General features: G+C 38.4%; 7 protein-coding genes across 10 annotated transcripts; 3 read left to right on the plus strand and 4 right to left on the minus strand.

The window, feature by feature from the left end:
• Positions 1-18,410: 18,410 nt before the first annotated feature.
• Positions 18,411-25,212, minus strand: LOC117335082 (G2/mitotic-specific cyclin-B-like). Its single transcript, XM_033895002.1, has 8 exons — positions 25,060-25,212; positions 23,524-23,853; positions 22,964-23,215; positions 22,137-22,295; positions 21,548-21,784; positions 20,883-21,023; positions 20,545-20,649; positions 18,411-20,356 (listed from the first exon to the last, which is right to left on the minus strand). Exons 1-8 carry the CDS (start codon positions 25,081-25,083, stop codon positions 20,246-20,248), a joined length of 1,359 nt encoding a protein of 452 aa, XP_033750893.1. The 5' UTR covers positions 25,084-25,212; the 3' UTR covers positions 18,411-20,245.
• A 299-nt stretch (positions 25,213-25,511) lies between these two features.
• Positions 25,512-418,724, plus strand: LOC117335085 (focadhesin-like). Its single transcript, XM_033895005.1, is given in 41 exon segments — positions 25,512-25,532; positions 26,471-26,534; positions 199,429-199,503; positions 200,437-200,591; positions 210,099-210,200; positions 314,318-314,419; positions 316,707-316,902; positions 326,922-327,134; positions 329,763-329,850; positions 333,168-333,358; positions 333,933-334,199; positions 334,667-334,771; positions 336,111-336,319; positions 336,654-336,780; positions 338,655-338,713; positions 341,983-342,058; positions 348,791-348,925; positions 367,666-367,680; positions 367,682-367,808; positions 374,060-374,248; positions 374,609-374,730; positions 380,438-380,530; positions 381,510-381,598; positions 386,638-386,679; positions 391,022-391,247; positions 394,122-394,379; positions 394,506-394,576; positions 395,980-396,124; positions 396,480-396,599; positions 397,173-397,295; positions 397,617-397,694; positions 402,115-402,280; positions 402,564-402,644; positions 407,504-407,629; positions 408,395-408,510; positions 409,595-409,852; positions 410,348-410,547; positions 411,569-411,746; positions 413,475-413,699; positions 416,639-416,714; positions 418,510-418,724. Coding segments are annotated over 40 exon segments (5,364 nt in total). The 5' UTR covers positions 25,512-25,532; positions 26,471-26,480; the 3' UTR covers positions 418,596-418,724.
• LOC117335084 (FMRFamide receptor-like) lies at positions 64,741-94,297 on the minus strand. The gene is made up of 2 exons (XM_033895004.1): positions 93,799-94,297; positions 64,741-66,868 (listed from the first exon to the last, which is right to left on the minus strand). The coding sequence occupies exon 2, from the start codon at positions 66,702-66,704 to the stop codon at positions 65,253-65,255; it is 1,452 nt and encodes a 483-aa protein (XP_033750895.1). The 5' UTR covers positions 66,705-66,868; positions 93,799-94,297; the 3' UTR covers positions 64,741-65,252.
• A 7,963-nt stretch (positions 418,725-426,687) lies between the features above and the next one.
• Positions 426,688-450,146, minus strand: LOC117334066 (E3 ubiquitin-protein ligase arih1l-like). Of its 2 annotated transcripts, none has more exons than XM_033893504.1 (14): positions 449,618-450,146; positions 448,412-448,479; positions 447,685-447,772; positions 445,936-446,013; positions 445,268-445,416; positions 444,916-444,982; positions 444,476-444,582; positions 440,272-440,386; positions 439,770-439,900; positions 439,068-439,125; positions 434,215-434,298; positions 432,522-432,695; positions 431,619-431,731; positions 426,688-431,066 (listed from the first exon to the last, which is right to left on the minus strand). In XM_033893504.1, the coding sequence occupies exons 1-14, from the start codon at positions 449,831-449,833 to the stop codon at positions 430,979-430,981; spliced, it is 1,536 nt and encodes a 511-aa protein (XP_033749395.1). In that variant the 5' UTR covers positions 449,834-450,146; the 3' UTR covers positions 426,688-430,978. The 2 variants fall into 2 exon arrangements, with proteins under 2 accessions (XP_033749395.1, XP_033749396.1); XM_033893505.1 differs by having other exon boundaries at positions 445,936-446,010; positions 449,618-449,833.
• Positions 450,147-459,563: 9,417 nt separating this feature from the next.
• Positions 459,564-479,137, plus strand: LOC117334847 (lysosomal acid glucosylceramidase-like). The gene is made up of 10 exons (XM_033894672.1): positions 459,564-459,654; positions 460,909-461,097; positions 461,351-461,494; positions 462,513-462,646; positions 463,143-463,315; positions 471,038-471,275; positions 473,477-473,701; positions 474,304-474,467; positions 477,155-477,274; positions 478,296-479,137. Exons 1-10 carry the CDS (start codon positions 459,597-459,599, stop codon positions 478,396-478,398), a joined length of 1,548 nt encoding a protein of 515 aa, XP_033750563.1. The 5' UTR covers positions 459,564-459,596; the 3' UTR covers positions 478,399-479,137.
• A 969-nt stretch (positions 479,138-480,106) lies between these two features.
• Positions 480,107-481,460, minus strand: LOC117334616 (histone H1-delta-like). Its single transcript, XM_033894318.1, has one exon. It carries the CDS (start codon positions 481,403-481,405, stop codon positions 480,845-480,847), a length of 561 nt encoding a protein of 186 aa, XP_033750209.1. The 5' UTR covers positions 481,406-481,460; the 3' UTR covers positions 480,107-480,844.
• Positions 481,461-485,375: 3,915 nt separating this feature from the next.
• Positions 485,376-524,115, plus strand: LOC117334225 (myotubularin-related protein 10-B-like). 3 transcript variants are annotated; one of them, XM_033893717.1, is made up of 15 exons: positions 485,376-485,498; positions 490,324-490,395; positions 497,338-497,401; positions 499,121-499,260; positions 499,424-499,502; positions 500,663-500,742; positions 500,978-501,034; positions 503,830-503,917; positions 504,782-504,902; positions 505,681-505,768; positions 509,322-509,407; positions 512,095-512,225; positions 513,841-513,990; positions 517,788-517,960; positions 519,999-524,115. In XM_033893717.1, the coding sequence occupies exons 1-15, from the start codon at positions 485,445-485,447 to the stop codon at positions 520,821-520,823; spliced, it is 2,208 nt and encodes a 735-aa protein (XP_033749608.1). In that variant the 5' UTR covers positions 485,376-485,444; the 3' UTR covers positions 520,824-524,115. The 3 variants fall into 3 exon arrangements, with proteins under 3 accessions (XP_033749608.1, XP_033749609.1, XP_033749610.1); XM_033893718.1 differs by lacking the exon at positions 490,324-490,395 and adding an exon at positions 490,517-490,561; XM_033893719.1 differs by lacking the exon at positions 490,324-490,395.
• The last annotated feature ends 52,601 nt before the right edge of the window (positions 524,116-576,716 follow it).

The raw sequence follows: 576,716 nt of genomic DNA on the forward strand, positions 1-576,716 counted from the left end.
CCACCTCTTGAATCTGATGACCAAAAGCAGACATCCTTAACAACCATTTTACTAATTTCTTTCCATCATCACCTGACCTTGAATTACCTCAGACTTATACTCCTTACTCACTCGCTAACATTCACATCACTCAACAAGATGTATCTGACTAAATTAGTATTCTTAATGTAAATAAACCCCCTGGTCCTGACGGTATTGTTTCTAAAGTTGTAAAAAATGAGTACTTCACTTATATTTCCCCTCAATCCTTTTATTTGATAAAATACTTGGTTCAGGAAGATTACCAAATGCTTGGAACCAAGTAAATATAAATACCATGTATGGGAATGGTTCATCTAATGATGTTCTGAATTACAGACCAATCTCGATGACCTCATGTTTCAGTAATATAATGGGGAAAATGTATTTTGATATATTTACAACTATCTAGTTAAACATTCTATCTTAACTAAACACCAGTCTGGCTTTATACCTGGTGATTATCGATGGTGATTAAGTTTACAAAATTTGATTTGCAAATTCAATGCGTATTTTGATTCAATTTTTAACATAGGCAAAAATAAACTTCATACTCGCAAAACAAAATTAGATTTATGTTTTGTGATATTAGGAAAGCTTTCGACAGGGTATAGCATAAAGGTGAAAGCTGAAAGCTGAAAGTGTATGGAATAAATGGAAATTTGCTTCTGTGGTTTGATAATTACCTCCCTGGTAGATTACAAAGAGTAAAGTTGATAGATCTATGGTATAAACTGTCAATGTTTGGCATCAGAAGTCCTCCAAGAAATTATGTACTTTTGTAATCTTGTGTCAATTAAATGGCAAATTATTTCTATGATAATGTTAGCAGCCTTTTACAGGGGGAAATATTATCATCGATACTTTTTTTCTATGTAAAAAAAGTATGTATTAAAAATTGTAATAGGCACTATAAGTTTGAAGAATAATAGGCTTTATTTACTCTTGATGACATATTAAATGAACGACTCGTCTTTTATATGGTCAATTAAAATGTACATTATTTACAACATCATTACAATATTGATATCAATAGTTAAATAGAAATACAACAGGTTAAGTTAAAATAATAATTAGATACATAAATATGTAGCTATAAATAGTTCAGTAGTCATATAATGATGGAAAAATATCACAGTTATATTATTTGAAATCGGTGTAATGCATTAATATTCCAGTTTCCTTGTAGCCTGATCAATCATGCAGAGGGCTATGCTTCTGTGTTGGTCGTATCAACTCTTACCACGTCTACAGAGTCATCAGCATGATTGACCAGGCTCCACACTGATTTACAGGTTTTTAACTTGTACAGATTATGATGATGATGATGACGGCGATGATGATGAGGATGATGATGACGACGATGATGATGATGACTGGCAGAAAGCTGTTTGGTGGTCAATTTACGCGATTTATGAAAGGGTTTCTGTCGAAGGGGTATAGTAAAACAAATATGAATATGCTCTGTAAGAAATATGAGAACGACGAAAATGACATCCTAACTTGATGTGACCAACGCTGGTGTGACCTATACTGTCAAAAATCGTTTTTCTAGGTAGCAAATTGTTTTATGTAGAGAAATCTGGGGTGCCTGCAATGTAGAAAATGAACATATGATTTTTTCAAGGAAATCTTTAAAAGTAAAAAAAAGTTATCCATTAAAATATGTTATATGTGAATTGGGACGATTTCCCTGGGGACAATAACAAGCTATAGGAGGTTAAAATATTGGTTCAAAGTTTTGTACAGTGATAACTGTTTTACATTGTTGTAATTTTAGTAAACTGGTGTGTAAATAGAAACGCCCCGTTTTTAGAACAACTTTGTAATAGATGATTTAAATAAGCTAGATTTTGGTGATGTATGGTTGAACCCCTATGGTGTTAGAAATCAATTGTGCTTTTCCTTTTCCTTTTGGAACTGAAACAAAGAATGTTTGATCAAGGTGAACAAAACTTTCGAGCTTCTATAGAAACTTCACCTAATTGCTATTTGTATAAACATGTGCTAGAACAAATTTATTCTCTAAAATTTCATCTTTCAAAGTTTATTCCTGTTAAATTTAGAATATGTCTGACCACATCACGTACTTCTTCATATGCATGGACAGGTTGATTCAGAAATACACACAATCAAGGCAATGTAACACCGGGGAAACTCACTTTTTATTTATTTGCAATGGATTTCAAATTCCTGGAGCCAGATATAAAGAATCCATCTGTTTATAAAGCTTTCCATATGTTAAATGTTAAAAATACTAAAGAACTATATACGCTTGGAAAATTCATTTTTGTAGCCAATAAACAAAGAGCTCCATTATTTGGATGTCAAATACATGGTATATACTGATACTGTATTTAATATACAATGTCTGTTTCATGAGAATCACTCTTAATACGTTATATACATTGTAATGAACATCATTGTATGTTTTGTACTGATGGGCCAACTTTAATATTAGTATACAGTCGAGTATGTCCTAAAGGACATCTCTCTAGTTGTAATCTGGCTATAAAGGCCGCGTCTTTACAACTCGTTTCGATTACAAATGTAAGAAAGAACACAATATTCATTTGCTGTGATATCGTAGCTCTGGTCGACGGACGGACAATTTCTGATAAATGGTCGTCGTCAGAGCTACGATTCCCTTCCGATTTTTTTATTTAAACATATTTTTATTGCCATAAATCAAAGCAAATAGGATAGGGCACAAGTTATACCAACACTATTAAAACACTTTCCTAAGTAATTATAAAAGTTAAACATTTGGCAAAAAAAGTGAAGGTCATCAATTAAATATTTTGTAGCATTGTTCTCCGAAGGTTCAAAGGCAAAATAAAAAACAAATTGATTTTATACATTATTTAATCTATTGCTGGTTTTTATAAACATTTCTGAATATAGTTATGTTTGTATCTAAGGGCAGATATCCATTTCCACAGATAAGTAACTCCAAGTTAAAAACTGCATCAAAATTTTGGAGACTAAGGAAAAGCAAAATCCTCAGTTTATCATAAGGTGGACAATCAGAAAAAATAAAGGAATTTTCCTAATGACTACCGAAAGTGTTTTCTGCATTTTCTACCAGGTTTACTCGACAGACATCATATTTAAGAGAACTGTTTTGGTATCTAACTTCATATAAGCTTTTATCCTATTTCGGCCTACAGACGCTTGTTAATGGGGGTAATTCAGAGGATTACAAGCATCCGGTCTAATCTGAAACTTGTGGTCAGCATGTTGGTGTTTTTTTCTATGGCGTTATAAACTCGTTAAGTAATTTGGTATCATATAAAGCTAACTTGTCTGATAGAGTTCCACATTTCTTTGACATTCATGTAATATTCTTTCATGTGAAAGACGCCAATGTCAATAATCGGAGAACCCTTTTCTTTCTCCTTTTTTACACATTTTACACTAATCAATCGTCACTTGGTAGATTAGCGGTGATATTTAATGACAAACCTCTTCTGCAGGTTGTTAAGTTCTAAGGAGAGAACTGATGCAGTCATCGACACATCCGGGTCTCCTAATTGGAAGAACGAGTGGTATTGGATTGCTCTTGACTTTCCTGTTCTCGTTTTCTTCGATGGTGACAGGCATAAAATGAAGGAAATAATTTATTTCACTCACACACTTCAGACTTCACTTAACGAATTCATGTCCTTGTTTTCTTCTGTGTAAACCAGAATAGTAGGAGAGGAATAGTGCATCCCTGGCTCACGCCAGACTAGTCTAGCGTCACTCCATCACGTGCGGGTGTTCGACTATCGGTAGAACTCCGGAGAACTGTTGCTCATCATTTCAAGATCTTTAGAAGCCATTTCACCATGTTTCATCAGAATGTGTGTTTTTTTCTAACCTCGACTCTGATAAATTACGGACTTGGTTTACTGGGTATTCGCTGGACGTGAGTCAGTTTCACACGCAATATCTCTTATAGATATGTTAAATAAAGTTAAATCTATATTATGCCAATGTTTTGATTGTTTTCAAATCTTTTCTCTAACCTTGACTTATTTAAACATACCCAAGGTATACAACGACTGGTGACTTACAAATGCACTTTGACCCCGTGTACAAGTCCGTCCCCAGCCACGGACATCATATACAAATAGCATTGCATGGGAACGAAATATTATTGCGTGGGAGCGCAATTACTATTATTAGGGCTTGGTACGAGATATTACAGCATAGAGCATCGTGCTTATATTTTGTATCAACAACATCATACCGCTGTTGTACACCATTCCCGGCCTTATTTATTATCAACAACACCATACCGCTGGTGTACACCATTCCCAGCCTTATTTTGTATCAACAACACCATACCGCTGGTGTACACCATTCCCAGCCTTATTTTGTATCAACAACACCATACCGCTGGTGTACACCATTCCCGGCCTTATTTTGTATCAACAACATCATACCGCTGGTGTACACCATTCCCGGCCTTATTTTGTATGAACATCATACCGCTGGTGTACACCATTCCCAGCCTTATTTTGTATCAACAACAACATACCGCTGGTGTACACCATTCCCAGCCTTATTTTGTATCAACAACATCACACCGCTGGTGTACACCATTCCCGGCCTTATTTTGTATCAACAACATCATACCGCTGGTGTACACCATTCCCGGCCTTATTTTGTATCAACAACACCATACCGCTGGTGTACACCATGCCCGGCCTTATTTTGTATCAACAACATACCGCTGGTGTACACCATTCCCGGCCTTATTTTGTATCAACAACATCATACCACTGGTGTACACCATTCCCAGCCTTATTTTGTATCAACAACATCATACCGCTGGTGTACACCATTCCCAGCCTTATTTTGTATCAACAACACCATACCGCTGGTGTACACCATTCCCAGCCTTATTTTGTATCAACAACACCATACCGCTGGTGTACACCATTCCCAGCCTTATTTTGTATCAATAACACCATACCGCTGGTGTACACCATTCCCAGCCTTATTTTGTATCAACATCATACCGCTGGTGTACACCATTCCCAGCCTTATTTTGTATCAACATCATACTACTGGTGTACACCATTCCCAGCCTTATTTTGTATCAACACCATACCGCTGGTGTACACCATTCCCGGCCTTATTTTGTATCAACACCACCATACCGCTGGTGTACACCATTCCCAGCCTTATTTTGTATCAACATCATACCGCTGGTGTACACCATTCCCAGCCTTATTTTGTATCAACAACACCATACCGCTGGTGTACACCATTCCCAGCCTTATTTTGTATCAACATCATACCGCTGGTGTACACCATTCCCAGCCTTATTTTGTATCAACACCACCATACCGCTGGTGTACACCATTCCCAGCCTTATTTTGTATCAACAACACCATACCGCTGGTGTACACCATTCCCGGCCTTATTTTGTATCAACAACATCATACCGCTGGTGTACACCATTCCCGGCCTTATTTTGTATGAACATCATACCGCTGGTGTACACCATTCCCAGCCTTATTTTGTATCAACAACAACATACCGCTGGTGTACACCATTCCCAGCCTTATTTTGTATCAACAACATCACACCGCTGGTGTACACCATTCCCGGCCTTATTTTGTATCAACAACATCATACCGCTGGTGTACACCATTCCCGGCCTTATTTTGTATCAACAACACCATACCGCTGGTGTACACCATGCCCGGCCTTATTTTGTATCAACAACATACCGCTGGTGTACACCATTCCCGGCCTTATTTTGTATCAACAACATCATACCACTGGTGTACACCATTCCCAGCCTTATTTTGTATCAACAACATCATACCGCTGGTGTACACCATTCCCAGCCTTATTTTGTATCAATAACACCATACCGCTGGTGTACACCATTCCCAGCCTTATTTTGTATCAACAACACCATACCGCTGGTGTACACCATTCCCAGCCTTATTTTGTATCAATAACACCATACCGCTGGTGTACACCATTCCCAGCCTTATTTTGTATCAACATCATACCGCTGGTGTACACCATTCCCAGCCTTATTTTGTATCAACAACACCATACCGCTGGTGTACACCATTCCCAGCCTTATTTTGTATCAACATCATACTACTGGTGTACACCATTCCCAGCCTTATTTTGTATCAACACCATACCGCTGGTGTACACCATTCCCGGCCTTATTTTGTATCAACACCACCATACCGCTGGTGTACACCATTCCCAGCCTTATTTTGTATCAACATCATACCGCTGGTGTACACCATTCCCAGCCTTATTTTGTATCAACAACACCATACCGCTGGTGTACACCATTCCCAGCCTTATTTTGTATCAACATCATACCGCTGGTGTACACCATTCCCAGCCTTATTTTGTATCAACACCACCATACCGCTGGTGTACACCATTCCCAGCCTTATTTTGTATCAACAACACCATACCGCTGGTGTACACCATTCCCAGCCTTATTTTGTATCAATAACACCATACCGCTGGTGTACACCATTCCCAGCCTTATTTTGTATCAATAACACCATACCGCTGGTGTACACCATTCCCAGCCTTATATTGTATCAACATCATACCGCTGGTGTACACCATTCCCGGCCTTATTTTGTATCAACAACATCATACCGCTGGTGTACACCATTCCCAGCCTTATTTTGTATCAACATCATACCGCTGGTGTACACCATTCCCAGCCTTATTTTGTATCAACAACACCATACCGCTGGTGTACACCATTCCCAGCCTTATTTTGTATCAACATCATACCGCTGGTGTACACCATTCCCAGCCTTATTTTGTATCAACAACATCATACCGCTGGTGTACACCATTCCCAGCCTTATTTATTATCAACAACACCATACCGCTGGTGTACACCATTCCCGGCCTTATTTATTATCAACAACACCATACCGCTGGTGTACACCATTCCCGGCCATATTTTGTATCAACAACATCATACCGCTGGTGTACACCATTCCCGGCCTTATTTATTATCAACAACACCATACCGCTGGTGTACACCATTCCCAGCCTTATTTTGTATCAACAACACCATACCGCTGGTGTACACCATTCCCAGCCTTATTTTGTATCAACAACATCATACCGCTGGTGTACACCATTCCCAGCCTTATTTTGTATCAACAACACCATACCGCTGGTGTACACAATTCCCAGCCTTATTTTGTATCAACAACATCATACCGCTGGTGTACACTATTCCCAGCCTTATTTTGTATCAACAACATCATACCGCTGGTGTACACCATTCCCGGCCTTATTTATTATCAACAACACCATACCGATGGTGTACACCATTCCCAGCCTTTTTTATTATCAACAACAACATACCGCTGGTGTACACCATTCCCAGCCTTATTTTGTATCAACAACACCATACCGCTGGTGTACACCATTCCCAGCCTTATTTTGTATCAACAACATCATACCGCTGGTGTACACCATTCCCAGCCTTATTTTGTATCAACATCATACCGCTGGTGTACACCATTCCCAGCCTTATTTTGTATCAACAACACCATACCGCTGGTGTTCACCATTCCCAGCCTTATTTTGTATCAACAACATCATACCGCTGGTGTACACCATTCCCAGCCTTATTTTGTATCAACATCATACCGCTGGTGTACACCATTCCCAGCCTTATTTTGTATCAACAACACCATACCGCTGGTGTACACCATTCCCAGCCTTATTTTGTATCAACATCATACCGCTGGTGTACACCATTCCCAGCCTTATTTTGTATCAACACCACCATACCGCTGTTGTACACCATTCCCAGCCTTATTTTGTATCAACAACATTATACCGCTGGTGTACACCATTCCCAGCCTTATTTTGTATCAATAACACCATACCGCTGGTGTACACCATTCCCAGCCTTATTTTGTATCAACAACATCATACCGCTGGTGTACACCATTCCCAGCCTTATTTTGTATCAATAACACCATACCGCTGGTGTACACCATTCCCAGCCTTATATTGTATCAACATCATACCGCTGGTGTACACCATTCCCGGCCTTATTTTGTATCAACAACATCATACCGCTGGTGTACACCATTCCCAGCCTTATTTTGTATCAACATCATACCGCTGGTGTACACCATTCCCAGCCTTATTTTGTATCAACAACACCATACCGCTGGTGTACACCATTCCCAGCCTTATTTTGTATCAACATCATACCGCTGGTGTACACCATTCCCAGCCTTATTTTGTATCAACAACATAATACCGCTGGTGTACACCATTCCCAGCCTTATTTTGTATCAATAACACCATACCGCTGGTGTACACCATTCCCAGCCTTATTTTGTATCAACAACACCATACCGCTGGTGTACACCATTCCCAGCCTTATTTTGTATCAACATCATACCGCTGGTGTACACCATTCCCAGCCTTATTTTGTATCAACAACACCATACCGCTGGTGTACACCATTCCCAGCCTTATTTTGTATCAACAACATCATACCGCTGGTGTACACCATTCCCACACTTATTTTGTATCAACAACATACCGCTGGTGTACACCATTCCCAGCCTTATTTATTATCAACAACATCTTACCGCTGGTGTACACCATTCCCAGCCTTATTTTGTATCAACATCATACCGCTGGTGTACACCATTCCCGGCCTTATTTTGTATCAACAACACCATACCGCTGGTGTACACCATTCCCAGCCTTATTTTGTATCAACAACACCATACCGCTGGTGTACACCATTCCCGGCCATATTTTGTATCAACAACATCATACCGCTGGTGTACACCATTCCCGGCCTTATTTATTATCAACAACACCATACCGCTGGTGTACACCATTCCCGGCCTTATTTTGTATCAACAACACCATACCGCTGGTGTACACCATTCCCAGCCTTATTTTGTATCAACAACACCATACCGCTGGTGTACACCATTGACAGCCTTATTTTGTATCAACAACACCATACCGCTGGTGTACACCATTCCCGGCCGAATTTTGTATCAACAACACCATACCGCTGGTGTACACCATTCCCAGCCTAATTTTGTATCAACAACATCATACCGCTGGTGTACACCATTCCCAGCCTTATTTTGTATCAACAACACCATACTACTGGTGTACACCATTCCCAGCCTTATTTTGTATCAACAACACCATACCGCTGGTGTACACCATTCCCGGCCTTATTTTGTATCAACAACACCATACCGCTGGTGTACACCATTCCCGGCCTTATTTTGTATCAACAACATCATACCGCTGGTGTACACCATTCCCAGCCTTATTTTGTATCAACAACACCACACCGCTGGTGTACACCATTCCCAGCCTTATTTTGTATCAACAACGTCATATTACTGGTGTACACCATTCCCGGCCTTATTTTGTATCAACAACACCATACCGCTGGTGTACACCATTCCCAGCCTTATTTTGTATCAACATCATACCGCTGGTGTACACCATTCCCAGCCTTATTTTGTGTCAATAACGCCATACCGCTGGTGTACACCATTCCCGGCCTTATTTTGTATCAACAACACCATACCGCTGGTGTACACCATTCCCAGCCTTATTTTGTATCAACAACACCACACCGCTGGTGTACACCATTCCCAGCCTTATTTTGTATCAACATCATACCGCTGGTGTACACCATTCCCAGCCTTATTTTGTATCAACAACACCACACCGCTGGTGTACACCATTCCCAGCCTTATTTTGTATCAACAACACCATACCGCTGGTGTACACCATTCCCGGCCTTATTTTGTATCAACAACGCCATACCGCTGGTGTACACCATTCCCAGCCATATTTTGTATCAACAACATCTTACCGCTGGTGTACACCATTCCCGGCCTTATTTTGTATCAACAACACCATACCGCTGGTGTACACCATTCCCAGCCTTATTTTGTATCAACAACATACCGCTGGTGTACACCATTCCCAGCCTTATTTTGTATCAACAACATACCGCTGGTGTACACCATTCCCAGCCTTATTTTGTATCAACAACACCATACCGCTGGTGTACACCATTCCCGGCCTTATTTTGTATCAACAACGCCATACTACTGGTGTACACCATTCCCGGCCTTATTTATTATCAACAACACCATACCGCTGGTGTACACCATTCCCAGCCTTATTTTGTATCAACAACATACCGCTGGTGTACACCATTCCCAGCCATATTTTGTATCAACAACACCATACCGCTGGTGTACACCATTCCCAGCCATATTTTGTATCAACAACACCATACCGCTGGTGTACACCATTTCCAGCCTTATTTTGTATCAACATCATACCGCTGGTGTACACCATTCCCAGCCTTATTTTGTATCAACAACATCATACCGCTGGTGTACACCATTCCCAGCCTTATTTTGTATCAACAACATCATACCGCTGGTGTACACCATTCCCAGCCTTATTTTGTATCAACAACATACCGCTGGTGTACACCATTCCCAGCCGAATTATTTCAGTAAATTATCAAAAGAACCTGTTATAGGATCTGATTATAAAAGGTGTCATTCAAACTGTATGTATAGTCCATAACCTCCCAATGGTAAATTAATGCGGCTTTAACTGGTTCATAAGGTAATTAGATACAATATAGGCAATACTTATCTTTCAAACAGAATGCACGATTGTAAATTTTAAACTGTCGAACTGAAAAAAGAATGTTGTATACATCGGGTATCAAAGATGTCCTTCACATTAAACGGTTTTGTTGTTGTTGTTGTTGTTGGTTTTTTTTTTACACGGATGTAGTAAATCCTGACTGAACAGACAATCATTCGACTACCTCAGGAACAGGTAAATGTTATATGTAGGAAATATCGTCAAAATAAAGTGACTATTTGTTTATGTTTCATAATTGTAATATTTAAGAACTTTTAAATCTAACACAAGTTTTTTCCATGAACACAATGTTACTGTAAGAATATTTAGTTTGTAGTCAGTTACAGCAATATCAAAACGAATGTGTTTCAATTCCATCCTACATAGAATGCGATTTAGGGCCTTTAATCAATAATTAAATGTAATTGCTGTTTGTGTTTTGAAAATGCATCCTACTTGGTCCATGGATGTAAGTATTTTTCCCACATCCTCTTTCCGAACATTGAAGTCGATATTTCGTAGTTTCGCATGCATCCAGCGGTACCCGTGTAGTTTCGTCCGTTACTAAAACACTATATATATATCTGAATAGATTTTCTTCTACAGAGGAGACTTTGATCAAGTATACGCCTAAGGTGTCTTTCTGATATCAGAAATCCTATGCCTTTTAATAATGACACATTTACCTTTGTTTTATATCCATTTCGAATAAGTATCTAATACCACCATGTACCATGGTAATTGTTGAAGATATAAATGTTGATTTTTTAACCATATCGCATAACTATATTTTAAATCAAATTATGTTGGACTTAACCAATGTTATTCATTAACCTACCAGGCACAGATTGACAAGACATAGTTTATTTGACCCAATTTTATTGAGTGATAATTCTAGATGTACAGATTCTCATGTTATAAAGACAGATCGTAATATAAGTGATCATGACGGATGTGTAGTATTTCTGTCTATACCCATTAGTCTATCCCGTAACTATACCCGTCAAGTTTGGTCATATAAAAATTTTAATAAGTTAAATAATTTGATTGATATTTTTGATTGGGATACATATTTTCAAAATTTTTATTCTGTTGATATCACCAGTGTTATATTCAGTGTGCAGTTTTTATCATTTGCTACGGAATATACATGTATATATATAAAAAAGTTCTTATTCGACCACAAGATAAACTTTGGATGAATTCAGAACTAAGGAAAGCTATGTGGCTATGAAATAAACTCCAAACAGTATTCAAGCTTCTTAGGTCTATTTCCGATCTGCAAAATATAAACAACAAAGAAATAAAGTCAATAATATGAAAAGGTACACAAGGGAGTTATTTAAGAAGTAATTGTTATTTTTTGTTGTTAACTGGTGTATGAACGGCATTTTTTGACAGATATTTTCATGTTGAAATATGTCAAAAAATGCCGTTCATACACCAGTGAACAACAAAAAATAACAATTATTTCTTATATTTACATTTCAAAACTATTTTTCAACGTAATCTTTGAAAAAAATCATAAGAAACAGTATTCTACGTTCGTTATACGTAGTGACGAAACAGCTGAATGATCGATGTAACAGTTCCAATTTGGCGGGAAAGGTAATCAAGTACACAAGTACACAAAATATAGTTCCACACAAATTCATTATTTTAATCATCATGAAAGAAAAATATTGAATTTTACAATTATTAACAAGTTTTAAAGTTGATAAAACATTATTTCATGTGTAATCAAACGCGATTTTATATTCACACTTCTGCATTCTACGTACGCGTGGCACCGTCAACAATGTACTGTATGTATTCATACGCGGCAGGTTAATTGTTCACCTAGGTATGAACGCTAATTTTGCTAGTACCTTCATATAGAGAACACACAGTGGAAATGTAAATATTTTATGATAAAGTCTGGAACATTATTGATAAACTGGACACTAGTAACCCTATATCTTATTGGAGACTTATTAGTAAATTATATAATCTGAGGCACTGGAAGCTATTCCACCACTTACTAACCCAGATAATGTAAATGTTGAACTTGGTGATGTCGAAAAAGCTACATTCCAGTCCCCAATTTTTATCTTTGCTTTCCTTGATCCATTGTAGTCAGATCCGACAGAGTTTGTGATATTCTAAAAATTCTGAAACTAGGGAAAGCATCTGGTCACGATACCATAAGTTTTCATATGTTAAAACTTACTGCATTCCATATGTAAACCATTGTCAATTTTATTTAATATTTCTTTTAATCAAATACATTGTTTTCCTGAAATATGGAGGAAAGGCATTATACGTCCCCTTTTCAAAAAGGGTAATAGACATTTAGTGTCCAATTATCGACCAATTACTCTACTGTCTTGTATCGGTAATGATTTTGAAACAATTTTTTAAAAACACATTTACAATTATTTTCATGAAAATTCAATTTTCTAAGAGTCCGGTTTATGTAATGTTACTCGACAGTACACCAACTTATAGAAATACCACAATATTTGTAATTCACTATACTGTTTTATGTTGTAAATAGTATGTCCATGTAATGATCATTGGAAGAATGCGTTTTTATGTTACGTAACTTGTGTCCTATTCCTATTATTATATTTAACAATAAAATATGTTTGAATCAAAGTCAACACCACGCACAGTCATCCTGTGAAACGTTCTCGAATGATATCTTCAAATACTATGAAGAAGTTCGCACGCAATATTATTTCGTTCGAACGCAATAATGTTCCGTTCCCAGGAAATACTATTTCGCTCCTACGCAATAATATTTCGCTCCTATGCATTAATATTTCGTTCCCGTGCAATATATTTTTATATGATGTCCGTTCCCAGCCACCGTACCACACTGCAATCTGCACAATCCATAGTTTAGCGTATCTGCTTTCATCGTGAAAAGATTGCAAGTAGCTGATTTCGGACCAATTGCAAGCGAAGAGCGCCATGCGAAGGTGACAACGCGCCATGCGAAGAGTGAAGCATTTTTTTTCCTTAAATGTTGTGACTTTGTCACGCTTGGTGACATCGATTTCTTGTCACTCCGAATGATCTAGTGTTCGGCCTGAGTCCTTGATCTGATACCCACGACCCGCTACCAACCTGCTAGATAGAAATGGCTGCATATCAATATATATATATATCAAGTTGATTAAATCTGATATAGTTGTACGATAAGGCGTATCATTCTGTCATATCAATATGACTTCAAACTGACAAAGTAAGGAATGTGGAGTAACAATTTAGGGAGAATATTGGTTCCGACAATCTGTGTTTACCGCCAGGTGGCACGCACGTCAAGCAGAGTTTAAGCAGTGTAATTTTTCTAAGGTTTCTATCCCAATGGACGGAGATGTCTACACCTCCAGTAAGGATGAATGACCGATACGAAACAGCGAAAATTCCTTTGGGGGGTTTGGGTGGTGTTCATGAATAAGATGGAAATGGGAAAAAATGACAACGCTTATAAATATAGTATATTGTATGAAATCCTATCAATCACACCTACCACGCTCGTGGTCCAGGCCCAGACTCCGTCTATAATAATGTACGATGCCAGAAGGAAATTTATTCTCTTACAATCCTTTCGAAATCTCTACACACAACAGAGTTGTCTCCCCTCCAATAATCGACAAATTAAGCTACATAACTACTCTAGCGAAAATTAGTATCTCCTATGATAACTGTTTTGTGCCATTTTGGGTTGATGATGAAACAATGACACAATCCAATGGTTATCTTCCTATAAAGCTGAGCTCCAAATCTACATCGGCGATTACTTTCGGTGTGTACAAGATCCAACAGTAGAGGGTGTATCGTTCTGTAAGAAATGACATGCGCCTAAACCTGAACTATTTTTGTGTCGCCTGGAAAAACAGGTGACATATAAGTATCGCTCGTCGATAACTCTAATTTCATTGGGCCGATTAAACTTCATGAAGATCTTCCTTACCACAAGGGTGATTGAAAAATAGAAAATTCGTTTCCGTGCGATAATTCTAGTTCCCTTGGGTCAATCCAACTAAAATCTGTTTCTATGCAACAGATCTTGTAATCACTCAGCTTTCTGCGCAGCCGATACATCTACTTCCGTCTAGTTCTTGTTTATGATTAATTATGTTTACGTATTAATTGTAGAATATCAATCTATATTTTTGGTCAAATGGTCAAACTGACTTCAATTTCAGCAACGTAGACCCAGGTATCGAAACAAATACTCTTTATATTATAGACTATAAAAAGTCCCGAACTGTAAATTTTAATATACACAATGTTTCTGTAGGGAAATGAACATTCTCGGTATATATTGTTCTTATACGGGTGGGAATTTAAAACTGGTTAGGACTACACTGCATGAGAAGATGAGTTAAATGCTGCGATTGGGTTCGTGACCTGAAGTCTTCATGTAAAAATAAAAATACCACTTTAATCACAACTACAGTACAAGAAGATAATTGAATACAACCAATATTACATGAACGTGGTTTAGATAACATCCAAGTTGTTTAGAGAACCGAGTAATTACTGGCAAATTAGCTAACATGTCTACATGTGTATATGTATACAAACTGCTACCGAACATATTACAATCCATTTTGACTTTCCTTGTTTAGACCCTGATAGGCTAGAAGAGAATTACTTATGTTTTGAACCAATCTGTTTTCTACGCATGGTCATAAAACATTTAAAGGTATGAATTTTCTTTATCTATTTATTAATTCTGTAAAACACGAGTTTTTTTTTCTCTATGATCGAAGGGAGATAATTCTCATTAAATGCCAAGACATAGTCAGAAAAAAAAATCGGTCGTTAAAAAATGCAAACCACATAGTGTACAACATATCGACGCTGCAAGTTTTGCTAATAAGCGAAAATCAAATCTATTCAGACAAGATGGGTCAAAATGACTACCATCAGTGTTTATCAGCGTTTCATTCTGTTACAAATAAAATGTTCCAAGAAATTCTGTCTGTACATTTTGGAATCTTAGATTTTAATCATAATTCAAAAATATCAAATATCCAAAAACTGTTTGTCTGAAGTACATTTTTTTTCCACTCACGTCATCATGGCGTACTTCTCTCTCTTCTCCGTTCTCTCCGCTCGTTACGCCTCTTGACAACATCGCTCCTCCCAGGCGACACTCAGCCCAATCATCCTCCTCCTCTTCTCTTGCTGTGACCAGGGTAGACTATCCAGACAAAGGTTGGTTTGTATGACCTTTAGGAAAACCAGTTCTTGTTTCAAGTCAACCCGCATCATGAATATTTGATAGATTAGGTTTATGGTTGTTTTTGGTTTTTTTTCAGAATTTTGGTAAAAAAAAATCAAGAATCTTTTTTTTTGTTGTTGAGATTTTATGTTTAATTTTTTTGATAAAAATTCCAAAATTCCAAAACGTTTTAGAGTTTAGAATTGTTAAGTGTTACATGGACCATAAATACTCAACTCAAAAGAACACACTTGAATATATGTGCGAGACAAATAGATAACTAGAAAATCATGGAGTTTCTCAGTCTACTTTTATTAAGAGATATGGACACGCCCGCCAGTTGTGACTCGTATCAAAATCAGAATAATATCTTTGCACTACGCTACAATCCCTATCATACGGAGAAGCGTAGTGCAAATGTACATCTGATTTTAATTAGATTGAGAATAATATATGTTTAAACTTCAGCGCTGATCGAACTGATGCCAGAGAAAAATATATACGTATTATAATGAGGGCAATGTCTGGTCACCCCCATTTTCATTGTCATCTTAAAATGTAAGAAAAAATATTCTAAGAAGTAATTTGTATCTCGACACATTTGAGCACCAGCGCAAAATCTACACCACAGTATTAGCAATCTGTTTACGATGGATCTAGCGTGTCGTAACGAGGCCATGAACAGCAATCAGAAAGCATTTTTATACAAAGTTCACTCTGAAACTTTCAGAACTTGTTAGATTACTATACTTCTATGTCGTTTTCAATGTTGGAAAAGCTTCCAAGTACATGTATACAATGTCATGCTCTTTTCCCTCGCCCTCCAAATCATCCCTCTCGGACGATGACAACGGTCACAAAATTTTCAATAGATGCCATATTTACGCGGTTAATGTTTGTTTTCCAGTGGAGTTCCGTTTTCTTAATGGAACAGTAAACATTCGAATTGGTGATTCCGGAAGATGCATGCTACCTTGTCGGGTTTGAATGATAATAACGACAGGAAAGTGACCTTGTTTTCCAGTTCTGAAATGTTTCTATAGAGAGACCAGACATTCCTCAAGAACAGCAATCAAATTGTTGACTTATCGGACCGTTCCAAATTTAAACATTCTAGCGTATTTTGCTTCCAGTAAACTTCAAAAAAGATCATCGTCTGAGTTAAGTGTCTCGTAACTTTATACATAGTTGAATACATGTATTTGTTTCGAAACAATTAGTTTGCTCGGAGTTGTTATGGTTTCCGTAATGCATTTCCGCGTCAATTTCAGCGATGTTGACGTCAAGATTATACGCCTCGAAATAATTGATATCTATCAATCAAATATGGCGCGACACTTTTTGAAACTGACAACCAATCATAGTAGATTTTAGAATCCCTTAAGCGTGCGCATTATTATAAGTTTCTTCTGAAAGTGAAGTGGTCTGCAAAATAAAGCAGTCATTTTCTTAGTTTGGAATTGTGAGGATTTGAACGAGGAAGAAGACAAGAAAAGCTCATTGAGGAGACTTACAATTTTTGTAAAAGGTAATCTATTTTTTTTACCGCAATGGAGTTTCTAGTCATAGGATTAACATCCTAATTTTAAACCAATGTGTCGACGTGTTGGATATTAGCGGATAAAAGTTGGCCAATAAAATATTGACCAGAAAAACAAGAATTACACTTATGCCGCTTTCTCAGTATGTTAAGTTTTAACTCTAAAATAAAATCTCATTATTTGTTTCCAGAGCAACCAAAAACAGACCCATGTTTATAGGATGGAAGCACCTTGCAAAACAAATATCAATTTTCGTAAAACAACCTATGTGGGTAGGTCACAGCCAGTAAATAATGAGCCGATTGTCAAGAAAATTCACACGAAGAGATCTTTGCGCCTCCAGACATTTTGTAGAAAACATGGAATTTTTCATAAAAAAAGTGATTATCTTAAAATAAGGATAAAAATATGTCACAATTCTGTAAATGTTATGGTTACGGGGAAAACCCTTTCACCAAAATATAACGAGTACTCTATCCTCTAGACCTCCGAGTTTTGATATCCGATTCCTGTGACCTTGAATTTGAGGTCAATGCCGTTCACCCCAGCATGCGAAAACCCCAATATAAGATCTCTTGCTCAGAAGTCATCGACAGCTTTTAGCATATTTGACCTTGAATGAAGATCAAGGTCATTCGTTTGAACCATTCTTGATGGCCCGTCACCCTAGCATGCTCTATACACCCAATATCAAGTCTCTGGCCCTGTTGCTTAGGTCAGACAAAAACCTCCCCTATGTGTCAGATCTCCTGGGTTTGTGTATTCGGATGTGGAATTATATATATTTTTATTTCCAAACCAATTACCGAAGGTACTGCAATGTCCGACATTACTCCCTATACATAATACATTTCTCATGAATTGGTTTCAACTTGCGCAATACTGGATTAAGTCCCTTTGTGACTTGTCAAATGTCTAGCTAGCCTATGTAGTTAAGATTCAAACTGAAGTTTTATTTTATATTTTTATTTCAAATTAAATATACATGTATATACAATGGTAATAATGTTTGGATATGCATGCTACTTTAAAAACTAAGACAGACCAACAAATTGTACTATCAAATCAATATCTAACAGCCGGATTATCTTGTAACCCCAAACAACAGATACTAGACATTAGCTTTTTTTCACTTCACTTTTATATGGACTTTATCAACACAATTCTAAAGTATATATATAAATATGACTTCCGAAAATTATGGAAACTCATAAAAAAGAAAGAAAAAAAAAAAAATTGTGCCAAAGAAAGAATTAGTTTTTTGTGCGATAAGGTAATTGAAAATTTGTTTGTAAAACTGGAGTACTAATTCTCATTTATTTATACTGCAAAATGCAATAAAATTTATCTATTTTTCTTCTTCACATTTCACTGTATGCTAAGCTAAACAATTTGAGTGTTGTCAGATGTTTGGGGTCAGGACAATCCAACTACCTAAAGACTCCTAATTAATGACCGCATGATAAATAAATTAATGGCGAATGTACATAATATCATGAAAGACTAAATTGGGGCTGCCAGTACAACCAATGCTGAATGAGTGTTGACCGGCTCCTCTAAGTTACGTTCCTAAATAGACACGGAATACCCTGATTTACTCAAACAATAATGTCCCCCTCCCCAAATCTGGAAAATGAATACTCCGCCACCAAAATTCCACAATTCAATTTAAAGAAATCATATCATGATTAACATTTAAGCATACTTTTGGTGTCCATGTAAAATGCCTGATAAATAATCAAAAATATATATTATCCAAAAACTTTTCTCATATACAAGAAATTTTACGTCCATGATTTTTTTTCTATATATATCAATCAAGATAACTATTTATAATTAAGATTTTTCTCCTCGACGTTCTAGATTATTATATTAATTTTCTGCTTGAATGTATCATTCTTGTTAATTCATTTATACGTTGACAAGTAGATTATACAAGTTCATCTGGCTTTTTTCCTGCATATTTAAGTTTTGCACTAGTCATTGTAAGCATGGTTTCGAGAACCGAATTTAACAATATTTGAAAACAAAATGTAAAATTTTCAAACATAAAAAGGTGTTGTACACAAATTCAGAAATTTGTAAAATCTTTAAAAAAATGCATTTGGGACAAACTGATTACTTTGACCAATACATCGGAGATCATTATTAATGTAAAAAAGGAACACTTCCTTATGAGACAGAAATGGCAGAAAGCCAGATAAACTTGCATACACGTTCTAAAATTTACTGTTCCTTTGTATAAGAATTACATTTCATCTTTGGAAAATTTATGTCTGTCAAATTCTACACAATCTGCAAATACTTCGCATTTTTTGTGAAGGAATTTTTAGAAATAATTTTTTCAAGGATTTTTGTGTCATGATCAGTCAACTTGTTCCTCCTCCAGACAATTCTCCCTACACACTCGCTGTAAAAAAATATTTGTGATATATCTTAAAATTCATTCACGCACCATTCATCGCTAACAGCAGTTCATACATGCAGACACATTCATACATTAACATTTACACACATCAACAATTGGACATCGCCTCCCTTTCGGGGAATTCTTGCATGCAATTTCGGCCATAGCCAATACTGGTGAAAAACACGTCATAACTCCATCCATGTGCATCAACCAATCAAACACAGACTTCCTCATGTATCCTTAAGTTTTAGAGTGTTCGGCTTGGCATCGGAAATGTTCACTCGGGTCAACTCTCGGCTCACAAGTGTCAACGACACCATACCAAAGTTCATCACAGGAAATGCTCATAAGGGGAAATGATTTCAGTACGTAGCCTCAGGATGCTGGCTCTGCAGCGGCTGCCAAGTCTATTAATGTTTGAGATTGTAGCTCCGAGATGGTGCTGATTTTGTTGAACTTTGAACTTGCATATTTTGTTCTTACCGCCTGCAATACAATAGAACAACATAGATTAGCAATGGCTTGTCAAACTTCTTTCCCATTAATTAAGAAACGAAATATAAATTATATATTCAAGCAGCGAAATGTTTCTAAATATCTTCATAATCAAACATCCTTATGAATGAAACGAGAAAATTCCATATCCAGGTTTTACAGATGATATTGACACTTACCGTGAGCTTGCTTTTTTCAGCTTTGATGACTAGAGTTGATAACTTGTGGACCATGGGCATCAGAGTTTTTTCTGAATAGGAACTGTAGTGACTTAATGTGTCCGTCTGGAAAGATTAAATAAATTTCATTAATTATTTTTATTGAACTCTAGTCATGGGAAGAGGTTTGATAAAATAAAATGACCAGGTAGTAGAACTAACTGAACTCTGAACATTTACCTTCCATATGATTTTTTTGTAGAGACTAGAAACTTTTTATTTAATTTTAAGTTATACAAGATTTCTGGATGCTTCAAACTACTGACAAAGTTAATGAATCTAATAAGTTCACTACATACCCATTTGCTGCCATCGAGGAGCAACATAGAAAGACAGAGAGCACCAGCAGCGATTTCAGACGGGTTATAATGCACCATGTCATATTCTACGATGGTCAACTCCATCAGGTATTTGGCGAGTGTGTGCTTCATGGCATCCACCTGTAATATTAATTCCTTCATATTAGTATTATATCCAAAATATTTGACATCTTTTCATTTTTGCACATTAAATACGGCCTCAATAAAATCTTGTATCAAAACGTCGACAATTCCAGGATAAGACTCGTCACAGTTCAATGTTAACAATTCATGATAGCAATATTCAATCTCAAATGACAAGTGTCAAGCATTCAGGCTAACATTTGTCTTTTTGACATGAAATCACAAGTAAAATACTTCCATTCCTTGTTCAAGCTGTCCCCTATAGCATTTTGAAGCAAAGAAAATGAAAATGAGCACCACAATTATTTATTGAAAGTTCATAAAAACTACGGAGGACTCACATTTATACTTGGTGAAATCCCAGACTTTTTATACACAAATTCTGCTTAGCAATTATATTTTTAATGGTAACTGTCAGCTTTTTTATTCTTCAGAAATTTGTTAAGGGAATCCCGATCAAATCAATAATCTTAAAACGGTTGTCTAAACCAGGTTTCTATTTCCCATGTTGTAATGATTACCTGTCCAGCTTTGGAATCTCGTCGTAGAAAATGTAAACACAGAGGCTTTCCCATGTTGAAATCTAATGCCCGGAGAATTTTGGCTTCCATGTCACGAATGTCTTTCTTTTGATAAGCATTGTCTGTGATGTACACAAAGTCGGCCAATTCTGGCGCATACATTTCCTCGTATTTTGATGCTATTAACATACACGTCACTCCCACTAACTGAAGCTTATTTCTGGGTACAGGACATAACTGAAAAAATAATGGCCATAAACATCTTAAAACAAAAATTCAACCTACAATACATGTTATGTTAACAATTACGAAGCATATCATCCAATAAATTAAACAAACCTTATTCTTGTTAAGAGATATTTGACAAGTTAACTCCGTACATGATATCTATTTTGGTCAATTGGCAGACATTGGGATTTTCTGTGCATTAAAATTAGGGGAAAATAGGGAATTCCCAATATGGTTTCCTGATGTAAAGATTTCAGGTGAATTTATTGGTATTGAAAATAAACAATTGGGAAAGCGACTCGGATTTTATCCAATTATTGATGAAACAAGCTAGCTATCGGTATCTTTGGGAGAAAGTTACCTGTAGGAATCTGTCGATAATGGCCACTGTGAGGTAGAGGGTCTCCTGTAGTAGATGGAACCGGTGGTGGACCTGACACAGCCAGTCAATGAGGATGGCTCTCATCTTACCGGACACCTCCTGTCCTTCCAAGTAGTTTGGTTGTACTGTGTACTTCTCCTGATCACAAAGTGATATTTATTATAGCTGAGACAATAATCATGTAGGCAAAGCTAGAGTACATGGAACACCCCAAACTTCAGTCTTTCAGATGATTATATTCTATTTCACAGGTTTCTTGGTAAAAAAACTGCTAGTGTACAAATTAAAATTATGGATTTGTTTTTAGTATTTCCACTATTCGGGGTTGATTTTTGCCCAAACAAATGTTTAAACTATTTACAGGAAAAGATAAATATATAGAGGATATCTAACGGTGTCCTCAGTAATACCAAATATATTTCACAAGTGGGGCTAATATTTTGATATTTTTCACGAGTGCGCAGCACGAGTGAAAAATATCAAAATATTAGCCACACGAGTGAAATATATTTGGTATTACTGAAGACACTGTAAGATATTCTGTTTATTACATTTTTATCAACGAAAACCCTACCCCGTATGCTAACTAGGACTACAGCGATAATTTGTAAACAAAAAAAGGTAGTTTCCCCTGTCCAGGTGCTGACATATATGTCGGGCTTTCTGATTGGTCAATTATTGAGGTATTTTCTAATCATTAACTTGATTGGTCAAATCAGCAAAAGTGATATTTTTCAAAAATATCACTTTTATAGAATGAATAATTTTTGATATTTCACTGGTAAAAATGTAATAAATGAATTTACCTCTAAATGCCTCATGTAGTCGTAGATGTCATTCACATATTCGCTGACTAACTGTGGGTTTTCTTTGTCATTTGCATCTATGTCTTGCACCTTGAGAAGCGCTTTAGAGAATGCCTCTGGTTTGTCATCGCTGATGTCCATACATTCTGGTATCGTAGGTGGAATTAAGGACACTGTAGATGGCTGTGAGGGCATTGACCGTAACACATCAGGAATTTTTGGTTCTGGCTTGTGAACAGGTTCCTCTGCATCCTGATTATAAGTATCGGAATTGATTAATCTTACTGTGTTACTTAGCGTATGCTTAGATGCATGTCATGTATACAGTTACCTCCCCTTCACAATGTTACATTCCCATTGAAAGAAATCTTTATATTTTAATTCCATCTTTAACTATAGATCAAAATTAGTCAAAAAAGACTACAATAGTATGTTTCAGCTAGGCCGAGAAGCATCTTACACCACATTAAATAGGCCTATATTACAATTGTATGTTTCAGCTAGGCTGAGAAGTATCTTACACCACATTAAATAGACCTGTTCGATGTATGTATACTCACCAGATGAACATGATTGGCGTAGTCTGTTTGCGTCTCTATCAATGATTTGAGGGAAGATGTGGCTTTTGTTTTGTTTAGCACCAAGGATTGTTGCGATTGAAGTTTATTTGACAATTGAACTATTTCTTTTTTTATGGCAGCCTGTTTTTTACTTTGGTCTATTGATATAGCAGACACTTTGTTACGAATGTCCCCGAGAGCAGATCTTTGACCAGCATGCGACACTGGACGAGTGGCCAGACCAAGCCCATTTGTTTTCGTCGTCAAGGCTTTCAGGTCTGGATTTTCTTTGTTTATTGCTATCTTGACATTCTGTTGAAGTATATTCGCCTGAAACAAACAAAAGGAATGTTAAAACATGGAGACTTACAACAATGCTGTACGTTTGTCGGTAGATATTCTCAAATTATTGGTATGTAATCAAACCCTGACCTTATGACCTTATGTTTTCCATATTTCACAGATTGAGACTGGTAGATCTAATGAACCACAGCTTTTGTGCGATATTAGCCTCTTCATTAACAAGTCTTTTGAACTGAGGAGAGTAGGCTTACAATATACTGATATGTTCAATCATCCCTCATATATATTTGTTTGTCTATTTGGTTATTTTGTTTGCAGTTTGATCCAACCTGCATCCTATTAGGATGTAAAATGCAATTAAGTTGAATTGAATTATATTTCAAATCAGATTATAAATGCTGACAAGAGTTGAGATTGGTGGCACAAAATTATTTAGACCCAACTTTAATTTGAACTTGGTTGATACAAATAGAGTTCTATACGGCGTAACAAGGACAAAGATTTGGCAAGAACGTTACTAATTTTGTGTTGTCAAGTCTATACCAGCAAAGAAAGAAAAAATTCAAAAACATTTGAGCATTTCACAAAATCACTAGTGCAGACTGGTAGTTAATTATATAATACATTGCATACATGCATTTTAATGGTAGAAACATGTACAGATTTACATATGAATACTATTGCAATTAACAATAAAATAAAGTATAAACAAATATCTTACTTTTTGTTATTGCACAGTATTGTAACTACAGTAATGAATTGGTAAATAAAAAAGATGTCTTTATTTCGTCTGAATACTTTTTAAACCCAAATTTTCAGTAAATAGTTAAATTGGATCAACTGTGTCCCGTCTTAGATCACATTATATAAATAGTTTCACAATACACAAGATTATTTCCGCCGACCTGAAAAGTTAGTCTAGGTGGATGTCACACCTAAACATGTTTGTACCTGCAGGTAGCGTATAGCCGCCCTTACAATTCGTATCGACTACTAAAAACGAACGCTATTAACACAAACTGCACAAAAAAAGCAAATGTACTGCAACAAACACGTATAATGTTTAGCTAAGTTAATTCAAATCTTTCGAAAATATTGAGAAACACGCACAAAATAACTTGAAATGAAGCCAAGTATTGGCACGAAAACATGTCTGACTTTGTTTATGCTGAAGGACGTGACTTATTTTACTAAATAACTCCATCAAAAATCAAAATTAATTACTATACTTACCGACTGTGCTCTAGTTACAGCCATGATTAGTCTTTTGGTTGCTTTTGTAAATGCGTAATGCTGTTGATGCTGTGAAAACACTGCATGAATTGCCTGTTCAGCCGCACTCTGCCTATTTCCACAGCAAACTACCCATAAGCATCAGTGTACTTCGGAACAGCATTCAAATAATTGCGGCACACGTTTCATTGGTCGATCACAGAAATCAACATGTTTTTGATTGGTCAAAATTGTTGATGATTAGTAGCAACAATTCGATATTTTAAATTCCAGACATTAAATTCAAAAGGCTATTTTGGACTTTCTCTTATATGAAAAATAATTGACGATACCGAAGTTTCATAGTTCAAAAGTATGTAAAGAAAATAACAAATATTTTACAAACAACATGTCGTACTTCCGTTGTTATTCGGAACGTCTTTTGTTTCGCCCACTGTCGCAGTGTTGTTAGCTGAGAGCACCTGTTCAGACAGGTAAATAATCTCGTGCTCATACTTGTCAAAGGTGTGAACAGTTGCCACACGAATGACCCTCCCACACTTTATTGATTATTCATTATTATGCTATAGCAAATTTGCATAATTATCATCCTGAAAATAGATATATACATTCTTGGTTGCTGACACTGTGTCGCTGAAGAGAAAGTAGACGTAACATTGATAATCATAATGAACCCTTGTAATAAGATTATCTGTCGGGATATTATGGTAGTGTAAGTGTTACAAATAGATCCACTTTTATTTTATGACAACTGATTACAACATGTTTACAAACCATACTCATCAATAACTGTACATCTAGAACTTGGGCTTACTTTGTAAATTATTTGCTTTTTAGGCATTGGGAATCTTGGACATTACACTCTGCACATATTTAACACATCAAAATTCGGAAAAAATTGCTTACCTTTTTTTGAAAAAAATTAACATGCTAGTTGTATGGTATGTGTGAAAATGAAGTTTAGGACAGCTATATACCCCCCCCCCCCCCCCCCAAAAAAAAAAAAAAGAAAAAAAAGAGGCCAAACCCAAGTAAAATGTTTGTTTCAGGCAATTAACATATTGAATTTCCTACGCACCATAAAACATGCATATGATATCGGGTCCCTTTCAAATATGTTGGCCTAATTATGAATATTCTGAAATGAAATTACTTAATTGCATTAAAAAAATGAATGAGAAAATTAAAGCTCGATAGCCAACCAAATTAGTGTACTTGTTTCTGTCCTAGCTCTGACAGTATATATCGTGATGTTTTTTGTTTGTTTTTGTTTTAATTTTTTGTTTTAATTTGAATACAACATATCCCCATGATAGAGATTTTTTTGTTTGGTTTGATTATTAATTAACAATGATATATTGAGTTATTGTTCTGAATAAGATGTTATGAGGATGTTGAACTGTTTCTGTAGGTAAATCAAGATGGAAGATGTGAAGAAGAGGTTGGCATTTGGTAACATAGGTGTACAGACTCAGGTAAGTGTTTATCTACATTATCTATGTACAGACAGTAGGGGCGACAGATCAGAAATGTTTCTCCTGTTATGTAACCGGGTTGGACTAGTGTTTGGATTCTAGGACCCACCCTATATATTTGCTAATATGTCAATCAACTTCACACAGATTCTCCTGAGAAGTGACACTAAGAAATCTTTCAAAAAGCACTTCCCCAGGCCAAATGTATCAATCCAAATTTTGTTTTGTACTTCAAGGTTAACTGGTAATAGCAAATGAAATTGTAAATAACTTGACTCATTTTAAGACTGCTTTAATTTCCATTTTTTTATTTAAGAGATTGTGTTCTGTATAAAAAACATCGCCTTGATTTTCTTTATTGAATGAGAAAAATTTGTCTAGGCTAACGGCTAGATTACATAACAGTTTCCTGAGTATTTATAGATCTGTCACCCAACTGTTACAAAGCCCCTCTAGCAATCAGTGTCTATTTCTAGAAGAAAATAAAAACACATGCCATTTCAACTGAGATCATGCTAGGATCGTGTGAAGGTCTTGTGTAGCTGTCTTTAGATCTCCCTGGCGTCTTTGGACCCTGACTGGTCACTGTTGGTATAATATCTAGTAATCCTATCAAGTCTTTCTTACATTAGTTGTCTCCTTGGCACCTGTCCTCGTATGACCCTGGTTGTTGGGAGGACGTTTAAACCCCTGAAATCCAAACCAATCCTGTCCAGTCCTCTTAGACGACAATATAAACTAAATGTAATGTAATATTATACATGAGTTCTTTACTGGACATGGACACCTTTTAAAGAGGTTATACCACCTGTACAGTCTGTCCTATATCTCCCCTGTCATCCCCTGTCATCCCCTGCAGATCAATGGAATCCGACACTTGTCCAGATTTGTCTGTCTTAAGAAAACCTTACATCATTCTATGATTTATCTTTACCTCTTAAAGAAGTGTGAAATATCAGGAATTACTAATAAATACAGTATATATAAGAGACGTATACATTGGAACCCCCGATGTTTGACATTTACTGATAATGAACATGGAAGATACAATTTGTCAATAAGTGTCATTGGTCAATATATTTTGTAGATTGTGTAGCAGGATTTGACAGTTGATAGCAATATGTTTCTTAACATATGGAATTGAAGAATGACAATTAAACGTATTATCTTTGTAAATGCAATTGGCCCACCCCGAAGGGGTTATATAACATGAAACTGAATTGTGCAGATGTACAAAGTGAGATGTTTTCAGAAATATGAAAGAGCAATTTTGCCAGATCTAAGTGTTATATGTATATAGTTGTTATTTGGAATACTGTATCACTATAGATCTAAGTTGTTATTTGGAATACTGTATCACTATAGATCTAAGTTGTTATTTGGAATACTGTATTACTACAGATCTAAGTTGTTATTTGGAATACTGTATCACTATAGATCTAAGTTGTTATTTGGAATACTGTATTACTACAGATCTAAGTTGTTATTTGGAATACTGTATTACTACAGATCTAAGTTGTTATTTGGAATACTGTATTACTATAGATCTAAGTTGTTATTTGGAATACTGTATTACTACAGATCTAAGTTGTTATTTTGAATACTGTATTACTATAGATCTAAGTTGTTATTTTGAATACTGTATCACTATAGATCTAAGTTGTTATTTAGAATACTGTATTACTACAGATCTAAGTTGTTATTTTGAATACTGTATTACTACAGATCTAAGTTGTTTTTTGGAATACTGTATTACTATAGATCTAAGTTGTTTTTTGGAATACTGTATTACTATAGATCTAAGTTTTATTTGGAATACTGTATTACTATAGATCTAAGTTGTTTTTTGGAATACTGTATTACTACAGATCTAAGTTGTTATTTGGAATACTGTATTACTATAGATCTAAGTTGTTATTTGGAATACTGTATTACTACAGATCTAAGTTGTTATTTGGAATACTGTATTACTACAGATCTAAGTTGTTATTTAGAATACTGTATAACTACAGATCTAAGTTATTTGGAATACTGTATTACTATAGATCTAAGTTGTTATTTGGAATACTGTATTACTACAGATCTAAGTTGTTATTTGGAATACTGTATTACTACAGATCTAAGTTGTTATTTGGAATACTGTATTACTACAGATCTAAGTTGTTATGTGGAATACTGTATTACTACAGATCTAAGTTGTTATTTGGAATACTGTATTACTACAGATCTAAGTTGTTATACTGTATAACTACAGATCTAAGTTGTTATTTGGAATACTGTATTACTATAGATCTAAGTTGTTATTTGGAATACTGTATTACTACAGATCTAAGTTGTTATTTGGAATACTGTATTACTACAGATCTAAGTTGTTATACTGTATCACTATAGATCTAAGTTGTTATTTAGAATACTGTATTTCTACAGATCTAAGTTGTTATTTGGAATACTGTATTACTATAGATCTAAGTTGTTATTTTGAATACTGTATTACTACAGATCTAAGTTGTTTTTTGGAATACTGTATTACTATAGATATAAGTTGTTTTTTGGAATACTGTATTACTATATTAGATCTAAGTTTTATTTGGAATACTGTATTACTACAGATCTAAGTTGTTTTTTGGAATACTGTATTACTACAGATCTAAGTTGTTATTTGGAATACTGTATTACTATAGATCTAAGTTGTTATTTGGAATACTGTATTACTACAGATCTAAGTTGTTATTTGGAATACTGTATTACTACAGATCTAAGTTGTTATACTGTATAACTACAGATCTAAGTTGTTATTTAGAATACTGTATTACTACAGATCTAAGTTGTTATTTAGAATACTGTATAACTACAGATCTAAGTTGTTATTTGGAATACTGTATTACCATAGATCTAAGTTGTTATTTGGAATACTGTATTACTACAGATCTAAGTTGTTATTTGGAATACTGTATTACTACAGATCTAAGTTGTTATTTGGAATACTGTATTACTACAGATCTAAGTTGTTATACTGTATAACTACAGATCTAAGTTGTTATTTAGAATACTGTATTACTATAGATCTAAGTTGTTATTTTGAATACTGTATTCCTATAGATCTAAGTTGTTATTTGGAATACTGTATTACTACAGATCTAAGTTGTTATTTGGAATACTGTATTACTACAGATCTAAGTTGTTATTTGGAATACTGTATTACTACAGATCTAAGTTGTTATTTGGAATACTGTATTACTACAGATTTAAGTTGTTATTTTGAATACTGTATTACTATAGATCTAAGTTGTTTTTTTGAATACTGTATTACTATAGATCTAAGTTGTTTTTTGGAATACTGTATTACTACAGATCTAAGTTGTTATTTTGAATACTGTATTACTATAGATCTAAGTTGTTTTTTGGAATTCTGTATTACTATAGATCTAAGTTGTTTTTTGGAATACTGTATTACTACAGATCTAAGTTGTTTTTTGGAATACTGTATTACTATAGATCTAAGTTGTTTTTTGGAATACTGTATTACTATAGATCTAAGTTGTTATTTTGAATACTGTATTACTACAAATCTAAGTTGTTATTTGGAATACTGTATTACTATAGATCTAAGTCGTTATTTTGAATACTGTATTACTATAGATCTAAGTTGTTATTTTGAATACTGTATTACTATAGATCTAAGTTGTTTTTTGGAATACTGTATTACTATAGATCTAAGTTGTTATTTTGAATACTGTATTACTATAGATCTAAGTTGTTATTTGGAATACTGTATTACTACAGATCTAAGTTGTTATTTGGAATACTGTATCACTACAGATCTAAGTTGTTATTTGGAATACTGTATTACTACAGATCTAAGTTGTTATTTGGAAATCTGTATTACTATAGATCTAAGTTGTTATGTGGAATACTGTATTACTACAGATCTAAGTTGTTATTTGAATACTGTATTACTACAGATCTAAGTTGTTATTTGGAATACTGTATTACTACAGATCTAAGTTGTTATTTGGAATACTGTATTACTACAGATCTAAGTTGTTATACTGTATAACTACAGATCTAAGTTGTTATTTAGAATACTGTATTACTATAGATCTAAGTTGTTATTTGGAATACTGTATTACTAATCTAAGCATTGCCCCAAAATATTACTTGGACTATTGGACTATATTACTTAGCTCCAAAGACCTTTATGCTGGGACCAGTGATCTAATGGCCAATCTACTGTAGGACAAGACTGTCATCGGATAAATTTTGCTGTTTATTGATGTGTCAACTACAAAAGTGAAAATGTGTGCACAATGGGACTTAATTCTCCAAACTTTAAAAGTGAATACAATTTATTATAGAATGACAGAAAATGAAAAAGTCTTTGATTTAAAAGGATACCTTTAACTATGTTGTAAAAAGTGTTACAGCTATATAAATCTTAAGTCTATCTATAACTCTGTCACTGTCACTTTTTATAGAAATGATGGCTATATTCTTGACCACCAATTCTGGGTTAGGTATCAAGGGATTAAGCCACACAAATGAATAGTACTTAATATAATTGTTTACAGTAAATGTTGAATAATATCATCCCAGGATAATTTATCTGTGATGTTTTGGGGCAAAAGTGTGAACTCAGAAGAGACAATAATAAATCAAAATGATTTTTAAATATTAAAGTGTACGAGCTAGGTCCTAGAATAAGTAAACTCTTTCATGATTTAAATCCTTTATTACAAGTTTTTCTCTCCAATTTTAAAGTATTTTTTTGATGAATACTTAGTAAAACAGTTCAAATTTATGGGTATTTCTGGCTGTTTGGATTTGGAACAAAAATTCTTGCTTGTTGGAGATTCTTAATATTTGAAAGAAAACCGACACAGTTACTGATCCTTAGACTTGTCCTGTCTTTAGGATGTTAAAATTATATATAAAAATTGAGCTTTATCAGGATATGTCTGACCCTAAGTTTCAAACTAGGGGGAGATAATCTAGTATTAGAATTTAGTGAAGCAAATCTTCACAAAAAACTTTGGGGCTGGTGGGCAGTCTAACTGATTCTGACTGGAGAGCTGGTTATAAGTACAATGTATATAGGTTATCATTGGGTTAAGGGGATCCATTCAGTTGACCATTTGGTCAGTTACAGTTTGAAGGACTTTAATTTTGAGGTGGGTGTTGTTAATAAGATTAACATGTAGGTTGCTGTTCGGACATGTCTGGCTAGAGTAGGAACTGTTTGTAGTATAAGAATAAAGATGTGTGACTTGATAAAATTCCTAGCAAAGCATTAAGTTTTCCAAACAATTGTTTCCATTGCATTCTATTCATTATAATGGTGCGCTACAGTGCTCCAGATAACTTTTGAACAAGTGGGATTTTTACCCATACCTTAGGAAAATGGTGGTTTTTTTACATTTGTATCTTAAGAAATTCAGTGGGGTGTACCTTTATCTTCAAAAATATAACTTTTACTTCTTGCAATTTTCAATACATTTGCAATTGATATGGAAGGTTAGTTTAGAGTTCATATTACAATACATATATCTAGGATATATAACAAGTCTACAAGGATTAATATTTTTGTTGCCTTTTATCTAATTCAAGCATTTTTAGCAATATCAGAAATGTGATCTAAAAATGTTCGTCACATCGTTGAATATTTGGACTATGTTTTATAAAGACATTGTCTTTTTCAAAAAACTGACCTAATAGTAATACTTCTCGTCCAGGTTAGGGTAACATTAGTTCCGTGAATCAATCGTTTCACATTTAGATAAAGTTCAGTAATTGTTCCTACCTGTAACTTGTTATTTCTTTGATATATGTTTTGACTCCTTTTCAGACTTTATTCCCTTCTGCTAAAACCTCATGCAGAAATGTATACATGTATAACCACAGTGGTTTTCGATTGTAAAGCACCATTTTTAACGTCAGGATGCCTTTGGCACCTGCCGTTATAGTCGTGGTGGGTAAATTTTGTTAAACATACTTTTGTTTCCGGCTAACAACTTCTCGTTTCTGTAATACAAATGATATACATCCGCAGCCTAATATAGTTCCTATTTTTGAAATATCAAGTGCAACAAGCCATTTGTCTCAAATTTCTCATTGCATTGAATGGGTAAAAATTGAGATGATATTTGGAACATTTTCTACAAAACTACTACTGGGGTAAATTATAATCTTTCCTCAAAATATATTGAATCAATCGTAATGTATTTAAGACCACCAAGTACAAACAAATGTCAGTTTTAGTTAAGTGGTAAGCTCCATTGGTGTTTTGAGGCCTCGCGATCCTAGAAGAATATTGCAGTAGTGAAATTGAGATAAAATTTAAGTTTTTTAGTTTGACAAGTTCTATTATCAATTCTTTGGCATTCAAAAGCACAGAAAGTTGTAAGCTGACCATATATACATAAGAGTTGAATTACACCTAGCGTATCTCTTCATCTGAGAGATATTAGGTGCATCTGTACATGGAGCACATCAGAAGAAAGAAACTTACAAATTGTTTTATGACATGTCAACATTAAGGTGTTGGCACAGACTTCGATGTATACTGACAATTCAATATTCACTCTTTAAAATCATCAGCATGTTTTTGTGTTGCATGGTAAGTGTAGCTGACCGATTCACCTAAGGATTTTTTCCTGGTAACCTTGAGGTTCGATCCTCCCACATAAGACCCCAGCTCATGTGTCTCGGCCAAAAGTAATTATTATAATTTGATATAACTTGTTTCACAGTTCTTGTAATTGGAATTAAAATGGATTTGCTGAATTGGCACAAATCCCTGACCTTACTGACCTCACGGCACTAGAATTAATGAGTGAGTGTACATGTGGTATTAAAATAGGATTTATAGTATTAGGGAGGTGTGGCATTTAACCTTAGTTCTCTACCAAGGACAAGCACCTGAGCATGTTCTAATAATGCTGACATGGTGATTATATTGAGATTCAGTCTTTAAAATACAGCTGATTGTTATTTTCTTGATCACATCATAGGTTAATTGTGATGGCATTGAAACGCTGATTTTACACAAATCTCTTGACATAATTGATCTCACAGCTGGACAGGAACACGATTACCAACAGAATAAATAATAGGATTAATGTTAGACAGGAATCAATCTAGGAAGGACTTAATTAATTAAGGTGTAAACAGATTGATAAGTTTTAATTGTAGTAAAGCCAGAATTTACATACAGGAGAAAGTTTTTCACTTTCAGATACGCAATTATTAAATTTGCTTTTTTTTGTTAAAGATGCTGTTAAGCTCGTTTTGCTGAAATAGCACTATTAAAACTCACAGCTGGGACAGCTCTGAGATTAGCAAGTCAGTTTTGTAATGGGATTAAATCTGGCGGGTACCATAATCTCTCCCTGGGATTAAGACAGCGGTAGGGTAAGGTCAGAGCATGTGCACAAACTTCTACTAAGATCTCGCTGCTGATTTGCATGAATGAAGAAAAAAAAAATAAATTGTCAGATTATCAAAATAGCCCTACCTAAATTGTTGATTGTTCTGGTTCGATTCCAAACTTAAGTGAAATAATCCTACCTTAGTATTTTATGTGCGTAAAACGGCAATCCCAAATTAGGAGATTCTTTTAATGGTCCAATTTTAATTGAGAGCCTTGTTTACATGTTTAATTGAGAGCCTTGTTTACATGTTTCAACTATATCCATAAATCCATGTTGTGCTCGTTGTTTTACACACATTACCTGGATTTTTGGTGAGACCTCTTACCTGTATCCATAACAGATTTGTCTGGATTTCTGCGATTCTCTGCCTTCTAGGACCTTTTGTCTTGATTTGATTTCGAGAATATTGTAAACTGGCCTTGAAAGTCTGCCGTAGTCCACCTGTAGGACCCTTGGTTATAAAATATGATACTGAGCAATGGTCATGAAAACAAAATGTCATGAAATTGTATGTAACCTTCAGGAGACCTAGATTTATCAACCCATTAAAAGACCATAATGTCCCAGGTTAATATTCTCTTTCTTGGGTAGATAAATCAAGGTGTAGACTGAAGCAAACACTACAATTGTTTTATTATTTTTAGCCCACCATCTGATGATTCAAATCGCCCTGCGTCCGTGGTCCGTGGTCCGTCCGTCCGTCCGTCCGTCTGTCCCTCCGTCCGTCCCTCCGTCCGTCCCTCCGTCCGTCCGTAAACAATTCTTGTTATCGCTATTTCTCAGAAAGTACTGAAGGGATCTTTCTCAGATTTCATATGTAGGTTCCCCTTGGTGCCTAGTTATGCATATCGCATTTTGAGACCTAACGGAAAACAACATGGCCGACAGGCAGCCATCTTGGATTTTGACAATTGAAGTTTGTTATCGCTATTTCTCAGAAAGTACTGAAGGGATCTTTTTCAAATTTCATATGTAGGTTCCCCTTGCTGCCTAGTTATGCATATTGGATTTTGAGACCAATCAGAAAACAACATGGCCGACAGGCAGCCATCTTGGATTTTGACAATTGAAGTTTGTTATCGCTATTTCTCAGAATGTACTGAAGAGATCTTCTTTAAATTTCATATGTAGGTTCCCCTTGCTGCCGAGTTATGCATAACGCATTTTGAGACCAATCGCAAAACAACATGGCCGACAGGCAGCCATCTTGGATTTTGACAATTGAAGTTTGTTATCGCTATTTCTCAGAAGGTACTGAAGGGATCTTTCTCAAATTTCATATGTATGTTCCCCTTGGTGCCTAGTTATGCATATTGCATTTTGAGACCAATCGCAAAACAACATGGCCGACAGGCAGCCATCTTGGATTTTGACAATTGAAGTTTGTTATCGCTATTTCTCAGAATGTACTGAAGGGATCTTTCTCAAATTTCATATGTAGGTTCCCCTTGCTGCCTAGTTATGCATATTGCATTTTGAGACCAATCGGAAAACAACATGGCCAACAGGCAGCCGTCTTGGATTTTGACAATTGAAGTTTGTTATCGCTATTTCTCAGAATGTACTGAAGAGATCTTTCTTAAATTTCATATATAGGTTCCCCTTGGTGCCTAGTTATGCATAAAGCATTTTGAGACCAATCGGAAAAAAACATGGCCGACTGGCAGCCATCTTGGATTTTGACAATTGAAGTTTGTTATCGCTATTTCTCAGAAGGTACTGAAGGGATCTTTCTCAAATTTCATATGTAGGTTCCCCTCGGTGCCTAGTTATGCATATTGCATTTTGAGACCAATCGGAAAACAACATGGCCGACAGGCAGCCATCTTGGATTTTGACAATTGAAGTTTGTTATCGCTATTTCTCAGAATGTACTGAAGAGATCTTTTTCAAATTTCATATGTAGGTTCCCCTTGGTGCCTAGTTATGCATTAAGCATTTTGAGACCTATCGGAAAACAACATTGCCGACAGGCAGCCATCTTGGATTTTGACAATTGAAGTTTGTTATCGCTATTTCTCAGAATGTACTGAAGAGATCTTCTTTAAATTTCATATGTAGGTTCCCCTTGCTGCCGAGTTATGCATAACGCATTTTGAGACCAATCGCAAAACAACATGGCCGACAGGCAGCCATCTTGGATTTTGACAATTGAAGTTTGTTATCGCTATTTCTCAGAAGGTACTGAAGGGATCTTTCTCAAATTTCATATGTATGTTCCCTCTGGTGCCTAGTTATGCATATTGCATTTTGAGACCAATCGCAAAACAACATGGCCGACAGGCAGCCATCTTGGATTTTGACAATTGAAGTTTGTTATCGCTATTTCTCAGAATGTACTGAAGGGATCTTTCTCAAATTTCATATGTAGGTTCCCCTTGCTGCCTAGTTATGCATATTGCATTTTGAGACCAATCGGAAAACAACATGGCCAACAGGCAGCCATCTTGGATTTTGACAATTGAAGTTTGTTATCGCTATTTCTCAGAATGTACTGAAGAGATCTTTCTTAAATTTCATATATAGGTTCCCCTTGGTGCCTAGTTATGCATAAAGCATTTTGAGACCAATCGGAAAAAAACATGGCCGACTGGCAGCCATCTTGGATTTTGACAATTGAAGTATGTTATCGCTATTTCTCAGAAAGTAATGAAGGGATCTTTCTCAAATTTCATATGTAGGTTCCCCTCGGTGCCTAGTTATGCATATTGCAATTTGAGACTAATCGGAAAACAACATGGCCGATAGGCAGCCATCTTAGATCTTGACAATTGAAACTTGTTATCGCTATTTCTAAGAAAGTGCTGAAGGGATCTTTCTCAAATTTCATATGTAGGTTCCCCTTGGTCCCTGGTGTTGCATTTTGGGACCAATCCGAAAGCAACATGGCGGACAGACAGCCATTATCGCTAAATCTTAAATTTTATATATAGGTACCCCTTGTTTGAAAAGTACTAGAGGGCTGTTTCTGAATTTACACAGATTAATAAGACTTAGAAGGGAAAAGTAGAGAAAAGATCAATCTGACATGGAACCTATAAAGATCATTCAATGGTGGGCGCCAAGATCCCTCTGGGATCTCTTGTTTTAACATATAAACCAATAATTAGATATAAGACATGCATGTAACAAGAAGTTTTCTTCAACCATTTTAAGGCATAGTGTAATTGTTACAAAAAATATAACAATGTGGAGGATTTAACTAAATGATTTAATTTATTAATTAGCTGTAAGCCTACTGATATTGTAATTTATTACAGCAGTCTATTGTCTGGCAAGTCACTGTTAAGTGCGTTTGAATTGAACTGCCTAAATATGCGCATATAGCACACACTTTCTTTCAAAAATTGACAAATGAAAAAATCCACTGTACACTATACGCAGGAACAAACCTTTGCCGGTCAGATGTATGGATGGCATGAATGTGATTTGAGATTTGTAATCGTCGTTCAACTAATACCAGGAAATAGATAGTTATTTTGATGTTTAATTCCTTGAAATTGTATATCTATTTATCAGCAATTTACAAGGATTACCTTTGCCGAGCCACACATGGTCCGCACACATACGATCTCACTTGAGCAAGTTGCGGCATGTAGGTTCAATACGATGTATAATGGTTCAATTAACATTAAAGAAAACTTGAAATGATATATCAGTACTTAGTTAATTAATAATTCTAAATGTTTATTTACGGAAGCTGTAACACTAACAGCACGCATGTGCCATTCGATGCATTGACATCGAGAGCGTTGCAGTCGGGCTGACAGGATTGTAAGACTGTAGTAATACACATACAGGATTAATTATCAGAGCTTTTTGGAATATTTCTTTGCTCATTTAGAGATGATCTACTTATATAATTAAATCCCAGTAGAAAATCTGGCCTGGAATTATCCCTGGGCTAGACGTGTGGGTATCCTAGATCTGTGTATATGTATAGAGTATATTCTCTCACGTAGTATTGCTGATTAAGGCCGTTTAGCCTCCTGTATACTGATAGCTTATAACGGCCTTTAAATTCTACAAAGAGCTTGATCAATTATGAACACATAGTCTAATGATATATATAAGCTTGGCCTTAACCTTTAACCTTACATATCATTTAAATACCATTATATATGCAAATATATTCAGACAGGACCAGTATAGGTATAGTATCTACCTGATAGACATACATTGTAGGTATATATGACGTAGGTGTTTTGCTCCATTGAGCAATTGATAATATGTACCTGTATGAATAGGTATTCAAATGGGTGGAGGCATTTAAATGAAATACCTGAACGTACCTATTGGATTTTTTTGGATAAGGACAAGTTCCGTATGCATACCTGTACAAACGTGAACAGGTAAATAAAATCTATCCGTTAGATCAATATACCAATAAAACCTACGATGTACAGGTATATATTGTGTACCATGGGCGGTGACTCCGTACATTGAGTGGGACGCAAAAAATACACGGTCATTATAAAATAATCCTGGGCGAGGTTAAATACAATCAGTTTAACTGTGATTTATAATTGTATAGATCCTATAAGTGTTTTGGGGAAAGAACCTAACACTTGTGTTAAGCAAAGACAATTTCTTTTTGGCAAATATTGGGAATTTTATCATTTATTTCAAATTGATAATTAGAATAGGACAACAGGATAACATTGATGGGAGAACAGGATGACATTGATGGGAGAACAGGATGATATTGATGGGAGAGGAGAGGTGGTTATGGGGGGTAACATGTCTGTAGAAATAGTGGGACGCTTGACGTTGTAGACCCCTTAAATGTCTGTATACTTAATATCTGCATCTTCATTGATAATCATCTTAATTGACATAAGAGATTTATTTAAGTTTTCAATTAAAAAGTTATTTAAAACTTTAAGCTAGATACAAATATAATGGATAAGTACATGTACTTTGTAATAATGATATGTACTTTATAGTAATGAATAATGTATTTTTTCAAAATTGAAAACTTATTGAAATCTTTGAATATTGTATACAATAGAGTAAAACTATGTATACGTTTTGAAACTTTTCATAGAAAGAAAATTGTGTTATTTTCAAACATTCAGTTTATCATTAATATATGATATTATATTGTAAAATTATCATTTTTTCCTTAAAAGAATTATACAAATGTTGAATCAAGTTATTAGAACAAGGTTATAGACCAGCACATTAAATTCATGTACAAGTAAACATCAGTTGTCTCCCTTGTTTATCAAAAACGTCAACAATCTTTTGTGTGAGCATTATTAGGTTCGATTGTATGAATTGTTCTGTGCTTTGTAAATACTTGTATAGTTTTGCATATTTAATATTTGTAAAATATAAGAAATTTTATCTCAAATTCAAATGACCAGTTTTGCAAAAGATCATTTGTAAGATGTTTAGGGTTAAAGGAAGAAAATGAAGGGGTCACTTTAGTAGGTAAATCAATGTGTGTTTATATTTTTTATCAGAATGATTCATTTAAATACCTGCATTGAATGTGTCGAAAGTTTCACATAAAAATCCTATACAAACTTAGGAACCAGTTGTTCATTGCCAGCCGTGAGGTAAATATATATTGGCTAATCCTCCCTATTTGGGATAGAAATTTTAACCCTTAATTGTAAATTAAAATTATTATTTAACATTAGTAATAATGCCTCAATGCAGACTTTTTTTACCTAAAATTCCCATTGTATAGTGGAACATTCATCTTCTGTAGTTAGACTATAGCAGACATAATACTGAAGCTAGATTTGTGAACCAGCTAGATCAACGAACCCCACCTTCCCCACCCAGCTAGACCAATGATCCCCTCTCCCCCACCCAGCTAGACCAACGATCCCCCCTCCCCACCCAGCTAGACCAACGACCCTCCCCCTCCCCCACCCAGCTAGACCAACGATCCCCCCTCCCTCACCCAGCTAGACCAACGATTCCCCCCTCCCCCACCCAGCTAGACCAACGATCCCCCCTCCCCCACCCAGCTAGATCAACGATCCCCCCTCCCCCACCCAGCTAGATCAACGATCCCCCCTCCCCCAACCAGCTAGATCAATGAACCCCACCTTCCCCACCCAGCTAGACCAATGATCCCCCCTCCCCCACCCAGCTAGACCAAAGATCCCCCCTCCCCACCCAGCTAGACTAAAAACCTCCCCCTCCCCCACCCAGCTAGACCAAAGATCCCCCCTCCCCACCCAGCTAGACTAAAAACCTCCCCCTCCCCCACCCAGCTAGACCGACCAATGATCCCCCCTCCCCCACCCAGCTAGACCAAAGACCTTCACCACCCCTTTGACCCCTTCACCCCACCCTGACAAAATCTATTCCTATCTAGTGATATAGAAAGAGAGTTGCCCCCCTTAGCACATGTTTTGGCAATAAGTTAGACTTCACCAATAACGAATTGGAACAATAATGTTACATATCAGATAAACTTTGTACAGGCAATCTAACCCCAAAACAAGTAAAGAGTATATATAATAGATATCGAGTAATATCTCTGTTCAGAATTATCAAAGTATTTTAAAGCTGTTGGCTGTCCTATGTAATTATGATTTTGTATAAATTAAGGATGTGCCTAATTCTTTTGGTGGAAGATGAGTGAGGCAAAATAGTAGAAAGTTAACTTATCAAAATTGTCTATGTAAAAATGTTTTAATGGAAAAAGTTTAACAGATTTAATTCATTTATAATATGTAGTTTAATCATTTGTAATTAGGATTAAAGAAAGGTACCTTAAATCGAACCTTGAATGAGGGGTTGATTCGATACCAAACAAGGGTAAATCTAGGCTACTTCTCAAAAAGTCATCGAAATTAGGCAAGCAGTGTCATTGGGGTCACATGATTAGGTTTTTGTGTCGAAGGTACCCTAAGATGTGTATAAAACGAGACCAATGTTATGGAATCGTTAAGTTTTGATCCATTTGTTCCGGATTCCGTCTCTGGCCTTTTAGGAATGGATCTCATTTTTACCACACCATCATGAAGGGCTGTACAAATTGCCTTTCGACGACTGTTAATCTGCCCTTCTGTCTGCCTGTCTGTATCATTCTTATTACCACTGTTTCTTGGAAAGTTTTTAATGGATCTTTTCTGTAAAATACCTCGGCTATTTAGATATACCTGAACTATTTAGAAATACCTGGACTATTTAGATATACCTGGACTATTTAGAAATACCTGGACTATTTAGATATACCTGAACTATTTAGAAATACCTGGACTATTTAGAAATACCTGGACTATTTAGATATACCTGGACTATTTAGAAATACCTGGACTATTTAGATATACCTGAACTATTTAGATATACCTGGGCTATTTAGATATACCTGAACTATTTAGAAATACCTGGGCTATTTAGATATACCTGGGCTATTTAAATATATACCTGGGCTATTTAGATATACCTGGGCTATTTAGATATACCTGGGCTATTTAGATATACCTGGGCTATTTGAATATACCTGGGCTATTTCACACAATTTTTTGGATTCTCTTGGATGCAATTTTTCAGGAATTTATGATTTTATTAGGAGCTGCAGTATTTCTCTTTGAATTAAGTTTCTTGCGGTGTTTTCACAATGATAGTTTACAGAAAGATACAGTGGAAAAAGTCATGTCAGAAACTTGTTTTGTTAATCCCTCTGTTCCACTGTTAGCCACTTTTGGCCGGTAACCGGTGAATTAACAGTTAATCCCTCTGTTCCACTGTCTAGCCACTTTTGACTGGTAACCGGTGAATTAACAGTTAATCCCTCTGTTCCACTGTTAGCCACTTTTGGCCGGTAACCGGTGAATTAACAGTTAATCCCTCTGTTCCACTGTCTAGCCACTTTTGGCTGGTAACCGGTGAATTAACAGTTAATCCCTCTGTTCCACTGTCTAGCCACTTTTGGCCGGTAACCGGTGAATTAACAGTTAATCCCTCTGTTCCACTGTCTAGCCACTTTTGGCCGGTAACCAGTAAATTAACAGTTAATCCCTCTGTTCCACTGTCTAGCCACTTTTGACTGGTAACCGGTGAATTAACAGTTAATCCCTCTGTTCCACTGTCTAGCCACTTTTGGCTGGTAACCGGTGAATTAACAGTTAATTCCTCTGTTCCATTGTCTAGCCACTTTTGGCTGGTAACCGGTGAATTAACAGTTAATTCCTCTGTTCCATTGTCTAGCCACTTTTGGCTGGTAACCGGTGAATTAACAGTTAATCCCTCTGTTCCACTGTCTAGCCACTTTTGGCCTGTAACTGGTTAATTAACAGTTAATCCCTCTGTTCCACTGTCTAGCCACTTTTGGCTGGTAACCGGTGAATTAACAGTTAATCCCTCTGTTCCACTGTCTAGCCACTTTTGGCCGGTAACCGGTGAATTAACAGTTAATCCCTCTGTTCCACTGTCTAGCCACTTTTGGCTGGTAACCGGTGAATTAACAGTTAATCCCTCTGTTCCACTGTCTAGCCACTTTTGGCTGGTAACCGGTGAATTAACTGATCTCAACTGAACATGTGTAATTAATAAGTGCTAGGCATCCAGTGTTTATAACTAGTGTTGGCACACCACATCATCTGTGATAACTATAATTATAATGCTGCTGTTTACATGTTTGAAGCTTCTATGTTTTACCAGCAGGAATAGCTACGAGCTTCAAACTGATCAGAATTGGCTTCAGAGTTGTTTTGGACCGATAAATGACTTCAGGGTAGGATTTGGTTATTAATCGTGCAGATTTAAAAAAATTTTGTTGTTTAACTGGCTATTGTATTCACTTTTTGTAAAAATCTGATTCTTGAACTGAATTGTAAACATCTTTTTTGAAACCTTTTTTCCAGAAATGTTTATGTTGTCATCCAAATCAATGTCTTCAGGGCCATTTTGTTTTTAGTGCCCTGTTTATCACTTGTTATTAAAAGGTGTCTGATATATATACACCTGAGGTGTTTATCGTTTAGAGTACTGCCAACAATTGTTATTTAAGAAATAATTAACGATGATTTGTGTATTATTGCAGGATATACATCGAGGACGAGGATACTTTGCAATTAAATTAATAATGAAGGCAGCAGGCCTGAGTTATTAATTAAAATTGCAAAATATCCGAGTCCGAGTTGTATATCCTGCAACAATACACGAGTCAAAGTTGATTATTTCTATTCTACCATGTACTGTTTAGTTCTGAGATCGACCTCTTTCTAATAGAAAAACAGCAAAGAATTAAACCCCGGGAAAACCTTGTAATTCATTTCTTGAGTATTGCATTATTTGTTGATGAAATATACAGGCAATACAGTACTACGATCAAGAGCATCTATCATATGGCATTGATTTTGAAAATTAAAAAAAAAAAAAAAAGAATAAAAAAAAAGAAAAAAAGAAGAAAAAAAAGAGGGGTGGGGGCTCCGTAGGATTCGAACTCGCGTTGTGATAAAATTATATTGAAAGACTAACCCATTAGCCCACTCGGCTATAGTAACCTTTTATGAAATGGCTGAATATTAGATATTTAAAATTGTAACAGCCTGTGACTCACAACCGTGTATTATTGGCACGAGCGTGGGTTATTGGAAAATAATACATGGTTTTAAATCAATCAAAGCAAACATGGTAGAATACCTTATAATGGGTATATTTTACAGGTGTTAATTACCAGCTTCCAAATAATTATTGTCATTAAAATAAATACCAAATATCAGAGAAATAATTTTATACTTTAGAATCATATTCTTCTTCAATTGATATGAATAATTAGATAATGTAAATTAAGTTTTATAATGTGATATTACTCAGATACATAATATGTGAGGTGACATTGTATCCTTAAGGGAGATAATTCTACACATATCACCATATCTCAGGATCAGAGGTATCATTTGTAAGCTTACATGCATCCTTAAGTGAGATAACTCTACGCCATATATCACCATATCACAGGATCAGTGATATAATGTCCTCATGGCGATCCCGCAGTGCCTCCTAAAAAAATGCTGTATCAACATTACGGCATCTTCATTGGACGTTATGAAGTCGCATAAAATGCCAGGCTTCAGAGTGTAGTTTGAGCACACACAATGTATGTGCTGTTCAGCTCTGCTTTCTGTATAGGAATAGGAGTGCCATATAATAACCATAACAATCACAGTACAATATCCTACAGTATCACCATACCAACACAGTACAATATCCTACAGTATCACCATAACAATACAGTACAATATCCTACAGTATCACCATAACATCACATTACAATATCCTACAGCATCACCATAACAATACAGTACAATATCCTACAGTATCACCATAACAACACAGTACAATATCCTACAGTATCACCATAACAATACAGTACAATATCCTACAGTATCACCATAACATCACAGTACAATATCCTACAGCATCACCATAACAACACAGTACAATAACCTACAACATCACCATAACAATACAGTACAATATCCTACAGTATCACCATAACAACACAGTACAATATCCTACAGTATCACCATAACAACACAGTACAATATCCTACAGTATCACCATAACAACAACAGTACAATATCCTACAGTATCACCATAACCAACACAGTACAATATCCTACAGTATCACCATAACACACAGTACAAATATCCTACAGTATCACCATAACAACTACAGTACAATATCCTACAGTCATCACCATAACAACACAGTACAATATCCTACAGTATCACCATACAACACAGTACAATATCCTACAGTATCACCATACCAACACAGTACAATATCCTACAGTATCACATACAACACAGTACAATATCCTACAACCATCACCTAACAACAGTAAATATCCTACAGCATCACCATAACAACACAGTACAATATCCTACAGTATCACCATAACAACACAGTACAATATCCTACAGTATCACCATAACAACACAGTACAATATCCTACAGTATCACCATAACAACACAGTACAATATCCTACAGCATCACCATAACAACACAGTACAATATCCTACAGCATCACCATAACAACACAGTACAATATCCTACAGCATCACCATAACAACACAGTACAATATCCTACAGTATCACCATAACAACACAGTACAATATCCTACAGTATCACCATAACAATACAGTACAATATCCTACAGTATCACCATAACAACACAGTACAATATCCTACAGTATCACCATAACAACACAGTACAATATCCTACAGTATCACCATAACAACACAGTACAATATCCTACAGTATCACCATAACAACACAGTACAATATCCTACAGTATCACCATAACAACACAGTACAATATCCTACAGCATCACCATAACAACACAGTACAATATCCTACAGTATCACCATAACAACACAGTACAATATCCTACAGTATCACCATAACAACACAGTACAATATCCTACAGTATCACCATAACAACACAGTACAATATCCTACAGTATCACCATAACAACACAGTACAATATCCTACAGTATCACCATAACAACACAGTACAATATCCTACAGTATCACCATAACAACACAGTACAATATCCTACAGTATCACCATAACAACACAGTACAATATCCTACAGTATCACCATAACAACACAGTACAATATCCTACAGTATCACCATAACAACACAGTACAATATCCTACAGTATCACCATAACAACACAGTACAATATCCTACAGCATCACCATAACAACACAGTACAATATCCTACAGTATCACCATAACAACACAGTACAATATCCTACAGTATCACCATAACAACACAGTACAATATCCTACAGTATCACCATAACAACACAGTACAATATCCTACAGTATCACCATAACAACACAGTACAATATCCTACAGTATCACCATACCAACACAGTACAATATCCTACAGTATCACCATAACAACACAGTACAATATCCTACAGTATCACCATAACAACACAGTACAATATCCTACAGCATATCCTACCATCACCATACAACACAGTAACAATATCCTACAGTATCACCATAACAACACAGTACAATATCCTACAGCATCACCATAACACAACACAGTACAATATCCTACAGCATCACCATAACAACACAGTACAATATCCTACAGTATCACCAACACAACACAGTACAATATCCTACAGTATCACCATACCAACACAGTACAATATCCTACAGTATCACCATAACACTACAGTACAATATCCTACAGCATCACCATACCAACACAGTACAATATCCTACAGTATCACCATAACAACACAGTACAATATCCTACAGTATCACCATAACAACACAGTACAATATCCTACAGCATCACCATACCAACACAGTACAATATCCTACAGCATCACCATAACAATACAGTACAATATCCTACAGTATCACCATAACAATACAGTACAATATCCTACAACATCACCAACACATCACAGTACAATATCCTACAGTATCACCATAACAACACAGTACAATATCCTACAGCATCACCATAACAACACAGTACAATATCCTACAGCATCACCATAACAATACAGTACAATATCCTACAGTATCACCATAACAACACAGTACAATATCCTACAGCATCACCATAACAATACAGTACAATATCCTACAACATCACCATAACAACACAGTACAATATCCTACAGCATCACCATAACATCACAGTACAATATCCTACAGTATCAACATAACAACACAGTACAATATCCTACAGCAGTACAATATCCTACAGTATCACCATAACAATACAGTACAATATCCTACAACATCACCATAACATCACAGTACAATATCCTACAGTATCACCATAACAATACAGTACAATATCCTACAGTATCGCTATAACAACACAGTACAATATCCTACAGTATCACCATAACATCACAGTACAATATCCTACAGCATCACCATACCAACACAGTACAATATCCTACAGTATCACCATAACAATACAGTACAATATCCTACAGTATCACCATAACAACACAGTACAATATCCTACAGTATCACCATAACAACACAGTACAATATCCTACAGTATCACCATAACAATACAGTACAATATCCTACAGCATCACCATAACAACACAGTACAATATCCTACAGTATCACCATAACAACACAGTACAATATCCTACAGTATCACCATAACAACACAGTACAATATCCTACAGTATCACCATAACAACACAGTACAATATCCTACAGTATCACCATAACAATACAGTACAATATCCTACAGTATCACCATAACAACACAGTACAATATCCTACAGTATCACCAACACGTCACAGTACAATATCCTACAGTATCACCATAACAACACAGTACAATATCCTACAGCATCACCATACCAACACAGTACAATATCCTACAGCATCACCATAACAATACAGTACAATATCCTACAGTATCACCATAACAATACAGTACAATATCCTACAACATCACCAACACATCACAGTACAATATCCTACAGTATCACCATAACAACACAGTACAATATCCTACAGCATCACCATACCAACACAGTACAATATCCTACAGCATCACCATAACAATACAGTACAATATCCTACAGTATCACCATAACAACACAGTACAATATCCTACAGCATCACCATAACAATACAGTACAATATCCTACAACATCACCATAACAACACAGTACAATATCCTACAGCATCACCATAACATCACAGTACAATATCCTACAGTATCAACATAACAACACAGTACAATATCCTACAGCAGTACAATATCCTACAGTATCACCATAACAACACAGTACAATATCCTACAGTATCACCATAACAATACAGTACAATATCCTACAGTATCACCATAACAATACAGTACAATATCCTACAGTATCACCATAACAATACAGTACAATATCCTACAGCATCACCATAACAACACAGTACAATATCCTACAGTATCACCATAACAACACAGTACAATATCCTACAACATCACCAACACAACACAGTACAATATCCTACAGTATCACCATAACAATACAGTACAATATCCTACAGTATCACCATAACAACAGAATACAATATCCTACAGCATCACATGAGCTCTGTGGGTCAGTACAAAGGATGCAGATGATTTCAGTACAGACTGCAGATGTTAGGTCGGCAGCACTTGAACAGAGACCTTTGGGATGTTGCAGCATCTCTACTGTGCTTGAACGGCGCTTACATTAAATGTTATTTATTTTACAATGAAATAGCAACTGATGACAGTTTTTGTTCACAATTTGTTTAATTCACAGTACAAATGAACATGCACCTGCGGTTTAGTGTGGGCACTGTGGATGGGAGGTGACAACTCATAGCTCACTGTGGATGGGAGGTGACAACTCATAGCTCACTGTGGATGGGAGGTGACAACTCATAGCTCACTGTGGATGGGAGGTGACAACTCATAGCTCACTGTGGATGGGAGGTGACAACTCATAGCTCACTGTGGATGGGAGGTGACAACTCATAGCTCACTGTGGATGGGAGGTGACAACTCATAGCTCACTGTGGATGGGAGGTGACAACTCATAGCTCACTGTGGATGGGAGGTGACAACTCATAGCTCACTGTGGATGGGAGGTGACAACTCATAGCTCACTGTGGATGGGAGGTGACACCTCATAGCTCACTGTGGATGGGAGGTGACAACTCATAGCTCACTGTGGATGGGAGGTGACAACTCGTAGCTCACTTTGAGCACTCTGTAAGAGTCAGTCACCAGCTACAACTAGAACATGGGAATGTGGTAGCCTATGATACGGTAGCTCTGAAGCAATGCCTAAAGGTCTCTTGTCCTGATTTACTACACATATATCGGGAGAGCTCAGGAAAAGATTTGGATTTCATTTTCAGAGTAGTTGAATTGTCTTCGCAGAGTAGGTGAATGAACTTCTCCAAAGAGTAGACGAAACGACTTCTCCACAGAATAGTTAAATCAATTTGTCCACAGAGTAGTTGAATGAACTTCTTCAAAGAGTTAGGAAATTGACTTCTCCACAGAGTAGCCGAATTATCTTCTCCACAGAGTAGCTGAATCGTCTTCTCCACAGAGTAACGGAATTGATTTCTTCAAAGAGTGGCAAAATTGACTTCTCCACAGAGTAGCCGAATTATCTTCTCCACAGAGTAGCTGAATCGTCTTCTCCACAGAGTAACGGAATTGATTTCTTCAAAGAGTGGCAAAATTGTCTTCTCCACATAGTAGCCGAATTGTCTTCTCCACAGAATAGCTGATTCAACTTCTTCACAGAGTAGCTGAATCGTCTTCTCAATAGAATAGCCAAATAGTCTCCTCAACAGAGTATTTGAATCAACTTCTCCAAATGGTAGCTGAATTTAGCGGAATTGTCTTCTCCACAGAATAGCTGAATTGTCTTCTCCACAGAATAGCTGAATTGTCTTCTCCACAGAATAGCTGAATTGTCTTCTCCACAGAATAGCTGAATTGTCTTCTCCACAGAATAGCTGAATTGTCTTGTACACTGTTTACCAACTTAGTGCATATTCATAGATTTTAGATTAAATTTAATGCACTTATAACCTCGGTGTACATAAGCTAGTCATTTGTCTGATGAAGGTGAGAGGGAGTTACAAGACCTCACGGTTGAATCCGATACTGGTTGTGATATACAAAAGTTTTTTCATGTTTATACTTACCAACCTGAAGGACATGTTTCATTATATGAAAGCAGTATGAATGATGGCAGAGGAAATCATCTAGGTATTAACTAACAAACCAATTATGGCAACGTGTATTCTGAAGGGAGATAACTCCTTAACACGTTTTATAGATCACAAGTAGTATGTGTCTTTATAGTGGCGTAGCTCATATATAAATCACTGTGGAAGGTTGCGAGTTTGTCGTGGAGATGACAGTATGCAGCTTATATAAATCACTGTGGAAGGTTGCGAGTTTGTCGTGGAGAGGACAGTATGCAGCTTATATAAATCACTGTGGAAGGTTGCGAGCTTGTCGTGGAGATGACAGTATGCAGCTTATATAAATCACCGTGGAAGGTTGCGAGTTTGTTGTTTGTCGTGGAGATGACAGTATGCAGCTTATAGAGAAGCTGTGAGAGCATTCAATTAACGTTGTCACAGGAAAGAAAATCTAGATAATTATCGGGCTATTAATCAACCTGATAGCATGGAAACTGACTCTATTTACAGTCTGGAGATCTGCGATCTGATAACGATGATGTTTAATTATAGTTTCTGTCTTTAAATTACTTTGCATAGTTCTAATCTCGAAGGGAAATACAATTTACTTTTATTACGAAAGTGTTGTTATTTGGTGTTTCCAAGGACAGTGGGCCGTGACGACAGTTTGGATCTTATTTTCTGTACATAGGGGGACTATATAGTTGATATAATATAATTAAAATGATTTTATTCCTACAATAATTGTATGCTTATCAATAGTGACTCTGTTATTGAAATCCTCAACTGGGAGACCCTTCTTTTCCTTACAATTTTGTGCAGAAACAGCTTATAAATTGAAGATTTGCTCATCACTGCTGGATAATTCCATTTGGGTTTTATCTGAACCCCTACCTACAACTACACCTTCTAAATGCAACATAGTTAGGGGGCTCTTGGGTTTAAGGTGGAATCAGTGGTAATCCCTGACTGTGGATAAAAGTTTGTTCTAAGTGATTTATGCTGCTTACTCATCACTCCTAAACAAACTACCTAATGGTGATGGTAGTTACCTAATGGTGATGATAGTTACCTAATGGTGATGATAGTTACCTAATGGTGGTGATAGTTACCTAACAGTGACGATAGTTACCTAATGGTGGTGGTAGTTACCTAATGGTGATGGTAGTTACCTAATGATGATGATAGTTACCTAATGGTGATGATAGTTACCTAATGGTGATGGTAGTTACCTAATGGTGGTGATAGTTACCTAATGGTGATGATAGTTACCTAGTGGTGATGATAGTTACCTAATGGTGATGGTAGTTACCTAATGGTGGTGATAGTTACCTAATGGTGATGATAGTTACCTAGTGGTGATGATAGTTACCTAATGGTGGTGGTAGTTACCTAATGGTGATGGTAGTTACCTAATGGTGATGATAGTTACCTAATGATGGTGATAGTTACCTAATGGTGGTGATAGTTACCTAATGGTGATGATAGTTACCTAATGGTGATGATAGTTACCTAATGGTGATGATAGTTACCTAACGGTGATGGTAGTTACCTAATGGTGGTGATAGTTACCTAATGGTGATGATAGTTACCTAGTGGTGATGATAGTTACCTAATTGTGATGGTAGTTACCTAATGGTGGTGATAGTTACCTAATGGTGATGATAGTTACCTAATGGTGATGATATTACCTAATGGTGATGATATTACCTAATGGTGATGATATTACCTAATGGCGATGATAGTTACCTAATGGTGATGATAGTTACCTAATGGTGATGATAGTTACCTAATGGTGATTGAAGTTACCTAATGGTTGTGATAGTTACCAAATAATGATGATAGTTACCTAACGGTGATGATAGTTACCTAATGGTGATGATAGTTACCTAATGGTGACGGTAGTTACCTAATGGTGATGATAGTTACCTAATGGTGGTGATAGTTACCTAATGGTGATGATAGTTACCTAGTGGTGATGATAGTTACCTAATGGTGATGGTAGTTACCTAACGGTGATGATAGTTACCTAACGGTGATGATAGTTACCTAATGGTGATGATAGTTACCTAATGGTGGTGATAGTTACCTAACGGTGATGATAGTTACCTAAGGGTGATGATAGTTACCTAACGGTGATGATAGTTACCTAATGGTGATAAAAGTTACCTAATGATGATGATAGTGATGATAGTTACCTAATGATGATGATAGTGATGATAGTTGCCTAATGATGATGGTAGTGATGATAGTTACCTAATGGTGATGATAGTTACCTAACGGTGATGATCGATAGTTACCTAACGGTGATGATAGTTACCTAATGGTGATGATAGTTACCTAATGGTGATGATAGTTACCTAACGGTGATGATAGTTACCTAATGGTGATGATAGTTACCTAACTGTGATGATAGTTACCTAATGGTGATGATAGTTACCTAATGGTGACGATAGTTACCTAATGGCGATGATAGTTACCTAATGGCGATGATAGTTACCTAATGGTGATGATAGTTACCTAACGGTGATGATAGTTACCTAATGGTGATGATAGTTACCTAATGGTGATGATAGTTACCTAATGGTGATGATAGTTACCTAATGGTGATGGTAGTTACCTAATGGTGATGATAGTTACCTAATGGTGATGATATTTACCTAATGGTGATGATAGTTACCTAACGGTGATGATAGTTACCTAACGGTGATGATAGTTACCTAATGGTGATGATATTTACCTAACTGTGATGATAGTTACCTAATGGTGATGGTAGTTACCTAATGGTGATTATAGTTACCTAATGGTGATGATAGTTACCTAATGGTGATGGTAGTTACCAAATGATGATGATAGTTACCTAATGGTGATGATAGTTACCTAACGGTGATGATAGTTACCTAACGGTGATGGTAGTTACCTAATGGTGATGATAGTTACCTAACGTTGATGGTAGTTACCTAATGGTGATGATAGTTACCTAATGGTGATGTGATAGTTACCTAAACGTGATGATAGTTACCTAACGGTGATGGTAGTTACCTAACAATGATGATAGTTACCTAACGGTGATGATAGTTACCTAATAGTGATGATAGTTACCTAATGGAGACCTAACGGTGATGATAGTTACCTAACGGTGATGATAGTTACCTAATGGAGACCTAACGGTGATGATAGTTACCTAACGGTGATGATAGTTACCTAATGGCGATGATAGTTACCTAATGGTGATGATAGTTACCTAATGGTGATGATAGTTACCTAATGGTGATTGAAGTTACCTAATGGTTGTGATAGTTACCAAATAATGATGATAGTTACCTAACGGTGATGATAGTTACCTAATGGTGATGATAGTTACCTAATGGTGACGGTAGTTACCTAATGGTGATGATAGTTACCTAAGGGTGATGATAGTTACCTAACGGTGATGATAGTTACCTAATGGTGATAAAAGTTACCTAATGATGATGATAGTGATGATAGTTACCTAATGATGATGATAGTGATGATAGTTGCCTAATGATGATGGTAGTGATGATAGTTACCTAATGGTGATGATAGTTACCTAACGGTGATGATCGATAGTTACCTAACGGTGATGATAGTTACCTAATGGTGATGATAGTTACCTAATGGTGATGATAGTTACCTAACGGTGATGATAGTTACCTAATGGTGATGATAGTTACCTAACTGTGATGATAGTTACCTAATGGTGATGATAGTTACCTAATGGTGACGATAGTTACCTAATGGCGATGATAGTTACCTAATGGCGATGATAGTTACCTAATGGTGATGATAGTTACCTAACGGTGATGATAGTTACCTAATGGTGATGATAGTTACCTAATGGTGATGATAGTTACCTAATGGTGATGATAGTTACCTAATGGTGATGGTAGTTACCTAATGGTGATGATAGTTACCTAATGGTGATGATATTTACCTAATGGTGATGATATTTACCTAACGGTGATGATAGTTACCTAACGGTGATGATAGTTACCTAATGGTGATGATATTTACCTAACTGTGATGATAGTTACCTAATGGTGATGGTAGTTACCTAATGGTGATTATAGTTACCTAATGGTGATGATAGTTACCTAATGGTGATGGTAGTTACCAAATGATGATGATAGTTACCTAATGGTGATGATAGTTACCTAACGGTGATGATAGTTACCTAACGGTGATGGTAGTTACCTAATGGTGATGATAGTTACCTAACGTTGATGGTAGTTACCTAATGGTGATGATAGTTACCTAATGGTGATGTGATAGTTACCTAAACGTGATGATAGTTACCTAACGGTGATGGTAGTTACCTAACAATGATGATAGTTACCTAACGGTGATGATAGTTACCTAATAGTGATGATAGTTACCTAATGGAGACCTAACGGTGATGATAGTTACCTAACGGTGATGATAGTTACCTAATGGAGACCTAACGGTGATGATAGTTACCTAACGGTGATGATAGTTACCTAATGGCGATGATAGTTACCTAATGGTGATGATAGTTACCTAATGGTGATGATAGTTACCTAATGGTGATTGAAGTTACCTAATGGTTGTGATAGTTACCAAATAATGATGATAGTTACCTAACGGTGATGATAGTTACCTAATGGTGATGATAGTTACCTAATGGTGACGGTAGTTACCTAATGGTGATGATAGTTACCTAATGGTGGTGATAGTTACCTAATGGTGGTGATAGTTACCTAGTGGTGATGATAGTTACCTAATGGTGATGGTAGTTACCTAACGGTGATGATAGTTACCTAATGGTGATGATAGTTACCTAATGATGATGATAGTGATGATAGTTACCTAATGATGATGATAGTGATGATAGTTGCCTAATGATGATGGTAGTGATGATAGTTACCTAATGGTGATGATAGTTACCTAACGGTGATGATCGATAGTTACCTAATGGTGATGATAGTTACCTAACTGTGATGATAGTTACCTAACTGTGATGATAGTTACCTAACGGTGATGATAGTTACCTAATGGTGATGATAGTTACCTAATGGTGATGATAGTTACCTAATGGTGATGGTAGTTACCTAATGGTGATGATAGTTACCTAATGGTGATGATAGTTACCTAATGGTGATGATAGTTACCTAACGGTGATGATAGTTACCTAATGGTGATGATATTTACCTAACTGTGATGATAGTTACCTAATGGTGATGGTAGTTACCTAATGGTGATTATAGTTACCTAATGGTGATGATAGTTACCTAATGGTGATGATAGTTACCTAATGGCGATGATAGTTACCTAACTGTGATGATAGTTACCTAACGGTGATGATAGTTACCTAACGGTGATGATAGTTACCTAATGGTGATGATAGTTACCTAATGGTGATGATAGTTACCTAATGGTGATGGTAGTTACCTAATGGTGATGATAGTTACCTAATGGTGATGATATTTACCTAATGGTGATGATAGTTACCTAATGGTGATGATAGTTACCTAATGGTGATGGTAGTTACCTAATGGTGATTATAGTTACCTAATGGTGATGATAGTTACCTAATGGTGATGATAGTTACCTAATGGTGATGGTAGTTACCAAATGGTGATGATAGTTACCTAACGGTGATGATAGTTACCTAATGGTGATGATAGTTACCTAACGGTGATGATAGTTACCTAACGGTGATGGTAGTTACCTAATGGTGATGATAGTTACCTAACGTTGATGGCAGTTACCTAATGGTGATGTGATAGTTACCTAAACGTGATGATAGTTACCTAACGGTGATGGTAGTTACCTAACAATGATGATAGTTACCTAACGGTGATGATAGTTACCTAATAGTGATGATAGTTACCTAATGGAGACCTAATGGTGATGATAGTTACCTAATGGTGATGATAGTTACCTAATGGAGATGATAGTTACCTAACGGTGATGATAGTTACCTAACGGTGATGATAGTTACCTAATGGTGGTGGTAGTTACCTAATGGTGATGATAGTTACCTAAAAGTGATGATATTTACCTAATGGTGATGGTATTTACCTAATGGTGATGATATTTACCTAATGGTGATGATAGTTACCTAATGGTGATGATAGTTACACAAAAATGATTATCACCAATAAATTTCTCCCAAGACTAAGATTTTGATTATCATCATTGAATTTCTCCCAACACACAAACTATTATCACCAATAAACTTCTCCCAACACACAAACATGATTATCACCGATAAATTTCTCCCAACACACAAACATGATTATCACTGATAATCTTTTCCCAACACACAAAACTGTTATCACCAATAAACTTCTCCCAACACACAAAACTGTTATCACCAGTAAATGTTTGATAAATATTCAACATTTGATTGGCTGGCTCATTAAGTTAGTTTTGATAAACTTGGCAAATTGAAGAACTTTGGTTGAAAGTGGTTATCATAACAACAATCTTGAATCTTAACTGCAAAATTAACTTTATCAGTTGATGATAATTTGCTTGTGAAATTGTGTGTTAAAATAGCTTTGCATGTAAAACGTGTGTGTTATTTCAGATATCTGTGATTGGTCGGCCTGTTGTGTAATCCTCCTCCGTAGGATACTGATTACCGTCGACACTTTACTTAGCAGTTTTGATTCTCTGAGGCTTCTCAGCCACTTTAGTCATTTCACTGATAATTTACGTAATGCGGTCTGGGATTAATTCATTCCACTGATAATTTACTCAATGCAGTTAGGGATTAATTGATTGCTCAAAATTGCACTTTTCATTTTCTTCACAGGAAAATTTAGCACAAAGAATTAGATATTATTGTGGTATACATATTATAATGGAGATGGAATGTTTCAAGGATTAGAGTTCCCACTGACAGTTGTTGACATTATTACTGTAACTGTTGTGAGTACTAGCCACAGTATTACCCTAATCTATAGGCTTATGTTTGACTTCAGTGTTTTGTTACCTGCGTGAATCATGTCTGCAGTGTTAATTCTGAGTATGTTTAATCAATTCTGAGTTGTGTTACCTGCCCGAATCGTGTCTGCAGTGTTAATTCTGAGTACAGTGGAGTCTGTCTAAACCGGACACCTTTGGGACCACATAATAAAGCCGGTCTGTAGACAGTTCAGGATTGTAGAGATTCTGCTTTTATATCTTTGTTGAATGCAAAAAAATGAATAAAAGATATATTATAAAGAAGATGTCATTGTGAATTATTCATGCATATACAAACTTTGAACTGAATAACATTGTTACATCGGTCACTGATTGTTATTTGTTTTAAGGCAGCCTTCAACTGAGTCTAAACAATCAACCGATCTGACACTTTCTACAAGTGCATATTTCCAATCTGAGGAATTAGCCTCAATTTCTAATTGGTCCTTTATTCAAGGTCACAGGGGTTAAAGATGCTAAAATCTTTAAATGACTTCATCTTGGGAGTTTTTACTGTCACAAATTGCTTTGGACTACTGTCCGTGATATGGATTTTACCAGAAGTTGTGTTAAACCTGGGAGTTTTTACTGTCGCACATTGCTTTGGACTACTGTCCGTGATATGGATTTTACCAGAAGTTGTGTTAAACCTGGGAGTTTTTACTGTCGCACATTGCTTTGGACTACTGTCCGTGATATGGATTTTACTACAAGTTGTGTTAAACCTGGGAGTTTTTACTCTCGCACATTGACTAATGTCCGCGAGCTTTATTTTCTTGTTAAAACTTACCAAGGAGTGTTATTCCAACCCAAATATGATCACACTCTTTCCGAGGAACTGGAATGGTGTCTCCTTTTCCCTTGATGATCATGTGACCACATTTGCGGACCTCCACCTGTTTACAGATACTACAAATGAAGCTTTTGGTGGAATATACCAAAATGAATGGTTCCATTAGGGTATGTTTCATGCGGAGCTTTAACGTGTTAGACCTTCCATGGCCTAGTTGAAATTATACCCAATTGTTATGGCATGCAATATATTGTGGGGCCAACATTGGAGCAAAAAACATGGCACTGTTGAAATTATCATCCAGCTATAAGCAATTTCATCCTGCATGCTAAGCATATACCTGATTCAGATAATAATGTATCAGATGCTATCTGTCCCTCTGACTGGCTCTTCAAACAGACATTTATCCTGTTGCGTGCGTTACTCATGGCATCGCTCATGATATGTCTGAGGCAAAGGAAGTGGACTTATGGTTGGTCTCGGCCTTCAGTAATAGAACTCATTAGCCACTGACCAGTCAGTATTGAACTGTTTTCTGACCTTCCTTCCTATGCAGGGAATCTGTTCGCCAGTGAACCCTTTGTCTCCAATAATTGAAAACTTGCTTAGCCACTTTAACGTTACACATCGGCCGAGTGGTTAAGGTGTCCCGACACTTTAACACTAGCCCTCCACCTCTGGGTTGCGAGTTCGAAACCTACGTGGGGCAGTTGCCAGGTACTGACGGTAGGCCGGTGGTTTTTCTCCGGGTACTCCGGCTTTCCTCGACCTCCAAAACCTGGCACGTCCTTAAATGACCCTGGCTGTTAATAGGACGTTAAACAAAAACAAACAAACCAAACACATCGCCAGAAGATTTTGTACCTCTGACACCATTACCTGGCTGGTAATCGGTTTCGCTAAGAGGAACTTGGCCGACCCCGTCACCAACATGTTTAGACTGTTGAATATTTTGCATACTATTGAAAATACTTAAGTAAGACATGTACATTGTTACCTGAAATGTTTTCCTATAAGTAGGGTATGTGACTACCTTTTATATACCTTCTGTTATAATGTATTCTTTAAATATGATTTTTAACGTACATGTAAATCAACAGGTGATACCAATTTCATTTGTATCTGTGACTTTTGTTGTGAGTTACCAGATATATTCTGCCTCATTCAGCAGAGGAGTTGATGATAATGTAGATGAAAATGGTGTCTTAAAACCAGTGTCAACTATGAGTAGATATTGGAATCAGAGGTAATTCTTCAGGTGTTCTTCCTCCATCCCATTTGTTTGTAGACCAGGTTTATCTCTCTCAACCTCTTATGTAGTATGGGCTCAATGTGGCGCCTATTTTAGTGGCCATGGCACCTTAAATTCACCATTGGCGACCAGTTTATTGACCTATAAGGCGCCTGCATGGCCACTAAAAAAATTCTGTAAATTTGCGATTTGGTTAATCTTTTAAAGGTTGCAGTCAATGCTAAAACGATGTTCACAATTCAATAAGTTACAAAGAGATACTATACTGATCTAAAGAATTATAAGAGTTTTTCAAATATAAGACAACTAGGCCAGGTAACTTTTTCAATTGGGGCCTTGATTTTATGGCTTGGTAGCCAAATAGGCCACCTGGTAAAAATATCCACTTTGAGCCCTGCTACGTTTATAAATATCTTTTTTAAAGAAGACTTTGTGTCAGATTGACATTAATAATTTGCCCTTTAATCGTCATTCTTTTTGTATCTGGTCCAGTACCTCTGTCAGCAGCTGGAGTAGAAGATCATGTTGTTCAGACTCGTGGTAGTAGGTCATATCATACCGTTATATTCTCGTAGATGGACCCGCTACTTACATAATGTACATCTGCCGAGCACAGATGTCCACCTGATCTTAGGACTGTGTTTTTTCTGCCAGATTCTTGAAATTTTGAATATTCTTTTTTTAAGTTCAGCTGTTTTGGTATAAAGTGAGTAGACCCTCATATGCCAAACATATCCCATGAACCCATTCACAGCTAGATCTCCTAAAGTGCTATAACAACATGCTCTACGTCGGAAAAAAATTTTGGTGGTCATCAGTCATTGTTATAATATAGCACACGTTCACATCATTGTATCGTAATATCAAGATTCTACTGTTGATTTTAGTGGTGACAAGCCATTGGTCAAGTTTATATAGGTCAAATATTAGACGTGGTCCGATTTTCCTCAATTGTCATTAGCTAAAACATCCCAGTAGGTCACGTAGAAGTTGATATTTTCAGCTATTGACCTGTCATTTATAATATTAGAAACACTTGAGTCAATATTGCTTTTATGGTAACATAATTATTGTGATACAGTCGCAATGCCTCAATGTATACTTTCTGTTATCAATTAAGATAAATAAAAAGCAGTTCCAGCCTTTTGCAAAAAAGTGTCATATATCTAATATAACAATTAAGGAAGTTTGCTTTTGTTAATATGATGTTATAACGACATGGTAAGATAAAAAAGATTACTGAATTTGATTATATCAGGTCGGTAAAACACCATATTGACAACAGCAAATGTCCATAATTGATAAATATCAACTTGCATTGATCACTTTTGTAAAAAGCTAATTCTCATGGCTCATCAATCTTGTGCAAAAAACCACCAAAATTAATCGGATGTAATGATGAGATCCCTATACAGATCTAGTTGTATTTACGTTATATTGGATATCCCTCAGTTCTGTATGAAGTGTAACGAAGGGAAAAATCTCATAGAAAGTCATGGTATAATGTCATGTGTGTATATAACAGGTGGTGACAAGTCATTGTATAATGTCATGTGTGTATATAACAGGTGGTGACAAGTCATTGTATAATGTCATGTGTGTATATAACAGGTGGTGACAAGTCATTGTATAATGTCATGTGTGTATATAACAGGTGGTGACAAGTCATTGTATAATGTCATGTGTGTATAACAGGTGGTGACATGTCATTGTATAATGTCGTATATATAACAGGTGGTGACAAGTCATTGTATAATGTCAAGTATATATATAACAGGTGGTGACAAGTCATTGTATAATGTCATGTATATATATAACAGGTGGTGACAAGTCATTGTATAATGTCATGTATATATATAACAGGTGGTGACAAGTCATTGTATAATGTCATGTGTGTATATAACAGGTGGTGACAAGTCATTATATAATGTCATGTGTATATAACAGGTGGTGACAAGTCATTGTATAATGTCATGTGTATATAACAGGTGGTGACATAAGTCATTGTATAATGTCATGTGTATATAACAGGTGGTGACAAGTCATTGTATAATGTCATGTGTGTATATAACAGGTGGTGACAAGTCATTGTATAATGTCATGTGTATATAACAGGTGGTGACAAGTCATTGTATAATATCATGTGTGTATATAACAGGTGGTGACAAGTCATTGTATAATGTCATGTGTATATAACAGGTGGTGACAAGTCATTGTATAATGTCATGTATATATATAACAGGTGGTGACAAGTCATTGTATAATGTCATGTGTGTATATAACAGGTGGTGACAAGTCATTATATAATGTCATGTGTATATAACAGGTGGTGACAAGTCATTGTATAATGTCATGTGTATATAACAGGTGGTGACATAAGTCATTGTATAATGTCATGTGTATATAACAGGTGGTGACAAGTCATTGTATAATGTCATGTGTGTATATAACAGGTGGTGACAAGTCATTGTATAATGTCATGTGTATATAACAGGTGGTGACAAGTCATTGTATAATATCATGTGTGTATATAACAGGTGGTGACAAGTCATTGTATAATGTCATGTTTATATAACAGGTGGTGACTTGTCATGGTATAATGTCATGTATATATATAACAGGTGGGGTCAAGTCATTGTATAATGTCATGTGTGTATATAACAGGTGGTGACAAGTCATTGTATAATGTCATGTGTGTATATAACAGGTGGTGACAAGTCATTGTATAATGTCATGTGTATATAACAGGTGGTGACAAGTCATTGTATAATGTCATGTGTGTATATAACAGGTGGTGATCGACAAGTCATTGTATAATGTCATGTGTATAACAGGTGGTGACAAGACTGTGTCATTATGTATATAACAGGTGGTGACAAGTCATTGTATAATGTCATGTGTGTATAAAACAGGTGGTGACAAGTCATTGTATAATGTCATGTGTGTATAAAACAGGTGGTGACAAGTCATTGTATAATGTCATGTGTATATATAACAGGTGGTGTCAAGTCATTGTATAATGTCATGTGTGTATATAACAGGTGGTGACAAGTCATTGTATAATGTCATGTATATATATAACAGGTGGTGACATGTCATATAATGTCATGTGTTTATATAACAGGTGGTGACATGTCATTGTATAATGTCATGTGTATATATAGCAGGTGGTGACAAGTCATTGTATAATGTCATGTGTATATAACAGGTGGTGACATGTCATGTATAATGTCATGTGTGTATATAACAGGTGGTTACAAGTCATTGTATAATGTCATGTGTATAACAGGTGGTGACAAGTCATTGTATAATGTCATGTGTGTATATAACAGGTAGTGACAAGTCATTGTATAATGTCATGTGTGTATATAACAGGTGGTGACAAGTCATTGTGTAATGTCATGTGTGTATATAACAGGTGGTGACATGTCATTGTATAATGTCATGTGTATAACAGGTGGTGACAAGTCATTGTATAATGTCATGTGTATATAACAGGTGGTGACAAGTCATTGTATAATGTCATGTTTATATATAACAGGTGGTGATAAGTCATTGTATAATGTCATGTATATATAACAGGTGGTGACAAGTCATTGTATAATGTCATGTGTATAACAGGTGGTGACAAGTCATTGTATAATGTCATGTGTATAACAGGTGGTGACAAGTCATTGTATAATGTCATGTATATATAACAGGTGGTGACAAGTCATTGTATAATGTCATGTGTGTATAACAGGTGGTGACAAGTCATTGTATAATGTCATGTATATATAACAGGTGGTGACAAGTCATTGTATAATGTCATGTTTATATAACAGGTGGTGACAAGTCATTGTATAATGCCATGTGTATATAAAACAGGTGGTGACAAGTCATTGTATAATGTCATGTGTATATATAACAGGTGGTGTCAAGTCATTGTATAATGTCATGTGTGTATATAACAGGTGGTGACAAGTCATTGTATAATGTCATGTATATATATAACAGGTGGTGACATGTCATATAATGTCATGTGTTTATATAACAGGTGGTGACATGTCATTGTATAATGTCATGTGTATATATAGCAGGTGGTGACAAGTCATTGTATAATGTCATGTGTATATAACAGGTGGTGACATGTCATGTATAATGTCATGTGTGTATATAACAGGTGGTTACAAGTCATTGTATAATGTCATGTGTATAACAGGTGGTGACAAGTCATTGTATAATGTCATGTGTGTATATAACAGGTAGTGACAAGTCATTGTATAATGTCATGTGTGTATATAACAGGTGGTGACAAGTCATTGTATAATGTCATGTGTATATAACAGGTGGTGACAAGTCATTGTATAATGTCATGTGTGTATATAACAGGTGGTGGCATGTCATTGTATAATGTCATGTGTGTATATAACAGGTGGTGACAAGTCATTGTATAATGTCATGTGTGTATAACAGGTAGTGACAAGTCATTGTATAATGTCATGTGTGTATATAACAGGTGGTGACATGTCAATATATAATGTCATGTGTGTATATAACAGGTGGTGACAAGTCATTGTATAATGTCATGTGTGTATATAACAGGTGGTGACAAGTCATTATATAATGTCATGTGTGTATAACAGGTGGTGTCAAATCATCGTATAATGTCATGTGTATATAACAGGTGGTGACAAGTCATTGTATGATGTCATGTGTATATAACAGGTGGTGACAAGTCATTGTATAATGTCATGTGTATAACAGGTGGTGACAAGTCATTGTATAATGTCATGTGTGTATATAACAGGTGGTGACAAGTCATTGTATAATGTCATGTGTATAACAGGTGGTGACAAGTCATTGTATAATGTCATGTGTGTATAACAGGTGGTGACAAGTCATTGTATAATGTCATGCGTATATATAACAGGTGGTGACAAGTCATTGTATAATGTCATGTGTGTATATAACAGGTCGTGACAAGTCATTGTATAATGTCATGTGTATATATAACAGGTGGTGACATAAGTCATTGTATAATGTCATGTATATATAACAGGTGGTGACAAGTCATTGTATAATGTCATGTATATATATAACAGGTGGTGACAAGTCATTGTATAATGTCATGTGTGTATATAACAGGTGGTGACAAGTCATTGTATAATGTCATGTGTGTATATAACAGGTGGTGACATGTCATTGTATAATGTCATGTTTATATAACAGGTGGTGACATGTCATTGTATAATGTCATGTGTATATAACAGGTGGTGACAAGTCATTGTATAATGTCATGTGTATATATAACAGGTGATGACAAGTCATTGTATAATGTCATGTGTGTGTATAACAGGTGGAGACATGTCATTGTATAATGTCATGTGTATATAACAGGTGGTGACAAGTCATTGTATAATGTCATGTGTATATAACAGGTGGTGACAAGTCATTGTATAATGTCATGTGTGTATATAACAGGTGATGACAAGTCATTGTATAATGTCATGTGTGTGTATAACAGGTGGTGACATGTCATTGTATAATGTCATGTGTATATAACAGGTGGTGACAAGTCATTGTATAATGTCATGTGTATATATAACAGGTGATTACAAGTCATTGTATAATGTCATGTGTGTATATAACAGGTGGTGACAAGTCATTGTATAATGTCATGTGTATAACAGGTGGTGACAAGTCATTGTATAATGTCATGTGTATAACAGGTGGTGACAAGTCATTATATAATGTCATGTGTATATAACAGGTGGTGACAAGTCATTGTATAATGTCATGTGCATATAACAGGTGGTGACATGTCATTATATAATGTCATGTATATATAACAGGTGGTGACAAGTCATTGTATAATGTCATGTGTGTATATAACAGGTGGTGACAAGTCATTGTATAATGTCATGTGTATATAACAGTTGGTGACAAGTCATTGTATGTCATGTGTGTATAACAGGTGGTGACATGTCAAGGTATAATGTCATGTGGATATAACATGTGGTGTGTTTTATAATTGTGTAATATTGATGATTTTGACACTTGAACTCTATAAAACAAAACACAATGATAATAACTAAAAACTGTTGAATGATGTACATTGATGATTTTAATAGTCAAAAGTTGAAAGTCTACTTCAAGCAGACAGGGGCGTAGCTTAACATCTTGCGCTGATGAAGATTTCTGGAATTTTAACAGGTGTGTTATCAAATTTAAATTCAGTACAGGGAACACAATGTTTACTGCATCAGTTTAAAGACAATTTAATTCCAAATTCTGTGGAGAAAAGTGTTGATGGAAGCCTGGTAAATAAACAGACTGGAAGCCTGGTAAATAGACAAGGACGATGGTTATTTTTGTGGGAGGAAGCAAATCACATGGTTTTAATCTGTGTTGATAAAGAAATTTAAAATCAAATACATCACCCACGGTTATGAACACTTTCTGCACATTGTATCCAAAGATATGTTTTCATATATAAATCCGAAAATATTGAAAGCACACATTCCTGTCTGAACGTTTTTGTGAGGCCTGGACTTTTAAAGATTTGATATTCCAAACACTATGAGAGTGTGTATCGTTTCTATAGAAACGATCAACTCTACAACACTGGGGAAGGATTTCCACTTGAGAATGGTGTTTTAAGAATGTCACAAACCTCCTGTTCATCCTCGATCTCACTGACATAACCTTCCTTATGTATATCACCGTTTCTCTTAGTAACTGCATTGTTAAATTTTCCATTTTCGTATTTTATTTTGTGGATTGGTGTGGTGCTTTTCGAGGTCTGCGGAGAATATTTGGACAATAAAATGGTATGGGTAGTATTAGATGCACAAGTAAGATCCGTCATCTCGAGTTGAGGGTTCTTTTTACCCCGCAACACACGATACTTACTGTTGCCAAGTGTCATGGAGGCAAGTACAGTGGATTGTGGGTAGGTGAATGCGTTAAAATCCTCACTCCTAAGGCACCGCTGACAAAATGTCTTCATAAAGGTGCGACGAAACTTCTGGCCAAACGCACAATATAATATGAAATTAATTGCGCTGTTAAAAGTAACCATAAAATTCCTGAACGTTGATAGGACTTTCCAGCCGAGTAAGGTTTGAACACTCTCCATGTCGACTGCGTATGCCACATTGTAGATAAGAGCAGGGACTTGGCAGATTATAAAAACAATCACCACGGAAACCAACATGATGGTCACATTGTTCTCACGATGTTGTCGTACATTCATGTCGATGCGTTGCTTTTTTGATTGTTTCACGGCCAAGACAAGGAAAGTGTTGATTATCGCAAGAGATAGGAGTGGAATGAAAAACATGACAAACAAGTAAAGTCCCAAAAAGTACACTCTGTGATAGATCTTGTTGCCACCAAACTCCGTACTGTTGTGGATGATGATCGTGGCATTGGTCGCATTGTCTTTGTCATAATCAATGCGATAGTCGAACCAGCGACTAAGATTGAACAGAAACGAGGTGATAGACACAAATACAATGACCATCCGGGCACGAGCAATTGTACACATTTGGACAGCTTTAAGTGGGTGGCACACAGCGATGTATCTCTCCACTGTGAAGGACACCGTGAGCCACAGTGTAGCCGTCTGTGCCACCAATGCAAATGGGTAGATATACACAGCCACATATGCAAAGGCATGGTGACGAAAAGACTCCGAGAGTTGAGGAATGGTAATGAGAATTAAAGTTCCGATTAATACAAATCCATCCCAGATAGCAAGGGCTGTGAGGTAGCAGTTCGTGGATGATCGCATTGTCCGACGTGTGAGCACGATGACAGTGAGAGTATTACCCACAAGGCCGAGCGCAATAATTATGATGGCCATGATTCCGTTCATGAAGCGTTCAATGTTTAGCGAGTCGAGGCTGTTAGGGTGAGGGATCTCCTTGGGAGACATTTCGAAACCACTCGTGTCCATGTCACTGTGGTTCACACTATAATCCGTATTCATGGCTAATGATAGGTTGATATTCAACATCGTCGTGGCAACAGGCATTACTTCAATATAAGTTTCAATTTCTTGCATTTGTGTGATGTGTAATCCGTGTTCAGTCAGTTGGTCAGTGTCATTATGATTCAAACTGTGAGTGTAAAGGACGAATTTTCCGGGTGGGCGCTCAGCGACGACTGCAGATAGGTATTACAGAATGTGTATACCACGACCTTTGGGAGAGTGGCTGCATGTTTGATCTGGAAATAGAAGAGAGAAATGTCAGTGGTTTCTGTGGGGTCCAAGTATAAGCATATATATCATGCAGATTAAATAATTATGCAGATTGCAGCATGTGTGTAGGTTGTAGTGAAGCTGATTATAGGTATTCAGTGTTACCGGTGTTGGCATGTGAGATTAGAAATTCTGAGCATTATACAAGATCGCCTGGCAGATCTGTCCAGTGTGAAAAAACACAATATGTAGAAATTAACCCATATTCCTTATCTCATCCCCATAGACACTCTAAATCTTAAGTGCATTTTACACAATAACAGAACATGCTTGGGGAAAAAATAAAAGAATCTAAACAAGAAAAAAATAAATACACAGATTTCTTCAGTTACAAAGAATCAATTTCACAACTAGACAATATTAGAAAGATAATTTTGTCAAGTAATAGTAGAAGAAAAGTTGTTCTGCAGCTCGCCAGATCAGATGGTTAGGCTATTCAAACCATGTTTTGTCCATGGTCCTTTTGTCTACATCAAATCGTGGACTGTCATATGTAAAATTGTCTTGTTATGATTGGGGATTTAGGCCAACTATCAGGCCCCTTTAATAATGTTATAACAGCATTGCATATCTTAAAGTGTAATAATCAAACATGTTGTGTGACCTTCAAAGGGAGGCAATGATAAAGGTCACATATGACAGGTGGTACGTCTTTTAGTTAATACAGGCTCAGGTAACTGGTATAATAATAAATATCATTGGGAAGGGACAATATGGTGACATATGAAAGGGACTAGTATAATAGTAAATTTCATGGGGAGGGGAAAATATGGTGACATATGAAAGGGGAGATAATTCAGGTGGTCACAAAGGCAGGTTTACATGTATTTTGATAGAAATGGGAATTGAGATGGTAAAACAATGTCGGAAGGAAAAGGGTAAAAGTATGAGTTAATTTGGAGTTCTTTTTTAATATGATATATTTGGTTCAAAATATTCAAAAGATTTAGACATTATGAATTAATGATATAATTTCAGTGCTATTTTATAAAAAAGTGGATATTGCCATGATAACAGCGATGTATTATCTCCCTTGTATAACATATTGTACCAGGAACAGCTTTCAGACGTGAGGTTTATAATAAAACATGTTTTGGTCATGTCTGTTGTGTTGGTGACATCTGTAATATACTGTGATGTTGGTGACAGGTGCCCTCTTAAAGGATCAAAAACATGTCAATTAACTACATAGAAATGTACTTCATGTAAAGGATTTACAAATTTTTCATTGAGGTACTTTTCTTCCTGTTTCTATTGCTCTTCAGTAAATATGCTTGCAAACATATTTCTCATTCCTGCTTATCATTTCCTACAACGAGTAAAAAGTGAATGTGTTGCCTCCATCCCCCCCTCATCCCCACCAAGTCAGTTTTTTATTTAATAACACACAATAGATACCAAGCTTGTGTTTATATTGCCAATTTACAAGTGTTTACATGTTAACTGCAGTTTTCAGCTGATAATGGCGAAATTTAATAACTGCAAAGTAGTCTATGGGAGCACCATAAAATATTAGGGCTGGTAAATAAAATACTGTATGTATATAGGTAAACTTAGTTAGGTGTTGAAGGTAAGAAGGTAGGAATATGTGATAAGGCCCTATAAACTCGAGGGACCTATCTACCATCCTTATATTGTGGGTAACAAAATTATTACATGAAAGTGAAAATTTCTTGGTGCCAGACTTAAATGATATCAAACTCTAAATGGACACCATGACCTACAGTTGTGGTACCGTGACACCATGACCTACAGTAGTGGTACCGTGACACCATGACCTACAGTTGTGGTACCGTGACACCATGACCTACAGTTGTGGTACCGTGACACCATGACCTACAGTCGTGGTACCGTGACACCATAACCTACAGTTGTGGTACCGTGACACCATGACCTACAGTTGTGGTACTGTGACACCATGACCTACAGTTGTGGTACTGTGACACCATGACCTACAGTTGTGGTACTGTGACACCATGACCTACAGTTGTGGTACACACCATGACCTACAGTCGTGGTACCGTGACACCATAACCTACAGTTGTGGTATCGTGACACCATAACCTACAGTTGTGGTACCATGACACCATGACCTACAGTTGTGGTACCGTGACACCATGACCTACAGTTGTGGTGCCGTGACACCATGACCTACAGTTGTGGTACCGTGACACCATGACCTACAGTCGTGGTACCGTGACACCATGACCTACAGTCGTGGTACCGTGACACCATGACCTACAGTCTTGGTACCGTGACACCATGACCTACAGTTGTGGTACCGTGACACCATGACCTACAGTTGTGGTACCGTGACACTATAACCTACAGTTGTGGTGCCGTGACACCATGACCTACAGTTGTGGTACCGTGACACCATAACCTACAGTTGTGGTGCCGTGACACCATGACCTACAGTTGTGGTACCGTGACACCATGACCTACAGTTGTGGTACTGTGACACCATGATCTACAGTTGTGGTACCGTGACACCATGACCTACACTCGTGGTACCGTGACACCATGACCTACAGTCTTGGTACCGTGACACCATGACCTACAGTTGTGGTACCGTGACACCATGACCTACAGTTGTGGTACCGTGACACCATAACCTACAGTTGTGGTGCCGTGACACCATGACCTACAGTTGTGGTACCGTGACACCATAACCTACAGTTGTGGTGCCGTGACACCATGACCTACAGTTGTGGTACCGTGACACCATGACCTACAGTTGTGGTACTGTGACACCATGATCTACAGTTGTGGTACCGTGACACCATGACCTACAGTCGTGGTACCGTGACACCATAACCTACAGCTATGGTGCCGTGACACCATGACCTACAGTTGTGGTACTGTGACACCATAACCTACAGTTGTGGTACTGTGACACCATGACCTACAGTTGTGGTACCGTGACACCATGACCTACAGTCGTGGTACTGTGACACCATAACCTACAGTTGTGGTGCCGTGACACCATGACCTACAGTTGTGGTACCGTGACACCATAACCTACAGTTGTGGTGACGTGACACCATAACCTACAGTTGTGGTACTGTGACACCATGACCTACAGTTGTGGTACACACCATGACCTACAGTTGTGGTACCGTGACACCATAACCTACAGTCGTGGTACCGTGACACCATGACCTACAGTTGTGGTACTGTGACACCATAACCTACAGTTGTGGTGCCGTGACACCATGACCTACAGTTGTGGTACCGTGACACCATGACCTACAGTTGTGGTGCCGTGACACCATGACCTACAGTTGTGGTACCGTGACACCATGACCTACAGTTGTGGTACCGTGACACCATAACCTACAGTTGTGGTGCCGTGACACCATGACCTACAGTCGTGGTACCGTGACACCATGACCTACAGTTGTGGTACACACCATGACCTACAGTCCTGGTACCGTGACACTTTAAATTGTCCATCAGATAGAACAGTATTTAGTAGAACTGTTGTTAATTTAGGTAAAATCTCTGGAGTATGATCAAAAGCTTATATATAATCAACTTAATCTCATTCTGTAGGTCTCTGTCCTGACCTACGATTAAGTCTGTGGATGGAAATGGTCGACAGAGTGGCTGGGCTTAATTCAATCTTGTCAATACTGGTGAAATACATTGTAAAGAATATGCAGATTTATGTAAGACATTTGTGATAAGTAGTGTTATGATGGCTGGGCTAATAACTGGGCAATACTTGTTAAATACAGTATAAAGTATACTCTGATTTATTTAAGATATTTATAAATTCAAATTAAGTACATGTAGTGTAATATTACTGAAGCTGTGTAGACTATCAATCCAATGATATCCAGGCTTATTTAGTTTGATGTAAATAAAACATGTTCACTTATATATATTTAGCTAAAACAAAATGTTTTATATTAGCAGAATAATGAATGAGGTTTAATCAGGAAAAAAAATGATTAAGTATGAGAATAAGGATTGGAGTCGTATTTAAATGTATACAAATATAATAGGATTGTTGAATGGTAATTGATTTCAATTTATTTGATATTTCAAATCTGAAATAGTTGGGAAAAAAAGTTGAAAAATCCTATGGGAATACAGAGTATTTAATTAAGGTTTACAGATGGAATTCAATTGTTCGAAGTATTCCAGTTCGCAGTGCTCCCTATGAGATTGGTTTGCACTCAAAATTGATTTCAAGAGTCTGTCAATTCCATGCCAGTTGTTTGGTCGATGTATTTCTGACTATCATAAGAGAGCAGCAGCAAGCTTTTAACAGACACAGACTTGTTGGCAGTACCCATTGCATGGCGACTCTGTTCTTACTGCGACAAAATACAACATTATATTTGTTGCAGACATTTTGATAATTTATCAATCAGTCTTAGCAGTCGGATATGTTGTAACAATGTTATGTAAGATCTATATTTCTGAACGGAATGACCAGGGATTAGATCGGAGTTGTTGTGACGTTATAATACATTGCAATGCATAACAATCGCCCGGTGTGATGTATTGTCATGCATACCAATTATTCTCCTCAATCCTGCAATATGGTGAATAAATGTTGATGCTATATTTTTGGTACCGTACACACAAAGCATTGCCAGAGCAATTGTCCAGAGGGTGTGCTGGCACTGGTAATTTCCCGATCGTGTTGTCATTGTAGATGGAGGATCATATTGATATAATACTAGAAGTAATAAATAGGAAAATATCAAATTGTAACGAATGTTGGAAATAGAACGCCATTACTATTGTGGTATTGGGAACTAATTGTCTGCCGTGTCCCTACCCGTCAACAATATACTGATATCCTTAGTGTCCACTCCGACATGTGAAATGTGGATGTATATACCATAATCCCAGGGGTTATTTACTTGTCATAATAAATATTTTCTTCGTATAATCTTTAGCTTCTTTAACATTCATTGAACTTTGTCATGCAAAAAACAGATTGTTAGAAGTAGTTTGGTTAGGGATGATTGTGATAAGTTGTCGGGCGTCCTCATCTGCATGCCTGTTTAAAATTCTCTGAAGCTTGTCATTTCTGATCGTTCCATTTTCACTGGCTTTACCAAAAGTTGGAAGGAAAATGGACATGATTGTTGGGAGATAATATGAAGTGCAGCATAATTTACTCTAAAAGTAGTATTTTCAAGCTTATCATTTGAGATTTCATCATATTTTTGAAAAAAACAAAAAAGGACTTAAAGTACGAAAATAAAAACAAACTTCAGGAACATTTTGAAAGTTAATCTAGTTATAGCCATCAAAGCTTTTGATCATTTTATGATTGGAAAACCAATTTTCAATCTAGTGAGTGTTAATTAGACCGTAGATCATGATAACAGAATTTATTCTGAAGTAACTGAAATGTCTTCATTTGGAAATGGATTCATATTTCTGTGGTTAGGCCTAGCTTTAAAGTCCCTTCATCGTTATGTAACAAACATGAGGTTTCAGGAAAAAGCCAATTGAATTTGTTTGCATATGAAACTAAGTTTGAATATGCATCGCTGTCATGTTTGATTAGGTCTGAAATCTGTTGATCAGGTTAAGTCTTCACACTTGTAAGGGGGTGGGGGCAAGGAGGGGATCCATACATCTGTACAAAAGGTATGTCTCATGTGAACCACTGAGCAGAATAACATTTGTAGTTATATTCAAACCACCATCAAGTTTGACACCGTGACACAGGATTGGAACTTTTTTTCATCGATTTTGGAAGAAAATCTCAAAATGTTTCAGAAACGGCTTGGTTTAAATGTCTTGACAGTAAACTATTATTGATAATTAATTTGTATAGAATTGTAAAACAAATTAAGACTTTAAGGTTTCAATAAAATTTTACTGTGATAGCTGTGCTGACATTTTGTATCAGAAAGAACAATATTTCAAGGTGATTTGAAGGTCAAGGTTCAAAAAAGTCTGTTGGGGAAAAAAAGGGCTCTGGTGAACATCCATTATGGTTTTATTAGAGCCTTCTAACATAATGTCATTACTGTAGAAACCTTAATTTCTTAAATGGCTTGTACTAAAAAATTCAGTGTCTGATATTAGATGGGTCCCATGGAGTACAATTGCAACAGCCATTCAAGCAGGTCATAAAACTAGATGTAAACTGAGAGAAACAAACGGCATGAGATACTATCCAATTAAAGTTCTATCATGGCAGTAATTTTTTCTTTTTGAAATCCGTTTCTCTCTCTCTCTCTCTCTCTCTCTCTCTCTCTCTCTCTCTCTCGTAATAAGCCAATTTTTGTTAGTTATTTGTTAAAGCAGACTTTATTGATTATAACATGATGTGTTTTTCAGCAAATGTTCAAAACATTTCTCTCGACCGCGATATATACAGTAATATAGGTGCCACAATGGAAACAGCCCTCAGTGTTACTGGTGTTGAGGTCTTCTAAACGAAACCACCAACAAATCGTCACTCAACTTTTATTTTACAGGAATGGTGTGATTTCTGAGATGTGATTTGACCTTTAAAGTCTGGTGATAGCAGAGAATGTGACGTTGGTGGTGTTTCAAGTGACGTGTATACATATATATGAAGATAGATCTGACAAGTTCTGTTTTAGTTAAATCTAATGAAGACTTCTGGCAATGGGTTTACTTGAACTTTACTGCAGAAAATTCAATTTCTGTCAGAGCTTTTCTACGTCATCATGCTCCATAGATTTTTATAGAAATTTTATTGAAGTTTAAAATTATTACTTTAGCTGGAAATAGTCATTAAGTGCCTTGTTTGTTACTGCTACATTTGAATATGAAGGAAGCTGAGGCCAGTTGATCTAGAGAAGCATAGAACTACCACAGGATTTTTCTGATTAGAAAATGTTAACGTGTAGATTTGTTGGCTTTGTTTATTATTATTTCCACAGCTTTCCTTGAGCTCCTGCCATTTCCTTTGTAATGATCACTGTGACTAAGTCTTGACATATCATTTTCCATTTTTCTACACCAGTACATGAGAAATTTGTTAATCAGGACATTTGATTGTCATTTTGTGTTGAAGGTATTAGCCTGGACACTATCATAGCAGGCTTTTCGACATCCTCCTTACTCAATCAGCATCAAGAAAGATGAGGGTTCAGATATCTCCTGATAGGATAGAGATTCCTCTTATTCATAATCATCACAACAGCTCAAACAAGCCTGATGTGTGGTCATTATTTAAACCTATTTGCTCTTTGTCAACAGTTCGTGGCTTACCAACTGTCATATTTCAGAGTAGTTTAGCCTGCGTTGATATAAGCCATGTATTATATAACTTACCTCTGATTTTAGACCTTTAGACATAACGTTATGAGTATGTATTAGATATAAGTTAGGAGTATAACTTTGACATAGTTATGAGTATAACTTTAATTGACATAGTTATGAGTATAACTTTGACATAGTTAGGAGTATATAACTTTGACATAGTTATGAGTATATAACTTTGACATAGTTATGAGTATATAACTTTGACATAGTTAGGAGTATAACTTTGACATAGTTAGGAGTATAACTTTGACATTATATAATTATGAGTATATATAACTTTGACATTATATAATTATGAGTATATATAACTTTGACATAGTTATGAGTATATATAACTTTGACATAGTTAGGAGTATAACTTTGACATAGTTATGAGTATATAACTTTGACATAGTTAGGAGTATAACTTTGACATAGTTATGAGTATAACTTTGACATTATATAAATATGAGTATATATAACTTTGACATTATATAATTATGAGTATATATAACTTTGACATAGTTATGAGTATAATTTTGACATAGTTATGAGTATAATTTTGACATTATATAATTATGAGTATAACTTTGACATTATATAGTTATGAGTATAACTTTGACATTATATAATTATGAGTATAACTTTGACATTATATAATTATGAGTATAACTTTGACATTATATAGTTATGAGTATAACTTTGACATTATATAGTTATGAGTATATAACTTTGACATTATATAGTTATGAGTATAACTTTGACATTATATAATTATGAGTATATAACTTTGACATTATATAATTATGAGTATAACTTTGACATTATATAATTATGAGTATAACTTTGACATTATATAGTTATGAGTATATATAACTTTGACATTATATAGTTATGAGTATATATAACTTTGACATTATATAATTATGAGTATATATAACTTTGACATTATATAGTTATGAGTATATATAACTTTGACATTATATAATTATGAGTATATATAACTTTGACATTATATAATTATGAGTATATATAACTTTGACATAGTTAGGAGTATAACTTTGACATAGTTAGGAGTATATAACTTTGACATAGTTAGGAGTATATAACTTTGACATAGTTAGGAGTATATAACTTTGACATAGTTAGGAGTATATAACTTTGACATAGTTATGAGTATATAACTTTGACATAGTTAGGAGTATATAACTTTGACATAGTTATGAGTATATAACTTTGACATAGTTAGGAGTATATAACTTTGACATAGTTATGAGTATATATATAACTTTGACATAGTTATGAGTATAACTTCTACATAAGCTGTTAGGAGTATAACTTTTTTATAGTTCATAATTTTTGATATCCAAATGGTCTACATAAAAGAGCAATCTAAAATATGTAGTTGAATGTATAGGTTGATAAATGTATCATAATTGTATCTATATTATTGATGGCTGTATATCACAGTCAGAAATGTATCATAATTGTATCTATATTATTGATGGCTGTATATCACAGTCAGAAATGTATCATAATTGTATCTATATTATTGATGGCTGTATATCACAGTCAGAAATGTATCATAATTGTATCTATATTATTGATGGCTGTATATCACAGTCAGAAATGTATCATTATTGTATCTATATTATTGATGGCTGTATATCACAGTCAGAAATGTATCATTATTGTATCTATATTATTGATGGCTGTATATCACAGTCAGAAATGTATCATAATTGTATCTATATTATTGATGGCTGTATATCACAGTCAGAAATGTATCATAATTGTATCTATATTATTGATGGCTGTATATCACAGTCAGAAATGTATCATTATTGTATCTATATTATTGATGGCTGTATATCACAGTCAGAAATGTATCATAATTGTATCTATATTATTGATGGCTGTATATCACAGTCAGAAATGTATCATAATTGTATCTATATTATTGATGGCTGTATATAACAGTCAGAAATGTATCATAATTGTATCTATATTATTGATGGCTGTATATCACAGTCAGAAATGTATCATAATTGTATCTATATTATTGATGGCTGTATATAACAGTCAGAAATGTATCATAATTGTATCTATATTATTGATGGCTGTATATCACAGTCAGAAATGTATCATAATTGTATCTATATTATTGATGGCTGTATATCACAGTCAGAAATGTATCATAATTGTATCTATATTATTGATGGCTGTATATCACAGTCAGAAATGTATCATAATTGTATCTATATTATTGATGGCTGTATATCACAGTCAGAAATGTATCATAATTGTATCTATATTATTGATGGCTGTATATCACAGTCAGAAATGTATCATAATTGTATCTATATTATTGATGGCTGTATATCACAGTCAGAAATGTATCATAATTGTATCTATATTATTGATGGCTGTATATCACAGTCAGAAATGTATCATAATTGTATCTATATTATTGATGGCTGTATGTATATCACAGTCAGAAATGTATCATAATTGTATCTATATTATTGATGGCTGTATGTATATCACAGTCAGAAATGTATCATTATTGTATCTATATTATTGATGGCTGTATGTATATCACAGTCAGAAATGTATCATAATTGTATCTATATTATTGATAGCGCTGTATGTATATCACAGTCAGAAATGAGGACATCAAGAACAGCGAACATAATAAAACCTAGGAAAACAAAGATTATAGTACGTCCAATGTGTGTCATTAAAGCTGTCAAGTATCTTAAAAAGCGAATTTGGTGGGTGATATACATAGAATCCTTAAAATGAGTTTTGATTTAATGAGATTTTATGGAAAAAATCTTCTTGAAATGAGAACACAAATTTTAAGATGCGTTTTACCAGAAAACTTGACAAATTTTAAATTCAAAATGTGGAAGACAAAATCAAGTAGATGCCGCCATTTTGTTGTACCATTTTCAGTGTAATGTCATTGCCCATATTTGGACATCAGCATGGGTGCTGTGTTGTATCCTTGAACAAGATACTTTACTCTGTTGTGTTCCAGTCAATACCCTGTAAATATGTGGTGGCTAGGGCAGTGCAAGGTTGTGTGGAAGTTGTTAGCGCGCCAAAATGGCAGCTCCTGCTGTATTCTCCCCAGAGAGTTTAGAAAGACACTGACTGGTTGCTAAAGGCCCAATTAACCATGGATAATAACTGAATTATTTTGAGATTGATGGCTATTAAAATTAAAATTCAGGGTAAAAAATAGGGTTTTTACGTCAAGGTCAAGGTCATTGTTACTATTTTTAGCTATGACTGGTAGATGACAATGATTGGCTGATACAGCCAATAAAAATTAGGGTACACTTGTATATTACAATAGTGACATAATAACATAATAACATAATATAAAATATTATTAGATATATTCACTGGTTATAACAGATTATGTGTTAAATTCATCCAGCCTAACCTTAAGTGTACATCTAGGGAGTGCACATCTCAGACGATCTCTGAAATTGATTTAAAAGCCGTTGACCAGGTTCTGCACGATGTCAGTTGACTGAGGAGTCGTTATTATCACCAATATTGAAAGCAGTGCTGAGATTGATTGTGGAGGTTGATGTAAATTATTTCTGAATTTCTCAAAAAGAAGGCAGATAACAAAAACTCCAGTGTATGAAAAATAATGTACAGACCAGATATATTAATAATAGAAGAATTTAGCTAATTGACAGTAATTGTTTCAAATTTTTTTACTTTTAATTAGCACATTAGTTGTCAGGATCAGGATGTTTCCCACCACCACGGTGACTAGATATGATGTTTGTAAAACAATAAGACTAATTGATGGGAATCCATGACCAGGGTACTTGTTGTATGTATCTCCGAGTGTTTAATGAGAGGATTGTGATATAATTGTAGGCCCTGACCAGGGTACTTGTTGTATGTATCTCCGAGTGTTTAATGAGAGGATTGTGATATAATTGTAGGCCATGACAGGGTACTTGTTGTATGTATCTTCGAGTGTTTAATGAGAGGATTGTGATATAATTGTAGTGAGGACAATAGCAAATCATTGTCTATAACTTAGCTGTCCAGTGGGACTTGATTTGTTTGTCGCCGTTAATACTTAAAGATGCTTTTCTTCAATTACTAGATATTCGTGAAATATATCACCCATTTTGCTTTGATGGGAATGAACCACATCAATTAATTAAGATTAAAACAAAGGATCTAACATTCTAATTATATGATATGGAATTAAATCCTCAAAAATTTCTTCTGCAACTATTTCATGGTAGGGGCATAAGATATATCTTTACTTTCTACATAGAAGTTCCGATACTGAAATTATCCATATAATATTTATATCGCCTCTGAAAACAATAGAAATAAGATGTGGTAATGACATCGTTGAGTGTGTATATCTTTATCAGTTCTCACTCTCTCCAAATGTTTCCAAAGTAGCAGGGCTTGTATATCCAGGGAATGTTGTGTAAATATTGCTAATAAATTTTATACTAATTTTGAGTAGCTGTTAAAATTTCACGGATATATTCAGATGTTTTAAAATTTAAAAGCAATATTTCAAAAATCATTACTTCTTTTCATAGAGTAATTTCTTTTTCACTTAAAAATTGCCAAGAAAAACAAAAACTCTCCCTATTTCTCACTACTGTGATTTTAGACTTGCAGGCAAATGTACGTATAGCTCTGTTTTGTGAAATCAATTATCATACTCAGAATAGTGGTAATATTAGTAAAAATTGAAAAGTTCTGTGAGGTGTATTTAATTTAACCAACAGAAGTCTATACCAGTGTAACTAGTAGACATGTCAGTAGTAGTCTTAGACTAATTATGACGGTAACAACGGTGAGTTAACTGTGAGTTAAATTTCCACAAATTTCAAATTAAAGCAAATATTTACTGCAGGTTAACTCATATATATTTGATGGCATTTTCTGTTGGTTCCTTTGTCTGTCAAATGGATTTGTGATGCTCCTATTTATTTTGCATTTTGTTCAATAAGAGGTGAGGAAATACGATTCCCACAGCCTATAGATAATGTGTTTCTTATGTTCTCTCTAACTTTATCTACTGCTGTGGGAATTTAGGATAATGGTTTATGCAGTTCATACATAAACGTCACTTTGAATTCCTACTGTATGAGATTTTGATGGGATTTAATATACAGAACAAGTGTCACTATAACTTTACCCTGACAAACAAGTAAGTAATGTGATTGAAGTGGGATTTACCTGATCAGAAACTGTCGTGGTTAGACCTACGACCTAATGCGAGCTGTGTACGACCTGTAGACCTACTGCGAGCTGTGTACGACCTACTGCGCGCTGTGTATGACTTACTGCACGCTGTGTACGACCTACTGTGCGCAGTGTATGACTTTCTGCACGCTGTGTACGACCTACTGTGCGCAGTGTATGACTTTCTGCACGCTGTGTACGACCTACTGCGAACTGTGTATGACCTGTTGCGAGTAGTGTACGACCTGTTGACCTACTGCGAACTGTGTATGACTTACTGCACGCTGTGTACGACCTACTGTGCGCAGTGTATGACTTTCTGCACGCTGTGTACGACCTACTGCGAACTGTGTATGACCTGTTGCGAGTAGTGTACGACCTGTTGACCTACTGCGCGCTGTGTACGACCTACTGCGCGCTGTGTATGACTTACTGCACGCTGTGTACGACCTACTGCGAACTGTGTACGACCTACTGTGTGCTGTGTACGACCTGTTGACCTACTGCGAGCTGTGTATGACCTACTGCGAGCTGTATATGACCTGTTGACCTACTGTGAGCTGTGTACGACCTGTTGACCTACTGTGAGCTGTGTACGACCTACAGCGAGCTGTGTATGACCTGTTGACCTACTGCGAGCTGTATACGACCTGTTGACCTACTGCGAGCTGTGTACGACCTACTCCGAGCTGTGTATGACCTGTTGACCTACTGCGAGCTGTATACGACCTGTTGACCTACTGCGAGCTGTGTACGACCTGTTGACCTACTGCGAGCTGTGTACGACCTACTCCGAGCTGTGTATGACCTGTTGACCTACTGCGAGCTGTGTACGACCTGTTGACCTACTGCGAGCTGTGTACGACCTGTTGACCTACTGCGAGCTGTATACGACCTGTTGACCTACTGCGAGCTGTGTACGACCTGTTGACCTACTGCGAGCTGTGTACGACCTACTGCGAGCTGTATACGACCTACTGCGAGCTGTGTACAACCTGTTGACCTAATGCGAGCTGTGTACGACCTGTTGACCTACTGCGAGCTGTGTATGACCTACTTCGAGCTGTGTATGACCTACTGCTGATGGACAGAGTCAGGGACATGGAGCTGCTTGTTTAAAGGGAAAAGCATTTCCTAAATTTTTGCCTTATCTCCGCTATATAAAAATAACATTGGTAAGACTGGGGCAATTGTATTGATGCACATTCAACAACTTAGGTTATTAACAGAGAAATTAACAAACAACTCTGGTAATTGTAGTTTTTGAAATTTGTCAACTTAATTATTGAATGGGACTTTTGTCAGACTTAAACTGATAACAGTAATTGATTAGGAAATACAAACAATGACTGTGTAGTCCAATGTTAATCTAACAGAAATTGAGGTAAATTCCAAATCTAACAAAAAATCAAATAAATTCCAAATCTAATTGAAATTCATATAAATTCAGTTTTGGTCCAATAATCATTATTTGCGTTAAACACATAGAACTGGCTACTTGTTTTAACTCTAATTCTAGGTATTTGGTGGACATAGAACTGGCTACTTGTTTTAACTCTAATTCCAGGTATTTGCATTCTAATCTTGCTGTAAACAAAACATATTTTTAAGTAATTTGAAAATTTGAGTTGGAGAGTTTGAAGGGAATGAAGCATTAGTTATTAGAATATTGATTGTAGTGAACCTCATAATGTTTTTACGTTTCTTTTAAGATCAAAAGTAATGTTGTAGAGCTTGTGATGTTAGCTGTCATTGATGTCTCCAGAACATTTCCTGTGGGGACACTTGATCTTCATGTTGATGTAATGGGTCATTAACTAGGCCCATCACAAACTTCTAAGGAGTTTAATGCTTTTACAATCATTTTTAAATAATATACCGGTGTCTTGAAATGCACATGTATTAAGCTCTTAAATACAAACCTTTTGATTTTTTTTATTACAGATGTCAAACTGATAAATGTCATACTCACTCATATAAAACATTTCAAAATGTATTTTGGTGTTTGTCGGGTTTTTTTTAACAATAAAAAGAAACAATCTGAAGCCCCAGGGGGGCTTTCTTTTTTTCCATCTTTGTTATTTTTTTCTTTTCTGTGGGATTATCAGATAGAAGATTAAGGACATTAAAGTTTGGCTAATTGCATGGTGTATTAAACTCAAACATCTATATAACTCATGAAATCAAAATATGATATGAACTCATTTTTAAAGTAAAAACATGACGGTTTCCATTTGTCTAACACTTTTGGAAAGTAAAATTTTCTGATAAAAACAACAACAACATATAGATGAAATAGTTTAAGGATTGTTACAATTTTTAGTGGTTTTTGAAATTTTTGAAACATTTTTATCAATTTTCATGACAAAACAGATACTATACATAGGTGATCTCGGTAAAATGTCTGGGTCGCTGTGATGGGTTGTGTCATTCTGACAGGTAAATTGCTTTCTGTGCGGAGAGTCATGGACCAAAACTGGCAGAACGGTCAGGAAAAGACAGATTTTGGACAGGAAACAGACAAACAATGGGAAATTGACATCCACAAAAACCTGACAGATATGGCCTCCAAACTCTCATGAGTTTCCTAAGAACATTCTGTTGTGATATATTGATGGGATGGAAAATTCCCGTGATATTTCATAGTTTTTCATTTGTTTAAAGCTTCATTACATATGATATCCTAACCATTAATCTGACTTAAGCAAAGTATTTCTATACAACCAATATATCGGTGCTGCTGATTATACAGACAAATGAATCTGTCAAATCTGATGGACACACTTTCTCAGGTTAATGCATAAAGTTCAAGGTCAAAAGTTAAGGTCAATCACTTTCTAAGGATGATGGATAATAGAAGTTTGAAGTTGAAAAGTAAGGTGATGATCACTGTGTCACTTCTCTGGTTGATGAGTGATTGGTTCAAAGTTTAAATGTAAAAGGTCAAGGTCACTTATAGTAACATATAAAGAGGATTCGAAAGAAGAAGTTCCAGTTTATTGGATTTTGATAGTTGAAATTTATTTCCATTTTGAGAAGACCTGGAAGGAATTTTGTCAAGCTTCACTGGTAGGTTCCCCTTGGTCCGTAGTTGTTCATTTGATTTTGAGTCTGATCCGGAAACAGGATAGCTGACCAGTGGCCATCGTTGATTTTGACAATTGAAGTTTGTTTTCACTATTTCTTAAAAAGTACTAGAGTACTGAATGTTTTGTTAGAACACCAAAAAGCTAAGTTGTTCAGAATAAAACAAGCAGTCAGCTGACAAAAGGTCAAGGTCATGGTGTCAAAGGTCAAGGTCACATTTTGTTATGACATATAATGAAGCAAGTTAGCCAGCATTCTTTTCAGAAATAAACAAGGAGTCAGCTGACTAAAGATTGAGGTCACTAAATCAGAGACCAAGGTAACATTTTGTATCATTTTACTGATGAAAATTTTGTTAAGACCTTATGAAGCAAATTTGGTTGGAATTATAAAAGGAATCAACTGTCCGAAGATCAAGGTCACTGGGTCAGAAGTAAATGACATTTGGTTGAAAAGGTCAAAAGCTGTGGATATCTGAATATGACCCTGCATGGTTCTTGGTTCTTGGTTCTTGCACTTTCTGAGGATGATCTGTCTTAGAGCTTTATAAATTAATACAAAAGATCGATGTCAAGATCTTGCACATTTCCAGTGATATGATAAGTGTTACTGTCAAGAAATTATCAATGCACACCATAAATGTAAAACTTTGCAGGGGAAGTAACTCTGATAAAAATGTAGCTTGTATCATCTGCTGATAAATACATAGAAAAAATGCTCAAAAGTTAAAATTGTTTATAGCATTTTGTGGTTTGCTGGCATTTAAGCTTCTAAATAGTTTTCAGAAAGAAGTTACCTTTATGATATTAATTCAATGCAAGAGGGTAAATTTAGTTAATTTATGGTTATTAGCTTGATAAACAACACGCTAAAATGATTTCAAATTGAGTTATTAATTTGGATTAGATAACTTTGACCTTGAATTTTATTGAAGGTCTCATTTGAAATGTATCTGCAAACAGTCAGTTGAGCAATACAGGCCTTTTGGGCCTGTTAATGCTAGCTATAGTGACCGATACAAGAACCTTGTTTACTCCCATCATTACGATTAGCCATACTCAGGTCATCGGTCAAATGACCAATCACTGCAATGGTCAAGTAGGTGTCTTTAAGCACTCTATTCTCATCATTTACCGAAACGTTCTGAATTAACGATTGCAAAGAGACCATTCTCTTAGCAAGTCTTTAATCTTTCATATAAAAATACTTACACATGGGTAAGGAAATTAATCTATTTCATCGTCAATTTCATGCCCCATGACATGCCTGTCCTATACCAACTAAGATTGCGGTTGTCACTCTTGTGTAAAATTGATCACCTAGTGGGGGGTCATACTGCACACCTCTGAATACTGAAATAGACTGGTCTGAATCAAATAAAGGAGTGTCCTCATTTCAAAATGAAGGTGTTACAGAAAATATTACAGTCATATGGAAAGTTTGTGTGTATTTTTTGCTGGCCGTTTAGCATTTTCACAGAAATTCAGAATTAAATTAGTCAGTTTTGTGGAGGCAATACTTTGTAATAGAGTATTGTGGAGTATTGTCTATAGGACAATAAATCATTGAGTTGGATACTTTATAGTTTTTTGTACAGTCATTGGAGAGAACAGAAATGGTGATATGGTTTATAGGTTGTCTGGTATAGAATCAGTCAGATTGTCCACCAGTTTATTCACTGAGGGATATTAAAGTGTTTTAATGCTTGATTTACTATATTGAAGTACAGGCTCTGTAGTCTGGATATGTATCTCAGGTTATCCACATAGAAGGATTACAATACTGAATCTGATCATGAGGAGGAGAAATGTGTGTTATTTATCCTGTAACATCTGTTGAATTGTTGCTGTAGGTGTTTGAACAATGTAAATCAGGAAATACAGTATTGCACAAGCTCACATTGTACCAGGGGTGGTTAGCAATATTTCCACCAGTTTTTTTACTGCTAGTTCTCAAAAAGTATCGAAGGGATTTTTCTCAAATTTCATACATTTTGTATGTAGGTTTCCCTTGGTCCCTAGTTGTGCATATACCATTTTAAGACTGATCAGAGAACAACATGGCCAACAGGCAGTCATCTTCAATTTTGACAATTGAAGTTTGTTACTGCTAGTTCCCGAATTTCATAGGTTTCCCTTGGTTCCCTAGTTGTGCAAATTGCATTTTGGGACCGATCAGAAAACAACATGACCAACATGCAGCCATCTTGGATTTTGACATTTGAAGTTTGTTACGGTTAGTTTTCAAAAAGTACTGAAAGGATCTTTTTCAGATTTCATATGTAGGTTCCCCTTGGTCAGTTCCTAGATGTGCATATTGTATTTTGGTGCCAATTGTAAAACACTATGTCTGACAGGTGGCCATCTTCGATTTGTAACAATGGAAGTGAAGTTTAATTGTTACCGCTATTTCTCAGAAAGCACTGACGGGTTCTTACTTAAATTTCATATGTAGGTTCCCCTTGGTTCCTAGTTATGCATATTTAATTTGTTACTGATTGGAAAACAACATGGCCAGGAGGTGGCCATCTTGGTTTATGACAATTTAAGTTAACTTGTTGCCGCTAGTCTCAAATTTCATATATAGGTTCCCCTTGATCCCTAGTTACACATATTCCTGCATGCGTAGGACCAACCTAACATCAACATGGCCAATGGGCAGCCATCTTTGATTTTGATAATGTGTCTTTTTAGCCCACCATCATCAGATGGTGGGCTATTCAAATCGCCCTGCGTCCGTGGTCCGTGGTCCGTCCGTCCGTCCGTCCGTAAACAATTCTTGTTATCGCTAATCCTCAGAAAGTACAGAAGGGATCTTTCTGAAATTTCATATGTAGGTTCTCCTTGGTGCCTAGTTATGCATATTGCATTTTGAGACCAATCGGAAAACAACATGGCCGACAGGCAGCCATCTTGGATTTTGACAATTGAAGTTTGTTATCGCTATTTCTCAGAATTTAGTGAAGGGATCTTTCTCAAATTTCATATGTAGTTTCCCCATGGTTCCTAGTTATGCATATTTTGCATTTGGGACTCGTCTGAAAACAACATGGCCGACAGGCAGCCATCTTGGATTTTGACAATTGAAGTTTGTTATCACTATTTCTTTGAAAGTACTAAGGGATCTTTCTCAAATTTCATATATTGGTTCCCTTTGTTTGAAAAGTACTTGAGAGATGTTTCCTAATTTGCACAGATTAGTAAGAGGAAGGGAAAATAGAGAAAAGATCAATCTGACATGGAACCTATAAAGATCATTCAATGGTGGGCACCAAGATCCCTCTGGGATCTCTTGTTTAAATTTGAATATTCCCCTTGGTCTGCAGTTGTGCATGCAAGTTTTGTATCAACAGTGGGTCTGATACCCAGCCCTCTGCAAATGGAAAGTCAAAGCTCAATTACAGGGATTGTAGTTAAATAAAGCCTTTCTGTTTGGTCTGAAGCAGGATTTGATGGCAGGGGCTCAATTTAGTGTGAAAAAAGGGTCTGACCTGCCTTGGGACAGAGGGATTGGGCCTAGTATGGAAAATCTCAAAAAATAGTATGAAAGGAAAGTCTGACCTCACTGGGGACAGAGGAATTTGGTCCAGTACCTAAAAAATAGTATGAACAGAAAGTCTGAACTCCCAAGGGACAGAGGAATTGAGCCCAGTATGGAAAATGAGAATTTGTTTTGCCGTTATTGCCAAAACAACCAGACGATTAGAAAATACAGGCCTTCTGAGCCTCTTCTTGTTTATCACCAATTCTGTTGATTACCACAAATACACAATGACGTATACAATAACGTAGGAGGTCTGGGGGCGATTAAGCTCCATATCACGGAAAATCAATATAAGGTGTGAAAAAGTATCAATATGACATCGTGACACTGTGTGAATTGCTAAGGGACATGTTTGCAGGTATATATAAGAAAAAGCATCGATGACATCAGAAGTATTCTATCTTAAGTGATGATAACTTTCAATATTGACCAATAACTTAAGTGATGATAACTTTCAGTATTGACCAATAAGTTTTGTGCTTTCTAGTCATTGAAATTATACATAGAGAGTTTAATTTCTCATACCAATTAATATACAGTTAAAGTATGGATTTGAGTGATAAAGAAAATTTCTGGTTTCTTCTACTTTGCCTCGGAAAATAGACCTGGTCAAGTGATAATAGAAAGTTACTCAATTTCCCTCAACCCAATACTTTAACCATTTTTTTATACTGATACAGACTCGGAGGGATATTTTTAACTTAGAAATAGTCACAACCAGAGTGAATTAAAATACACAGTCTATGCTGACATACATTTCATTTTAAAAATCTTATCAAAATAAATGTATGGCCAAGGTTTCACTTTACAATGATAATCAGGGTTACTGTATGGCCTGAGATTTCACTTTACAAATGATTTGTTTTGATGATAATCTGGTTTTTGGTTCAGCAGAGGGGATGTTTTAGTTCCCAGACTAACACACAGGACTAAAGCACAGCTAAGAGAAGTGGAGCGGTATAATCGACTTAACCAGTTACTTTTATTAGAGCAATCAAGTAGAGGTATATTAATGTAAACAAATTTTGATTTCATAATTGCATTTTGTTTTGAATTTTTATGGTTTTTGTTCCTTTTAAAAAATAGCAGTGAGAAGCACCTTAAATATTGTGAAATCACACAAAATGTTTAAGTAAGAGACTGATTATAGATATTTGAGTATAAATCCAAGATATTGTGAAATCTTGATGTTTTGAATAGGGTCAAAGGTCGACCACGCTTATCAATTTTGGGAAGAGTGAGTGAAGGTGAATTCTATCTGAGCCTTATATAAGATACTTGATTTTTTTTTGATATTTCCCATCTTGATAGCATTCAGACCTCAAAGCTCTGGAAACTATTTTTTGATAATTTATATCTTAAAATATAACAATCACGTCTTAGCTCTCCAGGTGGTATGATTTAAAGGTCAAAGGTTAAAATACAACACCCTTGGATTGGTCTATATCATAAACAATGATACATTAGGATGTCAATTAAGGAAATTACTTCGTTTTCTTCCCTACGATCCTACACCGCGTTATCATCGAGTTGTACATGTGTGTTTTGACCTCATTTCCTGTGATCAGAAATCTTTAAGGATTTGTTTGGTTCTGCCATACTATCTGATACAATGGTAGATAGATATTAAATTGTGATACTATTTAATGTTGTATAATTCCTTATCATTTGAACTAGTTATTGGTGGCTAGCAAGAAATCTATATGGAACTGTCCTGAAGGAAATTTTGAACAATGTTTTCATAAGTCACTAGAACTTGGAAGTCTTCTATTTTTAGAAAACTGAAACATATCATGGTATTTTGCATAGAATATATTCTATACATTGAAACCTTTGTATACTGTTGTGCTCTATGATTATTTGAAATGATAAAAAAATTGTCATTTTATAAAAGTACCATATTCTGAGTGCAAAAGAATGTAAAGACTGATGGGAAAAGACAGTACAGAATAAGAAAAATTGTTAGTCAGTACTATCCCAGTCAAATTGAAAAATAAAAAAAAAAAAGAAGAAAAATCTGTTTTAGACTTCTTCTTTAGAATTGTCTGTAAATGGACAGCTACTATTGTTTTAGACATACATATTTCAATGTCTTGTTTAACTACTCACCAGACACAAAATAATTGGGCAGTTTGATTAAATAGATAGGACGGTACTTGTACTTAATTAAGTAGATAGGACGGTACTTGTAGTTAATTAAGTAGATAGGACGGTACTTGTAGTTAATTAAGTAGATAGGACGGTACTTGTAGTTAATTAAGTAGATAGGACGGTACTTGTATATGGTAGATGGTCAGTCTGTTATTTAAGTCAATATTTCTGTGAAATATCTTGTTAAAATTTTTTTTACTAAATGACTAGATGGCTAGTTCACCACTGTGACATACCCCTAGCTGAGTCAGTAACAAGTGACTAGATGGTTCACCACTGTGACATACCCCTAGCTGAGTCAGTAACAAGTGACTAGATGGTTCACCACTGTGACATACCTCTAGCTGAGTCAGTAACAAGTGACTAGATGGTTCACCACTGTGACATACCCCTAGCTGAGTCAGTAACAAGTGACTAGATGGTTCACCACTGTGACATACCTCTAGCTGAGTCAGTAACAAGTGACTAGATGGTTCACCACTGTGACATACCTCTAGCTGAGTCAGTAACAAGTGACTAGATGGTTCACCACTGTGACATACCTCTAGCTGAGTCAGTAACAAGTGACTAGATGGTTCACCACTGTGACAAACATCTAGCTGAGTCAGTAACAAGTGACTAGATGGTTCACCACTGTGACATACCTCTAGCTGAGTCAGTAACAAGTGACTAGATGGTTCACCACTGTGACATACCTCTAGCTGAGTCAGTAACAAGTGACTAGATGGTTCACCACTGTGACATACCTCTAGCTGAGTCAGTAACAAGTGACTAGATGGTTCACCACTGTGACATACCTCTAGCTGAGTCAGTAACAAGTGACTAGATGGTTCACCACTGTGACATACCTCTAGCTGAGTCAGTAACAAGTGACTAGATGGTTCACCACTGTGACATACCTCTAGCTGAGTCAGTAACAAGTGACTAGATGGTTCACCACTGTGACATACCTCTAGCTGAGTCAGTAACATGTGACTAGTTGTCTCATCACTGTGACATACCTCTACAATAGAGAAATCAAAAAAACAAATGTTTGACTAGGTTTTTCTAGCTCCTGGCAGTAGATGGATGATTAACAATTTTGAACTTCATGAACCATCTTTTGTTTAGCTTTTTGAGTACATTTCATTGTTTATTGTATTTCACACTAAGAATCAGTTTAATCCTACAAAGCTCAGCAGCACAGTGAGAAAACATGATGCATCCAGTTATATATAGATAGCTTAAAACTGTCATATCAAAAATTCAGGTGTGATATACGATATACAATATATGATATATGATATACGATATACGATATATGATATATGACGTCCTTTATGTGTTGAACCAAGCCTTTTTTAATTGAAAACAGCAGCAATTTGTGATACCATATACATGCTTGCAATCCTAAACAGAAGAGGACTTACACAAATCCTTCATACATCCTCTCAAGTTTCATCTCTAAACCATTATGTTACTGTATAGGTGAGAGGAGCTCATGATGATGATGATGATGATGATGATGTATTATTGACTAAATATTTAAATCAAATTAAGCACATCTGCATCTTGCGTCAAACATTGAATGTCAAGACTGCATATTTACCATACAATACTGTTGTTTTGATGTGTTTACCATACAATACTGTTGTTTTGATGTGTGTACCATACAATACTGTTGTTTTAATGTGTGTACCATACAATACTGTTGTTTTGATTTGTTTACCATACAATACTGTTGTTTTAATGTGTTTACCATACAATACTGTTGTTTTAATGTGTGTACCATACAATACTGTTGTTTTGATGTGTGTACCATACAATACTGTTGTTTTAATGTGTGTACCATACAATACTGTTGTTTTAATGTGTTTACCACACAATACTGTTGTTCCGATGTGTTTACCATACAATACTGTTGTTTTAATGTGTGTACCATACAATACTGTTGTTTTGATGTGTGTACCATACAATACTGTTGTTTTAATGTGTGTACCATACAATACTGTTGTTTTAATGTGTGTACCATACAATACTGTTGTTTTGATTTGTTCACCATACACTACTGTTGTTTTGATGTGTGTACCATACAATACTGTTGTTTTGATTTGTTTACCATACAATACTGTTGTTTTGATGTTTACTATACAATACTGTTGTTTTGATGTGTTTACTATACAATACTGCTGTTGTGATGTGTTTACCATACAATACTGTTGTTGTGATGTGTTTACCATACAATACTGTTGTTTTGATGTGTTTACCATACAATACTGTTGTTTTGATTTGTTTACCTTACAATACTCTTGTTTTGATTTGTTTACCATACAATACTGTTGTTTTAATGTGTGTACCATACAATACTGTTGTTTTGATTTGTTTACCATACAATACTGTTGTTCCGATGTTTACCATGCAATACTGTTGTTGTGATTTGTTTACCATACAATACTGTTGTTGTGATGTGTTTACCATACAATACTGTTGTTGTGATGTGTGTACCATACAATACTGTTGTTGTGATTTGTTTACCATACAATACTGTTGTTTTAATGTGTTTACCATACAATACTGTTGTTTTGATGTGTTTACCATATAATACTGTTGTTGTGATGTGTGTACCGTACAATACTGTTGTTGTGATGTGTGTACCATACAATACTGTTGTTGTGATGTGTTTACCATACAATACTGTTGTTGTGATGTGTGTACCATACAATACTGTTGTTTTGATTTGTTTACCATACAATACTGTTGTTCCGATGTTTACCATGCAATACTGTTGTTGTGATTTGTTTACCATACAATACTGTTGTTGTGATGTGTTTACCATACAATACTGTTGGTCCGATGTGTTTACCTTACACTACTGTTGTTTTAATGTGTTTACCATACAATACTGTTGTTTTGATTTGTTTACCATACAATACTGTTGTTATAATGTGTTTACCATACAATACTGTTGTTTTGATTTGTTTACCATACAATATTGTTGTTTTGATGTGTGTACCATACAATACTGTTGTTTTGATTTGTTTACCATACAATACTGTTGTTTTGATGTTTACTATACAATACTGTTTTTTGATGTGTGTACCATACAATACTGTTGTTGTGATGTGTTTACCATACAATACTTTTGTTTTGATTTGTTTACCATACAATACTGTTGTTTTAATGTGTTTACCATACAATACTGCTGTTGTGATGTGTTTACCATACAATACTGTTGTTTTCATGTGTTTACCATACAATACTGTTGTTGTGATGTGTTTACCATACAATACTGTTGTTTTGATGTGTTTACCATACAATACTGTTGTTGTGATGTGTTTACCATACAATACTGTTGTTGTGATGTGTTTACCATACAATACTGTTGTTTTGATTTGTTTACCATACACTACTGTTGTTTTGATTTGTTTACCATACAATACTGTTGTTTTGATTTGTTTACCATACACTACTGTTGTTTTGATTTGTTTACCATACAATACTGTTGTTTTGATGTTTACTATACAATACTGTTTTTTGATGTGTGTACCATACAATACTGTTGTTGTGATGTGTTTACCATACAATACTTTTGTTTTGATTTGTTTCCCATACAATACTGTTGTTTTAATGTGTTTACCATACAATACTGCTGTTGTGATGTGTTTACCATACAATACTGTTGTTTTCATGTGTTTACCATACAATACTGTTGTTGTGATGTGTTTACCATACAATACTGTTGTTTTGATGTGTTTACCATACAATACCGTTGTTGTGATGTGTTGTTGTGATGTGTTGTTGTGATGTGTTTACCATACAATACTGTTGTTTTGATTTGTTTACCATACACTACTGTTGTTTTGATTTGTTTACCATACAATACTGTTGTTTTGATGTGTGTACCATACAATACTGTTGTTTTGATGTGTTTACCATACAATACTGTTGTTGTGATGTGTTTACCATGCTATACTGTTGTTTTGATGTGTTTACCATATAATACTGTTGTTTTGATGTGTTTACCATACAATACTGTTGTTTTGATTTGTTTACCATACAATACTGTTGTTTTGATGTGTTTACCATATAATACTGTTGTTTTGATGTGTTTACCATATAATACTGTTGTTTTGATGTGTTTACCATACAATACTGTTGTTTTAATGTGTTTACCATACAATACTGCTGTTGTGATGTGTTTACCATACAATACTGTTGTTTTGATGTGTGTACCATACAATACTGCTGTTGTGATGTGTTTACGATACAATACTGTTGTTTTGATGTGTTTACCATACAATACTGTTGTTGTGATGTGTTTACCATACAATACTGTTGTTGTGATGTGTTTACCATACAATACTGTTGTTTTGATTTGTTTACCATACACTACTGTTGTTTTGATTTGTTTACCATACAATACTGTTGTTTTGATGTGTGTACCATACAATACTGTTGTTTTGATGTGTTTACCATACAATACTGTTGTTGTGATGTGTTTACCATGCTATACTGTTGTTTTGATGTGTTTACCATATAATACTGTTGTTTTGATGTGTTTACCATACAATACTGTTGTTTTGATTTGTTTACCATACAATACTGTTGTTTTGATTTGTTTACCATACAATACTGTTGTTTTGATTTGTTTACCATACAATACTGTTGTTTTGATGTGTTTACCATATAATACTGTTGTTTTGATGTGTTTACCATACAATACTGTTGTTTTAATGTGTTTACCATACAATACTGCTGTTGTGATGTGTTTACCATACAATACTGTTGTTTTGATGTGTGTACCATACAATACTGTTGTTTTGATGTGTGTACCATACAATACTGTTGTTGTGATGTGTTTACCTTACAATACTGTTGTTTTAATGTGTTTACCATACAATACTGTTATTTTGATGTGTTTACCATACAATACTGTTGTTTTGATGTGTTTACCATTCAATACTGTTGTTTTGATGTGTGTACCATGCAATACTGTTGTTGTGATGTGTTTACCATACAATACTGTTGTTTTGATGTGTTAACCATACCATACTGTTGTTCCGATGTGTTTACCATACAATACTGTTGTTTTGATTTGTGTACCATACAATACTGTTGTTGTGATTTGTTTACCACAAAATACTGTTGTTGATGGGGTTGCAAAGAAATACAAGTATTTTAATATGTTAACCAAAAAATATGATTGTTTTAAAAGTATTCTAGTTTTTTTCCTCAAATATTTTTCTGTGATTATCCTTGATTGAAAGCTTTTGTTTTCATGTTATATTAAAAACCCAGAAAAAATTGTTGAAATACTGCAGTAATAGATAATATCATAATTGTTTTGATAATGATGTCCACTACGTTTTCTGTGGAGAAATATATAATCAGGTATATTTCATCAATAACATACCTACCTTAATTAAACAGTAATCATGTATGTTTAATTTCTTAAATTGTTTTCGAGTGTTTTCCAAAAATGATCAATTATTTTTTTATCAGTCATGTATTAAAGTTAATTAGAGTCCTTTCAAAAGTGACCAACTTCAGGTATCGGTGACAGATTTTTAAATAGAGGCCTATATAATTCAGGAAAATCAAAGACATGGAAACAAATTAAACTTGATCTTACCTTATAGATGAGGGGTCAATAGTAATCCAAAGTAGCTCCTTATAATCAGCATGTATCCTGTACCTATAGCAAACCCAATCAACTCCTGTCGATGGTTCAAAGTCAGATATATGTACTTATTCTAAACATTTACTTATAAACAAATATATTTACTTTCATGCAGTGAGAATGTTTGTTTAACATCCAATCTGTCAGTGGTCATGGTCGTACATTTGGTATTGTCTGTATATTGATGACCATGTTACGATGGTACTATTGGCCACACCTGCCTGGAGATTTGTGTTCTCTACTGATGAGAAGGAAGCCTCTTAACAGTATTGATTGTGTGGGAGCGAATTGTAAACTGGCCACAGCAGTCTCAGCAGCCAGAGAAAAGGTGGCAAAACTTGCTGCAGTAGGTATTATATTTGTACACATTCGGGCGTTTTATAGAAGTTCGGGTCAGAGAAATTGTATCCATACAGTACTTTACATAAGTTATTGTCAGAGAAATGGTATTCATGGAGTGCTTTACATAAGTTAGGGTCAGAGAAATTGTATTCATGGAGTACTTTACATAAGTTAGGGTCAGAGAAATGGTATTCATGGAGTACTTTACATAAGTTAGGGTCAGAGAAATTGTATCCATACAGTACTTTACATAAGTTATTGTCAGAGAAATTGTATTCATGGAGTACTTTACATAAGTTAGGGTCAGAGAAATGGTATTCATGGAGTGCTTTACATAAGTTCGGGTCAGAGAAATTGTATCCATACAGTACTTTACATAAGTTATTGTCAGAGAAATGGTATTCATGGAGTGCTTTACATAAGTTAGGGTCAGAGAAATTGTATTCATGGAGTACTTTACATAAGTTAGGGTCAGAGAAATGGTATTCATGGAGTACTTTACATAAGTTAGGGTCAGAGAAATTGTATCCATACAGTACTTTACATAAGTTATTGTCAGAGAAATTGTATTCATGGAGTACTTTACATAAGTTAGGGTCAGAGAAATGGTATTCATGGAGTGCTTTACATAAGTTCGGGTCAGAGAAATTGTATCCATACAGTACTTTACATAAGTTATTGTCAGAGAAATGGTATTCATGGAGTGCTTTACATAAGTTAGGGTCAGAGAAATTGTATTCATGGAGTACTTTACATAAGTTAGGGTCAGAGAAATTGTATTCATGGAGTACTTTACATAAGTTAGGGTCAGAGAAATTGTATTCATGGAGTGCTTTACACAAGTTAGGGTCAGAGAAATTGTATCCATACAGTACTTTACATAAGTTATTGTCAGAAAAATGGTATTCATGGAGTGCTTTACATAAGTTAGGGTCAGAGAAATTGTATTCATGGAGTACTTTACATAAGTTAGGGTCAGAGAAATTGTATTCATGGAGTACTTTACATAAGTTAGGGTCAGAGAAATTGTATTCATGGAGTACTTTACATAAGTTAGGGTCAGAGAAATGGTGTTCATGGAGTACTTTACATAAGTTAGGGTCAGAGAAATGGTATTCATGGAGTACTTTACATAAGTTATTGTCAGAGAAATGGTATTTATGGAGTACTTTACATAAGTTAGGGTCAGAGAAATGGTATTCATGGAGTAATTTACACAAGTTATTGTCAGAAAAATGGTGTTCATGGAGTGCTTTACATAAGTTAGGGTCAGAGAAATGGTATTCTGTAATTAGTCCTCTGTAAATTCATGTCAGAATCATATATTGTGATTTCAGGAGACAATTTGTGACAGATATGTAATGATTTAGAATAACGGTATTTAATACTTGAAATCCCTACTTTTACAGCAGCACAAATTGGTAACAGGCGGTCCTGGGTTCAAATCACTCTCTTAGATTGATATTGTCACTCCTTACCCTTCATTTATCAAAGGAGAATAATTTAAAAGTGGAAAATGTTCTTCTGTTTTAAATTCTAACTTGATTGTTAGAGTTACATAAGGTGGATATAAAAGTCTTGAAAATCAATTAAGAGAAATGAAGTTGCGAGCTGTATGTGTCAAAGTAAGCTAAATTATATGTATTATGGATGTTTAAAAATAAATTTTTACATGAAAATGTTTTGATCAATAAAATGATTTTAAAATTTCATGAATATCAATTAATGTGTTGAAAACTGGAATCTTTAATTTGATAATTATTGATTAGAAGTGCTGTGGATAGTGATATAGCTTAGAAACACAAATGACGACGGAAGACAACTTTTTGACTCGTGCCCTGACCGGGCCTCGAACTCACGATCTACGGCACCCAATCGCCTAGCCAGAAATATCCGCAGCCTATACCGCTGCGCCACATCGGCGTTCTTAAAAAGAACGTTTCAATGGCGCAGTGATGGTCGGCCCGATACCCTGACATGATCATTGTGGAAGTCGTCTATAAGATGATATAGAATACCTGGATCGCAATGTATTTACATACGTGGATACACTATGTGTTGGTGATCCGAAGATAAAGATTTGAATTTCCTGTCGTAGTTGTACCGAGAGAAATATACACTATAAATGATAGATATAGTTGAACAAGTTTAATTTGTTGTAATCATTATCTGGAAATGATTACTAAAGTGGCAACCGTATGTGTAACATTGTGTTGTAGTTGCGAGTTCGAAACCTACGTGGGGCAGTTGCCAGGGACTGACCGTAGGCCGGTGGTTTTTCTCCGGGTACTCCGACTTTCCTCCACCTCAAAAACCTGGCACATCCTTAATGACCTTGGCTGTTAATAGGATGTTAAACAAAAACAAACCAAAGTTATATTTCTAATATCTAAACTAGAATAATGAAAGTCTGGTCACTTTGACCTTTTCTATCTCCATGGACTGGTCACTTTGACCTTCTCTATCTCCATGGACTGGTCACTTTGACCTTCTCTATCTCCATGGACTGGTCACTTTGACCTTCTCTATCTTCATGGACTGGTCACTTTGACCTTCTCTATCTCCATGGACTGGTCACTTTGACCTTGTCAATCTCCATAGACTGGTCACTTTAACCTTGTCAATCTTCGGGGTCTGGTCACTTTAACCTTGTCAACCTCCATGGTCTGGTCACTTTAACCTTGTCAACCTCCATTGTCTGGTCACTTTAACCTTGTCAATGCATGTCCCCCTCTGGCCACTTTAACCTTGTCAATCTCCATGGTCTGGTCACTTTAACCTTGTCAACCTCCATGGTCTGGTCACTTTAACCTTATCAATCTCTGTGGACTGGTCACTTTAACCTTGTCAATCTCCATGGCCTGGTCACTTTAACCTTGTCAATCTCCATGGTCTGGTCACTTTAACCTTGTCAATCTCTGTGGTCTGGTCACTTTAACCATGTCAATCTCTGTGGTCTGGTCACTTTAACCTTCTCTATCTCCACGGTCTGGTCACTTTAACCTTGTCAATCTCCATGGTCTGGTCACTTTAACCTTGTCAATCTCCATGGTCTGGTCACTTTAACCTTGTCAATCTCTGTGGTCTGGTCACTTTAACCATGTCAATCTCTGTGGTCTGGTCACTTTGACCTTGTCAATCTCCATGGTCTGGTCACTTTAACCTTGTCAATCTTCGTGGTCTGGTCACTTTAACCTTGTCAATCTCCCCCTCTGGCCACTTTAACCTTGTCAATCTCCATGGTCTGGTCACTTTAACCTTGTCAATCTTCGTGGTCTGGTCACTTTGACCTTCTCTATCTTCGTGGTCTGGTCACTTTAACCTTGTCAATCTCCCTGTCTGGTCACTTTAACCTTGTCAATCTCCGTGGTCTGGTCACTTTGACCTTGTCAATCTCCACGGTTTGGTCACTTTAACCTTGTCAATCTCCGTGGTCTGGTCACTTTAACCTTGTCAATGTCCCCATCTGGCCACTTTAACCTTCTCAACCTCCGTGGTCTGGTCACTTTAACCTTCTCAATCTCCATTTTAACAGCAGAATATTGACCCCTGTTCTTCATGAACTGTTTACTAAATGTAGTTAAATAAAGGGAAATATTATGTGTTTGGTAACATGTTTTGGGTTTTAGAGGATTACACCATTAGACAAGGTTGTTCAGTGTACCTTACTTCATTATCTACATATCAGTGTTAGTGAATGAGTGAGATAACACATATCTGTGGAAGCTTCAATTGTATGATTCAAATCAGTTATCACTTTCTGGCAAGTGACAAATTTGAGATATATTTCTTCAGGTTTGATCTCTGCCTTCATAGGTGATATCAGATGTTTACATGAATTCCTTAATGCTTATCTGTGTAATTCAACAATCAGTGGGATATGCTGGCTTGCTGATTTCAGCTTTGTATTGTAAATAATGTTTCTCTTTTACCAATCCACTTGCCAGTTGTGTTAAAACTTTAGACTAGTACTTCAAATATATTAATATCGTGATGTGACGTTTGATTGAAGAGAAACCTATAAAATATGGCTTTATCTGACACTTCCTTGGTCGTTACCCTCCGCACGGATATCATTATATCAAGTTGGAGCATTTTACGGATATCATAACATCAAGTTGGAGCATTTTCAAGATATTGGTAATTTTTGATGACTGATTTAACTGATTAATTTACTACTTTACTAAATGATCCAGTTAATTGCAGAATGGGTATTTTATTTGTCACGCAAAAGTTTGTAAAAGCTGAAAAGCTATCATAAAGTTAATCAGTTTTCAGGCATAAATCTTGATGGACCTGAAGATACAGGCATGGAAAGTCTTTTTCAAAAGTTTTTTTTTCAAGGCTTATCCAAAAACAACATAAATCACCAGTTCAATCATTATTTGTTAAGCATGCAACTCTGTTCCAACCAGTCCAACCATTTGTCAACAGCCCTGGTAGAATTGTCTAATCCTTCGGACATGTACAGTGTGGTGTAGGGCAAAGTACCGATAAATGGTCAGAACCTCGACTGTTTGACTCAGATAAATGGTCAGTACCTCGACTGTTTGACCCAGATAAATGGTCAGTATCTCAACTGTTTGACCCAGATAAATGGTCAGTACCTCAACTGTTTGACTCAGATAAATGGTCAGTACCTCAACTGTTTCAGATAAATGGTCAGTACCTCAACTGTTTGACCCAGATAAATGGTCAGTACCTCAACTGTTTGACCCAGATAAATGGTCAGTAACTCAACTGTTTGACCCAGATAAATGGTCAGTACCTCAACTGTTTGACTCAGATAAATGGTCAGTACCTCAACTGTTTGACCCAGATAAGTGGTCAGTACCTCAACTGTTTGACTCCGATAAATGGTCAGTACCTCAACTGTTTGACCCAGATAAGTGGTCAGTACCTCAACTGTTTGACCCAGATAAATGGTCAGTACCTCAACTGTTTGACCCAGATAAATGGTCAGTACCTCAACTGTTTGACTCAGATAAATGGTCAGTACCTCAACTGTTTGACCCAGATAAATGGTCAGTACCTCAACTGTTTGACTCAGATAAATGGTCAGTACCTCAAATGTTTGACCCAGATAAATGGTCAGTACCTCAACTGTTTGACCCAGATAAATGGTCAGTACCTCAAATGTTTGACCCAGATAAATTGTCAGTACCTCAACTGTTTGACTCAGATAAATGGTCAGTACCTCAACTGTTTGACTCAGATAAATGGTCAGTACCTCAACTGTTTGACCCAGATAAATGGTCAGTACCTCAACTGTTTGACTCAGATAAATGGTCAGTACCTCAAATGTTTGACCCAGATAAATGGTCAGTACCTCAACTGTTTGACCCAGATAAATGGTCAGTACCTCAAATGTTTGACCCAGATAAATTGTCAGTACCTCAACTGTTTGACTCAGATAAATGGTCAGTACCTCAACTGTTTGACTCAGATAAATGGTCAGTACCTCAACTGTTTGACTCAGATAAATCTTCAGTACCTCAACAGTTTGTCTCAGTTAAGTGGTCAGTAGTCCTCGACAGTGTCCAGCTGTCCATTTGTATTGAATGTGCTCATATCTATTTTGATTGTAGGTTTCATTCACAAATTAAAACCTGACGGTACAACAGGTTGTTTTGTCTGACAAATAAAACCTTGTGGTTTAACCTCACACAAATTCTGCTATTTGTCTTGGAGTGTTGATATTGCAGTAATGTGTATTTGTGGGCACTGAATTCTAGCTGCTCTCTACTGATCTATGTTATAGACATCTCCACAAATCAACCAGCCTTCCTTAAAAGTCCAGCTTGGTATGGACTTATGTCCAGCAAGACAGGTGAGACAGTAAGATGTTATTAGGTCAAGGATGACAGGTGTGACAGTATGATGTCGTTAGGTCAAGGGACACAGGTGAGACAGTATGTTGTCATTAGGTCAGGGGAACAGGTGAGACAGTATGATGTCATTAGGTCAAAGGAATGCAAGGTTTTCTTTTTATGCCCCTGCCTCTTCATGGGGAGGGGGAGGAGGGGGGTTATATAGTGTTACCCATGTCCGTTCTGTCTTGTCATGCTGCGTTGTGTCTGGTCCTGTTGTATGCGTCTCTTCGACTCAGAAAATGACTGATTTGTCTGATAGGCCTTACTGTGGTGAAATACATTAGCTTGAATATTGAAATTAGCAAAGTAAAATGTAAGTGTGATGTATTAAACAATGCTCAACTCTGACTTGGGTGCTATGCTATCCCTTAGCACCATTATGATTATCAGGCAATGATAAGTGATTAGGAAGTTTTAGACTTTGTTTTCTGTCCTAGATATATCCACATTATTGATTGTATACACAAATCCGTTCACCAGAATAAAATGTTTTATTTTTGAGACAAATTGGACATGGAGATGGTGTAAATGTACTGCTGTAATCGTGTGATCGGCTAGGCTTGTTGTGTTTTTCATGAGCTGTCGCTCATACAGTAAAGCTACTGTTTTTGGACCTGTTCTTTAATTTAGTTCTGTTTATATAAACAAGACAGACCAGAAAGTCATAGAAGTAGAGATGAACTTTTCCCAAGTGTATACTCCCAGTGAGATAATAGCTGGAAATGCTGCTTGGTTTGTAAAAAAAACTAGCTACAATGGTCCACAAGCAGAATTAATTTGTTGGAAATCGTCAGACAGCCACACAGCGTATGGTGAATACATCCATCTTGTGTCGTTTGGCAGTCAGTACATGGATAGGCCCCAATTAGAGGAAATTACCATTGCACTGTGTTATTACGGTTATACTCTCTTCCTCAGTAGGCTTTTGTCTGGTGTTACTTTTATAAGTATACTATAGTGTTTAGCCAACAGAGTTCAACCTCATCAGTGGTCATTAAGGTTGAAGCCCAAAAATGTTTAAAAAATGGTTTAACAGATTTAGATTCAAGTTAGAAAATAAAAAAATGGATTAAAACAGTTTTAGATTATTTAGACTGTAATACTATATTTCTTTATGACAAGTTTGATTAGCTGACATGGCTTAGGTTGATCATGGTGAAGAATCTGTTCAAAGTTTATAATTGATATAGTTTTATATAAATTTCTTTTGCAGCAATATAGAAAAATGATAGTTTATCATACCTGTTTGGTGACCATGACAACAGTTTATCATACCTGTTTGGTGACCATGAGAACCAATCACACTAGTTTGACACGTTATCGATGATGGAAACAAGATTCCTTTTATAAACTGGGATGGTACGTTGAAGTTAATCCTAACTTGTGATAATCCCCTACAAACCCTACGATATATTACAAACATATCTAATTAAGGAAGGTGGATCTGATAATCCCTGATTATTTTTGGAGAACACTGTCGTAGTGAAACTCGGGTGAAATGAAACTGATGTTTCTGTTACTCATGATATGTGGAGGAGGTAGCTATTTCTACGGTGTGATAAATTAGTGTAATGGAGTTGACATTTGTAGTTACGACATGACATGTTATTTGAGGATGACATTTTCTACCTAAATGTGATATAATCGAATTTTAGACAAAGTCAAGTACAGCAGAACACTTGTAGTGTTTAGATCGACCAGCACTGTACCATGTTACTATATATAATTAAGAGATTTCAAAAGATTGAATCTCTGAGTAGAATACCAGAGCATGTTCTGGTCCATATTGGTGTACTCAATGACCTGTACTAGACAACTAATGGATGGAAGAATTTGTTCTAATGTTGAAAAGGAAAGCCGATTATAATGTTATGTCACTTACAGATTTGGATCACAAATGTAAAAAAGATTAAAAAACACAATACTGCTCAAGTTTGTCTTGCTGGTGTTATAGATATGATACGTAGTCACTTAACCTTGTCAGTCGGGGACAATATGTTTATCCCAAATTCCTTCCCTTACCTCTGTAACAGAAGAGGAGAAAATGAAGCGGCCAGACTGGGGTTCGAACCCGAGACCTCCGAACACTAGCCGGATGCTCTACCAATTGAGCTACCTGGTCACCGATGATCGACCCAGTCCAGTCCCGCTACACCTCAATCTTTATATCACCATATGTCAGGGTTTATACCTTATTCTCTGTTGCTTACAAATGCAGATTTTGCATGTAAATTTTAGTAATTAGTTGGAAAGGAGAAATGTTGCTTATAAGTGTAACAGTTATATATTAGTTATTGCCTTTTGTTTTTTGAGTTTATCCCTGATGGTTTGTCATCCATTAAAATTTCCTTTGGAGAACTTCAAGGGATGGCACAGTACTACATGGTTTTGCAAAAGACAAATGTATTGTTCTACAGAACAGTAATCTTGTTGTCATTTGGACCAGACTGACTAGATTATAGACTGCATGAGAATATACCAGGTCATCAGGGGCCATGTGCAAAATCTCTCACTTAACACAGACTTCAACTATCAATTATATCCAAAGACATTTCGCCATGTCACAGCTATCATTGGTCATGTGAACAGTGTCTGTGAACCCCATTATGACTTATTGGAAGACATGTATCTTCTTTCTCATGTAAACTTACCAGAATTGTTATCAGTATCCATCACAGTAATTAGTAGGGAAAACCGAAAATCTTCTAGTTCTGTTGTCTAGGGTGATGCAATGTCTTACTTATTTCACAAAATACAAAGGTTTTTGAATTTTGCTAAAATAGTGTGAGTATATGATTCAGCAGGTTTGTAATAAAGGGAGACAATCCTCATGACCATGACAAGGACGAAACCAGAAAACCATGACTAGATACACTCCTTATAACTCTCACTACCATGACAAGGACGAAACCAGAAAACCATGACTAGATACACTCCTTATAACTCTCACTACCATGACAAGGACGACACCAGAAAACCATGACTAGGTACACTCCTTATAACTCTCACTAACATGACAAGGACGACACCAGAAAACCATGACTAGGTACACTCCTTATAACTCTCACTACCACGACAAGGACGACACCAGAAAACCATGACTAGATACACTCCTTATAACTCTCACTACCGTGACAAGGACGACACCAGAAAACCATGACTAGGTACACTCCTTATAACTCTCACTACCATGACAAGGACGACACCAGAAAACCATGACTAGGTACACTCCTTATAACTCTCACTACCATGACAAGGACGAAACCAGAAAACTATGACTAGATACACTCCTTATAACTCTCACTACCATGACAAGGACGACACCAGAAAACCATGACTATATATATAGATACACTCCTTATAACTCTCACTACCATGACAAGGACGACACCAGAAAACCATGACTAGATACACTCCTTATAACTTTCACTACCATGACAAGGACGAAACCAGAAAACCATGACTAGATACACTCCTTATACAGTAAGGACTGAGCTTTTAATACTTCTACCCCCCACACCGCGATTTATGGTGACGAGTGTACATGGAGAAATAATCACCGTGTTTCCTAGTGATAGACCAATTATGCCAATCAATCACCGGGGTTAAATCATCAAAGATCGCGGTGACCAAGCTTGCCGCGGTGAACCTCCGCGATCGAGACACTGAGGATCACAGAGAATCACAGTGGATCAGCAGGACTCATCGGTGCTTACTCATGCGATAAAATTTACCTGTAATATGGATCGATATGGAGTAGGCTAACTACATGTATATAACTGATACCTATCAACGCTATGATCGATGTGACCAGGGACGTACGGTATAACGTAATTGAAACTTTACATTTACCATTGGTTTTAATTGTTTCCAGCTCTTATAAATGCCGTAGAATTAAACATCAGTTTTACTTAGCTTGAAAATATGTGATATTTTATTTTATTTTGTCACTATAGTCGTAGTCTAGAGGGGACATAGATAATGTGTAGTATATTTAGATATAAAGAACTGTAAAGATTCCGCTGTGTGTTGCTGACCGGTAAAAGAAAGTAGATTTGATGGAAGTTATTTCTTGTGTAGTAGATGTAAGAATCACGGATTGATGAACATTTCGAACAACTTTCATCCAAGTAAGGATATAATTTGCATGTCTGCTGTAGGGCCAGAACGCACTACTCTATGAAAACATGGAATTTTCCGTCACCGTTTGGTGTCGCTAAGATGTAAGGTGTAAATACAGTAAACCGGTGTGAAATCACACGTATCTTACCAATATGGATAAATGAGATATGTATTTACCCCCAGAACACCCATTTAGTCCCACCTAGAGGTTTTATTCCGTCAGTATAGACCCTTGCTTTACGCTAGTCAAAATTTCACGCTGTTGACCTGCCATTTTGTAAGTGACAGTACGACTAACCACCCGAATCGGAACGCAATGGACCGAAAAGACCACATATAATTTATTGTTTTTCTTCTAACGTAGTTTAAATCAAGAAAACTAAGCTTATTATTTCACAAAACCTGTTATATTAAATTCAAAAATTCATAATTTCTTAATTATAAGCGGTAAAATCTATAGAAATAAAAGTTGTAGCATCGCACATGGATTAGGTAATTAGGCCGACCGCGACCTACAATGTATAGTTAGCAACATGGCGTCGAATCCAGAATGAAATATTGACTAGCGTAAAGCGAGGGTCTATAATGACTGAATTAAACACCTAGATGGGACTAAATGGGTATACTGGGGTAAATAAATATCTCATTTATCCATATATGTAAGTGTTATGTCATTCCCGATTTTTAGCCCACCATCATCAGATGGTGGGCTATTCAAATCGCCCTGCGTCCGTGGTCCGTGGTCCGTCCGTCCGTCCGTCCGTCCCTCCGTCCGTCCGTCCCTCCGTCCGTCCGTAAACAATTCTTGTTATCGCTTATCCTCAGAAAGTACTAAAGAGATCTTTCTCAAACTTCATATGTAGGTTCCCCTTGGTGCCTAGTTATGCATATTGCATTTTGGGACCGATCGAAAAACAACATGGCCGACAGGCAGCCATCTTGGATTTTGACAATTGAAGTTTGTTATCGCTATTTCTGAGAAAGTACTGAAGGGATCTTTCTCAAATTTCATATGTAGGTTCCCCTTGGTGCCTAGTTATGCATATTGCATTTTGGGACCGATCGAAAAACAACATGGCCGACAGGCAGCCATCTTGGATTTTGACCATTGAAGTTTGTTATCGCTATTTCTGAGAAAGTACTGAAGGGATCTTTCTCAAATTTCATATGTAGGTTCCCCTTGGTGCCTAGTTATGCATATTGCATTTTGGGACCGATCGAAAAACAACATGGCCGACAGGCAGCCATCTTGGATTTTGACCATTGAAGTTTGTTATCGCTATTTCTGAGAAAGTACTGAAGGGATCTTTCTCAAATTTCATATGTAGGTTCCCCTTGGTGCCTAGTTATGCATATTGCATGTTGGGACCGATCGAAAAACAAGATGGCCGACAGGCAGCCATCTTGGATTTTGACCATTGAAGTTTGTTATCGCTATTTCTGAGAAAGTACTGAAGGGATCTTTCTCAAATTTCATATGTAGGTTCCTCTTGGTGCATAGTTATGCATATTGCATTTTGGGACCGATCGGAAAACAACATGGCCGACAGGCAGCCATCTTGGATTTTGACCATTGAAGTTTGTTATCGCTATTTCTGAGAAAGTACTGAAGGGATCTTTCTTAAATTTCATATGTAGGTTCCCCTTGGTGCCGAGTTATGCATATTGCATTTTGGGACCGATCGGAAAACAACATGGCCGACAGGCAGCCATCTTGGATTTTGACCATTGAAGTTTGTTATCGCTATTTCTGAGAAAGTACTGAAGGGATCTTTCTCAAATTTCATATCTAGGTTCCCCTTGGTGTCTTATTATGCATATTGCATTTTGGGACCGATCGGAAAACAAGATGGCCGACAGGCAGCCATCTTGGATTTTGACCATTGAAGTTTGTTATCGCTATTTCTGAGAAAGTACTGAAGGGATCTTCCTCAAATTTCATATGTAGGTTCCCCTTGGTGCCTAGTTATGCATATTGCATTTTGAGACCAATCAGAAAACAAGATGGCCGACAGGCAGCCATCTTTGATTTTGACAAATGAAGTTTGTTATCACTATTTCTGAGGAAGTACTGAAGGGATCATTCTCAAATTTCATATGTAGGTTCCCCTTGGTGCCTAGTTATGCATATTGCATTTTGAGACCAATCAGAAAACAACATGGCCGACAGGCAGCCATCTTGGATTTTGACAATTGAAGTTTGTTACCGCTATTTCTCAGAAAGTACTGAAGGAATCTTTCTCAAATTCCATAAATAGGTTCCCCTTGGTGCCTAAATCTTAAATTTCATATATAGGTTTCCCTTGTTTGAAAAGTACTAGAGGTTTCTTCTGAATTTACACAGACTAGTAAGACTTAGAAGAAGAGAAAAGTAGAGAAAAGATCAATCTGACATGGAACCTATGAAGAACATTCAATGGTGGGCGCCAAGATCCCTCTGGGATCTCTTGTATTGTATTAGGACCAAAATCTTAGCGACATGCCACATGTCAGCTGTCGGAGAATTCCACGTTTTCATATCGTAGTGTGCCAGAGGAGGCCAATAGAAACTCTGGCTAATTCCACCTATGAAACTGATCAAAAGTGGGAATAACGCTTATTATGTGTAATGATACTGGTTGCATAGTCAAAAACCTGCAATATATCGTATCTTAGGGCATCCATATAATATGGGTGTTAAATGTACCGGCAGTTTCATGTCTTCACATTAATATCATGTCACTGAGTATTTTTTTTTTTACTCTGGCCTATTTTATGGTTACTGTTTATATCAAAAATGTGATTTCAATGATTTTTATAAAATCATAATACTTGTACATTTTATTACGTAGCGTCTTATAGAATACAACACGTTTTCATTTTGTGATGAATCAACATGATAGCCGTCATTGGTGGATAGTATCCATCTTGGCTGTCTGTCAATCAAACGCAATAGAAATGGGTACCTGGCCATACACGAATTTCATCGGTTGGATGGACAAGTCACCTTATACAAAGCAGATGACACTGAAGTTCGTCACACCTCAGTGAGCATTGTTGCTGTCAATCAAACGCCGCGGAAAGGCTTTGCGCGTATTTCATTGGTTGATAAGAATGATTGACAAGTCATTCTCCGTGCACAGGTAAGATTTACAAGACAGTTACGAAATGTCGTTATTACTATGTATCAATCTTTTACAGATAAATATATTTGCAAATAAATGATAACTATTCTTTTAAAGTTTTGCTATCAGAAAGTTAGTTTTATCACGTTTATGACCATAACGAGTTAAATACATGTATATCAATCCATAATTTTACCATGATCATTGGAATTGTGGAAGTTATTTAATTCATGCTACGGTGTTAGTCTTGTTGAGTACGGCAATAAGATGCATGTTAAAAGCACACGATTTGTAAATGATCTCTATTTCGATAGTGATACGTCACGTATACGAAAGTCAGTACATGGTATTACATCGACCGTTTCTTTGGTATTTTTGATAATAAACATTATATTTATTTAACATTATTTAAGAAGACATTACGGTGGTTTTTAGAAGATAAAAAACATAATTGCTGATTTGTTCATGTGATAACAATAAAATTTCAACGTATTTTTTTTTCTGAAGCGTGTGATTTAAATATTAAGCTGTTAAAGCATTTCTCTATTTTATAATCCATGTGACACAATCAAATGTTTTTCCAAAGACTATATTGCTAGAGATCATATATATTTATGAATATATATGAATTATATAAATTGTATTTGACATGTATTTTGAAAGTTCATTGCATTATCTAAAAACATCTTCTAATAAAATATCTAACATAAAATGTGTTTGTTTTTAGTCATACATGTATATAAAACTGTAGTCATTTCAGTATATATCACAAGTGGTACATGTACAGAGTTAAAGTTCTTGGTGTTCAAATGCTGACGTGGTGAAACTCTGTGTTTAAGTGTACTAAGAACAAAAAAACGATATTTAAACATGGTATTTTTTGTAAAAACCAAAGAATGATGTCGCGAACCACATCAAAATCGGTTGGCCGAGTGCCGAGATAAAATATATGCATTATATTCTATACAAAACACGCTTCAAGTCATGGAGAACACTTAATTCAGAAAGTAATATATTATAATCATCATGATCTACAATAGACTAAATCTCTCACGTATGAATACCAGTGTTGGAGCCTGCAACAAACTTCTACATATACAGATTTTATCCCGAGGGTATTTTACATGTCATGGTCTCAGGGATAACGGACGATTACATTCTTGAGAAAGATATAATTTTTATATGATCGTTGTCATTGAAATTAAATAAAAGTGATTCGCAACAATTATAATATAATTGATACTTTATGTACAGGTACATAGTATAGGTTCTTATTAAAACCATCATTTTCGCTCCATTATATATATATATATAGAAAACATTCAATTTAGTTCGTCGTGATTAATCATAATTAATACTAAAACTTATTAACTCGCAATAATTTTCGTGTATGAATTTTTCAAATTTTATTTATTTCTTTTTTATTATCATTATATTTCTTTTTTGTTTTGTTATTGTGTCATTAGTATGAAGTGATCGAGATCATTGTGGTTTTACTTTCCATTCGTGGTTCACAAGTCATATCTTCACTTAAAACAGGACTTTAGAAGATTAGAAACATGTTCGGAGAATTACGAATTGAGTGGGTTAGTATAACCGCTAAACAATTACCAGGTGTGAAATTATGATCCACAAGCTCGTCACACCTGTCACTGCACTACATGTGTCTGGTGTTCTAATCGGCACACGCCGATAATTCTTGTGAGTTATCGCGTTTGGTTTCTATGTACTTCAAAAAAGTTCCGAAGATATACTTTCACATGTTGTACGTAAATTGAGCTTGAATTTTATTAAGGATTGCGTGTTACTACAGGGAATGCATTTTTAAGTTGTTGAAATCAAACATATTATTTTTGGAATTCAGTGGGTTTCGTTTTCCTTTCAAGCGAAAAAAAATGTATCTTAAAGGTTTGTCTATAGAATGATTAACCTAAGTTGCCTCATTCATAAACCCACGATGTTGAAAATTTACTCTATGAATCTTTCCGAAAATCACAAATAACGGTATCTTCAAGTGTATTTGCAACATATCTATTGCTGTTTTGGCTAATAAAAATTCCAATTTTTTAACTTTTATTTCACATCGTGTATGAATTGTATTTTAAACTTCTGTTACTAGAAGTATTATAACCGAAATCAATATTGGTATGTAACAACCCGCAAATGCCCTCATAATAAAGGCTATATGATGTAAGTCGTTATAAACGGCCCATTATTCAAATGCCATACATGTTACAGCGACCCGTTAAAATAGAAAATTATTCAAATTTTACATGTTATATACGACCTGTTATAAAAGAAAATGAGTAAGATGATACACGTTGTATTTGGCCCGTTATAATAGAAAATTAATAAGACGTTGTTGTATATGGCACGTTATAATAGAAGATTATATGCCCCTGGTTTCGGTAACATTTGTTATTAACTAACTCACAAATATAAGTCAAAAAGTTTATTCAGCACTTTCATTATTGTTGTCTCATTCGCATTAATTGCAGGCACGTGTTTCTATATATATTTCCTATATGACGGCTCTGATCCCATTAAACCTCTGACGTCACAGGTCAGAGGTCACCGAAACGTAGTCAACGGCTCTGGGTTCGAGAAAAATCGCAATTACTCTAAAACTAAAGTCGCTGTGAAAGTCGGCCTTTCAGCATTTTTAGTTTCATCCTAAATCACATTTAAACTTGAAATAGCAAATCGTTACGGGTACACTTTAAGACCACCACGTAATCAAGTCAATTACGCTATGAAGGCTATTTTCACTCCATTCAATTTCATCTCATCTTAAATTGTCCTTATTTGTATTAATTACGAAAGAAATGCATTAAACCTCATAATTTTATGAAAACCTAGCATGTTTAAATTAATAGAGCTGTTAACAAGAAATAATAGAAATGATATCTCAAATCTTGCTAAATATATTAAATTTGCAAGGAAGAGAAAATAAGAATGGCTTAATAACCAATAATTATGTATAGTCATATAATGTTTCTCATACATATGTTGTATTACTTCTATTAGTAGTTGAATTGTCTGTATGTGCAATTCCAGCACAAATCTATGATAGGATATTGTTTATGATGTAAATAGTAAATTAATTGTTATATACATGTATATAATCACATATCACTATGTGTAAGGGTATATATGTATACAATAAAAGACCCGGATTTTACAACTTACCATCAGTCCATGTTTTTTTTAATGATTTTTACGTACCAGAAACCCCAAGCTATCTATTTAAAAGTACGCGACACCAGCGAGAACTACCCAAGATGTCCGATAATTATTAAACCCGTATTCACTTAACAATGTGACGCTTATATAATTAATTAAGTATCAGACGACTATTGACTAATTTGTGTGTAATCAACCCAGTTCTTGTGATCACTGCGTAATACGTAAATGTGTATGTAATTAATAACGTGCATCTTTCAATGAGTCGTCGTTTCACGTAACGGTGTTACAAGCCGATATCCATGTTTACCAAATACAAGCGTTAATGATGTTAATTACCGATCATAAATTTATTACATGTATTTGAGATTGATTAATTATCGTATCACGCACTGTATGTTTGTGCATAAATTCTTACTAACTACGAAATAGCAATATATGTTCTTATAAAAGTTGCCGTCTGTAAAATAACTATCATAGATATTGTACGTCAAGTTGAAAAAAGCAAGACCAGGCTATACTATAAAATCCTTTAATACTGTAACATTTAGGGCGTAGAGGAAAAGCAATGTACCGTTATAAAAACAAAAGCTACACATTGTAACACAGGTAAACACCCGGGGCTATGACCTGGCAGCGGTCGCTATTGACTACGCACAGTGTCAAGCGATAGTCTGTACAGCTGTCGACACGGGTGACCTGCCCCGACATTTTTTTCTCCTCGTGGTGAAAAAATAGTCCGGATTATTGAGGGAAATTTGCTAATGAAAAGTACGCTCCGTTCCCAAAATGGGCTTCCGGAATCGGAATCCGAATTTCCGGACTGGTGAGTACAAATAACGTTACGGAAATCCGTTCCCGTGCATTTCCGTCCGGACTGTGAGTTTTCCGGACTATCGGCGTCCGGATTATCGCGGGTCCACTGTACACGTGTTGTAGTTTAAGTTTAAACATATTTTATTGATATACAGAAATGACAAAGGGATTAGTCAGCAAATTTTACCAACCTATAAACGACTTCTCCCTTAAAATTAACAAAACAATGAATAATATGTGGCTAAAATGATCAATAATTTTGTTATACATTTGTACTATGAATATTAGTGTGAAGGGCCTTTTGTCCGGAGGGGCTAATGTCCGTACCTCGAATATTCATATGCCTACAGTTGAGCCGAAAGGCTTAGTATAAAGAACTTAAACTCGTCTTCGGTATTATTAATAACGATATTTAAAGAAACGATCATTTAGGGATACAAAGTGAAACATGTGCAAGGATGAGGATTTTTTTAATGTGTCTTATTTAAATATCACAGACATGTACATGCTGTCATTGTACGACTCCCGTGTGTAAATCGCGTATCTATGTCAAAGATGATTTTACGCACGAACTTTGTTTTGATCTGTAACTATGCACAATATTGTTTATAAGTTAAAGGAATAGTGTTATCATGTACAATTAATTAATTTCTTTGTTATTATTTATTGCTTATTTTCGACTATGTTATCAAGCACCAGTTCTGCATGTACACAAACGATGATAGTCGGGTGTTTTGTCTCCGTATACAAACGGACACGGTTAAGTCGAACCATCGGATAAGTCGAATATTTTGCTCGGTCCCGTCGACTTATCCGAGTTTTACTGTACATAAATTAACCCACCATAGGATCTTTCTCCCAATATTTTTTTCTATGCATATTATTCTCGGTTTTGATTTTCCTGCTTGATAATACCGCTGAAAAAAATGACGTTTGATACCTGAAATTGGCTACAGACAATTAAACAACTATCAAATTATTAGGAACATGTGTGAATTTAGTTGTGTACTCATCACCGTTTGTCAGCATGTCACCCGATCACAGCCAGGTAAGTCGTGATTTTTATCACAGGTATGTTGCAAGGTTCTTTTGAACTGCAGCCAGAAAACTTTAGATCACAGTCCTACCACAGGCGCTAACAGATTACACATACCACTGTCATATAAAAAAAAATGAAAGTAATATTTTCTATGCAAGCGCCTGTGGGCTCACATGCGGGTACGTTATAAATATAAATAAAAATATCTGAATGCGTACCACTTTTATATTGTGAATGATGATGTGGCTAGCAACAACTAAGTTTTATGCCACATGATATATATGTTTTAGCAGAGACATGTATATGTCTTTGGTTTTAGTAACGACATATTATGTTTATGTCCGATAACACAGTATTTTATGTAGCAAATAAATGACCACGACAATGGTACACAGATGAAGATACGGCCGGAGACAGATGTCTGCTTATTGTAATGTTCAAGTCAACAATGTGTCTGTGATTTTAATGCGTTAATTGAACGACATAATTATGGTAATAAATAAATAATCACATGCACCCTAATTAAATTACACTGCGGTCGGTACTAACGATCTGCGGTGTCTGATTTTTGCCGAGTCTCTACGAGTTTGCTATTGTACAGGTAACTGTCTTCTGATTAAATATATCAATCAATGTACGATAACAAGCGAATCTATATGTCTGCTTATAACCTTTACATTAATTTCATGAACGTGCAGTGACATCAGCAAACGATTAAAACACCGACGATGTCCTTTGTAAAAATCATCTAGACATGTCAATCACACCTGTGGCAACAAATCTGAGAGTATGTGGGCGGAGCTATAGTAGGCTGTGCCTGATTATGGTGTGCCATCAGGTAAACTGTCCATCCCATTCGATGCAGGTATCCCAGCAATCTATTGTCTAATTAATTGGCTGTAAAAAAGTCTTACGCTAGGATTTATTAGAGTGTCGCCCAAAACATAAGGGTATAATTTCACAATATTTAGTTTATATTTACTTAAATAATTACGGTAGCTGTTATCCCGTGTATTTGTTATTAATTATTGAGATAATACACGAACACTAATTGTTGCGATTTAAAACGTGTAATTTCATTTATTTATTTCAAAAAAAAAATCCTACAGTAAGATGTGAGATACAGGTAGTAGACATCGACCAACTACATCCTAAAATCCTTCTGGATAACAACATATACTCCCCTCAAGTAAAAAAAACCATAGGGGTCCGATGGGGTCATTGCGAAACAGGTATACTCTCTATTGTAATTAAAATATGTGATTGGCAGGTGTTAACAGTTGGTGAAAACATTTCTATAACGGTAATTACACGGCATGTAATTGTTCTGTGTATAGAGAATTAATCTATATCGCTTTCACTAACTTCAATTATGATTATATTACGCGATATAGAGATTTTTTTTTCTAGAAAATAATGATACACCATTTATAACTCATTTATAAGTATGACCGTTTAATAGATCATTCAGTTTGATTTCATTTGGTTTTAAACGGTAATGATTTGGAATATATTATTTCCTAGCGAATTTTCAATGATTGCGGTAAAACAAAACCACGATAATGATATGATATATCTATTATATACTCATCTCCGACATTCTCTTCACAGAAGGTAAATATTTTCTTCTGGAACGCCTTTGTTACCTACCAGTTCAATGGAAAATTTCAAATTACATGATCTATCATCAGGCTTCGTTGGACGTAAAATAGACTGGTCTATAGATAGAGAAAGGACGAAATAGTTCACATTGTTTGGACGTTAGGTCTTGATCGTAATGGTGACGTCTGTATTGTTAGTACGTTATTTTGTTTTGCTTCCAAAATAAAAGGGACGGGAAAGATTCCCATGTTATGCTTATAATTAATTGAAATATGTTAAAATGTATTTTATAGATTTCTTTATTACATACACCAATGTATTGTTTTCTCACAATAAAGAGAGCACATCGGACTATACATACACATCATTCTGTAGTCTATGTATTTCAAACAATATCTATTTGACAATTTCCATTTAACAATATACACAACATTTATAGTATACACACATAGATTCCAATCATGCATGTAATCGGAAAAAAAAGAGACCTCGCATAATGATTTTGCTGTGACAATTTGGCTGTTGAAATAATGAAGTTGATTAACTACTGTATATATAGTTTGGAAAATATGAGCATGGATTTCTATATCTACCGGTAATTTGAATGCGCCCAAGTGTATGTCTATGCTATTAGCCACGCCGGAATCGTCTCTGATAATAATGATAGTAAGAAAACACACAACGTCTTTAAGTCGTGTATTTAAACTACGAAATGTTTAAATAATTATAGTCTATGTATGAAACCCGCTACAAAAAGTCAGACGAAATAATTATAAGCTATATTATTCAGGATAAAATTTGGTTTTCTTCAAACAATTACGAAACAAAAAACATACATTATGTCCCCGCGAGGACAAATAATGATCTTATCAATGTTTATCGTCTTCTCATCCGTCACAGGTCGTACACGTCTATGGATCAATTTCTCAAACAGACATCTTACTAGCTAGATACTTCAGATATGTGTGATGACTAAATTATGCAATTAAGGGCTTTGCTAGATCACGTAAAAATAAGTACGAGATCTTTCACTAAATAACGAGCCCCTTATGTGGCCTCTCCGAGGTCATGGCATCTGAGGTCATGCACAAAGTGCCATCTATAAACAGGTCAGCTAAATCAGTAGTGACTAAATGCATAGGCCTATATACAAGTATTGAATTGCAGATCATGTAAACCACATCATTTATCAACAGCAGCAATTGAGACGTTAAGGTAATTTCGTAGACTCACTATACGGTATCCAGATGTTTTTTTTTTTATTTAGTTATACCCATGATCGTCACGGAGAACCGTATCACTTCGAATTCGAGTCTTACATTAGGGATAGGACACTTGCATGTAAGTCACAAAATCTACCAATCGTCTCGACTGCTAGCGGTAAAAAAATCGGTACACGTACAACGATAAGGGTCGATAATGGTCAACTGAGAGCCACACCACCACAGGTAAAACCGAGGGCTGAATGTAATCGTGGCCCTCCGGGGCTGCATCATCAGGATTCGCGGCGGACAAATTGCTTTGATGTTTCGCGGAGAAACGATCACCGCGGATTTTGATGAACACATTACCACCGGGGATCGCGATGACGCCGTGTTCATGATCCCTGATAGGGATTTAGGGTGATCAGTCGCGGTGATTGACCCCTTGAATAGAAAATCAAACGCCGGCACATGGTGACTTTGTGTTCATTCCTACGGCCTGCACTGTAACTCTCACTACCATGACAAGGATGAAACCAGAAAACCATGACTAGGTACACTCCTTATAACTCTCACTACCATGACAAGGACGACACCAGAAAACCATGACTAGATACACTCCTTATAACTCTCACTACCGTGACAAGGACGAAACCAGAAAACCATGACTAGATACACTCCTTATAACTCTCACTACCATGACAAGGACGACACCAGAAAACCATGACTATATATATAGATACACTCCTTATAACTCTCACTACCGTGACAAGGACGACACCAGAAAACCATGACTAGATACACTCCTTATAACTCTCACTACCATGACAAGGACGAAACCAGAAAACCATGACTAGATACACTCCTTATAACTCTCACTACCGTGACAAGGACGACACCAGAAAACCATGACTAGGTACACTCCTTATAACTCTCACTACCACGACAAGGACAAAACCAGAAAACCATGACTAGGTACACTCCTTATAACTCTCTCACTACCATGACAAGGACGAAACCAGAAAACCATGACTAGATACACTCCTTATAACTCTCACTACCATGACAAGGACGAAACCAGAAAACCATGACTAGATACACTCCTTATCACTCTCACTACCATGACAAGGAGGAAACCAGAAAACCATGACTAGATACACTCCTTATAACTCTCACTACCATGACAAGGACGACACCAGAAAACCATGACTAGATACACTCCTTATAACTCTCACTACCGTGACAAGGACGACACCAGAAAACCATGACTAGATACACTCCTTATAACTCTCACTACCATGACAAGGACGAAACCAGAAAACCATGACTAGATACACTCCTTATAACTCTCACTACCATGACAAGGAGGAAACCAGAAAACCATGACTAGATACACTCCTTATAACTCTCACTACCGTGACAAGGACGACACCAGAAAACCATGACTAGATACGTACAGTACACTCCTTATAACTCTCACTACCATGACAAGGACGACACCAGAAAACCATGACTAGATACACTCCTTATAACTCTCACTACCATGACAAGGACAAAACCAGAAAACCATGACTAGATACACTCCTTATAACTCTCACTACCGTGACAAGGACGAAACCAGAAAACCATGACTAGATACACTCCTTATAACTCTCACTACCATGACAAGGACGAAACCAGAAAACCATGACGAGGTACACTCCTTACAACTCTCACTTGAGCCCTGTTTGCTGGCTTGCACATTGCGATTTCTGTTTTTACTGGCAACATTTGAGATGATAATGCACATTATTAATTGAGATGGCTTATTTTCGTTAACTTGTAAATGATACATGTATTTTAAAACGTGAAAGGGATTGGAGTAATCGATTAATTTTAAGCATTTGTGTGAAAGGAAGTGAACTAAAAAAGTTGCTTTTTTTTTTCATCAGCTACATTTCTATTATGCCCATTCAATTTGATGGGAGTATTAAGGTATGGCATTGTTTGTCTGTTCGTCTTGTGTAAATGTTGATTTGTCTGGCACTCTTAAGGTGAGGCAAATCTCATTTTAATGGAAGATAGTATATAACACCTATGGCATTCGAGGAGCATATATTGTTTTGCCCTGCGGATACTCTGCTTGTAAATTCACTCCACCCGAATGTCAACAGCTCCAGCCATCAGTCTCTTCCATTGTCTCAATGGTCTAATAAAACTCAATTTCATGGGGTTGAAGCAAAGAGCAATACCTATGAATGCATTCAGAAATACTTACAGGTAGTTACAGTCGGCATTGAAAGACAGTATATCATACTGGTAAGATTTTTGTTAGCAAGTGTTGCCGAGGACCGATAACAATTTACACTATAGTTCTGAGATCCTTTCAGAAGCTGTATATATTTTATTAATCCCTTACTAGTGAAACCAGAGGCTATACGTTTCCTCTCTGTCCGCCTTGTCTGTATGTTATACGTACGTATGTATGTAACTATAGCGGCTTCATTTCCGCAGGAATTCTTATCAAACTTCACACAGTAATATAGGACTATAATATCTGGGACAAATTTGAATTTCGGGGCTATTGGGTCAAGGTCAAGGTCACTGTTACTATTTTTGGCAGGGGCTGGAAGGGGGCAATTGCCATTTGCTTTGGCAGTACCCAATAGGTTTACAAATTGGTGTGAAGTATCGGACAAGATTGGTCATACTTCATCCCTAAGGCTTTCCTTGTTATGATCACGTTTTGCCAGGAAGAGGTTGTTGAATTATGTATTGGCAGTAGCTGTTTATTTTACCATGTATTTGTATGAATCACTGTAACATAATCAGTTCAGTTCTGACAGGAGATATACTGTGAATGATATGTTATCATCATTTTTTGTGCAGATATAGCTATTATTTTTAAATAACATGATTTAAAATGAAAAGAAAAAATAACATGATTTGTAAATTTTAAGGATGTAGAACACTGTGAAGGAACCTGTGTGTATCATTGTAGAAACAACCATAACCACGAAAAACAATGTGAACAAAAACAATGTGAATAAAAAAACAATTAAAAAAACCAATGTGAATAAAAAACAATAACACTTACAATAGAGATAGATACGTTTGTTGCTGAGATAGACATCTGATGGTGTGGATATTGTTAATGGTCTGTTCCAGGGTGTGATACGACATTAAGGCTCTGCTGTAGGTAATCCACAGGTATCCTATCTGTTAAAGTGCTTCGGAAGGTACCATATTTATTCTAATGAGCACATAGTGTGCTTGAAAAATAGGGGTTGCTTAATAAAAAAACCATTGGAAGGAAAAGAAATCAGCTAGGGTTTAAAATTAGGTTGTTTTTTTTCTAAATTTTATTTCTCTGGAACAGGCTTCAGTTGTAATTGGCAGATGAAAGAGGTAACAATCTTTTAACAGACCGTAATCTAGTTCATCTATCTTCTTTCCAGAAAAAAGTAAGAGCGGGCTTATTTATAGGAACTGGTGCATGTGCACTTCTTAAGTTCACTACAGAAACAAACTTACTCTATATGGCAGAAAGTACTAAGTTATATTTGATCAGTGTAACTGGTGATTGTGGTATGGTACAGGGTGGTGATTACTGGTGGTATGGTACAGGGTGGTGATTACTGGTGGTATGGTACAGGGTGGTGATTACTGGTGGTATGGTACAGGGTGGTGATTACTGGTGGTATGGTACAGGGTGGTGATTACTGGTGGTATGGTACAGGGTGGTGATTACTGGTGGTATGGTACAGGGTGGTGATTACTGGTGGTATGGTACAGGGTGGTGATTACTGGTGGTATGGTACAGGGTGGTGATTACTGGTGGTATGGTACAGGGTGGTGATTACTGGTGGTATGGTACAGGGTGGTGATTACTGGTGGTATGGTACAGGGTGGTGATTACTGGTGGTATGGTACAGGGTGGTGATTACTGGTGGTATGGTACAGGGTGGTGATTACTGGTGGTATGGTACAGGGTGGTGATTACTGGTGGTATGGTACAGGGTGGTGATTACTGGTGGTATGGTGCAGGGTGGTGATTACTGGTGGTATGGTACAGGGTGGTGATTACTGGTGGTATGGTACAGGGTGGTGATTACCGGTGGTATGGTACAGGGTGGTGATTACCGGTGGTATGGTACAGGGTGGTGATTACCGGTGGTATGGTACAAGGTGGTGATTACTGGTGGTATGGTACAGGGTGGTGATTACTGGTGGTATGGTACAGGGTGGTGATTACTGGTGGTATGGTACAGGGTGGTGATTACTGGTGGTATGGTACAGGGTGGTGATTACTGGTGGTATGGTACAGGGTGGTGATTACTGGTGATTTAGGTATGGTACAGGGTGGTGATTACTGGTGGTATGGTACAGGGTGGTGATTACTGGTGGTATGGTACAGGGTGGTGATTACTGGTGGTATGGTACGGGGTGGTCATTACTGGTGGTATGGTACGGGGTGGTCATTACTGGTGGTATGGTACAGGGTGGTCATTACTGGTGGTATGGTACAGGGTGGTCATTACTGGTGGTATGGTACAGGGTGGTCATTACTGGTGGTATGGTACAGGGTGGTCATTACTGGTGGTATGGTACAGGGTGGTCATTACTGGTGGTATGGTACAGGGTGGTCATTACTGGTGGTATGGTACAGGGTGGTCATTACTGGTGATTTAGGTATGGTACAGGGTGGTCATTACTGGTGGTATGGTACAGGGTGGTGATTACTGGTGGTATGGTACAGGGTGGTGATTACTGGTGGTATGGTACAGGGTGGTGATTACTGGTGGTATGGTACGGGGTGGTGATTACTGGTGGTATGGTACAGGGTGGTGATTACTGGTGGTATGGTACAGGGTGGTGATTACTGGTGGTATGGTACAGGGTGGTGATTACTGGTGGTATGGTACAGGGTGATCATTACTGGTGGTATGGTACAGGGTGGTCATTACTGGTGGTATGGTACAGGGTGGTCATTACTGGTGATTTAGGTATGGTACAGGGTGGTGATTACTGGTGGTATGGTACAGGGTGGTGATTACTGGTGGTATGGTACAGGGTGGTGATTACTGGTGGTATGGTACAGGGTGGTCATTACTGGTGGTATGGTACAGGGTGGTCATTACTGGTGATTTAGGTATGGTACAGGGTGGTCATTACTGGTGGTATGGTACAGGGTGGTCATTACTGGTGGTATGGTACAGGATGGTCATTACTGGTGATTTAGGTATGGTACAGGGTGGTCATTACTGGTGGTTTAGGTATGGTACAGGGTGGTCATTACTGGTGGTATGGTACAGGGTGGTCATTACTGGTGGTATGGTACAGGTTGGTGATTACTGGTGGTATGGTACAGGGTGGTCATTACTGATGGTATGGTACGGGGTGGTCATTACTGGTGATTTGGGTATGGTACAGGGTGGTGATTACTGGTGGTATGGTACAGGGTGGTGATTACTGGTGGTATGGTACAGGGTGGTCATTACTGGTGATTTGGGTATGGTACAGGGTGGTCATTACTGGTGATTTAGGTATGGTACGGGGTGGTCATTACTGGTGGTATGGTACAAGGTGGTCTTTACTGGTGGTATGGTACAGGGTGGTCATTACTGGTGGTATGGTACAGGGTGGTCATTACTGGTGGTATGGTACAGGGTGGTGATTACTGGTGGTATGGTACAGGGTGGTCATTACTGGTGATTTGGGTATGGTACAGGGTGGTCATTACTGGTGGTATGGTACAGGGTGGTGATTACTGGTGATTTGGGTATCGTACAGGGTGGTGATTACTGGTGGTATGGTACAGGGTGGTGATTACTGGTGGTATGGTACAGGGTGGTGATTACTGGTGGTATGGTACAGGGTGGTGATTACTGGTGGTATGGTACAGGGTGGTGATTACTGGTGGTATGGTACAGGGAGGTCATTACTGGTGGTATGGTACAGGGTGGTGATTACTGGTGGTATGGTACAGGGTGGTGATTACTGGTGGTATGGTACAGGGAGGTCATTACTGGTGATTTAGGTATGGTACAGGGTGGTCATTACTGGTGGTATAGTACGGGGTGGTCATTACTGGTGGTATGGTACAGGGTGGTGATTACTGGTGGTATGGTACAGGGTGGTGATTACTGGTGGTATGGTACAGGGTGGTGGTTACTGGTGGTATGGTACAGGGTGGTGATTACTGGTGGTATGGTACAGGGTGGTGATTACTGGTGGTATGGTACAGGGTGGTGATTACTGGTGGTATGGTACAGGGAGGTCATTACTGGTGGTATGGTACGGGGTGGTCATTACTGGTGGTATGGTACAGGGTGGTCATTACTGGTGGTATGGTACGGGGTGGTCATTACTGGTGGTATGGTACAGGGTGGTCATTACTGGTGATTTAGGTATGGTACAGGGTGGTCATTACTGGTGATTTAGGTATGGTACAGGGTGGTCATTACTGGTGGTATGGTACAGGGTGGTGATTACTGGTGGTATGGTACAGGGTGGTCATTACTGGTGGTATGGTACAGGGTGGTGATTACTGGTGGTATGGTATGGGGTGGTCATTACTGGTGGTATGGTACAGGGTGGTGATTACTGGTGGTATGGTACAGGGTGGTGATTACTGGTGGTATGGTACAGGGTGGTCATTACTGGTGGTATGGTACAGGGTGGTGATTACTGGTGGTATGGTACAGGGTGGTCATTACTGGTGGTATGGTACAGGGAGGTCATTACTGGTGATTTAGGTATGGTACAGGGTGGTCATTACTGGTGGTATGGTACGGGGTGGTCATTACTGGTGGTATGGTACAGGGTGGTCATTACTGGTGGTATGGTACGGGGTGGTCATTACTGGTGGTATGGTACAGGGTGGTCATTACTGGTGGTATGGTACAGGGTGGTCATTACTGGTGGTATGGTACAGGGTGGTCATTACTGGTGGTATGGTACAGGGTGGTCATTACTGGTGGTATGGTACAGGGTGGTCATTACTGGTGGTATGGTACAGGGTGGTCATTACCGGTGGTATGGTACAGGGTGGTCATTACTGGTGGTATGGTACAGGGTGGTGATTACTGGTGGTATGGTACAGGGTGGTGGTTACTGGTGGTATGGTACAGGGTGGTGGTTACTGGTGGTATGGTACAGGGTGGTGATTACTGGTGGTATGGTACAGGGTGGTGATTACTGGTGGTATGGTACAGGGTGGTGATTACTGGTGGTATGGTACGGGGTGGTGATTACTGGTGGTATGGTACAGGGTGGTGATTACTGGTGGTATGGTACAGGGTGGTGATTACTGGTGGTATGGTACAGGGTGGTGATTACTGGTGGTATGGTACAGGGAGGTCATTACTGGTGGTATGGTACGGGGTGGTCATTACTGGTGGTATGGTACAGGGTGGTCATTACTGGTGGTATGGTACGGGGTGGTCATTACTGGTGGTATGGTACAGGGTGGTCATTACTGGTGATTTAGGTATGGTACAGGGTGGTCATTACTGGTGATTTAGGTATGGTACAGGGTGGTCATTACTGGTGGTATGGTACAGGGTGGTCATTACTGGTGGTATGGTACAGGGTGGTCATTACTGGTGGTATGGTACAGGGTGGTCATTACTGGTGGTATGGTATGGGGTGGTCATTACTGGTGGTATGGTACAGGGTGGTCATTACTGGTGGTATGGTACAGGGTGGTGATTACTGGTGGTATGGTACAGGGTGGTGATTACTGGTGGTATGGTACAGGGTGGTGATTACTGGTGGTATGGTACAGGGTGGTGATTACTGGTGGTATGGTACAGGGTGGTCATTACTGGTGATTTAGGTATGGTACAGGGTGGTCATTACTGGTGATATGGTACAGGGTGGTCATTACTGGTGGTATGGTACGGGGGTGGTCATTACTGGTGGTATGGTACAGGGTGGTCATTACTGGTGATTTAGGTATGGTACAGGGTGGTGATTACTGGTGGTATGGTACAGGGTGGTGATTACTGGTGGTATGGTACAGGGTGGTCATTACTGGTGGTATGGTACAGGGTGGTGATTACTGGTGGTATGGTATGGGGTGGTCATTACTGGTGGTATGGTACAGGGTGGTGATTACTGGTGGTATGGTACAGGGTGGTGATTACTGGTGGTATGGTACAGGGTGGTCATTACTGGTGGTATGGTACAGGGTGGTGATTACTGGTGGTATGGTACAGGGTGGTCATTACTGGTGGTATGGTACAGGGAGGTCATTACTGGTGATTTAGGTATGGTACAGGGTGGTCATTACTGGTGGTATGGTACGGGGTGGTCATTACTGGTGGTATGGTACAGGGTGGTCATTACTGGTGGTATGGTACAGGGTGGTCATTACTGGTGGTATGGTACAGGGTGGTCATTACTGGTGGTATGGTACAGGGTGGTCATTACTGGTGGTATGGTACAGGGTGGTCATTACTGGTGATATGGTACAGGGTGGTCATTACTGGTGGTATGGTACAGGGTGGTCATTACTGGTGGTATGGTATGGGGTGGTCATTACTGGTGGTATGGTACAGGGTGGTCATTACTGGTGGTATGGTACAGGGTGGTGATTACTGGTGGTATGGTACAGGGTGGTGATTACTGGTGGTATGGTACAGGGTGGTGATTACTGGTGGTATGGTACAGGGTGGTGATTACTGGTGGTATGGTACAGGGTGGTCATTACTGGTGGTATGGTACAGGGTGGTCATTACTGGTGATTTAGGTATGGTACAGGGTGGTCATTACTGGTGATATGGTACAGGGTGGTCATTACTGGTGGTATGGTACGGGGTGGTCATTACTGGTGGTATGGTACAGGGTGGTCATTACTGGTGATTTAGGTATGGTACAGGGTGGTGATTACTGGTGGTATGGTACAGGGTGGTGATTACTGGTGGTATGGTACAGGGTGGTCATTACTGGTGGTATGGTACAGGGTGGTGATTACTGGTGGTATGGTATGGGGTGGTCATTACTGGTGGTATGGTACAGGGTGGTGATTACTGGTGGTATGGTACGGGGTGGTCATTACTGGTGGTATGGTACAGGGTGGTGATTACTGGTGGTATGGTATGGGGTGGTCATTACTGGTGGTATGGTACAGGGTGGTGATTACTGGTGGTATGGTACAGGGTGGTGATTACTGGTGGTATGGTACAGGGTGGTCATTACTGGTGGTATGGTACAGGGTGGTGATTACTGGTGGTATGGTACAGGGTGGTCATTACTGGTGGTATGGTACAGGGAGGTCATTACTGGTGATTTAGGTATGGTACAGGGTGGTCATTACTGGTGGTATGGTACGGGGTGGTCATTACTGGTGGTATGGTACAGGGTGGTCATTACTGGTGGTATGGTACAGGGTGGTCATTACTGGTGGTATGGTACAGGGTGGTCATTACTGGTGGTATGGTACAGGGTGGTCATTACTGGTGGTATGGTACAGGGTGGTCATTACTGGTGGTATGGTACAGGGTGGTCATTACTGGTGATATGGTACAGGGTGGTCATTACTGGTGGTATGGTACAGGGTGGTCATTACTGGTGGTATGGTATGGGGTGGTCATTACTGGTGGTATGGTACAGGGTGGTCATTACTGGTGGTATGGTACAGGGTGGTGATTACTGGTGGTATGGTACAGGGTGGTGATTACTGGTGGTATGGTACAGGGTGGTGATTACTGGTGGTATGGTACAGGGTGGTGATTACTGGTGGTATGGTACAGGGTGGTCATTACTGGTGATTTAGGTATGGTACAGGGTGGTCATTACTGGTGATATGGTACAGGGTGGTCATTACTGGTGGTATGGTACGGGGTGGTCATTACTGGTGGTATGGTACAGGGGTGGTCATTACTGGTGATTTAGGTATGGTACAGGGTGGTGATTACTGGTGGTATGGTACAGGGTGGTGATTACTGGTGGTATGGTACAGGGTGGTCATTACTGGTGGTATGGTACAGGGTGGTGATTACTGGTGGTATGGTATGGGGTGGTCATTACTGGTGGTATGGTACAGGGTGGTGATTACTGGTGGTATGGTACAGGGTGGTGATTACTGGTGGTATGGTACAGGGTGGTCATTACTGGTGGTATGGTACAGGGTGGTGATTACTGGTGGTATGGTACAGGGTGGTCATTACTGGTGGTATGGTACAGGGAGGTCATTACTGGTGATTTAGGTATGGTACAGGGTGGTCATTACTGGTGGTATGGTACGGGGTGGTCATTACTGGTGGTATGGTACAGGGTGGTCATTACTGGTGGTATGGTACAGGGTGGTCATTACTGGTGGTATGGTACAGGGTGGTCATTACTGGTGGTATGGTACAGGGTGGTCATTACTGGTGGTATGGTACAGGGTGGTCATTACTGGTGGTATGGTACAGGGTGGTCATTACTGGTGGTATGGTACAGGGTGGTCATTACCGGTGGTATGGTACAGGGTGGTCATTACCGGTGGTATGGTACAGGGTGGTCATTACTGGTGATATGGTACAGGGTGGTCATTACTGGTGGTATGGTACAGGGTGGTGATTACTGGTGGTATGGTACAGGGTGGTGATTACTGGTGGTATGGTACAGGGTGGTGATTACTGGTGGTATGGTACAGGGTGGTGATTACTGGTGGTATGGTACAGGGTGGTGGTTACTGGTGGTATGGTACAGGGTGGTGGTTACTGGTGGTATGGTACAGGGTGGTGATTACTGGTGGTATGGTACAGGGTGGTGATTACTGGTGGTATGGTACAGGGTGGTGATTACTGGTGGTATGGTACAGGGAGGTCATTACTGGTGGTATGGTACGGGGTGGTCATTACTGGTGGTATGGTACAGGGTGGTCATTACTGGTGGTATGGTACGGGGTGGTCATTACTGGTGGTATGGTACAGGGTGGTCATTACTGGTGATTTAGGTATGGTACAGGGTGGTCATTACTGGTGATTTAGGTATGGTACAGGGTGGTCATTACTGGTGGTATGGTACAGGGTGGTCATTACTGGTGGTATGGTACAGGGTGGTCATTACTGGTGGTATGGTACAGGGTGGTCATTACTGGTGGTATGGTATGGGGTGGTCATTACTGGTGGTATGGTACAGGGTGGTGATTACTGGTGGTATGGTACAGGGTGGTGATTACTGGTGGTATGGTACAGGGTGGTGATTACTGGTGGTATGGTACAGGGTGGTGATTACTGGTGGTATGGTACAGGGTGGTCATTACTGGTGGTATGGTACAGGGTGGTCATTACTGGTGATTTAGGTATGGTACAGGGTGGTCATTACTGGTGATATGGTACAGGGTGGTCATTACTGGTGGTATGGTACGGGGTGGTCATTACTGGTGGTATGGTACAGGGTGGTCATTACTGGTGATTTGGTACAGGGTGGTGATTACTGGTGGTATGGTACAGGGTGGTGATTACTGGTGGTATGGTACAGGGTGGTCATTACTGGTGGTATGGTACGGGGTGGTGATTACTGGTGGTATGGTACAGGGTGGTGATTACTGGTGGTATGGTACAGGCTGGTGATTACTGGTGGTATGGTACAGGCTGGTGATTACTGGTGGTATGGTACAGGGTGGTCATTACTGGTGATTTGGGTATGGTACAGGGTGGTCATTACTGGTGGTATGGTACAGGGTGGTCATTACTGGTAGTATGGTACAGGGTGGTGATTACCGGTGGTATGGTACAGGGTGGTGATTACTGGTGGTATGGTACAGGGTGGTCATTACTGGTGGTATGGTACAGGGTGGTCATTACTGGTGGTATGGTACAGGGTGGTCATTACTGGTGGTATGGTACAGGGTGGTCATTACTGGTGGTATGGTACGGGGTGGTGATTACTGGTGGTATGGTACAGGGTGGTGATTACTGGTGGTATGGTACAGGGTGGTGATTACTGGTGGTATGGTACAGGGTGGTGATTACTGGTGGTATGGTACAGGCTGGTGATTACTGGTGGTATGGTACAGGGTGGTCATTACTGGTGATTTGGGTATGGTACAGGGTGGTCATTACTGGTGGTATGGTACAGGGTGGTCATTACTGGTAGTATGGTACAGGGTGGTGATTACCGGTGGTATGGTACAGGGTGGTGATTACTGGTGGTATGGTACAGGGTGGTGATTACTGGTGGTATGGTACAGGGTGGTCATTACTGGTGGTATGGTACAGGGTGGTGATTACTGGTGGTATGGTACAGGGTGGTGATTACTGGTGGTATGGTACAGGGTGGTGATTACTGGTGGTATGGTACAGGGTGGTCATTACTGGTGGTATGGTACAGGGTGGTCATTACTGGTGGTATGGTACAGGGTGGTGATTACTGGTGGTATGGTACAGGGTGGTCATTACTGGTGGTATGGTACAGGGTGGTGATTACTGGTGGTATGGTACAGGGTGGTGATTACTGGTGGTATGGTACAGGCTGGTGATTACTGGTGGTATGGTACAGGGTGGTCATTACTGGTGATTTGGGTATGGTACAGGGTGGTCATTACTGGTGGTATGGTACAGGGTGGTCATTACTGGTAGTATGGTACAGGGTGGTGATTACCGGTGGTATGGTACAGGGTGGTGATTACCGGTGGTATGGTACAGGGTGGTGATTACTGGTGGTATGGTACAGGGTGGTCATTGCTGGTGGTATGGTACAGGGTGGTCATTACTGGTGGTATGGTACAGGGTGGTGATTACTGGTGGTATGGTACAGGGTGGTCATTACTGGTGGTATGGTACAGGGTGGTCATTACTGGTGGTATGGTACAGGGTGGTCATTACTGGTGGTATGGTACAGGGTGGTCATTACTGGTGGTATGGTACAGGGTGGTGATTACTGGTGGTATGGTACAGGGTGGTGATTACTGGTGGTATGGTACAGGGTGGTGATTACTGGTGGTATGGTACAGGGTGGTCATTACTGGTGGTATGGTACAGGGTGGTCATTACTGGTGGTATGGTACAGGGTGGTGATTACTGGTGGTATGGTACAGGGTGGTCATTACTGGTGGTATGGTACAGGGTGGTCATTACTGGTGGTATGGTACAGGGTGGTGATTACTGGTGGTATGGTACAGGGTGGTCATTACTGGTGATTTACTGGGTTGTTGGTTTCTTTGTTTCCTTTGTGGGTGTTTTATATGCGTGGGGTTTGTAATAGTTAGCTCTGAAACAAACACTGTGTGTATGGAATTGGAGCTTCCAACCCTTATGATGAGGTCAAGGTCATACATTTTGGCTTTTAGAGGTCAAACATTTAAAAAGAACATTGAGAAATTTTAGATTTTCAGATACATCAATACATTTAAGTTGTTAAGTTTTGAGAGACAACTCTATTAAAGATGGTTTTTCCAAATTTTTGTGATTTTTACAACTGATGAATTATTACAAATTCCAGGCATTTGAATAATTCTAAATTTTCTTGTATATCTCTTGCTGGATTTACCATGATATATTATATAAAATATACCAGGTAAATTTATTTTACAAAATTATATATCTCTCTTAAATCATAATTTCACAAAATCAAAATTTTTGGTTTTGGATGCATGTATATCATTTATCAGAATTTCTCAGTAAGAAGTTTGAAAAACAAAATCATCAATGATCAGAAGTTGTGAATAAAAAATACATAAGGAATATGTGGATATTAAATTGTACATGTTTATATTGGTCAGAGATTCTAAAAGCTGATTGGCTCTCGTAGTCAAAACATCCACCTATTGATTATTTGTGATGTTCTTCAGCAGAATTTAAATGAGTTAACAGAAACAAAACATCTATTCGCTCCTGTTATTTATCCTGTGATGGAATGCTGTGATCTCTTCCCACATCTCATCTCATTACAAGGAATGACCACTGGGGTTGTGATGTCATCAACCTTTGGGGAACTCCCAAGGACCTAAGTCCTCTGTATCAGGTGTGATGGGTTTTAAAGCATGTCTGTGTAGTGAATATTTGATGAGATGGTAGCAGGTTGTACCATACAGAACAATCTGGAGAGGAAATTAATGACTGTAAAAACAGATGGTTTACCGATTGTATACCAAGCTAGTTCTGCCCCCAGCAGCCTGTACTCTACTGGGATGATTGACACACCGGACAGGAAATCATAATTAATTTCTATTCCATTGAAAGATGAATTTTTTAATTTTTTGTTTGGGCAACAAATCTGGTCATCAACACAAGTGGATTATTCTTAAAGGAAGAGATTGTTATGAAAAGGGGCCAATTAGTAGTTTAGCCAGTGAACAGGAATAGTCTCTGTATTAAAGGAACGTGGTAGTCAATGTCCTAATGTAGGAATGGTATCAGTCTCTTTATTAAAGGAACGTGGTCTAAGTCAATGTCCTCATGTAGGAATGGTGTCAGTCTCTGTATTAAAGGAATGTTGTGGTCAATGTCCTCATGTAGGAAAGGTATAAGTCTCTTTATTAAAGGAACGTGGTAGTCAATGTCCTCGTGTAGGAATGGTATTAGTCTCTGTATTAAAGGAACGTGGTAGTCAATGTCCTCGTGTAGGAATGGTGTAAGTCTCTTTATTAAAGGAACGTGGTAGTCAATGTCCTCGTGTAGGAATGGTATAAGTCTCTTTATTAAAGGAATGTTGTGGTCAATGTCCTCATGTAGGAATGGTATCATTCTCTTTATTAAAGGAACGTGGTGGTCAATGTCCTCATGTAGGAATGGTATTAGTCTCTGTATTAAAGGAACGTGGTAGTCAATGTCCTAATGTAGGAATGGTATTAGTCTCTGTATTAAAGGAACGTGGTAGTCAATGTCCTCGTGTAGGAATGGTGTCAGTCTCTTTATTAAAGGAACGTGGTAGTCAATGTCCTCATGTAGGAATGGTGTTAGTCTCTTTATTAAAGGAACGTGGTAGTCAATGTCCTCGTGTAGGAATGGTGTCAGTCTCTTTATTAAAGGAACGTGGTAGTCAATGTCCTCATGTAGGAATGGTATTAGTCTCTTTATTAAAGGAACGTGGTAGTCAATGTCCTCGTGTAGGAATGGTGTCAGTCTCTTTATTAAAGGAACGTGGTAGTCAATGTCCTCGTGTAGGAATGGTATCAGTCTCTTTATTAAAGGAACGTGGTGGTCAATGTCCTCATGTAGGAATGGTATCAGTCTCTGTATTAAAGGAACGTGGTGGTCAATGTCCTCATGTAGGAATGGTGTCGGTCTCTTTATTAAAGGAATGTGGTAGTCAATGTCCTCATGTAGGAATGGTGTAAGTCTCTTTATTAAAGGAACGTGGTGGTCAATGTCCTCATGTAGGAATGGTGTCAGTCTCTTTATTAAAGGAACGTGGTGGTCAATGTCCTAATGTAGGAATGGTGTAAGTCTCTTTATTAAAGGAATGTGGTAGTCAATGTCCTAATGTAGGAATGGTGTAAGTCTCTTTATTAAAGGAATGTGGTAGTCAATGTCCTAATGTAGGAATGGTGTCGGTCTCTTTATTAAAGGAATGTGGTAGTCAATGTCCTAATGTAGGAATGGTATTAGTCTCTTTATTAAAGGAACGTGGTAGTCAATGTCCTCGTGTAGGAATGGTGTAAGTCTCTTTATTAAAGGAACGTGGTAGTCAATGTCCTCGTGTAGGAATGGTATAAGTCTCTTTATTAAAGGAATGTTGTGGTCAATGTCCTCATGTAGGAATGGTATCATTCTCTTTATTAAAGGAACGTGGTGGTCAATGTCCTCATGTAGGAATGGTATTAGTCTCTGTATTAAAGGAACGTGGTAGTCAATGTCCTAATGTAGGAATGGTATTAGTCTCTGTATTAAAGGAACGTGGTAGTCAATGTCCTCGTGTAGGAATGGTGTCAGTCTCTTTATTAAAGGAACGTGGTAGTCAATGTCCTCATGTAGGAATGGTGTTAGTCTCTTTATTAAAGGAACGTGGTAGTCAATGTCCTCGTGTAGGAATGGTGTCAGTCTCTTTATTAAAGGAACGTGGTAGTCAATGTCCTCATGTAGGAATGGTATTAGTCTCTTTATTAAAGGAACGTGGTAGTCAATGTCCTCGTGTAGGAATGGTGTCAGTCTCTTTATTAAATGAACGTGGTAGTCAATGTCCTCGTGTAGGAATGGTATCAGTCTCTTTATTAAAGGAACGTGGTGGTCAATGTCCTCATGTAGGAATGGTATCAGTCTCTGTATTAAAGGAACGTGGTGGTCAATGTCCTCATGTAGGAATGGTGTCGGTCTCTTTATTAAAGGAATGTGGTAGTCAATGTCCTCATGTAGGAATGGTGTAAGTCTCTTTATTAAAGGAACGTGGTGGTCAATGTCCTCATGTAGGAATGGTGTCAGTCTCTTTATTAAAGGAACGTGGTGGTCAATGTCCTAATGTAGGAATGGTGTAAGTCTCTTTATTAAAGGAATGTGGTAGTCAATGTCCTAATGTAGGAATGGTGTCGGTCTCTTTATTAAAGGAATGTGGTAGTCAATGTCCTAATGTAGGAATGGTGTAAGTCTCTTTATTAAAGGAACGTGGTGGTCAATGTCCTCATGTAGGAATGGTATCAGTCTCTTTATTAAAGGAACGTGGTGGTCAATGTCCTCATGTAGGAATGGTGTCGGTCTCTTTATTAAAGGAATGTGGTAGTCAATGTCCTCATGTAGGAATGGTGTAAGTCTCTTTATTAAAGGAACGTGGTGGTCAATGTCCTCATGTAGGAATGGTGTCAGTCTCTTTATTAAAGGAACGTGGTGGTCAATGTCCTAATGTAGGAATGGTGTAAGTCTCTTTATTAAAGGAATGTGGTAGTCAATGTCCTAATGTAGGAATGGTGTCGGTCTCTTTATTAAAGGAATGTGGTAGTCAATGTCCTAATGTAGGAATGGTATTAGTCTCTTTATTAAAGGAACGTGGTAGTCAATGTCCTCGTGTAGGAATGGTGTAAGTCTCTTTATTAAAGGAACGTGGTGGTCAATGTCCTCATGTAGGAATGGTGTCAGTCTCTGTATTAAAGGAACGTGGTAGTCAATGTCCTAATGTAGGAATGGTGTAAGTCTCTTTATTAAAGGAACGTGGTGGTCAATGTCCTCATGTAGGAATGGTATCAGTCTCTTTATTAAAGGAACGTGGTGGTCAATGTCCTCATGTAGGAATGGTGTCGGTCTCTTTATTAAAGGAATGTGGTAGTCAATGTCCTAATGTAGGAATGGTATTAGTCTCTTTATTAAAGGAACGTGGTAGTCAATGTCCTCGTGTAGGAATGGTGTAAGTCTCTTTATTAAAGGAACGTGGTGGTCAATGTCCTGATGTAGGAATGGTGTCAGTCTCTGTATTAAAGGAACGTGGTAGTCAATGTCCTAATGTAGGAATGGTGTAAGTCTCTTTATTAAAGGAACGTGGTGGTCAATGTCCTCATGTAGGAATGGTATCAGTCTCTTTATTAAAGGAACGTGTTGGTCAATGTCCTCATGTAGGAATGGTGTCGGTCTCTTTATTAAAGGAATGTGGTAGTCAATGTCCTAATGTAGGAATGGTGTCGGTCTCTTTATTAAAGGAATGTGGTAGTCAATGTCCTAATGTAGGAATGGTATTAGTCTCTTTATTAAAGGAACGTGGTAGTCAATGTCCTCGTGTAGGAATGGTGTAAGTCTCTTTATTAAAGGAACGTGGTGGTCAATGTCCTCATGTAGGAATGGTATCAGTCTCTTTATTAAAGGAACGTGGTGGTCAATGTCCTCATGTAGGAATGGTGTCGGTCTCTTTATTAAAGGAATGTGGTAGTCAATGTCCTAATGTAGGAATGGTGTAAGTCTCTTTATTAAAGGAATGTGGTAGTCAATGTCCTAATGTAGGAATGGTGTCGGTCTCTTTATTAAAGGAATGTGGTAGTCAATGTCCTAATGTAGGAATGGTATTAGTCTCTTTATTAAAGGAACGTGGTAGTCAATGTCCTCGTGTAGGAATGGTGTAAGTCTCTTTATTAAAGGAACGTGGTGGTCAATGTCCTCATGTAGGAATGGTATTAGTCTCTGTATTAAAGGAACGTGGTGGTCATGTCCTCATGTAGGAATGGTGTCAGTCTCTGTATTAAAGGAACGTGGTGGTCAATGTCCTCGTGTAGGAATGGTATCAGTCTCTGTATTAAAGGAACGTGGTAGTCAATTTCTCATGTAGGAATGGTATCAGTCTCTGTATTAAAGGAACGTAGTAGTCAATGTCCTAATGTAGGAATGGTGTCAGTCTCTGTATTAAAGGAACGTGGTAACCAATGTCCTCATGTAGGAATGGTATAAGTCTCTGTATTAAAGGAACGTGGTAGTCAATGTCCTCATGTAGGAATGGTATTAGTCTCTTTATTAAAGGAACGTAGTAGTCAATGTCCTAATGTAGGAATGGTGTCAGTCTCTGTATTAAAGGAACGTGGTAGTCAATGTCCTCATGTAGGAATGGTATAAGTCTCTGTATTAAAGGAACGTGGTGGTCAATGTCCTCATGTAGGAATGGTATCAGTCTCTGTATTAAAGGAACGTGGTAGTCAATGTCCTCATGTAGGAATGGTATTAGTCTCTTTATTAAAGGAACGTGGTAACCAATGTCCTCATGTAGGAATGGTATTAGTCTCTTTATTAAAGGAACGTGGTAACCAATGTCCTCATGTAGGAATGGTATAAGTCTCTTTATTAAAGGAACGTGGTGGTCAATGTCCCCATGTAGGAATGGTGTCAGTCTCTTTATTAAAGGAACGTGGTGGTCAATGTCCTCATGTAGGAATGGTATCAGTCTCTGTATTAAAGGAATGTGGTGGTCAGTGTCCTCATGTAGGAATGGTATCAGTCTCTTTATTAAAGGAACGTGGTGGTCAATGTCCTAATGTAGGAATGGTACGAGTCTCTTTATTAAAGGAACGTGGTAGTCAATGTCCTCGTGTAGGAATGGTATCAGTCTCTTTATTAAAGGAACTTGGTTGTGTAAATTCACCGTATTCATGCGCAAAGAAGGCCCCCACCCCATAAGTTCACCATATCATATTTACATTTGTGCTGCAACAGCACTGCACAAACCTGAAGGGTAATTGAGCTTATGCCATATGGTGGTGAGACGTCTGTCATCTGTCCATCAGTGGTGAGATGTCTGTCATCTGTCCATCAGTGGTGAGATGTCTGTCATCTGTCCATTGGTGGTGAGACGTCTGTCATCTGTCCATCGGTGGTGAGACGTCTGTTATCTGTCCATCAGTGGTGAGACGTCTGTCATCTGTCCATCAGTGGTGAGATGTCTGTCATCTGTCCATCGTTGGTGAGACGTCTGTCATCTGTCCAACGGTGGTGAGACGTCTGTCATCTGTCCATCAGTGGTGAGACGTCTGTCATCTGTCCATCGGTGGTGAGATACCTGTCATCTGTCCATCAGTGGTGAGACGTCTGTCATCTGTCCATCGGTGGTGAGATACCTGTCATCTGTCCATCAGTGGTGAGATGTCTGTCATCTGTCCATCAGTGGTGAGATGCCTGATACTGGGCCTGTATCATATACTTGGGTGAAGAGCTACTAAGTTTGTGCAATTCAATGATCTTAATAAAATTGCAAGGTCACAGGGGTCACATTTGCTAAAGAAACAACTTCTCAATAACAAAGAGGCCCCAAGACCAGATATTGGGTCTGTAGCATGCTGAGGTGAAGGGCTACCAGATTGTTCATATGGTGATCTTGACCTAAATATTTTTCTTAAATACTTAGCCTGAGAGCTTGGGTCATGATATTTGGCAAGTCGTATCCTTGAATGAAGTGCTTCAATACTTGTTTAAATGAATAAACTTATAGACTACTCTTATGTTTGAACGAAGTGGTGATCAACTTAAAATTTGCATCAGAAGCAGGGGAGCGATACAGGCCCATTTGGCATTTAACAACTACTCAAAACAAAAGCTATCACCTATAAACTTTATTTATTTTACAACAGTTATGAACAAGTTGTATCTATTTCTACTTATCAATCTTGTTGGCCTGGATGAAAGTGCATGAGGGGGTCTTATTGTAGGAGAAACCCTTGTGGTCAGGCAGGCGACCCCCATACCATTTTAGTCATCTGATTGGGGAGTCGAACCCGGTTGCCGTCGAACCCGGTTGCCTAGGTGAAAGCTGACGAGTGCATTACCACTTTGCCACGCGATAAAAAAATGTTACAGTAAAAACTAGAGAGTTGTGATCTTGGATGTGGCTGTAATCCACTGGAAATTGCTGTTCTGGTCAGCCGGTCAAGTGTAATGAAGGGGAAAGGATAGGCTGAGTTGAACTAGATCTGATATAATACAACATGTGGGAGGCTTACTCTGACAGCTAGCTTAGCACTAGACTTACAATATCTCTGGTGTCAGGACAATACTCCAAGCTGTCGAAGCATGCACCTTCCCCAGATAGGATCAACATGGTGTCAGTCAGAATACCGATCACATCCGCTAATTATATCTCTACATAAAAGGGTTATGGATTATGTGACAGGCCTGTGTAGTTAGGATAATCAGTGAGATGGATTTGTAACTCTTTTTATCTTTGCATTGACTTATGATATGAACCTCTTGTGTGAATTAATTTTGAATATATGTAAAATTATATGATTGATATGTAGTATATACCCTGAAAATCTTAAGTGTATACCATGGGAATATTAAGTGTATACCACAGGGAATCTTAAGTGTATACCATGGGAATCTTAAGTGTATGCCTAGGAATCTTAATAAGTGTATACCATGGGAATCTTAAGGGTATACCATGGGAATCTTAAGTGTATACCATGGGAATCTTAAGTGTATACCATGGGAATCTTAAGTGTATACCATGGGAATCTTAAGTGTATACCATGGGAATCTTAAGGGTATACCATGGGAATCTTAAGTGTATACCATGGGAATCTTAAGTGTATACCATGGGAATCTTAAGGGTATACCATGGGAATCTTAAGGGTATACCATGGGAATCTTAAGGGTATACCACGGGAATCTTAAGTATATACCATGGGAATCTTATGTGTATACCATGGGAATCTTAAGTGTATACCATGGGAATCTTAATAAGTGTATACCATGGGAATCTTAAGTGTATGCCATGGGAATCTTAATAAGTGTATACCATGGGAATCATAGGGGTATACCACGGGAATCTTAAGTGTATACCATGGGAATCTTAAGTGTATACCATGGGAATCTTAAGTGTATACCATGGGAATCTTAAGTGTATGCCATGGGAATCTTAATAAGTGTATACCATGGGAATCTTAAGTGTATACCATGGGAATCTAAAGTGTATACCATGGGAATCTTAAGTGTATACCATGGGAATCTTAAGTGTATACCATGGGAATCTTAAGTGTATGCCATGGGAATCTTAATAAGTGTATACCATGGGAATCTTAAGTGTATACCATGGGAATCTTAAGTGTATACCATGGGAATCTTAAGTGTATACCATGGGAATCTTAAGTGTATACCACAGGAATCTTAAGTGTATACCATGGGAATCTTAAGTGTATACCATGGGAATCTTAAGTGTATACCATGGGAATCTTAAATGTATACCATAGGAATCTTAAGTGTATACCATGGGAAGCTTAAGTGTATACCATGGGAATCTTAAGTGCATACCATGGGAATCTTAAGTGTATACCATGGGAATCTTAAGTGTATACCATGGGAATTTTAAGTGTTTACCATGGGAATCGTAAGTGTTTACAATGGGAATCTTAAGTGTATACCACAGGAATCTCAATAAGTGTATACCATGGGAATCTTAAGTGTATACCATGGGAATCTTAAGTGTATACCATGGGAATTTTAAGTGTTTACCATGGGAATCGTAAGTGTTTACAATGGGAATCTTAAGTGTATACCACAGGAATCTCAATAAGTGTATACCATGGGAAACTTAAGTGTATGCCATGGGAATCTTAAGTGTATGCCATGAGAATCTTAAGTTTATACCATGGGAATCTTAAGTGTATACCATGGGAATCTTTAGTGTATACCATGGGAATCTTAAGTGTATACCATGGGAATTTTAAGTGTTTACCATGGGAATCGTAAGTGTTTACAATGGGAATCTTAAGTGTATACCATGGGAATCTTAAGTGTATACCGTGGGAATCTTAAGTGTATACCATGGGAATCTTAAGTATATACCATGGGAATCTTAAGTGTATACCATAGGAATCTTAAGTGTATACCATGGGAATCTTAAGTATATACCATGGGAATCTTAAGTATATACCATGAGAATCTTAAGTGTATACCATGGGAATCTTAAGTATATACCACGGGAATCTTAAGTGTATACCACGAGAATCTTAAGTGTATACCACGAGAATCTTAAGTGTATACCACGGGAATCTTGAATGTATGCCATGGGAATCTTAAGTGTATACCATGGGAATCTTAAGTGTATACCATGGGAATCTTAAGTGTATACCATGGGAATCATAGGGGTATACCACGGGAATCTTAAGTGTATACCATGGGAATCTTAAGTGTATACCATGGGAATCTTAAGTGTATACCATGGGAATCTTAAGTGTATGCCATGGGAATCTTAATAAGTGTATGCCATGGGAATCTTAAGTGTATACCATGGGAATCTTAAGTGTATACCATGGGAATCTTAAGTGTATACCATGGGAATCTTAAGTGTATACCATGGGAATCTTAAGTGTATGCCATGGGAACCTTAATAAGTGTATGCCATGGGAATCTTAAGTGTATACCATGGGAATCTTAAGTGTATACCATGGGAATCTTAAGTGTATACCATGGGAATCTTAAGTGTATGCCATGGGAATCTTAATAAGTGTATACCATGGGAATCTTAAGTGTATACCATGGGAATCTTAAGTGTATACCATGGGAATCTTAAGTGTATACCATGGGAATCTTAAGTGTATACCACGGGAATCTTAAGTGTATACCATGGGAATCTTAAGTGTATACCATGGGAATCTTAAGTGTATACCATGGGAATCTTAAGTGTATACCATGGGAATCTTAAGTGTATGCCATGGGAATCTTAATAAGTGTATACCATGGGAATCTTAAGTGTATACCATGGGAATCTTAAGTGTATACCATGGGAATCTTAAATGTATACCATAGGAATCTTAGTGTATACCATGGGAATCTTAAGTGTATACCATGGGAATCTTAAGTGTATACCATGGGAATCTTAAGTGTATACCATGGGAATCTTAAGTGTATACCATGGGAATTTTAAGTGTTTACCATGGGAATCGTAAGTGTTTACAATGGGAATCTTAAGTGTATACCACAGGAATCTCAATAAGTGTATACCATGGGAATCTTAAGTGTATGCCATGGGAATCTTAAGTGTATGCCATGGGAATCTTAAGTTTATACCATGGGAATCTTAAGTGTATACCATGGGAATCTTTAGTGTATACCATGGGAATCTTAAGTGTATACCATGGGAATTTTAAGTGTTTAGCATGGGAATCGTAAGTGTTTACAATGGGAATCTTAAGTGTATACCATGGGAATCTTAAGTGTATAGCGTGGGAATCTTAAGTGTATACCGTGGGAATCTTAAGTATATACCATGGGAATCTTAAGTGTATACCATGGGAATCTTAAGTGTATACCATAGGAATCTTAAGTGTATACCATGGGAATCTTAAGTGTATACCATGGGAATCTTAAGTATATACCATGGGAATCTTAAGTGTATACCATGGGAATCTTAAGTGTATACCATGGGAATCTTAAGTGTATACCATGGGAATCTTAAGTGTATACCATGGGAATCTTAAGTGTATACCATGGGAATCTTAAGTGTATACCACGGGAATCTTAAGTGTATACCACGGGAATCTTAAGTGTATACCACGGGAATCTTGAATGTATACCATGGGAATCTTAAGTGTAATTAAAAGACAACTTTTCAATTAACCATGAGTCCCTTGGATCTTACATTTGGTCTCAGATACACCTGTTCTTAATTATGTTTTTGTAAAAAAAAGGGCCACTGGATAGCAGGTGAGCGATTCGGGCCCATTGGGCCCTTGTTATTTGGTGGGAGAGAAGATTGATTGATATGAAAAGAAACATTCCCCTGAAATGGTACAAACATTTGTATTCTTTGTTACACCTCTCTATTCTGTTTGTGGGCAAAATGGCATAGTTCTCAGCTTCTTAGAATTTCTTTGTTCAAATTTAATGTTTTCAAATTTTCATGCCTCTAAATACTTTAGAATTACATATTTCATACTGGTCCTACTGCTGTTGTACAGACATTTAAAGTGTAAAAATGAGGATTCTCCCTCTGTGAGAATAGGGAAGGTTAACACCATATAAAGGGTGGACTAATGAAATCTTAGCTGCAGTAAACTGTACATTCAGACATTTCTACTGTCACATTATTTTTAGCTAATTTACTGGAGAAGAAATAAAACTATATATGGATTGACTTACGAAGCACAAATTGGGGATTAATAAAACCCCAAAACAGGTAATGCAATAATAAAACATATTGTCTAATCGGCAAAAAAAAAAATGTACAAATATAAATAGGATTTATGGTATATGTAACATCAAATAATGACCTTGACGGCTAGTTAATTAAGGAGACTGGAGGTCATGAACTTGACTTCAAAGGGATCATAAAACAAAAGTCTGGTCCTTGTGATCCAAACTTATAGCTATGACCTTGAATTACTCCGAATTTGTACTAAATGATGGCAGATTTCAGTTATTATTAGATCAGAGTCTCTATATAGAATAAACATTCCTACAAATCATTACCTTTCAATCTTAATGTGTGCATGTGCAGGTAAATTCATCAATTATTGTTGTAAACTACCTGGTACAGCGAAACCAGCTAGGCTATATTCGCCAGTTTTCATAAGGGTTAAATGTTCATCCAAGTGAAGTACAATGTAGACGAGCTCATTGTCTGGGAGGGATTGAGAGAGCCGTTGATTCCAGACATAAACGTCCAGTTAATTACATAGTCACTTATGGAAGTTCCATCTTCACTGATAGATACCGGTCAGTTTGGTTTGTTATTATTTGACTCCTATTTAAGAGTTTCCATCCATTTTCTGCTGTTCATTTTAAACAAGAATAGATACACAACATTGATTTTGTGGTGTATGTCATTTGTCTGGCTGTGTGATAAAATGTCTTAAATGTGCATCAATTAAGAGGTCTGGTAAAGTCTTGTTTCACTTTCTGTATATTTCCTGTTACTATGGAAATAAATAGCAAAAAGAATAATTTTTTCCTGACAGTTTAGGTCACCTGAGTCAAACGTGACCTGGAATTGGAATCATCTTTTGTCTATCTTCTTGCTTTGTGCTTCATCCATCATGGATCCATGGACATTTACCATTTTCTGCCCAATCTATTATAAAGAAGACCCTGAAAATTAAATTTACTGGCCATATAATGTGTGAAAATTGTAAATTTTAGGGTCCCCCTTGTTGTAAGGCTCTCAGAGCTAAGCTTGGACAGGGCCAGGGCCCCGGTGCCCGAGTGGTTAAGGTGTCCAGACACTTTATCACAAGCCTTCCACCTCTAGGTTGCGAGTTCGAAACCCATGTGGAGCACTGGCCTGGTACTGACCGTAGGACAGTGGTTTTTCTCCGGGTACTCCGGCTTTCCTCCACCTCCAAAACCTGGCAGTCCTTATAACTGACCCGGGCTGTTAATAGGACGTTAAATAAAATAAACCAAATAAACCAAACCAAAATTGGACTGGGCCACAAGAAGTCTTCAATGTTCTTCTTCTGACTTGGATATTCTGCAATCAAGTACTTTTTACAAATGGAAGTGAATTTCATTATCCCCAGTGTTTTCCGCCCTGCGGGCTGAATGAAGCTGATCATAGTTTATACAGGAAATGACACTTTCGAAGATAAAATTTGTGTATTCCGTTGAAAATCAATTTAGTATGGCATAATTTACTCAGATGCAAGTTTGATGGTTTTAAAACTTTGACCTTGAACCCAGCTCCATCAGATGCTGTAGGTTCTATATTTTACAAATGAAAACATTGAACTTTTGACAAATGCGTTGTAATAGTCAGCATATTCTGATGATAAAATGGCTGACCAGTGGCATTTTATGTTTCAGGAAACAGTCGTTAACTAGAGTAAATTCTAAATTCACAGAATTTTCCTTAAATCTCTAATGATTATCTTGTGTACATTAAGGATTCCAGTTTAAGGAGTTTAGGAGTTCACGAGTCTTAAAAGACCATGGGATGTCAATGTGTATCCATGGTTACTACTGATAAAAACAATTTCATAGGATTTGTAATTAGATAGAATCGGCTACTCAGGTTTCACTCTCTCCATTACTATTTTAGATATGTGTATATAATACTGAGTCCTGTAAAAGCAATCGATATCCAAATGATTCCAAATCTTTTTATTTTTCAATTAAAAGTTTAAATGATTCTCAAAATAATGGTTTCAAGGTATAATTGTGTTTTGGTGCAGCCTTGAAAAGACACACTTTGGCATCCCACTCCAGGGGTCGTAACACATAAATTTTGATCTTTCACTATTACAGGCGTGTCATTGTGTGTCGACTGTAAATTTAAAAGTCTGATTGGAAACTGAAATATGCATGGCCACGGAAATTACTTGTAGATTTACTGGATCATAAAGTAGCAACTTCTTTATCATTTTATCATATATGTTATCTGGATATATGTGGGGTTTTAAAGATTAAGTACAGGGTTAGCACAGACCTTGAGAAAGCCTTGAATTTCACCTTTGGCCTTGAAAAGCCTTGAATTTAATTCGGGGCCTTGCAAAGCCCTGCATATTGGCCTTGCAAAGACCTGAAAATTGGCCTTGCAAAGCCCTGAAAATTGGTTAACAGCCTTGAAAAATCCTTGAATATTAAGGTTTCATTAGGATAAGTGAAACTCTGGCCATTGATCATTTGGATTCAACTTTGTCTATGTCGCCTCCCCTACAGTCGTTGATAATTACCATGTTAAGTTGTATTTTGATCAAGTATCTGTATTTATCCTCAAATTTCAAGCCATCTCCCCAAGTGTAAGATATGTAATAGAATTTAGGGAGAGCTTATTTGTAAACCAATTTAAGCTTAGTATATTGAAATTGCTGGTTCTGCAGAAATGAAGATCGGGCCTCATTTTTGGACAGGGGCTTATTTGTAGACAGGGTCTTATTTGTGGACAGCTGCTTATTTGTGGACAAGGGCTTATTTGTGGAAAGGGGCTTATTTGTGGAAAGGGGCTTATTTGTGGAAAGGAGCTTATTTGTGGACGGGCTTATTTGTGGACAGGGGCTTATTTGTGGACAGGGGCTTATTTGTGGAAAGGGGCTTATTTGTGGAAAGGGGCTTATTTGTGGACAGGGGCTTATTTGTGGAAAGGGGCTTATTTGTGGACAGGGGCTTATTTGTGGACAGGGGCTTATTTGTGGACAGGGGCTTATTTGTGGACAGGGGCTTATTTGTGGACAGGGGCTTATTTGCAGTTATATGTAGTATTAAAAGTATCTTCTTTTGCTTATCAAACCTTATACCTTACTATTAATTTTGTATTTCATACATTAATTAATTACTCAAGAAAATAGTTACAAACTTCAGAAATACAATTACAGTCAAAAGTAGCTGATTGGCTGAATTGGTAATGCAGGTCCTATATATTTGCTTCATTAGTTACCTGAGGTATATGCATGAAATGTTATGTTTTTTAAAAGTTCAATATTCATGGCCTATCTGTTTGACAGTTGTACCTCATTAGTGTGGTTCAGTTTGAAGGTTGACCCTCATTAGTGTGGTTAAGTTTGAAGGTTGACTCTCGTTAGTGTGGTTAAGTTTGAAGGTGGACCCTCATTAGTCTGGTTAAGTTTGAAGGTTGACCCTCATTAATGTGGTTTAGTTTGAAGGTTGACCCTCATTAGTGTGGTTTAGTTTGAAGGTTGACCTTCATTAATGTGGTTAAGTTTGAAGGTTGACCCTCATTAATGTGGTTAAGTTTGAAGGTTGACCCTCATTAGTGTGGTTAAGTTTGAAGGTTGACCCTCATTAGTGTGGTTTAGTTTGAAGGTTGACTCTCATTAGTGTGGTTAAGTTTGAAGGTGGACCCTCATTAGTCTGGTTAAGTTTGAAGGTTGACTCTCGTTAGTGTGGTTAAGTTTGAAGGTTGACCCTCATTAGTGTGGTTAAGTTTGAAGGTTGACTCTCGTTAGTGTGGTTAAGTTTGAAGGTTGACCCTCATTAGTGTGGTTTAGTTTGAAGGTTGACTGTCATTAGTGTGGTTAAGTTTGAAGGTTGATCCTCATTAGTGTGGTTTAGTTTGAAGGTTGACTGTCATTAGTGTGGTTAAGTTTGAAGGTTGATCCTGATTAGTTTGGTTTTGTTTGAAGGTTGACTCTCATTAGTGTGGTTAAGTTTGAAGGTTGACTCTCATTAGTGTGGTTTAGTTTGAAGGTTGACCCTCGTTAGTGTGGTTTAGATTGAAGGTTGACCCACACAAGTGTGGTTAAGTTTGAAGGTTGACCCTCATTAGTGTGGTTTAGTTTGAAGGTTGACTGTCATTTGTGTAGTTTAGTTTGAAGGTTGACCCTCATTAGTGTGGTTAAGTTTGAAGGTTGACCCTCATTAGTGTGGTTTAGTTTGAAGGTTGACCCACACAAGTGTGGTTAAGTTTGAAGGTTGACTCTCATTAGTGTGGTTTAGTTTGAAGGTTGACCCTCATTAGTGTGGTTAAGTTTGAAGGTTGACTCTCATTAGTGTGGTTAAGTTTGAAGGTTGACCCTCATAAGTGTGGTTTAGTTTGAAGGTTGACCCTCATTAGTGTGGTTAAGTTTGAAGGTTGACCCTCATTAGTGTGGTTAAGTTTGAAGGTTGACCCTCATTAGTGTGGTTTAGTTTGAAGGTTGACCCACACAAGTGTGGTTAAGTTTGAAGGTTGACCCTCATTAGTTTGGTTAAGTTTGAAGGTTGACCCTCATTAGTGTGGTTTAGTTTGAAGGTTGACCCTCATTAGTGTGGTTTAGTTTGAAGGTTGACCCTCATTAGTTTGGTTAAGTTTGAAGGTTGACCCTCATTAGTGTGGTTAAGTTTGAAGGTTGACTCTCATTAGTGTGGTTAAGTTTGAAGGTTGACCCTCATTAGTGTGGTTTAGTTTGAAGGTTGACCCTTATTAGTCTGGTTAAGTTTGAAGGTTGACCCACACAAGTGTGGTTTAGTTTGAAGGTTGACCCTCATTTGTGTGGTTAAGTTTGAAGGTTGACTCTCATTAGTGTGGTTTAGTTTGAACGTTGACCCTCATTAGTGTGGTTTAGTTTGGAGGTTGACTCTCATTAGTGTGGTTAACTTTGAAGGTTGACCCTCATTAGTGTGGTTAAGTTTGAAGGTTGACCCTCATTAGTGTGGTTAAGTTTGAAGGTTGACCCTCATTAGTGTGGTTTAGTTTGAAGGTTGACCCTCATTTGTGTGGTTTAGTTTGAAGGTTGACCCTCATTAGTGTGGTTTAGTTTGAAGGTGACTCTCGTTAGTGTGGTTTAGTTTGAAGGTTGACCCTCATAAGTGTGGTTTAGTTTGAAGGTTGACCCTCATTAGTGTGGTTTAGTTTGAAGGTTGACCCTCATAAGTCTGGTTTAGTTTGAAGGTTGACTCTCATTAGTGTGGTTTAGTTTGAAGGTTGACTCTCGTTAGTGTGGTTAAGTTTGAAGGTTGACCCACACAAGTGTGGTTTAGTTTGAAGGTTGACCCTCGTTAGTGTGGTTAAGTTTGAATGTTGACTCTCATTAGTGTGGTTAAGTTTGAATGTTGACTCTCATTAGTCTGGTTTAGTTTGAAGGTTGACTCTCATTAGTTTGGTTTAGTTTGAAGGTTGATCCTCATTAGTGTGGTTAAGTTTGAAGGTTGACCGTCATTAGTGTGGTTAAGTTTGAAGGTTGACTGTCATAAGTGTGGTTTAGTTTGAAGGTTGACTCTCATTAGTGTGGTTAAGTTTGAAGGTTGACTCTCATTAGTGTGGTTACGTGTGAAGGTTGACCCTCATTAGTGTGGTTTAGTGTGAAGGTTGACCCTCATTAGTGTGGTTAAGTTTGAAGGTTGACTCTCGTTAGTGTGGTTAAGTTTGAAGGTTGACCCACACAAGTGTGGTTTAGTTTGAAGGTTGACCCTCATTTGTGTGGTTAAGTTTGAAGGTTGACCGTCATTAGTGTGGTTAAGTTTGAAGGTTGACTGTCATAAGTGTGGTTTAGTTTGAAGGTTGACTCTCATTAGTGTGGTTAAGTTTGAAGGTTGACTCTCATTAGTGTGGTTACGTGTGAAGGTTGACCCTCATTAGTGTGGTTTAGTGTGAAGGTTGACCCTCATTAGTGTGGTTAAGTTTGAAGGTTGACTCTCGTTAGTGTGGTTAAGTTTGAAGGTTGACCCACACAAGTGTGGTTTAGTTTGAAGGTTGACCCTCATTTGTGTGGTTAAGTTTGAAGGTTGACTCTCATTAGTGTGGTTAAGTTTGAAGGTTGACCCTCATTAGCGTGGTTTAGTTTGAAGGTTGACTCTCATTTGTGTGGTTAAGTTTGAAGGTTGACTCTCATTAATGTGGTTTAGTTTGAAGGTTGACCCTCATTAGTGTGGTTTAGTTTGGAGGTTGACTCTCATTAGTGTGGTTTAGTTTGAAGGTTGACCCACACAAGTGTGGTTTAGTGTGAAGGTTGACCCTCATTAGTGTGGTTAAGTTTGAAGGTTGACTCTCATTAGTGTGGTTAAGTTTGAAGGTTGACCCTCATAAGTGTGGTTTAGTTTGAAGGTTGACTCTCATTAGTGTGGTTAAGTTTGAAGGTTGACTCTCATTAGTGTGGTTAAGTTTGAAGGTTGACCCTCATAAGTGTGGTTTAGTTTGAAGGTTGACCCTCATTAGTGTGGTTAAGTTTGAAGGTTGACCCTCATTAGTGTGGTTAAGTTTGAAGGTTGACCCTCATTAGTGTGGTTTAGTTTGAAGGTTGACCCACACAAGTGTGGTTTAGTTTGAAGGTTGACCCTCATTAGTGTGGTTTAGTTTGAAGGTTGACCCACACAAGTGTGGTTTAGTTTGAAGGTTGACCCACACAAGTGTGGTTTAGTTTGAAGGTTGACCCACACAAGTGTGGTTTAGTTTGAAGGTTGACCCACACAAGTGTGGTTTAGTTTGAAGGTTGACCCACACAAGTGTGGTTTAGTTTGAAGGTTGACCCTCATTAGTGTGGTTTAGTTTGAAGGTTGACCCACACAAGTGTGGTTTAGTTTGAAGGTTGACCCACACAAGTGTGGTTTAGTTTGAAGGTTGACCCACACAAGTGTGGTTTAGTTTGAAGGTTGACCCACACAAGTGTGGTTTAGTTTGAAGGTTGACCCACACAAATGTGGTTAAGTATCTAAGTTTACCCTCATTAATAGTTATAAAATAATAACATACACGCATAATAAAATGATAGTTTCAGTTGAAATCAACCCTTATTTGTTCATTGTATGGCAGATTTTGGAATTACAATGCATCCAATATCCAATGGATGCATAGACATTTAGTTTGTGAGTCCTTGACAATCGTGGTCTGGTGCAGTTTGAGAAACATTATATATATAATGGCATTAGAAAATCTATATTTGTGAAGTATGTCAGAAAACAAAAACTGAGTAAAAGAGTAACAAACCAATCTCTTATATCATTGAATGAATTAGTGTAGCAAATATAGCTCTGTTGGGACATTCTACAGATTTATACCGTAGGACCTGTGTATGATATGTCGGCGGCAGCCATTATAATGTCACAAAATTAATCTGCAATCTTCTGTACTTGGGTAAAAATGCTATTTATTAGGAAATTAATGCAGTATTCTTGGCATGCTATTCCTAAATCAGAAATGAGGAGACGGGATGTATATCATTGTTTTAGTCTAATACATTTACAACTGTCCATTTTGTCACAAATTGTCATCAAACCAAATGCTCTTGAAAGTTAAAAGTAATTATTGGGATTGCTCTGGAGAATGAATAGCCATTTGATTAATGAATTCTAGTTTTAGGCTTGGATTTAGAGTCAGATTGGAGGAAATAATTAATCTATATATGTCATTAGAGACGCACAGTATAGTATGATTTTTGCTTTGTGACGGGGCAGTTAAGTGAAAATAAAGTAAGTACAATGTACATCAACCCATGTACCTACTGAACCCTACAGTAAGTATGAAATATAGAAATTTATCAAACAAATAAAACTTATATTTTCACTGCAGCGATGAGCAGTGAAAATATCGCTGCAGTGAAAATATAAGATTTTGCAGTGAAAATATGTTTTGCAGAGAAAATATAAGTTTTCCGTTTTTGACCTTTGTATTCACCTCGTTGAAACTTGCCAATTTTTCCAATCAAAGCGGAGATAGATACATTGGTTATTTTGCTGTATTTTTAGCTCACCTGCCCGAAGGGCAAGTGAGCTTATGCCTTGGTGCGGCGTCCGTCGTCCGTCCGTCCGTCCGGCCGTCCGTCCGTCCGGCCGTCCGGCGTCAACTTTTTCATTTAAACAACTTCTTCTCAATAACCAAGAGGCCCAGGAACTTCATATTGGGCCTGTAGCATACTGGGGTGAAGGGCTTCCAAGTTTGTTCAAACAATTGACCTTGACCTTCATTCAAGGTCACATGGGTCAAATAGGCTATAATCTTCAAACGACTTCTTCTCAATAACCAAGAGGCCCAGGGACTTGATATTGGGCCTGTAGCATGCTGGGATGAAGGGCTACCAAGTTTGTTCAAATAAATGACGTTGACCTTCATTCAAGGTCACATGGGTGAAATAGGCTATAATCTTCAAACGACTTCTTCTCAATAACCAAGAGGCCCAGGGACTTGATATTGGGCCTGTAGCATGCTGTGATGAAGGGCTACCATGTTTTTTCAAATAAATGACGTTGACCTTCATTCAAGGTCACATGGGTCAAATAGGCTATAATCTTCAAACGACTTCTTCTCAATAACCAAGAGGCCCAGGGACTTGATATTGGGGCTGTAGCATGCTGGGATGAAGGGCTACTAAGTTTGTTAAAATAAATGACTGTGACCTTCATTCAAGGTCACATGGGTCAAATAGGCTATAATCTTCAAACAACTTCTTCTCAATAACCAAGAGGCCAAGGGACTTGATATTGAGCCTGTAGCTTGCTGGGGTGAAGGACTACCAAGTTTGTTCAAATAAATGACCTTGACATTCATTCAAGGTCACATGGGTCAAATAGGCTATAATCTTCAAACGACTTCTTCTCAATAACCAAGAGACCCAGGGACTTGATATTGGGCCTGTAGCATGCTGGGGTGAAGGGCAACAAAGTTTGTTCAAATAAATGACCTTGACCTTCATTCAAGGTCGAATGGGTCAAATAGGCTATACTCTTCAAACAACTTCTTCTCAATAACCAAGAGGCCAAGGGACTTGATATTGGGCCTGTAGCATGCTAGGGTAAAGGGCTACAAAGTTTGTTCAAATAAATGACGTTGACCTTCATTCAAGGTCACATTGGTCAAATAGGCTATAATCTTCAAATGTCTTCTTCTCAATAACCAAGAGGCCCAGGGACTTGATATTGGACCTGTAGCATGCTTGGGTGAAGGGCTACAAAGTTTGTTCAAATAAATGACCTTGACCTTCATTCAAGGTCACATGGGTCAAATAGGCTATAATCTTCAAACAACTTCTTCTCAATAACCAAGAGGCCAAGGGACTTGATATTGAGCCTGTAGCTTGCTGGGGTGAAGGACTACCAAGTTTGTTCAAATAAATGACCTTGACATTCATTCAAGGTCACATGGGTCAAATAGGCTATAATCTTCAAACGACTTCTTCTCAATAACCAAGAGACCCAGGGACTTGATATTGGGCCTGTAGCATGCTGGGGTGAAGGGCAACAAAGTTTGTTCAAATAAATGACCTTGACCTTCATTCAAGGTCGAATGGGTCAAATAGGCTATACTCTTCAAACAACTTCTTCTCAATAACCAAGAGGCCAAGGGACTTGATATTGGGCCTGTAGCATGCTAGGGTAAAGGGCTACAAAGTTTGTTCAAATAAATGACGTTGACCTTCATTCAAGGTCACATTGGTCAAATAGGCTATAATCTTCAAATGTCTTCTTCTCAATAACCAAGAGGCCCAGGGACTTGATATTGGACCTGTAGCATGCTTGGGTGAAGGGCTACAAAGTTTGTTCAAATAAATGACCTTGACCTTCATTCAAGGTCACATTGGTCAAATAGGCTATACTCTTCAAACAACTTCTTCTCAATAACCAAGAGGCCAAGGGACTTGATATTGGGCCTATAGCATGCTAGGATGAAGGGCTACAAAGTTTGTTCAAATAAATGACCTTGACCTTCATTCAAGGTCGAATGGGTCAAATAGGCTATATTCTTCAAACAACTTCTTCTCAATAACCAAGAGGCCAAGGGACTTGATATTGGGCCTGTAGCATGCTAGGGTAAAGGGCTACAAAGTTTGTTCAAATAAATGACGTTGACCTTCATTCAAGGTCACATTGGTCAAATAGGCTATAATCTTCAAATGTCTTCTTCTCAATAACCAAGAGGCCCAGGGACTTGATATTGGACCTGTAGCATGCTTGGGTGAAGGGCTACAAAGTTTGTTCAAATAAATGACCTTGACCTTCATTCAAGGTCACATTGGTCAAATAGGCTATACTCTTCAAACAACTTCTTCTCAATAACCAAGAGGCCAAGGGACTTGATATTGGGCCTGTAGCATGCTAGGATGAAGGGCTACAAAGTTTGTTCAAATAAATGACCTAGACCTTCATTCAAGGTCACATGGGTCAAATGGGCTATATTCTTCAAACAACTTCTTCTCAATAACCAAGAGGCCCAGGGACTTGGTATTGGGTCTGTAGCATGCTTGGGTGAAGGGCTACCAAGTTTGTTCAAATAAATGACCTTGACCTTCATTCAAGGTCACATGGGTCAAATGGGCTATATTCTTCAAACAACTTCTTCTCAATAACCAAGAGGCCCAGGGACTTGGTATTGGGTCTGTAGCATGCTTGGGTGAAGGGCTACCAAGTTTGTTCAAATTAATGACCCTTGACCTACATTTAAGGTCACAGGGGTGAAATCGGCTTAAATATGTTAACAATAATTTTGCGATAGCCAAGAGCCTCCTAGACCAGATATTAGGCCAATAAAATGCTGAAATGAAGGACTAGAAAATTTATTAATATGAATAAACCTAGCTTACTATGATAATCAGCATAGTATCTGTAGAAATGACCTCAATCAACTTCAAAGTTGCTGTAGAGCCAGGTGAGCGATACAGGCCCATTGGGCCTCTTGTTGAAATTTTCAGACTAGTTTTGACAAAATACTCGCTTGACGTTAGTTATTCATGCACAGATTCTCCTATAACAGCAGAAAACGCTTAAATTGCGTTGATCAGGCCTTTCAAAATTGCGCCGTCAAGTTGACGTGGAGTAACGTCACAAAGAGATGACGTCATTACTGATTCCCGCACTTTTTGACACTATTAATTTTCGATGTTTTTAATTTTGTTTTTAAGTTTATGAAATGCAATAAAAAGAAAATTGAATGGTTTCCTGTTAAATATAACATATTTAACTCGTATGACAGAATATTTCGATATTTTTCACTCGTGCTTCGCATTCGTGAAAATATCGATATTTTGTCATACTCGTGAAATATATGTTATATTAAATGGGAAACCATTCAATATCCTCTATGTACCTACTGAACCCTACAGTAGGTATGTATACCCATGTACCTGAACTTTTTGTCACATTGATGTATATATGTATTTGTCATTATACATATAAAGTAATGAGAAGAATAGTGATGTTTATTAATAAAACCCTGTAGGGCTGGTACATCTATTTGAGTTGAAATCAATATCCCTGTGTGGTTGTTGTAGTTGCTAGGTTCGTCTTTTATTGTCTACCTATGGATCTGGTCATATTTATGTGTCTGTAATGAGTTCATCACCAGACACATATTTTCACGTCTTGATGTTTTTTTCATGGTTCAACTGTCTTGATACCATAAGGTAGTTGTTATGGTTTCTTTTTCGATTGATTTGATGTAGATTTTAATGTTACCTGCTGTCACCCAATAGTCAGTTTGTTTACATGTTGTATGTACGTCATACCTGCATAACTTGAATACTAACGTCTGTTTTATAGGTGTGTCAAAAGACACTAATATGGTAAAAACATTGTACACTAAGGCTAAGACCTTTACTCTCTGCATTTTGATTGCACCCAAAACCAGTTTTCGCTTAATGTCATGGTGTCTCCTCAAACAATTAGTGAACTGTCATAACATATCATCTGTCATGGTGTCTCCCCAGACAATTAGTGTACCATCATAACACATCACCTGTCATGGTGTCTCCCCAGACAATTAGTGTACCGTCATAACACATCACCTGTCATGGTGTCTCCTCAGACAATTAGTGTACCGTCATAACACATCACCTGTCATGGTGTCTCCCCAGACAATTAGTGTACCGTCACATCACCTGTCATGGTGTCTCCCCAGACAATTAGTGTACCACCATAACACAACACCTGTCATGGTGTCTCCCCAGACAATTAGTGTTCCGTCATAACACAACACCTGTCATGGTGTCTCCCCAGACAATTAGTGTACCGTCATAACACATCACCTGTCATGGTGTCTCCTTAGACAATTAGTGTACCGTCATAACACATCACCTGTCATGGTGTCTCCTCAGACAATTAGTGTACCGTCACATCACCTGTCATGGTGTCTCCTCAGACAATTAGTGTACCGTTATAACACAACACCTGTCATGGTGTCTCCCCAGACAATTAGTGTACTGTCATAACACATCACCTGTCATGGTGTCTCCTCAGACAATTAGTGTACCGTCATAACACATCACCTGTCATGGTGTCTCCCCAGACAATTAGTGTACCGTCATAACACATCACCTGTCATGGTGTCTCCCCAGACAATAAGTGTACCGTCATAACACATCACCTGTCATGGTGTCTCCCCAGACAATAAGTGTACTGTTATTACACATCACCAGTCATGGTGTCTCCTCAGCAGTTAGTGTACCGTCATAACACATCACCTGTCATGGTGTCTCCCCAGACAATAAGTGTACCGTCACATCACCTGTCATGGTGTCTCCTCAGACAATTAGTGTACCGTCATAACACATCACCTGTCATGGTGTCTCCTCAGACAATTAGTGTACCATCATAACACATGACCTGTCATGGTGTCTCCCCAGACAATTTGTGTATCATCATAACACATCAACTGTCATGGTGTCTTCTCAGACAATTAGTGTACCGTCACATCACCTGTCATGGTGTCTCCTCAGACAATTAGTGTACCGTCATAACACATCACCTGTCATGGTGTCTTCCCACACAATTAGTGTACCGTCATAACACATCACCTGCCATGGTGTCTTCCCACACAATTAGTGTACCGTCATAACACATCACCTGTCATGGTGTCTCCCCAGACAATAAGTGTACCGTCACATCACCTGTCATGGTGTCTCCTCAGACAATTAGTGTACCGTCATAACACATCACCTGTCATGGTGTCTCCTCAGACAATTAGTGTACCGTCATAACACATCACCTGTCATGGTGTCTCCCCAGACAATTTGTGTATCATCATAACACATCAACTGTCATGGTGTCTTCTCAGACAATTAGTGTACCGTCATAACACATCACCTGTCATGGTGTCCCCTCAGACAATAAGTGTACCGTCACATCACCTGTCATGGTGTCTCCCCAGACAATTAGTGTACCGTCATAACACATCACCTGTCATGGTGTCTCCCCAGACAATTAGTGTACCGTTATAACACATCACCTGCCATGGTGTCTCCCCAGACAATTAGTGTACCGTCATAACACATCACCTGTCATGGTGTCTCCCCACACAATTAGTGTACTGTTATAACACATCACCAGTCATGGTGTCTCCTCAGACAATTAGTGTACCGTCATAACATATCACCTGTCATGATGTCTCCCCAGACAATTAGTGTACCGTCATGACACATCACCTGCCATGGTGTCTCCCCAGACAATTAGTGTACTGTCATAACAGATCACCTGCCATGGTGTCTCCTCAGACAATTAGTGTACCGTCACATCACCTGCCATGGTGTCTCCCCAGACAATTAGTGTACCGTCATAACACATCACCTGTCATGGTGTCTCCTCAGACAATTAGTGTACCGTCATAACACATCACCTGCCATGGTGTCTCCCCACACAATTAGTGTACCGCCATAACGCATCACCTGTCATGGTGTCTCCCCACACAATTAGTGTACCGTCATAACACAACACCTGTCATGGTGTCTCCCCAGACAATTAGTGTACCGTCACATCACCTGCCATGGTGTCTCCCCAGACAATTAGTGTACCGTCATAACACATCACCTGTCATGGTGTCTCCCCAGACAATTAGTGTACCGTTATAACACATCACCTGCCATGGTGTCTCCTCAGACAATTAGTGTACCGTCATAACACATCACCTGTCATGGTGTCTCCCCACACAATTAGTGTACCGTCACATCACCTGCCATGGTGTCTCCCCAGACAATTAGTGTACCGTCATAACACATCACCTGTCATGGTGTCTCCCCACACAATTAGTGTACCGTCATAACACATCACCTGTCATGGTGTCTCCCCAGACAATTAGTGTACCGTCACATCACCTGCCATGGTGTCTCCCCAGACAATTAGTGTACCGTCATAACACTTCACCTGTCATGGTGTCTCCCCAGACAATTAGTGTACCACCATAACACAACACCAGTCATGGTGTCTCCTCAGACAATTAGTGTACCGTCACATCACCTGCCATGGTGTCTTCCCAGACAATTAGTGTACCGTCATAACACATCACCTGTCATGGTGTCCCCTCAGACAATTAGTGTACTGTCATAACACATCACCTGCCATGGTGTCTCCCCACACAATTAGTGTACCGTCATAACACATCACCTGTCATGGTGTCTCCCCAGACAATTAGTGTACTGTTTTAACACATCACCAGTCATGGTGTCTCCTCAGACAATTAGTGTACCGTCATAACACATCACCTGTCATGGTGTCTCCCCAGACAATTTGTGTATCATCATAACACATCACCTGTCATGGTGTCTCCTCAGACAATTAGTGTACCGTCATAACACATCACCTGTCATGGTGTCTCCCCAGACAATTAGTGTACCATATTAACACATCACCTGTCATGGTGTCTCCCCAGACAATTAGTGTACCACCATAACACAACACCTGTCATGGTGTCTCCCCAGACAATTAGTGTTCCGTCATAACACATCACCTGTCATGGTGTCTCCCCAGACAATTAGTGTACCGTCATAACACATCACCTGTCATGGTGTCTCCCCAGACAATTAGTGTACCGTTATAACACATCACCTGCCATGGTGTCTCCCCAGACAATTAGTGTACCGTCATAACACATCACCTGTCATGGTGTCTCCCCACACAATTAGTGTACTGTTATAACACATCACCAGTCATGGTGTCTCCTCAGACAATTAGTGTACCGTCATAACATATCACCTGTCATGATGTCTCCCCAGACAATTAGTGTACCGTCATGACACATCACCTGCCATGGTGTCTCCCCAGACAATTAGTGTACTGTCATAACAGATCACCTGCCATGGTGTCTCCTCAGACAATTAGTGTACCGTCACATCACCTGCCATGGTGTCTCCCCAGACAATTAGTGTACCGTCATAACACATCACCTGTCATGGTGTCTCCTCAGACAATTAGTGTACCGTCATAACACATCACCTGCCATGGTGTCTCCCCACACAATTAGTGTACCGCCATAACGCATCACCTGTCATGGTGTCTCCCCACACAATTAGTGTACCGTCATAACACAACACCTGTCATGGTGTCTCCCCAGACAATTAGTGTACCGTCACATCACCTGCCATGGTGTCTCCCCAGACAATTAGTGTACCGTCATAACACATCACCTGTCATGGTGTCTCCTCAGACAATTAGTGTACCGTCATAACACATCACCTGCCATGGTGTCTCCCCACACAATTAGTGTACCGTCATAACACATCACCTGTCATGGTGTCTCCCCAGACAATTAGTGTACCGTCACATCACCTGCCATGGTGTCTCCCCAGACAATTAGTGTACCGTCATAACACTTCACCTGTCATGGTGTCTCCCCAGACAATTAGTGTACCACCATAACACAACACCAGTCATGGTGTCTCCTCAGACAATTAGTGTACCGTCACATCACCTGCCATGGTGTCTTCCCAGACAATTAGTGTACCGTCATAACACATCACCTGTCATGGTGTCCCCTCAGACAATTAGTGTACTGTCATAACACATCACCTGCCATGGTGTCTCCCCACACAATTAGTGTACCGTCATAACACATCACCTGTCATGGTGTCTCCCCAGACAATTAGTGTACTGTTTTAACACATCACCAGTCATGGTGTCTCCTCAGACAATTAGTGTACCGTCATAACACATCACCTGTCATGGTGTCTCCCCAGACAATTTGTGTATCATCATAACACATCACCTGTCATGGTGTCTCCTCAGACAATTAGTGTACCGTCATAACACATCACCTGTCATGGTGTCTCCCCAGACAATTAGTGTACCATATTAACACATCACCTGTCATGGTGTCTCCCCAGACAATTAGTGTACCACCATAACACAACACCTGTCATGGTGTCTCCCCAGACAATTAGTGTTCCGTCATAACACAACACCTGTCATGGTGTCTCCCCAGACAATTAGTGAACCGTCATAACACATCACCAGTCATGGTGTCTCCCCAGACAATTAGTGTACCGTCATAACACATCACCTGTCATGGTGTCTCCCCAGACAATTAGTGTACCGTCATAACACAACACCTGTCATGGTGTCTCCCCAGACAATTAGTGTACCATCATAACACATGACCTGTCATGGTGTCTCCCCAGACAATTAGTGTACCATCATAACACAACACCTGTCATAGTGTCTCCCCAGACAATTAGTGTACCGTCATAACACATCACCTGTCATGGTGTCTCCCCAGACAATTAGTGTACCGTCATAACACAACACCTGTCATGGTGTCTCCCCAGACAATTAGTGTACCATCATAACACATGACCTGTCATGGTGTCTCCCCAGACAATTAGTGTACCGTCATAACACAACACCTGTCATAGTGTCTCCCCAGACAATTAGTGTACCATCGTAACATATCACCTGTCATGGTGTCTCCTCAAACAATTAGTGTACTGTCATAACACATCACCTGTCATGGTGTCTCCCCAGACAATTAGTGTACCGTCATAACACATCACCTGTCATGGTGTCTCCTCAGACAATTAGTGTACCATCATAACACATGACCTGTCATGGTGTCTCCCCAGACAATTAGTGTACCGTCATAACACAACACCTGTCATGGTGTCTCCTCAGACAATTAGTGTACCGTCATAACACATGACCTGTCATGGTGTCTCCCCAGACAATAAGTGTACCGTCATAACACATCACCTGTCATGGTGTCTCCTCAGACAATTAGTGTACCGTCATAACACATCACCTGTCATGGTGTCTCCCCAAACAATTAGTGTACCGTCATAACACAACACCTGTCATGGTGTCTCCCCAGACAATTAGTGTACCGTCATAACACATCACCTGTCATGGTGTCTCCCCAGACAATAAGTGTACCGTCATAACACAACACCTGTCATGGTGTCTCCCCAGACAATAAGTGTACCGTCATAACACATCACCTGTCATGGTGTCTCCCCAGACAATTAGTGTACCGTCATAACACATCACCTGGCATGGTGTCTCCCCAGACAATTAGTGTACCGTCATAACACATCACCTGTCATGGTGTATCCCCACACAATTAGTGTACCGTCATAACACATCACCAGTCATGGTGTCTCCTCAGACAATTAGTGTACCGTCATAACACATCACCTGTCATGGTGTCTCCCCAGACAATTAGTGTACCGTCATAACACATCACCTGTCATGGTGTCTCCCCACACAATTAGTGTACCGTCATAACACATCACCTGTCATGGTGTCTCCCCACACAATTAGTGTACCATCATAACACATCACCTGTCATGGTGTCTCCTCAGACAATTAGTGTACCGTCGTAACATATCACCTGTCATAGTGTCTTCTCAGACAATTAGTGTACCATCACATCACCTGTCATGGTGTCTCCCCAGACAATTAGTGTACCGTCACATCACCTGTCATGGTGTCTCCCCAGACAATTAGTGTACCGTCATAACACATCACCTGTCATGGTGTCTCCCCAGACAATTAGTGTACCGTCATAACACATCACCTGTCATGGTGTCTCCCCAGACAATTAGTGTACCGTCATAACACATCACCCATCATGGTGTCTCCCCAGACAATTAGTGTACCGTCATAACACATCACCCATCATGGTGTCTCCCCAGACAATTAGTGTACCGTCATAACACATCACCCATCATAGTGTCTCCTCAGACAATTAGTGTACCGTCATAACACATCACCTGTCATGGTGTCTCCCCAGACAATTAGTGTACCATCATAACACATGACCTGTCATGGTGTCTCCCCAGACAATTAGTGTACCGTCATAACACATCACCTGTCATAGTGTCTCCTCAGACATTAAGTGTACCGTCATAACACATCACCTGTCATGGTGTCTCCTCAGACAATTAATGTACCATCATAACACATCACCTGTCATGGTGTCTCCTCAGACAATTAATGTACCATCATAACACATCACCTGTCATGGTGTCTCCCCAGACAATAAGTGTACCGTCATAACACATCACCTGTCATGGTGTCTCCCCAGACAATTAGTGTACCATCATAACACATCACCTGTCATGGTGTCTCCCCAGACAATTAGTGTACCGTCATAACACATCACCTGTCATGGTGTATCCCCACACAATTAGTGTACCGTCATAACACATCACATGTCATGGTGTCTCCCCAGACAATTAGTGTACCGTCATAACACATCACCTGTCATGGTGTCTCCCCAGACAATTAGTGTACCGTCATAACACATCACCCATCATGGTGTCTCCCCAGACAATTAGTGTACCGTCATAACACATCACCCATCATGGTGTCTCCCCAGACAATTAGTGTACCGTCATAACACATCACCTGTCATGGTGTCTCCCCAGACAATTAGTGTACCGTCATAACACATCACCTGTCATGGTGTCTCCCCAGACAATTAGTGTACCGTCATAACACATCACCCATCATGGTGTCTCCCCAGACAATTAGTGTACCGTCATAACACTTCACCTGTCATGGTGTCTCCCCACACAATTAGTGTACCGTCATAACACATCACCTGTCATGGTGTCTCCCCAGACAATTAGTGTACCGTCATAACACATCACCTGTCATGGTGTCTCCCCAGACAATTAGTGTACCGTCATAACACATCACCCATCATGGTGTCTCCCCAGACAATTAGTGTACCGTCATAACACATCACCTGTCATGGTGTCTCCTCAGACAATTAGTGTACCGTCATAACACATCACCTGTCATGGTGTCTCCTCAGACAATTAGTGTACCATCATAACACATCACCATGTCATGGTGTCTCCTCAGACAATTAATGTACCGTCATAACACATCACCTGTCATGGTGTCTCCCCAGACAATAAGTGTACCGTCATAACACATCACCTGTCATGGTGTCTCCCCAGACAATAAGTGTACCGTCATAACACATCACCTGTCATGGTGTCTCCCCAGACAATTAGTGTACCGTCATAACAAATCACCTGTCATAGTGTCTCCTCAGACAATTAGTGTACCGTCATAACACATCACCCATCATGGTGTCTCCCCAGACAATTAGTGTACCGTCATAACACATCACCTGTCATGGTGTCTCCCCAGACAATTAGTGTACCGTCATAACACATCACCTGTCATGGTATTTCCCCAGACAATTAGTGTACCGTCATAACACTTCACCTGTCATGGTGTCTCCCCAGACAATTAGTGTACCGTCATAACACATCACCTGTCATGGTGTCTCCTCAGACAATTAGTGTACCGTCATAACACATCACCTGTCATGGTGTCTCCCCAGACAATTAGTGTACCGTCATAACACATCACCCATCATGGTGTCTCCCCAGACAATTAGTGTACCGTCATAACACATCACCTGTCATGGTGTCTTCCCAGACAATTAGTGTACCGTCATAACACATCACCCATCATAGTGTCTCCTCAGACAATTAATGTACTGTCATAACACATCACCATGTCATGGTGTCTCCTCAGACAATTAATGTACCATCATAACACATCAGCTGTCATGGTGTCTCCTCAGACAATTAATGTACCATCATAACACATCACCTGTCATGGTGTCTCCTCAGACAATTAATGTACCGTCATAACACATCACCTGTCATGGTGTCTCCTCAGACAATAAGTGTACCGTCATAACACATCACCTGTCATGGTGTCTCCCCAGACAATTAGTGTACCGTCATAACACTTCACCTGTCATGGTGTCTCCCCAGACAATTAGTGTACCGTCATAACACATCACCTGTCATGGTGTCTCCTCAGACAATTAGTGTACCATCACATCACCTGTCATGGTATTTCCCCAGACAATTAGTGTACCGTCATAACACATCACCTGTCATGGTGTCCCCTCAGACAATTAGTGTACCGTCATAACACATCACCTGTCATGGTGTCTCCCCAGACAATTAGTGTACCGTCATAACACATCACCTGTCATGGTGTCTCCCCAGACAATTAGTGTACCGTCATAACACATCACCTGTCATGGTGTCTCCCCAGACAATTAGTGTACCGTCATAACACATCACCCATCATAGTGTCTCCCCAGACAATTAGTGTACCGTCATAACACATCACCTGTCATGGTGTCTCCCCAGACAATTAGTGTACAGTCATAACACATCACCTGTCATGGTGTCTCCCCAGACAATTAGTGTACCGTCATAACACATCACCTGTCATGGTGTCTCCCCAGACAATTAGTGTACCGTCATAACACATCACCTGTCATGGTGTCTCCCCAGACAATTAGTGTACCGTCATAACACATCACCCATCATAGTGTCTCCCCAGACAATTAGTGTACCGTCATAACACATCACCTGTCATGGTGTCTTCCCAGACAATTAGTGTACCGTCATAACACATCACCTGTCATGGTGTCTCCCAAGACAATTAGTGTACCGTTATAACACATCACCTGCCATGGTGTCTCCCCAGACAATTATTGTACCGTCATAACACATCACCTGTCATGGTGTCTCCCCAGACAATTAGTGTACCGTCATAACACATCACCCATCATAGTGTCTCCTCAGACAATTAATGTACTGTCATAACACATCACCTGTCATGGTGTCTCCCCAGACAATTAGTGTACCGTCATAACACATCACCTGTCATGGTGTCTCCCCAGACAATTAGTGTACCGTCATAACACTTCACCTGTCATGGTGTCTCCCCAGACAATTAGTGTACCGTCATAACACATCACCTGTCATGGTGTCCCCTCAGACAATTAGTGTACTGTCATAACACATCACATGTCATGGTGTCTCCCCAGACAATTAGTGTACCATCATAACACATCACCTGTCATGGTGTCTCCTCAAACAATTAGTGAACCGTCAATACACATCACATGTCATGGTGTCTTTCCAGACAATTTGTCAGTGATAACTACTATATGTGTAAGATGTGACGGTCACTTTACTACAATGAATTGACCAGTCTGACAATACAGGTTGACCGTCAGTGATAACTACTATATGTATTTGTAAGAAGCGATGACCGTAATGGGATTAATACTATGACACTCTCCAGGATAACTCTCTTTCTGTACCACAGGGTCAGACATCAGGCATTGTCTTGATCTTAGTTTGACCTTGAGATAAGTATCAGTGGTGACCTTGCACTTTCTGTTTACTTATTTGATAGCTGTGTTTATTTAGGAGTGGTGTTACATTACAACTATTGGTATCACTGTCCTAAATCGTGTCTTCTGATTGGCTCCAGGCTTATTCCAATTGTCCATTAATTGTTGTTTAAATTAATTGCCCTGACAATTTTTTAGAAAGTGACATTTTGATGGTTGTAGATATTTTATTGTCGGAGATTCCCATATTGATAGAGATATATACACTCCTGGACATAGCCACATATTGTATGTGACACAGGGCTAATTGTTTGCACTCTAACATGTAGAACTTGGGATAGGATTCTGGTGATTTTTGCCAGAATTATTGCTGTGATGTGAAGAATGTTTCTGTAAATAGTTCCTTTGTGTTCTGACAGTATTGGTTGTTAGTAACAGTGTTGGTGGTATGAATTCTGACTAGACTACAGTTGTACAGGTCTCCAGACATCCTGACAATGATACACAGATTGGCTCTGTTAGCTGGCAGATTTCAATTAAACATGTAGATTATGATTAACATCAGAGCTTAAACAGTCAAATTTAAAACTTCATGTTAAATGTTTTTGCTACATTACTCTTATTTTTGTCTGATTACAGTTTAGTTTTACTAAATTGAAAAAGAAACATGCCTGTTTTATAAATAACTTTACCTTTCTTTTGTGCCAGTGAAAATATTGATCAATAAAATCTTTGAGACATACAAATAGGAGTTGTTAAACATGTGGAATTTAAGATAATCGTCTTGATAAGGTTTTAATTCCTCCCCCCCCCCCCCCCCCCCCCCCCCCCCCCCCCCAACAACACAATTTTACTGCCCACTGCAATTATATACATACAATTGGTCACATGACCACCAGTATTTTGCCAGTATCATTCTTCAACAGTCAAAACTTGGCTTCTGTCTCCAGACAACACCCCTAAGACAAGAGTTGTTTTGCCATGACAGTTTGTAATTGCTTGCGACACCATTTTCTGTTCAAAATTATATGACTGCATAAAATGTGAGTTTGCTTTAGTAATCTATGACAGGATGTGTTTGGCGTAGATGACTAGTGAAATGCTGATCAATTCGTAAATCTGAAACTGTGCCCAGAACATTAACTTATAAGCAAGAAAGTAATTTTGTTGTCAAGCTTCAACAAAACTTCAAACAGTCCCTAACAGTTCTCGAGCTAACAAGACTTAAACAGTCCCTAACAGTTCTCAAGCTAACAAGACTTAAACAGTCCCTAACAGTTCCCAAGCTAACAAGACTTAAACAGTCCCTAACAGTTCTCGAGCTAACAAGACTTAAACAGTCCCTAACAGTTCTCAAGCTAACAAGACTTAAACAGTCCCTAACAGTTCTCGAGCTAACAAGACTTAAACAGTCCCTAACAGTTCTCAAGCTAACAAGACTTAAACAGTCCCTAACAGTTCTCAAGCTAACAAGACTTAAACAATCTCTAACAGTTCTCAAGCTAACAATTAAGATTTTAAATACTCTCTAGCAGTTCTCAAGATAGAACGGTCTTAAACAGTCCCAAACAATTATCAAACTAACAAGACTTAAACAGTCCCAAACAATTATCAAACTAACAAGACTTCGAGCATATCTGTTATTACCAATGACTCCATCCCCTCAATCTCTCAATTGATGTACAATTGAAGTACAAATGTTGTGAAATTTATATCAAATTAAAATTTGAAGAGTTCCTTACCAGAACAATGATGTTATTGGATAGGTGTAATAGCATTATAGAACACACCAGTATATTACAGTGGACAGGAGTACTCCCACCTGGGGAATTCCGCCTTTTTACACCTGGAATCTTTCGTCTTTCTATTTGCAGGGGTGTGTATTTTAGATTTTCAAAATCTCTAGACCCTACTCATTGTTCTCATATATAGAAAGTACCCATTTCGTGTGTTATTTACTCAGGAAATAGCTGCAAACCTAAGAAACACATTTTCTTCAGGGACTTGGTTCAGGGGAAACATCGGCTGATTGGCTGAATTAGTTGTGTGAGACCTATGAACAAAACAGCATGGCTGGCAGTAGATAAACACTTGTATTAATTGTATCAGTTCCAATATTATAAAACACAAAATTTGTGTGATCAGAAATTGCAATGAGCACTCAAAAATTACAAAAATTAAAAAAGAAAAAAAGAAAAAGAATGGGAAAATAGAAATGATAAAATTGTCATTATCTTTTAACCAATTGAGTTTTGGAGTAGCAGTAAAGGACATCAATCACATATTTATACTTGCTGTTTACATCAGATTCCATTTAATTGAGGTCTGAGACTATAAGTGTAAGGGGGCGTAAAGCTGTGTAATGTTAATACACTCGGAGAGGGTCTTCTGATTGATCCTCTTTATCAATTTAGGAATTTTTTTTTTTTCTAGGGACAGAACAGATATTTTGATCAAAGATCTGTACATTTATTAGCTTGATTAGTCGTATAAATGATGTGGTTTGGCAGATATATGTTAAAGATTCTGATATAAACGATGCATTATGATAGATAAAGGTGCACAATGCTGTTTACTGCCGTGACGATTTGACTTATAGTGTTACGTAATGATAGAAACTCTCTGGACCTCCGTAGAGAGATAAAACTCGGTGTTACATAATGATAGAAACTCTTTGGATAGAAACTCTTTGGACCTTCGTAGAGAGATAAAACTCGGTGTTACCTAATGATAGAAACTCTCTGGACCTCCGTAGAGAGATAAAACTCGGTGTTAAGTAATGATAGAAACTCTCTGGACCTCCGTAGAGAGATAAAACTCGGTGTTACGTAATGATAGAAACTCTCTGGACTTCCGTACAGAGATAAAACTCGGTGTTACGTAATGATAGAAACTCTCTCTGGACCTCCGTAGAGAGATAAAACTGGGTGTTACGTAATGATAGAAACTCTCTGGACCTCTGTAGAGTGATAAAACTCAGTGTTACGTAATGATAGAAACTCTGTGGACCTCCGTAGAGAGATAAAACTCGGTGTTACGTAATGATAGAAACTCTCTGGACCTCCGTAGAGTGATAAAACTCAGTGTTACGTAATGATAGAAACTCTCTCTGGACCTCCGTAGAGAGATAAAACTTGGTGTTACGTTATGACAGAAACCCTCTGGACCTCCGTAGAGAGATAAAATTCAGTGTTACGTAATGATAGAAACTCTCTCTGGACCTCCGTAGAGAGATAAAACTCGGTGTTACGTAATGATAGAAACTCTCTGGACCTCCGTAGAGAGATAAAACTTGGTGTTACGTAATGATAGAAACTCTCTGGACCTCCGTAGAGTGATAAAACTTGGTGTTACGTAATGATAGAAACTCTCTCTGGACCTCCGTAGAGAGATAAAACTCGGTGTTACGTAATGATAGAAACTCTCTGGACCTCCGTAGAGAGATAAAACTTGGTGTTACGTAATGATAGAAACTCTCTCTGGACCTCTGTAGAGATTGAGATAAAACTCGGTGTTACGTAATGACAGAAACTCTCTGGACCTCTGTAGAGAGATAAAACTCGGTGTTACGTAATGATAGAAACTCTCTCTGGACCTCCGTAGAGAGATAAAATTCGGTGTTACGTAATGATAGAAACTCTCTGGATCTCCGTAGAGAGATAAAACTCGGTGTTACCTAATGATAGAAACTCTCTCTGGACCTCCGTAGAGAGATAAAACTTGGTGTTACGTAATGATAGAAACTCTCTGGACCTCCGTAGAGAGATAAAACTCGGGTCTCGTGATATTTCTGTGGTAGTTTAGTTGTCTGGGGTCTCGTGATATTTCTGTGGTAGCTTACTTGTCTGGGGTCTCGTGATATTTCTGTGGTGGCTTACTTGTCTGGGGTCTCGTGATATTTCTGTGGTAGTTTAGTTGTCTGGGGTCTCGTGATATTTCTGTGGTGGTTTAGTTGTCTTGGGTCTCGTGATATTTCTGTGGTAGTTTAGTTGTCTGGGGTCTCGTGATATTTCTGTGTTAGATCAGTTGTCTGGGGTATGGTTACATACATTACTGTGTGTCACTATTACTATCATTACCATATTTGTATTCCTACGTTGGGGAGCTTATCAAAGCATCTTGATGTTTTGATACTTTTTTCGTCTGGCCTGAGTGTAATGGGTTTATCACACCATGGTAATATTTATATTATTGATAACATTCTATTGTTTGTCTTTATTTAAATGTAATTAGAGTCGGAGACTGACAAATATTAATGCTCATTAAATGACATTCTTAAGATGTTATCAACCTTGACCTTGATCTTGGAAAGGTTGTGTTTCAGGGTGCAAACTAACAGTAACAATGACCTTGACCTTTGCACATCGAAACACAAACTTTTTCCATTTCAAGGTCAAGGTCACATTTAAAGAACAGCAGTATATGATATGTTGGAGGTACTACTTGACAAAAACATGAAGTTTGATAAAATTCTTTTTAAAATTGAAGTTGCTAGAGTGATGAAAAAAAGTATACATGAATTAAACTCTATACAGTTGTTGTATGTGATTTTGTCTGTGACATGAAATAAGTTGATAGGCTTAAGGTTCTAAAACACTTAGTATGTGTCATCATGTTTAGACTTAAGCTTCTAAAACTCTTAATATGTGTCATCATGTTTCATCATTATATAACTTCTCCGTTCGTACAAATATAAATATATATATTATATTATCAAATCAGATAATATGTGTGATAGAAATGGCATTTGTTGAATATTTTAAATAGCTAAATGTAGGAATTGGGGAATAAAGTATTTTATTTGTTCTGGGGAAAAAGTCATCCTAACTATGTAATTATATATCGAAATATATGTCTCTACATATATTTCAGCGTCCAAATTCAATGTGTTAAAAAAAATACAATTGCCTGTTTGAACCTTTCCTAGACTGTGATATCAGTGTTTATATACGTATGATGTTTTTATTTGTATGATGTTTATATTCTTATAATGTTTATATTTGTATAATGTTTGTATATGGTATGTATTTTTTGGGTAATAAACTATATATAATAGTAACTGAGTGGTTTAATATGAAGTCTTAACAGCTGGTCATTTAATATCAGGATGTGTACTTTGATGTTTCGTTCTAGAATATCCTTAAAAGTTGGTGATAATATAGAAACAGCTATAAACCCCTTAAGTTGGATGGTACCACCTGTTCCATGATGACATAGGAGGGGAAATTCCTGAGAAAACAGACTGTTAGCCTCCCAGCATATGATATACTGGTATTGATAATAAAATATTGTTTTTGAAAGTGGTGACAGATGATTCAGAAGTGTTTTTTTTTTGACGAAGGTTATCTTTATGCACCCAGCTTAAGTTCTGATCGATTACAGTTGAACTTTGATCCTTATCTCAAAGTCAGGAGGGTCATAAAACAAGTATTTTTAGTAGCTAAGTATATATATTTTTATATAAGATTTTCACTGTTAAAAATGATATTTTAACTTCTGTTTATTGTTAATTGGAGTCGGCAAGTTATGAGAGATGGAGATAACAAAGTTTGGCTGTATTACTGGGGTACATGGCCAAATATTAAACAATGATATAAATCACACACAAAAATATTGTACTGGGGTACATGGCCAAATATTAAACAATGATATAAATCACACAAAAATATTGTACTGGGGTACATGGCCAAATATTAAACAATGATATAAATCACACAAAAATATTGTACTGGGGTACATGGCCAAATATTAAACAATGATATAAATCACACACAAAAATATTGTACTGGGGTACATGGCCAAATATTAAACAATGATATAAATCACACAAAAATATTGTACTGGGGTACATGGCCAAATATTAAACAATGATATAAATCACACAATAATATTGTACTGGGGTACATGGCCAAATATTAAACATTGATATAAATCACACAAAAATATTGTACTGGGGTACACAGCCAAATATCAAACATGATATAAATCACACAATAATATTGTACTGGGGTACATGGCCAAATATTAAACATTGATATAAATCAAACACAAAAATATTGTACTGGGGTACACGGCCAAATATTAAACATTGATATAAATCACACACAAAAATATTGTACTGGGGTACACGGCCAAATATTAAACATGATATAAATCACACACAAAAATATTGTACTGGGGTACACGGCCAAATATTAAACATGATATAAATCACACACAAAATATTGTACTGGGGTACACGGCCAAATATTAAACAATGATATAAATCACACACAAAAATATTGTACCGGGGTACATGGCCAAATATTAAACATTGATATAAATCACACACAAAAATATTGTACTGGGGTACATGGCCAAATATTAAACATTGATATAAATCACACACAAAAATATTGTACTGGGGTACATGGCCAAATATTAAACATTGATATAAATAGCACAAAAATATTGTACTGGGGTACATGGCCAAATATTAAACATTGATATAAATCACACAAAAATATTGTACTGGGGTACATGGCCAAATATTAAACATTGATATAAATCACACAATAATATTGTACTGGGGTACACGGCCAAATATTAAACAATGATATAAATCACACAATAATATTGTACTGGGGTACATGGCCAAATATTAAACAATGATATAAATCACACAATAATATTGTACTGGGGTACACGGCCAAATATTAAACATTGATATAAATCACACAATAATATTGTACTGGGGTACACGGCCAAATATTAAACAATGATATAAATCACACAATAATATTGTACTGGGGTACACGGCCAAATATTAAACAATGATATAAATCACACAATAATATTGTACTGGGGTACATGGCCAAATATTAAACATTGATATAAATCACACAATAATATTGTACTGGGGTACACGGCCAAATATTAAACATTGATATAAATCACACAATAATATTGTACATGGGGTACATGGCCAAATATTAAACAATGATATAAATCACACAATAATATTGTACTGGGGTACACGGTCAAATATTAAACAATGATATAAATCACACAATAATATTGTACTGGGGTACACGGCCAAATATTAAACAATGATATAAATCACACAATAATATTGTACTGGGGTACACGGCCAAAAATTAAACATTGATATAAATCACACACAAAATATTGTACTGGGGTACATGGCCAAATATTAAACATTGATATAAATAACACAAAAATATTGTACTGGGGTACACGGCCAAATATTAAACAATGATATAAATCACACAAAAATATTGTACTGGGGTACATGGCCAAATATTAAACATTGATATAAATAACACAAAAATATTGTACCGGGGTACATGGCCAAATATTAAACAATGATATAAATAACACAAAAATATTGTACTGGGGTACATGGCCAAATATTAAACATTGATATAAATAACACAAAAATATTGTACCGGGGTCCATGGCCAAATATTAAACAATGATATAAATCACACACAAAAATATTGTACCGGGGTACATGGCCAAATATTAAACAATGATATAAATCACACAAAAATATTGTACTGGGGTACATGGCCAAATATTAAACATGATATAAATCACACAATAATATTGTACTGGGGTACATGGCTAAATATTAAACATTGATATAAATAACACAAAAATATTGTACTGGGGTACATGGCCAAATATTAAACAATGATATAAATCACACAAAAATATTGTACTGGGGTACATGGCCAAATATTAAACATTGATATAAATCACACAATAATATTGTACTGGGGTACATGGCCAAATATTAAACATTGATATAAATAACACAAAAATATTGTACCGGGGTCCATGGCCAAATTAAACATGATATAAATCACACAAAAATATTGTACTGGGGTACATGGCCAAATATTAAACAATGATATAAATAACACAAAAATATTGTACTGGGGTACATGGCTAAATATTAAACAATGATATAAATAACACAAAAATATTGTACTGGGGTACACGGCCAAATATCAAACATGATATAAATCACACAAAAATATTGTACAGGGGTACATGGCCAAATATTAAACATGATATAAATCACACACAAAAATATTGTACTGGGGTACATGGCCAAATATTAAACAATGATATAAATCACACACAAAAATATTGTACTGGGGTACATGGCCAAATATTAAACAATGATATAAATCACACAAAAATATTGTACTGGGGTACATGGCCAAATATTAAACATGATCTAAATCAAACACAAAGCACAAATACATGAGGTTAGTCATGCATGTTACTCACAGAAGGGGGTGGGCTTATTGGAGGACAAACAGCATTTGATAATATTTTGATTTACTAGGTACATAGACTTATTACTGTACTAGACATCAGTACATAGGCTTATTATTGTACTAGACGTGGGTACATAGGCTTATTACTGTACTAGACATGGGTACATAGACTTATTACTGTACTAGACATCGGTACATAGGCTTATTATTGAACTAGACAGGGTACATGGGGTTATTACTGTACTAGACAGGGTACATAGGGTTATTACTGTACTAGACATGGGTACATGGGGTTATTACTGTACTAGACAGGGTACATGGGGTTATTACTGTACTAGACATGATAACATGGGGGTTATTACTGTACTAGACATGGTACATGGGGTTATTACTGTACTAGACATGGTACATGGGGTTATTACTGTACTAGACATGGTACATGGGGTTATTACTGTACTAGACATGGTACATGGGGTTATTACTGTACTAGACATGGGTACATGGGGTTATTACTGTACTAGACATGGGTACATAGACTTATTACTGTACTAGACATATGGTACATGGGGTTATTACTGTACTAGACATGATAACATGGGGGTTATTACTGTACTAGACATGATACATGGGGTTATTACTGTACTATACAGGGTACATGGGGTTATTACTGTACTAGACATATGGTACATGGGGTTATTACTGTACTAGACATGATAACATGGGGTTATTACTGTACTAGACATGGTACATGGGGTTATTACTGTACTAAAGACAAGGGTACATTGTTGGATAATTGCAGTATCTATAGTTACAATTAAATGATTTATAACATGCACATTTGCCAGTCCAATGCACTTTTCTGTGTATAGTTTTGATTGGAACTCTTCTGTTATGGAGGAACAAAAGAAACTTGGTGATAAAGTATGTGAAGCTCTGTATGTATAAAAGTCATTACCGAGATAAATTCCATCAGAGAAGATAAAGTGCCATGACTAGTTTGGTGAGCTGAAAACTTATGACAAGGATTTGGTCACTGTTGCACCGTTTACAATAATTCACGATGATTTACGAGGGTGGTGGTCAGAGGGTCAATAATGGACACACTGATTTGAACCTCACATATACATCACAATTGGTCATCATGTGTCTTCACTGTCAGTGGTCAGTATTTATGTCGCCATGGAAATTCTTCAGACAACATTTGAACATGCCTTCATTTCATATCGTTATTTTGGGTATTGACTTGATTCTGTGACTGAATTAAAGGCAGAAATGTTTTTGGTGATGAAATTTCAATGATACAGAGATCAACAATAGAAAATTAGGCTGCCGTAGAAATGGGTCAGCAGCTGTTTTTACGGTGCAAGATGATCTATCAGGTTGATTAGTTTCAACAGAATTTTCTGCTTGCTTAGTTGGCCTACACTGGAATTCCTGAGTGGAATCTCCTTTTTTTCGTTAATTCCTTGTGAAAGATGACATGAACAGCTATGAATGTGGTATATCCTGAAAAATCACTTTTTGACAGCCATGTTCTTAAGTTTGATGGAAGGACATTTTTGTGCCGAGTAGCACCTCCTTGAAATTGACATCTCGACAGGAAATACTGTAATATACAGATTTGTTGCGTCTGATTACCAACACGATTACGTACATTGCAAGCAGTGAAATTGACCATTAAGCTCAATGTATTCGACTCATGACTTTATAATCTTGTTTTGGGAATAAATCCGTTTGTCTTATTTTGTAACATTGAGTGACATAAAAGATTCTGTTGTGTAGATACAGACATTATATAGGTGAGTTGTAACATTGAGTGACATAAAAGATTCTGTTGTGTAGATACAGACATTATATAGGTGAGTTGTAACATTGAGTGACATAAAAGATTCTGTTGTGTAGATACAGACATTATATAGGTGAGTTGTAACATTGAGTGACATAAAAGATTCTGTTGTGTAGATACAGACATTATATAGGTGAGTTGTAACATTGAGTGACATAAAAGATTCTGTTGTGTAGATACAGACATTATATAGGTGAGTTGTAACATTGAGTGACATAAAAGATTCTGTTGTGTAGATACAGACATTATATAGGTGAGTTGTAACATTGAGTGACATAAAAGATTCTGTTGTGTAGATACAGACATTATATAGGTGAGTTGTAACATTGAGTGACATAAAAGATTCTGTTGTGTAGATACAGACATTATATAGGTGAGCCGTTGACTGTAACACAGATATCGGACAGACATTATATAGGTGAGCCGTTGACTGTCACACAGATATCGGACAGACATTATATAGGTGAGCCATTGACTGTCACACAGATATCCCACATGATGAAGGATCTCCTCTGATATCTGGTACAGTGTGTTGATCTGTAGACGTTGTTTGTATGCCATGTTTATTAGTCCCCTACCGGTGATACTGGGTGCGATTATAGGTTAATTCCTGTCCATCTTGTACATTTGTATGTAATGACAAAGTTTGTCGACGCTATTATTGAGCGGCTTCATTAATACTTAAGGGATTTTGTCCAACTTCAAACAATGGTAAAGGACCATTATATTGAGTTTCAGCGTTTTGGGTCAAGGTTATAAGGTCAAGGTCACTGTTACTATTTTTAGCAGGGCTGGTAGGGAACAAGCCTGTTGCATAATATATATGGCTAAGTATTTGTTTTGTCTGTATATAATGTCCCTGGAATCGGAATTTATCAAATATTCCATGTTATTTTGATTATTTGAACATGGTGGAATTAATTTATCATACATGGAAACAAATATGCAAAAAAAAAATAAGGAAAAAAGAAAAACACCATGTTTAAAAATACTAAACAACAAATTAAGATTTTAAAAAAAAACCCACAAAAGACAAAAACAAATAAAATGATATTTCTTTAGGAAGCATTTTTGTTGAACTATTGTTCTTGTTACATTTTCCAAATTTTATGAAGTTTGATTCAAGTGGCAGGCATTAGACAAGTGTTCCACCCTGTAACAGTCTCAGTAATCTCGGTGGTTAAGGTGTCCCGACACTTTATCACTAGCCCTCCACCTCTGGGCCGCGGTGGCCGAGTGGTTAGGGTGTCCCGACACTTTATCACTAGCCCTCCACCTCTGGGCCGCGGTGGCCGAGTGGTTAAGGTGTCCCGACACTTTATAACTAGCCCTCCACCTCTGGCTGGGCCGCAGTGGCCTAGTGGTTAAGTTGTCCCGACACTTTATAACTAGCCCTCCACCTCGGGGCCGCGGTGGCCGAGTGGTTAAGTTGTCCCGACACTTTATAACTAGCCCTCCACCTCTGGGTGGGCCGCGGTGGGTGGTTAAGGTGTCCCGACACTTTATCACTAGCCCTCCACCTCTGGTTGGTTAAGGTGTCACGACACTTTATCACTAGCCCTCCACCTCTGGGTGGTTAAGGTGTCCTGACACTTTATCACTAGCCCTCCACCTCTGGGTGGTTAAGGTGTCCCGACACTTTATCACTAGCCCTCCACCTCTGGGCTGCGGTGGCCGAGTGGTTAAGGTGTCCCGACACTTTATCACTAGCCCTCTACATTGTACCTCTGGGGCCGCAGTGGCTAAGTTGTTAAGGTGTCCTGACACTTTATCACTAGCCCTCTACATTGTACCTCTGGGGCCGCGGTGGCCGAGTGGTTAAGGTGTCCCGACACTTTATCACTAGGCCTCTACCTCTGGGTGGTTAAGGTGTCCCGACACTTTATCACTAGCCCTCCATCTCTGGGGGGACGCGGTGGCCGAGTGGTTAAGGTGTCCCGACACTTTCTCACTAGCCCTCCACCTCTGGGCCGCGGTGGCCGAGTGGTTAAGATGTCCCGACACTTTATCACTAGCCCTCCACCTCTGGGTGGGGCCGCGGTGGCCGAGTGGTTAAGGTGTCCCGACACTTTATCACTAGCCCTCTGCATTGTACCTCTGGGGCCGCGGTGGCTAAGTTGTTAAGATGTCCCGACACTTTATCACTAGCCCTCTACCTCTGGGTGGTTAAGGTGTCCCGACACTTTATCACTAGCCCTCCACCTCTGGGCCGCGGTGGCTGAGTGGTTAAGGTGTACCGACACTTTATCACAAGCCCTCCATCTCTGGGGGGCCGCGGTGGCCGAGTGGTTAAGGTGTACCGACACTTTATCACTAGCCCTCCACCTCTGGGCCGCGGTGGCTGAGTGGTTAAGGTGTCCCGACACTTTATCACTAGCCCTCCACCTCTGGGTGGTTAAGGTGTCCCGACACTTTATCACTAGCCCTCCACCTCTGGGTAGGGCTGCGGTGGCCGAGTGGTTAAGGTGTCCCGACACTTTATCACTAGCCCTCCACCTCTGGGTGGGGCTGCGGTGGCCGAGTGGTTAAGGTGTCCCGACACTTTATCACTAGCCCTCCACCTCTGGGTGGGGCTGCGGTGGCCGAGTGGTTAAGGTGTCCCGACACTTTATCACTAGCCCTCCACCTCTGAGCCGCGGTGGCCGAGTGGTTAAGGTGTCCCGACACTTTATCACTAGCCCTCCACCTCTGAGCCGCGGTGGCCGAGTGGTTAAGGTGTCCCGACACTTTATCACTAGCCCTCCACCTCTGAGCCGCGGTGGCCGAGTGGTTAAGGTGTCCCGACACTTTATCACTAGCCCTCCACCTCTGGGTGGCGATTTCAAAACCTACGTGGGGCAGTTGCCAGGTACTGACCGTAGGTCGGTGGGTTTTTTCTGGGTACTCCGGCTTTCCTCCACCTCCCAAACCAGGCACGTCCTTAAATGACCCTGACTGTAAATAGGACGTTAATCAAAATAAACCAAATAATAATATACAATGATGATTGTCCTAGGTATTTAACCCACCATATTAACAGATAACAAATCTGGTAGTCCTGTCTGTGTTCTACTGTTCCAAATATGTTCTTTCAAGAATCATATCTTAGCTTTATCTTACTGCCTTTCAGGCGTTAATGTTGTATATCAAAAACGTAATTGTTTTAAATCAGATCATTCATCTCAGATGAAAGATAGAAAAACATATTTTTAATTTGGAATTCATAGAAGTATACAATAGAATTAACCAATATCAGTTTGTTTGTTGTGATTTCATTAACCAACATCAGTTTGTCTGTTGTGATTTCATTAACCAATATCAGTTTGTCTGTTGTGATATCATTAACCAATATCATTTTGTCTGTTGTGATTTCATTAACCAACATCAGTTTGTCTGTTGTGATATCATTAACCAATATCAGTTTGTCTGTTGTGATATCATTAACCAATATCAGTTTGTCTGTTGTGATATCATTAACCAATATCACTTTGTCTGTTGTGATATCATTAACCAATATCAGCTTGTCTATTGTGATATCATTAACCAATATCAGTTTGTCTGTTGTGATATCATTAACCAATATCAGTTTGTCTGTTGTGATTTCATGCCAAAGTGATATATAGCTGTCTGTTGTTTATTTGACTGTAGTGACACATAGGGTCCAAAAATACAAACAATCAGTTATCTCATTTGGAAGTTTATTCTAGATGCGGACAGATTTTTATTCTCTCTAACTCCTTCTTAATGCCCCTTTAAATGTGTTCTTGTGTATACAATCATTTTCTTGGCAGACTACATTTGGGTAAGGATAGGAAGCGTACAGTGTCTCTAGGGATAGTTTGTCAGATCATAAATTTCGACAATGCATGATACACACGGTTCCATCAGGGGACTTGATATTTGAACAGCTAGATGTGAAATTGACGAGCATTCTTTGTACCGTCACCCCAAGACGTTCAGTCATCAGATTCTACATGTCACAGTATAGGTAAAAAAACCCACATGAAACGTCTAACCTTACGTACAAATGGTTTGACTGCGAGATTTGGCCGAGTATTGATTTCCATGACATTTCATAAAGCTACTGCGACGTTTGTAAAATCTGTACCAAAAAGAATGTTTATTGTAGGAAACCAGTAAATCTCTCTCAGAGGTACAATTAAACAAATTGAGGAAATTGAGGTGAACAACAATTACACACTTGAATGGTCTGAGATATTTTCACAGACAGCTGAACTTTTTCATTGTTAGTTGGTCCAACTCCTGCTGCTCCCCGAGAGGACAGTCACATTCAAGGTTATTGGTAATCAGTTATCTACATATAATTTAATTTTGCTTGTAACAAGCATTTTCATTGGCTCAAAAAATTATGTTATCATCTCATAACATAAATAATGACTGTGACGTCAACGGAGTAATCGTTGTTCACGGGATTTTGTATTTATCGATGTGTTTTTAAATATCTGGAGCAAAATAAACATGTTAAACTTAATGAAAATGTTTCTTATCGTTGTTAATTAAATTATAAGGGTTAACTGTAATATTTTTTTTACGTTATTGAGCAATAACACAAAAAACTGGGGTGTACTCATAAACCGCTTCGCGTTGCTGTGATTAACTCTTGAGGTATGTAAAAAGATGCAGTAAGGAATTAAATAGTTTAGTATGGATTTTACAAAGTGTGTGCCGTGTCATTTCTTATTGCTGTAAATAAACTATCACATACTTTCACCTATACTTCTTCTCAAGTTTTACCCGTGGGATTCAGCTGTAACTTTCCTGAATGATCCTGAGATAGTCCGGACCAAGAGGTTCCTTAAATGATCCTGAGATTATAGTCCTGACCAAGTGTTGTTAACTCAGGTTCCTGAAATGATCCTGACCAAGTGTTGTTAACTCAGGTTCCTGAAATGATCCTGACCAAGTCCTGACCAAGTCCTGACCAAGTGTTGTTAACTCAGGTTCCTGAAATGATCCTGAAATAGTCCTGACCAAGTGTTGTTAACTTATAGGTTCCTGAAATGATCCTGACCAAGTCCTGACCAAGTCCTGACCAAGTGTTGTTAACTCAGGTTCCTGAAATGATCCTGACCAAGTCCTGACCAAGTCCTGACCAAGTGTTGTTAACTTATAGGTTCCTGAAATGATCCTGAAATAGTCCTGACCAAGTGTTGTTAACTCGGGTTCCTGAAATGATCCTGAGATGGTCCTGACCACTGTTGTTAACTCAGGTTCCTGAAATGATCCTGAGATGGTCCTGACCAAGTCCTGACCAAGTGTTGTTAACTCAGGTTCCTGAAATGATCCTGAGATGGTCCTGACCAAGTGTTAATTGTTAACTCGGGTTCCTGAAATGATCCTGAGATGGTCCTGACCAAGTGTTGTTAACTCAGGTTCCTGAAATGATCCTGAGATGGTCCTGACCAAGTGTTAATTGTTAACTCGGGTTCCTGAAATGATCCTGAGATGGTCCTGACCTAGTGTTGTTAACTCGGGTTCCTGAAATGATCCCGAGATAGTCCTGACCAAGTGTTAATTGTTAACTCGGGTTCCTGAAATGATCCTGAAATAGTCCTGACCAAGTGTTGTTAACTCAGGTTCCTGAAATGATCCTGAGATGGTCCTGACCAAGTGTTAATTGTTAACTCGGGTTCCTGAAATGATCCTGAAATAGTCCTGACCAAGTGTTGTTAACTTAGGTTCCTGAAATGATCCTGACCAAGTCCTGACCAAGTCCTGACCAAGTGTTGTTAACTCAGGTTCCTGAAATGATCCTGAGATGGTCCTGACCAAGTGTTGTTAACTCAGGTTCCTGAAATGATCCTGAAATAGTCCTGACCAAGTGTTGTTAACTCAGGTTCCTGAAATGATCCTGAGATGGTCCTGACCAAGTCCTGACCAAGTGTTGTTAACTCAGGTTCCTGAAATGATCCTGAGATGGTCCTGACCAAGTGTTAATTGTTAACTCGGGTTCCTGAAATGATCCTGAAATGATCCTGAAATAGTCCTGACCAAGTGTTGTTAACTCAGGTTCCTGAAATGATCCTGAGATGGTCCTGACCAAGTGTTAATTGTTAACTCGGGTTCCTGAAATGATCCTGAAATGATCCTGAAATAGTCCTGACCAAGTGTTGTTAACTCAGGTTCCTGAAATGATCCTGAGATGGTCCTGACCAAGTGTTAATTGTTAACTCGGGTTCCTGAAATGATCCTGAAATGATCCTGAGATAGTCCTGACCAAGTCCTGACCAAGTGTTGTTAACTTATAGGTTCCTGAAATGATCCTGAGATAGTCCTGATCAAGTGTTGTTAACTCACCTTGTCCGAAAGGATCAAGGTCACGAGCTTAAGCCATACCTTGGCATCTGGCATCGTCCCTCCATGTGTCTGTCCATTTGTCTGTCAACATTTGTAACCACTGATTGGAATCGAACATTATTGGACTGGTAGGATCAAAATTGTAAAAATGGTGGGGCTGACCCCCTGGGGGCCTGAGAGGCGAGGCCGAAAAGGGTCAGTTTGGCAAAATTGATATAAACGAGCTACTCTTGAACTAAGCAATGTTTGACATTCATATTTCAGTGATAACATCCCTAGGTGGCTGGGATTCCAATTCATATCAATGAAAGGGATCAGTTATGTTAGATTCTTTTAACAATTTCTGAATTTTTGAATACTTGTTTCCATTGGTTCTTTTTCCATGGTTTTTACCAGAAGCTAAGAAAAAAAGAAGAAAAAAGGACATTTTCTTTATAGGAATTAAGTATAAAACAGAATGGTAATTATTAGCTATTTCCATTTCATTTTATACAATTTTAGCTAAAGATAAAATCCCATTATGATTATACCTTTCCGTTATGTAGAAAAACCTGGCAAAGGTGATATAGGGCATGCTGAAAAGAGAACCTCTCCCTTAGCCATTCTTTTTGGACATATTGTAGCTATTAAGGCTATGGTATAACTGCGCCCCAAAGGTCCAAGAGATTCCAGACATTATTCCTTGGTGCAGATGAGTGAATCAAGACCATTGGGCCTCTTGTTCATTGGTGCAGATGAGGGAATCAGGACCATTGGGCCTCTTGTTCATTGGTGCAGATGAGGGAATCAGGACCATTGGGCCTCTTGTTCATTGGTGCAGATGAGGGAATCAGGACCATTGGGCCTCTTGTTCATTGGTGCAGATGAGGGAATCAGGACCATTGGGCCTCTTGTTCATTGGTGCATATGAGGGAATCAGGACCATTGGGCCTCTTGTTCATTGGTGCAGATGAGGGAATCAGGACCATTGGGCCTCTTGTTCATTGGTGCAGATGAGGGAATCAGGACCATTGGGCCTCTTGTTCATTGGTGCAGATGAGGGAATCAGGACCATTGGGCCTCTTCTTCATTGGTGCATATGAGGGAATCAGGACCATTGGGCCTCTTGTTCATTGGTGCAGATGAGGCATTCAGGACCATTGGGCCTCTTGTTCATTGGTGCAAATGAGGGAATAATAGGACCATTGGGCCTCTTGTTCATTGGTGCATATGAGTGAATCAGGACCATTGGGCCTCTTGTTCATTGGTGCAGATGAGGGAATCAGGACCATTGGGCCTCTTGTTCATTGGTGCAGATGAGGGAATCAGGACCATTGGGCCTCTTGTTCATTGGTGCAGATGAGGGAATCAGGACCATTGGGCCTCTTGTTCATTGGTGCAGATGAGGGAATCAGGACCATTGGGCCTCTTGTTCATTGGTGCAGATGAGGGAATCAGGACCATTGGGCCTCTTGTTCATTGGTGCATATGAGGGAATCAGGACCATTGGGCCTCTTGTTCATTGGTGCAGATGAGGGAATCAGGACCATTGGGCCTCTTGTTCATTGGTGCAGATGAGGGAATCAGGACCATTGGGCCTCTTGTTCATTGGTGCAGATGAGGGAATCAGGACCATTGGGCCTCTTGTTCATTGGTGCATATGAGGGAATCAGGACCATTGGGCCTCTTGTTCATTGGTGCAGATGAGGCATTCAGGACCATTGGGCCTCTTGTTCATTGGTGCAAATGAGGGAATAATAGGACCATTGGGCCTCTTGTTCATTGGTGCATATGAGGGAATCAGGACCATTGGGCCTCTTGTTCATTGGTGCAGATGAGGGAATCAGGACCATTGGGCCTCTTGTTCATTGGTGCAGATGAGGGAATCAGGACCATTGGGCCTCTTGTTAATTGGTGCATATGAGGGAATCAGGACCATTGGGCCTCTTGTTCATTGGTGCAGATGAGGCATTCAGGACCATTGGGCATCTTTTTAAATTATTTATTTAAAATTTGTCTTCTTGTTGCATTCATTATGAACAAGGATTTCTCTTTCAAAATTTAAGGTGTTTTTTCCTACTTTGGCATTTAAGACAAAATGTTCTGAAGAATGTTGAATGTTTTTCAATATAATTCATGCTTTCTGAATTTTCCAATACATATTCCAAAAGGAAAAAAGTTGCTAAAATTTGACAATAAAAAATGATCATGAGTATATGTTTATTTTAGAATGATATAGATGTCTTTTTTAGAAATTTTAAATTGCATTTACATTGAATATGTTGATTTGTCTGTGTTTAAAAACAATATTTGTTTGTTTAAAAAAGAAAAAAAGTGTTGTTTTGTCTGTTTGTCTATTTCATTATCTAATCTCGACTGTAAATCAGAGATAAAAGGTACAGCAATTTGTTTTTATTTCTGACAATTTTATGAAAAAACACATTTGAAGATATCTTGAGGATAAGATAAGATTGTATGGGGTGAAGTTAATGTAAAAGTTGACTACCAGATTGGTTTGGAGAGCGGGATATAAAGACAGCGATTTGTCTGAGATGGTTTTAATGATGAATATGACATAATATATCAATCAAGACATTAGGTTTACTTGTTTATTTCACTTTAACAAAATTAGGTCATAAACGTGTTAGACAAGGATGACGAAACGTGTGACTTTTATAGGCATACATGGGGAGAGACAGTTGTAAAAAGTTATTTGAAAGAAAATAAAACATTATATTCCTGCTGTGGTAGCTAGATTTATTTTGGTTTAAGATAAAATGTATTACCAGTTTTAAGTGTACTGTTGTTTCCTGTATTAAGCCCTTACAGAAAAACTATGAATTTGTTGGCATTTGAAAGCATTTTTACTGATCTCAAGTAGACATGGATGGGTTTTTGTTTCCAAGAATAGGGCTTACCTGATAAATATTGTAATGTACCTTATCACCAGTTTTGCTATCTTGATATTTTTGTTTAAAAGCTTTTCCACAGAAGTGTGTTATATATAATGACATATGATGTGTAAAGGTGTTCCACATTCAATACATTTAAAAACAAGAATAAATACAATTTTTTTTTTTTTTAAATGACACCACCAGATGTATATTGTTACAAAAAATGAAACACGAATAGTAAAGGGAAGTAACTCTAAATCAGAAAAAAGGAACAGTACAACTATGTTGAAACAAGGTGAGAAAATGTAAGAAAATGATCATTCAAAAGTGATTAATTATGTTTTATTGACATTTTTAATTCTTGATAAATACAAATTTCCACCATATGGAAAGAGTTCATTTAGGCTTAGCTTCAATTCATTTGACTTTGCCGTTTATGTCAAGGAAAAATATCCACAATATTTACAACTTCAGTGTCTTTATAACTTTGATAACTCAATTTAGAATTATTCAAGTTATTTCAGATTGACTGTCGGGTCTAAGGCTGAGGTCTGAGTACTACAGGTCTAAGATTGAAGACTACGTATAATTATTCCTCTAATCCGGAATCATGAGGGGATATTGCATTGCCATGTTCAGTCTGTTATTCCGTCTGTCCACATCACTTTCTGGACAATATAACTAAAGTTCAAGTGAACAGATTGAGCTTGGACTTCATACACTGCTTCACAAGCGTTTGCTTTCGATTTCCTTTTTGGCTCAAGGTCTCTGTTACAAATAGAAATTTGGTCTTCGTTCGGACATGAACTCAAGTTCAAGTGGACCAATCAAAGTCGTACTTTGCCCACTGCTTCCTTATCAGGGCTTCTTTTTTAAGGTTTCTTTTCTGATCAAAAGGGCCGTAAACAAGTGAAACCTTATTCTATTTGAGGCAGCACTATATCAAGACAAAGATCGAACACATCAGGCAGCATAAAGTCACTGTGTACTTCTGTATAAAGCTTTATTCTCATGCTGCTTTTACCACTAATAATTATAATCTGATGTGGATACCAGAGGCTTTTCCTCTGTTCTCCTCCTCATCACGTCACATCCTCCTTTGATGTCACTAGTTATTGGTCCTGTTGTCCGGGGAAGATCGTGTGAGCATCAGCCATGGATTGACGGTCATACAGCGATACAATCTCCAGAGTGAAGCATAGGATGCATAAAACGATGAAATTGACGCCGACATGCACAGTTGTAGAACACGTACAGGCTTATTGTCAATTTGCAGATTAGTCTGTGTCTGTTGTAACTCTAATTCATCTAATCCTAGATACAAGTGAGTTGCATCAGGTTAGCAAGGTAAATAAAACAGGATCTTCTCAATGTTTGTATCTGAGCCTGCAGATCAGATAGAGATAAGAGCCTAACTGAGAATTCACTGTCAAATTACATCAGGCCGACTCAAAGGTTGGCAATAGTTCTTATTGCAGTGATGTTTGTCTGACAGTTGATTCTGTAGACATTGTGCAGTGCCTTCATAGATATATAGTGTCATTTTTTTACCTTTGTCCTGGTGAATCTCTGTGGTTGTTTACTATTAAGCTGTATAATTGAAAGCTTATCAGAACTTTTGTAAAATATTTTAGGAAATTTTGTCTGAATGCTATTGTTTATGGATCCGGATTAGACAGAGATAATATACAATGAAATACATGCATAACTGAAGAATGAAAAAAAGTTAACATAACAAATGATCATACACTGACTAATATATAAGAAATAGATATAAATAGATGACCTTGACTGACATTCAGATGTGTTCAGATCTTTTAATAACCAAAAGGTCCGGAGTCAGTCATGATACTTGACTTGAAGCAAAAATATCACTTTGATGAAGGGCATGCAACCAAGTTTTGTTAAAATGACCTTAACATTCTTTCAAGGTAACACGGGTCAGATGTGTCAAAATAACTTATTATTCAAACAGTTTAAGTAACAATGACGAAATTCGAGATCCACATTATCCAGATGTAAATTTCATTTGAAATTCATGTGAATTAAATCTACAAATAAAAAATTCCATTGCAAAGCAGAAGATCTATAGGGATGCATATTTGTTTGGCATGTTGTTGCTGCTCCAACCTAACACATAGTGTACAACTCTAACACCTCAGTGAAATTACATTGTATCTCTCTCATTGCAGTCAGGTCTTTTGTATAGCCTCTTGTAGAGGGAATTTACATGAATTCGACAAGCATGCATTCCAATTGTTTTGAGAATTGTACCACTGGTATAGAGAGAGCATGATTGGATTATATTGATGCTGCTGCAACTTTTATTGCCCTTGATCGATGTAAATACTTTCTTCCACTCTGGCAGTGTGGTAGTGCTATGATTTTTGTAGTTTATTAATTACTGGAAAGAACAAGGAAATCAGTCTATTTAAAATTTGAATAGGTTGGACAGAGTTGGTGAGGGTAGGCTTGGGTCCTTAAAGTTGTTCGGTAATATTCTTCAATTTTCCTCAGAATGTCTTCAACCTTTCTCGTCGTATTGGAATAGCATAATAAATTATGTAATAAATACTAAAAGCTTGTCCAGACACGACACTGCTAAGGCAATAGTCGCCAATTCAAGTTAATCAAACTTCTGGCGTAGACGCCATCAAGAAGGCGGGTTTTTCTGGTGATAATCCTATTGAGGGAAGGGAAAGGCAACGCATTTCTCAGCACAATACAAAATGTTGGCTGAAAAGATTTACTTCATACTTTGTAGAACTATACAAATTCTTCACAGTTAGGCAACGATACATTTTGTCTGTCGTCAGCTAGTGAATGGTATGATTTTTTTTTTCTTTTTCATGAAATGTGTTGATGTAAATGTGTTTATTGTAATGATTTTTTGTTACCAACTTGAATAATATACTGGTGAAAGGTTCCCCTGCTGTAGTTTATCTTAAAGATTGGCTTATATGTCTTTATGTCTATGAAACAGGGAAACTTGGGAGGGGCGGGGTTGTTAAAAATCAGATCCAAATTAAGCAGAGTGGTGTTATTTCCAGCTACTAACATAACATTCTAACATTTTAGTGGGTTGCCATCTTGGATTTTTCAGAGGTGTCATTAATACACTGTCAATGAAGAAGAATTGGTCAACTTTTCAACCATGTAACTGCTTTTATCTACATACAAAGCTTTGTTTTCTTTCCAGAAATCTACCATTGGTCGACATGTTGATAAAATTAGGCTTGACTTAGATCTAGGTCAGAGCTGCTTTAAGGTTACAGCTAGGGGACTATTAGTTTATACAGAGATTAGGTCAGAGTTAGGGTAAGGTTACAGCTAGGGGACTATTAGTTTATACAGAGATTAGGTCAGAGGTAGTGTAAGGTTACAGCTAGGGGACTATTAGTTTATACAGAGATTAGGTCAGAGTTAGGGTAAGGTTACAGCTAGGGGACTATTAGTTTATACAGAGATTAGGTCAGAGGCTACAGCTAGGGGACTATTAGTTTATACAGAGATTAGGTCAGAGTTAGTGTAAGGTTACAGCTAGGGGACTATTAGTTTATACAGAGATTAGGTCAGAGGCTACAGCTAGGGGACTATTAGTTTATACAGAGATTAGGTCAGAGTTAGTGTAAGGTTACAGCTAGGGGACTATTAGTTTATACAGAGATTAGGTCAGAGTTAGTGTAAGGTTACAGCTAGGGGACTATTAGTTTATACAGAGATTAGGTCAGAGTTAGGGTAAGGTTACAGCTAGGGGACTATTAGTTTATATAGAGATTAGGTCAGAGGTTACAGCTAGGGGACTATTAGTTTATACAGAGATTAGGTCAGAGTTAGTGTAAGGTTACAGCTAGGGGACTGTTAGTTTATATAGAGATTAGGTCAGAGCTAGTTTAAGGTTACAGCTAGGGGACTATTAGTTTATACAGAGATTAGGTCAGAGCTAGTGTAAGGTTACAGCTAGGGGACTATTAGTTTATATAGAGATTAGGTCAGAGTTAGGGTAAGGTTACAGCTAGGGGACTATTAGTTTATACAGAGATTAGGTCAGAGTTAGGTAAGGTTACAGCTAGGGGACTATTAGTTTATACAGAGATTAGGTCAGAGCTAGGATAAGGTTACAGCTAGGGGACTATTAGTTTATACAGAGATTAGGTCAGAGTTAGTTTGAGGTTACAGCTAGGGGACTATTAGTTTATACAGAGATTAGGTCAGAGTTAGTTTAAGGTTACAGCTAGGGGACTATTAGTTTATACAGAGATTAGGTCAGAGTTAGTTTAAGGTTACAGCTAGGGGACTATTAGTTTATAGGAGATTAGGTCAGAGTTAGGGTAAGGTTACAGCTAGGGGACTATTAGTTTATATGGAGATTAGGTCAGAGTTAGTGTAAGGTTACAGCTAGGGGACTATTAGTTTATATAGAGATTAGGTCAGAGGTTACAGCTAGGGGACTATTAGTTTATATGGAGATTAGGTCAGAGTTAGTGTAAGGTTACAGCTAGGGGACTATTAGTTTATACAGAGATTAGGTCAGAGGTTACAGCTAGGGGACTATTAGTTTATACAGAGATTAGGTCAGAGTTAGGGTAAGGTTACAGCTAGGGAACTATTAGTTTATACAGAGATTAGGTCAGAGCTAGGGTAAGGTTACAGCTAGGGGACTATTAGTTTATACAGAGATTAGGTCAGAGTTAGTGTAATGTTACAGCTAGGGGACTATTAGTTTATACAGAGATTAGGTCAGAGGTTACAGCTAGGGGACTATTAGTTTATACAGAGATTAGGTCAGAGTTAGTGTAAGGTTACAGCTAGGGGACTATTAGTTTATACAGAGATTAGGTCAGAGTTAGTGTAAGGTTACAGCTAGGGGACTATTAGTTTATACAGAGATTAGGTCAGAGTTAGTGTAAGGTTACAGCTAGGGGACTATTAGTTTATACAGAGATTAGGTCAGAGTTAGTGTAAGGTTACAGCTAGGGGACTATTAGTTGATACAGAGATTAGGTCAGAGTTAGGGTAAGGTTACAGCTAGGGGACAATTAGTTTATACAGAGATTAGGTCAGAGTTAGTGTAAGGTTACAGCTAGGGGACTATTAGTTTATATAGAGATTAGGTCAGAGCTAGTGTAAGGTTACAGCTAGGGGACTATTAGTTTATACAGAGATTAGGTCAGAGTTAGTGTAAGGTTACAGCTAGGGGACTATTAGTTTATATAGAGATTAGGTCAGAGCTAGTGTAAGGTTACAGCTAGGGGACTATTAGTTTATATAGAGATTAGGTCAGAGTTAGTGTAAGGTTACAGCTAGGGGACTATTAGTTTATATAGAGATTAGGTCAGAGTTAGGGTAAGGTTACAGCTAGGGGACTATTAGTTTATACAGAGATTAGGTCAGAGTTAGTGTAAGGTTACAGCTAGGGGACTATTAGTTTATACAGAGATTAGGTCAGAGTTAGGGTAAGGTTACAGCTAGGGGACTATTAGTTTATACAGAGATTAGGTCAGAGTTAGGGTAAGGTAACAGCTAGGGGACTATTAGTTTATACAGAGATTAGGTCAGAGCTAGTGTAAGGTTACAGCTAGGGGACTATTAGTTTATACAGAGATTAGGTCAGAGGTTACAGCTAGGGGACTATTAGTTTATACAGAGATTAGGTCAGAGGTAGGGTAAGGTTACAGCTAGGGGACTATTAGTTTATACAGAGATTAGGTCAGAGCTAGTGTAAGGTTACAGCTAGGGGACTATTAGTTTATATAGAGATTAGGTAAGAGCTAGTGTAAGGTTACAGCTAGGGGACTATTAGTTTATACAGAGATTAGGTCAGAGCTAGTGTAAGGTTACAGCTAGGGGACTATTAGTTTATACAGAGATTAGGTCAGAGTTAGTGTAAGGTTACAGCTAGGGGACTATTAGTTTATATAGAGATTAGGTCAGAGTTAGTGTAAGGTTACAGCTAGGGGACTATTAGTTTATATAGAGATTAGGTCAGAGTTAGTGTAAGGTTACAGCTAGGGGACTATTAGTTTATACAGAGATTAGGTCAGAGTTAGTGTAAGGTTACAGCTAGGGGACTATTAGTTTATATAGAGATTAGGTCAGAGTTAGTGTAAGGTTACAGCTAGGGGACTATTAGTTTATATAGAGATTAGGTCAGAGTTAGTGTAAGGTTACAGCTAGGGGACTATTAGTTTATATAGAGATTAGGTCAGAGTTAGTGTAAGGTTACAGCTAGGGGACTTTTAGTTGATACAGAGATTAGGTCAGAGTTAGGGTAAGGTTACAGCTAGGGGACTATTAGTTTATATAGAGATTAGGTCAGAGCTAGGGTAAGGTTACAGCTAGGGGACTATTAGTTTATACAGAGATTAGGTCAGAGTTAGTGTAAGGTTACAGCTAGGGGACTATTAGTTTATATAGAGATTAGGTCAGAGCTAGGGTAAGGTTACAGCTAGGGGACTATTAGTTTATATAGAGATTAGGTCAGAGTTAGGGTAAGGTTACAGCTAGGGAACTATTAGTTTATACAGAGATTAGGTCAGAGTTAGGGTAAGGTTACAGCTAGGGAACTATTAGTTGATACAGAGATTAGGTCAGAGCTAGGGTAAGGTTACAGCTAGGGGACTATTAGTTTAAAAAGAGATTAGGTCAGAGCTAGGGTAAGGTTACAGCTAGGGGACTTTTAGTTGATACAGAGATTAGGTCAGAGCTAGGGTAAGGTTACAGCTAGGGGACTATTAGTTTATATAGAGATTAGGTCAGAGTTAGTTTAAGGTTACAGCTAGGGGACTATTAGTTGATACAGAGATTAGGTCAGAGCTAGGGTAAGGTTACAGCTAGGGGACTTTTAGTTGATACAGAGATTAGGTCAGAGCTAGGGTAAGGTTACAGCTAGGGGACTATTAGTTTATATAGAGATTAGGTCAGAGTTAGTTTAAGGTTACAGCTAGGGGACTATTAGTTTATACAGAGATTAGGTCAGAGTTAGTGTAAGGTTACAGCTAGGGGACTATTAGTTTATATAGAGATTAGGTCAGAGTTAGGGTAAGGTTACAGCTAGGGGACTATTAGTTTATACAGAGATTAGGTCAGAGGTTACAGCTAGGGGACTATTAGTTTATACAGAGATTAGGTCAGAGCTAGGGTAAGGTTACAGCTAGGGGACTATTAGTTTATACAGAGATTAGGTCAGAGTTAGTGTAAGGTTACAGCTAGGGGACTATTAGTTGATACAGAGATTAGGTCAGAGCTAGGGTAAGGTTACAGCTAGGGGACTATTAGTTTATACAGAGATTAGGTCAGAGGTTACAGCTAGGGGACTATTAGTTGATACAGAGATTAGGTCAGAGCTAGGGTAAGGTTACAGCTAGGGGACTATTAGTTTATACAGAGATTAGGTCAGAGATAGTGTAAGGTTGCAGCTAGGGGACTATTAGTTTATACAGAGATTAGGTCAGAGGTTACAGCGACTGCTAATTAGTTTAGATTTCATTTGAATTAACATAATTACTTCCCTAGAATATATCAGAATATATGTTTCATACCAATCCTAGTTGATTAAATCCACAGTATATCAGTATCTAATCAATACACCATTATCTCAATATGGTCATTAATGTGGAAATGTATTGGAGATTTTTTCCGTATACTTTATAAAAAAGATGTTTACCAAGAAAAGATCAATCAGAATTTCCAATAGATTTGATTTTCTACTAGAAAGGATTAACTTAGAATTAACTTACAAGTGTGGGGGATACATTAAGTTATAATTGATTATTAATTAGTGATTGACAGCTGGATATCAGTTATCTTGTAACAGAAACATGAAGAAAGACAGCAATCCGACAAGTTTATTTCACACTGTGTAATTATGTGTAAAATAAGTAACGGTCTGAGAAGTTCTAGGTGATGAGACGTATGACAGTTATCGGAGAGACGTATGACAGTTATCGGAGAAATGTGATTTGATGTGGTGAGGAAGCCGTATCAGGTATTCTATTATCAGTTCTGATCATCAACTGATATATATACCAACTCACAGAGATTTACTGGCCCTGTCCACATTGATCTGTGTCGTAGGTTAATGTAGATGTTCGGCTGTGATTGACAATTCAACGCCATTGGGACTTAGTAGGGGTGGAAGTTCATTTCCATTTCTGCCAAAATATAACCACGAAAAAACCATTAATGTCCCATTTGTTCCGTAAGATGTTCTTTCCTTTTATAATTGTAATTTTCATATGGTAATCAATGTTTAATGACAATGATATTTCCTATATAGCATGAAACATCAGCATTAATAAACTGTGAAATTACAGCGACTGTCAGTAAGCTTACACGGAGAACTGAGTAGTCCTACCAGAGGAAACTCACCTTAATATACAGGTACTATTGATATAGAGGTTCATAAATACTACAGTCAGTTTTTTTTCAGAACCAAAACACTGGCCTTTATAGACAGGTTTATGGTCTTACACAAATGGAAATGGTTTTACATGTAGGTGACACAGGGCCCTATATAATTAGGCCATTTACAGTAATAGGACTTATTTTATGTAACAAAGGGCGTTAATTTGTTCAAATAAAGTAACAGGTATTGTCATAAGTAACACAGGGCCCTCATTTGTTCAAATATTGTAACATGTATTGTTTTGGGTAACACAGGGCATCAACTTGTTCAAATAGAGTAGGTATTAATTGTGATAGGTAACACTGCAGGCCCTGATCATTGGTTCATTTACAGTATTAGGACCTGATTTACGTAACACAGAACATTGATTTGTTAATTTACAACAATAGATACTGTTTTAGGTAACACAGGGCCCCCATTGTTCATTTACGGTAATGGGGACTCTTTTAGGTAGCACAGAGCACCAGTCACATAAGATCTAATAATGACTGACCACCAGTCACCTAGGATGTGATGATGATTGACCACCAGTCACCTAGGATGTGATGATGATTGACCACCAGTCACCTAGGATGTGATGATGACTGACCACCAGTCACCTAGGATGTGATGATGATTGACCACCAGTCACCTAGGATGTGATGATGATTGACCACCAGTCACATAAGATCTAATAATGATTGACCACCACTCACATAAGATCTAATAATGATTGACCACCACTCACATAAGGTCTAATAATGATTGACCACCAGTCACCTAGGATGTGATGATGATTGACCACCAGTCACCTAGAATGTGATGATGATTGACCACCAGTCACCTAGGATGTGATGATGATTGACCACCAGTCACCTAGAATGTGATGATGATTGACCACCAGTCACCTAGGATGTGATGATGACTGACCACCAGTCACCCTAGGAAGTGTGATGAATGAACTGACCACCAGTCACCTAGTTGTGATGATTTACCCCAGTCACCTAGATGTGATGATGACTGACCACCAGTCACCTAGGATGTGATGATGATTGACCACCAGTCACCTAGGATGTGATGATGATTGACCACCAGTCACCTAGGATGTGATGATGATTGACCACCAGTCACCTAGGATGTGATGATTACTGACCATTAGTCACCTAGGATGTGATGATGACTGACCACCAGTCATCTAGGATGTGATGATGATTGACCACCAGTCACCTAGGATGTGATGATGACTGACCACCAGTCACCTAGGATGTGATGATGATTGACCACCAGTCATCTAGAATGTGATGATAACTAACCACCAGTCACCTAGGATGTGATGATGACTGACCATTAGTCACCTAGGATGTGATGATTGACCACCAGTCACCTAGGATGTGATGATGATTGACCACCAGTCACCTAGAATGTGATGATGACTGACCATTAGTCACCTAGGATGTGATGATGATTGACCACCAGACACCTAGGATGTGATGATGACTGACCACCAGTCACCTAGGATGTGATGATGATTGACCACCAGTCACCTAGGATGTGATGATGATTGACCACCAGTCACCTAGGATGTGATGATGACTGACCACCAGTCACCTAGGATGTGATGATTGACCACCAGACACCTAGGATGTGATGATTGACCACCAGTCACCTAGGATGTGATGATGATTGACCACCAGTCACCTAGGATGTGATGATGATTGACCACCAGTCACCTAGGATGTGATGATGACTGACCACCAGTCACCTAGGATGTGATGATTGACCACCAGACACCTAGGATGTGATGATGATTGACCACCAGTCACCTAGGATGTGATGATGACTGACCACCAGTCACCTAGGATGTGATGATTGACCACCAGACACCTAGGATGTGATGATGATTGACCACCAGTCACCTAGGATGTGATGATGACTGACCATTAGTCACCTAGGATGTGATGATGATTGACCACCAGTCACCTAGGACTTGTAGCATTTTAAGCTATCCTCTTTTAATTATCACAACAAAATGTTAACAAACACCATCAAAAAAAAAAAAAGCCCAAAGATTTGACCTCCAGCATGATAAATCGGCGTATAGATCCGATGTAATCCGTGTATGGTGGATAGTACCACAATGAGGAATGTCCTCATTAACTGTCCATTCTGGAATACCCTCTACAGAAGTTTATGATGTATACACCATTCTGTGTAGGGAGTGTCAAATCTAGGGCAAACAGTAAAAGCTTACACAATGAGTCCATCAAAAATTGTAGCACGTTAGCAACATCCAAAAGTTGTTTGTGCAAATTAGGGAATCCAGGGTAGGCGTTGGAAGGTTTTAAGGTCAGATGTAGAAATCTTATTATGTTTCTCATGTATAAAGTATACAGAAATTCCTTCATCAGCTACCAAATTGACAAGACAATTTTTGATCAGAGTGTGTGTAACGATTGGGATGTGTCCTGAGAGTGATGAGGGATTGATGGTCGATGTCGTATGAGGTTTCTAAACTGATCACTTTCACACACCCATTATTTCATTCTGTTCTGATAACAACAAAGAGTGGTAGAGGGAGTGTAAAAATGGGGTGAACATCGGGATGTAGAAAAGTTTACCGAAAATGTGTCAAAAGGTTTTGGAATGAAGAAACCAGTAATGGTTTTGTATCACATGAATGGTTTTATATGGACACTTCTGGCTAAGAGATCTAATCTGGTCATGGAAGTAATTGTCTGACCTGCAGGGAACAACAGTCAGATATGATAAAAGAATAGTTTCCAGTTCCAACCATTAAGAATTGAACTGGAATTTCAGTTGGAACTTCAAATCTTGATGAGTTAATCAATTTCTTCTAAGATTAGTATACTGTATTGTCAAATAGTTTATTCAAGCTAAGTTTCGTAGTTAAACATCATATCTTCAAAATACTCAATTCCTTGAGCGTTTTAAAATTCAACACATTTGTTGTCATTAATATGCAAGGTGATGTTATTGCCTTGGTTCTTATTTTCTGAACATGGCATTTCCTGGACTTGATTTAGGATTTCATGGCTTGTGTACATCCTCAATACATGTAGTAGTTAAAGACTAATTACTCTTTCAGAATATTGACTGTCTGACAAAATATTGATTGTAGTCGGGTGGCAAAGTGGTTAACACACTCGCAATATGCTTGCATCTCCTAAAGTCAATATCACTACCATTAGGTCACTTTGACTTTATCTCAAAGTCGAAAGTCAGATAATTACAATTTTCTTTTTAATTTCTCAGAAAGTTCTGCAAGAATATTTCTTGAATTTCATTCAGATTCCTCTTGTATTAATTGAAGTTTGTTAACCCTAATTCTCAGAGATCGATTTCTCTTGTATTAGTTTAAGTTTTGTATTAGTTTAAGTTTGTTGACCCTATTTATCAGAGATAGATTTCTCTTGTATTATAGTTTAAGTTTGTTAACCCTAATTCTCAGAGATCGATTTCTCTTGTATTAGTTTAAGTTTGTTAACCCTATTTATCAGAGATAGATTTCTCTTGTATTAGTTTAAGTTTGTTAATCCTATTTATCAGAGATAGATTCCTCTTGTATTAGTTTAAGTTTGTTAACCCTATTTATCAGAGATAGATTTCTCTTGTATTAGTTTAAGTTTGTTAACCCTATTTCTCAGAGATAGGTTCCTCTTGTATTAGTTTAAGTTTGTTAACTTTATTTCTCAGAGAGGATCTTTCTCTGATATTTCATAGGTAGTTTCAGGTTGTTTTGAAATAAATAATAGGAAGTAGAGACTAATTGAGATCTAATAAACTGATCATCCAATATTGGGAATGAATTAGGTCCATCTGGGATCTCTTGTACATTCTATAGGAATCTTTTTGCAGCTATTCTCCGCCATTAAAATTTACCTCATTTCCAATGAGATTGGTATTTTGCTCAAAAGGAACTATTTTCTACACTTTCTTTATAGTGATGTCTGTTATTGTATGAAATGAATTGAAGAATGCTTCCATACAAAACAGACCAGTTGATGTATAGCTGGATTATTTAGATGACGTTACAGAAAATAAGCAGGGACTTCCTTGTCATCGTAAAACAGGCTGTATGAGCGTACATAAATTGTTCTCCTCCGATATTAGACAGGCTGTCTCTGCTTGCATGACGAGGAAACGTTTGTCATTTCCTCCAAGCACAAACAAGCCGAATTTTAACCCTAATTACAGTTTATGGAGAACTAATGTGTTTGAAATGTATGACAACTTCACACTATTATCAAGGCGATGTTCTAGAGTCTGAATTATTATTACCGGATATGACCAAGTTCTCCGGGGTCTTATAGTAATGGGATGGGACAGATTTCTATACGCCTCATAGAGTGTGATTTGTAAGCTTGATTTCTTTATCAACAATGGGATATACACAATATCACTGTATAACAATGAGATATACCAACACAATATCACTGTATAACAATGAGATATACACAATATCACTGTATAACAATGAGATATACCAACACAATATCACTGTATAACAATGAGATATACCAACACAACATCACTGTATAACAATGAGATATACCAACACAATATCACTGTATAACAATGAGATATACCAACACAATATCACTGTATAACAATGAGATATACCAACACAATATCACTGTATAACAATGAGATATACCAACACAATATCACTGTATAACAATGAGATATACCAACACAATATCACTGTATAACAATGAGATATACACAATATCACTGTATAACAATGAGCTATACCAACACAACATCACTGTATAACAATGAGATATACCAACACAACATCACTGTATAACAATGGGATATACCAACACAATATCACTGTATAACAATGAGATATACCAACACAATATCACTGTATAACAATGAGATATACCAACACAACATCACTGTATAACAATGAGATATACCAACACAATATCACTGTATAACAATGAGATATACCAACACAATATCACTGTATAACAATGAGATATACCAACACAATATCACTGTATAACAATGAGATATACCAACACAATATCACTGTATAACAATGAGATATACCAACACAATATCACTGTATAACAATGAGATATACACAATATCACTGTATAACAATGAGCTATACCAACACAACATCACTGTATAACAATGAGATATACCAACACAACATCACTGTATAACAATGGGATATACCAACACAATATCACTGTATAACAATGAGATATACCAACACAATATCACTGTATAACAATGAGATATACCAACACAACATCACTGTATAACAATGGGATATACCAACACAATATCACTGTATAACAATGAGATATACCAACACAATATCACTGTATAACAATGAGATATACCAACACAATATCACTGTATAACAATGAGATATACCAACACAATATCACTGTATAACAATGAGATATACCAACACAACATCACTGTATAACAATGGGATATACCAACACAATATCACTGTATAACAATGAGATATACCAACACAATATCACTGTATAACAATGAGATATACCAACACAACATCACTGTATAACAATGGGATATACCAACACAATATCACTGTATAACAATGAGATATACCAACACAATATCACTGTATAACAATGAGATATACCAACACAACATCACTGTATAACAATGGGATATACCAACACAATATCACTGTATAACAATGGGATATACCAACACAACATCACTGTATAACAATGAGATATACCAACACAATATCACTGTATAACAATGAGATATACCAACACAACATCACTGTATAACAATGAGATATACACAATATCACTGTATAACAATGAGATATACCAACACAATATCACTGTATAACAATGGGATATACACAATATCACTGTATAACAATGAGATATACCAACACAATATCACTGTATAACAATGAGATATACCAACACAATATCACTGTATAACAATGAGATATACCAACACAATATCACTGTATAACAATGAGATATACCAACACAATATCACTGTATAACAATGAGATATACCAACACAATATCACTGTATAACAATGAGATATACCAACACAATATCACTGTATAACAATGAGATATACCAACACAATATCACTGTATAACAATGACCAACACAATATCACTGTATAACAATGAGATATACCAACACAATATCACTGTATAACAATGAGATATACCAACACAATATCACTGTATAACAATGAGATATACCAACACAATATCACTGTATAACAATGAGATATACACAATATCACCGTATAACAATGAGATATACCAACACAATATCACTGTATAACAATGAGATATACCAACACAATATCACTGTATAACAATGAGATATACCAACACAATATCACTGTATAACAATGAGATATACCAACACAATATCACTGTATAACAATGACCAACACAATATCACTGTATAACAATGAGATATACCAACACAATATCACTGTATAACAATGAGATATACCAACACAATATCACTGTATAACAATGAGATATACCAACACAATATCACTGTATAACAATGAGATATACACAATATCACTGTATAACAATGAGATATACCAACACAATATCACTGTATAACAATGAGATATACCAACACAATATCGCTGTATAACAATGAGATATACACAATATCACTGTATAACAATGAGATATACACAATATCACTGTATAACAATGAGATATACACAATATCACTGTATAACAATGAGATATACCAACACAATATCACTGTATAACAATGGGATATACCAACACAATATCACTGTATAACAATGAGATATACCAACACAATATCACTGTATAACAATGAGATATACCAACACAATATCACTGTATAACAATGAGATATACCAACACAATATCACGGTATAACAATGAGATATACCAACACAATATCACTGTATAACAATGAGATATACACAATATCACTGTATAACAATGAGATATACACAATATCACTGTATAACAATGAGATATACCAACACAATATCACTGTATAATAATGAGATATACCAACACAATATCACTGTATCAGGTGTCTGTATAACGATGAGATATATTTATCATATAATGACCTAACACACAGCTACTTAAGACCATCTTTACCATTTCTTTTTCATTAAATAGATCAGTTGTGTGGTTAGTCTGTGCTTGGTCCTAATTAATCAAAAGTCTTTATACATTGGATTGACAATATTCTGATTTTTACCTTTTTGTGCGTTTGCTTTGAATATAGCCACTGAACAACTGATAAAACAAAGTTAAAAAACTAATATGAACATTTTAGAATTAATACTACAAGCAATTAATTCTGACGTAAGTTCTTGTTCATGTAGTTGGTAGCTTTGGGTTAGTTAATGATATATGCTTTAATGGCTAATCAACCGAAGGCTGTGATCATGTTTTATGCCAACCATCCCTACTTCGATAGTGCCAACATGTACTTCCAGATAAATGTCACCAATACTCCCAAAGAGACTGCTTTGATCGTTATTTAGAAATTCTAAAAGCATTAGGCGTTGTCTTTCTGTCAGTCTGTGATTGTCCCAATAATAATAGCTGTGTTCAACCTTGAGATAAAAAGGAAAAGTATCAACTTAAATGGGTCAATCAGGAGTTCATTACATCACCAAGAAAAGTGCGACTGACAACTTTACAATCATTATATGCTTACTTTGGTGAGATTCTTTCAAGCATGAAATGTGTTAACTGGTGCGAGTCTGTGACTGGTAAAGACGTCATCATGTTTGCCTGGTGTAGCAACCTCACCAGCACCATTCCATGATTACATCAAGATATCAGCAGCAAGTCGATCAGCAGGACCAGATAGGACTAGCTGACAGACAATTAAACCAGCAGCTCGCTTTTGAAAAAAAACATGCTGGAAGACATTTAGAAAGCTTAATTGTTAGACCAACATATTTTAGGAGACATTTAGAAAGCTTAATTGTGAGACAAACATATTTTGGGAGACATTCAGAGCCACATATTCACTATCGTTAATTAGGAGACGTTTGAAACAACCAATTAGCAGATTTAAAAAAAAAATTCTAAGACATTTCAAGCAGTAGATTAGCATTGATTTCCAAACATAATATGAAGACTCTTTATAACTTGACTATTTGTGATATCTCACAATGTTAATTGGGAGATTTTTCAAAACAATATTTTTTATTTCCCAACGTAATTTACATGGTGTAGGTGTTATTATGTGACTATGTATATGTATATATATTAAAGATTCTGGTTTTGACCTTTGATCTAGTGTCACTCCTTCAGGCTTTAGATTTTAAGTTGCCTGAATAATTGTGTATCGTACTTTTACTGCGTACATAAAATATCTTCAGAATATTTTGCCTGAAATCAATGAAGAGCTTCCAATAAAAATAAAAAAATGTAACAGAAACAATCAGAAAGTCCTTCATGTCAAACGTTGCTCTCAGACAGAAGACCTTTTGTGATGATTACATGCCAACCATCCCTGGTTTCTATGGTGACATCAGAAACTGTTTCAGTGGCATTCAAACATAACAGGAAAAGGTTGAATGGTTATAAGCTGGACCTTCCTGGGGCTTGTAGGTATTCCCTCTTGAGACTTTCACTAACAATAAGCAATGGTCTCTCACAGAGAAACCTGCTGTGTCTGTAATCTAGAATGGCCGACTAAATTGTCCAGTACATGTGGACTGGAGCAAAGGGATCGAAGGTATCAAAGGTTACAGAGGGTTTCTGAGGTATCGGAGGTATCGGAGGGTATCTGAGGTATCGGAGGGTATCTGAGGTATCGGAGGGTATCTGAGGTATCGGAGGGTTTCTGAGGTATCGGAGGGTACGGAGGGTTTCTGAGGTATTGGGAGGGTATCTGAGGTATCTGAGGTATCGGAGGGTATCTGAGGTATTGGAGGGTTTCTGAGGTATTGGAGGGTTTCTGAGGTATCAGAGGGTATCGGAGGTATTGGAGGGTATCTGAGGTATCGGAGGGTATCTGAGGTATCGGAGGGTATCTGAGGTATCGGAGGGTATCTGAGGTATTGGAGGGTTTCTGTGGTATCGGAGAGTTTCTGAGGTATCGGAAGTATTGGAGGCTAGGTTATTTGAGGTATCGGAGGTATCGGAGGGTATCTGAGGTATTGGAGGGTATCTGAAGTATCAGAGGGTATCTGAGGTATCGGAGGGTATCTGAGGTATCTGAGGTATCTGAGGGTATCTGAGGTATCGGAGGGTATCTGAGGTATCGGAGGGTATCTGAGGTATCGGAGGGTATCTGAGGTATCGGAGGGTATCAGAGGTATTGGAGGGTATCTGAGGTAGCGGAGGGTTTCTGAGGTATTGGAGGGTTTCTGTGGTATCGGAGAGTTTCTGAGGTATCGGAGGTATTGGAGGGTTTCTGAGGTATCGGAGGGTATCTGAGGTATTGGAGGGTTTCTGAGGTATCGGAGAGTTTCTGAGGTATCGGAGGGTATCGGAGGAATCGGAGGGTATCTGAGGTAGCGGAGGGTTTCTGAGGTATTGGAGGGTTTCTGTGGTATCGGAGAGTTTCTGAGGTATCGGAGGTATTGGAGGGTTTCTGAGGTATCGGAGGGTATCTGAGGTATTGGAGGGTTTCTGAGGTATCGGAGGGTTTCTGAGGTATCGGAGGGTTTCTGAGGTATCGGAGGGTATCTGAGGTATCGGAGGGTTTCTGAGGTATTGGAGGGTATCTGAGGTATCAGAGGGTTTCTGAGGTATCAGAGGGTATCTGAGGTATCGGAGGGTTTCTGAGGTATCAGAGGGTTTCTGAGGTATCGGAGGGTATCTGAGGTATCGGAGGGTATCTGAGGTATCGGAGGGTATCGGAGGTATCAGAGGGTTTCTGAGGTATCGGAGAGTATCTGAGGTATCAGAGGGTTTCTGAGGTATCGGAGGTATCGGAGGGTATCTGAGGTATCTGAGGTATCGGAGGGTATCTGAGGTATCAGAGGGTATCTCAGGTATCAGAGGGTATTGGAGAGTATCGGAGGTATTGGAGGGTATCTGAGGTATTGGAGGGTATCTGAGGTATCGGAGAGTTTCTGAGGTATCAGAGGTATCGCTAAACATTGTGACACACTTTTGAGTTCTAGCAGATATGTGTCTATTCGCCTGAAAGAGATTTTTTTAAAAAAAATTGTGCATGTATATCTTATGGGTAATCACATACAGGTTAACATTATGTGTATTTATTACAAGGTGTTATTGAGGGTTACAAATCACATACAGGTTAACATTATGTGTATTTATTACAAGGTGTAATTGAGGATAATCACATACAGGTTAACATTATGTATATTTATTACAAGGTGTAATTGAGGATAATCACATACAGGTTAACATTATGTGTATTTATTACAAGGTGTAATTGAGGATAATCACATACAGGTTAACATTATGTATATTTATTACAAGGTGTTATTTAGGGTTACAAATCACATACAAGTTAACAGGAAGTTGTAACTATGACTTGATTCTTAATTGTTTCAGGCAATTTGGAGACTTTATAATGAAGTTACGAAGAAAACAGCTACACTTGGACGAATAGACTCCAAGACTCCTGAGGTTTGTTGCTGTATTTGTATTAGCTTGCAATATAAGAATTTTATTTCCTCAAAGTGAATTTGAAAATTTTCAATGGTTTATTTTTTTATAGTGTTGCAATCAAGAAATCTCTTCAATTTTATCATTAGAAACAATCTGAAATAGTATCTGAAATGATAAAAAAGACTGCACTTAAAAAGGAAATTCGAGCACTATATTTCTTTTTCATTCTTGATTCATGTTGACTTGAACTGGAGATATTTGCTGTAGATGCTCCACACATGTCATAGTAAATCAGATTTTTATTGTGGGTGTGTTGTTTGGCAATTGTTTGCTTCCTGTACTAAACAAATTCAATAAAATCTGAAAAGCAATGAAATTACACTCTCCTGTCATAATGAGGTGAAAACTAATAATACACTTCGTAACCATCGGCAATAAAAGAACCCCTATTTAAATAAAATAAAATCATTATGTTCGGTTTACCTCCAGGTCAAGGTTATTGGAATGATTTAGACAGTGTGACCTACATTCTATGTTTAATAATGTTGATAACGTTTTTCTTGTCTCTGTATGAATACCAGTTTTATTCTATGCCCTATAAATAAATAAAAATAGAAAAGAATCTTCTTCTTTAGAAATGTAAATCCCATGATCATAGAATTTGGGAAGACGGCTGCTTCAACATTTCTTCCTAACATCTAAAAGTTCTGAGGAATATTTATTTACTGACATCAATTAAGCAAACGATAAGTTAAGTATTAAATATCAGTCTTGATTAAATGGGTCACAAATATACTTTTACTAATGGTTAACCTAGCTGGCCTGCAAAAACAGTATGATTAGTGGACGCAACATCTAGTCCAAACAAAAACTGCAGGCCCTCTAGGCCTCTTGCTGATTCTTAATGTTATGTTTAAGTGAAGACAACTGTTTTCTATCAAAAACTTTCAGTTTGTAGAGATCAAACTTCTGTGGGAAAAATGTGGTGACGAGATTACTATCCTAGCTAAGTCAGCCTGTCAAGTGTTGGTCCGTTTGGTAACTGACAACAACGCTGACTTCTTGTTTATTCTCAACGGGCTCCTGAACCAAGTTCCATCTGCCAGGTAAGGAAAATGCTGTCTTAGGAACAATTTGGGAGTTTTTAATAGAACGTTTGGAGTATGAATACTGCTTTAAAAAAATTTTTACTGTAGAACTAAAGCCACTGATAGCTCTAGTAATTGTCATGCCTAGCTTTTATAACATAAACCTTCATTTTATTTGATGCAGTTTTCATGTACTTTAAGTGTTGATGGGTTAGTATTTTTGTTTCCACATCAATATTCATTGTTAAAACTGTCTTGTGTGACTTTTAAGAAAAAGTCATTCACAAGGAACAGAAATACAGCAATCATCTATCAGTCAGGTTTTCTAGCCCACCGGGTATTGGTTAACGTGAGCTCAAGAGGTTTTCTAGCTCACCGGGTATTGGTTAACGTGAGCTCAACAGAGGTTTTCTAGCTCACCGGGTATTGGTTAACGTGAGCTCAACAGAGGTTTTCTAGCCCACCGGGTATTGGTTAACGTGAGCTCAACAGAGGTTTTCTAGCTCACCGGGTATTGGTTAACGTGAGCTCAACAGAGGTTTTCTAACCCACCGGGTATTGGTTAACGCGAGCTCAACAGAGGTTTTCTAACCCACCGGGTATTGGTTAACGTGAGCTCAACAGAGGTTTTCTAGCTCACCGGGTATTGGTTAACGTGAGCTCAACAGAGGTTTTCTAGCTCACCGGGTATTGGTTAACGTGAGCTCAACAGAGGTTTTCTAGCCCACCGGGTATTGGTTAACGTGAGCTCAACAGAGGTTTTCTAGCTCACCGGGTATTGGTTAACGTGAGCTCAACAGAGGTTTTCTAGCTGACCGGGTATTGGTTAACATGAGCTCAACAGAGGTTTTCTAGCTCACCGGGTATTGGTTAACGTGAGCTCAACAGAGGTTTTCTAGCCCACCGGGTATTGGTTAACATGAGCTCAACAGAGGTTTTCTAGCCCACCGGGTATTGGTTAACGTGAGCTCAAGAGGTTTTCTAGCTCACCGGGTATTGGTTAACGTGAGCTCAACAGAGGTTTTCTAGCTCACCGGGTATTGGTTAACGTGAGCTCAACAGAGGTTTTCTAGCCCACCGGGTATTGGTTAACGTGAGCTCAACAGAGGTTTTCTAGCTCACCGGGTATTGGTTAACGTGAGCTCAACAGAGGTTTTCTAACCCACCGGGTATTGGTTAACGCGAGCTCAACAGAGGTTTTCTAACCCACCGGGTATTGGTTAACGTGAGCTCAACAGAGGTTTTCTAGCTCACCGGGTATTGGTTAACGTGAGCTCAACAGAGGTTTTCTAGCTCACCGGGTATTGGTTAACGTGAGCTCAACAGAGGTTTTCTAGCCCACCGGGTATTGGTTAACGTGAGCTCAACAGAGGTTTTCTAGCTCACCGGGTATTGGTTAACGTGAGCTCAACAGAGGTTTTCTAGCTGACCGGGTATTGGTTAACATGAGCTCAACAGAGGTTTTCTAGCTCACCGGGTATTGGTTAACGTGAGCTCAACAGAGGTTTTCTAGCCCACCGGGTATTGGTTAACATGAGCTCAACAGAGGTTTTCTAGCCCACCGGGTATTGGTTAACGTGAGCTCATACTGTTGCCCCCGCATCTGCGTTAGTATTATCCCACTCTAATATAGATATCTAGGAGTGATGTTACACCCCACACCCTTCCTACAATCCCGATATCTACACCCCACACCCTTCCTACAATCCCGATATCTACACCCCACACCCTTCCTACAATCCTGATATCTAGGAGTGATGTTACACCCCACACCCTTCCTACAATCCTGATATCTAGGAGTGATGTTACACCCCACACCCTTCCTACAATCCTGATATCTAGGAGTGATGTTACACCCCACACCCTTCCTACAATCCTGATATCTACACCCCACACCCTTCCTACAATCCTGATATGTAGGAGTGATGTTCCACCCCACACCCTTCCTACAATCCTGATATCTACACCCCACACCCTTCCTACAATCCTGATATCTAGGAGTGATGTTACACCCCACACCCTTCCTACAATCCTGATATCTAGGAGTGATGTTACACCCCACACCCTTCCTACAATCCTGATATCTAGGAGTGATGTTACACCCCACACCCTTCCTACAATCCTGATATCTAGGAGTGATGTTACACCCCACACCCTTCCTACAATCCTGATATCTACACCCCACACCCTTCCTACAATCCTGATATCTAGGAGTGATGTTACACCCCACACCCTTCCTACAATCCTGATATCTAGGAGTGATGTTCCACCCCACACCCTTCCTACAATCCTGATATCTACACCCCACACCCTTCCTACAATCCTGATATCTAGGAGTGATGTTACACCCCACACCCTTCCTACAATCCTGATATCTAGGGGTGATGTTATACCCCACACCCTTCCTACAATCCTGATATCTAGGGGTGATGTTACACCCCACACCCTTCCTACAATCCTGATATCTAGGGGTGATGTTACACCCCACACCCTTCCTACAATCCTGATATCTAGGAGTGATGTTACACGCCACACCCTTCCTACAATCCTGATATCTAGGAGTGATGTTACACCCCACACCCTTCCTACAATCCTGATATCTAGGAGTGATGTTACACCCCACACCCTTCCTACAATCCTGATATCTAGGGGTGATGTTACACCCCACACCCTTCCTACAATCCTGGTATCTACACCCCACACCCTTCCTACAATCCTGATATCTACACCCCACACCCTTCCTACAATCCTGATATCTAGGAGTGATGTTCCACTCCACACCCTTCCTACAATCCTGATATCTACACCCCACACCCTTCCTACAATCCTGATATCTAGGAGTGATGTTACACCCCACACCCTTCCTACAATCCTGATATCTAGGAGTGATGTTACACCCCACACCCTTCCTACAATCCTGATATCTAGGAGTGATGTTACACCCCACACCCTTCCTACAATCCTGATATCTAGGAGTGATGTTACACCCCACACCCTTCCTACAATCCTGATATCTAGGAGTGATGTTACACCCCACACCCTTCCTACAATCCTGATATCTAGGAGTGATGTTATACCCCACACCCTTCCTACAATCCTGATATCTAGGAGTCATGTTACAGCAAAATAACATCAAAATATTTTGTAATTTTTTTCTTCAGTTTTCTATGTTTTGGACTCACCTTAAGTTTTTCAGGCTTCCAACTCTATAAGTGAATATCCCATACCCTCATTCAATGGTATATATAAACCTTATATTCTAATATAATAGAATGAGAATTGTGTATTGGGATTTGTTTTTATTTTCACATATTTTTGATTGATCATCAAATCTGAGATTGTTGTGGTTTCTCTTTGAATTTGAATCAAATTCACAAAAGTATCTTATGTTTGTTTATCAGATGTATTAATTTGACATTGGGAGTCCATGTCTTAACAAAATAAAACTGAAATTGTAGTATATAAGCATTTGATAATGGCTGCTGCCTGTGAGCTTCGCAATCATTGATTGTACTTGGGTTTTTTCCCCTTGGAGGAAAACAAAATTCTCAGCACTTGGTTATCAATGTATGTTGGTGTAATATTACTGTCAAATAAAGTTAACTGCCAATGGATTGCCTCTCCCCAGGTTGTAAGCACCAAGATTGGATTCTGTTACCTGAAAAAAATAATTCCTAGATTTCAATACTCTGTAGAGTTTCATTAACTGACTGATATTCTATCTCTTTTATATTCCTTTACCTAAATGTCAGTCATTGTGAGATTAACTGACTGATTCTCTCTCTTTTGATTCCATCCTTTACCTAAATGTCAGCCATGGTGATATAAAGTGACTGATTCTCTCTCTTTTGATTCCATCCTTTACCTAAATGTCAGCCATGGTGATATTAACTGACTGATTCTCTCTCTCTTTTGATTCCATCCTTTACCTAAATGTCAGCCATGGTGATATTAACTGACTGATTCTCTCTCTTTTGATTCCATCCTTTACCTAAATGTCAGCCATGGTGATATTAAGTGACTGATTCTCTCTCTTTTGATTCCATCCTTTACCTAAATGTCAGCCATGGTGATATTAACTGACTGATTCTCTCTCTTTTGATTCCACCCTTTACCTAATTGTCAGCCATTGTGAGATTGACTGACTGATTCTCTCTCTTTTGATTCCACCTTTTACCTAAACACTTTTTTAGGTCACCTGAGATGAAATCTCAAGTGACCTATTCTAACCGCTTTTTCCTGTCGTCATGCATTGTGCGTTGTGTGTCCGGAAACAATTTACATTTTCAACTTCTGCTCCACAATCGCCGATTCAAATTTTATTGATATTTGGAGGGAAGCTACCATGGCCAAAGGTTAAAACCAAAATATGATTTATATCGTCACACCCCCCACCCCCATGGGCCTAAGGGGTAGAGCCAAAAAGTTTTAAAAATCTTCTTCTCAACTCCCAGAAATGGTAGAATCAAATACTCTTTGCAGATAAAAAGGTCTAAAGGTTTACCAAAATTGAAAATTTCATGACTCTGAGGTCTTATGCTTCCCCGTGGGAGGGGTAAAGTTTACTAATGTGTATATAAGGAAATCACTTCCCCCTGGGAGGGGTAAAGTTTACTTATGTGTATATAGGGAAATCACTTCCCCCTGGGAGGGGTAAAGTTTACTAATGTGTATATAGGGAAATCACTTCCCCCTGGGAGGGGTAAAGTTTACTAATGTGTATATAGGGAAATCACTTCCCCCTCAGGGAGGGGTAAAGTTTACTAATGTGTATATAGGGAAATCACTTCCCCCTGGGAGGGGTAAAGTTTACTAATGTGTATATAGGGAAATCACTTCCCCCTGGGAGGGGTAAAGTTTACTTATGTGTATATAGGGAAATCACTTCCCCCTGGGGAGGGGTAAAGTTTACTAATGTGTATATAGGGAAATCACTTCCCCCTGGGAGGGGTAAAGTTTACTTATGTGTATATAGGGAAATCACTTCCCCCTGGGGAGGGGTAAAGTTTACTAATGTGTATATAGGGAAATCACTTCCCCCTGGGAGGGGTAAAGTTTACTAATGTGTATATAGGGAAATCACTTCCCCCTGGGAGGGGTAAAGTTTACTAATGTGTATATAGGGAAATCACTTCCCCCTGGGAGGGGTAAAGTTTACTAATGTGTATATAGGGAAATCACTTCCCCCTGGGAGGGGTAAAGTTTACTAATGTGTATATAGGGAAATCACTTCCCCCTGGGGAGGGGTAAAGTTTACTAATGTGTATATAGGGAAATCACTTCCCCCTGGGAGGGGTAAAGTTTACTTATGTGTATATAGGGAAATCACTTCCCCCTGGGAGGGGTAAAGATTACTAATGTGTATATAGGGAAATCACTTCCCCCTGGGATGGGTAAAGTTTACTAATGTGTATATAGGGAAATCACTTCCCCCTGGGAGGGGTAAAGTTTACTAATGTGTATATAGGGAAATCACTTCCCCCTGGGAGGGGTAAAGTTTACTAATGTGTATATAAGGAAATCACTTCCCCCTGGGGAGGGGTACAGTTTACTAATGTGTATATAGGGAAATCACTTCCCCCTGGGAGGGGTAAAGTTTACTAATGTGTATATAGGGAAATCACTTCCCCCTGGGAGGGGTAAAGTTTACTAATGTGTATATAGGGAAATCACTTCCCCCTGGGGAGGGGTAAAGTTTACTAATGTGTATATAGGGAAATCACTTCCCCCTGGGGAGGGGTAAAGTTTACTAATGTGTATATAGGGAAATCACTTCCCCCTGGGGAGGGGTAAAGTTTACTAATGTGTATATAGGGAAATCACTTCCCCCTGGGGAGGGGTAAAGTTTACTAATGTGTATATAGGGAAATCCCATTTTTGAGCATTATTTGTTCCTATTGCCATTGGACATAATACAAGCATGGATAGAATTATCAGTATGGGGTGTCTGTTGAATAGTACGTGCACTGAATGACCCCCAGGGGCTAATGGGCGAGGCCAAAATAAGGTAGAATCAAATTCTCTTCATAGATGAATGGGTGATTTACCACAACTGTGAATTTCATGACCCTGGGGTCTCATATTTGCCCCTGGGGAGAGGGGTAAACTTTACTATGATTTTTATATAAGGATAAAACATTTTTGACTTTTATTTAGATGATTTCTATTGGAATTCATTCTAACTTGGCATTATTACAATGGGATGGCAGTTAGATGGTATGCAAATGTTGGCACATCTTCACTAGCCGATTATAAGGTTTCTGATTACGTTACACTCCACAAACCCTTGGCAGATATAGCCGTCAGTTCTGGCCCTCACGCGGAGATTCAAAATATTCACCCTTTATGCATGAAATTTTCGACCAATCAAAACAAGTGTTACCAATGTACTTAATCGGTGATGTTTACAAACACACTTGGAGGCTTGTGTCATTTTGATGAGATATGTGATCAATAACTTCTAGCAATTAATCAAACACTGTGACTCTTTCCCTAAATACTGTACATCTCTGTATCTAGGTAAAATGCCATCACATAGTCGACAAGGTAGCTCTGTACTGGGTGCCATAATTTTTATTTACTGCGAAACCAAGCCTAAATGTAAAGAGCAATTTGATTGGATGCCCTGGGATTCCAGGGCGCGACGGTTTAAACACGACTATATCTGCAAAGGGTTCGTGGAGTGTAATGTAATCAGAAGTCTTGGCTTTCAAAGATGATTTTGGCATTGACTGACCCTTTGGGCTTATGGGCGGGTTGAAAAAGAGTCAAATTAACTGAAATAACGTAACGTCATCATTTGATGTTGAGTACCAAGTCGTAAATGATGACGTCATAAATTTCGATGCAAAACTTACATTTGGTTGCAAGTATGTGAGAAAAATAATCAAACATGGGTCTGTTCCGCGAAGAAGGATATCTCAACCCTCGTGTAAGAGTTCGGCTGGCCAGTACTCCGCAAGCCTCGTGCTGACTGGCCAAACCCGTACACTCGAGTTGAGATATCCTTGCCCACGGAACAGACCCATGTTATATTCTATTAATCTAACAGCCAGAACATTTATACAATGGCATGAGAGTGGAATAACACAGGGTATTGTGGTAGAAATCAGAAATATAAAACACTTTCATGAAGAGTTCATATACTGTGACAGTTTCCAAGGTAATTGTTTTGTATTATGAAGCACATTGCTGTTTAAATAGACAGGTCAGTCGCTAAGTGTGATAACCATATGAAAAACCATCAAATTCTGCACAAATCATTGTTAGGAATCTAAAGATAAAAAAAGAGACAATCTATTCCAGTGTTTATTGGAGAATTATATTTCTGGTGTCAAATTATCACTAGAGATAAAGTTGATCATGTACTGGTGTGTAATTTTCGTGGAATGTTAAAAAAAATGAAAATTGTAACAAAATAAAGAAGATTGTTTTTAAAATCATTTATGGTAATAACGTTTACTGAAATTTTGTTTCCCACCGTTTTAAATGTCGAAGAATTCTTTGGGGATATCTTTGTCCTTGAATTCATGATGGTGTTAATAGAGTCTATAACCTTAAAACTGCGACTGAAATGGATTTATTTCTTTAGGTTTCCTCTCTCACTGAGGAATGCCTCGTAAAATTGAGCTGTTGTTCATATACTCTTGCTCTTGTTTTGTGTGAAGCTTCCCCTATCATCCTGTATCTCTACCAACAGGTGTGGTGTGGGGAAATTCTCGTTCTGCTGGTACCTCTTAACATACAGGGAAGTTAAGCTGTTTAAGTGTTTCTGACAAATTGATACATCCTTTGGTTTATCGGTAATTTAATATCCTTCAGTGGCATGTCAACCAAGCTCTGATAATTAGTTGATGACAAGAGTTTCTGATGTTTGTAGCTGGGGTATAAATAGAGGTTACACAACGAGTGGTTGTAGGATATGGAATTTATTTCACACGAGTAAGTTATTTTTTAAAAGTTACAAAAGACACGAGCTTTTTAAATTAGCGAGTGTTTTTTGCAACTTTTGAAAAATAACTTACGAGTGTGAAATAAATTCAATATCCAACAATTTCGAGTCGTGTCACCTGTTTCTACCACAATAATATCGGCTTGAATCAAAAGGAAACGTGGCCAAGTATAATTTCGCGTATGCAAATAAAGTGTACCAGTGACGTCCGGGACCCGGTGATGTGACGTCATTAGATTATTGATGACGTCAATAACAATTGCAGCTTGGGTCAAAGGTCACCGTGCTAGCCAATCAAAATGCATACAGAGTTTATACCACGTGTGGTATAAACAGATTGTTAATCAACAGCTGTAATGATTAACTGATGGTCTGAGAGTTGAATAACACAGGGTATTGTGGTAGAATGACTTTTCACTAATTAATCATGATAATTAGTTGATGACAAGAGTTTGTATGTTTGTAGCTTGGCTATCATGACTTATCACTAATTAATCATGATAATTAGTGGATGACGAGAGTTCCTAATGTTTGTAGCTGGGCTATAATGACGTATCACTAATTAATCATGATAATAAGTTGATGACAAGAGTAACTATTTGAGTCAATACGTGAGCTGTTGATTACACTAATATCCAGAGATGCTGAAGATAGGTTAATGGATGTAGGTAGACAGTCTGGTACTATTTTCAGGTCCATATTCTAAAGTTCAAGGCCAACTTTGAGGTTAAAGATTAAAGGTTAACTTAATTCTCAGAGCATAATGCTCATTAATGGCTGATAGAATGAACATTATGGCTGATTGTGGGGTAGGAAGGTCACAGACATCATCTCTATGATTATATCCATAGTCTTGATAGAATGAACATTATGGCTGATTGTGGGGTAGGAAGGTCACAGACATCATCTCTATGATTATATCCATAGTCTTGTTGAATTTATAGGGGTCATATTCATACTCTCTCTGGACACACTAACGGTCAAAGACATTTTAAGGATACAACTTCAAAGGTAGTTTGTTGTGGACTTACCCCTTTTTGGTCAGATATGCTGGATATAACCTAAAGTGACCCTTTCCCTTATTTCATACTTCTGTTTGTGTTATTTTGAATATTTAATTATTTTACTGTTATTTCTAATAGATTTGAGTTTATTTCCTAAGTGTAATATTCTTGCCTGGATTCATATTCCAGTCATTGTGACAAGGGGACTTGTCCCTCAGTGTTACTCTGTTTCTTGTTTCAATTAGACGAAGAAAATTGTTTGACCTTGTTTTTTTCTTGATATCTAATTATTTAGATTAAACTAATGTTATATACAGTTGGTTGTGTTGAGCGATTGTAAGCTTTCTTTATGGTCTTATGAATGCCAGTATAATTAAGGTGAATGTAGGTGTTTTGTATGTATAAGTCTTCCTGCTTGGAAACAGAATCTTTTTATCGGTCAGCCAATCTGTAGAAATGATGAGAGGGATGTAACTGACCATCAGAGAAGCAGAATAAAAACACATCTTATTTGATATATATATCGATACAAAGAGCCTAACCTAATTATCTTCCCTTTTCCCTATGCAGGTCCCTTTTGGGAATTGTGAACGGAATCAGCGAACTACTGGTCCTACAAATTGCGCTTGCAGAAAATCAGGGTCAGCCGTACTCTTGTCCATATCGTTTAAGGTAAGAACATTAGTTTGTATATGAAAATCCAAATTACACAAATTTTTGTTGCAATCACAAATTGAAGGTGGCTGATTGGAAATAAACAAAGTTAATGGAAGCTCACCATTGACTTAAGATTACATTCTGGTCATTAAGTGGTCTGATGCGGACAAGAGGCTGTGTGGTATCATTCAAACCATAGACACGCAAAAGGTCAAGTATGTGTAACGGTCAGAATTATTATCATTCGTGAATTACAAGGTCAAAGTACTGAAGGGATCTTTCTAAAATTTCATATGTAGGTTCCTCTTGGTCCCTCGTATTGCATTTTGGGACCAATCTGAAAACAACATAGCCAACAGACAGACATTATTGCTTAATTTCAAATTTCATATATAGGTTCCTGTTGTTTGAAAAGCACTGCAGGGATATTTCTCAATTATACAGATTTGTAAGAGAAAGGGAAAAATGGAGAGAAGATCCATCTGACATGGAACCTATAAAGATCATTCAATGGTGGGCGCCACGGTCCCTCTGGGATCTCTTGTTAATTTATTAAATTAATTAAATGGACAACTATTATTAGATTTTTAATTTATTGAATTGATCAAATTGACAACTATTATTAGATTTTTAATTTATTAAATTAATCAAATTGACAACTATATGACTTTGTGTATTATTAGATTTTAAATTTATGAAATTAATTAAATGGACAACTATTATTAGATTTTGAATTTATTAAATTGATCAAATTGACAACTATTATTAGATTTTGAATTTATTAAATTAATTAAATGGACAACTATCACTGGTGTCCAGTAAACTGGTATGATGCATATCTGATTAAGCCTGCAGGCAGATTTTGTTTAATTTTTCTATCACAAAAAACAGTTAATAATAACAACAAGAACAATTACTACATCACCTGTATTTTATTGTTTATCTGTAAATAGAATTAATTAAATTGACAAGTTTAACTTGTGTCCAGTTTACTATTTAATGTTTTGCATATCTGGGTCAGCCATCAGGCAGATTTTGCCAGACTTTTTTTTATAAAATCAACAGTAATCAACACTTTCAGTCATTAGTTTTATCTGGAGGATACAGTAAAAGTATGTTACATAAAACTGAATATGATTACAACTTGTAGTCACCAGGTAAAAATATTACATAAAACTGAATATGATTAGGTCTGTACAGAACATTCAACTTGTATAGTCACCAGGTAACGATCTATGTGTAAATTTTGTTGTTTGAAGCAGATGACACCCATCAAGTCAGTTCACTTCAGCGTTAGCATGTTGTTATGACAGGTAATTAACAGTTTCAATTTTCACTGAAATACACGCTGGAGAAAAAATACATATTGATGGTCACATTGATCACTCTATTTCGTAATAACATGTCGCAAAACTTCTGTTGCTATGGGCAACTCAGCAAAATTCTGAGACGTTATATAGATTTTTTTTAGCATTTGTTAAATATAATAATATGGAATATTACCTGCCAGCTGAACGTTTATTCCCCTGCTACATACTGTTTTTGTCTCACCCGTGCATATCTGTATGAAGGGCTGCTCAGTCGGTTAGAGCGCTGGCCACGTAACCTCGACTGGTGAAGATCTGACGCCGCTTTGTTTGACTTTCCCTTGTTTCAGTTTTCATTTCTTTACTCTATAATTGCTCTGGATAGCATGCAAGGGCTTCCTTTATGTTGTTAAGTGAGGTAGTCACCAACTACTACAAGGAGACCTGAGCTCCAAATTTCCCTGGTTGTTCACAGGGTGACAAACCCAGGAAATAAAACAAACAATCTGTTGTGTGTCCGAGCGGCCTTTTGCTTGGCAAAAGTAGTGTGGTAAATATTTCTGGACAGATTTTCATAAAATTGTATGGTTTCCTCCAATAGTTTTGAGGTAATATCATAATCAATCCAAGGCTGATGTCATGCTTGTATGCTTTCAATATAACATATCAAATGCCACTTGATCACTATAGTGGCTATATATATTTCTTACTGGAGAAATTGAAAGTAAAGGTATAAGCTCAAAACAAGTCTTATTAAAGATAAGTTCAGAAGAAACCCTATTGTAAAAATAAACTTAATCTAGCTCAAAAAATTTCAGTAAAGTTGAAATGTCAGCAAAAAAACCACCCTAATGTCAGTATCTGGATGTGTGAGCTGAAGGCTGTATGGCTGTTATAGTGGACGTAAAACTCGTTAAATAAAGAAGTGTCTGGATCTGTCAGCTGAATGGCTGTATGGTCATTCTGGACGTAAAACTCGTTAAATAAAGAAGTGTCTGGATCTGTCAGCTGAATGGCTGTATGGTCATTCTGGACGTAAAACTCGTTAAATAAAGAAGTGTCTGGATCTGTCAGCTGAATGGCTGTATGGTCATGCATTCTGGACGTAAAACTCGTTAGATAAAGAAGTGTCTGGATCTGTCAGCTGAATGGCTGTATGGTCATGCATTCTGGACGTAAAACTCGTTAGATAAAGAAGTGTCTGGATCTGTCAGCTGAATGGCTGTATGGTCATGCATTCTGGACGTAAAACTCGTTAGATAAAGAAGTGTCTGGATCTGTCAGCTGAATGGCTGTATAGTCATTCTGGATGTAAAACTCGTTAAATAAAGAAGTGTCTGGATCTGTCAGCTGAATGGCTGTATGGTCATTCTGGACGTAAAACTTGTTAAATAAAGAAGTGTCTGGATCTGTCAGCTGAATGGCTGTATGGTCATGCATTCTGGACGTAAAACTCGTTAGATAAAGAAGTGTCTGGATCTGTCAGCTGAATGGCTGTATAGTCATTCTGGATGTAAAACTCGTTAAATAAAGAAGTGTCTGGATCTGTCAGCTGAATGGCTGTATGGTCATTCTGGACGTAAAACTTGTTAAATAAAGAAGTGTCTGGATCTGTCAGCTGAATGGCTGTATAGTCATTCTGGACGTAAAACTTGTTAAATAAAGAAGTGTCTGGATCTGTCAGCTGAATGGCTGTATGGTCATTCTGGACGTAAAACTCGTTAAATAAAGAAGTGTCTGGATCTGTCAGCTGAATGGCTGTATAGTCATTCTGGACGTAAAACTTGTTAAATAAAGAAGTGTCTGGATCTGTCAGCTGAATGGCTGTATGGTCATTTTAGACGTAAAACTTGTTAAATAAAGAAGTGTCTGGATCGGTCAGCTGAATGGCTGTATGGTCATTCTGGACGTAAAACTCGTTAAATAAAGAAGTGTCTGGATCTGTCAGCTGAATGGCTGTATGGTCATTCTGGACGTAAAACTCGTTAAATAAAGAAGTGTCTGGATCTGTCAGCTGAATGGCTGTATGGTCATTCTGGACGTAAAACTCGTTAAATAAAGAAGTGTCTGGATGTGTGAGCTGAATGGCTGTATGGCTGACACATTGGACGTAAAAACCCATTTAACAATTATTTGTCTGGATGTGTGAGCTGAATGGCTGTAAGGCTGTAACAGTGGACGTAAAAACCCATTTAACAATTATTTGTCTGGATGTGTGAGCTGAAGGCTATTACAGTGGACATGGTCGTAATAGTGGATGAAAATTCCGTTAAATAAATAAGTGTCTGGATATTGTCAGCCATTTGTGAAGTCACTTCAGAACCTGTGGTGGAAAAAAATTATATTTTAGAATGAAATAAGAAAACTTGATTGTGTAGGATTCACTATTTTACACCGTCTTCCAATATTTCAAAAGGAGAAAGGATAACATAATATGTTTGTGGATGTCTCTCATAATTCATATATGTATACAAAATGGCCATGGCAGTACTCAAATTTGTAGACTGCATGTTGTTTAATTGATTTCTGATATCTCCCTTCTCTGATACAGACAAGAACTGGCCTGTCAATACCTACACTCGTCAGTGTTGTTGTCCAATACCTACACTCATCAGTGTTGTCGTCCAATACCCTACACTCATCAGTGCTGTACTAGTTCACCTATTAGCACTATAGTTTATAGAGTTATGCTGACTTTGGGAATAAACCCTAATTATATATCTTTACCTACATTCTTAGGGTGATGTCCCAGGGGTTTAATGTAAGTAATATATGGCAATGAACTCTTTTGCAGTCAAGGCGACATGACTTTTCACCATCAGGGATGATCAATATATTTTACAAGGTATATTACCGGAGCATTCAAAACTATTAAGGATTCTTTAAATCCTAGACAGATTTGGACAGAAATGTAAAAAATAAGTTAACTTATTGACATCACAAAGCTGTTGCCCTTGTCTGGAACTGTGATGGTTGTAACAGAATAATAAAACATTTCAGGAGCTGAGCCCTTTTCAAGATTGAAAGCAGAAAAGACCATGATTCACACTGATTGGTCGAAAATAAAATCCCTTGGGTACCATATCAAGAAAGAAGATCGTCAGTCTGTCAAAAGAATCTTCAGCAAAGACATTTTGGCGTTGAACATTTTCATGTGGAAAACGTTTTATTTCACCCACTGGGAAAGTCTTTGAATTGGTATCCTGAAGCTTTGGGCTTTTCTGCCTTTCAATTTGACAATTTAGGTTGGAATATTGAGCAGTTCAGGTGCCATGACATTTTTTGGCCTAGAAAATTTGAAATGATATCAGACTTCATCATATTGTTTCAAAATTATTTTAATTATTTAAGAAATAATTAACGATGACTCATGTATTGTTGCAGGATATACAACGAGGATGAGGATATTTTGCAATTAAATTAATAACGAAGGCCGCAGGCCTGAGTTATTAATTAAAATTGCAAAATATCCGAGTCCGAGTTGTATATCCTGCAACAATACACGAGTCAAAGTTGATTATTTCTATTCTACCATGTACTGTTTAGTTCTGAGATCGACCTCTTTCTAATAGAAAAACAGCAAAGAAACCCCGGGAAAACCTTGTAATTCATTTCTTGAGTATTGCATTATTTGTTGATGAAATATACATTTCTTTACAGGCACTACAGTAGTACGATCAAGAGCATATAATTATAATATGGCGTTGAATATGAAAATTAAAAAAAAAGGGATAAAGAAAAGAAAAAAAGGGGGCCTCCGTAGGATTCGAACTCGCGTCGTGATAAAAATTTAATGAAAGACTAACCCATTAGCCCACTCGGCTATTGTAACCTTATAAGAAATAAGTGAATATTAGATATATAAAGTTGTAACAGCCGTGACTCACGAGCGTGTATTATTGGCACGAGCGTGTATTATTGGAAAATAATACATGGTTTTAAACCAATCAAAACTGGCGTTGCAAAGCAAACATGGTAGAATAAAATTTAATACCTGGATTATGACAAATTATCAAAGAGAGATTTTAATCAGTAAGTGCTAAAATAAATTCTAATCAAAAGCAAACAAATCTGGTAAATTGTAAATCAGTAAAGTAAAAAAAAAAAAAATTGAAGTGGTTATATCCCGGCCAGGTCACAAATCATTGAGGAAGCCCTGTCGACTACAATGATCATGGATGTTTTCTGATGGTCATTGGTCAAAGCTGAGCTTGATAATCTAGGTCAAGGCTGAAATTCATCTGTAAGGATGATACGATTAGGACCCATCTACTCTTCAGTTGATTACAGAGATTTACTATATAAAATCATTGGTCAGTGGTCATCCCACATAGGTCCTCCAGTTCCTGCTGACCCAAATTGTCTTTATAAATTTACATGCTTTCGCCCAGTCAGGCATACAAATCTATTGTTCTAGTAATAAAGGATATCTATAGACTGGAAGTATTCATCTGAAACACTACTTTATTGAGCATTTTAAATAATAAAAAAAAAAAGAAAAGATTATTGTCCTTTTCTGGCCCCCAAGTTGCAAAAGGTCCACAAGTCACTCAGAATGACTGATGACATACTTGTTACCGTAACCATGCAGTCAAACTTTATACTGACCTGGTAACGAGTCACACTTTGTACTGACCTGGTAACGAGTCAAACTTTGTACTGACCTGGTAGCGAGTCAAACTTTGTACTGACCTGGTAACGAGTCACACTTTGTACTGACCTGGTAACGAGTCAAACTTTGTACTGACCTGGTAACGAGTCAAACTTTGTACTGACCTGGTAACGAGTCAAACTTTGTACTGACCTGGTAACGAGTCAAACTTTGTACTGACCTGGTAACGAGTCACACTTTGTACTGACCTGGTAACGAGTCACACTTTGTACTGACCTGGTAGCGAGTCAAACTTTGTACTGACCTGGTAACGAGTCAATCTTTGTACTGACCTGGTAACGAGTCAAACTTTGTACTGACCTGGTAACGAGTCAAACTTTGTACTGACCTGGTAACGAGTCAAACTTTGTACTGACCTGGTAACGTAGGAGTCAAACTTTGTACTGACCTGGTAACGAGTCAAACTTTGTACTGACCTGGTAACGAGTCAAACTTTGTACTGACCTGGTAACGAGTCAAACTTTGTACTGACCTGGTAACGAGTCAAACTTTGTACTGACCTGGTAACGAGTCAAACTTTGTACTAACCTAGGTCAGTACAAAGTTTGACTCGTTAACGTTACCAGGTCAGTACAAAGTTTGACTCGTTACCAGGTCAGTACAAAGTTTGACTCGTTACCAGGTCAGTACAAAGTTTGACTCGTTACCAGGTCAGTACAAAGTTTGACTCGTTAACGTTACCAGGTCAGTACAAAGTTTGACTCATTACCAGGTCAGTACAAAGTTTGACTCGTTACCAGGTCAGTACAAAGTTTGAGTGCATTGTCTGTAGGCATAGTACAAACACAACCCCTGTAAACATCTCAGGTGGGAGTGAAATAGTCATGTCAGAAAAACAAACTGGAATACCTCAAATGTCATTCACCTGCGTTGTGGTGAGTAACCCCTGTCATTCTGGGGGTGTATTCTAATCCAGGGATGAGCAATACTCGTAATAGCTAATAGCCCTGTCAGTGTAATTGTTCTCTACGACGTTTTTCCAGGACCATACCGTGAAATTATTCTGGTCACGTCGACTGAACTATTTCTTGTTGGTTTCTCAATAGTTCCAATTAATGTCCGGCATTTACGCTGTCATGATGATGTCTAGTAAATCTGCTAGTCGTTCAGATCAAACAGGAGATAGAGTTACCTACTGGTATGTAAATTACTGTATAATGACTATCATTGATTGACTTATCTGCCCCTATGCTTAATACAAGTTAATAGTTATGTGGATCTGATCAAAATTATAGATGACTTCTTCTTTTATAAACATTGCCCAATAAAGGGAAAAAATAACTTCGATATGTATAAATTAATATGATTTTGTACGACAGTGATTTTTAGGTGCTTTGGCAAAGCAACCAGTTTAAGATGAAGAAATTATAGATAAAAAATGTTAAAATCATTGGCAAGGACCTGCTCAATCATTGAGTATTCCAAACTATTCTCTGTGCAAATCATTATGCTTGATGCCTGGTTTTTGCAAGGGAGATAACTCATATACACTCTAGTGATATTGGAAAGTCACCTCTTAGGTTGATGAAAATGGCCCTCATCCATTGAATACTGTTTATAGCTTCAGATTTTACAATTGGCAATCGATAAGTAAAATTTTAGAATAGTATAGAACCATTGACCTCTCTCCAGATAGTTATCAGTGTTTTAGTATAGTATAATGGAATGGAATCTTCTTTCTTGGATGGTACTTTTATTAATTTATACGTGCATCATACATACATATAACATACATAGGTATACATCTGTACATGTATCGGTACTGGCCTGTCCTGGGCAAAAGCCCAGCCCAGGACTTAGTGTCCAGGAATGGCTCCCTGGAAACCGACTTGTATAATATGGTAACATCTGATCTTTTATAGTCCTAAGTACTAGGTATGAGTATATATGATTGATTGGTACATGATAATACGGAAGACGGCTGTCATATAGCCTAAGACAATATTAGATAACCATGTACAACATGTACCATTAATCTCAGATCAACTATGTCGACAGGTAAACAGAATTGGTGCCAAAGGGCAAATGTGTTATATAGAAATACAGATCTAGGAATAAAATCTTATATATATTTTTAACTAAATTTTAAAATAATTTATTATATTTCATTCGTCCTGATGTTGAAATTATATCTAATTTGAAATCATTTTTGACAAAGGGACGAATGAAATATAATAAATTATTTTTCATCCGTCCCTTTGTCAAAAATGATTTCAAATTAGATATAATTTCGACATCATATAATTAAATTTTAAAATAATTTATTATATTTCAATAGAACCAACTATACGATACTCTATATTTCACTTCTCTGTACTACAAGTTTGTCTATTTCACCTCTCTGTACTAATAGTTTGTCTATTTGACCTCTCTGTACTACAAGTTTGTCTATTTCACCTCTCTGTATTACAAGTTTGTCTATTTGACCTCTCTGTACTACAAGTTTGTCTATTTGACCTCTCTGTACTACAAGTTTGTCTATTTGACCTCTCTGTACTACAAGTTTGTCTATTTGACCTCTCTGTACTACAAGTTAGTCTATTTGACCTCTCTGTACTACAAGTTTGTCTATTTGACCTCTCTGTACTACAAGTTTGTCTATTTGACCTCTCTGTACTACAAGTTTGTCTATTTGACCTCTCTGTACTAATAGTTTGTCTATTTCACCTCTCTGTTCTTGATTTTTTAGATCAAAATAAGACCGACACTGAATTACAATACAATGTATAATTGGTCTGTCTATAGCAATGAGAGCTACCCTGTAGGATGAACAGAGGTCATGAATGGTGGTAGGCCACAGACTGTATGTGGCACTGTTTTAGTAATCATATGTCCAGTAATTGTCACACAGGAGTCATTGTCCTATCCTGACTGTTCCTACTTAGTTATCAAGCAAGATCAGATGAAACGTTAGAGGTGAGACAAGATCAGATGAAATGTTAGAGGAGAGACAAGATAAGATGAAATGTTAGAGGAGAGATAAGATCAAATGAAATGTTAGAGGAGAGATAAGATCAGATGAAATGTTAGAGGAGAGATAATATCAGATGAAATGTTAGAGGAGACACAAGATCAGATGAAATGTTAGAGGAGAGACAATATCAGATGAAATGTTAGAGGAGAGACAAGATCAGATGAAATGTTAGAGGAGAGATAATATCAGATGAAATGTTAGAGGAGAGACAATATCAGATGAAATGTTAGAGGAGACACAAGATCAGATGAAATGTTAGAGGAGAGACAAGATCAGATGAAATGTTAGAGGAGAGACAAGATCAGATGAAATGTTAGAGGAGAGACAAGATCAGATGAAATGTTAGAGGAGAGACAAGATCAGATGAAATGTTGGAGGAGAGACAGGGTCCCTGTCCAGCATATATGGCTATATACTTGGACTAGATTAATTTGACCAATGGGAGGAGAATATTCCTGTAGAGGAGAGCACCCCTCCATAGTTACATATTGTGACACACAGTCCCCAGACTGTTGCCTTATCACTCCTAGATTTTCAGCCAATGTCTCTACAGGCTTTCATTTGACTTAATTTCCACCCACCCACTGTCCATGTTTTAAAATCTATTACTTATCTTAGTTATAATTGGTATATATATTAACTTGTAGATTAGGTTTTGATATTAAGTATTGTAGTAAGAAGACCAAAATTTAAGTTAAACCAACAAAAAAAACAATGGTGCTTATTGTTTTTTTTAGTCTTATAATTTGCAATTTGTGCAATAATATTATTGTCGGAAGATCACACGGGGATGTACATATGTCCGTGAATCACCCAAACCAATTTGTCTGTTGTCTATGTTTAAGATATGATTATGTCTAACCTTTGTGTAGGCTTCTTTAGCTGAAATACAATTAGTATGTCTGTTTAAGGATGCATTGCACAATTAATGTTACTATACACCTAAACTGTGATTTGGTTTTGAGTTACCTCACCTGATGATGTATGTCAGTCACTTTACACCTTAACTGTGATTTAGGTTTGAGTTACCTCCCATGAGGATGTCAGTCACTTTAAACCTTAACTGTGATTTAGGTTTGAGTTACCTCCCCTGAGGATGTATGTCAGTCACTTTAAACCTTAACTGTGATGTAGGTTTGAGTTACCTCCCCTGAGGATGTATGTCACTTTACACCTTAACTGTGATTTAGGTTTGAGTTACCTCCCCTGAGGATGTCAGTCACTTCACACCTTAACTGTGATTTAGGTTTGAGTTACTTCCCCTGAGGATGTTAGTCACTTTACACCTTAACTGTGATTTAGGTTTGAGTTACCTCCCCTGAGGATGTATGTCACTTTAAACCTAAACTGTGAGTTAGGTTTGAGTTACCTCCCCTGAGGATGTCAGTCACTTTACACCTTAACTGTGATTTAGGTTTGAGTTACCTCCCCTGAGGATGTCAGTCACTTTACACCTTAACTGTGATTTAGGTTTGAGTTACCTCCCCTGAGGATGTATGTCATCACTTTAAACCTTAACTGTGATTTAGGTTTGAGTTACCTCCCCTGAGGATGTCAGTCACTTTACACCTTAACTGTGATTTAGGTTTGAGTTACCTCCCCTGAGAATGTATGTCACTTTACACCTTAACTGTGATTTAGGTTTGAGTTACCTCCCCTGAGGATGTCAGTCACTTTACACCTTATCTGTGATGTAGGTTTGAGTTACCTCCCCTGAGGATGTCAGTCACTTTACACCTTAACTGTGATGTAGGTTTGAGTTACCTCCCCTGATGATGTATGTCACTTTACACCTTAACTGTGATTTAGGTTTGAGTTACCTCCCCTGAGGATGTCAGTCACTTTACACCTTAACTGTGATTTAGGTTTGAGTTACCTCCCCTGATGATGTATGTCACTTTACACCTTAACTGTGATTTAGGTTTGAGTTACCTCCCCTGAGGATGTATGTCAGTCACTTTAAACCTTAACTGTGATGTAGGTTTGAGTTACCTCCCCTGAGGATGTATGTCACTTTACACCTTAACTGTGATTTAGGTTTGAGTTACCTCCCCTGAGGATGTATGTCACTTCACACCTTAACTGTGATATAGGTTTGAGTTACTTCCCCTGAGGATGTCAGTCACTTTACACCTTAACTGTGATTTAGGTTTGAGTTACCTCCCCTGAGGATGTATGTCAGTCACTTTACACCTTAACTGTGATTTAGGTTTGAGTTACCTCCCCTGAGGATGTCAGTCACTTTACACCTTAACTGTGATTAAGGTTTGAGTTACCTCCCCTGAGGATGTATGCTTTTATTGACATATATCTTATCCTTTTTATATTGATGATTTATTGATGTGATTACCATACCAATTACTAAAAGGGGTTTACCTGTGTACAAGATGTCTCATGAAACCCTAAACCAATATACAGTAAAGACCGTAGCTTTTAATACTTCTACCCCCCACACCGCGATTTATGGTGACGAGTGTACATGGAGAAATAATCACCGTGTTTCCTAGTGATAGACCAATTATGCCAATCAATCACCGGGGTTAAATCATCAAAGATCGCGGTGACCAAGCGTGCCGCTGTGAACCTCCGCGATCGAGACACTGAGGATCACAGAGAATCACAGTGGATCAGCAGGACTCATCGGTGCTTACTCATGCGATAAAATTTACCTGTAATATGGATCGATATGGAGTAGGCTAACTACATGTATATAACTGATACCTATCAACGCTATGATCGATGTGACCAGGGACGTACGGTATAACGTAATTGAAACTTTACATTTACCATTGGTTTTAATTGTTTCCAGCTCTTATAAATGCCGTAGAATTAAACATCAGTTTTACTTAGCTTGAAAATATGTGATATTTTATTTTATTTTGTCACTATAGTCGTAGTCTAGAGGGGACATAGATAATGTGTAGTATATTTAGATATAAAGAACTGTAAAGATTCCGCTGTGTGTCGCTGACCGGTAAAAGAAAGTAGATTTGATGGAAGTTATTTCTTGTGTAGTAGATGTAAGAATCACGGATTGATGAACATTTCGAACAACTTTCATCCAAGTAAGGATATAATTTGCATGTCTGCTGTAGGGCCAGAACGCACTACTCTATGAAAACATGGAATTTCCCGTCACCGTTTGGTGCCGCTAAGATGTAAGGTGTAAATACAGTAAAACCGGTGTGAAATCACACGTATCTTACCAATATGGATACATGAGATATGTATTTACCCCCAGAACACCCATATAGTCCCACCTAGAGGTTTTATTTCGTCAGTATAGACCCTTGCTTTACGCTAGTCAAAATTTCACGCTGTTGACCTGCCATTTTGTAAGTGACAGTACGACTAACCACCCGAATCGGAACGCAATGGACCGAAAAGACCACATATAATTTATTGTGTTTTTCTTCTAACGTAGTTTAAATCAAGAAAACTAAGCTTATTATTTCACAAAACCTGTTATATTAAATTCAAAAATTCATAATTTCTTAATTATAAGCGGTAAAATCTATAGAAATAAAAGTTGTAGCATCGCACATGGATTAGGTAATTAGGCCGACCGCGACCTACAATGTATAGTTAGCAACATGGCAGAATCCAGAATGAAATATTGACTAGAGTAAAGCGAGGGTCTATAAGGACTGAATTAAACACCTAGATGGGACTAAATGGGTATACTGGGGTAAATAAATATCTCATTTATCCATATATGTAAGTGTTATGTCATTCCCGATTTTATTGTATTAGGACCAAAATCTTAGCGACATGCCACATGTCAGCTGTCGGAGAATTCCACGTTTTCATATCGTAGTGTGCCAGAGGAGGCCAATAGAAACTCTGGCTAATTCCACCTATGAAACTGATCAAAAGTGGGAATAACACTTATTATGTGTAATGATACTGGTTGCATAGTCAAAAACCTGCAATATATCGTATCTTAGGGCATCCATATAATATGGGTGTTAAATGTTCCGGCTGTTTCATGTCTTCATTAATATCATGTCACTGAGTATTTTTTTTTACTCTGGCCTATTTTATGGTTACTGTTTTTATCAAAAATGTTATTTCAGTGATTTTTATAAAATCATAATACTTGTACATTTTATTACGTAGCGTCTTATAGAATACAACACGTTTTCATTTTGTGATGAATCAACATGATAGCCGTCATTGGTGGATAGTATCCATCTTGGCTGTCTGTCAATCAAACGCAATAGAAATGGGTACCTGGCCGTACACGAATTTCATCGGTTGGATTGACAAGTCACCTTATACAAAGCAGACGACACTGAAGTTCGTCACACCTCAGTGAGCATTGTTGCTGTCAATCAAACGCCGCGGAAAGGCTTTGCGCGTATTTCATTGGTTGATAAGAATGATTGACAAGTCATTCTCCGTGCACAGGTAAGATTTACAAGACAGTTACGAAATGTCTTGTTATTACTATGTATCAATCTTTTACAGATAAATATATTTGCAAATAAATGATAACTATTCTTTTAAAGTTTTGCTATCAGAAAGTTAGTTTTATCACGTTTATGACCATAACGAGTTAAATACATGTATATAAATCCATAATTTTACCATCGATCATTGGAATTGTGGAAGTTATTTAATTCATGTTACGGTGTTAGTCTTGTTGAGTACGGCAATAAGATGCATGTTAAAAGCACACGATTTGTAAATGATCTCCATTTCGATAGTGATACTTCACGTATACGAAAGTCAGTACATGGTATTACATCCACAGTTTCTTTGGTATTTTTGATAATAAACAATTTATTTATTTAACATTATTTAAGAAGACAGTACGGTGGTTTTTAGAAGATAAAAAACATATTTGCTGATTTGTTCATGTGATAACAATAAAATTTCAACGTATTTTTTTTTCTGAAGCGTGGGATTTAAATATTAAGCTGTTAAAGCATTTCTCTATTTTATAATCCATGTGACTTATCAAATGTGTTTTCCAAAGACTATATTGCTAGAGATCATATATATTTATGAATATATATGAATTATATAAATTGTATTTGACATGTATTTTGAAAGTTCATTGCATTATCTAAAAACATCTTCTAATAAAATATCTAACATAAAATGTGTTTGTTTTTAGTCATACATGTATATAAAACGTTAGTCATTTCAGTATATATCACAAGTGGTACATGTACAGAGTTAAAGTTCTTGGTATTCAAATGCTGACGTGGTGAAACTCCGTGTTAAAGTGTACCAAGAACAAAAAAACGATATTCAAACATGGTATTTTTTGTAAAAGCCAAAGAATGATGTCGCGAACCACATCAAAATCGGTTGGCCGAGTGCCGAGATAAAATCTATGCATTATATTCTATACAAAACACGCTTCAAGTCATGGAGAACACTTAATTCAGAAAGTAATATATTATAATCATCATGATCTACAATAGACTAAATCTCTCACGTATGAATACCAGTGTTGGAGCCTGCAACAAACTTCTACATATACAGATTTTATCCCGAGGGTATTTTACATGTCATGGTCTCAGGGATAACGGACGATTACATTCTTGAGAAAGATATAATTTTTATATGATCGTTGTCATTGAAATTAAATAAAAGTGATTCGCAACAATTATAATATAATTGATACTTTATGTACAGGTACATAGTATAGGTTCTTATTAAAACCATCATTTTCGCTCCGTTATATATATATATATAGAAAACATACAATTTAGTTCATCGTGATTAATCATAATTAATACTAAAACTTATTAACTCGCAATAATTTTCGTGTATGAATTTTTCAAATTTTATTTATTTCTTTTTTATTATCATTATATTTCTTTTTTGTTTTGTTATTGTGTCATTAGTATGAAGTGATCGAGATCATTGTGGTTTTACTTTCCATTCGTGGGTCACAAGTCATATCTTCACTTAAAACAGGACTTTAGAAGATTAGAAACATGTTCGGAGAATTACGAATTGAGTGGGTTAGTATAACCGCTAAACAATTACCAGGTGTGAAATTATGATCCACAAGCTCGTCACACCTGTCACTGCACTACATGTGTCTGGTGTTCTAATCGGCACACGCAGGTAATTCTTGTGAGTTCTCGCGTTTGGTTTCTATGTACTTCAAAAAAGTTCCGAAAATATACTTTCACATGTTGTACGTAAATTGAGCTTGAATTTTATTAAGAATTGCGTGTTACTACAGGGAATGCATTTTTAAGTTGTTGAAATCAAACATATTATTTTTGGAATTCAGTGGGTTTCGTTTTCCTTTCAAGCGAAAAAAAAATGTATCTTAAAGGTTTGTCTATAGAATGATTAACCTAAGTTGCCTCATTCATAAACCCACGATGTTGAAAATTTACTCTATGAATCTTTCCGAAAATCGCAAATAACGGTATCTTCAAGTGTATTTGCAACATATCTATTGCTGTTTTGGCTAATAAAAATTCCAATTTTTTAACTTTTATTTCACATCGTGTATGAATTGTATTTTAAACTTCTGTTACTAGAAGTATTATAACCGAAATCAATATTGGGTGGTCGGGTGGCACAGTGGTAACACACTTGCCTTTCACCAAGGCGATTCCCCGATCGGACGTGAAAAGGTATGGGGTCACCTGCCCGACCACGTGGGTTTTCCCGGGGTACTCCGGTTTCCTCCCACAGTAAGACCCCTCGCGCGCTTCCATCCGGGCCAACAAGCGTGATTAATATAAGTTAATATAACTTGTTTCTCAATTGTTGTAAAATAAATAAAGTTTACATTTTAAATATTGGTATGTAACAACCCGCAAATGCCCTCATAATAAAGGCTATATGATGTAAGTCGTTATAAACGGTCCATTATTCAAATGCCATATATGTTACAGCGACCCGTTAAAATAGAAAATTATTCAAATTTTACATGTTATATACGACCTGTTATAAAAGAAAATGAGTAAGATGATATACGTTGTATTTGGCCCGTTATAATAGAAAATTAATAAGATGTTACATGTTGTATATGGCACGTTATAATAGAAGATTATATGCCCTTAGTTTCGGTAACATTTGTTATTAACTAACTCACAAATATAAGTCAAAAAGTTTATTCAGCACTTTCATTATTGTTGTCTCATTCGCATTAATTGCAGGCACGTGTTTCTATATATATTTCCTATATGACGGCTCTGATCCCATTAAACCTCTGACGTCACAGGTCAGAGGTCACCGAAACGTAGTCAACGGCTCTGGGTTCGAGAAAAATCGCAATTACTCTAAAACTAAAGTCGCTGTGAAAGTCGGCCTTTCAGCATTTTTAGTTTCATCCTAAATCACATTTAAACTTGAAATAGCAAATCGTTACGGGTACACTTTAAGACCACCACGTAATTAAGTCAATTACGCTATGAAGGCTATTTTCACTCCATTCAATTTCATCTCATCTTAAATTGTCCTTATTTGTATTAATTACGAAAGAAATGCATTAAACCTCATAATTTTATGAAAACCTAGCATGTTCAAATTAATAGAGCTGTTAACAAGAAATAATAGAAATGATATCTCAAATCTTGCTAAATATATTAAATTTGCAAGGAAGAGAAAATTAGAATGGCTTAATAACCAATAATTATGTATAGTCATATAATGTTTCTCATACATATGTTGTATTACTTTTATTAGTAGTTGAATTGTCTGTATGTGCAATTCCAGCACAAATCTATGATAGGATATTGTTTATGATGTAAATAGTAAATTAATTGTTATATACATGTATATAATCACATATCACTATGTGTAAGGGTATGTATGTATACAATAAAAGACCCGGATTTTACAACTTACCATCAGTCCATGTTTTTTTTATGATTTTTACGTACCAGAAACCCCAAGCTATCTATTTAAAAGTACGCGACACCAGCAATGACAATGACAATGACAATGACAATTTGTTTATTCTCGTAAACAGTACAGTGTAGAGAATAATAATACAGACAAATGGATAATAATAAAACATGGTAAAACAGGATGGACATCAGGATTGTGAATTAATTATAATTATATCAATAATAAATTTAGCTAATGAAATAATTTCGTTTTTAGTTATGTAATTGAATAATGTATGAAATTTAAATGTATTTGGTCTTTCGTAATAATATCTAGACATATATTTCCGTCTGCTATTGATTATAAATTGCTGATCACAGTTAAATAAATAATGGAATTGGTCGCCTATTTCTCTTAAATTACATAAAGTACATATTCTATGTTCCCGTGGTATATTAGTCCATATACCACTTTCAATTGGAATTTTTGTATTACCTACTCTAAATTTACAGTACGCTTTGGCTAATTTGGGAGGGAGTTCTAATAAATAATTCTCTAAACAAAGTTCGGTCTTGTAAATTCTATAATTGATACCTTTCGTGGAAGTAAAAATTTCATTTCTCCAGTTTGCTAAAAAAATTGCCTTAAGTTTATAAAATATTGTACTCTTCAGCCAATTTATACTTGAAAACTCTTGGCTGTTAAATATATCTAATAATCTACATTCTACAAATATATTTTTCACATGTCTCAACCAAGACGAGTTATATGACATAATCGTTAAGAGTTTGTTGCTCAACTTATTCTGATTATATTTTGTCAATTTAGCCCAAAATCCAATCATTCTGACTTTAACATTAATATCAAGTGGGAACCGACCAAGTTCTCCATATGCCATAAAATTTGGCGTAGATGTTTTAACATTAAGAATATGTTTACAAAATTTTAGGTGCAAACGTTCAATAAGTTTATAGTTACAGAAACCCCAAACTTCACATCCATATAAAACAATTGGTTTGATAGCTTTATCAAATATATCAAGTTGACAATCTATAGACAAATTATGATCTCTACATTTAGCAATAGCACCATACATTGCTTTAATCCCCTTTTTATAAAGCTGCTTGATATTGAATTGTGTTAAACCAGTTTGGGTAAAATAAACCCCAAGATACTTAAATTCTTTGGTTATTTCTAGATTATATTCACCGTATATAAAATTCAGATCGTTAGGAATTCCTTTCCTTCCAAAAATCATTACTTTGGTTTTACTGGTATTAACTTTAAGATGCCAAAGTTTAGAATATTTCAAAAATATATTTAGCTGCTTTTGCAAGTCATCAGCATTTTCGGATAGTAAAATAGTGTCATCAGCATATAACAATACATACAATTTCAAATATATATTCAATTCTTGTTCTAATTTGTCACTTATATAAGACAAACCTTTACAATCATGTGACTTAATAAAATCTTCTAAATCGTTAAGAAATAGTGAAAATAAAAACGGGGATAGGTTATCGCCTTGCCGGACACCGGATGTACACAAAAATACATTTGAGAATACACCATCTTTACTTATTTTGGCCTTGATACCATTGTACATATTTTTAATAATCCGAAAGCATTTACCATCTATATTATTTATCAAAAGCGAGAACTACCCAAGATGTCCGATAATTATCAAACCCGTATTCACTTAACAATGTGACGCTTATATAATTAATTAAGTATCAGACGACTATTGACTAATTTGTGTGTAATCAACCCAGTTCTTGTGATCACTGCGTAATACGTAAATGTGTGTGTAATTAATAACGTGCATCTTTCAATGAGTCGTCGTTTCACGTAACAGTGTTACAAGCCGATATCCATGTTTACCAAATACAAGCGTTAATGATGTTAATTACCGATCATAAATTTATTACATGTATTTGAGATTGATTAATTATCGTATCACGCACTGTATGTTTGTGCATAAATTCTTACTAACTACGAAATAGAAATATGTGTTCTTAAAAGTTGCCGTCTGTAAAATAAATATCATAGATATTGTACGTCAAGTTGAAAAAAGCAAGACCAGGCTATACTATAAAATCCTTTAATACTGTAACATTTAGGTCGTAGAGAAAAAGCAATGTACCGTTCTAAAAACAAAAGCTACACATTGTAACACAGGTAAACACCCGGGGCTATGACCTGGCAGCGGTCGCTATTGACTACGCACAGTGTCAAGCGATAGTCTGTACAGCTGTCGACACGGGTGACTTGCCCCGACATTTTTTTCTCCTCGTGGTGAAAAAATTGTCCGGATTATTGAGGGAAATTTGCTAATGATAACTACGCTCCATCCCAAAATGGGCTTCCGGAATCGGAATCCGAATTTCCGGACTGGTGAGTACAAATAACGTTACGGAAATCCGTTCCCGTGCATTTCCGTCCGGACTGTGAGTTTTCCGGACTATCGGCGTCCGGATTATCGCGGGTCCACTGTACACGTGTTGTAGTTTAAGTTTAAACATATTTTATTGATATACAGAAATGACAAAGGGATTAGTCAGCAAATTTTACCAACTTATAAACGACTTCTCCCGTAAAATTAACAAAACAATGAATAATATGTGGCTAAAGTGATCAATTATTTTGTTATACATTTGTACTATGAATATTAGTGTGAAGGGCCTTTTGTCCGGAGGGGCTATTGTCCTAGGGGCTAATGTCCGGGGGGGGGGGGGGGGGGGCGGGGGGGAGGGTTGGGGGCTTTTGTCCGTACCTCGAATATTCATATGCCTACAGTTGAGCCGAAAGGCTTAGTATAAAGAACTTAAACTCGTCTTCGGTATTATTAATAACGATATTTAAAGAAACGATCATTTAGGGATACAAAGTGAAACATGTGCAAGGATGAGGATTTTTTTAGTGTGTCTTATTTAAATATCACAGACATGTACATGCTGTCATTGTACGACTCCCGTGTGTAAATCGCGTATCTATGTCAAAGATGATTTTACGCACGAACTTTGTTTTGATCTGTAACTATGCACAATATTGTTTATTAGATAAAGGAATAAGTGTTATCATGTACAATTAATTAATTTCTTTGTTATTATTTATTGCTTATTTTCGACTATGTTATCAAGCACCAGTTCTGCATGCACACAAACGACGATAGTCGGGTGTTTTGTCTCCGTATACAAACGGACACGGTTAAGTCGAACCATCGGATAAGTCGAATATTTTGCTCGGTCCCGTCGACTTCGACTTATCCGAGTTTTACTGTACATAAGTTAACCCACCATATGATCTTTCTCCCAATATTTTTTCTATGCATATTACTCTCGGTTTTGATTTTCCTGCTAGTGCTTGATAATACCGCTGAAAAAAATGACGTTTGATACCTGAAATTAGCTACAGACAATTACACAACTATCAAATCATTAGGAACATGTGTGAATTTAGTTGTGTACTCATCACCGTTTGTCAGCATGTCATCCGATCACAGCCAGGTAAGTCGTGATTTTTATCACAGGTAAGTTGCAAGGTTCCTTTGAACTGCAGCCAGAAAACTTTAGATCACAGTCCTACCACAGGCGCTAACAGATTACACATACCACTGTCATAAAAAAAAATGAAAGTAATATTTTCTATGCAACCGCCTGTGGGCTCACATGCGGGTACGTTATAAATATAAATGAAAATATCTGAATGCGTACCACTTTTATATTGTGAATGACGATGTGGCTAGCAACAAGTAAGTTTTATGCCACATGATATATATGTTTTAGCAGAGACATGTATATGTCTTTGGTTTTAGTAACGACATATTATGTTTATGTCCGATAACACAGTATTTTATGTAGCAAATAAATGACCACGACAATGGTACACAGATGAAGATACGGCCGGAGACAGATGTCTGCTTATTGTAATGTTCAAGTCAACAATGTGTCTGTGATTTTAATGCGTTAATTGAACGACATATGGTAATAAATAAATAATCACATGCACCCTAATTAAATTACACTGCGGTCGGTACTAACGATCTGCGGTGTCTGATTTTTGCCGAGTCTCTACGAGTTTGCTATTGTACAGGTAACTGTCTTCTGATTAAATATATCAATCAATGTACGATAACAAGCGAATCTATATGTCTGCTTATAGCCTTTACATTAATTTCATTAACGTGCAGTGACATCAGCAAACGATTAAAACTTCGACGATGTCCTTTGTAAAAATCATCTAGACATGTCAATCACACCTGTGGCAACAAATCTGAGAGTATGTGGGCGGAGCTATAGTAGGCTGTGCCTGATTATGGTGTGTCATCAGGTAAACTGTCCACCCCATTCGATGCAGGTATCCCAGCAATCTATTGTCTAATTAATTGGCTGTAAAAAAGTCTTACGCTAGGATTTATGAGAGTGTCGCCCAAAACATAAGGGTATAATTTCACAATATTTAGTTTATATTTACTTAAATAATTACGGTAGCTGTTATCCCGTGTATTTGTTATTAATTATTGAGATAATACACGAACACTAATTGTTGCGATTTAAAACGTGTAATTTCATTTATTTATTTCAAAACAAATCCTACAGTAAGATGTGAGATACAGGTAGTAGACATCGACCAACTACAGCCTAAAATCCTTCTGGATAACAACATATACTCCCCTCAGGTAAAAAAAACCATAGGGGTCCGATGGGGTCATTGCGAAACAGGTATACTCTCTATTGTAATTAAAATATGTGATTGACAGGTGTTAACAGTTGGTGAAAACATTTCTATAACGGTAATTACACGGCATGTAATTGTTCTGTGTATAGAGAATTAATCTATATCGCTTTCACTAACTTCAATTATGATTATATTACGCGATATAGAGATTTTTTTTCTAGAAAATAATGATACACCATTTATAACTCATTTATAAGTATATCCGTTTAATAGATCATTCAGTTTGATTTCATTTGGTTTTAAACGGTAATGATTTGGAATATATTATTTCCTAGCGAATTTTCAATGATTGCCGTAAAACAAAACCACGATAATGATATAATATATCTATTAAATACTCATCTCCGACATTCTCTTCACAGAAGGTAAATATTTTCTTCTGGAACGCCTTTGTTACCTACCAGTTCAATGGAAAATTTCAATTTTTTTTTTTTTTTTTTACATGATCTATCATCAGGCTTCGTTGGACGTAAAATAGACTGGTCTATAGATAGAGAAAGGACGAAATAGTTCACATTGTTTGGACGTTAGGTCTTGATCGTAATGGTGACGTCTGTATTGTTAGTACGTTATTTTGTTTTGCTTCCAAAATAAAAGGGACGGGAAAGATTCCCATGTTATGCTTATAATTAATTGAAATATGTTAAAATGTATTTTATAGATTTCTTTATTACATACACCAATGTATTGTTTTCTCACAATAAAGAGAGCACATCGGACTATACATACACATAATTCTGTATTCTATGTATTTCAAACAATATCTATTTGACAATTTCTATTTAACAATATACACAACATTTATAGTATACACACATAGATTCCAATCATGCATGTAATCGAAAAAAAAAGAGACCTCGCATAATGATTTTGCTGTGACAATTTGGCTGTTAATGAAATAATGAAGTCGATTAACTACTGTATATATAGTTTGGAAAATATGAGCATGGATTTATATATCTACCGGTAATTTGAATGCGCCCAAGTGTATGCCTATGCTATTAGCCACCCCGGAATCGTCCCTGATAATAATGATAGTAAGAAAACACACAACGTCTTTAATGTCGTGTATTTAAACTACGAAATGTTTAAATAATTATACAGTCTATGTATGAAACCCGCTACAAAAAGTCAGACGAAATAATTATAAGCTATATTATTCAGGATAAAATTTGGTTTTCTTCAAACAATTACGAAACAAAAAACATACATTATGTCCCCGCGAGGACAAATAATGATCTTATCAATGTTTATCGTCTTCTCATCCGTCACAGGTCGTACACGTATATGGATCAATTTCTCAAACAGACATCTTACTAGCTATATACTTCAGATATGTGTGATGACTAAATTATGCAATTAAGGACTTTGCTAGATCACGTAAAAATAAGTACGAGATCTTTCACTAAATAACGAGCCCCTTATGTGGCCTCTCCGAGGTCATGGCATCTGAGGTCATGCACAAAGCGCCATCTATAAACAGGTCAGCTAAATCAGTAGTGACTAAATGCATAGGCCTATATACAAGTATTGAATTGCAGATCATTTAAACCACATCATTTATCAACAGCAGCAATTGAGACGTTAAGGGAATTTCGTAGACTCACTATACGGTATCCAGATGTTTTTTTTATTTAGTTATACCCATGATCGTCACGGAGAACCGTATCACTTCGAATTCGAGTCTTACATTAGGGATAGGACACTTGCATGTAAGTCACAAAATCTACCAATCGTCTCGACTGCTAGCGGTAAAAAAATCGGTACACGTACAACGATAAGGGTCGATAATGGTCAACTGAGAGCCACACCACCACAGGTAAAACCGAGGGCTGAATGTAATCGTGGCCCTCCGGGGCTGCATCATCAGGATTCGCGGCGGACAAATTGCTTTGATGTTTCACGGAGAAACGATCACCGCGGATTTTGATGAACACATTACCACCGGGGATCGCGATGACGCCGTGTTCATGATCCCTGATAGGGATTTAGGGTGATCAGTCGCGGTGATTGACCCCTTGAATAGAAAATCAAACACCGGCACATGGTGACTTTGTGTTCATTCCTACGGCCTGCACTGTATAGTTCACGCCAAATGTATCATATAACATCAAGTTCTACACTTGATTAGATTTTAATGCTCATTGTTCAAGGTTGAAAGGTCAAAGTTCACATTTTGCCGCTCTGGAAATGATATTACAGATGATTGTATGTACATATACCATTCCCTGATGAGGGTTAGAGTTATATCTACTGTACGATATGTAAGCCCTGCTCACTTCCATCAAACAAAGATATGTGCTACGTTATGTACGATTGACCTTGGGACTTTAGTTTAAAAGTTATCTGCCTTAAAAGTGCAGGTCTATATTGCTAAAGCAAATTACAATTTCTGATCAAATCAAACAAAGATTAAAGATGGTCTATGTCACTTATTGAATTGTATGTAATGCTTAATTAGGTTGATATTTAATTAATCAGATCTTTTAAATCTTTGTGTCTTTTCCATAATAAAAGTATTTAGATGTGTCATCACCAGTGTAAATTTATTAAGTTGGTAGTTTACAGACGAACAGAGTACCTGACAGTCTATAGGACTAACTCCTGTGTTCCTTGAAAAATGACATTGGTCCCTAGAAATTAAGTTTGTAGGGATTTACCATATTTCATGTTAAAATCTTGTGTACAACTCTACTTTTCTATCAACTGGCATATCACTACATATAGAATTACTCATTTGTGTTTCTTATTGGGGAACTCTTTTGAATAAGAGCTGCATATTTAGTGATAATGTGTAATAATCTCACCCTATCAATTATCATACCCTGTTGGACCCAAGATTAATAAACTGGTCAGTTTATCCATTCTGATGAGCATTTGAATGACCATGTTTAGATATGTCCCTCGATATGACCCCTGGAATATACAGGGTTGGCCTACCACATGATGGATGAACTGTTAATGAATAGAGAAATCTGTCATGTCAGTTAATCATTTGTATCAAAAAGATTTTCGGAAATATTGTAAACAAGATACGGGTAAATTTTCAAAAAAGAAACTTTCCTCAAAATGTATTTTAGATAAAATTCTGTGGAAAAATATTGTTACAATGTATATTGATTAAAATCATTAACGGGAATAATGTTACAATTAATGTTTATAAGTTGAAATCTTTGAAGGAGAATATTGTTATAATGTTTACCTGATCATAAATCATATATAAGGAGAGATTTTTGTGTTGCCTGAAAAAGATGACATATAGTATGACTGTGTCGGCGGGGGTGGCGTAGTATGACTGTGTCGGCGGGGGTGGGGTAGTATTACTGTGTCGGCGGGGGTGGGGTAGTATTACTGTGTCGGCGGGGGTGGGGTAGTATTACTGTGTCGGCGGGGGTTGGGTAGTATTACTGTGTCGGCGGGGGTGGGGTAGTATTACTGTGTCGGCGGGGGTGGGGTAGTATTACTGTGTCGGTGGGGGTGGGGTAGTATGACTGTGTCGGCGGGGGTGGGGTAGTATTACTGTGTCGGCGGGGGTGGGGTAGTATTACTGTGTCGGCGGGGGTGGCGTAGTATCACTGTGTCGGCGGGGGTGGGGTAGTATCACTGTGTCGGCGGGGGTGGGGTAGTATCACTGTGTCGGCGGGGGTGGGGTAGTATTACTGTGTCGGCGGGGGTGGGGTAGTATTACTGTGTCGGCGGGGGTGGGGTAGTATTACTGTGTCGGCGGGGGTGGGGTAGTATTACTGTGTCGGCGGGGGTGGCGTAGTATGACTGTGTCGGCGGGGGTGGGGTAGTATTACTGTGTCGGCGGGGGTGGCGTAGTATGACTGTGTAGGCGGGGGTGGGGTAGTATGACTGTGTCGGCGGGGGTGGGGTAGTATTACTGTGTCGGCGGGGGTGGGGTAGTATTACTGTGTCGGCGGGGGTGGCGTAGTATGACTGTGTCGGCGGGGGTGGGGTAGTATTACTGTGTCGGCGGGGGTGGGGTAGTATTACTGTGTCGGCGGGGGGTGGGGTAGTATTACTGTGTCGGCGGGGGTGGGGTAGTATTACTGTGTCGGCGGGGGTGGGGTAGTATTACTGTGTCGGCGGGGGTGGCGTAGTATGACTGTGTCGGCGGGGGTGGGGTAGTATTACTGTGTCGGCGGGGGTGGGGTAGTATTACTGTGTCGGCGGGGGTGGGGTAGTATTACTGTGTCGGCGGGGGTGGGGTAGTATTACTGTGTCGGCGGGGGTGGGGTAGTATTACTGTGTCGGCGGGGGTGGGGTAGTATTACTGTGTCGGCGGGGGGGGGGGTAGTATTACTGTGTCGGCGGGGGTGGGGTAGTATTACTGTGTCGGCGGGGGTGGGGTAGTATTACTGTGTCGGCGGGGGTGGGGTAGTATTACTGTGTCGGCGGGGGTGGGGTAGTATTACTGTGTCGGCGGGGGTTGGGTAGTATTACTGTGTCGGCGGGGGTGGGGTAGTATTACTGTGTCGGCGGGGGTGGGGTAGTATTACTGTGTCGGTGGGGGTGGGGTAGTATTACTGTGTCGGCGGGGGTGGGGTAGTATCACTGTGTCGGCGGGGGTGGGGTAGTATTACTGTGTCGGCGGGGGTGGGGTAGTATTACTGTGTCGGCGGGGGTGGCGGTGGTGTCAGTGGTTGCAGTGGTAGTGGTGGCAGTTGGCGTTGGCGTCGGCGTCGGCGTCCACACAACGGTTTCCGTGCGATATAAATCGAGTTCCCTTGGGCCAATCAAACTCAAAACTTCATACAGTGTTTCCTTACGAAAAGTGCTTGCTTTGGATTGCTTTTCATGTTCAAAGGTCAAAGGTCAAGGTCACTGTTACTATTAATAGAAAATTGGTTTCCATGTGCTAACTCTAGTTCCTTTGGGCCAATCAAACTCGGACCTTGTATAGTGCTTCCTTATTAAAAGTACTTGCTTGGGATTGCTTTTCAGGTTCGAAGGTCAAGGTCACTGTAGATAAATAGAAAATCTGTACACCGCAGTCCCCTTTGGGTCAATCAACCTAAAATTTCATATAGTGCTTACTGGTTTCTGTATGAAAACCACTTAAATCTTGTATGAAACTTCTTTTGATTTGCAGAGATTGAAACATCTTCATATATGTACATTGAATAGGTTGCTTTTAGTTATGGAGATGGGAATGCACAAGATTTAGTGGAAAAAAACATGTTTCTCTTAATGTCACATACCTGTTAATGTCATATTTCTGTCTGACAAATGCAACATGATATAAAGAGGAATCCACTGTATCATTCACGAGTTCGTTCATTGCAACGGAATCCATCCGATAAATCATACAAATTACACTTGGAATAGACACAATGAATATCCAAGCTGTTCTTTTTAAATTCGCTTCCATGGAATTCTTGTTTTTTAAGTAAGAGACCAATTTAAACATTTAGATAATTTTATGGGACAATCTAAGCTATTAGGCTGTTGTTTCTGCTTTGTTAAGCATTTCTACGTTTTGCCTCTTCATGAAAGTATATATTACTAATGAAAGATAGGTTTATCAGTAATTTATATTGATAGATCTAAATCAAAATAGGTTTGGGTTTGGGCAAAAAATATTCTGTTTTTGTATTAAATAATATCCTCAAGATATGTTCTCATTTAGATATCTTTGAATGGTTTCCTCTCTGCCGAAATCTCATTGGCCAGTCGCTATAGATAGCCTTGGACAAAGCAATGATATTTATCTTTCAAAAATGCCATTGTAAGCAGATTCAAAGCCACAACGAACCTGAAGATCTAATGAATGACATCTCACTGGCGGCCATTTTGTCATTGACTGCATCGGTCATTAACCCCATAACAAGTCGGAAGAGGATTGTTGTGTTCGTGTCAAGGTCAAGTCTTCCTCAATCGACGACCAACTATCCTCTGAGTTGATGACTTCATTTCTAGTGAAGTAGCTTCAGGCTTTTAAAGTGATAATCAATAATCAAATTATAGGGAAATATCTATAAAAATCATTCACCAAAACATTGAAAATGTGGTGATTATGCTTTAAGATATTGAGCCATATTTGGAAATGTTGTTTAAAAGTGTTAAGTTTGAAGGTAAATCATTTGTGAATAAATGAATGCAAACAAACTAATGTCATAACATCACAAAGGTCAAATGCACAGAAAGTTTAGATTTAACATATTGTTGTTAACACAATGTTCATTTGACTCATTTACATGATAAACGTCGTCTAACTGAGAGAAGTTACATGATCAACGTCGTCTAACTGAGGGAAGTTATATGATAAATGTCATCTAACTGAGGAAAGTTATATGATAAACGTCGTCTAACTGAGAGAAGTTAGGTGATAAACGTTATCTAACTGAGGGAAGTTATATGATAAACGTCATCTAACTGAGGGAAGTTATATGATAAACGTCGTCTAACTGAGGGAAGTTATATGATAAACGTCATCTAACTGAGGGAAGTTATATGATAAATGTCATCTAACTGAGGGAAGTTATATGATAAACGTCATCTAACGAGGGAAGTTATATGATAAACTTCATCTAACTGAGGGAAGTTATATGATAAATGTCATCTAACTGAGGGAAGTTACATGATAAACGTCGTCTAACTGAGGGAAGTTATATGATAAACGTCATCTAACTGAGGGAAGTTATATGATAAACGTCATCTAACTGAGGGAAGTTATATGATAAACGTCATCTAACTGAGGGAAGTTATATGATAAACATCATCTAACTGAGGGAAGTTATATGATAAATGTCATCTAACTGAGGGAAGTTATACGATAAACGTCGTCTAACTGAGGGAAGTTATATGATAAACGTCATCTAACGAGGGAAGTTATATGATAAACGTCATCTAACTGAGGGAAGTTATACGATAAACGTCATCTAACGAGGGAAGTTATACGATAAACGTCATCTAACTGAGGGAAGTTATATGATAAACGTCATCTAACTGAGGGAAGTTATACGATAAACGTCAACTAACTGAGGGAAGTTATGTGATAAACGTCATCTAACGAGGGAAGTTATACGATAAACGTCGTCTAACTGAGGGAAGTTATGTGATAAACGTCATCTAACGAGGGAAGTTATACGATAAACGTCATCTAACTGAGGGAAGTTATATGATAAACGTCATCTAACTGAGGGAAGTTATACGATAAACGTCAACTAACTGAGGGAAGTTATATGATAAACGTCGTCTAACTGAGGGAAGTTATATGATAAATGTCATCTAACTGAGGGAAGTTATATGATAAACGTCATCTAACGAGGGAAGTTATATGATAAATGTCATCTAACTGAGGGAAGTTATACGATAAACATCATCTAACTGAGGGAAGTTATATGATAAATGTCATCTAACTGAGGGAAGTTATATGATAAACGTCATCTAACGAGGGAAGTTATATGATAAACTTCATCTAACTGAGGGAAGTTATATGATAAATGTCATCTAACTGAGGGAAGTTACATGATAAACGTCGTCTAACTGAGGGAAGTTATATGATAAACGTCATCTAACTGAGGGAAGTTATATGATAAACGTCATCTAACTGAGGGAAGTTATATGATAAACGTCATCTAACTGAGGGAAGTTATATGATAAACATCATCTAACTGAGGGAAGTTATATGATAAATGTCATCTAACTGAGGGAAGTTATACGATAAACGTCGTCTAACTGAGGGAAGTTATATGATAAACGTCATCTAACGAGGGAAGTTATATGATAAACGTCATCAAACTGAGGGAAGTTATACGATAAACGTCATCTAACGAGGGAAGTTATACGATAAACGTCATCTAACTGAGGGAAGTTATATGATAAACGTCATCTAACTGAGGGAAGTTATACGATAAACGTCAACTAACTGAGGGAAGTTATGTGATAAAACGTCATCTAACGAGGGAAGTTATACGATAAACGTCGTCTAACTGAGGGAAGTTATGTGATAAACGTCATCTAACGAGGGAAGTTATACGATAAACGTCATCTAACTGAGGGAAGTTATATGATAAACGTCATCTAACTGAGGGAAGTTATACGATAAACGTCAACTAACTGAGGGAAGTTATATGATAAACGTCGTCTAACTGAGGGAAGTTATATGATAAATGTCATCTAACTGAGGGAAGTTATATGATAAACGTCATCTAACGAGGGAAGTTATATGATAAATGTCATCTAACTGAGGGAAGTTATACGATAAACATTATCTAACTGAGGGAAGTTATATGATAAACGTCATCTAACGAGGGAAGTTGTATGATAAACGTCATCTAACGAGGGAAGTTATATGATAATGTCATCTAACTGAGGGAAGTTATATGATAAATGCCATCAAACTGAGGGAAGGCTGTTCTTTGAAGAACATATTTCTTTCTTCAGTTAAGGATAGCCTTTGATAAATGGAATCTGAAATGTGTCTCTTGTGTAATATGATAAGGTGAGATATTTTTAAGTTCTTTATTGTGAGAAGTACAGACCCGTTGGGCCTCTTGTTAGAAATAGTTCTATCTGGTGGTAATCAATTTTTTGTGGAATAGCTATCATATATGATGTGATAAGGAATGGATAACCAGGGATATACAATCTTCTACATTAATGTATCAACCATCTCTTTGGCTTCATTGTTATAACTGTAATGATACATGTAAGGATAGGTGTGCCCATGCTATATAGGTGTCACATGCAATTCAAAATATTTACCATTGATAATCAAGTTGTCTATAAATAATCTTAATGCATTGGAGTCTTATTCAGTGATGTTCTACTTGAAATTCAGTTTAGATTACCGGTATAAACAGTTTTTAACCTAATACTGTCAGATTGAAGAAATTAAAAGAAATGCTTTATGAAGATTTTGGTAAAATGTCATTTCAGGAAGGATTTTAATCAATTGTAGAAAAGAGAAATGTAATCTTTTTCCTTTTTCTTTGCATTGAAATGACATACTTTGTTCTGTACTGTAGCAGTGAAAATGTCTTTTAAATTGCCATGGTGATGTGGTGTTTTCAAATGAAACTTTACGCTGCAGACATTAGATTGGTAAAGAGCTTTAGCCGTTGGTTCAGATGGCATTGTTTCCAACACAAAATCAATTTCAAATTTTAAATTAAATCATTAAATTGGTGGTTTGAGATTATTTCATTTGACAGACTTTGAATGTTATTTACAAATTTGACAATTTTTATTTACAATTAAATTTGTTTTGTTATAAATGGTGTCAATTTCTGAACAAATTTGAAATCTCTCCTTCATCTTATTCAGGCAAATAAAATATCAAGTTAATGGAAATAAAATTATTAAAATGCACAGATCAAAAACCGAAGACTAGATTAAATGAAAGAAAATTTGATTTGACAAACCTGACATTCAAATTAATTTACAGAATATTCTGTTCCCATAAGGCTCTTTAATTAATGCCATTTAATGTTAGTTTGAAAAATAGTCCGTAAATACTAACCAGAACACATTTCGACAAAATTTAACTAAAAGTATATTATGTTTGGATGAAACTTACCATCGAGGGAACACCATGGCATACTGAAAAAATGACAGAGATGAATGTCAAATGAAAGTGATAGACGTAAAATAGAATTTAAAAAACAGAATGCTAGTGTTATATCCTCCTTCGTGTCACTCATTAAATATAAAATAATTAATTTCAAATCAAAACATTCATCAATGGGATATTGGTTTGTTGATCTTTTATTTTGCTTTCATTTTTTTTTTATTTCAACAAATTTGATTGACAAAGAAAGCCAATAGGATTAGACATTAGGCATATAGCCTGTGTTAATCTCCTTAGGGTGATTTCCACCAGCAGGTGGTAAGACATACAGACAAATATTAAACACATTGACATGATAGATACGTATACACATTGACATGATAGATTGATTTAAGGGGAAGTAACTCCTTGAAGTAAGTAGACTTGTTCAATATTCTTTATGAGAGTACTTAATTTATAATACTTACTAGACTCTAACATTATCATTGACATATTATTTTTGATTTTAAGAATTATAGTGTGTATAGTGCTGTCAGATATGTATACGTAAACTGGAATGGCTATGGAGTGGACAATGGACCACCTGACTCCTGACTAAGGAGTCCACAATGGACCACCTGACTCCAGACTAAGTAGTGGACAATGGACCACCTGACTCAGACTAAGTAGTGGACAATGGACCACCTGACTCCAGACTATGGAGTGGACAATGGACCACCTGACTCAGACTATGGAGTTGACAATGGACCACTTGATTCCAGACTAAGTAGTGGACAATGGACCACTTGATTCCAGACTAAGTAGTGGACAATGGACCACCTGACTCCAGACTAAGGTGTGGACAATGGACCACCTGACTCCAGACTAAGTAGTGGACAATGGACCACCTGACTCTAGACTAAGGAGTGGACAATGGACCACCTGACTCCAGACTAAGGAGTGGACAATGGACCACCTGACTCTAGACTAAGGAGTGGACAATGGACCACCTGACTCCAGACTTAGGAGTGGACAATGGACCACCTGACTCCAGACTAAGGAGTGGACAATGGACCACCTGACTACAGACTAAGGAGTGGACAATGGACCACCTGACTCCAGACTAAGGAGTGGACAATGGACCACCTGACTCCAGACTAAGGAGTGGACAATGGACCACCTGACTACAGACTAAGGAGTGGACAATGGACCACCTGACTCCAGACTATGGAGTGGACAATGGACCACCTGACTACAGACTAAGGAGTGGACAATGGACCACCTGACTCCAGACTAAGTAGTGGACAATGGACCACCTGACTCCAGACTAAGTAGTGGACAATGGACCACCTGACTCCAGACTAAGGAGTGGACAATGGACCACTTGATTCCAGACTAAGGAGTGGACAATGGACCACTTGATTCCAGACTAAGGAGTGGACAATGGACCACCTGACTCCAGACTAAGGAGTGGACAATGGACCACCTGACTCCAGACTAAGGAGTGGACAATGGACCACCTGACTCAGACTAAGGAGTGGACAATGGACCACCTGACTACAGACTATGGAGGAGTGGACAATGGACCACCTGACTCCAGACTAAGGTGTGGACAATGGACCACCTGACTCCAGACTAAGGAGTGGACAATGGACCACCTAACTCAGACTAAGGAGTGGACAATGGACCACCTGACTCAGACTAAGTAGTGGACAATGGACCACCTGACTCCAGACTAAGGAGTGGACAATGGACCACCTGACTCAGACTAAGGAGTGGACAATGGACCACCTGACTCAGACTAAGGAGTCGACAATGGACCACCTGACTCCAGACTAAGGAGTCGACAATGGACCACCTGACTCAGACTAAGGACTGGACAATTGACCACCTGACTCAGACTAAGGAGTGGACAATGGACCACCTGACTCCAGACTAAGGAGTGGACAATGGACCACCTGACTCCTGACTAAGAAGTGGACAATGGACCACCTGACTCAGACTAAGTAGTGGACAATGGACCACTTGATTCCAGACTAAGGAGTGGACAATGGACCACCTGACTCTAGACTAAGTAGTGGAGAATGGACCACCTGACTCCAGACTAAGGTGTGGACAATGGACCACCTGACTCCAGACTAAGGAGTGGACAATGGACCACCTGACTACAGACTAAGGAGTTGACAATGGACCACCTGACTCCAGACTAAGGAGTGGACAATGGACCACCTGACTCTGACTAAGGAGTGGACAATGGACCACCTGACTCCAGACTAAGGAGTTGACAATGGACCACCTGACTCCAGACTAAGGTGTGGACAATGGACCACCTGACTCCAGACTAAGGTGTGGACAATGGACCACCTGACTACAGACTAAGGACTGGACAATGGACCACCTGACTCCAGACTAAGTAGTGGACAATGGACCACCTGACTCCAGACTTAGGAGTGGACAATGGACCACCTGATACCAGACTAAGGACTGGACAATGGACCACCTGACTCCAGACTAAGGAGTGGACAATGGACCACCTGACTCCAGACTAAGGAGTGGACAATGGACCACCTGACTCAGACTAAAGAGTGGACAATGGACCACCTGACTCCAGACTAAGGAGTGGACAATGGACCACCTAGCTCAGACTAAGGAGTGGACAATGGACCACCTGACTCCAGACTAAGGAGTGGACAATGGACCACCTGGCTCAGACTAAAGAGTGGACAATGGACCACCTGACTCAGGCTAAGTAGTGGACAATGGACCACCTGACTCCAGACTAAGGAGTGGACAATGGACCACCTGGCTCAGACTAAGGTGTGGACAATGGACCACCTGACTCCAGACTAAGGTGTGGACAATGGACCACCTGACTCCAGACTATGGAGTGGACAATGGACCACCTGACACCAGACTATGGAGTGGACAATGAACCACCTGACTCCAGACTGAGTGGACAATGGACCACCTGACTCAGACTAAGTAGTGGACAATGGACCACCTGACACCAGACTAAGGAGTGGACAATGGACCACCTGACTCCAGACTATGGAGTGGACAATGGACCACCTGACTACAGACTAAGGTGTGGACAATGGACCACCTGACTCCAGACTAAGGAGTGGACAATGGACCACCTGACTCCAGACTAAGGAGTGGACAATGGACCACCTGACTCAGACTAAGGAGTGGACAATGGACCACCTGACACCAGACTAAGTAGTGGACAATGGACCACCTGACTACAGACTAAGGTGTGGACAATGGACCACCTGACTCCAGACTAAGTAGTGGACAATGGACCACCTGACTCAGACTAAGTAGTGGACAATGGACCACCTGACTCAGGCTAAGGAGTGGACAATGGACCACCTGACTCCAGACTAAGGTGTGGACAATGGACCACCTGACTCCAGACTAAGGAGTGGACAATGGACCACCTGACTCCAGACTAAGGAGTTGACAATGGAACACCTGACTCAGACTAAGGAGTGGACAATGGACCACCTGACTCCAGACTAAGAAGTGGACAATGGACCGCCTGACTCCAGACTAAGTAGTGGACAATGGACCACCTGACTCAGACTAAGGTGTGGACAATTGACCACCTGACTCCAGACTAAGGAGTGGACAATAAACCACCTGACTCCGACTAAGTAGTGGACAATGGACCACCTGACTCCAGACTAAGGAGTGGACAATGGACCACCTCACTCCAGACTAAGGAGTGGACAATGGACCACCTCACTCCAGACTAAGGAGTGGACAATGGACCACCTCACTCCAGACTAAGGAGTGGACAATGGACCACCTGACTCCAGACTAAGGAGTTGACAATGGACCACCTGACTCCAGACTAAGTAGTGGACAATGGACCACCTGACACCAGACTAAGGAGTGGACAATGGACCACCTGACTCAGACTAAGGAGTGGACAATGGACCACCTGACTCCGGACTAAGGAGTGGACAATGGACCACCTGACACCAGACTAAGGTGTGGACAATGAACCACCTGACTCAGACTAAGGAGTGGACAATGGACCACCTGACTCCAGACTAAGGAGTGGACAATGGACCACCTGACTCAGACTAAGGAGTGGACAATGGACCACCTGACACCAGACTAAGGAGTGGACAATGGACCACCTGACTCCAGACTAAGGAGTGGACAATGGACCACCTGACATCAGACTAAGGAGTGGACAATTGACCACCTGACTCCAGACTAAGGAGTGGACAATGGACCACCTGACACCAGACTAAGGAGTGGACAATGGACCACCTGACACCAGACTAAGGAGTGGACAATGGACCACCTGACTACAGACTAAGGAGTGGACAATGGACCACCTAACTCCGGACTAAGGAGTGGACAATGGACCACCTGACACCAGACTAAGGAGTGGACAATGGACCACCTAACTCCGGACTAAGGAGTGGACAATTGACCACCTGACTCTAGACTAAGTATTGGACAATGAACCACCTGACACCTGTGTTATGTAGATAAGCCCAACCTCCCTCATTATGTAGTCAAACAATGAATACATCAGTTAGATAATTTGTGTGGATAGTCAACCTAGGATTGAGAGAAAGTGAGACAGAGAAAAGATACCATCAGGGAAGGATGTCTGTGATCCGAGAGAAAGAGAGACAGAGAGGGGATACCATCAGGGAAGGATGTCTGTGATCCGAGAGAAAGGGAGACAGAGAGGGGGTACCATCAGGGAAGGGTGTGTGTGATCCGAGAGAAAGAGAGACAGAGAGGGGATACCATCAGGGAAGGTTGTCTGTGATCCGAGAGAAAGAGAGACAGAGAGGGGATACTGTCAGGGAAGGATGTCTGTGATCCGAGAGAAAGGGAGACAGAGAGGGGATACCATCAGGGAAGATTGTCTGTGATCCGAGAGAAAGAGAGACAGAGAGGGGATACCATCAGCGAAGGATGTCTGTGATCTGAGGGAAAGGGAGACAGAGAGGGGATACCATCAGGGAAGGGTGTGTGTGATCAGAGAGAAAGGGAGACAGAGAGGGGGTACCATCAGGGAAGGTTGTCTGTACTACCAGAGAAAGAGAGACAGAGAATGGATACCATCAGGGAAGGTTGTCTGTACTACCAGAGAAAGAGAGACAGGGAGGGGATACCATCAGGGAAGGATGTCTGTGATCTGAGAGAAAGGGAGACAGAGAGGGGATACCATCAGGGAAGGATGTCTGTGATCCGAGAGAAAGGGAGACAGAGAGGGGGTACCATCAGGGAAGGATGTCTGTGATCCGAGAGAAAGGGAGACAGAGAGGGGATACCATCAGGGAAGGTTGTCTGTGATCTGAGAGAAACGGAGACAGAGAGGGGATACCATCAGGGAAGGATGTCTGTGATCTGAGAGAAAGGGAGACGGAGGGGGATACCATCAGGAAAGGATGTCTGTGATCCGAGAGAAAGGGAGACAGAGAGGGGGTACCATCAGGGAAGATTGTCTGTGATCCGAGAGAAAGAGAGACAGAGAGGGGATACCATCAGCGAAGGATGTCTGTGATCCGAGAGAAAGGGAGACAGAGAGGGGATACCATCAGGGAAGGTTGTCTGTGATCCGAGAGAAAGGGAGACGGAGAGGGGGTACCATCAGGGAAGGTTGTCTGTGATCCGAGAGAAAGGGAGACAGAGAGGGGATACCATCAGGGAAGGATGTGTGTGATCCGAGAGAAAGGGAGACAGAGAGGGGGTACCATCAGGGAAGGTTGTCTGTGATCCGAGAGAAAGGGAGACAGAGAGGGGATACCATCAGGGAAGGATGTGTGTGATCCGAGAGAAAGGGAGACAGAGAGGGGGTACCATCAGGGAAGGTTGTCTGTGATCCGAGAGAAAGGGAGACAGAGAGGGGATACCATCAGGGAAGGCTGTCTGTGATCTGAGAGAAAGAGAGACAGAGAGGGGATACCATCAGAGAAGGTTGTCTGTGATACAATAGAAAAAGAGACAGTGATACAGATTTAAAGTCATGGATAAAAGATGGAACTGCAGAAGTGTACTTGACTGTAAACCATTAAAACCAATTTCAGTCATAACTCTAAGAGGAGAAGATAAGAATACAAAATGAAGGACAAGAAATACCAATGTTTAACCCTATATGGCCACTTCATAAAAAAGCAGTTTGATAAGAAGAAAATGTGCTTTCTGTGTCAGTGTAGACAATATGCTAGAGATTTGTCAACTTTTCTTATTTCTAATGTTGAAGAAACCATATAGTAAAGTTAACAATACTTTGATGATTTAAATTATAAAATCAGGATGTCTGAACAGTAATTTCATTGGTCAAAGTCTTCACCCATACTGGGGAAGTAAGCTTTAGAAATCATTGATTGATGATATATGGTTATTTATAACATTGAAAACATTGATACTGCACAGCCATAGAATTAATGTTTTGTTATGTGTAAGTATTATGGGATAGTTACAAGCAGTTAGTGGCAAGATCTGAAAAATCAATTGTCATCTGACAAGTAAATTCCATGGAATGGTGGGAGTGTTTGTGTCTCCCACTGGGCTGAGGGTACGCATGAGATAATTAGAGGTCGTAAGGTCGTCCTCTCTATTGGGAGAGATATGTAATTACACTAATTTATTGGACACGTTCATTGGCAGTTTTGGCATGTTGTGTTTCGTGTTGTTATTATTTATTCAATACTAGGTTAGGGAGATTTACTCCATCTAAGTAATGGCATTATCTTTCTGCTAAACTTGATAACGGACTGTAATGCAGATATTTTTTTTTACTAATTTCACATCATGGAATAGGGTGTAATATATGTATGTATTGAAAACTCAGTCCAAATCCTCTAATTGTAAGTCCCACCAGGGAATGGGGAGATTTCATTTAGTGGTATTGGAAGGATCAGTGAGGAGCTACAGGATAGGGAGACTGAACAGAAGATAGATAGGGTGGAATATAGGGATAGGGAGACTGAACAGAAGATAGATAGGGAGGAATATAGGGATAGGGAGACTGAACAGAAGATAGAAAGGGGTGGAATATAGGGATAGGGAGACTGAACAGAAGATAGATAGGGTGGAATATAGGGATACAGAGACTGAACAGTAAAACATGGACTTAGATTGATATATCGGGGATACGGAGACTGAACAGTAAAACATGGACTTAGATTGATATATCGGGGATACGGAGACTGAACAGTAAAACATGGACTAATATTGATATATCGGGGATACGGAGACTGAACAGTAAAACATGGACTTAGATTGATATATCGGGGATACGGAGACTGAACAGTAAAACATGGACTTAGATTGATACATCAGGGATACAGAGACTGAACAGTAAAACATGGACTTAGATTGATATATCGGGGATACGGAGACTGTACAGTAAAACATGGACTTAGATTGATATATCGGGGATACGGAGACTGAACAGTAAAACATGGACTTAGATTGATATATCAGGGATACGGAGACTGAACAGTAAAACATGGACTTAGATTGATATATCAGGGATACGGAGACTGAACAGTAAAACATGGACTTAGATTGATATATCGGGGATACGGAGACTGAACAGTAAAACATGGACTTAGATTGATACATCAGGGATACAGAGACTGAACAGTAAAACATGGACTTAGATTGATATATCGGGGATACGGAGACTGTACAGTAAAACATGGACTTAGATTGATATATCGGGGATACGGAGACTGAACAGTAAAACATGGACTTAGATTGATATATCAGGGATACGGAGACTGAACAGTAAAACATGGACTTAGATTGATATATCAGGGATACGGAGACTGAACAGTAAAACATGGACTTAGATTGATATATCAGGGATACGGAGACTGAACAGTAGATAGATAGGGTGGAATATAGGGATACAGAGACTGAACAGTAAAACATGGACTTAGATTGATATATCAGGGATACGGAGACTGAACAGTAGATAGATAGGGTGGAATATAGGGATACGGAGACTGAACAGTAGATAGATAGGGTGGAATATAGGGATACGGAGACTGAACAGTAAAACATGGACTTAGATTGATATATCAGGGATACGGAGACTGAACAGTAGATAGATAGGGTGGAATATAGGGATACGGAGACTGAACAGTAGATAGATAGGGTGGAATATAGGGATACGGAGACTGAACAGTAAAACATGGACTTAGATTGATATATCAGGGATACGGAGACTGAACAGTAGATAGATAGGGTGGAATATAGGGATACAGAGACTGAACAGAAGATAGATAGGGTGGAATATAGGGATACGGAGGCTGAACAGTAAAACATGGACCTAGATTGATACATCGGGGATACGGAGACTGAACAGTAGATAGATAGGGTGGAATATAGGGATACGGAGACTGAACAGTAAAACATGGACTTAGATTGATATATCAGGGATACGGAGACTGAACAGTAAAACATGGACTTAGATTGATATATCGGGGATACGGAGACTGAACAGTAAAACATAGACTTAGATTGATATATCAGGGATACGGAGACTGAACAGTAAAACATGGACTTAGATTGATACATCGGGGATACGGAGACTGAACAGTAAAACATGGACTTAGATTGATACATCAGGGATACGGAGACTGAACAGTAAAACATGGACTTAGATTGATACATCGGGGATTAATATATCGGGGATACGGAGACTGAACAGTAAAACATGGACTTAGATTGATATATCGGGGATACGGAGACTGAACAGTAAAACATGGACTTAGATTGATATATCGGGGGTACGGAGACTGAACAGTAAAACATGGACTTAGATTGATATATCAGGGATACGGAGACTGAACAGTAAAACATGGACTTAGATTGATATATCGGGGATACGGAGACTGAACAGTAAAACATGGACTTAGATTGATATATCAGGGATACGGAGACTGAACAGTAAAACATGGACTTAGATTGATATATCGGGGATACGGAGACTGAACAGTAAAACATGGACTTAGATTGATATATCAGGGATACGGAGACTGAACAGTAAAACATGGACTTAGATTGATATATCAGGGATACGGAGACTGAACAGTAAAACATGGACTTGGATTGATATATCGGGGATACGGAGACTGGACAGTAAAACATGGACTAATATTGATATATCGGGGATACGGAGACTGAACAGTAAAACATGGACTTAGATTGATATATCGGGGATACGGAGACTGAACAGTAAAACATGGACTTAGATTGATATATCGGGGATACGGAGACTGAACAGTAAAACATGGACTTAGATTGATATATCGGGGATACGGAGACTGAACAGTAAAACATGGACTTAGATTGATATATTGGGGATACGGAGACTGGACAGTAAAACATGGACTAATATTGATATATCGGGGATACGGAGACTGAACAGTAAAACATGGACTTAGATTGATATATCGGGGATACGGAGACTGAACAGTAAAACATGGACTTAGATTGATATATCGGGGATACGGAGACTGGACAGTAAAACATGGACTAATATTGATATATCGGGGATACGGAGACTGAACAGTAAAACATGGACTTAGATTGATATATCAGGGATACGGAGACTGAACAGTAAAACATGGACTTAGATTGATATATCGGGGATACGGAGACTGAACAGTAAAACATGGACTTAGATTGATATATCGGGGATACGGAGACTGAACAGTAAAACATGGACTTAGATTGATATATCAGGGATACGGAGACTGGACAGTAAAACATGGACTTAGATTGATATATCAGGGATACGGAGACTGGACAGTAAAACATGGACTTAGATTGATAAATCGGGGATACGGAGACTGAACAGTAAAACATGGACTTAGATTGATATATCGGGGATACCGAGACTGAACGGTAAAACATGGACTTAGATTGATATATCAGGGATACGGAGACTGAACAGTAGATAGATAGGGTGGAATATAGGGATACAGAGACTGAACAGTAAAACATGGACTTAGATTGATATATCGGGGATACAGAGACTGAACAGTAAAACATGGACTTAGATTGATAAATCGGGGATACGGAGACTGAACAGTAAAACATGGACTTAGATTGATATATCGGGGATACGGAGACTGAACAGTAAAACATGGACTTAGATTGATATATCGGGGATACGGAGACTGAACAGTAAAACATGGACTTAGATTGATATATCAGGGATACGGAGACTGAACAGTAAAACATGGACTTAGATTGATATATCGGGGATACGGAGACTGGACAGTAAAACATGGACTTAGATTGATATATCAGGGATACGGAGACTGAACAGAAGATAGATAGGGTGGAATAAAGGGATACGGAGACTGAACAGTAAAACATGGACTTAGATTGCTGTCTCTATATCCTTACTGATCAGATTTAATTTGAGACCAGTTACATTTTCACATACTGATATTTTAGTTTGATATCGACCAAGTTGTTAGCGTTACTATTGCCTACATGAATTTGTTTGACTCTCATTTTTATAGTACGAGCAACCTGTGTTGAGGGTGTCTCAATAATTGGTCAGAACGAAACAGGGAACCTTTCCATTCTGTCAGTAAAAGGATATGTAATTTAGCTAGATAAAATCTTTATGCATTTATATGCCAAGCGGAAATAAGATTAATTCTAAGAAAAATTCTCCAGAATACCACTGTTTTCACCAAAGGTACCTATTCTTTTCATATATACAATGTAGTTTGCAAATGTTCTGAAAAGTTTAAAGTGTATAACCCTTCAGCAGATTATCTCGAGAGAGAAAAAAAATGGATTGCACTTTTCCTTTTCATTAAGAAAATGTCATTGGTAATGTGCTTAATGTCCTCTTTTGAATCTAGAAATGCACATTTTAACTAGATGTGTGTTATAGAATTTGTTATTTTCTTTGCCATGAAGTTGATCGCTTCAGTTTTCAGTGTTGTATCTCAAATGTATTTAGTGGCTTTCTGTCAAAGGAATTATGGGAATAATCCTATGATCGTTCATGTCCGGAAGCAACCCTGATTCTCATTCCATTGACAGATTACGAACAGCACTCCAGAACGTGACGACAAATTATTTTGCCTAACAATAAGGCAGAGTTGTACCAGCCAAGCAGCGATTACCATCTTCTGTTACACGCTTTTCGTAATCTGGTTTCTCGGAGAGATCTGACTTACAGATGAGCTGCCCTAAGTGTGCCGAGGTTAGGTTGAATTCATGATTGCTGAGTTTTGCCAATTTTCTTTAATTTACTCGCTCATTGATATAAAAAAGAGGCACCCTGAAGAGCAACTAGGTTTTTTTCTTCATGGCCCTTTAGATTGGAATGTAAAACAGTTCATGCCTGGGAGTATGACACTGGGGGAATAGGTATTTAAAGAAAACACAAATTGTGTAGATAATTATTGGTGGTAGCAATAGACCTGAACTTAATAACATTGGTATTATTGGTTAAAAGGATGGCAATCCGTGGCCACCAATAGCATTACCCTTCTCCTGGTCACACATGCTATATTTCAATGCTATTGTTATGGTCCATCAGGGCTATAATGTCAGCGAATGTTCATATGTCTTTGTCAGACTTGACACCGTTTCAGAACAGTCTCTAGAGCTCCAGAGGCTTCCTGCCGATCTGAGTTAACGTACATGCTGGTCTGAGATTTATGATAAAGACTCCAGACGACAGTTTAGTAAGGTTCAGTAATTGTTGACAAATTGGAAAAATACCGCAAAAGTCAAATTGGGAAAATATCCAAAATGTCATTGTAAGGTTTTGTAATTGTGGACTAATTAGGAAAATACCATAAAAGTCATTGTGAGGTTTGGTGATTGTGGACAAATTGGGAAAATACCATAAAATTCTTTGTGAGGTTTGGTGATTGAGGACAAATTGGGTAAATACCATAAAAGTCTTTGTGAGGTTTGGTGATTGTGGACAAATTAGGAAAATAGCATGAATGTCTTTGTGAAGTTTGGTGATTGTTGACAAATTGGGAAAATATCATAAAAGTCTTTGTGAGGTTTGGTGATTAAAGACAAATTGGGAAAATACAATAAAAGTCTGTGTGAGGTTTGGTGATTGGGGACAAATTGGGAAAATACCAACAAATTCTATCATATTTACTTTACCAACCTGAAGAAAATGTTCCAGAATAAATCATTGTTAGGTTTGATGATTGCTGACAAAATAAAAAAATCCTTGTGAGGTTAAATATTTGATAATTTCTAACTAAATGACAAAACATATAATGACCCTTTATGTTTTGTCCTTTGTCTCTGACTACATATAATGACCTTTATGTTTTGTCCTTTGTCTCTGACTACATATAATGACCCTTTATGTTTTGTCCTTTGTCTCTGACTACATAATATGACCCTTTATGTTTTGTCCTTTGTCTCTGACTACATATTATGACCCTTTATGTTTTGTTCTTTGTCTCTGACTACATATAATGACCCTTTATGTTTTGTCCTTTGTCTCTGACTACATATAATGACCCTTTATGTTTTGTCCTTTGTCTCTGATTACATATAATGACCCTTTATGTTTTGTCCTTTGTCTCTGACTACATATTATGACCCTTTATGTTTTGTCCTTTGTCTACATATAATGACCCTTTATGTTTTGTCCTTTGTCTACATATAATGACCCTTTATGTTTTGTCCTTTGTCTACATATAATGACCCTTTATGTTTTGTCCTTTGTCTACATATAATGACCCTTTATGTTTTGTCCTTTGTCTACATATAATGACCCTTTATGTTTTGTCCTTTGTCTACATATAATGACCCTTTATGTTTTGTCCTTTGTCTCTGACTACATATAATGACCCTTTATGTTGTGTCCTTTGTCTCTGACTATATATAATGACCCTTTATGTTTTGTCCTTTGTCTCTGACTACATATAATGACCCTTTATGTTTTGTCCTTTGTCTCTGACTATATATAATGACCCTTTATGTTTTGTCCTTTGTCTCTGACTACATATAATGACCCTTTATGTTTTGTCCTTTGTCTCTGACTACATATAATGACCCTTTGTTTTGTCCTTTGTCTCTGACTACATATAATGACCCTTTATGTTTTGTCCTTTGTCCTTTGTCTCTGACTACATATAATGACCCTTTATGTTTTGTCCTTTGTCTACATATAATGACCCTTTATGTTTTGTCCTTTGTCTCTGACTACATATTATGACCCTTTATGTTTTGTCCTTTGTCTCTGACTACATATTATGACCCTTTATGTTTTGTCCTTTGTCTCTGACTACATATAATGACCCTTTATGTTTTGTCCTTTGTCTCTGACTACATATAATGACCCTTTATGTTTTGTCCTTTGTCTCTGACTACATATAATGACCCTTTATGTTTTGTCCTTTGTCTCTGATTACATATAATGACCCTTTATGTTTTGTCCTTTGTCTCTGACTACATATAATGACCCTTTATGTTTTGTCCTTTGTCTCTGACTACATATAATGACCCTTTATGTTTTGTCCTTTGTCTCTGACTACATATAATGACCCTTTATGTTTTGTCCTTTGTCTCTGACTACATATAATGACCCTTTATGTTTTGTCCTTTGTCTACATATAATGACCCTTTATGTTTTGTCCTTTGTCCTTTGTCTCTGACTACATATAATGACCCTTTATGTTTTGTCCTTTGTGTCTCTCCGAAGTGATCATGTTACAGTGCAATATTTGGAAGAAAATGGAACATGTCCTATAAAATTCAGGTGATTTAGAAGTTGTCAATCATTTAGGGTAATTTGAATTTCAAATCCAAGTTGGACTGATGTATTGTCAGACACTGAGGCTATAGAGATGATGTTACAGTATTTATCAATCACTTACTCGGTCACGGAGAAGTCAAATAATTCTAGCAAAATTAATCTTCAGTAAATGCTGACTTGAGGGAAAATTAATAAAATCTTTTTTTAATGAAGTCACTTGATTTACTTTTATTTTGTGTCACCCTTTAAAAGCAATACTGATAGAAAATCCAAAAAAGATTCTTTTCATCTATTCAAACACTTCCATTAACTCAACACTTGGAACTTGGATAAGATATAGGTAGTGAGAAAATGTTTCAGAGGGAAGTTGATAAAATGAATAGTATTTTTTTTTTTTTATCATTTTGGCACATTGTTTTGCCACTGTTAATTGAGATTACCTTCATACCTTTGGACTCTTAACCAATATGTGTCATTTTTAATTTGACTCCTTTTTATGTGGTTGATTAACTTGAACTGATGCATACTTCACTGATTCAGACTTGTTTGAAGACAGCAATTTGTTTGTATGTCTGAATTATAAGTTCCATCCCACGAGATCCAAAAGGTTTGGTCTCAATTTTGTTGCCATGACTACATGATGTGTAGGTCATAAAGAACTGGGGGAGAATCATGAGAAAGTGTATCTTTAATTGTGTGGTTTATACAGTTTTATTTCCTAATAGTCAATGGCCATAAATTTAAATAAGGAAAAATTATTTGGGAGAAATCTCATTAAATCATCATAAATGGCACCTCTCCTTGCTATTCTAGCCTATCCTTATAGAAATATCTTGATACCTTGGGCCTGTCTGTTTATGCAGATAAACCAGTTTGTCAATTTTGAACTGCAACATTTCAGGCATTTCGGACGTGCAGTTCAATACAGGCTTTAAAAGTCTTTGACAATGCTCACCCATGAAAAATATCAAAATATCAGCCCCATTTGTGAAATATGTTTGGTATTACTGAAGACATTGTTAGATATCCTCTATATATTTGGTATTACTGAAGACACTGTTAGATATCCTCTATATATTTGGTATTACTGAAGACACTGTGATATCCTCTATATATTTGGTATTACTGAAGACACTGTGATATCCTCTATATATTTGGTATTACTGAAGACAATGTTAGATATCCTCTATATATTTGGTATTACTGAAGACATTGTTAGATATCCTCTATATATTTGGTATTACTGAAGACACTGTTAGATATCCTCTATATATTTGGTATTACTGAAGACACTGTTAGATATCCTCTATATATTTGGTATTACTGAAGACATTGTTAGATATCCTCTATATATTTGGTATTACTGAAGACATTGTTAGATATCCTCTATATATTTGGTATTACTGAAGACATTGTTAGATATCCTCTATATATTTGGTATTACTGAAGACACTGTGATATCCTCTATATATTTGGTATTACTGAAGACACTGTTAGATATCCTCTATATATTTGGTATTACTAGAAACATTGTTAGATATCCTCTATATATTCGGTTTTACGGGTACTGAAGACATTGTTAGATATCCTCTATATATTTGGTATTACTGAAGACATTGTGATATCCTCTATATATTTGGTATTACTGAAGACATTGTTAGATATCCTCTATATATTTGGTATTACTGAAGACACTGTTAGATATCCTCTATATATTCGGTTTTACGGGTACTGAAGACATTGTTAGATATCCTCTATATATTCGGTTTTACGGGTACTGAAGACATTGTTAGATATCCTCTATTTATTTGGTATAACTGAAGACATTGTTAGATATCCTCTATATATTTGGTATTACTGAAGACAATGTTAGATATCCTCTATATATTTGGTATTACTGAAGACATTGTTAGATATCCTCTATTTATTTGGTATTACTGAAGACATTGTTAGATATCCTCTATATATTTGGTATTACTGAAGACAATGTTAGATATCCTCTATATATTTGGTATTACTGAAGACAATGTTAGATATCCTCTATATATTTGGTATTACTGAAGACAATGTTAGATATCCTCTATATATCTCCTCTTGTCCCAGACTGTACAGCGTTTTTTGAGAACACGGAAGCCTATTATATAAGAACAGCTTTTGATAAGAACCACTTTGGTGCCTATTTAGTTTGGTGTGTTTATTGGGAGGCCACAGATGTTATAGTGTTTGACAAGGAGACCCAGCGTTAAGTGTTCACATTGGCCAGGGTGTAATTTCTCTGATAGATTTTGTTAAATGCAGGATTGATTCTGATGAGAAGTTAATTGTTCTGATAGATGTAGAGATGAAGGGGGAGAAAACAAAAATCGTTTTGGTCATTGAGGAAGTTTAGCCACTGAAGATGCATATATTGGTTCGTCATTGAGGAAGTTTAGCCACTGAAGATGTACGGTAAAGAATATTGGAATTGAAGCTGCCACAGAGTCTGTACAATAGATCATTGTTAACAATACATCTGTAAAATCTCAATTATCTTAAAGTCCTCAAAATGTTTGACATGTGTTTGGAATACCATACATCAATTCAAGGGTCCTAGTCACACAGTCTTCAACTTGTTTGAATTTGTTCAAACATTAAGTGATTTTAAGATCTGAAATTTTTGAATCTGTATGAGAACAATACATCAATGCAAAACATTTTATTTATACAAGTACAGATTCTAGTACAAGGTTTCGCTCTTTTGAACAGATTTTGATACGTAAAATATTTACATTATAATATGAATTAGAGATCGGATCAAGATTCTGATTTTATTGTCATATAGGTCACAATCACAATTCTGTAAAAACACATGAAATATTTGAACAGGTGATAATAAGCCTAAAGAGAAAAGATATCTAAAAATGAATTTGAAAACAGCATAAAACATATTTGACCTATCACAGGTAATATTGGTAAGATACCAGGTGATATAGATATTTGACCTACAATGTGTATATATTTGAGCTATCACAGGTAATATTGGTAAGAGATCAGGTGATATAGACATTTGACCTACAATATGTATATATTTGAGCTATCACAGGTAATATTGGTAAGAGACCAGGTGATATAGACATTTGACCTACAATGGGTATATATTTGAGCTATCAAAGGTGATATTGGTAAGAGACCAGGTGATATAGACATTTGACCTACAATATATATGTGCTGTCTGACAGTTGTTCCTGTGGAGTTAGCTTGTTGATTACTGTATTCAACCTTAAAAGCACACTCTGTTTGAAAAAACACAAAACTGATGTGCTTAATAAGATCATGCACAGGGGAAAGTTTCCATGTGAAATCTGATGGGAAAAATAACTTTTTTTTACTTCGGGTAAAAGATATTTGCAGATCAGTGAAGTAAGGAACTCTTTACAAGTTAAAGTTACGATACAAATCCACTTTTCCTGAAAAATGATTGGCTTGGGCTTCTAAGTGTAGGTGGGCTGGTGAGGCTGGGCTTCGAAGGGTAGGTGTGCCTATTAGGTTGAATACAGTACATCAGATCATTGTCCCTTAACAATGAGTAATAAACAATAGGACTGAAAGCATTGTGATACTGATTGACAATGACAAGATGGTCATTATTGTCCATACATTGTCTCTCAGCTCCTACAGTCAGCCATCATTTCCAACGGTCATCTTAATTCTGTCCACACTCGACACTTAAGATACATTATTGTGTGGTGGATTCCATGGGCAGTCTATATTATATTGTATTACTGTTGATAAATTTATAGTGTAATGCACAATCTCTATCCTCTACTGCTAAAGGAGTAATTTTTTTATCAATCTTGTTTGAAAATTAACTGGCTGTGAACTCAACAGATGAGGAAGAGTCGTTTGTCTCTCCTTCTCTCTGATCGAGCCTGATTTGCGTTACTTAATCAAATGCTGTTGAATGACTAATATAAGAAAAAAAACTGCTATCAGTTGCTGATGGTCATCTGTAACTAACTTTCCAAAAACTTAATTCTTTCACTTACAACCAGATTTGGTAGGCCATATCTCTTGATGATATATTGATTAGAGTTTGGAAAAAGAAGTGCTATGACACCTTAAGGGGCCAATACAGGGCAGAAAAGGGGGCCAATATGGGGCAGAAAAGGAGGCCAATATGGGGCGGAAAAGGGTGACAAATACAGGGTGTAAAAGGGGTCAATAGGGGCAGAAAAGGGGCAATACATGGGGCAGAAAAGGGGCAATACATGGGGCAGAAAAGGGGGCCATTTTACAGGGCAGAAAAGGGGGCCAAAATACAGTGCAGGGGCCAATATGGGGCAAAAAAAAGGCCAATATGGATAAATAAAGGGGGCTACTATATAATATGGGGCAGAAAAGGGGCCAATATGGTGCAGAAAAGAGGGGCCAATATGGTCAGAAAAGAGGGGCAAATACAGGGCATAAAAGGGGTCAATAGGGGCAGAAAAGGGGCAAAGGGGGCCATTTTACAGGGCAGAAAAGGGGGCCAAAATACAGTGCAGGGGCCAATATGGGATAAATAAAGGGGGCTACTATATAATATGGGGCAGAAAAGGGGCCAATATGGTGCAGAAAAGAGGGGCAAATACAGGGCATAAAAGGGGTCAATAGGGGCAGAAAAGGGGCAATACATGGGGCAGAAAAGGAGGCCATTTTACAGGGCAGAAAATGGGGCAAATAAGCAGAAAATACATAAACTACAGACAAACCAGTATTCTGATGATTTTCATGTTACTAATGAAGCACTGAAGCTAAATATACAGCTTGTTAGCATTATTTATTGTTTTATGAATTTAGTCATACAAAGACAAAAATTGTATTCTCTACTTTCTATCATTTTACTGATAAAGCTTCCTGATTTTTTTATTGATTAGACTTAGATTTTTCTTGTCAAAATTAGTATAAAGATACAGGTATATAGGTAATGGAGCCGTGTTTGTTTTTGTCAATATTAGTATAAAGATACAGGTATATAGGTAATGGGGCCGTGTTTGTTCTTGTCAATATTAGTATAAAGATACAGGTATATAGGTAATGGGGCCGTGTTTGTTCTTGTCAATATTAGTATAAAGATACAGGTATATAGGTAATGGGGCCGTGTTTGTTCTTGTCAATATTAGTATAAAGATACAGGTATATAGGTAATGGGGCCGTGTTTGTTCTTGTCAATATTAGTATAAAGATACAGGTATATAGGTAATGGAGCCGTTAATGAGGAAATTGAGAATATTTGGACTTGGTGAGCAGGTTACTCAACGTAATATGAAATGGAATTTCTGATACAAATATCAGTAAAAAACATATGTCGTTGATTCAGTTAAAATAATATCTGTATCATTGATTCTGGTATACCTGGTATGTATCAGTAAAAACATTGTATCATTGATTCTGGTATATGTATCAGTAAAAACATTGTATCATTGATTCTGGTATATGTATCAGTAAACAAAATATCTGTATCGTTAATTTTGGTACATGTATTAGTTGAAAATATTTGTTTCTGTCACTGAATTAAAGGGAACTTTATGACTTATCAAGTTCATCCAAAATATCTTTGAGGAGGTGATATTATTCTGTATCTTATCCCAAGCGATAGTGTAAACCAGGTGATTAACTCGCTCAATATCACTGTCAAGGTATAGATTAGTTTCCAGACGATAGCTTTAAAAAGAATCATCTGGTTTTAACTTGGTGAGGTTGGTATGAAATCTGTTCAATAAATTCAACAGTAAGCATTTTGTATTTGTCACTTCTATAATGGATCAGTTGTAATCGGTCATCATTCCACCTAATCTGGCGTAGGTGACATATTGTACCGTAGAATTCTCATCGTTAATCTTTCTGTCTCATGGTGCTGTCTTATCTACCTCCCGAAACACGATGTGAAGGTGTTAAATCAACGTTATCCTGTAACCAAGATGGCCACCATCTGTTGAAACGGGGCTTTTATTCAGTTCTGCCATGGGTTTAAAAAGACCACAGCATTCAAACGTTTGGCGGAGTTTCTTTACTAACCAATCAAATCTGTTTAAAAAAAGTCATGGTACCCAAGTGAACACCGGATTGGTCTCTTAAGATGCATTGATTAACGAAAAACCTAGAAGAATCACTTGTGTTCTCTTAAGAGAAATTAGACCTCTGTTACACAGTATTCCTGATGTCAGCATTAATTCTCAAACACATTTAGATTGGACTGCCTCTTTTAACTTTTTTCCTAATTGTTATGGGTTTGTTTGTCTTTAATTGTTGTCATGGTTACTGAAATTTGAACATAGTAAAATAAGACAGGTTTCTATTGTTTCTATTAAGTATAAGGTAGATTTCTGTTATGTCAGCATGAGGTCGGATAAGACAGGTTTTGTCAGGTGTTTTATTTTTCATATGATAACTTGATGTTATACACCTAGCTATAATGTTTCTGTGCTGGTCGTAAAAGATCGGTCCCATGACAAATGTTGAGAAAGACCTTTTTGGAAACAAAATGCTGACATCTTGATGAAAAAGCGGATTTCTCTAAGTGGCAGTTTATAGGCCTAGAATGTGACGTTATAACTCCTCGGGGACAGATATCTGGAAACATTATAGTATTTAATGTTTCAGTAAACGTGAGCACACCTAAGAAGTACTCTTGTAACACAAGTTTAAGCTCCATGGGGGCTGTAAAACTAGGGGAAATTAAGGATCTCGCCAGGTTATATCCAAATATACACTACTAATCACGCGTGTCTGACGATTACTAATCACGTGTGTCTGACGATCTGGACTTTAAAATCTCGGACAAAAGAAAAGAACTTTTCTCTGAAAAAAAAGTTGCTTAATTTGAAATGAAAACTATTATATGGTTAAGGCTAGAAACATTAATTTGAAATGAAAACTATTATATGGTTAAGGCTAGAAGCATAGAATATCACTTTTGAAAAAAAGGCTTTGAAGTGAAATATTTGGGCATGACTGTAAGGTGTTTAGTAATTACTAGGAAAGGTGAAAAAGTTGATAAGATCGATTTATCTTAAATATTAAACGAAACATACCAGTAATAGAATTTATCAAAAAAAATTTGGTAGGGTCAAAAGCTAAGAAATTTATTAAATGTGAAAATAGAAATAAAATTATCTTTCAATTCTTGACACTTGAATTATGGACCATCAGATGGTTGGCCATTCAAATCGCACTTTGTTCATGGTCTGTTGTCTATTCATCTATCCGTCTGTCTTTCGTACATCTGTGTGCTGTTCATTTTTCATATCTCTGTAAATAATCCTTTTTATCACTATTTCTTGAAAAGAACCTAAAGGATCTTTCTCAAATTTTATAGTTGCCCTTGGTCCCTATAGTTTTCACGATCAATTTTGAAAATGACCAGGGGAAAAAAACGGTCGACTGGTGGCGGTTTTGATATTTGAACATCGTCTATTGCTATTCCAAACATAGTTTTTTATAGATTTTTCTCAGATTTTGTGTGTATGCTCCCCTTGGTCTCAGATGGTGAATATTGAATCTGTAGACTGTTTGGAAAACAAGTTGGTCAACAGGTGGCCATTTTGAATCATGACAGATATCACTATTCCTTCCAACATTCCATTGGTAGGAATTCCGCTCGGTCCCTATAGCTGTGCATGTTAAATTTTACACTGTTCAGACAGCAAGATGACCAACAGGTGGCCAATTAGAATGTTTACACTGGTCAGACAGCAAGATGACCAACAGGTGGCCGATTAGAATTTTTACACTGGTCAGACAGCAAGATGACCAACAGGTGGCCAATTAGAATTTTTACACTGGTCAGACAGCTAGATGACCAACAGGTGGCCAATTAGAATGTATACACTGGTCAGACAGCAAGATGACCAACAGGTGGCTGTTTAGAATTTTTACACTGGTCAGACAGCAAGATGACCAATAGATGGCCATTTAGAATTTTTACACTGGTCAGACAGCAAGATGACCAATAGATGGCCATTTAGAATTTTTGCACTGGTCAGACAGCAAGATGACCAACAGATGGCCGTTTAGAATTTTTACACTGGTCAGACAGCAAGATGACCAACAGATGGCCGTTTAGAATTTTTACACTGGTCAGACAGCAAGATGACCAACAGGTGACCCCAGACAGGTGGCCCCACACAGGTGACCCCAGACAGGTGCCCTCAGACAGGTGACCCCAGACAGGTGACCCCACACAGGTGACCCCAGACATGTGACCCCAGACAGGTGACCTCAGACAGGTGACCCTAGACAGGTGAAGGTTCCCCTTGGTCCCTAGATGTGACCATTCACTTTTGGTCTGACTGTGAAATAAAATGACAGGTGGCCATCTTTGATATCGACAGTTAAAATTTGATTTTGATAATTTCAGAAAAAAGTAGTTACAGATCTTTCTTAAAATTCATATGTTGGTTTCTCAGAAGAGGAGAAAGCAGGGAAAAGTAAAGAAAAGGTCAGTCTTTCAGAGGACTGATAAAGATCATTCTACAGTGAGATCTGGGGTATCTTGTTTTTTTTTTGTGGCAGTGCTAGTGACTTTAATGTTTATGCTTTGAGGAGGTGTATCACTTGTATCTGAGATTCTGGGTGAATTGTCATCATCTTTCTGGCCCCGGTCTTGTCTTCGTTCCTAATTCTGAAGTTCAAGTTTTCCATGGGGAAGCATTATTGGATTCAAGGAAAAAAAATCATAGTTAATGACCTTTCCTTAAATTCTGTAATGTTTTTATCACAAAATTTTGAATTAAGGAATGATGATAAAACTCAGGCCATTAAGGAATATTGATGAAAATTGGGCCAGGTTATTTAGATGTCCTAAAAACACAAAGAAAAGTAATTTTTCAATAAGAATTAGTTTAATTTCATGCATAATGTTCAAGACATCATTAGATTAATGCTTGAATTGGGTAAGTCACAGTATTTTACCGGTATAAGCCCCTGAGGGGGCTAGTGCCCTGAAAATGGACAAGAGTGGGGGTAGGATTATCTCTGAATAAGACCGTCGGAAAACGGAAAAACAAGTAGCCATGCACCATCTTGGATTATAACGAGGAAGTTCTTCTGGAATATGGGCCGATGCAGAGAAAATGCAAAAAAATAGAGGGGTGGGCTTATACCTGGTAAAATACGGTAATTACACATTCTTTGATAAAATTAGCTTACTGATCAACAGCTAAATTATATCAAAACAGATTTTATCCAATCTGTAACACTGTCACATGGCTAATGTAATCAAATCTGTCAAAACACTCCAAAAACCTTTTCTGATTAACCAAAATGCCATGATTTAAGATTCGACAAGTACCTGTATCTGATTTTACTGGGATAAAATCTGACAAATCAAGTGAAAAGAAATTACTTTGAACAATTCAATGTCACAGGAATTAATTTGTTCAAAAACCAAAATAATATTTTCTGATTAACCGAAATGCCTAGAATCAAGATATTTGGCTGGTAAGTGTACATTCCATTAATTATGACACACAATTTGTGGAAAGAAACAGTTTTGACCCATGACAATCATTAAGTCACAAGGGTCCTCAAACCTCTTCTGATTCACCAGAAAGGCAAATCATCAAAGCAGTGAACTATGAGAATGTCGCAGACCCCTTGGGCCTCTTGTATTTGTGATTGGAAAACACTTTAAAAGTATGTTCCAATTGCCATTGTCAATTCAAATATCATTGCTTCTGTAAATCTAGACCCAATATTTATCTACACTTGTAAACTTCCTGTGAACCAGCTTTAAAATGAGTATACATTGTCTACTGTAGCAGTTTAATTACCAGTTTACTTATATGACACATTGTCTACTGTAGCAGTTTAATTACCAGTTTACTTATGTGACACATTGTCTACTGTAGCAGTTTAATTACCAGTTTACTTATATGACACATTGTCTACTGTAGCAGTTTAATTACCAGTTTACTTATGTGACACATTGTCTACTGTAGCAGTTTAATTACCAGTTTACTTATATGACACATTGTCTGCTGTAGCAGTTTAATTACAAGTTTACTTATGTGACACAGACAGTGGTCAGTGTTTGGAGAATTTTTTTATCTAAAAAAAGAACACACAGAAAAACTCATCACTTTCTTCCTGGCACAGGATATCGCAATGTCTGTGTTCAACTGCCAAGGAAATAGTTTGCCTAAAATGGAATGTTTATGGCCGGGAAACCGAGCCTTTTCTGACAGCCAATCAAACAGCTTTATGTAATAAAACCTTCCCTTAAATAAAAACAATTGTGTCGCAGTAGTGGTGCGACAGAAAACGGTTCAAGAATCAACATATCAACCTTTTTCATTTTTATCTGCAGATGAAACTACATAGTTGATGAGGCAATTTTTGTAAACAAATTTAGCCATTTTGTGCAGACGATTGATCCAACATCAATGGTATCGTTTAATTAACCGTTTTTACTGGACTTAAATGTTGATAAGTGGTAGTTTTTGTTTCTGTGTTGAGAGACAGTACTACAATCACATCTCGTTAATATAAATAAGTTATCACTTTTGTCTCAGGAGTATGTTAATACTACCATATATGGTTTTATGACGATTACCTGGAGGTATAGCAGGTTATTAATTACTTAAACACAGCATATATATTTATAAACTCAGCCGACCTTTGTCTGACCTTACGTTTTAACTTTCTGGAATTCCCATAGGAGAGATTATACTTTTTTGAATAATTTTTTAATATAAGTTGCTCTAAATTGTTGGCTATTGGATTTAAAAGGAATATGGTTGATTTCATTTCTAAATTCATTTCTAAATTTTAGGAGCAGAATCAGGATATTCATTTCTAGATTTTAGGATCAGAATCAGGATATTCATTTCTAGATTTTAGGATCAGAATCAGAATATTCATTTCTGAGGTCTGTTATTATTATTATATCTATTGTTTAAGCCAATGGTTTGAATGTTTTCAGGTTTATTAAGGTGGTATGACACAGTTAGGAAATAATTGTCATGAAAATTGACATTAGTGATGTTGTAATGTGCCACCATTTGTGACTTTTCAGAGAAAACATGCAATTTTTAAACGAACATTAATGTTCGGTTATTTAAAAATAATATCATTTCAAAATAAAGATGAAAAAAATGACAGAATTCTCTGTAAATGTTTAGTGATTACAGGGAGAATAATATTTTAATTGAAGAACTTTGACCTACAGGTACAAATTTTATTTTTGGGGCATTTTTATGTCATCAAAATTTGGAAAAAAAACTTTGCAAAAAAGCTATTTTGTCATGAACGAAATCATATATCCTTTCTTGAAGTGCTAGATTATGAAAGATATGTTATATTATGGAAAAATAAAAACATAACTTCAATGAAAACAATAGAACATAGGCTAATATGGCTCCCTACTTAGATTAGAATATTTATTAGCCCTCAAAGGGGTCAATATCATAGCAGATTTTGTCTCTTTTTAGAGATGACTATTTTGTTATGTTATTATGAAACAAAATTGGTCAGAACTTAACAAGCACCAAACCAATCAAGCGCAAAGGTCCAAAGGTTTAGGTCAATGTCAATATTTTTCACTGATGAACATTTTGTTATGACATTATGAAGCAATTATGTGATGCAAAATCAAGGTCACGAGAGGCTAACACTCTAACCAACTCGGCTATCCCCCCCCCCCCCCCCCCCCCCTCCTGGTGGATTAAAGTTAAAGGTCAAGGTCATTTGGGTGGAAAGTTCAGAGAGAAAGTGGATCCCTGACTGTGCCCCTGGCTATTGATGAGGAGATTTTGAAATCAAACAAATCAAAACAAACAAATTAAGGTGGCACCGGTAGTTACACATAGTTAGCCTAGAAAATATGGAGAAGAAAGGAGACAAGAGGCACATTATGGGGATTATTTTTGAAGATCAAATGTCAAACATCAACTTCAGCTGTATGGACGGATGTCGTTTTGATGATTATGGGGGATATATTACCACATTACAGGGCCTTTGCCGACTTGTCAGTGTTCTAGTTTCTAATAAAATAATTCTAGAACACTCCTCACGGAGATATCATACCACAGCATGTATTACAACTTCAGTTGTCTTCCTGTACATAATTTGAAGTTTACGACTTGAAATGGTATAGTTCAACCATAACGTGCTTGTGAATCATGTTAAGGAATAAATGGGGCTGTCATCTCTGTAGTTTATAGCTGTGTACTTCCTAAGGAATTGAAATAAAAAAAAAAATACATCTGAACATCAGAATTGGTTGTCATTGTCAGTCATTTCAAATAGACCCCCCTCCCCTGTGAGCCCTTCTACATTTATCCCTCAAATCCAGACGTCCATATTTATAGTCACAGGGGCAAACTTATTTAGGGAGGAAAAATAGAAACCTATGAAACACTGACTTCCTCATTCAATGAGAAAAGTTAATGTGAGTCAGTTTTTGAGATGTCAAGTCAATTTGTCTTCAAGTAACATTGTGCTTGCTTGATTCAAAGCTTCATTGATGGATTAGAATATACAACATGAATGCAGATGTCCTCGTTAATTTTAATTGATGTACTGGTTGATGAGATAGAAGTTGTACCTTTATTAACTCCTATATCAATTAATGGCAAATGGATTAATGGTTTCCAGTCACAAACATCCACAAAAAATGAGGAATATTGTGTGATTTATTTCTGTCTGGAGAGTGGTCCAATTAATCACATAAAGGATCTCCTCTATGGACATTCTCCATGGACAATCTCTATGGACATTCTCTATGGACATTTTCTATGGACATTCTCTATGGACATTTTCTATGGACATTCTCTATGGACATTCTCTATGGATCTCCTCTATGGACATTCTCTATGGACATTCTCTATGGACATTCTCTATAGACATTCTCTATGGACATTCTCTATGGACATTTTCTATGGACATTCTCTATAGACATTCTCTATTGACATCCTTATGGATCTTCTCTATGGACATTCTCTATATACATTCTCTATGAACATTCTCTATGGACATTCTCTATATACATTCTCTATGAACACTCTCTATGGACATTCTCTATGGATCCCCTCTATGGACATTCATATGGACATTATCTATTGACATTTTCTATAGACATTCTCTATAGACATTCTCTATGGACATTCTCTATAGACATTCTCTATGGACATTCTCTATAGACATTCTCTATGGACATTCTCTATAGACATTCTCTATGGACATTCTCTATGGACATTCTCTATAGACAATCTATAGACATTCTCTATGGACATTCTCTATGGACATTCTCTATGGACATTCTTATGGACATTCTCTATGGACATTCTCTATGGACATCCTCTATGGACATTCTTATGGACAATCTCTATGGACATTCTCTATGGACATTCTCTAGACATTCTTTATGGATCTCCTCTATGAAAATTCGCTATGGACATTCTCTATGAACATTCTCTATAGACATTCTTTATGGATTTTCTCTATGAACATTCTTATGGACATTCTGTATGGATCTCCTCTATGGACATTCTTATGGACATTCTGTATGGATCTCCTCTATGGACATTCTTATGGACATTCTCTATGGACATGTTTCTCTATGGATTTTCTCTCTGAACATTCTCTTTGGACATTCTCTATTCTTGATGACTATCCTTTAATATCCATTGCCCTGATTCAATTTTTGATACAGGACTAAAGTGTCAAACTGGTAACAGTGACATTTTTTCTTTGTTTCCTTATTTCATTTATACTAATCCATGATTGTGATGCTATATAATATAGTACATTTGGAATTCATCCAAATTAATCCTAATAATTTCTGTGTTTGTTGGGCATCTCATTCAGCCCTTGTGTGTCTTGAGAATATAATCTTTATCTGAATTTATTATACCCCCCACAATGAAGTTAGGGGGTGTATACTGGAATCACCTTGTCCGTTCGTTCGTCCGTCCGTCCGTCCGTCCCTCCGTCTGTCCGTCTGTCTCAAAATTTGTCCGGCTATGCATTCGCTCATTTCTTTATGGATTTCACTCAAATTTGGTATATAGTTAGAAGACCATATGAACTTGTGTCCCCTGCAGTGATTTTGCGATTTAGCCCTTTTTAACAGAGTTATGCACCTTTTTCATACAAAATGTGCATTCACTTTGTTTTTGATGGATTTTCTTGAAACTTTATACAGAGTTGAAAGATGGCATGAAGTTGTGTCTCCAGTAACGGCTTCTTCCGAAAAAACCCTTTTTACAGAGTTATGCCCCTTTATGTAAAAAATGGTTACTAGCTTGTCCGGCTATGCATTAACTTTGTTTTCAATGGATTTTACTAAAATTTGGTATGTAGTTAGAGGACCCTATGAGGCTTAGCTCTATGCAAAGATTTTGTCGATTTACCAGTTCTAATAGAATTATGCCCCTTTTTCTTTAAAAACGAGCAAAATTTTGTTCGGCTATGCATTCACTTAGTTCTTACCTAAACATAAAACATGTTTGATTTGGTTATAGTACCATAAATAGGCAGCTTCACAAAGTATCCAAACCAATCATGGAAAAGCGGGGGGTATACTTGTCACCCCCTGGGTGACAGCTCTAGTTTTGATGTACTTTTATAACAAACAGTTGTTATTTCAGAATTTAATTTGTTTTATTTGTACCATCAGTCATGTTTCATTGTCAGAGTGACAAATCTTTTAGGCGTTATAAGTTATAAAATCCTAGAGATCTCCCGAGGGAAGAACCCACCTAGAGATCTTCCCAGGGAAGAACCCACCTAGAGATCTCCCGAGGGAAGAACCCACCTAGAGATCCCCAGAGAAAAGAACCCACCTAGATATCTTCCCAGGGAAGAACCCACCTAGAGATCTCCCGAGGGAAGAACCCACCTAGAGATCTTCCGAGGGAAGAACCCACCTAGAGATCTCCCCAGGGAAGAACCCACCTAGAGATCTCCCGAGGGAAGAACCCACCTAGAGATCTCCAGAGGGAAGAACCCACCTAGAGATCTCCCGAGGGAAGAACCCACCTAGATATCTTCCCAGGGAAGAACCCACCTAAATATCTTCCCAGGGAAGAATCCACCTAGAGATCTCCCGAGGGAAGAACCCACCTAGAGATCTCCAGAGGGAAAAACCCACCTAGAGATCTCCCGAGGGAAGAACCCACCTAGAGATCTCACAAGGGAAGAACCCACCTAGATATCTCCCGAGGGAAGAACCCACCTAGAGATCTCCCGAGGGAGGAACCCACCTAGAGATCTCCCGAGGGAAGAACCCACCTAGAGATCTCCCGAGGGAAGAACCCACCTAGAGATCTCACGAGGGAAGAACCCACCTAGAGATCTCACGAGGGAAGAACCCACCTAGATATCTTCCCAGGGAAGAACCCACCTAGAGATCTCACGAGGGAAGAACCCACCTAGAGATCTCCCAAGGGAAGAACCCACCTAGAGATCTTCCGAGGGAAGAACCCACCTAGAGATCTTCCCAGGGAAGAACCCACCTAGAGATCTCACGAGGGAAGAACCCACCTAGAGATCTTCCCAGGGAAGAACCCACCTAGAGATCTCCCAAGGGAAGAACCCACCTAGAGATCTTCCGAGGGAAGAACCCACCTAGAGATCTTCCCAGGGAAGAACCCACCTAGAGATCTCCCAAGGGAAGAACCCACCTAGAGATCTTCCGAGGGAAGAACCCACCTAGAGATCTTCCCAGGGAAGAATCCACCTAGAGATCTTCCGAGGGAAGAACCCACCTAGAGATCTTCCCAGGGAAGAACCCACCTAGAGATCTCCCGAGGGAAGAACCCACCTAGAGATCTTCCCAGGGAAGAACCCACCTAGAGATCTTCCCAGGGAAGAAACTTTCTGTTGATGACTTCTGTATATCTTTTAATAGAGTATTTATCGTTTATGTCAATTTTGGCGGGAATGTACTCTTAAAATTGTCAATTGGTATATATATGGAATCTTTATAAATTTTCCCCTTTCCACCTCTATTTCATAGATTAATTTATCATATAAAGATGACAAGAGATCAAAGTGACTTCAATATCATTTCCATCAATATCTGTCTGATCAATCTCCAGACAAAAGTTTTATGAGATATACATGTATAGAACAACACAAAGGATATACTCTAGCTGTAAAACTGATTACAATAATCAAAATATGGAGTTAAATTTGCAGGGCATTGGTTAAACTGGAAGTGTTGTAGCATAGCTGTAAAACTGATTACAATAATCAAAATATGGAGTTAAATTTGCAGGGCATTGGTTATACTGGAAGTGTTGTAGCTAGCTGTAAAACTGATTTTGTAGAACTTTGATGAAACTTGCATTTCATCCAGGCAGCCAGGGTTTGATGTTGGTTATACCAGCCGATAAGGTGGTTTTCTCTGGGTACTCCAGTTACCTCCCACAATAAGACCCCTCAGTTTCCTCCCACAGTAAGACCCCTCAGTTACCTCCCACAGTAAGACCCCTCAGTTTCCCCCCACAGTAAGACCCCTCAGTTTCCTCCCACAGTAAGACCCCTCAGTTTCCCCCCACAATAAGACCCCTCAGTTTCCCCCCACAGTAAGACCCCTCAGTTACCTCCCACAGTAAGACCCCTCAGTTTCCTCCCACAGTAAGACCCCTCAGTTTCCTCCCACAGTAAGACCCCTCAGTTTCCTCCCACAGTAAGACCCCTCAGTTTCCTCCCACAGTAAGACCCCTCAGTTTCCTCCCACAGTAAGACCCCTCAGTTTCCTCCCACAGTAAGACCCCTCAGTTACCTCCCACAGTAAGACCCCTCAGTTTCCTCCCACAGTAAGACCCCTCAGTTTCCCCCCACAGTAAGACCCCTCAGTTTCCCCCCACAGTAAGACCCCTCAGTTACCTCCCACAATAAGACCCCTCAGTTTCCTCCCACAGTAAGACCCCTCAGTTTCCTCCCACAGTAAGACCCCTCAGTTTCCTCCCACAGTAAGACCCCTCAGTTTCCTCCCACAGTAAGACCCCTCAGTTTCCTCCCACAGTAAGACCCCTCAGTTTCCTCCCACAGTAAGACCCCTCAGTTTACTCCCACAGTAAGACCCCTCAGTTTCCTCCCACAGTAAGACCCCTCAGTTACCTCCCTCAGTAAGACCCCTCAGTTTCCCCCCACAATAAGACCCCTCAGTTTCCCCCCACAGTAAGACCCCTCAGTTACCTCCCACAGTAAGACCCCTCAGTTACCTCCCACAGTAAGACCCCTCAGTTTCCTCCCACAGTAAGACCCCTCAGTTACCTCCCTCAGTAAGACCCCTCAGTTTCCCCCCACAATAAGACCCCTCAGTTTCCCCCCACAGTAAGACCCCTCAGTTACCTCCCACAGTAAGACCCCTCAGTTTCCTCCCACAGTAAGACCCCTCAGTTACCTCCCACAGTAAGACCCCTCAGTTTCCCCCCACAGTAAGACCCCTCAGTTACCTCCCACAGTAAGACCCCTCAGTTTCCTCCCACAGTAAGACCCCTCAGTTACCTCCCACAGTAAGACCCCTCAGTTTCCCCCCACAGTAAGACCCCTCAGTTACCTCCCACAGTAAGACCCCTCAGTTTCCTCCCACAGTAAGACCCCTCAGTTTCCCCCCACAGTAAGACCCCTCAGTTACCTCCCACAGTAAGACCCCTCAGTTTCCTCCCACAGTAAGACCCCTCAGTTTCCCCCCACAGTAAGACCCCTCAGTTTCCCCCCACAGTAAGACCCCTCAGTTACCTCCCACAGTAAGACCCCTCAGTTTCCTCCCACAGTAAGACCCCTCAGTTTCCCCCCACAGTAAGACCCCTCAGTTTCCTCCCACAGTAAGACCCCTCAGTTTCCCCCCACAATAAGACCCCTCAGTTTCCCCCCACAGTAAGACCCCTCAGTTACCTTCCACAGTAAGACCCCTCAGTTTCCTCCCACAGTAAGACCCCTCAGTTTCCTCCCACAGTAAGACCCCTCAGTTTCCTCCCACAGTAAGACCCCTCAGTTTCCTCCCACAGTAAGACCCCTCAGTTTCCTCCCACAGTAAGACCCCTCAGTTTCCTCCCACAGTAAGACCCCTCAGTTTCCTCCCACAGTAAGACCCCTCAGTTACCTCCCACAGTAAGACCCCTCAGTTTCCTCCCACAGTAAGACCCCTCAGTTTCCCCCCACAGTAAGACCCCTCAGTTTCCCCCCACAGTAAGACCCCTCAGTTACCTCCCACAATAAGACCCCTCAGTTTCCTCCCACAGTAAGACCCCTCAGTTTCCTCCCACAGTAATACCCCTCAGTTTCCTCCCACAGTAAGACCCCTCAGTTTCCTCCCACAGTAAGACCCCTCAGTTACCTCCCACAGTAAGACCCCTCAGTTTCCTCCCACAGTAAGACCCCTCAGTTTACTCCCACAGTAAGACCCCTCAGTTTCCTCCCACAGTAAGACCCCTCAGTTACCTCCCTCAGTAAGACCCCTCAGTTTCCCCCCACAATAAGACCCCTCAGTTACCTCCCACAGTAAGACCCCTCAGTTACCTCCCTCAGTAAGACCCCTCAGTTACCTCCCACAGTAAGACCCCTCAGTTTTCCCCCACAGTAAGACCCCTCAGTTTCCTCCCACAGTAAGACCCCTCAGTTACCTCCCACAGTAAGACCCCTCAGTTTCCCCCCCACAGTAAGACCCCTCAGTTTCCCCCCACAGTAAGACCCCTCAGTTTCCTCCCACAGTAAGACCCCTCAGTTACCTCCCACAGTAAGACCCCTCAGTTTCCTCCCACAGTAAGACCCCTCAGTTACCTCCCACAGTAAGACCCCTCAGTTTCCCCCCACAGTAAGACCCCTCAGTTTCCTCCCACAGTAAGACCCCTCAGTTTCCTCCCACAGTAAGACCCCTCAGTTTCCCCCCACAGTAAGACCCCTCAGTTTCCTCCCACAGTAAGACCCCTCAGTTACCTCCCACAGTAAGACCCCTCAGTTTCCCCCCACAGTTAGACCCCTCAGTTTCCTCCCACAGTAAGACCGCTCAGTTTCCCCCCACAGTAAGACCCCTCAGTTTCCCCCCACAGTAAGACCCCTCAGTTTCCCCCCACAGTAAGACCCCTCAGTTTCCTCCCACAGTAAGACCCATCAGTTTCCCCCCCACAGTAAGACCCCTCAGTTTCCCCCCACAGTAAGACCCCTCAGTTACCTCCCACAGTAAGACCCCTCAGTTTCCTCCCACAGTAAGACCCCTCAGTTTCCTCCCACAGTAAGACCCCTCAGTTTCCTCCCACAGTAAGACCCCTCAGTTTACTCCCACAGTAAGACCCCTCAGTTTCCTCCCACAGTAAGACCCCTCAGTTTCCTCCCACAGTAAGACCCCTCAGTTACCTCCCTCAGTAAGACCCCTCAGTTTCCCCCCACAATAAGACCCCTCAGTTTCCCCCCACAGTAAGACCCCTCAGTTACCTCCCACAGTAAGACCCCTCAGTTACCTCCCACAGTAAGACCCCTCAGTTTCCTCCCACAGTAAGACCCCTCAGTTACCTCCCTCAGTAAGACCCCTCAGTTTCCCCCCACAATAAGACCCCTCAGTTTCCCCCCACAGTAAGACCCCTCAGTTACCTCCCACAGTAAGACCCCTCAGTTTCCTCCCACAGTAAGACCCCTCAGTTACCTCCCACAGTAAGACCCCTCAGTTTCCCCCCCACAGTAAGACCCCTCAGTTACCTCCCACAGTAAGACCCCTCAGTTTCCTCCCACAGTAAGACCCCTCAGTTACCTCCCACAGTAAGACCCCTCAGTTTCCCCCCACAGTAAGACCCCTCAGTTACCTCCCACAGTAAGACCCCTCAGTTTCCTCCCACAGTAAGACCCCTCAGTTTCCCCCCACAGTAAGACCCCTCAGTTACCTCCCACAGTAAGACCCCTCAGTTTCCTCCCACAGTAAGACCCCTCAGTTTCCCCCCACAGTAAGACCCCTCAGTTTCCCCCCACAGTAAGACCCCTCAGTTACCTCCCACAGTAAGACCCCTCAGTTTCCTCCCACAGTAAGACCCCTCAGTTTCCCCCCACAGTAAGACCCCTCAGTTTCCCCCCACAATAAGACCCCTCAGTTTCCTCCCACAGTAAGACCCCTCAGTTTCCTCCCACAGTAAGACCCCTCAGTTTCCCCCCACAGTAAGACCCCTCAGTTACCTCCCACAGTAAGACCCCTCCCTTACCTCCCACAGTAAGACCCCTCAGTTTCCTCCCACAGTAAGACCCCTCAGTTACCTCCCACAGTAAGACCCCTCAGTTACCTCCCACAGTAAGACCCCTCCCTTACCTCCCACAGTAAGACCCCTCAGTTACCTCCCACAGTAAGACCCCTCCCTTACCTCCCACAGTAAGACCCCTCAGTTACCTCCCACAGTAAGACCCCTCAGTTACCTCCCACAGTAAGACCCCTCAGTTTCCTCCCACAGTAAGACCCCTCAGTTTCCTCCCACAGACCCCTCACGTGCTTCCATTCCGCCAACAAACGTGATTAATAAAAGTTTATGTACCTTGTTTTGCAATTGTTGTAAAACAAATATAGTTTACATTTCCTGGCACCTCTTATAAAATGAAATTGTCAATTCAGCATCTTGTGTCTGTGTGAGGAGTCCTACCTTGTTAACTAGATCTATTAACCCAGAGAGTTTGGAGGATCAATCAGATGTGTATGGACACTAAAAGTCTGTGGTCCATAAATGTGTCCCTTTTGGCTCACAAGAGTTTTAGACTGCAGGTGTTGTTGGTAATTTGGTTAACAGTGATTCCAAATTAATTACTGGACAAAGTTTTAATTACAAACAAGACAAAGTGATGACTTGTTTATCACTGACCACAAACTTAAGTTTGTCAAGGAAAGGTCAAGTTGGCCATTGAATCCATGTTTTACTGAATTAGAATGTATGTTGAGTAATGTGTGGGTGAGATAAAATCCATATAGAAATACTCAAACTTTAAATATTAAGTGGTCATGCAGATCTAAGACAGATATTGGTATACACAGGTCATTATTTAGACAGGATGTCAGAAAACTCAGGGGTCATATAACACAAGATGTCAGAATACTCAGGGGTCAGATTAGACAAGATGTTAGAATACTCAGGAGTCAGATTAGACAGGATGTCAGAATACTCAGGGGTGAGATTAGACAGGATGTCAGAATACTCAGGGGTCATAACACAACATGTCAGAATACTCAGGGGTCATATAACACAAGATGTCAGAATACTCAGGGGTCATAACACAACATGTCAGAATACTCAGGGGTCATATAACACAAGATGTCAGAATACTCAGGGGTCATAACACAAGATGTCAGAATACTCAGGGGTCAGATTAGACAAGATGTCAGAATACTCTGGAGTCGGATAAGACGGGATGTCAGAATACTCAGGGGTCATATAACACAAGATGTCCGAATACTCAGGGGTCAGATTAGACAGGATGAAGGGATACTCAGGGGTCAGATTAGACAGGATGTAGAGATACTCAGGGATCAGATTAGACAGGATGTCAGAATACTCAGGGGTCAGATTAGACAGGATGTAGGGATACTCAGGGGTCATATAACACAAGATGTCCGAATACTCAGGGGTCAGATTAGACAGGATGTAGGGATACTCAGTGGTCAGCTTAGACAGGATGTCAGAATACTCCGTGGTCAGATTAGACAGGATGTCTGGATACTTATTAAGAACGAAGAAAGAACAAGTTTCACTTTGTAGCAAAAGTGTTTAGAAAAAGACATTGACAAACCCAAAGGTAGAGACCTGAATGGCCAAAGCAATTTAAGCCCTTGTTTATCAAAGAATCTACCAATGGTTTGAAGAATTGTATTTTATACGATCAATAATGGATGCAGGCTGTACGCCTCTATCCATATCTATTGATGTTACGATTTTTACAACATTTAACACTTCTGATGTAATGAAATCTCCTTTGTATCTATAAATATATCATAGCCAAAGATTGTCAAGTAGAATTTTAACCTGTTTTACATCTGTTGCATCTATAACATGTTGTATAAGTTGGTCCAGACGTCTACACCACGGAAGCATGCATCTATAACATGTTGTAGTAAGTTGGTCCAGACATCTACACCACGGAAGCATGCATCTATAACATGTTGTAGTAAGTTGTTCCAGACATCTACATCTATAACATGTTGTAGTAAGTTGGTCCAGACATCTACATCTATAACATGTTGTAGTAAGTTGGTCCAGACATCTATAACATGTTGTAGTAAGTTGGTCCAGACATCTATAACATGTTGTATAAGTTGGTCCAGACATCTACATCTATAACATGTTGTAGTAAGTTGGTCCAGACATCTACATCTATAACATGTTGTAGTAAGTTGGTCCAGACATCTACATCTATAACATGTTGTAGTAAGTTAATGGTCCAGACATCTATAACATGCTGTAGTAAGTTGGTCCAGACATCTATAACATGTTGTAGTAAGTTGGTCCAGACATCTACATCTATAACATGTTGTAGTAAGTTGGTCCAGACATCTACACCACGGAAGCATGCATCTATAACATGTTGTAGTAAGTTGGTCCAGACATCTACATCTATAACATGTTGTATAAGTTGGTCCAGACATCTATAACATGTTGTATAAGTTGGTCCAGACATCTATAACATGTTGTATAAGTTGGTCCAGACATCTATAACATGTTGTAGTAAGTTGGTCCAGACATCTATAACATGTTGTATAAGTTGGTCCAGACATCTACATCTATAACATGTTGTAGTAAGTTGGTCCAGACATCTACACCACGGAAGCATGCATCTATAACATGTTGTAGTAAGTTGGTCCAGACATCTACACCACGGAAGCATGCATCTATAACATGTTGTAGTAAGTTAATTGGTCCAGACATCTACACCACGGAAGCATGCATCTATAACATGTAGTAAGTTGGTCCAGACATCTACACCACGGAAGCATGCATCTATAACATGTTGTAGTAAGTTGGTCCAGACATCTATAACATGTTGTAGTAAGTTGGTCCAGACATCTATAACATGTTGTAGTAAGTTGGTCCAGACGTCTATAACATGTTGTATAAGTTGGTCCAGACATCTATAACATGTTGTAGTAAGTTGGTGCAGACATCTACATCTATAACATGTTGTATAAGTTGGTCCAGACATCTACATCTATAACATGTTGTAGTAAGTTGGTCCAGACATCTATAACATGTAGTAAGTTGGTCCAGACATCTATAACATGTTGTATAAGTTGGTCCAGACATCTATAACATGTTGTAGTAAGTTAGTCCAGACATCTACATCTATAACATGTTGTAGTAAGTTAGTCCAGACATCTACATCTATAACATGTTGTAGTAAGTTGGTCCAGACATCTATAACATGTTGTATAAGTTGGTCCAGACATCTATAACATGTTGTAGTAAGTTGGTCCAGACATCTACATCTATAACATGTTGTATAAGTTGGTCCAGACATCTATAACATGTTGTAGTAAGTTGGTCCAGACATCTACATCTATAACATGTTGTAGTAAGTTAGTCCAGACATCTACATCTATAACATGTTGTATAAGTTGTTCCAGACATCTACACCACGGAAGCATGCATCTATAACATGTAGTAAGTTGGTCCAGACATCTACATCTATAACATGTTGTAGTAAGTTGGTCCAGACATCTACATCTATAACATGTTGTATAAGTTGGTCCAGACATCTATAACATGTTGTATAAGTTGGTCCAGACATCTATAACATGTTGTAGTAAGTTGGTCCAGACATCTACATCTATAACATGTTGTAGTAAGTTGGTCCAGACATCTACATCTATAACATGTTTTAGTAAGTTGGTCCAGACATCTATATCTATAACATGTTGTAGTAAGTTGGTCCAGACATCTATAACATGTTGTATAAGTTGGTCCAGACATCTACATCTATAACATGTTGTAGTAAGTTGGTCCAGACATCTATAACATGTTGTAGTAAGTTGGTCCAGACATCTATAACATGTTGTAGTAAGTTGGTCCAGACATCTATAACATGTTGTAGTAAGTTGGTCCAGACATCTATAACATGTTGTAGTAAGTTAGTCCAGACATCTACATCTATAACATGTTGTAGTAAGTTGGTCCAGACATCTATAACATGTTGTAGTAAGTTGGTCCAGACATCTATAACATGTTGTAGTAAGTTGGTCCAGACATCTACATCTATAACATGTTGTAGTAAGTTGGTCCAGACATCTACATCTATAACATGTTGTAGTAAGTTGGTCCAGACATCTACATCTATAACATGTTGTAGTAAGTTGGTCCAGACATCTATAACATGTTGTAGTAAGTTGGTCCAGACATCTACATCTATAACATGTAGTAAGTTGGTCCAGACATCTATAACATGTTGTATAAGTTGGTCCAGACATCTACATCTACAACATGTTGTAGTAAGTTGGTCCAGACATCTATAACATGTTGTATAAGTTGATCCAGACATCTATAACATGTTGTATAAGTTGGTCCGGACATCTACATCTATAACATGTTGTATAAGTTGGTCCAGACATCTACATCTATAACATGTAGTAGTAAGTTGGTCCAGACATCTATAACATGTTGTAGTAAGTTGGTCCAGACATCTATAACATGTTGTATAAGTTGGTCCAGACATCTATAACATGTTGTAGTAAGTTGGTCCAGACATCAATAACATGTTGTATAAGTTGGTCCAGACATCTATAACATGTTGTAGTAAGTTGGTCCAGACATCTATAACATGTTGTAGTAAGTTGGTCCAGACATCTATAACATGTTGTATAAGTTGGTCCAGACATCTACATCTATAACATGTTGTAGTAAGTTGGTCCAGACATCTATAACATGTTGTATAAGTTGGTCCAGACATCTACATCTATAACATGTTGTAGTAAGTTGGTCCAGACATCTATAACATGTTGTATAAGTTGGTCCAGACATCTACATCTATAACATGTTGTAGTAAGTTGGTCCAGACATCTATAACATGTTGTAGTAAGTTGGTCCAGACATCTATAACATGTTGTATAAGTTGGTCCAGACATCTACATCTATAACATGTTGTAGTAAGTTGGTCCAGACATCTATAACATGTTGTATAAGTTGGTCCAGACATCTACATCTATAACATGTTGTAGTAAGTTGGTCCAGACATCTATAACATGTTGTAGTAAGTTGGTCCAGACATCTATAACATGTTGTAGTAAGTTGGTCCAGACATCTACACCACGGAAGCAAAACAATTGTCCAGGTTACATCACTTTTTGAATATGTTTAGTGAATGTTTTCTTGTCCTGCTGGTTGTAAACATTTGGAATGTAGATGTGATGACTCGTTCATCATAGATATTTGTCAGGATTTTGAATACATGTACGTTGATAAGGTCCCCTCTTTTCCTCCGGTGTTCTAGGTTGGAAGGTTAAATCTCTGTAAGCGCTCAAGAGTAATGTTGAGTTTATAAATCGCTCAGGAGTAATGTTGAGTTAATAAATCAAGGTAGGAGTAATGTTGAGTTTATAAATCGCTCAGGAGTAATGTTGGGTTTATAAACCAAGGTAGGAGTAATGTTGAGTTTATAAATCGTTCAGGAGTAACGTTGAGTTTATAAATCAAGGTAGGAGTAACGTTGAGTTTATAAATCGCTCAGGAGTAATGTTGAGTTTATAAATCGCTCAGGAGTAATGTTGAGTTTATAAATCAAGGTAGGAGTAATGTTGAGTTTATAAATCGCTCAGGAGTAATGTTGAGTTTATAAATCGCTCAGGAGTAATGTTGAGTTTATAAATCGCTCAGGAGTAATGTTGAGTTTATAAATCAAGGTAGGAGTAATGTTGAGTTTATAAATCGCTCAGGAGTAATGTTGAGTTTATAAATCGCTCAGGAGTAATGTTGAGTTTTTAAATCACTCAGGAGTAATGTTGGGTTTATAAATTGCTCAGGAGTAATGCTGAGTTGATAAATCGATCGGGAGTAATGTTGAGTTTATAAATCAAGGTAGGAGTAATGTTGAGCTTTTAAATCGCTCAGGAGTAATGTTGAGTTTATAAATCGCTCAGGAGTAATGTTGAGTTTATACATTGCTCTGGAGCAATGTTGAATTTATAAATTGCTCAGTATATAGTAACGATGAGTTTTAAATCGAGGTAGGAGTTTTGTATCTCTCCTCTGGACTTCTCTTTCAGTTCAATATCCTTCATCTTGTATGTACCTCATCTTCCCTATATACCAGTGGTTATTATAGTCTCTAAATTCCAAAACCTGTTAACCCTTAATAACCACAATGGAATTACCATGTCTTGATTTAGGGTAGTTCCATTGAACTTGAGAGGTAAATAAGCAACGCCAGATTGTTATGTCTGATTTATTGCTGTCTGCTCTACCTCAATTCAGTCAGGATATTTTATTTATGAGAATTTTGACAGAGAGTTAACAGCATTTGTTTTATAAGTATATAAATAGACATTTGGTGTTCTGGATGAACTAATTAGTAATGCTACATAGCTCACTTTTAATGATGTAAAATGGTGTTGAGGAACTTACTGAGGTTGATCCTCACTGACAGAAGATAAATATCTCGGCTTTCTGTTGAACAATAATAAATATCTCAGCTTTCTGTTGAACAATAATTCACCTCTTCACTTCTGTGTTCATCAGTACAATAATGATATTAAATACTTAAACAAATGTTTGTTTTCTAATTAGATTTAAATTCATACAAAATATTTGTTTCTTCAACTATCATTGAAATTTAATTCATCTTTTTTAAATGAATGTTTCTAAAACATTTAACCTTGGTATGACCTTTGATTTTCAAGTCCAGAGCTTCTGTAATTTTTGTTACAAAGCTTTCATCTTTTCTGATTTTGAAGTAATGAACTCTAGCAAGTTGAGTGCTCTGAATCTTCAATAAAGTTTCCATGCAATAATTTGAGTTTGCTTTTGCCAATCAAACTGATACTTTATACAATGCTTCTTTCTTTAAGTGCTTGCTTGAAATTGCTTTTCCGCTTTGAAGATTTAAGATCAAGGTTATGCTTGCTGTAGATAGAAATCAAGTGTTCCTGGGTATAAACTCCATATTCTACTGTCAAAATGTATTATGTGTTTTGTTGGCTTTTATGTACTGAAGGTTTGCCATAATCTGTCAGTCTGACCAGCCAACTTTCAACTTATATGTTTTTCTTGCTATTTTTTATTGAAACTTTACATGGTGTTACACTGTGATATACAGATGTGCAATAGGGGTTTAAAAACCTAAGGTCAATGTTACTTAACATACAACCCAAAATTAATTGTCAAAAATTATTATCTAAAGCCCTGAACAGAAGTTCAAACTTTCTGAAATTTCACATGATCTTCTAATATGAGAAGCTGTTGCACATAATGGGTTTCAAAATCATCCTTAAGGTCAAGATCAAGGTCACTGTCACTAAAAACAGAACAAGGAATATATTGTACATCATATAAGGCTCTTAATGAAGGCAAGATGTTCTGAAATGTCATATGCATGATGATGCTCTGATGGAAATATTTTCCTGTGATATCACCTGACTTCGGAAATCTGTTTTTACAAAAATCTTTGACATCTTTTACACGTTTGAACCAAAGATTTTGTGGGAGTACAAAGGTTAAACCGTATCAATAAATATCAATGAAACCTTGGGGATGAACAGTAACGATGAGCGACCCACGTCCTGTCAGTTGTGTTGGTACTAACATGCATTAGAGACCTGTAAATTGTACCATTTGTGGGCGAGAACAACAATTCTCTAATCAGGAGTTATCATTACTCGTGAGTGTAGTAACCTAAAAGGTTAATACAGTGAACTATTTGACAGAACTTCACACATATTTTTGTGTAAAGTTGATATTGTATCAATAATTCCTTCCTTGAACATTTAAATTCTAAATGATGAAGTCATAGATAGCATCTATACATACAAACTTGTTATATTCACTTTTTATCATCATGTACCCAATTAATTTTTTAATTGATTTTGATCAAACTTCATGTGTATTGGTCAAGGTAATGAAAACATTTTGAAAGTGTGTGTTTCAGGGTGCTGAGCCCAAGGTCAAGGTCACAGAGTATTTAAAAAAAAATAAAACTATGCTTCTAGTAACTTCGTTTTTAACAAGTATGAGAATAGTGAATTTGTATTGAGTTTTGTTTTCCTTGTTGTTAGTATGGTTGATCACCTCTATAGTCTATAATTAATCTATGATCAGTCAAAAACTTTCAAGGGAATTAAAGAACGAAGACAAAAATAAAATAGATAGAAAATGTGTTTATTTATTCAGATTGAGATAAAAAAAGGAAAAGAAGTCAAATGAAGGTATATATACTCATAGTTTATAAGCTTCTTGCATCACAACTACAGATATGTGTGTGAATTTTCAATTACCTTCGATGTAGGGATTCTTTCTCCTCCACTAATTGTCAGTTACTAGCTACGATTGGTCTCCATAGATATTGCTGAGATTGTCAATTAACTGCTCTCCAATATACAACACTGTTTTCTGGAAGCTTGCTGATTTTTTTATCAAAAACTCAAAATATCCAGGTGTTATTTCCTACCCTGCTGGGATTTATAATTTCTTTAGAGAAGATTTCTTCACGGAGGAGACTATAAATTATTTATTATTACCTTCCTCCACACCCAACTCCTGTATCTCCCCACCCCCAACCCTACTTGAAGGTAAGGGTAGGTTTTATCGTTAAAGGAATAAGTTAAATATCATGACTTGCCGACAAATTATTCTGATAAAAGAGACTGTTGTATAACTGTCTTGTAAAACTTATTATAAAAGATCTATTGATGATGATGATTTATACTTTCACATCGAGTCTGATAATTAAAGTGGTCTGCCAGAACAGATAAATAAGATTTACCCAGCTCTATAGTGACACAAGCCTCTCTCCTGATTGTCATGAAAGTCATAGTCACAAACATCCCCTCAAGTTCATAATGTGTTAGCCACCCAGGGTGAGAAATTAAGTCACTGTTACTATAAATAAAATTTGGTTGCGTCTCTTTACCACCTTTAGATGGAGTGTATATAGCCAGTGTTGTTTCCAACTCCAAATCCTTCACTCGAGGTATATCACTTCCTTACCCTTACCGTTAGTTCCGTCCTTACCCTTACCTTTAGTTCCGTCCTTACCCTTACCTTTAGTTCCGTCCTTACCCTTACCTTTAGTTCCGTCCTTACACTTACCTTTAGTTCCGTCCTTACACTTACCTTTAGTTCCGTCCTTACCCTAATTACCATTAGTTCCGTCCTTACCCTTACCTTTAGTTCCGTCCTTACACTTACCTTTAGTTCCGTCCTTACACTTACCTTTAGTTCCGTCCTTACCCTAATTACCGTTAGTTCCGTCCTTACCCTTACCTGTAGTTCCATCCTTACCCTTACCTTTAGTTCCGTCCTTACCCTTACCTGTAGTTCCGTCCTTACTCTTACCTGTAGTTCCGTCCTTACCCTTACCTTTAGTTCCGTCCTTACCCTTACCTTTAGTTCCGTCCTTACCTTTACCTTTAGTTCCGTCCTTACCCTTACCTTTAGTTCCGTCCTTACCCTTACCTTTAGTTCCGTCCTTACCCTTACCTTTAGTTCCGTCCTTACCCTTACCTTTAGTTCCGTCCTTACCTTTACCTTTAGTTCCGTCCTTACCTTTACCTTTAGTTCCGTCCTTACCCTTACCTTTAGTTCCGTCCTTACCCTTACCTTTAGTTCCGTCCTTACCCTTACCTTTAGTTCCGTCCTTACCCTTACCTTTAGTTCCGTCCTTACCCTTACCGTTAGTTCCGTCCTTACCCTTACCTTTAGTTCCGTCCTTACACTTACCGTTAGTTCCGTCCTTACCCTTACCTTTAGTTCCGTCCTTACCCTTACCTTTAGTTCCGTCCTTACACTTACCTTTAGTTCCGTCCTTACCCTTACCTTTAGTTCCGTCCTTACCCTTACCTTTAGTTCCGTCCTTACCCTTACCTTTAGTTCCGTCCTTACCCTTACCTTTCGTTCCGTCCTTACACTTACCTTTAGTTCCGTCCTTACCCTTACCTTTAGTTCCGTCCTTACCCTTACCTTTAGTTCCGTCCTTACTCTTACCTGTAGTTCCGTCCTTACCCTTACCTTTAGATGGAGTGTATATAGACAGTGTGTTTCCAACTCTAAATCCTTCACTCGAGGTATATTACTTCCTTACCCTTACCTTTAGTTCCGTGTAATATATATTTATTATACCCCCGCAACGAAGTTAGAGGGGGTATACTGGAATCAGGTTGTCCGTCCGTCCGTCCGTCTGTCTGTAGACGCATTTTGTCCGGACAACTCCTCCTAAACTGATTTGCCGATTCCAATGAAACTTCACACACATATTAATGATCATGTGTAGATGTGCATGCCACTTTCTTTTTCTCAAAATTATGGTTGCTTATAATGGCAACTGGTCACTATAAACAGGTTTTCCAATAAGAATCATAACTTTAAGTTTGTCCGGACAACTCCTCCTAAACCGAAGGGCAGATTTCAATAAAACTTCACACACATATAGAGGACCATGTGCAGATGTGCATGCCACTTTCTTTTCCTCAAAATAATGGCTGCTATGGCAACTGGTCACTATAAATAGGTTTTCCAATAAGAACCATGACTTTAAGTTTGTCCGGACAACTCCTCCTAAACCGAAGGGCAGATTTCAATAAAACTTCACACACATATAGAGGACAATGTGTAGATGTGCATGCCACTTTCTTTTTCTCAAAATAATGGTTGCTATGGCAACTGGTCACTATATTACTGGGTTATCTTAGTTAGCCTCTAAGTAAGAGCTCCAATTCACCATTGACTCGTGCAGATTGCGGGGGTATTAGTCAGCCATCCAGGCGAGAGTTCTAGTTTCATCTTTGCGTTAATATTTCCAGTCTGTTATTTCCAAATTATTGTACCAAGTTTCATTGCACATGAGTGTTAGAATAAACCAAGATGTAAGGTAATGGTTTCTTAATAACATGGGTCAAATCCTGATATATTATAGATTCATCTCAAGGATGAAAGTTAGAGTGTCACTTTCAACACAGAAAAACAATATTTTATGGGGATTGATTCTACTCTTGAACATGAGCAGCAGACGATATCAAAGTGAGGAGCAGATTCAGCCAATAATTTGGTAGCTAGATAATGGGTCTTTATTTTTAGGTCACCTAAGACAAAGTCTCAAGTGTCCTATTCTAATTGCCTTGTCACTCGCCTAGTATCGTCTGTCTGTAAAAAAAATTATGTTTCAACTTCTTCTCGGAAATCTCTGACCCAATTTCAATGAAATTTTGCAGAAACCTTCCATGGTCAACGGTCAACCAAATTGTGAATAATATGGTTACCACTCCCCAGGGGATTGAGGGTTGGGGCAAAAAGGGGTCATATTGGGTGAAATTACAAATATCTTCTAATGAAGTACTTTGTTTCCAACACTCTTTGAAGACACAAATGAGGTAGAATCAAATACTCTTCATAGATGAAAGGGTCTTAAGGTGTTTTAGCAAAATTGTGAATTATATGACCCAGGGATGTTTTACTAAAATTGTAAATTACATGACCCTGTCATCTCACATTTGCCCCTGGAAATGATGTAAAACTTTACAGTATAGATTATTTAGGGAAATCACATTTTTGACTCGTTTGTTTGATTTCTATTGGAATTCACTCTAACTTGGTAAACATTATCAGGAACTGATGACAGTTTGATGGTATGTACATGTTGGCCCAGACTGACCCCCAGGGGCTGATGGATTTTGATGGTATACACATGTTGACCCTGACTGACCCCCAGGGGCTGATGGTGTGTGATGGTATGCACATGTTGACCCTGACTGACCCCCAGGGGCTGATGGTGTGTGATGGTATGCACCTGTTGGCCCTGACTGACTCCCAGGGGCTGATGGTGTGTGATGGTATGCACATGTTGGCCCTGACTGACTCCCAGGGGCTGATGGGTGGGGCCAAAAAGGGTCAAATTAACTGACATTTCAAAAATCTCTTCTCTGAAGACCCAAATAATGTAGAATCAACTACTTTTCATAGATAGAAGGGTCAAGGTGCTTGCCCAAAATTGTGAATTTCATGACCCTTGGGTCTCACTTTGCCCATGGGGAGGAAGTTAACTTTACTACAGTTTATATAGAGAAAACACATTTTTGAATATCATTTGTTGAATTTCTATTGGAATTAATTCATTCTAAGTTGGTTTATATTAGTTGGTTAGAATGACAGTTTGATGGTATGCTTTGGCCCTGACTGACTCCCTGGGCTCATGGGTTTGGATTAAAAAGGGTCAAATTAACTGAATTCATAACTCAGCTACACTGTACATAATGTAGGTGACTGCTAATGCCCCTGGGGCCTCTTATTTTATAATCCTGCAAACATTTACAATCGTGTTACTTCAAGGATAACTGCTTCAAACTTTCTGTGAACTCTGAGTTACAATATTTAATGGGGATTAATTACTAGAAAAAGATTCTGAATTGTTTTTACAAGTACAATTGTTAAGTACTGATTAACAGTTGAAGTGTGTAACAGATATATAAATAGATGTTGAATATCTAAACAGCAGTATAGGTCAGAAAATAATGAAGGCTTTAACAAACCCTGTGTATTGTTTATATTGTGGTTAGTTTCAGTGGGAGGGTATTTTGGTCTACTACATCAACAAAAGATATCTCTAACAATGGAATAAACAATGTCTGCTGTGTTTGTTTAACTTTACCCATGGGCTTTTCTTGTGGATAATATGTTTCATGGTTGTTTTACTTACAACTTTAACAGGTACGTGTGCTACTTATATTTCAAAATCTGCCTTCAGTCTCACAATCTGCCTTCTGTCTCACAATCTACCTTCTGTCTCACAATCTGCCTTCAGTCCCACAATCTGTCTTCTGTCTCACAATCTACCTTCTGTCCCACAATCTGTCTTCTGTCTCACAATCTCACAATCTACCTTCAGTCCCACAATCTGCCTTCAGTCTCACGATCTGCATTCAGTCTCACAATCTGCCTTCTGTCTCACAATCTGCCTTCAGTCTCACGATCTGCCTTCAGTCTCACAATCTGCCTTCAGTCTCACAATCTGTCTTCAGTCCCACAATCTGTCTTCTGTCCCACAATCTGCCTTCAGTCCCACAATCTGTCTTCTGTCTCACAATCTGCCTTCTGTCTCACAATCTGCCTTCAGTCTCAATCTGTCTTCTGTCCCACAATCTGCCTTCAGTCTCACAATCTGCCTTCAGTCTCACAATCTGCCTTCTGTCCCACAATCTGCCTTCAGTCTCACAATCTGCCTTCAGTCCCACAATCTGTCTTCTGTCTCACAATCTCACAATCTGCCTTCTGTCTCACAATCTACCTTCAGTCCCACAATCTGCCTTCAGTCTCACAATCAGCCTTCAGTCTCACAATCTGCCTTCAGTCCCACAATCTGCCTTCAGTCTCACAATCTGCCTTCTGTCCCACAATCTGCCTTCTGTCCCACAATCTGCCTTCTGTCTCACAATCTGCCTTCTGTCTCACAATCTGCCTTCAGTCCCACAATCTGCCTTCTGTCCCACAATCTGCCTTCTGTCTCACAATCTGCCTTCAGTCCCACAATCTGCCTTCTGTCTCACAATCTGCCTTCAGTCCCACAATCTGCCTTCTGTCTCACAATCTGCCTTCAGTCCCACAATCTGCCTTCAGTCTCACAATCTGCCTTCTGTCTCACAATCTGCCTTCAGTCCCACAATCTGCCTTCTGTCTCACAATCTGCCTTCAGTCTCAATCTGTCTTCTGTCCCACAATCTGCCTTCAGTCTCACAATCTGCCTTCAGTCTCACAATCTGCCTTCAGTCCCACAATCTGCCTTCTGTCTCACAATCTGCCTTCAGTCTCACAATCTGTCTTCTGTCCCACAATCTGCCTTCTGTCCCACAATCTGCCTTCAGTCTCACAATCTGCCTTCTGTCCCACAATCTGCCTTCTGTCCCACAATCTGCCTTCTGTCCCACAATCTGCCTTCTGTCCCAAAATCTGCCTTCTGTCCCACAATCTACCTTCAGTCCCACAATCTGCCTTCAGTCTCACAATCTGCCTTCTGTCTCACAATCTGCCTTCAGTCCCACAATCTGCCTTCAGTCCCACAATCTGCCTTCAGTCCCACAATCTGCCTTCAGTCTCACAATCTGCCTTCTGTCCCACAACCTGCTTTCAGTCTCACAATCTGCCTTCTGTCCCACAATCTGCCTTCTGTCTCACAATCTGCCTTCTGTCCCACAATCTGCCTACAGTCCCACAATCTGCCTTCTGTCCCACAATCTGCCTTCAGTCTCACAATCTGCCTTCAGTCTCACAATCTGCCTTCTGTCCCACAATCTGCCTTCAGTCCCACAATCTGCCTTCAGTTCCACAATCTGCCTTCTGTCCCACAATCAGCCTACAGTCTCACAATATGTTGAAATTTTGTGACATGATTGCACAACAATGGTTTCCCTGATCAACTTCTTGTCAAGTTCCACCTGTGGAATTCATCTCATACTTATACCTTTTCCTGACGAAATGTTATTTTTTTACCTTTTCCTGACAAAATGTTATTTTTTTACCTTTTCCTGACAAAATGTTATTTTTTTACCTTTTCCTGACGAAATTTTATTTTTTTGGGGTGGTACCACTATACTTACTACACATCACGAGTACTGTATACTACACTAGTGGTCTATAGAGTCAGCTGACAGTTAAGACCCATGCGCCTCTTGGTTATTATAGCACTGCCTCTAAATCAAATCTTCAAATGCTTTTAGAGTTCAAAACTTTTAAATTTTCCAACACAACCATTGACTTCTAAGATAATTATGCTTGATCTTCATTTTCCTGATTCTAGGCGAAATCAGCTTCCTTCATTACAAAATGCATAAAACATGGTTGGTGTATAAATCATTATTGCTTGGCTGTATTTTGTCTTTCCTTTTTCTGTATTTTTTTTGGTTTGTTAACTTTCCCCCATATCTATAGTAATTGGACATCATGCTTTCTTTCAACTATAAAAGTCTTCACATCTCACAGAAATTAAGACACCAAGAAACAACATAACATTTCTCCAGACTTTTATCCTCTTTTAATGACCAAGAAGCATCATGAAGATTATTACAGAGATAAAAACGTCTCTAAACACAGTCTAGCTGTTTTATATGTTTCTAGATTTACAACGATTTTATTTGACGTTTAGATGTTTGAAAATTTGCATCCCAGTATTTTGGCATTTCCCCATTTATCTACCAGAACAGATTACTGTCGGAATATATCTGGTTGTGGAGTTGACTCGCCTCTCTCATATATCTGTTTGTGGAATTGACTCGCCTCTCTCATATGTCTGGTTGTGGAGTTGACTTGCTTCTCTCATATATCTGGTTGTGGAGTTGACTTGCCTCTCTCATATATCTGGTCGTGGAGTTGACTCGCCTCTCTCATATATCTGGTTGTGGAGTTGACTTGCCTCTCTCATATATCTGGTCGTGGAGTTGACTCGCCTCTCATATATCTGGTTGTGGAGTTGACTCACCTCTCTCATATATCAGGTTGTGGAGTTGACTCGCCTCTCTCATATATCTGTTTGTGGAGTTGACTCGCCTCTCTCATATATCTGGTTGTGGAGTTGACTCGCCTCTCTCATATATCTGGTCGTGGAGTTGACTCGCCTCTCTCATATATCTGGTTGTGGAGTTGACTCGCCTCTCTCATATGTCTGGTTGTGGAGTTGACTCGCCTCTCTCATATATCTGGTTGTGGAGTTGACTCGCCTCTCTCATATATCTCGTTCTGAGGTTGACTCGTTTCTGCGATTTGTCTGGTTCTGGGTTTGACTTGTTTCTCTGATATATCTGGTACTTGATATTGACTCATCTCTACAATATGTCTGGTACTTGGGTTGACTTGCCTCTCTCATATATCTGGTTGTGGAGTTGACTCACCTCTCTGATCTATCTCGTTATGGAGTTGACTCACCTCTCTGATCTATCTCGTTATGGAGTTGACTCGCCTCTCTCATATATCAGGTTGTGGAGTTGACTCGCCTCTCTCATATATCTGGTTGTGGAGTTGACTCACCTCTCTCATATATCTGGTTGTGGAGTTGACTCGCCTCTCTCATATGTCAGGTTGTGGAGTTGACTCGCCTCTCTCATATGTCTGGTTGTGGAGTTGACTCGCCTCTCTCATATATCTGGTTGTGGAGTTGACTCGCCTCTCTCATATATCTGGTTGTGGAGTTGACTCGCCTCTCTCATATGTCTGGTTGTGGAGTTGACTCACCTCTCCCATATATCTGTTTGTGGAGTTGACTCGCCTCTCTCATATATCTGGTTCTGAGGTTGACTCGTTTCTGCGATTTGTCTGGTTCTGGGGTTGACTTGTTTCTCTGATATATCTGGTACAATGGGTTGACTTGTCTGATATATCTGGTACTTGGGTTGACCTGTCTCTGCGATATATCTGGTACTTGGGTTGACGTGTCTCTGCGATATATCTGGTACTTGGGTTGACTTGTCTGATATATCTGTACATGGGTTGACCTGTCTCTGCGATATATCTGGATCTGAAGTTGACTCCTGTCCACAATATGTGTGGTACTGAGATTGACTCGTCTTTCTGATGTTCTGTAGGTACTGGGGTCGAATCGTTTCTATGTTCTGTAGGTACTGGGGTCGAATCGTTTCTATGTTCTGTAGGTACTGGGGTCGAATCGTTTCTATGTTCTGTAGGTACTGGGGTCGAATCGTTTCTATGTTCTGTAGTAACTGGGGTTGAATCGTTTCTATGTTCTGTAGTAACTGGGGTTGAATCGTTTCTATGTTCTGTAGTAACTGGGGTTGAATCGTTTCTATGTTCTGTAGGTACTGGGGTCGAATCGTTTCTATGTTCTGTAGGTACTGGGGTTGAATCGTTTCTATGTTCTGTAGGTACTGGGGTCGACTCGTTTCTATGTTCTGTAGGTACTGGGGTCGAATCGTTTCTATGTTCTGTAGTAACTGGGGTAGAATCGTTTCTATGTTCTGTAGGTACTGGGGTCGAATCGTTTCTATGTTCTGTAGGTACTTGGGTTGAACCGTTTCTATGTTCTGTAGGTACTGGGGTCGGATCGTTTCTATGTTCTGTAGGTACTGGGGTCGGATCGTTTCTATGTTCTGTAGGTACTGGGATCGAATCGTTTCTATGTTCTGTAGTAACTGGGGTCGAATCGTTTCTATGTTCTGTAGTAACTGGGGTCGAATCGTTTCTATGTTCTGTAGTAACTGGGGTCGAATCGTTTCTATGTTCTGTAGGTACTGGGGTCGAATCGTTTCTATGTTCTGTAGGTACTGGGGTTGAATCGTTTCTATGTTCTGTAGGTACTGGGGTCGAATCGTTTCTATGTTCTGTAGGTACTGGGGTCGAATCGTTTCTATGTTCTGTAGTAACTGGGGTAGAATCGTTTCTATGTTCTGTAGGTACTAGGGTCGGATCGTTTCTATGTTCTGTAGTAACTGGGGTGGAATCGTTTCTATGTTCTGTAGTAACTGGGGTTGAATCGTTTCTATGTTCTGTAGTAACTGGGGTTGAATCGTTTCTATGTTCTGTAGTAACTGGGGTTGAATCGTTTCTATGTTCTGTAGGTACTGGGGTCGAATCGTTTCTATGTTCTGTAGGTACTGGGGTCGAATCGTTTCTATGTTCTGTAGTAACTGGGGTCGAATCGTTTCTATGTTCTGTAGGTACTGGGGTCAAATCGTTTCTGTGTTCTGTAGTAACTGGGGTCGAATCGTTTCTATGTTCTGTAGGTACCGGGGTCGAATCGTTTCTATGTTCTGTAGTAACTGGGGTCGAATCGATTCTATGTTCTGTAGGTACTGGGGTCGGATCGTTTCTATGTTCTGTAGTAACTGGGGTCGAATCGTTTCTATGTTCTGTAGTAACTGGGGTCGAATCGTTTCTATGTTCTGTAGATACTGGGGTCAAATCGTTTCTGTGTTCTGTAGGTACTGGGGTCGGATTGTTTCTATGTTCTGTAGGTACTGGGGTGGAATCGTTTCTATGTTCTGTAGTAACTGCGGTCGAATCGTTTCTATGTTCTGTAGTAACTTGGGTCGAATCGTTTCTATGATATTGAGTTTATAAGTAATTAAGACTTAGAATTATTATCTCAAGCTCAGATATGTCTGGTACTGGGGTTTACGTGTCTGTCTGATATATCTTGTTCTGGGGTTGACCGATCATCTCCACAATATATCTGGAACTGGGTTGACTCTTCTGTTTCTGGTTCTCATGGCTGGACTGGTCACATCATGATCAAGTTTTTCAGAGAACATCTTTGTAATTGATATGTGGGATTAACAGGCTCAATCTTCAATTAATAGATAAAATCTTATAATATCAATCACAGTGGGAGATAGATAAAAGGATGGATTTGAATAATGAAGTTTGGGAAATTTTAAATAACTGCGGGGCGATACCGGTCCATGGGCCTCTTGTTCCCTAACATTTTGCAGTCTGTTGTTTATGCTCCATCATACATGTCTTGCTTGAAGAAATTCTTATTTTTTTCACGAGAAACACTAGTTGAATTTTTGGTGAAAGTCTTTATAGGTAAAGAACGGCCCTTTAATTCTGTTATGCTTTTAATTCCTGATAATGTAAAATTTAACGTTAAAGAATATTGATGAAACTGAGGTCGATTTCTGTAGCTTTCAGTAAGGGATGCTTGCTTACTTACGGTGGATATATATATCTATATAATTGTATTTGTTGAATTAGAAGTATTAGTTTAGAGCCGAGGTCAAGCCTGTCTAAGTAATGAAGAGCTGTCATGGGGGTGATTATCAATTATGGTACAGACATCATTTTGGTGTTTTGTTATTATGGAGTGTTTTTATTTCTGTCTGAAATTGATCAATTCCACATCATTATGTAGGAAGTAAAATATGTTGTTCCTGAAACGAAAACAATATTATTCCAACAACGTCTTAGTGCAACAAGGTCTCAGGTAACCCAAGTAAGTGTCCAGGTAACCCAAGTAAGTGTCCAGGTAACCCAAGTAAGTGTCCAGGTAACCCAAGTAAGTGTCCAGGTAACCCAAGTAAGTGTCCAGGTAACCCAAGTAAGTGTCCAGGTAACCCAAGTAAGTGTCCAGGTAACCCAAGTAAGTGTCCAGGTAACCCAAGTAAGTGTCCAGGTAAAAACTGCAGGGTTCAATCTTCACCTGGGGGAAGTAAAGGTGTCTGACCTACAAATCTGATCTTAGGAAATGTTTTCATGAATAAGTTGTGTGTCGCCTACGACAGATTTTGGAAAAATGGCACATCGGCGACAACGTCAACAATGTTTAGTTTTTCCTTTTAGCTCTGTTTATACCAACAAAACCTCAACCATAGATGTAGCATGGGTTATAGTGTATCAGGGAATGTTATATAGCTGAATGCATAACAATTTTTGCTAGCATTTCTACAATTTTTGTTTTCTAGAATAAAAGTGTTAAACTGATAAATCATGGCTGTGCAAATTGCACTAATTTGTTTCATTATCATAGCAGGGTATTTTGTGCCAATTTATCAATCTGTTAAAATTTTGTATTCCACCAAGCTTAGCACATTTCCAGTATTATTTTCACAGAATTCTTTGCTACTCTGCTTGTCAATAGATTTTACAAACTAGTCATCATATTGTGTCTGAAAAGTGAGGGTCTGATCACAGACAAAGCCTGGACACAACACAGGTCTTTGGTCAGGATGTGATCACCAGTAAGTCACTCAGCCTTGGGGTCACCTGTACCAGCCCCATCTGTCAATGTAACCTGTAATATAATCCTAGGTGTATTGACAGACCAGTTAGAGCACCTGTAATATAATCCTAGGTGTATTGACAGACCAGTTTGTAATATAATCATTGGTGTATTGACAGACGATGTTGGAGCAGCCATTGGCTGTTAATCACTCATGTGAGTAGTAGCTTAGTCAAGTTTAGAGACTCTAAGTGTTAATTGGAGCTAATGACTCGATACTAATTAATTTAAGATGGGTAGCCATTTAAGTCATTACTGAATCTGTCAATAACATGTGGAGGTAAACAAATTAATACAGAAACAGGGTATTGTGACAGTATCTATAAATTCTTAATTGGCAAGAGAATTAAATCCAAATTGGATTCTCTAATAATCAATACAGTTGTTTCAAAAGATCTGAGAACTCTTCAAGTATAAAATATTATATGATAGAGAAGTGATTAATTATTAGAGTAGCTGTTAATGATTAAGTTAGTGGAGGGACAAAATATTTTCCTAAATCCTTCAACAAATGTTTATAACTACAAATGGAAATGGAGGTACCAATGCATTGCTGGGCTGGCTCAGGGAGAATATGACATTAAGCTTGGTGTGTGATAGGATAACGAGTGAACATGGTGCCCTCATATCCCATTGGCACTCGGTAAAACTGTTAACGGGAAAATGTTCATCTTACAAGTTATGACAATGAAAATATCGAGAAGCTTGATATCTCATCACAGCCAAAAGTATACAACCATTCGAGATCTCCAATTCTTTACAATATGTGGAAGTGAATTATCCTCTTTGAAATTAGAAATTTTGTGGCCAATGCAAACTGTAATAAATCACTGGCCCTATAATGGATGGAATGTAAACATATTCAAGGTCTTCATATAGCAACGTGCATGGTGTATCTGGTGTTTCTGTATAGTGTTATAACTTGGGGGGGGGGGGGGGGGGGGGGGGGACAGCATGTGTCTATTTGGCATATTAAAGAGATGTTGACTAAAGAAATATATTTTATTTGATGAATTCTCAAGCCTTGGCCATCAACATTTCCTTTAAATCCCTACTAGTCCTGATCGCCTGAACTGGATTTTGATGAAATTTGGTCTGGAGCATTATTGGGCAAAAGAGATCTGATGCTGAATAAACAGAGGGAGTGGCTCCCCTGGGGCTGGAGGGGCATGATCCAATAGGGGAAATGGAGGTAAATCCTTTAAATCCCTACCAGTTCTGAAAGCCTTAATGAGGATTTTGATGAAATTTGGTCTAGAGCATTATTGGGAAAAGGAGATCTAATATTGTGTAAATGGCTGATCTGTCATGTTCCTCTGTCCGGGGTTAAGGATCTGTCATGTTCTCCTGTCCGGGGTTGAGGATCTGTCATGTTCTCCTGTCCGGGGTTGAGGATCTGTCATGTTCTGTCCAGGGTTGAGGGTCTGTCATGTTCTCCTGTCCGGGGTTGAGGATCTGTCATGTTCTCCTGTCCGGGGTGGAGGATCTGTCATGTTCTCCTGTCCAGGGTTGAGGATCTGTCATGTTCTCCTGTCCAGGGTTGAGGATCTGTCGTGTTCTCCTGTCCGGGGTTGAGGATCTGTCATGTTCTCCTGTCCGGGGTTGAGGATCTGTCATGTTCTCCTGTCCGGGGTGGAGGATCTGTCATGTTCTCCTGTCCAGGGTTGAGGATCTGTCATGTTCTCCTGTCCAGGGTTGAGGATCTGTCGTGTTCTCCCGTCCAGAGTTGAGGATCTGTCATGTTCTCCTGTCCGAGGTAGTGGATCCGGCATGCCCTCTTGTCTACAGCTCAGATCTGTTACTTCCTTGATTTTAAAACGCTATTCACTTCACCACAAATGTTTTTTCGAAGAAAAGGTTTGTTGCACAAACAACTTGGCTGCAGTGATTGTTTGATACAGCTTTTAGCTCACCTGCCCAAAGGGCAAGTGAGCTTTTGCTGTGGTGCGGCGTCCGTCGACCATCCGGTGTGAACTTTTTCATTTAAACAACTTCTTCTCAATAACCAAGAGACCCAGGGACTTCATATTAGGTATGTAGCATGCTGGGGGTGAAGGGATACCAAGTTTGTTTGGATTAACATGAGACATTGTGATGTATACTATGAAGTTACAAATGTGGAAAGGTGGGCTGATACTGATAAATATAGACTTATAGGCTTATCAGAAAACATGTAGAACAAGAGGCCCAATGGGCCTGTATCACTCACTTGGCTCTGCATCAAATTTGGACTTGATTGAGGTCATTGTTAGCTCACCTGCCCGTCCGGCGTCAACTTTTCCATTCAAGCAACTTCTTCTCAATAACCAAAAGGCCCAGAGACCTAATATTGGGCCTGTAGCGTGCTGGGGTGAAGGGCTACCAAGTTTATTCAAATGAATAACGTTGACCTTCATTCAAGGTCACAGGGTCAAAAAGGCTAAAATCTTTAAACGTCTTCTTCTCAATAACCAAGAGTCCCAGGGAGTTGATATTGGGTCTGTAGCATGCTGGGGTGAAGGGCTACCAAGTTTGTTCAAATGAATGACCTTGACTTTCATTCAAGGTCACAGGGGTCAAATATGCTAAAAAAAAATTAATCGACTTCTTCTAAATAGCCAAAAGACCCAGGGACGTGATATTGGTCTGTAGCATGCTGGGGTGAAGGGCTACCAAGTTTGTTCAAATGAATGACCTTGACCTTCATTCAAGGTCACAGGAGCCAAAAAGGCTAAAATCTTTTAACGACTTCTTCTCAATAACCAACAGTTCCAGAGACCTAATATTTGGCCTGCAGCTTGCTAGGGTGAAGGGCTTCCAAGTTTGTGCAAATGAATGACCTTGACCTTCATTCAAGGTCACAGGAGTCAAAAAGGCTAAAATCTTTAAACAACTTCTCCTCTATAACCAAGAGTCCCAGGGAGTTGATATTGGGTCTGTAGCATGCTGGGGTAAGGGGCTACCAAGTTTGTTCAAATGAATGACCTTGATCTTCATTCAAGGTCACAGGAGTCAAAAAGGCTAAAATCTTTAAACGACTTCTTCTCAATAACCAAGAGTCCCAGAGACCTAATATTGGGCCTGTAGCATGCTGGGGTGAAGTGCTACAAAGTTTGTTCAAATAAATGACCTTGACCTTCATTCAAGTTCATATGGGTCAAATAGGTTATAATATTCAAACTACTTCTTCTCAATAACCAAGAGGCCCAGGGAGTTGATATTGGGCCTGTAGCATGCTTGGGTGAAGGGCTACCAAGTTTGTTCAAATTGTGACCTGGACCTTCATTCAAGGTCACGTTGGTCAAATAGGTTAAAATCTTTAAACAACTTCTTCTCAATAACCAAGAGGCCCAAGGACTTGATATTGGACCTGTCTGTAGCATGCTTAAAGCCAAGAGTCACCAAAACCTGATCTAAGGGCAATAGTATGCTGGAATGAAGGACTAGAACATATATTGACATGAATAAACCTAGCTTACTCTGATATTTGAATAAAGTGGTTATCAGCATAGTATCTGTAGAAATGACCTCAATCAAGTGCATATTTGCTGTAGAGCCAAGTGAGTGATACAGGCCCATTGGGCCTCTTGTTCTACATGTTTTCTGTAAGCCTATAAGTCTATATTTATCAGTATCAGCCCACCTTTCCACATTTGTAACGTCATGGTATGCATCACAATATCTCATGTTAATCCCAGTTTGTTTATCAGGACACCCACTGAAGATTGGAATTGACCTGAAGGCAACAGAAAACATACTTGTGGGGTGTCAGCTGGTGTTGGGTCTCAGGCGACCTATTCTAATCGCATGTTGATTGTGGTCAAGCCTCATAGTGTGTCCCTAAACAATTTACATTAACAACTTCTCAATAATCAAGAGGCCAAAGGTCATGATATTGGGTCAGTAGCATAAAGAGCTAGCATGCTTTCCAAATGAATGAACTTTACCTACTTTCAAGGTCACAGTATAAATATGTTAAAACTCTTTTTAAAAAATCCCCCAGTAACCAAGGGGCCTAGAGATATGATATTGGGTCAGTAGGATGCTGGGACAAATAGCTACTAATTTTATTCAAACAGTTTGTTTAAACAATTGTTTGACCTATTTTCAAAGTAACAGGGGTCAAATGAATGATTATGATCTACTTGTTGTCATAAAGGGTTATTGTTCAAATGAACGACATTGACCTTCCCAGGTCGTTCAAATGAACAACATTGACCTTTCCAGGTCGTTCAAATGAACGACATTGACCTTTCCAGGTCGTTCAGATGAACGACATTGACCTTTCCAGGTCGTTTAAATGAACAACATTGACCTTTCCAGGTCGTTCAAATAAACAACATTGACCTTTCCAGGTCGTTCAAATAAACAACATTGACCTTTCCAGGTCGTTCAAATAAACAACATTGACCTGTCAAGGTGTTTAAAAAAGTCCCGGTCAAAGTTCCCTGTGTCAACCATCAAAATGCATTAAGAGTTTATTGCACGTGCGGTAACTGAATGTTATTCAACAGTTGTAATGATTATTCCATGCCCCGGGAGTTGAATAACACCCAACCATTGTTGTAGAAATATTAATTAGTTTACGTATATTAATATGTCCATCAATTAGTGTAATCATTATTTAACGGAATTTTCAAAAGTAATTCAATAGGATAAACAGAACATGTAAATATTGATGTTTGAATAACGTACTGTTCCCCAATCTAAATGAATCTACATTTGATCTGTATCAGTTCTGATGGTACATCCAGTTTATGGTGTTGGAGAAAATTCCATTAGGTCATGTGACCAGTGTGGGAAAGTAATAAAATTTCATTCAACACAATTTTCTGGATTCCATCAAATTAAATAAAATGCACCAACAACTAGTCGTAAATTCTAAGAATAACATTAGGAATTTAAAAAGATAGTTAAGGTTATTCCCTCCATGTGAAGTTAAACATGACAGACTTCTGAAAATCACATTCTATTGCTGAAGAATCTTATATTTTTTCCAATTTGATGCACATCAGATCTCGTGACAGTTTCATGGGGAATTGTCTGTCAGATGACAGAAAACTTAACCAATTGCTAGTTTTTATTTCATTATCAAGAGAATGTCCACAATGTCTGATAAAAGATTGTCTTTTAATTTGTGATGTACAATGAATTTTTCTACTAGACAAGTATACACCAGGACTGAAAATGTTTAAATGAGAGATAGCATTGAAGATGTATTACTCAATAACACCACTCCGATAATTTGTAGGGCAGAGTCTTTTTTTCTCCTCTATAAACAATAAGATGCCTCTGTTTTTCTGATGCCAATTTTCCATACACCTAAAGGCACAAATTTAAGAGTAATATGCAGAAAGAAACAGATGGCACTCTGATTTATCTTGAGAAACATCAACACAGACAGAAAACTGGTATATATGTTTTACGACTTGTCTGATAATCTGATAGTTTATGTAGACAATTCTCAACAATGCTAGGTTTTGATAGTTTATGTAGACAATTCTCAACAATGCTAGGTTTTGATAGTTTATGTAGACAATTCTCAACAATACTTGGTTTTAGATTTCTGGACCTTATTATAAATCATATCGTAAACTTATCTGTCAACAACCACATAATCTCCTTAACGCGGTTCAGAGTTGGCCAGAGATGTTGGTAGATCACATATTATTGCTCCTTGCTCTTGTTGGTATCAAATACAATAAGAAAGCATGCTTTAGGATTACAAGATTAATTTCCCCTTATTCTGAAGAGTTATTTCCCCTTTTTAAATCACCTGAATCAAAGTCTTTTGAACAATTAACACATAAGCTATTTTCTGCTGGATACAATACAGGATTTTAAAAATGCTGATCAGTCCAGAAAATGAAAGAGAAAAATATTTTAAGAAAGGCAAACAGAACAGCCTTTATCAAACACTCCCAAATATATAGAATTGGACAACCCCTAACCCTAACCCTAACCCAAATATATAGAATTGGACAACCCCTAACCCTAACCCTAACCCTAACCCAAATATATAGAATTGGACAATGTTCACAAAGGTTTTCAGCATTTTTGAAAAAAAATAAAATCCATGAATTTTAAAATTGCTGCATGCCATAATAAAAGATGTTTCGGAGCCTGGAAGGTATTAAACTCTGAAGAAAAATAAGAAATTATTATGTCCCCCAAATGGGGACATAATAATTTCTTCTTTTTTCAAAAAAAAAAAAAAGACCATAAAAATTTTCCAACACATTTCTCCAAAACTATTGGTTGGAACTTTATGAAATTCGACACAAGTGTTTATCATGGTCAGGGGTGTGCAAGTGTTTATCATCGTCAGGGGTGTGCAACTGACCCTTTTTTTCCCCGATTGGTCAATCAAGATGGCCGCTATTTACTGGCCTTTGATTTGTCCAAATTTAGATACTGTTCGATTTTGGTTGATTGTCTGTGACTGTAGTACAGGTCACATTGACAGAGTTGAGTGAGGCCGAGTGACAGTTGGTTGATGGTGTGTGACTGTAGTACAGGTCACATTGACAGAGTTGAGTGAGGCCGAGTGACAGTTGGTTGATTGTCTGTGACTGTAGTACAGGTCACATTGACAGAGTTGAGTGAGGCTGAGTGACAGTTGATGGTCTGTGACTGTAGTACAGGTCACATTGACAGAGTTGAGTGAGGCTGAGTGACAGTTGATGGTCTGTGACTGTAGTACAGGTCACATTGACAGAGTTGAGTGAGGCTGAGTGACAGTTGATGGTCTGTGACTAGTACAGGTCACATTGACAGAGTTGAGTGAGGCTGAGTGACAGTTGATGGTGTGTGACTGTAGTACAGGTCACATTGACAGAGGTGAGTGAGGCCGAGTGACAGTTGATGGTCTGTGACTGTAGTACAGGTCACATTGACAGAGTTGAGTGAGGCCGAGTGACAGTTGATGGTCTGTGACTGTAGTACAGGTCACATTGACAGAGTTGAGTGAGGCTGAGTGACAGTTGATGGTCTGTGACTGTAGTACAGGTCACATTGACAGAGTTGAGTGAGGCTGAGTGACAGTTGGTTGATGGTCTGTGACTGTAGTACAGGTCACATTGACAGAGTTGAGTGAGGCTGAGTGACAGTTGATGGTCTGTGACTGTAGTACAGGTCACATTGACAGAGGTGAGTGAGGCTGAGTGACAGTTGATGATCTGTGACTGTAGTACAGGTCACATTGACAGAGGTGAGTGAGGCTGGGTGACAGTTGATGGTCTGTGACTAGTACAGGTCACATTGACACAGGTGAGTGAGGCTGAGTGACAGTTGATGGTCTGTGACTAGTACAGGTCACATTGACAGAGTTGAGTGAGGCTGAGTGACAGTTAGTTGATGGTCTGTGACTGTAGTACAGGTCACATTGACAGAGTTGAGTGAGGCTGAGTGACAGTTAGTTGATGGTATGTGACTGTAGTACAGGTCACATTGCCAGAGTTGAGTGAGGCTGAGTGACAGTTGATGGTCTGTGACTGTAGTACAGGTCACATTGACAGAGTTGAGTGAGGCTGAGTGACAGTTGATGGTCTGTGACTGTAGTACAGGTCACATTGACAGAGTTGAGTGAGGCTGAGTGACAGTTGATGGTCTGTGACTGTAGTACACGTCACATTGACAGAGTTGAGTGAGGCTGAGTGACAGTTGGTTGATGGTCTGTGACTGTAGTACAGGTCACATTGACAGAGTTGAGTGAGGCTGAGTGACAGTTGATGGTCTGTGACTGTAGTACAGGTCACATTGACAGAGTTGAGTGAGGCTGGGTGACAGTTGATGGTCTGTGACTGTAGTACAGGTCACATTGACAGAGTTGAGTGAGGCTGAGTGACAGTTGATGGTCTGTGACTGTAGTACAGGTCACATTGATAGAGTTGAGTGAGGCTGAGTGACAGTTGATGGTCTGTGACTGTAGTACAGGTCACATTGACAGAGTTGAGTGAGGCTGAGTGACAGTTGATGGTCTGTGACTGTAGTACAGGTCACATTGACAGAGTTGAGTGAGGCTGAGTGACAGTTGGTGGTCTGTGACTGTAGTACAGGTCACATTGACAGAGTTGAGTGAGGCTGAGTGACAGTTGATGGTGTGTGACTGTAGTACAGGTCACAATGACAGAGTTGAGTGAGGCTGAGTGACAGTTGATGGTCTGTGACTGTAGTACAGGTCACATTGACAGAGTTGAGTGAGGCCGAGTGACAGTTGATGGTCTGTGACTAGTACAGGTCACATTGACAGAGTTGAGTGAGGCCGAGTGACAGTTGGTTGATGGTCTGTGACTGTAGTACAGGTCACATTGACAGAGTTGAGTGAGGCTGAGTGACAGTTGATGGTCTGTGACTGTAGTACAGGTCACATTGACAGAGTTGAGTGAGGCTGAGTGACAGTTGATGGTTTGTGACTGTAGTACAGGTCACATTGACAGAGTTGAGTGAGGCCGAGTGACAGTTGATGGTCTGTGACTGTAGTACAGGTCACATTGACAGAGTTGAGTGAGGCCGAGTGACAGTTGATGGTGTGTGACTGTAGTACAGGTCACATTGACAGAGTTGAGTGAGGCTGAGTGACAGTTGATGGTCTGTGACTGTAGTACAGGTCACATTGACAGAGTTAAGTGAGGCCGAGTGACAGTTGATGGTGTGTGACTGTAGTACAGGTCACATTGACAGAGTTGAGTGAGGCTGAGTGACAGTTGATGGTCTGTGACTGTAGTACAGGTCACATTGACAGAGTTGAGTGAGGCTGAGTGACAGTTGATGGTCTGTGACTGTAGTACAGGTCACATTGACAGAGTTGAGTGAGGCTGAGTGACAGTTGATGGTGTGTGACTAGTACAGGTCACATTGACAGAGTTGAGTGAGGCTGAGTGACAGTTGATGGTCTGTCACTGTAGTACAGGTCACATTGACAGAGTTGAGTGAGGCTGAGTGACAGTTGATGGTGTGTGACTGTAGTACAGGTCACATTGACGGAGTTGAGTGAGGCTGAGTGACAGTTGGTTGACACTGTGTGACTGTAGTACAGGTCACATTGACAGAGTTGAGTGAGGCTGAGTGACAGTTGATGGTCTGTGACTGTAGTACAGGTCACATTGACAGAGTTGAGTGAGGCTGAGTGACAGTTGATGGTCTGTGACTAGTACAGGTCACATTGACAGAGTTGAGTGAGGCTGAGTGACAGTTGATGGTGTGTGACTGTAGTACAGGTCACATTGACAGAGTTGGGCCGAGTGACAGTTGATGGTGTGTGACTGTAGTACAGGTCACATTGACAGAGTTGAGTGAGGCTGAGTGACAGTTGATGGTCTGTGACTGTAGTACAGGTCACATTGACAGTCCCAGTAACATGTGACTGTCGGTAATCTGTGAGAATTTGTATCAGCAGGTGTACTTTGATGTGGACTTGTTATCAAACCTGAGTGTTGTATGATACCCTTATACACACGCTTCAAAGTTACCACATTTTGATTATTACAGAAGTCCTGATGGAAACATTTTCCAAGTTTAACTCGATATGATATGTGGGAAATAAAAATTGATCATGAACAGATGAATAGAAACTGTTTTTAAGTTTTAAACGGATTTATTTTTAACTAGAAATGAAATGCAGAAGATTAGTATTATATTATACTCCAGTTACCATCGTAGAAGTCAGATAAGTCGTACAATTTTCAATAAACGTTGGTGTTACTGACATTTGATGAGGGCCATAGCAGATTATGCTGGTCCAAGGCTATTGGAGTACAGTGCCTTCTATCGGTGATTAATAAAACTCACAACAGTTTATTTCTTTAGGTATAATATCTTGCCATGAAATCACTAAATATATAGAATATTTTTTGTTTAATTTTAAATGCTGAACATAGTACGCATCTCAAAGGAATAACTGTCTATATCTGGCAGAATCGTTTAATTTACAGGTTTTCTCACTGAAATAATGGTAAAGCCAGCAGTATTTTGATAGTAATGTTTGATGCTATTCCTTCTTTTTAAATACCCTTCGATAAATAGAATGAATCAAAAGGATATCAACTCATCATCGTTCTGGCAGTAATACATTTTTCACAGATTTGCTTTGAACATGATATCCTTATAGACGAGTTATAACAGCAGGATTGATCAAAGGTCAGGGTCAGTGATAAAAAAAAAGAACTTCATCCTTAAACTACATCAACAAGTAGTCATCTTTGTGTAATGATTGATGTTGGTAGAAATTTACAGGTGTAATTTACAGGTGTGGACATTGATGTTGATAGAAATTTACAGGTGTAATTTACAGGTGTGGACATTGATGTTGATAGAAATTTACAGGTGTAATTTACAGGTGTGGACATTGATGTTGATATAATTGTACAGGTGTGGACATTGATGTTGATATAATTTACAGGTGTGGACATTGATGTTGATATAATTTACAGGTGTGTACAGGTGTGGACATTGATGTTGATATAATTTACAGGTGTGGACATTGATGTTGATATAATTTACAGGCGTGGACATTGATGTTGATATAATTTACAGGTGTGGACATTGATGTTGATATAATTGTACAGGTGTGGACATTGATGTTGATATAATTGTACAGGTGTGGACATTGATGTTGATATAATTTACAGGCGTGGACATTGATGTTGATATAATTTACAGGTGTGGACATTGATGTTGATATAATTGTACAGGTGTAGACATTGATGTTGATATAATTTACAGGTGTGGACATTGATGTTGATATAATTTACAGGTGTGTACAGGTGTGGACATTGATGTTGATATAATTTACAGGTGTGGACAGTGATGTTGATATAATTTACAGGTGTGGACATTGATGTTGATATAATTTACAGGTGTGTACAGGTGTGGACATTGATGTTGATATAATTTACAGGTGTAGACATTGATGTTGATATAATTTACAGGTGTAGACATTGATGTTGATATAATTTACAGGTGTGGACATTGATGTTGATATAATTTACAGGTGTGGACATTGATGTTGATATAATTTACAGGTGTGGACATTGATGTTGATATAATTGTACAGGTGTGTACAGGTGTAGACATTGATGTTGATATAATTGTACAGGTGTAGACATTGATGTTGATGTAATTGTACAGGTGTGTACAGGTGTAGACATTGATGTTGATATAATTTACAGGTGTGGACATTGATGTTGATATAATTGTACAGGTGTGGACATTGATGTTGATATAATTGTACAGGTGTGTACAGGTGTGGACATTGATGTTGATATAATTGTACAGGTGTGGACATTGATGTTGATGTAATTTACAGGTGTGGACATTGATGTTGATATAATTTACAGGTGTTGACATTGATGTTGATATAATTTATAGGTGTGGACATTGATGTTGATGTAATTGTACAGGTGTGTACAGGTGTAGACATTGATGTTGATATAATTTACAGGTGTGGACATTGATGTTGATGTAATTTACAGGTGTGTACAGGTGTGGACATTGATGGTGATATAATTGTACAGGTGTGTACAGGTGTGGACATTGATGGTGATATAATTGTACAGGTGTGTACAAGTGTGGACATTGGTGTTGATATAATTTACAGGTGTGTACAGGTGTTGACATTGATGTTGATATAATTGTACAGGTGTGTACAGGTGTGGACATTGATGGTGATATAATTGTACAGGTGTGGACATTGATGTGGATATAATTGTACAGGTGTGTACAGGTGTGGACATTGATGTTGATATAATTGTACAGGTGTGGACATTGATGTTGATATAATTGTACAGGTGTAGACATTGATGTTGATATAATTGTACAGGTGTGTACAGGTGTGGACATTGATGTTGATATAATTGTACAGGTGTGGACATTGATGTGGATATAATTGTACAGGTGTGTACAGGTGTGGACATTGATGTTGATATAATTTACAGGTGTGGACATTGATGTTGATATAATTTACAGGTGTGTACAGGTGTGGACATTGATGTTGATATAATTTACAGGTGTGGACATTGATGTTGATATAATTTACAGGCGTGGACATTGATGTTGATATAATTTACAGGTGTGGACATTGATGTTGATATAATTTACAGGTGTGGACAGTGATGTTGATATAATTTACAGGTGTGGACATTGATGTTGATATAATTTACAGGTGTGTACAGGTGTGGACATTGATGTTGATATAATTTACAGGTGTAGACATTGATGTTGATATAATTTACAGGTGTAGACATTGATGTTGATATAATTTACAGGTGTGGACATTGATGTTGATATAATTTACAGGTGTGGACATTGATGTTGATATAATTTACAGGTGTGGACATTGATGTTGATATAATTGTACAGGTGTAGACATTGATGTTGATATAATTGTACAGGTGTGGACATTGATGTTGATATAATTTACAGGTGTGGACATTGATGTTGATATAATTGTACAGGTGTGTACAGGTGTAGACATTGATGTTGATATAATTGTACAGGTGTAGACATTGATGTTGATGTAATTGTACAGGTGTGTACAGGTGTAGACATTGATGTTGATATAATTTACAGGTGTGGACATTGATGTTGATGTAATTTACAGGTGTGGACATTGATGTTGATATAATTTACAGGTGTTGACATTGATGTTGATATAATTTACAGGTGTGGACATTGATGTTGATATAATTGTACAGGTGTGTACAGGTGTAGACATTGATGTTGATATAATTTACAGGTGTGGACATTGATGTTGATGTAATTTACAGGTGTGTACAGGTGTGGACATTGATGGTGATATAATTGTACAGGTGTGTACAGGTGTGGACATTGATGGTGATATAATTGTACAGGTGTGTACAAGTGTGGACATTGGTGTTGATATAATTTACAGGTGTGTACAGGTGTTGACATTGATGTTGATATAATTGTACAGGTGTGTACAGGTGTGGACATTGATGGTGATATAATTGTACAGGTGTGTACAGGTGTGGACATTGGTGTTGACATAATTTACAGGTGTGGACATTGATGTTGATATAATTGTACAGGTGTGGACATTGATGTTGATAGAAATGTACAGGTGTGGACATTGATGTTGATATAATTGTACAGGTGTGGACATTGATGTTGATATAATTTACAGGTGTGGACATTGATGTTGATATAATTTACAGGTGTGGACATTGATGTTGATATAATTTACAGGTGTGGACAGTGGTGTGGATATAATTTACAGGTGTGTACAGGTGTGGACATTGATGTTGATATAATTTACAGGTGTGTACAGGTGTGGACATTGATGTTGATATAATTTACAGGTGTGGACGTTGATGTTGATATAATTTACAGGTGTGGACAGTGATGTTGATATAATTTACAGGTGTGGACATTGATGTTGATATAATTGTACAGGTGTGTACAGGTGTGGACATTGATGTTGATATAATTTACAGGTGTAGACATTGATGTTGATATAATTTACAGGTGTGGACATTGATGTTGATATATAATTGTACAGGTGTGGACATTGATGTTGATATAATTTACAGGTGTGGACATTGATGTGGATATAATTTACAGGTGTGGACATTGATGTTGATATAATTTACAGGTGTGTACAGGTGTGGACATTGATGTTGATATAATTTACAGGTGTGGACATTGATGTTGATATAATTTACAGGCGTGGACATTGATGTTGATATAATTTACAGGTGTGGACATTGATGTTGATATAATTTACAGGTGTGGACAGTGATGTTGATATAATTTACAGGTGTGGACATTGATGTTGATATAATTTACAGGTTTGTACAGGTGTGGACATTGATGTTGATATAATTTACAGGTGTAGACATTGATGTTGATATAATTTACAGGTGTAGACATTGATGTTGATATAATTTACAGGTGTGGACATTGATGTTGATATAATTTACAGGTGTGGACATTGATGTTGATATAATTTACAGGTGTGGACATTGATGTTGATATAATTGTACAGGTGTAGACATTGATGTTGATATAATTGTACAGGTGTGGACATTGATGTTGATATAATTTACAGGTGTGGACATTGATGTTGATATAATTGTACAGGTGTGTACAGGTGTAGACATTGATGTTGATATAATTGTACAGGTGTAGACATTGATGTTGATGTAATTGTACAGGTGTGTACAGGTGTAGACATTGATGTTGATATAATTTACAGGTGTGGACATTGATGTTGATGTAATTTACAGGTGTGGACATTGATGTTGATATAATTTACAGGTGTTGACATTGATGTTGATATAATTTACAGGTGTGGACATTGATGTTGATGAAATTGTACAGGTGTGTACAGGTGTAGACATTGATGTTGATATAATTTACAGGTGTGGACATTGATGTTGATGTAATTGTACAGGTGTGGACAGGTGTGGACATTGATGGTGATATAATTGTACAGGTGTGTACAGGTGTGGACATTGATGGTGATATAATTGTACAGGTGTGTACAAGTGTGGACATTGGTGTTGATATAATTTACAGGTGTGTACAGGTGTTGACATTGATGTTGATATAATTGTACAGGTGTGTACAGGTGTGGACATTGATGGTGATATAATTGTACAGGTGTGTACAGGTGTGGACATTGGTGTTGACATAATTTACAGGTGTGGACATTGATGTTGATATAATTGTACAGGTGTGGACATTGATGTTGATAGAAATGTACAGGTGTGGACATTGATGTTGATATAATTGTACAGGTGTAGACATTGATGTTGATATAATTTACAGGTGTGGACATTGATGTTGATATAATTTACAGGTGTGGACATTGATGTTGATATAATTGTACAGGTGTGGACATTGATGTTGATAGAAATGTACAGGTGTGGACATTGATGTTGATAGAAATGTACAGGTGTGGACATTGATGTTGATATAATTGTACAGGTGTAGACATTGATGTTGATATATAATTTACAGGTGTGGACATTGATGTTGATATAATTTACAGGTGTGGACATTGATGTTGATATAATTTACAGGTGTGGACAGTGGTGTGGATATAATTTACAGGTGTGTACAGGTGTGGACATTGATGTTGATATAATTTACAGGTGTGTACAGGTGTGGACATTGATGTTGATATAATTTACAGGTGTTGACGTTGATGTTGATATAATTTACAGGTGTGGACAGTGATGTTGATATAATTTACAGGTGTGGACATTGATGTTGATATAATTTACAGGTGTGGACATTGATGTGGATATAATTGTACAGGTGTGTACAGGTGTGGACATTGATGTTGATATAATTGTACAGGTGTGGACATTGATGTTGATATAATTGTACAGGTGTAGACATTGATGTTGATATAATTGTACAGGTGTGTACAGGTGTGGACATTGATGTTGATATAATTGTACAGGTGTGGACATTGATGTGGATATAATTGTACAGGTGTGTACAGGTGTGGACATTGATGTTGATATAATTTACAGGTGTGGACATTGATGTGGATATAATTGTACAGGTGTGTACAGGTGTGGACATTGATGTGGATATAATTTACAGTTGTGGACATTGATGTTGATATAATTTACAGGTGTGGACATTGATGTTGATATAATTTACAGGTGTAGACATTGATGTTGATATAATTTACAGGTGTGTACAGGTGTAGACATTGATGTTGATATAATTGTACAGGTGTAGACATTGATGTTGATATAATTTACAGGTGTGGACATTGATGTTGATATAATTTACAGGTGTGGACATTGATGTTGATATAATTGTACAGGTGTGGACATTGATGTTGATATAATTTACAGGTGTGGACATTGATGTTGATATAATTTACAGGTGTGTACAGGTGTGGACATTGGTGTTGATATAATTTACAGGTGTAGACATTGATGTTGATATAATTTACAGGTGTGGACAGGTGTGGACATTGATGTTGATATAATTTACAGGTGTGGACATTGATGTTGATATAATTGTACAGGTGTGGACATTGATGTTGATATAATTTACAGGTGTGGACATTGATGTTGATATAATTGTACAGGTGTGGACATTGATGTTGATATAATTGTACAGGTGTGGACATTGATGTTGATATAATTGTACAGGTGTGTACAGGTGTGGACATTGATGTTGATATAATTTACAGGTGTGGACATTGATGTTGATATAATTGTACAGGTGTAGACATTGATGTTGATATAATTTACAGTTGTGGACATTGATGTTGATATAATTTACAGGTGTGGACATTGATGTTGATATAATTTACAGGTAGGGACATTGATGTTGATATAATTTACAGGTGTGGACATTGATGTTGATATAATTGTACAGGTGTGGACATTGATGTTGATATAATTTACAGGTGTGGACATTGATGTTGATATAATTGTACAGGTGTGGACATTGATGTTGATATAATTTACAGTTGTGGACATTGATGTTGATATAATTTACAGGTGTGGACATTGATGTTGATATAATTTACAGGTGTGGACATTGATGTTGAGATAATTTACAGGTGTGGACATTGATGTTGATATAATTTACAGGTGTGGACATTGATGTTGATATATAATTGTACAGGTGTGGACATTGATGTTGATATAATTTACAGGTGTGGACATTGATGTTGATATAATTTACAGGTGTGGACATTGATGTTGATATAATTTACAGGTGTGGACATCGATGTTGATATAATTTACAGGTGTGGACATTGATGTTGATATATAATTGTACAGGTGTGGACATTGATGTTGATATAATTTACAGGTGTGGACATTGATGTTGATATAATTTACAGGTGTGGACATTGATGTTGATATAATTTACAGGTGTATACAGGTGTGTACAGGTGTGGACATTGATGTTGATATATAATTGTACAGGTGTGGACATTGATGTTGATATAATTTACAGGTGTGGACATTGATGTTGATATAATTTACAGGTGTGGACATTGATGTTGATATAATTTACAGGTGTGGACATCGATGTTGATATAATTTACAGGTGTGTACAGGTTTGTACAGGTGTGGACATTGATGTTGATATAATTGTACAGGTGTGGACATTGATGTTGATATAATTTACAGGTGTAGACATTGATGTTGATATAATTGTACATGTGTGGACATTGATGTTGATATAATTGTACAGTTGTGTACAGGTGTGGACATTGATGTTGATATAATTGTACAGGTGTGGACATTGATGTTGATATAATTTACAGGTGTGTACAGGTGTAGACATTGATGTTGATATAATTTACAGGTGTGGACATTGATGTTGATATAATTTACAGGTGTGGACATTGATGTTGATATAATTTACAGGTTTGGACATTGATGTTGATATAATTTACAGGTGTGTACAGGTGTAGGCATTGATGTTGATATAATTTACAGGTGTAGACATTGATGTTGATATAATTTACAGGTGTGGACATTGATGTTGATATAATTTACAGGTGTGGACATTGATGTTGATATAATTTACAGGTGTAGACATTGATGTTGATATAATTTACAGGTGTGGACATTGATGTTGATATAATTTACAGGTGTGGACATTGATGTTGATATAATTTACAGGTGTAGACATTGATGTTGATATAATTTACAGGTGTGGACATTGATGTTGATATAATTTACAGGTGTAGACATTGATGTTGATATAATTTACAGGTGTAGACATTGATGTTGATATAATTTACAGGTGTGGACATTGATGTTGATATAATTTACAGGTGTGGACATTGATGTTGATATAATTGTACAGGTGTGGACAGGTGTGGACATTGGTGTTGATATAATTGTACAGGTGTGTACAGGTGTAGACATTGATGTTGATATAATTGTACAGGTGTGGACATTGATGTTGATATAATTTACAGGTGTGGACATTGATGTTGATATAATTTACAGGTGTGGACATTGATGTTGATATAATTGTACAGGTGTGTACAGGTGTAGACATTGATGTTGATATAATTGTACAGGTGTGGACATTGATGTTGATATAATTTACAGGTGTGGACATTGATGTTGATATAATTTACAGGTGTGGACATTGATGTTGATATAATTGTACAGGTGTGGACATTGATGTTGATATAATTTACAGGTGTAGACATTGATGTTGATATATAATTTACAGGTGTGGACATTGATGTTGCCTCCATTTTAGCATATAACAATCACACAGACACCAAAGGCCAAATATTGGTATCAAGTATTTCTATATATTTTTTGGGCATTGATATTCCCATTTAAACAGATAATGTGCCAACACCGTCATAGGTGATACAACCCCATGTCATCAAACTCTGGAGTGTCACTCGGTTTAAACATGGTCGTCTCCATCCTTCGCCAGCTTTTCTCCAGATAAATGTTTCTAAATTCTACTTTGCACTCATCACTGAAAATGACTTCCTTTCAGTAAAGGTCCACACTTTTATGGCTGAGTTCTTTACACCAAGAAACTCGCTTCTTAATGATCTCTTTCCAGATTCTGATTTTCTTCTTCACAATTCGTCGATGAAAGCCTTCCTCTTGTAGTTTTCTCTGGACAGTCAGTTTGGACACTGGTGGCTGTCTTTGCTCATTAAATACATTAGAAATTTCCTGCAAAGGTCGCTGCCGATCCAACCTGACCGTCCTGAACAAGGCCCAAGTATCATGTTGAGAGAGCTTCGGTGGTTATCCGGTCCGTTTCCCGTTTTTCACAGAACCCGCTGACGAAATCACTCCAAAAAACTGTAGATGTTAGAGAGTCGATAACCTTCTTGAATAAGTCTTAAAACCTCCTTCTCGGCCACAGTTAATTCCATGTGCTCGATACACCCTCGATACACCCTCGCGGTCAAAGTAGGGAAACCCTCAGACTTCTTATGTTATTTTGTTTTGATGTCATGAAAATTACGAAGACGTTTGGCACAGGCTCAATACTGTACTTGTGGAATTTATCTTTTTAAATACTTAGGTATCTTTCTCTACTTTCCTAAGCTAACTCCTAGGGGGGGTCAGGCTGTTAAAATCTGGAATCTGTTAAGCCCTTTGTCCATACAGGATTTTAGAAACATTGTTGAAATAAGATACTGGACTAATTTCAGTACGATTTTGAACCAATCTAACCCATCATTTACATTTCAATGGAGTGTCATGTTGTTTGTATTTCACTGTAGCATTTAACAGATTTATAGCCCCCAAAATATATGTTGTCTAAGTATGAGACAAAAGGGCCATAACTCTGGTAACACAACATAACTAGACATCTTATCCTCCAGATCTTGCTTAGATTTTTGTATAATTTGGCCTGTGAGTTTCCTGAGGAAATGTTATGAATTAATACAAACGATTCTACTCAGTTAAAACATGGATATATTTGTTACTTGATTTATTACACTTTTTATGCTTCTCCCATTTTGAATATGGTTCCTGAAATCATATTGATAACCTAATGAATTATAGGTTTGTTATTTTATACTTTCGAATTATAGGTATGTTATTTTATACTTACAGGACACCCCCTCATCCCTTCATCACAGTTTTAACCAACCGACCAGAAGCATGGCCTCTACTACAGCACCAGGTGTACTGCCTCTGTTGTCATGGCAACAGAAGGTAATCAAACATGTCTAGACTAAACTGTTTGGTAGTGGAGACAAATATTACGTTAATTATTGATGATGTCACAGAAAATGTATTAAATGTGTCTAGACTTAAAACAGTATATGGTTTTTATGATCGAACTGATAAGCATTTTTTTATCCAGTAAATAGATAGTGTAATTATATCTGCACGATATCCAGGAAAACTGGTTTCCTGAATTTACTTCTTATCTTTATGTGTTAATAGGAAATTGTGTTTAGAAATTAGGTTGAAATATGGATAGAAACATGTAACTAGGAATTTTTTTCTGATAAGGAAATTAAAGTCTTTAGATTTTAAATTATAGTGCTTGTGCCTACATGTAATGAAATTAACGCCGAAATGTACAAGAAAAAGGCATACGGTATACAAATACCCTATGACTATGCAGTAATATAGTGATACTTTGGGTCGAATTAAGAATTATCAGGATTTAATGTTCGAAGAACTTGGGTTTATCTTGAGATTAAAACTGCCTTATTAATGTTAAGTTTATAACTTTTACTACTTTCCAGTAAGTTTAATTTTGACAACCTAATTAAACTTCATTCAAATGAAGGAATGCCCCTTTAAGGTTTCAGAACCTATTTGGAGTTCAGATTTTTATAGCTTGAAAGGTCAAATAAGCTTATGGCATACCACAGTGTTAGCTTAGTTTATGGCATACCACAGTGTTAGCGTCCATCGTCTGTCATCTGTCGTCTGTCATTTTTTTAACATTTTAATTTTGAATTCTTCAAAACTACAGTGCCAATTTAGGCCAAACTTACACACAACCATCACTATAGACATGAGGTTGGGGTTTTATGAAGTTTATGGGGCTGCGGCCCTAGGGGCCTGAGGGTCTGGGCAAAATAGTTAATAACTGGGGTTGTCCTTAAAAATCCTCTTCTCTATGCCTGCAAGTAACAGAGAGTAATTGCACGTTTGATTAAAATCATCAACTAGTCCTCTTTTGAATTTATGATTATCATGGCCCTATAGGTCAAGGAGTGGAGTACTGTGGACTTGTTATGTATTAGTATTTGTGCATTTTAAACCTCTTCAAAATTAATGCAATAAATTTGACATAGGACATCACTGGGACATAGGAATTTATGAAATTCATGCGGCCCCATGGACTTGGTGGTATGTGGGGAGGACTTGGTGGTATGTGGGGAGGACTTGGTGGTATGTGGGGAGGACTTGGTGGTATGTGGGGAGGACTTGGTGGTATGTGGGGGGACTTAGTGGTATGTGGGGAGGACTTGGTGGTATGTGGGGAGGACTTGGTGGTATGTGGGGGGACTTAGTGGTATGTGGGGAGGACTTGGTGGTATGTGGGGAGGACTTGGTGGTATGTGGGGAGGACTTGGTGGTATGTGGGGAGGACTTGGTGGTATGTGGGGAGGACTTGGTGGTATGTGGGGAGGACTTGGTGGTATGTGGGGAGGACTTGGTGGTATGTGGGGAGGACTTGGTGGTATGTGGGGAGGACTTGGTGGTATGTGGGGAGGACTTGGTGGTATGTGGGGAGGACTTGGTGGTATGTGGGGAGGACATGGTGGTATGTGGGGAGGACTTGGTGGTATGTGGGGAGGACATGGTGGTATGTGGGGAGGACTTAGTGGTATGTGGGGAGGACTTGGTGGTATGTGGGGAGGACTTGGTGGTATGTGGGGAGGACTTGGTGGTATGTGGGGAGGACTTGGTGGTATGTGGGGAGGACTTGGTGGTATGTGGGGGGACTTGGTGGTATGTGGGGAGGACTTGGTGGTATGTGGGGGACCAAAAGGTGACAGATTGACTTTATTGCTGTAAATGACTTCTCCTCCAAAACCACAGTTCATATCATTGATGTTTGACTGGAAGCATCATTAGGTGGTGGGAATTGTAGGAATGGTGGGACTGACCCCCTCCTACAGGGGACAGAGGGGTAGAGGAAATATATCGAATTCTTTGATATCCTCCTTCTGTAGGAATGAAAGGATTTAGTCTGAAGCATATTTCACAGTGTAAAATCTGTTAAAATCTTAATTGAAAAGCAAAATCAGCATCAACTATCAGTTTGTATTTCAGAAGTATGGTGACTATTAAGGCCCATGGGCCTCTTCTTTTGTCTCACTTATACAGCAGAAGCATGATAGTATCCTCAGAATTGTAGATCCCAATATCTCATGTGAAGGATTTACTGCCAGTTTGCATAAATATTTTTAATTCTACCTGTAAGCTACACAGATCAGGAATTGTTAACATGATTGTTTTTATTTCATATTTAAAGTGTACGACGGAATGCGATGGAGATGCTGGCCACCTTCCTGAAATTTGTACTGTTGGAACCGCAACAAAGCACCCAATATCAACCAATGAAAACAAGTCTAGAGAGAACCCTAATGCAAGTGCTTGGCCAATCACAACATCAGGAATCTGCCAAGGGAATTCTGGGTTTCCTTATGAAAATCCTGCCGTATTATCAGGTAAGTGCGATGGAGGTTCCCAACCGGGGTTGGGAACATCAATGACATTATCACATGTGTCCAGTCTAGGATCTTCCAAATGCTTCAAAACAAAATTTGAATGTCAACCTGTTGCCTAATTTTAAAGCTTCTTCAGAATGTTTGCATATCGAAAACTTACACGTGTTGCAGATAGGGATCAAAAATCCAAGTGTCACCCTTTTTATCTTCAAAATAGTTTTCATCTTTAATCAGTAGGGATGCACCTGATGAAATATTAGCATTCGTAGACATTCTGTTAAAGGTTTGGATACTTAAGAACAATTTTAAGTTGCAATAAAATTCTGACAGAGGAATTGGTTCAGATTCTGTATATGGGGGAAATGTCAGCGTCTGAGTGACAGGAAGAAAGGTGTCTTTATGTTGTGTAAGACAACACTAACAGTCATCAATACCTTTTTGGTAAGCCTGGCCAATCAAAGTGTCTAAATATTCTATTTCCAGCAATCAGAAATGCGGATTTCAGATGGTGTCCATCATTTAAATAAATTTCCTGTTCCTCAGGTGTATATTTCTTGTAAGGTAAAGGTCAAAGACTGATCCAGTGAGAATCTGTTTAATTATACTTACTCTAGGTCCAAGCGTACTTCCTTGTCAGGTGGATAACATTGAGTCTGTTTGGCAGCAGACATACCGGTCCGATCTGACACTGTATCTTTCTACATCACCACACTGTGGTCATGTTTATCAGAGTTCTGCTGGTATCGACAGTGCAGTATAGATTTATCACAGACATCACTGATGCGAAATCCATTTCACAGGAAGTGCATGTGACATAGATCACTCGTTAGGTTTGTGTCGCAGGCTAGTGGGATATATTGTGAATGTAATTTCCTCGGTTGTAAAAGATCACATCAGACAGAAGTTAAAATAGGTGAATTCATTTTAAAATTTGATATTAGTAAACAGAATTTAGAGATTATTTCTTATTGAGAGCTAGAGGTCCCCAGATTCAGTTAGCCTGTTTGGTCTGCTGAAGGATTGGAGGTGATGGAAAGACAGAAAGAGGGATACTATAGTTAAAACAAAGAAATTTAATTTTGTGATTTACAATAAGATAAACAGGTGATAATCTACTCACTTTTATGTCTTAAAACTTTCATTATGAAATATTTACATTTACACTGCAGCCCCACTATATAACTTTACCAAGCTCACTTGAAGGTTACAAGTCCATATAACTTCAAAATCTTCATTATGACGTCATTATTATTGTGATGTCATAATTGTCATGTCGGCAATCATGAAAGATGGCTATTGAAAAGGCTGTTCCGTCTTTGACAATAATAATTTGTTCATTAATTCTTCAAAGGAGCTAAATTCCTAGATATAGTCTTTAAAAAGCCCATAACTTCCAACTGAAAGCAGTTCAATGCTTAAACAAACTTTGGTCTTTTTCTTTTTGATTTTTCTTTTGAAAGAAACTATCTACCAAACTTCTAGTTGTTTTCATGAAAATTCTTTTTGTACTTAGAATAATTGATTTTTCTTTGTTTTCATGGTAAATACTCAAATGTGATTGGTCGAAAAATTCTTTTCATTCTTCTATGAAAGAAATTCTGAGAATGGCCCGAAAAATGTGACGTCACAATACGACAATTGACGTTGCGTATTGATTTGAGAAAAAGAATTCCATTTAAAACCAGTAAAATTGTACATAAAACATGTTTTAAATTAGAAAATCATTTTCAAAAATTAAAATATAAGCGTCGATGTCATTTTTTTTTTTAGTTTCATCGCGGTATGAAACAAATTTTGTTTGCAAACTTCTGTAAGAATCCGCTCCCGCTACGCGGATCCATACAGTTGGCAAACAAAATTTTTTTCATACCCCGATGAAACTAAAAAAAACAGACATCAATGCTTAATTATCTTCTTGTTCCCTTATTACCAGCGTATGTACATGTGTATATTTGTTTATTCTGCTTTTGTCAGTGCTCCAGCAACTTTATTTTTAACAAGGTTTTAATCAAGCCTCATATATTGGTTGAATATGAATAACTAGTTCATGTTTCACGGTGCTCAAGTCGAGGACAAGATCACTGTTGAAATTTATAGAGAATCTTTGTCAGTGTCCTTCTGATTTTACATTTGTGTCGCTTGCAAATGGCGACATATAATCACTATGGTTTACATTGGCGGCATCTGAACTGAGGTTTTCATGTGATAACTTAAGTTCCCTCTGGCGGATCACACTCAAATTTCATACAGATCTTCCTTACCACAAGTGCTTGCTTGGGATTGCTTTTCAGGTGTTTAACACCTTTTTGCTAACTAATAGACCAAGGTGTGTACCATAGATTGATTGTTGCCAGCTGCCTTGGTACAGTGTATATGTACTACTGTTTATATAATTACATAGTTTGAATTCTACAGACTCATAACACTTAACAAATAATACTTAACAAGATGGATGTAATGTACTTAGCAGATGGATTAAGATGTCCATATGATATGGGTCTATTACAGATATGAGTCTCTCATTTAAAATCAATACATGGATGATATATGTTAGAGTCCTGTGTAAATGTCATCCCAGTGTTCACGTGTACTGTTAGATCTAGGAGGAGTACTCCTGTGTAATGGAGGAGATTTATTTGATAAGAAACCGACAAATACTCTTCAAGAAATGGTGTACATTTCGTAATGTAGACATCTTCTCTACAATTTGAAGAATTGAATATTTCTAAATGAAGTATGCAAGTTCAACATGGAGTTAATGAAAAAACAAAGAGATTGACCTGTTTGCTTTTCAGCTCTCATGGCCGGAAGGGCTGGTGAGCTTATGTTATGGCAAAGAGTCTGTCATATCCATCCATCATCTGTCAATGTTTATTTTAAATCCCTACTAGTCCTGAACACCTGAATGGATTTCGATGAAATTTGGTCTGGAGCATTATTTTATTGGGTAAATGAGTTATATAATGTTGTATAAATGAAGGTTTTTATCTTTAGGCAGGAGTTAGTGGGTCTTATAGGGAAAATATATATAAAAAGAAAACAACTTTTAAAGTCCTTTTTCTTTTTCAAGAATAACAGGTTTTGTCTACCTGTAGTTTTAACCATAGCTTGGAGAGGCAGTTCAGAAGAAGGAAAATATGTTAAAAATAACTTGATGAGAGTGTTCTGCCATAATTACTGAATCAATCAGGTGAGCAAAGCAGGCCCTCTGGGTCTCTTGTTGGATGCACAAAAACTGACAAGCTCTGTAAAAGAAACACCATTACATGATGTAAACATAGTTGTCTACCATGTTGTTTACCAACATAATTTAGAAACAAAACAGCTGAGGTTTTTACGTCATGTGTGACCAAAGTCTATCGTTGTCCACTGTCTGCTGTCTATCATCCGTTTATAAACAATTTACATTCTTAGCTTCTCCTCAATAACCAAGAGGCTTAGAGACCTAATATTGGGCTTATAGCATGGTGGGATAAAGGGCTACCAGGTTTATTCCAATGGATGACATTGACCTTTATTCAAGGTCACAGGTGTCAAATATGTGCAAATCTTTAAATGGCTTCTTTTCACTAAGGAAGAGGTCGAGACCTGATATTAGGTCTGTAGCATACTGGGATGAAGGGCTATCAAGTGCATTCAAATGGATAACCTTGACCTGGTGACATCGGTCAAATATGCTAAAATCACTAAACAAAATCTACTCTCTAAACAAGAGGCCAAGAGACCTGATATTGGGCCTTTAGAATGCTGGGTCATTGACCTCAAACTCAAGTCACAGGAATCAAATCTGCAAAAATATATCAAAACTCAGGTAACTGTTAAGGTCCATGGGCCTCTTGTTACCTTTTACAACAGGAGAGGAAAAGTGACCAAACTGGGACACCCGGACATCCGAACTCTAGGCGGAGGCTCCCACCATTGGAGCTACCTGACTACTGAGTATCCCAAGGCCCAGTCCAGTGACACTAAACTTTATTAGGAGTATTAAATTATTGAATCATCACTTGAGCTGCTTTGCTTTTCATGATTTCAAACATCAATCTGTCTTAATGGAAGCGCAGGTTAAACCTGTTGTTTTAAACTAGGAGCCTGTTGTTAGGTTTTTTTCTGAGATTTGAAATTTTGAAAATAAATTTAATCTTCCCTAATTGAGTGTGTCGTGTTGGTTGTAGCCATAGACATTTACTGGGACTGTGATAAATACTCCCGTACTTTGGTTGTCTTTCCATTCCATTAAATGTGTTGTTGTGCTGAAGGACCTTATAAGGACCTTGTACTGACGGGTTGGAACAATGTATCATATCGGATCAAAGTTTACGGACTGAATCGGCACAGCAGATCTGATTTTGATTGGGTTATGGTAATTGGAGATGGAGACAAGATGAACTCTGTTCAACTCTTGTCAAAGTGATCCTGTCCAACACCAATTTTTTTTCTGGAAACAAGATGTAGAGAGTGACATGATGATTGGTCACAGTGAAGAGTCACAGAATTTCTCATGTTATCTGATCTTGTTAACATACTGAAGCTATCTCTGGCAAATAGCAAAAACTAAGTTTGGGAATCAGTTTTTTGAAGGCAGTGTCATCATTGAACACATCATGATATGAGAAGAAGTATCACAGAGGTCAATGGAATAAAACATGATGTGTTTGAGTAAAATTAATCAGTAAATATTAATTCTTGATGAACATTTGATATTGTACAATGTTCCCAGCATGATAACATTTGAAAAATATATTTTTGGTAATGGTGATCACCACCGCAGTTCTCATTCTGAGAACATGGCTAGACTCTTGTATATATCTGTATCTATTAATAGACTCTTGTATTTATCTGTATCTATAAATAGACACTTGTATTCATCTGTATCTATAAATAGAATCTTGTATTTATCTGTATCTATAAATAGACTCTTGTATTTATCTGTATATTTATAACAAGACTCCTGTATTTATCCGTATATTTATAAATAGAATCTTGTATTTATCTGTATCTATAAATAGACTCCTGTATTTATCCGTATATTTATAACTAGACTCCTTTATTTATCCCTATATTTATAACTAGACTCCTGTATTTATCCGTATATTTATAAATAGACTCCTGTATTATCTTTATCTATAAATAGACTCTTGATTGCCTTTCCATCTTTAATATTCTCCTTTCTTTTGTTCATAACATTAATGATGTAGTTGATTTCTCATTTGATGACTTCTATACCAATAAATACAGTGTACAAGGACTATTTGATGCCTTCTATACCAATAAATACACACAAGGACTATTTGATGCCTTCTATACCAATAAATACATACAAGGACTATTTGATGCCTTCTATACCAATAAATACATACAAGGACTATTTGATGCCTTCTATACCAATAAATACATACAAGGACTATTTGATGCCTTCTATACCAATAAATACACACAAGGACTATTTGATGCCTTCTATACCAATAAATACATACAAGGACTATTTGATGCCTTCTATACCAATAAATACAAACAAGGACCATTTGATGCCTTCTATACCAATAAATACACACAAGGACTATTTGATGACTTCTATACAATAAATACATACAAGAACTATTTGATGCCTTCTATACCAATACAAAACATACAAGAACTATTTGATGCCTTCTATACCAATACATACATACAAGAACTATTTGATGCCTTCTATACCAATACAAAACATACAAGAACTATTTGATGCCTTCTATACCAATAAATACATACAAGAACTATTTGATGCCTTCTATACCAATACAAAACATACAAGAACTATTTGATGCCTTCAATACCAGAACAAAACATACAAGGACTATTTGATGTCTTCTATACCAATAAATTCATACAAGGACTATTTGATGCCTTCTACACCAATAAATACAGTGTACAAGGACTATTTGATGCCTTCTATACCAATAAATACATACAAGGACTATTTGATGCCTTCTACACCAATAAATACAGTGTACAAGGACTATTTGATGTCTTCTATACCAATAAATACACACAAGGACTATTTGATGCCTTCTACACCAATAAATACAGTGTACAAGGACTATTTGATGCCTTCTATACCAATAAATACATACAAGGACTATTTGATGCCTTCTATACCAATAAATACATACAAGGTCTATTTGATGCCTTCTATACCAATAAATACATACAAGGACTATTTGATGCCTTCTATACCAATAAATACATACAAGGTACTATTTGATGCCTTCTATACCAATAAATACATACAAGGACTATTTGATGCCTTCTATACCAATAAATACACACAAGGACTATTTGATGACTTCTATACCAATAAATACATACAAGGACTATTTGATGCCTTCTATACCAATAAATACACACAAGGACTATTTGATGCCTTCTATACCAATAAATACACACAAGGACTATTTGATGCCTTCTATACCAATAAATACACACAAGGACTATTTGATGCCTTCTATACCAATAAATACACACAAGGACTATTTGATGCCTTCTATACCAATAAATACATACAAGGACTATTTGATGCCTTCTATACCAATAAATACATACAAGGACTATTTGATGCCTTCTATACAATAAATACATACAAGGACTATTTGATGTCTTCTATACCGATAAATACACACAAGGACTATTAGATGCCTTCTATACCAATAAATACACACAAGGACTTTTTGATGCCTTCTGTACCAATAAATACACACAAGGACTATTTGATGCCTTCTATACCAATAAATACTTACAAGGACTATTTGATGCCTTCCATACCAATAAATATACACAAGGACTATTTGATGCCTTCTATACCAATAAATACACACAAGGACCATTTGATGCCTTCTATACCAATAAATACATGCAAGGACCATTTGATGCCTTCCATACCAATAAATACACGCAAGGACTATTTGATGCCTTCCATACCAATAAATACATACAAGGACTATTTGATGCCTTCTATACCAATAAATACTTACAAGGACTATTTGATGCCTTCTATACCAATAAATACATACAAGGACTATTTGATGACTTCTATACCAATAAATACATACAAGGACTATTTGATGCCTTCCATACCAATGAATACATACAAGGACTATTTGATGCCTTCTATACCAATAAATACATACAAGGACTATTTGATGCCTTCTATACCAATAAATACTTACAAGGACTATTTGATGCCTTCTATACCAATAAATATACAAAAGGACTATTTGATGCCTTCTATACCAATAAATACATACAAGGACTATTTGATGCCTTCTATACCAATAAATACATAAAATGTAAATAGACTACATTTTTAGGTCATCTGACCCGAAGGGTCAGGATGACCTATAGCCATTGTGCTTCGTCCGTCGTCGTCCGCCGTGCGCCGTCCGCCGTCCGTAAACTTTTCACATTTCAATCTTCTTCTCAAGTTCCACAAGTGGGATTCACATGAAACTTGCCAGAAATGATCCTGAGATGGTCCTGACCAAGTGTTGTTATTTTTCGGGTTGGTCCGAAATCCAAGATGGCCGCCATAGCCGCCATTTTGAAAACACATTTTAAACTTCTTCTCAAGTTCCACCACTGCTGTTGGGCTGAAACTTGCCAGAAATGATCCTGAGATGATCCCGACAAAGTGTTGTTATTTTTCGGGTCGGTCTGAAATCCAAGATGGCCGCCATAGCCGCCATCTTGAAAAACACATTTAAATTTTCTTCTCAAGTTTCACCAGTGCTATTGAGCTGAAACTTGCCTGAAATGATCCTGATATGATCCCGACCAAGTGTTGTTATTTTTCGGGTCGGTCCGAAATCCAAGATGGCCGCCATAGCCGCCATCTTGAAAAACACATTTTAAACTTCTTCTCAAGTTCCACCAGTGCTATTGAGTTGAAACTTGCCTGAGATGATCCTGATATGATCCCGACCAAGTGTTGTTATTTTTCGGGTCGGTCCGAAATCCAAGATGGCCGCCATAGCCGCCATCTTGAAAAACACATTTAAAACTTCTTCTCAAGTTTCACCAGTGCTATTGAGCTGAAACTTGCCTGAAATGATCCTGATATGATCCCGACCAAGTGTTGTTATTTTTTAGATCAGTCCGAAATCCAAGATGGCCGCCATAGCCGCCATCTTGAAAAACACATTTTAGACTTCTTCTCAACTTCCACCAGTGCTATTGAGCTGAAACTTGCCTGAAATGATCCTGATATGATCCCGACCATGTGTTGTTATTTTTCGGGTCGGTCCGAAATCCAAGATGGCCGCCATAGCCGGCATCTTGAAAAACACATTTTAAACTTCTTCTCAAGTTCCACCAGTGCTTTTGAGTTGAAACTTGCCTGAGATGATCCTGATATGATCCCGACCAAGTGTTGTTATTTTTCGGGTCGGTCCGAAATCCAAGATGGCCGCCATAGCCGCCATCTTGAAAAACACATTTAAAGCTTCTTCTCAAGTTTCACCAGTGCTATTGAGCTGAAACTTGCCTGAAATGATACTGATATGATCCCGACCAAGTGTTGTTATTTTTTAGATCAGTCCGAAATCCAAGATGGCCGCCATAGCCGCCATCTTGAAAAACACATTTAAAGCTTCTTCTCAAGTTTCACCAGTGCTATTGAGCTGAAACTTGCCTGAAATGATCCTGATATGATCCCGACCAAGTGTTGTTATTTTTTAGATCAGTCCGAAATCCAAGATGGCCGCCATAGCCGCCATCTTGAAAAACACATTTTAAACTTCTTCTCAAGTTCTACGAGTGCTATTGAGCTTAAACCTGCCTGAAATGATCCTGATATGATCTCGACTAAGTGTTGTTATTTTCGGGTCGGTCCGAAATCCAAGATGGCCGCCATAGCCGCCATCTTGAAAAACACATTTTAAACTTCTTCTCAAGTTCCATCAGTGCTATTGAGCTGAAACTTGCCTGAGATGATCCTGATATGATCCCGACCAAGTGTTGTTATTTTTGTTATTTTTCGGGTCGGTCCGAAATCCAAGATGGCCACCATAACCACCATCTTGAAAAACACATTTTAAACTTCTTCTCCAGGTTCATTGGTGCCTTTGAGCTGGGAATGGATGAGGATGTCAAGGAAGGCGAGCCAACATAGTGGGTTTTTTTTTGGCCTCGTAAAAACTTTGACATGGCAGCAATATGGCGGCCATTCTGTAACAAGATTGCGCAATCATGGTTTTCCTGAACAACACCTATTTCAAACTTCTTCTCAAATTCCACTGGTGGAATTCAGCTCTAACTTACCAGAAATGATCCTGAGATGGTCCTTACCAAGTGTAGCTATTTATCGGGTCGGCCAGAAATCCAAGATGGCTGCCATGACAGCCATCTTGAAAAACACATTTTATACTTCTTCTCCAGTTCCACTGGTGCCATTGAGCTGGAAATTGGTGAAGATGTTAAGGAAGCAGGGCCAACAAAGTGTTGTTATTTTTTTGGCCTTGTAAAAACTTTGACATGGCAGCAATGGCGGCCATTTTGTAACATGATTGCGCAATCATGGTTTTCCTGAACAACACCTATTTCAAACTTTTTCTCAAATTCCACCGGTGGGATTCAGCTCTAACTTACCAGAAATGATCCTGAGATGGTCCACACCAAGTGTTGTTATTTATTGGGTTGTTCAGAAATCCAAGATGGCCACCATGGCCAACAGTGCCACTATATACTTGCTACAGAGAATGCATACTACAATAATATAAGGGTTTTAATTTAGAGTCAGATGACCGTTAAGGCCCCTGGGCCTCTTGTTCACTATAGTATACCATCACATGTAATGTCATCAGTTTTGATTTAGAATCGTTTTGATTTACACCAATCCTTCTGTTACCAACTATGATCTACAAATCTGTTCTGTCCTGGCTTTTTATTGACCTTCCATTTTCTTTTGATGGAAAGATTAAATTCGAGGTAAATGTTCATTAAAAGTAAGTTTGACAAGTGTGGAAGTCATTTGATATCTTTTCTTCCAGATTTGTGAATCTCGCGACCTCGCCCAGACCAGCCAGTTTGTGACGGAGATAGTACTGAAATGCTTAGGTTATCCCGGAGTTGATAAATGTCAAACAGAGTTACGGATCTTAGCAGAGTTTGGTTTATCTCTTCACCACCAGGGGACGCTAAAAGGCCAAGGAGTCACATCATTGATGGACGCTCTGAGGAAAGTGGCATCTTCTTTTCCAGAGGTAGATAAAGGATGATATAATAATAACATTATAGAGAAATATTACTTATGTGATAGATGATTACATATTATAGAATCAAGTTAATTAGAATACGGTGAAGTCAATTACCTAATGCCTACCAGGGCCTGACAAAAGTACCCGTTCCCTAGTCCTCAGACGGCACAGATTTTACTGTCAGACAAGTGACTTTTTAGTCTTCAGACGAGCAGATTTTACTGTTGGACAAGTGACTTTTTAGTCCTCAGACGAGCAGATTTTACTGTCGAACAAGTGACTTTTTAGTCCTCAGACGAGCAGATTTTACTGTTGGACAAGTGACATTTTAGTCTTCAGACGGGCAGATTTTACTGTTGGACAAGTGACATTTTAGTCTTCAGACGGGCAGATTTTACTGTCAGACAAGTGACTTTTTAGTCTTCAGACGGGCAGATTTTACTGTCAGACAAGTGACTTTTTAGTCCTCAGACAAGCAGATTTTACTGTCGGACAAGTGACTTTTTAGTCCTCAGACAAGCAGATTTTACTGTCGGACAAGTGACTTTTTAGTCTTCAGACGAGCAGATTTTACTGTCGGACAAGTGACTTTTTAGTCCTCAGACGAGCAGATTTTACTGTCGGACAAGTGACTTTTTAGTCCTCAGACGGGCAGATTTTACTGTCAGACAAGTGACTTTTTAGTCCTCAGACAAGCAGATTTTACTGTCGGACAAGTGACTTTTTAGTCCTCAGACAAGCAGATTTTACTGTCGGACAAGTGACTTTTTAGTCTTCAGACGAGCAGATTTTACTGTCGGACAAGTGACTTTTTAGTCCTCAGACGAGCAGATTTTACTGTCAGACAAGTGACTTTTTAGTCCTCAGACAAGCAGATTTTACTGTCAGACAAGTGACTTTTTAGTCTTCAGACGGGCAGATTTTACTGTCAGACAAGTGACTTTTTAGTCCTCAGACAAGCAGATTTTACTGTCGGACAAGAGACTTTTTATTCCTCAGACGGGCAGATTTTACTGTCAGACAAGTGACTTTTTAGTCCTCAGACAAGCAGATTTTACTGTCAGACAAGAGACTTTTTAGTCCTCAGACGAGCAGATTTTACTGTCAGACAAGTGACTTTTTATTCCTCAGACGGGCAGATTTTACTGTCAGACAAGTGACTTTTTAGTCCTCAGACGGGCAGATTTTACTGTCAGACAAGTGACTTTTTAGTCCTCAGACGAGCAGATTTTACTGTCGGACAAGTGACTTTTTAGTCCTCAGACGGGCAGATTTTACTGTCGAACAAGTGACTTTTTAGTCCTCAGACGGGCAGATTTTACTGTCGGACAAGTGACTTTTATTGTCAACTAGTCTGTTGGTTAAGTAGATGTTTTTGTTATGACCGTTGGTACCCCAAGGTACTTAGTTCCTTTAAACACAATCATGTTGTATAAACAATCCCTGGGGTCTTTGGACTTTGTCTCTGGGTTATATCTTTGAAATAGATGAGATTCCCACCCCATAACCAAATATAACATTGTTCAACATAAAAAAATTGAGCAATAAAACCAGGTGACTGATGCAGACCCTCTGGGCCTCTTGTTTAAATTTTAAAATATAAATAAGAATATATATGGTTCACAAATATTAGCCCTCCCCAAAAATTAATACAAAACTTTTACACTATGGGAGGGGGCTTGTTTGAGGATAAATACAGTACTAAACTTTTACACTATGGGAGGGGGCTTGTTTGAGGATAAATACAGTACTAAACTTTTACACTAGGGGAGGGGGCTTATCTGAGGATAAATACAGTACTAAACTTTTACACTAGGGGAGGGGGCTTACTTGAGGATAAATACAGTACTAAACTTTTACACTATGGGAGGGGGCTTGTTTGAGGATAAATACAGTACTAAACTTTTACACTAGTGGAGGGGGCTTGTTTGAGGATAAATACTGTACTATAAACTTTTACACTATGGGAGGGGGCTTGTTTGAGGATAAATACAGTACTAAACTTTTACACTATGGGAGGGGGCTTGTTTTAGGATAAATACAGTACTATAAACTTTTACACTATGGGAGGGGGCTTGTTTGAGGATAAATACAGTACTAAACTTTTACACTATGGGAGGGGGCTTGTTTGAGGATAAATACAGTACTAAACTTTTACACTAGGGGAGGGGGCTTATCTGAGGATAAATACAGTACTAAACTTTTACACTAGGGGAGGGGGCTTACTTGAGGATAAATACAGTACTAAACTTTTACACTATGGGAGGGGGCTTGTTTGAGGATAAATACAGTACTAAACTTTTACACTAGTGGAGGGGGCTTGTTTGAGGATAAATACTGTACTATAAACTTTTACACTATGGGAGGGGGCTTGTTTGAGGATAAATACAGTACTAAACTTTTACACTATGGGAGGGGGCTTGTTTTAGGATAAATACAGTACTATAAACTTTTACACTATGGGAGGGGGCTTACTTGAGGATAAATACAGTACTATAAACTTTTACACTAGTGGAGGGTATATTTATTTGATGATAAATTATGGATATAGAAATTGACTCCTTATCAGTCATAACTTGTACTCAATGGTGAGGCATCACCACAAGTCCTGTCTACTGATTTTCTCTTTTTTAGGTTATGGCTACTGACCAAAATTTGATCACTATGGCAACCACACTTCTTTCCTGCTCCATTGATCAGGTGCTGTCCCTGCTCATTCTCTGTAAGTTTTTACCACACCTCGCCTAAAGGGCCAAGTAAGCTTATGTGTGATTGGTGCATTCATTGTCAATCTTGTGTCAACTTTTTTCTTATAAACAACTTATTAAAACCAAAAGGCATAGAATCATGATATTTGCCTGTTAGGTTCCTTAGATGAAGCCACATAAAGTTTGCAAAAGGAAATTACTTTGACCCCTATTCAGGTTTACAGGAGTCAAATTTGTTTAAACATTCAAAGGATTTTCTCTGGTTAACTGAAAGATCGAGAATCAAATTCTTTTGATCAACTGAAAAGCAGAACATCATCAACTCTTTACTACGTGATACCATGTGTACAACGCAGACCCATTAGGCCTCTTGTTATTGAAAGATTTTCAAATTAGAAATAAAAGATTTGTTTTTAAGACATTTTCTCATTTATAAATGAAACTTAATTTGTGTGAACTATTTAACTGTATTTAAACATGATTATAATTGTAAGTGGTGTTTGGTAGTCTTTGGTATGGTCTATTTGAATTTTTCATTGTTTAAATCTTTACAATATTACAAAATAACATAAAAAAGAAACAAAAAAGATGTATTTTTCTCAGAAATTATGAGCTAGGCCATACTTTCCTGTGTTAATCATCCCCCTGAGATTAGAAGGGAAATTGTAAGTACTTCCATCTGCACCACCATTTCCGGACAATAACTCAAGTTCACGCGAACTGATCAGACTCCAATTACACAAACTGCTTCCTCATCAGAGTGCTAAGTTGGGATTTTTTTTCAGATCATTGTCACTGACACTATAATAGAAAATTGGTAACCAGATAATAACTCCAGTTTAAGTGGACCTTTTTACAATCCTCATACACTGCTTCCTCATCAACAGTACTTTAACATGCTTTGGATTTCTTTTTGGGTAAAAAATTCAAAGGTCATGGACACTGTCACTAAAATAGAAAATGATTACCAGACAAAAACCCAAGTTCAAGTGGACCTGTTATGCTCATTCTTCACGGACTGCTTCCTCATCAAGAGTGCTTTAAGAGCATGCTTTGGATTTCTTTATGGGTCAAAAAAATCTAATTTCAGGATAGCTTACTTATACATAGAAATTTGGTTTTCTCCCTTATTAGGACTTCTTTTTAAGATTTACTCTTTGGGTCAAAAGTTCAAAGGTCAAGGTGACTATAAGTAGAAAATTGGTTTTCTTGACAATAACTCAAAAAGTGGACCAATCAAGCTCAACCTTCATACACTGCTTCTCATTTAGAATTGCTTGCTTGGTATTTCTTTTCGGGTCAAAATGTCTTGGATAAAGGTCAGCGATAACTGTTTTATTAGGTCATCTGACCCGAAGGGTCAGGATGACCTATAGTCATCATGCTTCGTCCGTCGTCGTGCGCCGTCCGCCGTGCGCCGTGCGCCGTCCGCCGTCCGCCGTGCGTAAACTTTTCACATTTCAATCTTCTTCTCAAGTTCCACCAGTGGGATTAAGCTGAAACTTGCCTGAAATGATCCTGAGATGGTCCTGACCAAGTGTTGTTATTTTTCGGGTCAGTCCGAAATCCAAGATGGCCGCCATAGCCGCCATTTTGAAAACACATTTTAAACTTCTTCTCAAGTTCCACCAGTGCTGTTGGGCTGAAACTTGCCTGAAATGATCCTGAGATGATCCCGACCAAGTGTTGTTATTTTTCGGGTCGGTCCGAAATCCAAGATGGCCGCCATAGCCGCCATCTTGAAAAACACATTTTAAACTTCTTCTCAAGTTCTTCCAGTGCTGTTGGGCTGATACTTGCCAGAAATGATCCTGAGATGATCCCCACCAAGTGTTGTTATTTTTTGGGCCGATTCGAAATCCAAGATGGCCGACATAGCCGCCATCCTGAAAAACACATTTTAAACTTCTTCCCAAGTTCCACCAGTGCTATTGAGCTAAAAATTGCCTGAAATGATCCTGATTTGATCCCGACCAAGTGTTGTTATTTTTCGGGTTGGGCCGAAATCCAAGATGGCCACCATAACCACTATTTTCAAAAACACATTTTAAACTTTTTGTCAAGTTCCACCTGTGCTGTTGGGCTGAAACTTGCCTGAAATGTTTCTGAGATAATCCCGACCAAGTATTGTTATTTTTTAGATTGGTCTGAAATGCAAGATGGCCACCATATCCGCCATCTTAAAAAACACATTTTAAACTTCTTCTCCAGTTCCACTGGTGCCATTGAGCTCGAAATTGGTGAGGATGTTAAGGAAGGAGGGCAAACTGAGTGTTGTTATTTTTTTGGCCTCGTAAAAACTTTGGCATGGCAGCAATGGCGGCCATTTTGTAACATGATTGCGCAATCATGGTTTTCCTGAACAACACCTATTTCAAACTTCTTCTCAAATTCCACACCGTGGGATTCAGCTCTAACTTACCAGAAATTATCCTTAGATGGTCCAGACCAAGTGTTATTATTTATTGGGTCGGTCAGAAATCCAAGATGGCCACCATGGCCAACAGTGCCATTATATACTTGCTACAGAGAATGCATACTACAATAATATAAGGGTTTTAATTTAGAGTCAGATGACCGTTAAGGCCCCTGGGCCTCTTGTTTTGAGGTTACATCTGTTGTTGTCGATTCTATTCTTTAAAATAGCAGGGGTCGCGGTGGCCGAGTGGTTAAGGTGTCCCGACACTTTATCACTAGCCCTTCACCTCTGGGCCGGGGTGGCCGAGTGGTTAAGGTGTCCCGACACTTTATCACTAGCCCTCCACCTCTGGGTGGGGCCGCGGTGGCCGAGTGGTTAAGGTGTCCCGACACTTTATCACTAGCCCTTCACCTCTGGGCCGGGGTGGCCGAGTGGTTAAGATGTCCCGACACTTTATCACTAGCCTTCCACCTCTGGGTGGGGCCGCGGTGGCCGAGTGGTTAAGGTGTCCCGACACTTTATCACTAGCCTTCCACCTCTGGGGGGCCGCGGTGGCCGAGTGGTTAAGGTGTCCCGACACTTTAACACTAGCCCTCCTGTTGACCTCTGGGTTGCGAGTTCGAAACCTACGTGGGGCAGTTGCCAGGTACTGACCGTAGGCCGTTGTTTTTTCTCCGGGTACTCCGGCTTTCCTCCACCTCCAAAACCTGGCACGTCCTTAAATGACCCTGGCTGTTAATAGGACGTTAAACAGAAACAAACCAAACCAAACTTTAAAATAGCAGATAATGAAAAGCAACCATTGACTACCATAAAATAACACTACATCCATACACTTTACAGCTTCATTAGTGTCTGATACATTTTCCTCCCAATTAAATGTTCCAAAGAATATTTAATTTCCCTTTGAAGGTAAGCAGGTCCTGGAGACAGATAGCAGTGATATCAGTCCAGTGGGAGCCAGGATGTTGATACTGCCCATGCTCCAGATTCTGGCCACACCCAGGTCTGAGTTGATTGGTCGACAGCTGGGTATCCTTCACAGCTTGGCAGGGGACATCATTCTAAACATTGAGAAGGGAAGAGCCGTTTCTAATGAAATGGTAAGATGTTTAGGTATCAAGAAAGTTAAGTCTGCAAGACAGAAAATGAATTATTAATTAAGTTCACATGACAGTGAGGAATATATAGCTATAATGTAAATGAAGACCTCAGAATACTCCTGGCAAAATTTGTTATATAGATTGATTACTACCAGAAAAGAAATGCTGTTCAAACAAACTCCATAGGGATGTCTGAAATACATTCACTGAAACCAAAATTTGATATATATTTACAATGGGTATTGTTCTAATGAGCCCGGGGCCCTTAAATGCCTCAGACAATGGGTATTGTTCTATTGAACCTGGGCCCATACATGCCTTAGACAATGGGTATTGTTTTGATGTACCCTATACTGGCCCATGGTTGGTAATATGTAATGTTGATCCTTAGGAGACTTGCGATCTATGTTGGTCCTGAATGTATATTTATATTACTTATCTAACCATTCCTCTCAGATGTGTGTAGGTAAAGTGAAAATCACTTTCAGACATTGAACTGTCTTAAATCTGAATGTCTATTGAAGTATTGGCCACAAGGGAATCAATTGTGTATTCTATGTCTCTACATCCACAGACACTACAGCGAGACAGGAGGGTTGGGATGACCACAGCTAGTTATGAGGATCAAAACTTTGTCAACTGGACAACAGTCTTCTCAATTCAGTCCGATCAAGCTGTGTCGTGGATGGACAGTCTGATGTCATCACTAAAACTGACCAATTGCATCCCATTTTCATTGACGAACCTAGTTTCTGCATTGTTTACCATGAGCAGGAGTGAAGAGGAGGCCAGTCTGGCCCTTAAGACGTTGACCCTGATAGCCAATCAAGACAGCACTCAGGTAGGCCCAGTATTACAGCTGTCTTGTTAACCATTTGTTAGAGTTATCTCCCTTAAAATTTGATGACAAATGTGGTTTGAGGTACTAGTACTAACAAATACTATAGAACCTGGTAACAAGCAGACAAGTCAAGATAAACAGAGAGTGTTATTAAGCATTTTCTTAGGCTAACAAGTATGTAGTATGTCAATAGACATTTTAAATAAGATTTTTATGCATCGTGATGTTTTATTATTAATCAACACTCTGTCACTTTCATCAGACAAATGACCGAAGCCTGTACACTGAGGAGTGAAGTGTACAAGATTGTAATCAAATTGAGAGGTCGTTTAGGCTAAACTATAATTCATATGTTCAAAAAATATTGGAAATCAATTATTCTTTTGACATTCTTCAAAGAATGAAAAAAACTAAGATTAAAGCTTTGTAAATCAAAAATCCTCAATCTGCCCTTTAACTTTCCACAGGCTCCTTGGTTTCTTCCTCTGATGCTGTACCAGTTAAGAAGGGAGAGCACTCCGTCTGTCCGATTTGAAATCATGATGACCATACCAAAGCTTGCTACACACAAGGTACATCTCAGTGCTTTTATTTTTGTGTGGCTGGGTAGTGCAGTGGTAACACTCTGATCACCTGCCCGACCACACAGGTTTTCCCCGGGTACTCTGATCACCTGTCGGACCACACAGGTTTTCCCCGAGTACTCTGATCACCTGTCGGACCACACAGGTTTTCCCCGGGTACTCTGATCACCTGTCGGACCACACAGGTTTTCCCCGAGTACTCTGATCACCTGTCGGACCACACAGGTTTTCCCCGGGTACTCTGATCACCTGTCGGACCACACAGGTTTTCCCCGGGCTCTGATCACCTGTCGGACCACACATGTTTTCCCAGGTACTCTGATCACCTGTCCGACCACACAGGTTTTCCCCGGGTACTCTGATCACCTGTCCGACCACACAGGTTTTCCCTGGGTACTCTGATTACCTGTCCGACCACACAGGTTTTCCCCGTGTACTCTGATCACCTGTCGGACCACACAGGTTTTCCCTGGGTACTCTGATCACCTGTCGGACCACACAGGTATTCCCCGGGGTCTGATCACCTGTCCGACCACACAGGTATTCCCCGGGTACTCTGATCACCTGTCAGACCACACAGGTTTTCCCCGGGGTCTGATCACCTGTCCGACCACACAGGTTTTCCCGTGTACTCTGATCACCTATCCGACCACACAGGTTTTCCCGGGTACTCTGATCACCTGTCGGACCACACAGGTTTTCCCTGGGTACTCTGATCACCTGCCCGACCACACAGGTTTTCCCGGGTACTCTGATCACCTGTCCGACCACACAGGTTTTCCCCGGGTACTCTGATCACCTGCCCGACCACACAGGTTTTCCCGGGTACTCTGATCACCTGCCCGACCACACAGGTTCCCCGTGTACTCTGATCACCTGCCTGACCACACAGGTGTGTGTTGGACCTATCCTTGTATACTATGATGATGTATATATTACCAGGTGTGTATTGGACCTATCCTTGTATACTATGATGCATATATTACCAGGTGTGTATTGGACCTATCCTTGTATACTATGATGTATATATTACCAGGTGTGTGTTGGACCTATCCTTGTATACTATGATGTATATATTACATGTACCAGGTGTGTGTTGGACCTATCCTTGTATACTATGATGTATATATTACCAGGTGTGTATTGGACCTATCCTTGTATACTATGTTGATGTATATATTACCAGGTGTGTGTTGGACCTATCCTTGTATACTATGATGTATATATTACCAGGTGGGTGTTGGACCTATCCTTGTATACTATGATGTATATATTACCAGGTGTGTGTTGGACCTATCCTTGTATACTATGATGTATATATTACCAGGTGTGTGTTGGACCTATCCTGAGAACCATTCAGTCCTTTGGTACTTTTCCGGCTATGAGGGGCCTTTACCTGCAGATGTTAACAGATTTATGGAAGATCCAGGACCGGTGTTTTCCACAGTTGCTAATGGAAACAAATAAAGGATCCTCTGATTCTCTGGAAGTGTTACTTTCCAAGGCCAAGGCCATCAGAGATGTATGCAAATTAAGGTAGGTAAATATGTAAATTGGTTGATGAATATTCAAATTTTATAGATCAGCATGCAGTTTTGGTGATTATGTTAAATATGTTGATAAAGGTTGCTGTTATATAATGTTAGGTAGGTAATAATTACCTTTAAATGTTAATGAATGTGCAAATCAAGGTTAAATTATCAAATAAATGTTAATGAATGTGCAAATCAAGATTGAATTATCAGAAAAAAGGTTAATGTCTATCAAATCAAGGTTAAATTATTAAAAAATGGTTAATATGTAAATTAAGATATATACAGATGGTGTTGAATCACGTGGTAAGTTGTTAATGATAAGTTGTATTTTACAGACCAGAACAACATGGCTCAGATATGCTCGTTCCGTTATCGGACATCCTCAGCCAGTGTACGAGAGAGGAGGAGGCTGCGGTGTCCTCCCTAGCTCTAGAAGGATTGTACTTCCTGTGTGAAGCAGAGGTAGCCACTTTATAAGGCCAACCCTATTATATCTGTCATTGTATACTGCAAAAGATTGGCAGGTTCATTTTCATAGATAACGTTTCAAATGCTATTTTTATAACTTGATAATATAGGAGAATAATATAGTAAACAAATTGTAAAAAGAAGAAATTGAAATATTCTTTTCTAATAAGAGAAATATATAAAGTGATTCTTATTGTTTGTGTCAGATTTAACAACATGTAATGTGACCTATTGTTTTGTCACAAACAACATTACACCAAAATTTACCTCATTTATACGTACGTGCTATATCCCTTTTATATAGCCATTGTGCTCTGTCCCTCGTCGTGTGCCATGCGCCATCCGTAAACTTTTCACATTTCAAACTTCTTCTCAAGTTCCACCAGTAGGATTGAGTTGAAACTTGCCAGAAGTGATCCTGAGATGATCCTGACCAAGTGTTGTTATTTTTCGGGTCGTTCCCAAATCCAAGATGGCCGCCATAGCTGCCATCTTGAAAAAAACATTTTGAACTTTTTCTCAAATTCCACCAGTGCTATTCAGCTGAAACTTGCCTGAAATGATCCCGGGATGATCCCGACCAAGTATGGTTATTTTTCGGAGTGGTCTGAAATCCATGATGGCCGCGATGGCCGCCATCTTGAAAAACACATTTTTAATTTCTTCCCAAGTTACACCAGTGCTATTGAGCTGAAACTTGCCTGAAATGATCCTGAGATGATCCTGACCAAGTGTTGTTATTTTTGAGACTGATCCGAAATCCAAAATAGCCGCCATTGCCGCCATCTTGAAAAACATATTTCAAACTTCTTCTCCAGTTCCACTCGTGCCATTGAACAGGAAATTGGTGACGATGTTAAGGAAGAGGAGCCAACAAAAAAGTGTTGTTATTTTTCTGCATCATAAAAACTGATTGCGCAATCATGGTTTTCCTGAACAACTGTGACCTATTTCAAACTTCTTCTCAAGTTCCACTGTTGGGATTCAGCACTAACTTACCTGAAATAACCCTAAAATAATCCTGACTAAGTGTTGTTATTTTTCGGGTCTGTCTGAATCCAAGATGGCCACCATGACCGCCGTCTTGAAAAACATTTTAAACTTCTTCTCCAGTTCCACTCGTGCCATTGAACAGGAAATTGGTGAGGATGTTAAGGAAGGGGAGCCAACAAAGTGTTGTTATTTTTCGGCCTCGTAAAAACTTTGACATGGCAGCCACACAGCCATTTTGTAACATTATTGCGCAATCATGGTTTTCCTGAACAACACCTATTTCAAATTTCATCTCAAGTTCTACCAGTGGGATTCAGCTCTTACTTACCTAAAATGATCCTGAGATGATCCTTACCAAGTGTTGTTTATTTTCTGCTCTGTCCAAAATCCACAATGGCCGTCATGACCATTAGTGTGCCACTATACTTGCTACTGAGTATGTATGCTACAATTGTACAAGGGTCTTTAGAGTCAGATGACTGTTAAGGCCCCTGGGCCTCTTGTTTTATCTAAATTACAAAATGTGCCATTTATTCAGTAGCAGCATAAAAAAACAAGATATCTTATTTTCATTATCTCATCTGTTATTTTAAAGTTCATAAAATACATTTTATAAAAATTCAATAGAAACTGATTTAAGACCTTATATATTTGGTTTGAAATACACTTTTTTAAAATGTTTACCAACAAGCATTGGCAATTAACCTCACATTTAAGGCAATGTTTCTTTTTGTCGTTTAATCATATTTCTAATGTTTTTAATCTATCAAGTTATTAAAAATGTCTATGATGCAGCCAATATGTCTGACTGCCATTATTTCCTGGTCATTTCTTTCCACCTCTTGACACATTCCTTATTTTCTATCTTTCCTCAGGTTATTAACATCCTGTCTGCCTGGTCCGTGCTTGCTGACAGTCTTGTCCGGGATTCTCGGTACGAAACACATCTCTCCTAATCATTTTCTTTTCTTCAATTTATATTTTGGCATTTCGCATTTTTCAGGGATTTTGCAGCCATAGAAAAGATAGCTGTGAAATCATTTTTTTATCTCAAGTATCAAAATATTGGAAGTTTAAAGACAAAAAAGATGTCTGATATTTCATGCTTGAAAGAATACCTAGTATATATGATGATCAAGGAGTCTTACTGCAGTTATACCCATCAGCTATAGAAATATATCTGTATAATGTAAACATTTCTTTTAATTCGTTAAATCAGCCAAAAATAGCTCTTGCTTCTAGACCCTACGAAATTGCCAGTCAGCGTAGACTTATATTTCTGGCCCTATCAAATGATTGTTTTGTTAGTTTGATATTTAAAGTATTCTTTGACTTATGTGCAATATGGATAAGAAATATTTGTGAAAAGAAATCATTGCCAGAAATTAATTCTATATTGTCCCAAGCACGTCCAAAATTTCACAAAATAGAAATTATTTTCCAAAGTTAAATCACTTTTGTCCTTGTTAGACCCCACATGAACAGCCATGTAAAGAAATAAAGACAACCACACATGATCTGACTAAACTGTAGACCACTGATCAAACTCACACCAAAACATTAACCCAACAGGCGTATACAATTTCATTTAATTTGAATTCAATCAATGAAATATGTTGGTTGAAAAGTCAGAACAAAAGAGAAAATCATGTATTCCGGAAAAATCCATCAAACATTTCCAAGGCTTTTTGTAAGGATTCGAGGAAACCTATTGAACACTTTGGTCTAGATAAATAGCTGGTGACGAGGGACATACAGATTGGATTTTATTGTAGAAGCCAGGCTGACATTTGTCGAACAATCACTCCGTTTCAAATGTACTTCAGTGTTAGTCTACCATAGGCATACATGCCATATTTTTGGGAGACCAATAAGGGAGATTGATGATTATTTTAAGGGAATTTTGCCTAAAATAAGGGAGATTTGTGCGCGACATAAATATCAACATTTTTACTCAATTTTTTAGCAATTAACTAATTTTGAAAGTGATAAAGAATATTTGTATTTATTTTAGATATTAATCATATTGTATATGCAAACAACAAAAAGTTGTATAAGGTAAAAAATGCAATAAGTATACATTCAGATTCTGATGATATGAATTTTTTTTCCGATTTTTTTTATGCAACACAAAAAGTTTCACAGCTTTATGCATATTGCATAACAGCATTTGAAAAGGGTATATTATAATTACATGTAGCTAAAGATTAAGACAAGCAAGTTATTCATTTATCAGTTTGGATTTTCTTAAAAATAGAAAGCTTGATCCACTCTGAGGGAACACATCAGTTGTAAAAATCACCATGAAATGTCCTGTGGGATACCTTATGTTGGACCATTTAGATATAAAAATATTCCAAGTGTGCAAGTGTATACATGAAATTATGAGAACGGAAGATGTTAATGTTAGGAGACTGCAGTAAATCTTATCACGTTCATTCTAGATTTTGTATATTGTCTCTGTCATGGACTGTACAGTCATTGTAAACACCATGATTGACCACTTTGTAACGACCAACAGATGTGCTAATTTTGATAGTTTTCTAAAAGAAAATATCGGATTTCATCTTGCTATCACTGATCAACGATACACATGGTAAATGAAAAACACGTGTGATTTTGCGTCTGACCAGACTGAGACTCTGTATCAATTATCATCATCAAAGTATGGTCCTAAAAGAAAACAAACCATGATTCAAGTCTGTTAGCTAAGGGGGTTAAAGTTGTTTGTAAACGACTTGCCTTTATTTCATGGTGATAGATATTCTAGCGCAAACATTACACTAGCCAGAGCTTCGTGTGAAAGCCGTGTCAAACAGGCGCCATTTTGATTGAGTGATCACGTGAACAGATGGATCACGTGATCGCTAAATTTAGCCAAATCTCGCGAGAAAAAGACTGAATTGTAAACAAAAATGGCGTCGGCAAAAATACCGGAGGGAATTACAAAATACGGGAATTTTGGCTCTCCTGCCGGGAGGAAATAAATGACTTGAAAATAAGGGAGATTTTGTCTCACGCCGGGAGGTATGGCATGTATGCATAGGGACCAACGATATCTGTTCTCGCGAACTTGATAGTTGTGTGAGAATGAAATGACATCCTTACCTAGTGAACAGGAAACTTATAACCAACACTTACAGCAAAGGTTGATTTTGATGATACTTTTAACCTCGCTAACAAATGATATCACAAGAGTTATGAATCAGAAACACTTTATTTGTCTATCTTTTATTTTTAATACACAATAAAAACTTAAAAAAAATTTCTCCAAAAAACTAATTTGAAGGTGGCATTTCAAGTTATTATGGTAAAATTTCAAAATATGTTTATAGAGCAACTGCTACTTTTTTTCACACCGTCTGTCCATAAACAAAGCTTGTTATCACTATTTCTTGAAAAGTGCTTGAGGGATATTTCTCATATTTCAAAGGTTAGTTGCCCTTGGTCAGTAGTTGGATTGGGGAAGCAAAATCACCAAACAGCAGCATTCTTGGATTTGACAGTTTATATTTGTTATTCATAATTGTCAGAAAGTCCTTCTGAGATCTTCTTTAAGCTTCATCTGTAGGTTTGTCATGTTATCAAATGTTTAACAGGAAGAGGGGCATGAAGGGGGATATAGAGATGAGATCACATTCCATAGGACTGTTAGAGATCATTAAATGGTGGGCACCAAGATCCCTCTGGGATCCATTTTTTTTTTAAATATTACAGCATTTCAGAAAATTTGCATATACAACAAATGACACAAATGTTTCCAATTCATAAGAAAATCTAACTAAAAAAATTTAAAAATTTTCAATTATACATTAATTGTACATAAAGTATAGATGTTTTCATAGTAGATCTAACTGTAAAGGCTTCAAAATTTTGAAGGCAAATAATGCGTAGATTTAAGATAATTTTTTCATTGAGTTAGTTAGTTATGAATACTTAACAGTCCATAAATACTATCAAGGTAATCAGACCAAAAAAGATGAGGCAAAAGAACAGTCCATCAACACTATCACAGTCATTAGGGCTAAAAAAAGATGAGTCAAAAGAACATTTAAAATTGAATTTATAAATAGAGTATGTGCCAAATAAAATCTTCACCTTATAACTGTTAAATGTGATGTACATTCTCACCTGTCTATATGTAAATTTAGGAACAGTAAGTACATGTATATGCCACTGAGATTTCTTTATCATTCATTTCAGACCTGCTGTGGTTGTAAAAATCTGTGAACTGTTTTCCCTCGTCCCATCATTGGTAGAAGAGACAGCAGAATATGAGGTAAGCTGATGTTGTCCTTGTATTATGTGAAGTTTATCTGGATAAGTGACCTTCGACCACATTTGAGGTCACAGTGTAGAAATGCATTAAAATTGTTTCTGTAATTTCTTCTAAATGACTCATGATATAGTACCACTCTCTACCAGAACTACTGTGACTGAGTGACAGTGAAATACTACGGACTGTTGATCTGTGACATAGGAGGATGTACTAATCTTAGCTTTTGATTCCTAGGTTGTTTTTATTTTTACAAGGTTTTCCATGCTTTTATAAACCTCAGAAAACTTGAAAAATCCTTGAAAATTGGACAGTCAAGAAATTTGAGAGGTCAACTCAATGTGAAAGGTCACCTCAGTGTCAAGGTCACCTCAGTGTTTAAGGTCACTACAGTATTAGAGGTCACCTCAGTGTAAAGGTCACTTCAGTGTTAAAGGTCACTTCAGTGTTAAAGGTCACTTCAGTGTTAAAGGTCACTTCAGTGTTTAAGGTCACCTCAGTGTTAAAGGTCACTTCAGTGTAAAGGTCATCTCATTGTTGAAGGTCACCTCACTGTTAAAGGTCAACCCAATGAAATGTTTCAACAAAATCATCTCTTCATAAGATGCAGAACTATAAATAACCTCTTCTGCAAAAGAGCTGTACAGGTCTATGATTTCTCTAAATCACTTGATGACCTGTTAGCCTGGGGTCAGGATATAGACCAGTAACATACTGTGAGAAGTGTTTTAACTTTGATCAAATGAAAGACATGGACAAACTTTCAAGACCAGATAGACCAATTGCTTTAAGATATATTCAACTTAATTTAAGAAATATTTAACGATGATTCGTGTATTGTTGCAGGATATACAACGAGGACGAGGATATTTTGCAATTAAATTAATAACGAAGGCCGCAGGCAAATTAACAGATACAAATTTATTGAAAGACTAACCCATTAGCCCACTCGGCTATAGCAACCTTTTATAAAATGTGTGAATATTTAAAAATTATAACAGCCGTGACTCACTACCGTGTATTATTGGCACGAGCGTGGGTTATTGGAAAATAATACATGGTTTTAAACCAATCAAAACTGGCATTACATAGCAAACATGGTAGAATACTTACTAATTAAGAGTGTCAGACACCAGATAGTTGGTGTCATGTAAGTAAGGACAGTGCCAATTTGGGAAATGGACTTTTAGACTTGGGAAGCAGTTGAGCATAAAAATGCCTGAATTACCAAAAGTTCTTTGGTGTTGTTAGAAGACATTTCTGTCAAGATCCCAGACAGAAATCATACCCAGATCTTCATCCTGATAATTCCTGGCTCTAACAACTAAGCCAAAAAAACTGGGTAATACAGACTGTATGCAATACTTATACAAGTCACATCGACCTCATTCATCAGCTGGGTGACAGAGACTGTATTTAATACTAACACAAGTCACATCGACCTCATTCATCAGCTGGGTGACAGACACTGTATTTAATACTAATACAAGCCACACCAACAAGGTTGTACAAGTTCGGACTAGATCAACAGTAAATATTGTACAAGTTTAGACTACATCAACAGTAAATGTTGTACAAGTTTAGACTACATCAACAGTAAATGTTGTACAAGTTTGACTTAGATCGACAGTAAATGTTGTACATGTTTAGGTTAGATCAACAGTAAATGTTGTACAAGTTTGACTTAGATCGACAGTAAATGTTGTACATGTTTAGGTTAGATCAACAGTAAATGTTGTACAAGTTTGACTTAGATCGACAGTAAATGTTGTACAAGTTTGGGTTAGATCAACAGTAAAGGTTGTACAAGTTTGGACTAGATCAACAGTAAATGTTGTACAAGTTTCAAATAGATCAACAGTAAATGTTGTACAAGTTTGGGTTAGATCAACAGTAAATGTTGTACAAGTTTGGACTAGATCAACAGTAAAGGTTGTACAGGATTGGACTAGATCAACAGTAAATGTTGTACAAGTTTGGGTTAGATCAACAGTAAATGTTGTACAAGTTTGGACTAGATCAACAGTAAATGTTGTACAAGTTTGGGTTAGATCAACAGTAAATGTTGTACAAGTTTGGACTAGATCAACAGTATAGTTTGTACAAGTTTGGACTAGATCAATAGTTAATGTTGTACAAGTTTGGGTTAGATCAACAGTAAGTGTTGTACAAGTTTGGACTAGATCAACAGTTAATGTTGTACAAGTTTGGGTTAGATCAACAGTAAATGTTGTACAAGTTTGGACTAGATCAACATTAAATGTTGTACAAGTTTGGACTAGATCAACAGTAAATGTTGTACAGGATTGGACTAGATCAACAGTAAATGTTGTACAAGTTTGGGTTAGATCAACAGTAAATGTTGTACAAGTTTGGACTAGATCGACAGTAAATGTTGTACAAGTTTGGGTTAGATCAACAGTAAGTGTTGTACAAGTTTGGACTAGATCAACAGTATAGTTTGTACAAGTTTGGACTAGATCAATAGTTAATGTTGTACAAGTTTGGGTTAGATCAACAGTAAGTGTTGTACAAGTTTGGACTAGATCAACAGTTAATGTTGTACAAGTTTGGGTTAGATCAACAGTAAATGTTGTACAAGTTTGGACTAGATCAACATTAAATGTTGTACAAGTTTGGACTAGATCAACAGTAAATGTTGTTCAAGTTTGGGCCAGATCAACAGTAAATGTACAAGTTTGGACTAGATCAACAGTAAATGTTGTACAAGTTTGGACTAGATCAACAGTAAATGTTGTACAAGTTTGGACTAGATCAACTGTAAATGTTGTACAAGTTTGGGCTAGATCAACAGTAAATGTTGTACAAGTTTGGACTAGATCAACAGTAAATGTACAAGTTTGAACTAGATCAACAGTTAATGTTGTACAAGTTTGGACTAGATCAACAGTTAATGTTGTACAAGTTTGGACTAGATCAACTGTAAATGTTGTACAAGTTTGGACTAGATCAACTGTAAATGTTGTACAAGTTTGGGTTAGATCAACAGTAAATGGTGTACAAGTTTGGACTAGATCAACAGTAAATGTACAAGTTTGAACTAGATCAACAGTTAATGTTGTACAAGTTTGGACTAGATCAACAGTAAATGTTGTACAAGTATGGTTAACAAAGTTGAATGCAAGTAAAACTATTGGGCTTAAATAATGTATTTGACCTTGACTGACACTTTCTACTTACAATAAGTCAGATAAATAACGGGTAATACAGGCTCATTTGGCCTCTTGTTACTTTTTCTTGAGTGATATTGGTTATTTTTTTCCATTTCTGTCAAAAATTATAACAGATCCATTTGATTTTATTATTGAATTTGAAATTGATTAGTCCGACTGTATTTGTGTGAAATTTCATTGATTTTTCACTAGGGGAATAAAAGTAAAGCATTTCCAACACTTCTGCTGACAGTGAAATCCTTCTTCCTGCTAATCTAATCGGTGCAATATTCCCAGAAGATGTAAAAAAAAAAAAAACACACAATGTGAAATGAAAAAATATTTATTCAGTTTTTGATCAAAATAAATATGGAACTGAATGAAGTATTAAATGGTATATGAAATAAAGCAAAAGTGATATTCAAAATACAAACATTAATTAACATGGAAAAATTGGTAAGGTATGACAGACAGATTGTTGATACCTCCCTACAATGTAGAGTGGTCTCCCTTTATCACAAAACCTTTATTGGATTTTCTGTCAATGTGGGAAGGCCTATAGACACCGATTTCTGTCTAGGAACAATTTAAATGTGTTTACATCTCAAGTATTCAGAAATAAATAGATAGAAGCCTTACTAAAGTCATATGAAAATTTTCTGCACTTGATTTTGGTAATTTGTAACTTTTTTCATCAATTTATCTCAGTCAGTTGCTTGTGTTAAATGAAGTTCATTGTCCATGAAACATGTAGTTTTATTACACTGGATAGGTTGACTTGTTTACTTCAAGATTGACATAAAAGATGTAGATGTAGAGGTAACAGGGAGGGTAGATTTAGATGTAGAGGTAACAGGGAGGGTAGATTTAGACGTAGAGGTGACAGGGAGGGTAGATTTAGATGTAGAGGTAACAGGGAGGGTAGATTTAGATGTAGATGTAACAGGGAGGGTAGATTTAGATGTAGAGGTAACAGGGAGGGTAGATTTAGATGTAGAGGTAACAGGGAGGGTAGATTTAGATGTAGATGTAACAGGGAGGTTAGATTTAGATGTAGAGGTAACAGGAAGGGTAGATTTAGATGTAGAGGTAACAGGGAGGGTAGATTTAGATGTAGAGGTAACAGGGAGGGCAGATTTAGATGTAGAGGTGACAGGGAGGGTAGATTTAGATGTAGAGGTAACAGGGAGGGTAGATTTAGATGTAGAGGTAACAGGGAGGGTAGATTTAGATGTAGAGGTAACAGTGATGGTAGATTTAGATGTAGAGGTGACAGGGAGGGTAGATTTAGATGTAGAGGTAACAGGGAGGGTAGATTTAGATGTAGAGGTAACAGTGAGGGTAGATTTAGATGTAGAGGTAACAGGGAGGGTAGATTTAGATGTAGAGGTAACAGTGAGGGTAGATTTAGATGTTAAGGTAACAGGGAGGGTAGATTTAGATGTAGAGGTAACAGGGAGGGTAGATTTAGATGTAGAGGTAACAGTGATGGTAGATTTAGATGTAGAGGTAACAGGAAGGGTAGATTTAGATGTAGAGGTAACAGGGAGGGTAGATTTAGATGTAGAGGTGACAGGGAGGGTAGATTTAGATGTAGAGGTAACAGGGAGGGTAGATTTAGATGTAGAGGTAACAGGGAGGGTAGATTTAGATGTAGAGGTAACAGGGAGGGTAGATTTAGATGTAGAGGTAACAGGGAGGGTAGATTTAGACGTAGAGGTGACAGGGAGGGTAGATTTAGATGTAGAGGTGACAGGGAGGGTAGATTTAGATGTAGAGGTAACAGGGAGGGTAGATTTAGATGTAGAGGTAACAGGGAGGGTAGATTTAGATGTAGAGGTAACAGGGAGGGTAGATTAAGATATAGAGGTAACAGGGAGGGTAGATTTAGATGTAGAGGTAACAGGGAGGGTAGATTTAGATGTAGAGGTAACAGGGAGGGTAGATTTAGATGTAGAGGTGACAGTGAGGGTAGATTTAGATGTAGAGGTAACAGGGAGGGTAGATTTAGATGTAGAGGTAACAGTGAGGGTAGATTTAGATGTTAAGGTAACAGGGAGGGTAGATTTAGATGTAGAGGTAACAGGGAGGGTAGATTTAGATGTAGAGGTAACAGGGAGGGTAGATTTAGATGTAGAGGTAACAGGGAGGGTAGATTTAGATGTAGAGGTGACAGGGAGGGTAGATTTAGATGTAGAGGTGACAGGGAGGGTAGATTTAGATGTAGAGGTAACAGGAAGGGTAGATTTAGATGTAGAGGTAACAGGGAGGGTAGATTTAGATGTAGAGGTAACAGGGAGGGTAGATTTAGATGTAGATGTAACAGGGAGGGTAGATTTAGATGTAGAGGTGACAGGGAGGGTAGATTTAGATGTAGAGGTGACAGGGAGGGTAGATTTAGATGTAGAGGTAACAGGGAGGGTAGATTTAGATGTAGAGGTAACAGGGAGGGTAGATTTAGATGTAGATGTAACAGGGAGGGTAGATTTAGATATAGAGGTGACAGGGAGGGTAGATTTAGATGTAGAGGTGACAGGGAGGGTAGATTTAGATGTAGAGGTAACAGGGAGGGTAGATTTAGATGTAGAGGTGACAGTGAGGGTAGATGTAGAGGTAACAGGGAGGGTAGATTTAGATGTAGAGGTAACTGGGAGGGTAGATTTAGATGTAGAGGTAACAGGGAGGGTAGATTTAGATGTAGAGGTAACAGGGAGGGTAGATTTAGATTTAGATGTAGAGGTAACAGGGAGGGTAGATTTAGATGTAGAGGTGACAGGGAGGGTAGATTTAGATGTAGAGGTAACAGGGAGGGTAGATTTAGATGTAGAGGTAACAGGGAGGGTAGATTTAGATGTAGAGGTAACAGGGAGGGTAGATTTAGATGTAGAGGTAACAGGGAGGGTAGATTTAGATGTAGAGGTAACAGGGAGGGTAGATTTAGATGTAGAGGTAACAGGGAGGGTAGATTTAGATGTAGAGGTAACAGGGAGGGTAGATTTATATGTAGAGCTAACAGTGATGGTAGATTTAGATGTAGAGGTGACAGGGAGGGTAGATTTAGATGTAGAGGTAACAGGGAGGGTAGATTTATATGTAGAGCTAACAGTGAGGGTAGATTTAGATGTAGAGGTGACAGGGAGGGTAGATTTAGATGTAGAGGTAACAGGGAGGGTAGATTTAGATGTAGAGGTAACAGGGAGGGTAGATTTAGATGTAGAGGTGACGGGGAGGGTAGATTTAGATGTAGAGGTAACAGGGAGGGTAGATTTAGATGTAGAGGTAACAGGGAGGGTAGATTTAGATGTAGAGGTGACAGGGAGGGTAGATTTAGATGTAGAGGTTACAGGGAGGGTAGATTTAGATGTAGAGGTAACAGGGAGGGTAGATTTAGATGTAGAGGTAACAGGGAGGGTAGATTTAGATGTAGAGGTGACAGTGAGGGTAGATGTAGAGGTAACAGTGAGGGCAGCCAATTTTAAAAGTATTTTGGTTGGGTTTTTTTTTTTTTTTTTTTATTTATTTATTGATTCATTCATTTATTTATTCATTTTTTTTTTTATAGAAATTCTGTGAAGATGCTGTGATGAACTTGTGGTTGTATACGACTAGTGACAATGCAAAAGTCTGCGGGGCTGCATTCCAGGCCCTTGCCATGTACAGAGCAGATCAGTTCAAGGTGTCCTACCTTCCCCAACATGTAAGTATACTATCAGTTCAAGGTGTCCTACCTTCCCCGACATGTAAGTATACTATCAGTTGACAGGTGTCCTACCTTCCCCGACATGTAAGTATACTATCAGTTGACAGGTGTCCTACCTTCCCCAACATGTAAGTATACTATCAGTTCAAGGTGTCCGACCTTCCCCAACATGTAAGTATACTATCAGTTCACAGGTGTCCTACCTTCCCCAACATGTAAGTATACTATCAGTTGACAGGTGTCCTACCTTCCCCTACATATAAATATACTATCAGTTGACAGGTGTCCTACCTTCCCCAACATGTAAGTATACTATCAGTTGACAGGTGTCCTACCTTCCCCTACATATAAATATACTATCAGTTGACAGGTGTCCTACCTTCCCCAACATGTAAATATACTATCAGTTGACAGGTGTCCTACCTTCCACGACATATAAGTATACTATCAGTTCAAGGTGTCCTACCTTCCCCGACATGTAAGTATACTATCAGTTGACAGGTGTCCTACCTTCCCCAACATGTAAATATACTATCAGTTGACAGGTGTCCTACCTTCCACAACATATAAGTATACTATCAGTTCAAGGTGTCCTACCTTCCCCGACATGTAAGTATACTATCAGTTGACAGGTGTCCTACCTTCCCCGACATGTAAGTATACTATCAGTTGACAGGTGTCCTACCTTCCCCAACATGTAAGTATACTATCAGTTCAAGGTGTCCTACCTTCCCCTACATGTAAGTATACTATCAGTTGACAGGTGTCCTACCTTCCCCGACATGTAAGTATACTATCAGTTGACAGGTGTCCCACCTTCCCCAACATGTAAGTATACTATCAGTTGACAGGTGTCCTACCTTCCCCAACATGTAAGTTTACTATCAGTTGACAGGTGTCCTACCTTCCCCAACATGTAAGTATACTATCAGTTCAAGGTGTCCTTCCTTCCCCAACATGTAAGTATATCAGTTCAAGGTGTCCTACCTTCCCCAACATGTAAGTATATCAGTTCACAGGTGTCCTACCTTCCCCGACATGTAAGTATACTATCAGTTGACAGGTGTCCTACCTTCCCCAACATGTAAGTATGCTATCAGTTCAAGGTGTCCTACCTTCCCCAACATGTAAGTATACTATCAGTTGACAGGTGTCCTACCTTCCCCAACATGTAAGTATACTATCAGTTCAAGGTGTCCTACCTTCCCCAACATGTAAGTATGCTATCAGTTCAAGGTGTCCTACCTTCCCCAACATGTAAGTATACTATCAGTTCAAGGTGTCCTACCTTCCCCAACATGTAAGTATACTATCAGTTGACAGGTGTCCCACCTTCCCCAACATGTAAGTATACTATCAGTTGACAGGTGTCCTACCTTCCCCAACATGTAAGTATACTATCAGTTCAAGGTGTCCTACCTTCCCCAACATGTAAGTATACTATCAGTTCAAGGTGTCCTACCTTCCCCGACATATAAGTATACTATCAGTTGACAGGTGTCCCACCTTCCCCAACATGTAAGTATACTATCAGTTGACAGGTGTCCCACCTTCCCCAACATGTAAGTATACTATCAGTTGACAGGTGTCCCACCTTCCCCAACATGTAAGTATACTATCAGTTGACAGGTGTCCCACCTTCCCCAACATGTAAGTATACTATCAGTTGACAGGTGTCCTACCTTCCCCAACATGTAAGTATACTATCAGTTGACAGGTGTCCTACCTTCCCCAACATGTAAGTATACTATCAGTTGACAGGTGTCCTACCTTCCCAAACATGTAAATATACTATCAGTTGACAGGTGTCCGACCTTCCCCAACATGTAAGTATACTATCAGTTGACAGGTGTCCTACCTTCCCCAACATGTAAGTATACTATCAGTTCACAGGTGTCCTACCTTCCCCAACATGTAAGTATACTATCAGTTCAAGGTGTCCTACCTTCCCCGACATATAAGTATACTATCAGTTGACAGGTGTCCGACCTTCCCCAACATGTCAGTATATCAGTTGACAGGTGTCCTACCTTCCCTGACATGTAAGTATACTATCAGTTGACAGGTGTCCTACCTTCCCCAACATGTAAGTATACTATCAGTTCAAGGTGTCCTACCTTCCCCAACATGTAAGTATACTATCAGTTGACAGGTGTCCTACCTTCCCCAACATGTAAGTATACTATCAGTTGACAGGTGTCCTACCTTCCCCGACATGTAAGTATACTATCAGTTGACAGGTGTCCTACCTTCCCCGACATGTAAGTATACTATCAGTTGACAGGTGTCCTACCTTCCCCGACATATAAGTATACTATCAGTTGACAGGTGTCCGACCTTCCCCAACATGTCAGTATATCAGTTGACAGGTGTCCTACCTTCCCCAACATGTAAGTATACTATCAGTTGACAGGTGTCCTACCTTCCCCAACATGTAAGTATACTATCAGTTCAAGGTGTCCTACCTTCCCCAACATGTAAGTATACTATCAGTTCACAGGTGTACTACCTTCCCCAACATGTAAGTATACTATCAGTTGACAGGTGTACTACCTTCCCCGACATATAAGTATACTATCAGTTGACAGGTGTCCTACCTTCCCCGACATGTAAGTATACTATCAGTTCACAGGTGTCCTACCTTCCCCAACATGTAAGTATACTATCAGTTGACAGGTGTCCTACCTTCCCCAACATGTAAGTATACTATCAGTACAAGGTGTCCTACCTTCCCCAACATGTAAGTATACTATCAGTTCAAGGTGTCCTACCTTCCCCGACATGTAAGTATACTATCAGTTCACAGGTGTCCTACCTTCCCCAACATGTAAGTATACTATCAGTTGACAGGTGTCCTACCTTCCCCAACATGTAAGTATACTATCAGTACAAGGTGTCCTACCTTCCCCAACATGTAAGTATACTATCAGTTGACAGGTGTACTACCTTCCCCGACATATAAGTATACTATCAGTTGACAGGTGTCCTACCTTCCCCGACATGTAAGTATACTATCAGTTCACAGGTCCTACCTTCCCCAACATGTAAGTATACTATCAGTTGACAGGTGTCCTACCTTCCCCAACATGTAAGTATACTATCAGTTCAAGGTGTCCTACCTTCCCCAACATGTAAGTATACTATCAGTTCACAGGTCCTACCTTCCCCAACATGTAAGTATACTATCAGTTGACAGGTGTCCTACCTTCCCCGACATGTAAGTATACTATCAGTTCAAGGTGTCCTACCTTCCCCAACATGTAAGTATACTATCAGTTGACAGGTGTCCTACCTTCCCCGACATGTAAGTATACTATCAGTTGACAGGTGTCCTACCTTCCCCAACATGTAAGTATACTATCAGTTGACAGGTGTCCTACCTTCCCCGACATGTAAGTATACTATCAGTTGACAGGTGTCCTACCTTCCCAAACATGTAAGTATACTATCAGTTGACAGGTGTCCTACCTTCCCCAACATGTAAGTATACTATCAGTTCACAGGTGTCCTACCTTCCCCGACATGTAAGTATACTATCAGTTCAAGGTGTCCTACCTTCCCCGACATGTAAGTATACTATCAGTTCACAGGTATACTATCAGTTCAAGGTGTCCTACCTTCCCCGACATGTAAGTATACTATCAGTTCACAGGTGTCCCACCTTCCCCAACATGTAAGTATACTATCAGTTCACAGGTGTCCTACCTTCCCCAACATGTAAGTATACTATCAGTTGACAGGTGTCCTACCTTCCCCAACATGTAAGTATACTATCAGTTGACAGGTGTCCTACCTTCCCCAACATGTAAGTATACTATCAGTTCAAGGTGTCCTACCTTCCCCGACATGTAAGTATGCTATCAGTTGACAGGTGTCCTACCTTCCCCAACATGTAAGTATGCTATCAGTTCACAGGTGTACTATCAGTTGACAGGTGTCCTACCTTCCCCGACATGTAAGTACAGTGGAACTTCGTTAACTCGAACTCGGATAACTCAAATACCCCGCTTAACTCGAAGTACCTCGCCGGTCCCGGCCGAATTCTCTCTTTATCTTAGTAAAATAAACTCGGATAATTCGAATTCGGATAACTCGAAAAACTCGGATAATACGAAGTAAAAATTTGGTCCCAACAATAAAAATCCTACATGAAATGTTCGAATAACTCGAAGTATAAGTTTCGTCGATCGGTGGCAAACGCCGACATTTTTTAAGAGCTAAATTCCGTTTGTAATACTGAACATATCGGCACTACTAACCTAAATGCTATTATAAGTGTTTCATAAATTCATAAAAGAAATTGTCGGTTGAATCTTATAACAACAAGTCTTGGTGATAAAAAGTACTGCTTTACTTACATCAGGTAATTTCCCAAGGCAGTCGCCGATATCAGTACACACGATCATCAACAACTCATCTACCCGTTCGCTCAAGCGGAACTAATCTCTGACACACCGGTAGATCTACCCGGCTGATGTTTTTACAGGTGTAGAAATGACACAGTCACCGGCGCCTATTAAATCTTTAAACTGCTGAAACAATAGCGTTATTACTGCCGAGGTGTTCAGAGTACAACTGTAACGGTCAGTGCTGTCTATTAAATCGGGTAAAACGCCAACTCAGTTACAGTAACATTTTATACGCACATGCGCAGCCCAACTTCCGGTGCTAATACACATGGAAATGGCGTGGTTATCAATAAAAAGTAAGTAGGCCGATCAAAGTGAAAGAAACTTTATCGTGACTGTATATCGGCAAAACTACACCAAATTACAAGTGACATAACGAAACATTACATATATATTTACATGTATTGACCAGTCTTCACACTAAACTGATGTGCGACAGAGCGAAGTTATAATGATTATATAATGTTGACAAATATTGACCAAACTTTTCACCAAAAACGATAACTCGCTTAATTCGAACACTCGGATAACTCGAAGTTTTTTCGTGGTCCCGTCGACTTCGAGTTAACGAAGTTCCACTGTATGCTATCAGTTGACAGGTGTCCTACCTTCCCCAACATGTAAGTATGCTATCAGTTCACAGGTGTACTATCAGTTGACAGGTGTCCTACCTTCCCCAACATGTAAGTATGCTATCAGTTCACAGGTGTACTATCAGTTGACAGGTGTCCTACCTTCCCCAACATGTAAGTATACTATCAGTTGACAGGTGTCCCACCTTCCCCAACATGTAAGTATACTATTAGTTCACAGGTGTCCTACCTTCCCCTACATGTAAGTATACTATCAGTTGACAGGTGTCCTACCTTCCCCTACATGTAAGTATACTATCAGTTCACAGGTGTCCCACCTTCCCCAACATGTAAGTATACTATCAGTTGACAGGTGTCCTACCTTCCCCAACATGTAAGTATACTTTCAGTTCACAGGTGTCCCACCTTCCCCGACATGTAAGTATACTATCAGTTCAAGGTGTCCTACCTTCCCCAACATGTAAGTATACTATCAGTTCACAGGTGTCCCACCTTCCTCGACATGTAAGTATACTATCAGTTGACAGGTGTCCCACCTTCCCTGACATGTAAGTATACTATCAGTTCAAGGTGTCCTACCTTCCCCGACATTTAAGTATACTATCAGTTGACAGGTGTCCTACCTTCCCCAACATGTAAGTATACTATCAGTTGACAGGTGTCCTACCTTCCCCGACATGTAAGTATACTATCAGTTGACAGGTGTCCTACCTTCCCCAACATGTAAGTAAACTATCAGTTGACAGGTGTCCTACCTTCCCCAACATGTAAGTATACTATCAGTTCAAGGTGTCCTACCTTCCCCGACATTTAAGTATACTATCAGTTGACAGGTGTCCTACCTTCCCCAACATGTAAGTAAACTATCAGTTGACAGGTGTCCTACCTTCCCCGACATGTAAGTATACTATCAGTTCAAGGTGTCCTACCTTCCCCAACATGTAAGTAAACTATCAGTTGACAGGTGTCCTACCTTCCCCAACATGTAAGTATACTATCAGTTCACAGGTGTCCTACCTTCCCCAACATGTAAGTATACTATCAGTTGACAGGTGTCCTACCTTCCCCGACATGTAAGTATACTATCAGTTCACAGGTGTCCTACCTTCCCCAACATGTAAGTATACTATCAGTTGACAGGTGTCCTACCTTCCCCGACATGTAAGTATACTATCAGTTCACAGGTGATATTAGGAGCAAAAACTTGGTATCCAACTTTAACTTAAAATAAGGTCATGTCATCAGAGTTATCAGTGTTCGAATTTAGCCAGTTGATTGAACAAGGTATCAATCAATAAAGGTGAATCTACTTGGATAATGATCTGTGCTAATATCTTTACCACCATCATCCTTAATCCTAGATCTAATGACTCCTCAAACAGACACGGTTTTGAGAGACTCTCTTCAGTTCGGCCAATGTCATACCAGCTGTCTTCATTTCATCGTCCATGCTCCTTCGCAAAGTCTGCCTGGTTCTGCCTGGTTCTGCCTGGGTCTGCCAACTTTCCTTGGGGGTTGTGTGGCGAGTGAGAGTCTACCAACTTTCCTTCTGCCTTGGGGGTTGTGTGGCGAGTGAGAGTCTGCCAATTTTCCTTGGGGGTTGTGTGGCGAGTGAGAGTCTACCAACTTTCCTTTTGTCTTGGGGGTTGTGTGGTGAGTGAGAGTCTACCAACTTTCCATCTGCCTTGGGGGTTGTGTGACAGTGAGAATCTGCCAACTTCCCTCTGCCTTGGGGTTTGTGTGACAGTGAGAGTCTACCAACTTTCCTTCTGCCTTGGGGGTTGTGTGGCGAGTGAGAGTCTACCAACTTTCCTTTTGCCTTGGGGGTTGTGTGGCGAGTGAGAGTCTACCAACTTTCCTTCTGCCTTGAGGGTTCAGTGGCGAGTGAGAGTCTACCAACTTTCCTTTTGCCTTGGGGGTTGTGTGACAGTCAAAGTCTACCAACTTTCCTTCTGCCTTGGGGGTTGTGTGGCGAGTGAGAGTCTACCAACTTTCCTTCTGCCTTGGGGGTTGTGAGGCGAGTGAGAGTCTACTAACTTTCCTTTTGTCTTGGGGGTTGTGTGGCGAGTGAGAGTCTGCTAACTTTCCTTCTGCCTTGGGGGTTGTGTGGCGAGTGAGAGTCTACCAACTTTCCTTCTGCCTTGGGGGTTGTGTGGCGAGTGAGAGTCTACCAACTTTCCTTCTGCCTTGGGGGTTGTGTGGCGAGTGAGAGTCTACCAACTTTCCTTCCGTCTTGGGGGTTGTGTGGCAAGTGAGAGTCTGCTAACTTTCCTTCTGCCTTAGGGGTTGTGTGGCGAGTGAGAGTCTACCAACTTTCCTTTTGTCTTGAGGGTTGTGTGGTGAGTGAGAGTCTACCAACTTTCCTTCTGCCTTGAGGGTTGTGTGGCGAGTGAAAGTCTACCAACTTTCCTTCTGCCTTGGGGGTTGTGTGGCGAGTGAGAGTCTACCAACTTTCCTTCTGCCTTGGGGGTTGTGTGGCGGGTGAGATTCTACCAACTTTCCTTTGTCTTGGGGGTTGTGTGGCGAGTGAGAGTCTACCAACTTTCCTTCTGCCTTGGGGGTTGTGTGGCGAGTGAGAGTCTACCAACTTTCCTTCCGTCTTGGGGGTTGTGTGGCGAGTGAGAGTCTGCTAACTTTCCTTCTGCCTTAGGGGTTGTGTGGCGAGTGAGAGTCTACCAACTTTCCTTTTGTCTTGAGGGTTGTGTGGTGAGTGAGAGTCTACCAACTTTCCTTCTGCCTTGAGGGTTGTGTGGCGAGTGAAAGTCTACCAACTTTCCTTCTGCCTTGGGGGTTGTGTGGCGAGTGAGAGTCTACCAACTTTCCTTCTGCCTTGGGGGTTGTGTGGCGAGTGAGAGTCTACCAACTTTCCTTTTGTCTTGGGGGTTGTGTGGCGAGTGAGAGTCTACCAACTTTCCTTCTGCCTTGAGGGTTGTGTGGCGAGTGAAAGTCTACCAACTTTCCTTTTGCCTTGGGGGTTGTGTGGCGAGTGAGAGTCTACCAACTTTCCTTCTGCCTTGAGGGTTCAGTGGCGAGTGAGAGTCTACCAACTTTCCTTTTGCCTTGGGGGTTGTGTGACAGTCAAAGTCTACCAACTTTCCTTCTGCCTTGGGGGTTGTGTGGCGAGTGAGAGTCTACCAACTTTCCTTCTGCCTTGGGGGTTGTGTGGCGAGTGAGAGTCTACCAACTTTCCTTCTGCCTTGGGGGTTGTGTGGCGAGTGAGAGTCTGTTAACTTTCCTTCTGCCTTGGGGGTTGTGTGGCGAGTGAGAGTCTACCAACTTTCCTTCTGCCTTGGGGGTTGTGTGGCGAGTGAGAGTCTACCAACTTTCCTTCTGCCTTGGGGGTTGTGTGGCGAGTGAGAGTCTACCAACTTTCCTTCCGTCTTGGGGGTTGTGTGGCAAGTGAGAGTCTGCTAACTTTCCTTCTGCCTTAGGGGTTGTGTGGCGAGTGAGAGTCTACCAACTTTCCTTTTGTCTTGAGGGTTGTGTGGTGAGTGAGAGTCTACCAACTTTCCTTCTGCCTTGGGGGTTGTGTGGCGAGTGAAAGTCTACCAACTTTCCTTCTGCCTTGGGGGTTGTGTGGCGAGTGAGAGTCTACCAACTTTCCTTCTGCCTTGGGGGTTGTGTGGCGAGTGAGAGTCTGCCAACTTTCTTCTGCTTGGGGGTTGTGTGGCGAGTGAGAGTCTACCAACTTTCCTTCGTCTTGGGGGTTGTTTGTGGCAAGTGAGAGTCTGCTAACTTCCTTCTGCCTTAGGGGTTGTGTGGCGAAGTGAGAGTCTACCAACTTTCCTTTGTCTTGAGGGTTGTTGTGGTGAGTGAGAGTTCACCAACTTTCCTTACTGCCCTTGAGGGTTGGGTTGTGTGGCGAGTGAAAAGTCTACCAAACTTTCCTTCTGCCGGGGGTGTGTTGTGAGCGAGAGGAGAGGTCTACCAAACTTTCCTTCGCCTGGGGGTGTTGTTGTGCGAGTGAGAGTCTACCAAACTTTCCTTTTTGTCTTGGTGGTTGTGTGGACGAGTGAGAGTCTACCAACTTTCCTTCTGCCTTGGGGTTGTGTGGCGAGTGAGAGTCTACCAACTTTCCTTCCGTCTTGGGGGTTGGGTGGCAAGTGAGAGTCTGCTAACTTTCCTTCTGCCTTAGGGGGTTGTGTGGCGAGTGAGAGTCTACCAACTTTCCTTTTGTCTTGGGGGTTGTGTGGCGAGTGAGAGTCTACCAACTTTCCTTCTGCCTTGAGGGTTGTGTGGCGAGTGAAAGTCTACCAACTTTCCTTCTGCCTTGGGGGTTGTGTGGCGAGTGAGAGTCTACCAACTTTCCTTCTGCCTTGGGGGTTGTGTGGCGAGTGAGAGTCTACCAACTTTCCTTCTGCCTTGGGGGTTGTGTGGCGAGTGAGAGTCTACCAACTTTCCTTCTGCCTTGGGGGTTGTGTGGCGAGTGAGAGTCTACCAACTTTCCTTTTGCCTTGGGGGTTTGTGTGGCGAGTGAGAGTCTACCAACTTTCCTTCTGCCTTGGGGGTTGTGTGGCGAGTGAGAGTCTACCAACTTTCCTTCTGCCTTGGGGGTTGTGTGGCGAGTGAGAGTCTACCAACTTTCCTTCTGGGGGTTGTGTGGCGAGTGAGAGTCTTCCAACTTTCCTTTTGCCTTGGGGGTTGTGTGTCGAGTGAGAGTCTACCAACTTTCCTTCTGCCTTGGGGGTTGTGTGGCGAGTGAGATTCTACCAACTTTCCTCTGCCTTGGGGGTTGTGTGGCGAGTGAGAGTCTACCAACTTTCCTTGGGGGTTGTGTGGCGAAGTGAAGCGTCTACCACTTTCCTTCTGCCTTGAGGGGTTGTGTGGCGAGTGAGAGTCTACCAACTTCCTTTTGCCTTGGGGTTGTGTGGCGAGTCGAGAGTCCCAACTTTCCTTCTGCCTTGGGGGTTTTGTGGCGAGTGAGAGTCTACCAACTTTCCTTCTTGCTTGGGGGTTGTGTGGCGAGTGAGAGTCTGCTAACTTTCCTTCTGCCTTGGGGGTTGTGTGGCGAGTGAGAGTCTAGCCACTTTCCTTCTGCCTGGGGTTGTGTGGCGAGTGAGAGTCTACCCAACTTTCCTTCTGCCTTGGGGGTTGTGGGCGAGTGGAGTCTACCAACTTTCCTTCCTGTCCTGGGGGTTGTGTGGCGAGTGAGAGGTCTGCCTAACTTCCTTTGCCTTCCGTGTCTTGGGGGTTGTGTGGCAGTGCGAAGTCTACCTAACTTTCCTTCTGCCTTGGGGGGTTGTGTGGCGAGTGAGAGTCTTCCAACTTTCCTTTTGTCTTGGGGGTTGTGTGGTGAGTGAGAGTCTGCCAACTTTCCTTCTGCCTTGGGGGTTGTGTGGCGAGTGAGAGTCTGCCAACTTTCCTTGGGGGTTGTGTGGCGAGTGAGAGTCTCCCAACTTTTCTTCTGCCTTGGGCGTTGTGTGGCGAGTGAGAGTCTACCAACTTTCCTTCTGCCTTGGGGGTTGTGTGACAGTGAGAGTCTGCCAACTTTCCTTCTTCCTTGGGGGTTGTGTGGCAAGTGAGAGTCTGCCAACTTTCCTTGGGGGTTGTGTGGCGAGTGAGAGTCTACCAACTTTCCTTCTGCCTTGAGGGTTCAGTGGCGAGTGAGAGTCTACCAACTTTCCTTTTGCCTTGGGGGTTGTGTGACAGTCAAAGTCTACCAACTTTCCTTCTGCCTTGGGGGTTGTGTGGCGAGTGAGAGTCTACCAACTTTCCTTCTGCCTTGGGGGTTGTGAGGCGAGTGAGAGTCTACCAACTTTCCTTTTGTCTTGGGGGTTGTGTGGCGAGTGAGAGTCTGTTAACTTTCCTTCTGCCTTGGGGGTTGTGTGGCGAGTGAGAGTCTACCAACTTTCCTTCTGCCTTGGGGGTTGTGTGGCGAGTGAGAGTCTACCAACTTTCCTTCTGCCTTGGGGGTTGTGTGGCGAGTGAGAGTCTACCAACTTTCCTTCCGTCTTGGGGGTTGTGTGGCAAGTGAGAGTCTGCTAACTTTCCTTCTGCCTTAGGGGTTGTGTGGCGAGTGAGAGTCTACCAACTTTCCTTTTGTCTTGAGGGTTGTGTGGTGAGTGAGAGTCTACCAACTTTCCTTCTGCCTTGAGGGTTGTGTGGCGAGTGAAAGTCTACCAACTTTCCTTCTGCCTTGGGGGTTGTGTGGCGAGTGAGAGTCTACCAACTTTCCTTCTGCCTTGGGGGTTGTGTGGCGAGTGAGAGTCTACCAACTTTCCTTTTGTCTTGGGGGTTGTGTGGCGAGTGAGAGTCTACCAACTTTCCTTCTGCCTTGGGGGTTGTGTGGCGAGTGAGAGTCTACCAACTTTCCTTCCGTCTTGGGGGTTGTGTGGCAAGTGAGAGTCTGCTAACTTTCCTTCTGCCTTAGGGGTTGTGTGGCGAGTGAGAGTCTACCAACTTTCCTTTTGTCTTGAGGGTTGTGTGGTGAGTGAGAGTCTACCAACTTTCCTTCTGCCTTGAGGGTTGTGTGGCGAGTGAAAGTCTACCAACTTTCCTTCTGCCTTGGGGGTTGTGGGGCGAGTGAGAGTCTACCAACTTTCCTTCTGCCTTGGGGGTTGTGTGGCGAGTGAGAGTCTACCAACTTTCCTTTTGTCTTGGGGGTTGTGTGGCGAGTGAGAGTCTACCAACTTTCCTTCTGCCTTGAGGGTTGTGTGGCGAGTGAAAGTCTACCAACTTTCCTTTTGCCTTGGGGGTTGTGTGGCGAGTGAGAGTCTACCAAATTTCCTTCTGCCTTGGGGGTTGTGTGGCGAGTGAGTCTACCAACTTTCCTTCTGCCTTGGGGGTTGTGTGGCGAGTGAGTCTACCAACTTTCCTTCTGCCTTGGGGGTTGTGTGGCGAGTGAGAGTCTTCCAACTTTCCTTTTGCCTTGGGGGTTGTGTGTCGAGTGAGAGTCTACCAACTTTCCTTCTGCCTTTGGGGTTGTGTGACAGTGAGAGTCTGCCAACTTCCCTTTGCCTTGGGGGTTGTGTGGCGAGTGAGATTCTACCAACTTTCCTTGGGGGTTGTGTGACAGTGAGAGTCTGCCAACTTCCCTCTGCCTTGGAGTTTGTGTGACAGTGAGAGTCTGCCAACTTTCCTTCTGCCTTCGAGGTTGTGTGGCGAGTGAGAGTCTGCCAAATTTCCTTCTTCCTTGGGGGTTGTGTGGCGAGTGAGAGTCTGCCAACTTTCCTTGGGGGTTGTGTGGCGAGTGAGATTCTACCAACTTTCCTTCTGCCTTGGGGGTTGTGTGGCGAGTGAGAGTCTGCCAACTTTCCTTCTTCCTTGGGGGTTGTATGGCGAGTGAGAGTCTGCCAACTTTCCTTCTGACTTGGGGGTTGTGTTGCGAGTGAAAGTCTACCAACTTTCCTTGGGGGTTGTGTGGCGAGTGAGTGTCTACCAACTTTCCTTCTGCCTTGGGGGTTGTGTGGCGAGTGAGAGTCTACCAACTTTCCTTCTGCCTTGGGGGTTGTGTTGGCGAGTGAGAGTCTACCAACTTCCCTCTGCCTTGGGGGGTTGTGTGGCGAGTGAGAGTCTTCCAACTTTCCTTTTGTCTTGGGGGTTGTGTGGTGAGTGAGAGTCTGCCAACTTTCCTTCTGCCTTGGGGGTTGTGTGGCGAGTGAGAGTCTGCCAACTTTCCTTCTGCCTTGGAGGTTGTGTGGCGAGTGAGAGTCTGCCAACTTTCCTTGGGGGTTGTGTGGCGAGTGAGAGTCTCCCAACTTTTCTTCTGCCTTGGGCGTTGTGTGGCGAGTGAGAGTCTACCAACTTTCCTTCTGCCTTGGGGGTTGTGTGACAGTGAGAGTCTGCCAACTTTCCTTCTTCCTTGGGGGTTGTGTGGCAAGTGAGAGTCTGCCAACTTTCCTTGGGGGTTGTGTGGCGAGTGAGAGTCTGCCAACTTTCCTTCTGCCTTGGGGGTTGTGTGACAGTGAGAGTCCTCTAGTGTGGGGACTTTGCCTATATTTTGAAGCCTGATCCCAAGACCCCAACCTTAATTGTCAGCCTTCCAGTGTATTCATGTCTGGGGGATTAAACTGTCTTCTGTAAACAAAACAAAAAAACCTGTGTAAAAACTAAGAAAACTTAATTTTGCAGGCTTATAGGTCTCTAAAAATATAAAGGAAAAAGGGGAAAAAAACAAATTTGCATTGATATGTTGGTTAATTAAAAAACACAGTATCCTCCAGTCTTTCCTTCCATTCTTTTGTACTGTATCTTGTTTGGACACTATCTCCTATGTATAGACTACTTGTCACTAGAGCTTTGATACTTGGGGCATGTGTTCATCTAGGTGAGACAATGTGTCATTTTTCAAAAGTAGGCCACTGACCTACATTTTAACCTACATAAAAAAGGTTTTCTGAGCTCAATTTTCAATACTTTGAACTGCCAGTTCTTACATTAAGCATGGTTTTATCTTACTCAGGGTATGGTTTCATTGAATTTCCATTGTTGTCTACTAGAATTAGTGATATAACCAAGAATTGTAAGATTGTATTGGGTTTTGACAGGTACAGAAGGTTTTGAAAACACCAGGAAAAGGCATTATTTGAAGTGCCTTCATTAACTGTGTTAATTCCCATATGACATATCCACAAATATGTAGGTAGTTTCTTTTCAAAAAATAATTTGAGCTTTAGTTAGTTTCTGTCATAAAAACAACATTATTTTTGATGACTGTGAAATTGCATCCCATTTCTTTTTTTACATTGTTATATCCAAAGTAATTGTCTATCATTAATTTCTACATTAATGCTACAACAAGGTCAAATAGAACATACTTTTGAAGTCCCCAGTTTCAAAGAACTGAAAGTAAATTATCTTGATCAGAAATATTCTCAATTATCCCAGTAATTTCCTGAAACTGGATACAAATGTAAAAAACAACATTTCAAATGGATGGCTATAAAATCATCACTGTCTTTGTTGTTTCGGGTGAATTTTTATAATGATACAGGGTTGTGAGAATGTTGTGTTGAAATTGAAGACCTTTTGTGTTCAGGGGAGATAACTGGTGACTCATCAATAGGCTGATGGTTTGTGTTACAGTTTAATCACCTGTTAATACAGGTGTTGGGGTTTATGACATCGTGATGGAGATCAATTATCTCACGAGGAAATGGGACTATTTTTATAACGGGGAAAAAAAATAGCAGAATTCTGATTTCCTGCTAAAATTATTGCATTAGTATGAGATTAAGTTCAAAGGTATGACTGTACGATGTCTTTTATATGACACTTTCCGAAATCACAATCTTTTGTAATTTGTATTTTTTGTTAGTTTCATTTGTTTTCAAATTTTTGTTCTGTTAATGTTTTTTCTGTCTGAAGGACCAAGATGAGCTGATGTCTTACTATGGTGTTCCTGGTCATTAGTCCATCTATCGTCCATTGTCCATGCGTCAATAATTTTTAGGAAACCTGAGACAAAGACTCGTGACCTACATGTATTCTAACGACCTTTTGTCCTCCTTCATTCGTGTCGTTCGTCCATATAAACAATTTACATTTTCAATATCTAACCTCTGAACCAATTTTAACCAAATTTTGCAGAAACCTTCCATGGCCAAAAGTCAACAAAAATCATGAATTATATGGTCCCCACCCCCCAGGGGACTGAGGGGCGGGGACCAAAAGGGGTCAAATTGATTGAAATTTCAAAAATGGAAGGGTCTTAAGGTGCTTTACCAAAATTGTGAATTTCATGACCCAGGGGTTTCATGTTTGCCCCTGAGCAGGGTAGAAAGTGGTCAAATTTGAAGAAATATTTCGAAACTCTATCAGGTGAACTTTAATGCCCATGGGCCTCTTTGTTTCAAATGACTTCTTCTTCTTAAGCACATATTGGAATTCAATCTTATTAGACAGGAAGCATCGCTAGTTGTGGAGATTCAAAACTGTACAAATGGTGAAGCTGACTCCCAAGGTTCTGAAGGCCGGGGCCCAAAAGGGAAAATATTGCAAGATTTTCAAAATCCTTCTGTTACAATGACAGGGTTCTGTTCAAATTCAGTGTGAACCAACCCTGGGTTAAGTGAAATACATTTTGTATAGATTATGAGTCTGAGAGCCTTGAAGGATATAGGGCCCAATACAGGAAATTTAGCTAATTATAAACCTTTGAAATATTATTCTTTTTAGGAATGATAGATTTTGTCTTAATTCAAAGTCCCAATATCAGAGATACAGGTGCCTTTAGCAATCCATCTGCCTGCCTGTCCAGCTGTCTGTCCGTCTGCCTGTCTGTCCAGCTGTCTGTCCATCCACAAATTTAGGTTGAGCTGTTAAGCTTGATAATTTATTGCCAAAATTTCACGAAAGGTCAAGATGTTCAGTTCACAAAAATAAATACTGAACATATTCAACAATCAAGTTCAAAGGTCACAGTCATTAGGGCATTTGGCCAAAATGTCCAGGTCAAATTGTATCTTCACATAAGAATATTATGTTGGTCAGAATTCATAAAGCAAGGAGTCAACTGACCAAAGTTCATAAGGTCACTGGGTGAAAGGTCAATACCATTTGAGTTCAAAGGTGAATATTAATTTAGTCACTGAAATATATAGGTGGCCTGATAGACACCCTCTGGGTCTCTTATATCTCTTTATATAAACTATAAAAGGATGATATTTTCACAATGCTGCTTTCTTTTGTGAGGTCACATATATGTGATGAAATGAAGATGATATCAAACATTATACAAAATTTATACAGCTAATCACAGCTCCACTAAGTGTTGTACAGCATATAGTTATCTCATATATTTTTCTCTTTGTTATCTCATATATTTTCTCTCGTTTATCTATCAGTTTATTAAGGTACCCCAATGTTTACTACATTTGCTAGAGTATCTAACTGAAGTTAAAAAAACATTTTTTTAAATCATAATGAAATTTTCATTGATAACTCTAGATAATGATTTCTATACTAAAAATGTCGGAAGTATGTCTGAGTCTATTTTGATGATCACCATAAAACATGGTTTGGTCAATAAAATCACCATCTCAATAAATTGATCGTTATTTTATTATCAAAATTTTCAGCATCAACATGGTTCACTCAGATGATGAAAAGTGCTGGAATTGGGGTCTGTTCTGGAAAAGTGCTGAAATTCATACCTTGTAAATCTAAACATGTATAAAAAAAAACAGCTTCCTTAAAAATAAAATATTCATCACAATTATATAGATATTTAGATAATCAATGTTAATTAATTTTTGGTAGTGTTGGGTTTCCAATATAGGGTTGTTTATAAGAAGGGCAGTCACCTGACCATTTTACTTACACGATACATAATCGAGGATGTGTATTGAGGTGAAGGCAGCTCCTTTTACAAAGTAGATCACATGATAAATGATGGTGTCCAAGAAATGTGTCTACAGCTATGAGTGGAATAGGGAATACCAATTTTGGCAACTTTGTATGAACCATTGATTTAGCCTAACAGGGGTGTGAGGGGTGGGGCCCAATAGGGTAAATATAGCAAATCCTCAAAAGGATTTTAAAGAATTTGCTATAAATCCCCATATTCAATTTAAGCCCTTAATACCTGCACAGAAGACATTTTTTTTGTCAATGAATGGAATATACAATTATGACCTTTTGATAAGGTTGCAATCAGATCCTTGGTTTTTACTAGGCTCACTAGGTGAGTGATACAGGCCCAACTGGCCTCTTATAACTATATGCCCCAATAATACCATTATATTTATACCCATATGATACCATTACCAGTACAGGCCTCTTAGACCTTTTCCTCTTGTAAATACATACTCCAATGATACTATTACAGGCCTCTTAGACCTTTTCCTCTTGTAACTACATACCCCAATGATACTATTACAGTCCTCTTAGACCTTTTCCTCTTATAACTACATACCCCAATGGTACCAGCACATGCCTCTTAGACCTTTTCCTCTTGTAACTACATTCCCCAATGATACCAGTACAGGCCTCTTAGACCTTTTACTCTTGTAACTACATGCCCTAATGATACCAGTATAGGCCTGTTAGACCTTTTCCTCTTGTAACAACATACCCCTATGATACCAGTACAGGCCTCTTAGACCTTTTCCTCATGTAACTACATACCCCAATAATACAGGCCTCTTAGACATGTTCCTCTTGTAAATACATACTCCAATGATACTATTACAGGCCTCTTAGACCTTTTCCTCTTGTAACTACATACCCCAATGATACTATTACAGTCCTCTTAGACCTTTTCCTCTTATAACTACATGCCCCAATGATACAAGTACATGCCTCTTAGACCTTTTCCTCTTGTAACTACATGCCCCAATGATACCAGTACAGGCCTCTTAGACCTTTTCCTCGTGTAACTACATACCCCAATAATACAGGTCTCTTAGACCTTTTCCTCTCATAACTACAAACCCTGATCATACCAATACAGGTCTCTTAAACCTTTTCCTCATGTAACTACATACCCCAATAGTACCAGTACAGGCCTCTTAGACCTTTTCCTCTTGTAACTACATGCCCTATTGATACCAGTACAGGCCTCTTAGACCTTTTCCTCTTGTAACTAAGACCTTTTACTTTTGACTCTGGTACAAATGTAGTGTGACCAGAGACTTCAGACAAAATCTTTTTTGTGTGTTGATTGCGTCTTAGTGCTGTCTAATTTACAAATTGAGTTAGCAGCTTGATATTTGAGTCTTTTAGTGCTGTCAGAAAAGGTGCATAAAATGAATATCTTAAGTTTGTTAAACACTAATGATTTCCATTCACTTAATTATTTTCTGGAGCTCGTGTACTTTAGCATTTTTTTATGTTTAATATTGATGCCCTTATCTTGTAAATCAAAGATCCTGATAAACTTAATCACTGATTGCTCCAGGACAATAAAAAAATATTCCGACCTTTCTTTACTGTTGACTGATAGCTCTGATGGAGAACTCTCTCGTAAACTCCTATCATAAAAAGTAGGTTACATTTATCAAAACGTTAGTAAGAGTGTAGGTTTGTTCTATAATAGAGAACCCGACTTTCTGTGACAATTCTAGTAAGAGTGTCGGTTCTATGATAGAGAACCCAGCCCTCTGTGACAATTGTAGTAAGAGTGTAGGTTGTTCTATAAGAGAGAATCCAGCTTTCTGTGACAATTGTAGTAAGAGTGTAGGTTTGTTCTATAATAGAGAACCCAGTTTTCTGTGACAATTCTAGTAAGAGTGTAGGTTCTATAATAGAGAACCCAGCCCTCTGTGACAATTCTAGTAAGAGTGTAGGTTCTATAATAGAGAACCCAGCTTTCTGTGACAATTCTAGTAAGAGTGTAGGTTCTATAATAGAGAACCCAGCTTTCTGTGACAATTCTAGTAAGAGTGTAGGTTTGTTCTATAATAGAGAACCCAGCTTTCTGAGCCAACTGATCACAAAACTTTTTTGAACGCAAGAACCGTAAGTGGGTATATCGTTTCCATAGAAATCTGACACAGCTAAAAAGTATTACTGAAAAATTTAATGTTATATACTCATTGAGTGTATTTTCTGTACATATTTTGGTTATTAATTTGCAGTTAATCATCCTTTCTGAATGTCAGTCTGCTTAATGAGCTTTGATGTTTTCTGACAGCTCTTGTTGTTGAAGTTTTGCCTCTTTGTTGAAATTTTGACTAGAGTTTGTTTAGCTATTCATTTAATTAGATCAAAAATTCAGAAAACTTCTCAATTACCACACAAAACAATTAGAAGGGAGAAAAGTTTATCTGACCAAAGTATTTGTCTATTTGTGTAGGTGACAGAAGATTTGAGGCAACAAGCAGAACAGATGTCCCTGTGAAGAGGAACGCGATATATCTGTAGATGACATGTTCCCGTTAGTACCAGGCCTATGTTATACAAGACTTTTGAAGACTCTGCCTACCCAAGTCCTGCCAGGTAATGTTTAAATATATGTAGTTTACTGATCTTTGTGGAGGTTGATAATTAATTTTTTTTTATGTATATCATTTTGAGTATAATGTCACATGTAATACTCTAAAACTCTACTAAATATTTAAAAAAAAAATCATAATGATCAGATATTGATTCAGTACAATCAGTGAGGATTGATCTAGTAAGGTTACAGTAAAGAGAACCTTGGGATTCTGTTTCGGGTCCAGATGTCAAAGGTCAAGGTCTTTGTGCTATAAATAGAAAATTGGTATTAGTAAAATAGCTGAAATTCTGTTTGGCAGATTCCACTTGTACTTATTCAGAGCTACCTCGAAGAAAACGCTTGCATGGAATTTATATATCCAGGATTGCATTTTATCACTCATCATGCATTTATAAAATGTATCATTTCTCAGTTTGAATTTATGGTTTTCGGTCAGAGAAAGTCAAGGTGACCTATTGTAATTGCCCTTTGTCTGTCGTCATGCGTCAAATGTCCATACACTATTCAATTTTTTGACTACATATACTTCTCAATAACTAAGAGGCCCACAGACCTGATATTGGGCCTGTAGCATGTTGTGTTGAAAGGCCACCAAGTTTGTTCAAAGAAATGACTTTTACCTACTTTAAAGGTCACAGGGGTCAAATGTGTTAAAATTTTTAAAACAACTTCTTCTCAATAACCAAGACTCCAAGGGTACCAATGCTGTGATGAAAGGCTATCAAGTATATTCAAATGAATGACCTTGACCTACTTTTAAGGCGACAGGGGTCAAATGCGTTGAAATCTTTAAATGAATTCTTCTAGATAATCAAGAGGCCCTTGCAGAAACCTGATATTGGGCCTGTACTGTGTTCTAGTTTAAGTGACTTATAACCGTTAATTTTTGTTCAAGGTCACAGGGATGAGATGCATTAAATGCCTATTATTACTCAGGTAACTGCTAAAGCCCAGTAACTTCTTATTGACGCTACTGTTGAATTGTAGGTACACTAAGGGGATATTTGTATGGCTATATAATACCTTGTTTTTTCAGATTAAATTTTGATAAATAAAACAATAATTGAAGACATTAACAAAATGTGTTGTTCTTTGAGTAAGATACTGCGACTTTTTATCAATATTTCCACTGGTAAAAGAATGATTGGCTTTGTTATTATGATATTAAGACATACAATATTACACAAGAAGATAAGTAACATTGTTTTGAGAGTGAGAGTGATGCCAGTATCCAGGGAGGTTATTTATGTGGATACTGAGACCCGATTTGAGAGTGATGCCAGTATCCAGGGGGACATTTATGTGGATACTGAGACCCGATTTGAGAGTGATGCCAGTATCCAGGGAGGTTATTTATGTGGATACTGAGACCCGATTTGAGAGTGATGCCAGTATCCATGGAGGACATTTATGTGGATACTGAGACACGATTTTAGAGTGATGCCAGTATCCAGGGAGGACATTTATGTAGATACTGAGACCCGATTTGAGAGTGATGCCAGTATCCAGGGAGGACATTTATGTGGATACTGAGACCTGATTTGAGAGTGATGCCAGTATCCGGGGAGGTTATTTATGTAGATACTGAGACCTGATTTGAGAGTGATGCCAGTATCCAGGGAGGTTATTTATGTGGATACTGAGACCCGATTTGAGAGTGATGCCAGTATCCGGGGAGGACATTTATGTAGATACGGAGACCTGATTTGAGAGTGATGCCAGTATCCAGGGAGGACATTTATGTAGATACTTAGACCTGATTTGAGAGTGATGCCAGTATCCAGGGAGGTTATTTATGTGGATACTGAGACCCGATTTGAGAGTGATGCCAGTATCCGGGGAGGACATTTATGTAGATACTGAGACCCGATTTGAGAGTGATGCCAGTATCCAGGGAGGACATTTATGTAGATACTGAGACCCGATTTGAGAGTGATGCCAGTATCCGGGGAGGACATTTATGTGGATACTGAGACCCGATTTGAGAGTGATGCCAGTATCCAGGGAGGACATTTATGTGGATACTGAGACACGATTTGAGAGTGATGCCAGTATCCAGGGAGGTTATTTATGTAGATACTTAAACCCGATTTGAGAGTGATGCCAGTATCCAGTGAGGACATTTATGTAGATACTGAGACCCGATTTGAGAGTGATGCCAGTATCCGGAAAAGGACATTAATGTGGATACTGAGACCTAATTTGAGAGTGATGCCAGTATCCAGGGAGGACATTTATGTGGATACTGCATGAGACCTGATTTGAGAGTGATGCCAGTATCCAGGGTGGACATTTATGTGGATACTGAGACCTGATTTGAGAGTGATGCCAGTATCAGGGAGGACATTTATGTGGATACTGAGACCCGATTTGAGAGTGATGCCAGTATCCGGAGAGGACATTTATGTGGATACTGTGACCCGATTTGAGAGTGATGCCAGTATCCGGGGAGGACATTTATGTGGATACTGAGACCCGATTTGAGAGTGATGCCAGTATCCGGGGAGGACATTTATGTGGATACTGAGACCCGATTTGAGAGTGATGCCAGTATCCAGGGAAGACATTTATGTGGATACTGAGACCCGATTTGAGAGTGATGCCAGTATCCAGGGAGGACATTTATGTGGATACTGAGACCCGATTTGAGAGTGATGCCAGTATCCAGGGAGGACATTTATGTGGATACTGTGACCCGATTTGAGAGTGATGCCAGTATCCGGGGAGGACATTTATGTGGATACTGAGACCCGATTTGAGAGTGATGCCAGTATCCGGGGAGGACATTTATGTGGATACTGAGACCCGATTTGAGAGTGATGCCAGTATCCGGGGAGGACATTTATGTGGATACTGAGACCCGATTTGAGAGTGATGCCAGTATGCGGGGAGGACATTTATGTGGATACTGAGACCCGATTTGAGAGTGATGCCAGTATCCAGGGAGGACATTTATGTAGATACTGAGACCCGATTTGAGAGTGATGCCAGTATCCCGGGAGGTTATTGATGTGGATACTGAGACCCGATTTGAGAGTGATGCCAGTATCCAGGGAGGTTATTTATGTAGATACTTAGACCCGATTTGAGAGTGATGCCAGTATCCGGAAAGGACATTAATGTGGATACTGAGACCCGATTTGAGAGTGATGCCAGTATCCAGGGAGGACATTTATGTGGATACTGAGACCTGATATGAGAGTAATGTCAGTATCCGGGGAGGACATTTATGTGGATACTGAGGCCTGATTTGAGAGTGATGCCAGTATCCGGGGAGGACATTAATGTGGATACTGAGACCCGATTTGAGAGTGATGCCAGTATCCAGGGAGGACATTTATGTGGAAACTGAGACCCGATTTGAGAGTGATGCCAGTATCCGGGGAGGACATTTATGTGGATACTGTGACCCGATTTGAGAGTGATGCCAGTATCCGGGGAGGACATTTATGTGGATACTGAGACCCGATTTGAGAGTGATGCCAGTATCCGGGGAGGACATTTATGTGGATACTGAGACCCGATTTGAGAGTGATGCCAGTATCCGGGGAGGACATTTATGTGGATACTGAGACCCGATTTGAGAGTGATGCCAGTATCCAGGGAGGACATTTATGTGGATACTGAGACCCGATTTGAGAGTGATGCCAGTATCAGGGAGGACATTTATGTGGATACTGAGACCTGATTTGAGAGTGATGCCAGTATCCAGGGAGGACATTTATGTAGATACTGAGACCCAATTTGAGAGTGATGCCAGTATCCAGGGAGGACATTTATGTGGATACTGAGACACGATTTGAGAGTGATGCCAGTATCCAGGGAGGTTATTTATGTGGATACTGAGGCCCGATTTGAGGGTGATGCCAGTATCCAGGGAGGACATTTATGTGGATACTTAAACCCGATTTGAGAGTGATGCCAGTATCCAGGGAGGACATTTATGTAGATACTGAGACCCGATTTGAGAGTGATGCCAGTATCCAGGGAGGACATTTATGTGGATACTGAGACCCGATTTGAGAGTGATGCCAGTATCCAGGGAGGACATTTATGTGGATACTGAGACCCGATTTGAGAGTGATGCCAGTATCCAGGGAGGACATTTATGTAGATACTGAGACCCGATTTGAGAGTGATGCCAGTATCCAGGGAGGACATTTATGTGGATACTGAGACCCGATTTGAGAGTGATGCCAGTATCCAGGGAGGACATTTATGTGGATACTGAGACACGATTTGAGAGTGATGCCAGTATCCAGGGAGGACATTTATGTGGATACTGAGACCCAATTTGAGAGTGATGCCAGTATCCAGGGAGGACATTTATGAGGATACTGATCAGGATCTGTCCAATCATTTTAATGTGAATTGAGAATTAAGGAAGATTGTTTGATGGCCGATGAAGAGAAACATTTGTACTTTAGGGTTAAAATAATTACAGTTGATAACCGATAGTTTGAGATTTCAGATAGATGCCCACATTTGCACTTTAGGGTTAAAATTATACATCTATTTGATATCTGATCATTTCCGATTTCAGTTAGAACAAGAAAACTGTAAGTCAGGCAGACAATATGATTGTCAACTGGATATGGTTAAATGAAAACATCAACATTACTGATTGAATTGTCTGTAGTTTTGTTCTAGGGAAATGTTTTGACTGCAGCACCTAGAAATCCACTTACGATTTAGTTGTTTGATAGATATTGACGGAACATGTTGGTACTGTACATAATGACAGGGGAGTCACAACACCCCGCTCTGGAATGTCTATATAACGCACATCAACACCAACAACTGGAAGCTTTATTGGAATTTTTTCATCACAATGACAGGATTATGTGGCCTTGAATTCCTACAAGAACCATCCACGGTTCTTAATTCTTTTTCCCCATCTTGCATTTAGGCATGTTACACAAATTAAGATGCAAAAAAGGTTTTAGGAACTTATTGTCTGGTAAGACATAAATTATATAACCATGCATTTCAAAATTTAAAAAAACAAGAGGCCCAATGGGCCTGTATCACTCACCTGGCTTTACAGCAACTTCGAAGTTTATTCAAATATCAAGAGTCGGCTAGGTTTATTCATGTCAATAAATGTTCTAGTCCTTCATTCCAGCATACTATTGGCCTGATATCAGGTCTCAGAGTCTCTTAGCTATCGAGAAATCATTGTTAAAAGATTTAAACCTATTTGGCCCCTTTGACCTTTAATGTAGGTCAAGGTCATTCATTTGAACAAACTTGGTAGCCCTCACCCCATCCTGCTATAGACTCAGTATCAAGTACCTGGGCCTCTTGGTTATTGAGAAGAAGTATTTTGAAGATTTTAGCCAATTTGACCCACTGTGGCTTGAATGAAAGTCAAGGTCATTCATTTGAACAAACTTAAGATAGACCTTATAAATTTACGTAGAATACTACAGACCTAATATCAACTCCATGGGACTCTTGGTTTTTGAGGAGGAGTCTTTTATAGATTTTAGCCTATTTTACCCACTGTGACCTTGAATGAAAGTTTAAAGGTCACTCATTTGAACAAACTTTGTAACCCTTCACTCAAGCATGCTACAGGCCAAATATCAAGTCCCTTGGCCTTTTGGACGCCGCACCAGGGCATAAGCTTACTTGCCATTTGGGCAGGTAAGCAAAAAACATTGCCTAGAAATCCAACACTGGTTTATATGCCTGAAATTGAATGCAATAAGATTCAGAAACTCTGAATGTGAATTATTGTAAATTGAAACTTCGGTGTTATAGACTTAAAACTAGAGCTAACTCTCATTACATCTGTTTGTGGAGTTCTTGTTCCTAGATATGGATTGTATAGAGCTAACTCTCATTACATCTGTTTGTGGAGCTCTTGTTCCTAGATATGGATTGTATAGAATAACTCATTACATCTGTTTATGGAGCTCTTGTTCCTAGATATGGATTGTATTGAGTAACTCATTTACATCTGTTTATGGAGCTCTTGTTCCTAGATATGGATTGTATTGAGTAACTCATTACATCTGTTTATGGAGCTCTTGTTCCTAGATAGGGATTGTATAGAGCTAACTCTCATTACATCTGTTTGTGGAGCTCTTGTTCCTAGATATGGATTGTATAGAGTAACTCATTACATCTGTTTGTGGAGCTCTTGTTCCTAGATATGGATTGTATTCTGGTATCACCAAAGTCTCAAATGCTAATTCATTTTGGGAGCAGATTGTTTTAAATGTTTTATTTTCACTTTTTACAGATTACAAAGCATTTTTGGCTGCCATGGTTGCAAAAGAAGTCAATGACTTACCAAGAGGAATATACCACTCATCGCTATGGAGACAGAGTGCTGCAACCAATCAGAGCAAAGCTATCGGATCTATCCCAGCATTCATTATTGGTCAATATAATAAGACCAAACAGCCTGGCTTGAGGCCAGGTTTGGCAGGTAAAATTTACACAATGATTTATTTGATATGCTTAAATTTCTCTTTTGATAGACCTTTTGTCACCTAAGGATAATTTAGAAAAATAGGAACGAAGTTTATATTGTGGTTTAAGACTTTCACAGTTTTCTTTTTGAGATAGTTACTGCATGTAATTTTCATATAATTCAAAAATTAACTGTACAATTGTTAAACATTTCTTTCAAGACAATATAGAATAGCCCAGGGTTGATCATTAGAAAGTTGATAATTTTTCATTGTGTATTTCAATTTTTAAATTTATTCTATCATGTTTAACTTTGGCAATTTTTTTTTTTTTGAAAATTTGTTAAAGGCAAAATATACTTACATTGTTTTTTTAGTGAGCACACTTTTCTGCTATGATCCGCCACTGGAAGTAGGCAGGGATGGTCGTCCACGAAAACATTATGTTATCACTCACAGTAAAAACTTCCAACAGATGTTAAAGACTCTGTTAAATGAGGTGAGATTTATTAAGCCAGCTTCCTTGTTGTCTGAAAGAGAAAATGTGATGTTATGTCTGAAGCAGTAATTTTGTCATTCTGTCTGTCAACAATTTCTTCAACAAATTCTGAACCTTTCACAGAATTTGACCAGAATCATTATTTGATGGAAGGATCGAGTTCAAAGTCAGAAGTTGAGGAATACCAAGGACAAAAAAAATTAGTCATTTCTTTATACTGTTAAAAATGACTTCTTCTCTGGAACTGCATGACAAATGTCAACCATATTTTTAAGGTTTTTTGAAGTGGTTACCATGGTATTCACAGGTCTGAAAAACATAGAAAAAATAAGTTTACTTATATCCTTCACTTCTGTATTAAAATTAGAAATGTATAGTTTAGTATAGATAATTATATGAAGGGTTAATTGGCCAGTTTTTTCATATTTAAAACATGCACCTTATTTTTTAAGAATTTGTCATTTACTATACAGTGGACCCCCGATAATCCGGACGCCGATAGTCCGGAAAACTCACAGTCCGGACGGAAATGCACGGGAACGGATTTCCGTAACGTTATTTGTACTCACCAGTCCGGAAATTCGGATTCCGGAAGCCCATTTTGGGAACGGAACATACTTTTCATTAGTAAATTTCCCTCAATAATCCGGACGATTTTTTCACCACGAGGAGAAAAAAATGTCGGGGCAAGTCACCTGTGTCGACAGCTGTACAGAATATCGCTTGACACTGTGCGTAGTCATAGCGACCGCTGCCAGGTCATAGCCCCGGGTGTTTACCTGTGTTACAATGTGTAGCTTTTGTTTTTATAACGGTACATTGCTTTTTCTCTACGACCTAATTGTTACAGAATTTATGCACAAACATTCAGTTCAATTTATGATCGGTAATTAACATCATTAACACTTGTATTGGGTAAACACGGGTATCGGCATTGTAACACCGTTAACGTTACGTGAAACGACGACTCGTTGAAAGTTGCATGTTATTAATTACATACACATTTACGTATTAAGCAGTGATCACAAGAACTGGGTTGATTACACACAAATTAGTCAATAGTCTTCTGATACTTAACTAAGCGTCACATTGTTAAGTGAATACGGATTGAATAATTTTCGGACATCTTGGGTAGTTCTCGCTGGTGTCGCGTACTTTTAAATAGATAGCTTGGGGTTTCTGGTACGTAAAAATCATAAAAAAACATAGACTGACGGTAAGTTGTAAAATCGGGGTATTTTATTTAAGGTATTTAACGTTTGTAATTTCTACTTGTTTGTGAACCTCCGGGACGTGACACATGTGTGTTGTTTGTAGGTCACATATGCCCGCTATAAACAGAGACATATATACATATATATGTCTCTGCTATAAATAAAACAATTTTCACTTTACATGTTCTTTTAAAAACAGTTTATTTTTTACTTTCTACAAAACAAAAAAAAGGAATCATATCAGAAACATAAGTACAGTCAAACTTCGATGTTTCGAAGTTCAAGGGACTAACAGAAAAACTTCGAAACAACGGGACTTCGAATTATTCATGGTTGACAATAGATCGATGTTTTCTTGATAATGACCATATCTGTTAACGTTACATGTCCTCAGTGTCTTCGTGTTGATCGTCGCCTGTCAGGCTCACATCGAAAAGTTTAGTTAATTTATACCTCAAACACAACAAAATAAAAAATTCTTTTCGTTTATTAAACCTAAGCATTTTATTAATTAAACAAAATATGTATCGGTTACAAAACACTTATATCGCGTTTAACAGATAAAGCAAAAGAAGTACAATGCACACTTACGTAAGTCGTTAGGCTTTTCTGCCTTTTTTTTAAAGACACGTGCGTTTACATGTACGTTATGTGCATATAAAATACGGAATGCCGATCGGTTGGAAAATGCATGATTGAATGACAAATAATCGATTTACTTGGATATTTATGTATAAGTTTGAAACGTGACACTTTGAATATGAGTGAAGCCATCGCTAATTGTTTGTGTTTAAAATTGGTCCGGTTGTTTTGCAGTTCCGTAAAATTTACTCACCGACCGCTGATTTCAATGGCGGCGGAGATTATCAGAGACGACTACCGAAATGTTTTACCGGAGTGATTAAATGTCATGGCTTCTAAATACACCTTTTATCTATCAATTTGGTCTGATTATTAATTAACCCCATGACCGGGAGTGACAACACACGCTATCGTTATCCCTATTGTCAGTCAGGGCATTTGGGGGAGAGGTGTGAAATCTTGCCGCAGGGGTCACGACAAACCCCTGTCCAGTGGTCAGTACAGGTAAATTTTTTGTTCGAATCATGAGATGTCAATTACCTATAATATCATAGCTAACGGGTTATGAAAAAAGTTCGATACATCGAAAACTTCGATTTATAAAAATTCGAATCATACATAGTTTCGTTAGTAGTGTTATATAGTCAGAAAATTCGGGACCAAGCAAAAAGTTCGATACAGCGAGAAATTCGAATCAACGAAGTTCGAATCATCGAGGTTTGACTGTATATTTATTGTTAAAAAGTCTGACAATTAGACGTGTTTATGAAACGTCCCGGATTGTATATAATCAAGGGAGATAACTCTTACACAACAATTTTTTTGACCTGGTACACAAAATTCGGCAGTCCGGAAAACTCGTAATCCGGACAGTTTGGACTGGGAACGAAGGTGTTCGGATTATCGAGGGTCCACTGTATACTGCTACCTAATATACCACAGTCAGGCCAGAGAAGCAGATCAACTTCTGTATAAAGATTAATTGTGTTTATTCTCTTCTCCGGCTTAGCCAGTAAAAAAAAAAAAAAAAGGGGGGGGGGGGGGGGGGGGGGGGGGTGGAAGGGGAGAGACAGATTTATTTACCCATCAAATTGGATAAAAAAAAGTCAGTGAGTCCTTAATTGTGATACCACAGTATTTTATACTGGCCGATTTGTACCCCCTCCCATACCACATTCTCAGTAACCACAGTATTCTATACTGGCCGATTTGTACCCCCTCCCATACCTCATTCTCAGTAACCACAGTATTCTATACTGGCTGATTTGTATCCCCTCCCATACCTCATTCTCAGTAACCACAGTATTCTATACTGGCCGATTTGTACCCCCTCCCATACCTCATTCTCAGTAACCACAGTATTCTATACTGGCTGATTTGTATCCCCTCCCATACCTCATTCTCAGTAACCACAGTATTCTATACTGGCCGATTTGTACCCCCTCCCATACCTCATTCTCAGTAACCATAGTATATGCTATACTAACCGATTTGTAACCCCCTCCCATACCTCATTCTCAGTAACCACAGTATTCTATACTGGCCGATTTGTATCCCCTCCCATACCTCATTCTCAGTAACCACAGTATTTTATACTGGCCGATTTGTAACCCCTCCCATACCTCATTCTCAGTAACCACAGTATTTTATACTGGCCGATTTGTAACCCCTCCCATACCTCATTCTCAGTAACCACAGTATTCTATACTGGCTGATTTGTATCCCCTTCCATACCTCATTCTCAGTAACCACAGTATTCTATACTGGCCGATTTGTATCCCCTCCCATACCTCATTCTCAGTAACCACAGTATTCTATACTGGCCGATTTGTATCCCCTCCCATACCACATTCTCAGTAACCACAGTATTTTATACTGGCCGATTTGTACCCCCTCCCATACCTCATTCTCAGTAACCACAGTATATGCTATACTAACCGATTTGTAACCCCCTCCCATACCTCATTCTCAGTAACCACAGTATTTTATACTGGCCGATTTGTAACCCCTCCCATACCTCATTCTCAGTAACCACAGTATTCTATACTGGCCGATTTGTAACCCCTCCCATACCACAGATGGCTTCATTGTAATTAATAATTTTTTTTGTCATTGGAGCCTTTTTGTTTTCTAATTTATCCGGAGCTTATTTGTTTGAATTAATTTGTGTGATGTATTGCTGACATGTTTCTATTTTGAGTTTGCAACTTTACAGGTAAATGATTAAACCACAGGTGTAATACGTCATCGTGTCCTGAAGAAGGTTTAAGTTACCGAGAATAAAGGCCTCGATGGCAGCTTTATAAGTGCTTTGCTTCCTCCTATCCAACTGCTGATACAACTTATGATACAGGTCTATCTATAAAACTGTCCACTCTCAACAATTTATATTATTCGGTCATACATGAAAATATCAGGTGTGAAATGTGAACAATATTATGTTTCATATTGTTATACAATTTTGTTTTGCCCAATTTACAAAAACCTACAAACATTCATGATCAGAGCCAATATCCAGGGAATCATTACAGACATCAGTTATGACGGAGATTCATTTCCTATATACACAGGACATATTTGATCTGACTTCAATTTCATAGGAATCCTTTTCAATGCTTAAATCATCACCTAAAAGCCCCCCCTCACATATCAGTCTGTCCCATCCTGTCATGTCCTATTCTGAATCAATGATCTAATGGTGAACAGCAGACTTGTTTAGACCACATCACCTTCTATTAACGTATATAATGACATTCTGGTGGTCACTGGTCAAGTTTTAGGGTTGGACGTTAACCCTTCTACATAAGACACGTTACATAGAGTCGGACGTTAACCCTTCTACATAAGACACGTTGTTACATAGAGTCGGACGTTAACCCTTCTACATAAGACACGTTACATAGAGTCGGACGTTAACCCTTCTACATAAGACACGTTGTTACATAGAGTCGGACGTTAACCCTTCTACATAAGACACGTTGTTACATAGGGTCAGACGTTAACCCTTCTACATAAGACACGTTGTTACATAGGGTCGGACGTTAACCCTTCTACATAAGACACGTTGTTACATAGGGTCGGACATTAACCCTTCTACATAAGACACGTTGTTACATAGGGTCGGACGTTAACCCTTCTACATAAGACACATTGTTACATAGGGTCGGACGTTAACCCTTCTACATAAGACACATTGTTACATAGGGTCGGACATTAACCCTTCTACATAAGACACATTGTTATAGGGTCGGACGTTAACCCTTCTACATAAGACACGTTGTTATAGGGTCGGACGTTAACCCTTCTACATAAGACACATTGTTATATAGGGTCGGACGTTAACCCCTTCTACATAAGACACGTTGTTATATAGGGTCGGACGTTAACCCTTCTACATAAGACACATTGTTATAGGGTCGGACGTTAACCCTTCTACATAAGACACATTGTTACATAGGGTCAGACGTTAACCCTTCTACATAAGACACATTGTTACATAGGGTAGGACGTTAACCCTTCTACATAAGACACGTTGTTACATAGGGTCGGACGTTAACCCTTCTACATAAGACACATTGTTATAAAGGGTCGGACGTTAACCCTTCTACATAAGACACATTGTTACATAGGGTCGGACGTTAACCCTTCTACATAAGACACATTGTTACATAGGGTCGGACGTTAACTCTTCTACATAAGACATGTTGTTACATAGGGTCGGACGTTAACCCTTCTACATAAGACACATTGTTATATAGGGTCGGACGTTAACCCTTCTACATAAGACACATTGTAACATAGCAACAGATGCTTTCACATCATATCTTACAGACATTTTCTAGTTTCAATTTTTGATGTAGAATCCTGTGAATCCTCAGAGACCTCAGATTTTTCTCTTGAATTCATAACAGGTCCCTATCCAGCCATCAGAATGGCACAGGAGTATGGTAATCCCCCAGGCCTGGACCTCGTTTATAGACAGAGCCTTCACAGCCATGATAGAGGTATGTCAAATTAGTGACGACAAAGCTGCAAACCAATCTTTAAAAATGCTGGAATTACAACTTTCATTTTATTTGATCAGAAAAATAAATCTAAATTACAATTATAGGTAGTGAAGAAATTGTTTGAAAATCTAGCATAGAATGATTAATTTAACTAGATGTGATAGCCATACCATTGAATTGATTGCTATCTATTTTCTTCATGGTTACTCTCTAAAAACCCTTTTACCCTCGATTTTGAAAACTTTATCCCGATTTTTTATCACTGAACATTGGCAGTACTTTTTACACATCGACAACAAGTCCAAAACCACTAGAGATTCTAAATTGTTCAAGTCAGACCAATTAAACAAGAGAAATTTAATTAACAATTCTTTTACAATTCTATTATAACAATTACCAGAAACGTCATATTGACTTTAAGTATGCCATTCCGTAGGGGGAGGGATTTTTTAAGTAAGGCTGATAGGAAGGTGGGTGGTTTGTCCTCTTAGTGGTAATGGAATCAGGTTTGTTTGTGAAATTTATTGAAAATGTATTCTCACATTCTGCACATGTCGGATCTTATTTAGAGATTTGGTAAAATCTGAAAGTCTAAATAGAGCTATGAACATTCAGAGTTGCTAATTGTGTTTATTAAGTTATATTTTTGTAAATATTCTTCTCAATTAGTTCTCATCAAGATAGAGTCATGCTGAGAGATACCAGAAAATTACCTCCTTCATTCTGAAGTGTCATATTTGACATTTTAGTTTTTGATTAGAACCAGAGTGCAGATGTTTCCCTAGACAGTGTCAAAGTTCAGTATAGTACTTTAGAGTACCACATTACACAATATTTAGATAAAGTATAGTTACATACTGATGACTGTTAATTGACTTCTGACACGGGGCACCAGCTTACATAGTAATGTACCCATACGTTTGGATGCTAGAAAACTTCCAGAGATGCACAAATTATGTGCATACTTTATTTTCAGGGCCGAAGGGCAGAGATCGACCTCCAACTGAAGAGAGACCATGTGTCGGAGGATGAAGCCAGACTAAAAAAGCAGGTGGCATGGTTATGGTAAGGATTGTCATCACATCCTTGTTTTAAAGGTCAGTCGGGACAGCATTGTGAAGTCGTCGTGCTTTATTGTAGACGTATTTTCCGTCATCAGAGGCAGCAGAGTCGTTGATGTATTGTCTCTGACAGGGTCGTCAAGGGTAACAGACATTTTGATGACTTTTGCTGATGTAATCGGTAAGGTTTTACTGCTTGATAAAGTATAAAATGTTTAGGTGAGTGTGTTACGGTAACAATGGTGAAGTTTAACAACAGAACTATAGACTATCAGTTTTCAGGTTCTGATTTTTCTGTGTCAGTTTGGTGGTTACAACGTCTTACTCTTACATTCTTTTATTAATTGTGAAACACCTGAAGACAGCGATCCATGATTCCACAGAGTCCAAACCATTATCAGTTTGACATACTCCTGTGAAAGCAAGGAGTCCAAACCATTATCGGTTTGACATACTCCTGTGAAAGTATGGAGTCCAAACCATTATCAGTTTGACATACTCCTGTGAAAGCAAGGAGCCCAAACCATTATCAGTTTGACATACTCCTGTGAAAGTATGGAGTACAGACCATTATCAGTTTGACATACTCCTGTGAAAGTATGGAGCCCAAACCATTATCAGTTTGACATACTCCTGAAAAAGAATGGAGCCCAAACCATTATCGGTTTGACATACTCCTGTGAAAGTATGGAGTCCAAACCATTATCAGTTTGACATACTCCTGTGAAAGTATGGAGCCCAAACCATTATCAGTTTGACATACTCCTGTGAAAGCAAAGAGTCCATTCCATTATCGGTTTGACATACTTCAGTGAAAGTATACAGCTCAAACCATTATCAGTTTGACATACTCCTGTGAAAGTATGGAGTCCAAACCATTATCGGTTTGACATACTTCAGTGAAAGTATGGAGTACAGACCATTATCAGTTTGACATACTCCTGTGAAAGTATGGAGTCCAAACCATTATCGGTTTGACATACTTCAGTGAAAGTATGGAGTCCAAACCATTATAAGTTTGACATACTCCTGTGAAAGTATGGAGCCCAAACCATTATCAGTTTGACATACTCCTGTGAAAGCAAAGAGTCCATACCATTATATCAGTTTGACATACTCCTGTGAAAGTATGGAGTCCATACCATTATCAGTTTGACATACTCCCGTGAAAGCATGGAGTACAGACCATTATCAGTTTGACATACTCCCGTGAAATTTTGGAGTACAAACCATTATCAGTTTGACATACTCCTGTGAAAGCAAACAGTCCAAACCATTATCGGTTTGACATACTCCTGTGAAAGTATGGAGCCCAAACCATTATCAGTTTGACATACTCCTGTGAAAGCATGGCGTCCAAACAATTATCAGTTTGACATATACTCCTGTGAAAGTATGGAGTACAAACCATTATCAGTTTGACATACTCCTGTGAAAGTATGGAGCCCAAACCATTATCAGTTTGACATACTCCTGTGAAAGTATGGAGTACAAACCATTATCAGTTTGACATACTCCTGTGAAAGTATGGAGTCCAAACCATTATCGGTTTGACATACTTCAGTGAAAGTATGGAGTCCAAACCATTATAAGTTTGACATACTCCTGTGAAAGTATGGAGCCCAAACCATTATCAGTTTGACATACTCCTGTGAAAGCAAAGAGTCCATACCATTGTATCAGTTTGACATACTCCTGTGAAAGTATGGAGTCCATACCATTATCAGTTTGACATACTCCCGTGAAAGCATGGAGTACAGACCATTATCAGTTTGACATACTCCCGTGAAATTTTGGAGTACAAACCATTATCAGTTTGACATACTCCTGTGAAAACAAACAGTCCAAACCATTATCGGTTTGACATACTCCTGTGAAAGTATGGAGCCCAAACCATTATCAGTTTGACATACTCCTGTGAAAGCATGGCGTCCAAACAATTATCAGTTTGACATACTCCTGTGAAAGTATGGAGTACAAACCATTATCAGTTTGACATACTCCTGTGAAAGTATGGAGCCCAAACCATTATCAGTTTGACATACTCCTGTGAAAGTATGGAGTACAAACCATTATCAGTTTGACATACTCCTGTGAAAGTATGGAGCCCAAACCATTATCAGTTTGACATACTCCTGTGAAAGCAAAGAGTCCAAACCATTATCAGTTTGACATACTCCTGTGAAAGCACTTGCTTACTCTAAAAACCATATTGTTTGTATACCTAGATATGGCCAAATAGTCAATTATATAAATGTTGACATAACTTACACATGCTGCCTCAAATGATTTCAAAAACCAGTAAAAAATTTTATTGTAAAACATCAATAATCATCATTTATTGTGACAGTCATATGTGAAAATACCAGGAACAGGCTAGAGGATTTGTGAGAAGTAATATGAAATACACTTAGTATCTCAGTGAGGAAGGATCTGTCAGGAGATCGGAGTGGACAGATATTATAAACCTAAATTAGATTTTGATATTGACTGATGAGGTTAATGTGATCATATTCTAAGAGGTAATAAAATTGATGTCTATATGGTCACCCGAAGGAGACACAATTATTTCTTTATCAATTTATTGACCCATGAAATTAAGAAGGAGTGTTGTGTTAATTTCATGACATCTATAGACTCTTACTGAGGTGAACATATATATTGATTAAAGATTGTGATAGTCAAATGTGAGGCAAAGGCTTAATGTCATAGTCTAAGGAATTACAAGTATCCATATTCACTTAGGGAAGATAATCCTTATATATATTGACCAAGGGAAGTAATGATGTATGTGCTGTTCATTACAGTCTTTAGAAAATTATCCAAAAAATGGTGTGATGTTCTATGACAATGATTTCATAACCAATAGCCTGATCTCACAAAACTGATCGCACATACACAAAATATTGACCATCACACATACACAAAATATTGACCATCACACATACACAAAATATTGACCATCACACATACACAAAATATTGACCATCACACATACACAAAATATTGATCATCGCACATACACAAAATATTGATCATCACACATACACAAAATATTGATCATCGCACATACACAAAATATTGACCATCTCACATACACAAAATATTGACCATCAAACATACACAAAATATTGACCATCTCGCATACACAAAATATTGACCATCAAACATACACAAAATATTGACCATCACAACACACAAAATATTGACCATCGCACATACACAAAATATTGACCATCACACATACACAAAATATTGACCATCACACATACACAAAATATTGACCATCACACATACACAAAATATTGACCATCACACATACACAAAATATTGACCATCACACATACACAAAATATTGACCATCACACATACACAAAATATTGACCTTCTAATGATGGTTCTCATAAATCAATCAAAATTGTTGATTTGCAAGTCATGTAAAATGTTTAGTGCAACTTTATTAAGATGTAATAAAAGTGTCAGTACATCTCGATGTCTTTATAAAGATGTAATATAAGTGTTAGTACATCTCAATGTCTTTATAAAGATGTAATAAAAGTGTTAGTACATCTCAATGTCTTTATAAAGATGTAATAAAAGTGTTAGTACATCTCAATGTCTTTATATAGATGTAGTAAAAGTGTTAGTACATCTCAATGTCTTTATAAAGATGTAATAAAAGTGTTAGTACATCTCAATGTCTTTATATAGATGTAGTAAAAGTGTTAGTACATCTCAATGTCTTTATAAAGATGTAATAAAAGTGTTAGTACATCTCAATGTCTTTATAAAGATGTAGTAAAAGTGTTAGTACATCTCAATGTCTTTATAAAGATGTAGTTAAAGTGTTAGTACATCTCAATGTCTTTATAAAGATGTAGTAAAAGTGTCAGTACATCTCAATGTCTTTATAAAGATGTAATAAAAGTGTTAGTACATCTCAATGTCTTTATTAAGATGTAGTAAAAGTGTTAGTACATCTCAATGTCTTTATAAAGATGTAGTAAAAGTGTTAGTACATCTCAATGTCTTTATAAAGATGTAGTAAAAGTGTTAGTACATCTCAATGTCTTTATAAAGATGTAGTAAAAGTGTTAGTACATCTCAATGTCTTTATAAAGATGTAATAAAAGTGTTAGTACATCTCAATGTCTTTATAAAGATGTAATAAAAGTGTTAGTACATCTCAATGTCTTTATAAAGATGTAATAAAAGTGTTAGTACATCTCAATGTCTTTATAAAGATGTAATAAAAGTGTTAGTACATCTCAATGTCTTTATAAAGATGTAATAAAAGTGTTAGTACATCTCAATGTCTTTATAAAGATGTAATAAACGTGTTAGTACATCTCGATGTCTTTATAAAGATGTAATAAACGTGTTAGTACATCTCAATGTCTTTATAAAGATGTAGTAATAGTGTTAGTACATCTCAATGTCTTTATAAAGATGTAATAAAAGTGTTAGTACATCTCAATGTCTTTATAAAGATGTAATAAACGTGTTAGTACATCTCAATGTCTTTATAAAGATGTAGTAATAGTGTTAGTACATCTCAATGTCTTTATAAAGATGTAATAAAAGTGTTAGTACATCTCAATGTCTTTATAAAGATGTAATTATAGTGTGTTAGTTCATCTCAATGTCTTTATAAAGATGTAATAAAAGTGTTAGTACATCTCAATGTCTTTTTCTAACATCTGATCATGTTAAATGTACGATCATTACAAGATGAATGGATCTGCTTTTTCCCTGTATCAGCTGAATCTATCATTGTCAGACAATGAGATGTAATATTTGATTATTTACCCATTCCTAAGGACAAGTGAACCCATCATGACAAATCAAAGGAGAAGTCTGTTGGAAATCCAGTATTTGTCTTCGTCCAAGAAAGATATTTTTGTTCCTGTGGGCACCGACACATGTGGTTGCTTTTTTTCATGATGTTTTTTCCAGAGAAACCTGATAAAAGATTATTAATAAAGAAAAACAGCATATCAGTGGTTCAGTGACGAGGATTTAAGTTTGATTTGTACTTTCCAGGGTTCGAGATACCTTGGTGGATGTTATCAAGATCAACTCCAGGTTAGTTCTGCTGCGGAGTGGGGAAGTCTTCATTTGGATTATTTTAAGAACATATTTCTATTTTCCCAACAAAAATAAGGTTGATGGAAGTCTTTTATATTCATTCTTTTTGTGAACATGACTTAGATAAAAGAACGGCGGATACTTACTAGGTAGAGAGAGCCGTACCAAGCTACTCTACTGGTGAGAGCCACCAGGTAACATTACTAGGTAGATAATCAGTCACCAGGTAACCTTACTCGGTAGAGATAATCAGTCACCAGGTAACATTACTAGGTAGATAATCACCCACCAGGTAACATTACTAGGTAGAGATAATCACCCACCAGGTAACATTACTAGGTAGAGATAATCAGTCACCAGGTAACCTTACTCGGTAGAGATAATCAGTCACCAGGTAACATTACTAGGTAGATAATCACCCACCAGGTAACATTACTAGGTAGATAATCAGTCACCAGGTAACATTACTAGGTAGATAATCACCCACCAGGTAACCTTACTCGGTAGAGATAATCAGTCACCAGGTAACATTACTAGGTAGATAATCAGTCACCAGGTAACATTACTAGGTAGATAATCAGTCACCAGGTAACATTACTAGGTAGAGATAATCAGTCACCAGGTAACATTACTAGGTAGATAATCAGTCACCAGGTAACATTACTAGGTAGATAATCACCCACCAGGTAACATTACTAGGTAGATAATCAGTCACCAGGTAACATTACTAGGTAGAGATAATCACCCACCAGGTAACATTTCTAGGTAGATAATCAGTCACCAGGTAACATTACTAGGTAGAGATAATCACCCACCAGGTAACATTACTAGGTAGATAATCAGTCACCAGGTAACATTACTAGGTAGAGATAATCAGTCACCAGGTAACATTACTAGGTAGATAATCAGTCAACAGGTAACATTACTAGGTAGATAATCACCCACCAGGTAACATTACTAGGTAGATAATCAGTCACCAGGTAACATTACTAGGTAGAGATAATCAGTCACCAGGTAACATTACTAGGTAGATAATCAGTCACCAGGTAACATTACTAGGTAGAGATAATCACCCACCAGGTAACCTTACTAGATAGAGATAATCAGTCACCAGGTAACATTACTAGGTAGAGATAATCAGTCACCAGGTAACATTACTAGGTAGATAATCAGTCACCAGGTAACATTACTAGGTAGAGATAATCACCCACCAGGTAACATTACTAGGTAGAGATAATCAGTCACCAGGTAACATTACTAGGTAGATAATCAGTCACCAGGTAACATTACTAGGTAGAGATAATCAGTCACCAGGTAACATTACTAGGTAGAGATAATCAGTCACCAGGTAACATTACTAGGTAGAGATAATCAGTCACCAGGTAACATTACTAGGTAGATAATCACCCACCAGGTAACATTACTAGGTAAAGATAATCAGTCACTAGGTAACATTACTAGGTAGAGATAATCACCCACCAGGTAACATTACTAGGTAGAGATAATCAGTCACCAGGTAACATTACTAGGTAGAGATAATCAGTCACCAGGTAACATTACTAGGTAGAGATAATCAGTCACCAGGTAACATTACTAGGTAGAGATAATCAGTCACCAGGTAACATTACTAGGTAGAGATAATCACCCACCAGGTAACATTACTAGGTAGAGATAATCAGTCACCAGGTAACATTACTAGGTAGAGATAATCAGTCACCAGGTAACATTACTAGGTAGAGATAATCAGCCACCAGGTAACATTACTAGGTAGAGATAATCAGTCACCAGGTAACCTTACTAGGTAGAGATAATCACCCACCAGTTAACATTACTAGGTAGAGATAATCACCCACCAGGTAACATTACTAGGTAGAGATAATCAGCCACCAGGTAACCTTACTAGGTAGATAATCACCCACCAGGTAACATTACTAGGTAGAGATAATCAGTCACCAGGTAACCTTACTAGGTAGAGATAATCACCCACCAGTTAACATTACTAGGTAGAGATAATCACCCACCAGGTAACCTTACTAGATAGACATAATCACTCACCAATGTTCTGTGTATAATAATAGTTTATATTTCAGGCAAAGCTAGTAAAAGTAGGAATTATTTTTATGAGTTACAAAATACCATATGGACAACTGAAACACTAATAAAAGGGAGAGGAAGAATCACTTTAGATTTAAAGTGAATTGGTAGGTTGGCTGTTAACTGACATTTTAACTGTTCTGTACGGCGATAATACAGAATTATCAGGTTATTAATCTCGGTTCATAAAAACAAATCCTTGTCTTTCCTTTCTGACGAGCCTTTTATGAATAATGCTGTGCATGTCATGTTCAAATTTGCAATTTTATAATATAGCATTAATAGTTTATCAATAAGTTTTTTTGTCAGAAGGAGACATTCTAAATATTTCCATGACAACATATCTATGATCGTACTTCATCTCGAGTTGTTTTTCGGATTTTGAGAGAAGATAGCACAGAATGATGGGAATTTAAATGGTTTTATCGATAAATGACACAAAATTAGTTTCTAAAATGTATGTTCAGCATTTATACTGATAACACAGGTCTGTTTTTGTTACGTTATCATTGGAGGAGAACTTAAATATTTACCACATGTATTGACTGCAGCCCCCACAAATTTTTTTTTTTTCAATTTGTACCTGCCTTTAAACACAGAATCATTTTAGTCTATGTTTAGTTCATTACCTCGTCATTTCTATCTCACCTTGTGTATAAAGGGTAACAGCTGACAATTTTTAGGTCACCTGAGACGAAGTCTCAAGTGACCTATTCTAATCGCCTTTTGTCCGTCGTCGTCCATCGTGCGTCGTGCGTCCGTAAACTTTTTATATTTTCGACTTCTTCTCCAAAACCACTGAACAAAATTCAATGAAATTTGGCAGAAAGTTTCTATGGCTGAAGGTCAACCAAAATTGTGAATTATATGGTCCCCAGCCCCCAGGGGCCTGAGGGGTGGGGCCAAAAAGGGTCAAATTGACTAAAACTTCAAAAATCTTCTTCTCTACTCTCAGATATGGTGGAGTCAAACACTCTTTATAGATGAAAGGGTCTTGTGGTGCTTTACCAAAATTGTGAATTGCATGACCCTGGGGTCTCACGTTTGCCCCTGGGGAGGGGGTAAACTTTACTATAGTTTATATAGGGAAATCACATTTTTGACTATTATTTGTTGGATTTGTATTGGAATTCATTCTAACTTGGTTCAAATTATCAGCATGGGATTACAGTTTGATGTTATGTACATGTTGGCCCTGGTTGACTCCCAGGGGCTGGTGGGCGGGGCCAAAAAGGGTCAAATTGACTGAAATTTCAAAAATCTTCTTATCTACTATATGTTAGAATCAAATACTCTTCATAGACTGACCCCATTAGGACTGATGGGTGGGGCCAAAAAGGGTCAATTTAGTTGGCCGAAATATTTCAAATCTCAGGTGACCGTTAAGGCCCTTTGGGCCTCTTGTTTGTTTGTTTGTTTTTTTGTTTTTTTGGGGGTTTTTTCATTGAAAGAAAATGCATGTAAGATAATCATGACAAATAAATAATGATTTGAATGTTTGAGAGGATACCTGATATCTTACCAAAAGGATCTAAACATTGTCATCATATCATACATAAACTTAAAAATCACATAATACCATATCACCATGTCCCCTTTTTGCTGATGATACAAATTTATACCATAAAATTGACAATTATGATGTTGTGAATATTCCGCAAACGGATTAAAGCTATACCATAAAATTGGGAGTTATGATGACATAAATATTCTGCAAACGGATCAAAACTACACCATAAAATTGACAATCATGATGACATTAATTTTCTGCAAACGGATGAACGCTTCATCTGCAGAAATGGTCGAAAGACTGGTTATTGAAATTTCATCCCAATAAATGTAAAACATTTCACATAAAAAACTAGGACAGAACATCTATTGTGTGATCATTCCACGATCAAAATTGTGGCCTTTTAATTTATATACTAGATGTCTGTACTGTACGGCATTTCATAAGCCAAGTCATTTGTAAATGTTCAGTATTGAGATAGAGACTTTTGGCTGGTCCATCAAACTGCTATTAAATGTGTATAGTAATAGAGTTGTGTGGGGTGAGATCTTAATAGATAAAATTTATTTTATTCATGTTGTGAATTAAAAATATTCTGATTTAGTCATCAATAGAAGAAATAGCATGTTGAGAGATGTACTTTTATTGACATGAAAGTACAAACAAGTGTGCAGTGTTGATGTTATGATAAATCACTCGGTCAACAAGGATGTATTTCTATGTTACGTTTTTCAGAGGAAATCCCACCATGCAGAGCAACTCCATATATGCACTTGCAGGATTGGCCGTCACTGCAAATCGCTACGGCAATGGGCTGGATACAGAGGCTGCAAAAGCTGCTGAGGAGAGCACTGAATTCATGAGTCCTTCCCATTGGCTTACGGTTGTCATAGATACCATCATGTCCCTGATGGATGTCAATTTCACACCAAAAGGACATCTGATTGGTCTCTGTCAACAGGTAAATGATGACTTCAGCAATCTTCTTCACACAAAATTAAAAACAAAAATCAAGCACTTTATAAAACCACACGTACGTGAGTATCTGGCAGAGAGACTGACTATTATACTTAGTGTCATGAAGGCAACATATCCCAGGTAAAGTGATAATCATTTTAAAACAAAACAGCTTTTTGAGAAAAATAACAAAAGCAAAGGCTTGATGATACCAGTCTCCCTCATCCCCAATCTCCACTGACAAACACACATAATACATCGATGAGGTCTGTAGATATTCGCTAACTCCATGGTTCATCTCCAGGGTGAGCAAATGAAATGGAGAAACTATGTTTAGAGATATATCTTCAAAATTGATAGTGTCCTTAAAAATGGTCATTATAATCAGACTTCTATTCTGATGGCCTTACATTTCATTTTTTTTTTTTTTTTTGTGAGACAACAAATTGATAGCAAATCCTGCATAAAAGGAGATAACTTATTCAGATTGTGTTTGAACAAGTAGACAAAGAGAGATAACTTAGATTTAACAATTTTTATATAATTTCCCCAGTAAGAGGTAGATTACCAGGGATCTTATCAACTGTTATAAATTACAGTAAATGGTTTCTGTCTGTAGCCATCACACTTGATGAGTCAGTAAGAAATAACTCCTCTATTTGATTATATTAATCCTACCATTAATGAAGTAGTCGTAAATCCAAAACCAATGTTCTATTTTTTGTTTTAAAGCTAAAGGGTGAATTTATAATGTGCTTTACAATAAGCCATATTATAACTAGACTTTATCATCCTCTCTAGAGCATATGAAATAATTTCAAGGAAAATAACAAAAAGCATGGACATTAATGACTTCAATTTGATTCCAAATTTAGCTCACAGCTGCGGTTACACTAATTTCAGTTTTACAGTGAAAAAAAAAATACTTTTCATAAATATTACCTGAGTTAAGTATATGTATATATTACCTGAGTTAAGTACCTGAGTTAAGTATATATATATATATTACCTGAGTTAAGTATATGTATATATTACCTGAGTTAAGTATATGTATATATTACCTGAGTTAAGTATATGTATATATTACCTGAGATAAGTATATGTATATATATTACCTGAGTTAAGTATATGTATATATATTACCTGAGTTAAGTATATGTATATATATTACCTGAGTTAAGTATATGTATATATATTACCTGAGTTAAGTACCTGAGTTAAGTATATGTATATATTACCTGAGTTAAGTATATGTATATATTACCTGAGTTAAGTATATGTATATATTACCTGAGTTAAGTATATGTATATATTACCTGAGTTAAGTATATGTATATATATTACCTGAGTTAAGTATATGTATATATTACCTGAGTTAAGTATATGTATATATATTACCTGAGTTAAGTATATGTATATATTACCTGAGTTAAGTATATGTATATATTACCTGAGTTAAGTATATGTATATATTACCTGAGTTAAGTATATGTATATATTACCTGAGCTAAGTATATGTATATGTATTACCTGAGTTAAGTATATGTATATATTACCTGAGTTAAGTATATGTATATATATTACCTGAGTTAAGTATATGTATATGTATTACCTGAGTTAAGTATATGTATATATTACCTGAGTTAAGTATATGTATATATTACCTGAGTTACTGTAAGTATATGTATATATTACCTGAGTTAAGTATATGTATATATTACCTGAGTTAAGTATATGTATATATTACCTGAGTTAAGTATATGTATATATTACCTGAGTTAAGTATATGTATATGTATTACCTGAGTTAAGTATATGTATATATTACCTGAGTTAAGTATATGTATATGTATTACCTGAGTTAAGTATATGTATATGTATTACCTGAGTTAAGTATATGTATATATTACCTGAGTTAAGTATATGTATATATTACCTGAGTTAAGTATATGTATATGTATTACCTGAGTTAAGTATATGTATATATTACCTGAGTTAAGTATATGTATATATTTCCTGAGTTAAGTATATGTATATATTACCTGAGTTAAGTATATGTATATGTATTACCTGAGTTAAGTATATGTATATATTACCTGAGTTAAGTATATGTATATATATTACCTGAGTTAAGTATATGTATATGTATTACCTGAGTTAAGTATATGTATATATTACCTGAGTTAAGTATATGTATATATTACCTGAGTTAAGTATATGTATATATTACCTGAGTTAAGTATATGTATATGTTACCTGAGGTAAGTAAATGTATATATTACCTGAGTTAAGTATATGTATATATTACCTGAGTTAAGTATATGTATATATATTACCTGAGTTAAGTATATGTATATATTACCTGAGTTAAGTATATGTATATATTACCTGAGTTAAGTATATGTATATATTACCTGAGTTAAGTATATGTATATATTACCTGAGTTAAGTATATGTATAAATTACCTGAGTTAAGTACCTGAGTTAAGTATATGTATATATTACCTGAGATAAGTATATGTATATATATTACCTGAGTTAAGTATATGTATATATTACCTGAGTTAAGTATATGTATATATATTACCTGAGTTAAGTATATGTATATATTACCTGAGTTAAGTATATGTATATATTACCTGAGTTTAGTATATGTATAAATTACCTGAGTTAAGTACCTGAGTTAAGTATATGTATATATTACCTGAGATAAGTATATGTATATATATTACCTGAGTTAAGTATATGTATATATTACCTGAGTTAAGTATATGTATATATATTACCTGAGTTAAGTATATGTATATATTACCTGAGTTAAGTATATGTATATATATTACCTGAGTTAAGTATATGTATTTAGATTTTGTTCACTTCAGCGATCAGTGGACAATCGTTTACCAGCCAGTGTACTGGCTCAGGCGTCAGCTTCCGTGGCCCTTAGTCAGGTCGTACCAGCACTCATCACTCTGGATGTTGATAGAATCTACACCACCATCAACTTCCTCCTCACATGGTTGCCAGGACAACCAAATGTCCCAGAATCACCTGTGCTACAGTTTCATGGAGGACTTGGATTGGGAATGTTTCTGTCCAGACTTTTAGAGGAACACTTCGCTGATATCAGTGGAACAAAGGTCACTTTCTAATATCATTTTTATCACCAAGTTTGATATTACAACTTATCAAAGACAATATCTGATTAATTTATTTGAAACCAACTAAAACATTTATAATTGATTGTATTTGAATTTTGCTTTTAGGGTATGTTACAGATCTGGAGGAGTTTTGACAAGTTAGAGGAATGTAGTCTTGCAAAGGGTATAGAAAACAGGTAAGTTGTTAGGAACGAACGATATATCAAATCTCCAGGGGGGTGGGGGCATGATAGAACCATGTCAAATCTCCAGGGGGTTGGGGGTGTGATAGATGGTTCGGTTAGGTACAAACCATATGTCAAATCTCCAGGGGGGTGGGGGTGTGATAGAACCATATGACAAATCTCCAGGGGGGTGGGGGTGTGATAGATGGTTTGGTTAGGTACAAACCATATGTCAAATCTCCAGGGGGTGGGGGCATGATAGATGGGTCGGTTAGGTATGAACCATATGTCAAATCTCTAGGGGGGTGGGGGTGTGATAGAACCATATGTCAAATCTCTAGGGAGGTGGAGGCGTGATAGAACCATATGTCAAATCTCAAGGGGGTGGGGGCATGATAGATGGGTTGGTTAGGTATGAACCATATGTCAAATCTCCAGGGGGGTGGGGGCATGATAGATGGGTTGGTTAGGTACAAAACATATGTCAAATCTCCAGGTAGTTGGGGTATGATAGAACCATATGTCAAATCTCCAGGGGGGTGGGGGCGTGATAGATGGGTTGGTTAGGTACAAACCATATGTCAAATCTCCAGGGGGGTGGGGGTGTGATAGATGGGCTGGTTAGCTACGAACCATATGTCAAATCTCCAGGGGGGTGGGGGCATGATAGATGTGTCGGTCAAAGTATGTGGCTATACAGTTGAACCATATGTCAAATCTCCAGGGGGCTGGGGGCGTGATAGATGTGTCAGTTAAAGTATGTGACTATACGGGTAAAGGTCTGAGGTATGTGGTTCGACACTCCCAACCTGTTTCGGGTTGTGTTTCTTGGGAAGCTGAGAAACGGGCCAATCTGTGCTATCATGGTTGTGTTCTTGAACAAAACACTTTCCCCTAATGGCACTGGATGGCAGGTGACAGTTCCTCGTATGTGGCTCAGTGATGTAGCCATCAACTACTACAAGGAGACACCACCTCAGATAACCTTGTCTGTTCATGGGGCAATAAACGTACAAACAAACAGCTGTACCTTAATCGCTTAACCTCATCATAAATTACGACACTTTCCTTGGTGTGTAAGAAAATTCAGATGTCCATTTTCCCATTAGGGTTGAATTTAATTGTTAAGATTTGACAGGATTTTTACACCAGGTTTGATCTATTGTAATATGCCTGAACATGAAACTGTTTTGTATTAAAATTTTAGTTTTGATTTCGCTATGGAGATATAATTTCTATTTACGTTGTATTTTATAAAAAAAAATGTTTGGGTCCAAAAATGTCCATATCAGTTTTGAAAATTAATTGGTTGATCTTTTCCATGAGGCTTGACCAGTTAACATTACATTGTAGATACTTTTCACTACTCACTGGCAAGCTGTATACTATGACTTCAATACTGTTCACAATTCAAGGTCAGGAGCCATCTTGGGTCTCGGTATGGCTGTCTGTGCGATGTGTGAGGAAGGGAAAACAGAGAGTCGAGCTCACGTTGTGTCCATTTACGACAAACTGCTGGCCCTGTATGACGACCTTGACCCTCTAGACAACATAGTCCAGGTAAAGATCAGAGTCAACTCGGACAGAAGTATATTGGACCAATAGGTAGCACTTGAGCTATGTAAGGCACTCTTAGATCATCATATGTCAGTAGATTTGTTGGAATCTATTTTTTTCCAATAAAGGAACTTAATCTATAAATAGTATTGTTGTAAATTTATATTGTAACCATGGGTTACTTGATTTTGGAAAAGCAAAATCACTAATTGATAAATACAATTTATGTTCAGCTTTGTGTAAAACATTAATCATGGTGTTTTCTTCAAACAAGCCTATTTAATTACCAATAGATAATTTTGTATCTATCATGTTTAGCTTTGTGATTTGTCCATCAATCAACATTGACCTTTTGCAGTCGGTCAGTGTTTGTACGGCCTGTATCGCGGGCGCTGCATTTAGCTCCAACATTTTGTCGGTGACTAGAGTGGACACAGCCGTGGACAAACTGATGACCACTCACTCAAACCACCCACAGGTAAAGGTTTACTCTTCATTAAGCATGGTAAAAGTCCTTTTATACAATAATGACATGCAAAAATATAGATCATCTTAGTTTCTGATAAAGGTACATAATGCTTTAAAAAAAATATTGTTATAAATTTGAAATGTTTCATAAAATAGCAATTTTTTTAACATGAACTTGGAGGTCCCCCCCATATTTAAACATAACAAATTTGTACTATCCATGTACGATATGGTGATATATGTTATAGTAATAGAAATGGAACACTGGGGTTCACTAGTTTGTACTTATTATGTGTGGTTTATAAACATGTGAGAGGTGCGACCTTGCCTTTGATATAAATATTGATATTTACTGTACATTTTATAAGTTGGTGGTTCCAACAAATAGATTGACATGTTAAACTTTGAGGGAAGCAATCCTTTGATATGTATCATTTTTGCATGACATTATGACTTTCTGCGGGTTTTTTTTATATAAATTACCAGTACTCTATCATGAAGCCCATTGATTTTTTTCTCAGAAAAAAAAATTTCCCTTAATGTTTGCTTTGGTTATACCACCTGTAATATCTTTAATTCACAGGTAACTGGGGTGTGTCTGGCTCTGGGCATGCTCTGTTACAGTCTCCGGAGGGCAGGTCACCCTGGAGTAGGGGATGTGAGGACCAGACTGTGTGGTAGCTGGATCAGGACTTTATCAGCAGAGGTAGGAGATCCAATGTGTAGAAAGTTTTATAAGGTTTAACATCCGACATGTTTCTGTTAAGTGTGGATTTTAAAAGAAGCTATAGAAATGAAAAGATGATAACAGAATGGATTTTTTTTATTTATTTCTTTTTCTTTCTTTTTCTTTCTTTGATTAATTCTTATATATATATTTATGTTAATGAAAAGATATACAGTTATTAATATTATTATTAGAAGCAAATTTTCAGGATTTTGTCAATTTAAAACCCTTTATACTTGAAAAAAAATTAGATGACTAAGAAATAAAGACATATTTAGAATTATTTTTGTAAAATATCAGGACACAGCCCCGATGGAAAAGGTAGCCATATTGAATGGACTAATGGCCTTGATTGGATCGGAGCGGACGCTAATACCTGTAAGTAGTGTTTATATCATTATCATACATACTCGGACATGATATCGGGGGTAGGGAAGGGGTAAACTGGAATTACGATCCATCTGTAGGCCGGGTTTATATCATACATACCCGGACATGATATCGGAGGTAGGGAAGGGGTAAACTGGAATTACGATCCATCTGTAGGCCGGGTTTATATCATACATACTCAGACATGATATCGGGGGTAGGGAAGGGGTAAACTGGAATTACAATCCATCTGTAGGCCGGGTTTATATCATACATACTCGGACATGATATCGGGGGTAGGATGATATCGGGGGTAGGGAAGGGGTAAACTGGAATTACGATCCATCTGTAGGCCGGGTTTATATCATTATCATACATACCCAGACATGATATCGGGGGTAGGGAAGGGGTAAACTGGAATTACGATCCATCTGTAGGCCGGGTTTATATCATACATACTCGGACATGATATCGGGGGTAGGGAAGGGGTAAACTGGAATTACGATCCATCTGTAGGCCGGGTTTATATCATACATACCCAGACATGATATCGGGGGGTAGGGAAGGGGTAAACTGGAATTACGATCCATCTGTAGGCCGGGTTTATATCATTATCATACATACCCAGACATGATATCGGGGGTAGGGAAGGGGTAAACTGGAATTACGATCCATCTGTAGGCCGGGTTTATATCATACATACCCTGACATGATATCGGGGGTAGGGAAGGGGTTAACTGGAATTACGATCCATCTGTAGGCCGGGTTTATATCATTATCATACCCAGACATGATATCGGAGGTAGGGAAGGGGTAAACTGGAATTACGATCCATCTGTAGGCCGGGTTTATATCATTATCATACATACTCGGACATGATATCGGAGGTAGGGAAGGGGTAAACTGGAATTACAATCCATCTGTAGGCCGGGTTTATATCATACATACTCGGACATGATATCGGAGGTAGGGAAGGGGTAAACTGGAATTACGATCCATCTGTAGGCCGGGTTTATATCATTATCATACATACTCGGACATGATATCGGAGGTAGGGAAGGGGTAAACTGGAATTACGATCCATCTGTAGGCCGGGTTTATATCATTATCATACCCTGACATGATATCGGGGGTAGGGAAGGGGTAAACTGGAATTACGATCCATCTATAGGCCGGGTTTATATCATACATACCCAGACATGATATCGGAGGTAGGGAAGGGGTAAACTGGAATTACGATCCATCTGTAGGCCGGGTTTATATCATTATCATACATACTCGGACATGATATCGGAGGTAGGGAAGGGGTAAACTGGAATTACGATCCATCTGTAGGCCGGGTTTATATCATACATACTCGGACATGATATCGGGGGTAGGGAAGGGGTAAACTGGAATTACGATCCATCTGTAGGCCGGGTTTATATCATACATACTCGGACATGATATCGGGGGTAGGGAAGGGGTAAACTGGAATTACGATCCATCTGTAGGCCGGGTTTATATCATACATACTCGGACATGATATCGGGGGTAGGGAAGGGGTAAACTGGAATTACGATCCATCTGTAGGCCGGGTTTATATCATACATACTCGGGACATGATATCGGGGGTAGGGAAGGGGTAAACTGGAATTACGATCCATCTGTAGGCCGGGTTTATATCATACATACTCGGACATGATATCGGGGGTAGGGAAGGGGTAAACTGGAATTACGATCCATCTGTAGGCCGGGTTTATATCATTATCATACCCAGACATGATATCGGGGGTAGGGAAGGGGTAAACTGCATACTTGCCAACTTTTTAAAATTCTCATGGGGGAGAAAGTGCGTGAGCGACTTTTTTGACCGGAAAACACATTTCACGCGCGACACATTTAGCAAACAAAAACTAAGGGGAGATAATTTGCTATTGGAAAATAAATTCCTTGCATGAACACTTAAGCTTCCTTTCCTCACAGAAAAAAAGGTGGGAAAAAACTTATTTCAAGCTTGGCCAATGATCTTTTTTATTCAAGTTTGGAAAGATAATTATATAAGCAACAAGTTACAAAAAATAGCTGAAAAAGTACATCATTTTTAATTATTTCTGGATATGATTTAACTCACTGTTCACTCTAAATAAAAGTATTTACTTAGATGTGTTATGAAAATTATGTTGTAAGATAGATGTCAGTCAATTAAATGCAAATTATCACAATGATATCACTTTCTATCAAGCTTTCTCTCCAGCAGTAAACTTCAAAAAAAAAATACCTAAAATGTCACGATAAATATTTAGAGTACAATATAATATCTGAATGAAATTTCAAATGTTTCCTTTGGATTACAACAAAGACAATAATACAAAAAAAAAAGGGCTGTACCTGCAGTTGTATTCACTATATGCTTACAACTCAGTACTTTGTAGGTGGGGACTGATACTTAAATTCAAAGTTTTAACATGACAGTATTTAGTTTAAGAAAGTGAGTATTTGTGGACATGTTTTTGTCTTTCAAAATGTGAATTGGGAAAGTTTCAGCCAAAATAAGTCTCTGCTAATTGACACTATAAGTATGCTGATGCTACGGTGATTGAAACGACGTTACCTACCGGCAACCAGGCCTTCGGTCTATATGGTCGTTATTGTGAATTTATTTCCTTGTGCTAATTATCTAAAGATCAGCCAATGTTTAAATGTAGTTAACATTTCAATAAGTAATCTGTCAAATTTGATACTCCGTTGATAACATTGCCAGTGTTGTTTTCACTTTTTCTGTCCGAGATATACTGTCAAGTAGAGGTCGTTTATGCGCTTGACATCAAAGGCATTATACAAAGCCATTTACAAGCGTTTAATCAACCATGACTGACCTGCTACAAAACTATCACCACGCGTCCTCAGCTTAATTGGTTTGAATTAATTGTTTATTTATCGGGGTATTGTCACCCTTGCAGTCAGTGAAGTGTCAGAATTTCGTTACGGTCTGTGAGCAGGTCAGTTAACTGACCAATGCCCCACACATATGTCTTTCACCAGCCAGCAAGCGTTACCTGTCATAGGCCTAAGTGAATCTAACAAGATGAATTGGGGCTCCATACGGGGTTATCAAGACATATTCTCCAAAATCGGGAGAATACACTATGTTTTGTCTATACGATCGGGAGACGGGGAAGGGAGTCTGGAATCGGGAAATTCCCGACTAAATCGGGAAAGTTGGCAAGTATGATCCTGGAATTAGGATCCATCTGTAGGCTGGGTTTATATCATTATCATACATACTCGGACATGATATCGGAGGTAGGGAAGGGGTAAACTGGAATTAGGATCCATCTGTAGGCTGGGTTTATATCATTATCATACATACTCGGACATGATATCGGGGGTAGAGAAGGGGTAAACTGGAATTACGATCCATCTGTAGGCCGGGTTTATATCATTATCATACATACTCAGACATGATATCGGGGGTAGGGAAGGGGTAAACTGGAATTACGATCCATCTGTAGGCCGGGTTTATATCATACATACCCGGACATGATATCGGGGGTAGGGAAGGGGTAAACTGGAATTACGATCCATCTGTAGGCCGGGTTTATATCATACATACCCAGGACATGATATCGGAGGTAGGGAAGGGGTAAACTTGAATTACGATCCATCTGTAGGCCGGGTTATATCATATCATACATACCCAGACATGATATCGGGGGTAGGGAAGGGGTAAACTGGAATTACGATCCATCTGTAGGCCGGGTTTATATCATACATACTCAGACATGATATCGGGGGTAGGGAAGGGGTAAACTGGAATTACGATCCATCTGTAGGCCGGGTTTATATCATTATCATACCCAGACATGATATCGGGGGTAGGGAAGGGGTAAACTGGAATTACGATCCATCTGTAGGCCGGGTTTATATCCTGGTATTGAGGGAGTACATTTTATGTATAGGAATAAAAAGTATCGAGTCGTGGGGAAGTAGCCCTGGGGTGGGCATTTGGTGGGATGGTGTCAGAAACATTTTAATGATACATTTTTTTTGGTACATTTTGGTAGGGTATAAGAAGTAGTATCCGGGTAGCTTTTATGCAGGAGGTACATATTATACATGAGATGTCTGAATGTTCTTCCTAAGAGTTATGTCCCTTCCATTGGTATTCTTACACTCATGACTGTCGACCTAAATATCACATTCTCTTAAACATGTTCTATAAATTTTCTATTTCAATGATTTTTTGATGAGTCGCTAAATGTTCACTCCTATTGATTTTCTGCAGGTGTTAGAAGAATTAAGTTAGCCTTTAGCTTGCTATTCTAAACAATTTAGTTAGACTTAATTTGTATAATCTTAAGGAACACTTAAGAAAAGAAAACAGTTTTGAGCGTTCAATATTGATTTCCATTGAGTTGTGGTATGATTTGTCTCCCTGTTCCTCTAGGTCCAGAGTAGTGCTGTCAGTAGTGACCTGAACACTGATGATGTCATCAAGGTCGCATCACAGACAGTTGCCAGTGGAAACGACCTTGGAATTCAGAACAATGCAGCCTGGATGCTGGGTCACCTGTATCTATCGGCGTGTGCTGTTGCTGACACAAGAGCTAGTGGTGAGAGATGAGACTGAGTCTCTGAGTGGGAGGCTTCAGTTATAATTAGCTGTCTCTCATTTCACTAGTCTTATAGATCACAGTTCATTTTTCTATGAAGTTATATGCTGTAAATGTAAAAGTATTTGGGTTGTAATTAACTTTTTTCCATAAGAACATGCAACAATATCAATAATCATGGCAGCTTAGGATTTCATGAAATGACAACCAAACTTCAGACTAATGTAAGATGCTTTATATGATGAATGTGTAGATTTTATCGTATTTTGTTAATTTGTTACAGTGCCCTCTACCTACGGATACTTGCCTGAGAAGAGTTTCCTACGAGCTGTAGTGGACTTTATGGCAGAAGCTGGCAAAGCAGGTGATTTCTTGTAGACAAGGCAACAAAAAATACAACAGTTCTGTTAACTCATTGTAACGGTGCATTTACAGAAATCTTTCCAGGATGTTGTTGATGAAGCAGAAGACACTTCCCCTTCTGGGACACATGGTCTTAGTCTGGTTCTTTTTCAAAGGGTTTCCAGGCAACTGGTTTTTTTTTGGTTTTTAGCTCACCTGGACCGAAGGTCCGGTGAGCTTATGTCATGGCGCGGCTCCGTCGTCCGTCGTCCGTCCGTCAACATTTGCTTCAAATCGCTACTAGTCAAAAAGTTCTTATTGGATTTTTACCAAATTTGGTCAGAAACATCCTTGGCCGAAGGGGAACAGATTTTGCATAAATGGTGACTCTGACCCCTGAGGGGCCAAAAGGGCAGGGCCCAATAGGGGAAATAGAGGTAATTCCTTTAAATCGCTACTTGTCATGAAGTTATGAATGGATTTGAACCAAATTTGGTCAGGAACATCCTTGTGGGAAGGGGAACAGATTTTGCATAAATGGTGACTCTGACCCCCAAGGGGCCAAAGGGGCGGGGACCAATAGGGGAAATAGAGGTAATTCCTTTAAATCGCTACTTGTCATAAAGTTATGAATGGATTTGAACCAAATTTGGTCAGAAGCATCCTTGCAAGAACGGGAACAGATTTTGCATAAATGGTGACTCTGACCCCTGAGGGGCCAAAAGGGCGGGGCCCAATAGGAGAAATAGAGGTAATTCCTTTAAATCGCTACTTGTCATGAAGTTATGAATGGATTTGAACCCAATTTGGTCAGGAACATCCTTGGGGGAAGGGGAACAGATTTTGCATAAATTGTGAATCTGACCCCCGAGGGGCCAAAGGGGCGGGGCCCAATAGAGGAAATAGAGGTAATTCCTTTAAATCGCTACTTGTCATAAAGTTATGAATGGATTTGAACCAAATTTGGTCAGAAACATCCTTGGGGGAAGGGGAACAGATTTTGCATAAATGGTGGTTCTGACCCCAAAGGGGTCAAAAGGGCGGGGCCCAATAGGGGAAATAGAGGTAATTCCTTTAAATCGCTACTTGTCATAAAGTTATGAATGGATTTGAACCCAATTTGGTCAGGAACATCCTTGGGGGAAGGAGAACAGATTTTGCATAAATTGTGACTCTGACCCCCGAGGGGCCAAAGGGGCGGGGCCCAATAGAGGAAATAGAGGTAATTCCTTTAAATCGCTACTTGTCATAAAGTTATGAATGGATTTGAACCAAATTTGGTCAGAAACATCCTTGGGGGAAGGGGAACAGATTTTGCATAAATGGTGGTTCTGACCCCAAAGGGGTCAAAAGGGCGGGGCCCAATAGGGGAAATAGAGGTAATTCCTTTAAATTGCTACTTGTCATAAAGTTATGAATGGATTTGAACCAAATTTGGTCAGGAACATTCTTGGGGGAAGGAGAACAGATTTTGCATAAATGGTGACTCTGACACCTGAGGGGCCAAAGGGGCGGGCCCAATAGGGGAAATAGAGGTAATTCCTTTAAATTGCTACTTGTCATAAAGTTATGAATGGATTTGAACCCAATTTGGTCAGAAACATCCTTGGGGGAAGGGGAATAGATTTTGCATAAATGGTGACTCTGACCCCCGAGGGGCCAAAGGGGCGGGGCCCAATAGGTGAAATAGAGGTAATTCCTTTGAATCGCTACTTGTCATAAAGTGATGAATGCATGTTCTAAAAGCAATTCTTGAGGTCTTTCAGACCTTAGAGAGTCTGGACTTCATTAATCTTTAAAGCAGTTCGGATTACCACACTATAACCATATATAGCATTGTTAGAGATTTACAAATAAAACAAATCGAATATGAACATTATTTTGACATTTGGCCTAATCCAACCAGGTGAGCGATGCAGGCCCCATGGGCCTCTTGTTTTATATATATATATATAGTTGATGCCATCTCATGTTTATTAGCCCACCATCATCACCATCATCAGATGCTATGCAAATTGCCCTGCGTCCATGGTCTGTCTGTTGTCTGTCTGTTGGTAAACAATCTTGTTATCTCTTGAAAAGAACTGGAGGGATGTTCCTCAAACTTCATGTGTAAGTTTCCCTTGGTGTCTAGTTTTACAATTTAGATTTTTTATCAAAAAACAAAATGGCCGACTGATGGTCGTTTTGGATTTTGAGAATTGACGATTGTTTTTGCGATTTCTTAAAAAGTGCTGGAGAGATATTCCTCAGACTTGATGTGTATGTGCCACATGGTCCCTAGTCAACAGGCAGCTTTCATGTTACATTTTAACCCTTCATCATCAGATGGTAGGTTGTTCAAAGCACAGGCAGCCATCTTGGATTTTGCAGTTGAAGTTTGTTATGGCTATTTCACAGAAAGTTCTTCTTAGATCTGTCTTATATTTTATGTGAACGATTCTTTGTTAGCAAATTATTAAGAGAAAAAGAGGAAAGAAAAGAAAAATCAGTTTTACCATACATAGAACCAATAAAGATCAGTCTGACATAGAACCAATAAAGATCAGTCTGACATAGAACCAATAAAGATCAGTCTGACATAGAACCAATAAAGATCAGTCTGACATAGAACCAATAAAGATCTGTCTGACATAGAACCAATAAAGATCAGTGTTACATAGAACCAATAAAGATCAGTCTGACATAGAACCAATAAAGATCAGTCTTACATAGAACCAATAAAGATCAGTCTTACATAGAACCAATAAAGATCAGTGTTACATAGAACCAATAAAGATCAGTCTTACATAGAACCAATAAAGATCGGCCTGACATAGAACCAATAAAGATCAGTCTGACATAGAACCAATAAAGATCAGTCTGACATAGAACCAATCAAATAAAGATCTGTCTGACATAGAACCAATAAAGATCTGTGTTACATAGACCAATAAAGATCTGTCTGACATAGAACCAATAAAGATCTGTGTTACATAGACCAATAAAGATCTGTCTGACATAGAACCAATAAAAATCAGTGTTACATAGAACCAATAAAGATCTGTCTGACATAGAACCAATAAAGATCAGTCTGACATAGAACCAATAAAGATCAGTCTTACATAGAACCAATAAAGATCAGTCTTACATAGAATCAATAAAGATTGGCCTGACATAGAACCAATAAAGATCAGTGTTACATAGAACCAATAAAGATCAGTCTTACATAGAACCAATAAAGATCAGTCTGACATAGAACCAATAAAGATCAGTGTGACATAGAACCAATAAAGATCAGTCTGACATAGAACCAATAAAGATCAGTCTTACATAGAACCAATAAAGATCAGTCTTATATTACATAGGACCAATAAAGATCAGTGTTACATAGAACCAATAAAGATCAGTCTTACATAGACCCAATAAAGACCAGTCTGACATAGAACCAATAAAGATCTGTCTGACATAGAACCAATAAAGATCAGTCTTACATAGACCCAATAAAGACCAGTCTGACATAGACCCAATAAAGACCAGTCTGACATAGAACCAATAAAGATCAGTCTGACATAGAACCAATAAAGATCAGTGTTACATAGAACCAATAAAGATCAGTGTTACATAGAACCAATAAAGATCAGTGTTACATAGAACCAATAAAGATCAGTGTTACATAGAACCAATAAAGATCAGTCTTACATAGAACCAATAAAGATCAGTGTTACATAGAACCAATCAAGATCAGTCTTACATAGAACCAATAAAGATCAGTCTTACATAGAACCAATAAAGATCTGTCTGACATAGAATCAATAAAGATCAGTGTTACATAGAACCAATAAAGATCAGTCTGACATAGAACCAATAAAGATCAGTCTGACATAGAACCAATAAAGATCAGTGTTACATAGAACCAATAAAGATCAGTGTTACATAGAACCAATAAAGATCAGTCTTACATAGAACCAATAAAGATCAGTCTTACATAGAACCAATAAAGATCAGTGTTACATAGAACCAATAAAGATCAGTCTGACATAGAACCAATAAAGATCAGTCTGACATAGAACCAATAAAGCTCAGTGTTACATAGAACCAATAAAGATCAGTCTTACATAGAACCAATAAAGATCAGTGTTACATAGAACCAATAAAGATCAGTGTTACATAGAACCAATAAAGATCAGTCTTACATAGAACCAATAAAGATCTGTCTGACATAGAATCAATAAAGATCAGTGTTACATAGAACCAATAAAGATCAGTCTGACATAGAACCAATAAAGATCAGTCTGACATAGAACCAATAAAGATCAGTGTTACATAGAACCAATAAAGATCAGTCTTATATTACATAGGACCAATAAAGATCTGTCTTACATAGAACCAATAAAGATCAGTCTGACATAGAACCAATAAAGATCAGTGTTACATAGAACCAATAAAGATCAGTGTTACATAGAACCAATAAAGATCAGTCTGACATAGAACCAATAAAGATCAGTCTGACATAGAACCAATAAAGATCAGTCTGACATAGAACCAATAAAGATCAGTCTTACATAGAACCAATAAAGATCAGTCTTACATAGAACCAATAAAGATCAGTCTGACATAGAACCAATAAAGATCAGTCTTACATAGAACCAATAAAGATCAGTCTGACATAGAACCAATAAAGATCAGTCTGACATAGAACCAATAAAGATCACTTGGTGGTTGGCACCAAGATCCATCTAGGATCTCTTGTTAAATAATCAGTGAATTTTTGTTTGTTACTTAAACATTTCATCCATGTCACCATCTTAGGAAAAGGAAATGATATATATTACATAAATACAAATGATGTTTGACTCAAAAAGATAATTAAATGATCAAATTCTCTTTATTAATCTCCAGGAGCAGAAACTGTACCAAAGGAACAAGTTGAATTGGCCTTGACCTCACTACAAGAGGAAGTAGAACAGGCACTGCCCCCTATAAATTGGGCAGGGCTGTTGACTCCTATGATGAGGATGGGATTCGGTAAGTCGTCAGGGATTCCTCCTCTGTAAGGGTAGTAGTAGAACTCGATGGATATATTTTCTAATTTCTTATTTAGGAAGGTTCCTTTCTCACAATAGTTATGCCTGTCAATATTGGGCTCTCCTGGTGGGCACCAAGATATCTTGTTGAGACATACAACCAATAAAGGTCATACAAATGTGGGCACCAAGATCTCCTGTTGTGACATACAACCAATAAACGTCATACATATATGGGCACCATGATCTCCTGTTGTGACATACAACCAATAAACGTCATACATATATGGGCACCATGATCTCCTGTTGTGACATACAACCAATAAACGTCATACATATATGGGCACCATGATCTCCTGTTGTGACATACAACCAATAAACGTCATACATATATGGGCACCATGATCTCCTGTTGTGACATACAACCAATAAACGTCATACAAATGTGGGCACCGAGATCTCTTGTTACAAATGTGGGCACCAAGATCTCTTGTTGTGACATACAACCAATAAACATCATACAAATGTGGGCACCAAGATCTTGAGACATACAACCAATAAAGGTCATACATATATGGGCACCAAGATCTCTTGTTGTGACATACAACCAATAAACGTCATACAAATGTGGGCACCATGATCTCTTGTTGTGACATACAACCAATAAAGGTCATACAAATGTGGGCACCAAGATCTCTTGTTGTGACCCTAATATCTTTGTTGTTATTTAGAAATTATTACGCAAGTTATTTTTTGTTGTTGCTAGGTGATGAGGTGCGACGTCTCAGTTTAAAGTTGGCTGTGAAACAGAGTGGAACAGCTCCCACAGCGGCCTTGTTCCTAACGACATGGATGACCTTGCCTTTACTAAGTACACTGGATGTAAGTGGTCCATTGGGCTGTCAAGTATAGAGCATGTTACTGTTTCTAAATTCTGGTAAAATGTCATTCTTTTAAAGGCTGCTTCTCCAGGTGGGGTTAAGTTACCTAACTTTGTCTGTCCCTTTCCTTGAGATTGTGTGGTAGGAAGTGGTTCCAACCCAAAGGAAGCATGTAAAATCCTTTTCCTTCAAAGCAGGGAAGAATTTAAAAGATTTTAAAGTCATTAAGTTTTCAGCCCCATTCTCCTTAAATGGAGATGGTAAGGCCAAATATAGGAGGATCAGGAGATTAATTGTTAATTTCTCCTTCAATTTAAAGAAAACTTCAATTTAATTTGGTATCAAGGATCCTTTGGTATAATTGAGTAAAAAAAAAAAATTCTGTGTGGTCACCAGATCAGGTCAGAAAGAGTTGTAACTCCATCATAGTGGGGGAGTGGATAGGGACAGTGATACTCAGAGATATGAAATTGTGGGACATACTGTATTTTATAGAATTTAAAACCTTCATCCTTTATACAGGAGAGTTGTCATTTTTTTTTATAGAATTTGAAACCTTCATCCTTATTACAGGAGAGTTGTCATTTTTTTATAGAATTTAAAACCTTCATCCTTTATACAGGAGAGTTGTCATTTTTTTTATAGAATTTAAAACCTTCATCCTTTATACAGGAGAGTTGTCATTTTTTTCATAGAATTTAAAACCTTCATCCTTTATACAGGAGAGATGTCATTTTTTTTATAGAATTTAAAACCTTCATCCTTTATACAGGAGAGTTGTCATTTTTTTTATAGAATTTGAAACCTTCATCCTTTACACAGGAAAGTTGTCCGATGGTCCTGTACGATGCCCTGCCTGTCCTGATTCGCTCTATTGTGGGACATACTGTATTTTATAGAATTTAAAACCTTCATCCTTTATACAGGAGAGTTGTCATTTTTTTATAGAATTTAAAACCTTCATCCTTTACACATAGAATTTGAAACCTTCATCCTAATTAATACAGGAGAGTTGTCATTTTTTTATAGAATTTAAAACCTTCATCCTTTACACATAGAATTTGAAACCTTCATCCTTTATACAGGAGAGATGTCAGATGGTCCTGTACGATGCCCTGCCTGTCCTGATTTGCTCCATTGCACCGACAGCTATTGGATCACTCCTGGATGTAGGATCTAGTCAAACTTACATCAGTCCGGACGGTATCCTAAACCATGGCCTACTTCATGTCCTAACTGGACTGACCAATGCCCTCAAGGTGAATGACCCACCAGAGGCAGTGACCGCTGTCCTGTACAAGGCTGTGGGTACACTCTACACCAAACTGGCATCGTCTACTCAGGTATGGAAACTCAAACCAAAGACAGTTTCCGGGGTTTATTTCTCAAGAGGGAGTAATAATTAATGTTTTTACAGGGCTGTACAAAAAAGATACACACACAAAATAAGAGTTTGATATAGCAGAGCCAAACATTATCTGAAAATTTATAGTGAAAAATATTTTTGAATAGTGATGATAAAATCTGTTACATGCATTTGAGTTTTGATTTAAAATATCTGTTTGTAGTCAGTCTTGTTACTGAAAAACGCTTCGTCAACAAATCGCTTTAATTTTACTTAAATGGAATATAACCTCCCTTAATAAAAATGTATGTAAGTGTGTATAAATATTCTCCAAATGTCATGGAAACTTTGTAGTTGGACTAAATCTAAATCAATATATGAAAGAAAAAAATGAATACAATCATAAAGAATCTGATCAAGATATAAAAGACATCTTTGTTATAGAATGTGAGCCAATTTGTATCTTATACTTGATTTGTCTGTTGTGGTTCAGGTGTCAGTGCTATGTGTGCTGGCTGATTGCCTTGGTAGCCTACCTGATGATCTCTTTGATAAAATTACTGGTGAGGATTTCCTGTACGATACGAGTCATTCTAACGGTTGTCTAGTTCGCTGTTACTTGGTGGCCCAAGGGAAGCAACCCATAGCCATTCTTAACAGCTGTATTGATGCTACCTTCAACAACAAAAGATGGTATGAACCACTTACTATATCATATTTGTTTTTTCCATTCATTGACAGTAACATGTCAGCTTCCTTTACAATCATTATTTGCATGTAACTATTGACCCAACAGTAGAAATTTAAGGCAGCTATCTACCATATCTTAGAATTAGTGATAACATTTTACTCCATTCAGATGGGAATCAAAGCGTGAAGAACTGAATTTCACAATCAAGGCCTCTGCTTGGCCAAGATATTTTCTGCAGAATAGCAGACTTTTGTTTTTAACACTTTTATTTTTGCCTTGCTTATAAAAAAAATTATGGGTTCCTTTTTGCCTTTTCTGTAAAGCGAGATTATGGGATAAAAATGATTTGGAGTTTGGAGTTTTTTTAAACTTATTATACTGACAAAATGTGATAGCGGAGAAATATAATTATACCCCTCATCACAAAGTTAGGGGAGAAATATAATTATACCCCGCATCACAAAGTTAGGGGCGGTATACTGAAATTGGCCTGTCTGTCTTTCTGTTTGTCCGTCATCCCAAAATTTTGTCCATACAACTCCTACTAAAGTTCTGTTCCGATTTCAACAAAACTTGGCATGTATAATCAGTACAACATGTAGTTGTGAATCCTGACTTTTTTTTACGATACTGCATTTTACAAAATGACCGCTAACTTCTGATTGGTGGAGGTTTGTCCAAACAAGTCCTACCAAGTACAAAACAGATTTTAACCAAACTCGGCATGAAGTTATGCCCAACTAAAATAAACGCAGGTCAATTAACAATATAATCAGAAGTGTTAAATATTTGTTACCGAACAGATGTACAATTGCAGTATTGGATGTGTATATCATGTATATTTATAAATTGGAGCTGGTTTTGGATTGATTGGTGTCTTAATATTGTCGTTCATAAAATGTAATAACTGACTGAATTAGATATGATTACACTCACCAATAGCCTACTCAACTATAGACGCCCACGGGGGGTATAAGTTATCCCCTGAGAAACAACTCTAGTTATGTGTAAATCTTGTTTCAGCAACCGTTCTCTGCTATCCAAATATCTACAGCACTGCTTCTATCAGATGACCAAAACAAGGTCAGAGTTCACTGGGGTTATGCAAAGGTTACAATGGCTGGTTGAACTCTTGGGGCATGTTCGTAACATAGCAACAGGGACTACAACTCTATCAGATGACATTACAAGCAAAACAGAGGTAAGTCTTGAATGGAAAAATATTGTTAAAAATGTTCTTGATGGAACTGCTGCCTGATTCAAGATTGCTGTTATGGTGTTCATCTTGAAAATCTTACATATGTCCAAACTTCAGTTGGGCTATGTAGATATGTTGACCATTTACAACTAATTACTTAAAGTCTTCTATTGATGTATCTTCGGGAATGCCAGTAATTCTTCATTATCCATTTAGGAGGAGTAGCAATAATGAGAGAATTGTTTACAGATGAACGGACAGACAACAGTCTACTGTGACAAAAGATTCTGTTCTGCCAGGAGAGACAAAAACTGAACAAGATAATTGATAACATTAAATCAGGTGAAATTATTTGACCAAAGGATCTCTGTTCAGTTTTGAGCGAAAAGATCTTTCTGTCTCTGTTAAGTTTCATGCAAAGTAATCTTTCTGTCTCTGTTAAGTATCGAGTGAAGTGATATCTTTGTCTCTGTTAAGTATCGAGTGAAATGATATCAAAAATACAAAAGTCACAATTTTTGCAAAATGTTTATGATTAGAATTAGAATTAGTATTATCAATTAAAACAATGTTTTTGTGAAGAAATATCTGATGTGTTTAAACTATGATCAAATATAAAGTGAGTTCTTTATCGTGATGAGTTAGATGCTGAGAATAGAGGTATAAGCTAAAGATTTAACGAAAAATGGTCAGAGTGTTTCCGTGGATACGATCACTAAGTTCTTGATTAATAACTGTGATAAATATTGCTAACATTAGCTGTAATTCGTGATGAAACACTGGAAACCTATAGTTGTTATTTTTCAGTCAAACGAACTCAGCTGAAAGACCTGTCAATGATAAAGGGTTAATTCACCTGTGTAGACTGTAAACATGGAATTTTAGCAGGTTCATAACAAATTGCCAATTACAGATTTTATTTGAATTATTTGAAATTCTTATTAATAAGAAAAATATATGAGTAATCCACTATCCTGAAGTTACAAAAATGCTTAATTATAATCAATGAAAAACAAATGCATTGTCAATTGTGATTTAGAGACAAAGGATTCAATCCATCACATGTATTAAAACTATGATATACAGTTCTGTAAGCAATTTGAATTTATTTATCAAGAAAATTAAAGAAATATCTTATGGCATGCAGATATATACATGAATATATGTGAAAAATCAACAACTTTGTACATTAATGGTATTGATACAGTAGAAATTGATCTGTCACTCGCTGTTATTTATCAAATTGTTATCTTAGACAAAGTAATATACTTTCTCAACTTGGGAGTAATTTGTGTCAATATGACATTGACCTCAAAACATTGTTGTCATGGAGATGTAATATCATTATATTAATGGCGCTGGTGTATCTTATACAAATGTAACAAACGTGACAAAAAAGTGAAATCAATCCTTCTTAAGCATCAAAATGATTTCACCTGCAACTCAGGAAATCTACAACCTCAAAATAATGTCCCCATACAGTATATGGTATGTATCATTACATTGCTGAACTGACTTCGAGATAGAAACGTATTGTTGTGGTATTTTCTACACAGAAATAAAAAAAACTTGTTACAATATTGGGTGTTCAGTTTCTTTAAAATGATATCAAATTAACAATGCAGTGTATCTCCTATTATGATCTAAATGCTGACTCGCCTTATCTTACAGTACTTTCAGTAATTTGATTTACTTTCCGTTGCTAGGTTATGATTTACTTTCTGTTGCTAGGTTATGGATTTAGCTGTTGATGTCATCGCTGCTGTCCTGTGTCTCTGGATGTCGACGTCCTCAGCCTGTGTGTTAGGTATCATGCCACAGTTTTTGACCTGTCCAGATACATCATTCTCACCAGATTCTCGATCGACATGGAAACCAAGCATTTTACCGAGGCAGATTTTACCTGCTTACATCACCAGCATCCAATCAGAACCCTGGGATCACATTCTACCGAAGGTTTGTTCATTTATGTAAAATCATCGAAATCAAGGCTATGTAAGAAAAAGATTCAAAAATGAAAATCAATCATCATCACGACCTGAATCACCACCTGAATCCTTACAGAGCAGTTTAAACTTTCAGTGATACACACTGGAAGTCTGACCAGCAGTTAGGGTGATCGGATCACAAACTGTGCATGACAATTCTCATCCTTGTATTTCCATTTACCAAAGGCAGAATCAAGATGGAGTTTATAGCCTTCACATTTTTCAAATTCACTGACCGACAAAGTTGGGGTGTCTGGAATGGTCACTCGCTGGTCCACATTGCCGATCTCCGTGTCAAAGATTTCTACGTCCGTTCCTCTCTGTAGAGTTGTTTTACATTTCCTTATGCGATCGTTCAACTTTTCTTTTGTCTCCTTCAATTTCTCTTTATAATTTTCCAGAGTTGCCTTATTTCCGTCCTCTTCCTTGCTACACTTGACTAAGAACTCCTTCACGACTAGGTCAATCTCGTCTTTACATTCTTGTGCATGTTTTTTCATCTGATCTTGAATGCTCTTAAATTTCTCCGAATTTTTCTCAAGTTTGAGCTCTGTTGCCTGGATCACCAGATCGATGTTTGCCGAGTCCTGTTGCTCAGCAGTACGAACAAACTGTCGAATTTTGTTCTTCTTTCCTTCTATCACAGTTGATAAATTTTCTAAATCATGTTTTTTGTGAACAGATGTCACACATTTGATGCATGCTAGGTCGTTGTTACAACCATCCTCCTTACACACAAAGACAACATTCTCTGTCTTGTGATGGCAACATTTTGTGCTCCCCTTGCTTCTGACTGCTAGCTGGCCAGCCATATCATAAAAAAAAGAAATGTAAAATTCTGGGTATATATATATATAACCTCAGTCTATCAGAGGAAGCTATAGAAATGAAACTGCTCAGTTCTGCATTTCAGTTCTTGAAGTAAAATAACTTCAATGTTTGTTTCCTTGTCTTTTTAAATGTAATGTTCAGGAAAAGTTGTTTATGGCAAATAAAAGTTGTACCTGTTGAGAAGTAATGAGATTTGCAGTCCTGACTAGTCGACACGGTGTCTCACTTATCAGGGGTGACAGTTTAACATCCAAGTAATACTTACAGGGAAGTAAATTACAAGGCAGTCAGGGTTTTGTAAATGTTTGTATCAGGTGTATTGAAGTGCAATAGAGTTAAACACATATCTGTCAAGTAAATGAAGAGTTTAAAGATGCATGTCTCGGAAAATTCAGTCAAATACAGTTAAAAGTTACTCTTGAAAACAATGATGTTTTAAAACAAAAAACAAGACCAAATATCATCTGAATTGTGAAAATGTATTTTTATTCACTATTCAAAATACAAAATGTCAATATAGTAATTCAGTGTACACACTCAGATTTGTGTGTTAGAAAAGTATTTTCAATAAAATTTTAAAATGTTTGTATGACAAAGGAACAGAAATATTTAGGTACATGTATACACTGTACTCCACTATTGAAACTTTAAATGAGGTCAAATATGTTTCATGTACAGGTAAGGTAGAAAAAGATAACATCACATATGTTGCATTGCAGTCGTAGAGTGTCCCAACGTTGACACTGTAATCTGATGACAGGGTCAGTGTTAGGGTGTCTTTAAATTCGACCTTGAGTACACAGGTGTATTATGCAAAATATCATACAATTTTAAAAACAATTGATTTAGCCCTATATATAGCCCTATACTGTGATATGTATTAACTGAGTAGATGGAGGGCCCGTTCTGATGTGTTGTACTGTGATATGTATTAACTGTGGGGACGGAGGGCCCGTTCTGATGTGTTGTACTGTGATATGTATTAACTGAGTAGATGGAGGGCCCGTTCTGATGTGTTGTACTGTGATATGTATTAACTGAGTAGATAGAGGGCCCGTTCTGATGTGTTGTACTGTGATATGTATTAACTGAGTAGATGGAGGGCCCGTTCTGATGTGTTGTACTGTGTTATGTATTATCTGAGGGGATGGAGGGCCCGTTCTGATGTGTTGTACTGTGATATGTATTATCTGAGGACATGGAGGGCCCGTTCTGATGTGTTGTACTGTGATATGTATTATCTGAGGGGATGGAGGGCCCGTTCTGATGTGTTGTACTGTGATATGTATTATCTGAGGACATGGAGGGCCCGTTCTGATGTGTTGTACTGTGATATGTATTAACTGAGTAGATGGAGGGCCCGTTCTGATGTGTTGTACTGTGATATGTATTATCTGAGGACATGGAGGGCCCGTTCTGATGTGTTGTACTGTGATATGTATTAACTGAGTAGATGGAGGGCCCGTTCTGATGTGTTGTACTGTGTTATGTATTAACTGAGTAGATGGAGGGCCCGTTCTGATGTGTTGTACTGTGATATGTATTAACTGTGTAGATGGAGGGCCCGTTCTGATGTGTTGTACTGTGATATGTATTAACTGAGGGGATGGAGGGCCCGTTCTGATGTGTTGTACTGTGATATGTATTAACTGAGTAGATGGAGGGCCCGTTCTGATGTGTTGTACTGTGATATGTATTAACTGAGGGGATGGAGGGCCCGTTCTGATGTGTTGTACTGTGATATGTATTAACTGAGGGGATGAAGGGCCCGTTCTGATGTGTTGTACTGTGATATGTATTAACTGAGTAGATGGAGGGCCCGTTATGATGTGTTGTACTGTGATATGTATTAACTGAGTAGATGGAGGGCCCGTTCTGATGTGTTGTACTGTGATATGTATTAACTGAGTAGATGGAGGGCCCGTTCTGATGTGTTGTACTGTGATAATTAACTGAGGGGATGGAGGGCCCATTCTGAGAGGATTTGTTTTTCAGGATTAAAATTTTCTCACCCTAACTGTATCAATAATAATAATTCTGATCGCCATTAAAGTATAATCTATTATTCTTCTCCAGGTTGTGGATTGTATGACAACACTCCTGTCTCAGCCTGATGACGTCATCAGCAGCAGGACCAGGAGGTCACTACAAGGTACAGACCAATTTATTAAAGCTCTCACATAATGTCTCGGCTAGCTTTTCTTCCTATATTGTGATCATTATCGGGGAGTGATTGACTGACGAGACAGGTAGCACTAGTTAATACGCTCCACCTACCAAGACAGGTAACACTAGTTAATAAGCTCCACCCACCAAGACAGGTAACACTAGTTAATAAGCTCCACCCTCCAAGACAGTTAACACTAGTTAATAAGCTCCACCCACCAACACAGGTAACACTAGTTAATAAGCTCCATCCACCAAGACAGGTAACACTAGTTAATACGCTCCACCTACCAAGACAGGTAACACTAGTTAATAAGCTCCATCCACCAAGACAGGTAACACTAGTTAATAAGCTCCACCCACCAAGACATATAACACTAGTTAATAAACTCCACCCACCAAGACAGGTAACACTAGTTAATAAGCTCCACCCACCAAGACAGGTAACACTAGTTAATAAGCTCCACCCACCAACACAGGTAACACTAATTAATAAGCTCCACCCACCAACACAGGTAACACTAGTTAATAAGCTCCACCCACCAAGACAGGTAACACTAGTTAATAAGCTCCACCCACCAAGACAGGTAACACTAGTTAATAAGCTCCACCCACCAAGACATATAACACTAGTTAATAAGCTCCACCCACCAAGACAGGTAACACTAGTTAATAAGCTCCACCCACCAAGACAGGTAACACTAGTTAATAAGCTCCACCCACCAACACAGGTAACACTAATTAATAAGCTCCACCCACCAACACAGGTAACACTAGTTAATAAGCTCCACCCACCAAGACAGGTAACACTAGTTAATAAGCTCCACCCACCAATACATATAACACTAGTTAATAAGCTCCACCCACCAACAGGTAACACTAGTTAATAAGCTCAACTCACCAACACAGGTAACACTAATTAATAAGCTCCACCCACCAAGACAGGTAACACTAGTTAATAAGCTCCACCCACCAAGACAGGTAACACTAGTTAATAAGCTCCACCCACCAACACAGGTAACACTAGTTAATAAGCTCCACCCACCAACACAGGTAACACTAGTTAAGATTAGATGTTATATAAAGTGAGATGTGATTTAAAATAAAATGTGATATCAAATGAGATGTCATGCAAAGTGAGATGTGATATAAAGTGAGATGTGATATAAAGGGAAATGTGATATAAAGGGAGATGTGATATAAAGGGAGATGTGATATAAAGTGAGATGTGATATTAAGTGAGATGTGATATAAAGTGAGATGTGATATAAAGTGAGATGTGATATAAAGGGAGATTTGATATAAAGGGAGATGTGATAATGAAGTTTACATAAAACTGTCAAATAGGAAGGATAGAGCATGATAAAATATTAAAACTGTTACCGTGATACATGTATCAACAGCTAGGTAATACAATGTATAACATATTAAAACTGTTACCGTGATACATGTATTAACAGCTAGGTAATACAATGTATAACATATTATCCTCATTGGAGTATATAAATGGGGTCTGTCGATTTGTCAGGTTAAGAATTGTCCAGGTAAACTGGAAATGTTACAAAGATCTTACTTCTGACACAGAATAGACTTACATTCTGTTGTTTACCTCGACCTACATTTTATGCTTCAGTGATTTGTAAAGAGAAATGGTCCATCAGGGTTAGAAATACTTTTTTATCTGTCTGCGATTCTATAAGAGTTTTATTAAGGATTACACTACTAAACAGATGTTTATGAATTATGATATGAAATCCGATATATTATCTATTCTTTTGCAGGTTCTCTGCAGATTTTGAGACATTCCACAGCCTTCAGGAAACCCATGGTCTGGACCGAGATATACGATGCTGTGTTAGTGAAATGATCCAGTTCTTTTGTACTGACAAACTCTGTGCGGAATACTTGTGTAGCCAAGTGATTTATTCTGTATCATTTATGAAATCTTTTTATCTTAAACTCCAAATGGGATAAATAAAGATAGACAAATATTTTGGATTTGTTTTCACACTCTTCAATTCAATGGTTAAATAATTATAAGTTGACTACCCATGACCGATTTTCTGACTAAATTGTAAAATTAATAGGGTTCAGATGACAGAATTTGTCGCATTTGTAGACACCTTACTTAAAAACTCAAATATGTGTCATCTATTAAATTATTTATCATTGTGATGCTGCATTGTTTGTTGACAATGTTTGTAAGGCATAGATTCGACTCGTCAAATAATATCTGTAGTTAGAAACGCGTTTAATGATCTTATTACAACACATGGTATCACAATATATATATATGATTGTTGACACAAAAATCCTATCAACACTAGCCACATTCAGTGTACACACTCGACCTATCGCTACCAGAATCTACCACCACCTAAACCTCGGTAACGGATTCCCCTCCTATATAATTTCCTTGTTCAGTTTGCCAACCTCGCATGATATATTTACCTCAACAATATCACCATTTTGTTCTGTTTTCGGTGATCAAGGAACTCTTTAGTGTTCTATTTATAGACATAGGACATTTCCTGTTTTCACTTGTAAACTGTACAGGCTTTATGCTTGGATGATTTTTTATCACTGAGGGAAATCGATATTCAGATGTTTTTATTATGTCACATCCACCGACACTTACGGTTTTTAGCTCACCTGGACCAAAGGTCCGGTGAGCTTATGTCATGGCGCAGCGTCCTTCGTCCGTCCGTCAACATCTGCTTCAAATCGCTACTAGTTAAAAAGCTCTTATTGGATTTTTACCAAATGTGGTCAGAAACATCCTTGGCGGAAGGGAAACAGATTTTGCATAAATGGTGACTCTGACCCCCAAGGGGCCAAAGGGGCGGGGCCCAATAAGGGAAATAGAGGTAATTCCTTTAAATCGCTACTAGGCATCAAGTTAAGAATGGATTTGAACCCAATTTGGTCACAAACATCCTTGGGGGAAAGGGAACAGATTTTGCATAAATAGTTACTCTGACCCCCGAGGGGCCAAATGGGCGGGGCCCAATAGGGGAAATAGAGGTAATTCCTTAAAATCGCTACTAGTCATAAAGTAATGAATGCATGGATTTGAACCCAATTTGGTCAGAAGCATCCTTGGGGAAGGGAAAACGAATTGAACATGAACATTATTTTGACATTTGGTCTAATCCAACCAGGTGAGCGATACAGGCCCCATGGTCCTCTTGTTTGCTTTTTGTGTTCTTACTGTGTATTATCCATGTATAATCCTGGGAGGATTGAAATCCATGTACAATCCTGGGAGGATTGAGATCCATGTATATTTCTGGGAGGATTGAGATCCATGTATAATCCTGGGAGGAGATTGAGATCCTTGTATATTTCTGGGAGGAGATCGAGATCCATGTATAATCCTGGGAGGATTGAGATCCATGTATAATCCTGGGAGGAGATTGAGATCCTTGTATATTTCTGGGAGGAGATCGAGATCCATGTATAATCCTGGGAGGAGATCGAGATCCATGTATAATCCTGGAGGATTGAGATCCATGTATAATCCTGGGAGGATTGAGATCCATGTATAATCCTGGGAGGATCGAGATCCATGTATAATCCTGGAAGGATCGAGATCCATGTATAATCCTGGGAGGAGATCGAGATCCATGTATAATCCTGGGAGGAGATTGAGATCCATGTATAATCCTGGGAGGATTGAGATCCATGTATAATCCTGGGAGGATTGAGATCCATGTATAATCCTGGGAGGAGATTGAGATCCATGTATAATCCTGGGAGGAGATCGAGATCCATGTATAATCCTGGAGGATCGAGATCCATGTATAATCCTGGGAGATCGAGATCCATGTATAATCCTGGAGGAGATCGAGATCCATGTATAATCCTGGGAGGATCGAGATCCATGTATATTCCTGGGAGGAGATTGAGATCAATGTATAATCCTGGGAGGATCGAGATCCATGTATAATCTTGGTAGGATCGAGATCCATGTATAATCCTGGGAGGATCGAGATCCATGTATAATCCTGGGAGGAGATCGAGATCCATGTATAATCCTGGGAGGAGATCGAGATCCATGTATAATCCTGGGAGGAGATCGAGATCCATGTATAATCCTGGGAGGAGATCGAGATCCATGTATAATCCTGGGAGGATCGAGATCCATGTATAATCCTGGGAGGATCGAGATCCATGTATAATCCTGGGAGATCGAGATCCATGTATAATCCTGGGAGGAGATCGAGATCCATGTATAATCCTGGGAGGAGATCGAGATCCATGTATAATCCTGGGAGGATCGAGATCCATGTATAATCCTGGGAGGAGATCGAGATCCATGTATAATCCTGGGAGGAGATCGAGATCCATGTATAATCCTGGGAGGAGATTGAGATCCATGTATAATCCTGGGAGGAGATTGAGATCCATGTATAATCCTGGGAGGAGATCGAGATCCATGTATAATCCTGGGAGGATCGAGATCCATGTATAATCCTGGGAGAGATCGAGATCCATGTATAATCCTGGGAGGAGATCGAGATCCATGTATAATCCTGGGAGGAGATTGAGATCCATGTATAATTCTGGGAGGATTGAGATCAATGTATAATCCTGGGAGGATCGAGATCCATGTATAATACTGGGAGGAGATCGAGATCCATGTATAATTCTGGTAGGATCGAGATCCATGTATAATCCTGGGAGGAGATCGAGATCCATGTATAATCCTGGGAGGATCGAGATCCATGTATAATCCTGGGAGGATTGAGATCCATGTATAATGCTGGGAGGAGATTGAGATCCATGTATAATCCTGGGAGGATCGAGATCCATGTATAATCCTGGGAGGAGATCGAGATCCATGTATAATCCTGGGAGGAGATCGAGATCCATGTATAATCCTGGGAGGAGATCGAGATCCATGTATAATCCTGGGAGGATCGAGATCCATGTATAATCCTGGGAGGATTGAGATCCATGTATAATCCTGGGAGAAGATCGAGATCCATGTATAATCCTGGGAGGATTGAGATCCATGTATAATCCTGGGAGGATTGAGATCCATGTATAATCCTGGGAGGATCGAGATCCATGTATAATCCTGGGAGGATCGAGATCCATGTATAATCCTGGGAGTCGAGATCCATGTATAATCCTGGGAGGATCGAGATCCATGTATAATCCTGGGAGGATCGAGATCCATGTATAATCCTGGGAGGAGATCGAGATCCATGTATAATCCTGGTAGGATTGAGATCCATGTATAATCCTGGGAGGATCGAGATCCATGTATAATCCTGGGAGGAGATCGAGATCCATGTATAATCCTGGGAGAGATCGAGATCCATGTATAATCCTGGGAGGATTGAGATCCATGTATAATCCTGGGAGGATTGAGATCCATGTATAATCCTGGGAGGATTGAGATCCATGTATAATCCTGGGAGGATCGAGATCCATGTATAATCCTGGGAGAGATCGAGATCCATGTATAATCCTGGGAGAGATCGAGATCCATGTATAATCCTGGGAGGATTGAGATCCATGTATAATCCTGGGAGGATTGAGATCCATGTATAATCCTGGGAGGATCGAGATCCATGTATAATCCTGGGAGATCGAGATCCATGTATAATCCTGGGAGGATTGAGATCCATGTATAATCCTGGGAGGAGATTGAGATCCATGTATAATCCTGGGAGGAGATCGAGATCCATGTATAATCCTGGGAGGATTGAGATCCATGTATAATCCTGGGAGAGATCGAGATCCATGTATAATCCTGGGAGGATCGAGATCCATGTATAATCCTGGGAGTCGAGATCCATGTATAATCCTGGGAGGAGATTGAGATCCATGTATAATCCTGGGAGGATTGAGATCCATGTATAATCCTGGGAGGAGATTGAGATCCATGTATAATCCTGGGAGATCGAGATCCATGTATAATCCTGGGAGGAGATTGAGATCCATGTATAATCCTGGGAGGAGATAGAGATCCATGTATAATCCTGGGAGAGATCGAGATCCATGTATAATCCTGGGAGAGATCGAGATCCATGTATAATCCTGGTAGGATTGAGATCCATGTATAATCCTGGGAGGATTGAGATCCATGTATAATCCTGGGAGTCGAGATCCATGTATAATCCTGGGAGTCGAGATCCATGTATAATCCTGGGAGGATTGAGATCCATGTATAATCCTGGGAGGAGATTGAGATCCATGTATAATCCTGGGAGCAGATTGAGATCCATGTATAATCCTGGGAGGATTGAGATCCATGTATAATCCTGGGAGCAGATTGAGATCCATGTATAATCCTGGGAGGAGATCGAGATCCATGTATAATCCTGGGAGAGATCGAGATCCATGTATAATTCTGGGAGGAGATCGAGATCCATGTATAATCCTGGGAGGAGATCGAGATCCATGTATAATTCTGGGAGGATTGAGATCCATGTATAATCCTGGGAGGATCGAGATCCATGTATAATCCTGGGAGGAGATCGAGATCCATGTATAATCCTGGGAGGATTGAGATCCATGTATAATCCTGGGAGGATTGAGATCCATGTATAATCCTGGGAGGATTGAGATCCATGTATAATCCTGGGAGGAGATCGAGATCCATGTATAATCCTGGGAGGATCGAGATGCATGTATAATCCTGGGAGGATTGAGATCCATGTATAATCCTGGGAGGATTGAGATCCATGTATAATCCTGGGAGGATTGAGATCCATGTATAATCCTGGGAGGATTGAGATCCATGTATAATCCTAGGAGGAGATCGAGATCCATGTATAATCCTGGGAGGATCGAGATCCATGTATAATCCTGGGAGGATTGAGATCCATGTATAATCCTGGGAGGATCGAGATCCATGTATAATCCTGGGAGGAGATCGAGATCCTTGTATAATCCTGGGAGGATCGAGATCCATGTATAATCCTGGGAGAGATCGAGATCCATGTATAATCCTGGGAGGATCGAGATCCATGTATAATCCTGGGAGGAGATCGAGATCCATGTATAATCCTGGGAGGAGATTGAGATCCATGTATAATCCTGGGAGGATTGAGATCCATGTATAATCCTGGGAGGATTGAGATCCATGTATAATCCTGGGAGGAGTTTGAGATCCATGTATAATACTGGGAGGATCGAGATCCATGTATAATCCTGGGAGGATTGAGATCCATGTATAATCATGGGAGGATCGAGATTCATGTATAATCCTGGGAGGATCGAGATCCATGTATAATCCTGGGAGTCGAGATCCTTGTATAATCCTGGGGAGGATCGAGATCCATGTATAATCCTGGGAGGATCGAGATCCATGTATAATCCTGGGAGGAGATCGAGATCCATGTATAATCCTGGGAGGATTGAGATCCATGTATAATCCTGGGAGGAGATCGAGATCCATGTATAATCCTGGGAGGAGATCGAGATCCATGTATAATCCTGGGAGGAGATTGAGATCCATGTATAATCCTGGGAGGATCGAGATCCATGTATAATCCTGGAGGATCGAGATCCATGTATAATCCTGGGAGGAGATCGAGATCCATGTATAATCCTGGGAGGATCGAGATCCATGTATAATCCTGGGAGGAGATTGAGATCCATGTATAATCCTGGGAGGATTGAGATCCATGTATAATCCTGGGAGGATCGAGATCCATGTATAATCCTGGGAGGAGATCGAGATCCATGTATAATCCTGGGAGGAGATTGAGATCCATGTATAATCCTGGAGAGATTCGAGATCCATGTATAATCCTGGGAGGAGATCGAGATCCATGTATAATCCTGGGAGAGATCGAGATCCATGTATAATCCTGGGAGGATCGAGATCCATGTATAATCCTGGGAGGAGATTGAGATCCATGTATAATCCTGGGAGGAGATCGAGATCCATGTATAATCCTGGGAGGATCGAGATCCATGTATAATCCTGGGAGGATTGAGATCCATGTATAATCCTGGGAGGAGATCGAGATCCATGTATAATCCTGGGAGAGATCGAGATCCATGTATAATCCTGGGAGGATCGAGATCCATGTATAATCCTGGGAGGAGATTGAGATCCATGTATAATCCTGGGAGGAGATTGAGATCCATGTATAATCCTGGGAGTCGAGATCCATGTATAATCCTGGGAGGATCGAGATCCATGTATAATCCTGGGAGGAGATTGAGATCCATGTATAATCCTGGGAGGAGATCGAGATCCATGTATAATCCTGGGAGGATTGAGATCCATGTATAATCCTGGGAGAGATCGAGATCCATGTATAATCTTCGTCGGAGATCGAGATCCATGTATAATCCTGGGAGGAGATTGAGATCCATGTATAATCCTGGGAGGAGATCGAGATCCATTTATAATCCTGGGAGATCGAGATCCATGTATAATCCTGGGAGGATTGAGATCCATGTATAATCCTGGGAGGAGATCGAGATTCATGTATAATCCTCGTCGGAGATCGAGATCCATGTATAATCCTGGGAGGATTGAGATCCATGTATAATCCTGGGAGAAGATTGAGATCCATGTATAATCTTCGTCGGAGATCGAGATCCATGTATAATTCTGGGAGAAGTAGGTGGTACAAACTTGTATCTACAGACAGGCAAACTGACTACTGATTCAAGTAAACCCCACCAACTTTGTTGCAGGGGAAAATATACAAGTTTGAAGTTTCCAGTTTGGCTTCTCATCGAAACATTGTATCCATATTCAAATAATGATGTGATAATTTCATTTTTTTGACGTTTTAAAGTTCAGATTTTGTTTGTGTAATATGTGCTGCAGTTCTGTATGTCAGCTGGGATGCGTTGGTGCAGGGAGAATTTGTAATGATCCTCTTCTCTGGTGTTTACTTGATCAAAATTGTTCCTTTTATTTATTTTTTTCAAATTCTCGTTCAGCAGATATATTTTCTGTATTTGTCAGTCTAATGTTCTATCACACCAATCATTAGTATCTACTGTTCTTCTGATCAACCATATAAGAATACCACAGAATTATGTCTCACTGTACCCCAAAATAATTTAGCCAAAAAAACTTTTTTTTTATTATTTGAGTGAGCCTTAACTTGAATGATGTGTTTAAATGGAAGGTCTGTCCAAATATCCAAGTTGCAGGATCGTGTCAATTTTAATATATTTTTTTTCACACTATTTCCATATAAAATTCTACCACGTTCTTAACTTCACTTGCAATAAGCCCAGCTTGAGGATCAACAGATCATAAAACATACATAGAACTTTAGAAACATCAGAAGCTTACTAACCTAATATGAATAAACTATTAATTATCTTTCTGCATCTTTTTGTCTGTGAAAATTTCAACCAATGTCTTCAGCACTATCCAAATAGACATAATGTGTGTAAGTGTAATTTAGAATGACATTTCCTTAAGATGTAATTAATGAAGAACAAACAAAAGAATTGTAGCATTGATTTCTTATTTCAATCTTTAAAACATATATATGAACAAGTGATACTTTGTTTCTACATAACAAACAAATGTCTATACCACAAACAGGATGAGGTTACAAAAACAAAGACCATTTTTGTAGCTATGCGGACTATAGCATATCAGATAAGGTAAATGTGCAGGTACATTTTGATGTCAATATTCTCCAGTACTTCAGAATCATTTAAATAATAAACTAAATATCAATATATATGTAAAGAAAAAAAAACATTAGAAAATCTTCAAAAAACGTAGGATGGGGAGAGAAACGGAGAATGAGGACTGAAAACAACTGACGTAAACAAATACATGTATGAATTTGTACCTGGGTATAATGCTGAGAATGTGCACTGAAAGTAATGAGTTTTAAGTTTTACTTTTACAACTGTCTTTAAAGTTGTTTATATCTACAATTAATGCCGGTGTATAAACACATGGAGTAGAATTCACCTGAATCATTCACCAAAATATAAATCACTCAACCAAAGACATTTTCACGAGATTTTATAACACAGATTTTATAATACAATGTTTCTTACATAAATTTTCTGAATACTGATAATGAAAGTCTGAAACATATTTATCATTCGCCAGCATTTAAACTAACAGCAATTTGGTGTTTTGTAGGAAAATTGATGCCTAATTCAATGAATGTAAGCAGTTCTCATTTCTTCTGTATAACCGTATATATATCTGTCATTATAATATATATCGGGCAAGAACAGACCTCGTACAAAACTGTTTTCCAATACAAGCAGACAGGAAACCTTTTATGACCGGTTTAGTGTACAACACATTTTCTCACCGATTCACACTCACTAAGTCAAACATTTTAAATACATGCTGAAATTATACACTTTCATCAACATTTCTTACACTAAAGGTGTTTGCCAAGCACATTCAGAAATAAAGACAAAATTATAATAATGATCGGTGTTATTGCTGAAAAGTCACTGGACCAGCATTTTTTGTCCAGTCAGTAAATAAATTGGGATGCATTTACTGGTGTCAAGAACATTTGGATTAGAGAATATGCATTTTAAAAAGGAAATGTTTTAGGCAGATTACTGTTCATAAGCAGACAAACAAAACATGTAATGAACTTATCAGTGTATGTCTTGTTTCATGTACTATATATAATTTTCATACACAAAGAGCTTTCAGAGCTACCTTTATTATAATTAATTTTTATCAAAAGACACTTTTTTTTTTAAACATTCTGTCTTTCCCTTTTGATAATTTGATTAATCAATCCTCTGGTGACGAGATCAAAACTATTCAAATTTACAGGGATGACAATATGTCGAGTTGGAACAGTTACAGAAGTCTACAAGAAATGCATATATATGCAGCTCATTCACAAGATAAGAGGCAGAGAGCACATTGGATTAAGAAGCCTTCTACAAAACACACGTTGTTTTTACCTCCATCGACCCGTCACCCAATGTTAGAAGCACATTCTGTTTAAAAGCTAACAATGCTGCACCACCTTTAGAAATCATATCAATAATTTAATCATATAGTTAAATTCAAACCACAAAACTTAATTCATTTCACTAAGCAGTAACACACAATGTTTTAATTTTAATCCACACAGCTATACACAGAATGGTCTGAGCACTTGCTCATTTCAGGATCAAGTTTCGTGTACATGTATATACTTTTCTTTAACCTGAAAATAACCAAGTAACATACTTGTACTGTAATAAGAAAAAAATAATTATGAGCATTTTTTGTCTGAACTGGAATAGACATGGGGGGATTTAATACCAGATCAATACGTACCAGTTCATGTAGTTAGGATTAAGGTTTATTACTAGATCAGTTCTGTATCAGTTCATGTAGTTAAGATAAAGGTTTATTACTAGATCAATACGTACCAGTTCATGTAGTTAAGATAAAGGTTTATTACTAGATCAATACGTACCAGTTCATGTAGTTAAGATAAAGGTTTATTACTAGATCAATACGTACCAGTTCATGTAGTTAAGATAAAGGTTTATTACTAGATCAGTTCTGTATCAGTTCATGTAGTTAAGATAAAGGTTTATTACTAGATCAGTTCTGTATCAGTTCATGTAGTTAAGATAAAGGTTTATTACTAGATCAATACGTACCAGTTCATGTAGTTAAGATAAAGGTTTATTACTAGATCAATATGTACCAGTTCATGTAGTTAAGATAAAGGTTTATCACTAGATCAATACGTACCAGTTCATGTAGTTAAGATAAAGGTTTATTACTAGATCAATACATACCAGTTCATGTAGTTAAGATAAAGGTTTATTACTAGATCAATTCTGTACCAGTTCATGTAGTTAAGATAAAGGTTTATTACTAGATCAATACGTACCAGTTCATGTAGTTAAGATAAAGGTTTATTACTAGATCAATACGTACCAGTTCATGTAGTTAAGATAAAGGTTTATTACTAGATAAATACGTACCAGTTCATGTAGTTAAGATAAAGGTTTATTACTAGATCAGTTCTGTACCAGTTCATGTAGTTAAGATAAAGCTTTATTACTAGATCAATACGTACCAGTTCATGTAGTTAAGATAAAAGTTTATTACTAGATCAAAACGTACCAGTTCATGTAGTTAAGATAAAGGTTTATTACTAGATCAATACGTACCAGTTCATGTAGTTAAGATAAAGGTTTATTACTAGATCAGTTCTGTACCAGTTCATGTAGTTAAGATAAAGGTTTATTACTAGATCAGTTCTGTATCAGTTTACTTAGTTAAGATAAAGGTTTATTACTAGATCAATACGTACCAGTTCATGTAGTTAAGATAAAGGTTTATTACTAGATCAATACGTACCAGTTCATGTAGTTAAGATAAAGGTTTATTACTAGATCAATACGTACCAGTTCATGTAGTTAAGATAAAGGTTTATTACTAGATCAATACATACCAGTTCATGTAGTTAAGATAAAGGTTTATTACTAGATCAGTTCTGTACCAGTTCATGTAGTTAAGATAAAGGTTTATTACTAGATCAATACATACCAGTTCATGTAGTTAAGACAAAGGTTTATCACTAGATCAATACGTACCAGTTTACTTAGTTAAGATAAAGGTTTATTACTAGATCAATACCTACCAGTTCATGTAGTTAAGATAAAGGTTTATTACTAGATCAATACGTACCAGTTCATGTAGTTAAGATAAAGGTTTATTACTAGATCAGTTCTGTATCAGTTCATGTAGTTAAGATAAAGGTTTATTACTAGATCAGTTCTGTACCAGTTCATGTAGTTAAGATAAAGGTTTATTACTAGATCAATTCTGTACCAGTTCATGTAGTTAAGATAAAGGTTTATTACTAGATCAATACATACCAGTTCATGTAGTTAAGACAAAGGTTTATCACTAGATCAATACGTACCAGTTTACTTAGTTAAGATAAAGGTTTATTACTAGATCAATACCTACCAGTTCATGTAGTTAAGATAAAGGTTTATTACTAGATCAGTTCTGTATCAGTTTACTTAGTTAAGATAAAGGTTTATTACTAGATCAATTCTGTACCAGTTCATGTAGTTAAGATAAAGGTTTATTACTAGATCAGTTCTGTATCAGTTTACTTAGTTAAGATAAAGGTTTATTACTAGATCAATTCTGTACCAGTTCATGGAGTTAGGATTAACAAATTCAACATAAAATTAGAATAAATTATATATTAATATATACAGCTGTGTTCTTAATTGATTACAAAACTTAACTTCAATATATTGTGTAATACAGATCAGACCCATTTTGGTACAGCTAATGATATGAAAACCATACTGTGCTCATTCTGACATCAAATGGTAAATTTCTCATCTTGATTGTAAAATTTTGTAACAGAAAGGTCTTCAATATGATGAAAAGTTTGACCCAAATCCATTGATCAAGAACTGCAGATTTATATCTAGAATATTGGCAGGCTTTGGTGTTAATGTTAAAATCAGAGTGTCCTAAATTTTGTTAAAATATGTCTATAATGATTAATGATCTAAATTGATGCCACAATTGTTTATTAATTTGTGGTTATACTAAGTGACGTTTCCTGTGAAAAACTTTTCCAATATGGAAAAGAAAATATCTTAACAGGACGTATACTATTAAACATAAACTGAACATAAAAAAACTCAAATACGTCAAATCAAGTGTACCGGTCTCTGATCAATAAAAGAGGATTTATTACTGAAAATAAAATTTGATTTTGATACGGGATATGATGAATGATTATCATGAACAAATAAAAAGTTTCTATAAATAGTGTATTACTTGTTTAGGGAACCATCTTCCTTACAATAGCACACTTAAAAAAACCACAAATTGCCTTTCATCCATCTCAACTAGATAAAATGTTATCTCCACACAGCCAAGACAGAATCTGGAAAACATCTGTATTCTGTCAATAACATTGCTGACTTAACAAATCAAAAGTTTCATCCTTGATTCTGTTCATCACGCGTTACTCCGCAGAAAGATTTAAACCAGACTTTCATAATTCATAAGCATATATTTAAATGTTATATACACATATTCTTCATACGCATTCAGGTACAGATGATAAAATGGCGCGAGCATACAAACACGAGATTATCACGGAGACCGGATCCATTACTGATGTCCAGGTGTGTGTCCAGCAAGGCTCTCATATATCAAATCTTAACAAGTTTGTACTTGGGTCGTGTATGTAGACCCAGTATACCTCTCATCTGTATCAGTGGTTTAGGTACCTCTCCCTTCAGTGGATAAGAATGAAAATATTGGGTTGGAATTTAGAAGAAATCGTGATATTCCCACAGTTCCTTTTCATAGCCTTCGTGTACATGGTCTAACAGCACATTGCGTCGGCTTTCACAATATCTGCAGGACAAAAAAGACAAAGAAATTGGTTCAACTAAAATACTTTTTCGTAACAAGTTAAAGGAAAAAAATTTAGTTAAGAACTGCTGAACCAGGAGCCTGATGGTAATTTCAATATATGTAAATGAGTTATAGACCTAAGACAATGGTTATACATTAGTTATAGACCTAAGACAATGGTTATACATTAGTTATAGACCTAAGACAATGGTAATACTATACATTAGTTATAGACCTAAGACAATGGTTATACTATACATGAGTTATAGACCTAAGACAATGGTTATACATTAGTTATAGACCTAAGACAATGGTTATACATTAGATATAGACCTAAGACAATGGTTATACTATACATTAGTTATCGACCTAAGACAATGGTTATACATTAGTTATAGACCTAAGACAATGGTTATACATTAGATATAGACCTAAGACAATGGTTATACATTAGATATAGACCTAAGACAATGGTTATACTATACATTAGTTATAGACCTAAGACAATCGTTATACATTAGTTATAGACCTAAGACAATCGTTATACCATACCTGTATTTATCTTGTACTTTCTGTTTGATGTCGTGCAGCATATCAGACGTTATGTCCCGCTCTAAATACTCGGACAGCTGTTCAGTAGCGTTTTCTAGATCTTTCTGATTATCCTTGAATTAAATAAACAATTGATTTACAACAGATCTGCCATAATTTCGGTATGGACCTTACATAATTGTGATACCTATGTATCTCAATATAAATACCTAACTATAATACCCTATTATATAGACACACAAACCCTCTCTACTATAATACCCTATTATATAGACACACAAACCCTCTCTACTATAATACCCTATTATATAGACACACAAACCCTCTCTACTATAATACCCTATTATATAGACACACAAACCCTCTCTACTATAATACCCTATTATATAGACACACAAACCCTCTCTACTATAATACCCTATTATATAGACACACAAACCCTCTCTACTATAATACCCTATTGTATAGACACACAAACCCTCTCTACTATAATACACTATTATATAGACACACAAACCCTCTCTACTATAATACCCTATTATATAGACACACAAACCCTCTCTACTATAATACCCTATTATATAGACACACAAACCCTCTCTACTATAATACACTATAATATAGACACACAAACCCTCTCTACTATAATACCCTATTATATAGACACACAAACCCTCTCTACTATAATACACTATAATATAGACACACAAACCCTCTCTACTATAATACACTATAATATAGACACACAAACCCTCTCTACTATAATACCCTATTATATAGAGACACAATCCCTGGTCTCTGCTATAATACCATTGAAGTCATTTCAAACAGAAACAAACATGAAGAAAAGTCTACTATATAAAATTATTTTGTCCTGTCGGTATTTAATTCAATTCTCCTCACCTCAAATATAATGGACTGGTTGTTCTTCTTTAGGTAGAATGCGAAGACGTAGGTAAACATCAGGGTCTGGCGACACTGACATAGAACGTCCACAGCTTTCTTCAGGAACTGCACCTCAATCCACGACATGTGTTGCTGCATTTCCTCCATCTTCAACTTCACAGAGGTGTACAGCTAAAAAATTTACTGAATTCATTAACTCTGACAAACAAAATCTCTCTCACTTGCTGCATTCACACAATTGTGACACAAACACAATCTCTCTCACTACATTCATACAACTATGACACAAACACAATCTCTCTCACTGCATTCATACAACTATGACATACACAATCTCCCTCACTGCATTTATACAACTGTGACATAAACACAATCTCTCTCACTGCATTCATACAACTATGACACAAACACAATCTCTCACTGCATTCATACAACTATGACATAAACACAATCTCTCTCACTGCATTCATACAACTATGACATAAACAATCTCTCTCACTGCATTCATACAACTATGACATAAACACAATCTCTCTCACTGCATTCATACAACTATGACATAAACAATCTCTCTCACTGCATTCATACAACTATGACATAAACAATCTCTCTCACTGCATTCATACAACTATGACATAAACACAATCTCTCTCACTGCATTCATACAACTATGACATAAACACAATCTCTCTCACTGCATTCATACAACTATGACATAAACACAATCTCTCACTACATTCATACAACTATGACATAAACACAATCTCTCACTGCATTCACACAATTATGTCAGAAACACAATGTCTCTCATTTACACTATTCATACAACTGTGACACAAACACAATCTCTCTCACTACATTCATACAACTGACATAAACACAATCTCTCTCACTGCATTCACACAATTATGTCATAAACACAATCTCTCTCACTGCATTCATACAACTATGACATAAACACAATCTCTCTCACTGCATTCATACAACTATGACATAAACAATCTCTCTCACTGCATTCATACAACTGACATAAACACAATCTCTCTCACTGCATTCATACAACTATGAAATAAACAATCTCTCTCACTGCATTCATACAACTATGACATAAACACAATCTCTCTCACTGCATTCATACAACTGTGACATAAACAATCTCTCTCACTGCACTCATACAACTGTGACATAAACACAATTTCTCTCACTGCATTCATACAACTGTGACACAAACACAATCTCTGCATTCATACAATCGTGTCAGAAACAATCTCTCTCACTGTATTCATACAACTGTGAAAGAAACATAACCTGATTCACTGTATTCATTCAATTTTTAAAGAAACATAATCCCTAACATACACGTATTTCATACTTTCCACATAACAGCAGCATTGAGCAGTATTTTTCAGCCGTTAAGTAACTTACCTTGTTCTCAAACTTTACATTGAGCAGTATTTTCCAGCCGTTAAGTAACTTACCTTGTTCTCAAACTTTACATTGAGCAGTATTTTCCAGCCGTTAAGTAACTTACCTTGTTCTCAAACTTTACATTGAGCAGTATTTTCCAGCCGTTAAGTAACTTACCTTGTTCTCAAACTTTACATTGAGCAGTATTTTCCAGCCGTTAAGTAACTTACCTTGTTCTCAAACTTTACATTGAGCAGTATTTTCCAACCGTTAAGTAACTTACCTTGTTCTCAAACTTTAGACTCTGCATGTGATTCATATATCGATTGCAGTAGAAAAGATAGCGCTGGAGTTGCCCCCGCGATTTCTGTCAAAACAAGATAGTGTCGTAATTAATTTGGAAGTTAAAAAAAAAAGAAATTTAAAGCTGTTAACCATAATCCTAATTATACTGACACTGAAATTTTGTCTGTAAACAAAATTAAAGTATTTTCTGTAGAAAGAGAAAACATCAGTTTCATCATCAAATCACACATTTACGTAAGAAATAGTACATCACAAAACAAAAACATACAAATGAAGGGGAATGACTTGCCTAGATACAGCCATAGGATATTTGAATTGAGTAAACTACCACTGAGGATAGTGAAACTGGATTAAATAAAATTTGAAATATTTTTTTTTAACATCACAATTCCTTTCACTTTACCTCAAAGTAAAAACATGTTCTAAGAACACTGAATAGGCCTAAGAATTATCAGTTAAATTGCAACTTTAGAAACAAGAGGCCCATGGGGCCTGCATCGCTCACCTGGTTGGATTAGGCCAAATGTCAAAATAATGTTCATATTCAATTTGTTTTATTTGTTAATCTCTAACAATGCTATATATGGTTATAGTGTGGGAATCCAAACTGCTTTAAAGATTAATGAAGTCCTGACTCTCTAAGGTCTGAAAGACCTCAAGAATTGCTTTTAGAACATGCATTCCTCACTTTATGACTAGTAGTGATTCAAAGGAATTACCTCTATTTCACCTATTGGCCCCGCCCCTTTGGCCCCTCGGGGGTCAGAGTCACCATTTATGCAAAATCTGTTCTTCTTCCCCCAAGGATGTTTCTAATTAAATTGGGTTCAAATCCATTCATAACTTTATGATAAGTAGCGATTTAAAATAATTACCCCTATTTCCCCTATTGGGCCCCGCCCCTTTCGGGTCAGAGTCACCATTTATGCAATATCTCTTCCCCTTCCCCCAAGGATGTTTCTGACCAAATTGGGTTCAAATCCATTCATAACTTAATAACTAGTAGCGATTTAAAGGAATTACCTCTATTTCCCCTATTGGGCCCCGCCCTTTTGGCCCCTTTGGGGTCAGAGTCACCATTTATGCAAAATCTGTTCTTCTTCCCCCAAGGATGTTTCTGACCAAATTGGGTTCAAATCCATTCATAACTTTATGACTAGTAGCGATTCAAAGGAATTACCTCTATTTCACCTATTGGGCCCCGCCCTTTTGGCCCCTCGGGGGTCAGAGTCACCATTTATGCACAATCTGTTCCCCTTCCACCAAGGATGTTTCTGACCAAATTGGGTTCAAATCCATTCATAATTTTATGACAAGTAGCGATTTAAAGGAATTACCTCTATTTCCCCTATTGGGCCCCGCCCCTTTGGCCCCTCTGGGGTCAGAGCTACCATTTATGCAAAATCTGTTCCCCTTCCCCAAAGGATGCTTCTGACCAACTTGGGTTCAAATCCATTCAAATCTTTATGACTAGTAGCGATTTAAAGGAATTACCTCTATTTCCCCTATTGGACCCCGCCCCTTTGGCCCCTTTGCGGTCAGAGTCACCATTTATGCAAAATCTGTTCTTCTTCCCCGAAGGATGTTTCTGACCAAATTGGGTTCAAATCCATTCATAACTTTATGACTAGTAGTGATTCAAAGGAATTACCTCTATTTCCCCTATTGGGCCCCGCATCTTTGGCCCCTCGGGGGTCAGAGTCACCATTTATGCAAAATCTGTTTCCCTTCCCCCAAGGATGTTTCTGACCAAATTGGGTTCAAATCCATTCATAACTTTATGACAAGTAGCGATTTAAAGGAATTACCTCTATTTCCCCTATTGGGCCCCGTCCCTTTGGCCCCTCGGGGGTCAGAGTCACCATTTATGCAAAATCTGTTCCCCTTCTCCCAAGGATGTTTCTGACCAAATTGGGTTCAAATCCCTTCATAACTTAACAACTAGTAGCGATTTAAAGGAATTACCTCTATTTCCCCTAATGGGCCCCGCCCTTTTGGCCCCTCTGGGGTCAGAGTCACCATTTATGCAAAATCTGTTCCCCTTCTGCCAAGGATGTTTCTGACCAAATTGGGTTCAAATCCATTCATAACTTTATGACTAGTAGCGATTTAAAGGAATTACCTCTATTTCCCCTATTGGGCCCCGTCCCTTTGGCCCCTCTGGGGTCAGAGTCACCATTTATGCAAAATCTGTTCCCCTTCCCCCAAGGATGTTTCTGACCAAATTGGGTTCAAATCCATTCAAATCTGTATGACTAGTAGTGATTTAAAGGAATTACCTCTATTTCCCCTTTTGGGCCCCGCCCCTTTGGCCCCTTTGGGGTCAGAGTCACCATTTACGTAAAATCTGTTCTTCTTCCCCCAAGGATGTTTCTAATTAAATTGGGTTCAAATCCATTCATAACTTTATGATTAGTAGCGATTTAAAATAATTACCCCTATTTCCCCTATTGGGCCCCGCCCTTTTGGCCCCTTTGGGGTCAGAGTCACCATTTATGCAAAATCTGTTCCCCTTCCCCCAAGGATGTTTCTGACCAAATTGGGTTCAAATCCATTCATAACTTAATAACTAGTAGCGATTTAAAGGAATTACCTCTATTTCCCCTAATGGGCCCCGCCCTTTTGGCCCCTCTGGGGTCAGAGTCACCATTTATGCAAAATCTGTTCCCCTTCTGCCAAGGATGTTTCTGACCAAATTGGGTTCAAATCCATTCATAACTTTATGACTAGTAGCGATTTAAAGGAATTACCTCTATTTCCCCTATTGGGCCCCGTCCCTTTGGCCCCTCTGGGGTCAGAGTCACCATTTATGCAAAATCTGTTCCCCTTCCCCCAAGGATGTTTCTGACCAAATTGGGTTCAAATCCATTCAAATCTGTATGACTAGTAGTGATTTAAAGGAATTACCTCTATTTCCCCTTTTGGGCCCCGCCCCTTTGGCCCCTTTGGGGTCAGAGTCACCATTTACGTAAAATCTGTTCTTCTTCCCCCAAGGATGTTTCTAATTAAATTGGGTTCAAATCCATTCATAACTTTATGATTAGTAGCGATTTAAAATAATTACCCCTATTTCCCCTATTGGGCCCAGCCCCTTTGGGGTCAGAGTCACCATTTATGCAAAATCTGTTCCCCTTCCCCCAAGGATGTTTCTGACCAAATTGGGTTCAAATCCATTCATAACTTAATAACTAGTAGCGATTTAAAGGAATTACCTCTATTTCCCCTATTGGGCCCGCCCCTTTGGCCCCTTTGGGGTCAGAGTCACCATTTATGCAAAATCTGTTCTTCTTCCCCCAAGGATGTTTCTGACCAAATTGGGTTCAAATCCATTCATAACTTTATGACTAGTAGCGATTCAAAGGAATTACCTCTATTTCACCTATTGGGCCCCACCTTTTTGGCCCCTCGGGGGTCAGAGTCACCATTTATGCACAATCTGTTCCCCTTCCACCAAGGATGTTTCTGACCAAATTGGGTTCAAATCCATTCATAATTTTATGACAAGTAGCGATTTAAAGGAATTACCTCTATTTCACCTATTGGGCCCCGCCCCTTTGGCCCCTCTGGGGTCAGAGCTACCATTTATGCAAAATCTGTTCCCCTTCCCCAAAGGATGCTTCTGACCAACTTGGGTTCAAATCCATTCAAATCTTTATGACTAGTAGCGATTTAAAGGAATTACCTCTATTTCCCCTATTGGGCCCCGCCCCTTTGGCCCCTTTGCGGTCAGAGTCACCATTTATGCAAAATCTGTTCTTCTTCCCCCAAGGATGTTTCTGACCAAATTGGGTTCAAATCCATTCATAACTTTATGACTAGTAGTGATTCAAAGGAATTACCTCTATTTCCCCTATTGGGCCCCGCCCCTTTGGCCCCTCGGGGGTCAGAGTCACCATTTATGCAAAATCTGTTCCCCTTCCCCCAAGGATGTTTCTGACCAAATTGGGTTCAAATCCATTCATAACTTTATGACAAGTAGCGATTTAAAGGAATTACCTCTATTTCCCCTATTGGGCCCCGCCCCTTTGGCCCCTCGGGGGTCAGAGTCACCATTTATGCAAAATCTGTTCCCCTTCTCCCAAGGATGTTTCTGACCAAATTGGGTTCAAATCCCTTCATAACTTAACAACTAGTAGCGATTTAAAGGAATTACCTCTATTTCCCCTAATGGGCCCCGCCCTTTTGGCCCCTCTGGGGTCAGAGTCACCATTTATGCAAAATCTGTTCCCCTTCTGCCAAGGATGTTTCTGACCAAATTGGGTTCAAATCCATTCATAACTTTATGCCTAGTAGCGCTTTAAAGGAATTACCTCTATTTCCCCTATTGGGCCCCGTCCCTTTGGCCCCTCCGGGGTCAGAGCTACTATTTATGCAAAATCTGTTCCCCTTCCCCCAAGGATGTTTCTGACCAAATTGGGTTCAAATCCATTCATAACTTTATGACTAGTAGCGTTTTAAAGGAATTACCTCTATTTCCCCTATTGGGCCCCGCCCCTTTGGCCCTTCGGGGGTCAGAGTCACCATTTATGCAAAATCTGTTCCCCTTCTGCCAAGGATGTTTCTGGCCGAATTTGGTCAAAATCCAATAAGAACTTTTTGACTAGTAGCGATTTGAAGCAAATGTTGACGGATGACGGACGGACGGACGGACGGACGACGGACGCTGCGCCATGACATAAGCTCACCGGACCTTCGGTCCAGGTGAGCTAATGAAACCATGGACGCTGACAGACATCTGACACAAATGGACGACTACTAATAGGGCACCTGTGTATTAACAGTTCATTCCAATAATATGATCTAAGGGAGACAACTCTATGTTATACGTACCTCCTGGTTGTCTCTGGCTTTCTTGGCTTCATCCTCATCATATCTGTTACAGTTATACCTGTGTAACAATCATAATAAATTATAACATACACAGTCAAACAATTCTAATTAATTAAAAACATAGAGGTCAATTAATCATAAGAATTGCACATAATTGTAGCTAAGTCTTGTCTGCCCAGCTTTGTCTTGGCAGAATAATAGTTTTCAGCACTGAAATTCACAAAAAATTCTGTGTTGTTTTCCAAAAACATCAAAACAAACCTCTTTGCCAGTAAAGTGTTAGTATAGAATCATCCTGTATACATTGCAAACATGTGTAAATATTGATACATTACAAAAGAAATAAATTTCAAAATTTCACTAATTCTCACAAGGGGCACATGGGCCTTAACGGTCACCAGAGTATAGGTATATATTTCAGCCAATTTGACCCATTTGGACCCACTCATCAGCCCTTGGGGTTAGTCAAGGCGAATATGTGCATGCCATCAAACTGTGATCGCGAACTAGACAGACACGGCCAACTGAACTTACCACGAGAATCCATGAGGCTCCCAGGAACCAAGACAGATAGGTCCTACTGAACTTACCACGAGGATCCATGAGGCTCCCAGGGACCTAGACAGACAGGGCCTACTGAACTTACCACGAGGATCCGTGAGGCTCCCAGGAACCAAGACAGACACGGCCTACTGAACTTACCACGAGGATCCATGAGGCTCCCAGGGACCTAGACACACCCAGCAGAAGTCAGCCCTACAGTTTTGGTTTTTACACACCATGTGATTACACCCACCATCCTTCTCTATTGTCACATGACACTTGGGACATTCCTTGGGAAACAAAGGTCATTTCAAAAGGCTGTTAGTTTTCTTCTTGAGATACAAGTTTTTATACTTCTCAGCTATTACACTTAAAAACAAGGGATACAAATCAACGATATTAAAGTATCCAATATAAAAATATCAAATGATCACATGAGAAACGTATAATTTAAAAAAAAAAAAAGCAGTAGGGATTTGTCCAGTTTGTAAAAAGGACCCCTCAGGTTCAGTTAGTTGAGTCCCAAATATGAACTCTCAAAAATATAGGGTAACAGGATAGATACAGTTCTAATGGAGAAATATGATTTTCTAGTATGTCTGAAGTTTTTAACCAAAAATACATTTTTCCTAGATTTAAGAACTATGTGGAGACCAGTCACCTTTGTATTGGCTGCTATCCAATTTGATGTTTCACTATCATCATCACATTTCTTTATCCATTTCCTTAGCCACACACATCTCACCGGGTCATGCCAGTTCTCACCACAGGCAAAACTGAAAATTTTACATTCAAAGATCATTTAAAACTTACATATTACAATTCAATATTCAGCAAAGTATGTTAAAAACACTAACCCCAATAACCTTTTACTAGAATGTGAGACTAGAGAAGCGCTGTACTCCCAACAGAACACAAGTTATTGAAACCAATAGTGTCTCTTCATTTAGGACATGTGTTACGCTAAAGGATAAGGCCTCCACACTGTATAACATCTTATCTTAAACCTCCTCACCAGTAACTGACCCTCTACCTCCTCACCAGTAACTGACCCTCTACCTCACCAGTAACTGACCCTCTACCTCCTCACCAGTAACTGACCCTCTACCTCCTCACCAGTAACTGACCCTCTACCTCCTCACCAGTAACTGACCCCCTACCTCATCACCAGTAACTGACTGTCTACCTCCTCACCAGTAACTGACCCTCTACCTCCTCACCAGTAACTGACCCCCTACCTCCTCACCAGTAACTGACCCTCTACCTCCTCACCAGTAACTGACCCCCTACCTCCTCACCAGTAACTGACCCCCTACCTCACCAGTAACTGACCCTCTACCTCCTCACCAGTAACTGACCCTCTACCTCCTCACCAGTAACTGACCCCCTACCTCCTCACCAGTAACTGACCCCCTACCTCCTCACCAGTAACTGACCCCCTACCTCCTCACCAGTAACTGACCCTCTATCTCCTCTTCAGCAACAGACCCTCTACCTCCTCACCAGTAATTGACCCTCTACCTCCTCACCAGTAACTGACCCTCTACCTCCTCACCAGTAACTGACCCCCTACCTCATCACCAGTAACTGACTGCCTATCTCCTCACCAGTAACTGACCCTCTAACCAGTAACTGACCCCCTACCTCCTCACCAGTAACTGACCCTCTACCTCCTCACCAGTAACTGACCCTCTACCTCCTCACCAGTAACTGATCCTCTACCTCCTCACCAGTAACTGATCCTCTACCTCCTCGTCAGTAACCGACCCTCTACCTCCTCACCAGTAACTGACCCTCTACCTCCTCACCAGTAACTGACCCTCTACCTCCTCACCAGTAACTGACCCTCTACCTCCTCACCAGTAACTGACCCCCTACCTCCTCACCAGTTACTGACCCCCTACCTCACCAGTAAGTGACCCTATACCTCCTCACCAGTAACTGACCCTCTATCTCCTCACCAGTAACTGACCCTCTATCTCGTCAGTAACCCACCCTCTACCTCCTCACCAGTAATTGACCCTCTACCTCCTCACCAGTAACTGACCCTCTACCTCCTCACCAGTAACTGACCCTCTACCTCCTCACCAGTAACTGACCCCCTACCTCATCACCAGTAACTGACTGTCTACCTCCTCACCAGTAACTGACCCCCTACCTCACCAGTAACTGACCCCCTACCTCCTCACCAGTAACTGACCCTCTACCTCCTCACCAGTAACTGACCCCCTACCTCCTCACCAGTAACTGACCCCCTACCTCACCAGTAACTGACCCTCTACCTCCTCACCAGTAACTGACCCTCTACCTCCTCACCAGTAACTGACCCCCTACCTCCTCACCAGTAACTGACCCCCTACCTCCTCACCAGTAACTGACCCCCTACCTCCTCACCAGTAACTGACCCTCTATCTCCTCTTCAGCAACAGACCCTCTACCTCCTCACCAGTAATTGACCCTCTACCTCCTCACCAGTAACTGACCCTCTACCTCCTCACCAGTAACTGACCCCCTACCTCATCACCAGTAACTGACTGCCTATCTCCTCACCAGTAACTGACCCTCTACCTCCTCACCAGTAACTGACCCCCTACCTCCTCACCAGTAACTGACCCTCTACCTCCTCACCAGTAACTGACCCTCTACCTCCTCACCAGTAACTGATCCTCTACCTCCTCACCAGTAACTGATCCTCTACCTCCTCGTCAGTAACCGACCCTCTACCTCCTCACCAGTAACTGACCCTCTACCTCCTCACCAGTAACTGACCCTCTACCTCCTCACCAGTAACTGACCCTCTACCTCCTCACCAGTAACTGACCCCCTACCTCCTCACCAGTTACTGACCCCCTACCTCACCAGTAAGTGACCCTATACCTCCTCACCAGTAACTGACCCTCTATCTCCTCACCAGTAACTGACCCTCTATCTCGTCAGTAACCCACCCTCTACCTCCTCACCAGTAATTGACCCTCTACCTCCTCACCAGTAACTGACCCTCTACCTCCTCACCAGTAACTGACCCTCTACCTCCTCACCAGTAACTGACCCCCTACCTCATCACCAGTAACTGACTGTCTACATCCTCACCAGTAACTGACCCTCTACCTCCTCACCAGTAACTGACCCCCTACCTCCTCACCAGTAACTGACCCTCTACCTCCTCACCAGTAACTGACCCTCTACCTCCTCACCAGTAACTGACCCCCTACCTCCTCACCAGTAACTGACCCCCTACCTCCTCACCAGTAACTGACCCCCTACCTCACCAGTAACTGACTGCCTATCTCCTCACCAGTAACAGACCCTCTACCTCCTCACCAGTAACTGACCCTCTACCTCCTCACCAGTAACTGACCCTCTACCTCCTCACCAGTAACTGACCCTCTACCTCCTCACCAGTAACTGACCCTCTACCTCCTCACCAGTAACTGACCCTCTACCTCCTCACCAGTAACTGACCCCCTACCTCCTCACCAGTAACTGACCCCCTACCTCCTCACCAGTAACTGACCCCCTACCTCACCAGTAACTGACTGCCTATCTCCTCACCAGTAACAGACCCTCTACCTCCTCACCAGTAACTGACCCTCTACCTCCTCACCAGTAACTGACCCTCTACCTCCTCACCAGTAACTGACCCTCTACCTCCTCACCAGTAACTGACCCCCTACCTCCTCACCAGTAATTGACCCTCTACCTCCTCACCAGTAACTGACCCCTACCTCCTCACCAGTAACTGACCCCCTACCTCCTCACCAGTAACTGACCCCCTACCTCCTCACCAGTAACTGACCCCCTACCTCACCAGTAACTGACTGCCTACCTCCTCACCAGTAATTGACCCTCTACCTCCTCACCAGTAACTGACCCCCTACCACACCAGTAACTGACCCTCTACCTCCTCACCAGTAACTGACCCTCTACCTCACCAGTAACCTACCCCCTACCTACTCACCAGTAACTGACCCCCTACCTCCTCACCAGTAACTGACCCCCTACCTCCTCAGTAGTAACTGACCCCCTACCTTCTCACCAGTAACTGACCCCCTACCTCCTCAGCAGTAACTGACCCTCTACCTCCTCACCAGTAATTGACCCTCTACCTCCTCACCAGTAACTGACCCTCTACCTCCTCACCAGTAACTGACTGCCTACCTTCTCACCAGTAACTGACCCCCTACCTCCTCACCAGTAACTGACCCTCTACCTCATCACCAGTAACTGACCCCCTACCTCACCAGTAACTGACCCTCTACCTCCTCACCAGTAACTGACCCTCTACCTCCTCACCAGTAACTGACCCTCTACCTCCTCACCAGTAACTGACCCCCCTACCTCCTCACCAGTAACTGACCCTCTACCTCCTCACCAGTAACTGACCCCCTACCTCCTCACCAGTAACTGACCCTCTATCTCCTCACCAGTAACTGACCCCCTACCTCCTCACCAGTAACTGACCCTCTATCTCCTCGTCAGTAACTGACCCTCTACCTCCTCGTCAGTAACTGAAGGCTTTAAACAATGACCAGAAGTATATGATTAATTGTAATCTGGACAAACAAGTACATTCTCAATAATTTTAGGAATTGTGATAAGTGATCATGGAATCTCAACTTTTTTTAACAGACTATCATTAATTCAAATTTCTTGATGAATAAAAAAAAAATTCGAATTTCATGATGAATAAAAAAAAAAATTCAAATTTCATGATGAATAAAAAAAAATTCAAATTTCATGAATAATAAAAAAAAGTCCATGCCATCATACCAACATGATCACATCATCATCAGTATTGCGTTTCTCTCAGAATCTGTTTGTTTCAAGCAAGAAGTCATTTTTACCACTATCTGTGACCTACTTACCAGAATGTGTGGCCACACGCACAAGTTACTGGTCTACAGTCAAAGTACCCAACCTTAACAGCATGGCCGCAATCTGGGGCGGGGCACCATCTTAGAAGTCTATTACACTGTCAATCAAACACATTACAATCAGATCTCCTTTCAATTAAACATTGGTGTCATTATTAGAAATACTTCCAAAAACATTTAAAATACATGATTATATACTACCAAGTCTTTTATACCTTAAGGTAGGTACTACTTTCCTAGGATAAACTAGGTTGGAATAAATTTAATCAACATTAAAGCAGAATATTAGATTTAAGTGTGTTACCAAATCAAGTAAGTATATGTGCTTACAATCCCTGACACACTTGTTTTAATGTTAATTTTTTTCCATAATCAAGATTAGAAAACAGAACCATTGTTTTTTTACTTAAGGTTTCGATTATAAAACTTACTTCTACAAAACTGTTTGTTATAAGATGTTGGTACTTCAACTTTACTTTTCTATCCTTGACTAGTTTCCTGAAATAAGAAACAAAAAATTATTTAAACCTCCGAGATTAATAGTAAAAGTATATTATAGAATTCATTTTTATCAGTGTTTCAAAAAAAACAAACAGCTATGAAGTATTTCTAACTTTCTTGATCCAATCAAATACAGATTTTTTTGTGCCATTTTACAAGACATAACAGTCACTGTGGATCCTGACAGATCATTTGACTAATATTATTTATGAAATTTATTGCTTAGGATATATAGATTTCACAGTTTTTGGTGGGTTTTTTTTTCAATAACAAATAACTTACATGACAGTGGCATCATCTACATAAATATCACAACCAAACGCAGCACAGGATATTGTTTGACCTTGACCTTCGTCTATAATCTTTGATGTGAGGTAGTCTGTCCAGCACGGCACACAGAACTTATGACCACACTCCAGCCCTGTCATTTCCTGTAACGACACATTAACACGATATATCTTTGTCCGTTATAATCATTCCATTTTAGCATCATTTCGTTAACAAACCTTTACCCAGTATACTATTACTATCAGGTCAGCAATAATACATTCTACATAACAAATTGATTATTTTTCCCTCTCATCATTTCCAAATGTGCTGATTCCTATTTCTCTTTATGAAACTTTTGAGATACATTACCATCAGGCTACCACAATCTCACTACATAACAATTCTCTTAACCATCAGGCTACCATAATCTCACTACATAACAATCTCTTAACCATCAGGCTACCACAATCTCACTACATAACAATTCTCTTAACCATCAGGCTACCACAATCTCACTACATAACAATCTTTTAACCATCAGGCTACCACAATCTCACTACATAACAATTGTTTTCCTACTCATTTATCCAATAATATATCGTTGAAATATAAAATGCCTATTCCTCATTTACAATAACATTTGTTTTCCACACATACTAGAAATAGCAGACAACACTCACCACAGCGACTTTCCCAAAACAACAAATCTCACAGGTAACTTCCTGGCTGGCTGCCGCTGATGCCGACCTCGTCATCTTCTTTGTCAAAATTAAACAAGAGGATAGTCAATACATCCAAAATTAAACAAGAGGATGGTTAATACAACCAAAATTAAACAAGAGGATGGTCAATACATCCAAAATTAAACAAGAGGATGGTTAATACATCCAAAATTAAACAAGAGGATGGTCAATACAACCAAAATTAAACAAGAGGATGGTCAATACATCCAAAATTAAACAAGAGGATGGTTAATACAACCAAAATTAAACAAGAGGATGGTCAATACATCCAAAATTAAACAAGAGGATGGTTAATACATCCAAAATTAAACAAGAGGATGGTCAATACATCCAAAATTAAACAAGAGTATGGTCAATACATCCAAAATTAAACAATAGGATGGTGAATACATCCAAAATTAAACAAGAGGATGGTTAATACATCCAAAATTAAACAAGAGGATGGTCAACACATCCAAAATTAAACAAGAGGATGGTCAATACATCCAAAATTAAACAAGAGGATGGTCAACACATCCAAAATTAAACAAGAGGATGGTCAATACATCCAAAATTAAACAAGAGTATGGTCAATACATCCAAAATTAAACAAGAGGATGGTTAATACATCCAAAATTAAACAAGAGGATGGTTAATACATCCAAAATTAAACAAGAGGATGGTCAATACAACCAAAATTAAACAAGAGGATGGTCAATACATCCAAAATTAAACAAGAGGATGGTCAATACATCCAAAATTAAACAAGAGGATGGTCAATACATCCAAAATTAAACAAGAGGATGGTCAATACATCCAAAATTAAACAAGAGGATGGTCAATACATCCAAAATTAAACGAGAGGATGGTCAATACATCCAAAATTAAACAAGAGGATGGTCAATACATCCAAAATTAAAGAGAGGATGGTCAATACATCCAAAATTAAACAAGAGGATGGTCAATACATCTAAAATTAAACAAGAGGATGGTCAATACATCCAAAATTAAACGAGAGGATGGTCAATACATCCAAAATTAAACAAGAGGATGGTCAATACATCCTGATAAATTACCTTATGATCTATTGATTGTCGTAACAACATAAGATTCCACAGCTAGATATAATTTTACATCATCCATTCTACAGCTAGATATAATTTTACATCATCCATTCTACAGCTAGATATAATTTTACATCATCAATTTTACAGCTAGATATAATGTTACATCATCGATTCTACAGTAGATATAAGTTTACATCATCAATTTTACAGCTAGATATAATTTTACATAAATTCTACAGCTAGATACAATTTTACATCATTTAATACTGGGCTCAACCTTTTACATCATTTAATACTGGGCTCAACCTAAGCTGTATTGAAGAGATTGAGGATACCAAATTTCATATTCTGGTCACTGACACCAGGTATATATATGTAATCTGTTACAAGATATTGACCTTTGTTCTGTAGATTCATAAAATTACCAAAGTATTAAGACAAGAATTCCATTCTTATAACACAGGGAGGCAGCAGCTGCTAAACAAAAAAAAATCAATCCTACAAACACAGATTAACAGCTTATATGGAGGTGTAAATATCACTGACCTCCTTGTTAGCTACAATTATCGAGTCTGTTTAGTGTTAAGGATCAAACATATACAACAAAACCATCCGTAATTTCTACAGACAGAAACATTACCTTGGCAGGTCTGCCTGATGAGTCCTTCCTGTGTGGACTGACAACATGGGCCTCCGAGAATAGCCTCTCCTGATCTCCATCATAATACCTGCCAGATTTATATATACAAATTTTAATGGACATTCTGTATGACACAGGGGACAGGATTTTTCATGCTACCTAATAGTATTTTTACACAAGACTGACACACACTTGTTTAGTTGCAATAGCCTAGTGCAGTACCATATAAGGTGCAGCCTACTGCAATACCAAATTAGGAATAGCATAGTGCAGTAGTTACAAATGAGGAATAGTCAATACAATACCAAATTTGAAATAACCTCTTGCAGTAGTTTCAAATTATGAATAACAGTAAACTTCCACATTTAGAAATAGACTAGTGAAATTATCAAATTAGAGTAGGCTAATGGAAAACCAAATTTTGAATTCAGTATAATAGATACATTTATTACAGGCATAAAAAAACATAAGGAGACATGAAAACCTCACATTGGAGTGGTTAACAAAACCAAATATGTAATAGATAGGTAGGAGTAATGACAAATGCCCTGCCCGCATTGGGCCTCAAACTAGCGACCTTTCGCCCTCAAGATAAACATCCTACCACTAAGCTAAAAGGAAATTCCCACTAGTCCGAGTTAGTAAGGTGACCTATGCTTTCAACTTTTACACTTAATTAATTGAGATTAAAATTACTCAATGTGCAAAATGAAATAAAACTTTTTACCTTTCCATCAACTTCTCTTTGTCCCATTTGAAATGATTCAGCAATATCCTAGTTATAGTTGAAGGGATCTGAAAATAGAAGTTATCTCCAAAAATTGTAGAACAGAAAGTTAGATTAAAATTATTAAAAATCTGTTTACATATAGTTTTGTCTCCAATTAAGGATTTTACATATTTTACATTATTTGAATCCAGAAATTTCAAAAATCTGCTACGGTAATGAATTCAATTTTTGTAGTAATTTACCAATATATGTATATATATATTAACTGTGGATAATTATGCAGGACTGATTTTGTGTTTGGGCACTGCAATTAATTCAGCTTTGTTATTAAATTTCTTCGGCACATGTATTGCAGTTTTGCTATAAAATAGATTGACAGTAGTACAAATATAGTGTGTTACTAACTGTAAATATACATGTGTGTCCTCAAAAATAATGTGACAAAAACTCTCAACTAGTTTTCTATCTGTTCCATGATCTATTTTAAGTTATAATTTTATTGTAAGCTTCTTGATCTTTTCTGTGTTCATATACTGGTGGGATTCACATGGTCCCCTTTGATAGGTTTATATATATCCATAAATCGGTCCTTAAAACATTGATGTACAATCATTATTAAAAACCGTTTTTTGTTATGTATAGTTCAATTCTGAATCCTTCAATAAACACATATCGATCATTACTATCATTCTATTTTGGGTAAGATGAATTGAAGTTGGCTATTTCATAATGTTCCTGCAATGTATATTATCACATATATACATATGTATCGCTACAATATTTGCAACCAAAACCAAATATTGATATTGCATTTTATATTTTTAATTATAAAAATAAAGTAATTAGTTTGTTCAAAGTCCTATCCGAAACGCATGAGTATGCAGATAAACAAACTTGAACAGTCTAATACCACATTAGGCAGTCGAGAGTGGGGCTAAATTTAGAACATGATACATATTAGGTTTGTCTATCAATGACTATCGATATCTTTTTAAAAACAAATATCCCCGAAATACCAGTAGGAATATACAACGTAAAACCACACAAATAGCTGTATGCACACAACCATTTCCATTCGTAAACAACAGTAGAGGACAAAACGGAGACATTATTGATGAGATTTTTGTTCTGGCAAAAAAGAAAGGCGAGTCAATATGGTTTATGAAGTAGTCGACGGAATCTAAAAATACTACGAAAACCAACCTGGACAACTGCATTCACTTCTTTTATGCAATCAACCATGAACTGGACAATTTGATCCGCCGTGAAAATTTCGTATGGGAATTCTTCCGATTCGTGTTTTTCCTGTGTTGTCGACGGTTCCGTTTCGAGCCCCATATCCACGAAATTATCATCGCCATCGCTTTCTTCTTCTTCCGACATGTCCTGCTCATAGTCGAAATCATCATCTAGATCCATGGTTACAATCTATAATTTTAAACCAACTATATAGACGCAATTTTCATTCTACTTTGGGTGGTTTGCAACGAAACAGACAGACTGCCTTTCTGGTCGTATTTACATCTGTGACGTCATCTTCGGAAATGAAGTGAACCCCAGGGCAACGATGAAATATATTCTACAATGCAAGTATCATGTATTTTCCAACTTACACACTAATTGAAATATGTAGGACTTGCTCAGGCTTTATATGATGACAAAAATGACTATAAATAGATAAGATATTCTTCTGGAGAGGATTTACGGAGATGACATCATCTTCGTAGTTTGTTGTCTCCAAATTAGAGCATTCTGGGATACCTGATTGTGATTACACCTCCAGGTAAGGAGAGTTCATTGCCAACTTAGAGTTCCCTCCCCTGGAATATAATAGATTTCCTCTGCACTGTCTCTATTAGTATTCTACAATTTGTGTTTGCGCGGCAAATATAACCACCTGATGATTATACAGTATATTTTTCAGCAATGCATAATTTCCCTCTATTTTGTATCTTGAATTTCGATATATGCAATAACCAGAGACCTATATACTAGTATATAGGTCTCTGCAATAACTAAGATTCTTTTCGAGTATGCATATAAATCAAAATTTGTGCTTGCAATATAAAGTAGAAAAATCTAACACTAAATTCACTTCAGATGGGAAAACAATTTTTTTTTTGTATGGCGGAGCAGAAGTACTTTTTTGTATTAAGCATTTTTTCAGTTCAACGCATTACTTTTTAAACATATTTTATTTGTATCTTTGTTATTCAAGGAAATTGAACGCAATTCAAACGTACACTAAGCCCTTTTCCTATAGTATTACAACAAACATTTTTTGTACCATAGATATCCTTAATAAGGTCTTATTATGATTATTATCAGGTACACACATGTAGAGTATCACGCATCCGTTTGTTAATTGTACACGTTCATTTATTTTGCATCGCTAAACTGTTTATTTAAGCATATAGCTGTCAATATATATCTTCTCAAAATACTGCATAAAACTAACCTTAAATAGCACATTTGAAACTATTATTAAGATTTCACTAGAACACAACTCTTTGTATTGATTAAATGTTAATGCCAGACTTTTTAATCAAGATCAAAACGAGGGCAATCAAAGAAAAAGTGAAATACGTTCTGACAAGGGTTATTCAGGAGTTTCTACAAGATTAACACGGATAAGTCGTATCGGAGAGGACTATTCTGGTGTCGCAACGTTGTGTGTATCATATCAATTTTCCTATCACCAAATCCAAAATACTTCGGAGGTTGCAACTTATTCAAATCTGATGCAATAGATTTTTTTGAAAGTTTCAATGGAAGGTACAGATCTTGAGCTTATATCTATTCCATAAACGAAGGGTTGGGGTAGAAAAGACAAATTTGTAGTAGAAAGTCTGTAGTTCGGAGTTTCAAAATAATTTCTATTTCTAAGAGGGTATGGGTATTTTGTTAAACTGTATGGGGTAGAATAGCATTAAGACAATCTGGTGTTAAATCGTGTTTCATCTTATAAGATAACTGTCATTTTCTTCTCTCACGTCTATCAGTAAGTGTTTCATTAATCCGGATTCCAAATACAGAGAATCACTACTTACGTATGGCGGTAAACCAGTTATGATCCGCTTCACCTTGGACTTTTTCTAATAAATACAATAATATATCATTTATAGAAAATTGAAGTATATGCTAAGACGAGATATCTTATTGAGACTATATAAATTTATTTAACCAGTTAGAGAACGAACCTTTTTTAAAACATATATATATGTATTTTCAATATGGTCACCCCATTTCCCTTTTACATTGAAAATAACCCCTAAATATCCATGGCCGTTACTAAAGTTTAGAAACTCGTTGTTAGTTTTGAATTGGTGATCCTCATCTAATTCGTTTGTATTTGAAGTAAAATAGCTTCTGTTTTACCAGGATTGAAATGGACGAACCATTTTTAGCCCAGTTATTTAACGATTCTGAGTCATGGTTAATGGTAGTTAGTTAGTGACGTATCGTCAGCAAAAACACACTGAACGTATGAAAACAGCATTACTTGGTTTATTTTGTTTAGCGTTCTGTTAACAGCCAGGCTCATTTAAGGACGTGCCAGGTTTTGGAGAGGGAGGACATAGACTGGCCACCAGACCCTAAGTTGTTTTTTATCAAGAATTGACAAGCTAAATTATCTACCCCTAGTTTGAAATTAATTAAGGGTCTGGTCAAATCTGGAAAAGGAGGCAGATTTACATAAGTACTTGTTTCTGAATCCTTTTTGAAATTATATTGTATATATTATATTGCCATGTATTATTGAATAAAACAAAGTTTAAACTAAATCTTGAAAAGCACTCCCCGGAATAATAGTGAGTACAGAAAGGTCAAGCCCATATACATTACCGTGACTGTATTGATTTGATCTAGGAATTAAGATATGGTTAGAGTGGGACCTGGGGCAATTTATATCACCAGCTGGGGTGGAGGTGAAGGGAGACACGGGGTTCTGTTTTCATGTGATCTTAAACTAGACACTACAATGTCAGTTATGTAAAAGTGTGTCATCAGACAAGATACTGACCAGTGGTGTTAATGAGGGGCGTTCTTATGGCCGAGACTAATTCTCCTGCTGAGGTTGTGGTTTTACAGCCAAAACTGAGTATCAAATTACAAACCTCATCCGTATTTGACCAGTCTCTAGAATCAAACATATATGTCAAATATCAAATCTTCCAGTCTCATGTATGTACTGCGTTACACATTTTAGTATGTCAATATTGACATTATTGTTACATAGATTACATCCTTTTAGCATTAATATTATAGTGATTAATCATAACATGTACTTAAAAGTAAGTCAAAAGTTTTTCTTTTTTTATACCTTTAAACACAATATATTAAAATGAGAGAAAGCGTGAGTGGAAGGTTGTTTGTTTGTTTGTCTCTGTATTCCAAAAAAAAAAAAAAAAACAATCCTTTTTTTTCTATTCATCACTTAATAATACGTATTGTACATCTTACTGCTGTAATGATATGTCTGTATCATTATACCATGTAATATAATGTACCTGTATGTATACTATATGTAAAAGGATGAATAAAAAAGATTTCAAAACTGAAAAAAAAAATTATAGTGATTGTGATCATCTTGAGTGTTTATTTGTGCTAAGCTTTGAATTAGACGTTGTCTAGCATTATCAAATAAAGGACATTCAAACATGAAATGTTGAATATTTTCATTTTCATAGTTACATATTCAACTAGGTGGTCATTATAAAGATCTGAGTTTAGGTTTGAGGCAGTGTTTCTTAATTGGCAGAGTATTATGTTATATTTTCTTTGTCCATTGTACTTGAATATATTACTTACCTCATATATGTCATTATTATTATTATCATTTGTATTTTTAATGAGTTTTTTTAATTGATTTACTGTATTATCATTTAAAACTTCTCTGTCTAGTTGATTAAACTCATTAAGAGTTGATGGGAAAAAACTTTTGAGTAACTTTCAGTTCATGTATATTAGTCTATATAGGACTTACTATATTGTCTATGTAGGACTTACTATATTGTCTATGTAGGACTTACTATATTGTCTACGAAAACCGCATGGAATAGACTCTAGTGGTGACTAAAGATCCCAAGTCGATAGAGCGAAATACGCCTGCATGGAATAAACTCGTTGGATAGGTAAAAAGATCCAAAGTCGATTTCGAACTTAGCAGAGATGTAAATATCACATATATGTGATATAGACGTTTCTGGTACAAGACATATTTTCAGTACAGCCTTGAAACTCTTTCTTTCACACAACAATATGCTTCCGACCCACGAAAATATCCACTTAAATCCACTTCGTATTTGGATTGGTGTGCAAAACATATTGCCCTTTGGAGTTCCGCATATTATAACTGTGATGTATTAATCAGTTATACATTTCACATGTTTAATTCCAGTAATTTTATTTTCATCACATGAAAGTATATAATAAAACATTTTAAAACAATTATCGTTACTTGAGTATTTTCAATTTGATTCATTTAATTTATATTGTAGTTTTCAGATTAAATTAAGCAGCATATTCATAATTTCATTTTTGATGTGATATCATGCTTATTTAAACCTAATTCAGCCCATAATATATGTTGTACATTCTATATATATGTGTATATATCCTATGCTTAAAGTCAGAAACCTGAACGCATATAGAATTAATTAAACATGATTTAACATGTAAAGAAAGAGATTCTTTGAATGTACTGGTAATTAAGTGATCATAACAGTTCTAAATTTTAAAATTTCAAGTTTATAAAAGGTATATGTTACTTGTAATACACCTCCCGTCTTACTTTACTGAAATAGTTGAAATTTCTGTACATGTACCCGTGTGCAGGTATCTAATACTTTGAAGATCTAACATGTTGGATCTGATTCGAGGTACATGTATCAGTTACAGGTAACCCAGAATGAGATAATGGTATGAGGGAACAATTAATGTCATTTTTGTTATGAAATACATATACTGGAAAACTTGGGGAGGGGAGGGCAACAGTTTTAAGCTTATATAACACACATACATGTTCATGTATCTGGAGCTGTACTTGTCATACAACACTTGAATTATACAACACTTGTATTTGTAATTTCATCATTTTCTTCTATAAAGTTACCTGCTAACAATTGTATTATTTACACATGTAGATCATGTGGACCTTAAGCCAGAGGTTTTTTTTACAGTTCACGCTAACATGTTTTTTTGCAATATTGATTAAAAACAAAATTTTGGGATACATTTTAATCAGCATTTAAGTATTTCCCTGTTGCATTAAGAAAATCATTAATTGTTCTTAACCTTAAAATGTATAACTGATGGGGATTTTACCTCTTTTTGTAGTTGAAGAAAATCAGCAGATAAACTATTATTATTGAATATCTTATTGCGAAGAAAAATGTATATAAAAATTAATTATTTTTTGATGATTCGCAAACAAAACCTATACATTTTTGAAAAGCATTCACAGGTAGATATTATATATGGGTAGTGTTAAATACTAATTACCGGTAGGTAAGGCAGAGGAGCCTGGCACAGCATGCTATAAATGGACCCCTGGGGGGTAATTGGGGACTTAACAAAACTATAGCCAGGTGTTTAAACAGGCACACGTTAAGACTGATCCTCATCTGATACATATATAGGTAAGATGTTATGGGGTTCCATAAGGTGGTAGTGAGGTGGGGTTTGGGCCCTGGGGCCCAGGTGGCCATGACAACAGGCATGTCCTGAGAGTATCAATTACACATACAGGTATTTCCTTTATTTATTCCGTAGGCCTATCGGCCTATAGGTGATAACAGCATGTGAGTATACATCAATACATCATACGAATACATGTAAAAAGGATAGTGATCCACGTACTATTGTAATATAAAACATAATAATAATATTTTATTGTGAATTCAATTACATTTAGTGGTAATTTGATCAATTTCAAATACTAAATTACTGTGACTATTTCCAAAACTAAGCATCGATTAATATAAACATGTATATCAACACAAAACACATCTTTTCAATTTAGTATCAGAAGCCCGAAACAACTATTGTATTGAGTAGTAAATACAAATTTAGTAAATTTAAATCAATGAAAGGCAAGTGACGAGGACAATTAATCTATCATAATGTACACAATACACATTACATACAATATGTATTATTTGTGTTACATATTAGATATGCTCTGTACTGTATTATACAATAAGAACAATGAAATTCTCAATTACGCCTTTTGTATGCTAGATATAGATATTTACCTAAAGTAGATAATTCTTTTACATTATGAATACTTAGAAGCTGAATTAACTTGAACACAGATGGTCTCTTATAATAGTATTTTTTTTATAAATCTTAACCTTAAATCATTATAAAATGGACACATTAGAATAAAATGGAATTCGTCTTCTACATCTCTTAAGTAACATTTGTTGCATATTCTGTTTCTAGGTAGAATGTTATGGTGTCTACCAACTTCAATGTTTAGTTTGTGACATGACAATCTATTTGATATATGTTTGTTAACATCAATAGGTTTACTAAGATAATATTGGACACAATAATTATCTATCAAATGTTGGTATAATAAACCTTTTGAGGAGACCGATACTTTTGCTGGTATATTTTGCTTGGTAATATTAATTAATCTCTTTTTTATTATTTGGAAGGCGAAGTTGACTGGAAAGGAATTGTCAAACATATATTCGAGCCTTAGCAATGCTAATTCATTTTTAATATTACTTACCACTCGTCATTTCCGTTCACCCGCTCATCATAACAAGTTTTTACAATTAAATTATCCGTTTCCATTAGCTTTAACCAATATTTACAAACTCTTAATTTCCTAACAACATACATAGGTAAACGGCCCAGTTCACAATATACTAAGTAATTACTTGTAGATTTTCTAACCTTTAGTATTATCTTACAAAAAAGTAAGTGTACACTTTCTATATCAGGTGCTTTGTGCAATTCCAAATTTTCGGCTGCATAACATAGTATACTGCTTACATGTGCATCAAAAACTGAGCAGTATGTTTCTACGTTCAAACAATGATTTTTAAAAGAAGATGATAACGAAAACAATGCCTTTTTACCTTGTTCTGCAAAATGTTTCTGCGTTTTTGTAAACTTTCCATTATAATTAAAAAACATACCTAAGTACTTGAAACATCTACATCCAGATTGTTGTATTTCCATGATTCATTACTTCTGAGGTTCCCACCGTTTCTAAAAACAAATTTTTCGTTTTTTTCGACATTAACCTCCAGGTTCCAATTTCTAGAATAATCAGATCAGGAATTTAACATGCATTGCAAACCTTCTGGACTATCAGCAATTAGGACCGTGTCGTCAACATACAATAACAAGGAAAAGACTGAGCATTTGTAGCTCTACACTAGAACAATTATCATTAATGAAATTCATTTACAATCATTAACATATATTGAGTATAGTACCGGTGACAATATTTCCCCTTGTAAGAGTCCCGCCCTGTTCGGGAAGCACTGACTCAATTGGCCATTGACTGCATTGAGTTTAACACATGCTTTCACATTTTCGTATAATGAAAATATGACTTTTTTTTTTAAATTTTCCCCGAATCCCATAATTAATCAATTTACTCCATAATTTCCTCTATCTATAAAATCGAACGCTTTTCGAAAATCTACGAAACAACAGTAAAGTCTTTCCTTATTTCTTAGTTTCTTGTCAATCAAAGTTTGCAATACAAATATGGCGTCTATTGTAGAACAGAACTCCCCCTTCTGAATCCGAATTGTGCGTCTGTCAAATACTGTTTTCTTTCTCCCATTCCATAATTCTATTATTTAAAACTGTAGTAAATAATTTACCGAACCAACTTACAATAGATATACCACGATAAGTGTTACTATCATTAACACAAATCTTTCTTAAAAATCGGCACTATGCAAGATTGTAACCATGATTCAGGAAAAAAAAGTCGCTCTGAAAATAGCATTGAATAATCTTTCCAAACTTGGCCATAATATGTCTTTTCCCCGAATGAATATTTCATTTACTATTAAGTCCTCACTACAGCTCTTATTTACATGCAAATTATTGATAGCTTTAATAATTTCTTGGGCTGTAATATAACAATCAAGACCTTCGTACAAAGGTTCTATGTCTACATCAGGTAAGTCTGTACATTCGCCATTGTTGACATCCATAAGATTTTTAAAATGTAGATAAAAGTCGTCTATGTCAAGTGTAGAGATAATTTTGTTCGATTTATTTTTCTTAAATAATTTGAAAAATTGTCTAGGATTGCGTTTATTCAAAAGTTCCAACATATTTCCTTCATACCGTTTATACTCCATTTTTAGTTTACATGCTACCACTTTGTAATTACGCTTTGCAGTTATTAGTCCGAGGTGGTTTTCATCAGACTTGTTATTAAAATTCGCCAAAGCTTTCCAGTATTCACTATAAAGATATTTGCAATGAGGAGTAATCCATGGTTTGTCCTCTGTAGCTTTAACAAAACCTCTATCTACCGTCTTACGAACAGGTGTTTCTCTACATTCGCAGAACGGTAAAGTACAATAATTAATTATGTGACATACATATATAATTTACACATTCACTAACCACATATTGGCTATTAAATTCAACGTTTAATTCTTCATCTATCATTTCACTGCACTCACTTAATTTATCCAGAACTAATTGTATATTTTCCTCTTTCCACTTAACCGACATGCATTGTCCTCTACTGTATGCGACATTTGCATTAAGATTATATTCACAATCTGCAGAAACAGACAGGCTAGTGATTATACTAAAGGTAATGGGGCAGTGATATGAAAACCTATTGGAAATTACCGGAAACAAATTTCCATTGTTATTATAAAAAGTAAAGTTACCATCCGCGGCTCCTGACTGTCTCCCATTGACTATACGTAATCCCGATGATTTACACATATCTAACATTCTACGACCAAATATCTCTACCTCTTTATCCATGTTATTGCGGTTAATACTATCCGTTTCAACCCTATATTCAATCAAGTTACTTACAGTGGACAGTGTGTTATCATTTAATATACCGTTTTCTTTATAATCATTCCTTTCCCCAGTACTTGTACGTAACTTGTTGTGTAGATATTATATGTCTCTTACAGAACATAAATGAGAATATACGAAACTTCTGATTCTTGATTATGTACTATGAAATGATTTCATGGTTGAATTAACATATATTAGTGAAGTAACCATACATTCAATTTAAAAATAGTCTTGTCTGATAAAATAATAAATATTAAAATATATGTACATATACAGTGTACTCGAGAAAAAAATCTACAAACAGTCACCAAGGCGTAAGGTAGAACTAATCATTAATATAAAATGTATATTAATTACATCTAAAAATGAATAAAAAGCATCATTATTTTGAAATCAGGAAGATAAACCTTAATTTTACACTATAACGAAATCCTTTAAAAATATTAATGATAAAAAAACCCACTACAAATCCAATTCATAGAGTTTTAATTCCTCTTGTGTAATATATCATATAAGAACTGCAGCCAATTTTATTTTGAGTAATGATTAGATAAAATTTCATCGATATTTAAATATACCTGATAAAGTCAGGATGACAGATATAAGGCAGTCAATTATATAATTACTCAGGTCTGTATATGTAACAACTAGACAGATATCTAACACAGGTGTCCAGTGGCACTGTCCATTACCTGTATAGGGGGATTTGTGGTCACACCTGACTGGACGTAGTGCACTACTAGTTTACCTGTAGCTTAAATGTGATGCACTACTTGTTTAAACGTAGTGCACTAGGGTGTAAAGGTTAGCTTACACTCAACTGTATGTGTCTTTATTCTAACATCAAATAAAATTGGGCAGAACAGCCTATTCCAAGAGTTGTCGCTCCTTATACTTAGCCTACTCAGTTAGTCTAGTCAGAGACATATACATATGTCTCTGGTCTAGTGCTACAAGAAATTTTGTAAAAACTGTAAACATGTATTTTTGTTCCGGGCTTTATATCTGGAAAATCCTTACCTTTTAAGATAAACAATAGTTGAACTAATCTCGGTTTTTGAACATCCAAATGTACCCTGGCTTTATTTAGTATTACATCCAAGATTCATTTCCACTTCCGGTCAAAACAAACGCATGTGACCCGCAGACAAATATGGGGCGCGTGATACTTTCTGTCATCCTTTTGTGTTTTATGTACAGCGATACAGTCGGTATGTTTTAAATAGATCGTTAAGCTGAGAAAATCATCTTAGGTATTGAAGACACAGAATGAAATTCCACTAAAAATTGCTTATCTGATTAGGTGAATTCGAATCACTCAGTCAAAATATGATTAGCTGAACCTGAAGTTGTCAGGCCGATTTGGCTCATTTTACCCATTTAGCTAAGCATATAATATATTACCAGAAACCGTAATCAATGACATAAACAGCTGGAGATGACTTACTGTTATGTACAATTATAACCGCATTCTACCTAATAAACGCACATGCCCCTACAAACGCCGTCATACACAGCTACCTGTACATTTCTTTATTTTATATATAGGTTGTACATATTTCTTTATTGATGTTAGGTGGTACATATTTCTTTATTTTATATAGGTGGTACATATTTCTTTATTTATATAGGTGGTACATATTTCTTTATTTTATATAGGTGGTACATATTTCTTTATTTATATAGGTGGTACATATTTCTTTATTTTGTATTGGTGGTACATATTTCTTTATTGATGTTAGGTGGTACATATTTCTTTATTTTATATAGGTGGTACATATTTCTTTATTTTGTATTGGTGGTACATATTTCTTTATTTTATATAGGTGGTACATATTTCTTTATTTTGTATAGGTGGTACATATTTCTTTATTGATGTTAGGTGGTACATATTTCTTTATTGATGTTAGGTGGTACATATTTCTTTATTTATATAGGTGGTACATATTTCTTTATTTTGTATAGGTGGTACATATTTCTTTATTTTATATAGGTGGTGCATATTTCTTTATTTTGTATAGGTGGTACATATTTCTTTATTTTGTATAGTTGGTACATATTTCTTTATTTTATATAGGTGGTACATATTTCTTTATTTTGTATAGGTGGTACATATTTCTTTATTTTATATAGGTGGTACATATTTCTTTATTTATATAGGTGGTACACTTTTCTTTATTTTATATAGGTGGTACATATTTCTTTATTTATATAGGTGGTACACTTTTCTTTATTTTATATAGGTGGTACATATTTCTTTATTTTATATATGTGGTACATATTTCTTTATTTTATATAGGTGGTACATATTTCTTTATTTTATATAGGTGGTACATATTTCTTTATTTATATAGGTGGTACATATTTCTTTATTTTATATAGGTGGTACATATTTCTTTATTTTATATATGTGGTACATATTTCTTTATTTATATAGATGGTGCACTTTTCTTTATTTTATACAGGTACTCGATGTGCTCTGAAGGACTTTGGAGGGGACAACTTTGTATGTGTTTGTAATTCTACTTATTGTGACAAACTTGATCCTGTCACCCCTCCTCCTCCTGGTGGCTATAAACTCTACACATCATCAATAAATGGACAAAGACTTGACCAGACCTTTGGACAGCTCACTCCACAACCATCATCAAAGGGTAGCTGTCTTAAATAACACACACACAGTATCTATTTATTCCTAAATGTACTTGTTCAAAATACAGTAAGTATTAAATTTCTGCTTTAACTGAAAGTGCACACAAACTGTACTATTTTTTAAGAACTATTTTCTGTGGCAAACATTTGACAATACACATAATCAATTCCTATTCATAAAATAATCAAGGAATTTTTCAGAGGACATGAACAATACAATTACAGTGTGATTGATTGGATGTTTATATTTTCCAGTGATATTAAAATTAAACCCCAATGTGACTTACCAGGAAATACTGGGGTTTGGAGGAGCATTTACTGACGCGGCGGGGATCAATATTCTCAACCTGACTACACCCACTCAGGAAAACTTGCTGAAATCCTATTTCTCAACCCAAGGTTAGTATAAAATTTGCAGCTCAAGGTTAATTGTACCCTGTTGTTGTAGTTTTGAAATTTCTCTTTAAAAGTTTATATTTTGTGAGATGTATTTAATTTGTACCTTACAATTGAGTGCATTTTTTGGAGAACAGGAAAATTTTTCATTTCAGTCTTACATTGTACATGTATTTTACTGGTTTTTTACATTCGTTTAAAAAAAGGTTTTGATCAACTTTATAGTTTTCATTGCTTCCAAAAAACTCTCCTGTAATTTCAGAAGCATTACAAATGTAGTACGGTGAAATACTCTCAACAGTTTAATTATACCATGTTATTATTGATTGATTTTTATCCTATAGATATAAATATAGCAGTATTCCAGTTCATTTAAACTCAACTACAAATATCATATCACTGATAATTATACATATACAAATTGATTACTAAATCGTTTTCTTACATAAAGATTTGAATTTTCTGTCATAGTTGTACTGTGTTAAATATTCATAATATGTGTACAATTTGCATCCATGTATGTAAATACATTTTGATCCGGGTATTTAAATCATCTAGTAGACCATTTGTCACAATGATCATGTCAGGATATCAGGATGACACTCACTGCGCCTTTCAAATGTTCCTTTTAAGAACATTGATGTGGCTCAGTGGTATAAGCTGCGGGTATTTCTTGCTAGGTGATTGTGTGCCATAGATCGCAAGTTCGAAACCAGGTGAGGGCACGAGTCATAAAACTATCTTCCTTCGTCATTTGTGTTACTATGTTATATACACAATTGTACATGTATATATGACATAGTAAACAAATGACAAAGATAGACAATTATATATATATATATTTACATGATAAATCAACCATATCCTTCTATTATCTAAGATTGAACATAAAGCGATTGTGTTGTTGTGTTGTTTACCGTTGTGTTGTTTACCGTTGTGTTGTTTACCGTTGTGTTGTTTACCGTAGCTGTAACTAGGTCCTATCTCCATTACTGATATTTGAAGCATTTTGTCCCGTCAGGTATAGAATACAACCTCGGACGTATCCCGATGGCTAGCTGTGATTTTTCTACACGACTTTACTCCTACGACGATGTGCCTGGTGACCTTAATTTGACTAAATTTTCACTTGCAACAGAAGATTTGAAGTTTAAGGTCAGTTTTGATTATATTTCTTAGTGTGTATCAAAGATCTGAAGGTCAAAATAATACTCCCCCTCCCCCTCCCCGAAGGTCAAAATAATACTCCCCTCCCCTCCCCCTCCCCCTCCCCTCCCCCTCCCCCTCCCCTCCCCCTCCATTAGGATATACTAACGTTAAGGTTTGTAATGTGTGAAGATAAAGGAACAAACATGAATGCTTGTACCTGGTGGATACTTAATTTTACAAACATTTTGATGCTTTTATTCACAAGTATTATATATGAATTCATCATTTGAATAAATTTGAAATGAAATAGAATAGCAGTACATTGTAGATGTGAACACTATAATATATATGTACAATGTGACATGTTGTTTTACTTGGATATCCTTATTCCTAAGCTAACCGTACATCATTGTTATACTGCTGTAAATCATTTTTAATGTAAAAAAACCAAAGTCTGTGTTTCATCTCAAAATATTCATAAAAAGATCTATTTGTCCTACAGATTCCAATCATTCAAGCAGCCCAGAACTTTAGTAAAAGAAATATTACCTTATTTGGAAGTCCGTGGAGTGCTCCTGCGTGGATGAAAACCAACGATAAAATGACTGGGAGAGGTTCGCTGATTGGCCAGCCGGGAGGACAGTACTATAAAGCTTGGGCGATGTATTTTGTTAAGTAGGTGGATGTTTTATATTGACAGCCTGATAGTTTTACATGTATCTGATTATCAAAGGTAAATCACCTGTTACTCAGTAATACATATAGGAATGTTTACCTTAGGGCTGGTATTCTTCATTTCAACTGGTCAAAAGGACAACAGCTTCTCCAGTTAACAACAGCTTAGTGGATTTGGTCAAAATTTCGGAGACTCATTTGTAATGTATATAGAAAGTCTGCCACCCACCTTCCAACCCCAACCCTAGGAGTGAGGATGGGTGGGCCCAAGAGGGGAAATAGTGAAATTCTTCAAAATCTCTTATTATGTACAAGTGAAAGATTTGCCCAAATTTGGAGCATTATGTAAAAGGAGGAAGTATATCTATAGGGCGGATGGGAGAGACATTGATTAGGACTGATTGGTGTGGATGGGAGGGACATTGATGTGGCCCCATTGAGGTGGATGAGAGGGACCCTAATGTGGCCCCACAGGGGGTGGATTAAAGGGACCCTAATGTGGCCCCAAAGGGGGTGGATTAAAGGAACCCTAATGTGGCCCCAAAGGGGGTGGATTAAAGGAACCCTAATGTGGCCCCAAAGGGGGTGGATTAAAGGGACCCTAATGTGGCCCCAAAGGGGGTGGATTAAAGGGACCCTAATGTGGCCCCACAGGGGGTGGATTAAAGGGACCCTAATGTGGCCCCAAAGGGGGTGGATTGAAGGGACCTTGAAGTGGCCCCTCTGACAGTGGATGGGAGGGACCCAGATATGGCCCAATTGGGATGGAAGCCCTGATGTAGCCCCACTGTTGGTGGGTGGGATGGACCATGATTAGATTTGGTATTCAGCAATTATTGGGTGAAGGGGACATGCTATTGTCTTTCCTCCAAACTCATATGAGGACCCAATATATATAGGATATCAAAGTAAAGCATTTTTTTTAACAGTGCCAAATATTTTGGCAAAGCTACATTGACATGGTCTCTGCTACATCTAGTGTTATGACCATCAGACACTTGAGCCAGACAGAGATGTAAGTGGAATCAGATATCAACATGTAATAGTGTGTAACGGTAGATTTTAAAGTGCTAAAGGTCACGGTGGGAAGTGCTAACGGTTTGGGGGAAAAATGTAAGTGTAGGTTAAAGTGAAAGTGTGGGGGGGGAAGTTTTAAAGGGAGGTGGGGAAATGAAGGGGGGGGGGAAGTTTAAAGGAGGGGGGGAAATGTAAAGTAAAGGGGGGAAGTGTAAAGTGTGGGGGGGGGAAGTTTTTAAAGGAGGGGGAATGTAAAGTGTAGGGGGGAAAAGTGTAAGTAGGTGGGGAAAAAGTGGGAAGGGGGGTGGGGTGTAAAGTGAGGTGGGGAAGTGTAAAGTGAGGGGGGAATGAAAAAGGAGGTGGGGAATGTAAAGGAGGGGGGAAGGAGGGGGGGAATTTAAAAGGTGGGGGGGAGTGTAAAGGAGGGGGGGAAGGAAAAAAGGTAGGTGGGGAAAAGTGTAAAGGGGGGGGGGGAAGTGTAAAGGGGTAGGTGGGGAGGTTAAAAGGGAAAGGGGGGAAGTGTAAAGGTGGGTGGGGAAAGTGAAAAGGAGGTGGGGAAGTGTAAAGGAGGTGGAAGGTAAATGAGGGGGGGGAAGTGTAAAGTAAAAGGGGGGGGAAGTTTTAAGTGTGGGGGGGGGAAGTTTTAAAGTGGGGGGGAAGGGGAAAGTGTAAAGTGAAAGGTGGGGAAGGTAAAGGAGGTGGGGAAAGTGTAAATTAGGGGGGAAGTGTAAAATGTAAAGTGAAGGTGGGGGAAGTTAAAGGAGGGGGGGAAGTGAAAGTGTAGGGGGGGAAGTTTTAAAGTGAGGGGGGAAGTGTAAAGTGAGGGGGGGAAAAGTGTAAAGTGTGGGGGGGAAAGTGAAAAGTGAAGGGGGGGGGAAGTTAAAAAGGTAGGTGGGGAAGGTAAAAAGTGTAGGGGGGGAAAGGTAAGTGGGGTGGGGAAGGTTTAAAGTGAGGTTTGGGAATGTAAAGTGTAGGTGGGGAAGGGAAGTGTAGGTGGGAGTTAAAGTGAGGTGGGGAAGTGTAAAGTGTAGGTGGGGAGGAGTGTAAGGTAGGTGGGGGTGTAAAGTGGATGGGAGGAAGTTGAGTGGGGTGGAAGGGTGTGAAGTTGTGGGTGGATGGAATGTTGGGTGATGAGCAATTTGGTGAAGGGGAAGTGTATGTTTATGAAATATGGGAATGTATAAGGGTTTAAGTGGGATTTTTAAAGTGAATTGGGAATATAATGTTGTAATGGGAAGTGTAAAAGTGAGGGGAGTTAAAGTGAGTTTGGAATGTAACTGGTGGGGAATGTGAAAGTGTAGGTGGAGTGAGGAAGGTAAGTGTAGGGGGGGAATGAAGTTAGTTAGGGGAAGGTGTAATGTAAGTGTGGTGGGAAGGTAACAGTGTGGTGGGGAAGGTAAAGTGTGGTTGGGGAAGTGTTAAGTGGGGGGAAGTGTAAGGGGTGTGTGAGGGGGCGTGTAAAGTGTAGGTGGGGTGTGTGAGGTGGGAGTGTTGGGGGAGGTGTGGGAGTCAGTGTTGTGGGTGGGGGTGTAAGTGGGGGGGACGTGATAGTGAGTGTCGGTGGGGAAGTGTAAGTAGGTGGGGAAGTGTAAATGTAGGTGGGAGTGTCAGTGTCGGTGGGGGTGTGTAAAGTGGGGGGGACAGTGTAAAGGGTGGGGGAGGTAATTAAGGTGGGGAGTGTCATGGTGGGAGTGTAAAGTGTAGGTGGGGAAGTGTGTGGGGGTGGGGGTGTGTGAAGGGGGGGTGTAAGTGGGGGGGAGGTAAAGTGGTGGGGAAGTGTAAGTGGGGGGGTGTCGTGTGGTGGGGCGTTTTGTGATGGGGGTGGAAGGTAAAGTTTCGGGGGGTGGGTTTTAGGTGGGGAAGGTAAGTGGTGGGAGTGTAGTAGGTGGGATGGAGGGAGGTGGGGTGGGAGTGACGTGTAGGTGGGGGATAGTTTTTAAGGAGTTTGGGTCGTGGTCAAGTGGGTGGGGGGGTATGTTGGGCGTGTGTTGGTGGGTGTCGTGAGTGGAATGTGGTGGGGGGAGTGTAAGTGTGTGGGGGTGTAATGTGGTGGGGATTGTAGTGTGGTGGGGAAGTGTAAGTGTAGGTGGGGAAGTGTAAGTGTAGGTGGGGAGTGTAAAGTGAGGTTGGGAGTTGAAGTGGGGGGTAAAGTGGGTGGGAGGTAAGTGTGACGGTGGGGGAGTGTAGTGTGGGGGGGTTAAGGGGGGGTTTGGTGTGGTGGGAAGTGTGTAGGTGGGGGTTTGGTGTGGGAGTGTAAGTGTAGGGGGGGGGTGTGTAAGCGTTAGGTGGGGAAGGTAAGTGTGTGTCGGTGGGGGTGTAGGTGGGTGGGGCGCGTAAGCGTGTAAGTGGGGGGGGGGAGTGTAAGTGAGGTGGGGGAAGGGAAATGTGGGGTTGGGGTGTGGGTGGGGAAGTGTACGTGGGGGGAGTGTCGTTGAAAGGTGAAGGTGGGTGTGGGTAAAATGTGGTGGGGCAGTGTAAAGTGTGGTGGGGAAGTGTAAGTGTAGGTGGGGAGTGTAAGTTAACGGGGGAGTGAAGTTCGTGGGGGGTGTGGGGAAGGTGTGGGTTGGGTGTGTGTGGTGGGGAAGTGTTAGTGTCGGTTGGGAGCGTGTGTAGGTGGGAAGTGTAAAATGTGGGGGGTGGGTGGGGCGTGTCCGGTGGTGGGGTGTGTGCGGGGGAGTGTGTAAGTGGGTGGGTGGTTTTGTTGCGTGGGCCGGAGTTAAAATGTGGGGGAGTGGTGGGGGTGTATGTGGTGGGAGTGTAAAGTGTAGGTGGGAAGTGTAAAGTGAAGGTGGGGAAGTGAAAGTGGGGGTGTAAAGTAAGAGTGGTGAGGGAGTGTAATGTGTGGGGAAGTGTAGTGTGGTGGGAAGGTAAAGTGTGGTGGGAAGTGAAAGTGTGGTGGGAAGGTAAGTGTAAGTGAAGGTGGGGAGTGTAAGTGTACGGTGGGGGAAGTGTAAGTGGGGGGGAAGTGTAAAGTGTAGGGGGGAAGGTAAAGTGAGGTGGGGGGTGGAAGTAAGGTGGGGGGGGTGAAGTGTAGGTGGGGTGTAAGTTGGGGGGGAAGTGGTGGTGGGGAAGTGTAAAATGTAGGTGGGGAAGTGTAAGGTAGGGGGGGTCGGGAAGTGGACGTGTGGTTGGGGAAGTGTAAATGAGGGGGGAAGTGTAAAGTGAGGGGGGGAGTGTAAAGTGTGGTGGGGGTTGTGAAGTGGGGTGTGGGTGGTAAAGTGTCGGTTGGGGGGGTGTGTGTGGGAAGTGTAAGTGGGGTGGTCGGGGGGGTGAAGTGGGTGGGAAGTGTAAAGTGTAGGGGGGGGTTAAGGTGTTAAAGGTGGGGAAGTGTAGTGAGGTGGGGTGTGTGGTTGGGGGGGAAAATTTGTGGGGGTGCGGGGGTAGTGTCGGTGGGGCGTGTAGTGTGGGGGTAAGGGAGTGTTAGTGAAGGTGGGGACTTGTTGTAATTTGGTGGGGAAGTGTAGTTGGGGGGTGTGAGGTGGGGGTGGTATGTGGGGCGTGTAGGTGGGGGGGGAGTGTTACGTTCGTAGGTTGGGAAGTGTAAGTGTAGGTGGGGTGTGTGGGGGGGGGAAGTGTAAGTGTGGTTGGGGTGTAAAGTGAGGGGGGTGTCGTGTGGTTGGAGTGTGGGTGGGGTGTCGTGGGTGGGAGTGTAATTGTAGTTGGGGTGGGTAGGTGGGGGTGAAGTGAAGGTGGGGAAAGTAAAGTGTGGTGGGCGCCGTGTAAGTGAAGGTGCGTGGGGAGGGAAGTGAGGTGGGGAAGTGTAGTGGGGGGGTGTCGTGTGGGGGGAGTGTAAAGTGAGGTGGGGATGTATGTGAAGTGGGGGTTGTGGTGGGAGTGTAAGTGAGGTGGGGAGTGAGTGTGGTGGGGTGGGTGGGGGAAGGTTAATTGAAGGTGGGTAGGGAAAGCGTGGTGGTGGGGGGGAGGTAAAGTGTGGTGGGGAAGTGTAAGTGAAGGTGGGGAAGTGTGTGTGGGGGGGGGCAGTGTAGTGGGGGGGGTTTGGGCGGTGGGGATGTAAAGTGAAGGTGGGGGTAAGTGTGGTGGTGTGGGGGGTGGTTGAAGTGGGTTGGTGAGTGGGAAATGTGGGTGGGGAAGTGTAAGTTGAAGTGTGGGGGAAGTGTAAGTGAAGGTGGGGAGTGTAAGTGAGGTGGGAGGTCTGGTGGGGTTTGGGTGAAGTGGGTTTCCGGCTGTCCCGTGTCGGTGGGCCTGTCCTCGTGGTGCCCTTAGTGCCTGTCACTGACGGTGGGGAATGTACTGGTAGGGTGTAGTTAAGTGGGTTGGCCGTGCTGTTGGGTGACCCGTACTGTACGTGGGCCGTGTTGTGGTGGCCGGTCTGCCGTGGGCTTAGTTGTTGTGGTTGTGTGAGGTGGGGAAGTGTAAAGTGCGGGGGGAAGTGGGTGGAAGTGATGGGTGGGAAAGTGGTAGTGTGGATTAGAAGTTAAAGTGTGGTGGGGGTGTAAAGTGTAGGTGGGGTGTAGAAGGTGGGGGGAAGGAAAGTGGGTGTGGGATGTAAGTGGGTGGAAAGTGTAAAAGTAGGTGGGGAATGTTACGTGGGTGGGGAGTGTAGTGTGGTGGGAAGTGTAAGTGAAGGTGGGGAAGTGTAAAGTGTAGGTGGGGAAGTGTAAAGTGTAGGTGGGGGAAGCGTAAAGTGTAGGATTAGAAGTGTAAAGTGTAGGTGGGGAAGTGTAAAGTGTAGGTTGGGAAGTGTAAAGTGAAGGTGGGGAAGTGTAAAGTGAAGGTGGGAAAGTGTAAAGTGAAGGTGGGGAAGTGTAAGTGAAGGTGGGGAAGTGTAAAGTGAAGGTGGGAAAGTGTCAAGTGTAGGTGGGGAAGTGTAAAGTGTAGGTGGGAAAGTGTAAAGTGAAGGTGGGGAAGTGTTAGTGTAGGTGGGGAAGTGTAAAGTGTAGGTGGGGGAGTGTAAAGTGTAAAGTGTAGGTGGGGAAGTGTAAAGTGTAGGTGGGGAAGTGTAAAGTGTAGGTGGGGAAGTGTAAAGTGAAGGTGGGGAAGTGTAAAGTGAAGGTGGGGAAGTGTAAAGTGTAGGTGGGGAAGTGTAAAGTGTAGGTGGGGAAGTGTAAAGTGAAGGTGGGGAAGTGTAAAGTGTAGGTGGGGAAGTGTAAAGTGTAGGTGGGGAAGTGTAAAGTGTAGGTGGGGAAGTGAAGGTGGGGAAGTGAAGGTGGGGAAGTGTAAAGTGTAAAGTGTAGGTGGGGAAGTGTAAAGTTTAGGTGGGGAAGTGTAAAGTGTAGGTTGGGAAGTGTAAAGTGAAGGTGTGGAAGTGAAGGTGGGGAAGTGAAGGTGGGGAAGTGAAGGTGGGGAAGTGTAAAGAGTAGGTGGGGAAGTATAAAGTTTAGGTGGGGAAGTGTAAAGTGTAGGTTGGGAAGTATAAAGTGTAGGTGGGGAAGTGTAAAGTGAAGGTGGGGAAGTGTAAAGTGAAGGTGGGGAAGTGTAAAGTGTAGGTGGGGAAGTGTAAAGTGAAGGGGGGGAAGTGTAAAGTGTAGGTGGGGAAGTGTAAAGTGTAGGTGGGGAAGTGTTAAGTGAAGGTGGGGAAGTGTAAAGTGTAGGTGGGGAAGTGTAAAGTGTAGGTGGGGAAGTGTAAAGTGTAGGTGGGGAAGTGTAAAGTGAAGGTGGGGAAGTGTAAAGTGTAGGTGGGGAAGTGAAGGTTGGGAAGTGTAAAGTGAAGGTGGGGAAGTGTTGGGAAGTGTAAAGTGTAGGTGGGAAAGTGTAAAGTGTAGGTTGGGAAGTGTAAAGTGTAGGTGGGGAAGTGTAAAGTATAGGTTGGGAAGTGTAAAGTGTATGTGGGGAAGTGTAAAGTGTAGGTGGGGAAGTGTAAAGTGTAGGTGGGAAGTGTAAAGTGTAGGTGGGGAAGTGTAAAGTGTAGGTCGGAAGTGTAAAGTGTAGGTGGGGAAGTGAAGGTAGGGAAGTATAAAGTGAAGGTGGGGAAGTGTAAAGTGTAGGTGGGGAAGTGTAAAGTGTAGGTGGGAAGTGTAAAGTGTAGGTGGGAAGTGTAAAGTGTAGGTGGGAAGTGTAAAGTGTAGGTTGGGAAGTGTAAAGTGTAGGTTGGGAAGTGTAAAGTGAAGGTTGGGAAGTGTAAAGTGAAGGTTGGGAAGTGTAAAGTGAAGGTGGGGAAGTGTAAAGTGTAGGTGGGGAAGTGTAAAGTGTAGGTGGGGAAGAATGACAGGATTCGGTCCAACTGTAGTTTGAAACATAGTTGGGAGAGGCAGTTCAAAAGTAGGTATTTATTCGAAATGTGTAATCTTAAATTAGACTATTTTTCCATAATAACTGAAAAATCCAGGTGAGCTATGCCGGCCCTCTGTTTTTTCCAGTCCATCTTTTCTAATACACTGGTTAAGATATATGTATTCTGTGTTGGTATTTAACAAAGGTTAACAAAGTAAGACACTGTATAGGTAACAGAACTCCTGCTGTGTCCACTTCATCAGTTTATCTGTTGTCATTATAATCACATCTATGTAACGACAGGACAAGAAAAATCCTTAGACTAATTAAAGATTATATTTGTTTAATTAGACCACAATGTCTCACCTTTGAACCAAAACTTGCCCGAAGGATCATTGATGCTGAAATTATTTTTCCTTCCCTGAATCATTGATGCTGAAATAATTTTTCCTTCCCTGAATCAATCAAATTATTCCCTGACTGGTTCAGATATGTTGTGTTCTACTGAACATTAATGTGTTTTTGTGATTTAAGGTTCTTGCAGGAATATAAAAAGCACGGGGTGGACATCTGGGGAGTAACAGGACAGAATGAGCCGTCGGATGGGAACATCTTTGATTTCAAATTCCAGGCAATGGGTTGGTCTCCGGAAACACAGAGAGATTTCATAGCTATGGACCTTGGTCCAGCAATGGGGAATTCTGGGTTTAGTCATGTGAAGATCATGATAATGGATGATACCAGACTGTTTTTACCTCTATGGGCAGAAGAGGTTAGTATGTGTCCCAATGGTAAGAATAACCCTCCTCAAGAAAATACATAACCAGAGAGTTGTCTTTCTTTTCAATGATACCTGTGCTATTCCAGTAAAATATCACACTACGTGAAAAAAGTTATTGACCAGGATGTCTTTGTCCTAAATGATTCCTGTAATAGATAGTTGTACACACCGGTTTGAGGTTTTCCTTGGGTCCAAGTTGTGCATCATCACTTAAGTTTGCAGATTACGCAGAGCCAAAAGAGAGCAATGTGGCTCTTCACTCATATTTTACTGGGCTGGCCTAATGAGGGAAATATACCTGGTAGCAAATTCTTTAAAATCCTTTTTCTTCTGTAGGAATGAAAGGATTTGGTCCCTATGTAAAGCATCCATGAGGGAAGGGGAACCAATTTGGTATAAATGGTAGGTCTGGTCCTGCCCTCCAGAAGCCGGACAGCTGAGGCTCTATCGGAAAAATTATTTACTTCTTTTGTAGGAATACAGGCTTTTGTCAAAATAACTTTTGAGTAAATCATTCTTGGGGGAAAAGGTGTGGGTGGGTCTGGCCCTTCCCCTTGGTGGGGTGGGGCTGGAGGGCTACAAAATGATGCCCAATCGGGGAATTATATAATTTTTTGAAATCCTGTGTTGTCGTTATCTCTGAAATGTCCAGATGAGTGATACATGCCCTCAGGGCCTTTTGTTAATTTCATTTCCCTTGGTATCAGAGTTTGTTATCACTATTTTTCTAAAATTATTGGACATATTGAACACTGCTGGATCCTTCTTGTTCCGCATCACTTTTTAGTGCACCATTATCAACATCAATTGCTCTGCGTCTGTGGTCTGTCCATCCGGCTGACAGGCGGCCATCACGGATTTTGACAGTTGAAGATTGTTATCACTATTTCTCAGAGAGTACTAAAGGTCTCATTCTCAAATCTCAAATGTCAGTTTCCCTTGGTCCCTACATGTGAATATTTGGGACCGATTGGAAAACAACGTGGCCAACAGGCAACCATCTTGGATTTTGACAATTGAAGTTTGTTATCGCTAGTTCTCAGAAAGTACTGAAGCAATCTCTTTTTGAAAATTGCAGGTTGCTACTGCTATATAGTGCTATATAAAGTTATTAAATGTTTTGAAGGAAGAAAAAAAAAGATCACTCTTTCATTTGACTGATATGGATCATTCGATGGTCCCCTTCGGATCTCTTGTTCATAGATATGAAGTAACAAATCTGATCAAAGGTCAAGGTTAAATCTAACTGATAGTAAATATTTAACTTAACAATGAAATCAAAGAGGACAACAGGTCCCCACATCAAAGGTCAAGGTTAAATCTAACTGATTAGTAAACATGACAATGAAAACAAAGAGGTCAGAGGTAACAGGTCCCCACATCAAAGGTCAAGGCCTTTGTCCTGGTACCTATCCTTTATTGTTACGATGTGACCACACATGATTGGTGCTGAGATCCCTCTTAGATCTCTTGTTGAAGATTAGAAAGTTTGGCTTTAATTAAACTACATATTATCAACTCTGAAATTCATAACTGAGTATAATTCACAAAACTGACACTGAATTATTGGGGTAACAAATGAAGACAGTATACAGTACGGGGTCTGATTTTAGGAAAATATTATATTCTTCAGACATAATTAAATTATTTTGTTCAGATTTGAATATTCAAAAAATAATAATATCTGGTAGAATGATTTACAGGTGTGAATTGTATATATATTATATATCTAGTAGAATGATTTACAGGTGTGAATTGTATAAATATTATATATCTGGTAGAATGATTTACAGGTGAGAATTGTATAAATATTATATATCTGGTAGAATGATTTACAGGTGTGAATTGTATATATATTATATATCTGGTAGAATGATTCACAGGTGTGAATTGTATAAATATTATATATCGGGTAGAATGATTTACAGGTGTGAATTGTATAAATATTACATATCTGGTAGAATGATTTACAGGTGTGAATTGTATAAATATTATATATCTGGTAGAATGATTTACAGGTGTGAATTGTATAAATATAATATATCTGGTAGAATGATTTACAGGTGTGAATTGTATAAATATAATATATCTGGTAGAATGATTTACAGGTGTGAATTGTATGAATATTATATATCTGGTAGAATGATTTACCGGTGTGAATTGTATAAATATTATATACATTGTACCTTCAGGTATTCAAGAATACAGAAGCAGCCAAGTTTGTCTCTGGAATAGCTGTACATTGGTACCAGGATTTTGTTGTACCTGCCAACGCCTTGGCTTCTACTCACGAAAAGTTCCCCGACAAATTTATCCTGGCTACTGAGGCATGTCTCGGTTCTATGCCTTGGGATGGTCGGCACGTTCAGCTGGGAAGTTGGTACCGAGGGGAACTTTATGCACATGATATCATAGAGGTAAGTATCTCTTTGGCTGTTAGTGTGTGGTTATATGATGACAAGGGCTAAGGTCTTTAAACAAGGGGGGATTTGGGGATCGTCTGTCAAGTTTAAAGGTCATAATGTGATATATCAAATTTTTGTATAAATTCCATTTGACTTTGCCATGAGTGCAAGATTCTGTTTTATATAACTCAAATTTATGAAAATAATAGTAAAACCTCTCAAATTAATTTCTATATAAGAGAGACAACATTCAACTCTATGAGTATTCTACTTTCTCTGCAGACACAATGATGGAAAGGCCTATGGCCATTTATGACATCACAATATAACATTTGTCTTACGATATTGATGACTTTATCACATGGTAGATGAGTTATATACGAGTGTCTTATGATATTGATGACTTTACCACATGGTAGATGAGTTATGTAACAAGTGTCTTACGATATTGATGACTTTATCACATGGTAGATGAGTTATGTAACGAGTGTCTTATGATATTGATGACTTTACCACATGGTAGATGAGTTATGTAACAAGTGTCTTACGATATTGATGACTTTACAACATGGTAGATGAGTTATGTAATGATGGATGTTTCAACGTAATTTCAGGATTTGAGTAACTGGGTGACCGGGTGGACTGACTGGAACATTGCTTTAAACATGGAAGGAGGTCCAAACTGGGTTCAAAACTTTGTGGACAGTCCCATTATTGTCAACGCTGAAAAAGACGAATTCTATAAACAGCCCATGTTCTATGCCATGGGACACTTCAGGTACTGAACCTCACAACAGTTGGATATTGACAGAATATTGAAGAAATGTTTCTAACACTTAATTAGTAATCGAACTGTCTCAGAAGCATGAGATTTCGAGGGTCCATCTTATATAAATCAGTAATCAAACTGTCACAGAAGCATGAGATTTCATACATCCATCTTATATAAATCAGTATTCAAACTGTCACAGAAGCCTGAGATTTCAATCGTCCATCTTATATAAATCAGTAATCGAACTGTCACAGAAGCCTGAGATTTCAATCGTCCATCTTATATAAATCAGTAATCGAACTGTCACAGAAGCCTGAGATTTCAATTGTCCATCTTATATAAATCAGTAATCGAACTGTCTCAGAAGCCTGTGATTTCAATCGTCCATCTTATATAAATCAGTAATCGAACTGTCACAGAAGCCTAAGATTTCAATCGTCCATCTTATATAAATCAGTAATCGAACTGTCACAGAAGCCTGATTTCAATCGTCCATCTTATATAAATCAGTAATCGAACTGTCACAGAAGCCTGTGATTTCAATCGTCCATCTTATATAAATCAGTAATCGAACTGTTTCAGAAGCCTGAGTGTTATATATATCATATACATTTATATATATATTATTATAAACCATCAATCGCATATCCATGCAGAATCCGTCATTTTGTACATGATTTATGTCGGTCACCGGAAGTTGTTTCTATGTTTAGTTTTCGGAGAGAATAAAAAATTAGAAGTTACACAGAAACATGTGTTTGACTTGAATCTTCATCCTCTCAGAGAGCTAGTCCCTAACATGGTGGAGAATCCAAATCGTCCCTGATGAAGCCATCGATAATGTGAGTGACTTTGGCTGTTTGGCTGTCGGGTTTTACTGACACAGCCATATTTTTGTACATAATTGTAAATATTGTGTGACTCGGTCATGGAACACGTGGTTCTCGGATCATCTGTAACTGCAAGTGTCGTCATGTCATTGTGCTTAATGGGAATATCAGTTATGTAGACTTTTTTGTAAATATGGTGATGATGGCATTACATTCCACGATGATTCCTACGAAAATAATTGAACTTTTGAAAACCTGTGAATTGGAATTTGTCAATATTGACCCAACTTATGTGATAAAGGAAAACGACCAGTATGTCTCCCTTTCACTTAGATGGACAAAATCGCTACCCATTCGTAAAGCAGACCATGATAATGCATTTGATACCTCATCACCAGTACACCAACAACATTTGGCAGAGTGTAAACAACGAACTGGTCCAAAACACAAGTCACCATCCCAGCTTAAACGTAACCGTAAACGGCGTCGGGAATGGATTCATAGGAAGCGACAGGAAAAGAGATCTAGAGAAAAGTCATGTGATCCTTGTGTTAGTGCGATACCCGGTTGTGACAATATTCCGTCCAGAGTTATACCTGCAATGTCTATTGTTGAAAATGTGCCTTTGGTGCCACCTGACATTCAGTCCAAACGTCAACCTGTATCTCAAGCAGTCTCTAGTTTTGGCAGTATTTCATCTAAAGAGATGTTATCTATGCTAGTTCACAAAGTTCCTTTGATACCAAATGACAGTCCGTCAAAACTTCCAACCCCAAAACCTCAAGCCAGAGAATTCCCGAAACCAACAGTACTACCATGTATACCTACAGTTGACGATTTCGGATGTGAAACAAACCCGTTTGAGAGTAATCCTTCTTTCAACTCTCTTTTGGACAAGATGACCAGTCAGCCACCGCGTACATCTTACAGCTCTTTATCCTCTGATTAGTGCACATTCTCTCTGTATACCTGCTCATCTGGAACCTGTGTTTGACTCATATTTAAGTTTTAGATAGATTTGTGATTGATGACATTCTTATGGACAGTGTGCATTTCAAACTTATTTTAAGTTATGAGCAACCATAGAATTCAATCATGAACTCTACTTAAGCCTGACATAGTGCGTGCCAGTGATGCACATTATCATACATTGACTTATTGTTACAAAGTTGGATATATCATACTATCATACACTGTTTTGCATGGTTTGAAAATTGACTCCTAGTATCTTGTTGTATTCAATATTCTAGTTTCAATTTGCATTTTGCCATAGTTTTGCAAGTTCTGGTTTTTTTTCGCTTCGGACAGGTTAACTGTCGAAATCGTTCATGTCATAATGTAATCGCAATAAGACATGTTAGATATGTATAATATTATTTTTTGGCATATTCAATTGATGGTTGTTTCAAAATTTATAAGGGTAAAATTTTGTTTTGCGTGGGGGATGTTATATATATCATATACATTTATATATATATTATTATAAACCATCAATCGCATATCCATGCAGAATCCGTCATTTTGTACATGATTTATGTCGGTCACCGGAAGTTGTTTCTATGTTTAGTTTTCGGAGAGAATAAAAAATTAGAAGTTACACAGAAACATGTGTTTGACTTGAATCTTCATCCTCTCAGAGAGCTAGTCCCTAACATGAGATTTCAATCGTCCATCTTATATAAATCAGTAATCGAACTGTCACAGAAGCCTGTGATTTCAATCGTCCATCTTAGTTAACAATGGCTGTAAGCATTCATTTTGTTTCACTCTGTATGGAGCTTTCCTGAACCAATATCTTGAAGATTTTCAATTTTACACCAATAAGTAGCAGTAGTCTCTCATTATGTTGTATTTCTTTTGCAGCAAATTTCTTGTTCCTGGTTCACAGAGAATAGAAATACAGAATAGTGTTCCTGACGAGGAGGTTTTCATGGTCGCCTTCAAAAGACCCGATTCATTATTGGTTTTCATCATATTAAACAGGTAAGACAACTTGATCAGAACAAGTTGGTTCAATTGTTTTTTGTAAAAGGATGTTAATGATTATTTAAGGGTTAACTGTAATATTTTTTTTACGTTATTGAGCAATAACACAAAAAACTGGGGTGTACTCTGAATAAACCGCGAAGCGGTTTATGAAAAGAGTACACCCCAGTTTTTTGTGTTATTGCTCAATAACGTAAAAAAAATATTACAGTTAACCCTTATAATTTAATTAACAACGATAAGAAACATTTTCATTAAGTTTCACATGTTTATTTTGCTCCAGATATTTAAAAGCGCATCGATAAATACAAAATCCCGTGAACAACGATTACTCCGCTGACGTCACAGTTTATTTTTTTTATGTTATGAGATGAGAACATAATTTTTTGAGCCAATGAAAATGCTTGTTAGAAGCAAAATTAAATTATATTTATTTCAATGTCTTGGGATCAAACCAGGATGTCTGTGTTGTATGTAAACTAACTCGGTGCCAAATGACTGAAGGAGATATCCTCCCTAGCTAAGTCGGCAGGTGGCAGCTAGTATTTACCAGGGTTACTATTTCAACATAGATTTTTTAGCAATAGATTACTATGAGGTCTACATTGAGAGTTTGTCCACAAATTTATCAGATTTAGTGATAATCCATGTGATTATATGGCTTCGGATGCTGTTTAATCATCCATAAAATCCTGATATATCTTCTTAAGAAAGGCTGGTGAGATCTTCTCTAAACTTGTTTAAACAGTATGTAATAGTATGGCAAAGTGTTTACTGTACTTACGTCTGTTTAAACGGTATGTATTAGTATAGCAAAGTATTTACTGTACTTACGTTCATTCAATGTCCCATATTTGGTATAAATGGTCATTAGAAGATATTATATTTTAAGGCCCTTTGACAAATATTGTAAATTTAAATTTATAGGAATCATATTAAGGACGCTTTTGATATTTATAAGATTGTTTCTAAACAATACCTAACGAGGTGCCCGATGACTTTGTTTCCTTCTTTGTAGGTCGGAGTTAAGTGGATCATTCTCGCTGACGAGAACAGGCCAGGAGTTTGTTAACCTTTATTATGCTCCTCACTCACTACAGACTGTGTTAATGAGGATATGATCATGTTATTAGACATTCAAAGTGATGGCTGTGATTTATTAAAACGTGATTCCATTTTTATTTCATCTGACATGAAGAGTGTACAAGCTAATACTGTATGGTTCAGACTGTCCATCGACTTGTCTGAAGAGTGTGCCAGCTAATACTGTATGGTTCAGACTGTCCATCGACTTGTCTGAAGAGTGTACAAGCTAATACTGTATGGTTCAGACTGTCCATCGACTTGTCTGAAGAGTGTACAAGCTAATACTGTATGGTTCAGACTGTCCATCGACTTGTCTATTTTCCTAAATTTTAATGTTCTTGAAACAAGTTTTCAGGCCATAGTGGTTTTGGAAATGCTTTCTTTGTGCCCATCAAATTTGACAGGAGTGGTATGGTGTGGTATTTTCTGTCTGTCCATCTGTACGGCATTAATTATCGTTTGTCTGGAGATCTCTTACATTTTTATACCAAGCATTGTATACAGTATAATCATAATTGGATTAATATTTTTCATCAGACTATAAGAAAATTAAACACTAACTTTGTATGTAGTTAAAGGCAAAATTCATAGCATGCCATCGAGCTATACTTGAGGTGAAAAAAAGCTAATTTTCATATGTTATAATGTAGTATATAACACTTAATGGCATTTAAGGGCGTACATGTATTATTCTGCCCAGCTGTACTCCTGTTCAAACTTTTTACGTATTGAAAAATGTAATGAATGTGCAATAAAATTTGTGTAATATTAAAAGTACATTTGTATTTTATGTAATAATAAAAATATTTCTGTATATTGATACTTTACCAATAGTTATCAGATACTGATGTTGTAGAAGAAACAATATATCGATACTTCATCAATAAAAGTTATCAGATACTGATGTATTATGATCACAGACTAGAGATGGATGGCCATTAATAAGATCTTCTGGACGATTTACTTAGTTTCAGGTTTTTGTTACATATACCAAACATGCTATTTGAAAGCATACATGTGGATTATGAGAAACACATGTATTTGAAACTTGAAATTTGTCTGGATGAATACCGGTATAAACTTGTCTTTTTTGAAAAGGCAGGTAGTGAAATTGGGTCTTTGTAACATAATTTGCCATATATATACATTACATTTGTTTAACTATGTATAGACATATATAAAGTTTAGGCTTTTGTTGTACACTTCCATACAAAAGTGCTCTAATATATACATTATGGCCATTTATTTCTATCCTGACATTTTATTAAATTCTACTTCCATGTGTCCATATCTTTTAATGTTCTCCACCACACAGTAGGCAATTCACTACAAATCTATCGTCACTTTAGTGTGATTGATTGGCTACTGTATCTCCATTGATAACTAGCTGTTGTAGGCCATGTTCTAGTGAGAGGGTGGGCCTTTATCCTGGCTCTTAGTGAGACTTGGTCCAACCCACCTGGTGAGAGGGTGGGCCTTTATCCTGGCTCTTAGTGAGACTTGGTCCAACCCACCTGGTGAGAGGGTGGGCTTTATCCTGTCTCTTAGTGAGACTTGGTCCAGTCCACCTGGTGCCCGGAACATTGGCCGAGTTGGAAATCTTTCTGGAATAAACTAATGTGCATCATACTCGAAGTCCTTCAGTCTGTAAAATTTGGTCTCATCTTCAATGGTGAAATTTTTAGACTGAAGATAATTCCCCAGGAGTAAAGTAAGACATAAACAAAGAACAAACACAGTAAATGTATTTAAATAATTTAATGAGACATTCAAATTGATAATTAATAACAAACAAAAAATTTGTAAACAAGTGAAAACTTACATAAAAATGAAAATAAAAAAATGGAATACTGATTATGATATTGTACCATCAATGCAATGATTTAAATGACTTTCACTAGCACTTGCACCAACATGGTATTTTATGATAGAATGACATGGTATGAAACATGATATATGTACATACATATTTGAGGCATTTGTCATTTTATAGAAACAATTCATGCTCAAAATATACCAGTAAGCAAATAGCACAACTACACAAAGCAATGACCAACCTGGAGACTGCTTTCAGGACAGAAACTTGCCTAAATGCACTCCAGATTTACCAATCAATTCCTACCATTCAAACATGCTTCACATATCTCGCTAATTTGATATATTTATACTATTACCGGAACAGGAAGGATTTCCAGAGTATTCAGAAATCTTTTCCTTAAATTCATCACAACTGTCCATATCTAAAATCCTTAAATATAAGATGCTGGTTTTGAATACAGTGTCTTTGTACTACAACAGTTGGATGTTTTAATTCACAGTAATTCAGCTATCCGGGAACATTGTTCTCCCATATCAGTCAATGATAAGAATTCCAAGCACTTTCTAAGCTTGTATCTGGTGTAAATATTTGAGTACCAAAATGTCTGAATTCAGTCTACAAGTTTTCTTGATACACATCTTCACAGAATTTTTTATGACGCTTCACTTTTTAGCTGACTTTCCTTTTTTTGGCTTTGGTTTTGCGGCAGCCTTCTTGGGAGATTTCTTTGGTTTGGCTGCTTTCTTCTTTGGTGATGCTTTAGCTTTCTTCTCTGTCTTTGCTTTAGTCTTTTTTGGCTTTGAAACTTTCTTCTTGTCAGTTTTGGGCTTTTTCGTTGCTGCTGCTGTAGTAGATTTCTTGGCTTTCTTTGCTGGCTTATCTTTGCCTTTGTCTCCAAGTTTAAATGATCCTGAAGCCCCACTGCCTTTGCTCTGCTTTAGAGTACCATTTTTTACACAGGCTCTTAATGTCATTTTCAAATGGTTGTTTCCCGACGTTTTGTCGACATTGTAGTGCTCTTCGATGTATTTTAAAATAGCTTGTCTAGAAGAGCCACTTCTTTCCTTTAAAGCTCCAATGGCTTCAATGACCATTTCTCTAAATTTTGGGTGGCTTGCTGGCTTTTTCGCCTTAGGTTTTGAAGGCTTCTTCTTTTTGGCTGCAGCAGGGGCAGCAGCTGGTGCCTCTGCTGCGGGGGTTGTTACTTCTTCAGAGTCCGACATCGTTATTTCGTGCGTGTGTATTTGTGTATTGTAGTCGGCGAAGTGAAACTAAAAATCTGCATGACGTGTGTATTATAATTTTTGCTCGCACCTCGTGGAAGACACCCCAAGGAAGCTGGTGCTCGTTGTGTATTTCGATTTCGCCGTCAAACTATTGTGTTTCTATGTTGCCTTTTCGATAAGGTTTTGACAAAATGATACTATTTTATAAACTGACACCGAATGGGATAGAAGGTATAGAGGCTATTCTTTGGTTTTCTGCCTATTTTCTCGAGTTCCGTATAAAATCAACAATAATATCGCCAATTTATTTCAGCATCGCCCCTTCCTTCTCTGGTGTTATTTGCAATATTTTAATAAATTTTATCGGAAAACTTTAATTTGCAAATGATGTTAAATTATTTATGATAGAATCGGTACCTCATCAAGTGACTCGTTTGCTGACTTTGGCCAAAATGCCCTCATAGTTGAGAAAAGTCGCCGTTTTCAGGGGGACCCAAACACAACAAGACTATTAGATCGAGCCAATGCTTTTGTAAGGGGGGTACTTTACTAAATTAAATATACATCTATTTAATCATATAATATCCATTATTTGTGTCTGTATTTTTTCGAAGAATATTTATGCACCGATTGCAATATAACTTCGTTCGCAAAAACAGTGCAGATTTGAAAATATAAAGAAATTGCCCCGCTCCCAACAAACCGCTTGGCTAAAAATACGCCATTTTTATGTCAAGCCGATCTACATGCAAATTTATCTGAATGCATATTTTGGAATATTACATACGTAAATAGCACAAATAAACACACAAATAATAAATTGATATGATTTCGAAAGATTTTGTGAAATAGATCCTTGGAAATCAGTTAATATTTTCGAAAGATCCGTTGAAACATATCGCAGGGGTGCAAGGCTCGCCAAGGTGACCTACTTCTGATCACCGATGATTGTTTGTGTCTACATCTAAGAATAAAAGAACAAACACCCGTAAGTAGATAAAAAGCTCACACACGAGTAACAATATATAAAGTAAATGTCTCACAAAAAACAAGATTTAAATTTGGGCGTGAATTCTGTGAGTGAACCTTTTTTTTACAAACAAAGGGTCAGACATGTAAGCTCATAAAGAACGGTTGATTGTGCGATAGTGCGGTGCAGGGCAACAAAGCCAAGAAATGATTACAAAACGACGATTACATTGATAGTTCTGTTATTTATGTCATGTTTCTGAATTAATGCGGTATATAATACAGAGACATTCATGTATGTTTTGTCTTCATTAAACGCTTGAAATTAGTAGTTTCTTATTTACTTCCCGAGCGCGAAAGTTATACACACATACATGTGCACATGTACATGTGTGTACAAGTAAACGAATTATGTAATAAGGATAGTGGATATAAATAACACAATACGTAAAACGACTCGCGCATACAATGTAGTTCACATTTAAGGCGTATGCACCAAAGTACAATACTTCCGAAAACATATTGATTTTCATACAACATTTACAAAGGTATACATTCACATATCAAAACACTTATATGTCATACAATGTCATTTATTTTATTAGCACCTTTTGCGGAAATGTTTTTTTTCTTATGTTATAAAACGTTCATGCAAGATGCAGCTTAATACAATTCCAGCATAAACATATATATATGTACGCTATATATAGCTCATCACGCAGCGATGAATTAATATTGTTAAAAGTTTTGGACGGACGGAACTTTAAATGTGGGATGATAACGCGTTGCTGAAAAAATGCAATTGTACATTAAAGTGTTTTATAAATATACAGTTAGATATAAATGGCACCTTTCAAATTGTCGGGAAACGTTTGTCGTAATATCAATTTAAACTATTCATCGAATCTTTGAAAACGGCAATTTTTCTAATAATAATGACAGAGACACAAACTCGCGTTAATCTATAAATGTTTACCTTACTCAACTAATAATAATGACAGAGACACAAACTCCCATAGTGTTAATCTATAAATGTTTACCTTACTCAACTAATTAATTGAAATGGGTTACTCACTTGATAACTCACAGATTAGACACATTAAAAATTCAAAATTATTATCATTCTTATTTTTTTTTCATTTCTATCCGGCGCGTTCTTTGTTTTCGATGTAGTGTGGTAATATTAAGTAAGTGTATACACCGTGCGTTCTAGGTATGACGTCAGATATTTTAATTTTGTTGTCATATATGGAGAAGAGTCATTTTAATTTTGTTGTCGTCAGATATGGAGAGGAGTCATTTTAATTTTGTTGTCGTCAGATATGGAGAGGAGTCATTTTAATTTTGTTGTCGTCAGATATGGAGAGGAGTCATTTTAATTTTGTTGTCGTCAGATATGGAGAGGAGTCATTTTAATTTTGTTGACGTCAGATATATAGGAGAGGAGTCATTTTAATTTTGTTGTCGTCATATATGGAGAGGAGTCATTTTAATTTTGTTGTCGTCATATATGGAGAGGAGTCCATTTTAATTTTGTTGTCGTCATATATGGAGAGGAGTCCATTTTAATTTTGTTGTCGTCAGATATGGAGAGGAGTCATTTTAATTTTGTTGACGTCAGATATATAGGAGAGGAGTCATTTTAATTTTGTTGGCGTCAGATATCGAGAGGAGTCCTTTTAATTTTGTTGACGTCAGATATGGAGAGGTGTCATTTTAATTTTGTTGACGTCAGATATGGAGAGGAGTCATTTAAATTTTGTTGGCGTCAGATATGGAGAGGTGTCATTTTAATTTTGTTGACGTCAGATATGGAGAGGTGTCATTTTAATTTTGTTGACGTCAGATATGGAGAGGAGTCATTTTAATTTTGTTGACGTCAGATATGGAGAGGTGTCATTTTAATTTTGTCGACATCAGATTGAGAGGGGTCCGTTTTTATGTAAGATTGAGAGGGGTCCGTTTTTATTGTTTGGAAATGTTCTGTAGTAAACAATAAATCATGGAGTCGCCAACTTATACTGTTTTAAATACATGTATGTATAGGACCCCTGCGGAAACAGGAATGGAAGGGTGTGTTATATTATTAGTTGATAAATAAATAATGACACCAATCAGATTTCAAAAATTGATTTGATTTTCGAATTATTACAGGTTAGCGTTGGCTGGTGGTATCAGTTTATAGCGGAGGTCAGTTCTGTAGTTGACACTTCTACACACGGACTTCAAAAAATATTTCATGTTCGCGCGGCTTTATATAAATCCTGGTATTTCAAAATACATATGATGTGTAACCAAGGTGACATAAATTCGTTGCTTACAAGGTATCCAGGTAACGCCCACCATTGATTCCTTATTGATGAACGATTATCCATGTCGCACAACTTACAAATTCAGCAATTCAGAAAATGAACCCGAACGTGCATGGACATTTTTTTTTATAAACCGGGGTACAGTCGTTTCTGCCCCTGGTACTTCAAAAAAGTTGTTTCGGGTTTTTTGGAAGTCATTTCGGTATTTATTTATATTTTACAGTCGTTTCGGTACGGAGTTGTTTCAGTATTTCATTTAGTTTTATTGTAACATAATTAATTAACTGATTATTAGTTATTTAGTTAACGTTTAGCTGACCTTCTTATTTGTTTATGAAATCATGCACATCACACTTCAAATGTTTCACTTCAAACAACGTAAATTAGTATTGTCATGTAACGTTTTTTTACTACAATACAAATAACATATCATTGCATTTATCACAAATATTATATAATGGAATTTAACTGTTAATAAATTGTGTTATATTTTGATAAAAAATAAGTGCATAAATAGTTTAAAATGCTGTCAAATGTGTTGATCACGTGTCTCTAAACTATTGCAGGCACAGGAGAGTTACACGTGAACGTATTAATAAAATACAGTATCCCAATGTAAACAAAGGTAGTGTAGGGGAGATAATCACTGTTCCCACATTTTCAGAGTTGGCCCCCTTGATTCATAAGGACAACAGGAAGTAAAGAATGACAACTTCCAGGATGAATTGCGAAGTAACCGCCGCCTTCCAGTGAAGATGTCTAGCTTCATCTCCTACATTAGTAGGAATGAGGTGGAGAAAGGGAAAGAGGTAAACTTTTATGTTTAATATCTGTAATAATAACCGTACAATTGGGGAGAGTATCCCATATATGACTGGGATATCGTTGTAGACCCGCCCTCTTTTCTGATGTTCTATATCTTTATGCAAGATAGGTTTTATCTCGAGACCGGATATATGTACATATTAGATTTTATATCTATGTTATTATCTCTAAGTCGCTGTGCGGGATACCAACCATCACACACCGTGTTTAGATTACACCAGTAAGTTTTTTAAAAGCCCTACTGTAGTTTTATAAAGAATAGTATTTTTAGATGATTATTTTTTTAAATCTGTAAAATTCAAAGTATATAAGTCTCGGCTTTGCCTGTCCGTGTAAATACGTATACAAGGATGGATGTTTATCTAATATGTAACTGTTTGCTGATTTGAAATAGAACGAAATCTGTCTTATATATTAATAATTGAATTTTAAATTTAAACATTACCATTATATAATATATACTATAGAGATTAAAAAGCCGAGCCGTACATGTGCTTCAGTCATGCATTGATATAAAACAACGCGATAAGTGGTTTACTTAAGTGTTTCGTATGTACGTCATTGACATGTGTATCAGCACAACACTACAGATGTCTTTATATAGAGATGATATAATTCATTACAGTCGCAGGCCCATGAAAATTACATTTTTGACTTGAATCAAATTAATATTACACAAAGTGATCTAAGCAACTTACTATGATTTATTTAAACTAATATTTGAATCAAATTTATCATAAGGTGAACAAACATGTGCACTTTCCTTTTAACCTGGATCACTGAATATAACATTCGTATGATAGATAAATGCTTTACAAGGCACCTTTAAATTGATATTATCACCAAAATAAAATCCTAGATATATATATATATAGTTAATTACCACTAAGACCACATCAGAATACTAAGATTTAATCAAAGAACTATCACTGAAGGTTTTTTTTTGTGAACTTGATATATAATCATGTCAAAATTATGGCAGTTAGTCCCAACATTTTTGAGGCTTCCCTAAACCTGGATCAGTATCAGATACAATACTCAATACATTTTGCTTCTTAAATTAGTGATAAATTATGCTCTTTTTAAAGAAATCACTTTGGCAAAGAAATCCATAAATATATACACTAATACACTGTATACCGTATATGACTTAATAAGGGCGCACCCACTGTTAATTACCCGCACCTTGTGCTGACTTATCAGGTAAAAACAAATCTAATATTTTTGTGGGTGAAAATGTTGGTTTTCTAAAGAATTCAATAGGCACAATGTTGCAGTTCAAATTGAAAATGAAAAAAAAATAAAAAAATTGGACAAAAGTCGATTACATTACATTGTACCAAATTACGTAGACAACCTGACCGAGAACTGTACATAACATGTAATAGAAAATGAGATCTTTTGGTTTTGATTTTCTCCACCTAGCTTGTTCACCTAACTGCTTATTTATAGTATAATAATTATAGTGACACAGGCTGCTAGTGAAGAATATTTGGCTTCAGTGTCACCATGGAAGGTTTTGGAAATTGGAAAATCATTTGATCTTTATTATATATTAGAACAGGCCTGATCTTTTAATGGTAAATGGCATATTATAGTGTGATAAATATCTGGTATAACTGGGTAGGATAGGAATGTTCTTATATAAGCTTTCAAATTCTCATTTCACAAGTCTTAGATATATTGCTGATACTGTTAAAGAATTATTCTAATAAATTAAATGTTTGATTTCAAAAATCATGGATGTATTTAATTTGTTGTGTAAAATTCATTCCAACTTAAGTAGAGTGCCTGCTTCATTGATCAGCAAGTTGATGAGTGTGACTGCGCCTTTTGTGGCCTATCATGGTGTGACCTACTGTGGTGTGGCCTACCATGGTGTGATGTATCATGGTGTGACCTACCGTGGTGTGGTGTGGCCTATCATGGTGTGATGTATCATGGTGTGACCTATGATGGTGTGACTTATCATGGTGTGGTGTGGTGTGGCCTATCATGGTGTGACCTACCGTGGTGTGAGGTATCATGGTGTGACCTACCCGAGAAAACTGTGGTGTGACGTATCATGGTGTGGCCTACCGTAGTGTGACGTATCATGGTGTGACCTGCCGTGGGGTGACATATCATGGTTTGGCCTACCGTGGTGTGACGTATCATGGTGTGGCCTACACTGGTGTGACGTATCATGGTGTGGCCTACCGTGGTGTGACGTATCATGGTTTGGCCTACCGTAGTGTGACGTATCATGGTGTGACCTACCGTAGTGTGACGTATCATGGTTTGGCCTACCGTAGTGCTACGTATCATGGTGTGACCTACCGTGGTGTGACATATCATGGTTTGGCCTACCGTAGTGTGACGTATCATGGTTTGGCCTACCGTGGTGTGACGTATCATGGTTTGGCCTACCCGAGAAAACTGTGGTGTGACGTATCATGGTTTGGCCTACTGTAGGTGACGTATCATGGTTTGGCCTACCGTGGTGTGATGTATCATGGTTTGGCCTACCGTGGTGTGACGTATCATGGTTTGGCCTACCGTGGTGTGACGTATCATGGTTTGGCCTACCGTGGTGTGACGTATCATGGTGTGACCTATTATGCTGTAGAAGTATATATATATATAGAGCATGTAATTAGTGCAATTGTTAATTAGTGCAACACTTCCAATGTGAAAATTGCTAAATTATAATTTCTTCTAAAATGTTGACATTATTTAAGAAGACCATACAACATAATTTGAAATTTCGACAACAAATTAATAGGTATTGTATTTAATATTGACAATGTATAGGTAATTTCTGAAACATCAAAGAAAAGCTTGTAACAATGTGGCAGGAATATTTTGTAACTGTTAAAAAACTTATTGAATTTAATTTTTGTGTAGAAAAAAAATCTACAACAGATACAAGATGGATTAAAAATGTTTTCAGTGATTTGTATCAAAGAGTAGGAGATCAGCCTGGTCCTGGTTTGAATTCAACATTTTGTTATCGTGAAACGAATAAAAAAGTCTGTTTGGCCTTAGGTTTCTGATGTCCATACATGTTGATAAGATCTAGATCATGTATACATCTATTTCCTGTTGCACTTTCACAATTGTGTGAGTGTTTATGTTTCTGATAAAATACACCTAATGTAAGAAGTCAGTCTGACATGTTAATGAAGGCTACAAGTATAAATATATATAAGATTTCATAAGTGTACAAATCTAGATTATAACGATATGAACAATTACACAAAAATAGTACTTTACAACACAAGGGAAATAGCTCCATTTGTAATTATTCTAAGTCACACACCATGGACAAATTTGCAATGCAATTTGTAGATTAGTTTTGGTAATCCATATACATCTTGTATACTTATGACACAAGCATTAAAGAAAATACATTGCACAACATAAAGTTACAGGGCCCGATAGAAACTGTTTACAGCACTTTTGAAGTTTTCTGTTGGACTATTTACAGGCATTGTAAAAAGTTCTCATCCAGACTAAGAATTCACTAATCTGGAAAATTTAGCTGTACTTTAACGTTTGTGCTTGTTACAACTTAAAACTAAGATATATATATTGTTCAATGATAGAGCCAGTGTAAACATCACGAAATAGACAAATGGTAAAAAAAATTTCAATAAATCTTAATAAAACATAATGCTGACTTAAACTATTTGTGTCATTTGAATCAAACCTGTCAAGGTAACTATCTTTCTTCTTTGGCTGGCCTTTCATAAATAACAAGCCCTATAAAAAAGTACCATGGAATAACACAAAAGGATCTAGTTGTCACATGGAGTAGTTGACAATAAAAGTCACTTGTCCCGTGACAAAATCTGCTCATCGGGACAAGAAGATGAGTACTTTTGCCAGGCCCTTATTATTGAATAAAATACTGTTGCCATAGTTACTATGTACAATATTTATCGTAACTTTTACTTCTCCCAGAGACAATAATTGAGGTTTACAGTAGCGTCCATTACTCTGTCTGTCCGTGGAGATGAGATGTATCTAGCCTCGGTTTCATCAATGTTAGATTCAAGGAAAAAATCTTTGTTTAATTCCCTATAAATGAATTTTCTTAAAATGTTAAGTTATTAAGAGTTTCTTTATATAAAGGAATAATGATGTGACTGGTCGACGCTAGTCGTATACCAGTATACTGTGGGTCTATGTTTAACGGTAAGTCTAATGGTTGATATTATGATATGGTGGAATCTAATTAATGCTAGTAATGCTAAAGCTAGATGGAGTATGATTTTTTAAATTTCAGTTATACATGTACCATATTTTACTGGTGGTAAAACTACGCTTGGAGTTACATCCCCTGAATCCAGATCTTCATTCCAGAAAAAATTCCTCCAAGCTAGACATATACAGCCCCTATTGGACCATTCCATATTACTCCCTCATGGTTACCAAAGCCCTTGCATCTTAGCCTATTGACCAGCTAGCCACAGCACTTCCCCACTATCAACCGGTAGACACATAGTACGCCCAAGAAATTTGTATCGCTAGAACCCCCCCTCACCCCAGACGTATGGTCCCCTCTCTCCAGATGTATTGTCCCCTCTCTCCAGACGTATGGTCCCCTCCCCCAGACGTATATAGTCCCCTACCACAGAAAGCCCTTACCAAACTTTCTGAATCCCATAAGACCTGCTCCACTAGGCGAGATTCCCGTTAACCATAATATTAAAGGGTATACCGTTATAATTAACCATATTAAAGGGTATACCGTTATAATTAACCATATTAAAGGGTATACCGTTATAATTAACCATATTTAAGGGTATACCGTTATAATTCCAGGGTAGTCCCGGTGAACTGTTTACAAACTTTCGGAGGACTAGTTATAGCCTCCCCAGCGCGGACTTATCACAGGTACAATATGGTATTTATGTTTAACACTGCTTTATCATTAATGCTTGTCTTTCCAATTTCACTCCCCGCTTTCCGATGTGCTTTCGTCCCGACTCACTGTTTCCATGGCAACTCATTACAGACCTTCAAGTCTTATTTAATTGATGAAGAGGAAGAGGAAAATGATGTAAGTGATTGTCGATGCATTATATACGGAAAATTATATATCGTTCATTTTTTATTCGGATAGCATTTTACACTACTACTTAATGTGAAATTTGTTGTTGAAATATATTTTGTTGCTTTAAATGTTGTAAAATCATTGAGATTAATTTATCTACTATAAATCCTTAATTAACCTGCTGTCCTTCATTAAACAAATTACTGCCAGCATAAATAAACTTACTGATATTACATATGTTGAGGGTGAACTTTATGTTGAAAATTTGACAACTAAACAGACACCAAATGTATTTGTGAGTGACGGATGGAATCGTTTAGGTTCACTTAATTTTTGTGTTAAATTTCACACAAAATATCTGTAATTACATTCTTTGTTTTCATTGCTGTTTTAGAGGATATTGTTTGTATAACAATAGATATCTATGGAAGGGTTCTATATTAGGTGGTGGATTATCTAACAATAATCTTTATACACACGTTCTATATTGGGCTATGGATTATCTAATGTTATCCTAGTGAGGTTTGTATTACAGATTAACCTGTCATGTGACGTGTAACTACATGTTATACCTGTCATGTGACATGTAACTACGTGTTATATCTGTCATGTGACGTGTAACTACATGTTATATCTGTCATGTGACCTGTAACTACATGTTATATCTGTCATGTGACATGTACTAACTATGTGTTATATCTGTCATGTGACATGTAACTACGTGTTATATCTGTCATGTGACATGTAACTACGTGTTATATCTGTCATGTGACGTGTAACTACGTGTTATATCTGTCATGTGACATGTAACTACATGTTATATCTGTCATGTGACGTGTAACTACGTGTTATATCTGTCATGTGACGTGTAACTACATGTTATATCTGTCATGTGACGTGTAACTACATGTTATATCTGTCATGTGACGTGTAACTACATGTTATATCTGTCATGTGACATGTAACTACACGTTATATCTGTCATGTGACGTGTAACTACACGTTATATCTGTCATGTGACGTGTAACTACACGTTATATCTGTCATGTGACGTGTAACTACGTGTTATATCTGTCATGTGACGTGTAACTATGTGTTATATCTGTCATGTGACATGTAACTACATGTTATATCTGTCATGTGACATGTAACTACATGTTATATCTGTCATGTGACATGTAACTACGTGTTATATCTGTCATGTGACATGTAACTACATGTTGTTTCTGTCATGTGATGTGTAACTACGTGTTATATCTGTCATGTGACATGTAACTACGTGTTATATCTGTCATGTGACATGTAACTACGTGTTATATCTGTCATGTGACATGTAACTACATGTTATATCTGTCATGTGACGTGTAACTACATATTATGTCTGTCATGTGACATGTAACTATGTGTTATATCTGTCATGTGACGTGTTACTACATGTTATATCTGTCATGTGACGTGTAACTATGTATTATGTCTGTCATGTGACGTGTAACTACGTGTTATATCTGTCATGACATGTAACTACGTGTTATATCTGTCATGTGACGTGTAACTACATGTTATATCTGTCATGTGACATGTAACTACATGTTATATCTGTCATGTGACGTGTAACTACATGTTATATCTGTCATGTGGCGTGTAACTATGTATTATGTCTGTCATGTGACGTGTAACTACATGTTATATCTGTCGTGTGACATGTAACTACGTGTTATATCTGTCATTTGACATGTAACTACGTGTTATATCTGTCATGTGACATGTAACTACGTGTTATATCTGTCATGTGACGTGTAACTACATGTTATATCAGTCATGTGACATGTAACTACATGTTATATCTGTCATGTGACATGTAACTACGTGTTATATCTGTCATGTGACATGTAACTACATGTTATATCTGTCATGTGACGTGTAACTACATGTTACATCTGTCATGTGACATGTAACTTCGTGTTATATCTGTCATGTGACATGTAACTACGTGTTTTATCTGTCATGTGACGTGTAAGTACATGTTATATCTGTCATGTGACATGTAACTACCTGTTATATCTGTCATGTGACATGTAACTACGTGTTATATCTGTCATGTGACATGTAACTACGTGTTATATCTGTCATGTGACGTGTAACTACATGTTATATCTGTCATGTGACATGTAACTACCTGTTATATCTGTCATGTGACATGTAACTACGTGTTATATCTGTCATGTGACATGTAACTACACGTTATATCTGTCATGTGACGTGTAACTACATGTTATATCTGTCATGTGACGTGTAACTACATGTTATATTAGTTATTTGACATGTAACTATGTGTTATATCTGTCATGTGACATGTAACTACATGTTATATCTGTCATGTGCCATGTTACTACATGTTATATCTGTCATGTGACGTGTAACTACATGTTATATCTGTCATGTGACATGTAACTTCATGTTATGTCTGTCATGTGACGTGTAACTAAGTATTATGTCTGTCATGTGACATGTTACTACATGTTATATCTGTCATGTGACGTGTAACTACATGTTATATCTGTCATGTGACATGTAACTACGTGTTATATCTGTCATGTGACATGTTACTACATGTTATATCTGTCATGTGACGTGTAACTACATGTTATATCTGTCATTTGACGTGTAACTACGTATTATGTCTGTCATATGACATGTAACTACGTGTTATATCTGTCATGTGACCTGTAACTACGTGTTATATCTGTCATGTGACGTGTAACTACATGTTATATCTGTCATGTGACGTGTAACTACATGTTATGTCTGTCATGTGACATGTAACTATGTGTTATATCTGTCATGTGACGTGTTACTACATGTTATATCTGTCATGTGACGTGTAACTATGTATTATGTCTGTCATGTGACGTGTAACTACGTGTTATATCTGTCATGACATGTAACTACGTGTTATATCTGTCATGTGACGTGTAACTACATGTTATATCTGTCATGTGACATGTAACTACATGTTATATCTGTCATGTGACGTGTAACTACATGTTATATCTGTCATGTGACGTGTAACTATGTATTATGTCTGTCATGTGACGTGTAACTACATGTTACATCTGTCGTGTGACATGTAACTACGTGTTATATCTGTCATTTGACATGTAACTATGTGTTATATCTGTCATGTGACATGTAACTACGTGTTATATCTGTCATGTGACGTGTAACTACATGTTATATCTGTCATGTGACATGTAACTACATGTTATATCTGTCATGTGACATGTAACTACGTGTTATATCTGTCATGTGACATGTAACTACATGTTATATCTGTCATGTGACGTGTAACTACATGTTACATCTGTCATGTGACATGTAACTTCGTGTTATATCTGTCATGTGACATGTAACTACGTGTTTTATCTGTCATGTGATGTGTAAGTACATGTTATATCTGTCATGTGACATGTAACTACCTGTTATATCTGTCATGTGACATGTAACTACGTGTTATATCTGTCATGTGACATGTAACTACGTGTTATATCTGTCATGTGACGTGTAACTACATGTTATATCTGTCATGTGACATGTAACTACCTGTTATATCTGTCATGTGACATGTAACTACGTGTTATATCTGTCATGTGACATGTAACTACACGTTATATCTGTCATGTGATGTGTAACTACATGTTATATCTGTCATGTGACGTGTAACTACATGTTATATTAGTTATTTGACATGTAACTATGTGTTATATCTGTCATGTGACATGTAACTACATGTTATATCTGTCATGTGACATGTTACTACATGTTATATCTGTCATGTGACGTGTAACTACATGTTATATCTGTCATGTGACATGTAACTACATGTTATATCTGTCATGTGACATGTAACTACGTGTTATATCTGTCATGTGACATGTTACTACATGTTATATCTCATGTGACGTGTAACTACGTATTATGTCTGTCATGTGACGTGTAACTACGTATTATGTCTGTCATGTGACGTGTAACTAAGTATTATGTCTGTCATGTGACATGTTACTACATGTTATATCTGTCATGTGACGTGTAACTACATGTTATATCTGTCATGTGACGTGTAACTACATGTTATATCTGTCATGTGACGTGTAACTACATGTTATATCTGTCATGTGACATGTAACTACATGTTATATCTGTCATGTGACATGTAACTACATGTTATATCTGTCATGTGACATGTAACTACACGTTATGTCTGTCATGTGACGTGTAACTACGTATTATGTCTGTCATGTGACGTGTAACTAAGTATTATGTCTGTCATGTGACATGTTACTACATGTTATATCTGTCATGTGACGTGTAACTACATGTTATATCTGTCATGTGACGTGTAACTACATGTTATGTCTGTCATGTGACGTGTAACTACATGTTATATCTGTCATGTGACATGTAACTACACGTTATATCTGTCATGTGACGTGTAACTACATGTTATATCTGTCATGTGACATGTAACTACACGTTATATCTGTCATGTGACATGTAACTACATGTTATATCTGTCATGTGACATGTAACTACACGTTATATCTGTCATGTGACATGTAACTTCATGTTATATCTGTCATGTGATGTGTAACTACATGTTATATCTGTCATGTGACATGTAACTACATGTTATATCTGTCATGTGATGTGTAACTACATGTTATATCTGTCATGTGACACGTAACTACATGTTATATCTGTCATGTGACGTGTAACTACATGTTATGTCTGTCATGTGACGTGTAACTACATGTTATATCTGTCATGTGACATGTAACTACACGTTATATCTGTCATGTGACGTGTAACTACATGTTATGTCTGTCATGTGACGTGTAACTACATGTTATATCTGTGATGTGACGTGTAACTACATGTTATGTCTGTCATGTGACGTGTAACTACATGTTATATCTGTCATGTGACATGTAACTACACGTTATATCTGTCATGTGATGTGTAACTACATGTTATATCTGTCATGTGACATGTAACTACATGTTGTATCTGTCATGTGACGTGTAACTTCATGTTATATCTGTCATGTGACATGTAACTTCATGTTATATCTGTCATGTGATGTGTAACTACATGTTATATCTGTCATGTGACATGTAACTACATGTTATATCTGTCATGTGACGTGTAACTACATGTTATATCTGTCATGTGACGTGTAACTACGTGTTATATCTGTCATGTGACGTGTAACTACCTGTTATATCTGTCATGTGACGTGTAACTACATGTTGTATCTGTCATGTGACGTGTAACTTCATGTTATATCTGTCATGTGACATGTAACTACCTGTTATATCTGTCATGTGACATGTAACTACATGTTGTATCTGTCATGTGACGTGTAACTTCATGTTATATCTGTCATGTGACATGTAACTTCATGTTATATCTGTCATGTGATGTGTAACTACATGTTATATCTGTCATGTGACATGTAACTACATGTTATATCTGTCATGTGACGTGTAACTACATGTTATATCTGTCATGTGACGTGAAACTACGTGTTATATCTGTCATGTGACATGTAACTTCATGTTATATCTGTCATGTGACACGTAACTACATGTTATATCTGTCATGTGACGTGTAACTACATGTTATGTCTGTCATGTGACGTGTAACTACATGTTATATCTGTCATGTGACATGTAACTACACGTTATATCTGTCATGTGACATGTAACTACACGTTATATCTGTCATGTGACATGTAACTACATGTTATATCTGTCATGTGACATGTAACTACATGTTATATCTGTCATGTGACGTGTAACTACATGTTATATCTGTCATGTGACAGTGTAACTACATGTTATATCTGTCATGTGATGTGTAACTACATGTTATATCTGTCATGTGACGTGTAACTACATGTTATGTCTGTCATGTGACGTGTAACTACATGTTATATCTGTCATGTGACATGTAACTACACGTTATATCTGTCATGTGACGTGTAACTACATGTTATATCTGTCATGTGACATGTAACTACACGTTATATCTGTCATGTGACATGTAACTACATGTTTTATCTGTCATGTGACGTGTAACTACATGTTATATCTGTCATGTGATAACCCTGGGGACTTACATCTAATTATAATTTTTTGGTAATTAAATATATGGGTGGGCTTATTACCAGGCATGGGCCTATGGCCAGATACATACATATATGTTTCTCATCGTCATCAATCAGAGTCTATTGATATGACATGCTTGAAACTATACTTACCCGGGTAAACATTGTATATCTATATATATCTACAGTGTATATGTATACTGTGGAACTTCTGAATTAGTATTGAAAAGAATTCTGTGTTAAAAAACAATTAATGATGAGAACAAAAATTTCAAAAATGTTTGGAATATGAATTTGATTAGGAATTTGATAGGCAGTCAGTACATTTTGACTACAAATTTTGTTTCAAAAATGTTTGGAATATGAATTTGATTAAAAAATTTGTATGAATTTGATTAAGAATTTAATAGGCAGTCAGTACATTTTACCTACAAATTTTAAAAACTTAATTACAATTTACGGCTATTATTCATTTTGAGACTTTATAGACTAAAGCTTCGTTATGTAGCATATTGCTATTTAGATGAATTGTTAAAAAGCTCTGAATGAACAACTTTGAAATAGCAACTATGGTCTGGGATTAGTCATGTTTTTTTGAATTTGATGTTTTTGACAGGATGAACTTGACAAGCGGGCCTCAGCATTTTTCCAGACAGATCTTGCCCCACACATGTTACCAGGTATATAATACAAACATCTACATGATCTACATCATTATAACTGTTTAAGGTTTTTTGATCAAATATAATGGATTCCTTGAAATTGATTTGGTTGATTTTTTTATAACAATTTGACTGAAAGGCAATAATTAAGTTAACATATCGGTAAATTGAAATTTTAGAGTTTTGAAATATGAAAAAATCTAATTTACATAGATATTGCCTTCAATTTCATCTTTCAAACATATGAATCAATCTTGATGTTCATTGAAAGAAGATTAAATAGATGTAAAATACACAAACATGTGAATATGGTGAATTATACACAATATATAATATATATACAGGATATAATAACACAATATAATATGCATACAGGATCTAATTAACAATACAATTTACATACAGGATCTAATTAACAATATATAGAATATATACAGGATCTTAATTAGCAATGTAATATACATACAGGATCTAATTAACAATATAATATACATACAGGATCTAATTAACAATGTAATATACATACAGGATCTAATTAACAATATGATATACATACAGGATCTAATTAACATTATAATATACATACAGGATCTAATTAACAATATAATATACATACAGGATATAATTAACATTGTAATATACATACAGGATCTAATTAACATTGTAATATACATACAGGATCTAATTAACAATATGATATTCATACAGGATCTAATTAACAATATAATATACATACAGGATCTAGTTAACAATGTAATATACATACAGGATTTAATTAACAATATAATATACATACAGGATCTAATTAACAATATAATATACATACAGGATCTAATTAACAATGTAATATACATACAGGATCTAATTAAAAATATGGTACATATACAGGATCTAGTTAACAATGTAATATACATACAGGATTTAATTAACAATATAATATACATACAGGATCTAGTTAACAATGTAATATACATACAGGATTTAATTAACAATATAATATACATACAGGATCTAATTAACAATGTAATATACATACAGGATTTAATTAACAATATAATATACATACAGGATCTAATTAACAATATAATATACATTACAGGATCTAATTAACATTGTAATATACATACAGGATTTAATTAACAATATAATATACATACAGGATCTAATTAACAATATAATATACATACAGGATCTAATTAACAATATAATATACATACAGGATCTAATTAACAATGTAATATACATACAGGATCTAATTAACAATACAATTTACATACAGGATATAATTAACATTGTAATATACATACAGGCTCTAATTAACAATATGATATACATACAGGATCTAATTAACAATATAATACACTTACAGGATATAGTTAACAATATAATATACATACAGGATCTAATTAACAATATAATACACTTACAGGATCTAATTAACAATATATAGTATATACATACACAGATTATTTACCCTGGCTGTAATATTCACATCGTACTTATATTTATATACTGGACTTTTGGAGATAGCGTATATCTTGGTTGCTAATGATGGTACTATAATTAGTTAGGTAATTGCCAATTAAATCAGATCAATTCATTATGAATTAACGAAGCAATAAAAGATAAACTTTTTATGTTCACAGCCATAGTTACAGGTATATAAGTCCTACAAAAATGATGAACCATAATATATAATGTTTCCATCTATTTTGAAGAAGTGTGTTTGATTGACAGGTGAGCGCCTGGTTACAGAGGCAGATAGCGTGCTGAGTTTTACCCCTTTTACAGAGAAGAAAAAAGGCATATCAGGAAAACTGTTTGTCACAAACTTCAAAGTTTGCTTCCTGACTGCAGACCGTTCGTCGTATGAAGGGGTATGTCAACACACCAGTAAAAACAAACTGCTCATTTCAGAAATTTCTTAATACTGTTGGCTTGTTTTGAAAGAAAACTAATTGTAAAATGGAAATCTAATTATTCTCTTTGGGTAATTAAGAAGTTATTGATAATAAGAATGTTAACTATTTCTCTCCACAGCCGTCGGCGAAGAGACAGAGAAACAAACTGATCAGGGATACCGACATTCCACTCACAAACATCGATGCCATATACCAGGGTAAGTCTATAGTAGTATACCTTGTTAGCACACCTGCTTGACGGTATTTTGCTGTGGTATTGTGAATCTATCCTGCAATAACCTTCTCTTTTAATACCTTAATTCTTCTTAATAACCAAAAAAAAAAAAAAAAGAATTGTGGTATTTAGCTTGTAGTTTCCTGTGATGAAGCCCTGCAGAGTTTGTACAAAGAAGTGACCTTGACCCATAGGTCACATAAACTCACATATCCACCTGATGTCAGTATTGTTATGACAGGTGTTGTGTTATATATCTACCTGATGTCAGTATTGTTATGACAGGTGTTGTGTTATATATCTACCTGACGTCAGTATTGTTATGACAGGTGTTGTTGTGTTATATATCTACCTGATGTCAGTATTGTTATGACAGGTGTTGTTGTGTTATATATCCACCTGATGTCAGTATTGTTATGACAGGTGTTGTTGTGTTACATATCTACCTGATGTCAGTATTGTTATGACAGGTGTTGTGTTATATATCTACCTGATGTCAGTATTGTTATGACAGGTGTTGTTGTGTTATATATCCACCTGATGTCAGTATTGTTATGACAGGTGTTGTTGTGTTATATATCCACCTGATGTCAGTATTGTTATGACAGGTGTTGTGTTATATATCCACCTGATGTCAGTATTGTTATGACAGGTGTTGTTTTATATATCTACCTGATGTCAGTATTGTTATGACAGGTGTTGTGTTATATATCTACCTGATGTCAGTATTGTTATGACAGGTGTTGTTGTGTTATATATCCACCTGATGTCAGTATTGTTATGACAGGTGTTGTGGTATATATCTACCTGATGTCAGTATTGTTATGACAGGTGTTGTGTTACATATCCACCTGATGTCAGTATTGTTATGACAGGTGTTGTGGTATATATCTACCTGATGTCAGTATTGTTATGACAGGTGTTGTGTTACATATCCACCTGATGTCCGTATTGTTATGACAGGTGTTGTGTTATATATCTACCTGATGTCAGTATTGTTATGACAGGTGTTGTTGTGTTATATATCCACCTGATGTCAGTATTGTTATGACAGGTGTTGTGATATATCCACCTGATGTCAGTATTGTTATGACAGGTGTTGTTGTGTTATTTATCTACCTGACGTCAGTATTTATGTTTTAGTTGTGTCTGGGAAGAGGAGGAAGCTGACACCAGGAACCACGGTCTCTAATATCACAAAATATCTCGAGCTTCACTGCAAGGTTTGTGTAACACTGTCAGAAATACTTTCTGTCCTAGCTAGGTAACCTCAGTCATACCGACTCATTATAAAGTAGCTAGGTAACCTCAGTCATACCGACTCATTATAAAAGTTTCCCACTATATCGTTTGTGGTTAATAGATCATTTGTACAAATGTGTTACATATTATAACGCCTCATATATCTACATATCATTGTATGTGTTGTTTTAGGTTGTGTATCTGTTTGTTTTTTAGGACTTTAGAGTGCATACATTCGGATTCAAGTTTTCACCTAAAGATCAGAACAAAAAGGTACTTATAATACTGAAACCCCTCTCACGATTAAATAACAAATGGTTTGATTCATGTTGATTTCTATACTGAAACCCTGGTCACAATTAAGTATCTTATATTTAGTTACTTTTGTCTTCCTATATAGAAGGAAGATAAATTTGAATCATGTAGATAATGGGCTTATTGTCAGATAGGGTATACGGGGTACTGTGTATGGCTTATTGTCAGATAGGGTATACGGGGTACTGTGTATGGAAATCATGTAGATAATGGGCTTATTGTCAGATAGGGTATACGAGGTACTGTGTATGGCTTATTGTCAGATAGGGTATACGGGGTACTGTGTATGAAAATCATGTAGATAATGGGCTTATTGTCAGATAGGGTATACAGGGTACTGTGTATGAAAATCATGTAGATAATGGGCTTATTGTCAGATAGGGTATACAGGGTACTGTGTATGGAAATCATGTAGATAATGGGCTTATTGTCAGATAGGGTATACGGGGTACTGTGTATGGCTTATTGTCAGATAGGGTATACGGGGTACTGTGTATGAAAATCATGCAGATAATGGGCTTATTGTCAGATAGGGTATACAGGGTACTGTGTATGAAAATCATGTAGATAATGGGCTTATTGTCAGATATGGTATACGGGGTACTGTGTATGGAAATCATGTAGATAATGGGCTTATTGTCAGATAGGGTATACGGGGTACTGTGTATGGAAATCATGTAGATAATGGGCTTATTGTCAGATAGTGTATACGGGGTACTGTGTATGAAAATCATGTAGATAATGGGCTTATTGTCAGATAGTGTATACGAGGTACTGTGTATGGCTTATTGTCAGATAGGGTATACGGGGTACTGTGTATGGCTTATTGTCAGATAGGGTATACGGGGTACTGTGTCTGGAAATCATGTAGATAATGGGCTTATTGTCAGATAGTGTATACGGGGTACTGTGTATGAAAATCATGTAGATAATGGGCTTATTGTCAGATAGTGTATACGAGGTACTGTGTATGGCTTATTGTCAGATAGGGTATACGGGGTACTGTGTATGGCTTATTGTCAGATAGGGTATACGGGGTACTGTGTCTGGAAATCATGTAGATAATGGGCTTATTGTCAGATAGTGTATACGAGGTACTGTGTATGAAAATCATGTAGATAATGGGCTTATTGTCAGATAGGGTATACGGGGTACTGTGTATGAAAATCATGTAGATAATGGGCTTATTGTCAGATAGGGTATACAGGGTACTGTGTATGAAAATCATGTAGATAATGGGCTTATTGTCAGATAGTGTATACGAGGTACTGTGTATGAAAATCATGTAGATAATGGGCTTATTTTCAGATAGGGTATACGGGGTACTGTGTATGAAAATCATGTAGATAATGGGCTTATTGTCAGATAGGGTATACGGGGTACTGTGTATGAAAATCATGTAGATAATGGGCTTATTGTCAGATAGGGTATACGGGGTACTGTGTATGGCTTATTGTCAGATAGTGTATACGGGGTACTGTGTATGAAAATCATGTAGATAATGGGCTTATTGTCAGATAGGGTATACGGGGTACTGTGTATGGCTTATTGTCAGATAGTGTATACGGGGTACTGTGTATGAAAATCATGTAGATAATGGGCTTATTGTCAGATAGTGTATACGGGGTACTGTGTATGAAAATCATGTAGATAATGGGCTTATTGTCATATAGGGTATACGGGGTACTGTGTATGGCGTATTGTCAGATAGTGTATACGAGGTACTGTGTATGAAAATCATGTAGATAATGGGCTTATTGTCAGATAGGGTATACGGGGTACTGTGTATGGCTTATTGTCAGATAGGGTATACGGGGTACTGTGTATGAAAATCATGTAGATAATGGGCTTATTGTCAGATAGGGTATACGGGGTACTGTGTATGGCTTATTGTCAGATAGGGTATACGAGGTACTGTGTATGAAAATCATGTAGATAATGGGCTTATTGTCAGATAGGGTATACGAGGTACTGTGTATGAAAATCATGTAGATAATGGGCTTATTGTCAGATAGTGTATACGAGGTACTGTGTATGAAAATCATGTAGATAATGGGCTTATTGTCAGATAGGGTATACAGGGTACTGTGTATGGCTTATTGTCAGATAGGGTATACGGGGTACTGTGTATGAAAATCATGTAGATAATGGGCTTATTGTCAGATAGGGTATACGGGGTACTGTGTATGAAAATCATGTAGATAATGGGCTTATTGTCAGATAGTGTATACGAGGTACTGTGTATGAAAATCATGTAGATAATGGGCTTATTGTCAGATAGGGTATACAGGGTACTGTGTATGGCTTATTGTCAGATAGGGTATACGGGGTACTGTGTATGAAAATCATGTAGATAATGGGCTTATTGTCAGATAGGGTATACGGGGTACTGTGTATGAAAATCATGTAGATAATGGGCTTATTGTCAGATAGGGTATACGGGGTACTGTGTATAAAAATCATGTCAAAATCAAGAACTCAATTTTTTTGTCAAATTGATCAGTAAACAGTTCAGCGATCCTAAATCACATTTCTATAATGACATCCTCTGTATTAAAAGGGTATCATTTCTCTAAATTGTCCATGTGAAGTAGTCACCAGCTGTCTAGTAAGGCTGTTTTTGTGGGCACCCAGAGTAATTCTCATAGACAGGTTTGTTGTACAGTTAAACCTGTATATTAAAAGACATTTTCCTCCATACTGGTCTTTTAACAGAGGTGGTCAGATAACAGAGGTATTACTTTATTTTACAGTTACTGAATGCAGTTGTTCACCACGCGTATCCATCCAAATCCAACCTTTTATTTGCGTTTGACTACGGCAAGAGCTTACCTAAACAAGGTATGAATCAGAGTGAGCCGAGATACTGCTGAAGGAGGTAGAATTAAATATACTGTTGGCAAAGACTGAACTACTTATACAAGGAAGGAAATTTATAAATGTTTTAACAGGAAAATAAACTTATTGAACTGATACCAGTGTATTTTGATGTCACGAGTGTCGCACTGTACTTGAACTTTGATGATATAAGTGATATTTCATATCTAGATCTGTGATGAGAAGTTATAGATAAAACTTCTATCTGTAAACACAATCTGTGCAGCCTTTTCAATGATACAACTTGTGAAAAATCTTATAAATGTGGTTATTTGTGAGGATGCAAATTTCTGCAATTTGTTTATCGACTTTTATGATTGGGATACCAGTGGTATTATTTATGTATTAATTAGAAAAATCAACATTAAAATTTTTGTAGTTTAATTTTTGCAGTTATTTGTCCAGCAGCCAATATAATCAATTGTAGAGTATAAAGTGATTAAACCGAGGGAATCATATCCAGAGGGACAGCTATCTGATATCTCATTAAAACTGAATATTAAGTCATTAAAACATTTCAAAGTTTTTTTGGGAAAAAAATTAATTGAAATAAAATTGAATTTATTAGTTACTGGTTTACTGCCTACATGACTTCACCTCTAGGCTTTACCTTACTGACTGTCAGTGGGTGGGTGGGTGGGTGGGGGTTGGCTACCCCTCTGGAACCATCGGTCCTATAATAAGTTTAAACGTAATTTTAGAAGACGTCCCTGGTCCTAGTAGTGCGTATCATGTCTATTGTTATAACACCACTCACAGTATCATAGTATAAAAAACTGAAGTCCTCAATATCATAAATTATATGACATATTTTTGTTTATTTTACAGATTATTTGTGTGAGACTCCACTTTATGAAGAAGTTTCTGACTGGGAGTTGGAATTAAACATGTGTAAATGTACGAAGTGGAGGGTGTCGGAGGTGAACAAGAGTTTTGACATGTCTATAAGGTTAGTACACAGTAGAGGGTGTCGCAGGTGAACAAGAATTTTGACATGTCTATAAGGTTAGTACGAAGTGGAGGGTGTCGGGGTGAACAAGAATTTTGACATGTCTATAAGGTTAGTACACAGTGGAGGTTGTTTGGGTAAGGTTTGTATCTTGGTTTAAACATTGGTACTAAGGTATATAAATCATATTTGGTACATGTTTATATTAATAAAAAAAATGTTTTTTGAGTGACTATTGCAAAATCAGTGAACACTGTTTTTTTTAGCTCAACTGGCCTGAAGGTCCGGTGAGCTTATGCCATGGTGTAGCATCCATCATCCACTGTCCCTCAATTTTACACTACTACTTATGATTCAATGAGTAGATTACAAACTCTGGTACATTTAGTGTGGAGCATCCGTGGGTGAAGAGGAACCAAATCTATAACTGGTGGGCCTGGTCCACCAATGGCCTTTAGGGTGCGGCCTACAAGGGGAAATATAGCAAATTCTTAAAATCCTTCTTCTGTGGAAGTGTAGAGTGTTTTACTGTCATATTAGATGAATGATGCAGGCCCTGTGGGGCTCTTGTTACATGTTTGAAAACATATTAAGCTACATTGAATTTGAACAACTGCACGACTTTGCTGGCAGCCTGTCTAATGTGTCAGATAAAACAGTTTCCAGTGTTCTATTTTGTATTACATGACTTTTTCCTATGAAACTGCTACATCTTACGTTTATTTCTTAATGACAGTTTTACTCTGCTACATCTAACACTGATTTCATTGTGTTACAGTTTACCCAAGTTAATTGTTGTGCCTGGAGTCCTGTTTAACACTGACCTGATGACAGCGTCCGGTCACTATGTGGAGGGACGGATTCCTGTGAGTATCCGATATACACACTACACTAGGTGGTAACGTATACCTGAGGTACCAAATCACTGGGCTGTAATGTATACCTGATATAACAAATCACTGGGCTGTAACGTATACCTGAGATACCAAATCACTGGGCTGTAACGTATACCTGAGATACCAAATCACTGGGCTGTAACATATACATGAGATACCAAATCACTGGGCTGTAACATATACCTGAGATACCAAATCACTGGGCTGTAACGTATACCTGAGATACCAAATCACTTGGCTGTAACGTATACCTGAGATACCAAATCACTGGGCTGTAACGTATACCTGAGATACCAAATCACTGGGCTGTAACGTATACCTGAGATACCAAATCACTGGGCTGTAACATATACCTGAGATACCAAATCACTGGGCTGTAACATATACCTGAGATACCAAATCACTGGGCTGTAACATATACCTGAGATACCAAATCACTGGGCTGTAACAAATACCTGAGATACTAAATCACTGGGCTGTAACATATACCTGTGGTACCAAATCACTGGGCTGTAACATATACCTGAGATACCAAATCACTGGGCTGTAACGTATACCTGAGATACCAAATCACTGGGCTGTAACGTATACCTGAGGTACTAAATCACTGGGCTGTAACGTATACCTGAGATACCAAATCACTGGGCTGTAACGTATACCTGAGATATCAAATCACTGGGCTCTAACGTATACCTGAGATACCAAATCACTGGGCTGTAACATATACCTGAGATACCAAATCACTGGGCTGTAACAAATACCTGAGATACCAAATCACTGGGCTGTAACATATACCTGAGATACCAAATCACTGGGCTGTAACGTATACCTGAGATACCAAATCACTGGGCTGTAACGTATACCTGAGATACCAAATCACTGGGCTGTAACAAATACCTGAGATACCAAATCACTGGGCCTTAACGTATACCTGAGATACCAAATCACTGGGCTGTAACGTATACCTGAGATACCAAATCACTGGGCTGTAACGTATACCTGAGATACCAAATCACTGGGCTGTAACGTATACCTGAGATACCAAATCACTGGGCTGTAACGTATACCTGAGATACCAAATCAATGGGCTGTAACATATACCTGAGATACCAAATCACTGGGCTGTAACGTATACCTGAGATACCAAATCACTGGGCTGTAACGTAATGTATGTCTGGTTATATAGGATGGTGGGTACAGGATAAAACGTGTCTGGTTATTAGCTCACCTGGACCGAAGGTCCGGTGAGCTTATGCCATGGCGCAGCGTCCGTCGTCCGTCCGTCCGTCCGTCAACATTTGCTTCAAATCGCTACTAGTCAAAAAGTTCTTATTGGATTTTGACCAAATTTGCCCAGAAACATCCTTTGCAGAATGGGAACAGATTTTGCATAAATGGTGACTCTGACCCCCGAGGGGCCAAAGGGGCGGGGCCCAATAGGGGAAATAGAGGTAATTCCTTTAAATCGCTACTAGTCATAAAGTTATTAATGGATTTGAACCCAATTTGGTCAGAAACATCCTTGGAGAAAGGGGAACAGATTTTGCATAAATGGTGACTCTGACCCTAAAGGGGCCAAAGGGGCGGGGCCAAATATGGGAAATAGAGGTAATTCCTCTAAATCGCTACTAGTCATAAAGTTATGAAGGGATTTGAACCCAATTTGGCCAGAAACATCCTTGGCAGAATGGGAACAGATTTTGCATAAACAGTGACTCTGACCCCCGAGGGGCCAAAGGGGCGGGGCCCAATAGGGGAAATAGAGGTCATTCCTTTAAATCACTACTAGTCTTCAAGTTATGAATGGATTTGAACCCAATTTGGTCAGAAACATCCTTGGGGGAAGGGGAACAGATTTTGCATAAATGGTGATTCTGACCCCCAAGGGGCCAAAGGGGCGGGGCCAAAAAGGGGAAATAAAGGTAATTCCTTTAAATTGCTACTTGTCATAAAGTTATGAATGGATTTGAACCCGATTTGGTCAGAAACTTCCTTGGAGGAAGAGGAACCTATTTTGCATAAATGGTGGCACTGACCCCCGAGGGGCCAAAGGGGTGGGTCCCAATAAGGGAAATAGAAGTAATTCCTTTAAATCGCTACTAGTCATAAAGTTATGAATGGATTTGAACCCAATTTGGTCAGAAACATCCTTGGGGGAAGGGAAACAGATTTTGCATAAATGGTGACTCTGACCCCTGAGGGGCCAAAAGGGCGGGGCCCAGTGGGGGAAATAGAGGTAATTCCTTTAAATCGCTACTTGTCATAAAGTTATGAATGGATTTGAACCCAATTTGGTGAGAGATATCTTTTGAGGAAGGGGAACAGATTTTGCATAAATGGTGGCTCTGACCTGAAAGGGGCTAATGGGGCGGGGCCCAACAGGGGAAATAGAGGTAATTCCTTTAAATCGCTACTAGTTATTAAGTTATGAATGGATTTGAACCCAATATGGTCCGAAACATCCTTTGGGGAAGGGGAACAGATTTTGCATAAATGGTGACTCTGACCCTAAAGGGGCCAAAAGGGCGGGGCCCAGTAGGGGAAATAGAGGTAATTCCTTTGAATCGCTACTAGTCATAAAGTTATGAATGGATTTGAACCCAATTTGGTCCGAAACATCCTTGGGGGAAGGGGAACAGATTTTGCATAAATGGTGACTCTGACCCTAAAGGGGCCAAATGGGTCGGGCCCAATAAGGGAAATAGAGGTAATTCCTTTAAATTGCTACTAGTCATAAAGTTATGAATGGATTTGAACTCAATTTGGTCCGAAACATCCTTGGGGAGAAGGGGAACAGATTTTGCATAAACAGTGACTCTGACCCTAAAGGGGCCAAAAGGGCGGGGCCCAGTGGGGGAAATAGAGGTAATTCCTTTGAATTGCTACTAGTCATAAAGTTATGAATGGATTTGAACCCAATTTGGTCAGAAACAGGGGAACAGATTTTGCATAAATGGTGACTCTGACCCCGAAGGGTCAAAGGGACTGGGCCCAATAGGTGAAATAGAGGTAATTCCTTTAAATCGCTACTAGTCATAAAGTGATGAATGCATGTTCTATAAACAATTCTTGAGGTCTTTCAGACCTTAGAGAGTCTGGACTTCATTAATCTTTAAAGCAGTTCGGATTCCCACACTATAACCATGCATATATAGCATTGTTAGAGTTTTACAAATAAAACAAATTGAATATGAACATTTGGTCTAATCCAACCAGGTGAGCGATACAGGCCCCATGGGCCTCTTGTATGTGATAGGGTTCAGTTTTAATTAAACCACTTCTATTAATGGTTCCAGTGTGTCCTCCCATTTGGTAGATAATTTATCAGAATAGCCCTAAGGTAACAAAGCTCAGTATGATAGTTAATTATATATTAGTCTGGTGATTTCTTACCACGATAGATAAATTCTAAAAACTTGAATCCAGAAAGGCATTGCTTTACCACATATACATACAGGAAGATGAATTAGAGCTCTATACAGATCGTGTAATTGTAAAGTTTGTATACTTTTCCTTTTCACAGTGTTGGTGCTACACTCATAAGAATGGAGCAAGCCTTGTACGGTCAGCTGATCTTATACCAGACGCCGATACAAAGTACCAGGATGTGTAAGTACTACGGTCAGATAACCCACAATTCATAGGGGTTCATGGATTACCCACATTTCATAGGGGTTCATGGATTACCCACAATTCATAGAGGTTCATAGATTACCCACAATTCATAGAGGTTCATAGATTACCCACAATTCATAGGGGTTCATGGATTACCCACAATTCATAGGGGTTCATGGATTACCCACAATTCATAGGGGTTCATGGATTACCCACAATTCATAGGGGATTTTAGTCTGTACGAATATCACATTTGATTGTACATGTATACTGGATATGAATGACATGGACAATGGGCAAGCCTATTATGTGAGGGGCAGCAGTCGAGACTATTGAAAGCTTTGAATGTGACGTTTTATGATACCTATTTCATGCCATTATGAATACAATGAGATTGTGTTGGAACCAGTGTAATAGGTACATCTAGACAAACCATGACAAGTCCATGTACAAATATTGGTTGTCTCCAGTTTGTTTCATACACATTCTTTAAAAGAAAGGTAAATGTTTTTTTAGGTGCTGTGAAACAGAGAGCAAATTCATTCAGAACTCTCGGGAGAATCAAAATGTCGCTTATTTCAATGATTAATCCCTATGAGGATGGGACCATAAAATTTTCCATAAAATGCTTACAACTCACTAGACAGTATTGTCCCCTTCCACAAAGTATTTGTTTGTTATTAAGTAATATGATTAATGCTTTTATATGTTTGAAGACATTAATTGTTGAATTTAGATAAATTATTGAAAAACAGCTTAAATCGTACACAATGACCTGTTTTATCCCGGAGTTATTACGCTTGCTTCCTGGTTTGTGCTAGGGGAGGTAACTCATATACCCTCTAGTTGATGTAACATTGGAAAGTCACCTCAAGCTCTTGGGTTGATAAAAATGACCCGCAGCCGTCAAATACTGTTTTAAGTCTCGGCTTTTCCAATTGGAATTCGATAAGTGAAATCTCTGATTGTTTTAACATTCAAGTGATTATGAGGCGAAACCTAATGTTAGCTTGCTTTCGCAACAGAGATTCTGGTAGCAATAAAGAGGTTACATGTTTTAAATCAGTCGATAGTAAAATGCTTGTTCAAAGTATGTAACATGAACGTGCGATTCAACAAGTCACCGAAACAGATAAGGTAGGCCAATTCATTGGCAACAAGTTAAATTTCCGAGACAAGTTTCTTCTAACGAAAGTTGTCAGATCTCTCATTAGGATACAGATCAGTTATTATACACGAAGAGAAAAAAACTCAGTAAATTCAGTACAATTTAAAAACGGTAACAAAAATAAACTGGGAGAGTAATTCACAGGAATCTTATATACATAGGGAAGATCGCGATGTGGTTTATCAAGAAACATGACGGACATCATGGATTAATCAATCTAAGAATTAAACTTAATTATAGTATGCCAATTCAAGTGAGGTTTAAAAACGTAATTCTTCACTGTTCATCACAGCTTTAAAGCAACCACAGCCTTTTTAAAGTAGATAATATTCCTTAAAATGACATAGGATAATCATTAGTAAAAAATTCTGGAATGCGCTTAAAAACAATAAAAAGTCTTCTTATTACATGCCATTTTACATTTATATGATAACTGCTTTTCTCCTGTATTTCAATCCCTCATGCACAGCACCTATAAGTGGCCTTAACCCTTTGATTTTTAATTGTAAAAATATAAACATTTATTGCAATTTTGCCAGTGTAATATAGAAATTTATCAAACTGATAAAACTTATATTTTCACTGCAGCAATGAGCAGTGAAAAATTAGATTTTGCTGTGGAAATATAAGATGTCATGAATTATGTTACTGCATGATTCCTGCATTTTTTTACACTTTAAATTTTTTCGATGTTTTTGATTATGTTTTTTTAGCACAAAAATGCAATAAAAAGAAGATTGAATGATTTCCCATTGAATATCCTCTATTTATAATAATTGAATAAAGTAAAATAAATGATATCAACCACTGTTGTTGGCCGGGGTGGAAGCATGCATGGAGTCTTACTGTTGTAGAAACCTAGCTGGATGACAAGTGTATTCCACTGTATCACCCAGCAACAGTATCTAAGTAGAATTTACGGGAGGTGGGAGATCCAACGTCCGTGTAAACAGTTCGGTATGGTTCTGTGTTACCCATAACCCGTTATAAATATACGGGAGGTGGGAGATCCAACGTCCGTGTAAACAGTTTGGTATGGTTCTGTGTTACCCATAACCCATTATAAATATACGGGAGGTGGGAGATCCAACGTCCGTGTAAACAGTTTGGTATGGTTCTGTGTTACCCATAACCCGTTATAAATATACGGGAGGTGGGAGATCCAACGTCCGTGTAAACAGTTTGGTATGGTTCTGTGTTACCCATAACCCATTATAAATATACGGGAGTTGGGAGATCCAACGTCCGTGTAAACAGTTCGGTACGGTTCTGTGTTACCCATAACCCGTTATAAATATACGGGAGGTGGGAGATCCAATGTCTGTGTTAAAAGTTTGGTATGGTTCTGTGTTACCCAGTAGAATTTGGTTTATGCTGGAATGAATATAATGATTTCAACTTTTAGTTCACTTGGTAATAATCTCAGAAAAATTAGAGATATACATTAACCTTTTTTATGACATCTTTAATATTTTGGAAAGCTTGTAAAAGTTGATGAACATTTTTTTTAAAGGATGATGAGTGCAGTTCAAATGGCAGATCAGCGTTTGGGAAAACCAATCGTATTTGACCTCCAGGAACAGTGTCCATCGATCAAGGATGTTCAACAAAGTTTTGAAAAGTTCAAAGAGTTGTGCCTTATTGGTAAGACTGTACAGGAACACTGTCCTTTTAAATTGGAATTTATTTAAATGTTGGTTTGCCGTAAGTTTGTGTATAACATTGCCCGGGGTATATATATATATATATATATCACCTGAACAATTTACTATAACTTATTATTGTAGATATCACAATTTCTCAAATGTTTGATGATCAATTATTGATTGATCATGGACAGAAAGGGAAATACCTAAAAAAAACACTCACTGGCGATTTTAGGGCATTAAGGACGTAGAAAAAGGTGTGAAGACTGACAGCTGGAGACCTGGTTGTGGTCAGAGGTTTGGGGCCTTACACTTTTACCTGTTGTGATTGTTGCACCATGTAACAATTCATTTAAGGCTCCTCCAGATTTTGAGAAACTTTTTATATAGTAATGCCCTAGATTAGCTGATTAATTAACCTAGTCAGAGGTAAAATGTCTAATCATTGATTAGTCCAAGTCAGAGGTAAAATGTCTAATCATTGATTAGTCCAAGTCAAAGGTAAAACATCTAATTATTGATTAGTCCAAGTCAGAGGTAAAACATCTAATCATTGATTAGTCCAAGTCAGAGGTAAAACATCTAATTATTAATTAGTCCAAGTCAGAGGTAAAACATCTAATCATTGATTAGTCCAAGTCAGAGGTAAAACGACTAATCATTGATTAGTCCTAGTCAGAGGTAAAACGACTAATCATTGATTAGTCCAAGTCAGAGGTAAAACATCTAATCATTGATTAGTCCAAGTCAGAGGTAAAACGACTAATCATTGATTAGTCCAAGTCAGAGGTAAAACGACTAATCATTGATTAGTCCTAATCAGAGGTAAAACATCTAATCATTGATTAGTCCAAGTCAGGGGTAAAACATCTAATTATTAATTAGTCCAAGTCAGAGGTAAAACATCTAATCATTGATTAGTCCAAGTCAGAGGTAAAACGACTAATCATTGATTAGTCCTAGTCAGAGGTAAAACGACTAATCATTGATTAGTCCAAGTCAGAGGTGAAACGTCTAATTATTGATTAGTCCAAGTCAGAGGTAAAACGACTAATCATTGATTAGTCCAAGTCAGAGGTAAAACATCTAATCATTGATTAGTCCAAGTCAGGTAAAACGTCTAATTATTGATTAGTCCAAGTCAGGGGTAAAACATCTAATTATTGATTAGTCCAAGTCAGGTAAAACATCTAATCATTGATTAGTCCAAGTCAGAGGTAAAACATCTAATCATTGATTAGTCCAAGTCAGGTAAAACGTCTAATTATTGATTAGTCCAAGTCAGAGGTAAAACGACTAATCATTGATTAGTCCAAGTCAGGGGTAAAACATCTAATCATTGATTAGTCCAAGTCAGGGGTAAAACAACTAATTATTAATTAGTCCAAGTCAGAGGTAAAACGACTAAATCATTGATTAGTCCAAGTCAGAGGTGAAACATCTAATTATTGATTAAATCATTTATTCATAAAATCACTTGTAGCATGAAGTATACTAAAATCTGTTTATGGATTCCAATTCTGTCTTGAGAAGAATGTATTGATAGATTGTAGTTAGTGAAGTGGTGTTGGTGATAATAATAAAGGTTTGACAGAATCTAGATCTGTCTTCAGAAACAAAGAAAGATTTCCTGGTACAGGACTCCAGCTGGATGTCTAGATTGGACGACACGGAATGGTTACACCAGATACGACACTGTTTAAAGTGTGCCAGAGAAGTTGCAGACACTCTACACGGCAAAAAACGTACCGTCTTCATCAAAGGTAGGCATGATAAACTGTCTGACATGTGATACCAGCACCAGGAGCTAAACCTACATATGACTTCTTCTCCACAAGTAAAAGGCCAATGGATAGTGGGCCTGTATCATGTTTGGTCAGTCATCATCACCTTCATTCAAACATCGATTCAGTTTAAATTTGTATCAAACATTCTTTTAAAAGAGTAAATGTCTGAGTTATTGGAAAGAGGTTTCACTTAAAATATTGATTTGATACAAAACAATTGGAATTGTAGTCAAGAGTTCTTAATTATTGTTATAACTGGTGTTCCTCTATATAATAATTGTAATAACTGGTGTTCCTCTATATAATAATTGTCGTAACTAGTGTTCCTCTATATAATAATTGTCATAACTAGTGTTCCTCTATAACTGGTGTTCCTCTTTATAATAATTGTAATAACAAGTGTTCCTTTATTAAATAATTGTAATAACTAGTGTTCCTCTGTATAATAATTGTAATAACTGGTGTTCCTCTATGTAATTATTGTAGTAACTAGTGTTCCTCTGTATAACAAGGATGGATAGTATTGCAACAGCAATACAAAGTCCCCTTCCTTGACCCAGGAGTGCAACTATTTATTTCCCATTTTTTAAACTTCGTGTTATACTGATCACGTATACAAAGTTTCGTTAAAATCAGAGTAGTACTTTAGGATTGTCCGGACACGCCTCAACCAATGAGAAACCGGCGGCCATTTTGAAAAATGTTTTTTTTCGAAAAGAAAAATTGGGATGCACAACTACATGTGATACTGATAATGTATACCAAGTTTCGTTAAAATCGGAGTAGTACTTTAGGAGGAGTTGTCCGGACAAGTCTCAACCAATGAGAAGTTGGCGGCCATTTTGAAAATTGGTTTTTCGGAAAAAAAAATGTAGGATGCACAACTACATGTTATACTGATCATGAATACCAAATTTCGTTAAAATCGGAGTAGTACTTTAGGAGGAGTTGTCCGGACAAGCCTCAACCAATGAGAAGCCGGCAGCCATTTTGAAAAATGAATTTTTGAAGAAAAAATATGTGGGATGCACAACTACATGTTATACTGATCATGTATACCAAGTTTCTTTAAAATCGGAGTAGTACTTGAGGAGGAGTTGTCCGGACAAGTCTCAACCAATGAGAAGTCGGCGGCCATTTTGAAAATTTGTTTTTCGAAAAAAAAAATGTGGGATGCACAACTACATGTTATACTGATCATGTATACCAAGTTTCATTAAAATCAGAGTAGTACTTTAGGAGGAGTTGTCCGGACAAGCCTCAACCAATGAGAAGCCGGCAGCCATTTTGAAAAATGAATTTTTGAAAAAAAAAATGTGGGATGCACAACTACATGTTAAACTGATCATGTATACCAAGTTTCGTTAAAATCGGAGTTGAACTTTAGGAGGAGTAGTCCGGACAAGCCTCAACCAATGAGAAGCCGGCAGCCATTTTGAAAATTGGTTTTTGGAAAAAAAAAATGTGGGATGCACAACTACATGTTATACTGATCATGTATACCAAGTTTCATTAAAATCAGAGTAGTACTTTAGAAGGAGTTGTCCGGACAACTATTGCGTGACAGACAGACAGACGGACAGACAGACAGACAGACAGACGGACAGACAGACGGAAAGACGGACGGAGGGTAAACCTATAGTCCCCCCGTTTTCCAAACGGCAGGGGACTAATAATTGTAATAACTAGTGTTCCTCTATATAATTATGGTAATAACTAGTGTTCCTCTATGTAATTATTGTTATAACTAGTGTTCCTCTATATAATAATTGTCGTAACTAGTGTTCCTCTATATAATTATGGTAATAACTAGTGTTCCTCTATATAATAATTGTAATAACTAGTGTTCCTCTATATAATTATTGTAATAACTAGTGTTCCTCTATATAATTATTGTAATAACTAGTGTTCCTCTATATAATTATTGTAATAACTAGTGTTCCTCTATATAGTAATTGTAATAACTGGTGTTCCTCTATATAATAATTGTAATAACTAGTGTTTCTCTATATGATAATTGTAATAAAGAGTGTTCCTCAATATAATAATTGTAATAACTTGTGTTCCTCTATAAAGTAATTGTAATAACTGGTGTTTCTCTATGTAATAATTGTAATGACTAGTGTTTCTCTATGTAATTATTGTAATAACTAGTGTTCCTCAATAAAATAATTGTAATAACTAGTGTTCTTCTATATAATTATTGTAATAACTAGTGTTCCTCTGTATAATAATTGTCATAACTAGTGTTCCTCTGTATCATAATTGTAATAACTATTGTTCCTCTATATAATTATTGTAATAACTAGTGTTCCTCTATGTAATTATTGTAATAACTATTGTTCCTCTATATAATTATTGTAATAACTAGTGGCCCTCTATGTAATTATTGTAATAACTAGTGTTCCTCTATATAATAATTGTAATAACTGGTGTTCCTCTATATAAAAATTATAATAACTATTGTTCGTCAATATAATAATTATAATAACTTGACTAAGTGTTTCTCTATATGATAATTGTAATAACTAGTGTTCCTCAATATAATTATTGTAATAACTGGTGTTCCTCTATATAATAATTGTAATAAATGGTGTTCCTCTATATAATAATTGTAATAACTAGTGTTTCTCTATGTAATAATTGTAATAACTAGTGTTTCTGTATGTAATAATTGTAATAACTGGTGGCCCTCTATATAATAATTGTAATAACTAGTGTTCCTCTATGTAATTATTGTAATAACTAGTGTTCCTCTATATAATTATTGTAATAACTAGTGTTCCTCTTTAACTGGTGTTCCTCTATGTAATTATTGTAATAACTAGTGTTCCTCTTTACAATAATTGTAATAACTGGTGTTCCTCTATATAATAATTGTAATAACTGGTGTTTCTCTATGTAATAATTGTAATAACTAGTATTCCTCTATATAATAATTGTAATAACTAGTGTTCCTCTATTTAATAATTGTAATAACTAGTGTTCCTCAATATAATTATAGTAATTACTAGACTAAGTGTTCCTCTGTATAGTGTTCCTCTGTATATTAATTGTAATCAGTGTTCCTTTATATATCAATTGTAATAACTAGTGTTTCTCTATGTAATAATTGTAATAACTTGTGTTTCTCTTTGTAATAATTGTAATAACTAGTGTTTCTCTATGTAATAATTGTAATAACTAGTGTTCCTCTATGTAATAATCGTTATAGCAAGTGTTCCTCGATCCATATAATAATGGTAATATTAGACTAAGTGTTTCTCTATATGATAATTATGATAATTAGTGTTCCTCAGTATGATAATTATAATAACTAGACCAAATGTTCCTCTATATAATTGTAATAACTAGTGTTCCTCAGTATGATAATTTTATAACTAGACCAAGTGTTCCTCGATCCATATAATAATGGTAATATTAGACTAAGTGTTTCTCTATATGATAATTATGATAACTAGTGTTCTCAGTATGATAATTATGATAACTAGTGTTCCTCAGTATGATAATTATAATAACTAGACCAAGTGTTCCTCTGTATCTGATGCAGAGGAGACTGATATTTCTGTTTTCAGCTATTTGAGTCACAGTTCTTGTCAAATCAATACGTTTTTTTGTTTTTGTATTACATGCCTCAAGTTATTTGAGTAACTTTTATGGCTGATTATATGGAATATTTTGTATACAAAAATTGTTCCGAATATGGGAAATATATATTTATGTATTTGTTGTGATTGAACAGAATTTTATTTTTTCTGTGATCATTTTTACAGAGACTGATGGCAGACACTATACCTGTCTCGTATCGAGTCTCGTACAAGTGATGCTGAATCCAAAATGTCGCACACAAATCGGGCTACAGGCCCTCATACAACGCGAGTGGATCGCTATGGGCTACCCCTTTCAGCGGAACGGAGGTCTGGTCATTAAGGAAGGGGGCGAGGAGGTAAGTAGGGACTCTGGTCATTAGGGAGGGGGGCGAGGAGGTTAGTAGGGACACTGGTCATTAGGGAGGGGGGCGAGGAGGTTAGTAGGGACTCTGGTCATTAGGGAGGGGAGAGGAGGTTAGTAGGGACTCTAGTCATTAGGGAGGGGGCGAGGAGGTAAGTAGGGACTCTAGTCATTAGGGAGGGGGTGATGAGGTTAGTAGGGACTCTGGTCATTAGGGACGGGGGAGAGGAGGTAAGTAGGGACTCTGGTCATTAAGGAAGGGGGCGAGGAGGTAAGTAGGGACTCTGGTCATTAGGGAGGGGGGGCGAGGAGGTTAGTAGGGACACTGGTCATTAGGGACGGGGACGAGGAGGTTAGTAGGGACACTGGTCATTAGGGAGGGGGGAGAGGAGGTTAGTAGGGACTCTGGTCATTAGGGAGGGGGGAGAGGAGGTTAGTAGGGACTCTGGTCGTTAGGGAGATGGGTGAGGAGGTTAGTAGGGACTCTAGTCATTAGGGAGGGGGGCGAGAAGGTTAGTAGGGACTATGGTCATTAAGGAAGGGGACGAGGAGGTAAGTAGGGACTCTGGTCATTAGGGAGGGGGGAGAGGAGGTTAGTAGGGACTCTGGTCATTAGGGAGGGGGGAGAGGAGGTTAGTAGGGACTCTGGTCATTAGGGAGGGGGGCGAGGAGGTTAGTAGGGACTCTGGTCATTAGGGAGGGGGGAGAGGAGGTAAGTAGGGACTCTGGTCATTAAGGAGGGGGGGGGGCGAGGAGGTTAGTAGGGACATAGGTCATTAAGGAAGGGGGCGAGGAGGTAAGTAGGGACTCTAGTCATTAGGGAGGGGGGAGAGGAGGTTAGTAGGGACTCTGGTCATTAGGGAGGGGGGAGAGGAGGTAAGTAGGGACTCTAGTCATTAGGGAGGGGGGGGGCGAGGAGGTTAGTAGGGACATAGGTCATTAAGGAAGGGGGCGAGGAGGTAAGTAGGGACTCTGGTCATTAGGGAGGGGGGGGCGAGGAGGTAAGTAGGGACATAGGTCATTAGGGAGGGGGGCGAGGAGGTTAGTAGGGACTCTGGTCATTAGGGAGGGGGGAGAGGAGGTAAGAAGGGATTCTGGTCGTTAGGGAGGGGGGTGAGGAGGTAAGTAGGAACTCTGGTCGTTAGGGAGGGGGGTGAGGATGTAAATAGGGACTCTGGTCATTAGGGAGGGGGGTGAGGAAGGTTAGTAGGGACTCTGGTCATTAGGGAGGGGGGTGAGGAGGTTAGTAGGGACTCTGGTCATTAGGGAGGGGGGTGAGGAGGTTAGTAGGGACTCTGGTCGTTAGGGAGGGGGGTGAGGAGGTTAGTAGGGACTCTGGTCGTTAGGGGAGGGGGGGTGAGGAGGTAAGTAGGGACTCTGGTCATTAGGGAGGGGGGCGAGGAGGTTAGTAGGGACTCTGGTCATTAGGGATGGGGGAGAGGAGGTTAGTAGGGATTCTGGTCATTAGGGAGGGGGGGAGAGGAGGTTAGTAGGGACATAGGTCATTAAGGAAGGGGGCGAGGAGGTAAGTAGGGACTCTGGTCATTAGGGAGGGGGGAGAGGAGGTTAGTAGGGATTCTGGTCATTAGGGAGGGGGGGAGAGGAGGTTAGTAGGGATTCTGGTCGTTAGTAATACTTAATACATTCAAACCTGGTTGTATTAACCAATTAGTAATTCCTAATACAGTTTAACATGTGAATGGGGCTTTCTGTTGTAATAAGCCACCTGTCGTCAGCACAAATAAATTTTATTCTTTCAGATTATTCATTATTGCATAAACAAACATTGTTATCAGTTAAACAATTTTATCATTGTTTAGTTTAAGTTAGTTTTTTTCTCAGTAATGCTTGCAGTAATGATCGTGAAAACAATTTTTTTGCCAAAGCTGAAATCATCTGATTTGATCCTTTTGTCTTATTTTAGAATGACATATTAAGTGTGATATCAAATTATATCAGAATTACATATTAAATGTAATATTATATCCAGAATTACGATAGTTTAAAAAATGATCATGATTTGCCTCCCTTAGGTACCACTCTTCCTGTTGTTTCTGGACTGTGTGTGGCAAATACTACAACAGTTTCCGTCGGCCTTTGCGGTGTCAGAAACATATCTAACGACGCTCTGGGACTGTGCCAGTTCTGGCTTGTTTGAGACATTTCTGTTTGATTCCATCTACCAGCAGACACGCTTTACTAGTGACGGTCGTAGTCTGCGACGGTTTCGTCTACCTCCTGTTTGGGACTGGTCACGACAGTTCAACTCCAGCGACCAAACTATATTTAATAACCCTTTATACCTCATGAAGTGTAATGTTAACTTAAAAAAGGCAATCCAGGAATCTAAACGTAAGGTACAGTCTAGTTGTAGGAAGATGGACCGTAACGAGTTGTACGCATACATGTTGAACAATATGTACTCAGACGACATGGAGGATGAGGATATGAATGTGATTTTGCCTGAGTACGCTGCTCCTGTGATTAAGCTTTGGACACAATGCTATGTGCGCTGGCAGGCTCCAGCCCAAATCATAGGGGGAGGTAACCCATCCATGTATCTCCAACAGTGCCTCATTGTGGAGGAAATCATTCATCTACAACATCAGATTGAACTTCTACAAATGAAAACCCAACGACGAACAGTTGTGGCACCACGACCTCAAAGCGACCTGATTTTCAGTGTCGATATGGACATGCCAACCTCAACTGAGTTTCTCACAAATACAGTTTTGTCATCTTCGTTTCCATTTTCTCCTGGTCCGTCCAAAGAGGATCAGCAACTCTTGTTGACACCGATCAGTGCATATCTAGTAAACAGCGCTATCGATTATGACTATAGGAATTCAGATGACTAATTATTTGTGACCTTCCTCTTTGACCTTGAAATTTAACTCAAAACAGCTCCATCAACTGTGATTCCAAATGTATATACTGGCACTCCGATCCAGAGAAGGAAAGATGTCTTGTAAAAGTGTGATGTCACAAGTTCTGCTGTTCACTTAGGTTGAATGTCGGCCCAGAAGGCTAGGCCGGGGTATTTAGCTTATTACTCTGTATTTGCACCGATTCATAATCTTTCTGAAATGAATGATTAATTAATTAATTATTGTGATCAGTTGTATGAAAACATCAAAACAATCAGATGAAATTTAAAGGTGTAAGATTGATTTGAAAATTAAAGTCAATGAGCCAGGCTAAAAAAAATCTACCAAATTATTCTCTTTACTGTCCCTGCTGATGTTCTGTGGCCATTGGTAGATTGTTTTATAGGTTGTTTTATAGATTGTTTTATGAAGCTATATGTAGGATAATGAAGTGTCTGATGTAATTTATTGAGGATGATACAGATGACGTGATGACAGCATTAACTGGTGATTATAATAATCAGGATTAAACATGTTTGGATGTAAGTGGACACATTCCACAGTAGGCGTCATTAGATGTAAGTGGACACATTCCACAGTAGGCGTCATTAAATGTTTTCTAAACAATCACGCATGATTTAGTGAGTTTATTACTGTTTAATGTTAAATTACATTTGAGTACTAAATACAATTTACATGTATATATACGAAAATGTTAGAACCATGAGTTGTAATGGTCACTGAAAAATTGTCATCGCTGATGTGTCGGTCCGACAGTATGACTGTACTGAGGACTAGAGTATGACTGTCTTCAGGCCTATAGCTAAGTATGTAATGTTGTATTAACTGTATCTATGACAGACACCCACGAAAAAACAGGTGCGTTAGAAGGCAAAATGAGCCACATGAATTTGAACAAAAACTTAATTTGGATTATGGGCCATATTTGTGCTTGACATTGTAGATGGTGCAGGAGTCGGGCATTATTACATCGAGTCTCTTATTTCACTGAAGTAAGACAGAATTTGCAAACAGTCTCTAGATATCAGGTTATATGTGTAAGATTGTTTTTGTTTATATTCACAAAGACAAAACGTTTCTATTATGAGAAGGGATCATATTGACTCTTTTTTTAATTGATTGAGATACAAAATTAATGTTTAATTTAATTTTAAAATGTAGCTATAGATTGACTCGATATGTCTGGTGCTTTTATTACGTTAATGTTTGAATATTTTAGATTGATTTTGTTTGATCCTTTTAGCGAAAATATTCTCTAAGTTGATGTGTAAGTTTGTAGTTCCATGCTAACGAAGAAATATTTTGATTGTTATCTTTATGTAGACTTCACTGATTTAATTCAGTAAGTACATGTGTACCTAACAAGGTTTCTAAATAAAGATTTTGTTTTAGTTACATGTCCTAACCAGGTAGTACTGAAAGCTTTAAAAGTAATTCTGGGACATCAATGATTCTGACTAGGCCGAACTGAAAGCTTTAAAAGTAATTCTGGGACATTAATGATTCTGACCAGCCCATACTAAAAGTTTAAAAAGTAATTCTGGGACATTAATGATTCTGACCAGCCCATACTAATAGTTTAAAAGTAATTCTGGGACATTAATGATCTGACCAGCCCATACTGAAAGCTTTAAAAGTAATTCTGGGAAATTAATGATTCTGACCAGGCCGAACTGAAAGCTTTAAAAGTAATTCTGGGACATCAATGATTCTGACCAGGGCTTACTGAAAGCTTTAAAAGTAATTCTGGAACATCAAGGATTCTGACCAGCCCATACTGAAAGCTTTAAAAGTAATTCTGGGACATTAATGATTCTGACCAGACCAAACTGAAAGCTTTAAAAGTAATTCTGGGACATCAATGATTCTGACCAGGCCAAACTGAAAGCTTTAAAAGTAATTCTGGGACATTAATGATTCTGACCAGCCCATACTAAAAGTTTAAAAGTAATTTGGGACATTAATGATTCTGACCAGCCCATACTGAAAGTTTTAAAAGTAATTCTGGGACATCAATGATTCTGACCAGGCCGAACTGAAAGCTTTAAAAGTAATTCTGGGACATTAATGATTCTGACCAGCCCATACTAAAAGTTTAAAAATAATTTGGGACATTAATGATTCTGACCAGCCCATACTGAAAGCTTTAAAAGTAATTCTGGGAAATTAATGATTCTGACCAGCCCATACTGAAAGCTTTAAAAGTAATTCTGGGACATCAATGATTCTGACCAGGGCTTACTGAAAGTTTTAAAAGTAATTCTGGGACATCAAGGATTCTGACCAGCCCATACTGAAAGCTTTAAAAGTAATTCTGGGACATTAATGATTCTGACCAGACCAAACTGAAAGTTTTAAAAGTAATTCTGGGACATCAATGATTCTGACCAGGTCGAACTGAAAGCTTTAAAAGTAATTCTGGGACATTAATGATTCTGACCAGCCCATACTAAAAGTTTAAAAGTAATTCTGGGACATTAATGATTCTGACCAGCCCATACTGAAAGCTTTAAAAGTAATTCTGGGACATCAATGATTCTGACCAGGCCGAACTGAAAGCTTTAAAAGTAATTCTGGGACACTAATGATTCTGACCAGACCAAACTGAAAGTTTTTAAAAGTAATTTTGGGACATCAATGATTCTGACCAGCCCATACTGAAAGTTTTAAAAGTAATTTTGGGACATCAATGATTCTGACCAGGCCGAACTGAAAGCTTTAAAAGTAATTCTGGGACATTAATGATTCTGACCAGCCCATACTAAAAGTTTAAAAGTAATTCTGGGACATTAATGATTCTGACCAGCCCATACTGAAAGCTTTAAAAGTAATTCTGGGACATCAATGATTCTGACCAGGCCGAACTGAAAGCTTTAAAAGTAATTCTGGGACATCAATGATTCTGACCAGGCCAAACTGAAAGTTTTTAAAAGTAATTTTGGGACATCAATGATTCTGACCAGCCCATACTGAAAGTTTTAAAAGTAATTTTGGGACATTAATGATTCTGACCAGCCCATACTGAAAGTTTTAAAAGTAATTTTGGGACATTAATGATTCTGACCAGCCCATACTGAAAGTTTTAAAAGTAATTTTGGGACATTAATATTCCTGACCACGGTGTATAATGCATGTCCTTGTACATTTCCATGTTTTTTTTTGATGAACTACATTCCGTTTGAACACTTGTTCCTTACATTACACAAATTAGAATAACATATTTTTTTGTTTCCAGCAAATCAATAAAATGACAGAAACAAATTATCATGTGTTTTCTCTCTGTCGGACAATATCCAGTAAAAGTAATCTCGTGTCTGTTTTCTCTCTGTCAGACAATATCCAGTAAAAGTAATCTCATGTCTGTTTTTTCTCTGTCAGACAATATCCAGTAAAAGTGATCTCGTGTCTGTTTTCTCTCTGTCAGACAATATCCAGTAAAAGTAATCTCATGTCTGTTTTCTCTCTGTCAGACAATATCCAGTAAAAGTAATCTCATGTCTGTTTTCTCTCTGTCAGACAATATCCAGTAAAAGTAATCTCATGTCTGTTTTCTCTCTGTCAGACAATATCCAGTAAAAGTAATTGTCTGTTTTCTCTCTGTCAGACAATATCCAGTAAAAGTAATCTCATGTCTGTTTTCTCTCTGTTAGACAATATCGTGTAAAAGTAATCTCATGTCTGTTTTCTCTCTGTCAGACAATATCCAGTAAAAGTAATCTCATGTCTGTTTTCTCTCTGTCAGACAATATCCAGTAAAAGTAATCTCATGTCTGTTTTCTCTCTCTGTCAGACAATATCCAGTAAAAGTAATCTCGTGTCTGTTTTCTCTCTGTCGGACAATATCCAGTAAAAGTAATCTCATGTCTGTTTTCTCTCTGTCAGACAATATCCAGTAAAAGTAATCTCATGTCTGTTTTCTCTCTCTGAGACAATATCCAGTAAAAGTAATCTCATGTCTGTTTTCTCTCTGTCAGACAATATCCAGTAAAAGTAATCTTGTCGTTTTCTCTCATCAGACAATATCCAAAAAAGAAATCTAAATTTTTGGTTTCTTTCTGAAGAAAATTTCCCAAAAAAAAGGGAATTTTTCTTGCTTTTTTTAAATTGTCGCACTTTTGAATTTGGAAGGGAAATACCAGAAAATTCCCAATCAAAAACCCCTTTTAAAAATTTTATCTCCCTTAAAACCCAAAATTTTCTGAAAAAAAAATTTTCAACCTTTTTATGTCATTTTCCCCCGAAAATTCAGGAAGAATAGGAAAAACCCAACCACAAACCACTTTAAAAACCAAAAATGGGTTAACCCAAACCCCAGAGGGTAAAAAACCCCTTAAACCCAACAACCCCCGGGGAACTTTATTTTAAAAACAAAAAAACCCTCACTTCCCAGCCCCACCATGGTAACAAAAACCCGGGACGTACATCCCCAAAATGGAAAACAACAAATTCGGGGACGTACAGTCCACCGTAGGGAAACAAAAAAACCTGGGGGAGTACAGTCCACCTGTAGGGTAACAACAAACCTCGGGGACGTACAGTCCACCAGTAGGGTAACAACAAACCTCGGGGACGTACAGTCCACCTATAGGGTAACAACAAACCTCGGGGACGTACAGTCCACCAGTAGGGTAACAACAAACCTCGGGGACGTACAGTCCACTAGTAGTGTTACAACAAACCTCGGGGACGTACAGTCCACCAGTAGGGTAAACAACAAACCTCGGGGACGTACAGTCCACCTAGTAGTGGTAACAACAAACCTCGGGGGACGTACAGTCCACCTAGTAGGGTAACAACAAACCTCGGGGACGTACAGTCCACCTAGTAGGGTAACAACAAACCTCGGGGACGTACAGTCCACCTATAGGGTAACAACAAACCTCGGGGACGTACAGTCCACCAGTAGGGTAACAACAAACCTCGGGGACGTACAGTCCACCTATAGGGTAACAACAAACCTCGGGGACGTACAGTCCACCAGTAGGGTAACAGAAAACCTCGGGGACGTACAGTACACCTATAGGGTAACAACACATATCGGGGACGTACAGTCCACCAGTAGGGTAACAACAAACCTCGGGGACGTACAGTCCACCTATAGGGTAACAACAAACCTCGGGGACGTACAGTCCACCTATAGGGTAACAACAAACCTCGGGGACGTACAGTCCACCTATAGGGTAACAACAAACCTCGGGGACGTACAGTCCACCAGTAGGGTAACAACAAACCTCGGGGACGTACAGTCCACCTATAGGGTAACAACAAACCTCGGGGACGTACAGTCCACCTATAGGGTAACAACAAACCTCGGGGACGTACAGTCCACCTATAGGGTAACAACAAACCTCGGGGACGTACAGTCCACCTATAGGGTAACAACAAACCTCGGGGACGTACAATCCACCTATAGGGTAACAACAAACCTCGGGGACGTACAGTCCACCAGTAGGTAACAACACACCTCGGGGACGTACAGTCCACCTATAGGGTAACAAAAAACCTCGGGGACGTACAGTCCACCAGTAGGGTAACAACAAACCTCGGGGACGTACAGTCCACCTATAGGGTAACAACAAACCTCGGGGACGTACAGTCCGCCTATAGGGTAACAACAAACCTAGGGGACATACAGTCCACCTATAGGGTACCAACAAACCTCGGGGACGTACAGTCCACCAGTAGGTAACAACAAACCTCGGGGACGTACAGTCCACCTATAGGGTAACAACAAACCTCGGGGACGTACAGTCCACCAGTAGGGTAACAACAAACCTCGGGGACGTACAGTCCACATATAGGGTAACAACAAACCTCGGGGACGTACAGTCGACCTTAAGGTAAGGACAAACCTCGGTGACGTACAGTCCACCAGTAGTGTAACGACAAACCTCGGGGACGTACAGTCCATCAGTAGGTTAACAACAAACCTCGGGGACGTACAGTCCACCAGTAGGGTAACAACAAACCTCGGGGACGTACAGTCCACCAGTAGGGTAACAACAAACCTCGGGGACGTACAGTCCACCTATAGGGTAACAACAAACCTCGGGGACGTACAGTCCACCTATAGAGTAACAACAAACCTCGGGGACGTACAGTCCACCAGTAGGGTAACAACAAACCTCGGGGACGTACAGTCCACCTATAGGGTAACAACAAACCTCGGGGACGTACAGTCCACCTATAGGGTAACAACAAACCTCGGGGACGTACAGTCCACCTATAGGGTAACAACAAACCTCGGGGACGTACAGTCCACCTATAGGGTAACAACAAACCTCGGGGACGTACAGTACACCTATAGGGTAACAACAAACCTCGGGGACGTACAGTCCACCTATAGGGTAACAACAAACCTCGGGGACGTACAGTCCACCTATAGGGTAACAACAAACCTCAGGGACGTACAGTCCACCAGTAGTGTAACAACAAACCTCGGGGACGTACAGTCCACATATAGGGTAACAACAAACCTCGGGGACCTACAGTCCACCAGTAGGGTAACAACAAACCTCGGGGACGTACAGTCCACCAGTAGGGTAACAACAAACCTCGGGGACGTACAGTACACCTGTAGGTAACAACAAACCTCGGGGACGTACAGTCCACCAGTAGGGTAACAACAAACCTCGGGGACGTACAGTCCACCTATAGGGAAACAACAAACCTCGGGGACGTACAGTCCACCAGTAGGGTAACAACAAACCTCGGGTCGTACAGTCCACCAGTAGGAAACAACAAACCTCGGGTCGTACAGTCCACCTATAGGGTAACAACAAACCTCGGGGACGTACAGTCCACCTATAGAGTAACAACAAACCTCGGGGACGTACAGTCCACCAGTAGGGTAACAACAAACCTCGGGGACGTACAGTCCACCTATAGGGTAACAACAAACCTCGGGGACGTACAGTCCACCTATAGGGTAACAACAAACCTCGGGGACGTACAGTCCACCTATAGGGTAACAACAAACCTCGGGGACGTACAGTCCACCTATAGGGTAACAACAAACCTCGGGGACGTACAGTACACCTATAGGGTAACAACAAACCTCGGGGACGTACAGTCCACCTATAGGGTGACAACAAACCTCGGGGACGTACAGTACACCTATAGGGTAACAACAAACCTCGGTGACGTACAGTCCACCTATAGGGTAACAACAAACCTCAGGGACGTACAGTCCACCAGTAGTGTAACAACAAACCTCGGGGACGTACAGTCCACATATAGGGTAACAACAAACCTCGGGGACCTACAGTCCACCAGTAGGGTAACAACAAACCTCGGGGACGTACAGTCCACCAGTAGGGTAACAACAAACCTCGGGGACGTACAGTACACCTGTAGGTAACAACAAACCTCGGGGACGTACAGTCCACCAGTAGGGTAACAACAAACCTCGGGGACGTACAGTCCACCTATAGGGTAACAACAAACCTCGGGGACGTACAGTCCACCACTAGGGTAACAACAAACCTCGGGTCGTACAGTCCACCAGTAGGTAACAACAAACCTCGGGTCGTACAGTCCACCTGTAGGGTAACAACAAACCTCTGGGACGTACAGTCCACCTGTAGGGTAACAACAAACCTCGGGGACGTACAGTCCACCTGTAGGGTAACGGTTAACCTCGGAGACGTACAGTCCACCAGTAGGGTAACAACACACATCGGGGACGTACAGTCCACCTATAGGGTAACAACACACCTTGGGGACGTACAGTCCACCTATAGGGTAACAACACACATCGGGGACGTACAGTCCACCTATAGGGTACCAACAAACCTCGGGGACGTACAGTACACCAGTAGTGTAACAACAAACCTCGGGGACGTACAGTACACCAGTAGGGTAACAACAAACCTCGGGGACGTACAGTACACCAGTAGTGTAACAACAAACCTTGGGGACGTACAGTCCACCAGTAGGGTAACAACAAACCTCGGGGACGTACCGTCCACCTGTAGGGTAACAACAAACCTCGGGGACGTACAGTCCACCTGTAGGGTAACAACAAACATCGGGGACGTACAGTCCACCAGTAGGGTAACAACAAACCGCAGGGACGTACAGTCCACCAGTAGGGTAACAATAAACCTCGGGGACGTACAGTCCACCAGTAGTGTAACAACAAACCTCGGGGACGTACAGTCCACCAGTAGGGTAACAACAAACCTCGGGGACGTACAGTCCACCAGTAGTGTAACGACAAACCTCGGGGACGTACAGTCTACCAGTAGTGTAACAACAAACCTCGGGGACGTACAGTCCACCAGTAGTGTAACAACAAACCTCGGGGACGTACAGTCCACCAGTAGTGTAACAACAAACCTCGAGGACGTACAGTCCACCAGTAGGGTAACAACAAACCTAGGGGACGTACAGTCCACCAGTAGGGTAACAACAAACCTCGGGGACGTACAGTCCACCAGTAGGGTAACAATAAACCTCGGGGACGTACAGTCCACCAGTAGGGTAACAACAAACCTCGGGGACGTACATTACACCTATAGGGTAACGGTTAACCTCGGGGACGTACAGTCCACCAGTGGGGTAACAACAAACCTCGGGGACGTACAGTCCACCAGTAGGGTAACAACAAACCTCGGGACGTACAGTCCACCTATAGGGTAACAACAAACCTCGGGGACGTACAGTCCACCTATAGGGTAACAACAAACCTCGGGGACATACAGTCCACCTGTAGGGTAACAACAAACCTCGGGGACGTACAGTCCACCTGTAGGGTAACAACAAACCTCGGGGACGTACAGTCTACCAGTAGTGTAACAACAAACCTCGGGGACGTACAGTCCACCTATAGGGTAACAACACACCTCGGGGACCTACCGTCCACAAGTAGTGTAACGACAAACCTCGGGGGCGTACAGTCCACCTATAGGGTAACAACAAACCTCGGGGATGTACAGTACACCAGTAGTGTAACAACAAACCTCGGGGACGTACAGTCCACCAGTAGTGTAACAACAAACCTCGGGGACGTACAGTCCACCAGTAGTGTAACAACAAACCTCGGTGACGTACAGTCCACCAGTAGTGTAACAACAAACCTCGGGGACGTACAGTCCACCTGTAGGGTAACAACAAACCTCGGGGACGTACAGTCCACCTGTAGGGTAACAACAAACCTCGGGGACGTACAGTCCACCAGTAGGGTAACAACAAACCTCGGGGACGTACAGTCCACCTATAGGGTAACAACAAACCTCGGGGACGTACAGTCCACCAGTAGGGTAACAACAAACCTCGGGGACGTACAGTCCACCTATAGGGTAACAACAAACCTCGGGGACGTACAGTCCACCAGTAGGGTAACAACAAACCTCGGGGACGTACAGTCCACCTATAGGGTAACAACAAACCTCGGGGACCGTACAGTCCACCAGTAGGGTAACAACAAACCTCGGGGACGTACAGTCCACCTGTAGGGTAACAGCAAACCTCGGGGACGTACAGTCCACCAGAAGGGTAACAACAAACCTCGGGGACGTACAGTCCACCAGTAGTTTAACAACAAACCTCGGGGACGTACAGTCCAACTATAGGGTAACAACAAACCTCAGGGACGTACAGTACACCAGTAGGGTAACAACAAACCTAGGGGACGTACAGTCCACCAGTAGGGTAACAACAAACCTCGGGGACGTACAGTCCACCAGTAGGGTAACAACAAACCTCGGGGACGTACAGTCCACCAGTAGGGTAACAACAAACCTCGGGGACGTACAGTCCACCAGTAGGGTAACAACAAACCTAGGGGACGTACAGTCCACCTATAGGGTAACAACAAACCTCGGGGACGTACAGTCCACCAGTAGGGTAACAACAAACCTCGGGGACGTACAGTCCACCTAGTAGGGGTAACAACAAACCTCGGGGACGTACAGTCCACCAGTAGGGTAACAACCAAACCTCGGGGACGTACAGTCCACCAGTAGTGGTAACAACAAACCTCGGGGACGTACAGTCCACCAGTAGGGTAACAACAAACCTCTGGGACGTACAGTCCACCAGTAGGGTAACAACAAACCTCGGGGACGTACAGTCCACCAGTAGGGTAACAACAAACCTCGGGGACGTACAGTCCACCAGTAGGGTAACAACAAACCTCGGGGACGTACAGTCCACCAGTAGGGTAACAACAAACCTCGGGGACGTACAGTACACCAGTAGTGGTAACACAAACCTCGGGGACGTACAGTCCACCATTAGTGTAACAACAAACCTCGGGGACGTACAGTCCACCAGTAGGGTAACAACAAACCTCGGGGACGTACAGTCCACCAGTAGGGTAACAACAAACCTCGGGGACGTACAGTACGACCAGTAGGTAACAACTAACCTCGGGGACGTACAGTCCACCTATAGGGTAACAACAAACCTCGGGACGTACAGTCCACCATAGTGTAACAACAACCTAGGGGACGTACAGTCCACCAGTAGGGTAACAACAAACCTCGGGGACGTACAGTCCCACCGTAGTGTAACAACAAACCTCGGGGACGTACAGTCCACCAGTAGGGTAACAACAAACCTCGGGGACGTACAGTCCCACCAGTAGTGTACAACAAACTCGGGACGTACAGTACACCAGTAGTGTACAACAAACCTCGGGGACGTACAGTTCCACCAGTAGTGTAACAACAAACCTCGGGGATGTACAGTCCACCAGTAGGGTAACAACAAACCTCGGGGATATACAGTCCACCAGTAGGGTAACAACAAACCTCGGGGACGTACAGTCCACGTATAGGGTAAACAACAAACCTCGGGGACGTACAGTACACCAGTAGTGTAACACAAACCTCGGGGACGTACATTCCACCAGTAGGTAACAACAAACCTCGGGGACGTACAGTACACCTAGTAGGGTAACAACAAACCTCGGGGATGTACAGTCCACCAGTAGGGTAACAACAAACCTCGGGGACGTACAGTCTACCAGTAGGGTAACAACAAACCTCGGGGACGTACAGTCCACCAGTAGGGTAACAACAAACCTCGGGGACGTACAGTACACCAGTAGTGTAACAACAAACCTCGGGGACGTACAGTCCACCAGTAGGGTAACAACAAACCTCGGGGACGTACAGTCCACCTATAGGGTAACAACAAACCTCGGGGACGTACAGTCCACCAGTAGGGTAACAACAAACCTCGGGGACGTACAGTCCACCTGTAGGGTAACAGCAAACCTCGGGGACGTACAGTCCACCAGAAGGGTAACAACAAACCTCGGGGACGTACAGTCCACCAGTAGTTTAACAACAAACCTCGGGGACGTACAGTCCAACTATAGGGTAACAACAAACCTCAGGGACGTACAGTACACCAGTAGGGTAACAACAAACCTAGGGGACGTACAGTCCACCAGTAGGGTAACAACAAACCTCGGGGACGTACAGTCCACCAGTAGGGTAACAACAAACCTCGGGGACGTACAGTCCACCAGTAGGGTAACAACAAACCTCGGGGACGTACAGTCCACCAGTAGGGTAACAACAAACCTCGGGGACGTACAGTACACCAGTAGTGTAACAACAAACCTAGGGGACGTACAGTCCACCAGTAGGGTAACAACAAACCTCGGGGACGTACAGTCCACCAGTAGGGTAACAACAAACCTCGGGGACGTACAGTCCACCAGTAGGGTAACAACAAACCTCGGGGACGTACAGTACACCTATAGGGTAACGGTTAACCTCGGGGACGTACAGTCCACCTATAGGGTAACAACAAACCTCGGGGACGTACAGTCCACCAGTAGGGTAACAACAAACCTCGGGGACGTACAGTCCACCAGTAGTGTAACAACAAACCTCGGGGACGTACAGTCCACCAGTAGGGTAACAACAAACCTCGGGGACGTACAGTCCACCAGTAGGGTAACAACAAACCTCGGGGACGTACAGTCCACCTATAGTGTAACAACAAACCTCGGGGACGTACAGTACACCAGTAGTGTAACAACAAACCTCGGGGACGTACAGTCCACCAGTAAAGTAACAACAAACCTCGGGGATGTACAGTACACCAGTAGGGTAACAACAAACCTCGGGGACGTACAGTCCACCTATAGGGTAACAACAAACCTCGGGGACGTACAGTCCCATGTATAGGGTAACAACAAACCTCGGGGACGTACAGTACACCAGTAGTGTAACAACAAACCTCGGGGACGTACAGTCCACCAGTAGGGTAACAACAAACCTCGGGGACGTACAGTACACCTATAGGGTAACAACAAACCTCGGGGATGTACAGTCCACCAGTAGGGTAACAACAAACCTCGGGGACGTACAGTCCACCAGTAGGTAACAACAAACCTCGGGGACGTACAGTCCACCAGTAGGGTAACAACAAACCTCGGGGACGTACAGTACACAGTAGTGTAACAACAAACCTAGGGGACGTACAGTCCACCAGTAGGGTAACAACAAACCTCGGGGACGTACAGTCCACCTATAGGGTAACAACAAACCTCGGGGACGTACAGTCCACCAGTAGGGTAACAACAAACCTCGGGGACGTACAGTCCACCTGTAGGGTAACAGCAAACCTCGGGGACGTACAGTCCACCAGAAGGGTAACAACAAACCTCGGGGACGTACAGTCCACCAGTAGTTAACAACAAACCTCGGGGACGTACAGTCCACCTATAGGGTAACAACAAACCTCAGGGACGTACAGTACACCAGTAGGGTACAACAAACCTAGGGGACGTACAGTCCACCAGTAGGGGTAACAACAAACCTCGGGGACGTACAGTCCACCAGTAGGGTAACAACAAACCTCGGGGACGTACAGTCCACCAGTAGGGTAACAACAAACCTCGGGGACGTACAGTCCACCAGTAGTGTAACAACAAACCTCGGGGACGTACAGTCCACCAGTAGGGTAACAACAAACCTCGGGGACGTACAGTCCACCTATAGGGTAACGGTTAACCTCGGGGACGTACAGTCCACCTATAGGGTAACAACAAACCTCGGGGACGTACAGTCCACCTAGTAGGGTAACAACAAACCTCGGGGACGTACAGTCCACCAGTTAGGGTAACAACAAACCTCGGGGACGTACAGTCCACCAGTAGTGTAACAACAAACCTCGGGGACGTACAGTCCACCAGTAGGGGTAACAACAAACCTCGGGGACGTACAGTCACCAGTAGTGTAACAACAAACCTCGGGGACGTACAGTCCACCAGTAGGGGAACACAAACCTCGGGGACGTACAGTAACCAGTAGTGTAACAACAAACCTCGGGGACGTACAGTCCACCAGTAGGGTAACAACAAACCTCGGGGACGTACAGTCCACCAGTCAAATAACAACAAACCTCGGGGACGTACAGTCCACCAGTAGGGTAACAACAAACCTCGGGGACGTACAGTACACCTATAGGGTAACGGTAAACTCGGGACGTACACGTCCAACCTATAGGGTAACAACAAACCTCGGGGACGTACAGTCCACCTATAGGGTAACAACAAACCTCGGGGACGTACAGTCCACCATGTAGTGTAACAACAAACCTCGGGGACGTACAGTCCACCATAGGGTAACAACAAACCTCGGGACGTACAGTCCACCAGTAGTGTAACAACAAACCTCGGGGACGTACAGTCCACCAGTAGGGTAACAACAAACCTCGGGGACGTACAGTCCACCAGTAGGGTAACAACAAACCTCGGGGACGTACAGTCCACCTATAGGGTAACAACAAACCTCGGGGACGTACAGTACACCAGTAGTGTAACAACAAACCTCGGGGACGTACAGTCCACCAGTAGTGTAACAACAAACCTCGGGGACTGTACAGTCCACCAGTAGGGTAACAACAAACCTCGGGGCTATACAGTCCACCAGTAGGGTAACAACAAACCTCGGGGGCGTACAGTCCACCGTATAGGGTAACAACAAACCTCGGGGACGTACAGTACACCAGTAGTGTAACAACAAACCTCGGGGACGTACATTCCACCAGTAGGTAACAACAAACCTCGGGGACGTACAGTACACCTATAGGGTAACAACAAACCTCGGGGATGTACAGTCCACCAGTAGGGTAACAACAAACCTCGGGGACGTACAGTCTACCAGTAGGTAACAACAAACCTCGGGGACGTACAGTCCACCAGTAGTGTAACAACAAACCTCGGGGACTTACAGTACACCTGTAGGGTAACAACAAACCTCGGGGACTTACAGTACACCTGTAGGATAACAACAAACCTCGGGGACGTTACAGTCCACCAGCAGGGTAACAACAAACCTCGGGGACGTACAGTCCACCAGTAGTGTAACAACAAACCTCGGGGACTTACAGTACACCTGTAGGATAACAACAAACCTCGGGGACGTACAGTCCACCAGTAGGGTAACAACAAACCTAGGGGACGTACAGTCCACCTATAGGGTAACGACAAACCTCGGGGACGTACAGTCCACCAGTAGGGTAACAACAAACCTCGGGGATGTACAGTCCACCAGTAGGGTAACAACAAACCTCGGGGACCTACAGTCCACCAGTAGTGTAACAACAAACCTCGGGGACGTACAGTACACCAGTAGTGTAACAACAAACTCGGGGACGTACATTCCACATATAGGGTAACAACAAACCTCGGGGACGTACAGTCCACCAGTAGGGTAACAACAAACCTCGGGGACGTACAGTCCACCAGTAGGGTAACAACAAACCTCGGGGACGTACAGTCCACCAGTAGGGTAACAACAAACCTCGGGGACGTACAGTCCACCTGTAGGGTAACAACAAACCTCGGGGACGTACAGTCCACCTGTAGGGTAACAACAAACCTCGGGGACGTACAGTACACCTGTAGGGTAACAACAAACCTCGGGGACGTACAGTCCACCTGTAGTGTAACAACAAACCTCGGGGACGTACAGTCCACCAGTAGGGTAACAACAAACCTCGGGGACGTACAGTCCACCTATAGGGTAACAACAAACCTCGGGGACGTACAGTCCACCTATAGGGTAACAACAAACCTCGGGGACGTACAGTCCACCTATAGGGTAACAACAAACCTCGGGGACGTACAGTCCACCTGTAGGGTAACAACAAACCTCGAGGACGTACAGTACACATGTAGGGTAACAACAAACCTCGGGGACGTACAGTCCACCTGTAGGGTAACAACAAACCTCGGGGACGTACAGTCCACCAGTAGGGTAACACCAAACCTCGGGGACGTACAGTCCACCTATAGGGTAACAACAAACCTCGGGGACGTACAGTCCACCTATAGGGTAACAACAAACCTCGGGGACGTACAGTCCACCTATAGGGTAACAACAAACCTCGGGGACGTACAGTCCACCAGTAGGGTAACAACAAACCTCGGGGACGTACAGTCCACCAGTAGGGTAACAACAAACCTCGGGGACGTACAGTCCACCAGTAGTGTAACAACAAACCTCGGGGACGTACAGTCCACCTATAGTGTAACAACAAACCTCGGGGACGTACAGTACACCAGTAGTGTAACAACAAACCTCGGGGACGTACAGTCCACCAGTAGTGTAACAACAAACCTCGGGGATGTACAGTCCACCAGTAGGGTAACAACAAACCTCGGGGATATACAGTCCACCAGTAGGGTAACAACAAACCTCGGGGGCGTACAGTCCATGTATAGGGTAACAACAAACCTCGGGGACGTACAGTACACCAGTAGTGTAACAACAAACCTCGGGGACGTACATTCCACCAGTAGGTAACAACAAACCTCGGGGACGTACAGTACACCTATAGGGTAACAACAAACCTCGGGGATGTACAGTCCACCAGTAGGGTAACAACAAACCTCGGGGACGTACAGTCTACCAGTAGGTAACAACAAACCTCGGGGACGTACAGTCCACCAGTAGGGTAACAACAAACCTCGGGGACGTACAGTACACCAGTAGTGTAACAACAAACCTAGGGGACGTACAGTCCACCAGTAGGGTAACAACAAACCTCGGGGACGTACAGTCCACCTATAGGGTAACAACAAACCTCGGGGACGTACAGTCCACCAGTAGGGTAACAACAAACCTCGGGGACGTACAGTCCACCTGTAGGGTAACAGCAAACCTCGGGGACGTACAGTCCACCAGAAGGGTAACAACAAACCTCGGGGACGTACAGTCCACCAGTAGTTTAACAACAAACCTCGGGGACGTACAGTCCAACTATAGGGTAACAACAAACCTCAGGGACGTACAGTACACCAGTAGGGTAACAACAAACCTAGGGGACGTACAGTCCACCAGTAGGGTAACAACAAACCTCGGGGACGTACAGTCCACCAGTAGGGTAACAACAAACCTCGGGGACGTACAGTCCACCAGTAGGGTAACAACAAACCTCGGGGACGTACAGTCCACCAGTAGTGTAACAACAAACCTCGGGGACGTACAGTCCACCAGTAGGGTAACAACAAACCTCGGGGACGTACAGTACACCTATAGGGTAACGGTTAACCTCGGGGACGTACAGTCCACCTATAGGGTAACAACAAACCTAAGGGACGTACAGTCCACCTATAGGGTAACAACAAACCTCGGGGACGTACAGTCCACCAGTAGTGTAACAACAAACCTCGGGGACGTACAGTCCACCAGTAGGGTAACAACAAACCTCGGGGACGTACAGTCCACCAGTAGTGTAACAACAAACCTCGGGGACGTACAGTCCACCAGTAGTGTAACAACAAACCTCGGGGACGTACAGTCCACCAGTAGGGTAACAACAAACCTCGGGGACGTACAGTCCACCAGTAGGGTAACAACAAACCTCGGGGACGTACAGTACACCAGTAGTGTAACAACAAACCTAGGGGACGTACAGTCCACCAGTAGGGTAACAACAAACCTCGGGGACGTACAGTCCACCAGTAGGGTAACAACAAACCTCGGGGACGTACAGTCCACCAGTAGGGTAACAACAAACCTCGGGGACGTACAGTACACCTATAGGGTAACGGTTAACCTCGGGGACGTACAGTCCACCTATAGGGTAACAACAAACCTAGGGGACGTACAGTCCACCTATAGGGTAACAACAAACCTCGGGGACGTACAGTCCACCAGTAGTGTAACAACAAACCTCGGGGACGTACAGTCCACCAGTAGGGTAACAACAAACCTCGGGGACGTACAGTCCACCAGTAGTGTAACAACAAACCTCGGGGACGTACAGTCCACCTATAGTGTAACAACAAACCTCGGGGACGTACAGTACACCAGTAGTGTAACAACAAACCTCGGGGACGTACAGTCCACCAGTAGTGTAACAACAAACCTCGGGGATGTACAGTCCACCAGTAGGGTAACAACAAACCTCGGGGATATACAGTCCACCAGTAGGGTAACAACAAACCTCGGGGGCGTACAGTCCACGTATAGGGTAACAACAAACCTCGGGGACGTACAGTACACCAGTAGTGTAACAACAAACCTCGGGGACGTACATTCCACCAGTAGGTAACAACAAACCTCGGGGACGTACAGTACACCTATAGGGTAACAACAAACCTCGGGGATGTACAGTCCACCAGTAGGGTAACAACAAACCTCGGGGACGTACAGTCTACCAGTAGGTAACAACAAACCTCGGGGACGTACAGTCCACCAGTAGTGTAACAACAAACCTCGGGGACTTACAGTACACCTGTAGGGTAACAACAAACCTCGGGGACTTACAGTACACCTGTAGGATAACAACAAACCTCGGGGACGTACAGTCCACCAGCAGGGTAACAACAAACCTCGGGGACGTACAGTCCACCAGTAGTGTAACAACAAACCTCGGGGACTTACAGTACACCTGTAGGATAACAACAAACCTCGGGGACGTACAGTCCACCAGTAGGGTAACAACAAACCTAGGGGACGTACAGTCCACCTATAGGGTAACGACAAACCTCGGGGACGTACAGTCCACCAGTAGGGTAACAACAAACCTCGGGGATGTACAGTCCACCAGTAGGGTAACAACAAACCTCGGGGACCTACAGTCCACCAGTAGTGTAACAACAAACCTCGGGGACGTACAGTACACCAGTAGTGTAACAACAAACCTCGGGGACGTACATTCCACATATAGGGTAACAACAAACCTCGGGGACGTACAGTCCACCAGTAGGGTAACAACAAACCTCGGGGACGTACAGTCCACCAGTAGGGTAACAACAAACCTCGGGGACGTACAGTCCACCAGTAGGGTAACAACAAACCTCGGGGACGTACAGTCCACCTGTAGGGTAACAACAAACCTCGGGGACGTACAGTCCACCTGTAGGGTAACAACAAACCTCGAGGACGTACAGTACACATGTAGGGTAACAACAAACCTCGGGGACGTACAGTCCACCTGTAGTGTAACAACAAACCTCGGGGACGTACAGTCCACCAGTAGGGTAACAACAAACCTCGGGGACGTACAGTCCACCTATAGGGTAACAACAAACCTCGGGGACGTACAGTCCACCTATAGGGTAACAACAAACCTCGGGGACGTACAGTCCACCTATAGGGTAACAACAAACCTCGGGGACGTACAGTCCACCTGTAGGGTAACAACAAACCTCGAGGACGTACAGTACACATGTAGGGTAACAACAAACCTCGGGGACGTACAGTCCACCTGTAGGGTAACAACAAACCTCGGGGACGTACAGTCCACCAGTAGGGTAACAACAAACCTCGGGGACGTACAGTCCACCTATAGGGTAACAACAAACCTCGGGGACGTACAGTCCACCTATAGGGTAACAACAAACCTCGGGGACGTACAGTCCACCTATAGGGTAACAACAAACCTCGGGGACGTACAGTCCACCAGTAGGGTAACAACAAACCTCGGGGACGTACAGTCCACCAGTAGGGTAACAACAAACCTCGGGGACGTACAGTCCACCAGTAGGGTAACAACAAACCTCGGGGACGTACAGTCCACCTGTAGGGTAACAACAAACCTCGGGACGTACAGTCCACCTATAGGGTAACAAGAAACCTCGGGGACGTACAGTCCACCAGCAGAAGAATCTGGTCGAGTTCGGATAAGATGGGTTATACGGTCCATTAACATACAATGTATGATCAAAGGAAAAGTCGGGCTTTTGAACATGGAACTGTTGTACTCGGACAATCAGTGTGAAAACGCTTGACTAGGACAGCTATAGGAAATAATGCTTCGTTATATTCTCCGTCAATAGAACAATATGTTAAAAATTTTTCGGGGAAATCCTGCACAACAATTTAGAAATAACTGAACCTAATGTTGAAATTGAAGATACAGTGAAATACTTTGATAGAGATATACACCAGGTCCCTCCACAGTTTTACGTGTCATGGAACTAGGTAATGCGGTGATTTTTTCTGGGGAAAGTATTACAACTTTGTTTCGAGCTATAACATAAAATCAATCAATGTCTGACTTTTAAAATTTTTGAAACGTACGTCTGGAACTTTGACCTTTAACCTATAACTATATTGAAGACTTTACTGTGATATAACGTATTGATAGGGGTTTATAATCTCAGTCTTTGACCTTTAACCTGTGACTTTATTGAAGACTTTACTGTGATATGGGGTATTGGTAGGGGTTTAATTTCAGTATTTGACCTTTAACCTATAACTATATTGAAGACTTTACTGTGATATGAGGTGTAGACAGGGGTTTGTAATCTCAGGCTTTGACCTTTAACCTATAACTATATTGAAGACTTTACTGTGATATGACGTATTGGTAGGGGTTTAATTTCAGGCTTTGACCTTTAACCTATAACTATATTGAAGACTTCACTGTGATATGAGGTGTAAACAGGGGTTTGTAATCTCAGACTTTGACCTTTAACCTGTAACTATATTGAAGCCTTTACTGTGATATGACGTATTGGTAGGGGTTTAGTTTCAGTCTTTGACCTTTAACCTATAACTATATTGAAGACTTTACTGTGATATGAGGTGTAGACAGGGGTTTGTAATCTCAGACTTTCCGATGACATATCACACGTAGAATTTCCAGATTACTCATTACTTATCGGATAAGCATGTCTTGAATTATTTTCTTAAGATCTTTTACGGTCCATGTGAGAATTTGGATACATGCGTGAAGATTTCATAATTAACTTAATATATATCGCTCGTCTGGAAAATATCCGTATTGATATCATTGAAGAGCTTCCTTTGTGACCTGTCTTTTAGGACCCTGTTGATAAAAATGTCTGTTTCATTTCTCATTTTCTGTTAAAGTACACCTCGGGGAATAACGCCATTACGATTAATTATCACATAACTATGATTTTGACCAAATGTCAATTTGATATAAATCGAGAGGTGTAATGATCGGCTCTCTATTTTCCTTCCGAGGCCGATTTGATGTCAGTTCCTGCATGTGTGAAAAGATAAAGTTTGAAGTAGTGTCTTTTTCATATTTGATCGCATCTCTTTATGTGTTGTGTAGATAGCTTTTTATCCCCTCGCGGTTGGCCACATATGGCGAAACTAAGAAAAGAAATAAGAAATATTAGACTTCCTATCAAAACTTTAGGTAACAAAATCAAACGAATTCCTGTGAGTAATTCTGAAAAAAATAATCATTTATGTGATAACTTAGTTTTTCAATAATGTCGGCTAGATTGGCACGGCTAGATTGTCACGTGGGTAATAACACCATTGTTTTATTATCGCTTGTTACAATGATATGTGGCCATTTTTAACAATTTGAGCAGTGTTTGGGAATTCTCAACGGAGTATTTAAATGTTTTGCGTACAATTTTCGTAATAAAATCTAAAGAAAACATCTGTAAGTCACAGCCAAATCATACATCAAACTAAACAGTTTTGTTTAACATGAAATATGTCAAATTTTGTTTTCTCGAGCTCTGATAACCAAAATTTTCCGTTAAGCACGAAGTATTTATCTGGTCCCAACCAGAACTCATCGTTCTCAACAAAATACCTTATAGGCCATCCTCAGAAACATCGACAGTACGGACATCTCATGACCAAATTTTAAATAAACTTACCGCTTATCCCGAAGTTGTATCTTAAAAAATTCACCTGACAGATACCTATTTCCTGTTAAAAAAAGTAAACTTTATTTATTTTACAACAATTGCGAAGCAAGTTATATTAACTTATAAATAATCACGCTTGTTGGCCCGGATAGAAGCGTGCAGGGGTCCTACTGTGGGAGGAAACCGAAGTACAAATTGTACTCGGGTAAAACCCACGTGGTCGAGAAGGTGACCCATACCTTTTCACGTCCGATCGCGGAATCTAACCCCGGCCGCCTAGGTGAATGGCAAGTGTGTTACCTCTGTGCCACCCGCCCACCCTAATCAGCCCTGTTAACTCAGCTTTGACTTAATGAGTAACATGTCAGTGCAAAGAACAATTTAGGCCGGTTATGACGGTTTCCCATACAAACTGTAGTTTTTTTTCTCTTTCATGACTTGTTTAGTTCAAGACAAATGTCCCAAAATGATCCAGCTATAGACGAACTGATTCCATCTGTTTACACACAACTGATACTTATGTCAAGGTGAGGACTACAGAATTCAACTGAAAATCCGGATTCACTTTTGTTTCTATCCGTGAAGATCAGACACAACATCAATGATGGGAACAGCATGATAGTGATACACTCCGGGGAAGACGGACATCTTAAATGTGTCAGGGTGAAATACAGCTGTCGATCAACTGAAAACACTGTGATATAGATTATTCGGGATATATTCTTGCACCTTAAAACAGCTTGTAACCTGACGGAAATATATAAAAAAAGAATGAATAAATAAATAATAAAAAGATAAATAAATAAATAAATAATCAAATTACGTGTACAACAAAGTTACAAACATTTTTATTATTGTTCGTTGAAGAGATGTTTGGGGTGGATGTTCTTTGGAAATGTTTAAGCTTGCTGGACATACCGTACCCTAAATCCCGATGTTCAGCAGAATGAGGCTACATTTGTCATGCCTTCCGTTCTTTTGTCCCCTTAAACACAAACTCTATCTTAAATTTGTTAGAGGTGAAGTAAAAGTTTGAACATGAGGGTGTTTTTTCAGCGCCAATCTCATTCAAATCAATCAAGCATTGTTAGTGACGGCTTTATTAGGTCACATCACTGTTGTTAGTGACGGCTTTATTAGGTCACATCACTGTTGTTAATGGCGGCTTTATTAGGTCACATCACTGTTGTTAGTGACGGCTTTATTAGGTCACATCACTGTTGTTAGTGACGGCTTTATTAGGTCACATCACTGTTGTTAATGGCGGCTTTGTTAGGTCACATCACTGTTGTTAATGGCAGCTTTGTTAGGTCACATCACTGTTGTTAATGGCAGCTTTGTTAGGTCACATCACTGTTGTTAATGGCAGCTTTGTTAGGTCACATCACTGTTGTTAGTGACGGCTTTATAAGGTCACATCACTGTTGTGAAGTTGTTAGTGGCGGCTTTATAAGGTCACATCACTGTTGTAAGTGACGGCTTTATAAGGTCACATCACTGTTGTTAGTGACGGCTTTATAAGGTCACATCACTGTTGTTAGTGACGGCTTTATAAGGTCACATCACTGTTGTTAGTGACGGCTTTATAAGGTCACATCACTGTTGTTAGTGGCGGCTTTATTAGGTCATATCACTGTTGTGAAGTTGTTACTGACGGCTTTATAAGGTCACATCACTGTTGTTAGTGGCGGCTTTATAAGGTCACATCACTGTTGTTAGTGACGGCTTTATTAGGTCACATCACTGTTGTTAGTGGCGGCTTTATTAGGTCACATCACTGTTGTTAATGACGGCTTTATTAGGTCACATCACTGTTGTTAGTGACGGCTTTATTAGGTCACATCACTGTTGTTAATGACGGCTTTGTTAGGTCACATCACTGTTGTTAGTGACGGCTTTATAAGGTCACATCACTGTTGTTAGTGACGGCTTTATTAGGTCACATCACTGTTGTTAGTGACGGCTTTATTAGGTCACATCACTGTTGTTAGTGGCGGCTTTATTAGGTCACATCACTGTTGTTAGTGACGGCTTTATTAGGTCACATCACTGTTGTTAGTGACGGCTTTATAGGTCACATCACTGTTGTTAGTGACGGCTTTATTAGGTCACATCACTGTTGTTAATGACGGCTTTGTTAGGTCACATCAATGTTGTGAAGTTGTTAGTGACGGCTTTATTAGGTCACATCACTGTTGTTAGTGACGGCTTTATTAGGTCACATCACTGTTGTTAGTGGCGGCTTTATTAGGTCACATCACTGTTGTTAGTGACGGCTTTATTAGGTCACATCACTGTTGTTAGTGACGGCTTTGATAAGGTCACATCACTGTTGTTAATGACGGCTTTGTTAGGTCACATCAATGTTGTGAAGTTGTTAGTGACGGCTTTATTAGGTCACATCACTGTTGTTAGTGACGGCTTATATTAGGTCACATCACTGTTGTTAGTGACGGCTTTATTAGGTCACATCACTGTTGTTAGGGACGGCTTATTAGGTCACATCAACTGTTGTTAGTGACGGCTTTATTAAGGTCACATCACTGTTGTTAGTGACGGCTTTATAAGGTCACATCACTGTTGTTAGTGACGGCTTTATTAGGTCACATCACTGTTGTTAGTGGCGGCTTGATAAGGTCGCATCACTGTTGTTAGTGACGGCTTTATTAGGTCACATCACTGTTGTTAGTGACGGCTTTATAAGGTCACATCACTGTTGTTAGTGACGGCTTTATAAGGTCACATCACTGTTGTTAGTGACGGCTTTATTAGGTCATATCACTGTTGTTAGTGACGGCTTTATCAGGTCACATCACTGTTGTTAGTGACGGCTTTATAAGGTCACATCACTGTTGTTAGTGATGGCTTTATAAGGTCACATCACTGTTGTTAGTGACGGCTTTATTAGGTCACATCACTGTTGTTAGTGACGGCTTGATAAGGTCACATCACTGTTGTTAGTGACGGCTTTATTACGTCACATCACTGTTGTTAGTGACGGCTTTATTAGGTCACATCACTGTTGTTAGTGACGGCTTTATAAGGTCACATCACTGTTGTTAGTGACGGCTTTATTAGGTCACATCACTGTTGTTAGTGACGGCTTTATAAGGTCACATCACTGTGTTAGTGACGGCATTTAGGTCTATCAGTCGTATACCTTTATAAGGTCACATCACTGTTGTAAGTGACGGCTTTATCAGGTCACATCACTGTTGTTAGTGACGGCTTTATCAAGCCACATCACTGTTGTTAGTGACGGCATGATAAGGTCACATCACTGTTGTTAGTGACGGCTTTATAAGGTCACATCACTGTTGTTAGTGACGGCTTTATAAGGTCACATCACTTATAAGGTCACAAGTTGTAGTGACGGCTGTTATAGGTCACCATCACTGTTGTTAGTGACGGCTTTATAAGGTCACATCACTGTTGTTAGTGACGGCTTTATAGGTCACATCACTGTGTTAGTGACGGCTTTATTAAGGTCACATCACTAAGTCAATCACTTAAAGTCACATCACATATAAGGTCACATCACTGTTGTTAGTGACGGCTTTATAAGGTCACATCACTTATAAGGTCACATCACTTATAAGGTCACATCACTTATAAGGTCACATCACTTATAAGGTCACATCACTGTTGTTAGTGACGGCTTTATTAGGTCACATCACTGTTGTTAGTGACGGCTTTATAAGGTCACATCACTGTTGTTAGTGACGGCTTTATTAGGTCACATCACTGTTGTTAGTGACGGCTTTATTAGGTCACATCACTGTTGTTAGTGACGGCTTTATAAGGTCACATCACTGTTGTTAGTGACGGCTTTATTAGGTCACATCACTGTTGTTAGTGACGGCTTTATTAGGTCACATCACTGTTGTTAGTGACGGCTTTATTAGGTCACATCACTGTTGTTAGTGACGGCTTTATTAGGTCACATCACTGTTGTAAGTGACGGCTTTATTAGGTCACATCACTGTTGTTAGTGACGGCTTTATAAGGTCACATCACTGTTGTTAGTGACGGCTTTATTAGGTCACATCACTGTTGTTAGTGACGGCTTTATTAGGTCACATCACTGTTGTTAGTGACGGCTTTATAAGGTCACATCACTGTTGTTAGTGGAGGCTTTATAAGGTCACATCACTGTTGTTAGTGACGGCTTTATAAGGTCACATCACTGTTGTTAGTGACGGCTTTATAAGGTCACATCACTGTTGTTAGTGACGGCTTTATAAGGTCACATCACTGTTGTTAGTGACGGCTTTATAAGGTCACATCACTTATAAGGTCACATCACTTATAAGGTCACATCACTTATAAGGTCACATCACATATAAGGTCACATCACTGTTGTTAGTGACGGCTTTATAAGGTCACATCACTTATAAGGTCACATCACTTATAAGGTCACATCACTGTTGTTAGTGACGGCTTTATTAGGTCACATCACTGTTGTTAGTGACGGCTTTATAAGGTCACATCACTGTTGTTAGTGACGGCTTTATTAGGTCACATCACTGTTGTTAGTGACGGCTTTATAAGTCACATCACATATAAGGTCACATCACCTATAAGGTCACAACACTGCCGTACAGACAATCATTATCGATCACTATCGATTTTGAATAGCCATTCTGATAATTATTGATTCAAGGATTAGGAAGTAAACTTTGTAAATATACTGATAACCAGCTATGTTTATTGAGTTAAATTTGAAGTGTCAAGTGTTCCAGTGAAATGTGAGGCTACACTTGACGAGAGACTGATTCCTACAAATCATCATAATTTACATATCGCCTTCTAACCATGTCTGTGGGATGACATTACTACAAATCATCATAATTTACATATCGCCTTCTAACCGTGTCTGTGGGATGACATTACTACAAATCATCATAATTTACATATCGCCTCCTAACCGTGTCTGTGGGATGACATTACTACAAATCATCATAATTTACATATCGCCATCTAACCATGTCTGTGGGATGACATTACTACAAATCGTCATAATTTACATATCGCCATCTAACCGTGTCTGTGGGATGACATTATTACAAATCATCATAATTTACATATCGCCTCCTAACCGTGTCTGTGTGATGACATTACTACAAATCATCATAATTTACATATCGTCTTCTAACCGTGTCTGTGGGATGACATTACTACAAATCATCATACTTTACATATCGCCTTCTAACCATGTCTGTGTGATGACATTACTACAAATCATCATAATTTACATATCGCCATCTAACCGTGTCTGTGTGATGACATTACTACAAATCATCATAATTTACATATCGCCATCTAACCATGTCTGTGTGATGACATTACTACAAATCATCATAATTTACATATCGCCATCTAACCGTGTCTGTGGGATGACATTACTACAAATCATCATAATTTACATATCGCCTTCTAACCATGTCTGTGGGATGACATTACTACAAATTATCATAATTTACATATCGCCTCCTAACCGTGTCTGTGGGATGACATTACTACAAATCATCATAATTTACATATCGCCTTCTAACCATGTCTGTGGGATGACATTACTACAAATTATCATAATTTACATATCGCCATCTAACCGTGTCTGTGGGATGACATTACTACAAATCGTCATAATTTACATATCGCCATCTAACCGTGTCTGTGGGATGACATTATTACAAATCATCATAATTTACATATCGCCTCCTAACCGTGTCTGTGTGATGACATTACTACAAATCATCATAATTTACATATCGTCTTCTAACCGTGTCTGTGTGATGACATTACTACAAATCATCATAATTTACATATCGCCTTCTAACCATGTCTGTGTGATGACATTACTACAAATCATCATAATTTACATATCGCCATCTAACCGTGTCTGTGTGATGACATTACTACAAATCATCATAATTTACATATCGCCATCTAACCATGTCTGTGTGATGACATTACTACAAATCATCATAATTTACATATCGCCATCTAACCATGTCTGTGTGATGACATTACTACAAATCATCATAATTTACATATCGCCATCTAACCATGTCTGTAGGATGACATTACTACAAATCGTCATAATTTACATATCGCCATCTAACCGTGTCTGTGGGATGACATTACTACAAATCATCATAATTTACATATCGCCTTCTAACCGTGTCTGTGGGATGACATTACTACAAATCATCATAATTTACATATCGCCTTCTAACCATGTCTGTGGGATGACATTACTACAAATTATCATAATTTACATATCGCCTCCTAACCGTGTCTGTGGGATGACATTACTACAAATCATCATAATTTACATATCGCCTTCTAACCATGTCTGTGGGATGACATTACTACAAATTATCATAATTTACATATCGCCATCTAACCGTGTCTGTGGGATGACATTACTACAAATCATCATAATTTACATATCGCCATCTAACCGTGTCTGTGGGATGACATTACTACAAATCGTCATAATTTACATATCGCCTTCTAACCGTGTCTGTGGGATGACATTACTACAAATCATCATAATTTACATATCGCCTCCTAACCGTGTCTGTGGGATGACATTACTACAAATCATCATAATTTACATATCGCCATCTAACCGTGTCTGTGGGATGACATTACTACAAATCATCATAATTTACATATCGCCTCCTAACCATGTCTGTGGGATGACATTACTACAAATCATCATAATTTACATATCGCCATCTAACCGTGTCTGTGGGATGACATTACTACAAATCATCATAATTTACATATCGCCTTCTAACCGTGTCTGTGGGATGACGTTACTACAAATCATCATAATTTACATATCGCTTTCTAACCGTGTCTGTGGGATGACAAAGACAAACGTCCTGTGGTAACATACATGTAACCATTGTGGGAACTCTCGAATTTAGTAGACAGAATTTCTGGCGGGACCTTGAACCAAATTAGATAAAAAGCATGTGATTCATAGATTAACAGAACATAACTTAATTTTGTGAAATTAATTTTCTCAATTCTACGATCTTGTATCCGCTAATCGAACCCGCCTTTTGATTCCGGAAGCCCCACATAATTCCTCACTTGAGATTGATGGTTTTCCATTTCGACATTCCAAATTTTATACTTTGGGATGACTCGCAAATGTATCTGATATGGATGATATTCAGAAACTCAAAGAAACCCGTTTTTAATAAGCTTACTCACAAACACCAGTATATCAATGTTTCGCCGATAATTCATTAAAATTAAAATTATATATATAAAAAAAACATTCCCTGTACATCACGTTTGTCCGGAAGTAACATTCTCTGTACATCACTTTTTATCCGGAAGTAACATTCTCTGTACATCACTTTTTATCCGGAAGTAACATTCTCTGTACATCACTTTTTATCCAGAAGTAACATTCTCTGTATATCACGTTTGTCCGGAAGTAACATTCTCTGTACATCACTTTTTATCCGGAAGTAACATTCTCTGTACATCACTTTTTATCCAGAAGTAACATTCTCTGTATATCACGTTTGTCCGGAAGTAACATTCTTTGTACATCACTTTTTATCCGGAAGTAACATTCTCTGTACATCACGTTTGTCCGGAAGTAACATTCCCTGTACATTACTTTGTATCCGGAAGTAACATTCTCTGTACATCACTTTTTATCCGGAAGTAACATTCTCTGTACATCACTTTTTATCCGGAAGTAACATTCTCTGTACATCACTTTTTATCCGGAAGTAACATTCTCTGTACATCACTTTTTATCCGGAAGTAACATTCTCTGTACATCACGTTTATCCGGAAATAACATTCTCTGTACATCACTTTTTATCCGGAAGTAACATTCTCTGTACATCACTTTTTATCCGGAAGTAACATTCTCTGTACATTACTTTGTATCCGGAAGTAACATTCTCTGTACATCACTTTTTATCCGGAAATAACTCTCTAAATTGTTGTTTCATAGAATTGTTTTTTTTAGTTTTGTAAACTCTTTTAGGGCTATACGTGTATGTGCATTGTGTTATATCTATTTTTTCATATTCAGATAATAAATGCTATTCGGTTTTATTTAGTTCCATAATAATTTTTAAAAAAGTCAATATGATAAATGATGAATGAACTTCATTCTTGAAAAAAAAACATTTTGATTTTAATCTTGGGAAATATAGTTATTGTATTTGAAAGTTGTGATGATATATTGTTATCTTCTGATCGCTGGAGGATGTCCGTGAGGGTTTGTCTTAGACTAGTGTTAAATCTTGAGGGTATTGAGGTGGCCTATAATCCGATAACCCTGATCATGATGGATAGGGAAGCCCGGCTACCAGCATGCCACAAACCTCGTTCTGTCTGTAAGTATAAACTCAAAGCAGCTTGAGAGGAAATCCTAACCCTATTTCAATCACAGCCTGCTATTCTAAGTTCAGTTTCAAACATGAGGGTTACGCAAAGCCAAAATATAACTGAGTTTATTTTAATCCTGAGGGGTAAAGTTCTGTGTAAAATACGGGAATACGTTACAATTTGTAAATCAAACGTCAAATTTGGATAAAAATATACGGAAATTAACAGATTTTACTAGCGAAATTATGTACAACTGCTGCAAGGCACCTTTTCTGTTATGAAATTTGTTCATGTATAATACAATTAGGCCCGAATACCGGGGAGACCCATATCCGGAGTTTTACAGTATAGAGCCAGAATCTGTGTATAGAAACTAGTTGAACACAATATAATGCTATCCATGTGCACGGAACATCGGTTAATATATATTCCCTCTCTAATAACTTTCGATTTTATTTCTTTCCTTGACACGGTAAGACATACAACGAAAAGGGATTCAGAAACAAGTGATAGACACTTATATAAATCTGTCTCCGTAATAAAATACAAATGTACATCGTAGAAAATGAAACACACTGCTATGCTATGTACGTGAGTTTTGACCTGGTCCTTTGGTCTGGAGAAGTCTTTTGGCAATTCAATGTAGTGTAAACGAAGGGCATGTCCCGGCCCTGTTCCAGAGGACAAATACTTCTTCTATACGAAAACAGGGATGATGAGTAAACTTTGTGTGCAGCATCCTTTGGGGAAGAGAATTCAGATTGGTCTGGAACATTGGTGGGTAAAGGGGAGGCAACTCTGTGTTAACGTAGGGTTGCAAATTTATCAAATTTTGGGAATATTGGAAATAAAGACAGATGTCTTTGACATGAATGTTAATGGATCTCGATCACGTTTGGTGGGAAGTATTGATGGCGAAGGAAGTGTAAATGATGTGAAACTGCAGCGGTTCCTTTGAGGACACAAACAATGGTAAGACCATACTGTGTGGAATCGAATCTAACCAAATAAAATGTTCACCTATAATTATGATTCTAAGATATAACTGGACGGTTAGAAAATATAGCTGGATGGTCAGAAAATATAGCCGGGCGGTCAGAAAATATAGTCGGGCGGTCAGAAAATATAGCTGGACGGTCAGAAAATATAGCCAGTCGGTCAGAAAATATAGTCGGGCGGTCAGAAAATATAGTCGGGCGGTCAGAAAATATAGTCGGGCGGTCAGAAAATATAGTCGGTCGGTCAGAAAATATAGCTGGACAGTCAGAAAATATTGCCGGTCGGTCAGAAAATATAGTCGGTCGGTCAGAAAATATAGTCGGGCGGTCAGAAAATATAGTTGGACGGTCAGAAAATATAGTCGGTCGGTCAGAAAATACAGCCGGGTGGTCAGAAAATATAGTCGGGCGGTCAGAAAATATAGTCGGTCGGTCAGAAAATATATCCGGTCGGTCAGAAAATATATTCGGTCGGTCAGAAAATATAGTCGGGCGGTCAGAAAATATAGTCGGGCGGTCAGAAAATATAGCCGGGCGGTCAGAAAATATAGTCGAGCGGTCAGAAAATATAGTCGGGCGGTCAGAAAATATAGTCGGGCGGTCAGAAATTATAGCCGGTCGGTCAGAAAATATAGTCGGGCGGTCAGAAAATATAGTCGGGTGGTCAGAAAATATAGCCGGTAGGTGGTCAGAAAATATAGCCGGTCGGTCAGAAAATATAGTCGGGTGGTCAGAAAATACAGCCGGTCGATCAGAAAATATAGCCGGTTGGTGGTCAGAAAATATAGTCGGGCGGTCAGAAAATACAGCCGGTCGGTCAGAAAATATAGCCGGTAGGTGGTCAGAAAATATAGCCGGTCGGTCAGAAAATATAGTCGGGCGGTCAGAAAATATAGCCGGTCGGTCAGAAAATATAGCCGGTAGGTGGTCAGAAAATATAGTCGGGTGGTCAGAAAGTAAAGGCGGGCGGTCAGAACATATAGCTGGACGGTCAGAAAATATAGTCGGGCGGTCAGAAAATATAGTCGGTCGGTCAGAAAATATAGCCGGTAGGTGGTCAGAAAATATAGTCGGGCGGTCAGAAAATATAGCCGGTAGGTGGTCAGAAAATATAGCCGGTCGGTCAGAAAATATAGTCGGTCGGTCAGAAAATATAGCCGGTAGGTGGTCAGAAAATATAGTCGGGTGGTCAGAAAGTAAAGGCGGGCGGTCAGAACATATAGCTGGACGGTCAGAAAATATAGTCGGGCGGTCAGAAAATATAGTCGGTCGGTCAGAAAATATAGCCGGTAGGTGGTCAGAAAATATAGTCGGGCGGTCAGAAAATACAGCCGATCGGTCAAAAAATATAGCCGGTCAGTCAGATAATATAGTCAGTCGGTCAGAAAATATAGTCGGGCGGTCAGAAAATATAGCCGGTAGGTGGTCAGAAAATATAGTCGAGCGGTCAGAAAATATAGTCGAGCGGTCAGAAAATATAGTCGGGCGGTCAGAAAATATAGCCGGTAGGTGGTCAGAAAATATAGTCGAGCGGTCAGAAAATATAGTCGGGCGGTCAGAAAATATAGTCGGGCGGTCAGAAAATATAGTCGGGCGGTCACAGAATGTAGCCAGTTGGTCAGAATATCATTGAGTTTTTCTCTTATGGAATCGGAATTCGTACAAGACTTTTTGACGGAGATGGAAACTTTCTAAAGGATACCTTGTAATGAAGTGCTATATGTGATGTTTCTTAAATCAATAAAAATGTTAGAAAACGTCCAAGGAAAAGTGAATTGATTATCTGTTTTAAACAATTTACGATCCATTGTGAGAACCCCGATATTACGATAAGTGACTTCTATATTTCTGATTACGATGTGACATTGTTTAGTAACGACCAAGAAAAACTGCGAGGATGGGGAATTGTATGGTTCATCGTGTAGTATTAGGGACGGAGCTGGTCCGCTACCAAACCCGCATTGACTGTTGGCCGTGTTTTTGACGTATTATTTAAATTTGTTTGTTCTTCGATCCCCTCCTTGTTTGAAAGTTGAGCATTAAAATTGAATTAGTTACAATGCGGGGCCATGATAGAAGCACGTTTGGGAGAAATAATGTCGAGGTATTGCTCAGAAGGATAAAATGTCCCGATCAAGGGGAAATTGTTCTGACAATACCTGCTCTGCATGCTCCAATTAATGAGAATACAAGAATATATTTCAGCGATACACGTGATACGTGTCAGAAAAAGTCCCGTGTTTCCCTGTCCTGATTAGATTAGCCAAGGCCTGGGTAGATAAGATTATATATGATCTAATAAGGCAAGCTAATTCTTTGTTTCACTGGGGAAATCCAAGATGTTCAGGAAACTACTGTCCCACTCCTATTGGTTAAAACAGCCCTGGCCGATACAGCAGGCTGTACCCAACATATATATTGCACGTGCTATGTTTGTGACAGTTTCTTTTGTGTACCGACCTTAACATTGATATTTTACGTCGTATTTCCCCTGCACGTGCTCTGTTTTTGACAGTGTCTTTTGTGTGTACCGACCTTAACATTTTAATTTTACGCCATATTTCCCCTGCCTTGTGTGTGTTTTTATATTTGTTAAACAACATTTCTTACCAAGTCAGATGTTACGTATCACACCTACTTTAAGACATGAGAGTTAATTGTTTAATTCTACAGATCCACTCGTTACCGACATAACAAAAACAAGGTGGTCACTCATTTTACCGAATTTATTTAGAATTGCGATCGGTATTCTCTGGTGATGTTGGTTTAATTTGTTTATCTAAAGTAAATATCCCCAATTTAAGTAAGATAAGTACAATTTTATTAACCTTGAATATACCATATATGTGTATTTACAATATACAATATACAAACAATATAAAACATATCTTCATATTCTATATGATCTCTACTCTAGGTAGCATTACTGTTCCAAGATGTCAGACTAAACCCTTAATCAGGGAGTATATGGTCCCCACCCTAGGTAACATCTCTGTTTGTAGATTTCAGACTCGGCCTTTAATCAGGGAGTATATGGTCCCCACCCTAGGTAACATCTCTGTTTGTAGATTTCAGACTCGGCCCGTAATCAGGGAGTATATGGTCCCCACCCTAGGTAACATCTCTGTTTGTAGATTTCAGACTCAGCCCTTAATCAGGGAGTATATGGTTCCCACCCTAGGTAACATTTCTGTTCCAAACAGTAACACTTTCTTACGACAATAGATTTGCAGTTAATTTCTGCTGATTAAAAAGTCAATTGATATATCATACCAAAATTCGACTAAATCTTATTTATTTCAATGTCCTATAACGAGCTTTTTTCTCTGGTTCCGTGGAATTTATTATAAACCAGTTTTTTCTGTATATATTGGTCCGATTGGTACCCTAACGGAACATAGTGGCATTTGGTATTTAACGAGTGTTAGTACTACATACTGTGTCCATGTGCGTCATCTACCCAACCTCCAACCTCTAACCCTCACCTCCAACCTCTAACCCTCACCTCCAACCTCTAACCCTCACCTCCAACCTCTAACCCTCACCTCCAACCTCTAACCCTCACCTCCAACCTCTAACCCTCACCTCCAACCTCTACCCCTCACCTCCAACCTCTAACCCTCACCTCCAACCTCTAACCCTCACCTCCAAAGTTATAAAGTCTCAGAGACACTAGTCTAACGCATATATCTCAATTTGGCAATTCCACAAAGAATTTCCAGATCTGAATAGTAAACTCACCACTTTGATATGTTTATGTCTATTTTTTTTTTTATATATATCACTTAAATATTTTCATTTTAGATAACGAAAAGATTCTAAAAAAAGATACCCCGTCGTGGAAACGAAACCGGAAATGTAACTGAAGACCGATAAAAGAAGGGTAAAATGTGTACAAACAAATCCTACAAATAGTACGGAGTGAAACCGACCAGGTATTCCGGATAGACAAGCGTATTAAGATTCATCGACTGTGATCAAGTAAGGACCTGTTATAGAGTTAGGGACGTACACGATAAGGTAGAGTAAATACACAAAGGACTTGTAAGGACCTGTTATAGAGTAAAGGACGTACACGATAAGGTAGAATAACTACACAAAGGACTTGTAAGGACCTGTTATAGAGTTAGGGACGTACACGATAAGGTAGAGTAACTACACAAAGGACTTGTAAGGACCTGTTATAGAGTTAGGGACGTACACGATAAGGTAGAGTAACTACACAAAGGACTTGTAAGGACCTGTTATAGAGTTAGGGACGTACACGATAAGGTAGAGTAACTACACAAAGTACTTGTAAGGACCTGTTATAGAGTTAGGGACGTGCACGATAAGGTAGAATAACTACACAAAGGACTTGTAAGGACCTGTTATAGAGCTATGGACGTACACGATAAGGTAGAATAACTACACAAAGGACCTGTAAGGACCTGTTATAGAGTAAAGGACGTACACGATAAGGTAGAGTAACTACACAAAGGACTTGTAAGGACCTGTTATAGAGCTATGGACGTACACGATAAGGTAGAATAACTACACAAAGGACTTGTAAGGACCTGTTATAGAGCTATGGACGTACACGATAAGGTAGAATAACTACACAAAGGACTTGTGAGGACCTGTTATAGAGTAAAGGACGTACACGATAAGGTAGAGTAACTACACAAAGGACCTGTAAGGACCTGTTATAGAGTTAGGGACGTGCACGATAAGGTAGAATAACTACACAAAGGACTTGTGAGGACCTGTTATAGAGTTAGGGACGTACACGATAAGGTAGAGTAACTACACAAAGGACTTGTAAGGACCTGTTATAGAGTAAAGGACGTACACGATATGGTAGAGTAAATACACAAAGGACTTGTAAGGACCTGTTATAGAGTAAAGGACGTACACGATAAGGTAGAGTAAGGACGTACACGATAAGGGTTGTAGAATAAAATCATTCATTTGATTCATAGCGATTTTTCTTCCGCTTATACTATTGGTACTGGAAAACATCACAATATTTCTAAATTAAAAATATGTGAAATGAAGGTTTGTTTCCAGAAATTTGTTCATCGTCTTGTCAGAATCTGTTCACGAAAAGATTTTTTTTTTCAAAAAACCATTAAGACTAGCGCTCATTCCGAGATACCTCATAGTTGTGTTATCATCATATAACACAATTACATTGTATCTCGCTCGAGCCTCTTATCTTTATTGTTTTTCGTCTTCCTGTACGATATGCTAATTTTCATATTTATTTCTGATGTAATCTTTGTTAAAAAAAACCCCGTAACCCTTTCATGATGCCTGATCATACACAAACGTAATTAAAATACAAGATTACTTAAACAGACAGGATTATAAGGATGCCTTACACACAGGGATCCAATCTTTGTTAGACTTTTCATTTTATGTCTACAATTTACCTGCGATGTTATCTATCTCTTCGCTCGAATGAAATGGTAATCTGGTGCTGATGAAATCACATCACACGATTTAATAACGACTAGGATTAAAGGGCGCTTCTTGAGGCGAGAGAGTATGTTACTGAGGTATCCACCGTTAGGAACACCTACTGGAGGTGAGAGAGTGTGTTACTGAGGTATCCACCGTTATTAACACCTACTGGAGGTGAGAGAGTACGTTACTGAGGTATCCACCGTTAGGAACACCTACTGGAGACGAGAGAGTGTGTTACTGAGGTATCCACCGTTAGGAACACCTACTGGAGGCGAGAGAGTGTGTTACTGAGGTATCCACCGTTAGGAACACCTACTGGAGGCGAGAGAGTACGTTACTGAGGTATCCACCGTTAGGAACACCTACTGGAGGCGAGAGAGTACGTTACTGAGGTATCCACCGTTAGGAACACCTACTGGAGGCGAGAGAGTGTGTTACTGAGGTATCCACCGTTAGGAACACCTACTGGAGGCGAGAGAGTACGTTACTGAGGTATCCACCGTTATTAACACCTACTGGAGGCGAGAGAGTACGTTACTGAGGTATCCACCGTTAGGAACACCTACTGGAGGCGAGAGAGTGTGTTACTGAGGTATCCACCGTTAGGAACACCTACTGGAGACGAGAGAGTACATTACTGAGGTATCCACCGTTAGGAACACCTACTGGAGGCGAGAGAGTGTGTTACTGAGGTATCCACCGTTAGGAACACCTACTGGAGACGAGAGAATACATTATAGAGGTATCCACCGTTAGGAACACCTACTGGAGGCGAGAGAGTACGTTACTGAGGTATCCACCGTTAGGAACACATACTGGAGGTGAGAGAATATGTTACTGAGGTATCCACCGTTAGGAACACCTACTGGAGGCGAGAGAGTGTGTTACTGAGGTATCCACCGTTAGGAACACCTACTGGAGGTGAGAGAGTACGTTACTGAGGTATCCACCGTTAGGAACACCTACTGGAGGCGAGAGAGTACATTACTGAAGTATCCACCGTTAGGAACACCTACTGGAGGTGAGATAGTACGTTACTGAGGTAACACCTACTGGAGGTGAGAGAGTACGTTACTGAGGTATCCACCGTTAGGAACACCTACTGGAGGTGAGATAGTACGTTACTGAAGTATCCACCGTTAGGAACACCTACTGGAGGCGAGATAATACGTTACTGAGGTATCCACCGTTAGGAACACCTACTGGAGGAGAGAGAGTGTGTTACTGAGGTATCCACCGTTAGGAACACCTACTGGTGGTGAGAGAGTACGTTACCGAGGTATCCACCGTTAGGAACACCTACTGGAGGCGAGAGAGTGTGTTACTGAGGTATCCACCGTTAGGAACACCTACTGGAGGTGAGATAGTACGTTACTGAGGTATCCACCGTTAGGAACACCTACTGGAGGATAGATAGTACGTTACTGAGGTATCCACCGTTAGGAACACCTACTGGAGGCGAGATAATACGTTACTGAGGTATCCACCGTTAGGAACACCTACTGGAGGCGAGAGAGTGTGTTACTGAGGTATCCACCGTTAGGAACACCTACTGGAGGCGAGAGAGTGTGTTACTGAGGTATCCACCGCTAGGAACAAATACTAGAGACGAGAGAGTGTGTTACTGAGGTATCCAACATTAGGAACACCTACTGGAGGTGAGAGAGTACGTTACTGAGGTATCCACCGTTAGGAACACATATTGGAGACGAGAGAGTGTGTTACTGAGGTATCCACCGTTAGGAACACCTACTGGAGGCGAGAGAGTGTGTTACTGAGGTATCCACCGTTAGGAACACCTACTGGAGGAGAGAGCGTGTGTTACTGAGGTATCTACCGTTAGGAACACCTACTGGAGGAGAGAGCGTGTTTTACTGAGGTATCCACCGTTAGGAACACCTACTGGAGGCGAGAGAGTGTGTTACTGAGGTATCCACCGTTAGGAACACCTACTGGAGGCGAGATAATACGTTACTGAGGTATCCACTGTTAGGAACACCTACTGGAGGCGAGAGTGTGTTACTGAGGTATCCACCGTTAGGAACACCTACTGGAGGCGAGAGAGTACGTTACTGAGGTATCTACCGTTAGGAACACATACTGGAGGTGAGAGAGTATGTAACTGAGGTATCCACCGTTAGGAACACCTACTGGAGGTGAGAGAGTACGTTACTAAGGTATCCACCGTTAGGAACACCTACTGGAGGTGAGAGAGTACGTTACTGAGGTATCCACCGTTAGGAACACATATTGGAGACGAGAGAGTGTGTTACTGAGGTATCCACCGTTAGGAACACCTACTGGAGGCGAGAGAGTGTGTTACTGAGGTATCCACCGTTAGGAACACCTACTGGAGGAGAGAGCGTGTGTTACTGAGGTATCTACCGTTAGGAACACCTACTGGAGGAGAGAGCGTGTGTTACTGAGGTATCCACCGTTAGGAACACCTACTGGAGGCGAGAGAGTGTGTTACTGAGGTATCCACCGTTAGGAACACCTACTGGAGGCGAGATAATACGTTACTGAGGTATCCACCGTTAGGAACACCTACTGGAGGCGAGAGTGTGTTACTGAGGTATCCACCGTTAGGAACACCTACTGGAGGCGAGAGAGTACGTTACTGAGGTATCTACCGTTAGGAACACATACTGGAGGTGAGAGAGTATGTAACTGAGGTATCCACCGTTAGGAACACCTACTGGAGGTGAGAGAGTACGTTACTGAGGTATCCACCGTTAGGAACACCTACTGGAGGCGAAAGAATACGTTACTGAGGTATCCACCGTTAGGAACACCTACTGGAGGTGAGAGAGTGTGTTACTGAGGTATCCACCGTTAGGAACACCTACTGGAGGCGAGAGAGTACGTTACTGAGGTATCCACCGTTAGGAACACCTACTGGAGGCGAGAGTGTGTTACTGAGGTATCCACCGTTAGGAACACCTACTGGAGGCGAGAGAGTACGTTACTGAGGTATCTACCGTTAGGAACACATACTGGAGGTGAGAGAATACGTTACTGAGGTATCCACCGTTAGGAACACCTACTGGAGGCGAGAGAATACGTTACTGAGATATCCACCGTTAGGAACACGTACTGGAGGTGAGAGAGTACGTTACTGAAGTATCCACCGTTAGGAACACCTACTGGAGGAGAGAGAGTACGTTACTGAGGTATCCACCGTTAGGAACACCTACTGGAGACGAGAAAGTACGTTACTGAGGTATCCACCGTTAGGAATACCTACTGGAGGTGAGAGAGTGTGTTACTGAGGTATCCACCGTTAGGAACACCTACTGGAGGCGAGAGAGTACGTTACTGAGGTATCCACCGTTAGGAACACCTACTGGAGGCGAGAGAGTGTGTTACTGAGGTATCCACCGTTAGGAACACCTACTGGAGACGAGAGAGTACGTTACTGAGGTATCCACCGTTAGGAACACCTACTGGAGGCGAGAGAATACGTTACTGAGGTATCCACCGTTAGGAACACCTACTGGAGGTGAGAGAGTACGTTACTGAGGTATCCACCGTTAGGAACACCTACTGGAGACGAGAGAGTGTGTTACTGAGGTATCCACCGTTAGGAACACCTACTGGAGACGAGAGAGGGTGTTACTGAGGTATCCACCGGTAGGAACACCTACTGGAGGTGAGAGAGTACGTTACTGAAGTATCCACCGTTAGGAACACCTACACCATTAGGAACACCTACTGGAGGCGAGAGAGTACGTTACTGAGGTATCCACCGTTAGGAACACCTACTGGAGGCGAGAAAGTACGTTACTGAGGTATCCACCGTTAGGAATACCTACTGGAGGTGAGAGAGTGTGTTACTGAGGTATCCACCGTTAGGAACACCTACTGGAGTCGAGAGAGTACGTTACTGGGGTATCCACCGTTAGGAACACCTACTGGAGGAGAGAGAGTACGTTACTGAGGTATCTACCGTTAGGAACACCTACTGGAGGAGAGAGCGTGTTTTACTGAGGTATCCACCGTTAGGAACACCTACTGGAGGCGAGAGAGTGTGTTACTGAGGTATCCACCGTTAGGAACACCTACTGGAGGCGAGATAATACGTTACTGAGGTATCCACCGTTAGGAACACCTACTGGAGGCGAGAGTGTGTTACTGAGGTATCCACCGTTAGGAACACCTACTGGAGGCGAGAGAGTACGTTACTGAGGTATCTACCGTTAGGAACACATACTGGAGGTGAGAGAGTATGTTACTGAGGTATCCACCCGTTAGGAACACCTACTGGAGGTGAGAGAGTACGTTACTGAGGTATCCACCGTTAGGAACACATATTGGAGACGAGAGAGTGTGTTACTGAGGTATCCACCGTTAGGAACACCTACTGGAGGCGAGAGAGAGTGTGTTACTGAGGTATCCACCGTTAGGAACACCTACTGGAGGAGAGGAGAGCGTGTGTTACTGAGGTATCTACCGTTAGGAACACCTACTGGAGGAGAGAGCGTGTGTTACTGAGGTATCCACCGTTAGGAACACCTACTGGAGGCGAGAGAGTGTGTTACTGAGGTATCCACCGTTAGGAACACCTACAGGAGGCGAGATAATACGTTACTGAGGTATCCACCGTTAGGAACACCTACTGGAGGCGAGAGTGTGTTACTGAGGTATCCACCGTTAGGAACACCTACTGGAGGCGAGAGAGTACGTTACTGAGGTATCTACCGTTAGGAACACATACTGGAGGTGAGAGAGTATGTAACTGAGGTATCCACCGTTAGGAACACCTACTGGAGGTGAGAGAGTACGTTACTGAGGTATCCACCGTTAGGAACACCTACTGGAGGCGAGAGAATACGTTACTGAGGTATCCACCGTTAGGAACACCTACTGGAGGTGAGAGAGTGTGTTACTGAGGTATCCACCGTTAGGAACACCTACTGGAGGCGAGAGAGTACGTTACTGAGGTATCCACCGTTAGGAACACCTACTGGAGGCGAGAGTGTGTTACTGAGGTATCCACCGTTAGGAACACCTACTGGAGGCGAGAGAGTACGTTACTGAGGTATCTACCGTTAGGAACACCTACTGGAGGCGAGAGAGTGTGTTACTGAGGTATCCACCGTTAGGAACACCTACTGGAGGAGAGAGCGTGTGTTACTGAGGTATCTACCGTTAGGAACACCTACTGGAGGAGAGAGCGTGTGTTACTGAGGTATCCACCGTTAGGAACACCTACTGGAGGCGAGAGAGTGTGTTACTGAGGTATCCACCGTTAGGAACACCTACTGGAGGCGAGATAATACGTTACTGAGGTATCCACCGTTAGGAACACCTACTGGAGGCGAGAGTGTGTTACTGAGGTATCCACCGTTAGGAACACCTACTGGAGGCGAGAGAGTACGTTACTGAGGTATCTACCGTTAGGAACACATACTGGAGGTGAGAGAGTATGTAACTGAGGTATCCACCGTTAGGAACACCTACTGGAGGTGAGAGAGTACGTTACTGAGGTATCCACCGTTAGGAACACCTACTGGAGGCGAGAGAATACGTTACTGAGGTATCCACCGTTAGGAACACCTACTGGAGGTGAGAGAGTGTGTTACTGAGGTATCCACCGTTAGGAACACCTACTGGAGGCGAGAGAGTACGTTACTGAGGTATCCACCGTTAGGAACACCTACTGGAGGCGAGAGTGTGTTACTGAGGTATCCACCGTTAGGAACACCTACTGGAGGCGAGAGAGTACGTTACTGAGGTATCTACCGTTAGGAACACATACTGGAGGTGAGAGAATACGTTACTGAGGTATCCACCGTTAGGAACACATACTGGAGGCGAGAGAATACGTTACTGAGATATCCACCGTTAGGAACACCTACTGGAGGTGAGAGAGTACGTTACTGAGGTATCCACCGTTAGGAACACATACTGGAGGTGAGAGAATATGTTACTGAGGTATCCACCGTTAGGAACACCTACTGGAGGCGAGAGAATACGATACTGAGGTATCCACCGTTAGGAACACCTACTGGAGGTGAGAGAGTACGTTACTGAGGTATCCACCGTTAGGAACACCTACTGGAGGTGAGAGAGTACGTTACTGAAGTATCCACCGTTAGGAACACCTACTGGAGGAGAGAGAGTACGTTACTGAGGTATCCACCGTTAGGAACACCTGCTGGAGGCGAGAGAATACGTTACTGAGGTATCCACCGTTAGGAACACCTACTGGAGGTGAGAGAGTACGTTACTGAGGTATCCACCGTTAGGAACACGTACTGGAGGTGAGAGAGTACGTTACTGAAGTATCCACCGTTAGGAACACCTACTGGAGGAGAGAGAGTACGTTACTGAGGTATCCACCGTTAGGAACACCTACTGGAGACGAGAAAGTACGTTACTGAGGTATCCACCGTTAGGAATACCTACTGGAGGTGAGAGAGTGTGTTACTGAGGTATCCACCGTTAGGAACACCTACTGGAGGCGAGAGAGTACGTTACTGAGGTATCCACCGTTAGGAACACCTACTGGAGGCGAGAGAGTGTGTTACTGAGGTATCCACCGTTAGGAACACCTACTGGAGACGAGAGAGTACGTTACTGAGGTATCCACCGTTAGGAACACCTACTGGAGGCGAGAGAATACGTTACTGAGGTATCCACCGTTAGGAACACCTACTGGAGGCGAGAGAGTACGTTACTGAGGTATCCACCGTTAGGAACACCTACTGGAGACGAGAGAGTGTGTTACTGAGGTATCCACCGTTAGGAACACCTACTGGAGACGAGAGAGGGTGTTACTGAGGTATCCACCGTTAGGAACACCTACTGGAGGTGAGAGAGTACGTTACTGAAGTATCCACCGTTAGGAACACCTACACCATTAGGAACACCTACTGGAGGCGAGAGAGTACGTTACTGAGGTATCCACCGTTAGGAACACCTACTGGAGGCGAGAAAGTACGTTACTGAGGTATCCACCATTAGGAATACCTACTGGAGGTGAGAGAGTGTGTTACTGAGGTATCCACCGTTAGGAACACCTACTGGAGGCGAGAGAGTACGTTACTGGGGTATCCACCGTTAGGAACACCTACTGGAGGAGAGAGAGTACGTTACTGAGGTATCCACCGTTAGGAACACCTACTGGATGCGAGAGAGTGTGTTACTGAGGTATCCACCGTTAGGAACACCTACTGGAGGAGAGAGAGTACGTTACTGAGGTATCCACCGTTAGGAACACCTACTGGAGACGAGAGAGTACGTTACTGAGGTATCCACCGTTAGGAACACCTACTGGCGGCGAGAGAATACGTTACTGAGGTATCCACCGTTAGGAACACCTACTGGAGGTGAGAGAGTACGTTACTGAGGTATCCACCGTTAGGAACACCTACTGGAGGTGAGAGAGTACGTTACTGAGGTATCCACCGTTAGGAACACCTACTGGAGGCGAGAGAGTGTGTTACTGAGGTATCCACCGTTAGGAACACCTACTGGAGACGAGAGAGGGTGTTACTGAGGTATCCACCGTTAGGAACACCTACTGGAGGCGAGAGAGTGTGTTACTGAGGTATCCACCGTTAGGAACACCTACTGGAGGCGAGAGAGTACGTTACTGAGGTATCCACCGTTAGGAACACCTACTGGAGACGAGAGAGGGTGTTACTGAGGTATCCACATTTAGGAACACCTACTGGAGGCGAGAGAGTGTGTTACTGAGGTATCCACCGTTAGGAACACCTACTGGAGGCGAGAGAGTACGTTACTGAGGTATCCACCGTTAGGAACACCTACTGGAGACGAGAGAGTGTGTTACTGAGGTATCCACCGTTAGGAACACCTACTGGAAGCGAGAGAGTGTGTTACTGAGGTATCCACCGTTAGGAACATCTGCTGGACGCGAACATTAATCATCTGACAACAGTTATCATCTGACAACAGTAATAATTTGACAACAATAGTCATCTGATAACAATAATCATCTCACAACAATAATCATCTGACAAAAGTTATCTTACAACAGTAATCATCTGACAACAGTTATCGTCTGACAACACTAATCATCTGATAACAGTAATCATCTGACAACAGAAATCATCTGATAATAGTTATCATCTGACAACAATAATAATCTGACAACAGTAATCATCTGACAACAATAATCATCTGACAACAATAATCATCTGACAACAATAATAATCTGACAACAATAATCATCTGACAACAGTAATCATCTGACAACAATAATCATCTGACAACAATAATCATCTGACAACAAAAATCATCTAACAACAGTAATCATCTGACAACAATAATCATCTGACAACAATAATCATCTGACAACAGATCTGAACCGAAAAATCGGCGGATTGCAATGCGTTGAATAGAAAACGTTATATCATCTCAGTGATGTTACATTAAAAGCTGTGATGATCTTTTCATTTATTACATTTTCGGTTGAGATGTAAATGCAGCTGATGTAGAATAAGTGGTTGGTTTGATACATTTTACCAGTGAAATATCCCCTGTCCATGGTAAATATCAGCGTTACTGTTTTCGATGCCATTGGATCTATCCAACATAATTGTTCAGGTAACGAATTCGTCAAGCTTTAATTTGATATAAATTTCACATCTTTAGAACTTCAAGCGAGCGATTGAGGGGATGATGTCAATAGTAATATTATATATATATATCACTCTGTATAGATTTAGGTTAGGTTATGTATGTGTATTAATTAATATGTAAATGATGTAAGTAGATGTGAGGCTTGTGGTTCAAGCTTAAAATAATCGTGATGAAGATGATGTTTTTTGTGTGATGATAAGGATGATGTTGTTTTATTGTGATGAAAAAAATGATAATAATTTAAGTATGGATGATGATAGATGATGATGATGATTAAGTGTGATTCTTTTGATGACGATGATGATGATGATGATGATGATGATGAATGGATGGTGATGAGAGTGATGATGATGATGATGACTGATGATGAATGGATGGTGATGAGAGTGATGATGATGATGATGATGATGATGATGATGATGATGATGATGGTGGTGATGAACCGATGATGAGGAGGAGGAGTAGGATGATGATGATGATGGTGATGATGATGATGATGATGATGATGATGATGATGATGATGATATGATGATGATGATGTTTCATTATGTATGATGATGATGATGATGATGATGATGATGATGATGATGATTGTATTGAATCATGAGTATAGTTACTGTGGGTGTAAGAGTGAGAATGTGTGTGCATATATGTTTCAAATGTTTTGTATTTATGAAAAAAATCTTGAAAAATAAAAAAATTCAAAAAAAAACCATATATATATAATAATTGGTTGTGCGATACTTTACTATTGTAGGCTGTATACACTTCCGGTGGACTTTACCCACGATATTTACTGTAACCTATATGTCACATTTTAATTCATATCAATAGCAACGCGGTTCAGAATATACATATGTACTTGACGTTCTATTTATGTCTATCATTGAAAATCATGATTTAACTTGAATTATGAGTCACATTCCCATTTAGATTTTGACATTTCATGTGACATGAGTCGAGTTTCCTCAGCTGCCTTCCAGGTAAAATTGTATCAACACATTAGATCCTTATGGTCACTGACAATTCATAGAAAGGCAAAACAGATGTATGGTGTCTCTAGTATCACTGCCGGGTCCTCGAAGGACGAAACAGCGATATGGTGTCCCTAGTATCAATGACGAATCCTCGAAGGACGAAACAGCTGTATGATGTCCCTAACATCACTGACGAGTCCTAGATGGACGAAACAGCTGTATGATGTCCATGACATCACTGACGAGTCCTCGAAGGACGAAACAGGGGTATGATGTCCCTATAGTATCACTGACGAATCCTCGAAGGAAATAACTCCTACAATACTTTATACTATAATTTACGATATAGTGCAAATTACGTAACTTAGAAAAAGTACAATAAATGTTATTTTACTTTCTATATCTATACAAATGATAATTCTTGATATATTTATCCAACTATAATACATGCAGGCTAGTTCCGTCTTCATATAAATGTGTTATACGAACTTTGAGAAATAAATGCATAGTTAAATATATATGTATAAAAAGTATATTTAACTGTTAATTTGGAATGGTTTAGCTTCTTATTTAAAAACAAGTTAAAGTATTAGATAAAAACCTATTTAGCAATTAACCACTTACCCTGCAGCTATGGAGCAGAGGTTCCCTAAACATGGGTCATACCATATCATTGTGTAGTGCTCATATACATGTATATACGTACTGACTCTTTGAAGTCTCGGGTAGAAGTGCCCAGGTAAATTTGCCGGTTACCCAGGTAAGAAACAATCAAAGGTCATATCCTACTACATACATTAAGGTGGCTTGACTCATAAAATATAAAAGAATTTAAAACAATTACATTTATCCTAACCTTATTTAATATCTACAGGATATATTCCTATAATACTAAGTAATATATATAAGAGCATAAATTCTATCCTGTAACAAAACAGCTGTATGATGTCCCTAATATCACTGACAATTCCTAGAAGGACAAAACATATGTATGATGTCCCTAGTTACCTATATACAGCTATGAAGGAAATGCTGCTGCACCGCCGATGTCCTCAGTCGAGGCCATCCCTCATCGTGTGTTTCGACCGCTAGCTCGGTACACTCTCAGGATGGTGGGTCCACAGTGATGGTGGACATCGATGGTGGGATGTCCAGCTACGGGTGTCCTTCTTCATCCACACACCCAGCACGGAGATCTTTCTGCTGCCTTGGCCATCCTCCGCACTGCTGATCTTTTAGTCCTGCCAGGTACTCCCGATGCAGATAACATGATCCTCCACACAGGCTGTGCGGGGAAGCCTCTACATCTAACCTGCACTGGGTAGCTCCACGTCTGCCACCCTCTCTCCCTGCATTCCATCAGTAATGCTTCGTACTTTGCTCTCTCCCTTTCGTGGGCTTCGCTGCACCTTTCCTCTCATCGCATTGTTAGCTCTATGACAATGATCTTCTTTGTTGATGGTGACCAAAGAACCATATCCTGTCTGAGGTTGGTTGGTACGATGTCCGGAAATGTTAATCTCTGGTCCAGGTCTACAGTCAGTTTCCAGTCTCCTGCCTGACTGAGGGTTCCGGAAGTTTTCTCGGTGATTGGTGTGGATGTTGCATCTTCCTTCATGATCCTGATCTGTGTATGTTTGGGCCTTGGTTGGCTGACCTTGCTCGTCTGGTCTTTTCCCATAATGTCTGCCATCTCCCTTAAGACTTGGTTGGAATTGAGTGTACTTCCAGATTTCCGACCAGGACAGTGCTAGTATTACTGACGATTCATAGAAGGACGGAACAGCTGTATGATGTAGTTGGAGTCGTTTCTGCTCTATCTAACTATGTTTTTGCATTTAAAGTTGCCCAACCATATCTTCAGTATCTTTGTTCCATCATTCCTAATTTTTGCCATTTTTTGTCTCAAAGAATCCTAGAAAAACGAAAAGTTGTATGAAGTTGTTTTATAACCATTATTTGACATATGTTTTATATATTACTAAATCTGTTTTAAAGATGTTATTAATCTGTGATCTTTATAGTTTAAATGTCCGGAGAATGACTATTCCTCTTACATCTTAATGTATCCAGAACCTAAATGATTAAGTAAACAGTGTGCGTGTTTATGTTGTAAATAACAGTATGATTCAAAGTATTTAATGCTTGTCACATGCAAATAAATGTACATAACGAGAGAACGCATATAATTTAATCGTCCACGTCCTGTCTTAATTTCAGGTATAAATACAAGTATTGTCTAAAATTAGTGCCACGTGAAAAAAGAAACGAGATTAACTTTGAGATAAGTCTTAATGATGTGGAAGTATTTCGCGTGCAAGTTTCTCAGTAGAGAGAATATCAAACGATTCCAGTCATAACGTCTCTGTCTGTAATCTAGACATGAAAAAGAAACATCGAAAAAGGTGATGATTTACTTCTAGAAGGAAAATTAAATTACAAGATTATTTGTTTCTTTCTTTATCCTCTGCATGAACCTGGATAATAAACTTTAAAATTATTCATTAACATTTCTACTCCAATTCAATTACTTTTATTATTTGCCTCTTTTTCCCCTTAGTTTTTCTTTGCTTTAAACTATTTATTCTTTCTCCGTAAACTATTTAATGATATTACGCCGGTTTCAAGCAGCAGTAAACTCCCAATTTGAGATAATTACTAGCCATGGAACAAAGCGTCTTACAAGTTTCTTCGAAAGTCTTAATTATTTAATTTGTATTTAATCCTTGGTGTTTCTCAGTATTGTGAGAAAAATCAATTATTTCTTTCCTTGCCAATTTTCTCAATAGCTGTTGGTTACTTTTGAGCTCAATAGCAATGAACGGTACGGCCGATTGTTTGAAAGCTACGTTAGCTTAACAACTATAACCACTTTGACTTTAAACGAGATAGATATATGATATAATGTTTGGATTAGAAAATATCACTTTTTTGCATATTAAATAATCTCTGACAGAAGAAGTATATTTTGTAACAGTTTTGATCATTTTTCAGATAATTTCCAAGTTGTACCTAAATCGTGATAGAGGTGAGTATTCTTTTTATGAATAGTTGTGGAAGAGTCCTGAGGGATTAGACTAGACAAATAATGGATTACTGCATTGTTCTCTTCCAGCCATTGTCATTTGTCTTATAACTAAATACGGTAAACTCTCCAGTGCCATATGACAGTTTTCCTTCCAGATACGTCATCAAAATTTCATCAAAGAGAAAAATGCACAACCAGAGTATATGTTGTACGTTATAACCCTTTTGGCTGTTTGTACTTACGTAAGTAATAGGGGATATATCTTTTGATAAGCTATTTTATTCGAATAAAGTTTATGGTAGATTTTTTTCTATATATGTTTTTTTTAATGTCCTATTAACACCTAGGCATTGACAATGGCAATTGTTTATTCTTGTAAAAAGTGTAGTGTAGAGAATATGAATATTAACAAATGGATAACAATAGTACATGGTAAAACAGGATGGACATCAGTATTGTGAATTTATTATCTCATTTATATCAATAATAAATTTAGCCAATAAAAAAAGTTCATTTTGAATTACGTAATTGAATAATGTATGAAATTTACAGGGTCATTTAAGGATGTGCCAGGTTTTGGAGATGGAGGAAAGCCGGAGTACCCGGAGAAAAACCAACAGCCTACTGTCAGTATCAGGCAATTGCCCAACGTGGGTTACGAACTCGCGACCCAGAGGTGGAGGGCTAATGATGAAGTGTCGGGACATATTCTTTTATCTCTCTATTCATCAAACAACATAATCAGAAATCTACATTACAAATAAACAAGAATACATGTACATAGTTTACAGACATAAAATACCTTAACCACTCAGCCACGGCGGCCACTATTTCTTTTTGTGAATTCAAGGTATATCTTTGGGCCTGTATAAAGTAGAAAATTGATGAGGATACACTTCCTTAACACAAATATTCTAACCGCGATGTTCAAAGAGAAGAAATTGAATCTATATTCCTATTTGTGTGCGCCCTTGATCCGATCAACGTTATACCTCTTATCCTTTATCTTCCTTTTACTTCAGGACCCTGACTAAACCAACATTTACCACACATATAGGTAAAATTTAATGGCTCAATCAAGACACTACGCGAGTGCAAGTCGAGATACCATGGCAATGGAAGTCAAGATACCACGGCAATGGAGGTCAAGATACCATGGTAATGGAAGTCAAAAACCATGGCAATGGAAATAAAGATACCATGGCAATGGAAGTCAATATACCATGGCAATGGAAGTCAAGATACCATGGCAATGGAAGTCAAGATAATGGTAATGGAAGTCAAAAACCATGGCAATGGAAATCAAGATACCATGGCAATGGAAGTCAATATAGCATGGCAATGGAAGTCGAGATACCATGGCAATGGAAGTGAAGATACCATGGTAATGGAAGTCAAAACACCATGGCAATGGAAGTCAAGATACCATGGCAATGGAAGTCAAGATACCATGGCAATGGAAGTCGATATTCCATGGCAATGGAAGTCAAGATACCATGGTAATGGAAGTCAAGATACCATGGCAATGGAAGTCAAGATACCATGGCAATGGAAGTCGATATTCCATGGCAATGGAAGTCGATATGCCATGGCAATGGAAGTCGATATGCCATGGCAATGGAAGTCGATATTCCATGGCAATGGATGTGAAAATACCATGGCAATTGAAGCCGATATACCATGGCAATTGAAGTCGATATACCATGGCAATGGAAGTCGATATTCCATGGCAATAGAAGTCGGTTTATCATGGCAATGCTAGTCAAAATACCACGTCAATGGAAGTCACGACACCATGGCAATTTAAGTCGAGATACCACGCCAGTGGGAGTCGACACCACGTTAGTGAAATCCAAGACAAAACCTTAGTTTTGTGATTTCAAACTCGGCAACCACAGATGGAAACAAACTTTTATGAATGAATCTATTTTGATTTATATATTATCTTCCAATAAATACTAAATAATAAAAAACAATATCGATTTGACTTATACCGTCATCGTTTATATTATATTTCAACTAACTTTCTTTCCCACAACATGAAGTACCGTCATACATTTCGTCCATCATCTTATCCTCGCGAATTCCTGTAATGCACCTAGAGAGAAAATAAACACTAAACATTCGTGAATTCCTTAACATTCTTAAGGCTGTATACAATAATACATTTCATGGGCCTGCTTTACAAAAGATTTTTACAATAGGTCACTTCCAAACCGTTACTTGGTTGTTATGTGTGTGTAAATAACATGTACAAGGAACACGGTGATTATACACTGTACAGAGATGTCTAATTAAATAATACATACACTGTACAGAGATGTCTAATTAAATAATAGATACACTGTACAGAGATGTCTAATTAAATAATACATACTTTGTACAGAGATGTCTAATTAAATAATACACACACTGTACAGAGATGTCTAATTAAATAATACACACACTGTACAGAGATGTCTAATTAAATAATACATACATTGTACAGAGATGTCTAATTAAATAATACATACACTGTACAGAGATGTCTAATTAAATAATACACACACTCTACCGAGATGTCTAATTAAATAATACATACATTGTACAGAGATGTCTTATTAAATAATACATACACTGTACTGAGATGTCTAATTAAATAATACATACACTGTACAGAGATGTCTAATTAAATAATACATACACTGTACAGAGATGTCTAATTAAATAATACACACACTGTACAGAGATGTCTAATTAAATAATACCTAATACACCGTACAGAGATGTCTAATTAAATAATACACACACTGTACACAGATGTCTAATTAAATAATACATACACTGTACAGAGATTTCTAATTAAATAATACCTAATACACCGTACAGAGATGTCTAATTAAATAATACATACACTGTACAGAGATATCTAATTAAATAATACATACACTGTACAGAGATGTCTAATTAAATAATACACACACTGTACAGAGATGTCTAATTAAATAATACATACACTGTACAGAGATGTCTAATTAAATAATACCTAATACACCGTACAGAGATGTCTAATTGAATAATACACACACTGTACAGAGATGTCTAATTAAATAATACATACACTGTACAGAGATGTCTAATTGAATAATACATACACTGTACAGAGATGTCTAATTAAATAATACATACATTGTACAGAGATGTCTAATTAAATAATACACACACTGTACAGAGATGTCTAATTAAATAATACACACACTGTACAGAGATGTCTAATTAAATAATACATACACTGTAAAGATACATGTATGTCTAATTAAATAATACATACACTGTACAGAGATGTCTAATTAAATAATACATACACTGTAAAGATATGTCTAATTAAATAATACATACACTGTACAGTGGTGTCTAATTAAATAATACATACACTGTACAGAGATGTCTAATTAAATAATACATACACTGTACAGAGATGTCTAATTAAATAATACAATGTACATACACTGTACAGAGATGTCTAATTAAATACTACACACACTGTACCGAGATGTCTAATTAAATAATACATACATTGTACAGAGATATCTAATTAAATAATACATACACTGTACAGAGATGTCTAATTAAATAATACATATACTGTACAGAGATGTCTAATTAAATAATACACACACTGTACAGAGATGTCTAATTAAATAATACATATACTGTACAGAGATGTCTAATTAAATAATACATACACTGTACAGAGATGTCTAATTAAATAATACATATACTGTACAGAGATGTCTAATTAAATAATACATACACTGTACAGAGATGTCTAATTAAATATTACATAAACTGTACAGAGATGTCTTTATTAAATAATACATACACTGTACAGAGATGTCTAATTAAATAATACATACACTGTACAGAGATATCTAATTAAATAATACCTAATACATTGTACAGAGATGTCTAATTAAATAACAAATACACTGTACAGAGATGTCTAATTAAATAATACATACACTGTACAGAGATGTCTAATTAAATAATACATACACTGTACAGAAATGTCTAATTAAATAAAACATACACTGTACAGAGATGTCTAATTAAATAATACATACACTGTACAGAAATGTCTAATTAAATAAAACATACACTGTACAGAGATGTCTAATTAAATAATACATACATTGTACAGAGATATCTAATTAAATAATACCTAATACATTGTACAGATATGTCTAATTGAATAATACATACACTGTACAGAGATGTCTAATTAAATAATACACACACTGTACAGAGATGTCTAATTAAATAATACATACACTGTACAGAGATGTCTAATTAAATAATACATACACTGTACAGAGATGTCTAATTAAATAATACATACACTGTACAGAGATGTCTAATTAAATAATACATACACTGTACAGAGATGTCTAATTAAATAATACATACACTGTACAGAGATGTCTAATTAAATAATACACACACTGTACAGAGATGTCTAATTAAATAATACATACACTGTACAGAGATGTCTAATTAAATAATACATACACTGTACATAGATGTCTAATTAAATAATACATAAATTGTACAGAGATATCTAATTAAATAATACATACACTGTACCGATATGTTTAATTAAATAATACACACACTGTACAGAGATGTCTTATTAAATAATACATACATTGTACAGAGATATCTAACTAAATAATACATACACTGTACAGAGATGTCTAATTAAATAATACCTAATACACCGTACAAAGATGTCTAATTAAATAATACCTAATACACTGTACAGAGATGTCTAATTAAATAATACATACACTGTACAGAGATGTCTAATTAAATGATACATACACTGTACAGAGATGTCTAATTAAATAATACATACACTGTACAGAGATGTCTAATAATACTAAGTCATTCAAATACAAACACAAATTACTGGTATAATTTCAATGAAGACTTAACGGTTTTAATGACATTCGTACAATTCTTTTATTGTGTTTTGAAAAAGTAAACCGATGAACAAAAATAGAAATATCATGATTGGTCCGAATTTTATTCTCAAGCGCCCTAAAAATAAACATGGTGTTGCAGAAGAAATGAAATTATATGTGAGGGGTTTGTTTGTTAGGAGACGGGACTCGGTGTACTAGGTGTCCTTCTACAATACGATTTAGATGTAGACTTTGAGTACATGTCTAACAACGCTATGTAACAATGGTTATAACACTCCCCTAGCTTGATGGCCTGCTGTGATGTCGGACTGGAACAACCTTCTACATAGCTATATATATTGGAGATAGTTTTCTGGTACTTTTTGTCGTCGACAGCAATAAAACACTATACTAATAAAGAACAGTTTTTCATTTGTTTTTACTGTTGGTAATTGAGTTATCCTGAGGGGTACACGAACAAATCGCAATAACGACTTGGTAACAAAGTATCGGAAAACCCCTTAAGCTGGCCCCATCACTCTGAGGTCCTGTTCACACGCCACGCCTAAGAATTAGTCTTCATCTAGGGAAATGCAGACAAACACAATTAGCTGTGTTGTCAACAAAACTGAGGAGGCCTAGCAGGGCAAACTGGCTCATATATCAATATGTCTGGGTCCACCCGTGTCTCATAGCTTTTGTCTTTTGTTTACCGGAACAGGAGGACTAGTTTCTCACAACACCAAGTCAGGTTATTGAATTAACACGTAAGTGACTCGTGCCGGAGTTCCGAGGTGTGCGATCTAGTCACTGAAATCCATCGATCGAGCATCGCCGACCCTCCCATAGTGATTGCTAAACAGTTTATAAATTCATTTGAATGAGGAAGCGAAACCACTAAGGGCAGTGTTTTATAATGGCAGAATAATTAATGGTACTAGAGAGGTGTAAAACCTTAATAAACCCCTCACTGTAATCTGATTGTCATTGCTTAATATTTCACGACCCTCTTAAGTAGAGTTTGTAGCCAAGGATAATATTTTCCTATATACATACTGAACAGATTTGAGAGCAATCTGCCACGCTGTCATAAAAGTTGACGCTCGAAACATACATGGCATTTGGAGCCGTATAGATGTGATTGTTAATATTGATTTTATTACAAGGTTTACAATATATATCCAGTTTTACTCTAAACCCCTAACACTTCGAAATATCACTTGGAAATTACAAAGCAATTTTGCACAGATTTAGCAGACGACAATAAACTCTTCCGTCTAGAAGGAAAAAAGGCGATCAAAGACTGAGGAGCGCGTGCTGTTATTGTCTGTACAACATAAAGCTATTTTAAAACTGACTGTTTCTTCCTTTGGAGAAAACAAGGAGATGAGACTGTCATATATATATCTTTTTTAAGTTTTGAATAATTTGTTACTAGACTATATGGGAGACTAAACGCTTGAAAAAAAAATCGACCCTAAGGAAATATCGGAGAAAGTAAAAGACGGACATAAGTAATTTTTTTCCAGATTTAATGATGACATTTTGATACATTTACTCGTATTTTATTATACATTTTAAGTATTGTTATATTTAAATATTAAATTTTACAATTTACTCAATTCATTGAACATTAGGAAGTCTTATTTACTGTAAATCATCGACAAAAACTTTTCCCCGCGTGTGTTTGAAGCATGATCGAGACAGTATGAATCGGAAAAAGAAGCTAGCACAAGCAGAACTTCACAGTCTAGACTTTATTCTTTACAGGAGAATTTAATCTAGAACCACTTGCTTTTCAACAATCGCAAACTGGTCAACTTCCGGTCTCGTTCGTTTCCGCTCTAAAGAGCAAATGTCTGCGTTGTAATTCAGTTTCGAAGCCCGACAATTAGAAATGACAAATCTGCCCTTTCTGTCAGATACATATGTTGCTGAGTCTGTGATTTTGGTCAAATGATTGATGCATATGTTATTGGAAGGAAAGCTAACAGAGAACAAACTATGTTCACTGAGAAGAAAATGAAGTTATCAAGCATATAAAACATTACCTAATATGTATATTTACGTTTAACAAACGCCGGAAAAGATAGACATACTACATATTTTGTAGAGTTTTGTTTTCATTAAAATATATGCCGTCTATGAAAAACTTGATATGACGCTTTTTACTATTTGGTTTAAAGTTGTCTACAAAGCAATTACTCTGGATGATTCTGTCAACGAGTTTTAAACATAATTATATTTTGTAAACGTACTTATTTGGAGGAAAACTGAACATTACCAAGCGTTTTTAGTTTGACTTCGTTGACAGTATTTCTCTTCTTGCCACCTCACTTTCTGTTTCTCAGTTGCTTAGATGTCTCCTTTGTCCCGTTTTAATGGTGTCTATTTCCTTGTCGCTGTCATTTTAGTG

This window comes from Pecten maximus, chromosome 9 (assembly GCF_902652985.1).
Source record: "Pecten maximus chromosome 9, xPecMax1.1, whole genome shotgun sequence".
In the NCBI taxonomy this organism is placed as follows: domain Eukaryota; kingdom Metazoa; phylum Mollusca; class Bivalvia; order Pectinida; family Pectinidae; genus Pecten; species Pecten maximus.

Coding starts and splice junctions, on each gene's coding strand:
- LOC117335082 (XM_033895002.1), bottom strand. CDS start 25,083: ATGGCTGTAACTAGAGCACAGTCG. Junction 23,216..23,523: donor ACGCCAATCATGTTCATCTG/GTGAGTATACAT, acceptor ACTTATAATCAG/GATGCAGAGGAACCTGTTCA. Junction 21,024..21,547: donor GAGATTCCAAAGCTGGACAG/GTAATCATTACA, acceptor TTAATATTACAG/GTGGATGCCATGAAGCACAC.
- LOC117335084 (XM_033895004.1), bottom strand. CDS start 66,704: ATGCAAGAAATTGAAACTTATATTGAAGTAATGCCTGTTGCCACGACG.
- LOC117334066 (XM_033893504.1), bottom strand. CDS start 449,833: ATGGATCTAGATGATGATTTCGACTATGAGCAGGACATGTCGGAAGAA. Junction 448,480..449,617: donor AAGTGAATGCAGTTGTCCAG/GTTGGTTTTCGT, acceptor TTCTATTTTCAG/ATCCCTTCAACTATAACTAG. Junction 434,299..439,067: donor AAGCCAGAGACAACCAGGAG/GTACGTATAACA, acceptor TTGTTTTGACAG/AAATCGCGGGGGCAACTCCA.
- LOC117334847 (XM_033894672.1), top strand. CDS start 459,597: ATGGGGCGCGTGATACTTTCTGTCATCCTTTTGTGTTTTATGTACAGC. Junction 462,647..463,142: donor CAGAAGATTTGAAGTTTAAG/GTCAGTTTTGAT, acceptor TTTGTCCTACAG/ATTCCAATCATTCAAGCAGC. Junction 471,276..473,476: donor TACCTCTATGGGCAGAAGAG/GTTAGTATGTGT, acceptor TTGTACCTTCAG/GTATTCAAGAATACAGAAGC.
- LOC117334616 (XM_033894318.1), bottom strand. CDS start 481,405: ATGTCGGACTCTGAAGAAGTAACAACCCCCGCAGCAGAGGCACCAGCT.
- LOC117334225 (XM_033893717.1), top strand. CDS start 485,445: ATGTCTAGCTTCATCTCCTACATTAGTAGGAATGAGGTGGAGAAAGGG. Junction 504,903..505,680: donor AGTTTTGACATGTCTATAAG/GTTAGTACACAG, acceptor ATTGTGTTACAG/TTTACCCAAGTTAATTGTTG. Junction 517,961..519,998: donor TTAAGGAAGGGGGCGAGGAG/GTAAGTAGGGAC, acceptor TGCCTCCCTTAG/GTACCACTCTTCCTGTTGTT.